Source organism: Schistocerca americana, chromosome 2 (genome assembly GCF_021461395.2).
Source record: "Schistocerca americana isolate TAMUIC-IGC-003095 chromosome 2, iqSchAmer2.1, whole genome shotgun sequence".
Taxonomy (NCBI): domain Eukaryota; kingdom Metazoa; phylum Arthropoda; class Insecta; order Orthoptera; family Acrididae; genus Schistocerca; species Schistocerca americana.
In genome coordinates this window covers 1,076,750,274-1,077,326,989 of record NC_060120.1, presented here as the reverse complement: position 1 = coordinate 1,077,326,989, position 576,716 = coordinate 1,076,750,274, and positions in this window count along the sequence as shown.

Below are 576,716 nucleotides of genomic sequence, written 5' to 3'. Positions count from 1 at the left end.
ATTGCATTGGAATTAAATTCAAAAGGCACAATGCCGACTTAAGTACAAGAGGACTGACACTCTAACTCTCAATGATTTGAACCTCTCCCGTGAGGCTAGTTTTAGATTCCGATGCTTCACTTTAGGTTTACTGAATCCCTTGGACCTTCTTATTGACGATGAAACACAGAAACTGCATCCGAATTAAATGCAAAAGGCACAATGCCGACTTAAGTACAAGTGGACTGACACTCTAACTTTCTATGATTTGAACCTCTCCTGTGAGTCCAGTTTTAGATTCCTATGCTTCACTTCAGGTGTACTGTATCCCTTGGGCCTTCTTATTCACGATGAAACACAGAAATTGTAACGGAATTAAATTCAAGAGGCACAATGCCGACTTAAGTACAAGAGGACTGACACTCTTAATATCTGTGATTTGAACCTCTCCTGTGAGTCCAGTTTTAGATTCCGACGCTTCACTTCTGGTTTACTGTATACGGTGGACCTTCTTATTGGCGATGAATCACAAAAATTGCATTCGAATTTAATACAAAAGGCATAATGCCGACTTAAGTGCAAGAGGACTGACACTCCAACTTTCTATGATTTGAACCTCTCCTGTGAGTCCAGTTTTAGATTCCGATGTTTCACTTTAGGTTTACTGTATCCCTTGGACCTAGTTATAGACGATGAAACACTGAAATTGCATCGGAATGAAATTCAAAAGGCACAATGCCGACTTAAGTACAAGAGGACTTACACTCTAACTTTCTATGATTTGAACCTCTCCTGTGAGTCCAGTTTTAGATTCCGATGCTTCACTTTAGATTTACTGTATCCCTTGGACCTTCTTATTGGCGATGAAACACAGAAACTGCATCGAAATTAAAATCAAAAGGCATAAAGCCGACTTAAATACAAGAGGACTGACACTCTAACTTTCTATGATTTCAACCTCTCCTGTGAGTCCAGTTTTAGATTCCGAGTCTTCACTTCAGGTTTAATGTTTGTCTTATACCTTCTCATTGACGCTGAAACACAGAAATCGCATCGGAATTAAATTCTAAAGGCACAATGCCGACTTAAGTACAAGAGGACTGACATTCCAACTTTCTATGATTTGAACCTCTCCTGTGAGTCCAGCTTTAGATTCCGATGCTTCACTTCAGGTTTACTGTATCCCTGGGACCTTCTTATTGACGATGAAGCACAGAAATTGCATCGGAATTACATTCAAAAGGCACAATGCCGACTTAAGTACAAAACTGACTGACACTCTAACTTTCTATGATTTGAACCTCTCCTGTGAGTCCAGTTTTAGATTCTGATGCTTCACTTGAGGTCTACTGTACCCCTTGGACCTTCTTATTGACGATGAAGCACAGAAATTGCATTGGAATTAAATTCAAAAGGCAAAATGCCGACTTAAGTACCAGGGGACAGACACTCTAACTTTCTACGATTTGAACCTCTCCTGTGAGACCAGTTTTAGATTCCGATGCTTCACTTCAGGTTTATTGTATCCCTTGGACCTTCTTCTTGACGATGAAACATAGAAACTGTATCGGAATTCCATTCAAAAGGCACAATGCCGACTTAAGTACAAAACTGACTGACACTCTAACTTTCTATGATTTGAACCTCTCCTGTGAGGCCAGTTTTAGATTCCGATGCTTCACTTTAGGTTTACTGAATCCCTTGGACCTTCTCATTGACGATGAAACACAGAAATTGCATCGGAATTAAATTCAAAAGGCACAATGCCGACTTAAGTACAAGAGGACTGACACTCTAACTTTCTATGATTTGAACCTCTCCTGTGACTCCAGTTTTAGATTCCGATGCTTCACTTCCGGTTTACTGTATCCGTTGGACCTTCTTATTGATGATGAAACACAGAAATAGCATCTGAATTTAATACAATAGGCACAATACCAGCTTAAGTAAAAGAGGACTGACACTCTAACTTTGTATAATTTGAACCTCTCCTTTGAGTCCAGTTTTAGATTCCGATGCTTCACTTCAGGTTTACTGTATCCCTTGGACCTTCTTATTGACGATGACACACAGAAATTGCATCCGAATTTAATACAAAAGGCATAATACCGACTTAAGTACAAGAGGAACTACACTCTAACTTTCCTTGATTTGAACCTCTCCTCTGGGTACAGATTTAGATTACGATGCTTCACTTCAGGTTTACTGTATCCCTTGAACCTTCTTATTGACGATGAAACACAGAAATTGCATCCGAATTGAATACAAAAGGCACAATGCCGACCTAAGTACAAGAGGACTGATTCTCTAAATTTCTATGATTTGAACCTCTCCCGTGAGTCCAGTTTTAGATTCCGATGCTTCACTTCCGGTTTACTGTATACCTAGGACCTTCTTATTGGCGATGAAGCACAGAAATTGCATTCGAATTTAATACAAAAGGCACAATGCCGATTTAAGTAAAAGAGGATTGACACTCTAACTTTCTATGATGTAAACCGCTCCTGTGAGTCCTGTTTTACGTTCCGAAGCTTCACTTCAGGTTTACAGTATCCCTTGGACCTTCTTATTCACGATGAAACACTGAAATTGCAAAGGAATTAAATTCAAAAGGCACAATGCTGACTTAAGTACAAGAGGACTGACACTCTAACTTTCTATGATTTGAACATCTCCTGTGAGTCCAGTTTTAGATTCCTATGCTTCACTTCACGTTTACTGTATCCCTTGGACTTTCTTATCGACGGTGAAGCACAGATATTGCATTGGAATTAAATTCAAAAGGCACAATGCCGACTTAAGTACAAGAGGACTGACTCTCTAACTTTCTATGATTTGAACCTCTCTTGTGAGTCCAGTTTTAGATTCCGATGCTTCACTTTAGGTTTACTGTATCCCTTGGACCTTCTTATTGACGATGAACCACAGAAACTGCATCGAAATTAAACTCAAAAGGCATAATGCCGACTTAAGTACAAGAGGACTGACACTCTAACTTTCTATGATTGTAACCTCTCCTGTGAGTCCAGTTTTAGATTCCGAGACTGCACTTTAGGTTTAATGTTTCCCTTGGACCTTCTTATTGATGATGAAACACAGAAATTGCATCCGAGTTTAATACAAAAGGCACAACACCAGCTTAAGTACAAGAGGACTGCCACTCTAACTTTCTATGACTTGAACCTCTCTTTTGAGTCCAGTTTTAGATTCCGATGCTTCACTTCAGGTTTACTGTATCCCTTGGACCTTCTTATTGACGATGAAACACAGAAATTGCATCCGAATTTAATACAAAAGGCACAATACCGACTTAAGTACAAGAGGACTGACACTCTAACTTTCCTTGATTTTAACCTCTCCTCTGGGTACAGTTTTAGATTCCGATGCTTCACTTGAGGTTTACTGTATCCCATGAACCTTCTTATTGAAGATGAAACACAGAAATTGCATCCGCATTAAATACAAAAGGCACAATGCCGACTTAAGTACAAGAGGACTGATACTCTAAATTTCTATGATTTGAACCTCTCCCGTGAGTCCAGTTTTAGATTCTGATGCTTCACTTCAGGTTTACTGTATACCTTGGACCCTCTTATTGACGATGAAACACAGAAATTGCATCGGAATTAAATTCTAAAGGCACAATGCCGACTTAAGTACAAGAGGACTGACACTCTAACTTTCTATGATTTGAACCTCTCCTGTGAGTCTAGTTTTAGATTCGGATGCTTCACTTTAGGTTTACTGTACACCTTGGACTGTCGTATTGACGATGAAGCACAGAAATTGCATTGGAATTAAATTCAAAAGGCACAATGCCGACTTAAGTACAAGAGGACTGACACTCTAACTCTCAATGATTTGAACCTCTCCCGTGAGGCTAGTTTTAGATTCCGATGCTTCACTTTAGGTTTACTGAATCCCTTGGACCTTCTTATTGACGATGAAACACAGAAACTGCATCCGAATTAAATGCAAAAGGCACAATGCCGACTTAAGTACAAGTGGACTGACACTCTAACTTTCTATGATTTGAACCTCTCCTGTGAGTCCAGTTTTAGATTCCGATGCTTCACTTCAGGTGTACTGTATCCCTTGGACCTTCTTATTGATGATGAAACACAGAAATTGCATCCGAGTTTAATACAAAAGGCACAATACCAGCTTAAGTACAAGAGGACTGACACTCTAACTCTCAATGATTTGAACCTCTCCCGTGAGGCTAGTTTTAGATTCCGATGCTTCACTTTAGGTTTACTGAATCCCTCGGACCTTCTTATTGACGATCAAACACAGAAACTGCATCCGAATTAAATGCAAAAGGCACAATGCCGACCTAAGTACAAGAGGACTGATACTCTAAATTTCTATGATTTGAACCTCTCCTGTGAGTCCAGTTTTAGATTCCGATGCTTCACTTCAGGTTTACTGTATACCTTGGACCTTCTTATTGGCGATGAAGCACAGAAATTGCATTCGAACTTAATACAAAAGGCACAATGCCGACTTAAGTACAAGAGGACCGACTCTCTAACTTTCTATGATTCGAACCTCTCCTCTGAGTCCAGCTTTAGATTCCGATGCTTCACTTCAGGTTTACTGTATCCCTGGGACTTTCTTATTGACGATGACACACAGAAATTGCATCCGAATTAAATACAAAATGCACAATGCCGACCTAAGTACAAGAGGACTGATACTCTAAATTTCTATGATTTGAACCTCTCCCGTGAGTCCAGTTTTAGATTCCGATGCTTCACTTCAGGTTTACTGTATACCTTGGACCTTCTTATTGACGATGAAACACAGAAATTGCATCGGAATTAAATTCTAAAGGCACAATGCCGACTTAAGTACAAGAGGACTGACACTCTAACTTTCTATGATTTGAACCTCTCCTGTGAGTCTAGTTTTAGATTCGGATGCTTCACTTTAGGTTTACTGTACACCTTGGACCGTCGTATTGACGATGAAGCACAGAAATTGCATTGGAATTAAATTCAAAAGGCACAATGCCGACTTAAGTACAAGAGGACTGACACTCTAACTCTCAATGACTTGAACCTCTCCCGTGAGGCTAGTTTTAGATTCCGATGCTTCACTTTAGGTTTACTGAATCCCTTGGACCTTCTTATTGACGATGAAACACAGAAACTGCATCCGAATTAAATGCAAAAGGCACAATGCCGACTTAAGTACAAGTGGACTGACACTCTAACTTTCTATGATTTGAACCTCTCCTGTGAGTCCAGTTTTAGATTCCGATGCTTCACTTCAGGTGTACTGTATCCCTTGGACCTTCTTATTGATGATGAAACACAGAAATTGCATCCGAGTTTAATACAAAAGGCACAATACCAGCTTAAGTACAAGAGGACTGACACTCTAACTCTCAATGATTTGAACCTCTCCCGTGAGGCTAGTTTTAGATTCCGATGCTTCACTTTAGGTTTACTGAATCCCTTGGACCTTCTTATTGACGATGAAACACAGAAACTGCATCCGAATTAAATGCAAAAGGCACAATGCCGACCTAAGTACAAGAGGACTGATACTCTAAATTTCTATGATTTGAACCTCTCCCGTGAGTCCAGTTTTAGATTCCGATGCTTCACTTCAGGTTTACTGTATACCTTGGACCTTCTTATTGGCGATGAAGCACAGAAATTGCATTCGAACTTAATACAAAAGGCACAATGCCGACTTAAGTACAAGAGGACCGACTCTCTAACTTTCTATGATTCGAACCTCTCCTCTGAGTCCAGCTTTAGATTCCGATGCTTCACTTCAGGTTTACTGTATCCCTGGGACTTTCTTATTGACGATGACACACAGAAATTGCATCCGAATTAAATACAAAATGCACAATGCCGACCTAAGTACAAGAGGACTGATACTCTAAATTTCTATGATTTGAACCTCTCCCGTGAGTCCAGTTTTAGATTCCGATGCTTCACTTCAGGTTTACTGTATACCTTGGACCTTCTTATTGACGATGAAACACAGAAATTGCATCGGAATTAAATTCTAAAGGCACAATGCCGACTTAAGTACAAGAGGACTGACACTCTAACTTTCTATGATTTGAACCTCTCCTGTGAGTCTAGTTTTAGATTCGGATGCTTCACTTTAGGTTTACTGTACACCTTGGACCGTCGTATTGACGATGAAGCACAGAAATTGCATTGGAATTAAATTCAAAAGGCACAATGCCGACTTAAGTACAAGAGGACTGACACTCTAACTCTCAATGACTTGAACCTCTCCCGTGAGGCTAGTTTTAGATTCCGATGCTTCACTTTAGGTTTACTGAATCCCTTGGACCTTCTTATTGACGATGAAACACAGAAACTGCATCCGAATTAAATGCAAAAGGCACAATGCCGACTTAAGTACAAGTGGACTGACACTCTAACTTTCTATGATTTGAACCTCTCCTGTGAGTCCAGTTTTAGATTCCGATGCTTCACTTCAGGTGTACTGTATCCCTTGGGCCTTCTTATTCACGATGAAACACAGAAATTGTAACGGAATTAAATTCAAGAGGCACAATGCCGACTTAAGTACAAGAGGACTGACACTCTTAATATCTATGATTTGAACCTCTCCTGTGAGTCCAGTTTTAGATTCCGACGCTTCACTTCTGGTTTACTGTATACGGTGGACCTTCTTATTGGCGATGAATCACAAAAATTGCATTCGAATTTAATACAAAAGGCATAATGCCGACATAAGTGCAAGAGGACTGACACTCCAACTTTCTATGATTTGAACCTCTCCTGTGAGTCCAGTTTTAGATTCCTGTGCTTCACTTCACGTTTACTGTATCCCTTGGACCTTCTTATTGACGGTGAAGCACAGAAATTGCATTGGAATTAAATTCAAAAGGCACAATGCCGACTTAAGTACAAGAGGACTTACACTCTAACTTTCTATGATTTGAACCTCTCCTGTGAGTCCAGTTTTAGATTCCGATGCTTCACTTTAGATTTACTGTATCCCTTGGACCTTCTTATTGGCGATGAAACACAGAAACTGCATCGAAATTAAAATCAAAAGGCATTAAGCCGACTTAAGTACAAGAGGACTGACACTCTAACTTTCTATGATTTCAACCTCTCCTGTGAGTCCAGTTTTAGATTCCGAGTCTTCACTTCAGGTTTAATGTTTGTCTTGGACCTTCTTATTGACGCTGAAACACAGAAATCGCATCGGAATTAAATTCTAAAGGCACAATGCCGACTTAAGTACAAGAGGACTGACATTCCAACTTTCTATGATTTGAACCTCTCCTGTGAGTCCAGCTTTAGATTCCGATGCTTCACTTCAGGTTTACTGTATCCCTGGGACCTTCTTATTGACGATGAAGCACAGAAATTGCATCGGAATTACATTCAAAAGGCACAATGCCGACTTAAGTACAAAACTGACTGACACTCTGACTTTCTATGATTTGAACCTCTCCTGTGAGTCCAGTTTTAGATTCTGATGCTTCACTTCAGGTCTCCTGTACCCCTTGGACCTTCTTATTGACGATGAAGCACAGAAATTGCATTGGAATTAAATTCAAAAGGCAAAATGCCGACTTAAGTACCAGGGGACAGACACTCTAACTTTCTACGATTTGAACCTCTCCTGTGAGACCAGTTTTAGATTCCGATGCTTCACTTCAGGTTTATTGTATCCCTTGGACCTTCTTCTTGACGATGAAACATAGAAACTGCATCGGAATTCCATTCAAAAGGCACAATGCCGACTTAAGTACAAAACTGACTGACACTCTAACTTTCTATGATTTGAACCTCTCCTGTGAGGCCAGTTTTAGATTCCGATGCTTCACTTTAGGTTTACTGAATCCCTTGGACCTTCTCATTGACGATGAAACACAGAAATTGCATCGGAATTAAATTCAAAAGGCACAATGCCGACTTAAGTACAAGAGGACTGACACTCTAACTTTCTATGATTTGAACCTCTCCTGTGACTCCAGTTTTAGATTCCGATGCTTCACTTCCGGTTTACTGTATCCGTTGGACCTTCTTATTGATGATGAAACACAGAAACAGCATCTGAATTTAATACAATAGGCACAATACCAGCTTAAGTAAAAGAGGACTGACACTCTAACTTTGTATAATTTGAACCTCTCCTTTGAGTCCAGTTTTAGATTCCGATGCTTCACTTCAGGTTTACTGTATCCCTTGGACCTTCTTATTGACGATGACACACAGAAATTGCATCCGAATTTAATACAAAAGACATAATACCGACTTAAGTACAAGAGGAACTACACTCTAACTTTCCTTGATTTGAAACTCTCCTCTGGGTACAGATTTAGATTACGATGCTTCACTTCAGGTTTACTGTATCCCTTGAACCTTCTTATTGACGATGAAACACAGAAATTGCATCCGAATTGAATACAAAAGGCACAATGCCGACCTAAGTACAAGAGGACTGATTCTCTAAATTTCTATGATTTGAACCTCTCCCGTGAGTCCAGTTTTAGATTCCGATGCTTCACTTCCGGTTTACTGTATACCTAGGACCTTCTTATTGGCGATGAAGCACAGAAATTGCATCCGAATTTAATACAAAAGGCACAATGCCGACTTAAGTAAAAGAGGATTGACACTCTAACTTTCTATGATGTAAACCGCTCCTGTGAGTCCTGTTTTACGTTCCGAAGCTTCACTTCAGGTTTACAGTATCCCTTGGACCTTCTTATTCACGATGAAACACTGAAATTGCAAAGGAATTAAATTCAAAAGGCACAATGCTGACTTAAGTACAAGAGGACTGACACTCTAACTTTCTATGATTTGAACATCTCCTGTGAGTCCAGTTTTAGATTCCTATGCTTCACTTCACGTTTACTGTATCCCTTGGACTTTCTTATCGACGGTGAAGCACAGATATTGCATTGGAATTAAATTCAAAAGGCACAATGCCGACTTAAGTACAAGTGGACTGACTCTCTAACTTTCTATGATTTGAACCTCTCTTGTGAGTCCAGTTTTAGATTCCGATGCTTCACTTTAGGTTTACTGTATCCCTTGGACCTTCTTATTGACGATGAACCACAGAAACTGCATCGAAATTAAACTCAAAAGGCATAATGCCGACTTAAGTACAAGAGGACTGACACTCTAACTTTCTATGATTGTAACCTCTCCTGTGAGTCCAGTTTTAGATTCCGAGACTGCACTTTAGGTTTAATGTTTCCCTTGGACCTTCTTATTGATGATGAAAGACAGAAATTGCATCCGAGTTTAATACAAAAGTTACAATACCAGCTTAAGTACAAGAGGTCTGCCACTCTAACTTTCTATGACTTGAACCTCTCTTTTGATTCCAGTTTTAGATTCCGATGCTTCACGTCAGGTTTACTGTATACCTTGGACCCTCTTATTGACGATGAAACACAGAAATTGCATCGGAATAAAATTCTAAAGGCACAATGCCGACTTAAGTACAAGAGGACTGACACTCTAACTTTCTATGATTTGAACCTCTCCTGTGAGTCTAGTTTTAGATTCGGATGCTTCACTTTAGGTTTACTGTACACCTTGGACTGTCGTATTGACGATGAAGCACAGAAATTGCATTGGAATTAAATTCAAAAGGCACAATGCCGACTTAAGTACAAGAGGACTGACACTCTAACTCTCAATGATTTGAACCTCTCCCGTGAGGCTAGTTTTAGATTCCGATGCTTCACTTTAGGTTTACTGAATCCCTTGGACCTTCTTATTGACGATGAAACACAGAAACTGCATCCGAATTAAATGCAAAAGGCACAATGCCGACTTAAGTACAAGTGGACTGACACTCTAACTTTCTATGATTTGAACCTCTCCTGTGAGTCCAGTTTTAGATTCCGATGCTTCACTTCAGGTGTACTGTATCCCTTGGACCTTCTTATTGATGATGAAACACAGAAATTGCATCCGAGTTTAATACAAAAGGCACAATACCAGCTTAAGTACAAGAGGACTGACACTCTAAATTTCTATGATCTGAACCTCTCCTTTGAGTCCAGTTGTAGATTAAGATGCTTCACTTCAGGTTTACTGTATCCCTTGGACCTTCTTATTGACGATGAAACGCAGAAATTGCATCCAAATTCAATACAAAAGGCACAATACCGACTTAAGTACAAGAGGACTGACACTCTAACTTTCCTTGATTTGAACCTCTCCTCTGGGTACAGTTTTAGATTCCGATGCTTCACTTCAGGTTTACTGTATCCCTTGAACCTTCTTATTGACGATGACACACAGAAATTGCATCCGAATTAAATACAAAATGCACAATGCCGACCTAAGTACAAGAGGACTGATACTCTAAATTTCTATGATTTGAACCTCTCCCGTGAGTCCAGTTTTAGATTCCGATGCTTCACTTCAGGTTTACTGTATACCTTGGACCTTCTTATTGGCGATGAAGCACAGATATTGCATTCGAACTTAATACAAAAGGCACAATACCGACTTAAGTACAAGAGGACCGATTCTCTAACTTTCTATGATTCGAACCTCTCCTGTGAGTCCAGCTTTAGATTCCGATGCTTCACTTCAGGTTTACTGTATCCCTGGGACTTTCTTATTGACGATGACACACAGAAATTGCATCCGAATTAAATACAAAATGCACAATGCCGACCTAAGTACAAGAGGACTGATACTCTAAATTTCTATGATTTGAACCTCTCCCGTGAGTCCAGTTTTAGATTCCGATGCTTCACTTCAGGTTTACTGTATACCTTGGACCTTCTTATTGACGATGAAACACAGAAATTGCATCGGAATTAAATTCTAAAGGCACAATGCCGACTTAAGTACAAGAGGACTGACACTCTAACTTTCTATGATTTGAACCTCTCCTGTGAGTCTAGTTTTAGATTCGGATGCTTCACTTTAGGTTTACTGTACACCTTGGACCGTCGTATTGACGATGAAGCACAGAAATTGCATTGGAATTAAATTCAAAAGGCACAATGCCGACTTAAGTACAAGAGGACTGACACTCTAACTCTCAATGATTTGAACCTCTCCCGTGAGGCTAGTTTTAGATTCCGATGCTTCACTTTAGGTTTACTGAATCCCTTGGACCTTCTTATTGACGATGAAACACAGAAACTGCATCCGAATTAAATGCAAAAGGCACAATGCCGACTTAAGTACAAGTGGACTGACACTCTAACTTTCTATGATTTGAACCTCTCCTGTGAGTCCAGTTTTAGATTCCGATGCTTCACTTCAGGTGTACTGTATCCCTTGGGCCTTCTTATTCACGATGAAACACAGAAATTGTAACGGAATTAAATTCAAGAGGCACAATGCCGACTTAAGTACAAGAGGACTGACACTCTTAATATCTATGATTTGAACCTCTCCTGTGAGTCCAGTTTTAGATTCCGACGCTTCACTTCTGGTTTACTGTATACGGTGGACCTTCTTATTGGCGATGAATCACAAAAATTGCATTCGAATTTAATACAAAAGGCATAATGCCGACTTAAGTGCAAGAGGACTGACACTCCAACTTTCTATGATTTGAACCTCTCCTGTGAGTCTAGTTTTAGATTCCGATGTTTCACTTTAGGTTTACTGTATCCCTTGGACCTAGTTATAGACGATGAAACACTGAAATTGCATCGGAATGAAATTCAAAAGGCACAATGCCGACTTAAGTACAAAGCGGACTGACACTCTAACTTTCTATGATTTGAACCTCTCCTGTGAGTCCAGTTTTAGATTCCGAGTCTTCACTTCAGGTTTAATGTTTGTCTTGGACCTTCTTATTGACGCTGAAACACAGAAATCGCATCGGAATTAAATTCTAAAGGCACAATGCCGACTTAAGTACAAGAGGACTGACATTCCAACTTTCTATGATTTGAACCTCTCCTGTGAGTCCAGCTTTAGGTTCCGATGCTTCACTTCAGGTTTACTGTATCCCTGGGACCTTCTTATTGACGATGAAGCACAGAAATTGCATCGGAATTACATTCAAAAGGCACAATGCCGACTTAAGTACAAAACTGACTGACACTCTAACTTTCTATGATTTGAACCTCTCCTGTGAGTCCAGTTTTAGATTCTGATGCTTCACTTCAGGTCTACTGTACCCCTTGGACCTTCTTATTGACGATGAAGCACAGAAATTGCATTGGAATTAAATTCAAAAGGCAAAATGCCGACTTAAGTACCAGGGGACAGACACTCTAACTTTCTACGATTTGAACCTCTCCTGTGAGACCAGCTTTAGATTCCGATGCTTCACTTCAGGTTTATTGTATCCCTTGGACCTTCTTCTTGACGATGAAACATAGAAACTGCATCGGAATTCCATTCAAAAGGCACAATGCCGACTTAAGTACAAAACTGACTGACACTCTAACTTTCTATGATTTGAACCTCTCCTGTGAGGCCAGTTTTAGATTCCGATGCTTCACTTTAGGTTTACTGAATCCCTTGGACTTTCTCATTGACGATGAAACACAGAAATTGCATCGGAATTAAATTCAAAAGGCACAATGCCGACTTAAGTACAAGAGGACTGACACTCTAACTTTCTATGATTTGAACCTCTCCTGTGACTCCAGTTTTAGATTCCGATGCTTCACTTCCGGTTTACTGTATCCGTTGGACCTTCTTATTGATGATGAAACACAGAAATAGCATCTGAATTTAATACAATAGGCACAATACCAGCTTAAGTAAAAGAGGACTGACACTCTAACTTTGTATAATTTGAACCTCTCCTTTGAGTCCAGTTTTAGATTCCGATGCTTCACTTCAGGTTTACTGTATCCCTTGGACCTTCTTATTGACGATGACACACAGAAATTGCATCCGAATTTAATACAAAAGGCATAATACCGACTTAAGTACAAGAGGAACTACACTCTAACTTTCCTTGATTTGAACCTCTCCTCTGGGTACAGTTTTAGATTACGATGCTTCACTTCAGGTTTACTGTATCCCTTGAACCTTCTTATTGACGATGAAACACAGAAATTGCATCCGAATTGAATACAAAAGGCACAATGCCGACCTAAGTACAAGAGGACTGATTCTCTAAATTTCTATGATTTGAACCTCTCCCGTGAGTCCAGTTTTAGATTCCGATGCTTCACTTCCGGTTTACTGTATACCTAGGACCTTCTTATTGGCGATGAAGCACAGAAATTGCATTCGAATTTAATACAAAAGGCACAATGCCGACTTAAGTAAAAGAGGATTGACACTCTAACTTTCTATGATGTAAACCGCTCCTGTGAGTCCTGTTTTACGTTCCGAAGCTTCACTTCAGGTTTACAGTATCCCCTGGACCTTCTTATTCACGATGAAACACTGAAATTGCAAAGGAATTAAATTCAAAAGGCACAATGCCGACTTAAGTACAAGAGGACTGACACTCTAACTTTCTATGATTTGAACATCTCCTGTGAGTCCAGTTTTAGATTCCTATGCTTCACTTCACGTTTACTGTATCCCTTGGACTTTCTTATCGACGGTGAAGCACAGATATTGCATTGGAATTAAATTCAAAAGGCACAATGCCGACTTAAGTACAAGAGGACTGACTCTCTAACTTTCTATGATTTGAACCTCTCTTGTGAGTCCAGTTTTAGATTCCGATGCTTCACTTTAGGTTTACTGTATCCCTTGGACCTTCGTATTGACGATGAACCACAGAAACTGCATCGAAATTAAACTCAAAAGGCATAATGCCGACTTAAGTACAAGAGGACTGACACTCTAACTTTCTATGATTGTAACCTCTCCTGTGAGTCCAGTTTTAGATTCCGAGACTGCACTTTAGGTTTAATGTTTCCCTTGGGCCTTCTTATTGATGATGAAACACAGAAATTGCATCCGAGTTTATTACAAAAGGCACAATACCAGCTTAAGTACAAGAGGACTGCCACTCTAACTTTCTATGACTTGAACCTCTCTTTTGAGTCCAGTTTTAGATTCCGATGCTTCACTTCAGGTTTACTGTATCCCTTGGACCTTCTTATTGACGATGAAACACAGAAATTGCATCCGAATTTAATACAAAAGGCACAATACCGACTTAAGTACAAGAGGACTGACACTCTAACTTTCCTTGATTTTAACCTCTCCTCTGGGTACAGTTTTAGATTCCGATGCTTCACTTGAGGTTTACTGTATCCCATGAACCTTCTTATTGAAGATGTAACACAGAAATTGCATCCGAATTAAATACAAAAGGCACAATGCCGACTTAAGTACAAGAGGACTGATACTCTAAATTTCTATGATTTGAACCTCTCCCGTGAGTCCAGTTTTAGATTCTGATGCTTCACTTCAGGTTTACTGTATACCTTGGACCTTCTTATTGGCGATGAAGCACAGAAATTGCATTCGAATTTAATACAAAAGGCACAACGCCGACTTAAGTACAAGGGGACTGACGTTCTAACTTTCTATGATGTAAACCGCTCCTGTGAGTCCAGTTTTACATTCCGATGCTTCACTTCAGCTTTACTGTATCCCTTGGACCTTCTTATTCACGATGAAACACAGATATTGCAACGGAATTAAATTCAAAAGGCACAATGCGACTTAAGTAGAAGAGGACTGACACTCTTACTTTCTATGATTTGAACCTCTCCTGTGAGTCCAGTTTTAGATTCCGACGCTTCACTTCAGGTTTACTGTATACCGTGGACCTTCTTATTGGCGATGAAGCACAAAAATTGCATTCGAATTTAATACAAAAGGCACAATGCCGACTTAAGTACAAGAGGACTGACACTCTAAATTTCTATGATTTGAACCTCTCCTGTGAGTCCAGTTTTAGATTCCGATGCTTCACTTTAGGTTTACTGCATCCCTTGCACCTTCTTATTGGCGATGAAACACAGAAACTGCATCGAAATTAAACTCAAAAGGCATAATGCCGACTTAAGTACAAGAGGACTGACACTCTAACTTTCTATGATTGCAACCTCTCCTGTGAGACCAGTTTTAGATTCCGAGTCTTCACTTTAGGTTTAATGTTTCCCTTGGACCCTCTTATTGATGATGAAACACAGAAATTGCATCCGAGTTTAATACAAAAGGCACAATACCAGCTTAAGTACAAGAGGACTGCCACTCTAACTTTCTATGATTTGAACCTCTCCTTTGAGTCCAGTTTTAGATTCCGATGCTTCACTTCAGGTTTACTGTATCCCTTGGACCTTCTTATTGTCGATGAAACACAGAAATTGCATCCGAATTTAATACAAAAGGCACAATACCGACTTAAGTACAAGAGGACTGACACTCTAACTTTCCTTGATTTGAACCTCTCCTCTGCGTACAGTTTTAGATTCCGATGCTTCACTTCAGGGTTACTGTATCCCTTGAACCTTCTTATTGACGATGAAACACGGAAATTGCATCCGAATTAAATACAAAATGCACAATGCCGACTTAAGTACAAGAGGACTGATACTCTAAATTTCTATGATTTGAACCTCTCCCGTGAGTCCAGTTTTAGATTCCGATGCTTCACTTCAGGTTTACTGTATACCTTGGACCTTCTTATAGGCGATGAAGCACAGAAATTGCATTCGAATTTAATACAAAAGGAACAATGCCGACTTAAGTACAAGAGGATTGACATTCTAACTTTCTATGATGTAAACCGCTCCTGTGAGTCCAGTTTTACATTCCGATGCTTCACTTCAGCTTTACTGTATCCCTTGGACCTTCTTATTCTCGATAAAACACAGAAATTGCAACGGAATTAAATTCAAAAGGCACAGTGCCGACTTAAGTACAAGAGGACTGACACTCTTACTTTCTATGATTTGAACCACTCCTGTGAGTCCAGTTTTAGATTCCTATGCTTCACTTCACGTTTACTGTATCCATTGGACCTTCTTATCGACGGTGAAGCACAGAAATTGCATTGGAATTAAATTCTTAAGGCACAATGCCGACTTAAGTACAAGAGGACTGACACTCTAACTTTCTATGATTTGAACCACTCCTGTGAGTCCAGTTTTGGATTCCAATGCTTCACTTGAGGTTTACTGTATCCCTTGGACCTTCTTATTGACGATGAAACACAGAAACTGCATCGAAATTAAATTCAAAAGGTATAATGCCGACTTAAGTACAAGAGGACTGACACTCTAACTTTCTATGATTTCAACCTCACCTGTGAGTCCAGTTTTAGATTCCGAGTCTTCACTTCAGGTTTATTGTTTCCCTTGGACCTTCTTATTGACGATGAAACACAGAAATTGCATTGGAATTAAATTCTAAAGGCACAATGCCGACTTAAATACAAGAGGACTGACATTCCAACTTTCTATGATTTGAACCTCTCCTGTGACTCCAGTTTTAGATTCCGATGCTTCACTTCCGGTTTACTGTATCCGTTGGACCTTCTTATTGATGATGAAACACAGAAATAGCATCTGAATTTAATACAATAGGCACAATACCAGCTTAAGTAAAAGAGGACTGACACTCTAACTTTGTATAATTTGAACCTCTCCTTTGAGTCCAGTTTTAGATTCCGATGCTTCACTTCAGGTTTACTGTATCCCTTGGACCTTCTTATTGACGATGACACACAGAAATTGCATCCGAATTTAATACAAAAGGCATAATACCGACTTAAGTACAAGAGGAACTACACTCTAACTTTCCTTGATTTGAACCTCTCCTCTGGGTACAGTTTTAGATTACGATGCTTCACTTCAGGTTTACTGTATCCCTTGAACCTTCTTATTGACGATGAAACACAGAAATTGCATCCGAATTGAATACAAAAGGCACAATGCCGACCTAAGTACAAGAGGACTGATTCTCTAAATTTCTATGATTTGAACCTCTCCCGTGAGTCCAGTTTTAGATTCCGATGCTTCACTTCCGGTTTACTGTATACCTAGGACCTTCTTATTGGCGATGAAGCACAGAAATTGCATTCGAATTTAATACAAAAGGCACAATGCCGACTTAAGTAAAAGAGGATTGACACTCTAACTTTCTATGATGTAAACCGCTCCTGTGAGTCCTGTTTTACGTTCCGAAGCTTCACTTCAGGTTTACAGTATCCCCTGGACCTTCTTATTCACGATGAAACACTGAAATTGCAAAGGAATTAAATTCAAAAGGCACAATGCCGACTTAAGTACAAGAGGACTGACACTCTAACTTTCTATGATTTGAACATCTCCTGTGAGTCCAGTTTTAGATTCCTATGCTTCACTTCACGTTTACTGTATCCCTTGGACTTTCTTATCGACGGTGAAGCACAGATATTGCATTGGAATTAAATTCAAAAGGCACAATGCCGACTTAAGTACAAGAGGACTGACTCTCTAACTTTCTATGATTTGAACCTCTCTTGTGAGTCCAGTTTTAGATTCCGATGCTTCACTTTAGGTTTACTGTATCCCTTGGACCTTCGTATTGACGAAGAACCACAGAAACTGCATCGAAATTAAACTCAAAAGGCATAATGCCGACTTAAGTACAAGAGGACTGACACTCTAACTTTCTATGATTGTAACCTCTCCTGTGAGTCCAGTTTTAGATTCCGAGACTGCACTTTAGGTTTAATGCTTCCCTTGGACCTTCTTATTGATGATGAAACACAGAAATTGCATCCGAGTTTAATACAAAAGGCACAATACCAGCTTAAGTACAAGAGGACTGCCACTCTAACTTCCTATGACTTGAACCTCTCTTTTGAGTCCAGTTTTAGATTCCGATGCTTCACTTCAGGTTTACTGTATCCCTTGGACCTTCTTATTGACGATGAAACACAGAAATTGCATCCGAATGTAATACAAAAGGCACAATACCGACTTAAGTACAAGAGGACTGACTCTCTAACTTTCCTTGATTTTAACCTCTCCTCTGGGTACAGTTTTAGATTCCGATGCTTCACTTGAGGTTTACTGTATCCCATGAACCTTCTTATTGAAGATGTAACACAGAAATTGCATCCGAACTAAATACAAAAGGCACAATGCCGACTTAAGTACGAGAGGACTGATACTCTAAATTTCTATGATTTGAACCTCTCCCGTGAGTCCAGTTTTAGATTCTGATGCTTCACTTCAGGTTTACTGTATACCTTGGACCTTCTTATTGGCGATGAAGCACAGAAATTGCATTCGAATTTAATACAAAAGGCACAACGCCGACTTCAGTACAAGGGGACTGACGTTCTAACTTTCTATGATGTAAACCGCTCCTGTGAGTCCAGTTTTACATTCCGATGCTTCACTTCAGCTTTACTGTATCCCTTGGACCTTCTTATTCACGATGAAACACAGATATTGCAACGGAATTAAATTCAAAAGGCACAATGCGACTTAAGTAGAAGAGGACTGACACTCTTACTTTCTATGATTTGAACCTCTCCTGTGAGTCCAGTTTTAGATTCCGACGCTTCACTTCAGGTTTACTGTATACCGTGGACCTTCTTATTGGCGATGAAGCACAAAAATTGCATTCGAATTTAATACAAAAGGCACAATGCCGACTTAAGTACAAGAGGACTGACACTCTAAATTTCTATGATTTGAACCTCTCCTGTGAGTCCAGTTTTAGATTCCGATGCTTCACTTTAGGTTTACTGCATCCCTTGCACCTTCTTATTGGCGATGAAACACAGAAACTGCATCGAAATTAAACTCAAAAGGCATAATGCCGACTTAAGTACGAGAGGACTGACACTCTAACTTTCTATGATTGCAACCTCTCCTGTGAGACCAGTTTTAGATTCCGAGTCTTCACTTTAGGTTTAATGTTTCCCTTGGACCCTCTTATTGATGATGAAACACAGAAATTGCATCCGAGTTTAATACAAAAGGCACAATACCAGCTTAAGTACAAGAGGACTGCCACTCTAACTTTCTATGATTTGAACCTCTCCTTTGAGTCCAGTTTTAGATTCCGATGCTTCACTTCAGGTTTACTGTATCCCTTGGACCTTCTTATTGTCGATGAAACACAGAAATTGCATCCGAATTTAATACAAAAGCACAATACCGACTTAAGTACAAGAGGACTGACACTCTAACTTTCCTTGATTTGAACCTCTCCTCTGGGTACAGTTTTAGATTCCGATGCTACACTTCAGGGTTACTGTATCCCTTGAACCTTCTTATTGACGATGAAACACGGAAATTGCATACGAATTAAATACAAAATGCACAATGCCGACTTAAGTACAAGAGGACTGATACTCTAAATTTCTATGATTTGAACCTCTCCCGTGAGTCCAGTTTTAGATTCCGATGCTTCACTTCAGGTTTACTGTATACCTTGGACCTTCTTATAGGCGATGAAGCACAGAAATTGCATTCGAATTTAATACAAAAGGAACAATGCCGACTTAAGTACAAGAGGATTGACATTCTAACTTTCTATGATTTGAACCTCTCCTGTGAGTCCAGTTTTAGATTCCGATGCTTCACTTTAGGTTTACTGTATCCCTTGGACCTTCTTATTGACGATGAAACACTGAAATTGCATCGGAATGAAATTCAAAAGGCACAATGCCGACTTAAGTACAAAACTGACTGACACTCTAACTTTCTATGATTTGAACCTCTCCTGTGAGTCCACTTTTAGATTCTGATGCTTCACTTGAGGTCTACTGTACCCCTTGGACCTTCTTATTGACGATGAAGCACAGAAATTGCATTGGAATTAAATTCAAAAGGCAAAATGCCGACTTAAGTACCAGGGGACAGACACTCTAACTTTCTACGATTTGAACCTCTCCTGTGAGACCAGTTTTAGATTCCGATGCTTCACTTCAGGTTTATTGTATCCCTTGGACCTTCTTCTTGACGATGAAACATAGAAACTGTATCGGAATTCCATTCAAAAGGCACAATGCCGACTTAAGTACAAAACTGACTGACACTCTAACTTTCTATGATTTGAACCTCTCCTGTGAGTCCAGCTTTAGATTCCGATGCTTCACTTCAGGTTTACTGTATCCCTGGGACCTTCTTATTGACGATGAAGCACAGAAATTGCATCGGAATTACATTCAAGAGGCACAATGCCGACTTAAGTACAAAACTGACTGACACTCTAACTTTCTATGATTTGAACCTCTCCTGTGAGTCCAGTTATAGATAATGATGCTTCACTTCAGGTTTACTGTACCCCTTGGACCTTCTTACTGACGATGAAGCACAGAAATTGCATTGGAATTAAATTCAAAAGGCAAAATGCCGACTTAAGTACCAGAGGACTGACACTCTAACTTTCTAAGATTTGAACCTTTCCTGTGAGTCCAGTTTTAGATTCCGATGCTTCACTTCAGGTTTACTCTATCCCTTGGACCTTCTTATTGACGATGAAACACAGAAACTGCATCGGAATTCCATTCAAAAGGCACAATGCCGACTTAAGTACAAACCTGACTGACACTCTATCTTTCTATGATTTGAACCTCTCCTTTGAGTCCAGTTTTAGATTCCGATGCTTCACTTCAGGTTTACTGTATCCCTTGGACCTTCTTATCGACGATGAAACACAGAAATTGCATCCGAATTTAATACAAAAGGCACAATACCGACTTAAGTACAAGAGGACTGACACTCTAACTTACCATGATTTGAACCTCTCCTGTGGGTACAGTTTTAGATTCCGATGCTTCACTTCAGGTTTACTGTATCCCTTGAACCTTCTTATTGACGATGAAACACAGAAATTGCTTCCGAAATGAATATAAAAGGCACAATGCCGACCTAAGTACAAGAGGACTGATACTCTAAATTTCTATGAGTTGAACCTCTCCCGTGAGTCCAGTTTTGGATTCCGATGCTTCACTTCAGGTTTACTGTATACCTAGGACCTTCTTATTGGCGATGAAGCACAGAAATTGCATTCGAATTTTATACAAAAGGCACAATGCCGACTTAAGTACAAGAGGATTTACCCTCTAAATTTCTATGATGTAAACCGCTCCTGTGAGTCCAGTTTTACATTCCGATGCTTCACTTCAGGTTTACTGTATCCCTTGGACCTTCTTATTCACGATGAAACACGGAAATTGCAACGGAATTAAATTCAAAAGGCACAATGCCGACTTAAGTAGAAGAGGACTGACACTCTTACTTTCTACGATTTGAACCTCTCCTGTGAGTCCACTTTTAGATTCCTATGCTTCACTTCACGTTTACTGTTTCCCTTGGACCTTCGTATCGACGGTGAAGCACAGAAATTGCATTGGAATTAAATTCAAAAGGCACAATGCCGACACAAGTACAAGAGGACTGATACTCTAAATTTCTATGATTTGAACCTCTCCTGTGAGTCCAGTTTTAGATTCCTATGCATCACTTCACGTTTACTGTATCCCTTGGACCTTCTTATCGACGGTGAAGCACAGAAATTGCATTGGAATTAAATTCAAAAGGCACAATGCCGACTTAAGTACAAGAGGACTGACTCTCTAACTTTCTATGATTTGGACATCTCTTGTGAGTCCCGTTTTAAATTCCGATGCTTCACTTTAGGTTTACTGTATCCCTTGGACCTTCTTATTGACGATGAAACACAGAAACTGCATCGAAATTAATCTCAAAAGGCATAATGCCGACTTAAGTACAAGAGGACTGACACTCTAACTTTCTATGATTGCAACGACTCCTGTGAGTCCAGTTTTAGATTCCGAGTCTTCACTTTAGGTTTAATGTTTCCCTTGGACCTTCTTATTGACGATGAAACACAGAAATTGCATCGGAATTAAATTCTAAAGGCACAATGCCGACTTAAATACAAGAGGACTGACATTCCAACTTTCTATGATTTGAACCTCTCCTGTGAATCCTGCTTTAGATTCCGATGCTTCACATCAGGTTTACTGTATACATTGGACCTTCTCATTGACGATGAAGCCCAGAAATTGCATCCGAATTTAATACACAAGGCACAATGCCGACTTAAGTACAAGAGGACTGACTCTCTAACTTTCTATGATATGAACCTCTCCTGTGAGTCCAGCTTTAGATTCCGATGCTTCACTTCAGGTTTACTGTATCCCTGGGACCTACTTATTGACGATGAAGCACAGAAATTGCATTGGAATTAAATTCAAAAGGCAAAATGCCGACTTAAGTACAGAGGACTGACACACTCACTTTCTACGATTTGAACCTCTCCTTTGAGTCCAGTTTTAGATTCCGATGCTTCACTACACGTTAACTGTATCCCTCGGACCTTCTTATTGACGATGAAACACAGAAACTGCATCGGAATTATATTCAAAAGGCACAAAGCCGACTTAAGTACAAGAGGACTGACACTCTAACTTTCTATGATTTGAACCTCTCCTGTGAGTCCAGTTTTAGATTACAATGCTTCACTTCAGGCTTACTGTATCCCTTGGACCTTCTTATTGACGATGAAACACAGAAATTGCATCCGAATTTAATACTAAATGCACAATGCCGACTTAAGTACAAGAGGAATGACACTCTAACTCTCTATGATTTGAACCTCACCTGTGAGTCCAGCTTTAGATTCCGATGCTTCACTTCGGGTTTACTGTATACCTTGGAACTTCTTATTGACGATGAAACACACAAATTGCATCGGAATTATATTCAAAAGGCACAAAGCCGACTTAAGTACAAGTGGACTGACACTCTAACTTTCTATGGTTTGAACCTCTCCTGTGAGTGCAGTTTTAGATTCCGATGCTTCACTTCAGGTTTACTGTATCCCTTGGACCTTCTTATTCACGATGAAACACAGAAATAGCATCCGAATATAATACAAAACGCACAATGCCAACTTAAGTACAAGAGGACTGACTCTCAAACTTTCTATGATTTCAACCTCTCCTGAGTGTCCACTTTTAGATTCCGATGCTTCACTTCAGGTTTACTGTATCCCTTGGACCTTCTTGTTGACGATGAAACACAGTAATCGCATCCGAAATTAATACAAAAGCACAATGCCGACTTAAGAACAAGAGGACAGACACTCTAACTTTCTATGATTTGAACCTCTCCTGTGAGTCCAGGTTTAGATATCGATGCTTCACTTCAGGTTTCCTGTATACCTTGGAACTTCTTATTGACGATGAAACACAGAAATTGCATCGGAATTAAATTCAAAAGGCACAATGCCGACTTAAGTACAAGAGGACTGACACTCAAACTTTCTATGATTTGAACCTCTCCTGTGAGTCCAGTTTTAGATTCCGATGCTTCACTTCAGGTTTACTGTATCCCTTGGACCTTCTTATTGACGATAAAACACAGAACTTGCATCCGAATTTAATATAAAAGGCACAGTGCCGAGTTAAGTACAAGAGGACTGACACTATAAACTTTCTATGATTTGAACCTCTCCCGTGAGTCCAGTTTTAGAATCCGATGCTTCAATTCAGGTTTCCTGAATCCCTTGGACCTTCTTATTGACGATGAAACACAGAAATTGCATCCGAATTTAATACAAAATGCACAATGCCGACTTAAGTACAAGAGGACTAACACTCTCACTTTCTATGATTTGAACCTCTCCTGTGACTCCAGTTTTAGATTCCGATGCTTCACTAAAGGTTTACTGTATCCCTTGGACCTTCTTATTGACTATGAAACACAGAAATTGCATCCGAATTTAATACAAAATTCACAATGCCGATTTTAGTACAAGAGGAATGACACTCACACATTCTATGATTTGAACCTGTCCTGTGAGTCCAGTTTTAGATTCCGATGCCTCACTTCAGGTTAACTGTATATCGTGGAACTTCTTATTGACGATGAAACACAGAAATTGCATCGGAATTACATTCAAAAGGCACAATGCGGACTTAAGTACAAGAATACTGACACTCTAACTTTCTATGATTTGAAACTCTCCTGTGAGTCCAGTTTTAGATTCCGATGCTTTACTTCAAATTTACTGTATACCTTGGAACTTCTTATTGACGATAAAACACAGAAATTGCATCGGAATTAAATTCAAAAGGCACAATGCCGACTTAAGTACAAGAGGACCGACACTCTAAATTTCTACGATTTGAACCTCTCCTGTGAGTCCAGTTTTAGATTCCGATGCTTCACTTCAGGTTTACTGTATCCCTTGGACCTTCTTATTGACGATGAGACACAGAAATTGCATCCGAATTTAATACAAAAGGCACAATGCCGACTTAAGTACAAGAGGACTGACACTATAAACTTTCTATGATTTGAACCTCTCCTGTGAGTCCAGTTTTAGATTCCGATGCTTCACTTCAGGTTTACTGTATCCCTTGGACTTTCTTATTGACGATGAAACACAGAAATTGCATCCGAATTTAATACAAAATGCACAATGCCGACTTAAGTACAAGAGGACTAACACTCTCACTTTCTATGATTTGAACCTCTCCTGTGACTACAGTTTTAGATTCCGATGCTTCACTACAGGTTTACTGTATCCCTTGGACCTTCTTATTGACGATGAAACACAGAAATTGCATCCGAATTTAATACAAAAGGCACAATGCCGACTTAAGTATAAGAGGAGTGACACTCTAACTTTATATGATTTGGTCCTCTCCTGTGAGTCCAGTTTTAGATTCCGATGCTTCACTTCAGGTTTACTGTATACCTTGGAACTTCTTATTGACGATTAAACACAGAAATTGCATCGAAATTAAATTCAAAAGGCACAATCCCGACTTAAGTACATGAGGACTGACACTCTAACTTTCTATGATTTGAACCTCTCCTGTGAGTCCAGTTTTCGATTCCGATGCTTCACTTCAGGATTACTGTATACCTTGGAACTTCTTATTGACGATGAAACACAGATATTGCATCGGATTTAAATTCAAAAGGCACAATGCCGACTTAAGTACAATAGTACTGACACTCTAAATATCTATGATTTAAACCTCTCCTGTGAGTCTAGTTTTAGATTCCGATGCTTCCCTTCAGGTTACTGTATCCCTTGGAAATTCTTATTGACGATGAAACACAGAAATTGCATCCGAATTTAATACAAAAGGCACAAAGCTAACTTAAGTGCAAGAGGACTGACACTCTAACTTTCTATTATTTGAACCTCTCCTGTGAGTCCAGTTTTAGATTCCGATGCTTCACTTCAGGTTTACTGTATACCTTGGACCTTCTTGTTGTCGATGAAACACAGGAATTGCATCCGAATTTAATGCAAAAGGCACAATGCTGACTTAAGTACAAGAGGACTGACACTCTAACTTTCAATGATTTGAACCTCTCCTGTGAGTCCAGTTTTAGATTCCGATGCTTCACTTCAGGTTTACTGTATCCCTTGTACCTTCTTAGTGACGATGAAACACAGAAATTGCATCGGAATTGAATTCAAAAGGCACAATGCCGACTTAAGTACAAGAGGACTGACACTCTAACCTTCTATGATTTGAACCTCTCCTGTGAGTCTAGTTTTAGATTCCCATGATTCACTTCAGGTTTACTGTATACCTTGGACCCTCTTATTGACGATGAAACACAGAAATTGCATCCGAATTTAACACAAAAGGCACAATGCCGACTTAAGTACAAGAGGACTGGCACTCTAACTTTCTATGATTTGAACCTCTCCTGTGAGTCCAGTTTTAGATTCCGATGCTTCACTTTAGGTTTACTGTATCCCTTAGAATTTCTTATTGACGATGAAACACAGAAATTGCATCCGAATTTAATACAAAAAGCACATTGCCGACTTAAGTACAAGAGGACTGCCACTCTAACTTTCTATGATTTGAACCTCTCCTGTGAGCCCAGTTTTAGATTCCAATGCTTCACTTCAGGTTTGCTGTACACCTTGGACCTTCTTATTGACGATGAATCACAGAAATTGCATCCGAATTTAATACTAAAGCACAATGCCGACTTAAGTACAAGAGCACTGACACTCTCACTTTTTATGATTTGAACCTCTCCTGTGAGTCCAGTTTTAGATTCTGATGCTTCACTTCAGGTTTACTGTATCCCTTGGACCTTTTTATTGACAATGAAACACAGAAATTGCTTCCGAATTTAATACAAAAGTCACAATCCCGACTTAAGTACAACAGGACTGACACTTTCAATTTCTGTGATTTGAACTTCCCCTGCGAGTCCAGTTTTAGACTCCGATGCTTCACTTCAGGTTTACTGTATCCCTTGGACCTTCTTATTGCCGATGAAACACAGAAATTGCATCCGAATTAAATACAAAAGGCACAGTGCCGATTTAATACAAGAGGACTGACACTCAAACTTTTTATGATTTGAACCTCTTCTGTGAGTCCGGTTTTAGATTCCGATGCCTCACTTTAGATTTACTGTATCCCTTGGACATTCTTATTGACGATGAAGCACTGAAATTGCGTCCGAATTTAAAACAAAAGGCACAATGCCGACTTAAGTACAAGAGGACTGACAATCTAACTTTCTATGATTTGAACCTCTCCTGTGAGTTTAGTTTTAGACTCCGATGCTTCACTTCACGTTTACTGTATCCCTTGGACCATCTTGTAGACGATGAAACACAGAAATTGCATCCGAATTTAATACAAAAGGCACAGTGCCGACTTATGTACAAGAGGACTGACAATCTAACTTTCTATGATTTGAACCTCTCCTGTGAGTCCAGTTTTAGATTCCGATGCTTCACCTCAGGTTTACTGTCTCCCTTGGGTTTTCTTATTGACAATGAAACACAGAAATTGCATCCGAATTTATTACAACAGGCACAATGCCGACTTAAGTACAAGAGGACTGACACCCTAACTCTCTATGATTTGAACCTCTCCTGTGATCCCAGTTTTAGATTCCAATGCTTCACTTCAGGTTTACTGTATACCTTGGACATTCTTATTGACGATGAAACACAGAAATTGCATCCGAATTTAATACAAAAGGCACAATGCCGACCTAAGTACAAGGGCACTGAAAGTCTCACTTTCTATGATTTGAACCGCTCCTGTTAGTCCAGGTTTGGATTCCGATGCTTCACTTCAGGTTTACTGTATCCGTTGGACCCTCTCATTGACGATGAAACATATAAATTGCTTCCGAATTCAATACAAAAGTCACAATCCCGACTTCAGTACAAGAGGACTGACACTCTAACTTCCTATGATTTGAACCTCTCCTGTGAGTCCAGTTTTAGATTCCGATGCCTCACTTTAGGTTTACTGTATCCCTTGGACCTTCTTATTGACGATGAGGCACAGAAATTGCATGCGAACTTAAAACAAAAGGCACAATGCCGACTTAAGTACAAGAGGACTGACAATCTAACTTTCTATGATTTGAACCTCTCCTGTGAGTTCAGTTTTAGATTCCGATGCTTCACTTCAGGTTTACTGTATCCCTTGGACCATCTTGTAGACGATGAAACACAGAAATTGCATCGGAATTAAATTTAAAAGGCACAATGCCGACTTAAGTACATGAGGACTGACACTCTAATTTTCTATGATTTGAACCTCTCCTGTGAGTCCAGTTTTAGATTTCGATGCTTCACTTCAGGTTTACTGTATACCTTGGACCTTCGTATTGACGATGAAGTACAGAAATTGCATCCGAATTTGATACAAAAGGCGCAATGCTAACTTAAGTACAAGAGGACTGACACTCTAATATCCTATGATTTGAACCTCACCTGTGAGTCCAGTTTTAGATTCCGATGCCTCACTTTAGGTTTACTATATCCCTTGGACCTTCTTATTGACGATGAAGCACATAAATTGCATCCGAATTTAAAACAAAAGGCACAATGCGATTTAAGTACAAGTGGACTGACAATCTAACTTTCTATGATTTGAACCTTTCCTGTGAGCTCAGTTTTACATTCCGATGCTTCACTTCAGGTTTACTGTATCCCTTGGACCATCTTGTAGGCGATGAAACACAGAAATTGCATCCAAATTTAATGCAAAAGGCACAGTGCCGACTTAAGTACAAGAGGACTGACAATCTAACTTTCTATGATTTGAACCTCTCCTGTGAGTCCAGTTTTAGATTGCGATATTTCACGTCAGGTTTACTGTATCCCTTGGAATTTCTTATTGACGATGAAACACAGAAATTGCATCCGAATCTAATACAACAGGCACAATGCCGACCTAAGTACAGGAGCACTGAAACTCTCACTTTCTATGATTTGAACCTCTGCTGTGAGTCCACTTTTAGATTCCGATGCTTTACTTCAGGTTTACTGTATACCTTGGACCTTCCTGTTGTCGATGAAACACAGGAATTGCATCCGAATTTAATACAAAAGGCACAATGCTGACTTAAGTACAAGAGGACTGACACTCTAACTTTCAATGATTTGAACCTCTCCTGTGAGTCCAGTTTTAGATTCTGATGCTTCACTTCAGGTTTACTGTATCCCTTGCACCTTCTTAGTGACGATGAAACACAGAAATAGCATCGGAATTAAATTCAAAGGGCACAATGCCGACTTAAGTACAAGAGGACTGACACTCTAACTTTCTAAGATTTGAACCTCTCCTGTTAGTCCAGTTTTACATTCCGATGCTTCACTTCAGGTTTACTGTATACCTTGGACCTTCTTATTGCCGATGAAACACAGAAAATGCCTCAGAATTTAATACAAAAGGCACAATGTCGACCTTAGTACAAGAGGACTGACACTCTAACTTTCTATGATTTGAACCTCTCCTGCGAGACCAGTTTTAGATTCTGATGCTTCACTTCAGGTTTACTGTATCCCTTGTACCTTCTTAGTGACGATGAAACACAGAAATAGCATCGGAATTAAATTCAAAATGCACAATGACGACTTAAGTACAAGAGGACTGACACTCTAACTTTCTATGATTTGAACCTCTCCTGTGAGTCCAGTTTTAGATTCCGATGCTTCACTTCAGGTTTACTGTATCCCTTGGAATTTCTTAATGACGATGAAACACTGAAATTGCATCCGAATTTAATACAAAAGGCACAATGCCGACTTAAGTACAAGAGCACTGTCACTCTCACTTTTTATGATTTGAACCTCTCCTGTGAGTCCAGTTTTAGATTCCGATGCTTCACTTCAGGTTTACTGTATCCCCTGGATCTTTTTATTGACGATGAAACACAGAAATTGCTTCCGAATTTTATACAAAAGTCACACTCCCGACTTAAGTACAAGGGGACTGACACTCTCACGGTCTATGATTTGAACCTCTCCTGTGTGTCCGATTTTAGATTCCGATGCTTCACTTCTGGTTTACTGTATACCTTGGAACTTCTAATTGACGATGAAACCAAGGAATTGCATCGGAATTAAATTTAAAAGCCACAATGCCGACTTAAGTAAAAGAGGACAGACACTCTAACTTCTTATGATTTGAACCTCTCCTGTGAGTCCAGTATTAGATTACGATGCTTCACTTCAGGTTTACTGTATCCCTTGGACCTTCTTATTGACGATGAAGCACAGAAATTGCATCCGAATTTAAAACAATAGGCACAATGCCGACTTAAGTACAAGAGGACTGACAATCTAACGTTCTATAATTTGAACCTCTCCTGTGAGTTCAGTTTTAGATTCCGATGCTTCACTTCAGGTTTACTGTATCCCTTGTACCTTCTTAGTGTCGATGAAACACAGAAATAGCATCGGAATTAAATTCAAAATGCACAATGACGACTTAAGTACAAGAGGACTGACACTCTAACTTTCTATGATTTGAATCTCTCCTGTGAGTCCAGTTTTAGATTCCGATGCATCACTTCAGGTTTACTGTATCCCTTGGAATTTCGTATTGACGATGAAACACAGAAATTGCATCCGAATTTACTACAAAAGGCACAATGCCGACTTAAATTCAAGAGGACTGCCACTCTAACTTTCTATGATTTGAACCTCTCCTGTGAGCCCAGTTTTAGATTCCAATGCTTCACTTCAGGTTTGCTGTATACCTTGGACCATCTTATTGACGATGAATCACAGTAATTGCATCCGAATTTAATACAAAAGGCACAATGCCGACTTAAGTACAAGAGCACTGTCACTCTCACTTTTTATGATTTGAACCTCTCCTGTGAGTCCACTTTTAGATTCCGATGCTTCACTTCAGGTTTACTGTATACCTTGGAACTTCTTATTGACGATGAAACACAGGAATTGCATCGGAATTAAATTTAAAAGGCACAATGCCGACCTAAGTAAAAGAGGACTGACACTCTAACTTTCTATGAAATGAACCTCTCCTGTGAGTCCAGTTTTAGATTCCGATGCATCACTTCAGGTTTACTGTATACCTTGGACCTTCTTATTGACGATGAAACACAGAAATTGCATCGGAATTTGATACAAAAGGCACAATTCCGACTTAAGTACAAGAGGACTGACACTCTAACTTTCTATGATTTGAACCACTCCTGTGAGTCCAGTTTTAGATTGCGATGCTTCACTTCAGGTTTATTGTATACCTTGGACACTCTTAATGACGATGAAACACAGAAATTGCATCCGAATTTAATACAAAAGGCACAATGCCGACCTAAGTACAAGAGCACTGAAACTCTCACTTTCAATGATTTGAACCTCTCCTGTGAGTCCTGTTTTGGATTCCGATGCTTCACTTCAGGTTTACTGTATACCTTGGACCTTCTTATTGACGATGAAACATAGTAATTGCTTCCGAATTCAATACAAAAGTCAGACTGCCGTCTTAAGTACAAGAGGACTGACACTCTAAAATTTTTCTATGCTTTGAACCTCTCCTGTGAGTCCAGTATTAGATTCCGATGCTTCACTTCAGGTTTACTGTATCCCTTGGACCTTTTAATTGACGGTGAAACACAGAAATTGCATCCAAATTTAATACAAAAGGCACAAAGCCAACTTAAGTACAAGAGGACTGACACTCTAACTTTCTATTATTTGAACCCCTCCTGTGAGTCCAGTTTTAGATTCCGATGCTTCACTTCAGTTTTACTGTATCCCTTGTACCTTCTTAGTGACGATGAAACACAGAAAATGCATCGGAATTAAATTCAAAAGGCACAATGCCGACTTAAGTATAAGAGTACTGACACTCTAACTTTCTATGATTTGAACCTCTCCTGTTAGTCCAGTTTTTGATTCCGATGCTTCACTTCAGGTTTACTGTATACCTTGGACCATCTTATTGACGATGAAACACAGAAAATGCATCAGAATTTAATACAAAGGGCACAATGTCGACCTTAGTACAATAGGACTGACACTCTAACTTTCTATGATTTGAACCTCTCCTGTGAGTCCAGTTTTAGATTCTGATGCTTCACTTCAGGTTTACTGTATCCCTTGGACCTTCTTAGTGACGATGAAACACAGAAATTGCATCGGAATTAAATTCAAAATGCACAATGACGACTTAAGTACAAGAGGACTGACACTCTAATTTTCTATGATTTGAACCTCTACTGTGAGTCCAGTTTTAGATTCCGATGCTTCACGTCAGGTTTACTGTATCCCTTGGAATTTCTTAATGACGATGAAACACAGAAATTGCATCCGAATTTAATACAAAAGGCACAATGCCGACTTAAGTACAAGAGCACTGTCACTCTCACTTTTTATGATTTGAACCTCTCCTGTGAGTCCAGTTTTAGATTCCGATGCTTCACTTCAGGTTTACTGTATCCCTTGGATCTTTTTATTGACGATAAAACACAGAAATTGCTTCCGAATATTATACAAAAGTCACAATCCCGACTTAAGTACAAGGGGACTGACACTCTCACTGTCTATGATTTGAACCTCTCCTGTGAATCCAGTTTTAGATTCCGATGCTTTACTTCTGGTTTACTGTATACCTTGGAACTTCTTATTGACGATGAAACTCAGGAATTGCATCGGAATTAAATTTAAAAGCCACAATGCCGACTTAAGTAAAAGAGGACAGACACTCTAACTTCTTATGATTTGAACCTCTCCTGTGAGTCCAGTATTAGATTACGATGCTTCACTTCAGGTTTACTGTATCCCTTGGACCTTCTTATTGACGATGAAGCACAGAAATTGCATCCGAATTTAAAACAAAAGGCACAATGCCGACTTAAGTACAAGAGGACTGACAATCTAACTTTCTATGATTTGAACCTCTCCTGTGAGTTCAGTTTTAGATTGCGATGCTTCACTTTAGGTTTTCTGTATCCCTTGGACCATCTTGTAGACGATGAAACACAGAAATTGCATCCGAATTTAATACAAAAGGCACAGTGCCGACTTAAGTACATGAGGACTGACAATCTAACTTTCTATGATTTGAACCTCTCCTTTGAGTCCAGTTTTAGATTCCGATGCTTCACTTCAGGTTTACTGTATCCCTTGGAATTTCTTATTGACGATGAACACAGAAATTGTATCCGAATTTAATACAAAAGGAACAATGCCGTATTAAGTACAAGAGGACTGACACTCTAACTTTCTATGATTTGAACCTCTCCTGTGAGTCCAGTTTTAGATTCCGATGCTTCACTTCAGGTTTACTGTTTCCCTTGGAATTTCTTATTGACGATGAAACACAGAAATTGCATCCGAATTTACTACAAAAGGCACAATGCCGACTTAAATTCAAGAGGACTGCCACTCTAACTTTCTATGATTTGAACCTCTCCTGTGAGCCCAGTTTTAGATTCCAATGCTTCACTTCAGGTTTGCTGTATACCTTGGACCTTCTTATTGACGATGAATCACAGAAATTGCATCCGAATTTAATACAAAAGGCACAATGCCGACTTGAGTACAGGAGCACTGTCACTCTCACTTTTTATGATTTGACCTCTCCTGTGAGTCCAGTATTAGATTCCGATGCTTCACTTCAGGTTTACTGTATCCGTTGGACCTTTTTATTGACGATGAAACACAGAAATTGCTTCAGAATTTGACACAAAAGTCACAATCCCGACTTAAGTACAAGAGGACTGACACTCTCACTTTCTATGATTTGTACCTCTCCTGTGAGTCCAGTTTTAGATTCCAATGCTTTACTTCAGGTTTACTGTATACCTTGGAACTTCTTATTGACGATGAAACACAGGAATTGCATCGGAATTAAATTTAAAAGGCACAATGCCGACTTAAGTAATAGAGGACTGACACTCTAACTTTCTATGAAATGAACCTCTCCTGTGAGTCCAGTTTTAGATTCCGATGCATCACTTCAGGTTTACTGTATCCCTTGGACCTTCTTATTGACGATGAAACACAGAAATTGCATCCAAATTTGATACAAAACGCACAATGCCCACTTAAGTACAAGAGGACTGACACTCTAACTTTCTATGATTTGAACCACTCCTGTGAGTCCAGTTTTAGATTGCGATGCTTCACTTCATTTTTTATTGTATACCTTGGACACTCTTAATGACGATGAAACACAGAAATTGCATCCGAATTTAATACAAAAGGCACAATGCCGACCTAAGTACAAGGGCACTGAAACTCTCACTTTCAATGATTTGAACCTCTCCTGTGAGTCCAGTTTTGGATTCCGATGCTTCACTTCAGGTTTACTGTATCCCTTGGACCTTCTTATTGACGATGAAACACAGTAATTGCTTCCGAATTCAATACAAAAGTCAGAATGCCGTCTTAAGTACAAGAGGACTGACACTCTAACTTTCTATGATTTGATCCTCTCCTGTGAGTCCAGTATTAGATTCCGATGCTTCACTTCAGATTTACTGTATCCCTTGGACCTTTTAATTGTCGATGAAACACAGAAATTGCATCCAAATTTAATACAAAAGGCACAAAGCCAACTTAAGTACAAGAGGACTGACACTCTAACTTTCTATTATTTGAACCTCTCCTGTGAGTCCAGTTTTAGATTCCGATGCTTCACTTCAGTTTAACTGTATCCCTTGTACCTTCTTAGTGACAATGAAACACAGAAAATGCATCGGAATTAAATTCAAAAGGCACAATGCCGACTTAAGTATAAGAGTACTGACACTCTAACTTACTATGATTTGAACCTCTCCTGTTAGTCCAGTTTTAGATTCCGATGCTTCACTTCAGGTTTACTGTATACCTTGGACCATCTTATTGACGATGAAACACAGAAAATGCATCAGAATTTAATACAAAGGGCACAATGTCGACCTTAGTACAAGAGGACTGACACTCTAACTTTCTCTGATTTGAACCTCTCCTGTGAGTCCAGTTTTAGATTCTGATGCTTCACTTCAGGTTTACCGTATCCCATGGACCTTCTTATTGAAGATGAAACACAGAAATTGCATCCGAATTTAATACAAAAGGCACAATGCCGACTTATGTACAAGAGGACTGACACTCTAACTTTCTATGATTTTAACCTCTCCTGTGAGTCCCGTTTTAGATTACGATGCTTCACTTCAGGTTTATTGTATACCTTAGACCTTCTTAATGGCGATGAAACACAGAAATTGGATCCGAATTTAATACAAACGGCACAGTGCCGATTTAAGTACAAGAGGACTGACACTCTAACTTCCTATGATTTGAACCTCTCCTGTGAGTCCAGTTTTAGATTCCGATGCCTCACTTTAGGTCTACTATATCCCTTGGACCTTCTTATTGACGATGAAGCACAGAAATTGCATCCGAATTTAAAACAAAAGGCACAATGCCGACTTAAGTACAAGAAGACTGACAATCTAACTTTCTATGATTTGAACCTCTCCTGTGAGTCCAGTTTTGGATTGCGATGCTTCACTTCAGGTTTACTGTATCCCTTGGACCTACTACTTGACGATAAAACATAGAAATTGCTTCCGAATTCAATACAAAAGTCACAATGCCGACTTAAGTACAAGAGGACTGACACTCTAACTTTCTATGATTTGAAACTCTCCTGTGAGTCCAGTAATAGAATCCGATGCTTCACTTCAGGTTTACTGTATCCCTTGGACATTTTAATTGACGATGAAACACAGAAATTGCATACAAATTTAATACAAAAGGCACAAAGCCAACTTAAGTACAAGAGGACTGATACTCTAATTTTCTATTATTTGAACCTCTCCTGTGAGTCCAATTTTAGATTCCGATGCTTTACTTCAGGTTTACTGTATACCTTGGTCCTTCTTATTGTCGATGAAACACAGGAATTGCATCCGAATTTAATACAAAAGGCACAATGCTGACTTAAGTACAAGAGGACTGACACTCTAACTTTCAATGATTTGAACCTCTCCAGTGTGTCCAGTTTTAGATTCTGATGCTTCACTTCAGGATTACTGTATACCTTGTACCTTCTTAGTGACGATGAAACACAGAAATAGCATCGGAATTAAATTCAAAAGGCACAATGCCGACTTAAGTACAAGAGGACTTACAATCTAACTTTCTAAGATTTGAACCTCTCCTGTTAGTCCAGTTTTAGATTCCGATGCTTCACTTCAGGTTTACTGTATACCTTGGACCTTCGTATTGCCGATGAAACACAGAAAATGCCTCAGAATTTAATACAAAAGTCACAATCCCGACTTAAGTACAAGGGGACTGACACTCTCACTTTCTATGATTTGAACCTCTCCTGTGAGTCCAGTTCTATATTCCGATGCTTCACTCCTGGTTTACTGTATACCTTGGAACTTCTTATTGACGATGAAACACAGGAATTGCATCGGAATTAAATTTAAAAGCCACAATGCCGACTTAAGTAAAAGAGGACAGACACTCTAACTTCTAATGATTTGAACCTCTCCTGTGAGTCCAGTATTAGATTACGATGCTTCACTTCAGGTTTACTGTATCCCTTGGACCTTCTTATTGACGATGAAGCACAGAACTTGCATCCGAATTTAAAACAAAAGGCACAATGCCGACTTAAGTACAAGAGGACTGACAATCTAACTTTCTATGATTTGAACCTCTCCTGTGAGTCCTGTTTTAGATTCCGATGCTTCACTTCAGGTTTACTGTATCCCTTGGAATTTCTTATTGACGATGAACACAGAAATTGTATCCGAATTTAATACAACAGGCACAATGCCGACTTAAGTACAATAGGACTGACACCCTAACTCTCTATGATTTGAACCTCCCCTGTGAGCGCAGTTTTAGATTCCAATGCTTCACTTCAGGTTTACTGTATACCTTGGACATTCTTATTGTCGATGAAACACAGAGATTTGCATCCGAATTTAACACAAAAGGCACAATGCCGACCTAAGTACAAGAGCACGGAAACTCTCACTTTCTATGATTTGAACCTCTCCTGTGAGTCCAGTTTTGGATTCCGATGCGTCACTTCAGGTTTACTGTATCCCTTGGACCTGCTTATTGACGATGAAACCTAGAAATTGCTTCCGAATTCAATACAAAAGACACAATGCCGACTTAAGTACAAGAGGACTGACACTCTAACTTTCTATGATTTGAACCTCTCCTGTGAGTCCAGTTTTAGATTCTGATGCTTCACTTCAGGTTTACTGTATCCCTTGGACCTTCTTAGTGACGATGAAACAAAGAAATTGCATCGGAATTAAATTCAAAATGCACAATGACGACTTAAGTACAAGAGGACTGACACTCTAACTTTCTATGATTTGAACCGCTCCTGTGAGTTCAGTTTTAGATTCCGATGCTTCACTTCATGTTTACTGTATACCTTGGACCTTCTTATTGACGATGAAACACAGAAATTGCATCCGAATTAAATACAAAAGGAACAATGCCGTCTTAAGTACAAGAGGACTGACACTCTAACTTTCTATGATTTGAACCTCTCCTGTGAGTCCAGTTTTAGATTCCGATGCTTCACTTCAGGTTTACTGTATCCCTTGGAATTTCTTATTGACGATGAAACACAGAAATTGCATCCGAATTTACTACAAAAGGCACAATGCCGACTTAAATTCAAGAGGACTGCCACTCTAACTTTCTATGATTTGAACCTCTTCTGTGAGCCCAGTTTTAGATTCCAATGCTTCACTTCAAGTTTGCTGTATACCTTGGACCTTCTTATTGACGATGAATCACAGAATTTGCATCCGAATTTAATACAAAAGGCACAATGCCGACTTAAGTACAAGAGCACTGTCAATCTCACTTTTTATGATTTGAACCTCTCCTGTGAGTCCAGTTTTAGATTCCGATGCTTCACTTCAGGTTTACTGTATCCCTTGGACCTTTTTATTGACGATGAAACACAGAAATTGCTTCCGAATTTAACACAAAAGTCACAATCCCGACTTAAGTACAAGAGGACTGACACTCTCACTTTCTATGATTTGTACCTCACCTGTGAGTCCAGTTTTAGATTCCGATGCTTCACTCCAGGTTTACTGTATCCCTTGGACATTCTTATTGACGATGAGACACAGAAATTGCATCCGAATTTAATACAAAAGGCACAATGCCGACTTAAGTACAAGAGGACTGACACTCTAACTTTCTATGATCTTAACCTCTCATGTGAGTCCAGTTTTAGATTCCGATGCTTCACTTCAGGTTTACTGTATACCTTTGACTTTCTTATTGACGATGAAACATAGAAATTGCATCCGAATTTAGTACAAAAGGCACAATGCCGACTTAAGTACAAGAGCACTGACACTCTCACTTTTTATGATTTGAACCTCTCCTGTGAGTCCAGTTTTAGATTCCGATGCTTCACTTCAGGTTTACTGTATCCCTTGGACCTTCTTATTGACGATGAAGCACAGAAATTGCATCCGAATTTAAAACAAAAGGCACAATGCCGACTTAAGTACAAGAGCACTGACAATCTAACATTCTATGATTTGAACCTCTCCTGTGAGTCCAGTTTTTGATTCCGATGCTTCACTTCAGGTTTACTGTATCCCTTGGACCATCTTGTAGACGATGAAACACAGAATTTGCATCCGAATTTATTACAACAGGCACAATGCCGACTTAAGTAAAAGAGGACTGACACCCTAACTCTCTATGATATAAACCTCTCCTGTGAGCCCAGTTTTAGATTCCAATGCTTCACTTCAGGTTTACCGCATACCTTGGACATTCTTATTGTCGATGAAACACAGAAATTGCATCCGAATCTAATACAACAGGCACAATGCCGACCTAAGTACAGGAGCACTGAAACTCTCACTTTCTATGATTTGAACCTCTCCTCTGAGTCCAGTTTTGGATTCCGATGCTTCACTTCAGGTTTACTGTATCCCTTGGACCTTCTGATTGACGATAAAACATAGAAATTGCTTCCGAATTTAATACAAAAGGCACAATGACGACTTAAGTACAAGAGCACTGTCACTCTCACTTTTTATGATTTGAACCTCTCCTGTGAGTCCAGTTTTTGATTCCGATGCTTCACTTCAGGTTTACTGTATCCCTTGGACCTTTTTATTGACGATGAAACACAGAAATTGCTTCCGAATTTAACACAAAAGTCACAATCCCGACTTAAGTACAAGAGGACTGACACTCTCACTTTCTATGATTTGTACCTCTCCTGTGAGTCCAGTTTTAGATTCCGATGCTTCACTTCAGGTTTACTGTATCCCTTGGACCTTCTTATTGACGATGAAACACAGAATTTGCATCCGAATTTAATACAAAAGGCACAATGCCGACTTAAGTACAAGAGGACTGACACTCTAACTTTCTATGATCTTAACCTCTCCTGTGAGTCCAGTTTTAGATTACGATGCTTCACTTCAGGTTTATTGTATACCTTAGACCTTCTTAATGACGATGAAACACAGAAATTGCATCCGAATTTAATACAAAAGGCACAATGCCGACTTAAGTACAAGAAGACTGACACTCTAATTTTCTATGATTTGAACCTCTCATGTGAGTCCAGTTTTAGATTCCGATGCTTCACTTCAGGTTTACTGTATACCTTGGACTTTCTTATTGACGATGAAACATAGAAATTGCATCCGAATTTAGTACAAAAGGCACAATGCCGACTTAAGTACAAGAGCACTGACACTCTCACTTTTTATGATTTGAACCTCTCCTGTGAGTCCTGTTTTAGATTCCGATGCTTCACTTCAGGTTTACTGTATCCCTTGGACCTTCTTATTGACGATGAAGCACAGAAATTGCATCCGAATTTAAAACAAAAGGCACAATGCCGACTTAAGTACAAGAGGACTGACAATCTAACTTTCTATGATTTGAACCTCTCCTGTGAGTCCAGTTTTAGATCGCGATGCTTCACCTCAGGTTTACTGTATCCCTTGGAATTTCTTATTGACGATGAAACACAGAAATTGCATACAAATTTAATACAAAAGGCACAAAGCCAACTTAAGTACAAGAGGACTGATACTCTAATTTTCTATTATTTGAACCTCTCCTGTGAGTCCAATTTTAGATTCCGATGCTTTACTTCAGGTTTACTGTATACCTTGGACCTTCTTGTTGTCGATGAAACACAGGAATTGCATCCGAATTTAATACAAAAGGCACAATGCTGACTTAAGTACAAGAGGACTGACACTCTAACTCTCAATGATTTGAACCTCTCCTGTGAGTCCAGTTTTAGATTCTGATGCTTCACTTCAGGTTTACTGTATCCCTTGTACCTTCTTAGTGACGATGAAACACAGAAATAGCATCGGAATTAAATTCAAAAGGAACAATGCCGACTTAAGTACAAGTGGACTGACACTCTAACTTTCTAAGATTTGAACCTCTCCTGTTAGTCCAGTTTTAGATTCCGATGCTTCACTTCAGGTTTACTGTATACCTTGGACCTTCTTATTGCCGATGAAACACAGAAAATGCCTCAGAATTTAATACAAAAGGCACAATGTCGACCTTAGTACAAGAGGACTGACACTCTAACTTTCTATGATTTGAGCCTCTCCTGCGAGACCAGTTTTAGATTCTGATGCTTCACTTCAGGTTTACTGTATCCCTTGGACCTTCTTAGTGACGATGACACACAGAAATTGCATCGGAATTAAATTCAAAATGCACAATGACGACTTAAGTACAAGAGGACTGACACTCTAATTTTCTATGATTTGAACCTTTCCTGTGAGTCCAGTTTTAGATTCCGATGCTTCACTTCAGGTTTACTGTATCCCTTGGAATTTCTTAATGACGATGAAACACACAAATTGCATCCGAATTTAATACAAAAAGCACAATGCCGACTTAAGTACAAGAGGACTGCCACTCTAACTTTCTATGATTTGAACCTCTCATGTGAGCCCAGTTTTAGATTCCAATGCTTCACTTCAGGTTTGCTGTATACCTTGGACCTTCTTATTGACGATGAATCACAGAAATTGCATCCGAATTTAATACAAAAGGCACAATGCAGACTTAAGTACAAGAGCACAGTCACTCTCACTTTTTATGATTTGAACCTCTCCTGTGAGTCCAGTTTTAGATTCTGATGCTTCACTTCAGGTTTACTGTATCCCTTGGACCATCTTGTAGACGATGAAACACAGAATTTGCATCCGAATTTATTACAACAGGCACAATGCCGACTTAAGTAAAAGAGGACTGACACCCTAACTCTCTATGATATAAACCTCTCCTGTGAGCCCAGTTTTAGATTCCAATGCTTCACTTCAGGTTTACCGTATACCTTGGACATTCTTATTGACGATGAAACACAGAAATTGCATCCGAATCTAATACAACAGGCACAATGCCGACCTAAGTACAGGAGCACTGAAACTCTCACTTTCTATGATTTGAACCTCTCCTCTGAGTCCAGTTTTGGATTCCGATGCTTCACTTCAGGTTTACTGTATCCCTTGGACCTTCTGATTGACGATAAAACATAGAAATTGCTTCCGAATTTAATACAAAAGGCACAATGACGACTTAAGTACAAGAGCACTGTCACTCTCACTTTTTATGATTTGAACCTCTCCTGTGAGTCCAGTTTTTGATTCCGATGCTTCACTTCAGGTTTACTGTATCCCTTGGACCTTTTTATTGACGATGAAACACAGAAATTGCTTCCGAATTTAACACAAAAGTCACAATCCCGACTTAAGTACAAGAGGACTGACACTCTCACTTTCTATGATTTGTACCTCTCCTGTGAGTCCAGTTTTAGATTCCGATGCTTCACTTCAGGTTTACTGTATCCCTTGGACCTTCTTATTGACGATGAAACACAGAATTTGCATCCGAATTTAATACAAAAGGCACAATGCCGACTTAAGTACAAGAGGACTGACACACTAACTTTCTATGATCTTAACCTCTCCTGTGAGTCCAGTTTTAGATTACGATGCTTCACTTCAGGTTTATTGTATACCTTAGACCTTCTTAATGACGATGAAACACAGAAATTGCATCCGAATTTAATACAAAAGGCACAATGCCGACTTAAGTACAAGAAGACTGACACTCTAATTTTCTATGATTTGAACCTCTCATGTGAGTCCAGTTTTAGATTCCGATGCTTCACTTCAGGTTTACTGTATACCTTGGACTTTCTTATTGACGATGAAACATAGAAATTGCATCCGAATTTAGTACAAAAGGCACAATGCCGACTTAAGTACAAGAGCACTGACACTCTCACTTTTTATGATTTGAACCTCTCCTGTGAGTCCTGTTTTAGATTCCGATGCTTCACCTCAGGTTTACTGTATCCCTTGGACCTTCTTATTGACGATGAAGCACAGAAATTGCATCCGAATTTAAAACAAAAGGCACAATGCCGACTTAAGTACAGGAGGACTGACAATCTAACTTTCTATGATTTGAACCTCTCCTGTGAGTTCAGTTTTAGATTCCGATGCTTCACTTCAGGTTTACTGTATCCCTTGGACCATCTTGTAGACGATGAAACACAGAAACTGCATCCGAATTTAATACAAAAGGCACAGTGCCGACTTAAGTACATGAGGACTGAAAATCTAACTTTCTATGCTTTGAACCTCTCCTGTGAGTCCAGTTTTAGATTCCGATGCTTCACTTCAGGTTTACTGTATCCCTTGGACCATCTTGTAGACGATGAAACACAGAAATTGCATCCGAATTTAATACAAGAGGCACAGTGCCGACTTAAGTACAAGAGGACTGACAATCTAACTTTCTATGATTTGAACCTCTCCTGTGAGTCCAGTTTTAGATCGCGATGCTTCACCTCAGGTTTACTGTATCCCTTGGAATTTCTTATTGACGATGAAACACAGAAATTGCATACAAATTTAATACAAAAGGCACAAAGCCAACTTAAGTACAAGAGGACTGATACTCTAATTTTCTATTATTTGAACCTCTCCTGTGAGTCCAATTTTAGATTCCGATGCTTTACTTCAGGTTTACTGTATACCTTGGACCTTCTTGTTGTCGATGAAACACAGGAATTGCATCCGAATTTAATACAAAAGGCACAATGCTGACTTAAGTACAAGAGGACTGACACTCTAACTCTCAATGATTTGAACCTCTCCTGTGAGTCCAGTTTTAGATTCTGATGCTTCACTTCAGGTTTACTGTATCCCTTGTACCTTCTTAGTGACGATGAAACACAGAAATAGCATCGGAATTAAATTCAAAAGGAACAATGCCGACTTAAGTACAAGTGGACTGACACTCTAACTTTCTAAGATTTGAACCTCTCCTGTTAGTCCAGTTTTAGATTCCGATGCTTCACTTCAGGTTTACTGTATACCTTGGACCTTCTTATTGCCGATGAAACACAGAAAATGCCTCAGAATTTAATACAAAAGGCACAATGTCGACCTTAGTACAAGAGGACTGACACTCTAACTTTCTATGATTTGAGCCTCTCCTGCGAGACCAGTTTTAGATTCTGATGCTTCACTTCAGGTTTACTGTATCCCTTGGACCTTCTTAGTGACGATGACACACAGAAATTGCATCGGAATTAAATTCAAAATGCACAATGACGACTTAAGTACAAGAGGACTGACACTCTAATTTTCTATGATTTGAACCTTTCCTGTGAGTCCAGTTTTAGATTCCGATGCTTCACTTCAGGTTTACTGTATCCCTTGGAATTTCTTAATGACGATGAAACACACAAATTGCATCCGAATTTAATACAAAAAGCACAATGCCGACTTAAGTACAAGAGGACTGCCACTCTAACTTTCTATGATTTGAACCTCTCCTCTGAGTCCAGTTTTAGATTCCGATGCTTTACTTCAGGTTTACTGTATCCCTTGGACCTTCTTATTGACGATGAAGCACAGAAATTGCATCCGAATTTAAAACAAAAGGCACAATGCCGACTTAAGTACAAGAGGACTGACTATCTAACTTTCTATGATTTGAACCTCTCCTGTGAGTCCAGTTTTAGATTGCGATGCTTCACGTCAGGTTTACTGTATCCCTTGGAATTTTATATTGACGATGAAACACAGAAATTGCATTCGAATTTATTACAACAGGCACAATGCCGACTTAAGTACAAGAGGACTGACACATTAACTCTCTATGATTTGAACCTCTCCTGTGAGCCCAGTTTTAGATTCCAATGCTTCACTTCAGGTTCACCGTATACCTTGGACATTCTTACTGACGATGAAACACAGAAATTGCATCCGAATCTAATACAACAGGCACAATGGCGACCTAAGTACAGGAGCACTGAAACTCTCACTTTCTATGATTTGAACCTCTCCTGCGAGTCCAGTTTTGGATTCCGATGCTTCACTTCAGGTTTACTGTATCCCTTGGACCTTCTCAATGACGATAAAACATAGAAATTGCTTCCGAATTTAATACAAAAGGCACAATGCCGACTTAAGTACAAGAGCACTGTCACTCTCACTTTTTATGATTTGAACCTCTCCTGTGAGTCTAGTTTTAGATTCCGATGCTTCACTTCAGGTTTACTGTATCCCTTGGACCTTTTTATTGACGATGAAACACAGAAATTGCTTCCGAATTTAACACAAAAGTCACAATCCCGACTTAAGTACAAGAGGACTGACACTCTCACTTTCTATGATTTGTACCTCTCCTGTGAGTCCAGTTTTAGATTCCGATGCTTCACTTCAGGTTTACTGTATCCCTTGGACCTTCTTATTGACGATGAAACACAGAAATTGCATCCGAATTTAATACAAAAGGCACAATGCCGACTTAAGTACAAGAGGACTGACACTCTAACTTTCTATGATCTTAACCTCTCCTGTGAGTCCAGTTTTAGATTACGATGCTTCACTTCAGGTTTATTGTATACCTTAGACCTTCTTAATGACGATGAAACACAGAAATTGCATCCGAATTTAATACAAAAGGCACAATGCCGACTTAAGTACAAGAAGACTGACACTCTAACTTTCTATGATTTGAACCTCTCCTGTGAGTCCAGTTTTAGATTCCGATGCTTCACTTCAGGTTTACTGTATCCCTTGGACCATCTTGTAGACGATGAAACACAGAAATTGCATCCGAATTTAATACAAAAGGCACAGTGCCGACTTAAGTACATGAGGACTGACAATCTAACTTTCTATGATTTGAACCTCTCCTGTGAGTCCAGTTTTAGTTTCCGATGCTTCAGTTCAGGTTTACTGTATCCCTTGGACCATTTTGTAGACGATGAAACACAGAAATTGCATCCGAATTTAATACAAGAGGCACAGTGCCGACTTAAGTACAAGAGGACTGACAATCTAACTTTCTATGATATGAACCTCTCCTGTGAGTCCAGTTTTAAATTGCGATGCTTCACGTCAGGTTTACTGTATCCCTTGGAATTTCTTATTGACGATGAAACACAGAAATTGCATCCGAATTTATTACAACAGGCACAATGCCGACTTAAGTACAAGAGGACTGACACCCTAACTCTCTATGATTTGAACCTCTCCTGTGAGCCCAGTTTTAGATTCCAATGCTTCACTTCAGGTATACCGTATACCTTGGACATTCTTATTGACGATGAAACACAGAAATTGCATCCGAATCTAATACAACAGGCACAATGCCGACCTAAGTACAGGAGCACTGAATCTCTCACTTTCTATGATTTGAACCTCTCCTGTGAGTCCAGTTTTGGATTCCGACGCTTCACTTCAGGTTTACTGTATCCCTTGGACCTTCTCATTGACGATAAAACATAGAAATTGCTTCCGAAATCAATACAAAAGTCACAATGCCGACTTAAGTACAAGAGGACTGACACTCTAACTTTCTATGATTTGAACCTCTCCTGTGAGTCCAGTAATAGATTCCGATGCTTCACTTCAGGTTTACTGTATCCCTTGGACCTTTTAATTGCCGATGAAACACAGAAATTGCATACAAATTTAATACAAAATGCACAAAGCCAACTTAAGTACAAGAGGACTGATACTCTAATTTTCTAATATTTGAACCTCTCCTGTGAGTCCAATTTTAGATTCCGATGCTTTACTTCAGGTTTACTGTATACCTTGGACCTTCTTGTTGTCGATGAAACACAGGAATTGCATCCGAATTTAATACAAAATGCACAATGCTGACTTAAGTACAAGAGGACTGACACTAACTCTCAATGATTTGAACCTCTCCTGTGAGTCCAGTTTTAGATTCTGATGCTTCACTTCAGGTTTACTGTATCCCTTGTACCTTCTTAGTGACGATGAAACACAGAAATAGCATCGGAATTAAATTCAAAAGGCACAATGCCGACTTAAGTACAAGTGGACTGACACTCTAACTTTCTAAGATTTGAATCTCTCCTGTTAGTCCAGTTTTAGATTCCGATGCTTCACTTCAGGTTTACTGTATACCTTGGACCTTCTTATTGCCGATGAAACACAGAAAATGCCTCAGAATTTAATACAAAAGGCACAATGTCGACCTTAGTACAAGAGGACTGACACTCTAACTTTCTATGATTTGAGCCTCTCCTGCGAGACCAGTTTTAGATTCTGATGCTTCACTTCAGGTTTACTGTATCCCTTGGACCTTCTTAGTGACGATGACACACAGAAATTGCATCGGAATTAAATTCAAAATGCACAATGACGACTTAAGTACAAGAGGACTGACACTCTAATTTTCTATGATTTGACACTTTCCTGTGAGTGCAGTTTTAGATTCCGATGCTTCACTTCAGGTTTACTGTATCCCTTGGAATTTCTTAATGACGATGAAACACACAAATTGCATCCGAATTTAATACAAAAGGCACAATGCCGACTTAAGTACAAGAGCACAGTCACTCTCACTTTTTATGATTTGAACCTCTCCTGTGAGTCCAGTTTTAGATTCCGATGCTTCACTTCAGGTTTACTGTATCCCTTGGACCTTTTTATTGACGATGAAACACAGAAATTGCTTCCGAATTTTATACAAAAGTCACAATCCCGACTTAAGTACAAGGGGACTGACACTCTCACTTTCTATGATTTGAACCTCTCCTGTGAGTCCAGTTTTAGATTCCGATGCTTCACTTCTGGTTTACTGTATACCTTGGAACTTCTTATTGACGATGAAACACAGGAACTGCATCGGAATTAAATTTAAAAGCCACAATGCCGACTTAAGTAAAAGAGGACAGACACTCTAACTTCTTATGATTTGAACCTCTCCTGTGAGTCCAGTATTAGATTACGATGCTTCACTTCAGGTTTACTGTATCCCTTGGACCTTCTTATTGACGATGAAGCACAGAAATTGCATCCGAATTTAATACAAAAGGCACAATGCCGACTTAAGTACAAGAAGACTGACACTCTAACTTTCTATGATTTGAACCTCTCATGTGAGTCCAGTTTTAGATTCCGATGCTTCACTTCAGGTTTACTGTATACCTTGGACTTTCTTATTGACGATGAAACATAGAAATTGCATCCGAATTTAGTACAAAAGGCACAATGCCGACTTAAGTACAAGAGCACTGACACTCTCACTTTTTATGATTTGAACCTCTCCTGTGAGTCCAGTTTTAGATTCCGATGCTTCACTTCAGGTTTACTGTATCCCTTGGACCTTCTTATTGACGATGAAGCACAGAAATTGCATCCGAATTTAAAACAAAAGGCACAATGCCGACTTAAGTACAAGAGGACTGACAATCTAACTTTCTATGATTTGAACCTCTCCTCTGAGTCCAGTTTTAGATTCCGATGCTTCACTTCAGGTTTACTGTATCCCTTGGACCATCTTGTAGACGATGAAACACAGAAATTGCATCCGAATTTAATACAAGAGGCACAGTGCCGACTTAAGTACAAGAGGACTGACTATCTAACTTTCTATGATTTGAACCTCTCCTGTGAGTCCAGTTTTAGATTGCGATGCTTCACGTCAGGTTTACTGTATCCCTTGGAATTTTATATTGACGATGAAACACAGAAATTGCATCCGAAATTATTACAACAGGCACAATGCCGACTTAAGTACAAGAGGACTGACACATTAACTCTCTATGATTTGAACCTCTCCTGTGAGCCCAGTTTTAGATTCCAATGCTTCACTTCAGGTTCACCGTATACCTTGGACATTCTTATTGACGATGAAACACAGAAATTGCATCCGAATCTAATACAACAGGCACAATGGCGACCTAAGTACAGGAGCACTGAAACTCTCACTTTCTATGATTTGAACCTCTCCTGCGAGTCGAGTTTTGGATTCCGATGCTTCACTTCAGGTTTACTGTATCCCTTGGACCTTCTCAATGACGATAAAACATAGAAATTGCTTCCGAATTTAATACAAAAGGCACAATGCCGACTTAAGTACAAGAGCACTGTCACTCTCACTTTTTATGATTTGAACCTCTCCTGTGAGTCCAGTTTTAGATTCCGATGCTTCACTTCAGGTTTACTGTATCCCTTGGACCTTTTTATTGACGATGAAACACAGAAATTGCTTCCGAATTTAACACAAAAGTCACAATCCCGACTTAAGTACAAGAGGACTGACACTCTCACTTTCTATGATTTGTACCTCTCCTGTGAGTCCAGTTTTAGATTCCGATGCTTCACTTCAGGTTTACTGTATCCCTTGGACCTTCTTATTGACGATGAAACACAGAAATTGCATCCGAATTTAATACAAAAGGCACAATGCCGACTTAAGTACAAGAGGACTGACACTCTAACTTTCTATGATCTTAACCTCTCCTGTGAGTCCAGTTTTAGATTACGATGCTTCACTTCAGGTTTATTGTATACCTTAGACCTTCTTAATGACGATGAAACACAGAAATTGCATCCGAATTTAATACAAAAGGCACAATGCCGACTTAAGTACAAGAAGACTGACACTCTAACTTTCTATGATTTGAACCTCTCCTGTGAGTCCAGTTTTAGATTCCGATGCTTCACTTCAGGTTTACTGTATCCCTTGGACCATCTTGTAGACGATGAAACACAGAAATTGCATCCGAATTTAATACAAAAGGCACAGTGCCGACTTAAGTACATGAGGACTGACAATCTAACTTTCTATGATTTGAACCTCTCCTGTGAGTCCAGTCTTAGTTTCCGATGCTTCAGTTCAGGTTTACTGTATCCCTTGGACCATTTGCTAGACGATGAAACACAGAAATTGCATCCGAATTTAATACAAGAGGCACAGTGCCGACTTAAGTACAAGAGGACTGACAATCTAACTTTCTATGATATGAACCTCTCCTGTGAGTCCAGTTTTAAATTGCGATGCTTCACGTCAGGTTTACTGTATCCCTTGGAATTTCTTATTGACGATGAAACACAGAAATTGCATCCGAATTTATTACAACATGCACAATGCCGACTTAAGTACAAGAGGACTGACACCCTAACTCTCTATGATTTGAACCTCTCCTGTGAGCCCAGTTTTAGATTCCAATGCTTCACTTCAGGTATACCGTATACCTTGGACATTCTTATTGACGATGAAACACAGAAATTGCATCCGAATCTAATACAACAGGCACAATGCCGACCTAAGTACAGGAGCACTGAATCTCTCACTTTCTATGATTTGAACCTCTCCTGTGAGTCCAGTTTTGGATTCCGATGCTTCACTTCAGGTTTACTGTATCCCTTGGACCTTCTCATTGACGATAAAACATAGAAATTGCTTCCGAAATCAATACAAAAGTCACAATGCCGACTTAAGTACAAGAGGACTGACACTCTAACTTTCTATGATTTGAACCTCTCCTGTGAGTCCAGTAATAGATTCCGATGCTTCGCTTCAGGTTTACTGTATCCCTTGGACCTTTTAATTGCCGATGAAACACAGAAATTGCATACAAATTTAATACAAAATGCACAAAGCCAACTGAAGTACAAGAGGACTGATACTCTAATTTTCTAATATTTGAACCTCTCCTGTGAGTCCAATTTTAGATTCCGATGCTTTACTTCAGGTTTACTGTATACCTTGGACCTTCTTGTTGTCGATGAAACACAGGAATTGCATCCGAATTTAATACAAAAGGCACAATGCTGACTTAAGTACAAGAGGACTGACACTAACTCTCAATGATTTGAACCTCTCCTGTGAGTCCAGTTTTAGATTCTGATGCTTCACTTCAGGTTTACTGTATCCCTTGTACCTTCTTAGTGACGATGAAACACAGAAATAGCATCGGAATTAAATTCAAAAGGCACAATGCCGACTTAAGTACAAGTGGACTGACACTCTAACTTTCTAAGATTTGAATCTCTCCTGTTAGTCCAGTTTTAGATTCCGATGCTTCACTTCAGGTTTACTGTATACCTTGGACCTTCTTATTGCCGATGAAACACAGAAAATGCCTCAGAATTTAATACAAAAGGCACAATGTCGACCTTAGTACAAGAGGACTGACACTCTAACTTTCTATGATTTGAGCCCCTCCTGCGAGACCAGTTTTAGATTCTGATGCTTCACTTCAGGTTTACTGTATCCCTTGGACCTTCTTAGTGACGATGAAACGCAGAAATTGCATCGGAATTAAATTCAAAATGCACAATGACGACTTAAGTACAAGAGGACTGACACTCTAATTTTCTATGATTTGAACCTCTAATGTGAGTCCAGTTTTAGATTCCGATGCTTCACTTCAGGTTCACTGTATCCCTTGGAATTTCTTAATGACGATGAAACACAGAAATTGCATCCGAATTTAATACAAAAAGCACAATGCCGACTTAAGTACAAGAGGACTGCCACTCTAACTTTCTATGATTTGAACCTCTCATGTGAGCCCAGTTTTAGATTCCAATGCTTCACTTCAGGTTTGCTGTATACCTTGGACCTTCTTATTGACGATGAATCACAGAAATTGCATCCGAATTTAATACAAAAGGCACAATGCCGACTTAAGTACAAGAGCACAGTCACTCTCACTTTTTATGATTTGAACCTCTCCTGTGAGTCCAGTTTTAGATTCCGATGCTTCACTTCAGGTTTACTGTATCCCTTGGACCTTTTTATTGACGATGAAACACAGAAATTGCTTCCGAATTTTATACAAAAGTCACAATCCCGACTTAAGTACAAGGGGACTGACACTCTCACTTTCTATGATTTGAACCTCTCCTGTGAGTCCAGTTTTAGATTCCGATGCTTCACTTCTGGTTTACTGTATACCTTGGAACTTCTTATTGACGATGAAACACAGGAACTGCATCGGAATTAAATTTAAAAGCCACAATGCCGACTTAAGTAAAAGAGGACAGACACTCTAACTTCTTATGATTTGAACCTCTCCTGTGAGTCCAGTATTAGATTACGATGCTTCACTTCAGGTTTACTGTATCCCTTGGACCTTCTTATTGACGATGAAGCACAGAAATTGCATCCGAAATTAATACAAAAGGCACAATGCCGACTTAAGTACAAGAAGACTGACACTCTAACTTTCTATGATTTGAACCTCTCATGTGAGTCCAGTTTTAGATTCCGATGCTTCACTTCAGGTTTACTGTATACCTTGGACTTTCTTATTGACGATGAAACATAGAAATTGCATCCGAATTTAGTACAAAAGGCACAATGCCGACTTAAGTACAAGAGCACTGACACTCTCACTTTTTATGATTTGAACCTCTCCTGTGAGTCCAGTTTTAGATTCCGATGCTTCACTTCAGGTTTACTGTATCCCTTGGACCTTCTTATTGACGATGAAGCACAGAAATTGCATCCGAATTTAAAACAAAAGGCACAATGCCGACTTAAGTACAAGAGGACTGACAATCTAACTTTCTATGATTTGAACCTCTCCTCTGAGTCCAGTTTTAGATTCCGATGCTTCACTTCAGGTTTACTGTATCCCTTGGACCATCTTGTAGACGATGAAACACAGAAATTGCATCCGAATTTAATACAAGAGGCACAGTGCCGACTTAAGTACAAGAGGACTGACTATCTAACTTTCTATGATTTGAACCTCTCCTGTGAGTCCAGTTTTAGATTGCGATGCTTCACGTCAGGTTTACTGTATCCCTTGGAATTTTATATTGACGATGAAACACAGAAATTGCATCCGAAATTATTACAACAGGCACAATGCCGACTTAAGTACAAGAGGACTGACACATTAACTCTCTATGATTTGAACCTCTCCTGTGAGCCCAGTTTTAGATTCCAATGCTTCACTTCAGGTTCACCGTATACCTTGGACATTCTTATTGACGATGAAACACAGAAATTGCATCCGAATCTAATACAACAGGCACAATGGCGACCTAAGTACAGGAGCACTGAAACTCTCACTTTCTATGATTTGAACCTCTCCTGCGAGTCCAGTTTTGGATTCCGATGCTTCACTTCAGGTTTACTGTATCCCTTGGACCTTCTCAATGACGATAAAACATAGAAATTGCTTCCGAATTTAATACAAAAGGCACAATGCCGACTTAAGTACAAGAGCACTGTCACTCTCACTTTTTATGATTTGAACCTCTCCTGTGAGTCCAGTTTTAGATTCCGATGCTTCACTTCAGGTTTACTGTATCCCTTGGACCTTTTTATTGACGATGAAACACAGAAATTGCTTCCGAATTTAACACAAAAGTCACAATCCCGACTTAAGTACAAGAGGACTGACACTCTCACTTTCTATGATTTGTACCTCTCCTGTGAGTCCAGTTTTAGATTCCGATGCTTCACTTCAGGTTTACTGTATCCCTTGGACCTTCTTATTGACGATGAAACACAGAAATTGCATCCGAATTTAATACAAAAGGCACAATGCCGACTTAAGTACAAGAGGACTGACACTCTAACTTTCTATGATCTTAACCTCTCCTGTGAGTCCAGTTTTAGATTACGATGCTTCACTTCAGGTTTATTGTATACCTTAGACCTTCTTAATGACGATGAAACACAGAAATTGCATCCGAATTTAATACAAAAGGCACAATGCCGACTTAAGTACAAGAAGACTGACACTCTAACTTTCTATGATTTGAACCTCTCCTGTGAGTCCAGTTTTAGATTCCGATGCTTCACTTCAGGTTTACTGTATCCCTTGGACCATCTTGTAGACGATGAAACACAGAAATTGCATCCGAATTTAATACAAAAGGCACAGTGCCGACTTAAGTACATGAGGACTGACAATCTAACTTTCTATGATTTGAACCTCTCCTGTGAGTCCAGTTTTAGTTTCCGATGCTTCAGTTCAGGTTTACTGTATCCCTTGGACCATTTTGTAGACGATGAAACACAGAAATTGCATCCGAATTTAATACAAGAGGCACAGTGCCGACTTAAGTACAAGAGGACTGACAATCTAACTTTCTATGATATGAACCTCTCCTGTGAGTCCAGTTTTAAATTGCGATGCTTCACGTCAGGTTTACTGTATCCCTTGGAATTTCTTATTGACGATGAAACACAGAAATTGCATCCGAATTTATTACAACATGCACAATGCCGACTTAAGTACAAGAGGACTGACACCCTAACTCTCTATGATTTGAACCTCTCCTGTGAGCCCAGTTTTAGATTCCAATGCTTCACTTCAGGTATACCGTATACCTTGGACATTCTTATTGACGATGAAACACAGAAATTGCATCCGAATCTAATACAACAGGCACAATGCCGACCTAAGTACAGGAGCACTGAATCTCTCACTTTCTATGATTTGAACCTCTCCTGTGAGTCCAGTTTTGGATTCCGATGCTTCACTTCAGGTTTACTGTATCCCTTGGACCTTCTCATTGACGATAAAACATAGAAATTGCTTCCGAAATCAATACAAAAGTCACAATGCCGACTTAAGTACAAGAGGACTGACACTCTAACATTCTATGATTTGAACCTCTCCTGTGAGTCCAGTAATAGATTCCGATGCTTCACTTCAGGTTTACTGTATCCCTTGGACCTTTTAATTGCCGATGAAACACAGAAATTGCATACAAATTTAATACAAAATGCACAAAGCCAACTGAAGTACAAGAGGACTGATACTCTAATTTTCTAATATTTGAACCTCTCCTGTGAGTCCAATTTTAGATTCCGATGCTTTACTTCAGGTTTACTGTATACCTTGGACCTTCTTGTTGTCGATGAAACACAGGAATTGCATCCGAATTTAATACAAAAGGCACAATGCTGACTTAAGTACAAGAGGACTGACACTAACTCTCAATGATTTGAACCTCTCCTGTGAGTCCAGTTTTAGATTCTGATGCTTCACTTCAGGTTTACTGTATCCCTTGTACCTTCTTAGTGACGATGAAACACAGAAATAGCATCGGAATTAAATTCAAAAGGCACAATGCCGACTTAAGTACAAGTGGACTGACACTCTAACTTTCTAAGATTTGAATCTCTCCTGTTAGTCCAGTTTTAGATTCCGATGCTTCACTTCAGGTTTACTGTATACCTTGGACCTTCTTATTGCCGATGAAACACAGAAAATGCCTCAGAATTTAATACAAAAGGCACAATGTCGACCTTAGTACAAGAGGACTGACACTCTAACTTTCTATGATTTGAGCCCCTCCTGCGAGACCAGTTTTAGATTCTGATGCTTCACTTCAGGTTTACTGTATCCCTTGGACCTTCTTAGTGACGATGAAACACAGAAATTGCATCGGAATTAAATTCAAAATGCACAATGACGACTTAAGTACAAGAGGACTGACACTCTAATTTTCTATGATTTGAACCTCTAATGTGAGTCCAGTTTTAGATTCCGATGCTTCACTTCAGGTTCACTGTATCCCTTGGAATTTCTTAATGACGATGAAACACAGAAATTGCATCCGAATTTAATACAAAAAGCACAATGCCGACTTAAGTACAAGAGGACTGCCACTCTAACTTTCTATGATTTGAACCTCTCATGTGAGCCCAGTTTTAGATTCCAATGCTTCACTTCAGGTTTGCTGTATTCCTTGGACGTTCTTATTGACGATGAATCACAGAAATTGCATCCGAATTTAATACAAAAGGCACAATGCCGACTTAAGTACAAGAGCACAGTCACTCTCACTTTTTATGATTTGAACCTCTCCTGTGAGTCCAGTTTTAGATTCCGATGCTTCACTTCAGGTTTACTGTATCCCTTGGACTTTTTTATTGACGATGAAACACAGATATTGCTTCCGAATTTAACACAAAAGTCACAATCTCGACTTATGTAGAAGAGGACTGACACTCTAACTTTCTATGATTTGTACCTCTCCTGTGAGTCCAGTTTTAGATTCCGATGCTTCACTTCAGGTTTACTGTATCCCTTGGACCTTCTTATTGACGATGAAACACAGAAATTGCATCCGAATTTAATACAAAAGGCACAATGCCGACTTAAGTACAAGAGGACTGACACTCTAACTTTCTATGATCTTAACCTCTCCTGTGAGTCCAGTTTTAGATTACGATGCTTCACTTCTGGTTTATTGTATACCTTAGACCTTCTTAATGACGATGAAACACAGAAATTGCATCCGAATGTAATACAAAAGGCACAATGCCGACTTAAGTACAAGAAGACTGACGCTCTAACTTTCTATGATTTGAACCTCTCATGCGAGTCCAGTTTTAGATTCCGATGCTTCACTTCAGGTTTACTGTATACCTTGGACTTTCTTATTGACGATGAAACGTAGAAATTGCATCCGAATTTAGTACAAAAGGCACAATGCCGACTTAAGTACAAGAGCACTGACACTCTCACTTTTTATGATTTGAACCTCTCCTGTGAGTCCAGTATTAGATTCCGATGCTTCACTTCAGATTTACTGTATCCCTTGGACCTTCTTATTGACGATGAAGCACAGAAATTGCATCCGAATTTAAAACAAAAGGCACAATGCCGACCTAAGTACAAGAGGACTGACAATCTAACTTTCTATGATTTGAACCTCTCCTGTGAGCTCAGTTTTAGATTCCGATGCTTCACTTCAGGTTTACTGTATCCTTTGGACCATCTTGTAGACGATGAAACACAGAAATTGCATCCGAATTTAATACAAAAGGCACAGTGCCGATTTACGTACATGAGGACTGACAAACTAACTTTCTATGATTTGAACCTCTCCTGTGAGTCCAGTTTTAGATTCCGATGCTTCACTTCAGGTTTACTGTATCCCTTGGAATTTCTTATTGACGATGAACACAGAAATTGTATCCGAATTTAATACAACAGGCACAATGCCGACTTAAGTACAAGAGGACTGACACCCTAACTCTCTATGATTTGAACCTCTCCTGTGAGCCCAGTTTTAGATTCCAATGCTTCATTTCAGGTTTACTGTATACCTTGGACATTCTTATTGACGATGAAACACAGAAATTTGCATCCGAATTTAACACAAAAGGCACAATGCCGACCTAAGTACAAGAGCACTGAAACTCTCACTTTCTATGATTTGAACCTCTCCTGTGAGTCCAGTTTTGGATTCCGATGCTTCACTTCAGGTTTACTGTATCCCTTGGACCTTCTTATTGACGATGAAACCTAGAAATTGGTTCCGAATTCAATACAAAAGTCACAATGCCGACTTAAGTACAAGAGGACTGACACTCTAACTTTCTATGATTTGAACCTCTCCTGTGAGTCCAGTTTTAGATTCTGATGCTTCACTTCAGGTTTACTGTATCCCTTGGACCTTCTTAGTGACGATGAAACAAAGAAATTGCATCGGAATTATATTCAAAATGCACAATGATGACTTAAGTACAAGAGGACGGACACTCTAACTTTCTATGATTTGAACCGCTCCTGTGAGTCCAGTTTTAGATTCCGATGCTTCACTTCAGGTTTACTGTATACCTTGGACCTCCTTATTGACGATGAAACACAGAAATTGCATCCGAATTAAATACAAAGGGAACAATGCCGTCTTAAGTACAAGAGGACAGACACTCTAACCTTCTATGATTTGAACCTCTCCTGTGAGTCCAGTTTTAGATTCCGATGTTTCACTTCAGGTTTACTGTATCCCTTGGAATTTCTTATTGACGATGAAACACAAAAATTGCATCCGAATTTACTACAAAAGGCACAATGCCGACTTAAATTCAAGAGGACTGCCACTCTAACTTTCTATGATTTGAACCTCTCCTGTGAGTCCAGTTTTAGATTCCGATGCTTCACTTCAGGTTTACTGTATCCCTTGGACCTTTTTATTGACGATGAAACACAGAAATTGCTTACGAATTTACACAAAAGTCACAATCCCGACTTAAGTACAAGAGGACTGACACTCTCACTTTCTATGATTTGTACCTCTCCTGTGAGTCCAGTTTTAGATTCCGATGCTTCACTTTAGGTTTACTGTATACCTTGGACCTTCTTATTGACGATGAAACACAGGAATTGCATCGGAATTGAATTTAAAAGGCACAATGCCGACTTAAGTAAAAGAGGACTGACACTCTAACTTTCTGTGAAATGAACCTCTCCTGTGAGTCCAGTTTTAGATTCCGATGCATCACTTCAGGTTTACTGTATCCCTTGGACCTTCTTAATGACGATGAAGCACAGAAATTGCATCCGAATTTGATACAAAAGGCACAATGCCGACTTAAGTACAAGAGGACTGACACTCTAACTTTCTATGATTTGAACCTCTCCTGTGAGTCCAGTTTTAGATTCTGACGCTTCACTTCAGGTTTACTGTATCCCTTGGACCTTCTTATTGACGATGAAACACAGAAAGTGCATCCGAATTTAATACAAAAGGCACAATGCCGACTTAAGTACAAGAGGACTGACACACTAACTTTCTATGATCTTAACCTCTCCTGTGAGTCCAGTTTTAGATTACGATGCTTCACTTCAGGTTTACTGTATACCTTGGACCTCCTTATTGACGATGAAACATAGAAATTGAATCCGAATTTAGTACAAAAGGCACAATGCCGACTTAAGTACAAGAGGACTGACACTCTAACTTTCTATGCTTTGAACCTCTCCTGTGAGTCCAGTTTTAGATTGCGATGCTTCACTTCAGGTTTACTGTATACCTTAGACGTTCTTATTGACGATGAAACACAGAAATGGCATCCGAATTTAATAAAAAAGGCACAATGCCGACTTAAGTACAAGAGGACCGACACTCTAACTTTCTATGATTTGACCCTCTCCTGTAAGTCCAGTTTTAGATTCCGATGCTTCACTTCAGGTTTACTGTATACCTTGGACCTTCTTATTGACGATGAAACATAGAAATTGCATCCGAATTTAATTCAAAAGGCTCAATGCCGACTTAAGTACAAGAGGACTGACACTCTAACTTTCAATGGTTTGAACCTCTCCTGCGAGTCCAATATTAGATTCCGATGCTTCACTTCAGGTTTAGTGTATCCCTTGGACCTTCTTGTTGACGATGAAGCACAGACATTGCATCGGAATTAAATGCAAAAGGCACAATGCCGACTTAAGTACAAGTTGTCTGACACTCTAACTTTCTGTGATTTGAACCCCTCCTGTGAGTCCAGTTTAGATTGTGATGCTTCACTTCAGGTGTACTGAATCCCTTTTACCTTCTTATTGACGAAGAAGCACAGAAATTTCATCGGAATTAAATTAAAAAGGCACAATGCCGAATTAAGTACAAGTGCACTGACACACTAACTTTCTATAATTTGAACCGCTCCTGTGAGTCCAGTTTTAGATTCCGATGCTTCACTTCAGGTTTACTGTATCCCTTGTACCTTCTTACTGACGATGAAACACAGAAATTGCATCGGAATTAAATTCAAAAGGCACAATGCCGACTTATGTACAGGAGGTCTGACACTATAACTTTCTATTATTTGAACCTCTCCTGTGAGTCCAGTTTTAGATTGCGATGCTTCACATTCAGGTTTACTGAATCCCTTTTACCTTCTTATTGACGAAGAAGCACAGAAATTGCATCGGAATGTAATTCTAAAGGCACAATGCCGACTTAAGTACAAGAGGACTGACACTTTAACTTTCCATGATTTGAACCTCTCCTGTGAGTCCGGTTTTAGATTCCAATGCTTCACTTCAGGTTTACAGTATCCCTTGGACCTTCTTATTGACGATGAAACACAGAAATAGCATCGGAATTAAATTCAAAAGGCACAATGCCGACTTAAGTACAGGAGGACTGACACTCTAACTTTCTATGATTTGGACCTCTCCTGTGAGTCCAGTTTTAGATTCTGATGCTTCCCTTCAGGTTTACTGTATCCCTATGACCTTCTTATTGACGATGATGCACAGAAATTGCATCGGAATTAAATATAAAAGGCACAATGCCGACTTAAGTACAAGAGGACTGACGCTCTAACTTTCTATGATTTGAACATCTACTGTGAGTCCAGTTTTAGATTCCGATCCTTCACTTCAGGTTTACTGTATCCCTTGGACCTTCTTATTGACGGTGAAAAACAGAAATTGCATCCGAATGTAATACAAAAGGCCCAACGCCAACTTTAGTACAAGAGGACTGAAACCCTGAATTTCTATGATTTCAACCTCTCCTGTGACTCCAGTTTTAGATTCCGATGCTTCACTTCAGGTTTACTGTATCCCTTGGATCTTCTTATTGACGATGAAGCACAGAAATTGCATCGGAATTAAATTCAAAAGGCACATAGCCGACTTAAGTGGAAGAAGACTGACACTATAACTTCCTATGATTTGAACCTCTCCTGTGTGTCCAGTTTTATATTCCCATGCTTTACTTCAGGTTTACTGTATCCCTTGGACCTTCTTATTGACGATGAAAGACAGAAATTGCATCCGAATTTAATACAAAAGGCACAATTCCGACTTAAATTCAAGAGGACTGACACTCTCACTTTCTATGATTTAACCTCTCCTGTGAGTCCAGTTATAGATTCCGATGCTTCACTTCAGGTATACTGTATCCCTGGGACCTTCTTATTGACGATGAAGCACAGAAATTGCATCGGAATGTAATTCTAAAGGCACAATGCCGACTTAAGTACAAGAGGACTGACACTCTAACTTTCTATGATTTGAACCTCTCCTGTGAGTCCAGTTTTAGATTCCGATGCTTCACTTCAGGTTTACAGTATCCCTTGGACCTTCTTATTGACGATGAAACACAGAAATAGCATCGGAATTAAATTCAAAATGCACAATACCGACTTAAGTACAGGTGGACTGACACTCTAACTTTCTATGATTTGAACCTCTCCTGTGAGTCCAGTTTTAGATTCCGATGTTTCACTTCAGGTTTACTGTATCCCTATGACCTTCTTATTGACGATGAAGCACAGAAATTGCATCGGAATTAAATTCAAAAGGCACAATGCCGACTTAAGTACAAGAGGACTGACGCTCTAACTTTCTATGATTTGAACCAATCCTGTGAGTTCAGTTTTAGATTCCGATGTTTCACTTCAGGTTTACTGTATCCCTTGGACCTTCTTATCGACGGTGAAAAACAGAAATTGCATCCGAATTTAATACAAAAGGCCCAACGCCGACTTAAGTACAAGAGGACTGACACTCTAAATTTCTATGATTTCAACCACTCCTGTGCGTCCAGTTTCAGATTCCGATGCTTCACTTCAGGTTTGCTGTATCCCTTGGATCTTCTTATTGACGATGAAGCACAGAAATTGCATCGGAATTAAATTCAAAAGGCACAATGCCGACTTAAGTACAAGAGGACTGACACTCTAACTTTCTATGATTTGAACCTCTCCTGTGAGTCCAGTTTAAATTCCAATGTTTCACTTCAGGTTTACTGTATACCTTGGACCTTCTTTTTGAGGAGGAAGCGCAGAAATTCCATCGGAATTAAATTCAAAAGGCACAATGCCGACTTAAGTGAAAGAGGACTGACACTCTAACTTTCTATGATTTGAACCTCTCCTGTGAGTCCAGTTTTAGATTCCGATGCTTCACTTCGGGTTTACAGTATCCCTTGGACCTTCTTATTGACGATGAAACACAGAAATTGTATCCCAATTTAATACAAAAGGCACAATGCCGACTTAGGTACAAGAGGACTGACACTCTCACTTTCTATGATTTGAACCTCTCCTGTGGGTCCAGTGTTAGATTACGATGCTTCTCTTCAGGTTTACTGTATCCCTTCGACCCTCTTATTGACGATGAAACACAGAAATTGCATCCGAATTTAATACAAAAGGCACAATACCGACTTAAGTACAAGAGGACTGACACTCTAACTTTCTATGATTTGAACCGCTCCTGTGAGTCCACTTTTAGATTCCGATGCTTCACTTCAGGTTTACTGTGTACCTTGGACCTCCTTATTGACGATAAAACACAGAAATTGCATCCGAACTTAATACAAAATGCACAATGCCGACTTAAGTACAAGAGGACTGACACTCTAACTTCCTATGATCTGAACCTCTCCTGTGAGTCCAGTTTTAGATTCCGATGCTTCACTTCGGGTTTACTGCGTACCTTGGTCCTTCTTATCGACGTTGAAGCACAGAAAGTGCTTCGGAATTAAATTCAAAAGGCACAATGCCGACTTAAGTACAAGAGGACTGACACTCTCACTTTCTATGATTTGAACCTCTCCTGTGGGTCCAGTGTTAGATTACGATGCTTCTCTTCAGGTTTACTGTATCCCTTCGACCCTCTTATTGACGATGAAACACAGAAATTGCATCCGAATTTAATACAAAAGGCACAATACCGACTTAAGTACAAGAGGACTGACACTCTAACTTTCTATGATTTGAACCGCTCCTGTGAGTCCACTTATAGATTCCGTTGCTTCACTTCAGGTTTAGTGTATCCCTTGGACCTTCTTATTGACGATGAAGCACAGATATTGTATCGGAAATAAATTCAAAAGGGACAATGCCGATTTAAGTACGAGAGGACTTTCACTCTAACTTTCTATGATTTGAACCTCTCCTGTGAGTCCAGTTTTAGATTCCGATGCTTCACTTCAGGTTTATTGTATCCCTATGACCTTCTTATTGACGATGGAGCACAGAAATTGCATCGGAATTAAATTTAAAAGGCACTATGCCGACTTAAGTACAAGTGGACTGACACTCTAACTTTCTATTATTTGAACCGCTCCTGTGAGTCCAGTTTTAGATTCTGATGCTTCACTTCAGGTTTACTGTATCCCTATGACCTTATTGACGATGAAGCACTGAAATTGCATCGGAATTAAATTCAAAAGGCACAATGCTGACATAAGTACAAGAGGACTGACACTCTAAAATTATATGATTTGAACCTCTCCTGTGAGTCCAGTTTTAGATTCCGATGCTTCACTTCAGGTATACTGTATACCTTAGACCTTCTTATTGACGATAGAACATAGAAATTGCATCCGAATTTAATACAAAAGGCACTATGCCGACTTAAGTACAAGAGGACTGACACTCTAACTTTCTATGGTCTGAACCTCTCCTATAAGTCCAGTTTTAGATTTCGATGCTTCACTTCAGGTTTACTGTGTCCCTTGGACCTTCTTATTGACGATGAAGCACAGAAAGTGCATCGGAATTAAATTCAAAAGGCACAATGCTGACTTAAGTACAAGAGGACTGACACTCTAACTTTCAATGGTTTGAACCTCTCCTGTGAGTCCAGTATTAGATTCCGATGCTTCACTTCAGGTTTAGTGTATCCCTTCGACCTTTTTGGTGACGATGAAGCACAGATATTTCATCGGAATTAAATTCAAAAAGCACAATGCCGACTTAAGTACAAGAGGACTGACACTCTATCTTTCTATGATTTGAACCTCACCTGTGAGTCCAGTTTTAGATTGCGATGTATCACTTCAGGTTTACTGAATCCCTTTTACCTTCTTATTGACGAAGAAGCACAGAAATTGCATCGGAATTAAATTCATAAGGCACAATGCCGACTTAAGTACAAGTGCACTGACACCCCAACTTTCTATTGTTTGAACCGCTCCTGTGAGTCCAGTTTTAGATTCCGATGCTTCACTTCAGGTTTACTGTATCCCTTGGACCTTCTTATTGACGATGAAACACAGAAATTGCATCGGAATTAAATTCTAAAGGCACAATGCCGACTTCAGTACAAGAGGACTGACACTCTAACTTTCAATGGTTTGAATCTCTCCTGTGAGTCCAGTATTAGATTCCGATGCTTCACTTCAGGTTTAGTGTATCCCTTGGACCTTCTTGGTGACGATGAAGCACAGATATTTCATCGAAATTAAATTCAAAAAGCACAATGCCGACTTAAGTACAAGAGGACTGATACTCTAACTTTCTGTGATTTGAACCTCTCCTGTGAGTTTAGTTTTAGATTCCGATGCATCACTTCAGGTTTACTGTATACCTTGGACCTTCTTATTGACGATGAAACATAGAAATTGCATCCGAATTTAATACAAAAAGCACAATGCCGACTTAAGTACAAGAGGACTGACCCTCTAACTTTCTATGATTTGAATCTCTCCTGTGAGTCCAGATTTAGATTCCGATGCTTCACTTCAGGTTTACTGTATCCCTTGGACCTTCTTATTGACGATAAAACACAGAAATTGCATCCGAACTTAATACAAAATGCACAATGCCGACTTAAGTACAAGAGGACTGACACTCTAACTTCCTATGATCTGAACCTCTCCTGTGAGTCCAGTTTTAGATTCCGATGCTTCACTTCAGGTTTACTGCGTACCTTGGTCCTTCTTATCGACGTTGAAGCACAGAAAGTGCTTCGGAATTAAATTCAAAAGGCACAATGCCGACTTAAGTACAAGAGGACTGACACTCTCACTTTCTATGATTTGAACCTCTCCTGTGGGTCCAGTGTTAGATTACGATGCTTCTCTTCAGGTTTACTGTATCCCTTCGACCCTCTTATTGACGATGAAACACAGAAATTGCATCCGAATTTAATACAAAAGGCACAATACCGACTTAAGTACAAGAGGACTGACACTCTAACTTTCTATGATTTGAACCGCTCCTGTGAGTCCACTTATAGATTCCGTTGCTTCACTTCAGGTTTAGTGTATCCCTTGGACCTTCTTATTGACGATGAAGCACAGATATTGTATCGGAAATAAATTCAAAAGGGACAATGCCGATTTAAGTACGAGAGGACTTTCACTCTAACTTTCTATGATTTGAACCTCTCCTGTGAGTCCAGTTTTAGATTCCGATGCTTCACTTCAGGTTTATTGTATCCCTATGACCTTCTTATTGACGATGGAGCACAGAAATTGCATCGGAATTAAATTTAAAAGGCACTATGCCGACTTAAGTACAAGTGGACTGACACTCTAACTTTCTATTATTTGAACCGCTCCTGTGAGTCCAGTTTTAGATTCTGATGCTTCACTTCAGGTTTACTGTATCCCTATGACCTTATTGACGATGAAGCACTGAAATTGCATCGGAATTAAATTCAAAAGGCACAATGCTGACATAAGTACAAGAGGACTGACACTCTAAAATTATATGATTTGAACCTCTCCTGTGAGTCCAGTTTTAGATTCCGATGCTTCACTTCAGGTATACTGTATACCTTAGACCTTCTTATTGACGATAGAACATAGAAATTGCATCCGAATTTAATACAAAAGGCACTATGCCGACTTAAGTACAAGAGGACTGACACTCTAACTTTCTATGGTCTGAACCTCTCCTATAAGTCCAGTTTTAGATTTCGATGCTTCACTTCAGGTTTACTGTGTCCCTTGGACCTTCTTATTGACGATGAAGCACAGAAAGTGCATCGGAATTAAATTCAAAAGGCACAATGCTGACTTAAGTACAAGAGGACTGACACTCTAACTTTCAATGGTTTGAACCTCTCCTGTGAGTCCAGTATTAGATTCCGATGCTTCACTTCAGGTTTAGTGTATCCCTTCGACCTTTTTGGTGACGATGAAGCACAGATATTTCATCGGAATTAAATTCAAAAAGCACAATGCCGACTTAAGTACAAGAGGACTGACACTCTATCTTTCTATGATTTGAACCTCACCTGTGAGTCCAGTTTTAGATTGCGATGTATCACTTCAGGTTTACTGAATCCCTTTTACCTTCTTATTGACGAAGAAGCACAGAAATTGCATCGGAATTAAATTCATAAGGCACAATGCCGACTTAAGTACAAGTGCACTGACACCCCAACTTTCTATTATTTGAACCGCTCCTGTGAGTCCAGTTTTAGATTCCGATGCTTCACTTCAGGTTTACTGTATCCCTTGGACCTTCTTATTGACGATGAAACACAGAAATTGCATCGGAATTAAATTCTAAAGGCACAATGCCGACTTCAGTACAAGAGGACTGACACTCTAACTTTCAATGGTTTGAATCTCTCCTGTGAGTCCAGTATTAGATTCCGATGCTTCACTTCAGGTTTAGTGTATCCCTTGGACCTTCTTGGTGACGATGAAGCACAGATATTTCATCGAAATTAAATTTAAAAGGCACTATGCCGACTTAAGTACAAGTGGACTGACACTCTAACTTTCTATGATTTGAATCTCTCCTGTGAGTCCAGATTTAGATTCCGATGCTTCACTTCAGGTTTACTGTATCCCTTGGACCTTCTTATTGACGATGAAACACAGAAATTGCATCCGAATTTAATACAAAAGGCACAATGCCGACTTAAGTACAAGAGGACCGACACTCTAACATTCTATGATTTGAACCTCTCCTGTGAGTCCAGTTTTAGATTCCGATGCTTCACTTCAGATCTACTGTATCCCTTGGACCTTCTTATTGACGATGAAACACGGAAATAGCAGCCGAATTTAATACAAAAGGCACAATGCCGACTTAAGTACAAGAGGACTGACACTCTAACTTTCTATAATTTGAACCTCTCCTGTGAGTCCAGTGTTAGATTACGATGCTTCTCTTCAGTTTTACTGTATCCCTTCGACCTTCTTATTGACGATGAAACACAGAAATTGCATACGAATTTAATACAAAAGGCACAATACCGACTTAAGTACAAGAGGACTGACACTCTAACTTTCTATGATTTGAACCGCTCCTGTGAGTCCAGTTTTAGATTCCGATGCTTCACTTCAGGTTTACCTTATACCTTGGACCTCCCTATTGACGATAAAACACAGAAATTGCATCCGAACTTTATACAAAATGCACAATGCCGACTTAAGTACAAGAGGACTGACACTCTAATTTCCTATGATCTGAACCTCTCCTGTGAGTCCAGTTTTAGATTCCGATGCTTCACTTCAGGTTTACTGTGTTCCTTGGTCCTTCTTATTGACGATGAAGCACGGAAATTGCATCGGAATTAAATTCAAAAGGCACAATGCTGACTTAAGTACAAGAGGACTGACACTCTAACTTTATATTATTTGTACCTCTCCTGTGAGTCCAGTTTTAGATTCCGATGCTTCACTTCAGGTTTACTGTACACCTTGGACCTTCGTATTGTCGATAGAACACAGAAATTGCATCCGAGTGTAATACAAAAGGCACTATGCCGACTTAAGTACAAGAGGACTGACACTCTAACTTTCTATGGTCTGAACCTCTCCTGTAAGTCCAGTTTTAGATTCCGATGCCTCACTTCAGGTTTACTGTGTCCCTTGGACCTTCTTATTGACGATGAAGCACAGAAATTGCATCGGAATTAGATTCAAAAGGCACAATGCTGACTTAAGTACAAGAGGACTGACACTCTAACTTTATATGATTTGAACCTCTCCCGTGAGTCCAGTATTAGCTTCCGATGCTTTACTTCAGGTTTAGTGTATCCCTTGGACCTTCTTGGTGACGATGAAGCACAGATATTTCATCGGAATTAAATTCAAAAGGCACAATGCCGACTTAAGTACAAGAGGACTGACACTCTATCTTTCTATGATCTGAACCTCTCCTGTGAGTCCTGTTTTAGATTGCGATGTTTCACTTCAGGTTTACTGAATCCCTTTTACCTTCTTATTGACGAAGAAGCACAGAAATTGCATCGGAATTAAATTCAAAAGGCACAATGCCGACTTAAGTACAAGTGCACTGACACTCCAACTATCTATTATCTGAACCGCTCCTGTGAGTCCAGTTTTAGAATCAGAAGCTTCACTTCAGGTTTACTGTATTCCTTGGACCTTCTTATTGACGATGAAACACAGAAATTGCATCGGAATTAAATTCTAAATTCACAATGCCGACTTAAGTACAAGAGGACTGACACTCTAACTTTCTAAGATTTGAACCTCTTCTGTGAGTCCAGTTTTAGATTCCGATGCTTCACTTCAGATTTAAAGTATCCCTTGGACCTTCCTATTGACGATGAAACACAGATATAGCATTGGAATTAAATTCAAAAGGCACAATGCCGACTTAAGTACAGGAGGACTGACACTCTAACTTTCTATGATTAGAAACTCTCCTGTGAGTCCAGTTTTAGATTCCGATAATTCACTTCAGGTACTGTATCCCTATGACCTTCTTATTGACGATGAAACACAGAAATTGCATCGGAATTAAATTCAAAAGGCACAATGCCGACTTAAGTACAAGAGGACTGACGCTCTAACTTTCTATGATTTGAACCTATCCTGTGAGTCCAGTTTTAGATTCCGATGCTCCCCTTCAGGTTTACTGTATCCCTTGGACCTTCTTATTGACGGTGAAAAACAGAAATTGCATCCGAATTTAATAAAAAAGTCCCAATGCCGACTTAAGTACAAGAGGACTGACACTTTAAATTTCTATGATTTCAACCTCTCCTGTGAATCCAGTTTTAGTTTCCGATGCTTCACATCCGGTTTACTGTATCCCTTGGATCTTCTTATTGACGATGACACACTGAAATTGCATCGGAATTAAATTCAAAAGGCACAATGCCGACCTATGAACAAGAGGACTGACACTCTAACTTTATATGATTTGAACCTCTACTGTGAGTCCAGTTTTAGATTCCGATGCTTCACTTCAGGTTTGCTGTATACCTTGGACTTTCTTATTGACGATGAAACACAGAAATTGCATCCGAATTTTAATACAAAAGGCACAATACCGACTTAAGTACAAGAGGACTGACACTCTAACTTTCTATGATTTGAACTTCTCCCAGGAGTCCAGTTTAAGTTCCCATGCTTCACTTCAGGTTTACTGTATACCTTGGACCTTCTTATTGACGATGAAATACAGATATTGCATCCGAAATTAATACAATAGCACAATGCCGACTTAAGTACAAGATGACTGACACTCTAACTTTCTATGATTTGAACCTCTCCTGTGAGTTCAGTTTTAGATTCCGATGCATCACTTCAGGTTTACTGTATACCTTCGACATTCTTATTAACAATGAAACACAGAAATTTCATCCGAATTTAATACAAAAGGCACAATGCCGGCTTAAGTACAAGAGGACTGACTAACTTTCTATGATTTGAACCTCGCCTGTGAGTCCAGTTTTAGATTCCGATGCCTCACTTCAGGTTTACTGTATACCTTGGACCTTCTTTTTGAGGAGGAAGCGCAGAAATTGCATCGGAATTAAATTCAAAAGGCACAATACCGACTTAAGTGAAAGAGGACTGACACTCTAACTTTCTATGATTTGAACCTCTCCTGTGAGTCCAGTTTTAGATTCCCATGCTTTAGTTCAGGTTTACTGTATCCCTTGGACCATCTTATTGACGATGAAACACAGAAATTGCATCCGAATTTAATACAAAAGGCGCAATACTGACTTAAGTACAAGAGGACTGGCACTCTCACTTTCTATGATTTGAACCTGTACTGTGAGTCCAGTTTTAGATTCCGATGCTTCACTTCAGGTTTACTGTATACCTTGGGCCTTCTTATTGACGATGAAACATTGAAATTGTATCCAAATTTATTACAAAAGGCACATTGCCGACTTAATTACAAGAGGACTGACCCTCTAACTTTCTATGATTTGAACCTCTCTTGTGAGTCCAGTTTTAGATTCCGATGCTTCACTTCAGGTTTACTGAATCCCTTTTACCTTCTTATTGACGAAGAAGCACAGAAATTGCATCGGAATTAAATTCAAATGGCACAATGCCGATTTAAGTACAAGAGGACTGACACTCTGACCTTCTATGAATTGAACCTCTCCTGTGAGTCCAGTTTTAGATTCCGATGATTCACGTCAGGTTTACTGTATCCCTGGGATCTTCTTATTGATGATGAAGCACAGAAATTGCATCGGAATGTAATTCAGAGGGCACAATGCTGACTTAAGTACAAGTGGACTGACACTCTAACTTTCTATGATTTGAACCTCTCCTGTGAGTCCAGTTTTAGATTCCGATGCTTCACTTCAGGTTTAGTGTATCCCTTGGACCTTCTTATTGACGATGAAGCACAGATATTGCATCGGAATTAAATTCAAAAGGCACAATGCCGACTTAAGTACGAGAGGACTGACACTCTAACTTTCTATGATTAGAACCTCTCCTGTGAGTCCAGTTTTAAATTCCGATGCTTCAAGTCAGGTTAACTGTATCCCTATGACCTTCTTATTGACGATGAAGCACAGAAATTGCATCGGAATTAAATTCAAAAGGCACTATGCCGACTTAAGTACAAGTGGACTGACACTCTACCTTTCCATTATTTGAACCGCTCCTGTGAGTCCAGTTTTAGATTCCGATGCTTCACTTCAGGTTTACTGTATCCCTATGACCTTATTGACGATGCAGCACAGAAATTGCATCGGAATTAGATTCACAAGGCACAATGCCGTCTTAAGTACAAGAGGACTGACGCTCCAACTGTCAATGATTTGAACCTCTCCTGTGAGTCCAGTTTTAGATTCCGATGCTTCACTTCAGGTTTACTGTATCCCATTGACCTTCTTATTGACGATGAAACACAGAAATTGCATTCGAATTTAATACAAAAGGCCCAATGCCGACTTAAGTACAAGAGGACGGACACTCTAAATTACTATGATTTCAACCTCTAATGTGAGTCCAGTTTTAGATTCCGATGCTTCACTTCAGGTTTACTGTATCCCTTGGACCTTCTTATTGACGATGAAGCACAGAAATTGCATCGGAATTAAATTCAAAAGGCACAATGCCGATTTAAGTACAAGAGGACTGACACTCTAACTTTCTATGATTTGAACCTCGCCTGTGAGTCCAGTTTTAGATTCCGATGCTTCACTTCAGGTTTACTGTATCCCATGGACTTTCTTATTGACGATGAAACGCAGAAATTGCAGCCGAATTTAATACAAAAGGCACAATGTCGACTTAAGTACAAGGGGACTGACACTTTAACTTTCTATGATTTGAACCTCTCCTGTGAGTCCAGTGTTAGATTCCGATGCTTCTCTTCAGGTTTACAGTATCCCTATGACCTTATTGACGATGAAGCACAGAAATTGCATCGGAATTAAATTCAAAAGGCACAATGCTGACTTAAGTACAAGAGGACAGACACTCTAACTTTATATGATTTGAACCTCTCCTGTGAGTCCAGTTTTAGATTCCGATGCTTCACTTCAGGTTTACTTTATAACTTAGACCTTTTTATGGACGATAGAACATAGAAATTGCATCCGAATTTAATACAAAAGGCACTATGCCGACTTAAGTACAAGAGGACTGACACTCTAACTTTCTATGGTCTGAACCTCTCCTGTAAGTCCAGTTTTAGATTCCGATGCTTCACTTCAGGTTTACAGTATCCCTTGGACCTTCTTATTGACGATGAAACACAGAAGTAGCATCGGAATTTAATTCAAAAGGCACAATGCCGACTTAAGTACAGGAGGACTGACACTCTAACTTTCTATGATTTGAACCCCTCCTGTGACTCCAGTTTTAGATTCCGATGCTTCACTTCAGGTTTACTGTATCCCTATTACCTTCTTATTGACGATGAAACACAGAAATTGCATCGGAATTAAATTCGAAAGGCACAATGCCGACTCAAGTACAAGAGGATTGACGCTCTAACTTCCTATGATTTGAACCTATCCTGTGAGTCCAGTTTTAGATTCCGATGCTTCACTTCAGGTTTACTGTATACCTTGGACTTTCTTATTCACGATGAAACACAGAAACTGCATCCGAATTTTGATACAAAAGGCACAATGCCGATTTAAGTACAAGAGGTCTGACACTCTAACTTTCTATGATTTGAACCTCTCCTGTGAGTCCAGTTTTAGATTCCGACGCTTCACTTCTGGTTTACTGTATACCTTGGGCCTTATTATTGACGATGAAACATTGAAATTGCATCCGAATTTATTACAAAAGGCACATTGCCGACTTAAATACAAGAGGACTGACCCTCTAACTTTCTATGATTTGATCCTCTCCTGTGAGTCCATTTTTAGATTCCGACGCTTCACTTCTGGTTTACTGTATCCCTTGGACCTTCTTATTGACGATGAAACACAGAAATTGCATCCGAATTTAATACAAAAGGCACAATGCCGACTTAAGTACAAGAGGACTGACACTCTAACTTTCTGTGATTAGAACCTCTCCTGTGAGTCCAGTTTTAGATTCCGATGCTTCACGTCAGGTTTACTGTATCCCTATGACATTCTTATTGACGATGAAGCACAGAAATTGCATCGGAATTAAATTCAAAAGGCACTATGCCGACTTAAGTACAAGTGGACTGACACTCTACCTTTCCATTATTTGAACCGCTCCTGTGAGTCCAGTTTTAGATTCCGAAGCTTCACTTCAGGTTTACTGTATCCCTTGGACCTTCATATTGACGATGAAACACAGAAATTGCATCGGAATTAAATTGAAAAGGCACAATGCCGACTTATGTACAGGAGGACTGACACTCTAACTTTCTATGATTTGAACCTCTCCTGTGAGTCCAGTATTAGATTCCGATGCTTCTCTTCAGGTTTACTGTATCCCTTGAACTTTCTTATTGACGATGAATTACAGAAATTGCATCCGAATTTAATACAAAAGGCACAATACCGACTTAAGTACAAGAGGACTGACACTCTAACTTTCTATGATTTGAACCGCTTCTGTGAGTCCAGTTTTAGATTCCGATGCTTCACTTCAGGTTTACTGCATATCTTGGACCTTCTTATTGATGATAAAATACAGAAATTGCATCCGAATTTAATACAAAATGCACAAAGCCGACTTAAGTACAAGAGGACTGACACTCCAACTTTCCATGATCTGACCTCTCCTGTGAGTCCAGTTTTAGATTCCGATGCTTCACTTCAGGTTTACTGTGTTCCTTGGTCCTTCTTATCGACGATGAAGCACAGAAAGTGCTTCGGGATTAAATTGAAAAGGCACAATGCTGACTTAAGCACGAGAGGACTGACACTCTGACTTTCTAGGATTTGAGCCTCTTCTGTGAGTCCAGTTTTAGATTCCGTGCTTCACTTCAGGTTTACTGTATCCCTTGGACCATCTAATTGACGATGAAACACAGAAATTGCATCGGAATTAAATTCAAATGGCACAATGCCGATTTCAGTACAAGAGGACTGACACTCTGACCTTCTATGAATTGAACCTCTCCTGTGAATCCAGTTTTAGATTCCGATGATAGACTTCAGGTTTACTGTATCCCTGGGATCTTCTTATTGATGATGAAGCACAGAAATTGCATCGGAATGTAATTCAGAGGGCACAATGCTGACTTAAGTACAAGTGGACTGACACTCTAACATTCTATGATTTGAACCTGTCCTGTGAGTCCAGTTTTAGATTCCGATGCTTCACTTCCGGTTTACTGTATCCCTATGACCTTATTGACGATGAAGCACAGAAATTGCATCGGAATTAGATTTAAAAGGCACAATGCCGTCTTAAGTACAAGAGGACTGACGCTCCAACTTTCAATGATTTGAACTCTCCTGTGAGTCCAGTTTTAGATTCCGATGCTTCACTTCAGGTTTACTGTATCCCATTGACCATCTTATTGACGATGAAACACAGAAATTGCATACGAATTTAATACAAAAGGCCCAATGCCGACTTAAGTACAAGAGGTCGGACACTCTAAATTTCTATGATTTCAACCTCTAATGTGAGTCCAGTTTTAGATTCCGATGCTTCACTTCAGGTTTACTGTATCCCTTGGACCTTCTTATTGACGATGAAGCACAGAAATTGCATCGGAATTAAATTCAAAAGGCACAATGCCGATTTAAGTACAAGAGGACTGACACTCTAACTTTCTATGATTTGAACCTCTCCTGTGAGTCCAGTTTTAGATTCCGATGCTTCTCTTCAGGTTTACAGTATCCCTATGACCTTATTGAAGATGAAGCACAGAAATTGCATCGGAATTAAATTCAAAAGGCACAATGCTGACTTAAGTACAAGAGGACTGACACTCTAACTTTATATGATTTGAACCTCTCCTGTGAGTCCTGTTTTAGATTCCGATGCTTCACTTCAGGTTTACTTTATAACTTAGACCTTCTTATTGACGATAGAACATAGAAATTGCATCCAAATTTAATACCAAAGGCACTATGCCGACTTAAGTACACGAGGACTGACACTCTAACTTTCTATGGTCTGAACCTCTCCTGTAAGTCCAGTTTTAGATTCCGATGCGTCACTTCAGGTTTACAGTATCCCTTGGACCTTCTTATTGACGATGAAACACAGGAATAGCATCGGAATTAAATTCAAAAGGCACAATGCCGACTTAAGTACAGGAGGACTGGCACTCTAACTTTCTATGATTTGAACCCCTCCTGTGAGTCCAGTTTTAGATTCCGATGCTTCACTTCAGGTTTACTGTATCCCTACTACCTTCTTATTGACGATGAAACGCAGAAATTGCATCGGAATTAAATTCGAAAGGCACAATGCCGACTTAAGTACAAGAGGACTGTCGCTCTAACTTACTATGATTTGAACCTATCCTGTGAGTCAGTTTTAGATTCCGATGCTCCACTTCAGGTTTACTGTATACCTTGGACTTTCTTATTGACGATGAAACACAGAAACTGCATCCGAATTTTGATACAAAAGGCACAATAGCGACTTAGGTACAAGAGGACTGACACTCTAACTTTCTATGATTTGAACTTCTCCCGTGAGTCCAGTTTAAATTCCGATGCTTCACTTCAGGTTTACTGTATACCTTGGACCTTCTTATTGACGATGAAATACAGAAATTGCATCCGAATTTAATACAAAAGGCCCAATGCCGACTTAAGTACAAGAGGACGGACACTCTAAATTCCTATGATTTCAACCTCTAATGTGAGTCCAGTTTTAGATTCCGATGCTTCACTTCAGGTTTACAGTATCCCTTGGACCTTCTTATTGACGATGAAACACAGAAATAGCGTCGGAATTAAATTCAAAAGGCACAATGCCGACTTAAGTACAGGAGGACTGACACTCTAACTTTCTATGATTTGAACCCCTCCTGTGAGTCCAATTTTAGATTCCGATGCTTCACTTCAGGATTACTGTATCCCTATTACCTTCTTATTGACGATGAAGCACAGAAATTGCATCGGAATTAAATTCAAAAGGCACAATGCCGACTTAAGTACAAGTGCACTGACACTCCAAATTTCTATTATTTGAACCGCTCCTGTGAGTCCAGTTTTAGATTCCGAAGCTTCACTTCAGGTTTACTGTATCCCTTGGACCTTCTTATTGACGATGAAACACAGAAATTGCATCGGAATTAAATTCTAAAGGCACAATGCCGACTTAAGTACAAGAGGACTGACACTCTAACTTTCTATGATTTGAACCTCTCCTGTGAGTCCAGTTTTAGATTCCGATGATTCACTTCAGGTTTACAATATCCCTTGGACCTTCTTATTGACGATGAAACACAGAAATAGCATCGGAATTAAATTCAAAAGGTACAATGCCGACTTAAGTACAGGAGGACTGACACTCTAACTTTCTATGATTTCAACCTCTCCTGTGAGTCCAGTTTTAGTTTAAGATGCTTCACTTCAGGTTTACAGTATCCCTTGGATCCTCTTATTGACGATGAAGCACAGAAATTGCATGGGAATTAAATTCAAAAGGCACAATGCCGACCTAAGTACAAGACGACTGACAATCTAACTTTATATGATTTGAACCTCTACTGTGAGTCCAGTTTTAGATTCCGATGCTTCCCTTCAGGTTTACTGTATACCTTGGACATCCTTATTGACGATGAAACACAGAAATTGCATCCGAATTTTAATACAAAAGGCACAATAACGACTTAAGTACAAGAGGACTGACACTCTGACTTTCTATGATTTGAACTTCTCCCGTGAGTCCAGTTTAAATTCCGATGCTTCACTTCAGGTTTACTGTATACCTTGGACCTTCTTATTGACGATGAAATACAGAAATTGCATCCGAAATTAATACAAAAGCACAATGCCGACTTAAGTACAAGAGGACTGACACTCTAACTTTCTATGATTTGAACCTCTCCTGTGAGTTCAGTTTTAGATTCCGATGCATCACTTCAGGTTTACTGTATACCTTCGACTTTCTTATTAACAATGAAACACAGAAATTGCATCCGAATTTAATACAAAAGGCACAATGCCGGCTTAAGTACAAGAGGACTGACTATCTAACTTTCTATGATTTGAACCTCGCCTGTGAGTCCAGTTTTAGATTCCGATGCCTCACTTCAGGTTTACTGTATACCTTGGACCTTCTTTTTGAGGAGGAAGCGCAGAAATTGCATCGGAAGTAAATTCAAAAGGCACAATGCCGACTTAAGTGAAAGAGGACTGACACTCTAAGTTTCTATGATTTGAACCTCTCCTGTGAGTCCAGTTTTAGATTCCCATGGTTTAGTTCAGGTTTACTGTATCCCTTGGACCTTCTTATTGACGATGAAACACAGAAATTGCATCCGAATTTAATACAAAAGCGCAATACCGACTTAAGTACAAGAGGACTGGCACTCTCACTTTCTATAATTTGAACCTCTCCTGTGAGTCCTGTTTTAGATTCAGATGCTTCACTTCAGGTTTACTGTATCCCTTGGACCTTCTTATTGACGATGAAACACAGAAATTGCATCCGAATTTAATACAAGAGGCACAATGCCGACTTAAGTACAAGAGGAGTGACACTCTCACTTAATATGATTTGAACCTCTCCTGTGATTCCAGTTTTAGATTCCGATGCTTCACTTCAGGTTTACTGTATCCCTTGGACCTTCTTATTGACGATGAAACACAGAAATTACAGCCGAATTTAATACAAAAGGCACAATGCCGACTTAAGTACAAGAGGACTGACACTCTAACTTTCTATGATGTGAACCTCTCCTGTGTGTCGAGTGTTAGATTCCGATGCATCTCTTCAGGTTTACTGTATCCCTTGAATTTTCTTATTGACGATGAAATACAGAAATTGCATTTGAATTGAATACAAAAGTCACAATACCGACTTAAGTACAAGAGGACTGACACTCTAACTTTCTATGATTTTAACCGCTCCTGTGAGTCCAGTTTTAGATTCCAATGCTTCACTTCAGGTTTACTGCATACCTTGGACCTTCTTATTGACGATAAAACACAGATATTGCATCCGCATTTAATACAAAATGCACAATGCCAACTTAAGTACAAGAGGACTGACACTCCAACTTTCTATGATCTGACCTCTCCTGTGAGTCCAGTTTTAGATTCCGATGCTTCACTTCAGGTTTACTGTGTTCCTTGGTCCTTCTTATCGACGATGAAGCACAGAAAGTGCTTCGGGATTAAATTGAAAAGGCACAATGCTGACTTAAGTACGAGAGGACTGACACTCTGACTTTCTAGGATTTGAGCCCCTTCTGTGAGTCCAGTTTTAGATTCCGATGCTTCACTTCAGGTTTACTGTATCCCTTGGACCATCTTATTGACGATGAAACACAGAAATAGCATCCGAATTTAGTACAAAACTCACAATGACGACTTAAGTACAAAAGGACTGACACTCCAACTTTCTATGATTTGAACCTCTCCTGTGAGTCCAGTTTTAGATTCCGATGCTTCACTTCAGGTTTAGTGTCTCCCTTGGACCTTCTTATTGACGATGAAGCACAGAAATTGCATCGGAATTAAATTCAAAAGGCAGAATGCCGATTTAAGTACGAGAGGACTGACACTAACTTTCTATGATTTGAACCTCTCCTGTGAGTCCACTTTCAGATTCCGATGCTTCACTTCACGTTTAATGTATCCCTATGACCTTCTTATTGACGATGAAGCAAAGAAATAGCATCGGAATTAAATTCAAAAGGCACTATGCCGACTTAAGTAGAAGTGGACTGACACTCTAACTTTCTATGATTACAGCCTCTCCTGTGAGTCAAGTTTTAGATTCCGATGCCTCACTTCAGGGTTTGTGTATCCCTTGGACCTTCTTATTGACGATGAAGCACAGATATTGCATCGGAATTAAATTCAAAAGGCACAATGCCGACTTATGTACAGGAGGACTGACACTCTAACTTTCTATGATTTGAACCTCTCCTGTGAGTCCAGTTTTAGATTCCAATGCTTCACATCAGGTTTACTGGAGCCCTTGGACCTTCTTGTTGACGATGAAACACAGAAATTGCATCGGAATTAAATTCAAATGGCACAATGCCGATCTAAGTACAAGAGGACTGACACTCTAACTTTCTATGATTTGAACCGCTCCTGTGAGTCCAGTTTTAGATTCCGATGCTTCACTTCAGGTTTACTGCATACCTTGGACCTTCTTATTGACGATAAAACACAGATATTGCATCCGCATTTAATACAAAATGCACAATGCCAACTGAAGTACAAGAGGACTGACACTCCAACTTTCTATGATCTGACCTCTCCTGTGAGTCCAGTTTTAGATTCCGATGCCTCACTTCAGGTTTACTGTGTTCCTTGGTCCTTCTTATCGACGATGAAGCACAGAAAGTGCTTCGGGATTAAATTGAAAAGGCACAATGCTGACTTAAGTACGAGAGGACTGACACTCTGACTTTCTAGGATATGAGCCTCTTCTGTGAGTCCAGTTTTAGATTCCGATGCTTCACTTCAGGTTTACTGTATCCCTTGGACCATCTTATTCACGATGAAACACAGAAATTGCATCCGAATTTAATACAAAACTCACAATGACGACTTAAGTACAAAAGGACTGACACTCTAACTTTCTATGATTTGAACCTCTCCTGTGAGTCCAGTTTTAGATTCCGATGCTTCATTTCAGGTTTAGTGTCTCCCTTGGACCATCTTATTGACGATGAAGCACAGAAATTGCATCGGAATTAAATTCAAAAGGCACAATGCCGATTTAAGTACGAGAGGACTGACACTCTAACTTTCTATGATTTGAACCTCTCCTGTGAGTCCAGTTTTAGATTCCGATGCTTCACTTCACGTTTAATGTATCCCTATGACCTTCTTATTGACGATGAAGCAAAGAAATTGCATCGGAATTATATTCAAAAGGCACTATGCCGACTTAAGTACAAGTGGACTGACACTCTAACTTTCTATGATTACAACCTCTCCTGTGAGTCCAGTTTTAGATTCCGATGCTTCACTTCAGGTTTACTGTATCCCTTGGACTTTCTTATTGACGATGAAACACAGAAATTGCAGCCGAATTTAATACAAAAGGCACAATGCCGACTTAAGTACAAGAGGTGTGACACTCTCACTTAATATGATTTGAACCTCTCCTGTGAGTCCAGTTTTAGATTCCGATGCTTCACTTGAGGTTTACTGTATCCCTTGGACCTTCTTATTGACGATGAAACACAGAAATTACAGCCGAATTTAATACAAAAGGCACAATGCCGACTTAAGTACAAGACGACTGACACTCTAACTTTCTATGATTTGAACCTCTCCTGTGTGTCCAGTGTTAGATTCCGATGCTTCTCTTCAGGTTTACTGTATCCCTTGAACTTTCTTATTGACGATGAAATACAGAAATTGCATCCGAATTTAATACAAAAGGCACAATACCGACTTAAGTACAAGAGGACTGACACTCTAACTTTCTATGATTTGAACCGCTCCTGTGAGTCCAGTTTTAGATTCCGATGCTTCACTTCAGGTTTACTGCATACCTTGGACCTTCTTATTGACGATAAAACACAGATATTGCATCCGCATTTAATACAAAATGCATAATGCCTACTTAAGTACAAGAGGACTGACACTCCAACTTTCTATGATCTGACCTCTCCTGTGAGTCCAGTTTTAGATTCCGATGCTTCACTTCAGGTTTACTGTATCCCTTGGACTTTCTTATTGACGATGAAACACAGAAATTGCAGCCGAATTTAATACAAAAGGCACAATGCCACTTAAGTACAAGAGGACTGACACTTTAACTTTCTACGATCTGAACCTCTCCTGTGAGTTCAGTTTTAGATTCCGATGCTTCACTCCAGCTTTACTGTGTTTCTTGGACCTTCTTTTCGACGATGAAGCACAGAAAGTGCTTCGGAATTAAATTCAAAAGGCACAATGCTGACTTAAGTACAAGAGGACTGACACTCTAACTTTCTACGATTTGAACCCCTTCTGTGAGTCCAGTTTTAGATTCCGATGCTATACTTCAGGCTTACTGTATACTTTGGACCATCTTATTGACGATGAAACACAGAAATTGCATCCGAAATTAATACAAAAGGCACAATGACGACTTAAGTACAAAAGGACTGACACTCTAACTTTCTATGATTTGAACCTCTCCTGTGAGTCAAGTTTTAGATTCCGATGCTTCACTTCAGGTTTTGTGTATCCCTTGGACCTTCTTATTGACGATGAAGCACAGGTATTGCATCGGAATTAAATTCAAAAGGCACAATGCCGACTTATGTACAGGAGGACTGACACTCTAACTTTCTATGATTTGAACCTCTCCTGTGAGTCCAGTTGTAGATTCCAATGCTTCACATCAGGTTTACTAGAGCCCTTGGACCTTCTTCTTGACGATGAAACACAGAAATTGCATCGGAATTAAATTCAAATGGCACAATGCCGATCTAAGTACAAGAGGACTGACACTCTAACTTTCTATGATTTGAACCGCTCCTGTGAGACCAGTTTTAGATTCCGATGCTTCACTTCAGGTTAACTGCATACCTTGGACCTTCTTATTGACGATAAAACACAGATATTGCATCCGCATTTAATACAAAATGCACAATGCCAACTTAAGTACAAGAGGACTGACACTCAAACTTTCTATTATCTGACCTCTCCTGTGAGTCCAGTTTTAGATTCCGATGCCTCACTTCAGGTTTACTGTGTTCCTTGGTCCTTCTTATCGACGATGAAGCACAGAAAGTGCTTCGGGATTAAATTGAAAAGGCACAATGCTGACTTAAGTACGAGAGGACTGACACTCTGACTTTCTAGGATTTGAGCCTCTTCTGTGAGTCCAGTTTTAGATTCCGATGCTTCACTTCAGGTTTACTGTATCCCTTGGACCATCTTATTGACGATGAAACACAGAAATTGCATCCGAATTTAATACAAAACTCACAATGACGGCTTAAGTACAAAAGGACTGACTCTCTAACTTTCTATGATTTGAACCTCTCCTGTGAGTCCAGTTTTAGATTCCGATGCTTCACTTCAGGTTTAGTGTCTCCCTTGGACCTTCTTATTGACGATGAAGCACAGAAATTGCATCGAAATTAAATTCAAAAGGCACAATGCCGATTTAAGTACGAGAGGACTGACACTCTAACTTTCTATGATTTGAACCTCTCCTGTGAGTCCAGTTTTAGATTCCGATGCTTCACTTCACGTTTAATGTATCCCTATGACCTTCTTATTAACGATGAAGCAAAGAAATTGCATCGGAATTATATTCAAAAGGCACTATGCCGACTTAAGTACAAGTGGACTGACACTCTAACTTTATATGATTACAACCTCTCCTGTGAGTCCAGTTTTAGATTCCGATGCTTCACTTCAGGTTTACTGTATCCCTTGGACTTTCTTATTGACGATGAAACAGAGAAATTGCAGCCGAATTTAATACAAAAGGCACAATGCCGACTTAAGTACAAGAGGACTGACACTCTAACTTTCTATGATCTGAACCTCTCCTGTGAGTTCAGTTTTAGATTCCGATGCTTCACTTCAGCTTTACTGTGTTTCTTGGACCATCTTTTCGACGATGAAGCACAGAAAGTGCTTCGGAATTAAATTCAAAAGGCACACTGCTGACTTAAGTACAAGAGGACTGACACTCTAACTTTCTACGATTTGAACCTCTTCTGTGAGTCCAGTTTTAAATTCCGATGCTTCACTTCAGGTTTACTGTATTCCTTGGACCTTCTTATTGACGATGAAACACAGAAATTGCATCCGAAATTAATACAAAAGGCACAATGACGACATTAGTACAAAAGGACTGACACTCTAACTTTCTATGATTTGAACCTCTCCTGTGAGTCACGTTTTAGATTCCGATGCTTCACTGCAGGTTTTGTGTATCCCTTGGACCTTCTTATTGACGATGAAGCACAGATATTGCATCGGAATTAAATTCAAAAGGCACAATGCCGACTTATGTACAGGAGGACAGACAGTCTAACTTTCTATGATTTGAACCTCTCCTGTGAGTCCTATTTTAGATTCCAATGCTTCACATCAGGTTTACTGGAGCCCTTGGACCTTCTTATTGACGATGAAACACAGAAATTGCATCGGAATTAAATTCAAATGGCACAATGCCGATCTAAGTGCAAGAGGACTGACACTCTGACCTTCTATGAATTGAACCTCTCCTGTGAGTCCAGTTTTAGATTCCGATGATTCACTTCAGGTTTACTGTATCCCTGGGATCTGCTTATTGATGATAAAGCACAGAAATTGCATCGGAATGTAATTCAGAGGGCCCAATGCTGACTTAAGTACAAGTGGACTGACACTTTAACTTTCTATGATTTGAACCTGTCCTGTGAGTCCAGTTTTAGATTCCGATGCTTCACTTCAGGTTTACTGTATCCCTATGACCTTATTGACGATGAAGCACAGAAATTGCATCGGAATTACATTCAAATGGCACAATGCCGACTTAAGTACAAGAGGACTGACGCTCCAACTTTCTATGATTTGAACCACTCCTGTGGGTCCAGTTTTAGATTCCGATGCTTTACTTCAGGTTTACTGTATCCCATGGACCTTCTTATTGACGATGAAACACAGAAATTGCATCGGAATTAAATTCAAAAGGCACAATGACGACTTAAGTACAAGAGGATTCACACTTTATCTTTCTATGATTTGAACCTCTTTTGTGGGTCCAGTTTTAGATACCGATGCTTCACTTCAGGTTAACTGTACCCCTTGGACCTTCTTATTGACGATGAAACACAGGAATTTCATCCGAATTTAATACAAAAGGCACAATGCCGACTTAAGTACAAGGGGACTGACACTCTAACTTTCTATGATTTGAACCTCTCCTGTGAGTTTAGTGTTAGATTCCGATGCTTCACTTCAGGTTTACTGTATCCCTTGGACCTTCTTATTGACGATGAAACACAGAAATTGCATCCGAATTTAATACAAAAGGCACAATGCCGACTTACGTACGAGAGGACTGACACTCTCACTTTCTATGATTTGAACCGCTCCTGTGAGTCCAGTTTTAGATTCCAAAGCTTCACCTCTGGTTTACTGTATCCCTTGGACCTTCTTTTTGACGATGATGCACAGAAATTGCATCTGAATTAAATTCAAAAGGCACAATGCCGACTTAAGTACAAAAGGACGGACACTTTAACTTTCTATGATTGAAACCTCTCCTGTGAGTCCAGTTTCAGATTCCGATGCTACACTTCAGGTTTACTGTATACCGTGGACGGTCTTATTGACAATGAAGCACAGAAATTGCATCGGAATGAAATTCAAAAGGCACAGTGCCGACTTAAGTACAAGAGGACGGACACTCTAACTTTCTATGATTTGAACCTCTCCTGTAAGTCCAGTTTTAGATTCCAATGCTTCACTCCAGGTTTACTGTATCCCTTGGACCTGCTTTTTGACGATGAAACACAGAAATTGCATCGGAATTAAATTCAAAAGGCACAATGACGACTGAAGTACAAGAGGATTCACACTTTAACTTTCTATGATTTGAACCTCTTTTGTGAGTCCAGTTTTAGATACCGATGCTTCACTTCAGGTTAACTGTATCCCTTGGACCTTCTTATTGACGATGAAACACAGGAATTTCATCCGAATTTAATACAAAAGGCACAATGCCGACTTAAGTACAAGAGGACTGAACCTCTAACTTTCTATGATTTGAACATCTCCTGTGAGTCCAGTTTTAAATTCCGATGCGACACTTTAGGTTTACTGTAGACCTTGGACCTTCTTATCGACGATGAAACGCAGGAATTGCATCCGAATTTAATACAAAATGCAAAATGCCGACTTAAGTACAAGAGGACTGACACTCTAAATTTCTACGATTTGAACCTCTCCTGTGAGTCCAGTGTTAGATTCCGATGATTTACTTCAGGTTTACTGTATCCCTTGGACCTTAGTATTGACGATGAAACACAGAAATTGCATCCCAATTTAATTCAAAAGGCACAATGACGACTTAAGTACAAGAGGATTGAACCTCTAACTTTCTATGATTTGAACCTCTCCTATGAGTCCAGTTTTAGATTACGATGCTTCACTTCAGGTTTACTGCATACCTTGGACCTACTTATCCACGATGAAACACAGAAATTGCATCCGAATTTAATACAAAAGGCACAATGCCGACTTACGTACGAGAGGACTGACATTCTCACTTTCTATGATTTGAACCTCTCCTGTGAGTCCAGTTTTAGATTCCAAAGCGTCACTTCTGGTTTACTGTATCCCTTGGACCTTCTTTTTGACGATGATGCACAGAAATTGCATCGGAATTAAATTAAAAAGGCACAATGCCGACTTAAGTACAAGTTGACAGGCACTTTAACTTTCTATGATTTGAACCTCTCCTGTGGGTCCAGTTTTAGATGCCGATGCTACACGTCAGGTATACTGTATACCATAGACCATCTTATTGACGGTGAAGCACAGAAATTGCATCAGAATTAAATTCAAAAGGCACAATGCCGACTTAAGTACAAGAGGACGGACACTCTAACTTTCTATGATTGAAACCTCTCCTGTGAGTCCAGTTTCAGTTTCCGATGCTACACTTCAGGTTTACTGTATACCATGGACGGTCTTATTGACAATGAAGCACAGAAATTGCATCGGAATGAAATTCAAAAGACACAATGCCGAATAAAGTAAAAGAGGACTGACTCCCTAACTTTCTATAAATGGAACCTCTCCTGTGAGTCCAGTTTTAGATTCCGATGTTTCACTTCAGGTTTACTGTATACCTTAAACTTTCTTATTGACGATGAAATACAGATATTGCATCCGAATTCAATGCAAAACGCACAATGCGGGCTTACGTACAAGAGGTCTGACACTCTAACTTTCAATGATTTGAACCTCTCCTGTGAGTCCAGTGTTAGATTCCGATGCTTCAATTCAGGATTACTGTATCCCTAGGACCTTCTTATTGACGATGAAACACAGAAATTGCATCCGAATTTAATACAAAAGGCACAATGCCGACTTAAGTACAAGAGGACTGACACTCCAACCTTCTATGATTTGAACCTCTCCTGTGAGTCCAGTGTTAAATTCCGATGCTTCACTTCAGGTTTACTGTATCCCTTGGACCTTCATATCGACGATGAAACACAGGAATTGCATCCGAGTTTAATACAAAATGCACAATGCCGACTTAAGTACAAGAGGACTTACACTCTAACTTTCTATGATCTGAACCTCTCCTGTGAGTCCAGTTTTAGATTCCGATGCTACACTTCAGGTTTATTCTATACTATGGACGTTCTTATTGACAATGAAGCACAGAAATTGCATCGGAATGAATTTCAAAAGGCACAATGCCGACCAAAGTACAAGAGGACTGACACTCTAACTTTCTATGATGTGAACCTCTCCTGTGAGTCCAGTTTTAGATTCCGATGCTTCACTTCAGGTTTACTGTACACCTTGGACCTTCTTATTGACGATGAAACACACAAATTGCATCCGAATTTTATACAAAAGGCACAATGCCGACTTAAGTACAAGAGGACTGACACTCTAAATTTCTACGATTTGAACCTCTCCTGTGAATCCAGTTTTAGATTCCGATGCTCCACTTCAGGTTTACTGTATACCTTGGACCTTCTTATTGACCATGAAACATAGAAATTGCATCCGAATTTAATACAAAAGGCACAATGCCGACTTAAGTACGAGAGGACTGACACTCTAACTTTCTATGATTTGAACCCGTCCAGTGAGTCCAGTTTTAGATTCCAAAGCTTCACTTCTGGTATACTGTATTCCTTGGACCTTCTTATTGACGATGAAACACAGAAATTTAATCCGAATTTAATACAAAAAGCACAATGCCGACTTAAGTACAAGAGGACTGACACTCTAACTTTCTATGATTTGAACCTCTCCTGTGAGTCCAGTGTTAGATTCCGATGCTTTACTTCAGGTTTACTGTATCCCTTAGACCTTAGTATTGACGATGAAACACAGAAATTGCATCCGAATTTAATACAAAAGACACAATGACGACTTAAGTAGAAGAGGATTGAACCTCTAACTTTCTATGATTTGAACCTCTCCTATATTAGTCCAGTTTTAGATTACGATGCTTCACTTCAGGTTTACTGTATACCTTGGACTTCTTATCGAGAATGAAACACAGAAATTGCATCCGAATTTAATACAAAAGGCACAATGCCGACTTAAGTACAAGAGGACTGACACTCTAACTTTCTATGATCTGAACCTCTCCTGTGAGTCCAGTTTTAGATTCCGATGCTTCACTTCAGGTTTACTGTGTCCATTGGACCTTCTTATTTAAGATGAAGCACAGAAATTACATCGGAATTAAATTCTAAATGCACAATGCCGACTTAAGTACAAGAGGACGGACACTCTAAATTTCTATGATTTGAACCTCTCCTGTGAGTCCAGTTTTAGATTCCGATGCTTCACTTCAGGTTTACTGAATACCTTGGACCTTCTTATTGACGATGAAACATAGAAATTGCATCGGAATTAAATAGAAAAGGCACAATGCCGACATAAGTGCAAGAGGACTGACACTCTAACTTTCTATGATTTGAACCTCTCCTGTGAGTCCAGATTCAGATTCCGAAGCTTCACTTCTGGTTTACTGTATCCCTTGGACCTTCCTATTGACGATGCAACACAGAAATTTCATCCGAATTTTGTACAAAAGGCACAATGCCGACTTAAGTACATGAGGACTGACACTCTACTTTTCTATGATTTGAAACTCTCCTGTGAGTCCAGTGTTAGATTCCGATGCTACACTTCCGGTTTACTGTATGCCTTGGACCTTCTTATTGACGATGGAACACAGAAATTGCATCCGAATTTAATACAAAAGGCGCAATGCCGACTTAAGTACAATAGGACTTAACGACTAACTTTCTATGAATGGAACCTTTCCTGTGAGTCCAGTCTTAGATTCCGATGCTTCACTTCGCGTTCACTGTATCCCATGGACCTTCTTATTGACGATGAAATAAAGATATTGCATCCGAGATAATGCAAAAGGCACAATGCCAGCTTTGGTACAAGAGGACTGACACTCCAACCTACTATGATTTGAACCTCTCCTATATGTCCAGTTTTAGATTCCAATGCTTCACTTCAGGTTTACTGTATCCCTTGGACCTTCTTTTTGACGATGAAGCACAGAAATTGCATCGGAATTAAATTCAAAAGGCACAATGACGACTTAAGTACAAGAGGATTGACACTTTAACTTTCTATGATTTGAACCTCTTTTGTGAGTCCAGTTTTAGATACCGACGCTTCACTTCAGGTTAACTGTATCCCTTGGGCCTTCTTATTGACGATGAAACACAGGAATATCATCCGAATTTAATACAAAAGGCACAATGCCGACTTAAGTACAAGGGGACTGACACTCTAACTTTCTATGATTTGAACCTCTCCTGTGAGTCCAGTGTTAGATTCCGTTGCTTCACTTCAGGTTTACTGTCTCCCTTGGACCTTCTTATTGACGATGAAACACAGAAATTGCATCGGAATTTAATACAAAAGGCACAATGCCGACTTAAGTACAAGAGGACTGAACCTCTAACTTTCAATGATTTGATTAGGTACAAGAGGACTGACACTCCAACCTTCTATGTTTTGAACCTCTTCTGTAAGTCCAGTTATAGATTCCAATGCTTCACTTCAGGTTTACTGTATCCCTTGGACCTTCTTTTTGACGATGAAGCACAGAAATTGCATCGGAATAAAATTCAAAAAGCACAATGACGACTTAAGTACAAGAGGATTGACACTTTAACTTTCTATGATTTGAACCTCTTTTGTGAGTGCAGTTTTAGATACCGACGCTTCACTTCAGGTTAACTGTATCCCTTGGACCTTCTTATTGACGATGAAACACGGGAATATCATCCGAATTTAATACAAAAGGCACAATGCCGACTTAAGTACAGGGGGACTGACACTCTAACTTTCTATGATTTGAACCTCTCCTGTGAGTCCAGTGTTAGATTCCGATGCTTCACTTCGGGTTTACTGTATCCCTTATACCTTCTTATTGACGATGTAGCACAGAAATTGCATCCGAATTTAATACAAAAGGCGCAATGCAGTCTTAAGTACAAGAGGACTGAACCTCAAACTTTCTATGATTTGAACCTCTCCTGTGAGTCCAGTTTTAGATTCCGATGCTACACTTCAGGTTTACTGTATACCTTGGACCTTCTTATCGACGATGAAACACAGGAATTGCATCCGAATTTAATACAAAATGCACAATGCCGACTTAAGTACAAGAGGACTGACACTCTAACTTTCTATGATCTGAACCTCTCCTGTGAGTCCAGTTTTAGATTCCGATGCTACACTTCAGGTTAACTCTATACCATGGACGTTCTTATTGACAATGAAGCACAGAAATTGCATCGGAATGAAATTCAAAAGGCACAATCCCGAATTAAGTACAACAGGACAGACTACCTAACTTTCTATGAATGGAACCTCTCCTGTGAGTCCAGTTTTAGATTCCGATGCTTCACTTCAGGTTAACTGTATCCCTTGGACCTTGTTATTGACGATGAAACACAGAAATTGCTTCGGAATTAAATGCAAAAGGCACAGTGCCGACTTAAGTACAAGAGGACGGACACTCTAACTTTCTATGATTTGAACCTCTCCTGTGAGTCAAGTTTTAGATCCCGATGCTTCACTTCAGCTTTACTGTATACCTTGGACCTTCTTATTGACGATGAAACACAGAAATTTCACCGGAATTAAATACAAAAGGCACAATGCCGACCAAAGTACAAGAGGACTGACACTCTAACTTTCTATGATGTGAACCTCTCCTGTGAGTCCAGTTTTAGATTCCGATGCTTCACTTCAGATTTACTGTATACCTTGGACCTTCTTATTGACAATGAAACACACAAAATGCATCCGAATTTAATACAAAAGTCACAATGCCGACTTAAGTACAAGAGGACTGACACTCTAAATTTCTACGATTTGAACCTCTCCTGTGAGTCCAGTTTTAGATTCCGATGCTTCACTTCAGGTTTACTGTATACCTTGGACTTTCTTATTGACCATGCAACATAGAAATTGCATCCGAATTTAATACAAAAAGCACAATGCCGACTTAAGTACAAGAGGACTGACATTCTAACTTTCTATGATTTGAGCCCGTCCAGTGAGTCCAGTTTTAGATTCCAAAGCTTCACTTCTGGTATACTGTATTCCTTGGACCTTCTTATTTACGATGAAACACAGAAATTTCATCCGAATTTAATACAAAAAGCACAATGCCGATTAAGTACAAGAGGACTGACACTCTAACTTTCTATGATTTGAACCTCTCCTGTGAGTCCAGTGTTAGATTCCGATGCTTTACTTCTGGTTTACTGTATCCCTTGGACCTTAGTATCGACGATGAAACACAGAAATTGCATCCGAATTTAAAACAAAAGGCACAATGACGACTTATGTACAAGACGATTGAACCTCTAACATTCTATGATTTGAACCTCTCCTATGAGTCCAGTTTTAGATTACGATGCTTCACTTCAGGTTTACTGTATACCTTGGACCTTCTTATCGACGATGAAACACAGAAATTGCATCCGAATTTAATACAAAAGGCACAATGCGGACTTAAGTACAAGAGGACTGACACTCTAACTTTCTATGATCTGAACCTCTCCTGTGAGTCCAGTTTTAGATTCCGATGCTTCACTTCAGGTTTACTGTGTCCCTTGGACCTTCTTATTTAAGATGAAGCACAGAAATTACATCGGAATTAAATTCTAAATGCACAATGCCGACTTAAGTACAAGTGGACTGACACTCTAACTTCCTATGATCTGGACCACTCCTGTGAGTCCAGTATTAGATTCCGATGCTTCACTTCAGGTTTACTGTATACCTGGGACCTTCTTATTGACGATGAAACACACAAAATACATCCGAATTTCATACAAAAGGCACAATGCCGACTTAAGTACAAGAGGACTGACACTCTAAAGTTCTACGATTTGAACCTCTCCTGTGGGTCCAGTTTTAGATTCCGATGCTTCACTTCAGGTTTACAGTATACGTTGGACCTCCTCATTGACAATGAAACATAGAAATTGCATCCGAATGTAATACAAAAGGCACAATGCCGACTTAAGTACAAGAGGACTGACACTCTAACTTTCTATGATTTTAGCCCGTCCACTGAGTCCAGTTTTAGATTCCAAAGCTTCACTTCTGGTGTACTGTATTCCTTGGACCTTCTTATTAACTATGAAACACAGAAATTTCATCCGAATTTAAAACAAAAGGCACAATGCCGACTTAAGTACAAGAGGACTGACACTCTAACTTTCTATGATTTGAACCTCTCCTGTGAGTTCAGTGTAATATTCCGATGCTTTACTTCAGGTTTACTGTATTCCTTGGACCTTCTTATTGACGACGAAACACAGAAATTGCATCCGAATTTAATACAAAAGGCACAATGCCGACTCAAGTACAAGAGGACTGAACCTCTAACTTTCTATGATTTGAACCTCTCCTATGAGTCCAGTTTTAGATTACGATGCTTCACTTCAGGTTTACTGTATATCTTGGACCATCTTATCGACGATGAAACACAGAAATTGCATCCGAAATTAATACAAAAAGCACAATGCCGATTTCAGTACAAGAGGACTGACACACTAACTTTCTATGATCTGAACCTCTCCTGTGAGTCCAGTTTTAGATTCCGATGCTTCACTTCAGGATTACTGTGTCCCTTGGACCTCCTTATTGACGATGAAGCACAGAAATTGCATCGGAATTAAGTTGTAAATGCACAATGCCGACTTAAGTACAAGAAGACGGACACTCTAAATGTCTATGATTTGAACCTCTCCTGTGAGTCCAGTTTTAGATTCCGATGCTTCACTTCAGGTTTACCGTATACCTTGGACTTTCTTATTGTCGATGAAACATAGAAATTGCATCCGAATTAAATAGAAAAGGCACAATGCCGACTTAAGTGCAAGAGGACTGACACTCTAACTTTCAATGATTTGAACCTCTCCTGTGAGTCCAGTTTCAGATTCCGAAGCTTCACTTCTGGTTTACTGTATCCCTTGGACCTGCCTATTGACGATGAAACACAGAAATTTCATCCGAATTTAATACAAAAGGCACAATGCCGTCTTAAGTACATGAGGACTGACACTCTAACTTTCTATGATTTGAAACTCTCCTGTGAGTCCAGTTTTAGATTCCGATGCTTCTCTTCAGGTTAACTGTGTCCCTTGGACCTTCTTATTGACGATGGAGCATAGACATTGCTTCGGAATTAAATTCAAAAGGCACAATGCCGACCTAAGTACAAGAGGACTAACACTCTAACTTCCTATGATCTGGACCTCTCCCGTGAGTCCACTTTTAGATTCCGATGCTTCACTTCAGGTTTACTGTATACCTTGGACCTTCTTTTCGACGATGAAACACAGAAATTGCATCCGAATTTAATGCAAAAGGCACAATGCCGACTTAAGTACAAGAGGACTGACACTCTAACTATCTATGATTTGAACCTCCCTGTGAGTCCAATTTTAGATTCCGATGCTTCACTTCAGGTTTACTTAACACCTTGGACCTTCTTATTGACGATGAAACACGGAAATTGCATCCGAATTTAATACAAAAGGCACAATGCAGACTTAAGTACAAGAGGACTGACACTCTAACTTCCTATGATTTGAGCCCCTCCTGTGAGTCTCGTTTTAGATTCCGATGCATCTCTTCAGGTTTACTGTATCCCTTGGACCTTCTTATTGACGACGAAACACAGAAAATTCATCCGAATTAATTCCAAAAGCACAATGCCGACTTAAGTACAAGAGGACTGATACTCTAACTTGCTATGATTTGAACCTCTCCTGTAAGTCCAGTTTTAGATTCCGATGCTTCACTTTAGCTTAACTGTATCCCTTGGACTTTCTTATTGACGATGAAACACAGAAATTGCATCCGAATTTCATACAAAAGGCACAATTCCGACTTAGGTACAAGAGGACTGACACTCTCACTTTCTATGATTTGAACCTCTCCTGTGAGTCCAGTTTTAGATTCCAATGCTTCACTTCAGGTTTACTGTATCCCTAGGACATTCTTTTTGACGATGAAGCATAGAAATTGCATCGGAATTAAATTTAGAAGGCAAAATGCCGACTTAAGTAAAAGAGGACCGACACTCTAACTTTCTATGAATGGAACCTCTCCTGTGAGTCCGGTTTTAGATTCCGAGGCTTCACTTCAGGTTTACTGTATACCTTGGACCTTCTTATTGACGATTAAATACAGATATTGCATCCGAATTTAATACAAAAGGCTCAATGCCGGCGTAAGTACAAGAGGACTGACACACTAACTTTCTATGAATTGAACCTCTCCTGTAAGTCCAGTTTTAGATTCTGATGCTTCACTTCAGGTTTACTGCATCCCTCGGACCTTCTTTTTGACGATGAAGCACAGAAATTGCATCGGCATTAAATTCAAAATCCACAATGCCGACTTAAGTACAAGAGGACTGACACTCCAACTTTCTATGATTTGAACCTCCCCTGTGAGTCCAGTTTTAGATTCCGATGCTTCACTTCAGGTTTACTGAATCCCTTGGACCTTCTTATTGACGATGAAACACAGAAATTGCATCTTAATTTAATACAAAAGGCACAATGCCGACTTGAGTACAATAGGACTGACACTCTAACTTTCTATGATTTGAACCTCTCCTGTGAGTCCAGTTTTAGATTCCGATGCTTCACTTCAGGTTTACTGTATCCCTTGGACCTTCTTATTGACGATGAAGCACTGAAATTGCATTCGAATTTAATACAAAAGGAAAAATGCTGACTTAAGTACAAGATTTCTGATACTCTAACTTTCTATGATTTGAACCTCTCCTGTGAGTCCAGTTTTAGATTCGGATGCTTCACATCAGGTTTACTGTATACCTTGGACCTTCTTATTGACGATGTAGCACAGAAATTGCTTCGGAATTAAATTCATAAGGCACAATGCCGACATAAGTACAAGAGGACGGACACTCTAACTTTCTATGATTTGAACCTCTCCTGTGAGTCCAGTTTTAGATTCCGATGCTTCACTTTAGGTTTACTGTATCCCTTGGACCTTCTTATTGACGATGAAACACAGAAATTGCATCCGAATTTAATATAAAAGGCACAATGCCGACTTAAGTACAAGAGGACGGACTCTCTAACTTTCAATGATTTGAACCTCTCCTGTGAGTCAAGTTTTAGCTTCCGATGCTTCACTTCAGCTTTACTGTATAGCTGGGACCTTCTTATTGACGATGAAACACAGAAATTGAATCGGAATTAAATTCAAAAGGCACAATGCTGACCAAAGTACAAGAGGACTGACACTCTAACTTTCTATGATTTGAACCTCACCTGTGAGTCCAGTATTAGATTCTGATGCCTCACTTAAGGTTCACTGTATACCTTGGACCTTCTTATTGACGATGAAACACACAAATTGCATCCGAATTTAATACAAAAGTCACAATGCCGACTTAAGTAAAAGAGGACGGACACTGTAACTTTCTATGATTTGAACCTCTCCTGTGAGTCCAGTTTTAGATTCCGATGCTACACTTCAGGTTTACTGTATACCATGAACCATCTTATTGACGGTGAAGCACAGGAATTGCATCGGAATTAAATTCAAAAGGCACAATGCCGACTTAAGTACAAAGGACGGACACTCTAACTTTCGTTGATTTGAACCTCTCCTGTGAGTCCAGTTTTAGTTTCCGATACTATACCTCAGGTCTACTGCATACCATGGACTTTTATATTGACAATGAAGCACAGAAATTGAATCGGAATGAAATTCAAAAGGCACAATGCCGAATTAAGTACAAGAGGACTGACTCTCAAACTTTCTATGAATGGAAGCTGTCCTGTGAGTCCAGTTTTTGATTCCGAGGCTTCACTTCAGGTTACTGTATCCCTTGGACCTTCTTATTGACGATGAAATACAGATATTGCATCCGAATTTAATACAAAATGCACAATGCCGGCGTAAGTACAAGAGGACTGACACTCTAACTTTCTATGAATTGTACCTCTCCTGTAAGTCCAGTTTTAGATTCTGATGCCTCATTTCAGGTTTACTGTATCCCTTGGACCTCCTTTTTGACAATTAATCACAGAAATTGCTCGGCATTAAATGCAAAAGGCACAATGACGACTTAAGTACAAGAGGACTGACACTCTAACTTTCTATGATTTGAACCTCACCTGTGAGTCCAGTATTAGATTTCGATGCTTCACTTCAGGTGTACTGTATCTCTTGGACCTTCTTATCGACGATGAAACACAGGAATTGCATCCGAATTTAATACAAAATGCACAATGCCGACTTAAGTACAAGAAGACTGACACTCTAACTTTCTATGATTTGAACCTCTCCTGTGAGTCCAGTTTTAGATTCCGATGCTACACTTCAGGTTTACTCTATACCATGGACGTTCTTATTGACAATGAAGCACAGAAATTGCATCGGAATGAAATTCAAAAGGCACAATGCCGAATTAAGTGCAGCAGGACAGACTCCCTAACTTTCTATGAATGGAACCTCTCCTGTAAGTCCAGTTTTAGATTCCGATGCTTCACTTCAGGTTAACTGTATCCCTTGGACCTTCTTATTGACGATGAAACACAGAAATTGCATTGGAATTAAATGCAAAAGGCACAGTGCCGACTTAAGTACAAGAGGACGGACACTCTAACTTTCTATGATTTGAATCTCACCTGTGAGTCAAGTTTTAGATTCCGATGCTTCACTTCAGCTTTACTGTATACCTTGGACCTCCTTATTGACGATGAAACACAGAAATTGCACCGGAATTAAATTCAAAAGGCACAATGCTGACCAAAGTACAAGAGGACTGACACTCTAACTTACTATGATGTGAACCTCTCCTGTGAGTCCAGTTTTAGATTCCGATGCTTCACTTCAGGTTTACTGTATACCTTGGACCTTCCTATTGACGATGAAACACACAAATTGCAACAGAATTTAATACAAAAGGCACAATGCCGACTTAAGTACAAGATTACTGAAACTCTAAAATTCTACGATTTGAACCTCTCCTGTGAGTCCAGTTTTAGATTCCGATGCTTCACTTCAGGTTAACTGTGTCCCTTGGACCTTCTTATTGACGATGAAACACAGAAATTGCATTGGAATTAAATGCAAAAGGCACAGTGCCGACTTAAGTACAAGAGGACGGACACTCTAACTTTCTATGATTTGAATCTCACCTGTGAGTCAAGTTTTAGATTCCGATGCTTCACTTCAGCTTTACTGTATACCTTGGACCTCCTTATTGACGATGAAACACAGAAATTGCACCGGAATTAAATTCAAAAGGCACAATGCTGACCAAAGTACAAGAGGACTGACACTCTAACTTACTATGATGTGAACCTCTCCTGTGAGTCCAGTTTTAGATTCCGATGCTTCACTTCAGGTTTACTGTATACCTTGGACCTTCCTATTGACGATGAAACACACAAATTGCAACAGAATTTAATACAAAAGGCACAATGCCGACTTAAGTACAAGATTACTGAAACTCTAAAATTCTACGATTTGAACCTCTCCTGTGAGTCCAGTTTTAGATTCCGATGCTTCACTTCAGGTTTACTGTATACCTTGTATCTTCTTATTGACGATGAAACATAGAAATTGCAGCCGAATTTAATACAAAAAGCACAATGCCGACTTAAGTACAAGAGGACTGACACTCTAACTTTCTATGATTTGAAACTCTCCTGTGAGTCCAGTGTTAGATTCCGATGCTTTACTTCTGGTTTACTGTATCCCTTGGACCTTAGTATTGACGATGAAACACAGAAATTGCATCCGAATTTAATACAAAAGGCACAATGACGACTTAAGTACAAGAGGATTGAAATTCTAACTTTCTATGCTTTGAACCTCTCCTATGAGTCCAGTTTTAGATTACGATGCTTCACTTCAGGTTTACTGTATACCTTGGACCTTCTTATCGACGATGAAACACAGAAATGGCATCCGAATTTAATACAAAAGGCACAATGCCGACTTAAGTACAAGAGGATTGACACTCTAAATTTCTACGATTTGAACCTCTCCTGTGAGTCCAGTTTTAGATTCCGATGCTTCTCTTCAGGTTTACAGTATACGCTGTACCTTCTCATTGACAATGAAACATAGAAAATGCATCCGAATTTAATACAAAAGACACAATGCCGACTTAAGTACAAGAGGACTGAACCTCTAAGTTTCTATGATTTGTACCTCTCCTGTGAGTCCATTTTTAGATTCCGAGGCTTCACTTCAGGTTTACTGTATCCCTTGGACCTTCTTATTGACGATTAAATACAGATATTGCATCCGAATTTAATACAAAAGGCACAATGCCGGCGTAAGTACAAGAGGACTGACATACTAATTTTATATGAATTGAACCTCTCCTGTAAGCCCAGTTTTAGATTCTGATGCTTCACTTCAGGTTTACTGCATCCCTTGGACCTTCTTTGTGACGATGAAGCACAGAAATTGCATCGGCATTAAATTCAAAAGGCACAATGCCGACTTAAGTACAAGAGGACTGACACTCCAACTTTCTATGATTTGAGCCTCCCCTGTGAGTCCAGTTTCAGATTCCGATGCTTCACTTCAGGTTTACTGAATCCCTTGGACCTTCTTATTGACGATAAAACACAGAAATTGCGTCGTAATTTAATACAAAAGGCACAATGCCGACTTGAGTACAAGAGGACTGACACTCTAACTCTCTATGATTTGAACCTCTCCTGTGAGTCCAGTTTTAGATTCCGATGCTTCACTTCAGGTTTTTTGTATCCCTTGGACCTTCTTATTGACGATGAAGCACTGAAATTGCATCCGAATTTAATACAAAAGGAAAATTGCTGACTTAAGTACAAGATGTCTGACACTCTAACTTTCTATGATTTGAACCTCTCCTGTGAGTCCAGTTTTATATTCCGATGCTTCACTTCAGGTACACTGTATACCATGGACCTTCTTATTGACGATGAAACACAGAAATTGCATCGGATTTAAATTCAAAATGCACAATGCTGACTTAAGTACAAGAGGAGTGACACTCTAACTTTCTATGATTTGAACCTCTCCTGTGAGTCCAGTTTTAGATTGGGATGCTTCACATCAGGTGTACTGTATACCTTGGACCTTCTTATTGACGATGAAGCACAGAAATTGATTCGAAATGAAATTCAAAAGGCACAATGCCGACATAAGTACAAGAGGACAGACACTCTAACTTTCTATGATTTGAACCTCTCCTGTAAGTCCAGTTTTAGATTCCGATGCTTCACTTCAGGTTTACAGTATCCCTTGGACCTTCTTATTGACGATGAAACACAGAAATTGCATCGGAATTAAATTCAAAAAGCACAATGCCGACTTAAGTACAAGAGGACTGATACTCTAACTTCCTATGATTTGAACCTCTCCTGTAAGTCCAGTTTTAGATTCCGATGCTTCACTTCAGGTTTACTGTATCCCTTGGACGTTCTTATTGACGATGAAACAAAGAAATTGCATCGGAATTAAATTCAAATGGCACAGTGCCGACTTTAGTACAAGAGGACGGACTCTCTAACTTTCAATGATTTGAACCTCTCCTGTGAGTCAAGTTTTAGATTCCGATGCTTCACTTCAGCTTTACTGTATACCTGGGACCTTCGTATTGACGATGAAACACAGAAATTGCATCGGAATTTAATTCAAAAGGCACAATGCCGACTAAAGCACAGGAATACTGACACTCTGACTTTCTATGATTTGAACCTCTCCTGTGAGTCCAGTTTTAGATTCCAGTGCTTCACTTCTGGTATACTGTATCCCTAGGACCTTCGTTTTGACGATGAAGCATAGAAATTGCATCGGAATTAAATTTCAAAGGCAAAATGCCGACTTAAGTAAAAGAGGACCGACACTCTAACTCTCTATGATTTGAACCTCTCCTGTGAGTCGAGTTTTAGAATCCGATGCTTCACTTCAAGTTTACGGTATCCCTTGGACCTTCTTATTGACGATGAAACACAGAAATTGCATCCGAACTTAATACAAAAGGCACAATGCCGACTTAAGTACAAGAGGACTCACACTCTAACTTTCTAAGATTTGAACCTCTCCTGTGGGTCCAGTTTTAGATTCCGATGCTTCACTTCAGGTTTACTGTATACCTTGGACCTTGTTATTGACGATGAAACACAGAAATTGCATCGGAATTAAATTCAAAAGGCACAATGCCGACTTAAGTACAAGAGGACTGGCACTCTAATTTTCTATGATTTGAACCTCTCCTGTGGGTCCAGTTTTAGATGCCGATGCTACACTTTAGGTCTACTGTATACCATGGACCATCTTATTGACGGTGAAGCACAGGAATTGCATCGGAATTAAATTCAAAAGGCACAATGCCGACTTAAGTACAAGAGGACGGACACTCTAACTTTCGTTGATTTGAACCTCTCCTGTGAGTCCAGTTTTAGTTTCCGATTCTATACTTCAGGTTTACTGCATACCATGGACGTTTATATTGACAATGAAGCACAGAAATTGCATCGGAATGAAATTCAAAAGGCACAATGCCGAATTAAGTACAAGAGGACTGACTCTCAAACTATCTATGAATGGAACCTCTCCTGTGAGTCCAGTTGTAGATTCCGAGGCTTCACTTCAGGTTACTGTATCCCTTGGATCTTCTTATTGACGATGAAATACAGATATTGCATCCGAATTTAATACAAAAGGCACAATGCCGGCGTAAGTACAAGAGGACTGACTCTATAACTTTCTATGAATTGAACCTCTCCTGTAAGTCCAGTTTTAGATTCTGATGCCTCACTTCAGGTTTACTGTATACCTTGGACCTTCTTTTTGACGATTAATCACAGAAATTGCATTGGCATTAAAATCAAAAGGCACAATGACGACTTAAGTACAAGAGGACTGACACTCTAACTTTCTATGATTTGAACCTCTCCTGTGAGTCCAGTATTAGATTCCGATGCTTCACTTCAGGTGTACTGTATCCCTTGGATCTTCTTATTGACGATGAAACAAAGAAATTGCATCCGAATTTAATACAAAAGGCACAATGGCGACTTAAGTACAAGAGGACTGACACTCAAACTCTCTATGATTTGAACCTCTCCTGTGAGTCCAGTCTTAGATTCCGATGCTTCACTTCAGGTTTACTGTATCCCTTGGACCTTCTTATTGACGATGAAGCACTGAAATTGCATCCGAATTTAATACAAAAGGCAAAATGCTGACATAGGTACAAGAGGTCTGACACTGTAACTTTCTATGATTTGAACCTCTCCTGTGAGTCCAGTTTTATATTCCGATGCTTCACATCAGGTTCACTGTGTACCTTGCACCTTCTTATTGAATAAGAAACACAGAAATTGCATCGGAATTAAATTCAAAAGGCACAATGCCGACTTAAGTACAAGAGGAGTGACACTCTAACTTTCTATGATTTGAACCTCTCCTGTGAGTCCAGTTATAGATTAGAATGCTGCACATCAGTTTTACTGCATACCTTGGACCTTCTTATTGACGATGAAGCAGAGAAATTGCTTCGGAATTAAATTCAAAGGGCACAATGCCGTTATAAGGACAAGAGGACTGACACTCTAACTTTCTATGATTTGAACCTCTCCTGTGAGTCCAGTTTTAGATTCCGATGCTTCACTTCAGGTTTACTGTATCCCTTGGACCTTCTTATTGACGATGAAACACAGAAATTGCATCCGAATGTAATACAAAAGGCACAATGCTGACTTAAGTACAAGAGGACTGACACTCTAACTTTTAATGATTTGAACCTCTCCTGTAAGTCCACTTTTAGATTCCGATGCTTCACTTCAGGTTTACTGTATCCCTTGGACCTTCTGATTGACGATGAAACACAGTAATTGCATCCGAATTTAATACAAAAGGCACAATGCCGACATAAGTACAAGAGGACTGACACTCTAAATTTCTATGATTTGAACCTCTCCTGTAAGGCCAGTTTTAGATTCCGATGCTTCACTTCAGGTTTACAGTATCCCTTGGACCTTCTTATTGACGATGAACCACAGAAATTGCATCGGAATTAAATTCAAAAGGCACAATGCCGACTTAAGAACAAGAGGACTGATACTCTAACTTTCTATGATTTGAACCTCTCCTGTAAGTCCAGTTTAAGATTCCGATGCTTCACTTCACTTTTACCGTATCCCTTGGACCTTCTAATTGACGATGAAGCAAAGAAATTGCATCGGAATTGAATTCAAATGGCACAGTGCAGACATTAGTACAAGAGGATGGACTCTCTAACTTTCAATGATTTGAACCTCTCCTGTGAGTCAAGTTTTATATTCCGATGCTTCACTTCAGCTTTACTGTATACCTTGGACCTTCTTATTGACGATGAAACATAGAAATTGCATCGGAATTAAATTCAAAAAGCACAATGCCGACTAAAGTACAAGAGGACTGATACTCTAACTTTCTATGATTTGAACCTCACCTGTGAGTCCAGTTTTAGATTCTCAATTCGTTCGGGCAATCAATCATTCATGATAGGAAATACAGTCATAGCTCAGTCACTCAAAATGATTCTGAAATTTTACTTGTTAGAATGAAATCAGGCGACGATTCTTCTTCTCTGCAGGCTCGTGCTTTGCGGCAGTCTGCTAATCTGCACAAATAAAATGCCTCGTAATTTTGGGAGCGTTGTATAATCAGTCGGGAAACCTCAGATCAAGCGGATATTTGGCTTTGATGAAGTTTAACCTTCCGAAGAAGCAATGGAGCTCTTGGATTATTAAGTGCAGGTTCGTATCCATTCTTTCGGAAGTCCCTTCTGATTAACAACTACGCAATATATCGATAAATATCATTAATTCTCAAATTTAAAATACACACCATTTACTTGAAGGAGCCATCTATATATATTTCCATTTAATCTTACAGTTCATATCGGTTATCTTCTGTAATAAATCTCAATAATCAGATTACAGTTCTTCCAAACCAAGCACAGGCTAATCGGCACGAAGACAATCTCGGAAGCCCCCTTTCTATTTTTTCTAACAACCACCAGAGAGAGTACTACAAAGAATACTTATGCGCTCATGGCATAGCTATTGTATGAACTACTTTTCGCATGGATTCTGCAAGTATGAAGATAGAAAATTAGTAAACGTCATTCAAGGGTAGAATTGTATCTGAATAATTCATCGAATATAAAGAGATATTACAATTGCCCCTCGCAGCGAGCAAAGTTAATGGTAATACACTTTGTGAGCTAACAGAAAAAATTTGTTGGGCTGTTTATTCAAAAGAGGAATATTTTGAATTAGTAGAATTTTACTGTAGAGAGTATGGGTAACATGTTAAGACAATAAGTTACGAGAATACCTAAGCTGTAGCTTTTACATGTACCGGGGTATACCCGCATCCCGAGTACATAACCAGGGAAGATGTAGATTGGTGTAATTACGAAAAAGGTCTACCCATTTGGGAACTGGCCGTCACAGGGAAACCCTGGAAAACCCGGAAGAATAGACCCCAGCTCAGGTATTAAAGAAGATAGGAAAGCCTAAATCCAGTAATTTTGAAATATATAGAAGCTCTATAGATTAGATCGAAGGAAAAGTGCCTCATAGCCAAAAAAAAATTTTACAATATTGCTCAAAAAAATATTTTCAAAATTCTTCTTTCGACGATGTAGCCGGCGATCTCGTTGTGAAGTCGATGGAACAGGAACACTGGGTACGGACACCGGGTAGGCGACGTACAGCGTTTGGTGGACGCGGCACGGAGGACAGGCGATGGCTTATGGTACAGGATAGAAGCTGGTAACGTGCCGTAGAAACAGGAAGATGATCTCAGGAATAGATGGTCAGGGACGTGAACATGAAACAGGTTTAAAGTGGAATAAGAAAAAGTTCTGACTGAATAAATCCCTGGAAGAGAGTGGATTAAGGCAACGAAGTCCCTATTTCATCGTTGAACTCAAAATCGGAGTGGATTCTTATATTCTTCCATCTGTACTAGACTGGAATATCCATCAGTTCTGACAATCACGAATTTTCTTTTTTTTTTTTATTATTTTTTTTTTTTTTTTTTGTAGTCCTCAATACCAAAGTGGTTTTGCCTTACAACTGCTGATTGTCCAAAACATTGCCAAATAGACTGTGGGCATTTAAATTTTGTTGTAGCTCATATCGAATGTATTCCTCTCAAAAAATTTTTTAATCTAATCTTCGTTTTGTTATAGTGCAGGTGGAAGTAGAGCATTGAATCTGTCCGAGGTTTGCTTTCAATTACGAAATTAAGGATAAAATTTAAGTTTACACTTGATGAAAAATTTTAAACATAGGCATATGACACTGACTTCACAAATGGAATAATTTGAAAAAAATCCATTATTCTTATAATTAATTGATTTATAGATCCACTTGCAAATAAATATCACTAATGATGACGTATGTTCATTTAACAAATCATCCACTCGTAGAATCTTCTTCATCCTCTCATGAACGTTTATGGAAATATATTTCAACAATTATGTCCATAATATGAAACACACAAACTGCTATTCTTAAAATGTTAGTTAAAATTCTTAAATTAATTCTCCTGGTCAAGAAGGCATAATGAAAAATCTCAAAATTATAATAATTTTCTCTCGCGCAACGAGAGAGTTTCTTCAATTGTTTGCAACAGTGACATTATCGACTGTTGCTTCATTTCACAGTTCATTTGTTTTCTTGCGCGAACAGCGCACATCATACACACAGCGTATTTACCTACATATCCCACACTGTTCAAGTTTCACACGCAATTCTCACATAAGTGCCGTGTCTTGAGGAAATGTAGATGCACTTTCATTGTATATCACTGTGGCTTCTGCTCATAGTCCACACTTACAAACACTAGTAATTAACAAATTCTTCTACCTATCTTAAAAATTTTGTGCTAAACTATCACAGGAGTAATCTCACTGTCTCTTAACCTATCACAGGAGTAATCTCACTGTCTCTTAACCTATCACAGGAATAATCTCACTGTCTCTAAACCTCTAGACAACATTAACTTCTTGATATTTATATACACATTTGACTCATAGTCAAATTCCACTCTAAATTCTTCTCCATATTTGGTATCACAGATCTACGATCCTTCAAAAAATTTCTTAATATCATTATGCGGGAATAATCCCTTTCTTCTTTTCGATTCGGGATATGCCAACAAGTATGATCCAGGATTGGGTATATTTACAATAACATATGGTCTGGTATAAATAAGATTCCATTTCTTTATGTTCTTCATCAGTTTCGAGGAATGGATGTGTCGCCTCAATAAAACCTTTTCTCCAAGATGAAACGTCTGAATCCGGTGAATCCGGTGAATCCGTTTATCATATGTCAATTTCCGTTGTATTGCCTTTTTAGTTAAATTGACAAGTGCGAGTCGAATCTTTTCCTCCCATTTTAAATTCTGGTCTTCATACTTTACGTCCGTTGCCTCCAGGTTTTTGAACGACTACGAGCGGAGAACAATATGGACTAGTTGATGGCTCAATCAAGTTCCATTCTAACATTCTATTTATCTCCCTTTGAACAGATTGTTTTAAACGCCAGGGGATCGGGTAGTGCGTGTAACAGTAAGTCTGATGTGGCTTCACTTGTAGGTGACAAACATACCCTTTAATAATTCCTGGTTTCTCATCAAAAATCTCTTCATATGCCTCTAACAAATAATGAAGCTGCTGCCTTTGTTCTCCAGTAAGCTGATTTGATTCACTAGCTTTTATCATTGTTGTTTGGTTAAAGTCCTCCCGTTGTATCAAATCCTTTGAAAGCTCCTTCCAACGACCGTTTGTAGTGTCAATTAATTGAATTATGGCACCGCGACAATATTTCTCATGCACCGTTTCCTTTCTATTTAAATCCAGTGCTATCTCTTCTCCATTTAATCCAAATTTAACTATTCCTTCCAAAAAATCTATCTTACAATCGTACTCCTGCATACTCCCAATACCAAGAATACAGTCCACTAATAACTTCTCCACTACAAGGAACGTGCATTTTATTGCTACATTTCCCATTTTCATCTCTAATTGTGTTTGTATTTTGACATTGGGAGAGCGTGCTCCAACAGCTCCGATGATTTTGCAGTTCTGTACTGGCAAAATTGGTACCTTCTTCTTCCTAATAATTCTCCGAAAAAGAGCGCCTGAGATGACATTGGCGGAAGCGGCGGTGTCTAATATCACATTCGTTGGAACTTCCTCTATTTCAACAAATACTTCTGATACCGGAACACTCGATCTGTCATTATGACAAGTTATTAAATCCTTTGTTAACTCTTCAGTCAACAGCTCACCATCATTATATCTTAACAATTGTAATTTTACTGTTTCGCCCCTAACAGATCCCCTGACCGTCCTCTGGGGCACTATGCGGTCATGTTTAGTTTGACTGATTATTGGTCCGATTGGTATTTATCTCTTCAGCTACTTCAGTGATTATCGGTTGTTGTGGTGAATTCGGTCTATATTGTCTTGCTTGATTTGTGTAATTATTGTTGTTGTTCTGCTGGTGTTGGTAGAACTGTCCTGTGTTGCCATACATTGGATCATATCGATTAAAATTCCTACTGTTTCTAAAATAGTCCCTCGCTGCACCATTACCAAAGTTTCCATTATGGTAATAATTATTATTTGCATTTTGTCCATTTGTAAGTCTCCTCGGAGAGTGTAGTTGGTTATGATTATTGTTACTGCTACTATTACTGCCATTCCCATTCGAGTTGCAGCTCGGATTCGCTTCTGTTACTCTTCTTTGATATGACATTTCTCTTGCCCTTTTATTGTCCTCCTCAATTATATCAATATGATCAAGCGTAGTCATAAATGAGTCTATATCCTTATCATTTGTATACAACAGCTGATTCCTTATACTGGTGGGTAGTCTAGACTTGAGTATTCTAAGTATATCCGGCAAAGGAATCGGTACATCCCAATACAAAGATTTATTAATGTATTTCTCAAAATATCTCTTTAGAGATCCTCTAGAAAATGAGAAAGGCTCAGGATATAATACTTCCTGCATAAGTCTTTCTTGTATTCCAGCAGACCAATATTTTGCTAGAAAAGCCTGCTCAAATTCTTTGTAACATTTACAAGAAGATGTTTGTTCGGATGCCCACAATGCTCCTGTTCCTTGTATATATCCAGATACAAAATTAATCTTTTGCCATTCTGTCCAAGATCGTGGAAATAGACCTCTGAAACTTCGAATAAAGACTACAGGATGAACATTCCTTTTGTCAGGGTTAAAGATTTGAAATTGTCTCTCTTTAATCATCTTCTCCTCAACGCTACTACGATTCCAAAAATCATCCTGTTCGTACTTTTCCCTGTGGCTATCCGTTATATCGAACCTTACTTGTGACGTTCCAGTTCTGTCTACATCGGATCTTGACGTGGACGGAATGTCACGCACAGATTGAGAGTATTGTTTCCTACTTATCGGTGTTTCTAAATCCTCCTGCGAGAGATTTAGTGATCTTTCGATATTTTCTTTCCAACGCGAGAAATCTTCGCCAAGTTGTTCTCGAACTTCCTTTAACCCTTTGTTAAAAAAATTATCCTCGGAACTCTCTGAAATGGACTGTAAAGCTACTTTCACAGTATCTTCTATGGTTTCCGAATTTTGCCGCTCTAATGTCATTTCTGAAAACTTTCCTGCAAGTACATCCATTCTGTGTTCCACTGTCTCCTGTTTTTCCTTCACTTCGTCAAATTGCTTCTTTAGATTATCTTGGGATTCTGTTATTTCTGGTATCATAGCTCCGGAACACTGTATGTCCTCTTGAGCTTGTATTACTTGAGGAAACAGTTCTACTTGTTTTTGTATCGTGTCAATTTTGACGGATACATATTCGGTTAGTTCCACTTTTAATTTACTATTGTTTTCTTGGCATTGTTGGCGGGCCTGCTCAATTCGAGCAATAAGATTCTGTTCGGTCCTTTCTGCCTGTTCCTTTCTTTCCTGTGTCTAAGTATTTAATCTCTGATCTAATTCGGTAAAGGTTGCTCTTAACTGATTTTGTAATTCTGTTTTATTTTCGGCTAGTTGATTTTTGAATTCATTTTGTATAACGGATAAGTCTCGTTTCACTTCCGCTTGGCCTTCGGCTAATAGAGACAACTGTTGCATAATAACAACTAATGTGTCAACAACAGTCTGATCAGCTGTTGTATGAATGTTTTCTGAACCAGCGGGATTATTTATATTGCTACCGCTAGCCACAACAGTCTCAGAAGTACCATCCGTGGCCTCTGCTTCTGTGCAAACAGCTGAAGGCTGTTGCACGTCTCGTTGCTGATTCAATGACATTTTAAATGCCGCTCTAGTCAATACCATTAAATAACTGTCAATATCAGGTTCCAGTCACTAAATACAGTTTCAAATTTACTGTCGTAGACACATCTAACTTTCTAATTACTTCACAGATGGTATAAAGTTCACTGCTCAGATAAGAAAATCACACAATATACAGTTCTACAATCTAACTACTATCTGGAAAAAAAGTTCTTTCTAAATTGATTTCAAACTATTTTAACTACAGGATGAAAAAAAAATTAGATTTCTCTGGCCTTGTTCTGTAGTCTCGGTGTTGTCCAATAGTTGAAATCGTTTCTTGGTATCAGCAATCTTTTAGTATGGGCACCGAATCTCTCTTCAGATTAGTTACCTCTCGTTCTTTTATTTGAAGAAGCCATCTATATATATTTCCATTTAATCGTACAGTTCATATCGGTTATCTTCTGTAATAAATCTCAATAATCAGATTACAGTTCTTCCAAACCAAGCACAGGCTAATCGGCACGAAGACAATCTCGGAAGCCCCCTTTCTTTTTTTTCTAACAACCACCAGAGAGAGTACTACAAAGAATACTTATGCGCTCATGGCATAGCTATTGTATGAACTACTTTTCGCATGGATTCTGCGAGTATGAAGATAGAAAATTAGTAAACGTCATTCAACGGTACAATTGTATCTGAATAATTCATCGAATATAAGGAGATATTACAATTCCGAAGCTTCACTTCTGGTTTACTGTATCCCTTGCAGCTTCTTATTGACGATGAAACACAGAATTTTCATCCGAATTTAATACAAAAGGCACAATGCCGACTTAAGTACAAGAGGACTGAAACTCTGTCTTTCTATGATTTAAACCTCTCTGTGATTCCAGTTTTAGATTCCGATGCTTCACTTCAGGTTTACTGTATACCTTGGACTTTCTTATTGACGATGAAACACAGAAATTGCATCCGAATTTAATACAAAAGGCACAATGCCGACTTAAGTACAAGAGGACTGAAACTCTAACTTTCTATGATTTAAACCTCTCCTGTGAGTCCAGTGTTAGATTCCGATGCTTCACTTCAGGTTTACTGTATCCCTTGCACATTCTTATTGACGATGGAACACAGAAATTGCATCCGAATTTAATACAAAAGGCACAATGCCGACTTAAGTACAAGGGGACTGACACTCTAACTTTCTATGATCTGAACCTCTCCTGTGAGTCCAGTTTTAGATTCCGATGCTTCACTTCAGGTTTACTGTGTCCCTTGGACCTTCTTATTGACGATGAAGAACAGAAATTGCAGCGGAATTACATTCAAAAGGCACAATGCCGACCTAAGTACAAGAGGACTGACACTCTAACTTCCTATGATCCGAACCTCTCCTGTGAGTCCAGTTTTAGATTCCGATGCTTCACTTCAGGTTTACTGTATACCTTGGACCTTCTTATTTACGATGAAACACAGAAATTGCATCCGAATTTAATACAAAAGGCACAATGCCGACTTAAGTACAAGAGGACTGATACTCAAACTATCTATGATTTTAACCACTCTGTGAGTCCAGTTTCAGATTCCGATGCTTCACTTCAGGTTTACTGTATACCTTGGACTTTCTTATTGACGATGAAACACAGAAATTGCATCCGAATTTAATACAAAAGGCACAATGCGGACTTAAGTACAAGAGGACTGAAACTCTAACTTTCTACGATTTAAACCTCTCCTGTGAGTCCAGTTTTAGATTCTGATGCATCACTTCAGGTTTACTGTATACCTTGGACCTTCTTATTGACGATGAAACACAGACATTGCATCCGAATTTAATGCAATAGGCACAATGCAGACTTAATTACAAGAGGACTGACACTCTAACTTCCTATGATTTGAACCCCTCCTGTGAGTCCCGTTTTAGATTCCGATGCTTCACTTCAGGTTTACTGTATCCCTTGGACCTTCTTATTGACGATGAAACACAGACAATTCATCCCGATTAAATTCTAAAGGCACAATGCCGACTTAAGTACAAGAGGACTGATCCTCTAACTTTCTATGATTTGAACCTCTCCTGTGAGTCCAGTTTTAGATTCCGATGCTTCACTTCCGGTTTACTGTATCCCTTGGACCTTCTTATTGACGATTAAACACAGAAATTGCATCCGAATTTAATACAAAAGGCACAATTCCGACTTAGGTACATGAGGACTGACACTCTCACTTTCTATGGATTGAACCTCTCCTGTGAGTCCAGTTTTAGATTCCAATGCTTCACTTCAGGTTTACTGTATCCCTAGGACCTTCTTTTTGACGATGAAGCATAGAAATTGCATCGGAATTATATTTAAAAGGCAAAATGCCGACTTAAATAAAAGATTACCGACACTCTAACTTTCTATGATTTGAACCTCTTCTGTGAGTCGAGTTTTAGAATCCGATGTTTCACTTCAGGTTTACTCTATCCCTTGGACCTTCTTATTGACGATGAAATACAGATATTGCATCCGAATTTAATACAAACGGCACAATGCCGGCGTAAGTACAAGAGGACGGACACTGTAACTTTCTATGATTTCAACCACTCCTGTGAGTCCAGTTTTAGATTCCGATGCTTCACTTCAGTTTAACTGTACCCCTTGGACCTTCTTATTGACGAATAAATACAGATATTGCATCCGAATTTATTGCAAAAGGCACAATGCCGGCTTAAGTAAAAGAAGACTGACACTCTTACTTCTATGATTTGAACCTCTCCTGTAAGTCCAGTTTAAGATTCTGATGCTTCACTTAAGGTTTACTGTATCCCTTGGACCATCTTTTTGACGATGGAGCACAGAAATTGCATCGGCATTAAATTCAAAAGGCACAATGACGACTTAAGTACAAGAGGACTGACACTCTAACTTTCTATGATTTGAAACTCTCCTGTGAGTCCAGTTTTAGATTCCGATGCTTCATTTCAGGTTTACTGTATACCTTGGACTTTCTTATTGACGTTGAAACACAGAAATTGCATCCGAATTTAATACAAAAGGCACAATGCCGACTTAAGTACAAGAGGCTGAAACTCTAATTTTATATGATTTGAACCTCACCTGTGAGTCCAGTTTTAGATTCTGATGCTTCACTTCAGGTTTACTGTATACCTTGGACCTTCTTATTGACGATGAAACACAGAAATTGAATCCGAAGTTAATACAAAAGGCACAATGCAGACTTAAGTACAAGAGGACTGACACTCTAACTTCCTATGATTTGAACCCCACCTGTGAGTCCCGTTTTAGATTCCAATGCTTCACTTCAGGTTTACTGTATCTCTTGGACCTTCTTATTGACGATGAAACACAGAAATTGCATCCGAAATTAATACAAGAGGCACAATGCCGACTTAAGTACAAGAGGACGGACATTCTAACTTTCGTTGATTTGAACCTCTCCTGTGAATCCAGTTTCAGTTTCCGATACTATACTTCAGGTTTACTGTATACCATGGACGTTCTTATTGACAATGAAGCAAAGAAATTGCATCGGAATGAAATTCAAAAGGCACAATGGGGAATTAAGTACAAGAGGACTGACTCTCAAACTTTCTATGAATGGAACGTCTCCTGTGAGTCCAGTTTCAGATTCCGAGGCTTCACTTCATTTTTACTGTATCATTTGGACCTTCTTATTGACGATGAAATACAGATATTGCATCCGAATTTAATACAAAAGGCACAATGCCGGCGTAAGTACAAGAGGACTGCCTCTCTAAGTTTCTATGAATTGAACCTCTCCTGTAAGTCCAGTTTTACATTCTGATGCTTCACTTCAGGTTTACTGTATCCCTTGGACCTAATTTTTCACGATGAAGCACAGAAATTGCATCGGCATTAAATTCAAAAGGCACAATGACGACTTAAGTACAAGAGGACTGACACTCTAACTTTCTATGATTTGAACCTCTCCTGTGAGTCCAGTTTCAGATTCCGATGCTTCACTTCAGGTTTACTGTATCCCTTGGACCTTCTTATTGACGATGAAACACATAAATTGCATCCGAATTTAATACAAAAGGCACAATGCCGACTTAAGTACAAGAGGACTGACACTCTAACTTTATATGATATCAACCTCCCCTGTGAGTCCAGTTTTAGATTCCGATGCTTCACTTCAGGTTTACTGTATCCCTTGGACCTTCTTATTGACGATGTAGCACTGAAATTGCATCCGAATTTAATACAAAAGGCAAAATGTTGACTTAAGTACAAGAGGTCTGACACTCTAACTTTCTATGATTTGAACATCTTCTGTGGGTCCAGTTTTAGATGCCGATGCTACACTTCAGGTCTACTGTATACCATGGACCAACTTATTGACGATGAAGCACAGGAATTACATCGGAATTAAATTCTAAAGTCACAATGCCGACTTAAGTACAAGAGGACGGACGCTCTAACTTTCGTTGATTTGAACCTCTCCTGTGAATTCAGTTTCAGTTTCCGATACTATACTTCAGGTTTGCTGTATACCATGGACGTTCTTATTGACAATGAAGCAAAGAAATTGCATCGGAATGAAATTCAAATGGCACAATGCCGAATTAAGTACAAGAGGACTGACTCTCAAACTTTCTATGAATGGAACCTCTGCTGTGAGTCCAGTTTTAGATTCCGAGGCTTCACTTCATTTTTCCTGTATCATTTGGACCTTCTTATTGACGATGAAATACAGATATTGCATCCGAATTTAATACAAAAGGCACAATGCCGGCGTAAGTACAAGAGGACTGACTCTCTAACTTTCTATGAATTGAGCCTCTCCTGTAAGTCCAGTTTTAGATTCTGATGCTTCACTTCAGGTTCACTGTATACCTTGGACCTTCTTATTGACGATAAAACACAGAAATTGCATCGGAATTCAATTCAAAAGGTACAATGCCGACTTAAGTACAAGAGGAGTGACACTCTAACTTTCTATGATTTGAAACTCTCCAGTAAGTCCAGTTTTAGATTCGGATGCTTCACATCAGGTTTGCTGTATACCTTGGACCTTCTAATTGACGATGAAGCACAGAAATTGCTTCGGAATTAAATTCAAATGGCACAATGCCGACATAAGTACAAGAGGATTGACACTCTAACTTTCTATGATTTGAAACTCTTCTGTGAGTCCAGTTTTAGATTCCGATGCCTCACTTCAGGTTTACTGTTTCCCTTGGACCTTCTTATTGACGATGAAACACAAAAATTGCATCCGAATTTAATACAAAAGGCACAATGCCGACTCAAGTACAAGAGGACTGACAGACTAACTTTCTATGATTTGAACCTGTCCTGTAAGTCCTGTTTTAGATTCTGATGCTTCACTTCAGGTTTAATGTATCCCTTGGACCATCTTTTTGTCGATGGAGCACAGAAATTGCATCGGAATTAGATTCAAAAGGCTCAATGACGACTTAAATACAAGAGGACTGACACTCTAACTTTCTATGATATGAAACTCTCCTGTGAGTCCAGTTTTAGATTCCGATGCTGCACTTCAGGTTTACTGTATACCTTGGACATTCTTGTTGACGATGAAACACAGAAATTGCATTAGAATTTAATACAAAAGGCACAGTGCCGACTTAAGTACAAGTGGACTGATACTCTAACTTTCTATGATTTGAACCTCTCCTGTAAGTCCAGTTGTAGATTCCGATGCATCACTTCAGGTTTACTGTATCCCTTTAACCTTCCTATTGACAATGAAACACAGAAATTGCATCGAGAATAAATTCAAATGGCACAGTGCCGACTTAAGTACAAGAGGACGGACACTGTAATTTCTATGATTTGTACCTCTCCTGTGAGTCACGTTTTAGGTTCCGATGCTTCACTTCAGGTTTGCTGTATACCTTGGACTTTCTTATTGACGATGAAACACAGAAATTGCATCGGAATTAAATTAAAAAAAGCACAATGATGACTAAAGTACAAGAGGACTGACACTCTAACTTTCAATGATATAACCCACTCCTGTGAGTCCAGTATTGGATTCCGATGCTTCACTTCAGGTTTACTGTATCCCTTGGACCAACTAATTGACGATGAAGCACTGAAATTGAATCCGAATTTAATACAAAAGGCATCATGCTGACTTAGGTACAAGAGGAAAGACACTCTAACTTTATGTGATTTGAACCTCTCCTGTATGTCCAGTTTTAGATTCCGATGCCTCACTTCAGGTTCACTGTATACCTTGGACCTACTTATTGACGATGAAACACAGAAATTGCATCGGATTTAAATTCAAAAGGCACAATGCCGACTTAAGTACAAGAGGACTGACACTCTAACTTCCTATGATTTGAACCTCACCTGAGAGGCCAGTTTTAGATTCGGATGTTTCGCTCCTGGTTTACTGTATACTTTGGACCGTCTTATTGACGATGATGCACAGAAATGGCTTCGGAATTAAATTCAAAAGGCACAATGCCGGCTTAAGTACAAGAAGACTGACACTCTAACTTTCTATAATTTGAACCTCTCCTGTAAGTCCAGGATAAGATTCTGATGCTTCACTTCAGGTTTACTGTATCCCTTGGACCTTTTTTTTGACGATGGAGCACAGAAATTGCATCGGAATTAAATTCAAAAGGCACAATGACGACTTAAGTACAAGAGGACTGACACTCTAACTTTCTATGATTTGAAACTCTCCTGTGAGTCCAGTTTTAGATTCTGATGCTTCACTTCAGGTGTACTGTATCCCTTGGATCTTCTTATTGACGATGAAACAAAGAAATTGCATCCGAATTTAATACAAAAGGCGCAATGGCGACTTAAGTACAAGAGGACTGACACTCAAACTCTCTCTGATTTGAACCTCTCCTGTGAGTCCAGTCTTAGATTCCGATGCTTCACTTCAGGTTTACTGTATCCCTTGGACCTTCTTATTGACGATGAAGCACTGAAATTGCATCCGAATTTAATACAAAAGGCAAAATGCTGACATAAGTACAAGAGGTCTGACACTCTAACTTTCTATGATTTGAACCTCTCCTGTGAGTCCAGTTTTATATTCCGATGCTTCACATCAGGTTCACTGTGTACCTTGCACCTTCTTATTGACGAAGAAACACAGAAATTGCATCGGAATTAAATTCAAAAGGCACAATGCTGACTTAAGTACAAGAGGAGTGACACTCTAACTTTCTATGATTTGAACCTCTCCTGTGAGTCCAGTTATAGATTCGAATGCTGCACATCAGTTTTACTGCATACCTTGGACCTTCTTGTTGACGATGAAGCAGAGAAATTGCTTCGGAATTAAATTCAAAGGGCACAATGCCGTTATAAGGACAAGAGGACTGACACTCTAACTTTCTATGATTTGAACCTCTCCTGTGAGTCCAGTTTTAGATTCCGATGCTTCACTTCAGGTTTACTGTATCCCTTGGACCTTCTTATTGACGATGAAACACAGAAATTGCATCTGAATGTAATACAAAAGGCACAATGCCGACTTAAGTACAAGAGGACTGACACTCTAACTTTCTATGATTTGAACCTCTCCTGTAAGTCCACTTTTAGATTCCGATGCTTCACTTCAGGTTTACTGTATCCCTTGGACCTTCTGATTGACGATGAAACACAGTAATTGCATCCGAATTTAATACAAAAGTCACAATGCCGACATAAGTACAAGAGGACTGACACTCTAACTTTCTATGATTTGAACCTCACCTGTGAGTCCAGTTTTAGATTCTCAATTCGTTCGAGCAATCAATCATTCATGATAGGAAATACAGTCATAGCTCAGTCACTCAAAATGATTCTGAAATTTTACTTGTTAGAATGAAATCAGGCGACGATTCTTTTTCTCTGCAGGCTCGTGCTTTGCGGCAGTCTGCTAATCTGCACAAATAAAATGCCTCGTAATTTTGGGAGCGTTGTATAATCAGTCGGGAAACCTCAGATCAAGCGGATATTTGGCTTTGATGAAGTTTAACCTTCCGAAGAAGCAATGGAGCTCTTGGATTATTAAGTGCAGGTTCGTATCCATTCTTTCGGAAGTCCCTTCTGATTAACAACTACGCAATATATCGATAAATATCATTAATTCTCAAATTTAAAATACACACCATTTACTTGAAGGAGCCATCTATATATATTTCCATTTAATCTTACAGTTCATATCGGTTATCTTCTGTAATAAATCTCAATAATCAGATTACAGTTCTTCCAAACCAAGCACAGGCTAATCGGCACGAAGACAATCTCGGAAGCCCCCTTTCTATTTTTTCTAACAACCACCAGAGAGAGTACTACAAAGAATACTTATGCGCTCATGGCATAGCTATTGTATGAACTACTTTTCGCATGGATTCTGCGAGTATGAAGATAGAAAATTAGTAAACGTCATTCAAGGGTAGAATTGTATCTGAATAATTCATCGAATATAAAGAGATATTACAATTGCCCCTCGCAGCGAGCAAAGTTAATGGTAATACACTTTGTGAGCTAACAGAAAAAATTTGTTGGGTTGTTTATTCAAAAGAGGAATATTTTGAATTAGTAGAATTTTACTGTAGAGAGTATGGGTAACATGTTAAGACAATAAGTTACGAGAATACCTAAGCTGTAGCTTTTACATGTACCGGGGTATACCCGCATCCCGAGTACATAACCAGGGAAGATGTAGATTGGTGTAATTACGAAAAAGGTCTACCCATTTGGGAACTGGCCTTCACAGGGAAACCCTGGAAAACCCGGAAGAATAGACCCCAGCTCAGGTATTAAAGAAGATAGGAAAGCCTAAATCCAGTAATTTTGAAATATATAGAAGCTCTATAGATTAGATCGAAGGAAAAGAGCCTCATAGCCAAAAACAATTTTACAATATTGCTCAAAAAAATATTTTCAAAATTCTTCTTTCGACGATGTAGCCGGCGATCTCGTTGTGAAGTCGATGGAACAGGAACACTGGGTACGGATACCGGGTAGGCGACGTACAGCGTTTGGTGGACGCGGCACGGAGGACAGGCGATGGCTTATGGTACAGGATAGAAGCTGGTAACGTGCCGTAGAAACAGGAAGATGATCTCAGGAATAGATGGTCAGGGACGTGAACATGAAACAGGTTTAAAGTGGAATAAGAAAAAGTTCTGACTGAATAAGTCCCTGGAAGAGAGTGGATTAAGGCAACGAAGTCCCTATTTCATCGTTGAACTCAAAATCGGTGTGGATTCTTATATTCTTCCATCTGTACTAGACTGGAATATCCATCAGTTCTGACAATCACGAATTTTTTTTTTATTTTATTTTTTTTTTTTTTTTTTTTGTAGTCCTCAATACCAAAGTGGTTTTGCCTTACAACTGCTGATTGTCCAAAACATTGCCAAATAGACTGTGGGCATTTAAATTTTGTTGTAGCTCATATCGAATGTATTCCTCTCAAAAAATTTTTTAATCTAATCTTCGTTTTGTTATAGTGCAGGTGGAAGTAGAGCATTGAATCTGTCCGAGGTTTGCTTTCAATTACGAAATTAAGGATAAAATTTAAGTTTACACTTGATGAAAAATTTTAAACATAGGCATATGACACTGACTTCACAAATGGAATAATTTGAAAAAAATCCATTATTCTCATAATTAATTGATTTATAGATCCACTTGCAAATAAATATCACTAATGATGACGTATGTTCATTTAACAAATCATCCACTCGTAGAATCTTCTTCATCCTCTCATGAACGTTTATGGAAATATATTTCAACAATTATGTCCATAATATGAAACACACAAACTGCTATTCTTAAAATGTTAGTTAAAATTCTTAAATTAATTCTCCTGGTCAAGAAGGCATAATGAAAAATCTCAAAATTATAATAATTTTCTCTCGCGCAACGAGAGAGTTTCTTCAATTGTTTGCAACAGTGACATTATCGACTGTTGCTTCATTTCACAGTTCATTTGTTTTCTTGCGCGAACAGCGCACATCATACACACAGCGTATTTACCTACATATCCCACACTGTTCAAGTTTCACACGCAATTCTCACATAAGTGCCGTGTCTTGAGGAAATGTAGATGCACTTTCATTGTATATCACTGTGGCTTCTGCTCATAGTCCACACTTACAAACACCAGTAATTAACAAATTCTTCTACCTATCTTAAAAATTTTGTGCTAAACTATCACAGGAGTAATCTCACTGTCTCTTAACCTATCACAGGAGTAATCTCACTGTCTCTTAACCTATCACAGGAATAATCTCACTGTCTCTAAACCTCTAGACAACATTAACTTCTTGATATTTATATACACATTTGACTCATAGTCAAATTCCACTCTAAATTCTTCTCCATATTTGGTATCACAGATCTACGATCCTTCAAAAAATTTCTTAATATCATTATGCGGGAATAATCCCTTTCTTCTTTTCGATTCGGGATATGCCAACAAGTATGATCCAGGATTGGGTATATTTACAATAACATATGGTCTGGTATAAATAAGATTCCATTTCTTTATGTTCTTCATCAGTTTCGAGGAATGGATGTGTCGCCTCAATAAAAACTTTTCTCCAAGATGAAACGTCTGAATCCGGTGAATCCGGTGAATCCGTTTATCATATGTCAATTTCCGTTGTATTGCCTTTTTAGTTAAATTGACAAGTGCGAGTCGAATCTTTTCCTCCCATTTTAAATTCTGGTCTTCATACTTTACGTCCGTTGCCTCCAGGTTTTTGAACGACTACGAGCGGAGAACAATATGGACTAGTTGATGGCTCAATCAAGTTCCAGTCTAACATCCTATTTATCTCCCTTTGAACAGATTGTTTTAAACGCCAGGGGATCGGGTAGTGCGTGTAACAGTAAGTCTGATGTGGCTTCACTTGTAGGTGACAAATATACCCTTTAATAATTCCTGGTTTCTCATCAAAAATCTCTTCATATGCCTCTAACAAATAATGAAGCTGCTGCCTTTGTTCTCCGGTAAGCTGATTTGATTCACTAGCTTTTATCATTGTTGTTTGGTTAAAGTCCTCCTGTTGTATCAAATCCTTTGAAAGCTCCTTCCAACGACCGTTTGTAGTGTCAATTAATTGAATTATGGCACCGCGACAATATTTCTCATGCACCGTTTCCTTTCTATTTAAATCCAGTGCTATCTCTTCTCCATTTAATCCAAATTTAACTATTCCTTCCAAAAAATCTATCTTACAGTCGTACTCCTGCATACTCCCAATACCAAGAATACAGTCCACTAATAACTTCTCCACTACAAGGAACGTGCATTTTATTGCTACATTTCCCATTTTCATCTCTAATTGTGTTTGTATTTTGACATTGGGAGAGCGTGCTCCAACAGCTCCGATGATTTTGCAGTTCTGTACTGGCAAAATTGGTACCTTCTTCTTCCTAATAATTCTCCGAAAAAGAGCGCCTGAGATGACATTGGCGGAAGCGGCGGTGTCTAATATCACATTCGTTGGAACTTCCTCTATTTCAACAAATACTTCCGATACCGGAACACTCGATCTGTCATTATGACAAGTTATTAAATCCTTTGTTAACTCTTCAGTCAACAGCTCACCATCATTATATCTTAACAATTGTAATTTTACTGTTTCGCCCCTAACAGATCCCCTGACCGTCCTCTGGGACACGATGCGGTCATGTTTAGTTTGACTGATTATTAGTCCGATTGGTATTTATCTCTTCAGCTACTTCAGTGATTATCGGTTGTTGTGGTGAATTCGGTCTATATTGTCTTGCTTGATTTGTGTAATTATTGTTGTTGTTCTGCTGGTGTTGGTAGAACTGTCCTGTGTTGCCATACATTGGATCATATCGATTAAAATTCCTACTGTTTCTAAAATAGTCCCTCGCTGCACCATTACCAAAGTTTCCATTATGGTAATAATTATTATTTGCATTTTGTCCATTTCTAAGTCTCCTCGGAGAGTGTAGTTGGTTATGATTATTGTTACTGCCACTATTACTGCCATTCCCATTCGAGTTGCAGCTCGGATTCGCTTCTGTTACTCTTCTTTGATATGACATTTCTCTTGCCCTTTTATTGTCCTCCTCAATTATATCAATATGATCAAGCGTAGTCATAAATGAGTCTATATCCTTATCATTTGTATACAACAGCTGATTCCTTATACTGGTGGGTAGTCTAGACTTGAGTATTCTAAGTATATCCGGCAAAGGAATCGGTACATCCCAATACAAAGATTTATTAATGTATTTCTCAAAATATCTCTTTAGAGATCCTCTAGAAAATGAGAAAGGCTCAGGATATAATACTTCCTGCATAAGTCTTTCTTGTATTCCAGCAGACCAATATTTTGCTAGAAAAGCCTGCTCAAATTCTTTGTAACATTTACAAGAAGATGTTTGTTCGGATGCCCACAATGCTCCTGTTCCTTGTATATATCCAGATACAAAATTAATCTTTTGCCATTCTGTCCAAGATCGTGGAAATAGACCTCTGAAACTTCGAATAAAGACTACAGGATGAACATCCTTTTGTCAGGGTTAAAGATTTGAAATTGTCTCTCTTTAATCATCTTCTCCTCAACGCTACTACGATTCCAAAAATCATCCTGTTCGTACTTTTCCCTGTGGCTATCCGTTATATGGAACCTTACTTGTGACGTTCCAGTTCTGTCTACATCGGATCTTGACGTGGACGGAATGTCACGCACAGATTGAGAGTATTGTTTCCTACTTATCGGTGTTTCTAAATCCTCCTGCGAGAGATTTAGTGATCTTTCGATATTTTCTTTCCAACGCGAGAAATCTTCGCCAAGTTGTTCTCGAACTTCCTTTAACCCTTTGTTAAAAAAATTATCCTCGGAACTCTCTGAAATGGACTGTAAAGCTACTTTCACAGTATCTTCTATGGTTTCCGAATTTTGCCGCTCTAATGTCATTTCTGAAAACTTTCCCGCAAGTACATCCATTCTGTGTTCCACTGTCTCCTGTTTTTCCTTCACTTCGTCAAATTGCTTCTTTAGATTATCTTGGGATTCTGTTATTTCTGGTATCATAGCTCCGGAACACTGTATGTCCTCTTGAGCTTGTATTACTTGAGGAAACAGTTCTACTTGTTTTTGTATCGTGTCAATTTTGACGGATACATATTCGGTTAGTTCCACTTTTAATTTACTATTGTTTTCTTGGCATTGTTGGCGGGCCTGCTCAATTCGAGCAATAAGATTCTGTTCGGTCCTTTCTGCCTGTTCCTTTCTTTCCTGTGTCTAAGTATTTAATCTCTGATCTAATTCGGTAAAGGTTGCTCTTAACTGATTTTGTAATTCTGTTTTATTTTCGGCTAGTTGATTTTTGAATTCATTTTGTATAACGGATAAGTCTCGTTTCACTTCCGCTTGGCCTTCGGCTAATAGAGACAACTGTTGCATAATAACAACTAATGTGTCAACAACAGTCTGATCAGCTGTTGTATGAATGTTTTCTGAACCAGCGGGATTATTTATATTGCTACCGCTAGCCACAACAGTCTCAGAAGTACCATCCGTGGCCTCTGCTTCTGTGCAAACAGCTGAAGGCTGTTGCACGTCTCGTTGCTGATTCAATGACATTTTAAATGCCGCTCTAGTCAATACCATTAAATAACTGTCAATATCAGGTTCCAGTCACTAAATACAGTTTCAAATTTACTGTCGTAGACACATCTAACTTTCTAATTACTTCACAGATGGTATAAAGTTCACTGCTCAGATAAGAAAATCACACAATATACAGTTCTACAATCTAACTACTATCTGGAAAAAAAGTTCTTTCTAAATTGATTTCAAACTATTTTAACTACAGGATGAAAAAAAAATTAGATTTCTCTGGCCTTGTTCTGTAGTCTCGGTGTTGTCCAATAGTTGAAATCGTTTCTTGGTATCAGCAATCTTTTAGTATGGGCACCGAATCTCTCTTCAGATTAGTTACCTCTCGTTCTTTTATTTGAAGAAGCCATCTATATATATTTCCATTTAATCGTACAGTTCATATCGGTTATCTTCTGTAATAAATCTCAATAATCAGATTACAGTTCTTCCAAACCAAGCACAGGCTAATCGGCACGAAGACAATCTCGGAAGCCCCCTTTCTTTTTTTTCTAACAACCACCAGAGAGAGTACTACAAAGAATACTTATGCGCTCATGGCATAGCTATTGTATGAACTACTTTTCGCATGGATTCTGCGAGTATGAAGATAGAAAATTAGTAAACGTCATTCAACGGTACAATTGTATCTGAATAATTCATCGAATATAAGGAGATATTACAATTCCGAAGCTTCACTTCTGGTTTACTGTATCCCTTGCAGCTTCTTATTGACGATGAAACACAGAATTTTCATCCGAATTTAATACAAAAGGCACAATGCCGACTTAAGTACAAGAGGACTGAAACTCTGTCTTTCTATGATTTAAACCTCTCTGTGATTCCAGTTTTAGATTCCGATGCTTCACTTCAGGTTTACTGTATACCTTGGACTTTCTTATTGACGATGAAACACAGAAATTGCATCCGAATTTAATACAAAAGGCACAATGCCGACTTAAGTACAAGAGGACTGAAACTCTAACTTTCTATGATTTAAACCTCTCCTGTGAGTCCAGTGTTAGATTCCGATGCTTCACTTCAGGTTTACTGTATCCCTTGCACATTCTTATTGACGATGGAACACAGAAATTGCATCCGAATTTAATACAAAAGGCACAATGCCGACTTAAGTACAAGGGGACTGACACTCTAACTTTCTATGATCTGAACCTCTCCTGTGAGTCCAGTTTTAGATTCCGATGCTTCACTTCAGGTTTACTGTGTCCCTTGGACTTTCTTATTGACGATGAAGCACAGAAATTGCAGCGGAATTACATTCAAAAGGCACAATGCCGACCTAAGTACAAGAGGACTGACACTCTAACTTCCTATGATCCGAACCTCTCCTGTGAGTCCAGTTTTAGATTCCGATGCTTCACTTCAGGTTTACTGTATACCTTGGACCTTCTTATTTACGATGAAACACAGAAATTGCATCCGAATTTAATACAAAAGGCACAATGCCGACTTAAGTACAAGAGGACTGATACTCAAACTATCTATGATTTTAACCTCTCTGTGAGTCCAGTTTCAGATTCCGATGCTTCACTTCAGGTTTACTGTATACCTTGGACTTTCTTATTGACGATGAAACACAGAAATTGCATCCGAATTTAATACAAAAGGCACAATGCGGACTTAAGTACAAGAGGACTGAAACTCTAACTTTCTACGATTTAAACCTCTCCTGTGAGTCCAGTTTTAGATTCTGATGCTTCACTTCAGGTTTACTGTATACCTTGGACTTTCTTATTGACGATGAAACACAGAAATTGCATCCGAATTTAGTACAAAAGGCACAATGCCGACTTAATTACAAGAGGACTGAAACTCTAACTTTCTACGATTTAAACCTCTCCTGTGAGTCCAGTTTTAGATTCTGATGCATCACTTCAGGTTTACTGTATACCTTGGACCTTCTTATTGACGATGAATTACAGACATTGCATCCGAATTTAATACAAAAGGCACAATGCAGACTTAAGTACAAGAGGACTGACACTCTAACTTCCTATGATTTGAACCCCTCATGTGAGTCCCGTTTTAGATTCCGATGCTTCACTTCAGGTTTACTGTATCCCTTGGACCTTCTTATTGACGATGAAACACAGAAATTGCATCCGAATTTAATACAAAAGGCACAATTCCGACTTAGGTACATGAGGACTGACACTCTCACTTTCTATGAATTGAACCTCTCCTGTGAGTCCAGTTTTAGATTCCAATGCTTCACTTCAGGTTTACTGTATCCCTAGGACCTTCTTTTTAACAATGAAGCATAGAAATTGCATCGGAATTAAATTTAAAAGGCAAAATGCCGACTTAAATAAAAGAGGACCGTCACTCTAACTTTCTATGATTTGAACCTCTTCTGTGAGTCTAGTTTTAGAATCCGATGTTTCACTTCAGGTTTACTCTATCCCTTGGACCTTCTTATTGACGATGAAATACAGATATTGCATCCGAATTTAATACAAACGGCACAATGCCGGCGTAAGTACAAGAGGACGGACACTGTAACTTTCTATGATTTGAACCTCTCCTGTGAGTCACGTTTTAGATTCCGATGCTTCACTTCAGGTTTACTGTATACCTTGGACCTTCTTGTTGACGATGAAACACAGAAATTGCATCGGAATTAAATTAAAAAAAGCACAATGAAGATTAAAGTACAAGAGGACTGACACTCTAACTTTCTATGATATGACCCGCTCCTATGAGTCAAGTATTGTATTCCGATGCTTCACTTCAGGTTTACTGTATCCCTTGGACGTACTAATTGACGATGAAGCACTGAAATTGCATCCGAATTTAATACAATAGGCATCATGCTGACTTAGGTACAAGAGGAAAGACACTCTAATTTTATGTGATTTGAACCTCTCCTGTATGTCCAGTTTTAGATTCCGATGCTTCACTTCAGGTTCACTGTATACCTTGGACCTACTTATTGACGCTGAAACACAGAAATTGCATCGGATTTAAATTCAAAAGGCACAATGCCGACTTAAGTACAAGAGGACTGACACTCTAACTTTCTATGATTTGAACCTCTCCTGTGAGGCCAGTATTAGATTTGGATGCTTCGCTCCAGGTTTACTGTATACCTTGGACCGTCTTATTGACGATGATGCACAGAAATGGCTTCGGAATTAAATTCAAAAGGCACAATGCCGACTTAAGTAGGAGTGGACTGACACTCTAACTTTCTATGATTTCAACCACTCCTGTGAGTCCAGTTTTAGATTCCGATGCTTCACTTCAGGTTAACTGTACCCCTTGGACCTTCTTATTGACGAATAAATACAGATATTGCATCCGAATTTATTGCAAAAGGCACAATGCCGGCTTAAGTAAAAGAAGACTGACACTCTTACTTTCTATGATGTGAACCTCTCCTGTAAGTCTAGTTTAAGATTCTGATGCTTCACTTCAGGTTTACTGTATCCCTTGGATCATCTTTTTGACGATGGAGCACAGAAATTGCATCGGCATTAAATTCAAAAGGCACAATGACGACTTAAGTACAAGAGGACTGACACTCTAACTTTCTATGATTTGAACCTCTCCTGTGAGTCCAGTTGCAGATTCCGATGCTTCACTTCCGGTTTACTGTATCCCTTGGACCTTCTTATTGACGATGAAACACATAAATTGCATCCGAATTTAATACAAAAGGCACAATGCCGACTTAAGTACAAGAGGACTGACACTCTAACTTTATATGATTTCAACCTCTCCTGTGAGTCCAGTTTTAGATTCCGATGCTTTACTTCAGGTTTACTGTATCCCTTGGACCTTCATATTGACGATGAAACACATAAATTGCATCCGAATTTAATACAAAAGGCACAATGCCGACTTAAGTACAAGAGGATTGACACTCTAACTTTATATGATTTCAACCTCTCCTGTGAGTCCAGTTTTAGATTCCGATGCTTCACTTCAGGTTTACTGTATCCCTTGGACCTTCTTATTGACGATGAAACACATAAATTGCATCCGAATTTAATACAAAAGGCACAATGCCGAATTAAGTACAAGAGGACTGACTCTCAAACTTTCTATGAATGGAACCTCTGCTGTGAGTCCAGTATTAGATTCCGAGGCTTCACTTCATTTTTCCTGTATCATTTGGACCTTCTTATTGACGATGAAATACAGATATTGCATCCGAATTTAATACAAAAGGCATAATGCCGGCGTAAGTACAAGAGGACTGCCTCTCTAACTTTCTATGAATTGAACCTCTCCTGTAAGTCCAGTTTTAGATTCTGATGCTTTACTTCAGGTTTACTGTATCCCTTGGACCTTATTGTTGACGATGAAGCACAGAAATTGCATCGGCATTAAATTCAAAAGGCACAATGACGACTTAAGTACAAGAGGACCGACACTCTAACTTTCTATGATTTGAACCTCTCCTGTGAGTCCAGTTTTATATTCCGATGCTTCACTTCAGGTTCACTGTATACCTTGGACCTTCTTATTGACGATAAAACACAGAAATTGCATCGGAATTAAATTCAAAAGGCACAATGCCGACTTAAGTACAAGAGGAGTGACACTCTAACTTTCTATGGTTTGAAACTCTCCAGTGAGTCCAGTTTTAGATTCGGATGCTTCACATCAGGTTTGCTGTATACCTTGGACCTTCTAATTGACGATGAAGCACAGAAATTAATTCGGAATTAAATTCAAATGGCACAATGCCGACATAAGTACAAGAGGACCGACACTCTAACTTTCTATGATTTGAACCTCTCCTGTGAGTCCAGTTTTATATTCCGATGCCTCACTTCAGGTTTACTGTTTCCCTTGGACCTTCTTATTGACGATGAAACACAGAAATTGCATCCGAATGTAATACAAAAGGCACAATGCCGACTCAAGTACAAGAGGACTGACACACTAACTTTCTATGATTTGCACCTGTCCTGTAAGTCCTGTTTTAGATTGTGATGCTTCACTTCAGGTTTAATGTATCCCTTGGACCTTCTTTTTGTCGATGGAGCACAGAAATTGCATCGGAATTAAATTCAAAAGGCTCAATGACGACTTAAATACAAGAGGACTGACACTTTAACTTTCTATGATATGAAACTCTCCTGTGAGTCCAGTTTTAGATTTCGATGCTGCACTTCAGGTTTACTGTATCCCTTGGACATTCTTGTTGACGATGAAACACAGAAATTGCATTAGAATTTAATACAAAAGGCACAGTGCCGACTTAAGTACAAGTGGACTGATACTCTAACTTTCTATGATTTGAACCTCTCCTGTAAGTCCAGTTGTAGATTCCGATGCATCACTTCAGGTTTACTGTATCCCTTTAACCTTCTTATTGACAATGAAATACAGAAATTGCATCGGATTTAAATTCAAAAGGCACAATGCCGACTTAAGTACAAGAGGACTGACACTCTAACTTCCTATGATTTGAACCTCACCTGTGAGGCCAGTTTTAGATTCGGATGCTTCGCTCCTGGTTTACTGTATACTTTGGACCGTCTCATTGACGATGATGCACAGAAATGGCTTCGGAATTAAATTCAAAAGGCACAATGCCGGCTTAAGTACAAGAAGACTGACACTCTAACTTTCTATGATTTGAACCTCTCCTGTAAGTCCAGTTTAAGATTCTGATGCTTCACTTCAGGTTTACTGTATCCCTTAGACCTTTTTTTTGACGATGGAGCACAGAAATTGCATCGGAATTAAATTCAAAAGGCACAATGACGACTTAAGTACAAGAGGACTGACACTCTAACTTTCTATGATTTGAAACTCTCCTGTGAGTCCAGTTTTATATTCCGATGCTTCGCTTCATGTTCACTGTATACCTTGGACCTTCTTATTGACGATGAAACACAGAAATTGCATCGGAATTAAATTCAAAAGGCACAATGCCGACTTAAAAACAAGAGGACTGACACTCCAACTTTCTATGATTTGAACCTCCCCTGTGAGTCCAGTTTTATATTCCGATGCTTCACCTCATGTTCACTGTATACCTTGGACCTTCTTATTGACGATGAAACACAGAAATTGCATCGGAATTAAATTCAAAAGGCACAATGCCGACTTAAAAACACGAGGACTGACACTCTAACTTTCTATGATTTGAACCTCCCCTGTGAGTCCATTTTTAGATTCGGATGCTTCACTTCAGGTTTTCTGTATACCTTGTACCTTCTTATTAATGATGAAGCACAGAAATGGCTTCGGAATTAAATTCAAAAGGCACAATGATGACTTAAGTACAAGAGGACTGGCACTCTATCTTTCTATGATCTGAACCTCTCCTGTGGGTCCAGTTTTAGATGCCGATGCTACACTTCAGGTTTACTGTATACCATAGACCTTCTTATTGACGATGAAGCACAGGAATTGCATTCGAATTAAATTCAAAAGGCACAATGCCGACTTAAGTACAAGAGGACTGACACTCTAACTTTCTAAGATTTGAACCTCTCCTGTTAGTGCAGTTTTACATTCCGATGCTTCACTTCAGGTTTACTGTATACCTTGGACCTTCTTATTGCCGATGAAACACAGAAAATGCCTCAGAATTTAATACAAAAGGCACAATGTCGACCTTAGTACAAGAGGACTGACACTCTAACTTTCTATGATTTGAACCTCTCCTGAGAGTCCAGTTATAGAATCCGAAGCTTCACTTCAGGTTTACTGTTTCCCATGGACCTTCGTATTGACGATGGAACACAGAAATTGCATCGGAATTAAATTCAAAAGGCACAGTGACGACCTAAGTACAAGGGGACAGACACTCTAACTTTCTATGATTTGAACCTCTCCTTTGAGTCCCGTTTTAGATTCCGATGCTTCACTTCAGGTTTACTGTATCGCTTGGACCTTGTTATTGACGACGAAACACAGAAATTGCATCCGAATTTAATACAATAGGCACAATAACTACTTAAGTACAAGAGCACAGACACTCTCGCTTTCTGTGATTTGAACCTCTTCTGTGAGTACAGTTTTAGATTCCGATGCTTCACTTCAGGTCTACTGTATCCCTTGGACATTCTTATTAACGATGATGCACAGAAATTGCATCCGAATTTAATACATAAGGCACAATGCTGACTGAAGTACATGCGGACTGACACTTTAACTTTCTATTATTTGAAACTCTCCTGTGAGTCCAATTTTAGATTCCGATGCTTCACTTCAGGTTCACTGTATACCTTGGACCTTCTTATTGACGATGAAACACAGAAATTGCATCGGAATGAAATTAAAAAGGCACAATGCCGACTTAAGTACAAGAGGACTGACACTCTAACTTTAAATGATTTGAACCACTCCTGTGATTTCAGTTTTAGTTTCGGATGATTCACTTCAGGTTTACTGTATACCTTGGACCATCTTATTGACGATGAAACACAGAAATTGCATCCGAATTTAATACAAAAGGCACAATGCCGACTTAGGTACAAGAGGACTGACACCCTCACGTTCTATGAATTGAACCTCTCCTGTGAGTCCAGTTTTAAATTCCAATGCTTCACTTCAGGTTTACTGTATCCCTTGGACCTTCTTATTGACGATGAAGCATAGAAACTGCATCGGACTTAAATTTAAAATTCACAATGCCGACTTAAGTACAAGGGGACTGAAACTCCAACTTTCTATGATTTGAACCTCTCCTGCGAATCCTGTTTTAGATTCCGATGCTTCACTTCAGGTTTACTGTATCCCTATGACCTTCTTATTGACGATGAAACACAGAAATTGCATCCGAATTTAATTCAAAAGGCACAATGCCGACTTAAGTACAAGAGGACTGACCCTCTAACTTTCTATGATTTGAAACTCTCCTGTGAGTCCAGTTTTAGATTCCGATGCTTCACTTCAGCTTTACCGTATCCCTTTGACCTTCTTATTGACGATGAAACACAGCAATTGCATCCGAATTTAATACAAAAGGCACAATTCCGACTTAGGTACAAGAGGACTGACACTCCCACTTTCAATGATTTGAACCTCTCCTGTGGGTCCAGTTTTAGATTCCAATGCTTCACTTCGGGTTTACTGTATCCCTTGGACCTTCTTTTTGACGATGAAGCATAGAAATTGCATCGGAATTAAATTTAAAAGGCACAATGCTGACTTAAGTAAAAGAGGACCGACACTCTAACTTTCTAAGATTTGAACCTCTCCTGTAAGTCGAGTTTTAGATTCCGATGCTTTACTTCAGGTTTACTGTATCCCTTGGACCTTCTTATTGACGATGAAACACAGAAATTGCATCCGAACTCAATACAAATGGCACAACGCCGACTTAAGTACAAGAAGACTCACACTCTAACTTTCTATGATTTGAACCTCTCCTGTGTGTCTAGTTTTAGATTCCGAAGCTTCAATTCAGGTTTACTGTATACCTTGGACATTCTTATTGACGATGAAACACAGAAATTGCATCGGAATTAAATTCAAAAGGCACAATGATGACTTAAGTACAAGAGGACTGGCACTCTATCTTTCTATGATCTGAACCTCTCCTGTGGGTCCAGTTTTAGATGCCGATGCTACACTTCAGGTTTACTGTATACCATAGACCTTCTTATTGACGATGAAGCACAGGAATTGCATTCGAATTAAATTCAAAAGGCACAATGCCGACTTAAGTACAAGAGGACTGACACTCTAACTTTCTAAGATTTGAACCTCTCCTGTTAGTGCAGTTTTACATTCCGATGCTTCACTTCAGGTTTACTGTATACCTTGGACCTTCTTATTGCCGATGAAACACAGAAAATGCCTCAGAATTTAATACAAAGGCACAATGTCGACCTTAGTACAAGAGGACTGACACTCTAACTTTCTATGATTTGAACCTCTCCTGCGAGACCAGTTTTAGATTCTGATGCTTCACTTCAGGTTTACTGTATCCCTTGTACCTTCTTAGTGACGATGAAACACAGAAATAGCATCGGAATTAAATTCAAAATGCACAATGACGACTTAAGTACAAGAGGACTGACACACTAACTTTCTATGATTTGAACTTCTCCTGTGAGTCCAGTTTTAGATTCCGATGCTTCACTTCAGGTTTACTGTATCCCTTGGAATTTCTTAATGACGATGAAACACAGAAATTGCATCCGAATTTAATACAAAAGGCACAATGCCGACTTAAGTATAAGAGCACTGTCACTCTCACTTTTTATGATTTGAACCTCTCCTGTGAGTCCAGGTTTAGATTCCGATGCTTCACTTCAGGTTTACTGTATCCCTTGGATCTTTTTATTGACGATGAAACACAGAAATTGCTTATGAATTTTATACAAAAGTCACAATGCCGACTTAAGTACAAGGGGACTGACACTCTCACGGTCTATGATTTGAACCTCTCCTGTGAGTCCAGTTTTAGATTCCGATGCTTCACTTCTGGTTTACTGTATACCTTGGAACTTCTTATTGACGATGAAACACAGGAATTGCATCGGAATTAAATTTAAAAGCCACAATGCCGACTTAAGTAAAAGAGGACAGACACTCTAACTTCTTATGATTTGAACCTCTCCTGTGAGTCCAGTATTAGATTACGATGCTTCACTTCAGGTTTACTGTATCCCTTGGACCTTCTTATTGACGATGAAGCACAGAAATTGCATCCGAATTTAAAACAAATAGCACAATGCCGACTTAAGGACAAGAGGACTGACAATCTAACGCTCTATGATTTGAACCTCTCCTGTGAGTTGAGTTTTAGATTCCGATGCTTCACTTTAGGTTTACTGTATCCCTTGGACCATCTTGTAGACGATGAAACACAGAAATTGCACCCGAATTTAATACAAAAGGCACAGTGCCGACTTAAGTACATGAGGACTGACAATCTAACTTTCTATGATTTGAACCTCTCCTGTGAGTCCAGTTTTAGATTCCGATGCTTCACTTCAGGTTTACTGTATCCCTTGGAATTTCTATTGACGATGAACACAGAAATTGTATCCGAATTTAATACAGAAGGAACAATGCCGTATTAAGTACAAGAGGACTGACACTCTAACTTTCTATGATTTGAACCTCTCCTGTGAGTCCAGTTTTAGATTCCGATGCATCACTTCAGGTTTACTGTATCCCTTGGAATTTCTTATTGACGATGAAACACAGAAATTGCATCCGAATTTACTACAAAAGGGACAATGCCGACTTAAATTCAAGAGGACTGCCACTCTAACTTTCTATGATTTTAACCTCTCCTGTGAGCCCAGTTTTAGATTACAATGCTTCACTTCAGGTTTGCTGTATACCTTGGACCTTCTTATTGACGATGAATCACAGAAATTGCATCCGAATTTAATACAAAAGGCACAATGCCGACTTAAGTACAAGAGCACTGTCACTCTCACTTTTTATGATTTGAACCTCTCCTGTGAGTCCAGTTTTAGATTCCGATGCTTCACTTCAGGTTTACTGTATCCCTTGGACCTTTTTATTGACGATGAAACACAGAAATTGCTTCCGAATTTAACACAAAACTCACAATCCCGACTTAAGTACAAGAGGACTGACACTCTCACTTTCTATGATTTTACCTCTCCTGTGAGTCCAGTTTTAGATTCCGATGCTTTACTTCAGGTTTACTGTATACCTTGGAACTTCTCATTGACGATGAAACACAGGAATTGCATCGGAATTAAATATAAAAGGCACAATGCCGACTTAAGTAAAAGAGGACTGACACTCTAACTTTCTATGAAATGAACCTCTCCTGTGAGTCCAGTTTTAGATTCCGATGCATCACTTCAGGTTTACTGTATACCTTGCACCTTCTTATTGACGATGAAACACAGAAATTGCATCCGAATTTGATACAAAAGGCACAATGCCGACTTAAGTACAAGAGGACTGACACTCTAACTTTCTATGATTTGAACCACTCCTGTGAGTCCAGTTTTAGATTGCGATGATTCACTTCAGGTTTATTGTATACCTGGGACACTCTTAATGACGATGAAACACAGAAATTGCATCCGAATTTAATACAAAAGGCACAATGCCGACCAAAGTACAAGAGCACTGAAACTCTCACTTTCAATGATTTGAACCTCTCCTGTGAGTCCAGTTTTGGATTCCGATGCTTCACTTCAGGTTTACTGTATCCCTTGGACCTTCTTATTGACGATGAAACATAGTAATTGCTTCCGAATTCAATACAAAAGTCAGAATGCCGTCTTAAGTACAAGATGAGTGACACTCTAACTTTCTATGATTTGAACCTCTCCTGTGAGTCCAGTATTAGATTCCGATGCTTCACTTCAGGTTTACTGTATCCCTTGGACCTTTTAATTGACGATGAAACACAGAAATTGCATCCAAATTTAATACAAAAGGCACAAAGCCAACTTAAGTACAAGAGGACTGACAATCTAACTTTCTATTATTTGAACCCCTCCTGTGAGTCCAGTTTTAGATTCCGATGCTTCACTTCAGTTTTACTGTATCCCTTGTACCTTCTTAGTGACGATGAAACACAGAAAATGCATCGGAATTAAATTCAAAAGGCACAATGCCGACTTAAGTATAAGAGTACTGACACTCTAACTTTCTATGATTTGAACCTCTCCTGTTAGTCCAGTTTTAGATTCCGATGCTTCACTTCAGGTTTACTGTATACCTTGGACCATCTTATTGACGATGAAACACAGAAAATGCATCAGAATTTAATACAAAGGGCACAATGTCGACCTTAGTACAAGAGGACTGACACTCTAACTTTCTATGATTTGAACCTCTCCTGTGAGTCCAGTTTTAGATTCTGATGCTTCACTTCAGGTTTACTGTTTCCCTTGGACCTTCTTAGTGACGATGAAACACAGAAATTGCATCGGAATTAAATTCAAAATGCACAATGACGACTTAAGTACAAGAGGACTGACACTCAAACTTTCTATGATTTGAACCTCTCCTGTGAGTCCAGTTTTAGATTCCGATGCTTCACGTCAGGTTTACTGTATCCCTTGGAATTTCTTAATGACGATGAAACACAGAAATTGCATCCGAATTTAATACAAAAGGCACAATGCCGACTTAAGTACAAGAGCACTGTCACTCTCACTTTTTATGATTTGAACCTCTCCTGTGAGTCCAGTTTTAGATTCCGATGCTTCACTTCAGGTTTACTGTATCCCTTGGAATTTCTTATTGACGATGAAACACAGAAATTGCATCCGAATTTACTACAAAAGGCACAATGCCGACTTAAATTCAAGAGGACTGCCACTCTAACTTTCTATGATTTGAACCTCTCCTGTGAGCTCAGTTTTAGATTCCAATGCTTCACTTCAGGTTTGCTGTATACCTTGGACCTTCTTATTGACGATGAATCACAGAAATTGCTTCCGAATTTAATACAAAAGGCACAATGCCGACTTAAGTACAAGAGCACTGTCACTCTCACTTTTTATGATTTGAACCTCTCCTGTGAGTCCAGTTTTAGATTCCGATGCTTCACTTCAGGTTTACTGTATCCCTTGGACCTTTTTATTGACGATGAAACACAGAAATTGCTTCCGAATTTAACACAAAAGTCACAATCCCGACTTAAGTACAAGAGAACTGACAATCTCACTTTCTATGATTTGTACCTCTCCCGTGAGTCCAGTTTTAGATTCCGATGCTTTACTTCAGGTTTACTGTATACCTTGGAACTTCTTATTGACGATGAAACACAGGAATTGCATCGGAATTAAATTTAAAAGGCACAATGCTGACTTAAGTAGTAGAGGACTGACACTCTAACTTTCAATGATTTGAACCTCTCCTGTGAGTCCAGTTTTAGATTCCGATGCTTCACTTCAGTTTTACTGTATACCTTGGACATTTTAATTGACGATGAAACACAGAAATTGCATACAAATTTAATACAAAAGGCACAAAGCCAACTTAAGTACAAGAGGACTGATACTCTAATTTTCTATTATTTGAACCTCTCCTGTGAGTCCAATTTTAGATTCCGATGCTTTACTTCAGGTTTACTGTATACCTTGTACCTTCTTATGATCGATGAAACACAGGAATTGCATCCGAATTTAATACAAAAGGCACAATGCTGACTTAAGTACAAGAGGACTGACACTCTATCTTTCAATGATTTGAACCTCTCCAGTGAGTCCAGTTTTAGATTCTGATGCTTCACTTCAGGTTTACTGTATACCTTGTACCTTCTTAGTGACGATGAAACACAGAAATAGCATCGGAATAAAATTCAAAAGGCACAATGCCGACTTAAGTACAAGAGGACTGACAATCTAACTTTCTAAGATTTGAACCTCTCCTGTTAGTCCAGTTTTAGATTCCGATGCTTCACTTCAGGTTTACTGTATACCTTGGACCTTCTTATTGCCGATATAACACAGAAAATGCCTCAGAATTTAATACAAAAGGCACAATGTCGACCTTAGTACAAGAGGACTGACACTCTAACTTTCTATGATTTGAAACTCTCCTGCGAGACCAGTTTTAGATTCTGATGCTTCACTTCAGGTTTGCTGTATCCCTTGGACCTTCTTAGTGACGATGACACACAGAAATTGCATCGGAATTAAAGTCAAAATGTACAATGACGACTTAAGTACAAGAGGACTGACACTCTAATGTTCTATGATTTGACCTCTCCTGTGAGTCCAGATTTAGATTCCGATGCTTCACTTCAGGTTTACTGTATCCCTTGGAATTTCTTAATGACGATAAAACACAGAAATTGCATCCGAATTTAAAACAAAAGGCACAATGCCGACTTAAGTACAAGAGGACTGACAATCCAACTTTCTATGATTTCAACCTCTCCTGTGAGTTCAGTTTTAGATTCCGATGCTTCACTTCACGTTTACTGTATCCCTTGGACCATCTTGTAGACGATGAAACACAGAAATTGCATCCGAATTTAATACAAAAGGCACAGTGCCGACTTAATTACATGAGGACTGACAATCTAACTTTCTATGATTTGAACCTCTCCTGTGAGTCCAGTTTTGCATTCCGATGCTTCACTTCAGGTTTACTGTATCCCTTGGAATTTCTTATTGACGATGAACATAGAAATTGTATCCGAATTTAATACAACAGGCACAATGCCGACTTAAGTACAAGAGGACTGACACCCTAACTCTCTATGATTTGAACCTCCCATGTGAGCCCAGTTTTAGATTCGAATGCTTCACTTCAGGTTTACTGTATACCTTGGACATTCTTATTGTCGATGAAACACAGAGATTTGCGTCCGAATTTAACACAAAAGGCACAATGCCGACCTAAGTACAAGAGCACTGAAACTCTCACTTTCTATGATTTGAACCGCTCCTGTGAGTCCAGTTTTGGATTCCGATGCTTCACTTCAGGTTTACTGTATCCCTTGGACCTGCTTATTGACGATGAAACCTAGAAATTGCTTCCGAATTCAATACAAAAGACACAATGACGAATTAAGTACAAGAGGACTGACACTCTAACTTTCTATGATTTGAACCTCTCCTGTGAGTCCAGTTTTAGATTCTGATGCTTCACTTCAGGTTTACTGTATCCCTTGGACCTTCTTAGTGACGATGAAACAAAGAATTTGCATCGGAATTAAATTCAAAATGCACAATGACGACTTAAGTACAAGAGAACTGCCACTCTAACTTTCCATGATTTGAACCGCTCCTGTGAGTCCAGTTTTAGATTCCGATGCTTCACTTCATGTTTACTGTATACCTTGGACCTTCTTATTGACGATGAAACACAGAAATTGCATCCGAATTAAATACAAAAGGAACAATGCCGTCTTAAGTACAAGAGGACTGACACTCTAACTTTCTATGATTTGAACAACTCCTGTGAGTCCAGTTTTAGATTCCGGTGCTTCACTTCAGGTTTAATGTATCCCTTGGAATTTCTTATTGACGATGAAACACAGAAATTGCATCCGAATTTACTACAAAAGGCACAATGCCGACTTAAATTCAAGAGGACTGCCACTCTAACTTTCTATGATTTGAACCTCTCCTGTGAGCCCAGTTTTAGATTCCAATGCTTCACTTCAAGTTTGCTGTATACCTTGGACCTTCTTATTGACGATGAATCACAGAAATTGCATCCCAATTTAATACAAAAGGCACAATGCCGACTTAAGTACAAGAGCACTGTCACTCTCACTTTTTATGATTTGAACCTCTCCTGTGAGTCCAGTTTTAGATTCCGATGCTTTACTTCAGGTTTACTGTATCCCTTGGACCTTTTTATTGACGATGAAACACAGAAATTGCTTCCGAATTTAACACAAAAGTCACAATCCCGACTTAAGTACAAGAGGACTGACACTCTCACTTTCTATGATTTGTACCTCTCCTGTGAGTCCAGTTTTAGATTCCGATGCTTCACTCCAGGTTTACTGTATCCCTTGGACCTTCTTATTGACGATGAAACACAGAAATTGCATCCTAATTTAATACAAAAGGCACAATGCCGACTTAAGTACAAGAGGACTGACACTCTAACTTTCTATGATCTTAACCTCTCCTGTGAGTCTAGTTTTAGATTACGATGCTTCACTTCATGTTTATTGTATACCGTAGACCTTCTTAATGACGATGAAACACAGAAATGGCATCCGAATTTAATACAAAAGGCACAATGCCGACTTAAGTACAAGAAGACTGACACTCTAACTTTCTATGATTTGAACCTCTAATGTGAGTCCAGTTTTAGATTCCGATGCTACACTTCAGGTTTACTGTATACCTTTGACTTTCTTATTGACGATGAAACATAGAAATTGCATCCGAATTTAGTACAAAAGGCACAATGCCGACTTAAGTACAAGAGCACTGACACTCTCACTTTTTATGATTTGAACCTCTCCTGTGAGTCCAGTTTTAGATTCCGATGCTTCACTTCAGGTTTACTGTATCCCTTGGACCTTCTTATTGACGATGAAGCACAGAAATTGCATCCGAATTTAAAACAAAAGGCACAAAGCCGACTTAAGTACAAGAGGACTGACAATCTAACTTTCTATGATTTGAACCTCTCCTGTGAGTCCAGTTTTAGATTCCGATGCTTCACTTCAGGTTTACTGTATCCCTTGGACCATCTTGTAGACGATGAAACACAGAAATTGCATCCGAATTTAATACAAAAGGCACAGTGTCGACTTAAGTACAAGAGGACTGACAATCTAACTTTCTATGATTTGAACCTCTCCTGTGAGTCCAGTTTTAGATTGCGATGCTTCACGTCAGGTTTACTGTATCCCTTGGAATTTCTTATTGACGATGAAACACAGAAATTGCATCCGAATTTATTACAACAGGCACAATGCCGACTTAAGTACAAGAGGACTGACACCCTAACTCTCTATGATATGAACCTCTCCTGTGAGCCCAGTTGTAGATTCCAATGCTTCACTTCAGGTTTACCGTATACCTTGGACATTCTTATTGACGATGAAACACAGAAATTGCATCCGAATCTAATACAACAGGCACAATGCCGACCTAAGTACAGGAGCACTGAAACTCTTACTTTCTATGATTTGAACCTCTCCTGTGAGTCCAATTTTAGATTCAGATGCTTCACTTCAGGTTTACTGTATCCCTTGGACCTTCTTATTGACGATGAAACACAGAATTTGCATCCGAATTTAATACAAAAGGCACAATGCCGACTTAAGTACAAGAGGACTGACACTCTAACTTTCAATGATCTTAACCTCTCCTGTGAGTCCAGTTTTAGATTACGATGCTTCACTTCAGGTTTATTGTATGCCTTAGACCTTCTTAATGACGATGAAACACAGAAATTGCATCCGAATTTAATACAAATGGCACAATGCCGACTTAAGTACAAGAAGACTGACACTCTAATTTTCTATGATTTGAACCTCTCATGTGAGTCCAGTTTTAGATTGCGATGCTTCACGTCAGGTTTACTGTATCCCTTGGAATTTCTTATTGACGATGAAACACAGAAATTGCATCCGAATTTATTACAACAGGCACAATGCCGACTTAAGTACAAGAGGACTGACACCCTAACTCTCTATGATTTGAACCTCTTCTGTGAGCCCAGTTTTAGATTCCAATGCTTCACTTCAGGTATACCGTATACCTTGGACATTCTTATTGACGATGAAACACAGAAATTGCATCCGAATCTAATACAGCAGGCACAATGCCGACCTAAGTACAGGAGCACTGAAACTCTCACTTTCTATGATTTGAACCTTTCCTGTGAGTCCAGTTTTGAATTCCGATGCTTCACTTCAGGTTTACTGTATCCCTTGGACCTTCTCATTGACGATAAAACATGGAAATTGCTTCCGAAATCAATACAAAAGTCACAATGCCGACTTAAGTACAAGAGGACTGCCACTCTAACTTTCTATGATTTGAACCTCTCCTGTGAGTCCAGTAATAGTTTCCGATGCTTCACTTCAGGTTTACTGTATCCCTTGGACCTTTTAATTGCCGATGAAACACAGAAATTGCATACAAATTTAATACAAAAGGCACAAAGCCAACTTAAGTACAAGAGGACTGATACTCTAATTTTCTATTATTTGAACCTCTCCTGTGAGTCCAATTTTAGATTCCGATGCTTTACTTCAGGTTTACTGTATACCTTGGACCTTCTTGTTGTCGATGAAACACAGGATTTGCATCCGAATTTAATACAAAAGGCACAATGCTGACTTAAGTACAAGAGGACTGACACTCTAACTCTCAATGATTTGAACCTCTCCTGTGAGTCCAGTTTTAGATTCTGAATCTTCACTTCAGGTTTACTGTATCCCTTGTACCTTCTTAGTGACGATGAAACACAGAAATAGCATCGGAATTAAATTCAAAAGGCACAATGCCGACTTAAGTACAAGTGGACTGACACTCTAACTTTCTAAGATTTGAACCTCCCTGTTAGTCCAGTTTTAGATTCCGATGCTTCACTTCAGGTTTACTGTATACCTTGGACCTTCTTATTGCCGATGAAACACAGAAAATGCCTCAGAATGTAATACAAAAGGCACAATGTCGACCTTAGTACAAGAGGACTGACACTCTAACTTTCTATGATTTGAGCCTCTCCTGCGAGACCAGTTTTAGATTCTGATGCTTCACTTCAGGTTTACTGTATCCCTTGGACCTTCTTAGTGACGATGACACACAGAAATTGCATCGGAATTAAATTCAAAATGCACAATGACGACTTAAGTACAACAGGACTGACACTCTAATTTTCTATGATTTGAACCTCTCCTGTGAGTCCAGTTTTAGATTCCGATGCTTCACTTCAGGTTTACTGTATCCCTTGGAATTTCTTAATGACGATGAAACACAGAAATTGCATCCGAATGTAATACAAAAAGCACAATGCCGACTTAAGTACAAGAGGACTGCCACTCTAACTTTCTATGATTTGAACCTCACATGTGAGCCCAGTTTTAGATTCCAATGCTTCACTTCAGGTTTGCAGTATACCTTGGACCTTCTTATTGACGATGAATCACAGAAATTGCATCCGAATTTAATACAAAAGGCACAATGCCGACTTAAGTACAAGAGCACAGTCACTCTCACTTTTTATGATTTGAACCTCTCCTGTGAGTCCAGATTTAGATTCCGATGCTTCACTTCAGGTTTACTGTATCCCTGGGACCTTTTTATTGACGATGAAACACAGAAATTGCTTCCGAATTTTATACAAAAGTCACAATCCCGACTTAAGTACAAGGGGACTGACACTCTCACTTTCTATGATTTGAACCTCTCCTCTGAGTCCAGTTTTAGATTCCGATGCTTCACTTCAGGTTTACTGTATCCCTTGGACCATCTTGTAGACGATGAAACACAGAAATTGCATCCGAATTTAATACAAGAGGCACAGTGCCGACTTAAGTACAAGAGGACTGACAATCTAACTTTCTATGATTTGAACCTCTCCTGTGAGTCCAGTTTTAGATTGCGATGCTTCACGTCAGGTTTACTGTATCCCTTGGAATTTCTTATTGACGATGAGACACAGAAATTGCATCCGAATTTATTACAACAGGCACAATGCCGACTTAAGTACAAGAGGACTGACACCCTAACTCTCTATGATTTGAACCTCTCCTGTGAGCCCAGTTTTAGATTCCAATACTTCACTTCAGGTTTACCGTATACCTTGGACATTCTTATTGACGATGAAACACAGAAATTGCATCCGAATCTAATACAACAGGCACAATCCCGACTTAAGTACAAGAGGACTGACACTCTCACTTTCTATGATTTGTACCTCTCCTGTGAGTCCAGTTTTAGATTCCGATGCTTCACTTCAGGTTTACTGTATACCTTGGACCTTCTTATTGCCGATATAACACAGAAAATGCCTCAGAATTTAATACAAAAGGCACAATGTCGACCTTAGTACAAGAGGACTGACACTCTAACTTTCTATGATTTGAACCTCTCCTGCGAGACCAGTTTTAGATTCTGATGCTTCACTTCAGGTTTACTGTATCCCTTGGACCTTCTTAGTGACGATGACACACAGAAATTGCATCGGAATTAAAGTCAAAATGTACAATGACGACTTAAGTACAAGAGGACTGACACTCTAATGTTCTATGATTTGACCTCTCCTGTGAGTCCAGATTTAGATTCCGATGCTTCACTTCAGGTTTACTGTATCCCTTGGAATTTCTTAATGACGATGAAACACAGAAATTGCATCCGAATTTAAAACAAAAGGCACAATGCCGACTTAAGTACAAGAGGACTGACAATCCAACTTTCTATGATTTCAACCTCTCCTGTGAGTTCAGTTTTAGATTCCGATGCTTCACTTCACGTTTACTGTATCCCTTGGACCATCTTGTAGACGATGAAACACAGAAATTGCATCCGAATTTAATACAAAAGGCACAGTGCCGACTTAATTACATGAGGACTGACAATCTAACTTTCTATGATTTGAACCTCTCCTGTGAGTCCAGTTTTGCATTCCGATGCTTCACTTCAGGTTTACTGTATCCCTTGGAATTTCTTATTGACGATGAACATAGAAATTGTATCCGAATTTAATACAACAGGCACAATGCCGACTTAAGTACAAGAGGACTGACACCCTAACTCTCTATGATTTGAACCTCCCCTGTGAGCCCAGTTTTAGATTCCAATGCTTCACTTCAGGTTTACTGTATACCTTGGACATTCTTATTGTCGATGAAACACAGAGATTTGCGTCCGAATTTAACACAAAAGGCACAATGCCGACCTAAGTACAAGAGCACTGAAACTCTCACTTTCTATGATTTGAACCGCTCCTGTGAGTCCAGTTTTGGATTCCGATGCTTCACTTCAGGTTTACTGTATCCCTTGGACCTGCTTATTGACGATGAAACCTAGAAATTGCTTCCGAATTCAATACAAAAGACACAATGACGAATTAAGTACAAGAGGACTGACACTCTAACTTTCTATGATTTGAACCTCTCCTGTGAGTCCAGTTTTAGATTCTGATGCTTCACTTCAGGTTTACTGTATCCCTTGGACCTTCTTAGTGACGATGAAACAAAGAATTTGCATCGGAATTAAATTCAAAATGCACAATGACGACTTAAGTACAAGAGAACTGCCACTCTAACTTTCCATGATTTGAACCGCTCCTGTGAGTCCAGTTTTAGATTCCGATGCTTCACTTCATGTTTACTGTATACCTTGGAATTTCTTATTGACGATGAAACACAGAAATTGCATCCGAATTTACTACAAAAGGCACAATGCCGACTTAAATTCAAGAGGACTGCCACTCTAACTTTCTATGATTTGAACCTCTCCTGTGAGCCCAGTTTTAGATTCCAATGCTTCACTTCAAGTTTGCTGTATACCTTGGACCTTCTTATTGACGATGAATCACAGAAATTGCATCCCAATTTAATACAAAAGGCACAATGCCGACTTAAGTACAAGAGCACTGTCACTCTCACTTTTTATGATTTGAACCTCTCCTGTGAGTCCAGTTTTAGATTCCGATGCTTCACTTCAGGTTTACTGTATCCCTTGGACCTTTTTATTGACGATGAAACACAGAAATTGCTTCCGAATTTAACACAAAAGTCACAATCCCGACTTAAGTACAAGAGGACTGACACTCTCACTTTCTATGATTTGTACCTCTCCTGTGAGTCCAGTTTTAGATTCCGATGCTTCACTCCAGGTTTACTGTATCCCTTGGACCTTCTTATTGACGATGAAACACAGAAATTGCATCCTAATTTAATACAAAAGGCACAATGCCGACTTAAGTACAAGAGGACTGACACTCTAACTTTCTATGATCTTAACCTCTCCTGTGAGTCCAGTTTTAGATTACGATGCTTCACTTCATGTTTATTGTATACCTTAGACCTTCTTAATGACGATGAAACACAGAAATGGCATCCGAATTTAATACAAAAGGCACAATGCCGACTTAAGTACAAGAAGACTGACACTCTAACTTTCTATGATTTGAACCTCTAATGTGAGTCCAGTTTTAGATTCCGATGCTACGCTTCAGGTTTACTGTATACCTTTGACTTTCTTATTGACGATGAAACATAGAAATTGCATCCGAATTTAGTACAAAAGGCACAATGCCGACTTAAGTACAAGAGCACTGACACTCTCACTTTTTATGATTTGAACCTCTCCTGTGAGTCCAGTTTTAGATTCCGATGCTTCACTTCAGGTTTACTGTATCCCTTGGACCTTCTTATTGACGATGAAGCACAGAAATTGCATCCGAATTTAAAACAAAAGGCACAAAGCCGACTTAAGTACAAGAGGACTGACAATATAACTTTCTATGATTTGAACCTCTCCTGTGAGTCCAGTTTTAGATTCCGATGCTTCACTTCAGGTTTACTGTATCCCTTGGACCATCTTGTAGACGATGAAACACAGAAATTGCATCCGAATTTAATACAAAAGGCACAGTGTCGACTTAAGTACAAGAGGACTGACAATCTAACTTTCTATGATTTGAACCTCTCCTGTGAGTCCAGTTTTAGATTGCGATGCTTCACGTCAGGTTTACTGTATCCCTTGGAATTTCTTATTGACGATGAAACACAGAAATTGCATCCGAATTTATTACAACAGGCACAATGCCGACTTAAGTACAAGAGGACTGACACCCTAACTCTCTATGATATGAACCTCTCCTGTGAGCCCAGTTGTAGATTCCAATGCTTCACTTCAGGTTTACCGTATACCTTGGACATTCTTATTGACGATGAAACACAGAAATTGCATCCGAATCTAATACAACAGGCACAATGCCGACCTAAGTACAGGAGCACTGAAACTCTTACTTTCTATGATTTGAACCTCTCCTGTGAGTCCAGTTTTGGATTCCGATGCTTCACTTCAGGTTTACTGTATCCCTTGGACCTTTTTATTGACGATGAAACACAGAAATTGCTTCCGAATTTAACACAAAAGTCACAATCCTGACTTAAGTACAAGAAGACTGACACCCTAACTCTCTATGATTTGAACCTCTTCTGTGAGCCCAGTTTTAGATTCCAATGCTTCACTTCAGGTATACCGTATACCTTGGACATTCTTATTGACGATGAAACACAGAAATTGCATCCGAATCTAATACAGCAGGCACAATGCCGACCTAAGTACAGGAGCACTGAAACTCTCACTTTCTATGATTTGAACCTTTCCTGTGAGTCCAGTTTTGAATTCCGATGCTTCACTTCAGGTTTACTGTATCCCTTGGACCTTCTCATTGACGATAAAACATGGAAATTGCTTCCGAAATCAATACAAAAGTCACAATGCCGACTTAAGTACAAGAGGACTGCCACTCTAACTTTCTATGATTTGAACCTCTCCTGTGAGTCCAGTAATAGTTTCCGATGCTTCACTTCAGGTTTACTGTATCCCTTGGACCTTTTAATTGCCGATGAAACACAGAAATTGCATACAAATTTAATACAAAAGGCACAAAGCCAACTTAAGTACAAGAGGACTGATACTCTAATTTTCTATTATTTGAACCTCTCCTGTGAGTCCAATTTTAGATTCCGATGCTTTACTTCAGGTTTACTGTATACCTTGGACCTTCTTGTTGTCGATGAAACACAGGATTTGCATCCGAATTTAATACAAAAGGCACAATGCTGACTTAAGTACAAGAGGACTGACACTCTAACTCTCAATGATTTGAACCTCTCCTGTGAGTCCAGTTTTAGATTCTGAATCTTCACTTCAGGTTTACTGTATCCCTTGTACCTTCTTAGTGACGATGAAACACAGAAAATGCCTCAGAATGTAATACAAAAGGCACAATGTCGACCTTAGTACAAGAGGACTGACACTCTAACTTTCTATGATTTGAGCCTCTCCTGCGAGACCAGTTTTAGATTCTGATGCTTCACTTCAGGTTTACTGTATCCCTTGGACCTTCTTAGTGACGATGACACACAGAAATTGCATCGGAATTAAATTCAAAATGCACAATGACGACTTAAGTACAACAGGACTGACACTCTAATTTTCTATGATTTGAACCTCTCCTGTGAGTCCAGTTTTAGATTCCGATGCTTCACTTCAGGTTTACTGTATCCCTTGGAATTTCTTAATGACGATGAAACACAGAAATTGCATCCGAATGTAATACAAAAAGCACAATGCCGACTTAAGTACAAGAGGACTGCCACTCTAACTTTCTATGATTTGAACCTCACATGTGAGCCCAGTTTTAGATTCCAATGCTTCACTTCAGGTTTGCAGTATACCTTGGACCTTCTTATTGACGATGAATCACAGAAATTGCATCCGAATTTAATACAAAAGGCACAATGCCGACTTAAGTACAAGAGCACAGTCACTCTCACTTTTTATGATTTGAACCTCTCCTGTGAGTCCAGATTTAGATTCCGATGCTTCACTTCAGGTTTACTGTATCCCTGGGACCTTTTTATTGACGATGAAACACAGAAATTGCTTCCGAATTTTATACAAAAGTCACAATCCCGACTTAAGTACAAGGGGACTGACACTCTCACTTTCTATGATTTGAACCTCTCCTCTGAGTCCAGTTTTAGATTCCGATGCTTCACTTCAGGTTTACTGTATCCCTTGGACCATCTTGTAGACGATGAAACACAGAAATTGCATCCGAATTTAATACAAGAGGAAGAGTGCCGACTTAAGTACAAGAGGACTGACAATCTAACTTTCTATGATTTGAACCTCTCCTGTGAGTCCAGTTTTAGATTGCGATGCTTCACGTCAGGTTTACTGTATCCCTTGGAATTTCTTATTGACGATGAGACACAGAAATTGCATCCGAATTTATTACAACAGGCACAATGATGACTTAAGTACAAGAGGACTGACACCCTAACTCTCTATGATTTGAACCTCTACTGTGAGCCCAGTTTTAGATTCCAATACTTCACTTCAGGTTTACCGTATACCTTGGACATTCTTATTGACGATGAAACACAGAAATTGCATCCGAATCTAATACAACAGGCACAATGCCGACCTAAGTACAGGAGCACTGAAACTCTCACTTTATATGATTTGAACCTCTGCTGTGAGTGCAGTTTTGGATTCCGATGCTTCACTTCAGGTTTACTGTATCCCTTGGACCTTCTCATTGACGATAAAACATAGAAATTGCTTCCGAATTTAATACAAAAGGCACAATGCCGACTTAAGTACAAAAGCACTGTCACTCTCACTTTTTATGATTTGAACCTCTCCTGTGAGTCCAGTTTTAGATTCCGATGCTTCACTTCAGGTTTACTGCATCCCTTGGACCTTTTTATTGACGATGAAACACAGAAATTGCTTCCGAATTTAACACAAAAGTCACAATCCCGATTTAAGTACAAGACTACTGACACTCTCACTTTCTATGATTTGTACCTCTCCTGTGAGTCCAGTTTAAGATTCCGATGCTTCACTTCAGGTTTACTGTATCCCTTGGACCTTCTTATTGACGAAGAAACACAGAAATTGCATCCGAATTTAATACAAAAGGCACAATGCCGACTTAAGTACAAGAGGACTGACACTCTAACTTTCTATGATCATAACCTCTCCTGTGAGTGCAGTTTTAGATTACGATGCTTCACTTCAGGTTTATTGTATACCTTAGACCTTCTTAATGACGATGAAACACAGAAATTGCATCCGAATTTAATACAAAAGGCACAATGCCGACTTAAGTACAAGATGACTGACACTCTAACTTTCTATGATTTGAACCTCTCATGTGAGTCCAGTTTTAGATTCCGATGCTTCACTTCAGGTCAACTGAATCCCTTGGACCTTCCTATTGACGATGAAGCACAGAAATTGCATCCGAATTTAAAACAAAAGGCACAATGCCGACTTAAGTACAAGAGGACTGACACCCTAACTCTCTATGATTGGAACCTCTCCTGTGAGCCCAGTTTTAGATTCCAATGCTTCACTTCAGGTATACCGTATACCTTGGACATTCTTATTGACGATGAAACACAGAAATTGCATCCGAATCTAAAACAACAGGCACAATGCCGACCTAAGTACAGGAGCACTGAAACTCTCACTTTCTATGATTTGAACCTCTCCTGTGAGTCCAGTAATAGATTCCGATGCTTCACTTCAGGTTTACTGTATCCCTTGGACCTTTTAATTGCCGATGAAACACAGAAATTGCATACAAATTTAATACAAAATGCACAAAGCCAACTTAAGTACAAGTGGACTGATACTCTAATTTTCTATTATTTGAACCTCTCCTGTAAGTCCAATTTTGGATTCCGATGCTTTACTTCAGGTTTACTGTATACCTTGGACCTTCTTGTTGTCGATGAAACACAGGAATTGCATCCGAATTTAATACAAAAGGCACAATGCTGACTTAAGTACAAGAGGACTGACACTCTAACTCTCAATGATTTGAACCTCTCGTGTGAGTCCAGTTTTAGAATCTGATGCTTCACTTCAGGTTTGCTGTATCCCTTGTACCTTCTTAGTGACGATGAAACACAGAAATAGCATCGGAATTAAATTCAAAAGGCACAATGCCGACTTAAGTACAAGTGGACTGACACTCTAACTTTCTACGATTTGAACCTCTCCTGTTAGTCCAGTTTTGGATTCCGATGCTTCACTTCAGGTTTACTGTATACCTTGGACCTTCTTATTGCCGATGAAACACAGAAAATGCCTCAGAATTTAATACAAAAGGCACAATGTCGACCTTAGTACAAGAGGACTGACACTCTAACTTTCTATGATTTGAGGCCCTCCTGCGAGACCAGTTTTAGATTCTGATGCTTCACTTCAGGTTTACTGTATCCCTTGGACTTTCTTAGTGACGATGACACACAGAAATTGCATCGGAATTAAATTTAAAAGCCACAATGCCGACTTAAGTAAAAGAGGACAGACACTGTAACTTCTTATGATTTGAACCTCTCCTGTGAGTTCAGTATTAGATTACCATGCTTCACTTCAGGTTTACTGTATCCCTTGGACCTTCTTATTGACGATGAAGCACAGAAATTGCATCCGAATTTAAAACAAAAGGCACAATGCCGACTTAAGTACAAGAGGACTGACAATCTAACTTTCTATGATTTGAACCTCTCCTGTGAGTTCAGTTTTAGATTCCGATGCTTCACTTCAGGTTTACTGTATCCCTTGGACCATCTTGTAGACGATGAAACACAGAAATTGCATCCGAATTTAATACAAAAGGCACAGTGCCGACTTAAGTACATGAGGACTGACAATCGAACTTTCTATGATTTGAACCTCTCCTGTGAGTCCAGTTTTAGATTCCGATGCTTCACTTCAGGTTTACTGTATCCCTTGGACCTTCTTAGTGACGATGAAACAAAGAAATTGCATCGGAATTAAATTCAAAATGCACAATGACGACCTAAGTACAAGAGGACTGACACTCTAACTTTCTATGATTTGAACCGCTCCTGTGAGTCCAGTTTCAGATTCCGATGCTTCACTTCAGGTTTACTGTATACCTTGGACCTTCTTATTGACGATGAAACACAGAAATTGCATCCGAATTAAATACAAAAGGAACAATGCCGTCTTAAGTACAAGAGGACTTACACTCTAACTTTCTATGATTTGAACCTCTCCTGTGAGTCCAGTTTTAGATTCCGATGCTTCACTTCAGGTTGACTGTATCCCTTGGAATTTCGTATTGACGATGAAACACAGAAATTGCATCCGAATTTACTACGAAAGGCACAATACCGACTTAAATTCAAGAGGACTGCCACTCTAACTTTCTATGATTTGAACCTCTCCTGTGAGCCCAGTTTTAGATTCCAATGCTTCACTTCAGGGTTGTTGTATACCATGGACCTTCTTATTGACGATGAATCACAGAAATTGCATCCGAATTTAATACAAAAGGCACAATGCCGACTTAAGTACAAGAGGACTGACACTCTCACTTTCTATGATTTGTACCTCTCCTGTGAGTCCAGTTTTAGATTCCGATGCTGCACTTCAGGTTTACTGTATCCCTTGGACCTTCTTATTCACGATGAAACACAGAAATTGCATCCGAATTTAATACAAAAGGCACAATGCCGACTTAAGTACAAGAGGACTGACACTCTAACTTTCTATGATCTTAACCTCTCCTGTGAGTCCAGTTTTAGATTACGATGCTTCACTTCAGGTTTATTGTATACCTTAACCTTCTTAATGACGATGAAACACAGAAATTGCATCCGAATATAATACAAAAGGCACAATGCCGACTTAAGTACAAGAAGACTGACACTCTAACTTTCTATGATTTGAACCTCTCATGCGAGTCCAGTTTTAGATTCCGATGCTTCACTTCAGGTTTACTGTATACCTTGGACTTTCTTATTGACGATGAAACATAGAAATTGCATCCGAATTTAGTACAAAAGGCACAATGCCGACTTAAGTACAAGAGAACTGACACTCTCACTTTTTATGATTTGAACCTCTCCTGTGAGTCCAGTATTAGATTCCGATGCTTCACTTCAGGTTTACTGTATCCCTTGGACCTTCTTATTGACGATGAAGCACAGAAATTGCATCCGAATTTAAAACAAAAGGCACAATGCCGACTTAAGTACAAGAGGAATGACACCCTAACTCTCTATGATTTGAACCTCTCCTGTGAGCCCAGTTTTAGATTCCAATGCTTAATTTCAGGTTTACTGTATACCTTGGACATTCTTATTGACGATGAAACACAGATATTTGCATCCGAATTTAACACAAAAGGCACAATGCCGTTTTAAGTACAAGAGTACTGAAACTCTCACTTTCTATGATTTGAACCTCTCGTGTGAGTCCAGTTTTGGATTCCGATGCTTCACTTCAGGTTTACTGTATCCCTTGGACCTTCTTATTGACGATGAAACCTAGAAATTGGTTCCGAATTCAATACAAAAGTCACAATGCAGACTTAAGTACAAGAGGACTGACACTCTAACTTTCAATGATTTGAACCTCTCCTGTGAGTCCAGTTTTAGATTCTGATGCTTCACTTCAGGTTTACTGTATCCCTTGGACCTTCTTAGTGACGATGAAACAAAGAAATTGCATCGGAATTAAATTCAAAGTGCACAATGATGACTTAAGTACAAGAGGACTGACACTCTAACTTTCTATGATTTGAACCGTTCCTGTGAGTCCAGTTTTAGATTCCGATGCTTCACTTCAGGTTTACTGTATACCTTGGACCTTCTTATTGACGGTGAAACACAGAAATTGCATCCGAATTAAATACAAAAGGAACAATGCCGTCTTAAGTACAAGAGGACAGACACTCTAACCTTCTATGATTTGAACCTCTCCTGTGAGTCCAGTTTTAGATTCCAATGCTTCACTTCAGGTTTACTGTATCCCTTGGAATTTCTTATTGACGATGAAACACAGAAATTGCATCCGAATTTACTACAAAAGGCACAATGCCGACTTAAATTCAAGAGGACTGCCACTCTAACTTTCTATGATTTGAACCTCTCCTGTGAGCCCAGTTTAGATTCCAATGCTTCACTTCAGGTTTGCTGTATACCTTGGACCTTCTTACTGACGATGAATCACAGAAATTGCATCCGAATTTAATACAAAAGGCACAATGCCGACTTAAGTACAAGAGCACTGTCACTCTCACTTTTTATGATTTGAACCTCTCCTGTGAGTCCAGTTTTAGATTCCGATGCTTCACTTCAAGTTTACTGTATGCCTTGGACCTTTTTATTGACGATGAAACACAGAAATTGCTTCCGAATTTACACAAAAGTCACAATCCCGACTTAAGTACAAGAGGACTGACACTCTCACTTTCTATGATTTGTACCTCTCCTGTGAGTCCAGTTTTAGATTCCGATGCTTCACTTTAGGTTTACTGTATACCTTGGACCTTCTTATTGACGATGAAACACAGGAATTGCATCGGAATTGAATTTAAAAGGCACAATGCCGACTTAAGTAAAAGAGGACTGACACTCTAACTTTCTATGAAATGAACCTCTCCTGTGAGTCCAGTTTTAGATTCCGATGCATCACTTCAGGTTTACTGTATCCCTTGGACCTTCTTAATGACGATGAAGCACAGAAATTGCATCCGAATTTGATACAAAAGGCACAATGCCGACCTGAGTACAAGAGGACTGACACTCTAACTTTCTATGATTTGAACCTCTCCTGTGAGTCCAGTTTTAGATTCTGACGCTTCACTTCAGGTTTACTGTATCCCTTGGACCTTCTTATTGACGATGAAACACAGAAATTGCATCCGAATTTAATACAAAAGGCACAATGCCGACTTAAGTACAAGAGGACTGACACTCTAACTTTCTATGATCTTAACCTCTCCTGTGAGTCCAGTTTTAGATTACGATGCTTCACTTCAGGTTTATTGTATACCTTAGACCTTCTTAATGACGATGAAACACAGAAATTGCATCCGAATTTAATACAAAAGGCACGATGCCGACTTAAGTACAAGAAGACTCACACTCTAACTTTCTATGATTTGAACCTCTCATGTGAGTCCAGTTTTAGATTCCGATGCTTCACTTCAGGTTTACTGTATACCTTGGACCTCCTTATTGACGATGAAACGTAGAAATTGCATCCGAATTTAGTACAAAAGGCACAATGCCGACTTAAGTACAAGAGGACTGACACTCTAACTTTCTATGCTTTGAACCTCTCCTGTGAGTCCAGTTTTAGATTGCGATGCTTCACTTCAGGTTTACTGTATATGTTAGACGTTCTTATTGACGATGAAACACAGAAATGGCATCTGAATTTAATAAAAAAGGCACAATGCCGACTTAAGTACAAGAGGACTGACACTCTAACTTTCTATGAATTGAACCTCTACTGTAAGTCCAGTTTTAGATTCCGATGCTTCACTTCAGGTTTACTGTATACCTTGGACCTTCTTATTGACGATGAAACACAGAAATTGCATCCGAATTTAATACAAAAGGCACAATGCCGACTTAAGTACAAGAGGACTGAAACTCCAACTTTATATGATTTGAACCTCTCCTGTGAGTCCAGTTTTAGATTCCGATGCTTCACTTCAGGTTTACTGTATACCTTGCACCTTCTTATTGACGACAGAACACAGAAATTGCATCGGAATTTAATACAAAAGGCACTATGCCGTTTTAAGTGCAAGAGGACTGACACTCTAACTTTCTGTGATCTGAACCTCTCCTGTTAGTCCGGTTTTAGATTCCGATGCTTCACTTCAGGTTTACTGTGTCTCATGGACCTTCTTATTGACGATGAAGCACAGAAAGTGCTTCGGAATTAAATTCAAATGGCACAATGCCGACTTAAGTACAAGAGGACTGACACTCTAACTTTCAATGGTTTGAACCTCTCCTGCGAGTCCAATATTAGATTCCGATGCTTCACTTCAGGTTTAGAGTATCCCTTGGACCTTCTTGTTGACGATGAAGCACAGAAATTGCATCGGAATTAAATTCAAAAGGCACAATGCCGACTTAAGTACAAGTTGACTGACACTCTAACTTTCTATGATTTGAACCTCTCCTGTGAGTCCAGTTTAGATTGTGATGCTTCACTTCAGGTTTACTGAAACCCTTTTACCTTCTTATTGACGAAGAAGCACAGAAATTTCATCGGAATTAAATTAAAAAGGCACAATGCTGAATTAAGTACAAGTGCAGTGACACTCTAACTTTCTATGATTTGAACCTCTCCTGTGAGCCCAGTTTAGATTCCAATGCTTCACTTCAGGTTTGCTGTATACCTTGGACCTTCTTACTGACGATGAATCACAGAAATTGCATCCGAATTTAATACAAAAGGCACAATGCCGACTTAAGTACAAGAGCACTGTCACTCTCACTTTTTATGATTTGAACCTCTCCTGTGAGTCCAGTTTTAGATTCCGATGCTTCACTTCAAGTTTACTGTATGCCGTGGACCTTTTTATTGACGATGAAACACAGAAATTGCTTCCGAATTTACACAAAAGTCACAATCCCGACTTAAGTACAAGAGGACTGACACTCTCACTTTCTATGATTTGTACCTCTCCTGTGAGTCCAGTTTTAGATTCCGATGCTTCACTTTAGGTTTACTGTATACCTTGGACCTTCTTATTGACGATGAAACACAGGAATTGCATCGGAATTGAATTTAAAAGGCACAATGCCGACTTAAGTAAAAGAGGACTGACACTCTAACTTTCTATGAAATGAACCTCTCCTGTGAGTCCAGTTTTAGATTCCGATGCATCACTTCAGGTTTACTGTATCCCTTGGACCTTCTTAATGACGATGAAGCACAGAAATTGCATCCGAATTTGATACAAAAGGCACAATGCCGACCTAAGTACAAGAGGACTGACACTCTAACTTTCTATGATTTGAACCTCTCCTGTGAGTCCAGTTTTAGATTCTGACGCTTCACTTCAGGTTTACTGTATCCCTTGGACCTTCTTATTGACGATGAAACACAGAAATTGCATCCGAATTTAATACAAAAGGCACAATGCCGACTTAAGTACAAGAGGACTGACACTCTAACTTTCTATGATCTTAACCTCTCCTGTGAGTCCAGTTTTAGATTACGATGCTTCACTTCAGGTTTATTGTATACCTTAGACCTTCTTAATGACGATGAAACACAGAAATTGCATCCGAATTTAATACAAAAGGCACGATGCCGACTTAAGTACAAGAAGACTCACACTCTAACTTTCTATGATTTGAACCTCTCATGTGAGTCCAGTTTTAGATTCCGATGCTTCACTTCAGGTTTACTGTATACCTTGGACCTCCTTATTGACGATGAAACGTAGAAATTGCATCCGAATTTAGTACAAAAGGCACAATGTCGACTTAAGTACAAGAGGACTGACACTCTAACTTTCTATGCTTTGAACCTCTCCTGTGAGTCCAGTTTTAGATTGCGATGCTTCACTTCAGGTTTACTGTATATGTTAGACGTTCTTATTGACGATGAAACACAGAAATGGCATCTGAATTTAATAAAAAAGGCACAATTCCGACTTAAGTACAAGAGGACTGACACTCTAACTTTCTATGATTTGAACCTCTCCTGTAAGTCCAGTTTTAGATTCCGATGCTTCACTTCAGGTTTACTGTATACCTTGGACCTTCTTATTGACGATGAAACATAGAAATTGCATCCGAATTTAATTCAAAAGGCACAATGCCGACTTAAGTACAAGAGGACTGACACTCTAACTTTCTATGATTTGAACCCCTCCTGTGAGTCCAGTTTTAGAATCTGATGCTCCACTTATGGTTTACTGTATCCCTTGGACCTTCTTATTGACGATGAAACACAGAAATGGCATCCGAATTTAAAACAAAAGGCACAATGCCGACTTAAGTACAAGAGGAATGACACCCTAACTCTCTATGATTTGAACCTCTCCTGTGAGCCCAGTTTTAGATTCCAATGCTTAATTTCAGGTTTACTGTATACCTTGGACATTCTTATTGACGATGAAACACAGATATTTGCATCCGAATTTAACACAAAAGGCACAATGCCGACTTAAGTACAAGAGTACTGAAACTCTCACTTTCTATGATTTGAACCTCTCGTGTGAGTCCAGTTTTGGATTCCGATGCTTCACTTCAGGTTTACTGTATCCCTTGGACCTTCTTATTGACGATGAAACCTAGAAATTGGTTCCGAATTCAATACAAAAGTCACAATGCAGACTTAAGTACAAGAGGACTGACACTCTAACTTTCAATGATTTGAACCTCTCCTGTGAGTCCAGTTTTAGATTCTGATGCTTCACTTCAGGTTTACTGTATCCCTTGGACCTTCTTAGTGACGATGAAACAAAGAAATTGCATCGGAATTAAATTCAAAGTGCACAATGATGACTTAAGTACAAGAGGACTGACACTCTAACTTTCTATGATTTGAACCGTTCCTGTGAGTCCAGTTTTAGATTCCGATGCTTCACTTCAGGTTTACTGTATACCTTGGACCTTCCTATTGACGGTGAAACACAGAAATTGCATCCGAATTAAATACAAAAGGAACAATGCCGTCTTAAGTACAAGAGGACAGACACTCTAACCTTCTATGATTTGAACCTCTCCTGTGAGTCCAGTTTTAGATTCCAATGCTTCACTTCAGGTTTACTGTATCCCTTGGAATTTCTTATTGACGATGAAACACAGAAATTGCATCCGAATTTACTACAAAAGGCACAATGCCGACTTAAATTCAAGAGGACTGCCACTCTAACTTTCTATGATTTGAACCTCTCCTGTGAGCCCAGTTTAGATTCCAATGCTTCACTTCAGGTTTGCTGTATACCTTGGACCTTCTTACTGACGATGAATCACAGAAATTGCATCCGAATTTAATACAAAAGGCACAATGCCGACTTAAGTACAAGAGCACTGTCACTCTCACTTTTTATGATTTGAACCTCTCCTGTGAGTCCAGTTTTAGATTCCGATGCTTCACTTCAAGTTTACTGTATGCCTTGGACCTTTTTATTGACGATGAAACACAGAAATTGCTTCCGAATTTACACAAAAGTCACAATCCCGACTTAAGTACAAGAGGACTGACACTCTCACTTTCTATGATTTGTACCTCTCCTGTGAGTCCAGTTTTAGATTCCGATGCTTCACTTTAGGTTTACTGTATACCTTGGACCTTCTTATTGACGATGAAACACAGGAATTGCATCGGAATTGAATTTAAAAGGCACAATGCCGACTTAAGTAAAAGAGGACTGACACTCTAACTTTCTATGAAATGAACCTCTCCTGTGAGTCCAGTTTTAGATTCCGATGCATCACTTCAGGTTTACTGTATCCCTTGGACCTTCTTAATGACGATGAAGCACAGAAATTGCATCCGAATTTGATACAAAAGGCACAATGCCGACCTGAGTACAAGAGGACTGACACTCTAACTTTCTATGATTTGAACCTCTCCTGTGAGTCCAGTTTTAGATTCTGACGCTTCACTTCAGGTTTACTGTATCCCTTGGACCTTCTTATTGACGATGAAACACAGAAATTGCATCCGAATTTAATACAAAAGGCACAATGCCGACTTAAGTACAAGAGGACTGACACTCTAACTTTCTATGATCTTAACCTCTCCTGTGAGTCCAGTTTTAGATTACGATGCTTCACTTCAGGTTTATTGTATACCTTAGACCTTCTTAATGACGATGAAACACAGAAATTGCATCCGAATTTAATACAAAAGGCACGATGCCGACTTAAGTACAAGAAGACTCACACTCTAACTTTCTATGATTTGAACCTCTCATGTGAGTCCAGTTTTAGATTCCGATGCTTCACTTCAGGTTTACTGTATACCTTGGACCTCCTTATTGACGATGAAACGTAGAAATTGCATCCGAATTTAGTACAAAAGGCACAATGCCGACTTAAGTACAAGAGGACTGACACTCTAACTTTCTATGCTTTGAACCTCTCCTGTGAGTCCAGTTTTAGATTGCGATGCTTCACTTCAGGTTTACTGTATATGTTAGACGTTCTTATTGACGATGAAACACAGAAATGGCATCTGAATTTAATAAAAAAGGCACAATGCCGACTTAAGTACAAGAGGACTGACACTCTAACTTTCTATGAATTGAACCTCTACTGTAAGTCCAGTTTTAGATTCCGATGCTTCACTTCAGGTTTACTGTATACCTTGGACCTTCTTATTGACGATGAAACATAGAAATTGCATCCGAATTTAATTCAAAAGGCACAATGCCGACTTAAGTACAAGAGGACTGACACTCTAACTTTCTATGATTTGAACCCCTCCTGTGAGTCCAGTTTTAGAATCTGATGCTCCACTTATGGTTTACTGTATCCCTTGGACCTTCTTATTGACGATGAAACACAGAAATTGCATCCGAATTTAATACAAAAGGCACAATGCCGACTTAATTACAAGAGGACTGACTCTCTCACTTTCTATGATTTGAACCTCTCCTGTGAGTGCAGTTTTAGATTTCGATGCTTCACTTCAGGTTTACTGTATCCCTTGGACCTTCTTATTGACGATGAAACACAGAAATTGCATCCGAATTTAATACAAAAGGCACAATGCCGACTTAAGTACAAGAGGACTGAAACTCCAACTTTATATGATTTGAACCTCTCCTGTGAGTCCAGTTTTAGATTCCGATGCTTCACTTCAGGTTTACTGTATACCTTGCACCTTCTTATTGACGACAGAACACAGAAATTGCATCGGAATTTAATACAAAAGGCACTATGCCGTTTTAAGTGCAAGAGGACTGACACTCTAACTTTCTGTGATCTGAACCTCTCCTGTTAGTCCGGTTTTAGATTCCGATGCTTCACTTCAGGTTTACTGTGTCTCATGGACCTTCTTATTGACGATGAAGCACAGAAAGTGCTTCGGAATTAAATTCAAATGGCACAATGCCGACTTAAGTACAAGAGGACTGACACTCTAACTTTCAATGGTTTGAACCTCTCCTGCGAGTCCAATATTAGATTCCGATGCTTCACTTCAGGTTTAGAGTATCCCTTGGACCTTCTTGTTGACGATGAAGCACAGAAATTGCATCGGAATTAAATTCAAAAGGCACAATGCCGACTTAAGTACAAGTTGACTGACACTCTAACTTTCTATGATTTGAACCTCTCCTGTGAGTCCAGTTTAGATTGTGATGCTTCACTTCAGGTTTACTGAAACCCTTTTACCTTCTTATTGACGAAGAAGCACAGAAATTTCATCGGAATTAAATTAAAAAGGCACAATGCTGAATTAAGTACAAGTGCAGTGACACTCTAACTTTCTATGATTTGAACCTCTCCTGTGAGCCCAGTTTAGATTCCAATGCTTCACTTCAGGTTTGCTGTATACCTTGGACCTTCTTACTGACGATGAATCACAGAAATTGCATCCGAATTTAATACAAAAGGCACAATGCCGACTTAAGTACAAGAGCACTGTCACTCTCACTTTTTATGATTTGAACCTCTCCTGTGAGTCCAGTTTTAGATTCCGATGCTTCACTTCAAGTTTACTGTATGCCGTGGACCTTTTTATTGACGATGAAACACAGAAATTGCTTCCGAATTTACACAAAAGTCACAATCCCGACTTAAGTACAAGAGGACTGACACTCTCACTTTCTATGATTTGTACCTCTCCTGTGAGTCCAGTTTTAGATTCCGATGCTTCACTTTAGGTTTACTGTATACCTTGGACCTTCTTATTGACGATGAAACACAGGAATTGCATCGGAATTGAATTTAAAAGGCACAATGCCGACTTAAGTAAAAGAGGACTGACACTCTAACTTTCTATGAAATGAACCTCTCCTGTGAGTCCAGTTTTAGATTCCGATGCATCACTTCAGGTTTACTGTATCCCTTGGACCTTCTTAATGACGATGAAGCACAGAAATTGCATCCGAATTTGATACAAAAGGCACAATGCCGACCTAAGTACAAGAGGACTGACACTCTAACTTTCTATGATTTGAACCTCTCCTGTGAGTCCAGTTTTAGATTCTGACGCTTCACTTCAGGTTTACTGTATCCCTTGGACCTTCTTATTGACGATGAAACACAGAAATTGCATCCGAATTTAATACAAAAGGCACAATGCCGACTTAAGTACAAGAGGACTGACACTCTAACTTTCTATGATCTTAACCTCTCCTGTGAGTCCAGTTTTAGATTACGATGCTTCACTTCAGGTTTATTGTATACCTTAGACCTTCTTAATGACGATGAAACACAGAAATTGCATCCGAATTTAATACAAAAGGCACGATGCCGACTTAAGTACAAGAAGACTCACACTCTAACTTTCTATGATTTGAACCTCTCATGTGAGTCCAGTTTTAGATTCCGATGCTTCACTTCAGGTTTACTGTATACCTTGGACCTCCTTATTGACGATGAAACGTAGAAATTGCATCCGAATTTAGTACAAAAGGCACAATGTCGACTTAAGTACAAGAGGACTGACACTCTAACTTTCTATGCTTTGAACCTCTCCTGTGAGTCCAGTTTTAGATTGCGATGCTTCACTTCAGGTTTACTGTATATGTTAGACGTTCTTATTGACGATGAAACACAGAAATGGCATCTGAATTTAATAAAAAAGGCACAATGCCGACTTAAGTACAAGAGGACTGACACTCTAACTTTCTATGATTTGAACCTCTCCTGTAAGTCCAGTTTTAGATTCCGATGCTTCACTTCAGGTTTACTGTATACCTTGGACCTTCTTATTGACGATGAAACATAGAAATTGCATCCGAATTTAATTCAAAAGGCACAATGCCGACTTAAGTACAAGAGGACTGACACTCTAACTTTCTATGATTTGAACCCCTCCTGTGAGTCCAGTTTTAGAATCTGATGCTCCACTTATGGTTTACTGTATCCCTTGGACCTTCTTATTGACGATGAAACACAGAAATGGCATCTGAATTTAATAAAAAAGGCACAATGCCGACTTAAGTACAAGAGGTCTGACACTCTAACTTTCTATGATTTGAACCTCTCCTGTGAGTCCAGTTTTAGATTCCGATGCTTCACTTCAGGTTTACTGTATACCTTGAACCTTCTTATTGACGACAGAACACAGAAATTGCATCGGAATTTAATACAAAAGGCACTATGCCGTTTTAAGTGCAAGAGGACTGACACTCTAACTTTCTGTGATCTGAACCTCTCCTGTTAGTCCAGTTTTAGATTCCGATGCTTCACTTCAGGTTTACTGTGTCTCATGGACCTTCTTATTGACGATGAAGCACAGAAAGTGCTTCGGAATTAAATTCAAATGGCACAATGCCGACTTAAGTACAAGAGGACTGACACTCTAACTTTCAATGGTTTGAACCTCTCCTGCGAGTCCAATATTAGATTCCGATGCTTCACTTCAGGTTTAGAGTATCCCTCGGACCTTCTTGTTGACGATGAAGCACAGAAATTGCATCGGAATTAAATTCAAAAGGCACAATGCCGACTTAAGTACAAGTTGACTGACACTCTAACTTTCTATGATTTGAACCTCTCCTGTGAGTCCAGTTTAGATTGTGATGCTTCACTTCAGGTTTACTGAATCCCTTTTACCTTCTTATTGACGAAGAAGCACAGAAATTTCATCGGAATTAAATTAAAAAGGCACAATGCCGAATTAAGTACAAGTGCAGTGACACTCTAACTTTCTATAATTTGAACCGCTCCTGTGAGTCCAGTTTTAGATTCCGATGCTTCACTTCAGGTTTACTGTATCCCTTGGACCTTCTTACTGACGATGAAACACAGAAATTGCATCGGAATTAAATTCAAAAGGCACAATGCCGACTTAAGTACAGGAGGTCTGACACTATAACTTTCTATTATTTGAACCTCTCCTGTGAGTCCAGTTTTAGATTGCGATGCTTCACATTCAGGTTTACTGAATCCCTTTTACCTTCTTATCGACGAAGAAGCACAGAAATTGCTTCGGAAGTAAATTCAAAAGGCACAATGCCGACTTAAGTACAAATGGACTGACACTCTAACTTTCTATCATTTGAACCACTTCTGTGAGTCCAGTTTTAGATTCCGAAGCTTCACTTCAGGTTTACTGTATCCCTTGGACCTTCTTATTGACGATGAAACACAGAAATTGCATCGGAATTAAATTCAAAGGGCACAATGCCGACTTTAGTACAGGAGGACTGACACTCTAACTTTCTATTATTTGAACCTCTCCTGTGAGTCCAGTTTTAGATTCCGATGCTTCACTTCAGGTTTACTGTATCCCTGGGACCTTCTTATTGACGATGAAGCACAGAAATTGCATCGGAATGTAATTCTAAAGGCACAATGCCGACTTAAGTACAAGAGGACTGACACTTTAACTTTCCATGATTTGAACCTCTCCTGTGAGTCCTGTTTTAGATTTCGATGCTTCACTTCAGGTTTACAGTATCCCTTGGACCTTCTTATTGACGATGAAACACAGAAATAGCATCGGAATTAAATTCAAAAGGCACAATGCCGACTTAAGTACAGGAGGACTGACACTCTAACTTTCTATGATTTGGACCTCTCCTGTGAGTCCAGTTTTAGATTCTGATGCTTCCCTTCATTTTTACTGTATCCCTATGACCTTCTTATTGACGATGAAGCACAGAAATTGCATCGGAATGAAATATAAAAGGTACAATGCCGACTTAAGTACAAGAGGACTGACGCTCTAACTTTCTATGATTTGAACCTCTACTGTGAGTCCAGTTTTAGATTCCGATGCTTCACTTCAGGTTTACGGTATCCCTTGGACCTTCTTATTGACGGTGAAAAACAGAAATTGCATCCGAATGTAATACAAAAGGCCCAACGCCAACTTTAGTACAAGAGGACTGAAACCCTGAATTTCTATGATTTCAACCTCTCCTGTGAGTCCAGTTTTAGATTCCGATGCTTCACTTCAGGTTTACTGTATCCCTTGGATCTTCTTATTGACGATGAAGCACAGAAATTGCATCGGAATTAAATTCAAAAGGCACAATGCCGACTTAAGTGGAAGAAGACTGACACTATAACTTCCTATGATTTGAACCTCTCCTGTGAGTCCAGTTTTATATTCCAATGCTTCACTTCAGGTTTACTGTATCCTTTGGACCTTCTTATTGACGATGAAACACAGAAATTGCATCCGAATTTAATACAAAAGGCACAATGCCGACTTAAATACAAGAGGACTGACGCTCTAACTTTCTATGATTTGAACCAATCCTGTGAGTTCAGTTTTAGATTCCGACGCTTCACTTCAGGTTTACTGTATCCCTTGGACCTTCTTATCGACGGTGAAAAACAGAAATTGCATCCGAATTTAATACAAAAGGCCCAACGCCGACTTAAGTACAAGAGGACTGACACTCTAAATTTCTATGATTTCAACCACTCCTGTGAGTCCAGTTAAAATTCCAATGTTTCACTTCAGGTTTACTGTATACCTTGGACCTTCTTTTTGAGGAGGAAGCGCAGAAATTGCATCGGAATTAAATTCAAAAGGCACAATGCCGACTTAAGTGAAAGAGGACAGACACTCTAACTTTCTATGATTTGAACCTCTCCTGTGAGTCCAGTTTTAGATTCCGATGCTTCACTTCGGGTTTACAGTATCCCTTGGACCTTCTTATTGACGATGAAACACAGAAATTGTATCCCAATTTAATACAAAAGGCACAATGCCGACTTAAGTACAAGAGGACTGACACTCTCACTTTCTATGATTTGAACCTCTCCTGTGGGTCCAGTGTTAGATTACGATGCTTCTCTTCAGGTTTACTGTATCCCTTCGACCCTCTTATTGACGATGAAACACAGAAATTGCTTCCGAATTTAATACAAAAGGCACAATACCGACTTAAGTACAAGAGGACTGACACTCTAACTTTCTATGATTTGAACCGCTCCTGTGAGTCCACTTTTAGATTCCGATGCTTCACTTCAGGTTTACTGTGTACCTTGGACCTCCTTATTGACGATAAAACACAGAAATTGCATCCGAACTTAATACAAAATGCACAATGCCGACTTAAGTACAATAGGACTGACACTCTAACTTCCTATGATCTGAACCTCTCCTGTGAGTCCAGTTTTAGATTCCGATGCTTCACTTCAGGTTTACTGTGTTCCTTTGTCCTTCTTATCGACGTTGAAGCACAGAAAGTGCTTCGGAATTAAATTCAAAAGGCACAATGCTGACTTAAGTACGAGAGGACTGACACTCTAACTTTCTAGGATTTGAACCTCATCTGTGAGTCCAGTTTTAGATTCCGTTGCTTCACTTCAGGTTTAGTGTATCCCTTGGACCTTCTTATTGACGATGAAGCACAGATATTGTATCGGAAATAAATTCAAAAGGGACAATGCCGATTTAAGTACGAGAGGACTTTCACTCTAACTTTCTATGATTTGAACCTCTCCTGTGAGTCCAGTTTTAGATTCCGATGCTTCACTTCAGGTTTAATGTATCCCTATGACCTTCTTATTGACGATGAAGCACAGAAATTGCATCGGAATTAAATTTAAAAGGCACTATGCCGACTTAAGTAGAAGTGGACTGACACTCTAACTTTCTATTATTTGAACCGCTCCTGTGAGTCCAGTTTTAGATTCTGATGCTTCACTTCAGGTTTACTGTATCCCTATGACCTTATTGACGATGAAGCACAGAAATTGCATCGGAATTAAATTCAAAAGGCACAATGCTGACATAAGTACAAGAGGACTGACACTCTAACTTTATATGATTTGAACCTCTCCTGTGAGTCCAGTTTTAGATTACGATGCTTCACTTCAGGTTTATTGTATACCTTAGACCTTCTTAATGGGGATGAAACACAGAAATTGCATCCGAATTTAATACAAAAGGCACAATGCCGACTTAAGTACAAGAAGACTGACACTCTAACTTTCTATGATTTGAACCTCTCATGTGAGTCCAATTTTAGATTCCGATGCTTCACTTCAGGTTTACTGTATACCTTGGACCTCCTTATTGACGATGAAACATAGAAATTGCATCCGAATTTAGTACAAAAGGCACAATGCCGACTTAAGTACAAGAGGACTGACCCTCTAACTTTCTATGATTTGAACCTCTCCTGTAAGTCCAGTTTTAGATTCCGATGCTTCACTTCAGGTTTACTGTATACCTTGGACCTTCTTATTGACGATCAAACATAGAAATTACATCCGAATTTAATTCAAAAGGCACAATGCCGACATAAGTACAAGTGGACTGACACTCTAACTTTCTATGATTTGAACCCCTCCTGTGAGTCCAGTTTTAGAATCCGATGCTCCACTTATGGGTAACTGTATCCCTTGGAACATCTTATTGACGATGAAACACAGAAATTGCATCCGAATTTAATACAAAAGGCACAATGCCGACTTAATTACAAGAGGACTGACTCTCTCTCTTTCTATGATTTGAACCTCTCCTGTGAGTGCTGTTTTAGATTTCGATGCTTCACTTCAGGTTTACTGTATCCCTTGGACCTTCTTATTGACGATGAAACACAGAAATTGCATCCGAATTTAATACAAAAGGCACAATGCCGACTTAAGTACAAGAGGACTGACACTCTAACTTTATATGATTTGAACCTCTCCTGTGAGTCCAGTTTTAGATTCCGATGCTTCACTTCAGGTTTACTGTATACCTTGCACCTTCTTATTGACGACAGAACACAGAAATTGCATCGGAATTTAATACAAAAGGCACTATGCCGATTTAAGTGCAAGAGGACTGACACTCTAACTTTCTGTGATCTGAACCTCTCCTGTTAGTCCAGTTTTAGATTCCGATGCTTCACTTCAGGTTTACTGTGTCTCATGGACCTTCTTATTGACGATGAAGCACAGAAAGTGCTTCGGAATTAAATTCAAATGGCACAATGCCGACTTAAGTACAAGAGGACTGACACTCTAACTTTCAATGGTTTGAACCTCTCCTGCGAGTCCAATATTAGATTCCGATGCTTCACTTCAGGTTTAGTGTATCCCTTGGACCTTCTTGTTGACGATGAAGCACAGAAATTGCATCGGAATTAAATTCAAAAGGCACAATGCCTACTTAAGTACAAGTTGACTGACACTCTAACTTTCTATGATTTGAACCTCTCCTGTGAGTCCAGTTTAGATTGTGATGCTTCACTTCAGGTTTACTGAATCCCTTTTACCTTCTTATTGACGAAGAAGCACAGAAATTTCATCGGAATTAAATTAAAAAGGCACAATGCCGAATTAAGTACAAGTGCACTGACACTCTAACTTTCTATAATTTGAACCGCTCCTGTGAGTCCAGTTTTAGATTCCGATGCTTCACTTCAGGTTTACTGTATCCCTTGGACCTTCTTACTGACGATGAAACACAGAAATTGCATCGGAATTAAATTCAAAAGGCACAATGCCGACTTAAGTACAGGAGGTCTGACACTATAACTTTCTATTATTTGAACCTCTCCTGTGAGTCCAGTTTTAGATTCCGATGCTTCACTTCAGGTTTACTGTATCCCTGGGACCTTCTTATTGACGATGAAGCACAGAAATTGCATCGGAATGTAATTCTAAAGGCACAATGCCGACTTAAGTACAAGAGGACTGACACTCTAACTTTCCATGATTTGAACCTCTCCTGTGAGTCCAGTTTTAGATTCCGATGCTTCACATCAGGTTTACAGTATCCCTTGGACCTTCTTATTGACGATGAAACACAGAAATAGCATCGGAATTAAATTCAAAAGGCACAATGCCGACTTAAGTACAGGAGGACTGACACTCTAACTTTCTATGATTTGGACCTCTCCTGTGAGTCCAGTTTTAGATTCTGATGCTTCCCTTCAGGTTTACTGTATCCCTTTGACCTTCTTATTGACGATGAAGAACAGAAATTGCATCGGAATTAAATATAAAAGGCACAATGCCGACTTAAGTACAAGAGGACTGACGCTCTAACTTTCTATGATTTGAACCTCTACTGTGAGTCCAGTTTTAGATTCCGATGCTTCACTTCAGGTTTACTGTATCCCTTGGACCTTCTTATTGACGGTGAAAAACAGAAATTGCATCCGAATGTAATACAAAAGGCCCAACGCCAACTTTAGTACAAGAGGACTGAAACCCTGAATTTCATTGATTTCAACCTCTCCTGTGAGTCCAGTTTTAGATTCCGATGTTTCACTTCAGGTTTACTGTATCCCTTGGATCTTCTTATTGACGATGAAGCACAGAAATTGCATCGGAATTAAATTCAAAAGGCACAATGCCGACTTAAGTGGAATAAGACTGACACTATAACTTCCTATGATTTGAAACTCTCCTGTGAGTCCAGTTTTATATTCCCATGCTTCACTTCAGGTTTACTGTATCCCTTGGACCTTCTTATTGACGATGAAACTCAGAAATTGCATCCGAATTTAATACAAAAGGCACAATGCCGACTTAAATACAAGAGGACTGACACTCTCACTTTCTATGATTTAACCTCTCCTGTGAGACCAGTTATAGATTCCGATGCTTCACTTCAGGTATACTGTATCCCTGGGACCTTCTTATTGACGATGAAGCACAGAAATTGCATCGGAATGTAATTCTAAAGGCACAATGCCGACTTAAGTACAAGAGGACTGACACTCTAACTTTCTATGATTTGAACCTCTCCTGTGAGTCCAGTTTTAGATTCCGATGCTTCACTTCAGGTTTACAGTATCCCTTGGACCTTCTTATTGACGATGAAACACAGAAATAGCATCGGAATTAAATTCAAAATGCACAATACCGACTTAAGTACAGGTGGACAGACACTCTAAGTTTCTATGATTTGAACCTCTCCTGTGAGTCCAGTTTTAGATTCCGATGTTTCACTTCAGGTTTACTGTATCCCTATGACCTTCTTATTGACGATGAAGCACAGAAATTGCATCGGAATTAAATTCAAAAGGCACAATGCCGACTTAAGTACAAGAGGACTGACGCTCTAACTTTCTATGATTTGAACCAATCCTGTGAGTTCAGTTTTAGAGTCCGATGCTTCACTTCAGGTTTACTGTATCCCTTGGACCTTCTTATCGACGGTGAAAAACAGAAATTGCATCCGAATTTAATACAAAAGGCCCAACGCCGACTTAAGTACAAGAGGACTGACACTCTAAATTTCTATGATTTCAACCACTCCTGTGCGTCCAGTTTCAGATTCCGATGCTTCACTTCAGGTTTGCTGTATCCCTTGGATCTTCTTATTGACGATGAAGCACAGAAATTGCATCGGAATTAAATTCAAAAGGCACAATGCCGACTTAAGTACAAGAGGACTGACACTCTAACTTTCTATGATTTGAACCTCTCCTGTGAGTCCAGGTTAAATTCCAATGTTTCACTTCAGGTTCACTGTATACCTTGGACCTTCTTTTTGAGGAGGAAGCGCAGAAATTGCATCGGAATTAAATTCAAAAGGCACAATGCCGACTTAAGTGAAAGAGGACTGACACTCTAACTTTCTATGATTTGAACCTCTCCTGTGAGTCCAGTTTTAGATTCCGATGCTTCACTTCGGGTTTACAGTATCACTTGGACCTTCTTATTGACGATGAAACACAGAAATTGTATCCCAATTTAATACAAAAGGCACAATGCCGACTTAAGTACAAGAGGACTGACACTCTCACTTTCTATGATTTGAACCTCTCCTGTGGGTCCAGTGTTAGATTACGATGCTTCTCTTCAGGTTTACTGTATCCCTTCGACCCTCTTATTGACGATGAAACACAGAAATTGCATCCGAATTTAATACAAAAGGCACAATACCGACTTAAGTACAAGAGGACTGACACACTAACTTTCTATGATTTGAACCGCTCCTGTGAGTCCACTTTTAGATTCCCATGCTTCACTTCAGGTTTACTGTGTACCTTGGACCTCCTTATTGACGATAAAACACAGAAATTGCATCCGAACTTAATACAAAATGCACAATGCCGACTTAAGTACAAGAGGACTGACACTCTAACTTCCTATGAACTGAACCTCTCCTGTGAGTCCAGTTTTAGATTCCGATGCTTCACTTCAGGTTTACTGTGTTCCTTGGTCCTTCTTATCGACGTTGAAGCACAGAAAGTGCTTCATAATTAAATTCAAAAGGCACAATGCTGACTTAAGTACGAGAGGACTGACACTCTAACTTTCTAGGATTTGAACCTCATCTGTGAGTCCAGTTTTAGATTCCGTTGCTTCACTTCAGGTTTAGCGTATCCCTTGGACCTTCTTATTGACGATGAAGCACAGATATTGTATCGGAAATAAATTCAAAAGGGACAATGCCGATTTAAGTACGAGAGGACTTTCACTCTAACTTTCTATGATTTGAAACTCTCCTGTGGGTCCAGTTTTAGATTCCGATGCTTCACTTCAGGTTTAATGTATCCCTATGACCTTCTTATCGACGTTGAAGCACAGAAAGTGCTTCGGAATTAAATTCATAAGGCACAATGCTGACTTAAGTACAAGAGGACTGACACTCTAACTTTCAATGGTTTGAACCTCTCCTGTGAGTCCAGTATTAGATTCCGATGCTTCACTTCAGGTTTAGTGTATCCCTTGGACCTTCTTGGTGACGATGAAGCACAGATATTTCATCGGAATTAAATTCAAAAAGCACAATGCCGACTTAAGTACAAGAGGACTGACACTCTATCTTTCTATGATTTGAACCTCTCCTGTGAGTCACCTTTTATATTGCGATGTATCACTTCAGGTTTACTGAATCCCTTTTACCTTCTTATTGACGAAGACGCACAGAAATTGCATCGGAATTAAATTCATAAGGCACAATGCCGACTTAAGTACATGTGCACTGACACTCCAACTTTCTATTATTTGAACCGGTCCTGTGAGTCCAGTTTTAGATTCCGATGCTTCACTTCAGGTTTACTGTATCCCTTGGACCTTCTTATTGACGATGAAACACAGAAATTGCATCGGAATTAATTCTAAAGTCACAATGCCGACTTCAGTACAAGAGGACTGACACTCTAACTTTCAATGGTTTGAACCTCTCCTGTGAGTCCAGTATTAGATTCCGATGCTTCACTTCAAGTTTAGTGTATCCCTTGGACCTTCTTGGTGACGATGAAGCACAGATATTTCATCGGAATTAAATTCAAAAAGCACAATGCCGACTTAAGTACAAGAGGACTGACACTCTATCTTTCTATGATTTGAACCTCTCCTGTGAGTCCAGTTTTAGATTGCGATGTATCACTTCAGGTTTACTGAATCCCTTTTACCTTCTTATTGACGAAGAAGCACAGAAATTGCATCGGAATTAAATTCATAAGGCACAATGCCGACTTAAGTACAAGTGCACTGACACTCCAGCTTTCTATTATTTGAACCGCTCCTGTGAGTCCAGTTTTAGATTCCGATGCTTCACTTCAGGTTTACTGTATCCCTATTACCTTCTTATTGACGATGAAACACAGAAATTGCATCGGAATTAAATTCGAAATGCACAATGCCGACTTAAGTACAAGAGGACTGATGCTCTAACTTTCTATGATTTGAACCTATCCTGTGAGTCCAGTTTTAGATTCCGATGCTTCACTTCAGGTTTACTGTATACCTTGGACTTTCTTATTGACGATGAAATACAGAAATTACATCCGAATTTTGATACAAAAGCACAATACCGACTTAGGTACAAAAGGACTGACACTCTAACTTTCTATGATTTGACCTTCTCCCGTGAGTTAAGTTTAAATTCCGATGCTTCACTTCAGGCTTACTGTATACCTTGCACCTTCTTATTGACGATGAAATACAGAAATTGCATCCGAAATTAATACAAAAGCACAATGCCGACTTAAGTACAAGAGGACTGACCCTCTAACTTTCTATGATTTGAACCTCTCCTGTGAGTCCAGATTTAGATTCCGATGCTTCACTTCAGGTTTACTGTATCCCTTGGACCTTCTTATTGACGATGAAACACAGAAATTGCATCCGAATTTAATGCAAAAGGCACAATGCCGACTTAAGTACAAGAGGACCGACACTCTAACTTTCTATGATTTGAACCTCTCCTGTGAGTCTAGTTTTAGATTCCGATGCTTCACTTCAGGTTTACTGTATCCCTTGGACCTTCTTATTGACGATGAAACATAGAAATTGCATCCGAATTTAATACAAAAGGCACAATACCGACTTAAGTACAAGAGGACCGACGCTGTAACTTTATATGATTTGAACCGCTCCTGTGAGTCCAGTTTTAGATTCCGATGCTTCACTTCTGGTTTACTGCATACCTTGGACCTTCTTATTGATGATAAAACACAGAAATTGCATCCGAATTTAATACAAAATGCACAATGCCGACTTAAGTACAAGAGGACTGACACTCCAACTTTCTATGACCTGACCTCTCCTGTGAGTCCAGTTTTAGATTCCGATGCTTCACTTCGGGTTTACTGTGTTCCTTGGTCCTTCTTATCGACGATGAAGCACAGAAAGTGCTTCGGGATTAAATTGAAAAGGCACAATGCTGACTTAAGCACGAGTGGACTGACACTCTGACTTTCTAGGATTTGAGCCTCTTCTGTGAGTCTAGTTTTAGATTCCGATGCTTCACTTTATGTTTACTGTATCCCTTGGACCATCTAATTGACGATGAAACACAGAAATTGCATCCGAATTTAATACAAAACTCACAATGACGACTTAAGTACAAAAGGACTGACACTCTAACTTTCTATGATTTGAACCTCTCCTTTGAGTCCAGTTTTAGATTCCGATGCTTCACTTCAGGTTTAGTGTATCCCTTCGACCTTCTTATTGGCGATGAAGCACAGATATTGCATCGGAATTAAATTCAAAAGGCACAATGCCGACTTAAGTACGAGAGGACTGACACTCTGACTTTCTATGATTAGAACCTCTCCTGTGAGTCCAGTTTTAGATTCCGATCCTTCACGTCAGGTTTACTGTATCCCTATGACCTTCTTATTGACGATGAAGCACAGAAATTGCATCGGAATTAAATTCAAAAGGCACTATGCCGACTTAAGTACAAGTTAACTGACACTCTACCTTTCCATTATTTGAACCGCTCCTGTGAGTCCAGTTTTAGATTCCGATGCTTCACTTCAGGTTTACTGTATCCCTTGGACCTTCTTATTGACGATGAAACACAGAAATTGCATCGGAATTAAATTCAAAAGGCACAATGCCGACTTATGTACAGGAGGACTGACACTCTAACTTTCTATGATTTGAACCTCTCCTGTGAGTCCAGTTTTAGATTCCAATGCCTCACATCAATTTTACTGGAGCCCTTGGACCTTCTTATTGACGATGAAACACAGAAATTGCATCGGAATTAAATTCAAATGACACAATGCCGATTTAAGTACAAGAGGACTGACACTCTGACCTTCTATGTATTGAACCTCTACTGTGAGTCCAGTTTTAGATTCCGATGATTCACTTCTGGTTTACTGTATCCCTGGGATCTTCTTATTGATGATGAAGCACAGAAATATCATCGGAATGTAATTCAGAGGGCACAATGCTGACTTAAGTACAAGTGGACTGACACTCTAACTTTCTATGATTTGAACCTCTCCTGTAAGTCCAGTTTAAGATTCCGATGCTTCACTTCAGGTGTAGTGTATCCCTTGGACCTACTTATTGACGATGAAGCTCAGATATTGCATCGGAATTAAATTCAAAAGGCACAATGCCGACTTAAGTACGAGAGGACTGACACTCTAACTTTCTATGATTAGAACCTCTCCTGTGAGTCCAGTTTTAGATTCCGATGCTTCACGTCAGGTTAACTGTATCCCTATGACCTTCTTATTGACGATGAAGCACAGAAATTGCATCGGAATTAAATTTAAAAGGCACTATGCCGACTTAAGTACAAGTGGACTGACACTCTACCTTTCCATTATTTGAACCGCTCCTGTGAGTCCAGTTTTAGATTCCGATGCTTCACTTCAGGTTTACTGTATCCCTATGACCTTATTGACGATGATGCACAGAAATTGCATCGGAATTAGATTCAAAAGGCACAATGCCGTCTTAAGTACAAGAGGACTGACGCTCCAAATTTCAATGATTTGAACCTCTCCTGTGAGTCCAGTTTTAGATTCCGATGCTTCACTTCAGGTTTACTGTATCCCATTGACCTCCTTATTGACGATGAAACACAGAAATTGCATTCGAATTTAATACAAAAGGCCCAATGCCGACTTAAGTACAAGAGGACGGACACTCTAAATTTCTATGATTTCAACCTCTAATGTGAGTCCAGTTTTACATTCCGATGCTTCACTTCAGGTTTACTGTATTCCTTGGACCTTCGTATTGACGATGAAGCTCAGAAATTGCATCGGAATTAAACTCAAAAGGCACAATGCCGATTTAAGTACAAGAGGACTGACACTCTAACTTTCTATGATTTGAACCTCTCCTGTGAGTCCAGTTTTAGATTCCGATGCTTCACTTCAGGTTTACTGTATCCCTTGGACTTTCTTATTGACGATGAAACACAGAAATTGCAGCCGAATTTTATACAAAAGGCACAATGTCGACTTAAGTACAAGGGGACTGACACTTTAACTTTCTATGATTTGAACCTCTCCTGTGAGTCCAGTGTTAGATTCCGATGCTTCTCTTCAGGTTTAAAGTATCCCTATGACCTTATTGACGATGAAGCACAGAAATTGCATCGGAATTAAATTCAAAAGGCACAATGCTGACTTAAGTACAAGAGGACTGACACTCTAACTTTATATGATTTGAACCTCTCCTGTGAGTCCAGTTTTAGATTCCGATGCTTCACTTCAGGTTTACTTTATAACTTAGACCTTCTTATTGACGATAGAACATAGAAATTGCATCCGAATATAATACAAAAGGCACTTTGCCGACTTAAGTACAAGAGGACTGACACTCTAACTTTCTATGGTCTGAACCTCTCCTGTAAGTCCAGTTTTAGATTCCGATGCTTCACTTCATGTTTACTGTATCCCTATTACCTTCTTATTGACGATGAAACACAGAAATTGCATCGGAATTAAATTCGAAAGGCACAATGCCGACTCAAGTACAAGAGGACTGACGCTCTAACTTTCTATGATATGAACCTATCCTGTGAGTCCAGTTTTAGATTCCAATGCTTCACTTCAGGGTTACTGTATACCTTGGACTTTCTTATTCACGATGAAACACAGAAACTGCATCCGAATTTTGATACAAAAGGCACAATGCCGATTTAAGTACAGGAGGTTTGACACTCTAACTTTCTATGATTTGAACCTCTCCTGTGAGTCCAGTTTTAGATTCCGATGCTTCACTTCAGGTTTACTGTATACCTTGGGCCTTCTTATTGACGATGAAACATTGAAATTGCATCCGAATTTATTACAAAAGGCACATTGCCGACTTAAATACAAGAGGACTGACCCTCTAACTTTCTATGATTTGAACCTCTCCTGTGAGTCCATTTTTAGATTCCGACGCTTCACTTCTGGTTTACTAAATCCCTTGGACCTTCTTATTGACGATGAAACACAGAAATTGCATCCGAATTTAATACAAAAGGCACAATGCCGACTTAAGTACAAGAGGACTGACACTCTAACTTTCTATGATTAGAACCTCTACCGTGAGTCCAGTTTTAGATTCCGAAGCTTCACGTCAGGTTTACTGTATCCCTATGACCTTCTTATTGACGATGAAGCACAGAAATTGCATCCGAATTAAATTCAAAAGGCACTATGCCGACTTAAGTACAAGTGGACTGACACTCTACCTTTCCATTATTTGAACCGCTCCTGTGAGTCCAGTTTTAGATTCCGATGCTTCACTTCAGGTTTACTGTATCCCTTGGACCTTCTTATTGACGATGAAACACAGAAATTGCATCGGAATTAAATTGAAAAGGCACAATGCCGACTTATGTACAGGAGGACTGACACTCTAACTTTCTATGATTTAAACCTCTCCTGTGAGTCCAGTTTTAGATTCCGATGCTTCACTTCAGGTTTACTGTATACCTTGGACTTTCTTATTCACGATGAAACACAGAAACTGCATCCGAATTTTGATACAAGAGGAACAATGCCGATTTAAGTACAAGAGGACTGACACTCTAACTTTCTATGATTTGAACCTCTCCTGTGAATCCAGTTTTAGATTCCGATGCTTCACTTCAGGTTTACTGTATACCTTGGGCCTTCTTATTGACGATGAAACGTTGAAATTGCATCCGAATTTATCACAAAAGGCACATTGCCGACTTAAATACAAGAGGACTGACCCTCTAACTTTCTATGATTTGAACCTCTCCTGTGAGTCCAGTTTTAGATTCCGATGCTTAACTTCAGGTTTACTGTATCCCTTGGACCTTCTTATTGACGATGAAACACAGAAATTGCAGCCGAATTTAATACAAAAGGCACAATGCCGACTTAAGTACAAGAGGACTGACACTCTAACTTTCTATGATTTGAACCTCTCCTGTGAGTCCAGTGTTAGATTCCGATGCTTCTCTTCAGGTTTACTGTATCCCTTGAACTTTCTTATTGACGATGAAATACAGAAATTGCATCCGAATTTAATACAAAAGGCACAATACCGACTTAAGTACAAGAGGACTGACACTCTGACTTTCTAGGATTTCAGCCTCTTCTGTGAGTCCAGTTTTAGATTCCGATGCTTCACTTCAGGTTTACTGCATACCTTGGACCATCTAATTGACGATGAAACATAGAAATTGCATCCGAATTTAATACAAAACTCACAATGACGACTTACGTACAAAAGGACTGACACTCTAACTTTCTATGATTTGAACCTCTCCTGTGAGTCCAGTTTTAGATCCGATGCTTCACTTCAGGTTTAGTGTATCCCTTGGACCTTCTTATTGACGATGAAGCACAGATATTGCATCGGAATTAAATTCAAAAGGCACAATGCCGACTTAAGTACGAGAGAACTGACAGTATCCCTTGGACCGTCTTATTGACGATGAAACACTGAAATTGCATCGGAGTTAAATTGAAAAGGCACAATGCCGACTTATGTACAGGAGGACTGACACTCTAACTTTCTATGATTTGAACCTCTCCTGCGAGTCCAGTTTTAGATTCCAATGCTTCACATCAGGTTTACTGGAGCCCTTGGACCTTCTTATTGACGATGAAACACAGAAATTGCATCGGAATTAAATTCAAATGACACAATGCCGATTTAAGTACAAGAGGACTGACACTCTGACCTTCTATGAATTGAACCTCTCCTGTGAGTCCAGTTTTAGATTCCGATGATTCACTTCAGGTTTACTGTATCCCTGGGATCTTCTTATTGATGATGAAGCACAGAAATATCATCGGAATGTAATTCAGAGGGCACAATGCTGACTTAAGTACAAGTGGACTGACACTCTAACTTTCTATGATTTGAACCTCTCCTGTGAGTCCAGTTTTAGATTCCGATGCTTCACTTCAGGTGTAGTGTATCCCTTGGACCTACTTATTGACGATGAAGCACAGATATTGCTTCGGAATTAAATTCAAAAGGCACAATGCCGACTTAAGTACAAGTGGACTGACACTCTACCTTTCCATTATTTGAACCGCTCCTGTGAGTCCAGTTTTAGATTCCGATGCTTCACTTCAGGTTTACTGTATCCCTTGGACCTTCTTATTGACGATGAAACACAGAAATTGCATCGGAATTAAATTGAAAAGGCACAATGCCGACTTATGTACAGGAGGACTGACACTCTAACTTTCTATGATTTAAACCTCTCCTGTGAGTCCAGTTTTAGATTCCGATGCTTCACTTCAGGTTTACTGTATACCTTGGACTTTCTTATTCACGATGAAACACAGAAACTGCATCCGAATTTTGATACAAAATCCACAATGCCGATTTAAGTACAAGAGGACTGACACTCTAACTTTCTATGATTTGAACCTCTCCTGTGAATCCAGTTTTAGATTCCGATGCTTCACTTCAGGTTTACTGTATACCTTGGGCCTTCTTATTGACGATGAAACGTTGAAATTGCATCCGAATTTATTACAAAAGGCACATTGCCGACTTAAATACAAGAGGACTGACCCTCTAACTTTCTATGATTTGAACCTCTCCTGTGAGTCCAGTTTTAGATTCCGATGCTTAACTTCAGGTTTACTGTGTCCCTTGGACCTTCTTATTGACGATGAAACACAGAAATTGCAGCCGAATTTAATACAAAAGGCACAATGCCGACTTAAGTACAAGAGGACTGACACTCTAACTTTCTATGATTTGAACCTCTCCTGTGAGTCCAGTGTTAGATTCCGATGCTTCTCTTCAGGTTTACTGTATCCCTTGAACTTTCTTATTGACGATGAAATACAGAAATTGCATCCGAATTTAATACAAAAGGCACAATACCGACTTAAGTACAAGAGGACTGACACTCTGACTTTCTAGGATTTGAGCCTCTTCTGTGAGTCCAGTTTTAGATTCCGATGCTTCACTTCAGGTTTACTGCATACCTTGGACCATCTAATTGACGATGAAACATAGAAATTGCATCCGAATTTAATACAAAACTCACAATGACGACTTAAGTACAAAAGGACTGACACTCTAACTTTCTATGATTTGACCCTCTCCTGTGAGTCCAGTTTTAGATCCGATGCTTCACTTCAGGTTTAGTGTATCCCTTGGACCTTCTTATTGACGATGAAGCACAGATATTGCATCGGAATTAAATTCAAAAGGCACAATGCCGACTTAAGTACGAGAGAACTGACACTCTAACTTTCTATGATTAGAACCTCTCCTGTGAGTCCAGTTTTAGATTCCGATGCTTCACGTCAGGTTTACTGTATCCCTATCACCTCCTTATTGACGATGAAGCACAGAAATTGCATCCGAATTAAATTCAAAAGGCACTATGCCGACTTAAGTACAAGTGGACTGACACTCTACCTTTCCATTGTTTGAACCGCTCCTGTGAGTCCAGTTTTTGATTCCGATGCTTCACTTCAGGTTTACTGTATCCCTTGGACCTTCTTATTGACGATGAAACACTGAAATTGCATCGGAGTTAAATTGAAAAGGCACAATGCCGACTTATGTACAGGAGGACTGACACTCTAACTTTCTATGATTTGAACCTCTCCTGTGAGTCCAGTTTTAGATTCCAATGCTTCACATCAGGTTTACTGGAGCCCTTGGACCTTCTTATTGACGATGAAACACAGAAATTGCATCGGAATTAAATTCAAATGACACAATGCCGATTTAAGTACAAGAGGACTGACACTCTGACCTTCTATGAATTGAACCTCTCCTATGAGTCCAGTTTTAGATTCCGATGATTCACTTCAGGTTTACTGTATCCCTGGGATCTTCTTATTGATGATGAAGCACAGAAATATCATCGGAATGTAATTCAGAGGGCACAATGCTGACTTAAGTACAAGTGGACTGACACTCTAAATTTCTATGATTTGAACCTCTCCTGTGAGTCCAGTTTTAGATTCCGAACCTTCACTTCAGGTGTAGTGTATCCCTTGGACCTACTTATTGACGATGAAGCACAGATATTGCTTCGGAATTAAATTCAAAAGGCACAATGCCGACTTAAGTACGAGAGGACTGACACTCTAACTTTCTATGATTAGAACCTCTCCTGTGAGTCCAGTTTTAGATTCCGATGCTTCACGTCAGGTTAACTGTATCCCTATGACCTTCTTATTGACGATGAAGCACAGAAATTGCATCGGAATTAAATTCAAAAGGCACTATGCCGACTTAAGTACAAGTGGACTGACACTCTACCTTTCCATTATTTGAACCGCTCCTGTGAGTCCAGTTTTAGATTCCGATGCTTCACTTCAGGTTTACTGTATCCCTATGACCTTATTGACGATGATGCACAGAAACTGCATCGGAATTAGATTCAAAAGGCACAATGCCGTCTTAAGTACAAGAGGACTGACGCTCCAACTTTCAATGATTTGAACCTCTCCTGTGAGTCCAGTTTTAGATTCCGATGCTTCACTTCAGGTTTACTGTATCCCATTAAACCTCCTTATTGACGATGAAACACAGAAAGTGCATTCGAACTTAATACAAAAGGCCCAATGCCGACTTAAGTACAAGAGGACGGACACTCTAAATTTCTATGATTTCAACCTCTAATGTGAGTCCAGTTTTAGATTCCGATGCTTCACTTCAGGTTTACTGTATCCCTTGGACCTTCTTATTGACGATGAAGCACAGAAATTGCATCGGAATTAAATTCAAAAGGCACAATGCCGATAAAAGTACAAGAGGACTGACACTCTAACTTTCTATGATTTGAACCTCTCCTGTGAGTCCAGTTTTAGATTCCGATGCTTCACTTCAGGTTTACTGTATCCCTTGGACTTTCTTATTGACGATGAAACACAGAAATTGCAGCCGAATTTAATACAAAAGGCACAATGTCGACTTAAGTACAAGGGGGCTGACACTTTAACTTTCTATGATTTGAACCTCTCCTGTGAGTCCAGTGTTAGATTCCGATGCTTCTCTTCAGGTTTAAAGTATCCCTATGACCTTATTGACGATGAAGCACAGAAAGTGCATCGGAATTAAATTCAAAAGGCACAATGCTGACTTAAGTACAAGAGGACTGACACTCTAACTTTATATGATTTGAACCTCTCCTGTGAGTCCAGTTTTAGATTCCGATGCTTCACTTCAGGTTTACTTTATAACTTAGACCTTCTTATTGACGATAGAACATAGAAATTGCATCCGAATTTAATACAAAAGGCACTATGCCGACTTAAGTACAAGAGGACTGACACTCTAACTTTCTATGGTCTGAACCTCTCCTGTAAGTCCAGTTTTAGATTCCGATGCTTCACTTCAGGTTTACAGTATCCCTTGGACCTTCTTATTGACGATGAAACACAGAAGTAGCATCGGAATTAAATTCAAAAGGCGCAATGCCGACTTAAGTACAGGAGGACTGACACTCTAACTTTCTATGATTTGAACCCCTCCTGTGAGTCCAGTTTTAGATTCCGATGCTTCACTTCAATTTTACTGTATCCCTATTACCTTCTTATTGACGATGAAACACAGAAATTGCATCGGAATTAAATTCGAAAGGCACAATGCCGACTCAAGTACAAGAGGACTGACGCTCTAACTTTCTATGATATGAACCTATCCTGTGAGTCCAGTTTTAGATTCCGATGCTTCACTTCAGGTTTACTGTATACCTTGGACTTTCTTATTCACGATGAAACACAGAAACTGCATCCGAATTTTGATACAAAAGGCACAATGCCGATTTAAGTACAAGAGGTCTCACACTCTAACTTTCTATGATTTGAACCTCTCCTGTGAGTCCAGTTTTAGATTCCGATGCTTCACTTCAGGTTTACTGTATACCTTGGGCCTTCTTATTGACGATGAAACATTGAAATTGCATCCGAATTTATTACAAAAGGCACATTGCCGACTTAAATACAAGAGGACTGACCCTCTAACTTTCTATGATTTGAACCTCTCCTGTGAGTCCATTTTTAGATTCCGACGCTTCACTTCTGGTTTACTGTATCCCTTGGACCTTCTTATTGACGATGAAACACAGAAATTGCATCCGAATTTAATACAAAAGGCACAATGCCGACTTAAGTACAAGAGGACTGACACTCTAACTTTCTATGATTAGAACCTCTCCTGTGAGTCCAGTTTTAGATTCCGATGCTTCACGTCAGGTTTACTGTATCCCTATGACCTTCTTATTGACGATGAAGCACAGAAATTGCATCGGAATTAAATTCAAAAGGCACTATGCCGACTTAAGTACAAGTGGACTGACACTCTACCTTTCCATTATTTGAACCGCTCCTGTGAGTCCAGTTTTAGATTCCGATGCTTCACTTCAGGTTTACTGTATCCCGTGGACCTTCTTATTGACGATGAAACACAGAAATTGCATCGGAATTAAATTGAAAAGGCACAATGCCGACTTATGTACAGGAGGACTGACACTCTAACTTTCTATGATTTAAACCTCTCCTGTGAGTCCAGTTTTAGATTCCGATGCTTCACTTCAGGTTTACTGTATACCTTGGACTTTCTTATTCACGATGAAACACAGAAACTGCATCCGAATTTTGATACAAAAGGCACAATGCCGATTTAAGTACAAGAGGACTGACACTCTAACTTTCTATGATTTGAACCTCTCCTGTGAATCCAGTTTTAGATTCCGATGCTTCACTTCAGGTTTACTGTATACCTTGGGCCTTCTTATTGACGATGAAACGTTGAAATTGCATCCGAATTTATTACAAAAGGCACATTGCCGACTTAAATACAAGAGGACTGACCCTCTAACTTTCTATGATTTGAACCTCTCCTGTGAGTCCAGTTTTAGATTCCGATGCTTAACTTCAGGTTTACTGTATCCCTTGGACCTTCTTATTGACGATGAAACACAGAAATTGCAGCCCAATTTAATACAAAAGGCACAATGCCGACTTAAGTACAAGAGGACTGACACTCTAACTTTCTATGATTTGAACCTCTCCTGTGAGTCCAGTGTTAGATTCCGATGCTTCTCTTCAGGTTTACTGTATCCCTTGAACTTTCTTATTGACGATGAAATACAGAAATTGCATCCGAATTTAATACAAAAGGCACAATACCGACTTAAGTACAAGAGGACTGACACTCTGACTTTCTAGGATTTGAGCCTCTTCTGTGAGTCCAGTTTTAGATTCCGATGCTGCACTTCAGGTTTACTGCATACCTTGGACCATCTAATTGACGATGAAACATAGAAATTGCATCCGAATTTAATACAAAACTCACAATGACGACTTAAGTACAAAAGGACTGACACTCTAACTTTCTATGATTTGAACCTCTCCTGTGAGTCCAGTTTTAGATCCGATGCTTCACTTCAGGTTTAGTGTATCCCTTGGACCTTCTTATTGACGATGAAGCACAGATATTGCATCGGAATTAAATTCAAAAGGCACAATGCCGACTTAAGTGCGAGAGAACTGACACTCTAACTTTCTATGATTAGAACCTCTCCTGTGAGTCCAGTTTTAGATTCCGATGCTTCACGTCAGGTTTACTGTATCCCTATGACCTCCTTATTGACGATGAAGCACAGAAATTGCATCCGAATTAAATTCAAAAGGCACTATGCCGACTTAAGTACAAGTGGACTGACACTCTACCTTTCCATTGTTTGAACCGCTCCTGTGAGTAGAGTTTTAGATTCCGATGCTTCACTTCAGGTTTACTGTATCCCTTGGACCTTCTTATTGACGATGAAACACAGAAATTGCATCGGAGTTAAATTGAAAAGGCACAATGCCGACTTATGTACAGGAGGACTGACACAATAACTTTCTATGATTTGAACCTCTCCTGTGAGTCCAGTTTTAGATTCCAATGCTTCACATCAGGTTTACTGGAGCCCTTGGACCTTCTTATTGACGCTGAAACACAGAAATTGCATCGGAATTATATTCAAATGGCACAATGACGATTTAAGTACAAGAGGACTGACACTCTGACCTTCTATGAATTGAACCTCTCCTGTGAGTCCAGTTTTAGATTCCGATGATACACTTCAGGTTTACTGTATCCCTGGGATCTTCTTATTGATGATGAAGCACAGAAATTGCATCGGAAAATAATTCAGAGGGCACAATGCTGACTTAAGTACAAGTGGACTGACACTCTAACATTCTATGATTTGAACCTGTCCTGTGAGTCCAGTTTTAGATTCCGATGCTTCACTTCCGGTTTACTGTATCCCTATGACCTTATTGACGATGAAGCACAGAAATTGCATCGGAATTAGATTCAAAAGGCACAATGCCGTCTTAAGTACAAGAGGACTGATGCTCCAACTTTCATTGATTTGAACCTCTCCTGTAAGTCCAGTTTTAGATTCCGATGCTTCACTTCAGGTTTACTGTATCCCATTGACCATCTTATTGACGATGAAACACAGAAATTGCATACGATTTTAATAGAAAAGGCCCAATGCCGACTTAAGTACAAGAGGACGGACACTCTAACTTTCTATGATTTGAACCTCTCCTGTGATTCCAGTTTTAGATTCCGATGCTTCACTTCAGGTTTACTGTATCCCTTGCACTTTCTTATTGACGATGAAACACAGAAATTGCAGCCGAATTTAATACAAAAGGCACAATGTCGACTTAAGTACAAGGGGACTGACACTTTAACTTTCTATGATTTGAACCTCTCCTGTGAGACCAGTGTTAGATTCCGATGCTTCTCTTCAAGCTTACAGTATCCCTATGACCTTATTGACGATGAATCACAGAAATTGCATCGGAATTAAATTCAAAAGGCACAATGCTGACTTAAGTACAAGAGGACTGACACTCTAACTTTATATGATTTGAACCTCTCCTGTGAGTCCAGTTTTAGATTCCGATGCTTCACTTCAGGTTTACTTTATAACTTAGACCTTCTTATTGACGATAGAACATAGAAATTGCATCCGAATTTAATACAAAAGGCACTATGCCGACTTAAGTACAAGAGGACAGACACTCTAACTTTCTATGGTCTGAACCTCTCCTGTAAGTCCAGTTTTAGATTCCGATGCGTCACTTCAGGTTTACAGTATCCCTTGGACCTTCTTATTGACGATGAAACACAGAAATAGCATCGGAATTAAATTCAAAAGGCACAATGCCGACTTAAGTACAGGAGGACTGACACTCTAACTTTCTATGATTTGAACCCCTCCTGTGAGTCCAGTTTTAGATTCCGATGCTTCACTTCAGGTTTACTGTATCCCTATTACCTTCTTATTGACGATGAAACGCATAAATTGCATCGGAATTAAATTCGAAAGGCACAATGCCGACTTAAGTACAAGAGGACTGACGCTCTAACTTTCTATGATTTGAACCTATCCTGTGAGTCCAGTTTTAGATTCCAATGCTTCACTTCAGGTTTACTGTATACCTTGGACCTCCTTATTGACGATGAAACATAGAAATTGCATCCAAATTTAGTACAAAAGGCACAATGCCGACTTAAGTACAAGAGGACTGACACTCTAACTTTCTATGCTTTGAACCTCTCCTGTGAGTCCAGTTATAGATTGCGATGCTTCACTTCAGGTTTACTGTATACCTTAGACGTTCTTATTGACGATGAAACACATAAATGGCATCCGAATTTAATAAAAAAGGCACAATGCCGACTTAAGTACAAGAGGACTGACACTCTAACTTTCTATGATTTGAACCTCTCCTGTAAATCCAGTTTTAGATTCCGATGCTTCACTTCAGGTTTACTGTATACCTTGGACCTTCTTATTGACGATGAAACATAGAAATTGCATCCGAATTTAATTCAAAAGGCACAATGCCGACTTAAGTACAAGAGGACTGACACTCTAACTTTCTATGATTTGAACCCCTCCTGTGAGTCCAGTTTTAGAATCCGATGCTCCACTTATGGTTTACTGTATCCCTTTGACCTTCTTATTGACGATGAAACACAGAAATTGCATCCGAATTTAATACAAAAGGCACAATGCCGAATTAATTACAAGAGGACTGACTCTCTCACTTTCTATGATTTGAACCTCTCCTGTGAGTGCAGTTTTAGATTTCGATGCTTCACTTCAGGTTTACTGTATCCCTTGGACCTTCTTATTGACGATGAAACACAGAAATTGCATCCGAATTTAATACAAAAGGCACAATGCCGACTTAAGTACAAGAGGACTGACACTCTAACTTTATATGATTTGAACCTCTCCTGTGAGTCCAGTTTTAGATTCCGATGCTTCACTTCAGGTTTACTGTATACCTTGCACCTTCTTATTGACGACAGAACACAGAAATTGCATCGGAATTTAATACAAAAGGCACTATGCCGATTTAAGTGCAAGAGGACTGACACTCTAACTTTCTGTGATCTGAACCTCTCCTGTTAGTCCAGTTTTAGATTCCGATGCTTCACTTCAGGTTTACTGTGTCTCATGGACCTTCTTATTGACGATGTAGCACAGAAAGTGCTTCGGAATTAAATTCAAATGGCACAATGCCGACTTAAGTACAAGAGGACTGACACTCTAACTTTCAATGGTTTGAACCTCTCCTGCGAGTCCAATATTAGATTCCGATGCTTCACTTCAGGTTTAATGTATCCCTTGGACCTTCTTGTTGACGATGAAGCACAGAAATTGCATCGGAATTAAATTCAAAAGGCACAATGCCGACTTAAGTACATGTTGACTGACACTCTAACTTTCTATGATTTGAACCTCTCCTGTGAGTCCAGTTTAGATTGTGATGCTTCACTTCAGGTTTACTGAATCCCTTTTACCTTCTTATTGACGAAGAAGCACAGAAATTTCATCGGAATTAAATTAAAAAGGCACAATGCCGAATTAAGTACAAGTGCACTGACACTCTAACTTTCTATAATTTGAACCGCTCCTGTGCGTCCAGTTTTAGATTCCGATGCTTCACTTCAGGTTTACTGTATCCCTTGGACCTTTTTACCGACGATGAAACACAGAAATTGCATCGCAATTAAATTCAAATGGCACAATGACGACTTAAGTACAGGAGGTCTGACACTATAACTTTCTATTATTTGAACCTCTCCTGTGAGTCCAATTTTAGATTGCGATGCTTCACATTCAGGTTTACTGAATCCCTTTTACCTTCTTATTGACGAAGAAGCACAGATATTGCTTCGGAAGTAAATTCAAAAGGCACAATGCCGACTTAAGTACAAATGGAGTGACACTCTAACTTTCTATTATTTGAACCACTTCTGTGAGTCCAGTTTTAGATTCCGATGCTTCACTTCAGGTTTACTGTATCCCTTGGACCTTCTTATTGACGATGAAACACAGAAATTGCATCGGAATTAAATTCAAAAGGCACAATGCCGACTTTAGTACAGGAGGACTGACACTCTAACTTTCTATTATTTGAACCTCTCCTGTGAGTCCAGTTTTAGATTCCGATGCTTCACTTCAGGTTTACTGTATCCCTGGGACCTTCTTATTGACGATGAAGCACAGAAATGGCATCGGAATGTAATTCTAAAGGCACAATGCCGACTTAAGTACAAGAGGACTGACACTCTAACTTTCCATGATTTGAACCTCTCCTGTGAGTCCTGTTTTAGATTCCGATGCTTCACTTCAGGTTTACAGTATCCCTTGGACCTTCTTATTGACGATGAAACACAGAAATAGCATCGGAATTATATTCAAAAGGCACAATGCCGACTTAAGTACAGGAGGACTGACACTCTAACTTTCTATGATTTGGACCTCTCCTGTGAGTCCAGTTTTAGATTCTGATGCTTCCCTTCAGGTTTACTGTATCCCTATGACCTTCTTATTGACGATGAAGCACAGAAATTGCATCGGAATTAAATATAAAAGGCACAATGCCGACTTAAGTACAAGAGGACTGACGCTCTAACTTTCTATGATTTGAACCTCTACTGTGAGTCCAGTTTTAGATTCCGATGCTTCACTTCAGGTTTACTGTATCCCTTGGACCTTCTTATTGACGGTGAAAAACAGAAACTGCATCCGAATGTAATACAAAAGGCCCAACGCCAACTTTAGTACAAGAGGACTGAAACCCTGAATTTCTATGATTTCAACCTCTCCTGTGAGTCCAGTTTTAGATTCCGATGCTTCACTTCAGGTTTACTGTATCCCTTGGATCTTCTTATTGACGATGAAGCACAGAAATTGCATCGGAATTAAATTCAAAAGGCACAATGCCGACTTAAGTGGAAGAAGACTGACACTATAACTTCCTATGATTTGAACCTCTCCTGTGAGTCCAGTTTTATATTCCCATGCTTCACGTCAGGTTTACTGTATCCCTTGGACCTTCTTATTGACGATGAAACACAGAAATTGCATCCGAATTTAATACAAAAGGCACAATGCCGACTTAAATACAAGAGGACTGACACTCTCACTTTCTATGATTGAACCTCTCCTGTGAGTCCAGTTATAGATTCCGATGCTTCACTTCAGGTATACTGAATCCCTGGGACCTTCTTATTGACGATGAAGCACAGAAATTGCATCGGAATGTAATTCTAAAGGCACAATGCGCGACTTAAGTACAAGAGGACTGACACTCTAACTTTCTATGATTTGAACCTCTCCTGTGAGTCCAGTTTTAGATTCCGATGCTTCACTTCAGGTTTACAGTATCCCTTGGACCTTCTTATTGACGATGAAACACAGAAATAGCATCGGAATTAAATTCAAAAGGCACAATGCCGACTTAAGTACAGGAGGACTGACACTCTAACTTTCTATGATTTGGACCTCTCCTGTGAGTCCAGTTTTAGATTCTGATGCTTCCCTTCAGGTTTACTGTATCCCTATGACCTTCTTATTGACGATGAAGCACAGAAATTGCATCGGAATTAAATTCAAAATGCACAATGCCGACTTAGTTACAAGAGGACTGACGCTCTAACTTTCTATGATTTGAACCAATCCTGTGAGTTCAGTTTTAGATTCCGATGCTTCACTTCAGGTTTACTGTATTGCTTGGACCTTCTTATCGACGGTGAAAAACAGAAATTGCATCCGAATTTAATACAAAAGGCCCAACGCCGACTTAAGTACAAGAGGACTGACACTCTAAATTTCTATGATTTCAACCACTCCTGTGCGTCCAGTTTCAGATTCCGATGCTTCACTTCAGGTTTGCTGTATCCCTTGGATCTTCTTATTGACGATGAAGCACAGAAATTGCATCGGAATTAAATTCAAAAGGCACAATGCCGACTTCAGTAGAAGAGGACTGACACTCTAACTTTCTATGATTTGAACCTCTCCTGTGAGTCCAGTTTAAATTACAATGTCTCACTTCGGGTTTACTGTATACCTTGGACCTTCTTTTTGAGGAGGAAGCGCAGAAATTGCATCGGAATTAAATTCAAAAGGCACAATGCCGACTTAAGTGAAAGAGGACTGACACTCTAACTTTCTATGATTTGAACCTCTCCTGTGAGTCCAGTTTTAGATTCCGATGCTTCACTTCGGGTTTACAGTATCCCTTGGACCTTCTTATTGACGATGAAACACAGAAATTGTATCCCAATTTAATACAAAAGGCACAATGCCGACTTAAGTACAAGAGGACTGACACTCTCACTTTCTATGATTTGAACCTCTCCTGTGGGTCCAGTGTTAGATTACGATGCTTCTCTTCAGGTTTACTGTATCCCTTCGACCCTTTTATTGACGATGAAACACAGAAATTGCATCCGAATTTAATACAAAAGGCACAATACCGACTTAAGTACAAGAGGACTGACACTCTAACTTTCTATGAGTTGAACCGCTCCTGTGAGTCCACTTTTAGATTCCGATGCTACACTTCAGGTTTACTGTGTGCCTTGGACCTCCTTATTGACGATAAAACACAGAAATTGCATCCGAACTTAATACAAAATGCACAATGCCGACTTAAGTACAAGAGGACTGACACTCTAACTTCCTATGATCTGAACCTCTCCTGTGAGTCCAGTTTTAGATTCCGATGCTTCACTTCAGGTTTACTGTGTTCCTTGGTCCTTCTTATCGACGTTGAAGCACAGAAAGTGCTTCGGAATTAAATTCGAAAGGCACAATGCTGACTTAAGTACGAGAGGACTGACACTCTAACATTCTAGGATTTGAACCTCATCTGTGAGTCCAGTTTTAGATTCCGTTGCTTCACTTCAGGTTTAGTGTATCCCTTGGACCTTCTTATTGACGATGAAGCACAGATATTGTATCGGAAATAAATTCAAAAGGGACAATGCCGATTTAAGTACGAGAGGACTTTCACTCTAACTTTCTATGACTTGAACCTCTCCTGTGAGTCCAGTTTTAGATTCCGATGCTTCACTTCAGGTTTAATGTATCCCTATGACCTTCTTATTGACGATGAAATACAGAAATTGCATCGGAATTAAATTTAAAAGGCACTATGCCAACTTAAGTACAAGTGGACTGACACTCTAACTTTCTATTATTTGAACCGCTCCTGTGAGTCCAGTTTTAGATTCTGATGCTTCACTTCAGGTTTACTGTATCCCTATGACCTTATTGACGATGAAGCACAGAAATTGCATCGGAATTAAATTCAAAAGGCACAATGCTGACATAAGTACAAGAGGACTGACACTCTAACTTTATATGATTTGAACCTCTCCTGTGAGTCCAGTTTTAGATTCCGATGCTTCACTTCAGGTATACTGTATACCTTAGACCTTCTTATTGACGATAGAACATAGAAATTGCATCCGAATTTAATACAAAAGGCACTATGCCAACTTAAGTACAAGAGGACTGACACTCTAACTTTCTATGGTCTGAACCTCTCCTATAAGTCCAGTTTTAGATTTCGATGCTTCACTTCAGGTTTACTGTGTCCCTTGGACCTTCTTATTGACGATGAAGCACAGAAAGTGCATCGGAATTAAATTCAAAAGGCACAATGCTGACTTAAGTACAAGAGGACTGACACTCTAACTTTCAATGGTTTGAACCTCTCCTGTGAGTCCAGTATTAGATTCCGATGCTTCACTTCAGGTTTAGTGTATCCCTTGGACCTTCTTGGTGACGATGAAGCACAGATATTTCATCGGAATTAAATTCAAAAAGCACAATGCCGACTTAAGTACAAGAGGACTGACACTCTATCTTTCTATGATTTGAACCTCTCCTGTGAGTCCAGTTTTAGATTGCGATGTATCACTTCAGGTTTACTGAATCCCTTTTACCTTCTTATTGACGATGAAGCACAGAAATTGCATCGGAATTAAATTCATAAGGCACAATGCCGACTTAAGTACAAGTGCACTGACACTCCAACTTTCTATTATTTGAACCGCTCCTGTGAGTCCAGATTTAGATTCCGATGCTTCACTTCAGGTTTACTGTATCCCTTGGACCTTCTTATTGACGATGAAACACAGAAATTGCATCGGAATTAAATTCTAAAGGCACAATGCCGACTTCAGTACAAGAGGACTGACACTCTAACTTTCAATGGTTTGAACCTCTCCTGTGAGTCCAGTATTAGATTCCGATGCTTCACTTCAGGTTTACTGTATCCCTATTACCTTCTTATTGACGATGAAACACAGAAATTGCATCGGAATTAAATTCGAAAGGCACAATGCCGACTTAAGTACAAGAGGACTGATGCTCTAACTTCCTATGATTTGAACCTATCCTGTGAGTCTAGTTTTAGATTCCGATGCTTCACTTCAGGTTTACTGTATACCTTGGACTTTCTTATTGACGATGAAATACAGAAATTACATCCGAATTTTGATACAAAAGCACAATACCGACTTATGTACAAGAGGACTGACACTCTAACTTTCTATGATTTGAACTTCTCCCGTGAGTCCAGTTTAAATTCCGATGCTTCACTTCAGGTTTACTGTATACCTTGGACCTTCTTATTGACGATGAAATACAGAAATTGCATCCGAAATTAATACAAAAGCACAATGCCGACTTAAGTACAAGAGGACTGACCCTCTAACTTTCTATGATTTGAACCTCTCCTGTGAGTCCAGATTTAGATTCCGATGCTTCACTTCAGGTTTACTGTATCCCTTGGACCTTCTTATTGACGATGAAACACAGAAATTGCATCCGAATTTAATACAAAAGGCACAATACCGACTTAAGTACAAGAGGACTGACACTCAAACTTTCTATGGTTTGAACCGCTCCTGTGAGTCCAGTTTTAGATTCCGATGCTTCACTTCAGGTTTACCGTATACCTTGGACCTCCTTATTGACGATAAAACACAGAAATTGCATCCGAACTTAATACAAAATGCACAATGCCGACTTAAGTACAAGAGGACAGACACTCTAATTTCCTATGATCTGAACCTCTCCTGTGAGTCCAGTTTTAGATTCCGATGCTTCACTTCAGGTTTACTGTGTTCCTTGGTCCTTCTTATTGACGATGAAGCACGGAAATTGCATCGGAATTAATTTCAAAAGGCACAATGCTGACTTAAGTACAAGAGGACTGACACTTTAACTTCATATTTATTGAACCTCTCCTGTGAGTCCAGTTTTAGATTCCGATGCTTCACATCAGGTTTACTGTACACCTTGGACCTTCTTATTGACGATAGAACACAGAAATTGCATCCGAGTGTAATACAAAAGGCACTATGCCGACTTAAGTACAAGAGGACTGACACTCTAACTTTCTATGGTCTGAACCTTTCCTGTAAGTCCAGTTTAAGATTCCGATGCCTCACTTCAGGTTTACTGTGTCCCTTGGACCTTCCTATTGACGATGAAGCACAGAAATTGCATCGGAATTAGATTCAAAAGGCACAATGCTGACTTAAGTACAAGAGGACTGACACTCTAACTTTATATGATTTGAACCTCTCCCGTGAGTCCAGTATTAGATTCCGATGCTTTACTTCAGGGTTAGTGTATCCCTTGGACCTTCTTGGTGACGATGAAGCACAGATATTTCATCGGAATTAAATTCAAAAGGCACAATGCCGACTTAAGTACAAGAGGACTGACACTCTATCTTTCTATGATCTGAACCTCTCCTGTGAGTCCAGTTTTAGATTGCGATCTTTCACTTCAGGTTTACTGAATACCTTTTACCTTCTTATTGACGAAGAAGCACAGAAATTGCATCGGAATTAAATTCAAAAGGCACAATGCCGGCTTAAGTACAAGTGCACTGACACTCCAACTTTCTATTATCTGAACCGCTCCTGTGAGTCCAGTTTTAGATTCCGAAGCTTCACTTCAGGTTTACTGTATTCCTTGGACCTTCTTATTGACGATGAAACACAGAAATTGCATCGGAATTAAATTCTAAAGGCACAATGCCGACTTAAGTACAAGAGGACTGACACTCTAACTTTCTAAGATTTGAACCTCTCCTGTGAGTCCAGTTTTAGATTCCGATGCTTCACTTCAGGTTTACAGTATCCCTTGGACCTTCTTATTGACGATGAAACACAGAAATAGCATTGGAATTAAATTCAAAAGGCACAATGCCGACGTAAGTACAGGAGGACTGACACTCTAACTTTCTATGATTTGAACCTCTCCTGTGAGTCCAGTTTTAGATTCCGATGTTTCACTGCAGGTTTACTGTATCCCTATGACCTTCTTATTGACGATGAAACACAGAAATTGCATCGGAATTAAATTCAAAAGGCACAATGCCGACTTAAGTACAAGAGGACTGACGATCTAACTTTCTATGATTTGAACCTATCCTGTGAGTCCAGTTTTAGATTCCGATGCTTCCCTTCAGGTTTACTGTATCCCTTGGACCTTCTTATTGACGGTGAAAAACAGAAATTGCATCCGAGTTTAATACAAAAGGCCCAATGCCCACTTAAGTACAAGAGGACTGACATTTTAAATCTCTATGATTTCAACCTCTCCTGTGAATCCAGTTTTAGTTTCCGATGCTTCACTTCAGGTTTACTGTATCCCTTGGATCTTCTTATTGACGATGACACACTGAAATTGCATCGGAATTAAATTCAAAAGGCACAATGCCGACCTAGGAACAAGAGGACTGACACTCTAACTTTATATGATTTGAACCTCTCCTGTGAGTCCAGTTTTAGATTCCCATGCTTTAGTTCAGGTTTACTGTATCCCTTGGACCATCTTATTGACGATGAAGCACAGAAATTGCATCGGAATTTAATACAAAAAGCGCAATACTGACTTAAGTACAAGAGGACTGGCACTCTCACTTGATATGATTTGAACCTCTCCTGTGAGTCCAGTTTTAGATTCCGATGCTTCACTTCAGGTTTACTGTATACCTTGGGCCTTCTTATTGACGATGAAACATTGAAATTGCATCCGAATTTATTACAAAAGGCACATTGCCGACTTAAATACATGAGGACTGACCCTCTAACTTTCTATGATTTGAACCTCTCCTGTGAGTCCAGTTTTAGATTCCGATGCTTCACTTCAGGTTTACTGTATCCCTTGGACCTTCTTATTGACGATGAAACACAGAAATTGCATCCGAATTTAATACAAAAGGCATAATGCCGACTTAAGTACAAGAGGACTGACACTCTCACTTTCTATGATTTGAACCTCTCCTGTGAGTCCATTTTTAGATTCCGACGCTTCACTTCTGGTTTACTGTATCCCATGGACCTTCTTATTGACGATGAAACACAGAAATTGCAGCCGAATTTAATACAAAATGCACAATGCCGACTTAAGTACAAGAGGACTGACACTCCAACTTTCTATGATTTGAACCTCTCCTGTGAGTCCAGTGTTAGATTCCGATGCTTCTCTTCAGGTTTACTGTATCCCTTGAACTTTCGTATTGACGATGAAATACAGAAATTGCATCCGAATTTAATACAAAAGGCACAATACCGACTTAAGTACAAGAGGACTGACGCTCTAACTTTCTATGATTTGAACCTCTCCTGTGAGTCCAGTTTTAGATTCCGATGCTTCACTTCTGGTTTACTGCATACCTTGGACCTTCTTATTGATGATAAAACACAGAAATTGCATCCGAATTTAATACAAAATGCACAATGTAGACTTAAGTACAAGAGGACTGACACTCCAACTTTCTATGATCTGACCTCTCCTGTGAGTCCAGTTTTAGATTCCGATGCTTCACTTCAGGTTTACTGTGTTCGTTGGTCCTTCTTATCGACGATGAAGCACAGAAAGTGCTTCGGGATTAAATTGAAAAGGCACAATGCTGACTTAAGCACGAGAGGACTGACACTCTGACTTTCTAGGATTTGAGCCTCTTCTGTGAGTCCAGTTTTAGATTCCGATGCTTCACTTCATGTTTACTGTATCCCTTGGACCATCTAATTGACGATGAAACACAGAAATTGCATCCGAATTTAATACAAAACTCACAATGACGACTTAAGTACAAAAGGACTGACACTCTAACTTTCTATGATTTGAACCTCTCCTGTGAGTCCAGTTTTAGATTCCGATGCTTCACTTCAGGTTTAGTGTATCCCTTGGACCTTCTTATTGACGATGAAGCACAGATATTGCATCGGAATTAAATTCAAAAGGCACAATGCCGACTTAAGTACGAGAGAACTGACACTCTAACTTTCTATGATTAGAACCTCTCCTGTGAGTCCAGTTTTAGATTCCGATGCTTCACGTCAGGTTTACTGTATCCCTATGACCTTCTTATTGACGATGAAGCACAGAAATTGCATCGGAATTAAATTCAAAAGGCACTATGCCGACTTAAGTACAAGTGGACTGACACTCTACCTTTCCATTATTTGAACCGCTCCTGTGAGTCCAGTTTTAGATTCCGATGCTTCACTTCAGGTTTACTGAATCCCTTGGACCTTCTTATTGACGATGAAACACAGAAATTGCATCGGAATTAAATTCAGAAGGCACAATGCCGACTTATGTACAGGAGGACTGACACTCTAACTTTCTATGATTTGAACCTCTCCTGTGAGTCCAGTTTTAGATTCCGATGATTCACTTCAGGTTTACTGTATCCCTGGGATCTTCTTATTGACGATGAAGCTCAGATATTGCATCGGAATTAAATTCAAAAGGCACAATGCCGACTTAAGTACGAGAGGACTGACACTCTAACTTTCTATGATTTGAACCTCTCCTGTGAGTCCAGTTTTAGATTCCCATGCTTTAGTTCAGGTTTACTGTATACCTTGGGCCTTCTTATTGACGATGAAACATTGAAATTGCATCCGAATTTATTACAAAAGGCACATTGCCGACTTAAATACAAGAGGACTGACCCTCTAACTTTCTATGATTTGAACCTCTCCTGTGAGTCCATTTTTAGATTCCGACGCTTCACTTCTGGTTTACTGTATCCCATGGCCCTTCTTAGTGACGATGAAACACAGAAATTGCAGCCGAATTTAATACAAAAGGCACAATGCCGACTTAAGTACAAGAGGACTGACACTGTAACTTTCTATGATTTGAACCTCTCCTGTGAGTCCAGTGTTAGATTCCGATGCTTCTCTTCAGGTTTACTGTATCCCTTGAACTTTCGTATTGACGATGAAATACAGAAATTGCATCCGAATTTAATACAAAAGGCACAATACCGACTTAAGTACAAGAGGACTGACGCTCTAACTTTCTATGATTTGAACCGCTCCTGTGAGTCCAGTTTTAGATTCCGATGCTTCACTTCTGGTTTACTGCATACCTTGGACCTGCTTATTGATGATAAAACACAGAAATTGCATCCGAATTTAATACAAAATGCACAATGCCGACTTAAGTACAAGAGGACTGACACTCCAACTTTCTATGATCTGACCTCTCCTGTGAGTCCAGTTTTAGATTCCGATGCTTCACTTCAGGTTTACTGTGTTCCTTGGTCCTTCTTATCGACGATGAAGCACAGAAAGTGCTTCGGGATTAAATTGAAAAGGCACAATGCTGACTTAAGCACGAGAGGACTGACACTCTGACTTTCTAGGATTTGAGCCTCTTCTGTGAGTCCAGTTTTAGATTCCGAAGCTTCACTTCATGCTTACTGTATCCCTTGGACCATCTAATTGACGATGAAACACAGAAATTGCATCCGAATTTAATACAAAACTCACAATGACGACTTAAGTACAAAAGGACTGACACTCTAACTTTCTATGATTTGAACCTCTCCTGTGAGTCCAGTTTTAGATTCCGATGCTTCACTTCAGGTTTAGTGTATCCCTTGGACCTTCTTATTGACGATGAAGCACAGATATTGCATCAGAATTAAATTCAAAAGGCACATTGCCGACTTAAATACAAGAGGACTGACCCTCTAACTTTCTATGATTTGAACCTCCCTGTGAGTCCAGTTTTAGATTCCGATGCTTCACTTCAGGTTTACTGTATCCCTTGGACCTTCTTATTGACGATGAAAAACAGAAATTGCATCCGAATTTAATACAAAAGGCACAATGCCGACTTAAGTATAAGAGGACTGACACTCTTACTTTCTATGATTTGAACCTCTCCTGTGAGTCCATTTTTAGATTCCGACGCTTCACTTCTGGTTTACTGTATCCCATGGACCTTCTTATTGACGATGAAACACAGAAATTGCAGCCGATATTTATACAAAAGGTACAATGCCGACTTAAGTACAAGAGGACTGACACTCTAACTTTCTATGATTTAAACCTCTCCAGTGAGTCCAGTGTTAGATTCCGATGCTTCTCTTCAGGTTTACTGTATCCCTTGAACTATCGTATTGACGATGAAATACAGAAATTGCATCCGAATTTAATACAAAAGGCACAATACCGACTTAAGTACAAGAGGACTGACGCTCTAACTTTCTATGATTTGAACCGCTCCTGTGAGTCCAGTTTTAGATTCCGATGCTTCACTTCTGGTTTACTGCATACCTTGGACCTTCTTATTGATGATAAAACACAGAAATTGCATCCGAATTTAATACAAAATGCACAATGCCGACTTAAGTACAAGAGGACTGACACTCCAACTTTCTATGATCTGACCTCCCCTGTGAGTCCAGTTTTAGATTCCGATGCTTCACTTCAGGTTTACTGTGTACCTTGGTCCTTCGTATCGACGATGAAGCACAGAAAGTGCTTCGGGATTAAATTGAAAAGGCACAATGCTGACTTAAGCACGAGAGGACTGACACTCTGACTTTCTAGGATTTGAGCCTCTTCTGTGAGTCCAGTTTTAGATTCCGATGCTTCACTTCATGTTTACTGTATCCCTTGGACCATCTAATTGACGATGAAACACAGAAATTGCATCCGAATTTAATACAAAACTCACAATGACGACTTAAGTACAAAAGGACTGACACTCTAAATTTCTATGATTTGAACCTCTCCTGTGAGTCCAGTTTTAGATTCCGATGCTTCACGTCAGGTTTACTGTATCCCTATGACCTTCTTATTGACGATGAAGCACAGAAATTGCATCGGAATTAAATTCAAAAGGCACTATGCCGACTTAAGTACAAGTGGACTGACACTCTACCTTTCCATTATTTGAACCGCTCCTGTGAGTCCAGTTTTAGATTCCGATGCTTCACTTCAGGTTTACTGTATCCCTTGGACCTTCTTATTGACGATGAAACACAGAAATTGCATCGGAATTAAATTCAAAAGGCACAATGCCGACTTATGTACAGGAGGACTGACACTCTAACTTTCTATGATTTGAACCTCTCCTGTGAGTCCAGTTTTAGATTCCAATGCTTCACATCAGGTTTACTGGAGCCCTTGGACCTTCTTATTGACGATGAAACACAGAAATTGCATCGGAATTAAATTCAAATGGCACAATGCCGATTTAAGTACAAGAGGACTGACACTCTGACTTTCTATGAATTGAACCTCTCCTGTGAGTCCAGTTTTAGATTCCGATGATTCACTTCAGGTTTACTGTATCCCTGGGATCTTCTTATTGATGATGAAGCACAGAAATTGCATCGGAATGTAATTCAGAGGGCACAATGCTGACTTAAGTACAAGTGGACTGACACTCTAACTTTCTATGATTTGAACCTCTCCTGTGAGTCCAGTTTTAGATTCCGATGCTTCACTTCAGGTTTAGTGTATCCCTTGGACCTTCTTATTGACGATGAAGCACAGATATTGCATCGGAATTAAATTCAAAAGGCACAATGCCGACTTAAGTACGAGAGGACTGACACTCTAACTTTCTATGATTAGAACCTCTCCTGTGAGTCCAGTTTTAGATTCCGATGCTTCACGTCAGGTTAACTGTATCCCTATGACCTTCTTATTGACGGTGAAGCACAGAAATTGCATCGGAATTAAATTCAAAAGGCACTATGCCGACTTAAGTACAAGTGGACTGACACTCTACCTTTCCATTATTTGAACCGCTCCTGTGAGTCCAGTTTTAGATTCCGATGCTTCACTTCAGGTTTACTGTATCCCTATGACCTTATTGACGATGAAGCACAGAAATTGCATCGGAATTAGATTCAAAAGGCACAATGCCGTCTTAAGTACAAGAGGACTGACGCTCCAACTTTCAATGTTTTGAACCTCTCCTGTGAGTCCAGTTTTAGATTCCGATGCTTCACTTCAGGTTTACTGTATCCCATTGACCTTCTTATTGACGATGAAACACAGATATTGCATTCGAATTTAATACAAAAGGCCCAATGCCGACTTAAGTACAAGAGGACGGACACTCTAAATTTCTATGATTTCAACCTCTAATGTGAGTCCAGTTTTAGATTCCGATGCTTCACTTCAGGTTTACTGTATCCCTTGGACCTTCTTATTGACGATGAAGCACAGAAATTGCATCGGAATTAAATTCAAAAGGCACAATGCCGATTTAAGTACAAGAGGACTGACACTCTAACTTTCTATGATTTGAACCTCTCCTGTGAGTCCAGTTTTAGATTCCGATGCTTCACTTCAGGTTTACTGTATCCCTTGGACTTTCTTATTGACGATGAAACACAGAAATTGCAGCCGAATTTAATACAAAAGGCACAATGTCGACTTAAGTACAAGGGGACTGACACTTTAACTTTCTATGATCGGAACCTATCCTGTGAGTCCAGTTTTAGATTCCGATGCTTCACTTCAGGTTTACTGTATACCTTGGACTTTCTTATTCACGATGAAACACAGAAACTGCATCCGAATTTTGATACAAATGGCACAATGCCGATTTAAGTACAAGAGGTCTGACACCCTAACTTACTATGATTTGAACCTCTCCTGTGAGTCCAGTTTTAGATTCCGATGCTTCACTTCAGGTTTACTGTATACCTTGGGCCTTCTTATTGACGATGAAACATTGAAATTGCATCCGAATTTATTACAAAAGGCGCATTGCCGACTTAAATACAAGAGGACTGACCCTCTAACTTTCTATGATTTGAACCTCTCCTGTGAGTCCATTTTTAGATTCCGACGCTTCACTTCTGGTTTACTGTATCCCTTGGACCTTCTTATTGACGATGAAACACAGAAATTGCATCCGAATTTAATACAAAAGGCACAATGCCGACTTAAGTACAAGAGGACTGACACTCTAACTTTCTATGATTAGAACCTCTCCTGTGAGTCCAGTTTTAGATTCCGATGCTTCACGTCAGGTTTACTGTATCCCTATGACCTTCTTATTGACGATGAAGCACAGAAATTGCATCGGAATTAAATTCAAAAGGCACTATGCCGACTTAAGTACAAGTGGACTGACACTCTACCTTTCCATTATTTGAACCGCTCCTGTGAGTCCAGTTTTAGATTCCGATGCTTCACTTCAGGTTTACTGTATCCCTTGGACCTTCTTATTGACGATGAAACACAGAAATTGCATCGGAATTAAATTGAAAAGGCACAATGCCGACTTATGTACAGGAGGACTGACACTCTAACTTTCTATGATTTAAACCTCTCCTGTGAGTCCAGTTTTAGATTCCGATGCTTCACTTCAGGTTTACTGTATACCTTGGACTTTCTTATTCATGATGAAACACAGAAACTGCATCCGAATTTTGATACAAAAGGCACAATGCCGATTTAAGTACAAGAGGACTGACACTCTAACTTTCTATGATTTGAACCTCTCCTGTGAGTCCAGTTTTAGATTCCGATGCTTCACTTCAGGTTTACTGTATACCTTGGGCCTTCTTATTGACGATGAAACATTGAAATTGCATCCGAATTTATTACAAAAGGCACATTGCCGACTTAAATACAAGAGGACTGACCCTCTAACTTTCTATGATTTGAACCTCTCCTGTGAGTCCAGTTTTAGATTCCGATGCTTCACTTCAGGTTTACTGTATCCCTTGGACCTTCTTATTGACGATGAAACACAGAAATTGCATCCGAATTTAATACAAAAGGCACAATGCCGACTTAAGTACAAGGGGACTGACACTCTCACTTTCTATGTGTTGTACCTCTCCTGTGAGTCCATTTTTAGATTCCGACGCTTCACTTCTGGTTTACTGTATCCCATGGACCTTCTTATTGACGATGAAACACAGAAATTGCAGCCGAATTTAATACAAAAGGCACAATGCCGACTTAATTACAAGAGGACTGACACTCCAACTTTCTATGATTTGAACCTCTCCTGTGAGTCCAGTGTTAGATTCCGATGCTTCTCTTCAGCTTTACTGTATCCCTTGATCTTTCTTATTGACGATGAAATACAGAAATTGCATCCGAATTTAATACAAAAGGCACAATACCGACTTAAGTACAACAGGACTGACACTCTAACTTTCTATGATTTGAACCGCTCCTGTGAGTCCAGTTTTAGATTCCGATGCTTCACTTCAGGTTTACTGCATACCTTGGACCTTCTTATTGATGATAAAACGCAGAAATTGCATCCGAATTTAATACAAAATGCACAGTGCCGACTTAAATACAAGAGGACTGACACTCCAACTTTCCATGATCTGACCTCTCCTGTGAGTCCAGTTTTAGATTCCGATGCTTCACTTCAGGTTTACTGTGTTCCTTGGTCCTTCTTATCGACGATGAAGCACAGAAAGTGCTTCGGAATTAAATTGAAAAGGCACAATGCTGACTTAAGCACGAGAGGACTGACACTCTGACTTTATAGGATTTGAGCCTCTTCTGTGAGTCCAGTTTTAGATTCCGATGCTTCACTTCAGGTTTAGTGTATCCCTTGGACCTTCTTATTGACGATGAAGCACAGATATTGCATCGGAATTAAATTCAAAAGGCACAATGCCGACTTAAGTACGAGAGAACTGACACTCTAACTTTCTATGATTAGAACCCCTCCTGTGAGTCCAGTTTTAGATTCCGATGCTTCACTTCAGGTTTACTGTATCCCTTGGACCTTCTTATTGACGATGAAGCACAGAAATTGCATCGGAATTAAATTCAAAAGGCACAATGCCGATTTAAGTACAAGAGGACTGACACTCTAACTTTCTATGATTTGAACCTCTCCTGTGAGTCCAGTTTTAGATTCCGATGCTTCACTTCAGGTTTACTGTATCCCTTGGGCTTTCTTATTGACGATGAAACACAGAAATTGCAGCCGAATTTAATACAAAAGGCACAATGTCGACTTAAGTACAAGGGGACTGACACTTTAACTTTCTATGATTTGAACCACTCCTGTGAGTCCAGTGTTAGATTCCGATGCTTCTCTTCAAGTTTACAGTATCCCTATGACCTTATTGACGATGAAGCACAGAAATTGCATCGGAATTAAATTCAAAAGGCACAATGCTGACTTAAGTACAAGAGGACTGACACTCTAACTTTATATGATTTGAACCTCTCTTGTGAGTCCAGTTTTAGATTCCGATGCTTCACTTCAGGTTTACTTTATAACTTAGACCTTCTTATTGACGATAGAACATAGAAATTGCATCCGAATTTAATACAAAAGGCACTATGCCGACTTAAGTACAAGAGGACTGACACTCTAACTTTCTATGGTCTGAACCTCTCCTGTAAGTCCACTTTTAGATTCCGATGCGTCACTTCAGGTTTACAGTATCCCTTGGACCTTCTTATTGACGATGAAACACAGAAATAGCATCGGAATTAAATTCAAAAGGCACAATGCCGACTTAAGTACAGGAGGACTGACACTCTAACTTTCTATGATTTGAACCCCTCCTGTGAGTCCAGTTTTAGATTCCGATGCTTCACTTCAGGTTTACTGTATCCCTATTACCTTCTTATTGACGAAGAAACGCAGAAATTGCATCGGAATTAAATTCGAAAGGCACAATGCCGACTTAAGTACAAGAGGACTGACGCTCTAACTTTCTATGATTTGAACCTATCCTGTGAGTCCAGTTTTAGATTCCGATGCTTCACTTCAGGTTTACTGTATCCCTTGGACCTTCTTATTGACAATGAAGCACAGAAATTGCATCGGAATTAAATTCAAAAGGCACAATGCCGATTTAAGTACAAGAGGACTGACACTCTAAATTTCTATGATTTGAACCTCTCCTGTGAGTCCAGTTTTAGATTCCGATGCTTCACTTCAGGTTTACTGTATCCCTTGGACCTTCTTGGTTGACGATGAAGCACAGATATTGCATCGGAATTAAATTCAAAAGGCACAATGCCTACTTAAGTACAAGTTGACTGACACTCTAACTTTCTATGATTTGAACCTCTCCTGTGAGTCCAGTTTAGATTGTGATGCTTCACTTCAGGTTTACTGAATCCCTTTTACCTTCTTATTGACGAAGAAGCACAGAAATTTCATCGGAATTAAATTAAAAAGGCACAATGCCGAATTAAGTACAAGTGCACTGACACTCTAACTTTCTATAATTTGAACCGCTCCTGTGAGTCCAGTTTTAGATTCCGATGCTTCACTTCAGGTTTACTGTATCCCTTGGACCTTCTTACTGACGATGAAACACAGAAATTGCATCGGAATTAAATTCAAAAGGCACAATGCTGACTTAAGCACGAGTGGACTGACACTCTGACTTTCTAGGATTTGAGCCTCTTCTGTGAGTCTAGTTTTAGATTCCGATGCTTCACTTCATGTTTACTGTATCCCTTGGACCATCTAATTGACGATGAAACACAGAAATTGCATCCGAATTTAATACAAAACTCACAATGACGACTTAAGTACAAAAGGACTGACACTCTAACTTTCTATGATTTGAACCTCTCCTTTGAGTCCAGTTTTAGATTCCGATGCTTCACTTCAGGTTTAGTGTATCCCTTCGACCTTCTTATTGGCGATGAAGCACAGATATTGCATCGGAATTAAATTCAAAAGGCACAATGCCGACTTAAGTACGAGAGGACTGACACTCTGACTTTCTATGATTAGAACCTCTCCTGTGAGTCCAGTTTTAGATTCCGATCCTTCACGTCAGGTTTACTGTATCCCTATGACCTTCTTATTGACGATGAAGCACAGAAATTGCATCGGAATTAAATTCAAAAGGCACTATGCCGACTTAAGTACAAGTTAACTGACACTCTACCTTTCCATTATTTGAACCGCTCCTGTGAGTCCAGTTTTAGATTCCGATGCTTCACTTCAGGTTTACTGTATCCCTTGGACCTTCTTATTGACGATGAAACACAGAAATTGCATCGGAATTAAATTCAAAAGGCACAATGCCGACTTATGTACAGGAGGACTGACACTCTAACTTTCTATGATTTGAACCTCTCCTGTGAGTCCAGTTTTAGATTCCAATGCTTCACATCAGGTTTACTGGAGCCCTTGGACCTTCTTATTGACGATGAAACACAGAAATTGCATCGGAATTAAATTCAAATGACACAATGCCGATTTAAGTACAAGAGGACTGACACTCTGACCTTCTATGTATTGAACCTCTACTGTGAGTCCAGTTTTAGATTCCGATGATTCACTTCTGGTTTACTGTATCCCTGGGATCTTCTTATTGATGATGAAGCACAGAAATATCATCGGAATGTAATTCAGAGGGCACAATGCTGACTTAAGTACAAGTGGACTGACACTCTAACTTTCTATGATTTGAACCTCTCCTGTAAGTCCAGTTTAAGATTCCGATGCTTCACTTCAGGTGTAGTGTATCCCTTGGACCTACTTATTGACGATGAAGCTCAGATATTGCATCGGAATTAAATTCAAAAGGCACAATGCCGACTTAAGTACGAGAGGACTGACACTCTAACTTTCTATGATTAGAACCTCTCCTGTGAGTCCAGTTTTAGATTCCGATGCTTCACGTCAGGTTAACTGTATCCCTATGACCTTCTTATTGACGATGAAGCACAGAAATTGCATCGGAATTAAATTTAAAAGGCACTATGCCGACTTAAGTACAAGTGGACTGACACTCTACCTTTCCATTATTTGAACCGCTCCTGTGAGTCCAGTTTTAGATTCCGATGCTTCACTTCAGGTTTACTGTATCCCTATGACCTTATTGACGATGATGCACAGAAATTGCATCGGAATTAGATTCAAAAGGCACAATGCCGTCTTAAGTACAAGAGGACTGACGCTCCAAATTTCAATGATTTGAACCTCTCCTGTGAGTCCAGTTTTAGATTCCGATGCTTCACTTCAGGTTTACTGTATCCCATTGACCTCCTTATTGACGATGAAACACAGAAATTGCATTCGAATTTAATACAAAAGGCCCAATGCCGACTTAAGTACAAGAGGACGGACACTCTAAATTTCTATGATTTCAACCTCTAATGTGAGTCCAGTTTTACATTCCGATGCTTCACTTCAGGTTTACTGTATTCCTTGGACCTTCGTATTGACGATGAAGCTCAGAAATTGCATCGGAATTAAACTCAAAAGGCACAATGCCGATTTAAGTACAAGAGGACTGACACTCTAACTTTCTATGATTTGAACCTCTCCTGTGAGTCCAGTTTTAGATTCCGATGCTTCACTTCAGGTTTACTGTATCCCTTGGACTTTCTTATTGACGATGAAACACAGAAATTGCAGCCGAATTTTATACAAAAGGCACAATGTCGACTTAAGTACAAGGGGACTGACACTTTAACTTTCTATGATTTGAACCTCTCCTGTGAGTCCAGTGTTAGATTCCGATGCTTCTCTTCAGGTTTAAAGTATCCCTATGACCTTATTGACGATGAAGCACAGAAATTGCATCGGAATTAAATTCAAAAGGCACAATGCTGACTTAAGTACAAGAGGACTGACACTCTAACTTTATATGATTTGAACCTCTCCTGTGAGTCCAGTTTTAGATTCCGATGCTTCACTTCAGGTTTACTTTATAACTTAGACCTTCTTATTGACGATAGAACATAGAAATTGCATCCGAATATAATACAAAAGGCACTTTGCCGACTTAAGTACAAGAGGACTGACACTCTAACTTTCTATGGTCTGAACCTCTCCTGTAAGTCCAGTTTTAGATTCCGATGCTTCACTTCATGTTTACTGTATCCCTATTACCTTCTTATTGACGATGAAACACAGAAATTGCATCGGAATTAAATTCGAAAGGCACAATGCCGACTCAAGTACAAGAGGACTGACGCTCTAACTTTCTATGATATGAACCTATCCTGTGAGTCCAGTTTTAGATTCCAATGCTTCACTTCAGGGTTACTGTATACCTTGGACTTTCTTATTCACGATGAAACACAGAAACTGCATCCGAATTTTGATACAAAAGGCACAATGCCGATTTAAGTACAGGAGGTTTGACACTCTAACTTTCTATGATTTGAACCTCTCCTGTGAGTCCAGTTTTAGATTCCGATGCTTCACTTCAGGTTTACTGTATACCTTGGGCCTTCTTATTGACGATGAAACATTGAAATTGCATCCGAATTTATTACAAAAGGCACATTGCCGACTTAAATACAAGAGGACTGACCCTCTAACTTTCTATGATTTGAACCTCTCCTGTGAGTCCATTTTTAGATTCCGACGCTTCACTTCTGGTTTACTGTATCCCTTGGACCTTCTTATTGACGATGAAACACAGAAATTGCATCCGAATTTAATACAAAAGGCACAATGCCGACTTAAGTACAAGAGGACTGACACTCTAACTTTCTATGATTAGAACCTCTCCCGTGAGTCCAGTTTTAGATTCCGATGCTTCACGTCAGGTTTACTGTATCCCTATGACCTTCTTATTGACGATGAAGCACAGATATTGCATCGGAATTAAATTCAAAAGGCACTATGCCGACTTAAGTACAAGTGGACTGACACTCTACCTTTCCATTATTTGAACCGCTCCTGTGAGTCCAGTTTTAGATTCCGATGCTTCACTTCAGGTTTACTGTATCCCTTGGACCTTCTTATTGACGATGAAACACAGAAATTGCATCGGAATTAAATTGAAAAGGCACAATGCCGACTTATGTACAGGAGGACTGACACTCTAACTTTCTATGATTTAAACCTCTCCTGTGAGTCCAGTTTTAGATTCCGATGCTTCACTTCAGGTTTACTGTATACCTTGGACTTTCTTATTCACGATGAAACACAGAAACTGCATCCGAATTTTGATACAAGAGGAACAATGCCGATTTAAGTACAAGAGGACTGACACTCTAACTTTCTATGATTTGAACCTCTCCTGTGAATCCAGTTTTAGATTCCGATGCTTCACTTCAGGTTTACTGTATACCTTGGGCCTTCTTATTGACGATGAAACGTTGAAATTGCATCCGAATTTATCACAAAATTCACATTGCCGACTTAAATACAAGAGGACTGACCCTCTAACTTTCTATGATTTGAACCTCTCCTGTGAGTCCAGTTTTAGATTCCGATGCTTAACTTCAGGTTTACTGTATCCCTTGGACCTTCTTATTGACGATGAAACACAGAAATTGCAGCCGAATTTAATACAAAAGGCACAATGCCGACTTAAGTACAAGAGGACTGACACTCTAACTTTCTATGATTTGAACCTCTCCTGTGAGTCCAGTGTTAGATTCCGATGCTTCTCTTCAGGTTTACTGTATCCCTTGAACTTTCTTATTGACGATGAAATACAGAAATTGCATCCGAATTTAATACAAAAGGCACAATACCGACTTAAGTACAAGAGGACTGACACTCTGACTTTCTAGGATTTCAGCCTCTTCTGTGAGTCCAGTTTTAGATTCCGATGCTTCACTTCAGGTTTACTGCATACCTTGGACCATCTAATTGACGATGAAACATAGAAATTGCATCCGAATTTAATACAAAACTCACAATGACGACTTACGTACAAAAGGACTGACACTCTAACTTTCTATGATTTGAACCTCTCCTGTGAGTCCAGTTTTAGATCCGATGCTTCACTTCAGGTTTAGTGTATCCCTTGGACCTTCTTATTGACGATGAAGCACAGATATTGCATCGGAATTAAATTCAAAAGGCACAATGCCGACTTAAGTACGAGAGAACTGACAGTATCCCTTGGACCGTCTTATTGACGATGAAACACTGAAATTGCATCGGAGTTAAATTGAAAAGGCACAATGCCGACTTATGTACAGGAGGACTGACACTCTAACTTTCTATGATTTGAACCTCTCCTGCGAGTCCAGTTTTAGATTCCAATGCTTCACATCAGGTTTACTGGAGCCCTTGGACCTTCTTATTGACGATGAAACACAGAAATTGCATCGGAATTAAATTCAAATGACACAATGCCGATTTAAGTACAAGAGGACTGACACTCTGACCTTCTATGAATTGAACCTCTCCTGTGAGTCCAGTTTTAGATTCCGATGATTCACTTCAGGTTTACTGTATCCCTGGGATCTTCTTATTGATGATGAAGCACAGAAATATCATCGGAATGTAATTCAGAGGGCACAATGCTGACTTAAGTACAAGTGGACTGACACTCTAACTTTCTATGATTTGAACCTCTCCTGTGAGTCCAGTTTTAGATTCCGATGCTTCACTTCAGGTGTAGTGTATCCCTTGGACCTACTTATTGACGATGAAGCACAGATATTGCTTCGGAATTAAATTCAAAAGGCACAATGCCGACTTAAGTACAAGTGGACTGACACTCTACCTTTCCATTATTTGAACCGCTCCTGTGAGTCCAGTTTTAGATTCCGATGCTTCACTTCAGGTTTACTGTATCCCTTGGACCTTCTTATTGACGATGAAACACAGAAATTGCATCGGAATTAAATTGAAAAGGCACAATGCCGACTTATGTACAGGAGGACTGACACTCTAACTTTCTATGATTTAAACCTCTCCTGTGAGTCCAGTTTTAGATTCCGATGCTTCACTTCAGGTTTACTGTATACCTTGGACTTTCTTATTCACGATGAAACACAGAAACTGCATCCGAATTTTGATACAAAAGGCACAATGCCGATTTAAGTACAAGAGGACTGACACTCTAACTTTCTATGATTTGAACCTCTCCTGTGAATCCAGTTTTAGATTCCGATGCTTCACTTCAGGTTTACTGTATACCTTGGGCCTTCTTATTGACGATGAAACGTTGAAATTGCATCCGAATTTATTACAAAAGGCACATTGCCGACTTAAATACAAGAGGACTGACCCTCTAACTTTCTATGATTTGAACCTCTCCTGTGAGTCCAGTTTTAGATTCCGATGCTTAACTTCAGGTTTACTGTGTCCCTTGGACCTTCTTATTGACGATGAAACACAGAAATTGCAGCCGAATTTAATACAAAAGGCACAATGCCGACTTAAGTACAAGAGGACTGACACTCTAACTTTCTATGATTTGAACCTCTCCTGTGAGTCCAGTGTTAGATTCCGATGCTTCTCTTCAGGTTTACTGTATCCCTTGAACTTTCTTATTGACGATGAAATACAGAAATTGCATCCGAATTTAATACAAAAGGCACAATACCGACTTAAGTACAAGAGGACTGACACTCTGACTTTCTAGGATTTGAGCCTCTTCTGTGAGTCCAGTTTTAGATTCCGATGCTTCACTTCAGGTTTACTGCATACCTTGGACCATCTAATTGACGATGAAACATAGAAATTGCATCCGAATTTAATACAAAACTCACAATGACGACTTAAGTACAAAAGGACTGACACTCTAACTTTCTATGATTTGACCCTCTCCTGTGAGTCCAGTTTTAGATCCGATGCTTCACTTCAGGTTTAGTGTATCCCTTGGACCTTCTTATTGACGATGAAGCACAGATATTGCATCGGAATTAAATTCAAAAGGCACAATGCCGACTTATGTACAGGAGGACTGACACTCTAACTTTCTATGATTAGAACCTCTCCTGTGAGTCCAGTTTTAGATTCCGATGCTTCACGTCAGGTTTACTGTATCCCTATCACCTCCTTATTGACGATGAAGCACAGAAATTGCATCCGAATTAAATTCAAAAGGCACTATGCCGACTTAAGTACAAGTGGACTGACACTCTACCTTTCCATTGTTTGAACCGCTCCTGTGAATCCAGTTTTTGATTCCGATGCTTCACTTCAGGTTTACTGTATCCCTTGGACCTTCTTATTGACGATGAAACACTGAAATTGCATCGGAGTTAAATTGAAAAGGCACAATGCCGACTTATGTACAGGAGGACTGACACTCTAACTTTCTATGATTTGAACCTCTCCTGTGAGTCCAGTTTTAGATTCCAATGCTTCACATCAGGTTTACTGGAGCCCTTGGACCTTCTTATTGACGATGAAACACAGAAATTGCATCGGAATTAAATTCAAATGACACAATGCCGATTTAAGTACAAGAGGACTGACACTCTGACCTTCTATGAATTGAACCTCTCCTATGAGTCCAGTTTTAGATTCCGATGATTCACTTCAGGTTTACTGTATCCCTGGGATCTTCTTATTGATGATGAAGCACAGAAATATCATCGGAATGTAATTCAGAGGGCACAATGCTGACTTAAGTACAAGTGGACTGACACTCTAAATTTCTATGATTTGAACCTCTCCTGTGAGTCCAGTTTTAGATTCCGAACCTTCACTTCAGGTGTAGTGTATCCCTTGGACCTACTTATTGACGATGAAGCACAGATATTGCTTCGGAATTAAATTCAAAAGGCACAATGCCGACTTAAGTACGAGAGGACTGACACTCTAACTTTCTATGATTAGAACCTCTCCTGTGAGTCCAGTTTTAGATTCCGATGCTTCACGTCAGGTTAACTGTATCCCTATGACCTTCTTATTGACGATGAAGCACAGAAATTGCATCGGAATTAAATTCAAAAGGCACTATGCCGACTTAAGTACAAGTGGACTGACACTCTACCTTTCCATTATTTGAACCGCTCCTGTGAGTCCAGTTTTAGATTCCGATGCTTCACTTCAGGTTTACTGTATCCCTATGACCTTATTGACGATGATGCACAGAAACTGCATCGGAATTAGATTCAAAAGGCACAATGCCGTCTTAAGTACAAGAGGACTGACGCTCCAACTTTCAATGATTTGAACCTCTCCTGTGAGTCCAGTTTTAGATTCCGATGCTTCACTTCAGGTTTACTGTATCCCATTAAACCTCCTTATTGACGATGAAACACAGAAAGTGCATTCGAACTTAATACAAAAGGCCCAATGCCGACTTAAGTACAAGAGGACGGACACTCTAAACTTCTATGATTTCAACCTCTAATGTGAGTCCAGTTTTAGATTCCGATGCTTCACTTCAGGTTTACTGTATCCCTTGGACCTTCTTATTGACGATGAAGCACAGAAATTGCATCGGAATTAAATTCAAAAGGCACAATGCCGATAAAAGTACAAGAGGACTGACACTCTAACTTTCTATGATTTGAACCTCTCCTGTGAGTCCAGTTTTAGATTCCGATGCTTCACTTCAGGTTTACTGTATCCCTTGGACTTTCTTATTGACGATGAAACACAGAAATTGCAGCCGAATTTAATACAAAAGGCACAATGTCGACTTAAGTACAAGGGGGCTGACACTTAAACTTTCTATGATTTGAACCTCTCCTGTGAGTCCAGTGTTAGATTCCGATGCTTCTCTTCAGGTTTAAAGTATCCCTATGACCTTATTGACGATGAAGCACAGAAATTGCATCGGAATTAAATTCAAAAGGCACAATGCTGACTTAAGTACAAGAGGACTGAAACTCTAACTTTATATGATTTGAACCTCTCCTGTGAGTCCAGTTTTAGATTCCGATGCTTCACTTCAGGTTTACTTTATAACTTAGACCTTCTTATTGACGATAGAACATAGAAATTGCATCCGAATTTAATACAAAAGGCACTATGCCGACTTAAGTACAAGAGGACTGACACTCTAACTTTCTATGGTCTGAACCTCTCCTGTAAGTCCAGTTTTAGATTCCGATGCTTCACTTCAGGTTTACAGTATCCCTTGGACCTTCTTATTGACGATGAAACACAGAAGTAGCATCGGAATTAAATTCAAAAGGCGCAATGCCGACTTAAGTACAGGAGGACTGACACTCTAACTTTCTATGATTTGAACCCCTCCTGTGAGTCCAGTTTTAGATTCCGATGCTTCACTTCAATTTTACTGTATCCCTATTACCTTCTTATTGACGATGAAACACAGAAATTGCATCGGAATTAAATTCGAAAGGCACAATGCCGACTCAAGTACAAGAGGACTGACGCTCTAACTTTCTATGATATGAACCTATCCTGTGAGTCCAGTTTTAGATTCCGATGCTTCACTTCAGGTTTACTGTATACCTTGGACTTTCTTATTCACGATGAAACACAGAAACTGCATCCGAATTTTGATACAAAAGGCACAATGCCGATTTAAGTACAAGAGGTCTCACACTCTAACTTTCTATGATTTGAACCTCTCCTGTGAGTCCAGTTTTAGATTCCGATGCTTCACTTCAGGTTTACTGTATACCTTGGGCCTTCTTATTGACGATGAAACATTGAAATTGCATCCGAATTTATTACAAAAGGCACATTGCCGACTTAAATACAAGAGGACTGACCCTCTAACTTTCTATGATTTGAACCTCTCCTGTGAGTCCATTTTTAGATTCCGACGCTTCACTTCTGGTTTACTGTATCCCTTGGACCTTCTTATGGACGATGAAACACAGAAATTGCATCCGAATTTAATACAAAAGGCACAATGCCGACTTAAGTACAAGAGGACTGACACTCTAACTTTCTATGATTAGAACCTCTCCTGTGAGTCCAGTTTTAGATTCCGATGCTTCACGTCAGGTTTACTGTATCCCTATGACCTTCTTATTGACGATGAAGCACAGAAATTGCATCGGAATTAAATTCAAAAGGCACTATGCCGACTTAAGTACAAGTGGACTGACACTCTACCTTTCCATTATTTGAACCGCTCCTGTGAGTCCAGTTTTAGATTCCGATGCTTCACTTCAGGTTTACTGTATCCCGTGGACCTTCTTATTGACGATGAAACACAGAAATTGCATCGGAATTAAATTGAAAAGGCACAATGCCGACTTATGTACAGGAGGACTGACACTCTAACTTTCTATGATTTAAACCTCTCCTGTGAGTCCAGTTTTAGATTCCGATGCTTCACTTCAGGTTTACTGTATACCTTGGACTTTCTTATTCACGATGAAACACAGAAACTGCATCCGAATTTTGATACAAAAGGCACAATGCCGATTGAAGTACAAGAGGACTGACACTCTAACTTTCTATGATTTGAACCTCTCCTGTGAATCCAGTTTTAGATTCCGATGCTTCACTTCAGGTTTACTGTATACCTTGGGCCTTCTTATTGACGATGAAACGTTGAAATTGCATCCGAATTTATTACAAAAGGCACATTGCCGACTTAAATACAAGAGGACTGACCCTCTAACTTTCTATGATTTGAACCTCTCCTGTGAGTCCAGTTTTAGATTCCGATGCTTAACTTCAGGTTTACTGTATCCCTTGGACCTTCTTATTGACGATGAAACACAGAAATTGCAGCCCAATTTAATACAAAAGGCACAATGCCGACTTAAGTACAAGAGGACTGACACTCTAACTTTCTATGATTTGAACCTCTCCTGTGAGTCCAGTGTTAGATTCCGATGCTTCTCTTCAGGTTTACTGTATCCCTTGAACTTTCTTATTGACGATGAAATACAGAAATTGCATCCGAATTTAATACAAAAGGCACAATACCGACTTAAGTACAAGAGGACTGACACTCTGACTTTCTAGGATTTGAGCCTCTTCTGTGAGTCCAGTTTTAGATTCCGATGCTGCACTTCAGGTTTACTGCATACCTTGGACCATCTAATTGACAATGAAACATAGAAATTGCATCCGAATTTAATACAAAACTCACAATGACGACTTAAGTACAAAAGGACTGACACTCTAACTTTCTATGATTTGAACCTCTCCTGTGAGTCCAGTTTTAGATCCGATGCTTCACTTCAGGTTTAGTGTATCCCTTGGACCTTCTTATTGACGATGAAGCACAGATATTGCATCGGAATTAAATTCAAAAGGCACAATGCCGACTTAAGTGCGAGAGAACTGACACTCTAACTTTCTATGATTAGAACCCTCTCCTGTGAGTCCAGTTTTAGATTCCGATGCTTCAAGTCAGGTTTACTGTATCCCTATGACCTCCTTATTGACGATGAAGCACAGAAATTGCATCCGAATTAAATTCAAAAGGCACTATGCCGACTTAAGTACAAGTGGACTGACACTCTACCTTTCCATTGTTTGAACCGCTCCTGTGAGTAGAGTTTTAGATTCCGATGCTTCACTTCAGGTTTACTGTATCCCTTGGACCTTCTTATTGACGATGAAACACAGAAATTGCATCGGAGTTAAATTGAAAAGGCACAATGCCGACTTATGTACAGGAGGACTGACACCCTAACTTTCTATGATTTGAACCTCTCCTGTGAGTCCAGTTTTAGATTCCAATGCTTCACATCAGGTTTACTGGAGCCCTTGGACCTTCTTATTGACGCTGAAACACAGAAATTGCATCGGAATTATATTCAAATGGCACAATGACGATTTAAGTACAAGAGGACTGACACTCTGACCTTCTATGAATTGAACCTCTCCTGTGAGTCCAGTTTTAGATTCCGATGATACACTTCAGGTTTACTGTATCCCTGGGATCTTCTTATTGATGATGAAGCACAGAAATTGCATCGGAAAATAATTCAGAGGGCACAATGCTGACTTAAGTACAAGTGGACTGACACTCTAACATTCTATGATTTGAACCTGTCCTGTGAGTCCAGTTTTAGATTCCGATGCTTCACTTCCGGTTTACTGTATCCCTATGACCTTATTGACGATGAAGCACAGAAATTGCATCGGAATTAGATTCAAAAGGCACAATGCCGTCTTAAGTACAAGAGGACTGATGCTCCAACTTTCATTGATTTGAACCTCTCCTGTACGTCCAGTTTTAGATTCCGATGCTTCACTTCAGGTTTACTGTATCCCATTGACCATCTTATTGACGATGAAACACAGAAATTGCATACGATTTTAATAGAAAAGGCCCAATGCCGACTTAAGTACAAGAGGACGGACACTCTAACTTTCTATGATTTGAACCTCTCCTGTGATTCCAGTTTTAGATTCCGATGCTTCACTTCAGGTTTACTGTATCCCTTGCACTTTCTTATTGACGATGAAACACAGAAATTGCAGCCGAATTTAATACAAAAGGCACAATGTCGACTTAAGTACAAGGGGACTGACACTTTAACTTTCTATGATTTGAACCTCTCCTGTGAGACCAGTGTTAGATTCCGATGCTTCTCTTCAAGCTTACAGTATCCCTATGACCTTATTGACGATGAATCACAGAAATTGCATCGGAATTAAATTCAAAAGGCACAATGCTGACTTAAGTACAAGAGGACTGACACTCTAACTTTATATGATTTGAACCTCTCCTGTGAGTCCAGTTTTAGATTCCGATGCTTCACTTCAGGTTTACTTTATAACTTAGACCTTCTTATTGACGATAGAACATAGAAATTGCATCCGAATTTAATACAAAAGGCACTATGCCGACTTAAGTACAAGAGGACAGACACTCTAACTTTCTATGGTCTGAACCTCTCCTGTAAGTCCAGTTTTAGATTCCGATGCGTCACTTCAGGTTTACAGTATCCCTTGGACCTTCTTATTGACGATGAAACACAGAAATAGCATCGGAATTAAATTCAAAAGGCACAATGCCGACTTAAGTACAGGAGGACTGACACTCTAACTTTCTATGATTTGAACCCCTCCTGTGAGTCCAGTTTTAGATTCCGATGCTTCACTTCAGGTTTACTGTATCCCTATTACCTTCTTATTGACGATGAAACGCATAAATTGCATCGGAATTAAATTCGAAAGGCACAATGCCGACTTAAGTACAAGAGGACTGACGCTCTAACTTTCTATGATTTGAACCTATCCTGTGAGTCCAGTTTTAGATTCCAATGCTTCACTTCAGGTTTACTGTATACCTTGGACCTCCTTATTGACGATGAAACATAGAAATTGCATCCAAATTTAGTACAAAAGGCACAATGCCGATTTAAGTACAAGAGGTCTCACACTCTAACTTTCTATGATTTGAACCTCTCCTGTGAGTCCAGTTTTAGATTCCGATGCTTCACTTCAGGTTTACTGTATACCTTGGGCCTTCTTATTGACGATGAAACATTGAAATTGCATCCGAATTTATTACAAAAGGCACATTGCCGACTTAAATACAAGAGGACTGACCCTCTAACTTTCTATGATTTGAACCTCTCCTGTGAGTCCATTTTTAGATTCCGACGCTTCACTTCTGGTTTACTGTATCCCTTGGACCTTCTTATTGACGATGAAACACAGAAATTGCATCCGAATTTAATACAAAAGGCACAATGCCGACTTAAGTACAAGAGGACTGACACTCTAACTTTCTATGATTAGAACCTCTCCTGTGAGTCCAGTTTTAGATTCCGATGCTTCACGTCAGGTTTACTGTATCCCTATGACCTTCTTATTGACGATGAAGCACAGAAATTGCATCGGAATTAAATTCAAAAGGCACTATGCCGACTTAAGTACAAGTGGACTGACACTCTACCTTTCCATTATTTGAACCGCTCCTGTGAGTCCAGTTTTAGATTCCGATGCTTCACTTCAGGTTTACTGTATCCCGTGGACCTTCTTATTGACGATGAAACACAGAAATTGCATCGGAATTAAATTGAAAAGGCACAATGCCGACTTATGTACAGGAGGACTGACACTCTAACTTTCTATGATTTAAACCTCTCCTGTGAGTCCAGTTTTAGATTCCGATGCTTCACTTCAGGTTTACTGTATACCTTGGACTTTCTTATTCACGATGAAACACAGAAACTGCATCCGAATTTTGATACAAAAGGCACAATGCCGATTTAAGTACAAGAGGACTGACACTCTAACTTTCTATGATTTGAACCTCTCCTGTGAATCCAGTTTTAGATTCCGATGCTTCACTTCAGGTTTACTGTATACCTTGGGCCTTCTTATTGACGATGAAACGTTGAAATTGCATCCGAATTTATTACAAAAGGCACATTGCCGACTTAAATACAAGAGGACTGACCCTCTAACTTTCTATGATTTGAACCTCTCCTGTGAGTCCAGTTTTAGATTCCGATGCTTAACTTCAGGTTTACTGTATCCCTTGGACCTTCTTATTGACGATGAAACACAGAAATTGCAGCCCAATTTAATACAAAAGGCACAATGCCGACTTAAGTACAAGAGGACTGACACTCTAACTTTCTATGATTTGAACCTCTCCTGTGAGTCCAGTGTTAGATTCCGATGCTTCTCTTCAGGTTTACTGTATCCCTTGAACTTTCTTATTGACGATGAAATACAGAAATTGCATCCGAATTTAATACAAAAGGCACAATACCGACTTAAGTACAAGAGGACTGACACTCTGACTTTCTAGGATTTGAGCCTCTTCTGTGAGTCCAGTTTTAGATTCCGATGCTGCACTTCAGGTTTACTGCATACCTTGGACCATCTAATTGACAATGAAACATAGAAATTGCATCCGAATTTAATACAAAACTCACAATGACGACTTAAGTACAAAAGGACTGACACTCTAACTTTCTATGATTTGAACCTCTCCTGTGAGTCCAGTTTTAGATCCGATGCTTCACTTCAGGTTTAGTGTATCCCTTGGACCTTCTTATTGACGATGAAGCACAGATATTGCATCGGAATTAAATTCAAAAGGCACAATGCCGACTTAAGTGCGAGAGAACTGACACTCTAACTTTCTATGATTAGAACCTCTCCTGTGAGTCCAGTTTTAGATTCCGATGCTTCACGTCAGGTTTACTGTATCCCTATGACCTCCTTATTGACGATGAAGCACAGAAATTGCATCCGAATTAAATTCAAAAGGCACTATGCCGACTTAAGTACAAGTGGACTGACACTCTACCTTTCCATTGTTTGAACCGCTCCTGTGAGTAGAGTTTTAGATTCCGATGCTTCACTTCAGGTTTACTGTATCCCTTGGACCTTCTTATTGACGATGAAACACAGAAATTGCATCGGAGTTAAATTGAAAAGGCACAATGCCGACTTATGTACAGGAGGACTGACACCCTAACTTTCTATGATTTGAACCTCTCCTGTGAGTCCAGTTTTAGATTCCAATGCTTCACATCAGGTTTACTGGAGCCCTTGGACCTTCTTATTGACGCTGAAACACAGAAATTGCATCGGAATTATATTCAAATGGCACAATGACGATTTAAGTACAAGAGGACTGACACTCTGACCTTCTATGAATTGAACCTCTCCTGTGAGTCCAGTTTTAGATTCCGATGATACACTTCAGGTTTACTGTATCCCTGGGATCTTCTTATTGATGATGAAGCACAGAAATTGCATCGGAAAATAATTCAGAGGGCACAATGCTGACTTAAGTACAAGTGGACTGACACTCTAACATTCTATGATTTGAACCTGTCCTGTGAGTCCAGTTTTAGATTCCGATGCTTCACTTCCGGTTTACTGTATCCCTATGACCTTATTGACGATGAAGCACAGAAATTGCATCGGAATTAGATTCAAAAGGCACAATGCCGTCTTAAGTACAAGAGGACTGATGCTCCAACTTTCATTGATTTGAACCTCTCCTGTAAGTCCAGTTTTAGATTCCGATGCTTCACTTCAGGTTTACTGTATCCCATTGACCATCTTATTGACGATGAAACACAGAAATTGCATACGATTTTAATAGAAAAGGCCCAATGCCGACTTAAGTACAAGAGGACGGACACTCTAACTTTCTATGATTTGAACCTCTCCTGTGATTCCAGTTTTAGATTCCGATGCTTCACTTCAGGTTTACTGTATCCCTTGCACTTTCTTATTGACGATGAAACACAGAAATTGCAGCCGAATTTAATACAAAAGGCACAATGTCGACTTAAGTACAAGGGGACTGACACTTTAACTTTCTATGATTTGAACCTCTCCTGTGAGACCAGTGTTAGATTCCGATGCTTCTCTTCAAGCTTACAGTATCCCTATGACCTTATTGACGATGAATCACAGAAATTGCATCGGAATTAAATTCAAAAGGCACAATGCTGACTTAAGTACAAGAGGACTGACACTCTAACTTTATATGATTTGAACCTCTCCTGTGAGTCCAGTTTTAGATTCCGATGCTTCACTTCAGGTTTACTTTATAACTTAGACCTTCTTATTGACGATAGAACATAGAAATTGCATCCGAATTTAATACAAAAGGCACTATGCCGACTTAAGTACAAGAGGACAGACACTCTAACTTTCTATGGTCTGAACCTCTCCTGTAAGTCCAGTTTTAGATTCCGATGCGTCACTTCAGGTTTACAGTATCCCTTGGACCTTCTTATTGACGATGAAACACAGAAATAGCATCGGAATTAAATTCAAAAGGCACAATGCCGACTTAAGTACAGGAGGACTGACACTCTAACTTTCTATGATTTGAACCCCTCCTGTGAGTCCAGTTTTAGATTCCGATGCTTCACTTCAGGTTTACTGTATCCCTATTACCTTCTTATTGACGATGAAACGCATAAATTGCATCGGAATTAAATTCGAAAGGCACAATGCCGACTTAAGTACAAGAGGACTGACGCTCTAACTTTCTATGATTTGAACCTATCCTGTGAGTCCAGTTTTAGATTCCAATGCTTCACTTCAGGTTTACTGTATACCTTGGACCTCCTTATTGACGATGAAACATAGAAATTGCATCCAAATTTAGTACAAAAGGCACAATGCCGACTTAAGTACAAGAGGACTGACACTCTAACTTTCTATGCTTTGAACCTCTCCTGTGAGTCCAGTTATAGATTGCGATGCTTCACTTCAGGTTTACTGTATCCCTTAGACGTTCTTATTGACGATGAAACACATAAATGGCATCCGAATTTAATAAAAAAGGCACAATGCCGACTTAAGTACAAGAGGACTGACACTCTAACTTTCTATGATTTGAACCTCTCCTGTAAGTCCAGTTTTAGATTCCGATGCTTCACTTCAGGTTTACTGTATACCTTGGACCTTCTTATTGACGATGAAACATAGAAATTGCATCCGAATTTAATTCAAAAGGCACAATGCCGACTTAAGTACAAGAGGACTGACACTCTAACTTTCTATGATTTGAACCCCTCCTGTGAGTCCAGTTTTAGAATCCGATGCTCCACTTATGGTTTACTGTATCCCTTTGACCTTCTTATTGACGATGAAACACAGAAATTGCATCCGAATTTAATACAAAAGGCACAATGCCGAATTAATTACAAGAGGACTGACTCTCTCACTTTCTATGATTTGAACCTCTCCTGTGAGTGCAGTTTTAGATTTCGATGCTTCACTTCAGGTTTACTGTATCCCTTGGACCTTCTTATTGACGATGAAACACAGAAATTGCATCCGAATTTAATACAAAAGGCACAATGCCGACTTAAGTACAAGAGGACTGACACTCTAACTTTATATGATTTGAACCTCTCCTGTGAGTCCAGTTTTAGATTCCGATGCTTCACTTCAGGTTTACTGTATACCTTGCACCTTCTTATTGACGACAGAACACAGAAATTGCATCGGAATTTAATACAAAAGGCACTATGCCGATTTAAGTGCAAGAGGACTGACACTCTAACTTTCTGTGATCTGAACCTCTCCTGTTAGTCCAGTTTTAGATTCCGATGCTTCTCTTCAGGTTTACTGTGTCTCATGGACCTTCTTATTGACGATGAAGCACAGAAAGTGCTTCGGAATTAAATTCAAATGGCACAATGCCGACTTAAGTACAAGAGGACTGACACTCTAACTTTCAATGGTTTGAACCTCTCCTGCGAGTCCAATATTAGATTCCGATGCTTCACTTCAGGTTTAATGTATCCCTTGGACCTTCTTGTTGACGATGAAGCACAGAAATTGCATCGGAATTAAATTCAAAAGGCACAATGCCGACTTAAGTACATGTTGACTGACACTCTAACTTTCTATGATTTGAACCTCTCCTGTGAGTCCAGTTTAGATTGTGATGCTTCACTTCAGGTTTACTGAATCCCTTTTACCTTCTTATTGACGAAGAAGCACAGAAATTTCATCGGAATTAAATTAAAAAGGCACAATGCCGAATTAAGTACAAGTGCACTGACACTCTAACTTTCTATAATTTGAACCGCTCCTGTGCGTCCAGTTTTAGATTCCGATGCTTCACTTCAGGTTTACTGTATCCCTTGGACCTTTTTACCGACGATGAAACACAGAAATTGCATCGCAATTAAATTCAAATGGCACAATGCCGACTTAAGTACAGGAGGTCTGACACTATAACTTTCTATTATTTGAACCTCTCCTGTGAGTCCAGTTTTAGATTGCGATGCTTCACATTCAGGTTTACTGAATCCCTTTTACCTTCTTATTGACGAAGAAGCACAGATATTGCTTCGGAAGTAAATTCAAAAGGCACAATGCCGACTTAAGTACAAATGGAGTGACACTCTAACTTTCTATTATTTGAACCACTTCTGTGAGTCCAGTTTTAGATTCCGATGCTTCACTTCAGGTTTACTGTATCCCTTGGACCTTCTTATTGACGATGAAACACAGAAATTGCATCGGAATTAAATTCAAAAGGCACAATGCCGACTTTAGTACAGGAGGACTGACACTCTAACTTTCTATTATTTGAACCTCTCCTGTGTGTCCAGTTTTAGATTCCGATGCTTCACTTCAGGTTTACTGTATCCCTGGGACCTTCTTATTGACGATGAAGCACAGAAATGGCATCGGAATGTAATTCTAAAGGCACAATGCCGACTTAAGTACAAGAGGACTGACACTCTAACTTTCCATGATTTGAACCTCTCCTGTGAGTCCTGTTTTAGATTCCGATGCTTCACTTCAGGTTTACAGTATCCCTTGGACCTTCTTATTGACGATGAAACACAGAAATAGCATCGGAATTATATTCAAAAGGCACAATGCCGACTTAAGTACAGGAGGACTGACACTCTAACTTTCTATGATTTGGACCTCTCCTGTGAGTCCAGTTTTAGATTCTGATGCTTCCCTTCAGGTTTACTGTATCCCTATGACCTTCTTATTGACGATGAAGCACAGAAATTGCATCGGAATTAAATATAAAAGGCACAATGCCGACTTAAGTACAAGAGGACTGACGCTCTAACTTTCTATGATTTGAACCTCTACTGTGAGTCCAGTTTTAGATTCCGATGCTTCACTTCAGGTTTACTGTATCCCTTGGACCTTCTTATTGACGGTGAAAAACAGAAACTGCATCCGAATGTAATACAAAAGGCCCAACGCCAACTTTAATACAAGAGGACTGAAACCCTGAATTTCTATGATTTCAACCTCTCCTGTGAGTCCAGTTTTAGATTCCGATGCTTCACTTCAGGTTTACTGTATCCCTTGGATCTTCTTATTGACGATGAAGCACAGAAATTGCATCGGAATTAAATTCAAAAGGCACAATGCCGACTTAAGTGGAAGAAGACTGACACTATAACTTCCTATGATTTGAACCTCTCCTGTGAGTCCAGTTTTATATTCCCATGCTTCACGTCAGGTTTACTGTATCCCTTGGACCTTCTTATTGACGATGAAACACAGAAATTGCATCCGAATTTAATACAAAAGGCACAATGCCGACTTAAATACAAGAGGACTGACACTCTCACTTTCTATGATTGAACCTCTCCTGTGAGTCCAGTTATAGATTCCGATGCTTCACTTCAGGTATACTGAATCCCTGGGACCTTCTTATTGACGATGAAGCACAGAAATTGCATCGGAATGTAATTCTAAAGGCACAATGCGCGACTTAAGTACAAGAGGACTGACACTCTAACTTTCTATGATTTGAACCTCTCCTGTGAGTCCAGTTTTAGATTCCGATGCTTCACTTCAGGTTTACAGTATCCCTTGGACCTTCTTATTGACGATGAAACACAGAAATAGCATCGGAATTAAATTCAAAAGGCACAATGCCGACTTAAGTACAGGAGGACTGACACTCTAACTTTCTATGATTTGGACCTCTCCTGTGAGTCCAGTTTTAGATTCTGATGCTTCCCTTCAGGTTTACTGTATCCCTATGACCTTCTTATTGACGATGAAGCACAGAAATTGCATCGGAATTAAATTCAAAATGCACAATGCCGACTTAGTTACAAGAGGACTGACGCTCTAACTTTCTATGATTTGAACCAATCCTGTGAGTTCAGTTTTAGATTCCGATGCTTCACTTCAGGTTTACTGTATCCCTTGGACCTTCTTATCGACGGTGAAAAACAGAAATTGCATCCGAATTTAATACAAAAGGCCCAACGCCGACTTAAGTACAAGAGGACTGACACTCTAAATTTCTATGATTTCAACCACTCCTGTGCGTCCAGTTTCAGATTCCGATGCTTCACTTCAGGTTTGCTGTATCCCTTGGATCTTCTTATTGACGATGAAGCACAGAAATTGCATCGGAATTAAATTCAAAAGGCACAATGCCGACTTCAGTAGAAGAGGACTGACACTCTAACTTTCTATGATTTGAACCTCTCCTGTGAGTCCAGTTTAAATTACAATGTCTCACTTCAGGTTTACTGTATACCTTGGACCTTCTTTTTGAGGAGGAAGCGCAGAAATTGCATCGGAATTAAATTCAAAAGGCACAATGCCGACTTAAGTGAAAGAGGACTGACACTCTAACTTTCTATGATTTGAACCTCTCCTGTGAGTCCAGTTTTAGATTCCGATGCTTCACTTCGGGTTTACAGTATCCCTTGGACCTTCTTATTGACGATGAAACACAGAAATTGTATCCCAATTTAATACAAAAGGCACAATGCCGACTTAAGTACAAGAGGACTGACACTCTCACTTTCTATGATTTGAACCTCTCCTGTGGGTCCAGTGTTAGATTACGATGCTTCTCTTCAGGTTTACTGTATCCCTTCGACCCTTTTATTGACGATGAAACACAGAAATTGCATCCGAATTTAATACAAAAGGCACAATACCGACTTAAGTACAAGAGGACTGACACTCTAACTTTCTATGAGTTGAACCGCTCCTGTGAGTCCACTTTTAGATTCCGATGCTACACTTCAGGTTTACTGTGTGCCTTGGACCTCCTTATTGACGATAAAACACAGAAATTGCATCCGAACTTAATACAAAATGCACAATGCCGACTTAAGTACAAGAGGACTGACACTCTAACTTCCTATGATCTGAACCTCTCCTGTGAGTCCAGTTTTAGATTCCGATGCTTCACTTCAGGTTTACTGTGTTCCTTGGTCCTTCTTATCGACGTTGAAGCACAGAAAGTGCTTCGGAATTAAATTCGAAAGGCACAATGCTGACTTAAGTACGAGAGGACTGACACTCTAACATTCTAGGATTTGAACCTCATCTGTGAGTCCAGTTTTAGATTCCGTTGCTTCACTTCAGGTTTAGTGTATCCCTTGGACCTTCTTATTGACGATGAAGCACAGATATTGTATCGGAAATAAATTCAAAAGGGACAATGCCGATTTAAGTACGAGAGGACTTTCACTCTAACTTTCTATGACTTGAACCTCTCCTGTGAGTCCAGTTTTAGATTCCGATGCTTCACTTCAGGTTTAATGTATCCCTATGACCTTCTTATTGACGATGAAATACAGAAATTGCATCGGAATTAAATTTAAAAGGCACTATGCCAACTTAAGTACAAGTGGACTGACACTCTAACTTTCTATTATTTGAACCGCTCCTGTGAGTCCAGTTTTAGATTCTGATGCTTCACTTCAGGTTTACTGTATCCCTATGACCTTATTGACGATGAAGCACAGAAATTGCATCGGAATTAAATTCAAAAGGCACAATGCTGACATAAGTACAAGAGGACTGACACTCTAACTTTATATGATTTGAACCTCTCCTGTGAGTCCAGTTTTAGATTCCGATGCTTCACTTCAGGTATACTGTATACCTTAGACCTTCTTATTGACGATAGAACATAGAAATTGCATCCGAATTTAATACAAAAGGCACTATGCCAACTTAAGTACAAGAGGACTGACACTCTAACTTTCTATGGTCTGAACCTCTCCTATAAGTCCAGTTTTAGATTTCGATGCTTCACTTCAGGTTTACTGTGTCCCTTGGACCTTCTTATTGACGATGAAGCACAGAAAGTGCATCGGAATTAAATTCAAAAGGCACAATGCTGACTTAAGTACAAGAGGACTGACACTCTAACTTTCAATGATTTGAACCTCTCCTGTGAGTCCAGTATTAGATTCCGATGCTTCACTTCAGGTTTAGTGTATCCCTTGGACCTTCTTGGTGACGATGAAGCACAGATATTTCATCGGAATTAAATTCAAAAAGCACAATGCCGACTTAAGTACAAGAGGACTGACACTCTATCTTTCTATGATTTGAACCTCTCCTGTGAGTCCAGTTTTAGATTGCGATGTATCACTTCAGGTTTACTGAATCCCTTTTACCTTCTTATTGACGATGAAGCACAGAAATTGCATCGGAATTAAATTCATAAGGCACAATGCCGACTTAAGTACAAGTGCACTGACACTCCAACTTTCTATTATTTGAACCGCTCCTGTGAGTCCAGATTTAGATTCCGATGCTTCACTTCAGGTTTACTGTATCCCTTGGACCTTCTTATTGACGATGAAACACAGAAATTGCATCGGAATTAAATTCTAAAGGCACAATGCCGACTTCAGTACAAGAGGACTGACACTCTAACTTTCAATGGTTTGAACCTCTCCTGTGAGTCCAGTATTAGATTCCGATGCTTCACTTCAGGTTTACTGTATCCCTATTACCTTCTTATTGACGATGAAACACAGAAATTGCATCGGAATTAAATTCGAAAGGCACAATGCCGACTTAAGTACAAGAGGACTGATGCTCTAACTTCCTATGATTTGAACCTATCCTGTGAGTCTAGTTTTAGATTCCGATGCTTCACTTCAGGTTTACTGTATACCTTGGACTTTCTTATTGACGATGAAATACAGAAATTACATCCGAATTTTGATACAAAAGCACAATACCGACTTATGTACAAGAGGACTGACACTCTAACTTTCTATGATTTGAACTTCTCCCGTGAGTCCAGTTTAAATTCCGATGCTTCACTTCAGGTTTACTGTATACCTTGGACCTTCTTATTGACGATGAAATACAGAAATTGCATCCGAAATTAATACAAAAGCACAATGCCGACTTAAGTACAAGAGGACTGACCCTCTAACTTTCTACGATTTGAACCTCTCCTGTGAGTCCAGATTTAGATTCCGATGCTTCACTTCAGGTTTACGGTATCCCTTGGACCTTCTTATTGACGATGAAACACAGAAATTGCATCCGAATTTAATACAAAAGGCACAATACCGACTTAAGTACAAGAGGACTGACACTCAAACTTTCTATGGTTTGAACCGCTCCTGTGAGTCCAGTTTTAGATTCCGATGCTTCACTTCAGGTTTACCGTATACCTTGGACCTCCTTATTGACGATAAAACACAGAAATTGCATCCGAACTTAATACAAAATGCACAATGCCGACTTAAGTACAAGAGGACAGACACTCTAATTTCCTATGATCTGAACCTCTCCTGTGAGTCCAGTTTTAGATTCCGATGCTTCACTTCAGGTTTACTGTGTTCCTTGGTCCTTCTTATTGACGATGAAGCACGGAAATTGCATCGGAATTAATTTCAAAAGGCACAATGCTGACTTAAGTACAAGAGGACTGACACTTTAACTTCATATTTATTGAACCTCTCCTGTGAGTCCAGTTTTAGATTCCGATGCTTCACATCAGGTTTACTGTACACCTTGGACCTTCTTATTGACGATAGAACACAGAAATTGCATCCGAGTGTAATACAAAAGGCACTATGATGACTTAAGTACAAGAGGACTGACACTCTAACTTTCTATGGTCTGAACCTTTCCTGTAAGTCCAGTTTAAGATTCCGATGCCTCACTTCAGGTTTACTGTGTCCCTTGGACCTTCCTATTGACGATGAAGCACAGAAATTGCATCGGAATTAGATTCAAAAGGCACAATGCTGACTTAAGTACAAGAGGACTGACACTCTAACTTTATATGATTTGAACCTCTCCCGTGAGTCCAGTATTAGATTCCGATGCTTTACTTCAGGGTTAGTGTATCCCTTGGACCTTCTTGGTGACGATGAAGCACAGATATTTCATCGGAATTAAATTCAAAAGGCACAATGCCGACTTAAGTACAAGAGGACTGACACTCTATCTTTCTATGATCTGAACCTCTCCTGTGAGTCCAGTTTTAGATTGCGATCTTTCACTTCAGGTTTACTGAATACCTTTTACCTTCTTATTGACGAAGAAGCACAGAAATTGCATCGGAATTAAATTCAAAAGGCACAATGCCGGCTTAAGTACAAGTGCACTGACACTCCAACTTTCTATTATCTGAACCGCTCCTGTGAGTCCAGTTTTAGATTCCGAAGCTTCACTTCAGGTTTACTGTATTCCTTGGACCTTCTTATTGACGATGAAACACAGAAATTGCATCGGAATTAAATTCTAAAGGCACAATGCCGACTTAAGTACAAGAGGACTGACACTCTAACTTTCTAAGATTTGAACCTCTCCTGTGAGTCCAGTTTTAGATTCCGATGCTTCACTTCAGGTTTACAGTATCCCTTGGACCTTCTTATTGACGATGAAACACAGAAATAGCATTGGAATTAAATTCAAAAGGCACAATGCCGACGTAAGTACAGGAGGACTGACACTCTAACTTTCTATGATTTGAACCTCTCCTGTGAGTCCAGTTTTAGATTCCGATGTTTCACTGCAGGTTTACTGTATCCCTATGACCTTCTTATTGACGATGAAACACAGAAATTGCATCGGAATTAAATTCAAAAGGCACAATGCCGACTTAAGTACAAGAGGACTGACGATCTAACTTTCTATGATTTGAACCTATCCTGTGAGTCCAGTTTTAGATTCCGATGCTTCCCTTCAGGTTTACTGTATCCCTTGGACCTTCTTATTGACGGTGAAAAACAGAAATTGCATCCGAGTTTAATACAAAAGGCCCAATGCCCACTTAAGTACAAGAGGACTGACATTTTAAATCTCTATGATTTCAACCTCTCCTGTGAATCCAGTTTTAGTTTCCGATGCTTCACTTCAGGTTTACTGTATCCCTTGGATCTTCTTATTGACGATGACACACTGAAATTGCATCGGAATTAAATTCAAAAGGCACAATGCCGACCTAGGAACAAGAGGACAGACACTCTAACTTTATATGATTTGAACCTCTCCTGTGAGTCCAGTTTTAGATTCCCATGCTTTAGTTCAGGTTTACTGTATCCCTTGGACCATCTTATTGACGATGAAGCACAGAAATTGCATCGGAATTTAATACAAAAAGCGCAATACTGACTTAAGTACAAGAGGACTGGCACTCTCACTTGATATGATTTGAACCTCTCCTGTGAGTCCAGTTTTAGATTCCGATGCTTCACTTCAGGTTTACTGTATACCTTGGGCCTTCTTATTGACGATGAAACATTGAAATTGCATCCGAATTTATTACAAAAGGCACATTGCCGACTTAAATACATGAGGACTGACCCTCTAACTTTCTATGATTTGAACCTCTCCTGTGAGTCCAGTTTTAGATTCCGATGCTTCACTTCAGGTTTACTGTATCCCTTGGACCTTCTTATTGACGATGAAACACAGAAATTGCGTCCGAATTTAATACAAAAGGCACAATGCCGACTTAAGTACAAGAGGACTGACACTCTCACTTTCTATGATTTGAACCTCTCCTGTGAGTCCATTTTTAGATTCCGACGCTTCACTTCTGGTTTACTGTATCCCATGGACCTTCTTATTGACGATGAAACACAGAAATTGCAGCCGAATTTAATACAAAATGCACAATGCCGACTTAAGTACAAGAGGACTGACACTCCAACTTTCTATGATTTGAACCTCTCCTGTGAGTCCAGTGTTAGATTCCGATGCTTCTCTTCAGGTTTACTGTATCCCTTGAACTTTCGTATTGACGATGAAATACAGAAATTGCATCCGAATTTAATACAAAAGGCACAATACCGACTTAAGTACAAGAGGACTGACGCTCTAACTTTCTATGATTTGAACCTCTCCTGTGAGTCCAGTTTTAGATTCCGATGCTTCACTTCTGGTTTACTGCATACCTTGGACCTTCTTATTGATGATAAAACACAGAAATTGCATCCGAATTTAATACAAAATGCACAATGCCGACTTAAGTACAAGAGGACTGACACTCCAACTTTCTATGATCTGACCTCTCCTGTGAGTCCAGTTTTAGATTCCGATGCTTCACTTCAGGTTTACTGTGTTCGTTGGTCCTTCTTATCGACGATGAAGCACAGAAAGTGCTTCGGGATTAAATTGAAAAGGCACAATGCTGACTTAAGCACGAGAGGACTGACACTCTGACTTTCTAGGATTTGAGCCTCTTCTGTGAGTCCAGTTTTAGATTCCGATGCTTCACTTCATGTTTACTGTATCCCTTGGACCATCTAATTGACGATGAAACACAGAAATTGCATCCGAATTTAATACAAAACTCACAATGACGACTTAAGTACAAAAGGACTGACACTCTAACTTTCTATGATTTGAACCTCTCCTGTGAGTCCAGTTTTAGATTCCGATGCTTCACTTCAGGTTTAGTGTATCCCTTGGACCTTCTTATTGACGATGAAGCACAGATATTGCATCAGAATTAAATTCAAAAGGCACATTGCCGACTTAAATACAAGAGGACTGACCCTCTAACTTTCTATGATTTGAACCTCTCCTGTGAGTCCAGTTTTAGATTCCGATGCTTCACTTCAGGTTTACTGTATCCCTTGGACCTTCGTATTGACGATGAAACACAGAAATTGCATCCGAATTTAATACAAAAGGCACAATGCCGACTTAAGTACAAGACGACTGACACTCTCACTTTCTATGATTTGAACCTCTCCTGTGAGTCCATTTTTAGACTCCGACGCTTCACTTCTGGTTTACTGTATCCCATGGACCTACTAATTGACGATGAAACACAGAAATTGCAGCCGAATTTAATACAAAAGGCACAATGCCGACTTAAGTACAAGAGGACTGACACTCTAACTTTCTATGATTTGAACCTCTCCTGTGAGTCCAGTGTTAGATTCCGATGCTTCTCTTCAGGTTTACTGTATCCCTTGAACTTTCGTATTGACGATGAAATACAGAAATTGCATCGGAATTAAATTCTAAAGGCACAATGCCGACTTAAGTACAAGAGGACTGACACTCTAACTTTCTAAGATTTGAACCTCTCCTGTGAGTCCAGTTTTAGATTCCGATGCTTCACTTCAGGTTTACAGTATCCCTTGGACCTTCTTATTGACGATGAAACACAGAAATAGCATTGGAATTAAATTCAAAAGGCACAATGCCGACGTAAGTACAGGAGGACTGACACTCTAACTTTCTATGATTTGAACCTCTCCTGTGAGTCCAGTTTTAGATTCCGATGTTTCACTGCAGGTTTACTGTATCCCTATGACCTTCTTATTGACGATGAAACACAGAAATTGCATCGGAATTAAATTCAAAAGGCACAATGCCGACTTAAGTACAAGAGGACTGACGATCTAACTTTCTATGATTTGAACCTATCCTGTGAGTCCAGTTTTAGATTCCGATGCTTCCCTTCAGGTTTACTGTATCCCTTGGACCTTCTTATTGACGGTGAAAAACAGAAATTGCATCCGAGTTTAATACAAAAGGCCCAATGCCCACTTAAGTACAAGAGGACTGACATTTTAAATCTCTATGATTTCAACCTCTCCTGTGAATCCAGTTTTAGTTTCCGATGCTTCACTTCAGGTTTACTGTATCCCTTGGATCTTCTTATTGACGATGACACACTGAAATTGCATCGGAATTAAATTCAAAAGGCACAATGCCGACCTAGGAACAAGAGGACAGACACTCTAACTTTATATGATTTGAACCTCTCCTGTGAGTCCAGTTTTAGATTCCCATGCTTTAGTTCAGGTTTACTGTATCCCTTGGACCATCTTATTGACGATGAAGCACAGAAATTGCATCGGAATTTAATACAAAAAGCGCAATACTGACTTAAGTACAAGAGGACTGGCACTCTCACTTGATATGATTTGAACCTCTCCTGTGAGTCCAGTTTTAGATTCCGATGCTTCACTTCAGGTTTACTGTATACCTTGGGCCTTCTTATTGACGATGAAACATTGAAATTGCATCCGAATTTATTACAAAAGGCACATTGCCGACTTAAATACATGAGGACTGACCCTCTAACTTTCTATGATTTGAACCTCTCCTGTGAGTCCAGTTTTAGATTCCGATGCTTCACTTCAGGTTTACTGTATCCCTTGGACCTTCTTATTGACGATGAAACACAGAAATTGCGTCCGAATTTAATACAAAAGGCACAATGCCGACTTAAGTACAAGAGGACTGACACTCTCACTTTCTATGATTTGAACCTCTCCTGTGAGTCCATTTTTAGATTCCGACGCTTCACTTCTGGTTTACTGTATCCCATGGACCTTCTTATTGACGATGAAACACAGAAATTGCATCCGAATTTAATACAAAATGCACAATGCCGACTTAAGTACAAGAGGACTGACACTCCAACTTTCTATGATCTGACCTCTCCTGTGAGTCCAGTTTTAGATTCCGATGCTTCACTTCAGGTTTACTGTGTTCGTTGGTCCTTCTTATCGACGATGAAGCACAGAAAGTGCTTCGGGATTAAATTGAAAAGGCACAATGCTGACTTAAGCACGAGAGGACTGACACTCTGACTTTCTAGGATTTGAGCCTCTTCTGTGAGTCCAGTTTTAGATTCCGATGCTTCACTTCATGTTTACTGTATCCCTTGGACCATCTAATTGACGATGAAACACAGAAATTGCATCCGAATTTAATACAAAACTCACAATGACGACTTAAGTACAAAAGGACTGACACTCTAACTTTCTATGATTTGAACCTCTCCTGTGAGTCCAGTTTTAGATTCCGATGCTTCACTTCAGGTTTAGTGTATCCCTTGGACCTTCTTATTGACGATGAAGCACAGATATTGCATCAGAATTAAATTCAAAAGGCACATTGCCGACTTAAATACAAGAGGACTGACCCTCTAACTTTCTATGATTTGAACCTCTCCTGTGAGTCCAGTTTTAGATTCCGATGCTTCACTTCAGGTTTACTGTATCCCTTGGACCTTCGTATTGACGATGAAACACAGAAATTGCATCCGAATTTAATACAAAAGGCACAATGCCGACTTAAGTACAAGACGACTGACACTCTCACTTTCTATGATTTGAACCTCTCCTGTGAGTCCATTTTTAGACTCCGACGCTTCACTTCTGGTTTACTGTATCCCATGGACCTACTAATTGACGATGAAACACAGAAATTGCAGCCGAATTTAATACAAAAGGCACAATGCCGACTTAAGTACAAGAGGACTGACACTCTAACTTTCTATGATTTGAACCTCTCCTGTGAGTCCAGTGTTAGATTCCGATGCTTCTCTTCAGGTTTACTGTATCCCTTGAACTTTCGTATTGACGATGAAATACAGAAATTGCATCCGAATTTAATACAAAAGGCACAATACCGACTTAAGTACAAGAGGACTGACGCTCTAACTTTCTATGATTTGAACCGCTCCTGTGAGTCCAGTTTTAGATTCCGATGCTTCACTTCTGGTTTACTGTGTTCCTTGGTCCTTCTTATCGACGATGAAGCACAGAAAGTGCTTTGGGATTAAATTGAAAAGGCACAATGCTGACTTAAGCACGAGAGGACTGACACTCTGACTTTCTAGGATTTGAGCCTCTTCTGTGAGTCCAGTTTTAGATTCCGATGCTTCACTTCATGTTTACTGTATCCCTTGGACCATCTAATTGACGATGAAACACAGAAATTGCATCCGAATTTAATACAAAACTCACAATGACGACTTAAGTACAAAAGGACTGACACTCTAACTTTCTATGATTTGAACCTCTCCTGTGAGTCCAGTTTTAGATTCCGATGCTTCACTTCAGGTTTAGTGTATCCCTTGGACCTTCTTATTGACGATGAAGCACAGATATTGCATCGGAATTAAATTCAAAAGGCACAATGCCGACTTAAGTACGAGAGAACTGACACTCTAACTTTCTATGATTAGAACCTCTCCTGTGAGTCCAGTTTTAGATTCCGATGCTTCACGTCAGGTTTACTGTATCCCTATGACCTTCTTATTGACGATGAAGCACAGAAATTGCATCGGAATTAAATTCAAAAGGCACTATGCCGACTTAAGTACAAGTGGACTGACACTCTACCTTTCCATTATTTGAACCGCTCCTGTGAGTCCAGTTTTAGATTCCGATGCTTCACTTCAGGTTTACTGAATCCCTTGGACCTTCTTATTGACGATGAAACACAGAAATTGCATCGGAATTAAATTCAGAAGGCACAATGCCGACTTATGTACAGGAGGACTGACACTCTAACTTTCTATGATTTGAACCTCTCCTGTGAGTCCAGTTTTAGATTCCAATGCTTCACATCAGGTTTACTGGAGCCCTTGGACCTTCTTATTGACGATGAAACACAGAAATTGCATCGGAATTAAATTCAAATGGCACAATGCCGATTTAAGTACAAGAGGACTGACACTCTGACCTTCTATGAATTGAACCTCTCCTGTGAGTCCAGTTTTAGATTCCGATGATTCACTTCAGGTTTACTGTATCCCTGGGATCTTCTTATTGACGATGAAGCACAGATATTGCATCGGAATTAAATTCAAAAGGCACAATGCCGACTTAAGTACGAGAGGACTGACACTCTAACTTTCTATGATTTGAACCTCTCCTGTGAGTCCAGTTTTAGATTCCCATGCTTTAGTTCAGGTTTACTGTATACCTTGGGCCTTCTTATTGACGATGAAACATTGAAATTGCATCCGAATTTATTACAAAAGGCACATTGCCGACTTAAATACAAGAGGACTGACCCTCTAACTTTCTATGATTTGAACCTCTCCTGTGAGTCCATTTTTAGATTCCGACGCTTCACTTCTGGTTTACTGTATCCCATGGCCCTTCTTAGTGACGATGAAACACAGAAATTGCAGCCGAATTTAATACAAAAGGCACAATGCCGACTTAAGTACAAGAGGACTGACACTGTAACTTTCTATGATTTGAACCTCTCCTGTGAGTCCAGTGTTAGATTCCGATGCTTCTCTTCAGGTTTACTGTATCCCTTGAACTTTCGTATTGACGATGAAATACAGAAATTGCATCCGAATTTAATACAAAAGGCACAATACCGACTTAAGTACAAGAGGACTGACGCTCTAACTTTCTATGATTTGAACCGCTCCTGTGAGTCCAGTTTTAGATTCCGATGCTTCACTTCTGGTTTACTGCATACCTTGGACCTGCTTATTGATGATAAAACACAGAAATTGCATCCGAATTTAATACAAAATGCACAATGCCGACTTAAGTACAAGAGGACTGACACTCCAACTTTCTATGATCTGACCTCTCCTGTGAGTCCAGTTTTAGATTCCGATGCTTCACTTCAGGTTTACTGTGTTCCTTGGTCCTTCTTATCGACGATGAAGCACAGAAAGTGCTTCGGGATTAAATTGAAAAGGCACAATGCTGACTTAAGCACGAGAGGACTGACACTCTGACTTTCTAGGATTTGAGCCTCTTCTGTGAGTCCAGTTTTAGATTCCGAAGCTTCACTTCATGCTTACTGTATCCCTTGGACCATCTAATTGACGATGAAACACAGAAATTGCATCCGAATTTAATACAAAACTCACAATGACGACTTAAGTACAAAAGGACTGACACTCTAACTTTCTATGATTTGAACCTCTCCTGTGAGTCCAGTTTTAGATTCCGATGCTTCACTTCAGGTTTAGTGTATCCCTTGGACCTTCTTATTGACGATGAAGCACAGATATTGCATCGGAATTAAATTCAAAAGGCACAATGCCGACTTAAGTACGAGAGAACTGACACTCTAACTTTCTATGATTAGAACCTCTCCTGTGAGTCCAGTTTTAGATTCCGATGCTTCACGTCAGGTTTACTGTATCCCTATGACCTTCTTATTGACGATGAAGCACAGAAATTGCATCGGAATTAAATTCAAAAGGCACTATGCCGACTTAAGTACAAGTGGACTGACACTCTACCTTTCCATTATTTGAACCGCTCCTGTGAGTCCAGTTTTAGATTCCGATGCTTCACTTCAGGTTTACTGAATCCCTTGGACCTTCTTATTGACGATGAAACACAGAAATTGCATCGGAATTAAATTCAGAAGGCACAATGCCGACTTATGTACAGGAGGACTGACACTCTAACTTTCTATGATTTGAACCTCTCCTGTGAGTCCAGTTTTAGATTCCAATGCTTCACATCAGGTTTACTGGAGCCCTTGGACCTTCTTATTGACGATGAAACACAGAAATTGCATCGGAATTAAATTCAAATGGCACAATGCCGATTTAAGTACAAGAGGACTGACACTCTGACCTTCTATGAATTGAACCTCTCCTGTGAGTCCAGTTTTAGATTCCGATGATTCACTTCAGGTTTACTGTATCCCTGGGATCTTCTTATTGACGATGAAGCACAGATATTGCATCGGAATTAAATTGAAAAGGCACAATGCCGACTTAAGTACGAGAGGACTGACACTCTAACTTTCTATGATTTGAACCTCTCCTGTGAGTCCAGTTTTAGATTCCCATGCTTTAGTTCAGGTTTACTGTATACCTTGGGCCTTCTTATTGACGATGAAACATTGAAATTGCATCCGAATTTATTACAAAAGGCACATTGCCGACTTAAATACAAGAGGACTGACCCTCTAACTTTCTATGATTTGAACCTCTCCTGTGAGTCCATTTTTAGATTCCGACGCTTCACTTCTGGTTTACTGTATCCCATGGCCCTTCTTAGTGACGATGAAACACAGAAATTGCAGCCGAATTTAATACAAAAGGCACAATGCCGACTTAAGTACAAGAGGACTGACACTGTAACTTTCTATGATTTGAACCTCTCCTGTGAGTCCAGTGTTAGATTCCGATGCTTCTCTTCAGGTTTACTGTATCCCTTGAACTTTCGTATTGACGATGAAATACAGAAATTGCATCCGAATTTAATACAAAAGGCACAATACCGACTTAAGTACAAGAGGACTGACGCTCTAACTTTCTATGATTTGAACCGCTCCTGTGAGTCCAGTTTTAGATTCCGATGCTTCACTTCTGGTTTACTGCATACCTTGGACCTGCTTATTGATGATAAAACACAGAAATTGCATCCGAATTTAATACAAAATGCACAATGCCGACTTAAGTACAAGAGGACTGACACTCCAACTTTCTATGATCTGACCTCTCCTGTGAGTCCAGTTTTAGATTCCGATGCTTCACTTCAGGTTTACTGTGTTCCTTGGTCCTTCTTATCGACGATGAAGCACAGAAAGTGCTTCGGGATTAAATTGAAAAGGCACAATGCTGACTTAAGCACGAGAGGACTGACACTCTGACTTTCTAGGATTTGAGCCTCTTCTGTGAGTCCAGTTTTAGATTCCGAAGCTTCACTTCATGCTTACTGTATCCCTTGGACCATCTAATTGACGATGAAACACAGAAATTGCATCCGAATTTAATACAAAACTCACAATGACGACTTAAGTACAAAAGGACTGACACTCTAACTTTCTATGATTTGAACCTCTCCTGTGAGTCCAGTTTTAGATTCCGATGCTTCACTTCAGGTTTAGTGTATCCCTTGGACCTTCTTATTGACGATGAAGCACAGATATTGCATCAGAATTAAATTCAAAAGGCACATTGCCGCCTTAAATACAAGAGGACTGACCCTCTAACTTTCTATGATTTGAACCTCCCTGTGAGTCCAGTTTTAGATTCCGATGCTTCACTTCAGGTTTACTGTATCCCTTGGACCTTCTTATTGACGATGAAAAACAGAAATTGCATCCGAATTTAATACAAAAGGCACAATGCCGACTTAAGTATAAGAGGACTGACACTCTTACTTTCTATGATTTGAACCTCTCCTGTGAGTCCATTTTTAGATTCCGACGCTTCACTTCTGGTTTACTGTATCCCATGGACCTTCTTATTGACGATGAAACACAGAAATTGCAGCCGATATTTATACAAAAGGTACAATGCCGACTTAAGTACAAGAGGACTGACACTCTAACTTTCTATGATTTAAACCTCTCCAGTGAGTCCAGTGTTAGATTCCGATGCTTCTCTTCAGGTTTACTGTATCCCTTGAACTATCGTATTGACGATGAAATACAGAAATTGCATCCGAATTTAATACAAAAGGCACAATACCGACTTAAGTACAAGAGGACTGACGCTCTAACTTTCTATGATTTGAACCGCTCCTGTGAGTCCAGTTTTAGATTCCGATGCTTCACTTCTGGTTTACTGCATACCTTGGACCTTCTTATTGATGATAAAACACAGAAATTGCATCCGAATTTAATACAAAATGCACAATGCCGACTTAAGTACAAGAGGACTGACACTCCAACTTTCTATGATCTGACCTCCCCTGTGAGTCCAGTTTTAGATTCCGATGCTTCACTTCAGGTTTACTGTGTACCTTGGTCCTTCTTATCGACGATGAAGCACAGAAAGTGCTTCGGGATTAAAATGAAAAGGCACAATGCTGACTTAAGCACGAGAGGACTGACACTCTGACTTTCTAGGATTTGAGCCTCTTCTGTGAGTCCAGTTTTAGATTCCGATGCTTCACTTCATGTTTACTGTATCCCTTGGACCATCTAATTGACGATGAAACACAGAAATTGCATCCGAATTTAATACAAAACTCACAATGACGACTTAAGTACAAAAGGACTGACACTCTAAATTTCTATGATTTGAACCTCTCCTGTGAGTCCAGTTTTAGATTCCGATGCTTCACGTCAGGTTTACTGTATCCCTATGACCTTCTTATTGACGATGAAGCACAGAAATTGCATCGGAATTAAATTCAAAAGGCACTATGCCGACTTAAGTACAAGTGGACTGACACTCTACCTTTCCATTATTTGAACCGCTCCTGTGAGTCCAGTTTTAGATTCCGATGCTTCACTTCAGGTTTACTGTATCCCTTGGACCTTCTTATTGACGATGAAACACAGAAATTGCATCGGAATTAAATTCAAAAGGCACAATGCCGACTTATGTACAGGAGGACTGACACTCTAACTTTCTATGATTTGAACCTCTCCTGTGAGTCCAGTTTTAGATTCCAATGCTTCACATCAGGTTTACTGGAGCCCTTGGACCTTCTTATTGACGATGAAACACAGAAATTGCATCGGAATTAAATTCAAATGGCACAATGCCGATTTAAGTACAAGAGGACTGACACTCTGACTTTCTATGAATTGAACCTCTCCTGTGAGTCCAGTTTTAGATTCCGATGATTCACTTCAGGTTTACTGTATCCCTGGGATCTTCTTATTGATGATGAAGCACAGAAATTGCATCGGAATGTAATTCAGAGGGCACAATGCTGACTTAAGTACAAGTGGACTGACACTCTAACTTTCTATGATTTGAACCTCTCCTGTGAGTCCAGTTTTAGATTCCGATGCTTCACTTCAGGTTTAGTGTATCCCTTGGACCTTCTTATTGACGATGAAGCACAGATATTGCATCGGAATTAAATTCAAAAGGCACAATGCCGACTTAAGTACGAGAGGACTGACACTCTAACTTTCTATGATTAGAACCTCTCCTGTGAGTCCAGTTTTAGATTCCGATGCTTCACGTCAGGTTAACTGTATCCCTATGACCTTCTTATTGACGATGAAGCACAGAAATTGCATCGGAATTAAATTCAAAAGGCACTATGCCGACTTAAGTACAAGTGGACTGACACTCTACCTTTCCATTATTTGAACCGCTCCTGTGAGTCCAGTTTTAGATTCCGATGCTTCACTTCAGGTTTACTGTATCCCTATGACCTTATTGACGATGAAGCACAGAAATTGCATCGGAATTAGATTCAAAAGGCACAATGCCGTCTTAAGTACAAGAGGACTGACGCTCCAACTTTCAATGTTTTGAACCTCTCCTGTGAGTCCAGTTTTAGATTCCGATGCTTCACTTCAGGTTTACTGTATCCCATTGACCTTCTTATTGACGATGAAACACAGATATTGCATTCGAATTTAATACAAAAGGCCCAATGCCGACTTAAGTACAAGAGGACGGACACTCTAAATTTCTATGATTTCAACCTCTAATGTGAGTCCAGTTTTAGATTCCGATGCTTCACTTCAGGTTTACTGTATCCCTTGGACCTTCTTATTGACGATGAAGCACAGAAATTGCATCGGAATTAAATTCAAAAGGCACAATGCCGATTTAAGTACAAGAGGACTGACACTCTAACTTTCTATGATTTGAACCTCTCCTGTGAGTCCAGTTTTAGATTCCGATGCTTCACTTCAGGTTTACTGTATCCCTTGGACTTTCTTATTGACGATGAAACACAGAAATTGCAGCCGAATTTAATACAAAAGGCACAATGTCGACTTAAGTACAAGGGGACTGACACTTTAACTTTCTATGATCGGAACCTATCCTGTGAGTCCAGTTTTAGATTCCGATGCTTCACTTCAGGTTTACTGTATACCTTGGACTTTCTTATTCACGATGAAACACAGAAACTGCATCCGAATTTTGATACAAATGGCACAATGCCGATTTAAGTACAAGAGGTCTGACACCCTAACTTACTATGATTTGAACCTCTCCTGTGAGTCCAGTTTTAGATTCCGATGCTTCACTTCAGGTTTACTGTATACCTTGGGCCTTCTTATTGACGATGAAACATTGAAATTGCATCCGAATTTATTACAAAAGGCGCATTGCCGACTTAAATACAAGAGGACTGACCCTCTAACTTTCTATGATTTGAACCTCTCCTGTGAGTCCATTTTTAGATTCCGACGCTTCACTTCTGGTTTACTGTATCCCTTGGACCTTCTTATTGACGATGAAACACAGAAATTGCATCCGAATTTAATACAAAAGGCACAATGCCGACTTAAGTACAAGAGGACTGACACTCTAACTTTCTATGATTAGAACCTCTCCTGTGAGTCCAGTTTTAGATTCCGATGCTTCACGTCAGGTTTACTGTATCCCTATGACCTTCTTATTGACGATGAAGCACAGAAATTGCATCGGAATTAAATTCAAAAGGCACTATGCCGACTTAAGTACAAGTGGACTGACACTCTACCTTTCCATTATTTGAACCGCTCCTGTGAGTCCAGTTTTAGATTCCGATGCTTCACTTCAGGTTTACTGTATCCCTTGGACCTTCTTATTGACGATGAAACACAGAAATTGCATCGGAATTAAATTGAAAAGGCACAATGCCGACTTATGTACAGGAGGACTGACACTCTAACTTTCTATGATTTAAACCTCTCCTGTGAGTCCAGTTTTAGATTCCGATGCTTCACTTCAGGTTTACTGTATACCTTGGACTTTCTTATTCATGATGAAACACAGAAACTGCATCCGAATTTTGATACAAAAGGCACAATGCCGATTTAAGTACAAGAGGACTGACACTCTAACTTTCTATGATTTGAACCTCTCCTGTGAGTCCAGTTTTAGATTCCGATGCTTCACTTCAGGTTTACTGTATACCTTGGGCCTTCTTATTGACGATGAAACATTGAAATTGCATCCGAATTTATTACAAAAGGCACATTGCCGACTTAAATACAAGAGGACTGACCCTCTAACTTTCTATGATTTGAACCTCTCCTGTGAGTCCAGTTTTAGATTCCGATGCTTCACTTCAGGTTTACTGTATCCCTTGGACCTTCTTATTGACGATGAAACACAGAAATTGCATCCGAATTTAATACAAAAGGCACAATGCCGACTTAAGTACAAGGGGACTGACACTCTCACTTTCTATGTGTTGTACCTCTCCTGTGAGTCCATTTTTAGATTCCGACGCTTCACTTCTGGTTTACTGTATCCCATGGACCTTCTTATTGACGATGAAACACAGAAATTGCAGCCGAATTTAATACAAAAGGCACAATGCCGACTTAATTACAAGAGGACTGACACTCCAACTTTCTATGATTTGAACCTCTCCTGTGAGTCCAGTGTTAGATTCCGATGCTTCTCTTCAGCTTTACTGTATCCCTTGATCTTTCTTATTGACGATGAAATACAGACATTGCATCCGAATTTAATACAAAAGGCACAATACCGACTTAAGTACAACAGGACTGACACTCTAACTTTCTATGATTTGAACCGCTCCTGTGAGTCCAGTTTTAGATTCCGATGCTTCACTTCAGGTTTACTGCATACCTTGGACCTTCTTATTGATGATAAAACGCAGAAATTGCATCCGAATTTAATACAAAATGCACAGTGCCGACTTAAATACAAGAGGACTGACACTCCAACTTTCCATGATCTGACCTCTCCTGTGAGTCCAGTTTTAGATTCCGATGCTTCACTTCAGGTTTACTGTGTTCCTTGGTCCTTCTTATCGACGATGAAGCACAGAAAGTGCTTCGGAATTAAATTGAAAAGGCACAATGCTGACTTAAGCACGAGAGGACTGACACTCTGACTTTATAGGATTTGAGCCTCTTCTGTGAGTCCAGTTTTAGATTCCGATGCTTCACTTCAGGTTTAGTGTATCCCTTGGACCTTCTTATTGACGATGAAGCACAGATATTGCATCGGAATTAAATTCAAAAGGCACAATGCCGACTTAAGTACGAGAGAACTGACACTCTAACTTTCTATGATTAGAACCCCTCCTGTGAGTCCAGTTTTAGATTCCGATGCTTCACTTCAGGTTTACTGTATCCCTTGGACCTTCTTATTGACGATGAAGCACAGAAATTGCATCGGAATTAAATTCAAAAGGCACAATGCCGATTTAAGTACAAGAGGACTGACACTCTAACTTTCTATGATTTGAACCTCTCCTGTGAGTCCAGTTTTAGATTCCGATGCTTCACTTCAGGTTTACTGTATCCCTTGGGCTTTCTTATTGACGATGAAACACAGAAATTGCAGCCGAATTTAATACAAAAGGCACAATGTCGACTTAAGTACAAGGGGACTGACACTTTAACTTTCTATGATTTGAACCACTCCTGTGAGTCCAGTGTTAGATTCCGATGCTTCTCTTCAAGTTTACAGTATCCCTATGACCTTATTGACGATGAAGCACAGAAATTGCATCGGAATTAAATTCAAAAGGCACAATGCTGACTTAAGTACAAGAGGACTGACACTCTAACTTTATATGATTTGAACCTCTCTTGTGAGTCCAGTTTTAGATTCCGATGCTTCACTTCAGGTTTACTTTATAACTTAGACCTTCTTATTGACGATAGAACATAGAAATTGCATCCGAATTTAATACAAAAGGCACTATGCCGACTTAAGTACAAGAGGACTGACACTCTAACTTTCTATGGTCTGAACCTCTCCTGTAAGTCCACTTTTAGATTCCGATGCGTCACTTCAGGTTTACAGTATCCCTTGGACCTTCTTATTGACGATGAAACACAGAAATAGCATCGGAATTAAATTCAAAAGGCACAATGCCGACTTAAGTACAGGAGGACTGACACTCTAACTTTCTATGATTTGAACCCCTCCTGTGAGTCCAGTTTTAGATTCCGATGCTTCACTTCAGGTTTACTGTATCCCTATTACCTTCTTATTGACGAAGAAACGCAGAAATTGCATCGGAATTAAATTCGAAAGGCACAATGCCGACTTAAGTACAAGAGGACTGACGCTCTAACTTTCTATGATTTGAACCTATCCTGTGAGTCCAGTTTTAGATTCCGATGCTTCACTTCAGGTTTACTGTATCCCTTGGACCTTCTTATTGACAATGAAGCACAGAAATTGCATCGGAATTAAATTCAAAAGGCACAATGCCGATTTAAGTACAAGAGGACTGACACTCTAAATTTCTATGATTTGAACCTCTCCTGTGAGTCCAGTTTTAGATTCCGATGCTTCACTTCAGGTTTACTGTATCCCTTGGACCTTCTTGGTTGACGATGAAGCACAGATATTTCATCGGAATTAAATTCAAAATGCACAATGCCGACTTAAGTACAAGAGGACTGACACTCTATCTTTCTATGATTTGAACCACCCTGTGAGTCCAGTTTTAGATTGCGATGTTTCACTTCAGGTTTACTGAATCCCTTTTACCTTCTTATTGACGAAGAAGCAGAGAAATTGCATCGGAATTAAATTCATAAGGCACAATGCCGACTTAAGTACAAGGGCACTGACACTCCAAATTTCTATTATTTGAACCGCTCCTGTGAGTCCAGTTTTTGATTCCGATGCTTCACTTCAGGTTTACTGTATCCCTTGCACCTTCTTATTGACGATGAAACACAGAAATTGCATCGGAATTAAATTCTAAAGGCACAATGCCGACTTAAGTACAAGAGGACTGACACTCTAACTTTCTATGAATTGAACCTCTCCTGTGAGTCCAGTTTTAGATTCCGATGCTTCACTTCAGGTTTACAGTATCCCTTGGACCTTCTTATTGACGATGAAACACAGAAATAGCGTCGGAATTAAATTCAAAAGGCACAATGCCGACTTAAGTACAGGAGGACTGACACTCTAACTTTCTATGATTTGAACCCCTCCTGTGAGTCCAGTTTTAGATTCCGATGCTTTACTTCAGGATTACTGTATCCCTATTACCTTCTTATTGACGATGAAGCACAGAAATTGCATCGGAATTAAATTCAAAAGGCACAATGCCGACTTAAGTACAAGTGCACTGACACTCCAACTTTCTATTATTTGAACCGCTCCTGTGAGTCCAGTTTTAAATTCCGAAGCTTCACTTCAGGTTTTCTGTATCTCTTGGACCTTCTTATTGACGGTGAAAATTAGAAATTGCATCCGAATTTAATACAAAAGGCCCAATGCCGACTTAAGTACAAGAGGACTGACACTCTAAATTTCTATGATTTCAACCTCTCCTGTGAATCCAGTTTTAGTTTCCGATGCTTCACTTCAGGTTTACAGTATCCTTTGGATCCTCTTATTGACGATGAAGCACAGAAATTGCATCGGAATTAAATTCAAAAGGCACAATGCCGACCTAAGTACAAGACGACTGACACTCTAACTTTATTTGATTTGAACCTCTACTGTGAGTCCAGTTTTAGATTCCGATGCTTCACTTCAGGTTTACTGTATACCTTGGACATCCTTATTGACGATGAAACACAGAAATTGCATCCGAATTTTAATACAAAAGGCACAATACCGACTCAAGTACAAGAGGACTGACACTCTCACTTTCTATAATTTGAACCTCTCCTGTGAGTTCAGTTTTGATTCCGATGCATCACTTCAGGTTTACTGTGTACCTTCGACCTTCTTATTAACAATGAAACACAGAAATTGCATCCGAATTTAATACAAAAGGCACAATGCCGGCTTAAGTACAAGAGGACTGACTATCTAACTTTCTATGATTTGAACCTCGCCTGTGAGTCCAGTTTTAGATTCTGATGCCTCACTTCAGGTTTACTGTATACCTTGGACCTTCTTTTTGAGGAGGAAGCGCAGAAATTGCATCGGAAGTAAATTCAAAAGGCACAATGCCGACTTAAGTGAAAGAGGACTGACACTCTAAGTTTCTATGATTTGAACCTCTCCTGTGAGTCCAGTTTTAGATTCCCATGGTTTAGTTCAGGTTTTCTGTATCCCTTGGACCTTCTTATTGACGATGAAACACAGAAATTGCATCCGAAATTAATACAAAAGGCGCAATACCGACTTAAGTACAAGAGGACTGGCACCCTCACTTTCTATAATTTGAACCTCTCCTGTGAGTCCAGTTTTAGAATCAGATGCTTCACTTCAGGTATACTGTATACCTTGGACCTTCTTATTGACAATGAAACATAGAAATTGCATCCGAATTTAATGCAAAAGGCACTTTGCCGACTTAAATACAAGAGGACTGACCCTCTAACTTTCTATGAATTGAACCTCTCCTGTGAGTCCAGTTTTAGATTCCGATGCTTCACTTCAGGTTTACTGTATCCCTTGGACCTTCTTATTGACGATGAAACACAGAAATTGCATCCGAATTTAATACAAAAGGCACAATGCCGACTTAAGTACAAGAGGAGTGACACTCTCACTTAATATGATTTGAACCTCTCCTGTGAGTCCAGTTTTAGATTCCGATGCTTCACTTCAGGTTTACTGTATCCCTTGGACCTTCTTATTGACGATGAAACACAGAAATTACAGCCGAATTTAATACAAAAGGCACAAAGCCGACATAAGTACAAGAGGACTGACACTTGTAATATTAGTAATTTTCGCCTCACAAACATTAATATACGCTCAATAGTAAACGCCTGATGGCCTAAAGTTATCGAAAAATTGTAAAGTAAAAGAAATGAATCATCGCATAGCAGCGACAGAATCTATTATTCTTTATCTTTGCCCTTCTTGCGCGGTGCCAGTAAATCTCTATGTACATGTATCGATTAATGGTATAAAAAAAAGAATTCTGATGTTTCAAGACAAATGAGGCTTTTCGCGCCTCACCTCTTACTGATTGTATTCCATGAGAGGCGGACGCGGACTTGCTGCGTTCCGCAACTGTATTTTATATTTCATGTGAAAATATTTAGTGAATATGCTAATTGTTATTTTTTCCAATCACAAAACATGTAGTTTCTTGTAACTGATATCGAACAGACAGCGTCAAGAGGACATTTTGACTGTTATGTATAAAGTATTTAACCACAATGGTCATCTATTGTAATTTAATATGAAAAGGTACGTAGCATTAAAAAAAACGTGTGTTAAAGATAAGTGTGCTTATTTTCGTAAATTAACCTTGATGAGTCCATCTCCTTATTTAACTGAATGATAATTATTTTTGTGTTACTTCATCAGAAATTACGATCACGCTGATGGGCCGAACGCAGCATGAGGCAGAAGGAACATTATCGTTTTCCTATTATTTCTGAACCAACTCTTTTTTAATTGTGTAGTGTTGCATTTCTTTTAAAGTCTGTAAATCTTCTGGTCCCTTAGTGTTGATCCGGGTATGACTACATCGCGACTATAAAAATGCACAGAAATGATAATGTTTCTTCCGAGCGATCTCAAATATATATATCAATATGCTGCTCTTATTCAGGTATTTAATGGTCAACGTATGTTATTATAATAGCGTAAGAAATCCCTGATTCTGTTGCCAAGTGGCCCACCAAAATATTCATTTTTTCGACATTAAAAAAAAAAAAGTAACAATTCTTTTAATTTTTGTCCCCCAAGAGCAACGCTACACACTCTAACTTTCTATGATGTGAACCTCTCCTGTGTGTCGAGTGTTAGATTCCGATGCTTCTCTTCAGGTTTACTGTATCCCTTGAACTTTCTTATTGACGATGAAATACAGAAATTGCATCCGAATTTAATACAAAAGGCACAATACCGACTTAAGTACAAGAGGACTGACACTCTAACTTTCTATGATTTGAACCGCTGATGTGAGTCCAGTTTTAAATTCCAATGCTTCACTTCAGGTTTACTGCATACCTTGGACCTTCTTATTGACGATAAAACACAGATATTGCATCCGCATTTAATACAAAATGCACAATGCCAACTTAAGTACAAGAGCACTGACACTCCAACTTTGTATGATCTGACCTCTCCTGTGAGTCCAGTTTTAGATTCCGATGCTTCACTTCAGGTTTACTGTGTTCCTTGGTCCTTCTTATCGACGATGAAGCACAGAAAGTGCTTCGGGATTAAATTGAAAAGGCACAATGCTGACTTAAGTACGAGAGGACTGACACTCTGACTTTCTAGGATTTGAGCCTCTTCTGTGAGTCCAGTTTTAGATTCCGATGCTTCACTTCAGGTTTACTGTATCCCTTGGACCATCTTATTGACGATGAAACACAGAAATTGCATCCGAATTTAATACAAAACTCACAATGACGACTTAAGTACAAAAGGACTGACACTCTAACTTTCTATGATTTGAACCTCTGCTGTGAGTCCAGTTTTAGATTCCGATGCTTCACTTCAGGTTTAGTGTCTCCCTTGGACCTTCTTATTGACGATGAAGCACAGAAATTGTATCGGAATTAAATTCAAAAGGCACAATGCCGATTTAAGTACGAGAGGACTGACACTAACTTTCTATGATTTGAACCTCTCCTGTGAGTCCAGTTTTAGATTCCGATGCTTCACTTCACGTTTAATGTATCCCTATGACCTTCTTATTGACAATGAAGCAAAGAAATTGCATTGGAATTAAATTCAAAAGGCACTATGCCGACTTAAGTACAAGTGGACTGACACTCTAACTTTCTATGATTACAACCTCTCCTGTGAGGCCAGTTTTAGATTCCGATGCTTCACTTCAGGTTTACTGTATCCCTTGGACTTTCTTATTGACGATGAAACACAGAAATTGCAGCCGAAGTTAATACAAAAGGCACAATGCCGACTTATGTACAAGAGGACTGACTCTCTAACTTTCTTTGATCTGAACCTCTCCTGTGAGTTCAGTTTTAGATTCCGATATCTTCACTTCAGCTTTACTGTGTTTCTTGGACCTTCTTTTCGACGATGAAGCACTGAAAGTGCTTCGGAATTAAATTCAAAAGGCACAATGCTGACTTAAGTACAAGAGGACTGACACTCTAACTTTCTACGATTTGAACCTCTTCTGTGAGTCCAGTTTTAGATTCCGATGCTTCACTTCAGGTTTACTGTATCCCTTGGACCTTCTTATTGACGATGAAACACAGAAATTGCATCGGAATTAAATTCAAAAGGCACAATGCCGACTTATGTACTGGAGGACTGACACTCTAACTTTCTATGATTTGAACCTCTGCTGTGAGTCCAGTTTTAGATTCCAATGCTTCACATCAGGTTTACTGGAGCCCTTGGACGTTCTTGTTGACGATGAAACACAGAAATTGCATCGGAATTAAATTCAAATGGCACAACGCCGATCTAAGTACAAGAGGACTGACACTCTAACTTTCTATGATTTGAACCGCTCCTGTGAGTGCAGTTTTAGATTCCGATGCTTCACTTCAGGTTTACTGCATACCTTGGACCTTCTTATTGACGATAAAACACAGATATTGCATCCGCATTTAATACAAAATGCACAATGCCAACTTAAGTACAAGAGGACTGACACTCCAACTTTCTATGATCTGACCTCTCCTGTGAGTCCAGTTTTAGATTCCGATGCTTCACTTCAGGTTTACTGGGTTCCTTGGTCCTTCTTATCGACGATGAAGCACAGAAAGTGCTTCGGGATTAAATTGAAAAGGCACAATGCTGACTTAAGTACGAGAGGACTGACACTCTGACTTTCTAGGATTTGAGCCTCTTCTGTGAGTCCAGTTTTAGATTCCGATGCTTCACTTCAGGTTTACTGTATCCCTTGGACCATCTTATTGACGATGAAACACAGAAATTGCATCCGAATTTAATACAAAACTCACAATGACGACTTAAGTACAAAAGGACTGACACTCTAACTTTCTATGATTTGAACCTCGCCTGTGAGTCCAGTTTTAGATTCCGATGCTTCATTTAAGGTTTAGTGTCTCCCTTGGACCTTCTTATTGACGATGAAGCACAGAAATTGCATCGGAATTAAATTCAAAAGGCACAATGCCGATTTAAGTACGAGAGGACTGACACTCTAACTTTCTATGATTTGAACCTCTCCTGTGAGTCCAGTTTTAGATTCCGATGCTTCACTTTACGTTTAATGTATCCCTATGACCTTCTTATTGACGATGAAGCAAAGAAATTGCATCGGAATTAAATTCAAAAGGCACTATGCCGACTTAAGTACAAGTGGACTGACACTCTAACTTTCTATGATTACAACCTCTCCTGTGAGTCCAGTTTTAGATTCCGATGCTTCACTTCAGGTTTACTGTATCCCTTGGACTTTCTTATTGACGATGAAACACAGAAATTGCAGCCGAATTTAATACAAAAGGCACAATGCCGACTTAAGTACAAGAGGACTGACACTCTAACTTTCTACGATCTGAACCTCTCCTGTGAGTTCAGTTTTAGATTCCGATGCTTCACTTCAGCTTTACTGTGTTTCTTGGACCTTCTTTTCGACGCTGAAGCACAGAAAGTGCTTCGGAATTAAATTCAAAAGGCACAATGCTGACTTAAGTACAAGAGGACTGACACTCTAACTTTCTACGATATGAACCCGTTCTGTGAGTCCAGTTTTAGATTCCGATGCTTCACTTCAGGTTTACTGTATCCCTTGGACCTTCTTATTGTCGATGAAACACAGAAATTGCATCCGAAATTAATACAAAAGGCACAATGACGACTTATGTACAAAAGGACTGACACTCTAACTTTCTATGATTTGAACCTCTCCTGTGAGTCAAGTTTTAGATTCCGATGCCTCACTTCAGGTTTTGTGTATCCCTTGGACCTTCTTATTGACGATGAAGCACAGATATTGCATCGTAATTAAATTCAAAAGGCACAATGCCGACTTATGTACAGGAGGACTGACACTCTAACTTTCTATGATTTGAACCTCTCCTGTGAGTCCAGTTTTAGATTCCAATGCTTCACATCAGGTTTACTGGAGCCCTTGGACCTTCTTGTTGACGATGAAACACAGAAATTGCATCGGAATTAAATTCAAATGGCACAATGCCGATCTAAGTACAAGAGGACTGACACTCTAACTTTCTATGATTTGAACCGCTCCTGTGAGTCCAGTTTTAGATTCCGATGCTTCACTTCAGGTTTACTGCATACCTTGGACCTTCTTATTGACGATAAAACACAGATATTGCATTCGCATTTAATACAAAATGCACAATGCCAACTTAAGTACAAGAGGACTGCACTCCAACTTTCTATGATCTGACCTCTCCTGTGAGTCCAGTTTTAGATTCCGATGCTTCACTTCAGGTTTACTGTGTTCCTTGGTCCTTCTTATCGACGATGAAGCACAGAAAGTGCTTCGGGATTAAATTGAAAAGGCACAATGCTGACTTAAGTACGAGAGGACTGACACTCTGACTTTCTAGGATTTGAGCCTCTTCTGTGAGTCCAGTTTTAGATTCCGATGCTTCACTTGAGGTTTACTGTATCCCTTGGACCATCTTATTGACGATGAAACACAGAAATTGCATCCGAATTTAATACAAAACTCACAATGACGACTTAAGTACAAAAGGACTGACACTCTAACTTTCTATGATTTGAACCTCTCCTGTGAGTCCAGTTTTAGATTCCGATGCTTCATTTCAGGTTTAGTGTCTCCCTTGGACCTTCTTATTGACGATGATGCACAGAAATTGCATCGGAATTAAATTCAAAAGGCACAATGCCGATTTAAGTACGAGAGGACTGACACTCTAACTTTCTATGATTAGAACCTCTCCTGTGAGTCCAGTTTTAGATTCCGATGCTTCACTTCACGTTTAATGTATCCCTATGACCATCTTATTGACGATGAAGCAAAGAAATTGCATCGGAATTAAATTCAAAAGGCACTATGCCGACTTAAGTACAAGTGGACTGACACTCTAACTTTCTATGATTACAACCTCTCCTGTGAGTCCAGTTTTAGATACCGATGCTTCACTTCAGGTTTACTGTATCCCTTGGACTTTCTTATTGACGATGAAACACAGAAATTGCAGCCGAATTTAATACAAAAGGCACAATGCCGACTTAAGTACAAGAGGACTGACACTCTAACTTTCTACGATCTGAACCTCTCCTGTGAGTTCAGTTTTAGATTCCGATGCTTCACTTCAGCTTTACTGTGTTTCTTGGACCTTCTTTTCGACGATGAAGCACAGAAAGTGCTTCGGAATTAAATTCAAAAGGCACAATGCTGACTTAAGTACAAGAGGACTGACACTCTAACTTTCTACGATGTGAACCCCTTCTGTGAGTCCAGTTTTAGATTCCGATGCTTCACTTCAGGTTTACTGTATCCCTTGGACCTTCTTATTGACGATGAAACACAGAAATTGCATCCGAAATTAATACAAAAGGCACAATGACGACTTAAGTACAAAAGGACTGACACTCTAACTTTCTATGATTTGAACCTCTCCTGTGAGTCAAGTTTTAAATTCCGATGCCTCACTTCAGGTTTTGTGTATCCCTTGGACTTCTTATTGACGATGAAGCACAGATATTGCATCGGAATTAAATTCAAAAGGCACAATGCCGACTTATGTACTGGAGGACTGAAACTCTAACTTTCTATGATTTGAACCTCTGCTGTGAGTCCAGTTTTAGATTCCAATGCTTCACATCAGGTTTACTGGAGCCCTTGGACCTTCTTGTTGACGATGAAACACAGAAATTGCATCGGAATTAAATTCAAATGGCACAATGCCGATCTAAGTACAAGAGGACTGACACTCTAACTTTCTATGATTTGAACCGCTCCTGTGAGTCCAGTTTTAGATTCCGATGCTTCACTTCAGGTTTACTGCATACCTTGGACCTTCTTATTGACGATAAAACACAGATATTGCATCCGCATTTAATACAAAATGCACAATGCCAACTTAAGTACAAGAGGACTGACACTCCAACTTTCTATGATCTGACCTCTCCTGTGAGTCCAGTTTTAGATTCCGATGCTTCACTTCAGGTTTACTGTGTTCCTTGGTCCTTCTTATCGACGATGAAGCACAGAAAGTGCTTCGGGATTAAATTGAAAAGGCACAATGCTGACTTAAGTACGAGAGGACTGACACTCTGACTTTCTAGGATTTGAGCCTCTTCTGTGAGTCCAGTTTTAGATTCCGATGCTTCACTTCAGGTTTACTGTATCCCTTGGACCATCTTATTGACGATGAAACACAGAAATTGCATCCGAATTTAATACAAAACTCACAATGACGACTTAAGTACAAAAGGACTGACACTCTAACTTTCTATGATTTGAACCTCTCCTGTGAGTCCAGTTTTAGATTCCGATGCTTCATTTAAGGTTTAGTGTCTCCCTTGGACCTTCTTATTGACGATGAAGCACAGAAATTGCATCGGAATTAAATTCAAAAGGCACAATGCCTATTTAAGTACGAGAGGACTGACACTCTAACTTTCTATGATTTGAACCTCTCCTGTGAGTCCAGTTATAGATTCCGATGCTTCACTTTACGTCTAATGTATCCCTATGACCTTCTTATTGACGATGAAGCAAAGAAATTGCATCGGAATTAAATTCAAAAGGCACTATGCCGACTTAAGTACAAGTGGACTGACACTCTAACTTTCTATGATTACAACCTCTCCTGTGAGTCCAGTTTTAGATTCCGATGCTTCACTTCAGGTTTACTGTATCCCTTGGACTTTCTTATTGACGATGAAACACAGAAATTGCAGCCGAATTTAATACAAAAGGCACAATGCCGACTTAAGTACAAGAGGACTGACACTCTAACTTTCTACGATCTGAACCTCTCCTGTGAGTTCAGTTTTAGATTCCGATGCTTCACTTCAGCTTTACTGTGTTTCTTGGACCTTCTTTTCGACGATGAAGCACAGAAAGTGCTTCGGAATTAAATTCAAAAGGCACAATGCTGACTTAAGTACAAGAGGACTGACACTCTAACTTTCTACGATATGAACCCGTTCTGTGAGTCCAGTTTTAGATTCCGATGCTTCACTTCAGGTTTACTGTATCCCTTGGACCTTCTTATTGTCGATGAAACACAGAAATTGCATCCGAAATTAATACAAAAGGCACAATGACGACTTATGTACAAAAGGACTGACACTCTAACTTTCTATGATTTGAACCTCTCCTGTGAGTCAAGTTTTAGATTCCGATGCCTCACTTCAGGTTTTGTGTAACCCTTGGACCTTCTTATTGACGATGAAGCACAGATATTGCATCGTAATTAAATTCAAAAGGCACAATGCCGACTTATGTACAGGAGGACTGACACTCTAACTTTCTATGATTTGAACCTCTCCTGTGAGTCCAGTTTTAGATTCCAATGCTTCACATCAGGTTTACTGGAGCCCTTGGACCTTCTTGTTGACGATGAAACACAGAAATTGCATCGGAATTAAATTCAAATGGCACAATGCCGATCTAAGTACAAGAGGACTGACACTCTAACTTTCTATGATTTGAACCGCTCCTGTGAGTCCAGTTTTAGATTCCGATGCTTCACTTCAGGTTTACTGCATACCTTGGACCTTCTTATTGACGATAAAACACAGATATTGCATTCGCATTTAATACAAAATGCACAATGCCAACTTAAGTACAAGAGGACTGCACTCCACCTTTCTATGATCTGACCTCTCCTGTGAGTCCAGTTTTAGATTCCGATGCTTCACTTCAGGTTTACTGTGTTCCTTGGTCCTTCTTATCGACGATGAAGCACAGAAAGTGCTTCGGGATTAAATTGAAAAGGCACAATGCTGACTTAAGTACGAGAGGACTGACACTCTGACTTTCTAGGATTTGAGCCTCTTCTGTGAGTCCAGTTTTAGATTCCGATGCTTCACTTGAGGTTTACTGTATCTCTTGGACCATCTTATTGACGATGAAACACAGAAATTGCATCCGAATTTAATACAAAACTCACAATGACGACTTAAGTACAAAAGGACTGACACTCTAACTTTCTATGATTTGAACCTCTCCTGTGAGTCCAGTTTTAGATTCCGATGCTTCATTTCAGGTTTAGTGTCTCCCTTGGACCTTCTTATTGACGATGATGCACAGAAATTGCATCGGAATTAAATTCAAAAGGCACAATGCCGATTTAAGTACGAGAGGACTGACACTCTAACTTTCTATGATTAGAACCTCTCCTGTGAGTCCAGTTTTAGATTCCGATGCTTCACTTCACGTTTAATGTATCCCTATGACCATCTTATTGACGATGAAGCAAAGAAATTGCATCGGAATTAAATTCAAAAGGCACTATGCCGACTTAAGTACAAGTGGACTGACACTCCAACTTTCTATGATTACAACCTCTCCTGTGAGTCCAGTTTTAGATACCGATGCTTCACTTCAGGTTTACTGTATCCCTTGGACTTTCTTATTGACGATGAAACACAGAAATTGCAGCCGAATTTAATACAAAAGGCACAATGCCGACTTAAGTACAAGACGACTGACACTCTAACTTTCTACGATCTGAACCTCTCCTGTGAGTTCAGTTTTAGATTCCGATGCTTCACTTCAGCTTTACTGTGTTTCTTGGACCTTCTTTTCGACGATGAAGCACAGAAAGTGCTTCGGAATTAAATTCAAAAGGCACAATGCTGACTTAAGTACAAGAGGACTGACACTCTAACTTTCTACGATGTGAACCCCTTCTGTGAGTCCAGTTTTAGATTCCGATGCTTCACTTCAGGTTTACTGTATCCCTTGGACCTTCTTATTGACGATGAAACACAGAAATTGCATCCGAAATTAATACAAAAGGCACAATGACGACTTAAGTACAAAAGGACTGACACTCTAACTTTCTATGATTTGAACCTCTCCTGTGAGTCAAGTTTTAGATTCCGATGCCTCACTTCAGGTTTTGTGTATCCCTTGGACCTTCATATTGACGATGAAGCACAGATATTGCATCGGAATTAAGTTCAAAAGGCACAATGCCGACTTATGTACAGGAGGACTGACACTCTAACTTTCTATGATTTGAACCTCTCCTGTGAGTCCAGTTTTAGATTCCAATGCTTCACATCAGGTTTACTGGAGCCCTTGGACCTTCTTCGTGACGATGAAACATAGAAATTGCATCAAATTAAATTCAAATGTCACAATGCCGATCTAAGTACAAGAGGACTGACACTCTAACTTTCTATGATTTGAACCGCTCCTGTGAGTCCAGTTTTAGATTCCGATGCTTCATTTCAGGTTTACTGCATACCTTGGACCTTCTTATTGACGATAAAACACAGATATTGCATCCGCATTTAATACAAAATGCACAATGCCAACTTAAGTACAAGAGGACTGACACTCCAACTTTCTATGATCTGACCTCTCCTGTGAGTCCAGTTTTAGATTCCGATGCCTCACTTCAGGTTTACTGTGTTCCTTGGTCCTTCTTATCGACGATGAAGCACAGAAAGTGCTTCGGGATTAAATTGAAAAGGCACAATGCTGACTTAAGTACGAGAGGACTGACACTCTGACTTGCTAGGATTTGAGCCTCTTCTGTGAGTCCAGTTTTAGATTCCGATGCTTCACTTCAGGTTTACTGTATCCCTTGGACCATCTTATTGACGATGAAACACAGAAATTGCATCCGAATTTAATACAAAACTCACAATGACGACTTAAGTACAAAAGGACTGACACTCTAACTTTCTATGATTTGAACCTCTCCTGTGAGTCCAGTTTTAGATTCCGATGCTTCACTTCAGGTTTAGTGTCTCCCTTAGACCTTCTTATTGACGATGAAGCACAGAAATTGCATCGGAATTAAATTCAAAAGGCACAATGCCGATTTAAGTACGAGAGGACTGACACTCTAACTTTCTATGATTTGAACCTCTCCTGTGAGTCCAGTTTTAGATTCCGAAGCTTCACTTCACGTTTAATGTATCCCTATGACCTTCTTATTGACGATGAAGCAAAGAAATTGCATCGGAATTATTTTCAAAAGGCACTATGCCGACTTAAGTACAAGTGGACTGACACTCTAACTTTCTATGATTACAACCTCTCCTGTGAGTCCAGTTTTAGATTCCGATGCTTCACTTCAGGTTTACTGTATCCCTTGGACTTTCTTATTGACGATGAAACACAGAAATTGCAGCTGAATTTAATACAAAAGGCACAATGCCGACTTAAGTACAAGAGGAGTGACACTCTCACTTAATATGATTTGAACCTCTCCTGTGAGTCCAGTTTTAGATTCCGATGCTTCACTTCAGGTTTACTGTATCCCTTGGACCTTCTTATTGACGATGAAACACAGAAATTACAGCCGAATTTAATACAAAAGGCATAATGCCGACTTAAGTACAAGACGACTGACACTCTAACTTTCTATGATTTGAACCTCTCCTGTGTGTCCAGTGTTAGATTCCGATGCTTCTCTTCAGGTTTACTGTATCCCTTGAACTTTCTTATTGACGATGAAATACAGAAATTGCATCCGAATTTAATACAAAAGGCACAATACCGACTTCAGTACAGGAGGACTGACACTCTAACTTACTATGATTTGAAACGCTCCTGTGAGTCCAGTTTTAGATTCCGATGCTTCACTTCAGGTTTACTGCATACCTTGGACCTTCTTATTGACGATAAAACACAGATATTGCATCCGCATTTAATACAAAATGCACAATGCCTACTTAAGTACAAGAGGACTGACACTCCAACTTTCTATGATCTGACCTCTCCTGTGAGTCCAGTTTTAGATTCCGATGCTTCACTTGAGGTTTACTGTGTTCCTTGGTCCTTCTTATCGACGATGAAGCACAGAAAGTGCTTCGGGATTAAATTGAAAAGGCACAATGCTGACTTAAGTACGAGAGGACTGACACTCTGACTTTCTAGGATTTGAGCCTCTTCTGTGAGTCCAGTTTTAGATTCCGATGCTACACTTCAGGTTTACTGTATCCCTTGGACCATCTTATTGACGATGAAACACAGAAATTGCATCCGAATTTAATACAAAACTCACAATGACGACTTAAGTACAAAAGGACTGACACTCTAACTTTCTATGATTTGAACCTCTCCTGTGAGTCCAGTTTTAGATTCCGATGCTTCACTTCAGGTTTAGTGTCTCCCTTGGACCTTCTTATTGAAGATGAAGCACAGAAATTGCATCGGAATTAAATTCAAAAGGCACAATGCCGATTTAAGTACGAGACGACTGACACTCTGACCTTCTATGAATGGAACCTCTCCTGTGAGTCCAGTTTTAGATTCCGATGATTCGCTTCAGGTTTGCTGTATCCCTGTGATCTGCTTATTGATGATAAAGCACAGAAATTGCATCGGAATGTAATTCAGAGGGCCCAATGCTGACTTAAGTACAAGTGGACTGACACTCTAACTTTCTATGATTTGAACCTGTCCTGTGAGTCCAGTTTTAGATTACGATGCTTCACTTCAGGTTTACTGTATCCCTATGACCTTATTGACGATGAAGCACAGAAATTGCATCGGAATTACATTCAAAAGGCACAATGCCGACTTAAGTACAAGAGGACTGACACTCCAACTTTCTATGATTTGAACCACTCCTGTGGGTCCAGTTTTAGATTCCGATGCTTTACTTCAGGTTTACTGTATCCCATGGACCTTCTTATTGACGATGAAACGCAGACATTGCATCCGAATTTAATACAAAAGGCCCAATGCCGCCTTAAGTACAAGAGGACGGACACTCTAAATGTCTATGATTTCAACCTCTAATGTGAGTCCAGTTTTAGATTCCGATGCTTCACTTCAGGTTTACTGTATCCCTTGGACCTTCTTATTGACGATGAAGCACAGAAATTGCATCGAAATTAAATTCAAAAGGCACAATGCCGATTTAAGTACAAGAGGACTGACACTCTTACTTTCTATGATTTGAACCTCTCCTGTGAGTCCAGATTTAGATTCCGATGCTTCACTTCAGGTTTACTGTATCCCTTGGACATTCTTATTGACGATGAAACACAGAAATTGCAGCCGAATTTAATACAAAAGGCACAATGCCGACTTAAGCACAAGAGGACTAACACTATAACTTTCTATGATTTGAACCTCTCCTGTGAGTCCTGTTTTAGATTCCGTTGCTTCACGTCAGGTTTACTGTATGCCTTGGACCTTCTTATCGACGATGATAGAAAGAAATTGCATCCGAATTTGATACAAAAGGCACAATGCCGACTTAAGTACAAGAGGACTGACACTCTAACTTTCTATGATATGAACCTCTCCTGTGAGTCCAGTTTTAGATTCCGATGCTTCACTTCAGGTTTACTGTGTCCCTTGGACCTTCTTATTGACGACGAAGCACAGAAATTGCATCGGAATTAAATTCAAAAGGCACAATGCCGACTTAACTACAAGAGGACTGACACTCTAACTCTCTATGATCTGGACCTCTCCTGTGAGTCCAGTTTTAGATTCCGATGCTTCACTTCAGGTTTACTGTATACGTTGGACCTTCTTATTGACGATGAAACACAGAAATTGCATCCGAATTTAATACAAACGGCACAATGCCGACTTAAGTACAAGAGGACAGACACTATAACTATCTATGATTTGAACCTCTCCTGTGAGTCCAGTTTTATATTCCGATGCTTCACTTCAGGTTTACTGTATACCTTGGCCTTCTTATTAACGATGAAACACAGAAATTGCATCGGAATTAAATTCAAAAGGCACAATGCCGAATTAAGTACACGAGGACTGATACTCTAACTTTCTATGATTTGAACCTATCCTGTGAGTCAAGTTTCAGATTCCTATGCTTCACTTCAGGTTTACTGTATATCTTGGACCTTCTTATCGACGATGAAACACAGAAATTGCATCCGAATTTAATACAAAAGGCACAATGCCGACTTAAGTACAAGAGGACTGACACTCTAACTTTCTATGATTTGAACCTCTCCTGTGAGTCCAGTTTTGGATTCCGATGCTTCACTTCAGCTTTACTGTATCCCTTGGACCTTCTTATTGACGATGAAACACAGAAATTGCATCCGAATTTAATACAAAAAGCACAATGCCGACTTACGTACGAGAGGGCTGACACTCTCACTTTCTATGATTTGAACCACTCATGTGAGTCCAGTTTTAGATTCAAAAGCTTCACCTCTGGTTTACTGTATCCCTTGGACCTCCTTTTTGACGATGATGCACAGAAATTGCATCGGAATTAAATTAAAAAATCACAATGCCGACATAAGTACAAGTGGACAGTCACTTTAACTTTCTATGATTTGAACCTCTCCTGTGGGTCCAGTTTTAGATGCCGATGCTACACTTCAGGTATACTGTATACCATAGGCCATCTTATTGACGGTGAAGCACAGAAATTGCATCGGAATTAAATTCAAAAGGCACAATGCCGACTTAAATACAAAAGGACGGACACTCTAACTTTCTATGATTGAAACCTCTCCTGTGAGTCCAGTTTCAGATTCCGATGCTACACTTCAGGTTTACTGTATACCGTGGACGGTCTTATTGACAATGAAGCACAGAAATTGCATCGGAATGAAATTCAAAAGGCACAATGCCGAATAAAGTACAAGAGGACTGACTCCCTAACTTTCTATGAATGGAACCTCTCCTGTGAGTCCAGTTTTAGATTCCGATGCTTCACTTTGGGTTTACTGTATCCCATGGACCTTCTTATAGACGTTGAAATAAAGATATTGCATAAGAGATAATGCAAAAGGCACACTGCCGGCTTAAGTACAAGAGGACTGACACTCCAACCTTCTATGATTTGAACCTCTCCTGTAAGTCCAGTTTTAGATTCCAATGCTTCACTTCAGGTTTACTGTGTCCCTTGGACCTTCTTTTTGACGATGAAACACAGAAATTGCATCGGAATTAAATTCCAAAGGCACAATGACGACTTAAGTACAAGAGGATTCACACTTTAACTTTCTATGATTTGAACCTCTTTTGTGAGTTTAGTGTTAGATTCCGATGCTTCACTTCAGGTTTACTGTATCCCTTGGACCTTCTTATTGACGATGAAACACAGAAATTGCATCCGAATTTAATACAAAAGGCACAATGCCGACTTAAGTACAAGAGGACTGAACCTCTAACTTTCTATGATTTTAACATCTCCTGTGAGTCCAGTTTTAAATTCCGATGCTACACTTTAGGTTTACTGTAGACCTTGGACCTTCTTATCGACGATGAAACACAGGAATTGCATCCGAATATAATACAAAATGCACAATGCCGACTTAAGTACAAGAGGACTGACTCCCTAACTTTCTATGAATGGAACCTCTCCTGTGAGTCCAGTTTTAGATTCCGATGCTTCACTTCAGGTTAACTGTATCCCTTGGACCTTCTTATTGACGATGAAACACTGAAATTGCATCGGAATTAAATGCAAAAGGCACAGTGCCGACTTAAGTACAAGAGGACGGACACTCTAACATTCTATGATTTGAACCTCTCCTGTGAGTCAAGTTTTAGATTCCGATGCTTCACTTCAACTTTACTGTATACCTTCGACCTTCTTATTGACGATGAAACACAGAAATTGCACCGGAATTAAATTCAAAAGGCACAATGCAGACCAAAGTACAAGAGGACTGACACTCTAACTTTCTATGATGTGAACCTCTCCTGTGAGTCCAGTTTTAGATTCCGATGCTTCACTTCAGGTTTACTGTATACATTGGACCTTCTTATTGACGATGAAACACACAAATTGCATCCGAATTTAATACAAGAGGCACAATGCCGACTTAAGTACAAGAGGACTGACACTCTAAATTTCTACGATTTGAACCTCTCCTGTGAGTCCAGTTTTAGATTCCGATGCTTCACTTCAGGTTTACTGTATACCTTGGACCTTCTTATTGAACATGAAACATAGAAATTGCATCCGAATTTAATACAAAAGGCACAATGCCGACTTAAGTACAAGAGGACTGACACTCTAACTTTCTATGATTTGAACCCGTCCAGTGAGTCCAGTTTTAGATTCCAAAGTTTCACTTCTGGTATACTGTATTCCTTGGACCATCTTATTGACGATGAAACACAGAAATTTCATCCGAATGTAATACAAAAAGCACAATGCCGACTTAAGTACAAGAGGACTGACACTCTAACTTTCAATGATTTGAACCTCTCCTGTGAGTCCAGTGTAAGATTCCGATGATTTACTTCAGGTTTACTGTATCCTTGGACCTTAGTATTGACGATGAAACACAGAAATTGCATCCCAATTTAATTCAAAAGTCACAATGACGACTTAAGTACAAGAGAATTGAACCTCTAACTTTCTATGATTGTAACCTCTCCAATGAGTCCAGTTTTAGATTACGATGCTTCACTTCAGGTTTACTGTATACCTTGGACCTTCTTATCCACGATGAAACACAGAAATTGCATCCGAATTTAATACAAAAGGCACAATGACGACTTACGTACGAGAGGACTGACACTCTCACTTTCTATGATTTGAACCTCTCCTGTGAGTCCAGTTTTAGATTCCAAAGCGTCACTTCTGGTTTACTGTATCCCTTGGACCTTCTTTTTGACGATGATGCACAGAAATTGCATCGGAATTAAATTAAAAAGGCACAATGCCGACTTAAGTACAAGTGGACAGGCACTTTAACTTTCTATGATTTGAACCTCTCCTGTGGGTCCAGTTTTAGATGCCGATGCTACACGTCAGGTATACTGTATACCATAGACCATCTTATTGACGGTGAAGCACAGAAATTGCATCGGAATTAAATTCAAAAGGCACAATGCCGACTTAAGTACAAGAGGACGGACACTCTAACTATCTATGATTGAAACCTCTCCTGTGAGTCCAGTTTCATTTTCCGATGCTACACTTCAGGTTTACTGTATACCATGGACGGTCTTATTGACAATGAAGCACAGAAATTGCATCGGAATGAAATTCAAAAGACACAATGCCGAATAAAGTAAAAGAGGACTGACTCCCTAACTTTCTATAAATGGAACCTCTCCTGTGAGTCCAGTTTTAGATTCCGATATTTCACTTCAGGTTTACTGTGTACCTTAAACTTTCTTATTGACGATGAAATACAGATATTGCATCCGAATTCAATGCAAAACGCACAATGCGGGCTTACGTACAAGAGGTCTGACACTCTAACTTTCAATGATTTGAACCTCTCCTGTGAGTCCAGTGTTAGATTCCGATGCTTCAATTCAGGATTACTGTATCCCTAGGACCTTCTTATTGACGATGAAACACAGAAATTGCATCCGAATATAATACAAAAGGCACAATGCCGACTTAAGTACAAGAGGACTGACACTCTAACTTTCTATGATCTGAACCTCTCCTGTGAGTCCAGTTTTACATTCCGATGCTACACTTCAGGTTTACTGTATACCATGGACGTTCTTATTGACAATGAAGCACAGAAATTGCATCGGAATGAAATTCCAAATGCCCAATGCCGAATTAAGTACAACAGGACAAACTCCCTAACTTTCTATGAATGGAACCTCTCCTGTGAGTCCAGTTGTAGATTCCGATGCTTCACTTCGGGTTCACTGTATCCCATGGACCTTCTTATTGACGATGAAATAAAGATATTGCATCCGAGATAATGCAAAAGGCACAATGCCGGCTTAAGTACAAGAGGACTGACACTCCAAACTTCTATGATTTGAACCTCTCCTGTTAGTCCAGTTTTAGATTCCAATGCTTCACTTCAGGTTTACTGTATCCCTTCGACCTTCTTTTTGACGATGAAGCACAGAAATTGCATCGGAATTAAATTCAAAAGGCACAATGACGACTTAAGTACAAGAGGATTGACACTTTAACTTTCTATGATTTGAACCTCTTTTGTGAGTCCAGTTTTAGATACCGACGCTTCACTTCAGGTTAACTGTATCCCTTGGCCCTTCTTATTGACGATGAAACACAGGAATTTCATCCGAATTTAATACAAAAGGCACAATGCCGACTTAAGTTCAAGGGGACTGACACTCTAACTTTCTATGATTTGAACCTCTCCTGTGAGTCCAGTGTTAAATTCCGATGCTTCACTTCAGGTTTACGGTATCCCTTGGACCTTCTTATTAAAGATGAAACACAGAAATTGCATCCGAATTTAATACAAAAGGCACAATGCCGACTTAAGTACAAGAGGACTGAACCTCTAACTTTCTGTGATTTGAGCCTTTCCTGTGAGTCCAGTTTAGATTCCGATGCTACACTTCAGGTTTACTGTATACCTTGGACCTTCATATCGACGATGAAACACAGGAATTGCATCCGAATTTAATACATAATGCACAATGCCGACTTAAGTACAAGAGGACTGACACTCTAACTTTCTATGATCTGAACCTCTCCTGTGAGTCCAGTTTTAGATTCCGATGCTACACTTCAGGTTTACTCTATACTATGGACGTTCTTATTGACAATGAAGCACAGAAATTGCATCGGAATGAATTTCAAAAGGCACAATGCCGACCAAAGTACAAGACGACTGACACTCTAACTTTCTATGATGTGAACCGCTCCTGTGAGTCCAGTTTTAGATTCCGATGCTTCACTTCAGGTTTACTGTATACCTTGGACCTTCTTATTGACGATGAAACACACAAATTGCATCCGAATTTTATACAAAAGGCACAATGCCGACTTAAGTACAAGAGGACTGACACTCTAAATTTCTACGATTTGAACATCTCCTGTGAATCCAGTTTTAGATTCCGATGCTTCACTTCAGGTTTACTGTATACCTTGGACCTTCTTATTGACCATGAAACATAGAAATTGCATCCGAATTTAATACAAAAGGCACAATGCCGACTTAAGTACAAGAGGACTGACACTCTAACTTTCTATGACTTGAACCCGTCCAGTGAGTCCAGTTTTAGATTCCAAAGCTTCACTTCTGCTATACTGTATTCCTTGGACCTTCTTATTGACGATGAAACACAGAAATTTAATCCGAATTTAATACAAAAAGCACAATGCCGACTTAAGTACAAGAGGACTGACACTCTAACTTTCTATGATTTGAACCTCTCCTGTGAGTCCAGTGTTAGATTCTGATGCTTTACTTCAGGTTTACTGTATCCCTTGGACCTTAGTATTGACGATGAAACACAGAAATTGCATCCGAATTTAATACAAAAGACACAATGACGACTTAAGTACAAGAGGATTGAACCTCTAACTTTCTATGATTTGAACCTCTCCTATATTAGTCCAGTTTTAGATTACGATGCTTCACTTCAGGTTTACTGTATACCTTGGACTTCTTATCTAGAATGAAACACAGAAATTGCATCCGAATTTAATACAAAAGGCACAATGCCGACTTAAGTACAAGAGGACTGACACTCTAACTTTCTATGATCTGAACCTCTCCTGTGAGTCCAGTTTTAGATTCCGATGCTTCACTTGAGGTTTACTGTGTCCATTGGACCTTCTTCTTTAAGATGAAGCACAGAAATTACATCGGAATTAAATTCTAAATGCACAATGCCGACTTAATTACAAGTGGACTGACACTCTAACTTCCTATGATCTGGACCCCTCCTGTGAGTCCAGTTTTACATTCCGATGCTTCACTTCCGGTTTACTGTATACCTGGGACCTTCTTATTGACGATGAAACACACAAAATGCATCCGAATTTTTAAAAAAAAGGCACAATGCCGACTTAAGTACAAGAGGACTGACACTCTAACTTTCTATGATTTGAGCCCGTCCACTGAGTCCAGTTTTAGATTCCAAAGCTTCACTTCTGGTATACTGTATTCCTTGGACCTTCATATCGACGATGAAACACAGGAATTGCATCCGAATTTAATACAAAATGCACAATGCCGACTTAAGTACAAGAGGACTGACACTCTAACTTTCTATGATCTGAACCTCTCCTGTGAGTCCAGTTTTAGATTCCGATGCTACACTTCAGGTTTACTCTATACTATGGACGTTCTTATTGACAATGAAGCACAGAAATTGCATCGGAATGAATTTCAAAAGGCACAATGCCGACCAAAGTACAAGAGGACTGACACTCTAACTTTCTATGATGTGAACCTCTCCTGTGAGTCCAGTTTTAGATTCCGATGCTTCACTTCAGGTTTACTGTATCCCTTGGACCTTCTTTTTGACGATGAAGCACAGAAATGGCATCGGAATTAAATTCAAAAGGCACAATGACGACTTAAGTACAAGAGGATTGACACTTTAACTTTCTATGATTTGAACCTCTTTTGTGAGACCAGTTTTAGATACCGACGCTTCACTTCAGGTTAACTGTATCCCTTGGACCTTCTTATTGACGATGAAACACAGGAATATCATCCGAATTTAATACAAAAGGCACAATGCCGACCTAAGTACAAGGGGACTGACACTCTAACTTTCTATGATTTGAACCTCTCCTGTGAGTCCAGTGTTAGATTCCGATGCTTCACTTCAGGTTTACTGTATCCCTTGGACCTTCTTATTGACGATGAAACACAGAAATTGCATCGAAATTTAATACAAAAGGCACAATGCCGACTTAAGTACAAGAGGACTGAACCTCTAACTTTCAATGATTTGATTAGGTACAAGAGGACTGACACTCCAACCTTCTATGTTTTGAACCTCTTCTGTAAGTCCAGTTTTAGATTCCAATGCTTCACTTCAGGTTTACTGTATCCCTTGGACCTTGCTTTTGACGATGAAGCACAGAAATTGCATCGGAATAAAATTCAAAAGGCACAATGACGACTTAAGTACAAGAGGATTGACACTTTAACTTTCTATGATTTGAACCTCTTTTGTGAGTGCAGTTTTAGATACCGACGCTTCACTTCAGGTTAACTGTATCCCTTGGACCTTCTTATTGACGATGAAACACAGGAATTTCATCCGAATTTAATACAAAAGGCACAATGCCGACTTAAGTACAAAGGGAGTGACACTCTAACTTTCTATGATTTGAACCTCTCCTGTGAGTCCAGTGTTAGATTCCGATGCTTCACTTCAGGTTTACTGTATCCCTTATACCTTCTTATTGACGATGAAGCACAGAAATTCCATCCGAATTTAATACAAAAGGCACAATGCCGACTTAAGTACAAGAGGACTGAACCTCAAACTTTCTATGATTTGAACCTCTCCTGTGATTCCAGTTTTAGATTCCGATGCTACACTTCAGGTTTACTGTATACCTTGGACCTTCTTATCGACGATGAAACACAGGAATTGCATCCGAATTTAATACAAAATGCACAATGCCGACTTAAGTACAAGAGGACTGACACTCTAACTTTCTATGATCTGAACCCCTCCTGTGAGTCCAGTTTTAGATTCCGATGCTACACTTCAGGTTAACTCTATACCATGGACGTTCTTATTGACAATGAAGCATAGAAATTGCATCGGAATGAAATTCAAAAGGCACAATGCCGAATTAAGTACAAGAGGACTGAACCTCAAACTTTCTATGATTTGAACCTCTCCTGTGAGTCCAGTTTTAGATTCCGATGCTACACTTCAGGTTTACTGTATACCTTGGACCTTCTTATCGACGATGAAACACAGGAATTGCATCCGAATTTAATACAAAATGCACAATGCCGACTTAAGTACAAGAGGACTGACACTCTAACTTTCTATGATCTGAACCCCTCCTGTGAGTCCAGTTTTAGATTCCGATGCTACACTTCAGGTTAACTCTATACCTTGGACCTTCTTATTGACGATGAAACACAGAAATTTCACCGGAATTAAATACAAAAGGCACAATGCCGACCAAAGTACAAGAGGACTGACACTCTAACTTTCTATGATGTGAACCTCTCCTGTGAGTCCAGTTTTAGATTCCGATGCTTCACTTCAGGTTTACTGTATACCTTGGACCTTCTTATTGACAATGAAACACACAAAATGCATCCGAATTTAATACAAAAGTCACAATGCCGACTTAAGTACAAGAGGACTGACACTCTAAATTTCTACGATTTGAACCTCTCCTGTGAGTCCAGTTTTAGATTCCGATGCTTCACTTCAGGTTTACTGTATACCTTGGACCTTCTTATTGACCATGCAACATAGAAATTGCATCCGAATTTAATACAAAAGGCACAATGCCGACTTAAGTACAAGAGGACTGACACTCTAACTTTCTATGATTTGAACCACTCCTGTGAGTCCAGTGTTAGATTCCGATGCTTTACTTCTGGTTTACTGTATCCCTTGGACCTTAGTATCGACGATGAAATACAGAAAATGCATCCGAATTTAAAACAAAAGGCACAATGACGACTTATGTACAAGAGGATTGAACCTCTAACATTCTATGATTTGAACCTCTCCTATGAGTCCAGTTTTAGATTACGATGCTTCACTTCAGGTTTACTGTATACCTTGGACCTTCTTATCGACGATGAAACACAGAAATTGCATCCGAATTTAATACAAAAGGCACAATGCCGACTTAAGTACAAGAGGACTGACACTCTAACTTTCTATGATCTGAACCTCTCCTGTGAGTCCAGTTTTAGATTCTGATGCTTCACTTCAGGTTTACTGTGTCCCTTGGACCTTCGTATTTAAGATGAAGCACAGAAATTACATCGGAATTAAATTCTAAATGCACAATGCCGACTTAAGTACAAGTGGACTGACACTCTAACTTCCTATGATCTGGACCACTCCTGTGAGTCCAGTTTTAGATTCCGATGCTTCACTTCAGGTTTACTGTATACCTGGGACCTTCTCATTGACGATGAAACACACAAAATGCATCCGAATTTCATACAAAAGGCACAATGCCGACTTAAGTACAAGAGGACTGACACTCTAAATTTCTACGATTTGAACCTCTCCTGTGAGTCCAGTTTTAGATTCCGATGCTTCACTTCAGGTTTACAGTATACGTTGGACCTTCTCATTGACAATGAAACATAGAAATTGCATCCGAATGTAATACAAAAGGCACAATGCCGACTTAAGTACAAGAGGACTGACACTCTAACTTTCTATGATTTTAGCCCGTCCACTGAGTCCAGTTTTACATTCCAAAGCTTCACTTCTGGTATACTGTATTCCTTGGACCTTCTTATTAACTATGAAACACAGAAATTTCATCCGAATTTAAAACAAAAGGCACAATGATGACTTAAGTACAAGAGGACTGACACTCTAACTTTCTATGATTTGAACCTCTCCTGTGAGTTCAGTGTTATATTCCGATGCTTTACTTCAGGTTTACTGTATTCCTTTGACCTTCTTATTGACGATGAAACACAGAAATTCCATCCGAATTTAATACAAAAGGCACAATGCCGACTTAAGTACAAGAGGACTGAACCTTTAACTTTCTATGATTTGAACCTCTCCTATGAGCCCAGTTTTAGATTACGAGTCATCACTTCGGGTTTACTGTATATCTTGGACCATCTTATCGACGATGAAACACAGAAATTGCATCCGAAATTAATACAAAAAGCACAATGCCGACTTCAGTACAAGAGGACTGACACACTAACTTTCTATGATCTGAACCTCTCCTGTGAGTCCAGTTTTAGATTCCGATGCTTCACTTCAGGATTACTGTGTCCCTTGGACCTTCTTATTGACGATGAAGCACAGAAATTGCATCGGAATTGAATTGTAAATGCACAATGCCGACTTAAGTACAAGAAGACGGACACTCTAAATGTCTATGATTTGAACCTCTCCTGTGAGTCCAGTTTTAGATTCCGATGCTTCACTTCAGGTTTACCGTATACCTTGGACTTTCTTATTGACGATGAAACATAGAAATTGCATCCGAATTAAATAGAAAAGGCACAATGCCGACTTAAGTGCAAGAGGACTGACACTCTAACTTTCTATGATTTGAACCTCTCCTGTGAGTCCACTTTCAGATTCCGAAGCTTCACTTCTGGTTTACTGTATCCCTTGGACCTTCCTATTGACGATGAAACACAGAAATTTCTTCTGAATTTAATACAAAAGGCACAATGCCGACTGAAGTACAAGGGGACTGACACTCTAACTTTCTATGATCTGAACCTCTCCTGTGAGTCCAGTTTTAGATTCCGATGCTTCTCTTCAGGTTTACTGTGTCCCTTGGACCTTCTTATTGACGATGGAGCATAGACATTGCATCGGAATTAAATTCAAAAGGCACAATGCCGACCTAAGTACAAGAGGACTAACACTCTAACTTCCTATGATCTGGACCTCTCCCGTGAGTCCACTTTTGATTCCGATGCTTCACTTCAGGTTTACTGTATACCTTGGACCTTCTTATTGACGATGAAACACAGAAATTGCATCCGAATTTAATACAAAAGGCACAATGCCGACTTAAGTACAAGAGGACTGACACTCTAACTTCCTATGATTTGAGCCCCTCCTGTGAGTCTCGTTTTAGATTCCGATGCATCACTTCAGGATTACTGTATCCGTTGGACCTTCTTATTGACGATGAAACACAGAAAATTCATCCGAATTAATTTCAAAAGGCACAATGCCGACTTAAGTACAAGAGGACTGATACTCTAACTTGCTATGATTTGAACTTCTCCTGTGAGTCCAGTTTTAGATTCCGATGCTTCACTTTAGCTTAACTGTATCCCTTGGACCTTCTTATTGACGATGAAACAAAGAAATTGCATCCGAATTTCATACAAAAGGCACAATTCCGACTTAGGTACAAGAGGACTGACACTCTCACTTTCTATGATTTGAACCTCTCCTGTGAGTCCAGTTTTAGATTCCAATGCTTCACTTCAGGTTTACTGTATACCTAGGACCTTCTTTTTGACGATGAAGCATAGAAATTGCATCGGAATTAAATTTTAAAGGCACAATGCCGACTTAAGTACAAGAGGACTGACACTCTAACTTTCTATGATTTGAGCCCGTCCACTGAGTCCAGTTTTAGATTCCAAAGCTTCACTTCTGGTATACTGTATTCCTTGGACCTTCATATCGACGATGAAACACAGGAATTGCATCCGAATTTAATACAAAATGCACAATGCCGACTTAAGTACAAGAGGACTGACACTCTAACTTTCTATGATCTGAACCTCTCCTGTGAGTCCAGTTTTAGATTCCGATGCTACACTTCAGGTTTACTCTATACTATGGACGTTCTTATTGACAATGAAGCACAGAAATTGCATCGGAATGAATTTCAAAAGGCACAATGCCGACCAAAGTACAAGAGGACTGACACTCTAACTTTCTATGATGTGAACCTCTCCTGTGAGTCCAGTTTTAGATTCCGATGCTTCACTTCAGGTTTACTGTATCCCTTGGACCTTCTTTTTGACGATGAAGCACAGAAATGGCATCGGAATTAAATTCAAAAGGCACAATGACGACTTAAGTACAAGAGGATTGACACTTTAACTTTCTATGATTTGAACCTCTTTTGTGAGACCAGTTTTAGATACCGACGCTTCACTTCAGGTTAACTGTATCCCTTGGACCTTCTTATTGACGATGAAACACAGGAATATCATCCGAATTTAATACAAAAGGCACAATGCCGACCTAAGTACAAGGGGACTGACACTCTAACTTTCTATGATTTGAACCTCTCCTGTGAGTCCAGTGTTAGATTCCGATGCTTCACTTCAGGTTTACTGTATCCCTTGGACCTTCTTATTGACGATGAAACACAGAAATTGCATCGAAATTTAATACAAAAGGCACAATGCCGACTTAAGTACAAGAGGACTGAACCTCTAACTTTCAATGATTTGATTAGGTACAAGAGGACTGACACTCCAACCTTCTATGTTTTGAACCTCTTCTGTAAGTCCAGTTTTAGATTCCAATGCTTCACTTCAGGTTTACTGTATCCCTTGGACCTTGCTTTTGACGATGAAGCACAGAAATTGCATCGGAATAAAATTCAAAAGGCACAATGACGACTTAAGTACAAGAGGATTGACACTTTAACTTTCTATGATTTGAACCTCTTTTGTGAGTGCAGTTTTAGATACCGACGCTTCACTTCAGGTTAACTGTATCCCTTGGACCTTCTTATTGACGATGAAACACAGGAATTTCATCCGAATTTAATACAAAAGGCACAATGCCGACTTAAGTACAAAGGGAGTGACACTCTAACTTTCTATGATTTGAACCTCTCCTGTGAGTCCAGTGTTAGATTCCGATGCTTCACTTCAGGTTTACTGTATCCCTTATACCTTCTTATTGACGATGAAGCACAGAAATTCCATCCGAATTTAATACAAAAGGCACAATGCCGACTTAAGTACAAGAGGACTGAACCTCAAACTTTCTATGATTTGAACCTCTCCTGTGATTCCAGTTTTAGATTCCGATGCTACACTTCAGGTTTACTGTATACCTTGGACCTTCTTATCGACGATGAAACACAGGAATTGCATCCGAATTTAATACAAAATGCACAATGCCGACTTAAGTACAAGAGGACTGACACTCTAACTTTCTATGATCTGAACCCCTCCTGTGAGTCCAGTTTTAGATTCCGATGCTACACTTCAGGTTAACTCTATACCATGGACGTTCTTATTGACAATGAAGCATAGAAATTGCATCGGAATGAAATTCAAAAGGCACAATGCCGAATTAAGTACAAGAGGACTGAACCTCAAACTTTCTATGATTTGAACCTCTCCTGTGAGTCCAGTTTTAGATTCCGATGCTACACTTCAGGTTTACTGTATACCTTGGACCTTCTTATCGACGATGAAACACAGGAATTGCATCCGAATTTAATACAAAATGCACAATGCCGACTTAAGTACAAGAGGACTGACACTCTAACTTTCTATGATCTGAACCCCTCCTGTGAGTCCAGTTTTAGATTCCGATGCTACACTTCAGGTTAACTCTATACCTTGGACCTTCTTATTGACGATGAAACACAGAAATTTCACCGGAATTAAATACAAAAGGCACAATGCCGACCAAAGTACAAGAGGACTGACACTCTAACTTTCTATGATGTGAACCTCTCCTGTGAGTCCAGTTTTAGATTCCGATGCTTCACTTCAGGTTTACTGTATACCTTGGACCTTCTTATTGACAATGAAACACACAAAATGCATCCGAATTTAATACAAAAGTCACAATGCCGACTTAAGTACAAGAGGACTGACACTCTAAATTTCTACGATTTGAACCTCTCCTGTGAGTCCAGTTTTAGATTCCGATGCTTCACTTCAGGTTTACTGTATACCTTGGACCTTCTTATTGACCATGCAACATAGAAATTGCATCCGAATTTAATACAAAAGGCACAATGCCGACTTAAGTACAAGAGGACTGACACTCTAACTTTCTATGATTTGAACCACTCCTGTGAGTCCAGTGTTAGATTCCGATGCTTTACTTCTGGTTTACTGTATCCCTTGGACCTTAGTATCGACGATGAAATACAGAAAATGCATCCGAATTTAAAACAAAAGGCACAATGACGACTTATGTACAAGAGGATTGAACCTCTAACATTCTATGATTTGAACCTCTCCTATGAGTCCAGTTTTAGATTACGATGCTTCACTTCAGGTTTACTGTATACCTTGGACCTTCTTATCGACGATGAAACACAGAAATTGCATCCGAATTTAATACAAAAGGCACAATGCCGACTTAAGTACAAGAGGACTGACACTCTAACTTTCTATGATCTGAACCTCTCCTGTGAGTCCAGTTTTAGATTCTGATGCTTCACTTCAGGTTTACTGTGTCCCTTGGACCTTCGTATTTAAGATGAAGCACAGAAATTACATCGGAATTAAATTCTAAATGCACAATGCCGACTTAAGTACAAGTGGACTGACACTCTAACTTCCTATGATCTGGACCACTCCTGTGAGTCCAGTTTTAGATTCCGATGCTTCACTTCAGGTTTACTGTATACCTGGGACCTTCTCATTGACGATGAAACACACAAAATGCATCCGAATTTCATACAAAAGGCACAATGCCGACTTAAGTACAAGAGGACTGACACTCTAAATTTCTACGATTTGAACCTCTCCTGTGAGTCCAGTTTTAGATTCCGATGCTTCACTTCAGGTTTACAGTATACGTTGGACCTTCTCATTGACAATGAAACATAGAAATTGCATCCGAATGTAATACAAAAGGCACAATGCCGACTTAAGTACAAGAGGACTGACACTCTAACTTTCTATGATTTTAGCCCGTCCACTGAGTCCAGTTTTACATTCCAAAGCTTCACTTCTGGTATACTGTATTCCTTGGACCTTCTTATTAACTATGAAACACAGAAATTTCATCCGAATTTAAAACAAAAGGCACAATGATGACTTAAGTACAAGAGGACTGACACTCTAACTTTCTATGATTTGAACCTCTCCTGTGAGTTCAGTGTTATATTCCGATGCTTTACTTCAGGTTTACTGTATTCCTTTGACCTTCTTATTGACGATGAAACACAGAAATTCCATCCGAATTTAATACAAAAGGCACAATGCCGACTTAAGTACAAGAGGACTGAACCTTTAACTTTCTATGATTTGAACCTCTCCTATGAGCCCAGTTTTAGATTACGAGTCATCACTTCGGGTTTACTGTATATCTTGGACCATCTTATCGACGATGAAACACAGAAATTGCATCCGAAATTAATACAAAAAGCACAATGCCGACTTCAGTACAAGAGGACTGACACACTAACTTTCTATGATCTGAACCTCTCCTGTGAGTCCAGTTTTAGATTCCGATGCTTCACTTCAGGATTACTGTGTCCCTTGGACCTTCTTATTGACGATGAAGCACAGAAATTGCATCGGAATTGAATTGTAAATGCACAATGCCGACTTAAGTACAAGAAGACGGACACTCTAAATGTCTATGATTTGAACCTCTCCTGTGAGTCCAGTTTTAGATTCCGATGCTTCACTTCAGGTTTACCGTATACCTTGGACTTTCTTATTGACGATGAAACATAGAAATTGCATCCGAATTAAATAGAAAAGGCACAATGCCGACTTAAGTGCAAGAGGACTGACACTCTAACTTTCTATGATTTGAACCTCTCCTGTGAGTCCACTTTCAGATTCCGAAGCTTCACTTCTGGTTTACTGTATCCCTTGGACCTTCCTATTGACGATGAAACACAGAAATTTCTTCTGAATTTAATACAAAAGGCACAATGCCGACTGAAGTACAAGGGGACTGACACTCTAACTTTCTATGATCTGAACCTCTCCTGTGAGTCCAGTTTTAGATTCCGATGCTTCTCTTCAGGTTTACTGTGTCCCTTGGACCTTCTTATTGACGATGGAGCATAGACATTGCATCGGAATTAAATTCAAAAGGCACAATGCCGACCTAAGTACAAGAGGACTAACACTCTAACTTCCTATGATCTGGACCTCTCCCGTGAGTCCACTTTTGATTCCGATGCTTCACTTCAGGTTTACTGTATACCTTGGACCTTCTTATTGACGATGAAACACAGAAATTGCATCCGAATTTAATACAAAAGGCACAATGCCGACTTAAGTACAAGAGGACTGACACTCTAACTTCCTATGATTTGAGCCCCTCCTGTGAGTCTCGTTTTAGATTCCGATGCATCACTTCAGGATTACTGTATCCGTTGGACCTTCTTATTGACGATGAAACACAGAAAATTCATCCGAATTAATTTCAAAAGGCACAATGCCGACTTAAGTACAAGAGGACTGATACTCTAACTTGCTATGATTTGAACTTCTCCTGTGAGTCCAGTTTTAGATTCCGATGCTTCACTTTAGCTTAACTGTATCCCTTGGACCTTCTTATTGACGATGAAACAAAGAAATTGCATCCGAATTTCATACAAAAGGCACAATTCCGACTTAGGTACAAGAGGACTGACACTCTCACTTTCTATGATTTGAACCTCTCCTGTGAGTCCAGTTTTAGATTCCAATGCTTCACTTCAGGTTTACTGTATACCTAGGACCTTCTTTTTGACGATGAAGCATAGAAATTGCATCGGAATTAAATTTTAAAGGCAAAATGCCGACTTAAGTAAAAGAGGACCGACACTCTAACTTTCTATGAATGGAACTTCTCCTGTGAGTCCGGTTTTAGATTCCGAGGCTTCACTTCAGGTTTACAGTATCCCTTGGACCTCCTTATTGACGATTAAATACAGATATTGCATCCGAATTTAATACAAAAGGCACAATGCCGGCGTAAGTACAAGGGGACTGACACACTAACTTTCTATGAATTGAACCTCTCCTGTAAGTCCAGTTTTAGATTCTGATGCTTCACTTCAGGTTTACTGCATCCCTCGGACCTTCTTTTTGACGATGAAGCACAGAAATTGCATCGGCATTAAATTCAAAATCCACAATGCCGACTTAAGTACAAGAGGACTGACACTCCAACTTTCTATGATTTGAACCTCCCCTGAGAGTCCAGTTTTAGATTCCGATGCTTCACTTCAGGTTTACTGAATCCCTTGGACCTTCTTATTGACGATGTAACACAGAAATTGCATCTTAATTTAATACAAAAGGCACAATGCCGACTTGAGTACAATAGGACTGACACTCTGATTTTCTATGATTTGAACCTCTCCTGTGAGTCCAGTTTTAGATTCCGATGCTTCACTTCAGGTTTACTGTATCCCTTGGACGTTCTTATTGACGATGAAGCACTGAAATTGCATCCGAATTTAATACAAAATGAAAAATGCTGACTTAAGTACAAGATTTCTGATACTCTAACTTTCTATGATTTGAACCTCTCCTGTGAGTCCAGTTTTAGATTCGGATGCTTCACATCAGGTTTACTGTATACCTTGGACTTTCTTATTGACGATGTAGCACAGAAATTGCTCCGGAATTAAATTCATAAGGCACAATGCCGACATAAGTACAAGAGGACGGACACTCTAACTTTCTATGATTTGAACCTCTCCTGTGAGTCCAGTTTTAGATTCCGATGCTTCACTTTAGGTTTACTGTATCCCTTGGACCTTCTTATTGACGATTAAATACAGATATTGCATCCGAATATAATACAAAAGGCACAATGCCGGCGTAAGTACAAGAGGACTGACACACTAACTTTCTATGAATTGAACCTCTCCTGTAAGTCCAGTTTTAGATTCTGATGCCTCATTTCAGGTTTACTGTATCCCTTGGACCTCCTTTTAGACGATTAATCACAGAAATTGCATCGGCATTAAATGCAAAAGGCACAATGACGACTTAAGTACAAGAGGACTGACACTCTAACTTTCTATGATTTGAACCTCACCTGTGAGTCCAGTATTAGATTTCGATGCTTCACTTCAGGTGTACTGTATCTCTTGGACCTTCCTATCGACGATGAAACACAGGAATTGCATCCGAATTTAATACAAAATGCACAATGCCGACTTAAGTACAGGAAGACTGACACTCTAACTTTCTATGATTTGAACCTCTCCTGTGAGTCCAGTTTTAGATTCCGATGCTACACTTCAGGTTTACTCTATACCATGGACGTTCTTATTGACAATGAAGCACAGAAATTTCATCGGAATGAAATTCAAAAGGCACAATGCCGAATTAAGTACAACAGGACAGACTCCCTAACTTTCTATGAATGGAACCTCTCCTGTGAGTCCAGTTTTAGATTCCGATGCTTCACTTCAGGTTAACTGTATCCCTTGGACCTTCTTATTGACGATGAAACACAGAAATTGCATCGGAATTAAATGCAAAAGGCACAGTGCCGACTTAAGTACAAGAGGACGGACACTCTAACTTTCTATGATTTGAATCTCACCGGTGAGTCAAGTTTTAGATTCCGATGCTTCACTTCAGCTTTACTGTATACCTTGGACCTCCTTATTGACGATGAAACACAGAAATTGCACCGGAATTAAATTCAAAAGGCACAATGCTGACCAAAGTACAAGAGGATTGACACTCTAACTTACTATGATGTGAACCTCTCCTGTGAGTCCAGTTTTAGATTCCGATGCTTCACTTCAGGTTTACTGTATACCTTGGACCTTCCTATTGACGATGAAACACACAAATTGCATCAGAATTTAATACAAAAGGCACAATGCCGACTTAAGTACAAGAGGACTGAAACTCTAAATTTCTACGATTTGAACCTTTCCTGTGAGTCCAGTTTTAGATTCCGATGCTTCACTTCAGGTTTACTGTATACCTTGGTCCTTCTTATTGACGATGAAACATAGAAATTGCAGCCGAATTTAATACAAAAGGCACAATGCCGACTTAAGTACAAGAGGACTGACACTCTAACTTTCTATGATTTGAACCCGTCCAGTGAGTCCAGTTTTAGATTCCAAAGCTTCACTTCTGGTATACTGTATTCCTTGGACCTTCTTATTGACGATGAAACACAGAAATTTCATCCGAATTTAATACAAAAAGCACAATGCCGACTTAAGTACAAGAGGACTGAACGTCTAACTTTCTATGTTTTGAACCTCTCCTGTGAGTCCAGTTTTAGATTCCGATGCTTCACTTCCGGTTTACTGTATACTTTGGACCTTCTTATTGACGATGAAACACAGAAATTGCATCCGAATTTCATACAAAAGGCACTATTCCGACTTAGGTACAAGAGGACTGACACTCTCACTTGCTATGATTTGAACCTCTCTTGTGAGTCAAGTTTTGGATTCCAATGCTTCACTTCAATTTTACTGTATCCCTAGGACCTTCTTTTTGACGATGAGGCATAGAAATTGCATCGGAATTAAATTTAAAAGGCAAAATGCCGACTTAAGTAAAAGAGGACCGACACTCTAACTTTCTGTGAATGGAACCTCTCCTGTGAGTCCAGTTTTAGATTCCGAGGCTTCACTTCAGGTTTACTGTATCCCTTGGACCTTCTTATTGACGATTAAATACAGATATTGCATCCGAATTTAATACAAAAGGCACAATGCCGGCGTAAGTACAAGAGGACTGACACACTAATTTTCTATGAATTGAACCTCTCCTGTAAGCCCAGTTTTAGATTCTGATGCTTCACTTCAGGTTTACTGCATCCCTTGGACCTTCTTTTTGACGATGAAGCACAGAAATTGCATCGGCATTAAATTCAAAAGGCACAATGCCGACTTAAGTACAAGAGGACTGACACTCCAACTTTCTATGATTTGAACCTCCCCTGTGAGTCCAGTTTTAGATTCCGATGCTTCACTTCAGGTTTACTGAATCCCTTGGACCTTCTTATTGACGATAAAACACAGAAATTGCATCTTAATTTAATACAAAAGGCACAATGCCGACTTGAGTACAAGAGGACTGACACTCTAACTCTCTATGATTTGAACCTCTCCTGTGAGTCCAGTTTTAGATTCCGATGCTTCACTTCAGGTTTTTTGTATCCCTTGGACCTTCTTAATGACGATGAAGCACTGAAATTGCATCCGAACTTAATACAAAAGGAAAAATGCTGACTTTAGTACAAGATTTCTGACACTCTAACTTTCTATGATTTGAACCTCTCCTGTGAGTCCAGTTTTATATTCCGATGCTTCACTTCAGGTTCACTGTATACCTTGGACCTTCTTATTGACGATGAAACACAGAAATTGCATCGGAATTAAATTCAAAATGCACAATGCCGACTTAAGTACAAGAGGAGTGACACTCTAACTTTCTATGATTTGAACCTCTCCTGTGAGTCCATTTTTAGATTGGGATGCTTCACATCAGGTTTACTGTATACCTTGGACCTTCTTATTGACGATGAAGCACAGAAATTGATTCGAAATGAAATTCAAAAGGCACAATGCCGACATAAGTACAAGAGGACAGACACTCTAACTTTCTATGATTTGAACCTCTCCTGTAAGTCCAGTTTTAGATTCCGATGCTTCACTTCAGGTTTACTGTATCCCTTGGACCTTCTTATTGACGATGAAACAAAGAAATTGCATCGGAATTAAATTCAACTGGCACAGTGCCGACATTAGTACAAGAGGACGGACTCTCTAACTTTCAATGATTTGAACCTCTCCTGTGAGTCAAGTTTTAGATTCCGATGCTTCACTTCAGCTTTACTGTATACCTGGGACCATCGTATTGACGATGAAACACAGAAATTGCATCGGAATTTAATTCAAAAGGCACAACGCCGACTAAAGTACAGGAATACTGACACTCTGACTTTCTATGATTTGAACCTCTCCTGTGAGTCCAGTTTTAGATTCCAGTGCTTCGCTTCTGGTATACTGTATCCCTAGGACCTTCGTTTTGACGATGAAGCATAGAAATTGCATCGGAATTAAATTTCAAAGGCAAAATGCCGACTTAAGTAAAAGAGGACCGACACTCTAACTCTCTATGATTTGAACATCTCCTGTGAGTCGAGTTTTAGAATCCGATGCTTCACTTCAGGTTTACGGTATCCCTTGGACCTTCATATTGACGATGAAACACAGAAATTGCATCCGAACTTAATACAAAAGGCACAATGCCGACTTAAGTACAAGAGGACTCACACTCTAACTTTCTAAGATTTGAACCTCTCCTGTGGGTCCAGTTTTAGATTCCGATGCTTCACTTCAGGTTTACTGTATACCTTGGACCTTGTTATTGACGATGAAACACAGAAATTGCATCGGAATTAAATTCAAAAGGCACAATGCCGACTTAAGTACAAGAGGACTGGCACTCTAATTTTCTATGATTTGAACCTCTCCTGTGGGTCCAGTTTTAGATGCCGATGCTACACTTCAGGTCTACTGTATACCATGGACCATCTTATTGACGGTGAAGCACAGGAATTGCATCGGAATTAAATTCAAAAGGCACAATGCCGACTTAAGTACAAGAGGACGGACACTCTAACTTTCGTTGATTTGAACCTCTCCTGTGAGTCCAGTTTTAGTTTCCGATTCTATACTTCAGGTTTACTGCATACCATGGACGTTTATATTGACAATGAAGCACAGAAATTGCATCGGAATGTAATTCAAAAGGCACAATGCCGAATTAAGTACAAGAGGACTGACTCTCAAACTATCTATGAATGGAACCTCTCCTGTGAGTCCAGTTGTAGATTCCGAGGCTTCACTTCAGGTTACTGTATCCCTTGGATCTTCTTATTGACGATGAAATACAGATATTGCATCCGAATTTAATACAAAAGGCACAATGCCGGCGTAAGCACAAGAGGACTGACTCTCTAACTTTCTATGAATTGAACCTCTCCTGTAAGTCCAGTATTAGATTCCGATGCTTCACTTCAGGTGTACTGTATCCCTTGGGTCTTCTTATTGACGATGAAACAAAGTAATTGCATCCGAATTTAATACAAAAGGCACAATGGCGACTTAAGTACAAGAGGACTGACACTCAATCTCTCTATGATTTGAACCTCTCCTGTGAGTCCAGTCTTAGATTCCGATGCTTCACTTCAGGTTTACTGTATCCCTTGGACCTTCTTATTGACGATGAAGCACTGAAGTTGCATCCGAATTTAATACAAAAGGCAAAATGCTGACTTAAGTACAAGATTTCTGATACTCTAACTTTCTATGATTTGAACCTCTCCTGTGAGTCCAGTTTTAGATTCGGATGCTTCACATCAGGTTTACTGTATACCTTGGACTTTCTTATTGACGATGTAGCACAGAAATTGCTCCGGAATTAAATTCATAAGGCACAATGCCGACTTAAGTAAAAGAGGACGGACACTGTAACTTTCTATGATTTGAACCTCTCCTGTGAGTCCAGTTTTAGATTCCGATGCTACACTTCAGGTTTACTGTATACCATGAACCATCTTATTGACGGTGAAGCACAGGAATTGCATCGGAATTAAATTCAAAAGGCACAATGCCGACTTAAGTACAAAGGACGGACACTCTAACTTTCGTTGATTTGAACCTCTAATGTGAGTCCAGTTTTAGTTTCCGATACTATACCTCAGGTCTACTGCATACCATGGACTTTTATATTGACAATGAAGCACAGAAATTGAATCGGAATGAAATTCGAAAGGCACAATGCCGACTTAAGTAAAAGAGGACGGACACTGTAACTTTCTATGATTTGAACCTCTCCTGTGAGTCCGGTTTTAGATTCCGAAGCTTCACTTCAGGTTTACTGTATCCCTTGGACCTTCTTATTGACGATTAAATACAGATATTGCATCCGAATTTAATACAAAAGGCACAATGCCGGCGTAAGTACAAGAGGACTGACACACTAACTTTCTATGAATTGAACCCCTCCTGTAAGTCCAGTTTTAGATTCTGATGCCTCATTTCAGGTTTACTGTATCCCTTGGACCTCCTTTTAGACGATTAATCACAGAAATTGCATCGGCATTAAATGCAAAAGGCACAATGACGACTTAAGTACAAGAGGACTGACACTCTAACTTTCTATGATTTGAACCTCACCTGTGAGTCCAGTATTAGATTTCGATGCTTCACTTCAGGTGTACTGTATCTCTTGGACCTTCCTATCGACGATGAAACACAGGAATTGCATCCGAATTTAATACAAAATGCACAATGCCGACTTAAGTACAAGAAGACTGACACTCTAACTTTCTATGATTTGAACCTCTCCTGTGAGTCCAGTTTTAGATCCCGATGCTACACTTCAGGTTTACTCTATACCATGGACGTTCTTGTTGACAATGAAGCACAGAAATTGCATCGGAAGGAAATTCAAAAGGCACAATGCCGAATTAAGTACAACAGGACAGACTCCCTAACTTTCTATGAATGGAACCTCTCCTGTGAGTCCAGTTTTAGATTCCGATGCTTCACTTCAGGTTAACTGTATTCCTTGGACCTTCTTATTGACGACGAAACACAGAAATTGCATCGGAATTAAATGCAAAAGGCACAGTGCCGACTTAAGTACAAGAGGACGGACACTCTAACTTTCTATGATTTGAATCTCACCTGTGAGTCAAGTTTTAGATTCCGATGCTTCACTTCAGCTTTACTGTATACCTTGGACCTCCTTATTGACGATGAAACACAGAAATTGCACCGCAATTAAATTCAAAAGACACAATGCTGACCAAAGTACAAGAGGATTGACACTCTAACTTACTATGATGTGAACCTCTCCTGTGAGTCCAGTTTTAGATTCCGATGCTTCACTTCAGGTTTACTGTATACCTTGGACCTTCCTATTGACGATGAAACACACAAATTGCATCAGAATTTAATACAAAAGGCACAATGCCGACTTAAGTACAAGAGGACTGAAACTCTAAATTTCTACGATTTGAACCTCTCCTGTGAGTCCAGTTTTAGATTCCGATGCTTCACTTCAGGTTTACTGTATACCTTGGACCTTCTTATTGACGATGAAACATAGAAATTGCAGCCGAATTTAATACAAAAGGCACAATGCCGACTTAAGTACAAGAGGACTGACACTCTAACTTTCTATGATTTGAACCCGTCCAGTGAGTCCAGTGTTAGATTCCAAAGCTTCACTTCTGGTATACTGTATTCCTTGGACCTTCTTATTGACGATGAAACACAGAAATTTCATCCGAATTTAATACAAAAAGCACAATGCCGACTTAAGTACAAGAGGACTGAAACTCTAACTTTCTATGATTTGAAACTCTCCTGTGAGTCCAGTGTTAGATTCCGATGCTTTACTTCAGGTTTACTGTATCCCTTGGACCTTAGTATTGACGATGAAACACAGAAATTGCATCCGAATTTAATACAAAAGGCACAATGACGACTTAAGTACAAGAGGATTGAAATTCTAACTTTCTATGCTTTGAACCTCTCCTATGAGTCCAGTTTTAGATTACGATGCTTCACTTCAGGTTTACTGTATACCTTGGACCTTCTTATCGACGATGAAACACAGAAATTGCATCCGAATTTAATACAAAAGGCACAATGCCGACTTAAGTACAAGAGGACTGACACTCTAAATTTCTACGATTTCAACCTCTCCTGTGAGTCCAGTTTTAGATTCCGATGCTTCACTTCAGGTTTACAGTATACGTTGTACCTTCTTATTGACGATAAAACACAGAAATTGCATCTTAATTTAATACAAAAGGCACAATGCCGACTTGAGTACAAGAGGACTGACACTCTAACTCTCTATGATTTGAACCTCTCCTGTAAGTCCAGTTTTAGATTCCGATGCTTCACTTCAGGTTTTTTGTATCCCTTGGACCTTCTTAATGACGATGAAGCACTGAAATTGCATCCGAACTTTATACAAAAGGAAAAATGCTGACTTTAGTACAAGATTTCTGACACTCTAACTTTCTATGATTTGAACCTCTCCTGTGAGTGCAGTTTGATATTCCGATGCTTCACTTCAGGTTCACTGTATACCTTGGACCTTCTTATTGACGATGAAACACAGAAATTACATCGGAATTAAATTCAAAATGCACAATGCCGACTTAAGTACAAGAGGAGTGACACTCTAACTTTCTATGATTTGAACCTCTCCTGTGAGTCCAGTTTTAGATTGGGATGCTTCACATCAGGTTTACTGTATACCTTGGACCTTCTTATTGACGATGAAGCACAGAAATTGATTCGAAATGAAATTCAAAAGGCACAATGCCGACATAAGTACAAGAGGACAGATACTCTAACTTTCTATGATTTGAACCTCTCCTGTAAGTCCAGTTTTAGATTCCGATGCTTCACTTCAGGTTTACTGTATCCCTTGGACCTTTTTATTGACGATGAAACAAAGAAATTGCATCGGAATTAAATTCAAATTGCACAGTGCCGACTTTAGTACAAGAGGACGGACTCTATAACTTTCAATGATTTGAACCTCTCCTGTGAGTCAAGTTTTAGATTCCGATGCTTCACTTCAGCTTTACTGTATACCTGGGACCTTCGTATGGCGATGAAACACAGAAATTGCATAGGAATTTAATTCAAAAGGCACAACGCCGACTAAAGTACAGGAATACTGACACTCTGACTTTCTATGATTTGAACCTCTCCTGTGAGTCCAGTTTTAGATTCCAGTGCTTCACTTCTGGTATACTGTATCCCTAGGACCTACGTTTTGACGATGAAGCATAGAAATTGCATCGGAATTAAATTTCAAAGTCAAAATGCCGACTTAAGTAAAAGAGGACCGACACTCTAACTCTCTATGATTTGAACCTCTCCTGTGAGTCGAGTTTTAGAATCCGATGCTTCACTTCAGGTTTACGGTATCCCTTGGACCTTGTTATTGACGATGAAACACAGAAATTGCATCGGAATTAAATTCAAAAGGCACAATGCCGACTTAAGTACAAGAGGACTGGCACTCTAATTTTCTATGATTTGAACCTCTCCTGTGGGTCCAGTTTTAGATGCCGATGCTACACTTCAGGTCTACTGTATACCATGGACCATCTTATTGACGGTGAAGCACAGGAATTGCATCGGAATTAAATTCAAAAGGCACAATGCCGACTTAAGTACAAGAGGACGGACACTCTAACTTTCGTTGATTTGAACCTCTCCTGTGAGTCCAGTTTTAGTTTCCGATTCTATACTTCAGGTTTACTGCATACCATGGACGTTTATATTGACAATGAAGCACAGAAATTGCATCGGAATGTAATTCAAAAGGCACAATGCCGAATTAAGTACAAGAGGACTGACTCTCAAACTATCTATGAATGGAACCTCTCCTGTGAGTCCAGTTGTAGATTCCGAGGCTTCACTTCAGGTTACTGTATCCCTTGGATCTTCTTATTGACGATGAAATACAGATATTGCATCCGAATTTAATACAAAAGGCACAATGCCGGCGTAAGCACAAGAGGACTGACTCTCTAACTTTCTATGAATTGAACCTCTCCTGTAAGTCCAGTTTTAGATTCTGATGCCTCACTTCAGGTTTACTGTATACCTTGGACCTTCTTTTTGACGATTAATCACAGAAATTGCATCGGCATTAGAATCAAAAGGCACAATGACGACTTAAGTAAAGAGGACTGACACTCCAACTTTCTATGATTTGAACCTCTCCTGTGAGTCCAGTATTAGATTCCGATGCTTCACTTCAGGTGTACTGTATCCCTTGGATCTTCTTATTGACGATGAAACAAAGAAATTGCATCCGAATTTAATACAAAAGGCACAATGGCGACTTAAGTACAAGAGGACTGACACTCAATCTCTCTATGATTTGAACCTCTCCTGTGAGTCCAGTCTTAGATTCCGATGCTTCACTTCAGGTTTACTGTATCCCTTGGACCTTCTTATTGACGATGAAGCACTGAAATTGCATCCGAATTTAATACAAAAGGCAAAATGCTGACATAAGTACAAGAGGTCTGACACTCTAACTTTCTATGATTTGAACCTCTCCTGTGAGTCCAGTTTTATATTCCGATGCTTCACATCAGGTTCACTGTGTACCTTGCACCTTCTTATTGACGAAGAAACACAGAAATTGCATCGGAATTAAATTCAAAAGGCACAATGCCGACTTAAGTACAAGAGGAGTGACACTCTAACTTTCTATGATTTGAACCTCTCCTGTGGGTCCAGTTATAGATTCGAATGCTGCACATCAGTTTTACTGCATACCTTGGACCTTCTTATTGACGATGAAGCAGAGAAATTGCTTCGGAATTAAATTCAAAGGGCACAATGCCGTTATAAGGACAAGAGGACTGACACTCTAACTTTCTATGATTTGAACCTCTCCTGTGAGTCCAGTTTTAGATTCCGATGCTTCACTTCAGGTTTACTGTATCCCTTGGACCTTCTTATTGACGATGAAACACAGAAATGGCATCCGAATGTAATACAAAAGGCACAATGCCGACTAAAGTACAAGAGGACTGACACTCTAACTTTCTATGATTTGAACTTCTCCTGTAAGTCCACTTTTAGATTCCGATGCTTCACTTCAGGTTTACTGTATCCCTTGGACCTTCTGATTGACGATGAAACACAGTAATTGCATCCGAATTTAATACAAAAGGCACAATGCCGACATAAGTACAAGAGGACTGACACTCTAACTTTCTATGATTTGAACCTCTCCTGTAAGGCCAGTTTTAGATTCCGATGCTTCACTTCAGGTTTACAGTATCCCTTGGACCTTCTTATTGACGATGAACCACAGAAATTGCATCGGAATTAAATTCAAAAGGCACAATGCCGACTTAAGAACAAGAGGACTGATACTCTAACTTTCTATGATTTGAACCTCTCCTGTAAGTCCAGTTTAAGATTCCGATGCTTCACTTCAGGTCTACTGTATCCCTTGGACCTTCTAATTGACGATGAAGCAAAGAAATTGCATCGGCATTAAATTCAAATGGCACAGTGCAGACTTTAGTACAAGAGGACGGACTCTCTAACTTTCAATGATTTGAACCTCTCCTGTGAGTCAAGTTTTATATTCCGATGCTTCACTTCAGCTTTACTGTATACCTTGGACCTTCTTATTGACGATGAAACATAGAAATTGCATCGGAATTAAATTCAAAAAGCACAATGCCGACTAAAGTACAAGAGGACTGATACTCTAACTTTCTATGATTTGAACCTCACCTGTGAGTCCAGTTTTAGATTCTCAATTCGTTCGGGCAATCAATCATTCATGATAGGAAATACAGTCATAGCTCAGTCACTCAAAATGATTCTGAAATTTTACTTGTTAGAATGAAATCAGGCGACGATTCTTCTTCTCTGCAGGCTCGTGCTTTGCGGCAATCTGCTAATCTGCACAAATAAAATGCCTCGTAATTTTGGGAGCGTTGTATAATCAGTCGGGAAACCTCAGGTCAAGCGGATATTTGGCTTTGATGAAGTTTAACCTTCCGAAGAAGCAATGGAGCTCTTGGATTATTAAGTGCAGGTTCGTATCCATTCTTTCGGAAGTCCCTTCTGATTAACAACTACGCAATATATCGATAAATATCATTAATTCTCAAATTTAAAATACACACCATTTACTTGAAGGAGCCATCTATATATATTTCCATTTAATCTTACAGTTCATATCGGTTATCTTGTGTAATAAATCTCAATAATCAGATTACAGTTCTTCCAAACCAAGCACAGGCTAATCGGCACGAAGACAATCTCGGAAGCCCCCTTTCTATTTTTTCTAACAACCACCAGAGAGAGTACTACAAAGAATACTTATGCGCTCATGGCATAGCTATTGTATGAACTACTTTTCGCATGGATTCTGCGAGTATGAAGATAGAAAATTAGTAAACGTCATTCAAGGGTAGAATTGTATCTGAATAATTCATCGAATATAAAGAGATATTACAATTGCCCCTCGCAGCGAGCAATGTTAATGGTAATACACTTTGTGAGCTAACAGAAAAAATTTGTTGGGTTGTTTATTCAAAAGAGGAATATTTTGAATTAGTAGAATTTTACTGTAGAGAGTATGGGTAACATGTTAAGACAATAAGTTACGAGAATACCTAAGCTGTAGCTTTTACATGTACCGGGGTATACCCGCATCCCGAGTACATAACCAGGGAAGATGTAGATTGGTGTAATTACGAAAAAGGTCTACCCATTTGGGAACTGGCCTTCACAGGGAAACCCTGGAAAACCCGGAAGAATAGACCCCAGCTCAGGTATTAAAGAAGATAGGAAAGCCTAAATCCAGTAATTTTGAAATATATAGAAGCTCTATAGATTAGATCGAAGGAAAAGAGCCTCATAGCCAAAAAAAATTTTACAATATTGCTCAAAAAAATATTTTCAAAATTCTTCTTTCGACGATGTAGCCAGCGATCTCGTTGTGAAGTCGATGGAACAGGAACACTGGGTACGGACACCGGGTAGGCGACGTACAGCGTTTGGTGGACGCGGCACGGTGGACAGGCGATGGCTTATGGTACAGGATAGAAGCTGGTAACGTGCCGTAGAAACAGGAAGATGATCTCAGGAATAGATGGTCAGGGACGTGAACATGAAACAGGTTTAAAGTGGAATAAGAAAAAGTTCTGACTGAATAAATCCCTGGAAGAGAGTGGATTAAGGCAACGAAGTCCCTATTTCATCGTTGAACTCAAAATCGGAGTGGATTCTTATATTCTTCCATCTGTACTAGACTGGAATATCCATCAGTTCTGACAATCACGAATTTTTTTTTTTTTATTTTTTTTTTTTTTGTAGTCCTCAATACCAAAGTGGTTTTGCCTTACAACTGCTGATTGTCCAAAACATTGCCAAATAGACTGTGGGCATTTAAATTTTGTTGTAGCTCATATCGAATGTATTCCTCTCAAAAAATTTTTTAATCTAATCTTCGTTTTGTTATAGTGCAGGTGGAAGTAGAGCATTGAATCTGTCCGAGGTTTGCTTTCAATTACGAAATTAAGGATAAAATTTAAGTTTACACTTGATGAAAAATTTTAAACATAGGCATATGACACTGACTTCACAAATGGAATAATTTGAAAAAAATCCATTATTCTTATAATTAATTGATTTATAGATCCACTTGCAAATAAATATCACTAATGATGACGTATGTTCATTTAACAAATCATCCACTCGTAGAATCTTCTTCATCCTCTCATGAACGTTTATGGAAATATATTTCAACAATTATGTCCATAATATGAAACACACAAACTGCTATTCTTAAAATGTTAGTTAAAATTCTTAAATTAATTCTCCTGGTCAAGAAGGCATAATGAAAAATCCCAAAATTATAATAATTTTCGCTCGCGCAACGAGAGAGTTTCTTCAATTGTTTGCAACAGTGACATTATCGACTGTTGCTTCATTTCACAGTTCATTTGTTTTCTTGCGCGAACAGCGCACATCATACACACAGCGTATTTACCTACATATCCCACACTGTTCTAGTTTCACACGCAATTCTCACATAAGTGCCGTGTCTTGAGGAAATGTAGATGCACTTTCATTGTATATCACTGTGGCTTCTGCTCATAGTCCACACTTACAAACACTAGTAATTAACAAATTCTTCTACCTATCTGAAAAAATTTGTGCTAAACTATCACAGGAGTAATCTCACTGTCTCTTAACCTATCACAGGAGTAATCTCACTGTCTCTTAACCTATCACAGGAATAATCTCACTGTCTCTAAACCTCTAGACAACATTAACTTCTTGATATTTATATACACATTTGACTCATAGTCAAATTCCACTCTAAATTCTTCTCCATATTTGGTATCACAGATCTACGATCCTTCAAAAAATTTCTTAATATCATTATGCGGGAATAATCCCTTTCTTCTTTTCGATTCGGGATATGCCAACAAGTATGATCCAGGATTGGGTATATTTACAATAACATATGGTCTGGTATAAATAAGATTCCATTTCTTTATGTTCTTCATCAGTTTCGAGGAATGGATGTGTCGCCTCAATAAAACCTTTTCTCCAAGATGAAACGTCTGAATCCGGTGAATCCGGTGAATCCGTTTATCATCTGTCAATTTCCGTTGTATTGCCTTTTTAGTTAAATTGACAAGTGCGAGTCGAATCTTTTCCTCCCATATTAAATTCTGGTCTTCATACTTTACGTCCGTTGCCTCCAGGTTTTTGAACGACTACGAGCGGAGAACAATATGGACTAGTTGATGGCTCAATCAAGTTCCATTCTAACATTCTATTTATCTCCCTTTGAACAGATTGTTTTAAACGCCAGGGGATCGGGTAGTGCGTGTAACAGTAAGTCTGATGTGGCTTCACTTATAGGTGACAAATATACCCTTTAATAATTCCTGGTTTCTCATCAGAAATCTCTTCATATGCCTCTAACAAATAATGAAGCTGCTGCCTTTGTTCTCCAGTAAGCTGATTTGATTCACTAGCTTTTATCATTGTTGTTTGGTCAAAGTCCTCCTGTTGTATCAAATCCTTTGAAAGCTCCTTCCAACGACCGTTTGTAGTGTCAATTAATTGAATTATGGCACCGCGACAATATTTCTCATGCACCGTTTCCTTTCTATTTAAATCCAGTGCTATCTCTTCTCCATTTAATCCAAATTTAACTATTCCTTCCAAAAAATCTATCTGACAATCGTACTCCTGCATACTCCCAATACCAAGAATACAGTCCACTAATAACTTCTCCACTACAAGGAACGTGCATTTTATTGCTACATTTCCCATTTTCATCTCTAATTGTGTTTGTATTTTGACATTGGGAGAGCGTGCTCCAACAGCTCCGATGATTTTGCAGTTCTGTACTGGCAAAATTGGTACCTTCTTCTTCCTAATAATTCTCCGAAAAAGAGCGCCTGAGATGACATTGGCGGAAGCGGCGGTGTCTAATATCACATTCGTTGGAACTTCCTCTATTTCAACAAATACTTCCGATACCGGAACACTCGATCTGTCATTATGACAAGTTATTAAATCCTTTGTTAACTCTTCAGTCAACAGCTCACCATCATTATATCTTAACAATTGTAATTTTACTGTTTCGCCCCTAACAGATCCCCTGACCGTCCTCTGGGGCACGATGCGGTCATGTTTAGTTTGACTGATTATTGGTCCGATTGGTATTTATCTCTTCAGCTACTTCAGTGATTATCGGTTGTTGTGGTGAATTCGGTCTATATTGTCTTGCTTGATTTGTGTAATTATTGTTGTTGTTCTGCTGGTGTTGGTAGAACTGTCCTGTGTTGCCATACATTGGATCATATCGATTAAAATTCCTACTGTTTCTAAAATAGTCCCTCGCTGCACCATTACCAAAGTTTCCATTATGGTAATAATTATTATTTGCATTTTGTCCATTTCTAAGTCTCCTCAGAGAGTGTAGTTGGTTATGATTATTGTTACTGCTACTATTACTGCCATTCCCATTCGAGTTGCAGCTCGGATTCGCTTCTGTTACTCTTCTTTGATATGACATTTCTCTTGCCCTTTTATTGTCCTCCTCAATTATATCAATATGATCAAGCGTAGTCATAAATGAGTCTATATCCTTATCATTTGTATACAACAGCTGATTCCTTATACTGGTGGGTAGTCTAGACTTGAGTATTCTAAGTATATCCGGCAAAGGAATCGGTACATCCCAATACAAAGATTTATTAATGTATTTCTCAAAATATCTCTTTAGAGATCCTCTAGAAAATGAGAAAGGCTCAGGATATAATACTTCCTGCATAAGTCTTTCTTGTATTCCAGCAGACCAATATTTTGCTAGAAAAGCCTGCTCAAATTCTTTGTAACATTTACAAGAAGATGTTTGTTCGGATGCCCACAATGCTCCTGTTCCTTGTATATATCCAGATACAAAATTAATCTTTTGCCATTCTGTCCAAGATCGTGGAAATAGACCTCTGAAACTTCGAATAAAGACTACAGGATGAACATTCCTTTTGTCAGGGTTAAAGATTTGAAATTGTCTCTCTTTAATCATCTTCTCCTCAACGCTACTACGATTCCAAAAATCATCCTGTTCGTACTTTTCCCTGTGGCTATCCGTTATATCGAACCTTACTTGTGACGTTCCAGTTCTGTCTACATCGGATCTTGACGTGGACGGAATGTCACGCACAGATTGAGAGTATTGTTTCCTACTTATCGGTGTTTCTAAATCCTCCTGCGAGAGATTTAGTGATCTTTCGATATTTTCTTTCCAACGCGAGAAATCTTCGCCAAGTTGTTCTCGAACTTCCTTTAACCCTTTGTTAAAAAAATTATCCTCGGAACTCTCTGAAATGGACTGTAAAGCTACTTTCACAGTATCTTCTATGGTTTCCGAATTTTGCCGCTCTAATGTCATTTCTGAAAACTTTCCCGCAAGTACATCCATTCTGTGTTCCACTGTCTCCTGTTTTTCCTTCACTTCGTCAAATTGCTTCTTTAGATTATCTTGGGATTCTGTTATTTCTGGTATCATAGCTCCGGAACACTGTATGTCCTCTTGAGCTTGTATTACTTGAGGAAACAGTTCTACTTGTTTTTGTATCGTGTCAATTTTGACGGATACATATTCGGTTAGTTCCACTTTTAATTTACTATTGTTTTCTTGGCATTGTTGGCGGGCCTGCTCAATTCGAGCAATAAGATTCTGTTCGGTCCTTTCTGCCTGTTCCTTTCTTTCCTGTGTCTAAGTATTTAATCTCTGATCTAATTCGGTAAAGGTTGCTCTTAACTGATTTTGTAATTCTGTTTCATTTTCGGCTAGTTCATTTTTGAATTCATTTTGTATAACGGATAAGTCTCGTTTCACTTCCGCTTGGCCTTCGGCTAATAGAGACAACTGTTGCATAATAACAACTAATGTGTCAACAACAGTCTGATCAGCTGTTGTATGAATGTTTTCTGAACCAGCGGGATTATTTATATTGCTACCGCTAGCCACAACAGTCTCAGAATTACCATCCGTGGCCTCTGCTTCTGTGCAAACAGCTGAAGGCTGTTGCACGTCTCGTTGCTGATTCAATGACATTTTAAATGCCGCTCTAGTCAATACCATTAAATAACTGTCAATATCAGGTTCCAGTCACTAAATACAGTTTCAAATTTACTGTCGTAGACACATTTAACTTTCTAATTACTTCACAGATGGTATAAAGTTCACTGCTCAGATAAGAAAATCACACAATATACAGTTCTACAATCTAACTACTATCTGGAAAAAAAAGTTCTTTCTAAATTGATTTCAAACTATTTTCACTACAGGATGAAAAAAAATTAGATTTCTCTGGCCTTGTTCTGTAGTCTCGGTGTTGTCCAATAGTTGAAATCGTTTCTTGGTATCAGCAATCTTTTAGTATGGGCACCGAATCTCTCTTCAGATTAGTTACCTCTCGTTCTTTTATTTGAAGAAGCCATCTATATATATTTCCATTTAATCGTACAGTTCATATCGGTTATCTTCTGTAATAAATCTCAATAATCAGATTACAGTTCTTCCAAACCAAGCACAGGCTAATCGGCACGAAGACAATCTCGGAAGCCCCCTTTCTTTTTTTTCTAACAACCACCAGAGAGAGTACTACAAAGAATACTTATGCGCTCATGGCATAGCTATTGTATGAACTACTTTTCGCATGGATTCTGCGAGTATGAAGATAGAAAATTAGTAAACGTCATTCAAGGGTACAATTGTATCTGAATAATTCATCGAATATAAGGAGATATTACAATTCCGAAGCTTCACTTCTGGTTTACTGTATCCCTTGCAGCTTCTTATTGACGATGAAACACAGAATTTTCATCCGAATTTAATACAAAAGGCAAAATGCCGACTTAAGTACAAGAGGACTGAAACTCTGTCTTTCAATGATTTAAACGTCTCTGTGATTCCAGTTTTAGATTCCGATGCTTCACTTCAGGTTTACTGTATACCTTGGACATTCTTATTGACGATGAAACACAGAAATTGCATCCGAATTTAATACAAAAGGCACAATGCCGACTTAAGTACAAGAGGACTGAAACTCTAACTTTCTATGATTTAAACCTCTCCTGTGAGTCCAGTGTTAGATTCCGATGCTTCACTTCAGGTTTACTGTATCCCTTGCACATTCTTATTGACGATGGAACACAGAAATTGCATCCGAATTTAATACAAAAGGCACAATGCCGACTTAAGTACAAGAGGACTGATACTCAAACTATCTATGATTTTAACCTCTCTGTGAGTCCAGTTTCAGATTCCGATGCTTCACTTCAGGTTTACTGTATACCTTGGACTTTCTTATTGACGATGAAACACAGAAATTGCATCCGAATTTAATACAAAATTCACAATGCCGACTTAAGTACAAGGGGACTGACACTCTAACTTTCTATGATCTGAACCTCTCCTGTGAGTCCAGTTTTAGATTCCGATGCTTCACTTCAGGTTTACAGAGTCCCTTGGACCTTCTTATTGACGATGAAGCACAGAAATTGCAGCGGAATTACATTCAAAAGGCACAATGCCGACCTAAGTACAAGAGGACTGACACTCTAACTTCCTATGATCCGAACCTCTCCTGTGAGTCCAGTTTTAGATTCCGATGCTTCACTTCAGGTTTACTGTATACCTTGGACCTTCTTATTGACGATGAAACACAGAAATTGCATCCGAATTTAATACAAAAGGCACAATGCCGACTTAAGTACAAGAGGACTGATACTCAAACTATCTATGATTTTAACCTCTCTGTGAGTCCAGTTTCAGATTCCGATGGTTCACTTCAGGTTTACTGTATACCTTGGACTTTCTTATTGACGATGAAACACAGAAATTGCATCCGAATTTAATACAAAAGGCACAATGCCGACTTAAGTACAAGAGGACTGAAACTCTAACTTTCTACGATTCAAACCTCTCCTGTGAGTCCAGTTTTAGTTTCTGATGCATCACTTCAGGTTTACTGTATACCTTGGACCTTCTTATTGACGATGAAACACAGACATTGCATCCGAATTTAATACAAAAGGCACAATGCAGACTTAAGTACAAGAGGTCTGACACTCTAACCTCCTATGATTTGAACCCCTCCTGTGAGTCCCGTTTTAGATTCCGATGCTTCACTTCAGGTTTACTGTATCCCTTCGACCTTCTTATTGACGATGAAACACAGAAAATTCATCCCAATTAAATTCAAAAGGCACAATGCCGACGTAAGTACAAGAGGACTGATCCTCTAAATTTCTATGATTTGAACCTCTCCTGTGAGCCCAGTTTTAGATTCCGATGCTTCACTTCCGGTTTACTGTATCCCTTGGACCTTCTTATTGACGATTAAACACAGAAATTGCATCCGAATTTAATACAAAAGGCACAATTCCGACTTAGGTACATGAGGACTGACACTCTCACTTTCTATGGATTGAACCTCTCCTGTGAGTCCAGTTTTAGATTCCAATGCTTCACTTCAGGTTTACTGTATACCTTGGACCTACTTATTGACGATGAAACACAGAAATTGCATCGGATTTAAATTCAAAAGGCACAATGCCGACTTAAGTACAAGAGGACTGACACTCTAACTTTCTATGATTTGAACCTCTTCTGTGAGTCGAGTTTTAGAATCCGATGTTTCACTTCAGGTTTACTCTATCCCTTGGACCTTCTTATTGACGATGAAATACAGATATTGCATCCGAATTTAATACAAACGGCACAATGCCGGCGTAAGTACAAGAGGACGGACACTGTAACTTTCTATGATTTGAACCTCTCCTGTGAGACACGTTTTAGATTCCGATGCTTCACTACAGGTTTACTGTATACCTTGGACCTTCTTGTTGACGATGAAACACAGAAATTGCATCGGAATTAAATTAAATAAAGCACAATGCCGATTAAAGTACAAGAGGACTGAGACTCTAACTTCCTATGATATGACCCGCTCCTGTGAGTCAAGTATTGTATTCCGATGCTTCACTTCAGGTTTACTGTATCCCTTGGACGTACTAATTGACGATGAAGCACTGAAATTGCATCCGAATTTAATACAAAAGGCATCATGCTGACTTCGGTACATGAGGAAAGACACTCTAATTTTATGTGATTTGAACCTCTCCTGTATGTCCAGTTTTAGATTCCGATGCTTCACTTCAGGTTCACTGTATACCTTGGACCTACTTATTGACGATGAAACACAGAAATTGCATCGGATTTAAATTCAAAAGGCACAATGCCGACTTAAGTACAAGAGGACTGACACTCTAACTTTCTATGATTTGAACCTCTCCTGTGAGGCCAGTTTTAGATTCGGATGCTTCGCTCCAGGTTTACTGTATACCTTGGACCGTCTTATTGACGATGATGCACAGAAATGGCTTCGGAATTAAATTCAAAAGGCACAATGCCGACTTAAGTAGGAGTGGACTGACACTCTAACTTTCTATGATTTCAACCACTCCTGTGAGTCCAGTTTTAGATTCCGATGCTTCACTTCAGGTTATCTGTACCCCTTGGACCTTCTTATTGACGAATAAATACAGATATTGCATCCGAATTTATTGCAAAAGGCACAATGCCGGCTTAAGTAAAAGAAGACTGACACTCTTACTTTCTATGATTTGAAATTCTCCTGTGAGTCCAGTTTTAGATTCCGATGCTTCACTTCAGGTTTACTGTATACCTTGGACTTTCTTATTGACGTTGAAACACAGAAATTGCATCCGAATTTAATACAAAAGGCACAATGCCGACTTAAGTACAAGAGGACTGACACTCTAACTTCCTATGATTTGAACCCCACCTGTGAGTCCCGTTTTAGATTCCAATGCTTCACTTCAGGTTTACTGTATCTCTTGGACCTTCTTATTGACGATGAAACACAGAAATTGCATCCGAAATTAATACAAGAGGCACAATGCCGACTTAAGTACAAGAGGACGGACATTCTAACTTTCGTTGATTTGAACCTCTCCTGTGAATCCAGTTTCAGTTTCCGATACTATACTTCAGGTTTACTGTATACCATGGACGTTCTTATTGACAATGAAGCAAAGAAATTGCATCGGAATGAAATTCAAAAGGCACAATGGCGAATTAAGTACAAGAGGACTGACTCTCAAACTTTCTATGAATGGAACCTCTCCTGTGAGTCCAGTTTTAGATTCCGAGGCTTCACTTCATTTTTACTGTATCATTTGGACCTTCTTATTGACGATGAAATACAGATATTGCATCCGAATTTAATACAAAAGGCACAATGCCGGCGTAAGTACAAGAGGACTGCCTCTCTAACTTTCTATGAATTGAACCCCTCCTGTAAATCCAGTTTTACATTCTGATGCTTCACTTCAGGTTTACTGTATTCCTTGGACCTAATCTTTCACGATGAAGCACAGAAATTGCATCGGCATTAAATTCAAAAGGCACAATGACGACTTAAGTACAAGAGGACTGACACTCTAACTTTCTGTGATTTGAACCTCTCCTGTGAGTCCAGTTTCAGATTCCGATGCTTCACTTCAGGTTTACTGTATCCCTTGGACCTTCTTATTGACGATGAAACACATAAATTGCATCCGAATTTAATACAAAAGGCACAATGCCGACTTAAGTACAAGAGCACTGACACTCTAACTTTATATGATTTCAACCTCTCCTGTGAGTCCAGTTTTAGATTCCGATGCTTCACTTCAGGTTTACTGTATCCCTTGGACCTTCTTATTGACGATGAAGCACTGAAATTGCATCCGAATTTAATACAAAAGGCAAAATGTTGACTTAAGTACAAGAGGTCTGACACTCTAACTTTCTATGATTTAAACCTCTTCTGTGGGTCCAGTTTTAGATGCCGATGCTACACTTCTGGTCTACTGTATACCATGGACCAACTTATTGACGGTGAAGCACAGGAATTGAATCGGAATTAAATTCAAAAGTCACAATGCCGACTTAAGTACAAGAGGACGGACGCTCTAACTTTCGTTGATTTGAACCTCTCCTGTGAATCCAGTTTCAGTTTCCGATACTATACTTCAGGTTTGCTGTATACCATGGACGTTCTTATTGACAATGAAGCAAAGAAATTGCATCGGAATGAAATTCAAAAGGCACAATGCCGAATTAAGTACAAGAGGATTGACTCTCAAACTTTCTATGAATGGAACCTCTGCTGTGAGTCCAGTTTTAGATTCCGAGGCTTCACTTCATTTTTCCTGTATCATTTGGACCTTCTTATTGACGATGAAATACAGATATTGCATCCGAATTTAATACAAAAGGCACAATGCCGGCGTAAGTACAAGAGGACTGCCTCTCTAACTTTCTATGAATTGAACATCTATTGTAAGTCCAGTTATAGATTCTGATGCTTCACTTCAGGTTTACTGTATCCCTTGGACCTTATTTTTGACGATGAAGCACAGATATTGCATCGGCATTAAATTCAAAAGGCACAATGACGACTTAAGTACAAGAGGACCGACACTCTAACTTTCTATGATTTGAACCTCTCCTGTGAGTCCAGTTTTAGATTCCGATGCTTTACTTCAGGTTTACTGTATCCTTTGGACCTTCTTATTGACGATGAAACACATAAATTGCATCCGAATGTAATACAAATGGCACAATGCCGACTTAAGTACAACAGGACTGACACTCTAACTTTATATGATTTCAACCTCTCCTGTGAGTCCAGTTTTAGATTCCGATGCTTCACTTGAGGTTTACTGTATCCCTTGGACCTTCTTATTGACGATGAAGCACTGAAATTGCAACCGAATATAATACAAAAGGCGAAATGTTGACTTAAGTACAAGAGGTCTGACACTCTAACTTTCTATGATTTGAACCTCTCCTGTGAGTCCAGTTTTATATTCCGATGCTTCACTTCAGGTTCACTGTATACCTTGGACCTTCTTATTGACGATAAAACACAGAAATTGCATCGGAATTAAATTCAAAAGGCACAATGCCGACTTAAGTACAAGAGGAGTGACACTCTAACTTTCTATGATTTGAAACTCTCCAGTAAGTCCAGTTTTAGATTCGGATGCTTCACATCAGGTTTGCTGTATACCTTGGACCTTCTAATTGACGATGAAGCACAGAAATTGCTTCGGAATTAAATTCAAATGGCACAATGTCGACATAAGTACAAGAGGACTGACACTCTAACTTTCTATGATTTGAAACTCATCTGTGAGTCCAGTTTTAGATTCCGATGCCTCACTACAGGTTTACTGTTTCCCTTGGACCTTCTTATTGACGATGAAACACAGAAATTGCATCCGAATTTAATACAAAAGGCACAATGCCGACTCAAGTACAAGAGGACTGACACACTAACTTTCTATGATTTGAACCTGTCCTGTAAGTCCTGTTTTAGATTCTGATTCTTCACTTCAGGTTTAATGTATCCCTTGGACCATCTTTTTGTCGATGGAGCACAGAAATTGCATCGGAATTAAATTCAAAAGGCTCAATGACGACTTAAATACAAGAGGACTGACACTCTAACTTTCTATGATATGAAACTCTCCTGTGAGTCCAGTTTTAGATTCCGATGCTGCACTTCAGGTTTACTGTATACCTTGGACATTCTTGTTGACGATGAAACACAGAAATTGCATTAGAATTTAATACAAAAGGCACAGTGCCGACTTAAGTACAAGTGGACTGATACTCCAACTTTCTATGATTTGAACCTCTCCTGTGAGTCCAGTTTTATATTCCGATGCTTCACTTCAGGTTCACTGTATACCTTGGACCTTCTTATTGACGATAAAACACAGAAATTGCATCGGAATTAAATTCAAAAGGCACAATGCCGACTTAAGTACAAGAGGAGTGACACTCTAACTTTCTATGATTTGAACCTCTCCTGTAGGTCCAGTTGTAGATTCCGATGCTTCACTTCAGGTTTACTGTATCCCTTTAACCTTCTTATTGACAATGAAACACAGAAATTGCATCGAGAATAAATTGAAAAGGCACAGTGCCGACTTAAGTACAAGAAGACGGACACTATAATTTCTATGATTTGTACCTCTCCTGTGAGTCAAGTTTTAGGTTCCGATGCTTCACTTCAGGTTTACTGTATACCTTGGACCTTCTTATTGACGATGAAACACAGAAATTGCATCGGAATTAAATTAAAAAAAGCACAATGATGACTAAAGTACAAGAGGACTGACACTCTAACTTTCAATGATATAACCCACTCCTGTGAGTCCAGTATTGGATTCCGATGCTTCACTTCAGGTTTACTGTATCCCTTGGACCAACTAATTGACGATGAAGCGCTGAAATTGCATCCGAATATAATACAAAAGGCATCATGCTGACTTAGGTACAAGAGGAAAGACACTCTAGCTTTATGTGATTTGAACCTCTCCTGTATGTCCAGTTTTAGATTCCGATGCCTCACTTCAGGTTCACTGTATACCTTGGACCTACTTATTGACGATGAAACACAGAAATTGCATCGGATTTAAATTCAAAAGGCACAATGCCGACTTAAGTACAAGAGGACTGACACTCTAACTTCCTATGATTTGAACCTCACCTGTGAGGCCAGTTTTAGATTCGGATGCTTCGCTCCTGGTTTACTGTATACTTTGGACCGTCTTATTGACGATGATGCACAGAAATGGCTTCGGGATTAAATTCAAAAGGCACAATGCCGGCTTAAGTACAAGAAGACTGACACTCTAACTATCTATGATTTGAACCTCTCCTGTAAGTCCGGTTTAAGATTCTGATGCTTCACTTCAGGTTTACTGTATCCCTTGGACCTTTTTTTTGACGATGGAGCACAGAAATTGCATCGGAATTAAATTCAAAAGGCACAATGACGACTTAAGTACAAGAGGACTGACACTCTAACTTTCTATGATTTGAAACTCTCCTGTGAGTCCAGTTTTAGATTCTGATGCTTCACTTCAGGTGTACTGTATCCCTTGGATCTTCTTATTGACTATGAAACAAAGAAATTGCATCCGAATTTAATACAAAAGGCACAATGGCGACTTAAGTACAAGAGGACTGACACTCAAACTCTCTCTGATTTGAACCTCTCCTGTGAGTCCAGTCTTAGATTCCGATGCTTCACTTCAGGTTTACTGTATCCCTTGGACCTTCTTATTGACGATGAAGCACTGAAATTGCATCCGAATTTAATACAAAAGGCAAAATGCTGACATAAGTACAAGAGGTCTGACACTCTAACTTTCTATGATTTGAACCTCTCCTGTGAGTCCAGTTTTATATTCCGATGCTTCACATCAGGTTCACTGTGTACCTTGCACCTTCTTATTGACGAAGAAACACAGAAATTGCATCGGAATTAAATTCTAAAGGCACAATGCCGACTTAAGTACAAGTGGACTGACACTCTACCTTTCCATTATTTGAACCGCTCCTGTGAGTCCAGTTTTAGATTCCGATGCTTCACTTCAGGTTTACTGTATCCCTTGGACCTTCTTATTGACGATGAAGCACTGAAATTGCAACCGAATTTAATACAAAAGGCAAAATGTTGACTTAAGTACAAGAGGTCTGACACTCTAACTTTCTATGATTTGAACCTCTCTGTGAGTCCAGTTTTATATTCCGATGCTTCACTTCAGGTTCACTGTATACCTTGGACCTTCTTATTGACGATAAAACACAGAAATTGCATCGGAATTAGATTCAAAAGGCACAATGCCGACTTAAGTACAAGAGGAGTGACACTCTAACTTTCTATGATTTGAAACTCTCCAGTAAGTCCAGTTTTAGATTCGGATGCTTCACATCAGGTTTGCTGTATACCTTGGACCTTCTAATTGACGATGAAGCACAGAAATTGCTTCGGAATTAAATTCAAATGGCACAATGCCGACATAAGTACAAGAGGACTGACACTCTAACTTTCTATGATTTGAAACTCATCTGTGAGTCCATTTTTAGATTCCGATGCCTCACTACAGGTTTACTGTTTCCCTTGGACCTTCTTATTGACGATGAAACACAGAAATTGCATTCGAATTTAATACAAAAATCACAATGCCGACTCAAGTACAAGAGGACTGACACACTAACTTTCTATGATTTGAACCTGTCCTGTAAGTCCTGTTTTAGATTCTGATGCTTCACTTCAGGTTTAATGTATCCCTTGGACCATCTTTTTGTCAATGGAGCACAGAAATTGCATCGGAATTAAATTCAAAAGGCTCAATGACGACTTAAATACAAGAGGACTGACACTCTAACTTTCTATGATATGAAACTCTCCTGTGAGTCCAGTTTTAGATTCCGATGCTGCACTTCAGGTTTACTGTATACCTTGGACATTCTTGTTGACGATGAAACACAGAAATTGCATTAGAATTTAATACAAAAGGCACAGTGCCGACTTAAGTACAAGTGGACTGATACTCTAACTTTCTATGATTTGAACCTCTCCTGTAAGTCCAGTTGTAGATTCCGATGCATCACTTCAGGTTTACTGTATCCCTTTAACCTTCTTATTGACAATGAAATACAGAAATTGCATCGAGAATAAATTCAAAAGGCACAGTGCCGACTTAAGTACAAGAGGACGGACACTGTAATTTCTATGATTTGTACCTCTCCTGTGAGTCAAGTTTTAGGTTCCGATGCTTCACTTCAGGTTTACTGTATACCTTGGACCTTCTTATTGACGATGAAACACAGAAATTGCATCGGAATTAAATTAAAAAAAGCACAATGATGACTAAAGTACAAGAGGACTGACACTCTAACTTTCAATGATATAACCCACTCCTGTGAGTCCAGTATTGGATTCCGATGCTTCACTTCAGGTTTACTGTATCCCTTGGACCAACTAATTGACGATGAAGCACTGAAATTGCATCCGAATTTAATACAAAAGGCATCATGCTGACTTAGGTACAAGAGGAAAGACACTCTAGCTTTATGTGATTTGAACCTCTCCTGTATGTCCAGTTTTAGATTCCGATGCCTCACTTCAGGTTCACTGTATACCTTGGACCTACTTATTGACGATGAAACACAGAAATTGCATCGGATTTAAATTCAAAAGGCACAATGCCGACTTAAGTACAAGAGGACTGACACTCTAACTTCCTATGATTTGAACCTCACCTGTGAGGCCAGTTTTAGATTCGGATGCTTCGCTCCTGGTTTACTGTATACTTTGGACCGTCTTATTGACGATGATGCACAGAAATGGCTTCGGAATTAAATTCAAAAGGCACAATGCCGGCTTAAGTACAAGAAGACTGACACTCTAACTTTCTATGATTTGAACCTTTCCTGTAAGTCCAGTTTAAGATTCTGATGCTTCACTTCAGGTTTACTGTATCCCTTGGACCTTTTTTTTGACGATGGAGCACAGAAATTGCATCGGAATTAAATTCAAAAGGCACAATGACGACTTAAGTACAAGAGGACTGACACTCTAAATTTCTATGATTTGAAACTCTCCTGTGAGTCCAGTTTTAGATTCTGATGCTCACTTCAGGTGTACTGTATCCCTTGGATCTTCTTATTGACGATGAAACAAAGAAATTGCATCCGAATTTAATACAAAAGGCACAATGGCGACTTAAGTACAAGAGGACTGACACTCAAACTCTCTCTGATTTGAACCTCTCCTGTGAGTCCAGTCTTAGATTCCGATGCTTCACTTCAGGTTTACTGTATCCCTTGGACCTTCTTATTGACGATGAAGCACTGAAATTGCATCCGAATTTAATACAAAAGGCAAAATGCTGACATAAGTACAAGAGGTCTGACACTCTAACTTTCTATGATTTGAACCTCTCCTGTGAGTCCAGTTTTATATTCCGATGCTTCACATCAGGTTCACTGTGTACCTTGCACCTTCTTATTGACGAAGAAACACAGAAATTGCATCGGAATTAAATTCAAAAGGCACAATGCCGACTTAAGTACAAGAGGAGTGACACTCTAACTTTCTATGATTTGAACCTCTCCTGTGGGTCCAGTTATAGATTCGAATGCTGCACATCAGTTTTACTGCATACCTTGGACCTTCTTGTTGACGATGAAGCAGAGAAATTGCTTCGGAATTAAATTCAAAGGGCACAATGCCGTTATAAGGACAAGAGGACTGACACTCTAACTTTCTATGATTTGAACCTCTCCTGTGAGTCCAGTTTTAGATTCCGATGCTTCACTTCAGGTTTACAGTATCCCTTGGACCTTCTTATTGACGATGAACCACAGAAATTGCATCGGAATTAAATTCAAAAGGCACAATGCCGACTTAAGAACAAGAGGACTGATACTCTAACTTTCTATGATTTGAACCTCTCCTGTAAGTCCAGTTTAAGATTCCGATGCTTCACTTCAGGTTTACTGTATCCCTTGGACCTTCTAATTGACGATGAAGCAAAGAAATTGCATCGGAATTAAATTCAAATGGCACAGTGCAGACTTTAGTACAAGAGGACGGACTCTCTAACTTTCAATGATTTGAACCTCTCCTGTGAGTCAAGTTTTATATTCCGATGCTTCACTTCGGCTTTACTGTATACCTTGGACCTTCTTATTGACGATGAAACATAGAAATTGCATCGGAATTAAATTCAAAAAGCACAATGCCGACTAAAGTACAAGAGGACTGATACTCTAACTTTCTGTGATTTGAACCTCACCTGTGAGTCCAGTTTTAGATTCTCAATTCGTTCGAGCAATCAATCATTCATGATAGGAAATACAGTCATAGCTCAGTCACTCTAAATGACTCTGAAATTTTACTTGTTAGAATGAAATCAGGCGACGATTCTTTTTCTCTGCAGGCTCGTGCTTTGCGGCAGTCTGCTAATCTGCACAAATAAAATGCCTCGTAATTTTGGGAGCGTTGTATAATCAGTCGGGAAACCTCAGATCAAGCGGATATTTGGCTTTGATGAAGTTTAACCTTCCGAAGAAGCACTGGAGCTCTTGGATTATTAAGTGCAGGTTCGTATCCATTCTTTCGGAAGTCCCTTCTGATTAACAACTACGCAATATATCGATAAATATCATTAATTCTCAAATTTAAAATACACACCATTTACTTGAAGGAGCCATCTATATATATTTCCATTTAATCTTACAGTTCATATCGGTTATCTTGTGTAATAAATCTCAATAATCAGATTACAGTTCTTCCAAACCAAGCACAGGCTAATCGGCACGAAGACAATCTCGGAAGCCCCCTTTCTATTTTTTCTAACAACCACCAGAGAGAGTACTACAAAGAATACTTATGCGCTCATGGCATAGCTATTGTATGAACTACTTTTCGCATGGATTCTGCGAGTATGAAGATAGAAAATTAGTAAACGTCATTCAAGGGTAGAATTGTATCTGAATAATTCATCGAATATAAAGAGATATTACAATTGCCCCTCGCAGCGAGCAAAGTTAATGGTAATACACTTTGTGAGCTAACAGAAAAAATTTGTTGGGTTGTTTATTCAAAAGAGGAATATTTTGAATTAGTAGAATTTTACTGTAGAGAGTATGGGTAACATGTTAAGACAATAAGTTACGAGAATACCTAAGCTGTAGCTTTTACATGTACCGGGGTATACCCGCATCCCGAGTACATAACCAGGGAAGATGTAGATTGGTGTAATTACGAAAAAGGTCTACCCATTTGGGAACTGGCCTTCACAGGGAAACCCTGGAAAACCCGGAAGAATAGACCCCAGCTCAGGTATTAAAGAAGATAGGAAAGCCTAAATCCAGTAATTTTGAAATATATAGAAGCTCTATAGATTAGATCGAAGGAAAAGAGCCTCATAGCCAAAAAAAATTTTACAATATTGCTCAAAAAAATATTTTCAAAATTCTTCTTTCGACGATGTAGCCAGCGATCTCGTTGTGAAGTCGATGGAACAGGAACACTGGGTACGGACACCGGGTAGGCGACGTACAGCGTTTGGTGGACGCGGCACGGAGGACAGGCGATGGCTTATGGTACAGGATAGAAGCTGGTAACGTGCCGTAGAAACAGGAAGATGATCTCAGGAATAGATGGTCAGGGACGTGAACATGAAACAGGTTTAAAGTGGAATAAGAAAAAGTTCTGACTGAATAAATCCCTGGAAGAGAGTGGATTAAGGCAACGAAGTCCCTATTTCATCGTTGAACTCAAAATCGGAGTGGATTCTTATATTCTTCCATCTGTACTAGACTGGAATATCCATCAGTTCTGACAATCACGAATTTTTTTATTTTTTTTATTTTATTTTTTTTTTTTTTTTTTTGTAGCCCTCAATACCAAAGTGGTTTTGCCTTACAACTGCTGATTGTCCAAAACATTGCCAAATAGACTGTGGGCATTTAAATTTTGTTGTAGCTCATATCGAATGTATTCCTCTCAAAAAATTTTTTAATCTAATCTTCGTTTTGTTATAGTGCAGGTGGAAGTAGAGCATTGAATCTGTCCGAGGTTTGCTTTCAATTACGAAATTAAGGATAAAATTTAAGTTTACACTTGATGAAAAATTTTAAACATAGGCATATGACACTGACTTCACAAACGGAATAATTTGAAAAAAATCCATTATTCTTATAATTAATTGATTTATAGATCCACTTGCAAATAAATATCACTAATGATGACGTATGTTCATTTAACAAATCATCCACTCGTAGAATCTTCTTCATCCTCTCATGAACGTTTATGGAAATATATTTCAACAATTATGTCAATAATATGAAACACACAAACTGCTATTCTTAAAATGTTAGTTAAAATTCTTAAATTAATTCTCCTGGTCTAGAAGGCATAATGAAAAATCTCAAAATTATAATAATTTTCTCTCGCGCAACGAGAGAGTTTCTTCAATTGTTTGCAACAGTGACATTATATACTGTTGCTTCATTTCTTAGTTCTTTTGTTTTCTTGCGCGAACAGCGCACATCATACACACAGCGTATTTACCTACATATCCCACACTGTTCAAGTTTCACACGCAATTCTCACATAAGTGCCGTGTCTTGAGGAAATGTAGATGCACTTTCATTGTATATCACTGTGGCTTCTGCTCATAGTCCACACTTACAAACACTAGTAATTAACAAATTCTTCTACCTATCTTAAAAATTTTGTGCTAAACTATCACAGGAGTAATCTCACTGTCTCTTAACCTATCACAGGAGTAATCTCACTGTCTCTTAACCTATCACAGGAATAATCTCACTGTCTCTAAACCTCTAGACAACATTAACTTCTTGATATTTATATACACATTTGACTCATAGTCAAATTCCACTCTAAATTCTTCTCCATATTTGGTATCACAGATCTATGATCCTTCAAAAAATTTCTTAATATCATTATGCGGGAATAATCCCTTTCTTCTTTTCGATTCGGGATATGCCAACAAGTATGATCCAGGATTGGGTATATTTACAATAACATATGGTCTGGTATAAATAAGATTCCATTTCTTTATGTTCTTCATCAGTTTCGAGGAATGGATGTGTCGCCTCAATAAAACCTTTTCTCCAAGATGAAACGTCTGAATCCGGTGAATCCGGTGAATCCGTTTATCATATGTCAATTTCCGTTGTATTGCCTTTTTAGTTAAATTGACAAGTGCGAGTCGAATCTTTTCCTCCCATTTTAAATTCTGGTCTACATACTTTACGTCCGTTGCCTCCAGGTTTTTGAACGACTACGAGCGGAGAACAATATGGACTAGTTGATGGCTCAATCAAGTTCCATTCTAACATTCTATTTATCTCCCTTTGAACAGATTGTTTTAAACGCCAGGGGATCGGGTAGTGCGTGTAACAGTAAGTCTGATGTGGCTTCACTTATAGGTGACAAATATACCCTTTAATAATTCCTGGTTTCTCATCAGAAATCTCTTCATATGCCTCTAACAAATAATGAAGCTGCTGCCTTTGTTCTCCAGTAAGCTGATTTGATTCACTAGCTTTTATCATTGTTGTTTGGTTAAAGTCCTCCTGTTGTATCAAATCCTTTGAAAGCTCCTTCCAACGACCGTTTGTAGTGTCAATTAATTGAATTATGGCACCGCGACAATATTTCTCATTCACCGTTTCCTTTCTATTTAAATCCAGTGCTATCTCTTCTCCATTTAATCCAAATTTAACTATTCCTTCCAAAAAATCTATCTGACAATCGTACTCCTGCATACTCCCAATACCAAGAATACAGTCCACTAATAACTTCTCCACTACAAGGAACGTGCATTTTATTGCTACATTTCCCATTTTCATCTCTAATTGTGTTTGTATTTTGACATTGGGAGAGCGTGCTCCAACAGCTCCGATGATTTTGCAGTTCTGTACTGGCAAAATTGGTACCTTCTTCTTCCTAATAATTCTCCGAAAAAGAGCGCCTGAGATGACATTGGCGGAAGCGGCGGTGTCTAATATCACATTCGTTGGAACTTCCTCTATTTCATCAAATACTTCCGATTCCGGAACACTCGATCTGTCATTATGACAAGTTATTAAATCCTTTGTTAACTCTTCAGTCAACAGCTCACCATCATTATATCTTAACAATTGTAATTTTACTGTTTCGCCCCTAACAGATCCCCTGACCGTCCTCTGGGGCACGATGCGGTCATGTTTAGTTTGACTGATTATTGGTCCGATTGGTATTTATCTCTTCAGCTACTTCAGTGATTATCGGTTGTTGTGGTGAATTCGGTCTATATTGTCTTGCTTGATTTGTGTAATTATTGTTGTTGTTCTGCTGGTGTTGGTAGAACTGTCCTGTGTTGCCATACATTGGATCATATCGATTAAAATTCCTACTGTTTCTAAAATAGTCCCTCGCTGCACCATTACCAAAGTTTCCATTATGGTAATAATTATTATTTGCATTTTGTCCATTTCTAAGTCTCCTCGGAGAGTGTAGTTGGTTATGATTATTGTTACTGCTACTATTACTGCCATTCCCATTCGAGTTGCAGCTCGGATTCGCTTCTGTTACTCTTCTTTGATATGACATTTCTCTTGCCCTTTTATTGTCCTCCTCAATTATATCAATATGATCAAGCGTAGTCATAAATGAGTCTATATCCTTATCATTTGTATACAACAGCTGATTCCTTATACTGGTGGGTAGTCTAGACTTGAGTATTCTAAGTATATCCGGCAAAGGAATCGGTACATCCCAATACAAAGATTTATTAATGTATTTCTCAAAATATCTCTTTAGAGATCCTCTAGAAAATGAGAAAGGCTCAGGATATAATACTTCCTGCATAAGTCTTTCTTGTATTCCAGCAGACCAATATTTTGCTAGAAAAGCCTGCTCAAATTCTTTGTAACATTTACAAGAAGATGTTTGTTCGGATGCCCACAATGCTCCTGTTCCTTGTATATATCCAGATACAAAATTAATCTTTTGCCATTCTGTCCAAGATCGTGGAAATAGACCTCTGAAACTTCGAATAAAGACTACAGGATGAACATTCCTTTTGTCAGGGTTAAAGATTTGAAATTGTCTCTCTTTAATCATCTTCTCCTCAACGCTACTACGATTCCAAAAATCATCCTGTTCGTACTTTTCCCTGTGGCTATCCGTTATATCGAACCTTACTTGTGACGTTCCAGTTCTGTCTACATCGGATCTTGACGTGGACGGAATGTCACGCACAGATTGAGAGTATTGTTTCCTACTTATCGGTGTTTCTAAATCCTCCTGCGAGAGATTTAGTGATCTTTCGATATTTTCTTTCCAACGCGAGAAATCTTCGCCAAGTTGTTCTCGAACTTCCTTTAACCCTTTGTTAAAAAAATTATCCTCGGAACTCTCTGAAATGGACTGTAAAGCTACTTTCACAGTATCTTCTATGGTTTCCGAATTTTACCGCTCTAATGTCATTTCTGAAAACTTTCCCGCAAGTACATCCATTCTGTGTTCCACTGTCTCCTGTTTTTCCTTCACTTCGTCAAATTGCTTCTTTAGATTATCTTGGGATTCTGTTATTTCTGGTATCATAGCTTCGGAACACTGTATGTCCTCTTGAGCTTGTATTACTTGAGGAAACAGTTCTACTTGTTTTTGTATCGTGTCAATTTTGACGGATACATATTCGGTTAGTTCCACTTTTAATTTACTATTGTTTTCTTGGCATTGTTGGCGGGCCTGCTCAATTCGAGCAATAAGATTCTGTTCGGTCCTTTCTGCCTGTTCCTTTCTTTCCTGTGTCTAAGTATTTAATCTCTGATCTAATTCGGTAAAGGTTGCTCTTAACTGATTTTGTAATTCTGTTTCATTTTCGGCTAGTTGATTTTTGAATTCATTTTGTATAACGGATAAGTCTCGTTTCACTTCCGCTTGGCCTTCGGCTAATAGAGACAACTGTTGCATAATAACAACTAATGTGTCAACAACAGTCTGATCAGCTGTTGTATGAATGTTTTCTGAACCAGCGGGATTATTTATATTGCTACCGCTAGCCACAACAGTCTCAGAATTACCATCCGTGGCCTCTGCTTCTGTGCAAACAGCTGAAGGCTGTTGCACGTCTCGTTGCTGATTCAATGACATTTTAAATGCCGCTCTAGTCAATACCATTAAATAACTGTCAATATCAGGTTCCAGTCACTAAATACAGTTTCAAATTTACTGTCGTAGACACATTTAACTTTCTAATTACTTCACAGATGGTATAAAGTTCACTGCTCAGATAAGAAAATCACACAATATACAGTTCTACAATCTAACTACTATCTGGAAAAAAAAATCTTTCTAAATTGATTTCAAACTATTTTAACTACAGGATGAAAAAAAATTAGATTTCTCTGGCCTTGTTCTGTAGTCTCGGTGTTGTCCAATAGTTGAAATCGTTTCTTGGTATCAGCAATCTTTTAGTATGGGCACCGAATCTCTCTTCAGATTAGTTACCTCTCGTTCTTTTATTTGAAGAAGCCATCTATATATATTTCCATTTAATCGTACAGTTCATATCGGTTATCTTCTGTAATAAATCTCAATAATCAGATTACAGTTCTTCCAAACCAAGCACAGGCTAATCGGCACGAAGACAATCTCGGAAGCCCCCTTTCTTTTTTTTCTAACAACCACCAGAGAGAGTACTACAAAGAATACTTATGCGCTCATGGCATAGCTATTGTATGAACTACTTTTCGCATGCATTCTGCGAGTATGAAGATAGAAAATTAGTAAACGTCATTCAAGGGTACAATTGTATCTGAATAATTCATCGAATATAAGGAGATATTACAATTCCGAAGCTTCACTTCTGGTTTACTGTATCCCTTGCAGCTTCTTATTGACGATGAAACACAGAATTTTCATCCGAATTTAATACAAAAGGCACAATGCCGACTTAAGTACAAGAGGACTGAAACTCTGTCTTTCTATGATTTAAACCTCTCTGTGATTCCAGTTTTAGATTCCGATGCTTCACTTCAGGTTTACTGTATACCTTGGACATTCTTATTGACGATGAAACACAGAAATTGCATCCGAATTTAATACAAAAGGCACAATGCCGACTTAAGTACAAGAGGACTGAAACTCTAACTTTCTATGATTTAAACCTCTCCTGTGAGTCCAGTGTTAGATTCCGATGCTTCACTTCAGGTTTACTGTATCCCTTGCACATTCTTATTGACGATGGAACACAGAAATTGCATCCGTATTTAATACAAAAGGCACAATGCCGACTTAAGTACAAGAGGACTAATACTTAAACTATCTATGATTTTAACCTCTCTGTGAGTCCAGTTTCAGATTCCGATGCTTCACTTCAGGTTTACTGTATACCTTGGACTTTCTTATTGACGATGAAACACAGAAATTGCATCCGAATTTAATACAAAAGGCACAATGCCGACTTAAGTACAAGGGGACTGACACTCTAACTTTCTATGATCTCAACCTCTCCTGTGAGTCCAGTTTTAGATTCCGATGCTTCACTTCAGGTTTACAGAGTCCCTTGGACCTTCTTATTGACGATGAAGCACAGAAATTGCAGCGGAATTACATTCAAAAGGCACAATGCCGACCTAAGTACAAGAGGACTGACACTCTAACTTCCTATGATCCGAACCTCTCCTGTGAGTCCAGTTTTAGATTCCGATGCTTCACTTCAGGTTTACTGTATACCTTGGACCTTCTTATTGACGATGAAACACAGAAATTGCATCCGAATTTAATACAAAAGGCACAATGCCGACTTAAGTACAAGAGGACTGATACTCAAACTATCTATGATTTTAACCTCTCTGTGAGTCCAGTTTCAGATTCCGATGCTTCACTTCAGGTTTACTGTATACCTTGGACTTTCTTATTGACGATGAAACACAGAAATTGCATCCGAATTTAATACAAAAGGCACAATGCCGACTTAAGTACAAGAGGACTGAAACTCTAACTTTCTACGATTTAAACCTCTCCTGTGAGTCCAGTTTTAGATTCTGATGCATCACTTCAGGTTTACTGTATACCTTGGACCTTCTTATTGACGATGAAACACAGACATTGCATCCGAATTTAATTCAAAAGGCACAATGCAGACTTAAGTACAAGAGGACTGACACTCTAACTTCCTATGATTTGAACCCCTCATGTGAGTCCCGTTTTAGATTCCGTTGCTTCACTTCAGGTTTACTGTATCCCTTGGACCTTCTTATTGACGATGAAACACAGAAAATTCATCCCAATTAAATTCAAAAGGCACAATGCCGACTTAAGTACAAGAGGACTGATCCTCTAACTTTCTATGATTTGAACCTCTCCTGTGAGTCCAGTTTTAGATTCCGATGCTTCACTTCCGGTTTACTGTATTCCTTGGACCTTCTTATTGACGATTAAACACAGAAATTGCATCCGATTTTTATACAAAAGGCACAATTCCGACTTAGGTACATGAGGACTGACACTCTCACTTTCTATGGATTAAACCTCTCCTGTGAGTCCAGTTTTAGATTCCAATGCTTCACTTCAGGTTTACTGTATCCCTAGGACGTTCTTTTTGACGATGAAGCATAGAAATTGCATCGGAATTAAATTTAAAAGGCAAAATGCCGACTTAAATAAAAGAGGACCGACACTCTAACTTTCTATGATTTGAACCTCTTCTGTGAGTGGAGTTTTAGAATCCGATGTTTCACTTCAGGTTTACTCTATCCCTTGGACCTTCTTATTGACGATGAAATACAGATATTGCATCCGAATTTAATACAAACGGCACAATGCCGGCGTGAGTACAAGAGGACGGACACTGTAACTTTCTATGATTTGAACCTCTTCTGTGAGTCACGTTTTAGATTCCGATGCTTCACTTCAGGTTTACTGTATACCTTGGACCTTCTTGTTGACGATGAAACACAGAAATTGCATCGGAATTAAATTAAAAAAAGCACAATGCCGATTAAAGTACAAGAGGACCGACACTCTAACTTTCTATGATATGACCCGCTCCTGTGAGTCAAGTATTGTATTCCGATGCTTCACTTCAGGTTTACTGTATCCCTTGGACGTACTAATTGACGAGGAAGCACTGAAATTGCATCCGAATTTAATACAATAGGCATCATGCTGACTTAGGTACAAGAGGAAAGACACTCTAATTTTATGTGATTTGAACCTCTCCTGTATGTCCAGTTTTAGATTCCGATGCTTCACTTCACGTTCACTGTATACCTTAAACCTTTTTATTGACGATGAAACACAGAAATTGCATCGGAATTAAATTCAAAAGTCACAATGCCGACTTAAGTACAAGAGGACGGACACTCTAACTTTCTATGATTTGAAACTCTTCTGTAGGTCCAGTTTTAGATTCCGATGCCTCACTTCAGGTTTACTGTTTCCCTTGGACCTTCTTATTGACGATGAAACACAGAAATTGCATCCGAATTTAATACAAAAGGCACAATGCCGACTCAAGTACAAGAGGACTGACACACTAACTTTCTATGATTTGAACCTGTCCTGTAAGTCCTGTTTTAGATTCTGATGCTTCACTTCAGGTTTAATGTATCCCTTGGACCTTCTTATTGACAATGAAATACAGAAATTGCATCGGATTTAAATTCAAAAGCACAATGCCGACTTAAGTACAAGAGGACTGACACTCTAACTTCCTATGATTTGAACCTTACCTGTGAGGCCAGTTTTAGATTCGGATGCTTCGCTCCTGGTTTACTGTATACTTTGGACCGTCTTACTGACGATGATGCACGGAAATGGCTTCGGAATTAAATTCAAAAGGCACAATGCCGGCTTAAGTACAAGAAGACTGACACTCTAACTTTCTATGATTTGAACCTCTCCTGTATGTCCAGTTTAAGATTCTGATGCTTCACTTCAGGTTTACTGTATCCCTTGGATCTACTAATTGACGATGAAGCACTGAAATTGCATCCGAATTTAATACAAAAGGCACAATGCTGACTTAAGTACAAGAGGTCTGACACTCTAACTTTCTATGATTTGAACCTCTCCTGTGAGTCCAGTTTTATATTCCGATGCTTCACTTCATGTTCACTGTATACCTTGGACCTTCTTATTGACGATGAAACACAGAAATTGCATCGGAATTAAATTCAAAAGGCACAATGCCGACTTATGTACAAGAGGACTGACACTCTAACTTTCTATGATTTGATCCTCCCCTGTGAGTCCATTTTTAGATTCGGATGCTTCACTTCAGGTTTTCTGTATACCTTGTACCTTCTTATTAACGATGAAGCGCAGAAATGGCTTCGGAATTAAATTCAAAAGGCACAATGCCGACTTAAGTACAAGAAGACAGACACTCTAACTTTCTATGATTTGAACCTCTCCTGTGGGTCCAGTTTTAGATGCCGATGCTACACTTCAGGTTTACTGTATCTCAGGGACCGTCTTATTGACGATGACGCACAGAAATTGCATCGGAATTAAATTCAAAAAGCACAATGCCGACTTAACTACAAGGGGACGGAAACTCCAACTTTCTATGATTTGAACTTCTCCTGCGAATCCTGTTTTAGATTCCGATGCTTCACTTCAGGTTTACTGTATCCCTATGACCTTCTTATTGACGATGAAACACAGAAATTGCATCCGAATTTAATTCAAAAGGCACAATGCCGACTTAAGTACAAGAGGACTGACCCTCTAACTTTCTATGATTTGAACCTCTCCTGTGAGTCCAGTTTTAGATTCCGATGCTTCACTTCAGCTTTACTGTATTCCCTTTGACCTACTTATTGACGATGAAACACAGCAATTGCATCCGAATTTAATACAAAAGGCACAATTCCGACTTAGGTACAAGAGGACTGACACTCCCACTTTCAATGATTTGAACCTCTCCTTTGAGTCCAGTTTTAGATTCCAATGCTTCACTTCGGGTTTAGTGTATCCCTTGGACCTTCTTTTTGACGATGAAGCATAGAAATTGCATCGGAATTAAATTTAAAAGGCACAATGCTGACTTAAGTAAAAGAGGACCGACACACTAACTTTCTAAGATTTGAACCTCTCCTGTAAGTCGAGTTTTAGATTCCGATGCTTTACTTCAGGTTTACTGTATCCCTTGGACCTTCCTATTGACGATGAAACACAGAAATTGCATCCGAACTCAATACAAATGGCACAACGCTGACTTAAGTACAAGAAGACTCACACTCTAACTTTCTATGATTTGAACCTCTCCTGTGAGTCCAGTTTTAGATTCCGAAGCTTCAATTCAGGTTTACTGTATACCTTGGACATTCTTATTGACGATGAAACACAGAAATTGCATCGGAATTAAATTCAAAAGGCACAATGATGACTTAAGTACAAGAGGACTGGCACTCTATCTTTCTATGATCTGAACCTCTCCTGTGGGTCCAGTTTTAGATGCCGATGCTACACTTCAGGTTTACTGTATACCATAGACCTTCTTATTGACGGTGAAGCACAGGAATTGCATTCGAATTAAATTCAAAAGGCACAATGCCGACTTAAGTACAAGAGGACGGACACTCTAACTTTCTAAGATTTGAACCTCTCCTGTGAGTCCAGTTTTGGATTCCGATGCTTCACTTCAGGTTTACTGTATACCTATTGCCTTCTTATTGATGATGAAGCACAGAAATTGCATCGGAATTAAATTCAAAAGGCGCAATGCCGACTTAAGTACAAGAAGACTGACACTCTAACTTTCTATGATTAGAACCTCTCCTGTGAGTCCAGTTTTAGATTCCGATGCTTCACTTCTGGTTTACTGTATCCCTTGGACATTCGTATTGACGTTGAAACACAGAAATTGCATGGGAATTAAATTCAAAAGGCACAATGCCGACTTAACTACAAGGGGACTGACACTCTAACTATCTATGATTTGAACCTCTCCTGTTAGTCCAGTTATAGGATCCGAAGATTCACTTCAGGTTTACTGTATCCCTATGACCTTCTTATTGACGATGAAGCACGGAAATTGCATCGGAATTAAATTCAAAATGCACAATGCCGACTTAAGTACAGGAGGACTGACACTCTAACTTTCTGTGATTTGAACGTCTCCTGTGAATCCAGATTTAGATTACGATGATTTACTTCAGGTTTACGGTATCCCTTGGACCTTCTTATTGACGATGAAACACAGAAATTGCATCGGAATTAAATTCAAAAGGCACAGTGGCGACTTAAGTACTAGAGGACTGACACTCTCGCTTTCAATGAATTGAACCTCTCCTGTGAATCCAGATTTAGATTCCGATGATTCACTTCAGGTTTACGGTATCCCTTGGACCTTCTTATTGACGATGAAACACAGAAATTGCATCGGAATGTAATTCAAAAGGCACAATGCCGACTTAAGTACAAGAGGACTGACACTCTAACTTTCTGTAATTTGAACCACTCCTGTGAGTCCAGTTTTAGAATCCGATGCTTCACTTCAGGTTCACTATATACCTTGGACCTTCTTATTAACGATGAAGCACAGAAATTGCATCCGAATTTAATACAAAAGGCACAATGCCGACTTAAGTACAATGGGACTGACACTCTAACTTTCTATAATTTGAACCTCTCCTGTGAGTCCAGTTTTAGTTTCCGATGCTTCACTTCAGCCTTACTGTATCCCTTGGACCTTCTTATTGACGATGAAACACAGAAATTGCATCCGAATTAAATACAAAAGGCACAAAACGACTTAGGTACAAGAAGACTGACACTCTCGCTTTTAATGAATTGAACCTCTCCTGTGAGTCCAGTTTTAGATTCCGATGCTTCACTTCAGGTTTACTGTATACCTTGGACCTTCTTATTGACGATGAAACACAGAAATTGCATCGGATTTAAACTCAAAAGGCACAATGCCGACTTAAGTATCGGAGGACTCGCACTCTAACTTTCTATGAATTGAACCTCCCCTGTGGGTCCAGTTTTAGATGCCGATGCTACACTTTAGGTTTACTGTATACCATGGATCTTCTTATTGACGGTGAAGCTCAGGAATTGCATCGGAATTAAGTTCAAAAGACACAATGCCGACTTAAGTACAAGAGGACTGACACTCTAACTTTCTATGATCTGAACCTCTCCTGTGAGTCCAGTATTAGATTACGATGCTTCACTTCAGCTTTGCTGTATCCCTTGGACCTTCTTATTGACGATGAAACACAGAAATTGCATCCGAATGTAATACAAAAGGCACAATTCCGACTTAGGTACAAGAGGACTATCACTCTCACTTTCTATGATTTGAACCTCTCCTGTGAGTCCAGTTTTAGATTCCAATGCTTCACTTAGGGTTTACTGTATCACTTCGACCTTCTTTTTGACGAAGAAGCATAGAAATTGCATCGGAATTAAATTTAAAAGGCACAATGCCGACTAAAGTAAAAGAGGACCGACACTCTAACTTTCTATGATTTGTACGTCTCCTGTGAGTCGAGTTTTAGATTCCGAAGCTTCAATTCAGGTTTACTGTATACCTTGGACCTTCTTATTGACGATGAAACACAGAAATTGCATCGGAATTAAATTCAAAAGGCACAATGCCGACTTAGGTACAAGAGGACTGGCACTCTATCTTTCTATGATCTGAACCTCTCCTGTGGGTCCACTTTTAGATGCCGATGCTACACTTCAGGTTTACTGTATACCATAGACCTTGTTTTTGACGGTGAAGCACAGGAATTGCATTCGAATGAAATTCAAAAGGCACAATGCCGACTTAAGTACAAGAGGACGGACACTCTAACTTTCTAAGATTTGAACCTCTCCTGTGAGTCCAGTTTTGGATTCCGATGCTTCACTTCAGGTTTACTGTATACCTTTTGCCTTCTTAATGACGATGAAGCACAGAAATTGCATCGGAATTAAATTCAAAAGGCAAAATGCCGACTTAAGTACAAGAGGGCTGACGCTCTAACTTTCTATGAGTAGAACCTCTCCTGTGAGTCCAGTTTTAGATTCCGATGCTTCACTTCAGGTTTACTGTATCCCTTGGACATTCGTATTGACGATGAATCACAGAAATTGCATGGGAATTAAATTCAAAAGGCACAATGCCGACTTAACTACAAGGGGACTGACATTTTAACTTTCTATGATTTGAACCTCTCCTGTGATTCCAGTTATAGAATCCGAAGCTTCACTTCAGTTTTACTGTATCCCTATGACCTTCTTATTGACGATGAAGCACAGAAATTGCATCGGAATAAATTTCAAAAGGCACAATGCCGACTTAAGTACAGGAGGATTGACACTCTAACTTTCTGTGATTTGAACGTCTCCTGTTAATCCAGACTTAGATTCCGATGATTCGCTTCAGGTTTACGGTATCCCTTGGACCTTCTTATTGACGATGAAACACAGAATTTGCATCGGAATTAAATTCAAAAGGCACAATGCCGACTTAACTACAAGGGGACTGACACTCTAACTTTCTATGATTTGAACCTCTCCTGTGGGTCCAGTTATAGAATCCGATGCTTCACTTCAGGTTTACTGAATCCCTATGACCTTCTTATTGACGATGAAGCGCAGAAATTGCAACGGAATTAAATTCAAAAGGCACAATCCCGACTTAAGTACAAGATGACTGACACTCTAACTTTCTATGATTTGAACCTCTCCTGTGAGTCCGGTTTTAGATTCAGATGCATCACTTCAGGTTTACTGTATCCCTTGGACCTTCTTATGGACGATGAAGCACAGAAATTGCATCGGAAATAAATTCAAAAGGCACAATGCCGACTGAAGTACAAGAGGTCTGACACTCCAACTTTCTATGATTTGAACCTCTCCTGTGAGTCCAGTTTTAGATTCCGATGCTTCACTTCAGGTTTACTGTATCCCTTGGACCTTCATATTGACGATGAATCACAGAAATTGCGTCCGAATTTAATACAAAAGGCACAATGACGACTTAAGTACAAGAGGACTGACAGTCTAACTTTCTATGATATGTACCTCTCCTGTGAGTCCAGTTTTTAATTCCGATGCTTCACTTCAGGTTTACTGTATCCCTAGGACCTTCTTATTGACGATGAAACACAGAAATTGAATCCGAATTTAATACAAAAGGCACAATGCTAACTGAAGTACATGCGGACTGACACTCTAACTTTCTGTCATTTGAACCTCTCCAGTGAGTCTAGTTTTAGATTCCGATGCTTTACTTCAGCTTTACTGTATCCCTTGCGCCTTCTTATTGACGATGAGACACAGAAATTGCATCGGAATGAAATTCAAAAGGCACAATGCCGACTTAAGTACAAGAGGACTGACACTCTCACTTTCTATGAATTGAACCTCTCCTGTGAGTCCAGTTTTAGATTCCAATGCTTCACTTCAGGTTTACTGTATCCCTTGGACCCTCTTTTTGACGATGAAGCATAGAAATTGCATCGGAATTAAATTTAAAACCACAATGCCGACTTAAGTAAAAGAGGTCCGACACTCTAACTTTCTATGATTTGAACCTCTCCTGTGAGTCGAGTTTTAGATTCCGATGCTTCACTTCAGGTTTACTGTATCCGTTGGACCTTCTTATTGACGATGAAACACAGAAATTGCATCCGAATTAAATACAAAAGGCACAATGCCGACTTATGTACAAGAGGACTCACACTCTAAATTTCTATGCTTTGAACCTCTCCTGTGAGTCCAGTTGTAGATTCCGATGCTTCACTTAAGGTTTACTGTATCCCTTGGACATTCGTATTGACGATGAATCACAGAAATTGCATGGGAATTAAATTCAAAAGGCAGAATGCCGACTTTACTACAAGGGCACTGACATTTTAACTTTCTATGATTTGAACCTCTCCTGTGATTCCAGTTATAGAATCCGAAGCTTCACTTCAGTTTTACTGTATCCCTATGACCTTCTTATTGACGATGAAGCACAGAAATTGCATCGGAATTAATTTCAAAAGGCTCAATGCCGACTTAAGTACAGGAGGATTGACACTCTAACTTTCTGTGATTTGAACGTCTCCTGTTAATCCAGACTTAGATTCCGATGATTCACTTCAGGTTTACGGTATCCCTTGGACCTTCTTATTGACGATGAAACACAGAATTTGCATCGGAATTAAATTCAAAAGGCACAATGCCGACTTAACTAGAAGGGGACTGACACTCTAACTTTCTATGATTTGAACCTCTCCTGTGGGTCCAGTTATAGAATCCGATGCTTCACTTCAGGTTTACTGAATCCCTATGACCTTCTTATTGACGATGAAGCGCAGAAATTGCAACGGAATTAAATTCAAAAGGCACAATCCCGACTTAAGTACAAGATGACTGACACTCTAACTTTCTATGATTTGAACCTCTCCTGTGAGTCCGGTTTTAGATTCAGATGCATCACTTCAGGTTTACTGTATCCCTTGGACCTTCTTATGGACGATGAAGCACAGAAATTGCATCGGAAATAAATTCAAAAGGCACAATGCCGACTGAAGTACAAGAGGTCTGACACTCCAACTTTCTATGATTTGAACCTCTCCTGTGGGTCCAGTTTTAGATTCCGATGCTTCACTTCAGGTTTACTGTATCCCTTGGACCTTCATATTGACGATGAATCACAGAAATTGCATCCGAATTTAATACAAAAGGCACAATGACGACTTAAGTACAAGAGGACTGACACTCTAACTTTCTATGATATGTACCTCTCCTGTGAGTCCAGTTTTTAATTCCGATGCTTCACTTCAGGTTTACTGTATCCCTAGGACCTTCTTATTGACGATGAAACACAGAAATTGAATCCGAATTTAATACAAAAGGCACAATGCTAACTGAAGTACATGCGGACTGACACTCTAACTTTCTGTCATTTGAACCTCTCCAGTGAGTCTAGTTTTAGATTCCGATGCTTCACTTCAGCTTTACTGTATCCCTTGGGCCTTCTTATTGACGATGAGACACAGAAATTGCATCGGAATGAAATTCAAAAGGCACAATGCCGACTTAAGTACAAGAGGACTGACACTCTCACTTTCTATGAATTGAACCTCTCCTGTGAGTCCAGTTTTAGATTCCAATGCTTCACTTCAGGTTTACTGTATCCCTTGGACCCTCTTTTTGACGATGAAGCATAGAAATTGCATCGGAATTAAATTTAAAACCACAATGCCGACTTAAGTAAAAGAGGTCCGACACTCTAACTTTCTATGATTTGAACCTCTCCTGTGAGTCGAGTTTTAGATTCCGATGCTTCACTTCAGGTTTACTGTATCCCTTGGACCCTCTTTTTGACGATGAAGCATAGAAATTGCATCGGAATTAAATTTAAAACCACAATGCCGACTTAAGTAAAATAGGTCCGACACTCTAACTTTCTATGATTTGAACCTCTCCTGTGAGTCGAGTTTTAGATTCCGATGCTTCACTTCAGGTTTACTGTATCCGTTGGACCTTCTTATTGACGATGAAACACAGAAATTGCATCCGAATTAAATACAAAAGGCACAATGCCGACTTATGTACAAGAGGACTCACACTCTAAATTTCTATGCTTTGAACCTCTCCTGTGAGTCCAGTTTTAGATTCCGATGCTTCACTTCAGGTTTACTGTATACCTTGGACCTTCTTATTGACGATGAAACACAGAAATTGCATCGGAATTAAATTCAAAAGGCACAATGCCGACTTAAGAACAAGAGGACTGGCACTCTAACTTTCTGTGAATTGAACCTCCCCTGTGGGTCCAGTTTTAGATGCCGATGCTACACTTCAGGTTTACTGTATACCATGGACCTTCTTATTGACGGTGAAGCTCAGGAATTGCATCGGAATTAAATTCAAAAGACACAATGCCGACTTAAGTACAAGAGGACGGGCACTTTATCTTTCTATGATCTGAACCTCTCCTGTGGGTCCAGTTTTAGATGCCGATGCTACACTTCAGGTTTACTGTATACCATAGACCTTGTTTTTGACGGTGAAGCACAGGAATTGCATTCGAATGAAATTCAAAAGGCACAATGCCGACTTAAGTACAAGAGGACGGACACTCTAACTTTCTAAGATTTGAACCTCTCCTGTGAGTCCAGTTTTGGATTCCGATGCTTCACTTCAGGTTTACTGTATACCTTTTGCCTTCTTAATGACGATGAAGCACAGAAATTGCATCGGAATTCAATTCAAAAGGCCCAATGCCGACTTAAGTACAAGAGGGCTGACGCTCTAACTTTCTATGATTAGAACCTCTCCTGTGAGTCCAGTTTTAGATTCCGATGCTATACTTCAGGTTTACTGTATACCATGGACGTTCTTTTTGACAATGAAGCACAGAAATTGCATCGGAATGAAATTCAAAAGGCACAATGCCGAATTAAGTACAAGAGGACTGACTCTCTAACTTTCTATGAATGGAACCTCTCCTGTGAGTGCAGTTTTAGATTCCGAGGCTTCACTTCAGGTTTACTGTATCCCTTGGACCTTCTTATTGACGATGAAATATAGATATTGCATCCGAATTTAATACAAAAGGCACAATGCCGGCGTAAGTACAAGAGGACTGACACTCTAACTGTCTATGATTTGAACCTCTCCTGTAAGTCCAGTTTTAGATTCTGATGCTTCACTTCAGGTTTACTGTATCCCTTGGACCTTCTATTTGACGATGAAACACAGAAATTGTATCGGCATTAAATTCAAAAATCACAATGACGACCTAAATACAAGAGGACTGACACTCTAACTTTCTATGATTTGAACCTCTCCTGTGTGTCCAGTTTTAAATTCCGATGCTTCACTTCAGGTTTACTGTATCCCTTGGACCTTCTTATTGACGATGAAACACAGAAATTGCATCCGAATTTAATACAAAAGGCAAAATACGACTTAAGTACAAGAGGACTGACACTCTAAATTCCTATGATTTGAACCTCTCCTATGAGTCCAGTTTAAGATTCCGATGCTTCACTTCAGGTTTACTGTATCCCTTGTACCTTCGTATTGACGATGAAGCACTGAAATTGCATCCGAATTTAATACAGAAGGCACAATGCTGTCTTAAGTGCAAGTGGTCTGACACTCTAACTTTCTATGATGTGAACCTCTTCTGTGAGTCCAGTTTTATATTCCGATGCTTCACTTCAGGTTCACTGTATACCTTGGACCTTCTTATTGACGATGAAACACAGAAATTGCATCGGAATTTAATTCAAAAGACACAATGCCGACTTAAGTACAAGACGAGTGACACTCTAAGTTTCTATGATTTGAACCTCTCCTGTGAGACCAGTTTTAGATTCCAATGCTTCACTTCAGGTTTACTGTATCCCTTGGACCTTCTTTTTGACGATGAAGCATAGAAAATGCATCGGAATTAAATTTAAAATGCACAATGACGACTTAAGTAGAAGAGGACTGGCACTCTAACTTTCTATGACTTGAACCTCTCCTGTGAGTCCAGTTTCAGATTCCGATGCTTCACTTCAGGTTTACTGTATCCCTTGGACCTTCTTATTGACGATGATACACAGAAATTGCATCCGAATTTAATACAAAAGGCACAATGCCGACTTAAGTACAAGAGGACTGACACTCTAACTTTCTATGATTTGAACCTCTCCTGTGAGTCCAGTTTTAGATTCCGATGCTTCACTTCAGGTTTACTGTATCCCTTGGACCTTCTTATTGACGATGAAACACAGAAATTGCATCCGAATTTAATACAAAAGGCACAATGCCGACTTAAGTACAAGAGGACTGACACTCTAACTTTCTATGATTTGAACCTCTCCTGTGTGTCCAGTTTTAGATTCAGATGCTTCACAACAGGTTTACTGTATACCTTGGACCTTCTTATTGACGATGAAGCACAGATATTGCTTCGGAATTAAATTCAAAAGGCATAATGCCGACATAAGTACAAGAGGACTGATAGTCTAACTTTCTATGATTTAAGCCTCTCCTGTGAGTCCAGTTTTAGATTCCGATGCTTCACTTCAGGTTTCTGAATCCCTTGGACCTTCTTATTGACGATGAAGCACAGAAATTGCATCCGAATTCACTACAAAAGGCAACATGCTGACGTAAGTACAAGAGGAAAGACACTCTAACTTTATGTGATTTGAACCTCTCCTGTGAGTCCAGTTTTAGATTCCGATGCTTCACTTCAGGTTCACTGTATACTTTGGACCTTCTTATTGACGATGAAACACAGAAATTGCATCAGAATTAAACTCAAAAGGCACAATGATGACTTAAGTAGAAGAGGACTGACACTCTAACATTCTATGATTTGAACCTCTCCTGTGAGTCCAGTCTTCGATTCCGATGCTTCACTTCAGGTTTACTGTATCCCTTTGGACCATCTTATTGACGATGAAACACAGAAATTGCATCGGAATTAAATTCAAAAGGCACAATGCCAACTTAAGTACAAGAGGACTGACACTCTAACTTTCTATGATTTGAAACTCTCCTGTGAGTCCAGTATTAGATTCCGATGCTTCACTTCAGGTTTACTGTATCCCTTGGACCTTCTTATTGACGATGAAACACAGAAATTGCCTCCGAATTTAATACAAAAGGCACAATAACGACATAAGTACAATAGCACAGACACTCTCACTTTCTATGATTTGAACCTCTTCTGAGAGTACAGTTTTAGATTCAGATGCTTCACTTCAGGTTCACTGTATACCTTGGACCTTCTTATTGACGATGAAACACAGAAATTGCATCGGAATGAAATTCAAAAGGCACAATGCCGACTTAAGTACAAGAGGACTGTTACTCTAACTTTCTATGATTTGAACCACTCCTGTGATTCCAGTTTTAGTTACGGATGATTCACTTCAGGTTTACTGTATACCTTGGACCTTCTTATTGGCGATGAAGCATAGAAATTGCATCGGAGTTAAACTCAAATGGCACAATGCCGACTTAAGTACAGGAGGACTGACACTCTAACTTTCTATGATTTGAAGCTCTTCTGTGAGACCAGTTTTAGATTCCGATGCCTCACTTCAGGATTACTGTATCTCAGGGACCTTCTTATTGACGATGAAGCACAGAAATTGCATGGGAATTAAATTCAAAAGGCACAATGCCGACTTAAGTACAGAAGGACAGACACTCTTACTTTCTGTGATTTGAACCTCTCCTGTGAGTCCAGATTTAGATTCCGATGCTTCACGTCAGGTTTACTGTATCCCTTGGACCTTCTTATTGACGATGAAACACAGAAATTGCATCGGAATTACATTCAAAAGGCACAATGCCGACTTACGTACAAGAGGACTGACACACTAACTTTCTATGATTTGAACCTCTCCTGTGAGACCAGTTTTAGACTCCGTTGCTTCACTTCAGGTTTACTGTATCCCTTGGACCTTCATATTGACGATGAAACACAGAAATTGCATCCGAATTTAATACAAAACCACAATGGCGACTTAAGTGCAAGAGGATGACACTCTAACTTTCTATGATTTGAACCACTCCTGTGAGTCCAGTTTTAGATTCCGATGCTTCACTTCAGGTTTACTTTATCCCTATGACCTTCTTATTGACGATGAAGGACAGAAATTCATCGGAATTAAATTCAAAAGGCACAATGCCGACTTAAGTACAAGAGGACTGACACTCCAAATTTCTATGATTTGAACCTCTCCTTTGAGTCCCGTTTTAGATTCCGATGCTTCACTTCAGGTCTACTGTATCCTACGACCTTCTTATTGACGATGAAGCACAGAAATTTCATCCGAGTTTCATACAAAAGGCACAATGCTGACTTATCTACATGTGGACTGGCACTCTAACTTTCTATCATTTGAACCTCTCCTGTGAGTCCAGTTTTAGAATCCGATGCATCACTTCATGTTCACTGTATACCTTGGACATTCTTATTGACGATGAAACACAGAAATTGCATCGGAATGAAATTCAAAAGGCACAATGCCGACTTAAGTACAAGAGGACTGACACTCTAACTTTCTATGATTTGAACCTCTCCTGTGATTCCAGGTTTAGTTTCGGATGATTCACTTCAGGTTTACTGTATACCTTGGACCTTCTTATTGACGATGAAGCACAGAAATTGCATCGGAATTAAACTCAAAAGGAACAATGCCGACTTAAGTACAAGAGCACAGACACTCTAACATTTTGTGATTTGAACCTCTCCTGTGAGTCCAGTTTTAGATTCCGATGCTTCACTTCAGGTTTACTGTATCCCTATGACCTTCTTATTGACGATGAAACACAGAAATTGCATCGGAATTAAAATCAAAAGGCACAATGCCGACTTAAGTACAAGTGGACTGACACTCTAACTTTCTATGATTTGAACCTCTCCTGTGAGACCAGTTTTAGATTCCGATGCTTCACTTCAGGTTTACTGTATGCCTTTTACCTTCTTATTGACGCTGAAGCACAGAGATTGCATCGGAATTAAATTCAAAAGGCACAATGCCGACTTAAGTACCAGATGACTCACACTCAAACTTTCTATGATTTGAACCTCTCCTGTGAGTCCAGTTTTAGAATTTTGTGTATCACTTCAGGTTTACCGTATCCCTTGGACCTTCTTATTGACGATGAAACACAGAAATTGCATCGGAATTAAATTCAGAAGGCACAATGCCGACTCAAGTACAAGAGGCCTGACACTCTAACTTTCTATGATTTGAACCTCTCCTGTGAGTCCAGTTTTAGATTCCGATGCTTCACTTCTGGTTTACTGTATCCCTATGACCTTCTTATTGACGATGAAGCACGGAAATTGCATCGGAATTAAATTCAAACGGCACAATGCCGACATAAGTACAAGAGGACTGACACTCTAACTATCTAAGATTTGAACCTCTCCTGTGAGTCCAGTTTTAGATTCCGATGCTTCACTTCAGGTTTACTTCATCCCTTGGACCTTCTAATTGACGATGAAACACAGAAATTGCATCCGAATATAATACAAAAGGCACAATGCCGACTTAAGTGCAAGAGGACTGACACTCAAGCTTTCTATGATTTGAACCTCTCCTGTGAGTCCAACCTTAGATTCCGAAGCTTCACCTCAGGTATACTGTATCCCTTGGACCTTCGTATTGACGATGAAACACAGAAGTTGCATCGGAATGAAATTCAAAAGGCACATTGCCGACTTAGGTACAAGAGGACTGACACTCTAACCTTCTATGATTTGAACCTCTCCTGTGAGTCCAGTTTTAGATTCCGATGCTTCACTTCATGTTTACAGTATCCCTTGGACACTTCTTATTGACGATGAAGAACAGAAATTGCATCGGAATTAAATTCAAAAGGCACAAGTCCGACATAAATACAAAAGGAGTGGCACTCTAACTTTCTATGATTTGAACCTCTCCTGTGAGTCCAGTTTAAGATTCCGATGCTTCACTTATGGTTTACTGTATCCCTTGGACCTTCTTATTGACGATGAAACACAGAAATTGCATCAGAATTTAATACAAAAGGCACAATGCCGACTTAAGTATAAGAGAACTGACACTCTCACTTTCTATGATTTGAACCTCTCCTGTCAGTCTAGTTTTAGATTCCGATGCATCACTTCAGGTCTACTATATCCCTTGGACCTTCTTATTGCCGATGAAGCACAGAAAATGCATCCGAATTTAATACAAAATTCACAATGCCGACTTAAGTAGGAGAGGATTGACACTCTAACTTTCTATGATTTGAACCTCACCTGTGAGTCCAGTTATAGAATCCGAAGCTTCACTTCAGGTTTACTGTATCCCTTGGACCTTCGTATTGACGAGGGAACACAGAAATTGCAACTGAATTAAATTCAAAAGGCACAATGACGACTTAAGTACAAAGGGACAGACACTCTAACTTTCTATGATTTGAACCTGTCCTGTGAGTCCAGTTGTAGATTTCGATGCTTCACTTCAGGTTTACTGTATCCCTTGGACTTTCTTATTGACGATGAAGCACAGAAATTGCATCGGAATTAAATTCAAAAGGCACAGTGCCGACTTAAGTACAAGAGGACTGACACTCTCACTTTGTATGATTTGAAACTCCTCTGTGAGTACAGTTTTAGATTCTGATGCTTCACTTCTGGTCTACTGTATACCTTGGACCTTCTTAATGACGATGGCGCACAGAAATTGCATCCGAATTTAATACAAAAGGCACAATGCTGACTTAAGTACAAGCGGACTGCCACTCTAACTTTCTATGCTTTGAACCTCTCCTGTGAGTCCAGTTTTAGATTCCGATTCTTCACTTTAGGTTCACTGTATACCTTCGACCTTCTTATTGACGATGAAACACAGAAAGAGCATCGGAATTAAATTCAAAAGACACAATGGCGACTTAAGTGCAAGAAAACTGACACTGTAACCTTCTATGATTTGAACCTCTCCTGTGAGTCCTGTTTTAGATTCCGATGCTTCACTTCAGGTTTACTGTATCCCTTGGACACTTCTTATTGACGATGAAGCACCGAAATTGCATCGGAATTAAATTCAAAAGTCACAATGCCGACTTAAGTACGGGAGGACTGACACACTAACATTCTATGATTTGAACCTCTCCTGTGAGTCCAGTTTTAGATTCCGATGCTTCACTTCAGGTTTACTGTATCCCTGGGACCTTCTTATTGACGATGAAGCACAGAAATTGCTTCGGAATTAAATTCGAAACGCACAATGCCGACTTAAGTACATGAGGACTGACACTCTAACTTTCTATACTTTGAACCTCTCCTGTGAGACCAGTTTTTGATTCCGGTGCCCCACATCAGGTTTACTGTATCTCAGGGACCTTCTTAATGACGATGAAGCACAGAAATTGCATCGGAATTAAATTGTAAAGGCACAATGCCGACTTAACTACAAGAGGACTGACACTCTAACTTTCTACGATTTGAACCTCTCCTGTGAGTCCAGTTTTAGTTTCCGATGCTTCACTTCAGGTTTACTGTATCCCTATGACCTTCTTATTGACGACGAAGCACGGAAATTGCATCGGAATTAAATTCAAACTGCACAATGCCGACATAAGTACAAGAGGACTGACACTCTAACTATCTAAGATTTGAACCTCTCCTGTGACTCCAGTTTTAGATTCCGATGCTTCACTTCAGGTTTACTTTATCCCTTGGACCTTCTTATTGACGATGAAACACAGAAATTGCATCGGAATATAATACAAAAGGCACAATGCCGACTTAAGTGCAAGAGGACTGACACTCAAGCTTTCTATGATTTGAACCTCTCCTGTGAGTCCAACCTTAGATTCCGAAGCTTCACCTCAGGTATACTGTATCCCTTGGACCTTCGTATTGACGATGAAACACAGAAGTTGCATCGGAATTAAATTCAAAAGGCACATTGCCGACTTAGGTACAAGAGGACTGACACTCTAACCTTCTATGATTTGAACCTCTCCTGTGAGTCCAGTTTTAGATTCCGATGCTTCACTTCATGTTTACAGTATCCCTTGGACACTTCTTATTGACGATGAAGCACAGAAATTGCATCGGAATTAAATTCAAAAGGCACAAGTCCGACTTAAGTACAAGAGGAGTGGCACTCTAACTTTCTATGATTTGAACCTCTCCTGTGAGTCCAGTTTAAGATTCCGATGCTTCACTTCTGGTTTACTGTATCCCTTGGACCTTCTTATTGACGATGAAACACAGAAATTGCATCTGAATTTAATACAAAAGGCACAATGCCGACTTAAGTATAAGAGAACTGACACTCTCACTTTCTATGATTTGAACCTCTCCTGTCAGTCTAGTTTTAGATTCCGATGCATCACTTCAGGTCTACTATATCCCTTGGACCTTCTTATTGCCGATGAAGCACAGAAAATGCATCCGAATTTAATACAAAAGGCACAATGCCGACTTAAGTAGGAGAGGATTGACACTCTAACTTTCTATGATTTGAACCTCACCTGTGAGTCCAGTTATAGAATCCGAAGCTTCACTTCAGGTTTACTGTATCCCTTGGACCTTCGTATTGACGAGGGAACTCAGAAATTGCATCGGAATTAAATTCAAAAGGCACAATGACGACTTAAGTACAAAGGGACAGACACTCTAACTTTCTATGATTTGAACCTGTCCTGTGAGTCCAGTTGTAGATTTCGATGCTTCACTTCAGGTTTACTGTATCCCTTGGACCTTCTTATTGACGATGAAGCACAGAAATTGCATCGGAATTAAATTCAAAAGGCACAGTGCCGACTTAAGTACAAGAGGACTGACACTCTCACTTTGTATGATTTGAAACTCCTCTGTGAGTACAGTTTTAGATTCCGATGCTTCACTTCTGGTCTACTGTATACCTTGGCCTTCTTAATGACGATGGCGCACAGAAATTGCATCCTAATTTAATACAAAAGGCACAATGCTGACTTAAGTACAAGCGGACTGCCACTCTAACTTTCTATGATTTGAACCTCTCCTGTGAGTCCAGTTTTAGATTCCGATTCTTCACTTTAGGTTCACTGTATACCTTCGACCTTCTTATTGACGATGAAACACAGAGAGAGCATCGGAATTAAATTCAAAAGACACAATGCCGACTTAAGTGCAAGAGGACTGACACTCTAACCTTCTATGATTTGAACCTCTCCTGTGAGTCCTGTTTTAGATTCCGATGCTTCACTTCAGGTTTACTGTATCCCTTGGACACTTCTTATTGACGATGAAGCACAGAAATTGCATCGGAATTAAATTCAAAAGTCACAATGCCGACTTAAGTACGGGAGGACTGACACACTAACATTCTATGATTTGAACCTCTCCTGTGAGTCCAGTTTTAGATTCCGATGCTTCACTTCAGGTTTACTGTATCCCTGGGACCTTCGTATTGACGATGAAGCACAGAAATTGCTTCGGAATTAAATTCGAAACGCACAATGCCGACTTAAGTACATGAGGACTGACACTCTAACTTTCTATAATTTGAACCTCTCCTGTGAGACCAGTTTTTGATTCCGATGCCCCACATCAGGTTTACTGTATCTCAGGGACCTTCTTAATGACGATGAAGCACAGAAATTGCATCGGAATTAAATTGTAAAGGCACAATGCCGACTTAACTACAAGAGGACTGACACTCTAACTTTCTACGATTTGAACCTCTCCTGTGAGTCCAGTTTTAGATTCCAAAGCTTCACTTCAGGTTTACTGTACCCCTTGGACCTTCATATTGACGATGAAACACAGAAATTGCATCCGACTTTAATACAAAAGGCACATTGACGACTTAAGTACAAGAGGACTGACAATCTAACTTACTATGATTTCAACCATACCTGTGAGTCCAGTTATAGAATCCGTAGCTTCACTTCAGGTTTAATGTATCCCTTGGACCTTCGTATTGACGAGGGAACACAGAAATTTCATCGGAATTAAATTCAAAAGTCACAATGACGACATAAGTACAAGGGGACAGACCCTCTAACTTTCTATGATTTGAACCTCTCCTGTGAGTCCAGTTTTAGTTTCCGATGCTTCACTTCAGGTTTACTGTATCCCTTGGACCTTCTTATTGACGATGAAGCACAGAAATTGCATCGGAATTAAATACAAAAGGCACAATAACGACTTACGTACAAGAGCACTGACACTCTCACTATCTATGATTTGAACCTCTTCTGTGAGTACAGTTTTAGATTCCGATGCTTCACTTTAGGTCTACTGTATCCCTTGGACCTTCTTATTGACGATGGTGCACAGAAATTGCATCCGAATTTAATACAAAAGGCACAATGCTGACTTAAGTACAAGCGGACTGACACTCTAACTTTCTATGATCTGAACCTCTCCTGTGAGTCCAGTTTTAGATTCCGTTGCTTCACTTCAGGTTCACTGTGTACCTTGGAACCTCTTATTGACGATGAAACACAGAAATTGCATCGGAATAAAAGTCAAAAGGCACAATGCCGACTTAAGTACAAGGGGACTGACACTCTAACTTTCTATGACTTGACCCTCTCCTGTGATTCCAGTTTTAGTTTCGGATGATTCGCTTCAGGTTTACTGTATACCTTGGACCTTCTTATTGTCGATGAAGCACAGAAATTGTATCGGAATTAAACTTAAAAGGCACAATGCCGACTTAAGTACAAGAGGAATGACACTCTAAATTTCTGTGATTTGAACCTCTCCTGTGAGTCCAGTTTTAGATTCCGATGCTTCACTTCAGGTTTAGTGTATCCCTCGGACCTTCTTATTGACGATGAAGCACAGAAATTGCATCGGAATTAAATTCAAAACTGCACAGTGCCGACTCAAGTACAAGAGGACTGACACACTAACTTTCTATGATTTGAACCTCTCCTGTGAGTCCAGTTTTAGATTCCGATGCTTCACTTCAGGTTTACTGTATCCCTTGGACCTTCTTATTGACGATGAAACACAGAAATTGCATCCGAATTTAATACAAAAGGCACAATGCCGACTTAAGTAGGAGAGGATTGACACTCTAACTTTCTATGATTTGAACCTCACCTGTGAGTCCAGTTATAGAATCCGAAGCTTCACTTCAGGTTTACTGTATCCCTTGGACCTTCGTATTGACGAGGGAACACAGAAATTGCATCGGAATTAAATTCAAAAGGCACAATGACGACTTAAGTACGGGAGGACTGACACACTAACATTCTATGATTTGAACCTCTCCTGTGAGTCCAGTTTTAGATTCCGATGCTTCACTTCAGGTTTACTGTATCACTTGGACCTTCTTATTGACGATGAAGCACAGAAATTGCATCGGAATTAAATTCAAAAGGCACTGTGCCGCCCTTTGTACAAGAGGACTGACACTCTCACTTTGTATGATTTGAAACTCCTCTGTGAGTACAGTTTTAGATTCCGATGCTTCACTTCTGGTCTACTGTATACCTTGGACCTTCTTAATGACGATGGCGCAAAGAAATTGCATCCGAATTTAATACAAAAGGCACAATGCTGACTTAAGTACAAGCGGACTGCCACTCTAACTTTCTATGATTTGAACCTCTCCTGTGAGTCCAGTTTTAGATTCCGATTCTTCACTTTAGGTTCACTGTATACCTTCGACCTTCTTATTGACGATGAAGCACAGAGAGAGCATCGGAATTAAATTCAAAAGACACAATGCCGACTTAAGTGCAAGAGGACTGACACTCTAACCTTCTATGATTTGAACCTCTCCTGTGAGTCCTGTTTTAGATTCCGATGCTTCACTTCAGGTTTACTGTATCCCTTGGACTCTTCTTATTGACGATGAAGCACAGAAATTGCATCGGAATTAAAATCAAAAGTCACAATGCCGACTTAAGTACGGGAGGACTGACACACTAACATTCTATGATTTGAACCTCTCCTGTGAGTCCAGTTTTAGATTCCGATGCTTCACTTCAGGTTTACTGTATCCCTGGGACCTTCTTATTGACGATGAAGCACAGAAATTGCTTCGGAATTAAATTCGAAACGCACAATGCCGACTTAAGTACATGAGGACTGACACTCTAACTTTCTATAATTTGAACCTCTCCTGTGAGACCAGTTTTTGATTCCGATGCCCCACATCAGGTTTACTGTATCTCAGGGACCTTCTTAATGACGATGAAGCACAGAAATTGCATCGGAATTAAATTGTAAAGGCACAATGCCGACTTAACTACAAGAGGACTGACACTCTAACTTTCTACGATTTGAACCTCTCCTGTGAGTCCAGTTTTAGATTCCAAAGCTTCACTTCAGGTTTACTGTACCCCTTGGACCTTCATATTGACGATGAAACACAGAAATTGCATCCGACTTTAATACAAAAGGCACATTGACGACTTAAGTACAAGATGACTGACAATCTAACTTACTATGATTTCAACCTCACCTGTGAGTGCAGTTATAGAATCCGTAGCTTCACTTCAGGTTTAATGTATCCCTTGGACCTTCGTATTGACGAGGGAACACAGAAATTTCATCGGAATTAAATTCAAAAGTCACAATGACGACATAAGTACAAGGGGACAGACCCTCTAACTTTCTATGATTTGAACCTCTCCTGTGAGTCCAGTATTAGATTCCGATGCTTCACTTCAGGTTTAATGTTTCCCTTGTACATTCTTATTGACGATGAAACACAGAAATTGCATCGGATTAAATTCAAAAGGCACAATGCCGACATAAGTACAGGAGGACTGACACTCTAACTTTTTTTGATTTGAACCTCTCCTGTGAGTCCAGTTTTAGATTCCGATGCTCCACTTCAGGTTTACTGTATCCCTTGGACCTTCTTATTGACGATGAAACACAGAAATTGCATCCGAATTTAATACAAAACGCACAATAACGACTTACGTACAAGAGCACTGACACTCTCACTATCTATGATTTGAACCTCTTCTGTGAGTACAGTTTTAGATTCCGATGCTTCACTTTAGGTCTACTGTATCCCTTGGACCTTCTTATTGACGATGGTGCACAGAAATTGCATCCGAATTTAATACAAAAGGCACAATGCTGACTTAAGTACAAGCGGACTGACACTCTAACTTTCTATGATCTGAACCTCTCCTGTGAGTCCAGTTTTAGATTCCGATGCTTCACTTCAGGTTCACTGTGTACCTTGGAACCTCTTATTGACGATGAAACACAGAAATTGCATCGGAATTAAATTCAAAAGGCACAATGCCGACTTAAGTACAAGAGGACTGACACTGAAACTTTCTATGATTTGAACCTCTCCTGTGAGTATATTTTTAGATTCCTATGCATCACTTAAGGTTTACTGTATCCCTTGGACCTTCTTATTGACGATGAAGCACAGAAATTGTATCGGAATTAAACTTAAAAGGCACAATGCCGATTTAAGTACAAGAGGAATGACACTCTAAATTTCTGTGATTTGAACCTCTCCTGTGAGTCCAGTTTTAGATTCCGATGCTTCACTTCAGGTTTAGTGTATCCCTTGGACTTTCTTATTGACGATGAAGCACAGAAATTGCATCGGAATTAAATTCAAAACTGCACAATGCCGACTCAAGTACAAGAGGACTGACACACTAACTTTCTATGATTTGAACCTCTCCTGTGAGTCCAGTTTTAGATTCCGATGCTTCACTTCAGGTTTACTGTAACCCTTTTACTTTCTTATTGACGGTGAAACACAGAAATTGCATCGGAATTAAATTCAAAAAGCACAATGCCGACTTAAGTACAAGAGGACCCACACTCTAACTTTCTATGATTTGAACCTCTCCTGTGAGACCAGTTTTAGAATCGGATGCTTCACTTCAGGTTCACCATATACCTTGGACCTTCTTATTGACGATGAAACACAAAATTGCATCCGAATTTAATACAAAAGGCACAATGACGACTTAAGTACAAAAGGACCGACACTCTAATTTTCTATGATTTGAACCTCTCCTGTGAGTCCAGTTTTAGATTCCGATGCTTCACTTCAGGTTTAGTGTATCCCTCGGACCTTCTTATTGACGATGAAGCACAGAAATTGCATCGGAATTAAATTCAAAAGGCACAATGCCGACTTAAGTACAAGAGGACTCACAATCTAACTTTCTATGATTTGAACCTCTCCTGTGAGACCAGTTTTACATTCCGATGCTTCACTTCAGGTTTACTGTATCCTTTATACATTTTTATTGACGATGAAACACAGAAATTGCATCGGAATTAAATTCAAAAGGCACAATGCCGACTTAAGTACAGGAGGACTGACACTGAAACTTTCTATGATTTGAACCTCTCCTGTGAGTATATTTTTAGATTCCTATGCATCACTTAAGGTTTACTGTATCCCTTGGACCTTCTTATTGACGATGAAACACAGATATTGCATCGGAATTAAATTCAAAAAGCACAATGCCGACTTAAGTACAAGAGGACTGACACTCTAACTTTCTATGATTTGAACCCCTCCTGTGAGTCCAGTTTTAGATTCCGATGCTTCACTTCAGGTCTACTGTATCCCTTGGACCTTCTTATTGACGATGGTGCACAGAAATTGCATCCGAATTTAATACAAAAGGCACAATGCTGACTTAAGTACAAGCGGACTGACACTCTAACTTTCTATGATTTTAACCTCTCCTGTGAGTCCAGTTGTAGTTTCCGATGCTTCACTTCAGGTTCACTGTATACCTTGGAACCTCTTATTGACGATGAAGCACAGAAATTGCATCGGAATTAAATTCAAAAGGCACAATGCCGACTTAAGTACAAGAGGACTGACACTCTAACTTTCTATGACTTGAACCTCTCCTGTGATTCCAGTTTTAGTTTCGGATGATTCGCTTCAGGTTTACTGTATACCTTGGACCTTCTTATTGACGATGAAGCACGGAAATTGTATCGGAATTAAACTTAAAAGGCACAATGCCGACTTAAGTACAAGAGGACCCACACTCTAAATTTCTGTGATTTGAACCTCTCCTGTGAGTCCAGTTTTGGAATCCGATGCTTCACTTCAGGTTCACCATATACCTTGGACCTTCTTATTGACGATGAAAGACAGAAATTGCATCTGAATATAATACAAAAGGCACAATAACGACTTAAGTACAAAAGGACCGACACTCTAACTTTCTATGATTTGAACCTCTCATGTGAGTCCAGTTCCAGATTCCGATGCTTCACTTCAGGTTTAGTGTATCCCTTGGACCCTCTTATTGACGATGAAGCACAGAAATTGCATCGGAACTAAATTCAAAACTGCACAATGCCGACTCAAGTACAAGAGGACTGACACACTAACTTTCTATGATTTGAACCTCTCCTGTGAGTCCAGTTTTAGATTCCGATGCTTCACTTCAGGTTTACTGTAACCCTTCTACTTTCTTATTGACGGTGAAGCACAGAAATTGCATCGGAATTAAATTCAAAAAGCACAATGCCGACTTAAGTACAAGAGGACCCACACTCTAAATTTCTATGGTTTGAACCTCTCCTGTGAGTCCAGTTTTAGATTCCGATGCTTCACTTCAGGTTTACTGTATCCCTTTTACCTTCTTATTGACGATGAAGCACAGAAATTGCATCGGAATTAAATTCTAAAGGCACATTGCCGACTTAAGTACAAGAGGACTGACACTCTAACTTTCTATGATTTGAACCTCTCCTGTGAGTACAGTTTTAGATTCCGTTGCATCACTTCAGGTTTACTGTATCCCTTGGACGTTCTTATTGACGATGAAACGCAGAAATTGCATCGGAATTAAATTCAAAAGGCACAATGTCGACTTAAGTACAGGAGGACTGACACTCTAACATTCTATGATTTGAACCTCGGCAGTCAGTCCAGTTTTAGATTCCGATGCTTCACTTCAGGTTCACTGTATACCTTGGGCCTTCTTATTGACGATGAAACACAGAAATTACATCGGAATTAATTTCAAACGGCACAATGCCGACTTAAGTACAAGAGGACTGACACTCTAACTTTCTATGATTTGAACCGCTCCGGTGATTCCAGTTTTAGTTTCGGATGCTTCACTTCAGGTTTACTGTATACTTTGGACCTTCTTATTGACGATGAAGCACAGAAATTGCATCAGAATTAAACCCAAAAATCACAATGCCGACTTAAGTACAAGAGGACTGACACTCTAACTTTCTATGATTTGAACCTCTTCTGTGAGTCCAGTCATAGATTCCGATGCTTCACTTCAGGTTTAATGTTTCCCTTGTACATTCTTATTGACGATGAAACACAAAAATTGCATCGGATTAAATTCAAAAGGCACAATGCCGACTTAAGTACAAGAGGACTGACACTCTAACTTTCTATGACTTGACCCTCTCCTGTGATTCCAGTTTTAGTTTCGGATGATTCGCTTCAGGTTTACTGTATACCTTGGACCCTCTTATTGTCGATGAAGCACAGAAATTGTATCGGAATTAAACTTAAAAGGCACAATGCCGACTTATGTACAAGAGGAATGACACTCTAAATTTCTGTGATTTGAACCTCTCCTGTGAGTCCAGTTATAGATTCCGATGCTTCACTTCAGGTTTAGTGTATCCCTTGGACCTTCTTATTGACGATGAAACACAGATATTGCATCGGAATTAAATTCAAAAAGCACAATGCCGACTTAAGTACAAGAGGACTGACACTCTAACTTTCTATGATTTGAACCCCTCCTGTGAGTCCAGTTTTAGATTCCGATGCTTCACTTCAGGTCTACTGTATCCCTTGGACCTTCTTATTGACGATGGTGCACAGAAATTGCATCCGAATTTAATACAAAAGGCACAATGCTGACTTAAGTACAAGCGGACTGACACTCTAACTTTCTATGATTTTAACCTCTCCTGTGAGTCCAGTTGTAGTTTCAGATGCTTCACTTCAGGTTCACTGTATACCTTGGAACCTCTTATTGACGATGAAGCACAGAAATTGCATCGGAATTAAATTCAAAAGGCACAATGCCGACTTAAGTACAAGAGGACTGACACTCTAACTTTCTATGACTTGAACCTCTCCTGTGATTCCAGTTTTAGTTTCGGATGATTCGCTTCAGGTTTACTGTATACCTTGGACCTTCTTATTGACGATGAAGCACGGAAATTGTATCGGAATTAAACTTAAAAGGCACAATGCCGACTTAAGTACAAGAGGACCCACACTCTAAATTTCTGTGATTTGAACCTCTCCTGTGAGTCCAGTTTTGGAATCCGATGCTTCACTTCAGGTTCACCATATACCTTGGACCTTCTTATTGACGATGAAAGACAGAAATTGCATCTGAATATAATACAAAAGGCACAATAACGACTTAAGTACAAAAGGACCGACACTCTAACTTTCTATGATTTGAACCTCTCATGTGAGTCCAGTTCCAGATTCCGATGCTTCACTTCAGGTTTAGTGTATCCCTTGGACCCTCTTATTGACGATGAAGCACAGAAATTGCATCGGAACTAAATTCAAAACTGCACAATGCCGACTCAAGTACAAGAGGACTGACACACTAACTTTCTATGATTTGAACCTCTCCTGTGAGTCCAGTTTTAGATTCCGATGCTTCACTTCAGGTTTACTGTAACCCTTCTACTTTCTTATTGACGGTGAAGCACAGAAATTGCATCGGAATTAAATTCAAAAAGCACAATGCCGACTTAAGTACAAGAGGACCCACACTCTAAATTTCTATGGTTTGAACCTCTCCTGTGAGTCCAGTTTTAGATTCCGATGCTTCACTTCAGGTTTACTGTATCCCTTTTACCTTCTTATTGACGATGAAGCACAGAAATTGCATCGGAATTAAATTCTAAAGGCACATTGCCGACTTAAGTACAAGAGGACTGACACTCTAACTTTCTATGATTTGAACCTCTCCTGTGAGTACAGTTTTAGATTCCGTTGCATCACTTCAGGTTTACTGTATCCCTTGGACGTTCTTATTGACGATGAAACGCAGAAATTGCATCGGAATTAAATTCAAAAGGCACAATGTCGACTTAAGTACAGGAGGACTGACACTCTAACATTCTATGATTTGAACATCGGCAGTCAGTCCAGTTTTAGATTCCGATGCTTCACTTCAGGTTCACTGTATACCTTGGGCCTTCTTATTGACGATGAAACACAGAAATTACATCGGAATTAATTTCAAACGGCACAATGCCGACTTAAGTACAAGAGGACTGACACTCTAACTTTCTATGATTTGAACCGCTCCGGTGATTCCAGTTTTAGTTTCGGATGCTTCACTTCAGGTTTACTGTATACTTTGGACCTTCTTATTGACGATGAAGCACAGAAATTGCATCAGAATTAAACCCAAAAATCACAATGCCGACTTAAGTACAAGAGGACTGACACTCTAACTTTCTATGATTTGAACCTCTTCTGTGAGTCCAGTCATAGATTCCGATGCTTCACTTCAGGTTTAATGTTTCCCTTGTACATTCTTATTGACGATGAAACACAGAAATTGCATCGGATTAAATTCAAAAGGCACAATGCCGACATAAGTACAGGAGGACTGACACTCTAACTTTTTTTGATTTGAACCTCTCCTGTGAGTCCAGTTTTAGATTCCGATGCTCCACTTCAGGTTTACTGTATCCCTTGGACCTTCTTATTGACGATGAAACACAGAAATTGCATCCGAATTTAATACAAAACGCACAATAACGACTTACGTACAAGAGCACTGACACTCTCACTATCTATGATTTGAACCTCTTCTGTGAGTACAGTTTTAGATTCCGATGCTTCACTTTAGGTCTACTGTATCCCTTGGACCTTCTTATTGACGATGGTGCACAGAAATTGCATCCGAATTTAATACAAAAGGCACAATGCTGACTTAAGTACAAGCGGACTGACACTCTAACTTTCTATGATTTGAACCTCTTCTGTGAGTCCAGTCATAGATTCCGATGCTTCACTTCAGGTTTAATGTTTCCCTTGTACATTCTTATTGACGATGAAACACAAAAATTGCATCGGATTAAATTCAAAAGGCACAATGCCGACTTAAGTACAAGAGGACTGACACTCTAACTTTCTATGACTTGACCCTCTCCTGTGATTCCAGTTTTAGTTTCGGATGATTCGCTTCAGGTTTACTGTATACCTTGGACCCTCTTATTGTCGATGAAGCACAGAAATTGTATCGGAATTAAACTTAAAAGGCACAATGCCGACTTATGTACAAGAGGAATGACACTCTAAATTTCTGTGATTTGAACCTCTCCTGTGAGTCCAGTTATAGATTCCGATGCTTCACTTCAGGTTTAGTGTATCCCTTGGACCTTCTTATTGACGATGAAACACAGATATTGCATCGGAATTAAATTCAAAAAGCACAATGCCGACTTAAGTACAAGAGGACTGACACTCTAACTTTCTATGATTTGAACCCCTCCTGTGAGTCCAGTTTTAGATTCCGATGCTTCACTTCAGGTCTACTGTATCCCTTGGACCTTCTTATTGACGATGGTGCACAGAAATTGCATCCGAATTTAATACAAAAGGCACAATGCTGACTTAAGTACAAGCGGACTGACACTCTAACTTTCTATGATTTTAACCTCTCCTGTGAGTCCAGTTGTAGTTTCAGATGCTTCACTTCAGGTTCACTGTATACCTTGGAACCTCTTATTGACGATGAAGCACAGAAATTGCATCGGAATTAAATTCAAAAGGCACAATGCCGACTTAAGTACAAGAGGACTGACACTCTAACTTTCTATGACTTGAACCTCTCCTGTGATTCCAGTTTTAGTTTCGGATGATTCGCTTCAGGTTTACTGTATACCTTGGACCTTCTTATTGACGATGAAGCACGGAAATTGTATCGGAATTAAACTTAAAAGGCACAATGCCGACTTAAGTACAAGAGGACCCACACTCTAAATTTCTGTGATTTGAACCTCTCCTGTGAGTCCAGTTTTGGAATCCGATGCTTCACTTCAGGTTCACCATATACCTTGGACCTTCTTATTGACGATGAAAGACAGAAATTGCATCTGAATATAATACAAAAGGCACAATAACGACTTAAGTACAAAAGGACCGACACTCTAACTTTCTATGATTTGAACCTCTCATGTGAGTCCAGTTCCAGATTCCGATGCTTCACTTCAGGTTTAGTGTATCCCTTGGACCCTCTTATTGACGATGAAGCACAGAAATTGCATCGGAACTAAATTCAAAACTGCACAATGCCGACTCAAGTACAAGAGGACTGACACACTAACTTTCTATGATTTGAACCTCTCCTGTGAGTCCAGTTTTAGATTCCGATGCTTCACTTCAGGTTTACTGTAACCCTTCTACTTTCTTATTGACGGTGAAGCACAGAAATTGCATCGGAATTAAATTCAAAAAGCACAATGCCGACTTAAGTACAAGAGGACCCACACTCTAAATTTCTATGGTTTGAACCTCTCCTGTGAGTCCAGTTTTAGATTCCGATGCTTCACTTCAGGTTTACTGTATCCCTTTTACCTTCTTATTGACGATGAAGCACAGAAATTGCATCGGAATTAAATTCTAAAGGCACATTGCCGACTTAAGTACAAGAGGACTGACACTCTAACTTTCTATGATTTGAACCTCTCCTGTGAGTACAGTTTTAGATTCCGTTGCATCACTTCAGGTTTACTGTATCCCTTGGACGTTCTTATTGACGATGAAACGCAGAAATTGCATCGGAATTAAATTCAAAAGGCACAATGTCGACTTAAGTACAGGAGGACTGACACTCTAACATTCTATGATTTGAACATCGGCAGTCAGTCCAGTTTTAGATTCCGATGCTTCACTTCAGGTTCACTGTATACCTTGGGCCTTCTTATTGACGATGAAACACAGAAATTACATCGGAATTAATTTCAAACGGCACAATGCCGACTTAAGTACAAGAGGACTGACACTCTAACTTTCTATGATTTGAACCGCTCCGGTGATTCCAGTTTTAGTTTCGGATGCTTCACTTCAGGTTTACTGTATACTTTGGACCTTCTTATTGACGATGAAGCACAGAAATTGCATCAGAATTAAACCCAAAAATCACAATGCCGACTTAAGTACAAGAGGACTGACACTCTAACTTTCTATGATTTGAACCTCTTCTGTGAGTCCAGTCATAGATTCCGATGCTTCACTTCAGGTTTAATGTTTCCCTTGTACATTCTTATTGACGATGAAACACAGAAATTGCATCGGATTAAATTCAAAAGGCACAATGCCGACATAAGTACAGGAGGACTGACACTCTAACTTTTTTTGATTTGAACCTCTCCTGTGAGTCCAGTTTTAGATTCCGATGCTCCACTTCAGGTTTACTGTATCCCTTGGACCTTCTTATTGACGATGAAACACAGAAATTGCATCCGAATTTAATACAAAACGCACAATAACGACTTACGTACAAGAGCACTGACACTCTCACTATCTATGATTTGAACCTCTTCTGTGAGTACAGTTTTAGATTCCGATGCTTCACTTTAGGTCTACTGTATCCCTTGGACCTTCTTATTGACGATGGTGCACAGAAATTGCATCCGAATTTAATACAAAAGGCACAATGCTGACTTAAGTACAAGCGGACTGACACTCTAACTTCCTATGATCTGAACCTCTCCTGTGAGTCCAGTTTTAGATTCCGATGCTTCACTTCAGGTTCACTGTGTACCTTGGAACCTCTTATTGACGATGAAACACAGAAATTGCATCGGAATTAAATTCAAAAGGCACAATGCCGACTTAAGTACAAGAGGACTGACACTCTAACTTTCTATGATTTGAACCTTTCCTGTGAGACCAGTTTTAGAATCGGATGCTTCACTTCAGGTTCACCATATACCTTGGACCTTCTTATTGACGATGAAACACAAAATTGCATCCGAATTTAATACAAAAGGCACAATGACGACTTAAGTACAAAAGGACCGACACTCTAATTTTCTATGATTTGAACCTCTCCTGTGAGTCCAGTTTTAGATTCCGATGCTTCACTTCAGGTTTACTGTAACCCTTCTACTTTCTTATTGACGGTGAAGCACAGAAATTGCATCGGAATTAAATTCAAAAAGCACAATGCCGACTTAAGTACAAGAGGACCCACACTCTAAATTTCTATGGTTTGAACCTCTCCTGTGAGTCCAGTTTTAGATTCCGATGCTTCTCTTCAGGTTTACTGTATCCCTATTACCTTCGTATTGACGATGAAGCACAGAAATTGCATCGGAATTAAATTCTAAAGGCACATTGCCGACTTAAGTACAAGAGGACTGACACTCTAACTTTCTATGATTTGAACCTCTCCTGTGAGTACAGTTTTAGATTCCGTTGCTTCACTTCAGGTTTACTGTATCCCTTGGACGTTCTTATTGACGATGAAACGCAGAAATTGCATCGGAATTAAATTCAAAAGGCACAATGTCGACATAAGTACAGGAGGACTGACACTCTAACATTCTATGATTTGAACCTCGGCAGTCAGTCCAGTTTTAGATTCCGATGCTTCACTTCAGGTTCACTGTATACCTTGGGCCTTCTTATTGACGATGAAACACAGAAATTACATCGGAATTAATTTCAAACGGCACAATGCCGACTTAAGTACAAGAGGACTGACACTCTAACTTTCTATGATTTGAACCGCTCCGGTGATTCCAGTTTTAGTTTCGGATGCTTCACTTCAGGTTTACTGTATACTTTGGACCTTCTTATTGACGATGAAGCACAGAAATTGCATCAGAATTAAACCCAAAAATCACAAAGCCGACTTAAGTACAAGAGGACTAACTCTAACTTTCTATGATTTGAACCTCTTCTGTGAGTCCAGTCATAGATTCCGATGCTTCACTTCAGGTTTAATGTTTCCCTTGTACATTCTTATTGACGATGAAACACAGAAATTGCATCGGATTAAATTCAAAAGGCACAATGCCGACATAAGTACAGGAGGACTGACACTCTAACTTTCTATGACTTGAACCTCTCCTGTGAGTCCAGTTTTAGATTCCGATGCATCACTTCTGGTTTGCTGTATCCCTTCTACGTTCTTATTGACGATGAAACACAGAAATTGCATCGGAATTAAATTCAAAAGGCACAATGCCGACTTAAGTACAGGAGGACTGACACTCTAACATTCTATGATTTGAACCTCTGCTGTCAGTCCAGTTTTAGATTCCGATGCTTCACTTTAGGTTTACTGTATCCCTTGGACCTTCTTATTGACGATGAAACACAGAGATTGCATCGGAATTAATTTCAAAAGACACAATGCCGACTTACGTACAAGAGGATTGACACTCTAACTTTCTATGATTTGAACCTCTCCTGTGAGTTCAGTTTTAGATTCCGATGCTTCACTTCAGGTTCACTGTTTCCCTTAGATCTTCTTATTGACAATGAAACACAGAAATTGCATCGGAATTAAATTCAAAAGGCACATGGCCGACATAAATACAAGAGGACTGACACTCTAACTTTCTATGATTTGAACTTTTCCTGTGAGTCCAGTTTTAGATTCCACTGCTTCACTTCAGGTTTAGTGTATCCCTTGGACCTTCTTATTGCGTATGAAGCACAGAAATTGCATCGGAATTAAATTCAAAAGGCACAATGCCGACTTAAGTACAAGAGGACTGACACTTTAACTTTCTATGATTTGAACCACTCCTGTGAGTCCAGTTTTAGATTCTGACGCCTCACTTCAGGTTTACTGTATCCCAGGGACCTTCTTATTGACGATGAAGCACAGTAATTGCATCGGAATTAATTTCAAAAGGCACTATGCCGACTTAAGTACAAGAGGACTGACACTCAAACTCTCAATGATTTCAGCCTCTCCTGTGAGTCCAGTTTTAGATTCCGATGCTTCACTTCAGGTTTACTGTATACCTTGGACCCTCTTATTGACGATGAAGCACAGAAATTGTTTCGGAATTAAATTCAAAAGGCACAGTGCCGACTTAATTACAAGAGGAGTGACACTCTAAATTTCTATGATTTGAGCCTCTCCTGTGAGTCCAGTTTTAGATTCCGATGCTTCACTTCAGGTTTACTGTATCCCTTGGACCTTCTTATTGACCATGAAACACAGAAATTGGATCCGAATTGAATACAAAAGGCACAAAGCCGACTTAAGTACAAGAGGACTGGCACTCTCACTTTCAATGATTTGAACCTCTCCTGTGAGTCCAGTATTAGATTCCGTTGCTTCACTTCAGGTCTACTGTATCCCGTGGACCTTCTTATTGACGATGAAGCACAGAAATTGTATCCCAATTTGATACAAAATGCACAATGCTGACTTAAGTACATTAGGACTGACACTCTAACTTTCTATGATTTGAACCTCTCCTTTGAGTCCAGTTTTAGATTCCGATGCTACACTTCAGGTTTACTGTATACCATGGACCTTCTTATTGACGATGAAGCACAGAAATTGCATCAGAATGAAATTGAAAAGGCACAATGCCGACTTAAGTACAAGAGGACTGACACTCTCACTTTTTATGATTTGAACCTCTCCTGTGAGTCCAGTTTTAGATTCCGATGCTTCACTTCAGGTTTACTGTATCCCTTGGACCTTCTTATTTACGATGAAACACAGAAATTGCATCCGAATTTAATACAAAAGGCACAATGCCGACTTCAGTACAAGAGGACTGACACTCTCACTTTCTATGATTTGAACCTCTCCTGTGAGTCCAGTTTTAGATTCCGATGCTTCACTTCAGGTTTACTGTATACCTTGGACCTTCTTATTGACGGTGAAACACAGACATTGCATCGGAATGAAATTGAAAAGGCACAATGCCGACTTAAGTACAAGATGACTGACGCTCTAATTTTCTATGATTTGAAATTCTCCTGTGAGTCCAGTTTTAGAATCCGATCACTCACTTCAGGTTTACTGTATATCTTGGACCTTCTTATTGACGATGGAACACAGAAATAGCATCCGAATTTAATACAAGAGGCGCAATGCCGACTTAAGTACAAGAGGACTGACACTCTAATTTTCTATGATTAGAACCTCTACGGTGAGTCCAGTTTTAGATTCCGATGATTCACTTCAGGTTTACTGTATCCCTTGTACCTTCTTCTTGATGATGAAACACAGAAATTGCATCCGAATTTAATACAAACGGAACAATGCCGACTTAAGTACAAGAGGACTGACACTCCCGCTTTATATGATTTGAACCTCTCCTGTGAGTCCAGTTTTAGATTCTGATGCTTCACTTCAGCTTTCCTGTATACCTAGCACCTTCTTATTGACAATGAAACACAGAAATTGCATCCGATTTAAATTCAAAAGGCACAATGCCGACTTAAGTACAAGAGGACTGACACTCTAACTATCTATGATTTGAAACTCTCCTGTGAGTCCAGTTTTAGATTCCGATGCTTCACTACAGATTTACTGTATACCTTGGACCTTCTTAGTGACGATGAAACACAGTAATTGCATCGGAATTCAATTCAAAAGGCACAATGCCGACTTAAGTAGATGAGGACTGACACTCTATCATTCTATGATTTGAACCTCTCCTGTGAGTCCAGTTTTAGATTCGGATGCTTCACATCAGGGTTACTGGATACCTTGGACCTTCTTATTGACGATGAAGGACAGACGTTGCTTCAGAATTAAATTCAAAAGGCACAATGCCGACTTAAGTACAAGAGGACTGACACTCTAACTTTTTATGATTTAAACCTCTCCTGTGAGTCCAGTTTTAGACTCCGATGCTTCACTTCAGGTTTACTGTATACCTTGGACCTTCTTATTGACGATGAAACACAGATATTGCATCCGAATTTAATACAAAAGGCACAATGACGACTTCAGTACAAGAGGACTGACACTCTCACTTTCTATGTTTTGAACCTCTCCTGTGTGTCCAGCTTTAGATTCCGATGCTTCACTTCAGGTTTACTGTATACCTAGGACCTCCTTATTGACGATGAAACACAGAAATTGCATCGAAATTAAATTCAAAAGGCACAATGCCGACATAAGTACAAGAGGACTGACACTAACGTACTATGATTTGAACCTCTCCTGTGAGTCCAGTTTTAGATTCCGATGCTTCACTTCAGGTTTACTGTATACCGTGGACCTTCGTATTGACGATGAAGCACAGAAATTGCATCTAAATTAAATTCAAAAGGCACAATGCCGACATATGTAGCAGAGGACTGACACTCTAACTTTGTATGATTTGAACCTCCATTGTGAGTCCAGTTTTAGATTCCGATGCTTCACTTCAGGTTTACTGCATCCATTGGACCTTCATATTGACGATGAAACACAGAGATTGCATCCGAATTCAATACAATAGGCACAATGACGACTTAAGTACAAAAGGACTGACACTCTAACTTTCTATGATTTGAAACCCTCCAGTGAGTCCAGTTTTGGATTCCGATGCTTCACTTCAAGATTACTGTATACCTTGGACCTTCTTATTGACGATGAAACACAGAAATTGCATCGGAATTAAAATCAAAAGGCACAATGCTGACTTCAGTACAAGAGGACTGACACTCTAACTTTCTATGATTTGAACCTCTCCTTTGAGTCCAGTTTCAGATTCCGATGCTACACCTCTGGTTTACTGTATATCATGGACCTGCCTATTGACGACGAAGCACAGAAATTGCATCAGAATGAAATTGAAAAGGCACAGTGCCGACATAAGTACAAGAAGACTGACACTCTAACTCTCTATGATTTGAAACTCTCCTGTGAGTCCAGTTTTAGATTCCGATGCTTCACTTTAGGTTAGCTGTATCCCTTGGACCTTCATATTGACGATAAAACACAGAAATTGCATCCGAATTTAATACAAAAGGCACAATGCCGACTTAAGTACAAGAGGACTGACACTCTCACTTTCTGTGATTTGAACCTCTCCAGTGAGTCCAGTTTTAGATTCCGATGCTTCACTTCCGGTTTCCTGTATACCTTGGACCTTCTTATTGACGATGAAACACAGAAACTGCATCACAATTTAATACAAAAGGCACAATGCCGACTTAAGTACAAGAGGACTGACACTCCCGCTTTATATGATTTGAACCTCTCCTGTGAGTCCAGTTTTAGATTCTGATGCTTCACTTCAGCTTTCCTGTATACCTAGCACCTTCTTATTGACAATGAAACACAGAAATTGCATCCGATTTAAATTCAAAAGGCACAATGCCGACTTAAGTACAAGAGGACTGACACTCTAACTATCTATGATTTGAAACTCTCCTGTGAGTCCAGTTTTAGATTCCGATGCTTCACTACAGATTTACTGTATACCTTGGACCTTCTTAGTGACGATGAAACACAGTAATTGCATCGGAATTCAATTCAAAAGGCACAATGCCGACTTAAGTAGATGAGGACTGACACTCTATCATTCTATGATTTGAACCTCTCCTGTGAGTCCAGTTTTAGATTCGGATGCTTCACATCAGGGTTACTGGATACCTTGGACCTTCTTATTGACGATGAAGGACAGACGTTGCTTCAGAATTAAATTCAAAAGGCACAATGCCGACTTAAGTACAAGAGGACTGACACTCTAACTTTTTATGATTTAAACCTCTCCTGTGAGTCCAGTTTTAGACTCCGATGCTTCACTTCAGGTTTACTGTATACCTTGGACCTTCTTATTGACGATGAAACACAGATATTGCATCCGAATTTAATACAAAAGGCACAATGACGACTTCAGTACAAGAGGACTGACACTCTCACTTTCTATGTTTTGAACCTCTCCTGTGTGTCCAGCTTTAGATTCCGATGCTTCACTTCAGGTTTACTGTATACCTAGGACCTCCTTATTGACGATGAAACACAGAAATTGCATCGAAATTAAATTCAAAAGGCACAATGCCGACATAAGTACAAGAGGACTGACACTAACGTACTATGATTTGAACCTCTCCTGTGAGTCCAGTTTTAGATTCCGATGCTTCACTTCAGGTTTACTGTATACCGTGGACCTTCGTATTGACGATGAAGCACAGAAATTGCATCTAAATTAAATTCAAAAGGCACAATGCCGACATATGTAGCAGAGGACTGACACTCTAACTTTGTATGATTTGAACCTCCATTGTGAGTCCAGTTTTAGATTCCGATGCTTCACTTCAGGTTTACTGCATCCATTGGACCTTCATATTGACGATGAAACACAGAGATTGCATCCGAATTCAATACAATAGGCACAATGACGACTTAAGTACAAAAGGACTGACACTCTAACTTTCTATGATTTGAAACCCTCCAGTGAGTCCAGTTTTGGATTCCGATGCTTCACTTCAAGATTACTGTATACCTTGGACCTTCTTATTGACGATGAAACACAGAAATTGCATCGGAATTAAAATCAAAAGGCACAATGCTGACTTCAGTACAAGAGGACTGACACTCTAACTTTCTATGATTTGAACCTCTCCTTTGAGTCCAGTTTCAGATTCCGATGCTACACCTCTGGTTTACTGTATATCATGGACCTGCCTATTGACGACGAAGCACAGAAATTGCATCAGAATGAAATTGAAAAGGCACAGTGCCGACATAAGTACAAGAAGACTGACACTCTAACTCTCTATGATTTGAAACTCTCCTGTGAGTCCAGTTTTAGATTCCGATGCTTCACTTTAGGTTAGCTGTATCCCTTGGACCTTCATATTGACGATAAAACACAGAAATTGCATCCGAATTTAATACAAAAGGCACAATGCCGACTTAAGTACAAGAGGACTGACACTCTCACTTTCTGTGATTTGAACCTCTCCAGTGAGTCCAGTTTTAGATTCCGATGCTTCACTTCCGGTTTCCTGTATACCTTGGACCTTCTTATTGACGATGAAACACAGAAACTGCATCACAATTTAATACAAAAGGCACATTGCCGACTTAAGTACAAGAGGACTGACACTCTCTCTTTCTATGATTTGAACCTCTCCTGTGAGTCCAGTTTTAGATTCCGATGTTTCACTTCAGTTTTCCTGTATTCCTTGGACCTTCTTATTGACGATGAAACACAGAAATTGCATCCGAATTAAATTCAAAAGGCACAATACCGACTTAAGTACAAGAGGACTGACACTCTAACTTTCTATGATTTGAATCTCTCCTGTTTGCCCAGTTTTAGATTCCGATGCTTCACTTGAGGTTTACTGTATCCCTTGGACCGTCTTATTGATGATGAAACACAGAAATTGCATCCGAATTTAATACAAAGGGCACAATGCCGACTTAAGTACAAGAGGACTGACACCCTAACTTTCTATGATTTAAATCTGTCCTGTGAGTCCAGTTTTAGATTCCGATGCTTCACTTCAGGTTTACTGTATCCCTTGGACCTTCCTATTGACGATGAAACACAGAAATTGCTTCCGAATTTAATACAAAAGGCACAATGACGACTTAAGTACAAAAGGAGTGACACTCTAACTTTCAATGATTCGAACCTCTCCTGTGAGTCCAGTTTTAGATTCCGATGCTTCACTTCAAGTTTACTGTTTACCTTGGACCTTCTTATTGACGGTGAAACACAGAAATTGCATCGGAATTAAATTCAAAAGGCACAATGCCGACTTTAGTACAAGAGGACTGACACTCTAACTTTCTATGATTTGAACCTCTCCTTTGAGTCCAGTTTTAGATTCCGATGCTACACTTCAGGTTTACTGTATACAATGGACCTTCGTATTGACGATGAAGCACAGAAATTGCATCGGAATGAAATAGAAAAGGCACAATGACGACTTAAGTACAAAAGGACTGACACTCTAACTTTCTATGATTTGAACCTCTCCTGTGAGTCCAGTTTTAGATTCCGATGCTTCACTTCAGGTTTACTATATCCCATGGACCTTCTTATTGACGATGAAACACAGATATTGCATCGGAATTAAATTCAAAAGTCACAATGCCGGCTTAAGTAGAAGAGGACTGAGACTCTAACTTGCTACGATTTGAACCTCTCCTGTGAGTCCAGTTTTAGATTCCGATGCTTCACTTCAGGTTTACTGTATACCTTGGACCTTCGTATTGACGATGAAGCACAGAAATTGCTTCCAAATTAAATTCAAAAGGCACAATGCTGACATATGTAGCAGAGGAGTGACACTCTAAATTTGTATGATTTGAACCTCCACTGTGAGTCCCGTTTTAGATTCAGATGCTTCACTTCAGGTTTACGGTATCCATTGGACCTTCTTATTGACGATGAAACACAGAAATTGCATCCGAATTCAATACAATATGCACAATGACGACTTAAGTACAAAAGGACTGACACTCTAACTTTCTATGATTTGAAACCCTCCAGTGAGTCCAGTTTTGGATTCCGATGCTTCACTTCAAGAATACTGTATACCTTGGACCTTCTTATGACGATGAAACACAGAAATTGCATCGGAATTAAATTCAAAAGGCACAATGCTGACTTCAGTACAAGAGGACTGACACTCTAACTTTCTATGATTTGAACCTCTCCTTTGAGTCCAATTTCAGATTCCGATGCTACACTTCAGGTTTACTGTATATCATGGACCTCCTTATTGACGACGAAGCACAGAAAATGCATCGGAATGAAATTGAAAAGGCACAATGCCGACATAAGTACAAGAAGACTGACACTCTAACCTTCTTTGATTTGAAACTCTCCTGTGAGTCCAGTTTTAGATTCCGATACTTCACTTTAGGTTTACTGTATCCCTTGGACCTTCATATTGACGATGAAACACAGAAATTGCATCCGAATTTAATACAAAAGGCACAATGCCGACTTAAGGACAAGAGGACTGACACTCTCACTTTCTGTGATTTGAACCTCTCCAGTGAGTCCAGTTTTAGATTCCGATGCTTCACTTCCGGTTTCCTGTATACCTTGGACCTTCTTATTGACGATGAAACACAGAAACTACATCCGAATTTAATACAAAAGGCACATTGCCGACTTAAGTACAAGAGGACTGACACTCTCACTTTCTATGATTTGAACCTCTCCTGTGAGTCCAGTTTTAGATTCCGATGTTTCACTTCAGGTTTCCTGTATACCTTGGACCTTCTTATTGACGATGAAACACAGAAATTGCATCGCAATTCAATTCAAAAGGCACAATGCCGACTTAAGTAGAAGAGGACTGACTTTCTAACTTTCTAGGATTTGAACCTCTCCTGTGAGTCCAGTTTTAGATTCCGATGCTTCACTTCAGGTTCACTGTATCCCTTGGACCTGCTTATTGACGAGGAAACACAGAAATTTCATCCGAATTTAATACAAAAGACACAATGACGACTAAAGTACAAATGGACGGACACACTAACTTTCCATGATTTGAATATCTCCTGTGAGTCCAGTTTTAGATACCGATGCTTCACTTAAAGTTTACTGTATACCTTGGACCTTCTTATTGACGATGAAACACAGAAATAGCATCGGCATTAAATTCAAAAGGCACAATTCCGACTTCAGTTCAAGAGGACTGACTTTCTAAATTTCTATGATTTGAACCTCTCCTTTGAGTCCAGTGTTAGATTCCGATGCCACACTTCAGGTTTACTGTATCCCTTGGAGCTTCATATTGACGATGAAACACAGAAATTGCATCCGAATTTAATACAAAAGGCACAATGCTGACATAAGTACAAGAGGACTGACACTCTCACTTTCTGTGATTTGAACCTCTCCAGTGAGTCCAGTTTTAGATTCCGATGCTTCACTTCCGGTTTCCTGTATACCTTGGACCTTCTTATTGACGATGAAACACAGAAACTACATCCGAATTTAATACAAAAGGCACATTGCCGACTTAAGTACAAGAGGACTGACACTCTCACTTTCTATGATTTGAACCTCTCCTGTGAGTCCAGTTTTAGATTCCGATGTTTCACTTCAGGTTTCCTGTATACCTTGGACCTTCTTATTGACGATGAAACACAGAAATTGCATCGGAATTCAATTCAAAAGGCACAATGCCGACTTAAGTAGAAGAGGACTGACTTTCTAACTTTCTAGGATTTGAACCTCTCCTGTGAGTCCAGTTTTAGATTCCGATGCTTCACTTCAGGTTCACTGTATCCCTTGGACCTGCTTATTGACGAGGAAACACAGAAATTTCATCCGAATTTAATACAAAAGACACAATGACGACTAAAGTACAAATGGACGGACACACTAACTTTCCATGATTTGAATATCTCCTGTGAGTCCAGTTTTAGATACCGATGCTTCACTTAAAGTTTACTGTATACCTTGGACCTTCTTATTGACGATGAAACACAGAAATAGCATCGGCATTAAATTCAAAAGGCACAATTCCGACTTCAGTTCAAGAGGACTGACTTTCTAAATTTCTATGATTTGAACCTCTCCTTTGAGTCCAGTGTTAGATTCCGATGCCACACTTCAGGTTTACTGTATCCCTTGGAGCTTCATATTGACGATGAAACACAGAAATTGCATCCGAATTTAATACAAAAGGCACAATGCTGACATAAGTACAAGAGGACTGACACTCTCACTTTCTGTGATTTGAACCTCTCCAGTGAGTCCAGTTTTAGATTCCGATGCTTCACTTCCGGTTTCCTGTATACCTTGGACCTTCTTATTGACGATGAAACACAGAAACTACATCCGAATTTAATACAAAAGGCACATTGCCGACTTAAGTACAAGAGGACTGACACTCTCACTTTCTATGATTTGAACCTCTCCTGTGAGTCCAGTTTTAGATTCCGATGTTTCACTTCAGGTTTCCTGTATACCTTGGACCTTCTTATTGACGATGAAACACAGAAATTGCATCGGAATTCAATTCAAAAGGCACAATGCCGACTTAAGTAGAAGAGGACTGACTTTCTAACTTTCTAGGATTTGAACCTCTCCTGTGAGTCCAGTTTTAGATTCCGATGCTTCACTTCAGGTTCACTGTATCCCTTGGACCTGCTTATTGACGAGAAACACAGAAATTTCATCCGAATTTAATACAAAAGACACAATGACGACTAAAGTACAAATGGACGGACACACTAACTTTCCATGATTTGAATATCTCCTGTGAGTCCAGTTTTAGATACCGATGCTTCACTTAAAGTTTACTGTATACCTTGGACCTTCTTATTGACGATGAAACACAGAAATAGCATCGGCATTAAATTCAAAAGGCACAATTCCGACTTCAGTTCAAGAGGACTGACTTTCTAAATTTCTATGATTTGAACCTCTCCTTTGAGTCCAGTGTTAGATTCCGATGCCACACTTCAGGTTTACTGTATCCCTTGGAGCTTCATATTGACGATGAAACACAGAAATTGCATCCGAATTTAATACAAAAGGCACAATGCTGACATAAGTACAAGAGGACAGACACTCTCACTTTCTATGATTTGAACCTCTCCTGTGAGTCCAGTTTTAGATTCCGATGCTTCACTTCCGGTTTCCTGTATACCTTGGACCTTTTTATTGACAATGAAACAAAGAAACTGCATCCGAATATAATACAAAAGGCACAATGCCGACTTAAGTGCAAGAGGACTGACACTCTCACTTTCTATGATTTGAACCTCTCCTGTGAGACCAGTTTTAGATTCTGATGCTTCACTTCAGGTTTCCTGTATACCTTGGACCTTCCCTTTGACGATGAAACACAGAAATTGCATCCGAATTAATTCAAAAGGCACAATGCCGACATAAGTACAAGAGGTCTGACACTCTAAATTTCTATGATTTGAACCTCTCCTGTTAGCCCAGTTTTAGATTCCGATGCTTCACTTCAGGTTTACTGTATCCCTTGGACATTCTTATTGATGATGAAACACAGAAATTGCATCCGAATTTAATACAAACGGCACAATGCCGACTTAAGTACAAGAGGACTGACACCCTAACTTTCTATGATTTGAACCTCTCCAGTGAGTCCAGTTTTGGATTCCGATGCTTCACTTCAGGTTTACTGTATCCCTTTGACCTTCTTATTGACGATGAATCACAGATATTGCATCCGAAATTAATACAAAGGGCACAATGCCGACTTAAGTACAAGGGGACTGACTCACTCACTTTCTATGATTCGAACTTCTCCTGTGGGTCCAGGTGTAGATTCCGATGCTTCACCTCAGTTTACTGTATCCCTTGAACCTTCCTATTGACGAGGAAACACAGAAATTTTATCCGAATTTAATACAAAAGACACAATGACGACTCAAGTACAAAAGGACTGACACACTAACTTTCCATGATTTGAATATCTCCTGTGAGTCCAGTTTTAGATACCGATGCTTCACTTAAAGTTTACTGTATACCTTGGACCTTCTTATTGACGATGAAACACAGAAATAGCATCGGCATTAAATTCAAAAGGCACAATTCCGACTTCGGTTCAAGAGGACTGACTTTCTAAATTTCTATGATTTGAACCTCTCCTTTGAGTCCAGTTTTAGATTCCGATGCTACACTTCAGGTTTACTGTATGCCATGGACCTTCTTATTGACGATGAAGCACATAAATTGCATCGGAATGAAATTGAATAGTCACAATGCTGACTTAAGTACAAGATGACTGACGCTCTAATTTTCTATGATTTGATCCTGTCCTGTGAGACCAGTTTTAGAATCCGATAATTCACTTCAGGTTTACTGTATCCCTTGGACCTTCTTATTGACGATGAAACACAGAAATTGCATCCGAATTTAATACAAAAGGCACAATGCCGACTTAAGTACAAGAGGACTGACATTCTAATTTTCTATGATTTGAACCTCTCCTGTAAGTCCAGTTTTAGAATCCGATGCTTCACTTCAGGTTTACTGTATAGCTTGGACCATCTTATTGTCGATGAAACACAGAAATTGCATCGCAATTAAATTCAAAAGGCACAAGGCCGAATAAAGTACAAGAGGACTGACTCTCTAACTTTCTATGATTTGAACCTCTTCGGTGAGTCCAGTTTTAGATTCCGATGCTTCACTTCAGGTTTACTGTATCCCTTGTACCTTCTTATTGATGATGAAACACAGAAATTGCATGCGAATTTAATACAAAGGCCACAATGCCAACTTAAGTACAAGAAGACTGACACTCTAACTTCTATGATTTGAACCTCTCCTGTGAGTCCAGTGTTAGATTCCGATGCCACACTTAAGGTTTACTGTATCCCTTGGAGCTTCATATTGACGATGAAACACAGAAATTGCATCCGAATTTAATACAAAAGGCACAATTCCGACATAAGTACAAGAGGACAGACACTCTCACTTTCTATGATTTGAACCTCTCCTGTGAGTCCAGTTTTAGATTCTGATGCTTCACTTCAGGTTTCCTGTATACCTTGGACCTTCTTATTGACGATGAAACACAGAAATTGCATCCGAATTAAATTCAAAAGGCACAATGCCGTCATAAGTACAAGAGGACTGACACTCTAAATTTCTATGATTTGAACCTCTCCTGTTAGCCCAGTTTTAGATTCCGATGCTTCACTTCAGGTTTACTGTATCCCTTGGACATTCTTATTGATGATGAAACACAGAAATTGCATCCGAATTTAATACAAACGGCACAATGCCGACTTAAGTACAAGAGGACTGACACCCTAACTTTCTATGATTTGAACCTCTCCAGTGAGTCCAGTTTTAGATTCCGATGCTTCACTTCAGGTTTACTGTATCCCTTGGACCATCTTACTGACGATGAAACATAGAAATTGCATCCGAATTTAATACAAAAGGCACAATGCGGACTTAAGTACAAGAGGACTGACACACTCACTTTCTATGATTCAAACTTCTCCTGTGGGTCCAGGTGTAGATTCCGATGCTTCACCTCAGTTTACTGTATCCCTTGAACCTTCCTATTGACGAGGAAACACAGAAATTTTATCCGAATTTAATACAAAAGACACAATGACGACTCAAGTACAAAAGGACTGACACACTAACTTTCCATGATTTGAATATCTCCTGTGGGTCCAGTTTTAGATACCGATGCTTCACTTAAAGTTTACTGTATACCTTGGACCTTCTTATTGACGATGAAACACAGAAATAGCATCGGCATTAAATTCAAAAGGCACAATTCCGACTTCGGTTCAAGAGGACTGACTTTCTAAATTTCTATGATTTGAACCTCTCCTTTGAGTCCAGTTTTAGATTCCGATGCTACACTTCAGGTTTACTGTATGCCATGGACCTTCTTATTGACGATGAAGCACATAAATTGCATCGGAATGAAATTGAATAGGCACAATGCTGACTGAAGTACAAGATGACTGACGCTCTAATTTTCTATGATTTGATCCTGTCCTGTGAGACCACTTTTAGAATCCGATAATTCACTTCAGGTTTACTGTATCCCTTGGACCTTCTTATTGACGATGAAACACAGAAATTGCATCCGAATTTAATACAAAAGGCACAATGCCGACTTAAGTACAAGAGGACTGACATTCTAATTTTCTATGATTTGAAACTCTCGTAAGTCCAGTTTTAGAATCCGATGCTTCACTTCAGGTTTACTGTATAGCTTGGACCATCTTATTGTCGATGAAACACAGAAATTGCATCGCAATTAAATTCAAAAGGCACAAGGCCGAATAAAGTACAAGAGGACTGACTCTCTAACTTTCTATGATTTGAACCTCTCCGGTGAGTCCAGTTTTAGATTCCGATGCTTCACTTCAGGTTTACTGTTTCCCTTGTAACTTCTTATTGATGATGAAACACAGAAATTGCATGCGAATTTAATACAAAGGGCACAATGCCAACTTAAGTACAAGAAGACTGACACTCTAACTTCTATGATTTGAACCTCTCCTGTGAGTCCAGTGTTAGATTCCGATGCCACACTTCAGGTTTACTGTATCCCTTGGAGCTTCATATTGACGATGAAACACAGAAATTGCATCCGAATTTAATACAAAAGGCACAATTCCGACATAAGTACAAGAGGACAGACACTCTCACTTTCTATGATTTGAACCTCTCCTGTGAGTCCAGTTTTAGATTCCGATGCTTCACTTCCGGTTTCCTGTATACCTTGGACCTTTTATTGACAATGAAACAAAGAAACTGCATCCGAATATAATACAAAAGGCACAATGCCGACTTAAGTACAAGGGGACTGACACTCTCACTTTCTATGATTTGAACCTCTCCAGTGAGACCAGTTTTAGATTCTGATGCTTCACTTCAGGTTTCCTGTATACCTTGGACCTTCTTATTGACGATGAAACACAGAAATTGCATCCGAATTAAATTCAAAAGGCACAATGCCGACATAAGTACAAGAGGACTGACACTCTAAATTTCTATGATTTGAACCTCTCCTGTTAGCCCAGTTTTAGATTCCGATGCTTCACTTCAGGTTTACTGTATCCCTTGGACATTCTTATTGATGATGAAACACAGAAATTGCATCCGAATTTAATACAAACGGCACAATGCCGACTTAAGTACAAGAGGACTGACACCCTAACTTTCTATGATTTGAACCTCTCCAGTGAGTCCAGTTTTAGATTCCGATGCTTCACTTCAGGTTTACTGTATCCCTTGGACCATCTTACTGACGATGAAACATAGAAATTGCATCCGAATTTAATACAAAAGGCACAATGCGGACTTAAGTACAAGAGGACTGACACACTCACTTTCTATGATTCGAACTTCTCCTGTGGGTCCAGATGTAGATTCCGATGCTTCACCTCAGTTTACTGTATCCCTTGAACCTTCTTATTGATGATGAAACACAGAAATTGCATTGGAATTTAATACAAAAGGCACAATGCCGACTTAAGTACAAGAGGACTAACACTCTGACTTTCTATGATTTGAACCTCTCCTGTTAGCCCAGATTTAGATTCCGATGCTGCACTTCAGGTTTACTGTATCCCTTGGACCTTCTTATTGATGATGAAACTCAGAAATTGCATTCGAATTCGATACAAACGGCACAATGACGACTTAAGTACAAGAGGACTGACACCCTAACTTTCTATGATTTGAACCTCTCCTGTGACTCCAGTTTTAGATTCCGATGCTTCACTTCAGGTTTACTGTATCCCTTGGACATTTTTATTGACGATTAAACAGAGAAATTGCATCGGAAATAAATACAAAAGGCACAATGCCAACTTAATTACAGGAGGACTGACACTCTAACTTTCTATGATTTGAACCTTTCCTGTGAGTCAAGTTTTAGATTCCGATGCATCACTTCAGGTTTACTGTATCCCTTGGACCTTCTTATTGACAATGAAACACAGAAATTGCATCGAAATTAACTTTAAAAGGCACAATGCCGACTTAACTACAGAAGGACTGAAACTCTAACTTTCTATGATTTGAACCTCTCCTGTGAGTCCAGTTTTAGATTCCGATGCTTCACTTCAGGTTTACTGTATCCCATGGACCTTCTTATTGACGATGAAACACAGATATTGCATCGGAATTAAATTCAAAAGTCACAATGCCGACTTAAGTAGAAGAGGACTGAGACTCTAACTAGCTACGATTTGAACCTCTCCTGTGGGCCCACTTTTAGATTCCGATGCTTCACTTCAGGTTTATTGTATCCCTTGGACCCTCTCATTGGCGATGAAACACAGAAATTGCATCCGAATTTAATACAAAAGGCACAATGCCGACTTAAGTACAAGAGGACTGACACTCTCACTATCTATGATTTGAACCTCTCCTGTGAGTCCAGTTTTAGATTCCGATGCTTCACTTCAGGTTTACTGTATACCTTGGACCTTCGTATTGACGATGAAGCACAGAAATTGCTTCCAAATTAAATTCAAAAGGCACAATGCTGACATATGTAGCAGAGGACTGACACTCTAAATTTGTATGATTCGAACCTCCACTGTGAGTCCAGTTTTAGATTCCGATGCTTCACTTCAGGTTTACGGTATCCATTGGACCTTCTTATTGACGATGAAACACAGAAATTGCATCCGAATTCAATACAATATGCACAATGACGACTTAAGTACAAAAGGACTGACACTCTAACTTTCTATGATTTGAAACCCTCCAGTGAGTCCAGTTTTGGATTCCGATGCTTCACTTCAAGATTACTGTATACCTTGGACCTTCTTATTGACGATGAAACACAGAAATTGCATCGGAATTAAATTCAAAAGGCACAATGGTGACTTCAGTACAAGAGGACTGACACTCTAACTTTCTATGATTTGAACCTCTCCTTTGATTCCAATTTCAGATTCCGATGCTACACTTCAGGTTTACTGTATATCATGGACCTCCTTATTGACGACGAAGCACAGAAAATGCATCGGAATGAAATTAAAAAGGCACAGTGCCGACATAAGTACAAGAAGACTGACACTCTAACCTTCTTTGATTTGAAACTCTCCTGTAAGTTCCAGTTTTAGATTCCGATGCTTCACTTTAGGTTTACTGTATCCCTTGGACCTTCATATTGACGATGAAACACAGAAATTGCATCCGAATTTAATACAAAAGGCACAATGCCGACTTAAGTACAAGAGGACTGACACTCTCACTTTCTGTGATTTGAACCTCTCCAGTGAGTCCAGTTTTAGATTCCGATGCTTCACTTCCGGTTTCCTGTATACCTTGGACCTTCTTATTGACGATGAAACACAGAAACTAAATCCGAATTTAATACAAAAGGCACATTGCCGACTTAAGTACAAGAGGACTGACACTCTCACTTTCTATGATTTGAACCTCTCCTGTGAGTCCAGTTGTAGATTCCGATGTTTCACTTCAGGTTTCCTGTATACCTTGGACCTTCTTATTGACGATGAAACACAGAAATTGCATCCGAATTAAATTCAAAAGGCACAATGCCGACATAAGTACAAGAGGACTGACACTCTAACTTTCTATGATTTGAATCTCTCCTGTTTGCCCAGTTTTAGATTCCGATGCTTCACTTCAGGTTTACTGTATCCCTTGGACCTTCTTATTGATGATGAAACACAGAAATTGCATCCGAATTTAATACAAACGGCACAATGCCGACTTAAGTACAAGAGGACTGACACCCTAACTTTCTATGATTTGAACCTCTCCGGTGAGTCCAGTTTTAGATTCCGATGCTTCACTTCAGGTTTACTGTATCCGTTGGACCTTCTTATTGACGAGGAAACACAGAAATTGCATCCGAATCTAATACAAATGTCACAATGACGACTTAAGTACAAGAGGACTGAACCTCTTTCTATGATTTGAACCTCTCCTGTGAGTCTAGTTTTAGATTCCGATGCTTCACTTCAGGTTCACTGTATACCTTGGACCTTCTTATTTGCGACGAAACACAGAAATTGCATCGGAATTCACTTCAAAAGGCACAATGCCGACTTAAGTAGAAGAGGACTGACTTTCTAACTTTCTAGGATTTGAACCTCTCCTGTGAGTCCAGTTTTAGATTCCGATGCTTCACTTCAGGTTTACTGTATCCCTTGTACCTTCTTATTGATGATGAAACACAGAAATTGCATGCGAATTTAATACAAAGGGCACAATGCCAACTTAAGTACAAGAAGACTGACACTCTAACTTTCTATGATTTGAACCTCTCCTGTGAGTCCAGTGTTAGATTCCGATGCCACACTTCAGGTTTACTGTATCCCTTGGAGCTTCATATTGACGATGAAACACAGAAATTGCATCCGAATTTAATACAAAAGGCACAATGCCGACATAAGTACAAGAGGACAGACTCTCTCACTTTCTATGATTTGAACCTCTCCTGTGAGTCCAGTTTTAGATTCCGATGCTTCACTTCCGGTTTACTGTATACCTTGGACCTTTTTATTGACAATGAAACAAAGAAACTGCATCCGAATATAATACAAAAGGCACAATGCCGACTTAAGTACAAGAGGACTGACACTCTCACTTTCTATGATTTGAACCTCTCCTGTGAGACCAGTTTTAGATTCTGATGCTTCACTTCAGGTTTCCTGTATACCTTGGACCTTCTTATTGACGATGAAACACAGAAATTGCATCCGAATTAAATTCAAAAGGCAAAATGGCGACATAAGTACAAGAGGACTGACACTCTAAATTTCTATGATTTGAGCCTCTCCTGTTAGCCCAGTTTTAGATTCCGATGCTTCACTTCAGGTTTACTGTATCCCTTGGACATTCTTATTGATGATGAAACACAGAAATTGCATGCGAATTTAATACAAACGGCACAATGCCGACTTATGTACAAGAGGACTGACACCCTAACTTTCTATGATTTGAACCTCTCCAGTGAGTCCAGTTTTAGATTCCGATGCTTCACTTCAGGTTTACTGTATCCCTTGGACCATCTTATTGACGATGAAACATAGAAATTGCATCCGAATTTAATACAAAAGGCACAATGCGGACTTAAGTACAAGAGGACTGACACACTCACTTTCTATGATTCGAACTTCTCCTGTGGGTCCAGGTGTAGATTCCGATGCTTCACCTCAGTTTACTGTATCCCTTGAACCTTCTTATTGATGATGAAACACAGAAATTGCATTGGAATTTAATACAAAAGGCACAATGCCGACTTAAGTACAAGAGGACTGACACTCTGACTTTCTATGACTTGAACCTCTCCTGTTAGCCCAGTTTTAGATTCCGATGCTTCACTTCAGGTTTACTGTATCCCTTGGACCTTCTTATTGATGATGAAACTCAGAAATTGCATTCGAATTCGATACAAACGGCACAATGACGACTAAAGTACAAGAGGACTGACACCCTAACTTTCTATGATTTGAACCTCTCCTGTGAGTCCAGTTTTGGATTCCGATGCTTCACTTCAGGTTTACTGTATCCCTTTGACCTTCTTATTGACGATGAATCACAGATATTGCATCCGAAATTAATACAAAGGGCACAATGCCGACTTAAGTACAAGAGGACTGACTCACTCACTTTCTATGATTCGAACTTCTCCTGTGGGTCCAGGTGTAGATTCCGATGCTTCACCTCAGTTTACTGTATCCCTTGAACCTTCCTATTGACGAGGAAACACAGAAATTTTATCCGAATTTAATACAAAAGACACAATGACGACTCAAGTACAAAAGGACTGACACACTAACTTTCCATGATTTGAATATCTCCTGCGAGTCCAGTTTTAGATACCGATGCTTCACTTAAAGTTTACTGTATACCTTGGACCTTCTTATTGATGATGAAACACAGAAATAGCATCGGCATTAAATTCAAAAGGCACAATTCCGACTTCGGTTCAAGAGGACTGACTTTCTAAATTTCTATGATTTGAACCTCTCCTTTGAGTCCAGTTTTAGATTCCGATGCTACACTTCAGGTTTACTAGATGCCATGGACCTTCTTATTGACGATGAAGCACATAAATTGCATCGGAATGAAATTGAATAGGCACAATGCCGACTTAAGTACAAGATGACTGACGCTCTAATTTTCTATGATTTGATCCTGTCCTGTGAGTCCAGTTTTAGAATCCGATGATTCACTTCAGGTTTACTGTATCCCTTGGACCTTCTTATTGACGATGAAACACAGAAATTGCATCCGAATTTAATACAAAAGGCACAATGCCGACTTAAGTACAAGAGGACTGACATTCTAATTTTCTATGATTTGAACCTCTCCTGTAAGTCCAGTTTTAGAATCCGATGCTTCACTTCAGGTTTACTGTATACCTTGGACCATCTTATTGTCGATGAAACACAGAAATTGCATCGCAATTAAATTCAAAAGGCACAAGGCCGACTAAAGTACAAGAGGACTGACTCTCTAACTTTCTATGATTTGAACCTCTCCGGTGAGTCCAGTTTTAGATTCCGATGCTTCACTTCAGGTTTACTGTATCCCTTGTACCTTCTTATTGATGATGAAACACAGAAATTGCATGCGAATTTAATACAAAGGGCACAATGCCAACTTAAGTACAAGAAGACTGACACTCTAACTTCTATGATTTGAACCTCTCCTGTGAGTCCAGTGTTAGATTCCGATGCTTCACCTCAGTTTACTGTATCCCTTGAACCTTCTTATTGACGAGGAAACACAGAAATTTCATCCGAATTTAATACAAAAGACACAATGACGACTTAAGTACAAAAGGACTGACACACTAACTTTCCATGATTTGAATATCTCCTGTGAGTCCAGTTTTAGATACCGATGCTTCACTTACAGTTTACTGTATACCTTGGACCTTCTTATTGACGATGAAACACAGAAATAGCATCGGCATTAAATTCAAAAGGCACAATTCCGACTTCGGTTCAAGAGGACTGACTTTCTAAATTTCTATGATTTGAACCTCTCCTTTGAGTCCAGTTTTAGATTCCGATGCTACACTTCAGGTTTACTGTATGCCATGGACCTTCTTATTGACGATGAAGCACATAAATTGCATCGGAATGAAATTGAAAAGGCACAATGCCGACTTAAGTACAAGATGACTGACGCTCTAATTTTCTATGATTTGATCCTGTAATGTGAGTCCAGTTTTAGAATCCGATGATTCACTTCAGGTTTACTGTATCCCTTGGACCTTCTTATTGACGATGAAACACAGAAATTGCATCCGAATTTAATACAAAAGGCACAATGCCGACTTAAGTACAAGAGGACTGACATTCTAATTTTCTATGATTTGAACCTCTCCTGTAAGTCCAGTTTTAGAATCCGATGCTTCACTTCAGGTTTACTGTATACGTTGGACCATCTTATTGACGATGAAACACAGAAATTGCATCGCAATTAAATTCAAAAGGCACACGGCAGACTAAAGTACAGGAGGACTGACTCTCTAACTTTCTATGAATTGAACCTCTCCGGTGAGTCCAGTTTTAGATTCCGATGCTTCACTTCAGTTTTACTGTATCCCTTGTACCTTCTTATTGATGATGAAACACAGAAATTGCATGCGAATTAAATACAAAGGGCACAATGCCAACTTAAGTACAAGAAGACTGACACTCTAACTTTCTATGATTTGAACCTCTCCTGTGAGTCCAGTGTTAGATTCCGATGCCCAATTCAGGTTTACTATATCCCTTGGACCTTCATATTGTCGATGAAACACAGAAATTGCATTCGAATTTAATACAAAAGGCACAATGCCGACTTAAGTACAAGAGGACTGACACTCTCACTTTCTATAATTTGAACCTCTCCTGTGAGGCCAGTTTTAGATTCCGATGCTTCACTTCCGGTTTCCTGTAAACCTTGGACCTTTTTATTGACAATGAAACAAAGAAACTGCATCCGAATATAATACAAAAGGCACAATGCCGACTTAAGTACAAGAGGACTGACACTCTCACTTTCTATGATTTGAACCTCTCCTGTGAGTCCAGTTTTAGATTCCGATGCTTCACTTCAGGTTTCCTGTATACCTTGGACTTTCTTATTGACGATGAAACACAGAAATTGCATCCGAATTAAATTCAAAAGGCACAATGCCGACATATATACAAGAGGACTGACACTCTAAATTTCTGTGATTTGAACCTCTCCTGTTAGCCCAGTTTTAGATTCCGATGCTTCACTTCAGGTTTACTGTATCCCTTGGACATTCTCATTGATGATGAAACACAGAAATTGCATCCGAATTTAATACAAACGGCACAATGCCGACTTAAGTACAAGAGGACTGACACCCTAACATTCTATGATTAGAACCTCTCCTGTGAATCCAGTTTTAGATTCCGATGCTTCACTTCAGGTTTACTGTATCCCTTGGACCTTCTTACTGACGTTAAAACACAGAAATTGCATCCGAATTTAATACAAAAGGCACAATGCGGACTTAAGTACAAGAGGACTGACTCACTCACTTTCTATGATTCGAACTTCTCCTGTGGGTCCAGGTGTAGATTCCGATGCTTCACATCAGTTTACTGTATCCCTTGAACCTTCTTATTGACGATGAAACACAGAAATTGCATTCGAATTTAATACAAAAGGCACAATGCCGACTTAAGTACAAGAGGACTGACACTCTGACTTTCTATGATTTGAACCTCTCCTGTTAGCCCAGTTTTATATTCCGATGGTTCACTTCAGGTTCACTGTATCCCTTGGACCTTCTTATTGATGATGAAACTCAGAAATTGCATCCGAATTTAATACAAACGGCACAATGACGACTTAAGTACAAGAGGACTGACACTCTCACTTACTATGATTTGAACCTCTCCTGTGGGTCTAGTTTTAGATTCCGATGCTTCACTTCAGGTTTACTGTATTCCTTGGACCGTCTTATTGACGAGAAAACACAGAAATTGCATCCGAATTTAATACAAATGTCACAATGCCGACTTAAGTACAAGAGGACTGAACCTCTAACTTTCTATGATTTGAACCTCTCCTGTGAGTCTAGTTTTAGATTCCGATGCTTCACTTCAGGTTCACTGTATTCCTTAGACCTTCTTATTTGCGACGAAACACAGAAATTGCATCGGAATTCAATTCATAAGGCACAATGCCGACTTAAGTAGAAGAGGACTGACACCCTAACATTCTAGGATTTCAACCTCTCCTGTGAGTCCAGTTTTAGATTCCGATGCTTCACTTCAGGTTCACTGTATCCCTTGGACCTTCTTATTGATGATGAAACACAGAAATTTCTTCCGAATTTAATACAAAAGACACAATGACGACTTAAGTACAAAAGGACTGACACTCTAACTTTCTATGATTTGAATATCTCCTGTGAGTCCAGCTTTAGATACCGATGCTTCACTTCAAGTTTACTGTATACCTTGGAAAATCTTATTGACGATGAAACACAGAAATAGCATCGGCATTAAATTCAAAAGGCACAATTCCGACTTCAGTTCAAGAGGACTGACTATCTAAATTTCTATGATTTGAACCTCTCCTTTGAGTCCAGTTTTAGATTCCGATGCTACACTTCAGGTTTACTGTTTGCCATGGACCTTCTTATTGACGTTGAAACATAGAAATTGCATTCGAATTTAATACAAAAGGCACAATGCCGACTTAAGTACAAGAGGACTGACACTCTGACTTTCTATGATTTGAACCTCTCCTGTGAGTCCAGTTTTAGATTTCGATGCTTCACTTCAGGTTTACTGTATCCCTTGTACCTTCTTATTGATGATGAAACACAGAAATTGCATGCGAATTTAATACAAAGGGCACAATGCCAACTTAAGTACAAGAAGACTGACACTCTAACTTTCTATGATTTGAACCTCTCCTGTGAGTCCAGTGTTAGATTCCGATGTCTCACTTCAGGTTTACTGTATCCCTTGGACCTTCATATTGACGATGAAATACAAAATTGCATCCGAATTTAATACAAAAGGCACAATGCCGACTTAAGTACAAGAGGACAGACACTCTCACTTTCTATGATTTGAACCTCTCCTGTGAGTCCAGTTTTAGATTCCGATGCTTACCTTCCGGTTTCCTGTATACCTTGGACCTTTTTATGAACAATGAAACAAATAAACTGCATCCGAATATAATACAAAAGGCACAATGCCGACTTAAGTACAAGAGGACTGACACTCTCACTTTCTATGATTTGAACCTCTCCTGTGAGTCGAGTTTTAGATTCCGATGCTTCACGTCAGGTTTCCTGTATACCTTGGACCTTCTTACTGACGATGAAACACAGAAATCGCATCCGAATTAAATTCAAAAGGCACAATGCGGACTTAAGTACAAGAGGACTGACACTCTCACTTTCTATGATTCGAACTTCTCCTGTGGGTCCAGGTGTAGATTCCGATGCTTCACCTCAGTTTACTGTATTCCTTGAACCTTCTTATTGACGATGAAACACAGAAATTGCGTCCGAATTAAATACAAAAGGCACAATGCCGACATAAGTACAAGTGGACTGACACTCTAACTTCCTATGATTTGAAACTCTCCTGTGAGTCCAGTTTTAGATTCCGATGCTTCACTACAGGTTTACTGTATACCTTGGAACTTCTAATTGACAATGAAACACAGTAATTGCATCGGAATAAAAGTTCAAAATGCACAATGCCGACTTAAGTACATGAGGACTGACACTCTATCTTTCTATGATTTGAACCTCTCCTGTGAGTCCAGTTTTAGATTCCGACGGTTCACTTCCGGTATACTGTATCCCTTGGACCTTCTTATTGACGAGGAAACACAGAAATTGCATCCGAATTTAATACAAAAGTCGCAATGCCGACTTAAGTACAAGAGGACTGTCACTCTAACTTCCTATGATTTGAACCACTCCTGTGAGTCTAGTTTTAGATTCCGATGCTTCACTTCAGGTTCACTGTATACCTTGGACCTTCGTATTGCCGATGAAACATAGAAATTGCATCGGAATTCAATTCAAAAGGCACAATGCCGTCTTAAGTAGAAGATGACTGAGACTCTAACTTTCTATCATTTGCACCTCTCCTGGGAGTCCAGTTTTAGATTCCGATGCTTCACTTCTTGTTCACTATATCCCTTGGTCCTTCTTATTGACGATGAAACACAAAAATTGCATCCGAATTTAATACAAAGGGAACAAGGACGTCTTAAGTACTAAAGGACTGACACTCTAACTTTCTATGATTTGAATCTCTCCTGTGAGTCCAGTTTTAGATTCCGATGCTTCACTTCAAATTTACTGTATACCTTGGACCTTCTTATTGACGATGAAACACAGAAATTGCATCGGAATTAAATTCAAAAGGCGCAATGCCGACTTCAGTACAAGAGGACTGACACTCTAAGTTTCTATGATTTGAACCTCTCCTTTGAGTCCAGTTTTAGATTCCGATTCTACACTTCAGGTTTAATGTATACCATGGACCTTCTTATTGACGATGAAGCACAGAAATTGCATCGGAATGAAATTGAAAAGGCACAATGGCGACTTAAGAACAAAATGAGTGACGCTCTAATGTTTTATGATTTGAACCTGTTATGTGAGTCCAGTTTTAGAATTCGATGATTCACTTCAGGTTTACTGTATCCCTTTTACCTTCTTATTGACGATGAAACACAGAAATTGCATCCGAATTTAATACATAAGGCACAATGCCGAGTTAAGTACAAGAAGACTGACACTCTAACTTTCTACGATTTGAACCTCTCCTGTAAGTCCAGTTTTAGAATCCGATGCTTCACTTCATGTTTACTGTATCCCCTGGACCATCTTATTGACGATGAAACACAGAAATTGCATCGGAATTAACTTCAAAAGGCACAAGGCTGACTAAAGTACAAGAGGATTGACACTCTAACTGTCTATGATTTGAACCTCTTCGGTGAGTCCTGTTTTCGAATCCGATGCTTCAGCTCAGGTTTACTGTATCCCTTCTGAGTTCTTATTGATAATGAAAGACAGAAATTGCATCCGAATTTCATACTAAAGGCACAATGCCGACCTAAGTATAAGAAGACTGACACTCTAACTTTCTATGATTTGAACCTCTCCTGTGAGTCCAGTGTTAGATTCCGATGTCTCACTTCAGGTTTACTGTATCCCTTGGACCTTCATATTGACGATGAAATACAAAATTGCATCCGAATTTAATACAAAAGGCACAATGCCGACTTAAGTACAAGAGGACAGACACTCTCACTTTCTATGATTTGAACCTCTCCTGTGAGTCCAGTTTTAGATTCCGATGCTTACCTTCCGGTTTCCTGTATACCTTGGACCTTTGTATGGACAATGAAACAAGGAAACTGCATCCGAATATAATACAAAAGGCACAATGCCGACTTAAGTACAAGAGGACTGACACTCTCACTTTCTATGATTTGAACCTCTCCTGTGAGTCGAGTTTTAGATTCCGATGCTTCACGTCAGGTTTCCTGTATACCTTGGACCTTCTTACTGACGATGAAACACAGAAATCGCATCCGAATTAAATTCAAAAGGCACAATGCGGACTTAAGTACAAGAGGACTGACACTCTCACTTTCTATGATTCGAACTTCTCCTGTGGGTCCAGGTGTAGATTCCGATGCTTCACCTCAGTTTACTGTATTCCTTGAACCTTCTTATTGACGATGAAACACAGAAATTGCGTCCGAATTAAATACAAAAGGCACAATGCCGGCTTAGGTACAAGAGGACTGACACTCTAACTTCCTATGATTTGAAACTCTCCTGTGAGTCCAGTTTTAGATTCCGATGCTTCACTACAGGTTTACTGTATACCTTGGAACTTCTAATTGACAATGAAACACAGTAATTGCATCGGAATAAAAGTTCAAAATGCACAATGCCGACTTAAGTACATGAGGACTGGCACTCTAACTTTCTATGATTTGAACCTCTCCTGTGAGTCCAGTTTTAGATTCCGACGCTTCACTTCCGGTATACTGTATCCCTTGGACCTTCTTATTGACGAGGAAACACAGAAATTGCATCCGAATTTAGTACAAAAGTCGCAATGCCGACTTAAGTACAAGAGGACTGTCACTCTAACTTCCTATGATTTGAACCACTCCTGTGAGTCTAGTTTTAGATTCCGATGCTTCACTTCAGGTTCACTGTATACCTTGGACCTTCGTATTGCCGATGAATCATAGAAATTGCATAGGAATTCAATTCAAAAGGCACAATGCCGACTTAAGTAGAAGAGGACTGAGACTCTAACTTTCTATCATTTGCACCTCTCCTGGGAGTCCAGTTTTAGATTCCGATGCTTCACTTCTTCTTCACTATACCCCTTGGACCTTCTTATTGACGATGAAACACAAAAATTGCATCCGAATTTAATACAAAAGGAACAAGGACGACTTAAGTACAAAAGGACTGACACTCTAACTTTCTATGATTTGAATCTCTCCTGTGAGTCCAGTTTTAGATTCCGATGCTTCACTTCAAATTTACTGTATACCTTGGACCTTCTTATCGACGATGAAACACAGAAATTGCATCGGAATTAAATTCAAAAGGCACAATGCCGACTTCAGTACAAGGGGACTGACACTCTAAGTTTCTATGATTTGAACCTCTCCTTTGAGTCCAGTTTTAGATTCCGATTCTACACCTCAGGTTTACTGTATACCATGGACCTTCTCATTGACGATGAAGCACAGAAATTGCATCGGAATGAAATTGAAAAGGCACAATGCCGACTTAAGTACAAAATGAGTGACGCTCTAATTTTCTATGATTTGAACCTGTTATGTGAGTCCAGTTTTAGAATTCGATGATTCACTTCTGGTTTACTGTATCCCTTGGACCTTCTTATTGACGATGAAACACAGAAATTGCATCCGAATTTAATACATAAGGCACAATGCCGAGTTAAGTACAAGAAGACTGACACTCTAACTTTCTATGATTTGAACCTCTCCAGTAAGTCCAGTTTTAGAATCCGATGCTTCACTTCATGTTTACTGTATCCCCTGGACCATCTTATTGACGATGAAACACAGAAATTGCATCGGAATTAACTTCAAAAGGCACAAGGCCGACTAAAGTACAAGAGGACTGACACTCTAACTTTCTATGATTTCAACCTCTTCGGTGAGTCCTGTTTTCGAATCCGATGCTTCAGCTCAGGTTTACTGTATCCCTTGTGAGTTCTTATTGATAATGAAACACAGAAATTGCATCCGAATTTCATACTAAAGGCACAATGCCGACCTAAGTATAAGAAGACTGACACTCTAACTTTCTATGATTTGAACCTCTCCTGTGAGTCAAGTTTTAGATTCCGATGCCTCACTTCAGGTTTACTGTATCCCTTCGATCTTCTTATTGACGATGAAACACAGAAATTGCATCGGATCTTAATACAAAAGGCACAATGCCGACTTAAGTACAAGTGGACTGACACTCTCACTTTCTATTATTTGTACCTCGCCTGTGAGTCCAGTTTTAGATTCCGATGCGTCACTTCAGATTTACTGTATACCTAGGACCTTCATATTGACGATGAAACACAGAAATTGCATCCGAATTAAATTCAAAAGGCACAATGCCGACATAAGTACAAGAGGACTGACACTCTAAATTTCTATTATTTGAACCTCTCTTCTGAGCCCAGTTTTAGATTCCGAAGCTTCACTTCAGGTTTACTGTATCCATTGGACCATCTTATTGATGATGAAACAAAGAAAATGCATCCGAATTTAATACAAAAGGCACAATGCCGACTTAAGTACAAGAGGACTGACACTCTAACTTTCTATGATTTGAATCTCTCCTGTGAGTCCAGTTTTAGATTCCGATGCTTCACTTCAAGTTTACTGTATACCTTGGACCTTCTTATTGACGATGAAACACAGAAATTGCATCGGAATTAAATTCAAAAGGCACAATGCCGACTTCAGTACAAGAGGACTGACACTCTCACTTTCTATGATTTGAACCTCTCCTTTGAGTCCAGATTTAGATTCCGATGCTACACTTCAGGTTTACTGTATACCATGAACCTTCTTATTGACGATGAAGCACAGAAATTGCATCGGAATGATATCGAAAAGGCACAAAGCCGACTTCAGTACAAGAGGACTGACACTCTAACTTTCTATGATTAGAACCTCTCCTGAAAGTCCAGTTTTAGAATCCGATGCCTCACTTCAGGATTACTGTATCCCTTGGAACATCTTATTGACGATGAAACACAGAAATTGCATCGGAATTAGATTCAAAAGGCACAAGGCCGACTAAAGTACAAGAGGACTGACACTCTAACTTTCTATGATTTGAACCTCTCCGGTGAGTACAGTTTTAGATTCCGATGCTTCACTTCAGGTTTACTGTATCCCTTGTACCTTCTTATTGATGATGAAACACAGAAATTGCATCCGCATTAAATACAAATGGCACAATGCCGACTTAAGTACAAAAAGACTGACACTCTAACTTTCTATGATTTGAACCTCTTCTGTGAGTCCAGTTTTAGATTGCGATGCCTCACTTCAGGTTTACTGTATCCCTTGGACCTTCTTATTGACGACGAAACACAGAAATTGCATCCGAATTTAATACAAAAGGCACAATGCCGACTTAAGTACAAGAGGACTGACACTCTCACTTTCTATGATTTGAATCTCTCCTGTGAGTCCAGTTTTAGATTTCGATGCTACACTTCAGGTTTACTGTATACCATGAACCTTCTTATTGACGATGAAGCACAGAAATTGCATCGGAATGATATCGAAAAGGCACAAAGCCGACTTCAGTACAAGAGGACTGACACTCTAACTTTCTATGATTTGAACCTCTCCTGTGAGTCCAGTGTTAGATTCCGATGTCTCACTTCAGGTTTACTGTATCCCTTGGACCTTCATATTGACGATGAAATACAAAATTGCATCCGAATTTAAAACAAAAGGCACAATGCCGACTTAAGTACAAGAGGACAGACACTCTCACTTTCTATGATTTGAACCTCTCCTGTGAGTCCAGTTTTAGATTCCGATGCTTACCTTCCGGTTTCCTGTATACCTTGGACCTTTTTATGGACAATGAAACAAAGAAACTGCATCCGAATATAATACAAAAGACACAATGCCGACTTAAGTACAAGAGGACTGACACTCTCACTTTCTATGATTTGAACCTCTCCTGTGAGTCGAGTTTTAGATTCCGATGCTTCACGTCAGGTTTCCTGTATACCTTGGACCTTCTTACTGACGATGAAACACAGAAATCGCAACCGAATTAAATTCAAAAGGCACAATGCGGACTTAAGTACAAGAGGACTGACACTCTCACTTTCTATGATTCGAACTTCTCCTGTGGGTCCAGGTGTAGATTCCGATGCTTCACCTCAGTTTACTGTATTCCTTGAACCTTCTTATTGACGATGAAACACAGAAATTGCGTCCGAATTATATACAAAAGGCACAATGCCGACTTAAGCACAAGAGGACTGACACTCTAACTTCCTATGATTTGAAACTCTCCTGTGAGTCCAGTTTTAGATTCCGATGCTTCACTACAGGTTTACTGTATACCTTGGAACTTCTAATTGACAATGAATCACAGTAATTGCATCGGAATAAAAGTTCAAAATGCACAATGCCGTCTTAAGTACATGAGGACTGACACTCTAACTTTCTATGATTTGAACCTCTCCTGTGAGTCCAGTTTTAGATTCCGACGCTTCACTTCCGGGATACTGTATCCCTTGGACCTTCTTATTGACGAGGAAACACAGAAATTGCATCCGAATTTAATACAAAAGTCGCAATGCCGACTTAAGTACAAGAGGACTGTCACTCTAACTTCCTATGATTTGAACCACTCCTGTGAGTCTAGTTTTAGATTCCGATGCTTCACTTCAGGTTCGCTGTATACCTTGGACCTTCGTATTGCCGATGAAACATAGAAATTGCATCGGAATTCAATTCAAAAGGCACAATGCCGACTTAAGTAGAAGAGGACTAAGACTCTAACTTTCTATCATTTGCACCTCTCCTGGGAGACCAGTTTTAGATTCCGATGCTTCACTTCTTGTTCACTATATCCCTTGGACCTTCTTATTGACGATGAAACACAAAAATTGCATCCGAATTTAATACAAAAGGAACAAGGACGACTTAAGTACAAAAGGACTGACACTCTAACTTTGTATGATTTGAATCTCTCCTGTGAGTCCAGTTTTAGATTCCGATGCTTCACTTCAAATTTACTGTATACCTTGGACCTTCTTATTGACGATGAAACACAGAAATTGCATCGGAATTAAATTCAAAAGGCACAATGCCGACTTCAGTACAAGAGGACTGACACTCTAAGTTTCTATGATTTGAACCTCTCCTTTGAGTCCAGTTTTAGATTCCGATTCTACACTTCAGGTTTACTGTATACCATGGACCTTCTTATTGACGATGAAGCACAGAAATTGCATCGGAATGAAATTGAAAAGGCACAATGCCGACTTAAGTACAAAATGACTGACGCTCTAATTTTCTATGATTTGAACCTGTTATGTGAGTCCAGTTTTAGAATTCGATGATTCACTTCTGGTTTACTGTATCCCTTGGACCTTCTTATTGACGAAGAGACACAGAAATTGCATCCGAATTTAATACATAAGGCACAATGCCGAGTTAAGTACAAGAAGACTGACACTCTAACTTTCTATGATTTGAACTTCTCCTGTATATCCAGTTTTAGAATCCGATGCTTCACTTCATGTTTACTGTATCCCCTGGACCATCTTATTGACGATGAAACACAGAAATTGCATCCGAATTTCATACTAACGGCACAATGCCGACCTAAGTATAAGAAGACTGACACTCTAACTTTCTATGATTTGAACCTCTCCTGTGAGTCAAGTTTTAGATTCCGATGCCTCACTTCAGGTTTACTGTATCCCTTGGATCTTCTTATTGACGATGAAACACAGAAATTGCATCGGATCTTAATACAAAAGGCACAATGCCGACTTAAGTACAAGAGGACTGACAGTCTCACTTTCTATTATTTGTACCTCTCCTGTGAGTCCAGTTTTAGATTCCGATGCGTCACTTCAGATTTACTGTATACCTAGGACCTTCATATTGACGATGAAACACAGAAATTGCATCCGAATTAAATTCAAAAGGCACAATGCCGACATAAGTACAAGAGGACTGACACTCTAACTTTCTATTATTTGAACCTCTCTTGTGAGCCCAGTTTTAGATTCCGAAGCTTCACTTCAGGTTTACTGTATCCCTTGGACCATCTTATTGATGATGAAACACAGAAATTGCATCCGAATTTAATACAAAAGGCACAATGCCGACTTAAGTACAAGAGGACTGACACTCTAACTTTCTATGATTTGAATCTCTCCTGTGAGTCCAGTTTTAGATTCCGATGCTTCACTTCAAGTTTACTGTATACCTTGGACCTTCTTATTGACGATGAAACACAGAAATTGCATCGGAATTAAATTCAAAAGGCACAATGCCGACTTCAGTACAAGAGGACTGACACTCGAACTTTCTATGATTTGAACCTCTCCTTTGAGTCCAGTTTTAGATTCCGATGCTACACTTCAGGTTTACTGTATACCATGAACCTTCTTACTGACGATGAAGCACAGAAATTGCATCGGAATGATATCGAAAAGGCACAATGCCGACTTCAGTACAAGAGGACTGACACTCTAACTTTCTATGATTAGAACCTCTCCTGAAAGTCCAGTTTTAGAATCCGATGCCTCACTTCAGGATTACTGTATCCCTTGGACCATCTTATTGACGATGAAACACAGAAATTGCATCGGAATTAGATTCAAAAGGCACAAGGCCGAGTAAAGTACAAGAGGATTGACACTCTAACTTTCTATGATTTGAACCTCTCCGGTGAGTACATTTTTAGATTCCGATGCTTCACTTCAGGTTTACTGTATCCCTTGTACCTTCTTATTGATGATGAAACACAGAAATTGCATCCGCATTAAATACAAAAGGCACAATGCCGACTTAAGTACAAGAAGACTGACACTCTAACTTTCTATGATTTGAACCTCTCCTGTGAGTCCAGTTTTAGATTCCGATGCCTCACTTCAGGTTTACTGTATCCCTTGGACCTTCTTATTGACGACGAAACACAGAAATTGCATCCGAATTTAATACAAAAGGCACAATGCCGACTTAAGTACAAGAGGACTGACACTCTCACTTTCTATGATTTGAACCTCTCCTGTGAGTCCAGTTTTAGATTCCGATGCTTCACTTCCGGTTTCCTGTATACCTTGGACCTTCTTATTGACGATGAAACACAGAAATTGCATCCGATTTTAATACAAAAGGCACAATGCCGGCTTAAGTACAAGAGGACTGACACTCTCACTTTCTATGATTTGAACCTCTTCTGTGAGTCCAGTTTTAGATTCAAATGCTTCACTTCAGGTTTCCTGTGTACGTTGGACCTTCTTATTGACGATGAAACACAGAAATTGCACGCGAAATAAATTTAAAAGGCACAATGCCGACATAAGTACAAGAGGACTGACACTCTAACTTTCTATGATTTGAACCTCTCATGTGAGACCAGATTTAGATTCTGATGCTTCACTTCAGGTTTACTGTATCCCTTGGACCTTCTTATTGACGATGAAACACAGAAATTGCATCGGAATTTAATTCAAAAGGCACAATGCAGACTTAAGTACAAGAGGACTGACACTCTACCTTTCTATGATTTGAATCTCTCCTGTGTGTCCAGTTTTAGATTCCGATGCTTCACTACAGGTTTGCAGTATACCTTGGAACTTCTTATTGACGATGAAACACAGTAATTGCATCGGAATAAAAATTCAAAAGGCACAATGCTGACTTAAGTACAAGAGGACTGACACTCTAACACTCTATGATCTCAATCTCTCCTGTAAGTCCAGTTTTGGATTCCGATGCTTCACTTTAATTTTACTGTATACCTTGGACCTTCTTATTGACGATGAAACACAGAAATTATATCGGAATTAAATTCAAAAGGCACAATGCCGACTTATGTACAAGAGGACTGACACTCTCACTTTCTATGATTTGAACCTCTCCTGTGAGTCCAGTTTTAGATTCCGATGCTTCACTTCCGGTTTCCTGTATACCTTGGACCTTCTTGTTGACGATGAAAAACAGAAATTGCATCGGAATTAAATTCAAAAGGCACAATGCCGACTTCAGTACAAGAGGACTGACACTCTAACTTTCTATGATTTGAACCTCTCCTTTGAGTCCAGTTTTAGATTCTGATGCTACACTTTTGGTTTACTGTATACCATGAACCTTCTTATTGACGATGAAGCCCAGAAATTGCATCGGAATGATATCGAAAAGGCACAATGCCGACTTCAGTACAAGAGGACTGACACTCTAACTTTCTATGACTTGAACCTCTCCGGTGACTACAGTTTTTGATTCCGATGCTTCACTTCAGGTTTACTGTATCCCTTGTACCTTCTTATTGATGATGAAACACAGAAATTGCATCCGAATTTAATACAAAAGGCACAATGCCGACTTAAGTACAAGAAGACTGACACTCTAACTTTCTATGATTTGAACCTCTCCTGTGAGTCCAGTTTTAGATTCCGATGCCTCACTTCAGGTTTACTGTATCCCTTGGACCTTCTTATTGACGACGAAACACAGAAATTGCATCCGAATTTAATACAAAAGGCACAATGCCGACTTAAGTACAAGAGGACTGACACTCTCACTTTCTATGATTTGAACCTCTCCTGTGAGTCCAGTCTTAGATTCCGATGCTTCACTTCCGGTTTCCTGTATACCTTGGACCTTCTTATTGACGATGAAACACAGAAATTGCATCCGATTTTAATACAAAAGGCACAATGCCGGCTTTAGTACAAGAGGACTGACACTCTCACTTTCTATGATTTGAACCTCTTCTGTGAGTCCAGTTTTAGATTCAAATGCTTCACTTCAGGTTTCCTGTGTACGTTGGACCTTCTTATTGACGATGAAACACAGATATTGCATCCGAAATAAATTCAAAAGGCACAATGCCGACATAAGTACAAGAGGACTGACACTCTAACTTTCTATGAATTGAACCTCTCCTGTGAGCCCAGTTTTAGATTCCGATGCTTCACGTCAGGTTTACTGTATCCCTTGGACCTTCTTATTGAACCTGAAACACAGAAATTGCATCCGAATTTGATACAAGAGGCACAATGCCGACTTAAGCACAAGAGGACTGCCACTCTCACTTTCTATGGTTTGAACCTCTCCTGTGAGTCCAGTTTCAGATTCCGATGCTTCTTTTCAGGTTTCCTGTATACCTTGGACCTTCTTATTGACGATGAAACACAGAAATTGCATCCGAGTTTAGTACAAAAGGAACACTGCCGACTTAAGTACAAGAGGACTGACACTCTAACTTTCTATGATTTGAACCTCTCCTGTGAGACCAGATTTAGATTCCGATGCTTCACTTCAGGTTTACTGTATCCCTTGGACCTTCTTATTGACGATGAAACACAGAAATTGCATTCGAATTTAATACAAAAGGCACAATGCCGACTCAAGTACAAGAGGGCTGACACTTTCACTTTCTATGATTTGAACCTCTCCTGTGGGTCCAGGTTTAGATTCCGATGCTTCACTTCAGGTTTACTGTATCCCTTGAACCTTCTTATTGACGATGAAACACAGAAATTGCATCGGAATTTAATTCAAAAGGCACAATGCCGACTTAAGTACAAGAGGACTGACACTCTACCTTTCTATGATTTGAATCTCTCCTGTGAGTCCAGTTTTAGATTCCGATGCTTCACTACAGGTGTGCAGTATACCTTGGAACTTCTTATTGACGATGAAACACAGTAATTGCATCGGAATAAAAATTCAAAAGGCACAATGCTGACTTAAGTACAAGAGGACTGACACTCTAACACTCTATGATTTCAATCTCTCCTGTAAGTCCAGTTTTGGATTCCGATGCTTCACTTTAAGTTTTGTAACAACTAAAACGGCTTCTGACATCCAATGCAACAGTTGTGTTACTAAATGTGACACTTCTGTCACACAATGTAACTGGGTTTCTCTTTGGATGCTGTCAATTGTCAGGATGAGCATTCTAAAGCATTCTGTCAGGGTGAAAATATTAAATAAATTAACTTTTCTCTCTTACAACATGTGGGCAGGGTGGGTTCTCCCTTGGCTCGGGTATGAGGTCGAATGAAACATCATTTTTACATAAGATAACTTTTATTGAAAGTTTCGTACAACTGTATCTTACTGGGACGTTCTGCTTCGGAGAGCAGCAGCTGTGTCGTTTGTGAAGTGTTCTGCTGCGGCAGCGGCAGTGGCGGCGGCGGCGGCGGCGGCGGCGGCGTCTGATTACGCGTAGCGGTGTGTATCTCGTGTCGCCGTCTCGCCCAGCTGACCGGAGATGCGCAGCGCGAGGTGGCCCGTTTAATTATTGCGAGCGTCGTCGTGCATCGGATGGTGATACCTTGAATGTGGCGTCCCAGTGTTTCTCTTCTCTAAGCGGCCGCGTGTGTTCTGCGTCGGCCAGCGGAGCGGTGCGGCGGGACAAGGCCAGTGTGGCGGACTCGAACCACGGACTCCCGCTTGCCAGTCTTCGGCTGTCAGCTCTTCATCCCAGCTCACAGGTGACTGCTGAGGTGAGGCCGTCTCCTTCCCGTCCTCACGAGTCAGCCGGGTACGTAAAAATCAGACTTCAAATACCTGTCTTCTGGCGCCGCGGCTGCTGCTTGCTATTCCATTACAGCGGCGGACTTGGTGCGTCTGTGCATGATGCAGTCTCTTCTTGCATGACGGTCTTCAGCACCGAAACTGACTGAAAACTACTGCTACTCTTCTTTTCTTCCTTCGTCTCTCGTCTTCGTCTCCGTCTGTCTTCATCTGTCTTCCTCTCGGACCCACTGCGTCTCGCGTATTTATTCACTTCAGTTCACTGGGGGTGAACGACTTCACGGCCATTGCCTCTTCTGTCACGTTGAAAAGCTTCTCGAAGAATCTTCTTGACCTCGGTCATTGGCTCTTGGAATGTAGGCGGGGGCCTCTGATCGCATGTGACGACTGAGAAACACGTGAGCCGGTCATTGCTTCTTCCGTCACGTTGAAAGGCTTCTCGAAGAATCTTCTTAACGTCGGTCATTGGCTCTTGGAATGTAGGCGAGGGCCTTTGCTCATGCGACAACTTAGAAACACGTGAGCCGGTCGGGCGATGCCCTGGCGGCTGAATCGACAGCGCCCGCTTATGTGGAACTCGCTGACTCCACGGTCATTGTTTCTTCTGTTCTGCCCGCTGAATGCCAGTATGTAACTCTCTAAACTAAACCAAGTTTTCCATTTATATTCTAATTTCTTAGTTCACTTTGATTTCACTAATTTATTTACTTAATTAACACTCAACATTCCTCCACCCTTCGGAGAAATTCGCCCTCGAATTTACCACTCAACATTCCTCCACTCTTCACACGGAAAAAGCACAAGCACTGAAAACTCTCGACTTAGAAGATTGCACACGCTTCACATTAAGTACGTGGAAAATACTTTATCACTTTACAAAAGCACTGTACGGTCATGAATCACATAGTTCTTACATAAATGGTTGTAATAAGTGTAACAAATCTTGATGACAATGAATAAACTAAAAACAGATTTTGCACTTAGAAAATTACATAGCAACAGCTGTTTAATCTACCCTATACTAATGTAAGAATATCTATTCTACAGTATTGTTTATTTTAACAAGAGACTGTTTAATAAAGAATGAAGTACAATAAACAAAATTAATACACTAATGCTCAAAAGTAACTGCTGAAGTACACCAGTTAAGAGTGTGGTATCCAGTTAACAGGGATTTGATGAAGTGGTATGTTATTATTTGGCTTATTTTTACGTCTTAAATAAAAGAAAACTGTACAAAGCAGAAACACCAACACAAAGGTTCCAGATATTCCCGTTCCTAGCATTATAATTTTAGTTTTGCATTCACCTTTTAATTTTAAGACATGTTGCATCATAACATTGGCATCAATTTTGCCTTGCTGCGAGTTTATGAACATATCTAATGACTTCAGAAGGGAACTGTCAAGGGAGTCATTGAGGTAGGATAGGTTTTGTGTAGGAAATGCTTGCATGGCGTTTTCTGAAAAAAGCAAACAACATGGTTATGAACCTACCAACCTAGTAAAAACAAAAATAAAGAAAAGAGGAAATACATTGTTAACTACAAGATCTACATGTTTCTACGTTCAACTTTTCTTTCTTAAAAAATAAACCATTATAATTTATTAATTATTTACATTTGTATACTGTCCACAGTCTACTAAGATTCAACTAGGACATTCGCACCCTTGAACGAAGATTGTATGGTGCCATGTCTGTATGTTGTGCTGGCGTGGCCACTCTTTTTCCTTTACGGGAACTTACTCCACCCTTCGGAAAAGCAGACACTATTGTTGAAGGAATTACATCTGGAGCGCCCTTAAAAGGTTTTAAACGACTTGCATGGACAATGGTAGTTCGGGTGGGCAGTTGCAATTTAACGTTGACTGGTGACGTGATCTCAATAATTTGATAAGGACCTCTGTAGTTTGTTACAAATTTCTTCGTTTTTCCTTTCGCTATGTAAGGAGTTGAAAGCATAACCCACTGACCGATTTTGTAATTTGGATATTTAGCTTGGGTATTACCTAATCTTTCCTGTCGTTCCAAAGCCTTTGTATTAGATTTTTGAACCTTTTTCCATACCTCCTTCATCATTCGACTGAAATCTCTTACTGTTTCTCCGACTTTTCCGTTTTTCTGCCTGATTACATCAAAAGGGGACGGCATTTTTTTCCCATAGACCACTTCATAAGGTGACATGCCAGTTGCTTCATGCGTTTTGGCGTTGTATACCGACACGATTATTGGTAAATACGTATCCCAATTAGAATGTTGTTCGTTAATATAATAACTAAGCATCTTGCCAATTGTCCGATGAACTCTTTCTGTGCGCCCGTTGCACTGAGGGTGTAGCGGAGTTGTGCGTAATTTGCGTATTTTTAGTAAGTGGCATAGCTGTTTCATTAATTCAGACATAAAATTAGATCCCTGATATGTGATAATAGCTTCAGGTACGCCAAATTTAAGTATCCAGTTGTTAACTAAAGCTTGGGCAACTGTATTTGCTTGCTGATCTGGGAGACTCACCATAGCTAGATAGCGTGAAAAGTGATCTATAATTGTAAGGACATACTTATTACCAGCAGGTGTTTTATGAAATGGCCCGTAGAGATCGACTCCGCAGATTTGAAATGGACATGAAGCCTCGGGGAGCCTCTGTAAGGGTAATTTTGATCGAGAAAGTTCAGCTCGTTGTGCGCACGCAATGCAATTACGAACGTACTGCGCAACATCCTGCTTTCTGGTTTGCCACCAAAATCGTTCTGCTACTCGTCTTTCGGTTGTCCGCTGTCCACCGTGTCCTGCAAGGATATGATCGTGGGCCTCTGCCATTATTTCTTGTCTAAGGTGTTGGGGAACAACAATTCGCGGTCCAAGTTTTGTTTTACGGCATAATACACCATCTTCAAAGCAAAATTGTTTTTGAGTTGCGTATTTTTTACATTCTGTATCCTCATCTTGTGCCTTTCTCCAGTCCTCAGTATCTCGGCCTGTTGCTTCCAAAAGTGCTATTTTCCGACTTAGGCAATCTGCATTCGTGTGTTTTTTGCCTGGTTTATGGATAACTTCGAAATCCATTTCGGAAAGACATAGGGCCCAACGGGTAAGACGACTAGATGGATCCTTTAATGCAAGCAACCATTTTAAAGCTGCGTGGTCTGTAACAACCTTGAATATTCTACCATACAAGTAGCATTTGAAGTATTTGATACCATAAATAACACTTAACAATTCTTTCTCCGTTGTGGAATAATTTCTTTCTGCCGTTGTTAGTTGTCTCGAAGCATAGGCTATGGGGTGTTCCGTGCCATTAATATTCTGACTCAAAACAACTCCTACTGAATGACCACTTGCGTCACAGGATAAAATAAATTCTTTATTGTAATCTGGGTAGGCTAATACAGGACTGTGTGTTAACTTATCTTTAAGGGTTTGAAATGCAGATTCACAATCTTCAGACCAATGAAATTTTGCACCCTTTTTCAATAATTGGGTTAAGGGTCGGGCAATTTCAGCAAAATTTTGAACATATTTTCGGTAATACGATGCGAGACCAATGAAACTTTGTACTTCCTTAACGCGTTGTGGTGTTGGGAAGTCCTTAACTGCCGAAATTAATCGAGGATCTGTTTTAATTCCTTTTTCACTAATGACATGCCCTAGGTATGTCACCTCTGTCAATGCAAAAGTACATTTTTCCATATTTAATGTTAATTTAGCTTTTCTAAGTCTCTGAAAAACATTACGCAGACGCACAGCATGTTCATTAATGTCTCTGGAGAATACAATAATATCGTCTAGATATACACAACATTGCTGAGTTTTGAGTCCTCGCAATACTCCATCGAGTAGTCTTTGAAAAGTTGCTGGTGCATTTTTCAAACCGAAAGGCATTCTTTTAAATTGCCAGTGGCCTCCAGGGGTAGAAAATGCTGTTTTATGCCTATCTGCAGGTGCGACTTCCAATTGATGATATCCGCTACGTAAATCGCTTGTTGAAAAGTATTTACTGTTACCCAAACTGTCAATGATATCTGTAATGTTTGGAAGAGGATAAACATCTGAGATAGTCTGTTTGTTAAGGTGTCTGTAGTCACAACAAAATCTATATCGTTTCGTACCGTCGGGAGACTTCTTTGGAATAATTACGATATTTGAATTATAAGGCGAATCAGAATATTCTATAATTCCATCTTTTAGATGCTGTTCTATAAATTCATCCAGTACTGGCTGTAAGTGATGCGCAACTCTATAAGGCTTCCTATAAACTGGGGGGCTATTTCCTGTTGGGATCCTATGCTGTGTGATGTCTGTTGCTGGCAATGAACCTTCTACATTAAATAAATCTTGGAACTCAACTAAAACTGCTTCTATCGTGTCTCTATCCTTTCCTTTCAAATGCTCAATCTTCTGGCGCAATGCGGTTTTATAGGCGTCTGGTTTCTGACCATCATTAATATCTGACCAAATGAAATCTTCTTCTTCAAAAGTACTGACTGTAGCTACTAATATTCCCTTGTGCAACTCTTTGTCCTCCACTCCGAAATTGTCAATGTGTACCGGTACTTTTCTTTCTCCCTCAACGTCTTGAACCCGTACAACACTCCTACGTACAAAACAATGTGATACATCTAATTCCTCATTTTCCTCTAAACGCTCTATTAGACACACTGTATCTGTAGGTACTTCGTGGTCAACGGTCATCCAGAGAAGTTTTCCTGAGCCAGATGGTATCTGATCCCGCGAATCAACCTTCAAGGACGTTGCACGCAGTATAGTTGATTTCGCCTTCCGGTTAGGGAAATCTTGCGGCAGAGGGCCCTTTGCAGCGGTGTCACCTAGCTGAAACACTATTCCGCTAAGTTCTACAGTTTGCTGTCTGAGGTCGATTTTAGCGTGATGTTTATTCAGGAAATCCAACCCTAGGATCGCGTCGTACCCGTCAGTTACCTTTGTTACCACTTCTATATCTTCCTGAAATTGTACACCGTGAATATAGAAAATCAATGATGTACATCCTAATGACTTAACTGTACCTCCTCCTACTCCACTCAATCTATACCTTGGAGGGTCATATTTCTTTTCTCCAATACATTCATTACTTACTATTGATACGTTTGCGCCTGTATCCACCAGTATCCTTGCCTCTTTATCCTGTATGGTAGCAGATAACCAGCATTCCGCCTTCACATTCGCCTTAATGGCATGAAATTTTATTGGGAACGCCTGGCGGCGGCTCCGACATTCCCGTTTGAGTTTAACTGATTTCTATTTCCAAAAACTTTCTTATACCTGCATTCCTTGAATGTGTGACCTATTCTTTGACAATTAGTGCATTGAGGTTGTCTGCAGTTTTTTGCTATATGTCCGTGTCGATCGCACCTAAAACATCGTACTCCTGCTGAAAATATATTTCGCTTCTCCTTGTATCTGGTGGCAATGTCAATTTCTTCAAAAGCTGTCGCCACAGATACAGCTTCTGCTAAATTTTTAGGAAACTCTGCCCTGACACGACGGGACGTTTCAGGAGGTAACCCACGTAAAAATGTATCCAGAGCTCTATTTTCTGCCTCTTGTAAAATAAATTTATTTGCTTCATCACTAGTTGTCAATTGATAGGTGTTAATATTAACTTTTCTAATCCTATCTACAAAGCTTTCTAACGACTCGTTTTGCCTCTGAGTGATAGTGTTTAACTGTTCCCTATAAAATCTACAGCTGTTCTGTTTTTGAAAACGTTTAAGTAATCCCTTCTTCAATTCCTCAAATGTTGGAGCATTCCGTAATTCTTCATGGTATAAGACGTGTGCTTTAGCCTCTCCTGTCAATCTTAACTTTGTCATTTGTAAGAGCTGTTCATCTGCCCATGATCCTAACTTTGCAGCTGCTACTAAATCATCAAAAAAGGCTGTTATGTCCTCGCCAGGTTTACCTGAAAAAGGAGTTACTAAGGCTGCTGCTGAGGAATCTAGGGTGGGAGGGATTGAATTGGTTTGCCTAACCTCACTCAACTGTTTAAATAATGTATTATTATCATTTTTAAGCTGTGCTATTTGATTAACTAAGCTCTGAATAGCTTCCTCAGTAGAAACCGCTTGTGGTGCTGACTCTGACTTTGTACGATTTCGTGTCATCATTTTACAAACTGTTAGTTACACTATCTTACTATACTGAATTTAAAAGATGTTTAAATATTTCCGACAAACTCCTAAATAAAGAAAATATTACGACTGCTATGCAAACCTCTATCCCTTCACACATTAAAAAAACTAACTGTGGACCTTTAGTGACTGTCATTCACACCTCATATTGAGCCAAGGGTTTTTTCTCTGACACCAATTGTAACAACTAAAACGGCTTCTGACATCCAATGCAACAGTTGTGTTACTAAATGTGACACTTCTGTCACTCAATGTAACTGGGTTTCTCTTTGGATGCTGTCAATTGTCAGGATGAGCATTCTAAAGCATTCTGTCAGGGTGAAAATATTAAATAAATTAACTTTTCTCTCTTACAACATGTGGGCAGGGTGGGTTCTCCCTTGGCTCGGGTATGAGGTCGAATGAAACATCATTTTTACATAAGATAACTTTTATTGAAAGTTTCGTACAACTGTATCTTACTGGGACGTTCTGGTTCGGAGAGCGGCAGCTGTGTCGTTTGTGAAGTGTTCTGCTGCGGCAGCGGCAGTGGCGGCGGCGGCGGCGGCGGCGGCGTCTGATTACGCGTAGCGGTGTGTATCTCGTGTCGCCGTCTCGCCCAGCTGACCGGAGACGCGCAGCGCGAGGTGGCCCGTTTAATTATTGCGAGCGACGTCGTGCATCGGATGGTGATACCTTGAATGTGGCGTCCCAGTGTTTCTCTTCTCTAAGCGGCCGCGTGTGTTCTGCGTCGGCCAGCGGAGCGGTGCGGCGGGACAAGGCCAGTGTGGCGGACTCGAACCACGGACTCCCGCTTGCCAGTCTTCGGCTGTCAGCTCTTCATCCCAGCTCACAGGTGACTGCTGAGGTGAGGCCGTCTCCTTCCCGTCCTCACGAGTCAGCCGGGTACGTAAAAATCAGACTTCAAATACCTGTCTTCTGGCGCCGCGGCTGCTGCTTGCTATTCCATTACAGCGGCGGACTTGGTGCGTCTGTGCATGATGCAGTCTCTTTTTGCATGACGGTCTTCAGCACCGAAACTGACTGAAAACTACTGCTACTCTTCTTTTCTTCCCTCGTCTCTCGTCTTCGTCTCCGTCTGTCTTCATCTGTCTTCCTCTCGGACCCACTGCGTCTCGCGTATTTTTTCACTTCAGTTCACTGGGGGTGAACGACTTCACGGCCATTGCCTCTTCTGTCACGTTCAAAAGCTTCTCGAAGAATCTTCTTGACCTCGGTCATTGGCTCTTGGAATGTAGGCGGGGGCCTCTGATCGCATGTGACGACTGAGAAACACGTGAGCCGGTCATTGCTTCTTCCGTCACGTTGAAAGGCTTCTCGAAGAATCTTCTTAACGTCGGTCATTGGCTCTTGGAATGTAGGCGAGGGCCTTTGCTCATGCGACAACTTAGAAACACGTGAGCCGGTCGGGCGATGCCCTGACGGCTGAATCGACAGCGCCCGCTTATGTGGAACTCGCTGACTCCACGGTCATTGTTTCTTCTGTTCTGCCCGCTGAATGCCAGTATGTAACTCTCTAAACTAAACCAAGGTTTCCATTTATATTCTACTTTCTTAGTTCACTTTGATTTCACTAATTTATTTACTTAATTAACACTCAACATTTTACTGTATACCTTGGACCTTCTTATTGACGATGAAACACAGAAATTATATCGGAATTAAATTCAAAAGGCACAATGCCGACTTATGTACAAGAGGACTGACACTCTCACTTTCTATGATTTGAACCTCTCCTGTGAGTCCAGTTTTAGATTCCGATGCTTCACTTCCGGTTTCCTGTATACCTTGGACCTTCTTATTGACGGTGAAACACAGAAATTGCATCCGATTTTAATACAAAAGGCACAATGCCGGCTTATGTACAAGAGGACTGACACTCTCACTTTCTATGATTTGATTCTCTTCTGTGAGTCCAGTTTTAGATTCAAATGCTTCACATAAGGTTTCCTGTGTACGTTGGACCTTCTTCTTGACGATGAAACACAGAAATTGCATCCGAAATAAATTCAAAAGGCACAATGCAGACTTAAGTACAAGAGGACTGACACTCTAACTTTCTATGATTTGAACCTCTCCTGTGAGCCCAGTATTAGATTCCGATGCTTCACTTCAGGATTACTGTATCCCTTGGACCGTCTTATTGAACCTGAAACACAGAAATTGAAACCGAATTTGATACAAAAGGCACAATGCCGACTTAAGCACAAGAGGACTGCCACTCACACTTTCTATGATTTGAACCTCTCCTGTGAGTCCAGTTTCAGATTCCCATGCTTTTTTCAGGTTTCCTGTATACCTTGGACCTTCTTATTGACGATGAAACACAGAAATTGCATCGGAATTTAATACAAAAGGCACAATGCCGACTTAAGTACAAGAGGACTGACACTCTACTTTTCTATGATTTGAATCTCTCCTGTGAGTCCAGTTTTAGATTCCGATGCTTCACTACAGGTTTGCAGTATACCTTGGAACTTCTTATTGACGATGAAACACAGTAATTGAATCGGAATAAAAATTCAAAAGGCACAATGCCGACTTAAGTACAAGAGGACTGACACTCTAACACTCTATGATTTCAATCTCTCCTGTAAGTCCAGTTTTGGATTCCGATGCTTCACTTTAAGTTTACTGTATACCTTGGACCTTCTTATTGACGATGAAACACAGAAATTATATCGGAATTAAATTCAAAAGGCACAATGCCGACTTCAGTACAAGAGGACTGACACTCTAACTTTCTATGATTTGAACCTCGCCGGTGAGTCCAGTTTTAGATTCCGATGCTTCACTTCAGGTTTACTGTATCCCTTGTACCTTCTTATTGATGATGAAACACAGAAATTGCATCCGAATTTAATACAAAAGGCACAATGCCGACTTAAGTACGAGAAGACTGACACTCTAACTTTCTATGTTTTGAACCTCTCCTGTGAGTCCAGTTTTAGATTCCGATGCCTCACTTCAGGTTTACTGTATCCCTTGGACCTTCTTATTGACGATGAAACACAGAAATTGCATCCGAATTTAATACAAAAGGCACAATGCTGACTTAAGTACAAGAGGACTGACACTCTCATTTTCTATGATTTGAACCTCTCCTGTGAGTCCAGTTTTAGATTCTGATGCTTCACTTCCGGTTTCCTGTATACCTTGGACCTTCTTAATGACGATGAAACACAGAAATTGCATCCGATTTTAATACAAAAGGCACAATGCCGACTTAAGTACAAGAGGACTGACACTCTAACACTCTATGATTTCAATCTCTCCTGTAAGTCCAGTTTTGGATTCCGATGCTTCACTTTAAGTTTACTGTATACCTTGGACCTTCTTATTGACGATGAAACACAGAAATTATATCGGAATTAAATTCAAAAGGCACAATGCCGACTTCAGTACAAGAGGACTGACACTCTAACTTTCTATGATTTGAACCTCTCCGGTGAGTCCAGTTTTAGATTCCGATGCTTCACTTCAGGTTTCCTGTGTACCTTGGACCTTCTTATTGACGATGAAACAAAGAAATTGCATCCGATATAAATTCAAAAGGCACAATGCCGACTTATGTACAAGAGGACTGACACTCTAACTTTCTATGATTTGATCCTCTCCTGTGAGGCCAGTTTTAGATTCCGATGCTTCACTTCAGGTTTACTGTATCCCTTGGACCTTGTTATTGATCCTGAAACACAGATATTGCATCCGAATTTGATACAAAAGGCACAATGCCGACTTAAGTACAAGAGGACTGACACTCTAACTTTCTATGATTTGAACCTCTCCAGTGAGTCCAGCTTTAGTTTCCGATGCGTCACTTCAGGATTACTGTATCCCTTGGACCTTCTTATTGACAATGAAGCACAGAAATTGCATTCGAATTTAATTCAAAAGGCACAATGCCGACTTAAGTACTAGAGGACTGACACTCTCACTTTCTATGATTTGAACCTCTCCTGTGGGTCCTGGTTTAGATTCCGATGCTTCACTTCAGGTTTACTGTATCCCTTGAACCTTCTAATTGACGATGAAACACAGAGATTGAATCGGAATGTGATACAAAAGGCACAATGCCGACTTAAGTACAAGAGGACTCCCACTCTCACTTTCTATGATTTGAACCTCTCCTGTGGGTCCAGTTTCAGATTCCGATGCTTCACTTCAGGTTTCCTGTATACCTTGGACCTTCTTATTGACGATGAAACACAGAAATTGCATCCGAATTTAATACAAAAGGCACAATGCCGACTTAAATACAAGAGGACTGACACTTTCACTTTCTATGATTTGAACCTCTCCTGTGGGTCCAGGTTTAGATTCCGATGCTTCACTTCAGGTTTACTGTATCCCTTGAACCTTCTTATTGACGATGAAACACAGAAATTGCATCGGAATTTAATACAAAAGGCACAATGCCGACTTAAGTACAAGAGGACTGAAACTCTACCTTTCTATGATTTGAATCTCTCCTGCGAGTCCAGTTTTAGATTCCGATGCTTCACTACAGGTTTGCTGTATACCTTGGAACTTCTCATTGACGATGAAACACAGTAATTGCATCGGAATAAAAATTCAAGAGGCACAATGCCGACTTAAGTACAAGAGGACTGACACTCTTACTTTCTATGATTTGAACCTCTCCTGTGAGTCCAGTTTTAGATTCCGATGCTTCACTTCAGGTTTCCTGTGTACCTTGGACCTTCTTATTGACGATGAAACAAAAAAGAAATTGCATCAGATATAAATTCAAAAGGCACAATGCCGACTTAAGTACAAGAGGACTGACACTCTAACTTTCTATGATTTGAACCTCTCCTGTGAGCCCAGTTTTAGATTCCGATGCTTCACTTCAGGTTTACTGTATACCTTGGACCTTCTTATTGATCCTGAAACACAGAAATTGCATCCGAATTTGATACAAAATGCACAATGCCGACTTAAGTACAAGAATACTGACACTCTCGCTTTCAATGATTTGAAGCACTCCTGTGAGTCTAGTTTCAGATTCCGATGCATCACTTCAGGTTTCCTGTATATCTTGGACCTTCATATTGACGATAAAACACAGAAATTGCATCCGAATTTAATACAAAAGGCACAATGCCGACTAAAGTACAAGAGGACTGACACTCTAACATTCTATGATTTGAACCTCTCCAGTGAGTCCAGTTTTAGATTCCGATGCGTCTTTTCAGGATTACTGTATCCCTTGGAAATTCTTATTGACGATGAAGCACAGAAATTGCATTCGAGTTTAATTCAAAAGGCACAATGCCGACATAAGTACTAGAGGACTGACACTCTCACTTTCTATGATTTGAACCTCTCCTGTGGGTCCAGGTTTAGATTCCGATGCTTCACATCAGGTTTACTGTATCCCTTGAACCTTCTTATTGACGATGAAACGCAGAAATTGCATCGGAATTTAATACAAAAGGCACAATGCCAACTTATGTACAAGAGGACTGACACTCTAACGTTCTATGATTTGAAACTCTCCTGTGGGTCAAGTTTTAGGTTCCGATGCTTCACTACAGGTTTACTGTATACCTTGGAACTTCTTAATGATGATGAAACACAGTAATTGCATCGGAATAAAAATTCAAAAGGCACAATGCCGACTTAAGTACAAGTGGACTAACACTCTAACTTTCTATGATTTGAACCTCACCTGTGAGTCCAGTTTTAGATTCCGATGCTTCACTTCCGGTTTACTGTATCCCTTGGACCTTCATATTGACGAGGAAACACAGAAATTGCATCCGAATAAAATACAAAAGTCACAATGCCGACTTAAGTACAAGAGGACTGAAACTCTACCTTTCTATGATTTGAATCTCTCCTGCGAGTCCAGTTTTAGATTCCGATGCTTCACTACAGGTTTGCTGTATACCTTGGAACTTCTCATTGACGATGAAACACAGTAATTGCATCGGAATAAAAATTCAAGAGGCACAATGCCGACTTAAGTACAAGAGGACTGACACTCTAACTTTCTATGATTTGAACCTCTCCTGTGAGCCCAGTTTTTGATTCCGATGCTTCACGTCAGGTTTACTGTATCCCTTGGACCTTCTTATTGATGATGAAACACAGATATTGCATCTGAATTTAATACAAAAGGCACAATGGCGTCTTAAGTACTAGAGGACCGACACTCTAACTTTCTATGATATGAATCTCTCCTGTGAGTCCAGTTTTAGATTACGATGCTTCACTTCAAGTTTACAGTATACCTTGGACCTTCTTGTTGATGATGAAACACAGATATTGCATCCGAATTTAATACAAAAGGCACAATGCCGACTTAAGTACAAGAGGACTGACACTCTAACTCTCTATGATTTCAATCTCTCCTGTAAGTCCAGTTTTGGATTCCGATGCTTCACTTCAAGTTTACTGTATACCTTGGACCTTCTTATTGACGATGAAACACAGAAATTGCATCGGAATTAAATTCAAAAGGCACAATGCCGACTTAAGTACAAGAGGACTGACACTCTTACTTTCAATGATTTGAACCTCTCCTGTGAGTCCAGTTTTAGATTCCGATGCTTCACTTCAGGTTTCCTGTGTACCTTGGACTTTCTTATTGACGATGAAACTAAAAAGAAATTGCATCCGATATTAATTCAAAAGGCACAATGCCGACTTAAGTACAAGAGGACTGACACTCTCACTTTCTATGGTTTGAAGCTCTCCTGTGAGTCCAGTTTTAGATTCCGATGCTTCTCTTCAGGTTTACTATATCCCTTGGACCCTCTTGTTATCGATGAAACACAGAAATTGCATCCGAATTTAATACAAAAGGCACAATGGAACTTAAGTACAAGAGGACTGACATTCGCACTTTCTATGATTTGAACCTCTCCTGTGAGTCCAGTTTTAGAATCCGATGATTGACTTTAGGTTTCGTGTACACCTTGGACGTTCTTATTGACGATGAAACACAGAAATTGCATCCGAATTTGATACAAAAGGCACAATGCCGACATAAGTACAAGAGGACTGACACTCTATCTTTCTATGATTTGAACCTCCCCTGTGAGTCCAGTTTTAGATTCCGATGCTTCACTTCAGGTTTACTGTATCCCTTGGACCCTCATATTGAAGTTGAAACACAGAAATCGCATCCGAATTTAATACAAAAGGCATAATGCCGACATAAGTACGAGAGGATAGACACTCTCACTTTCTATGATTTGAACCTCTCCTGTGAGCCCAGTTTTAGATTCCTATGCTTCACATCTGGTTTGCTGTATACCTTGGACCTTCTTATTGACGATGAAACACAGCAATTGCATCCGAAATTAATACAAAAGGCACAATGCCGACTTAAGTACAAGAGGACTGGTACTTTCACTTCCTATGAATTGAACCTCCCCTGTGAGTCAAGCTTTAGATTCCGATGCTTCACTTCAGGTTTACTGTATACCTTGGACCTCCTTATTGACGATGAAACACAGAAATTGCATCCGAATTTAATACAAAAGTCACAATGCCGACTTAAGTACAAGAGGACTGACACTTTCGCTTTCTATGAATTGAACCGCCCCTGTGAGTCCAGTTTTAGATTTCGATGCTTCACTTCAGGTTTACTGTATACCTTGGACGTTCTTAATGACGATGAAACACAGAAATTGCATCCGAATTTAATACAAAATGCATAATGCCGACTTAAGTACAAGAGGACTGACACTCTCACTTTCTATGATTTGAACCTCTCCTGTGAGTCCAGTTTTAGATTCCGATTTTTCACTTCAGGTTTACTGTATCCGTTGGACCTTCTTTTTGACGATAAAGGTCAGAAATGGCATCGGGAATAAAATTTAAAAGGCACAATGCCGACTTTAGTACGAGAGGACTGACACTCTACCTTTCTATGATTTGAACCTCTCCTGTGAATCCAGTTTTAGATTCCGATGCTTCACTTCAGGTTTACTGTATCCCTTGGACCCTCATATTGAAGATGAAACACAGAAATCGCATCCGAATATAATACAAATGGCATAATGCCGACATAAGTACGAGAGGATAGACACTCTTACTTTCTATGATTTGAACCTCTCCTGTGAGGACAGTTTTAGATTCCGATTCTTCACTTCTGGTTTCCTGTATACCTTGGACGTTCTTATTGACGATGAAACACGGAAATTGCATCCGAATTAAATTCAAAAGGCACAATGCTGACTTAAGTACAAGAGGACTGACTCTCTAACTTTCTATGATTTGAACCTCTCCTGTGAGTCCAGTTTTAGATTCCGATGCTTCACTTCAGGTTTACTGTATACCTTGGACCTTCTTATTGACGATGAAACACAGAAATTGCATCCGAATTTAATACAATAGGCACAATGCCGACTTAAGTACAGGAGGACTGACACACTCACTTTCTATGATTTGAACCTCTCCTGTGAGTCCAGTTTTAGATTCCGATGCTTCACTTCAGGTTTACTGTATCCCTTGGACCATCTTATTGACGATGAAACACAGAAATTGTATCCGAATTTAATACAATATTCACAATGACGACATAAGTACAAGAGGACTGACTCTCTAAATTTCTATGATTTGAACCTCTTCTGTGAGTCCAGTTTTAGATTCCGATGATTCACTTCAGGTTTACTGTATCCCTTGGACTTTCTTATTGACGGTGAAACACAGAAATTGCATCCGAATTTAATACAAAAGGCACAATGCCGACTTAAGTACAAGAGGACTGACACTCTCACTTTCTATGATTTGAACCTCTCCTGTGAGTCCAGTTTTAGATTCCGATGCTTGACTTCAGGTTTCGTGTACACCTTGGACTTTCTTATTGACGATGAAACACAGAAATTGCATCCGAATTTAATACAAAAGGCACAATGCCGACTTAAGTACAAGAGGACTGACACTCTCACTTTCTATGATTTGAACACCTCCTGTGAGTCCAGTTTCAGATTCCGATGCTTGACTTCAGGTTTCGTCTATACCTTGGACGTTCTTCTTGACGAAGAAACACAGAAATTGCATCGGAATTAAATTCAAAAGGCACAATGCCGACTTAAGTACAAGAGGACTGGCACTCTACCTTTCTATGATTTGAACGTCTAATGTGAGTCCAGTTTTAGATTCCGATGCTTCACTTCAGGTTTACTGTATTCCTTGGACCTTCGTATTGACTATGAAACACAGCAATTGCATCCGAATTTAATACAAAAGGCACAATGCCGACTTAAGTACAAGAGGACTGACACTTTCACTTTCTATGAATTGAACCTCCCCTGTGAGTCCAGTTTTAGATTCCGATGCTTCACTTCAGGTTTACTATATACCTTGGACCTTCTTAATGACGATGAAACACAGAAATTGCATCCGAATTTAATACAAAAGCCTCAATGCCGACTTAAGTACAAGAGGACTGACACTCTCACTTTCTATGATTTGAACCTCTCCTGTGAGTCCAGTTTTAGATTCCGCTTTTTTACTTCAGGTTTACTGTATCCGTTGGACCTTCTTTTTGACGATGAAGCTCAGAAATTGCATCGGAATTAAATTCAAAAGGCACAATGCCGACTTAAGTACAAGAGTACTGACACTTTTACTTCCTATGATTTGAACCTCCCCTGTGAGTTCAGCTTTAGATTCCGATGCTTCACTTCAGGTTTACTGTGTACCTTGGACCTCCTTATTGACGATGAAACACAGAAATTGCAATCGAATTTAATACAAACGGCACAATGCCGACTTAAGTACAAGAGGACTGACACTCTCACTTTCTATGATTTGAACCTCTCCTGTGAGTCCAGTTTTAGATTCCGATGCCTCACTTCAGGTCTACTGTATACCTTGGACCTTCTTATTGACGATGAAACACCGAAATTGCATCCGAATTAAATTCAAAAGGCACAATGCCGACATAAGTACAAGAGGACTGAAACTCTAACTTTCTATGATTTGAACCTATTCTGTGAGTCCAGTTTTAGATTCCGATGATTCACTACAGGTTTACTGTATCCCCTGGACCTTCTTATTGACGATGAAACACAGAAATTGCATCCGAATTTAATACAAAAGGCACAATGCGGACTCAAGTACAAGAGGACTGACACTCTCACTTTCTATGATTTGAACCTCTCCTGTGAGTCCAGTTTTAGATTTGGATGCTTGACTTCAGGTTTCGTGTACACCTTGGACGGTCTTATTGACGATGAAACACAGAAATTGCATCCGAATTTAATACAAAAGGCACAATGCCAACTTAAGTACAACAGGACTGACACTCTCGCTTTCTATGATTTGAACACCTCCTGTGAGACCAGTTTCAGATTCCGATGCTTGACTTCAGGTTTCGTCTATACCTTGGACGTTCTTATTGACGATGAAACACAGAAATTGCATCGGAATTAAATTCAAAAGGCACAATCCCGACTTAAGTACAAGAGGACTGACACTCTACCTTTCTATGATATGAACGTCACCTGTAAGTCCAGTTTTAGATTCCGATGCTTCACTTCAGGTTTACTGTATACCTTGGACCTTCTTACTGACTATGAAACACAGAAATTGCATCCGAATTTAATACAAAAGGCATAATGCCGACTTAAGTACAACAGGACTGACACTCTCCCTTTCTATGATTTGAACCTCTCCTGTGAGTCCAGTTTTAGATTCCGATTTTTTACTTCAGGTTTACTGTATTCAATGGACCTTCTTTTTGACGTTGAAGCTCAGAAATTGCATCGGAATTAAATTCAAAAGGCACAATGCCGACCTAAGTACAAGAGGACTGACACCCTACCTTTCTATGATTTGAACCTCTCCTGTGAGTCCAGTTTTAGATTCCGATGCTTCACTTTAGGTTTACTTTATCCCTTGGACCCTCTTATTGACGATGAAACACAGAAATCGCATCCGAATTTAATACAAAAGGCATAATGCCGACTTAACTACAAGAGGACTGACACTCTATCTTTCCATGATTTGAACCTCTCCTGTGAGTCCAGTTTTAGATTCCTTTGCTTCACCTCAGGTTTCCTGTATCCCTCGGACCTTCTTGTTGACGATGAAACACAGAAATTGCATCCGAATTAAATTCGAAAGGCACAATGCCGACATAAGTACAAGAGGACTGACTCTCTAACTTTCTATGTTTTGAACTTCCTCTGTGAGTCCAGTTTTAGTTTCCGATGATTCATTTCAGGTTTACTGTATCCCTTGGACTTTCTTATTGACGATGAAACACAGCAATTGCATCCGAATTTAATACAAAAGGCACGATGCCGACTTAAGTACAAGAGGACTGACACTTTCACTTTCTATGAATTGAACCTGCCCTTTGAGTCCTGTTTTAGATCCGATGCTTCACTTCAGGTTTACTGTATACCTTGGACCTTCTTATTGACAATGAAACACAGAAATTGCATCCGAATGTAATACAAACGGCACAATGCCGACTTAAGTAAAAGAGGAGTGACACTCTCACTTTCTATGATTTGATCCTCTCCTGTGAGTCCAGTTTTAGATTCCGATGCTTCACTTCAGGTTTACTGTATCCCTTGGCCCTTCTTATTGACGATGAAACACAGAAATCATCCGAATGCATAATGCCGACTTTAATCCGAATTTAATACAATCCGAATTTAAAACAATCCGAATTTAATACAATCATCCGAATTTAATCCGCATCCGAATTTAATACAAAAGGCACGACGCCGAATTAAGTACAAGAGGACTGACACTCTCACATTCTATGATTTGAACCTCTCCTGTGAGTCCAGTTTTAGATTCCGACGCTTCACTTCAGGTTTCCTGTATACCTTGGACCTTGTTATTGACGATGAAACACAGAAATTGCATCCGAATTTAATACAAAAGGCACAACGCCGACTTAAGTACAAGAGGACTGACACTCTCACTTTCTATGATTTGAACCTCTCCTGTGAGTCCAGTTTTAGATTCCGACGCTTCACTTCAGGTTTCCTGTATACCTTGCACCTTCTTATTGACGATGAAACACAGAAATTGTATCCGAATTAAATTCAAAAGGCACAATGCCGACATAAGTACAAGAGGACTGACTCTCTAACTTTCTATGATTTGAACCTCTTCTGTGTGTCCCGTAATAGATTCCGATGATTCACTTCAGGTTTACTGTGTCCGTTGGACTTTCTTATCGTCGATGAAACACAGAAATTGCATCCGAATTTAATACGAAAGGCACAAGGCCGACTTAAGTACAAGAGGACTGACACTCTCACTTTCTATGATTTGAACCTCTCCTGTGAGTGCAGTTTTAGATTCCGATGCTTGACTTCAGGTTTCGTGTATACCTTGGACGTTCTTATTGACGATGAAACACAGAAATTGCATCCGAGCTTAATACAAAAGGCACAATGCTGACTTAAGTACAAGAGGACTGACACTCTCACTTTCTATGATTTGAACCTCTCCTGTGAGTCCAGTTTTAGATTCCGATGATTCACTTCAGGTTTACTGTACCCCTTGGACTTTCTTATTGTCGATGAAACACAGAAATTGCATCCGAATTTAATACAAAAGGCACAAGACCGACTTAAGTACAAGAGGACTGACACTTTCACTATCTACGATTTGAACCTCTCCTGTGAGTCCAGTTTTAGATTCCGATGCTTGACATCAGGTTTCGTGTATACCTTGGACGTTCTTATTGACGATGAGACATAGAAATTGCATCCGAGTTTAATAAAAAGGCACAATGCTGACTTAAGTACAAGAGGACTGACACTCTCAATTTCTATGATTTGAACAACTCCTGTGAGTCAAGTTTTAGATTCCGATGCTTCACTTCAGGTCTACTGTATCACTTGCACCTTCTTATTGACGGTGAACCACAGAAATTGCATCCGAATGTAATACAAAGGGCATAATGCCGACTTAAGTACAAGAGGACTGACAATCTCACTTTCTATGAATTGAACCTCTCCTGTGAGTCCAGTTCTAGTTTCCGATTTTTCACTTCAAGTTTACTGTATCCATTGGACCTTCTTATTGACGATGAAGCTCAGAAATTGCATCGGAATTAAATTCAAAAGGCACAATGCCGACTTAAGTACAAAAGGACTGACACTCTATCTTTCTATGATTTGAACCTCTCCTGTGAGTCCAGTTTTAGTTTCCGATGCTTCACTACAGGTGTACTGTATCCCTTGGACCCTCTTATTGACGATGAAACACAGAAATCGCATCCGAATTTAATAAAAAAGGCATAATGCCGACGTAAGTACGAAAGGATAGACACTCTCACTTTCTATGATTTGAACCTCTCCTGTTAGCCCAGTTTTAGATTCCGATGCTTCACTTCTGGTTTCCTGTATACCTTGGACATTCTTATTGACGATGAAACACAGAAATTGTATCCGAATTAAATTCAAAAGGCACAATGCCGACATAAGTACAAGAGGACTGACTCTCTAACTTTCTAAGATTTGAACCCCTTCTGTGTGTCCAGTTTTAGATTCCGATGATTCACTTCAGGTTTACTGTGTCCGTTGGACTTTCTTATTGTCGATGAAATACAGAAATTGCATCCGAATTTAATACGAAAGGCACAAGGCCGACTTAAGTACAAGAGGACTGACACTCTCACTTTCTATGATTTGAACCTCTCCTGTGAGTCCAGTTTTAGATTACGATGCTTCACTTCAGGTTTATTGTATCCCTTGGACCTTCTTATTGACGATGAAACAGAGAAATTCTATCCGAAATTAATACAAAAGGCACAATGCCGAACTAGTACAAGAGGACTGATACTCTCACTTTCTATGATTTGAACCTCTCCTATGAGTCCAGTTTTAGATTCCGATACTTCACTTCAGGTCTACTGTATTCCTTGGACCTTCTTATTGACGATGAAACACAGATATTGCATCCGAATTTAATACAAAAGGCACAATGCCGACTTATGGAAAAGAGGACTGACACTCTCACTTTATATGATTTGAACCTCTCCTGTGAGTCCAGTTTTAGATTCCGATGCTTCACTTCAGGTTTCCTGTATACGTTGGACCTTCTTATTGACGATGAAACACAGAAATTGCATCCGAATTAAATTCAAAAGGCACAATGCCGACATAAGTACAAGAGGACTGACGCTCTAACTTTCTATGATTTGAACCTCTTCTGTGAGTCCAGTTTTAGATTCCGATGATTCACTTCAGGTTTACTGTACCCCTTGGACTTTCTTATTGACGATGAAACGCAGCAATTGCAACCGAATTTAATACAAAAGGCACAATGCCGTCTTAGGTACAAGAGGACTGACACTCTCACTTTCTATGATTTGAACCTCTCCTTTGAGTCCAGTTCTAGATTCCGATGCTTCACTTCAGGTTTACTGTATCCCTTGGACTTTCTTATTGACGATGAAACTCAGAAATTGCATCCGAATTTAATACTAAAGGCACAATGCCGACTGAAGTTCAAGAGGACTGACACTCTGACTTTCAATGATTTGAACCTCTCCTGTGAGTCCAATTTTAGTTTCCGATGCTTGAATTTAGGTTTCGTGTATACTTTGGACCTTCTTATTGACGATGAAACACAGAAACTGCATCCGAATTTAATACAAAAGGCACAACGCCGACTTATGCACAAGAGGACTGACACTCTCACTTTCTATGATTTGAACCTGTCCTGTGAGTCCAGTTGTAGATTCCGATGCTTCACTGCTGGTTTTCTGTATACCTTGGACCTTCTTATTGACGATGAAACACAGAAATTGCATCCGAATTTAATACAAAAGGCACAATGCCGACTTAAGGAAAAGAGGACCGACACTCTCACTTTCTAAGACTTGAACCTCTCCTGTGAGTCCAGTTTTAGATTCCGATGCTTCACTTCAGGTTTCCTGTATACCTTGCACCTTCTTATTGGCGTTGAAACACAGAAATTGTATCCGAATTAAATTCAAAAGGCACAATGCCGACATAAGTACAAGAGGACTGACTCTCTAACTTTCTATGATTTGAACCTCTTCTTTGAGTCCAGTTTTAGTTTCCGATGTTTCACTTCAGGTTTACTGTATCCCTTGGACTTTCTTGCTGACGATGAAACACAGCAATTGCATCAGAATTTAATACAAAAGGCACAATGCCGACTTAAGTACAAGAGGACTGACACTTTCACTTTCTATGAATTGAACCTCCCCTGTGAGTCCAGCTTTAGATTCCGATGCTTCACTTCAGGTTTACTGTATACCTTGGATCCCCTTATTGACGATGAAACACAGACATTGCATCCGAATGTAATACAAACGGCACTATTCCGACTTAAGTACAAGAGGAATGACACTCTCACTTTCTATGATTCGAACCTCTCCTGTGAGTCCAGTTTTAGATTCCGATGCTTCACTTCAGGTTTACTGTATCCCTTCGACCTTCTTATTGACGATGAAACACAGAAATTGTATCCGAATTTAATACAAAAGGCACAATGCCGACTTAAGTACAAGAGGAGTGACACTCACACTTTCTATGATTTGAACCTCTCCTGTGAGTCCAGTTTTAGATTCCGATGCTTCACTTCAGGTTTACTGTATCCCTTGGACCCTCATATTGATGATGAAACACAGAACTCGCATCCGATTTTAATACAAAAGGCATAATGCCGACATAAGTACGAGAGGATAGACACTCTCAATTTCTATGATTTGAACCTCTCCTGTGAGCCCAGTTTTAGATTCCGATGGTTCACTTCTGGTTTCCTGTATACCTTGGACTTTCTTATTGACGATGAAACACAGCAATTGCATCCGAATTTAATACAAAAGGCACATTGCCGACTTAAGTACAAGAGGACTGACACTTTCACTTTCTATGAATTGAACCTCCCCTGTGAGTCCAGTTATAGATTCCGATGCTTCACTTCAGCTTTACTGTATACCTTGGACCTTCTTATTGACGATGAAACACAGAAATTGCATCCGAATTTAATACAAAAGGCACAATGCCGACTTAAGTACAAGAGCACTGACACTCTCACTTTCTATGATTTGAACCTCTCCTGTGAGTCCAGTTCTAGATTCCGATGCTTCACTTCAGGTTTACTGTATCCCTTGGACCTTCTTATTGACGATGAAACACAGAAATTGTACCCGAATTTAATACAAAATTCACAATGCCGACTTAAGTACAACAGGACTGACACTCGCCCTTTCTATGATTTGAACCTCTCCTGTGGGTCCAGTTTTAGATTCCGATGCCTCACTTCAGGTTAACCGTATACCTTGGACCTTGTTATTGACGATGAAACACAGAAATTGCATCCGAATTAAATTCAAAAGGCACAATGCCGACATAAGTACAAGAGGACTGACTCTCTAACTTTCTATGATTTGAACCTCTTCTGTGAGTCTAGTTTAAGATTCCGAAGATTCACTTCAGGTTTACCTTATTCCTTGGACTTTCGTATTGACGATGAAACACAGAAATTGCATCCGAATTTAATACAAGAGGCACAATGCCGACTTAAGTACAAGAGGACTGACACTCTCACTTCGTATGATTTGAACCTCTCCTGTGAGTCCAGTTTTAGATTCCGATGCTTGACTTCAGGTTGCGTGTACACCATGGACGTTCTTATTGACGATGAAACACAGAAATTGCATCCGAATTTGATACAAAATGCACAATGCCAACTTAAGTACAACAGGACTGACACTCTCACTTTCTATGATTTGAACACCTCCTGTGAGTCCAGTTTCAGATTCCGATGCTTGACTTCAGGTTTCGTGTATACCTTGGACGTTCTTATTGACGATGAAACACAGAAATTGCATCGGAATTAAATTCAAAATGCACAATGCCGACTTAAGTACAAGAGGACTGACACTCTACCTTTCTATGATTTGAACGTCTCCTGTGAGTCCAGTTTTAGATTCCGATGCTTCACTTCAGGTTTACTGTATCCCTTGGACCCTCTTATTGACGATGAAACACAGAATTCGCATCCGAATTTAATACAAAAGGCATAATGCCGACTTAAGTACGAGAGGATAGACACTCTCACTTCCTATGATTTGAACCCCTCCTGTGAGCCCAGTTTTAGATTCCGTTGCTTCACTTCTGGTTTCCTGTATACCATGGACCTTCTTATTGACGATGATACACAGCAATTGTATCCGAATTTAATACAAAAGGCACAATGCCGACTTAAGTACAAGAGGACTGACACTTTCACATTCTATGATTTGAACCTCACCTGTGAGTCCAGTTTTAGATTCCGATGCTTCACTTCAGGTTTACTGTATACCTTGGACCTTCTTAATGACGATGAAACACAGAAATTGCATCCGAATTTAATACAAAAGGCATAATGCCGACTTAAGTACAAGAGGACTGACACTCTCACTTTCTATGATTTGAACCTCTCCTGTGAGTCCAGTTTTAGATTCCGTTTTTATACTTCAGGTTTACTGTATCCGTTGGACCTTCTTTTTGACGATGATGCTCAGAAATTGCATCGGAATTAAATTCAAAACGCACAATGCGGGCATAAGTACAAGAGGACTGACACTCTACCTTTCTATGATTTGAACCTCTCCTGTGAGTCCAGTTTTAGATTCCGATGATTCACTTCAGGTTTACTGTATCTCTTGGACTTTCTTATTGACGATGAAACACAGAAATTGCATCCGAATTCAATACAAAAGGCACAATGCCGACTTAAGTACAAGTAGACTGACACTCTCACTTTCTATGATTTGAACCTCTCCTGTGAGTCCAGTTTTAGTTTCCGATGCTTGACTACAGGTTTCGTGTACACCATGGACGTTCTTATTGACGATGAAACACAGAAATTGATACCGAATTTAATACAAAAGGCACAATGAAAACTTAAGTACAACAGGACTGACACTCTCACTTTCTATGATTACCACCTCCTGTGAGTCCAGTTTCAGATTCCGATGCTTGACTTCAGGTTTCGAGTATACCTTGGACGTTCTTATTGACGATGAAACAAAGAAATTGCATCGGAATAATATTCAAAAGGTACAATCCCGACTTAAGTACAAGAGGACTGACACTCTACCTTGCTATGATTTGAACGTCTCCTGTGAGTCCAGTTTTAGATTCCGATGCTTCACTTCAGGTTTACTGTATACCGTGGACCTCCTTATTGACGATGAAACACAGAAATTGCATCCGAATTTTATACAAACGGCACAATTCCGACTTAAGTACAAGAGGACTGACACTCTCACTTTCTATGATTTGGACCTCTCCTGTGAGTCCAGTTTCAGATTCCGATGCTTCACTTCAGGTTTACTGTATCCCTTGGACCTTCTTATTGACGATGAAACATAGAAATTGTATCCGAATTTAATACAAAAGGCACAATGCCGACTTAAGTACATGAGGAGTGACACTCACACTTTCTATGATTTGAACCTCTCCTGTGAGTCCAGTTTTAGTTTCCGATGCTTGACTACAGGTTTCGTGTACACCATGGACGTTCTTATTGACGATGAAACACAGAAATTGATACCGAATTTAATACAAAAGGCACAATGGAAACTTAAGTACAACAGGACTGACACTCTCACTTTCTATGATTTGAACACCTCCTGTGAGACCAGTTTCAGATTCCGATGCTTGACTTCAGGTTTCGAGTATACCTTGGACGTTCTTATTGACGATGAAACAAAGAAATTGCATCGGAATAATATTCAAAAGGTACAATCCCGACTTAAGTACAAGAGGACTGACACTCTACTTTTCTATGATTTGAACCTCTCCTGTGAGTCCAGTTGTAGATTCCGATGCCTCACTTCAGGTTTACTGTATACCTTTGACCTTCTTATTGACGATGAAACACAGAAATTGTACCCGAATTTAATACAAAATTCACAATGCCGACTTAAGTACAACAGGACTGACACTCGCCCTTTCTATGATTTGAACCTCTCCTGTGGGTCCAGTTTTAGATTCCGATGCCTCACTTCAGGTTAACCGTATACCTTGGACCTTGTTATTGACGATGAAACACAGAAATTGCATCCGAATTAAATTCAAAAGGCACAATGCCGACATAAGTACAAGAGGACTGACTCTCTAACTTTCTATGATTTGAACCTCTTCTGTGAGTCTAGTTTAAGATTCCGAAGATTCACTTCAGGTTTACCTTATTCCTTGGACTTTCGTATTGACGATGAAACACAGAAATTGCATCCGAATTTAATACAAGAGGCACAATGCCGACTTAAGTACAAGAGGACTGACACTCTCACTTCCTATGATTTGAACCTCTCCTGTGAGTCCAGTTTTAGATTCCGATGCTTGACTTCAGGTTGCGTGTACACCATGGACGTTCTTATTGACGATGAAACACAGAAATTGCATCCGAATTTGATACAAAATGCACAATGCCAACTTAAGTACAACAGGACTGACACTCTCACTTTCTATGATTTGAACACCTCCTGTGAGTCCAGTTTCAGATTCCGATGCTTGACTTCAGGTTTCGTGTATACCTTGGACGTTCTTATTGACGATGAAACACAGAAATTGCATCGGAATTAAATTCAAAATGCACAATGCCGACTTAAGTACAAGAGGACTGACACTCTACCTTTCTATGATTTGAACGTCTCCTGTGAGTCCAGTTTTAGATTCCGATGCTTCACTTCAGGTTTACTGTATCCCTTGGACCCTCTTATTGACGATGAAACACAGAATTCGCATCCGAATTTAATACAAAAGGCATAATGCCGACTTAAGTACGAGAGGATAGACACTCTCACTTCCTATGATTTGAACCCCTCCTGTGAGCCCAGTTTTAGATTCCGTTGCTTCACTTCTGGTTTCCTGTATACCATGGACCTTCTTATTGACGATGAAACACAGCAATTGTATCCGAATTTAATACAAAAGGCACAATGCCGACTTAAGTACAAGAGGACTGACACTTTCACATTCTATGATTTGAACCTCACCTGTGAGTCCAGTTTTAGATTCCGATGCTTCACTTCAGGTTTACTGTATACCTTGGACCTTCTTAATGACGATGAAACACAGAAATTGCATCCGAATTTAATACAAAAGGCATAATGCCGACTTAAGTACAAGAGGACTGACACTCTCACTTTCTATGATTTGAACCTCTCCTGTGAGTCCAGTTTTAGATTCCGTTTTTATACTTCAGGTTTACTGTATCCGTTGGACCTTCTTTTTGACGATGAAGCTCAGAAATTGCATCGGAATTAAATTCAAAACGCACAATGCGGGCATAAGTACAAGAGGACTGACACTCTACCTTTCTATGATTTGAACCTCTCCTGTGAGTCCAGTTTTAGATTCCGATGATTCACTTCAGGTTTACTGTATCCCTTGGACTTTCTTATTGACGATGAAACACAGAAATTGCATCCGAATTCAATACAAAAGGCACAATGCCGACTTAAGTACAAGTAGACTGACACTCTCACTTTCTATGATTTGAACCTCTCCTGTGAGTCCAGTTTTAGTTTCCGATGCTTGACTACAGGTTTCGTGTACACCATGGACGTTCTTATTGACGATGAAACACAGAAATTGATACCGAATTTAATACAAAAGGCACAATGAAAACTTAAGTACAACAGGACTGACACTCTCACTTTCTATGATTACCACCTCCTGTGAGTCCAGTTTCAGATTCCGATGCTTGACTTCAGGTTTCGAGTATACCTTGGACGTTCTTATTGACGATGAAACAAAGAAATTGCATCGGAATAATATTCAAAAGGGTACAATCCCGACTTAAGTACAAGAGGACTGACACTCTACCTTGCTATGATTTGAACGTCTCCTGTGAGTCCAGTTTTAGATTCCGATGCTTCACTTCAGGTTTACTGTATACCGTGGACCTCCTTATTGACGATGAAACACAGAAATTGCATCCGAATTTTATACAAACGGCACAATTCCGACTTAAGTACAAGAGGACTGACACTCTCACTTTCTATGATTTGGACCTCTCCTGTGAGTCCAGTTTCAGATTCCGATGCTTCACTTCAGGTTTACTGTATCCCTTGGACCTTCTTATTGACGATGAAACATAGAAATTGTATCCGAATTTAATACAAAAGGCACAATGCCGACTTAAGTACATGAGGAGTGACACTCACACTTTCTATGATTTGAACCTCTCCTGTGAGTCCAGTTTTAGTTTCCGATGCTTGACTACAGGTTTCGTGTACACCATGGACGTTCTTATTGACGATGAAACACAGAAATTGATACCGAATTTAATACAAAAGGCACAATGGAAACTTAAGTACAACAGGACTGACACTCTCACTTTCTATGATTTGAACACCTCCTGTGAGACCAGTTTCAGATTCCGATGCTTGACTTCAGGTTTCGAGTATACCTTGGACGTTCTTATTGACGATGAAACAAAGAAATTGCATCGGAATAATATTCAAAAGGTACAATCCCGACTTAAGTACAAGAGGACTGACACTCTACTTTTCTATGATTTGAACCTCTCCTGTGAGTCCAGTTGTAGATTCCGATGCCTCACTTCAGGTTTACTGTATACCTTTGACCTTCTTATTGACGATGAAACACAGAAATTGCATCCGAATTAAATTCAAAACTCACAATGCCGACATAAGTACAAGAGGACTGACTCTCTAACTTTCTATGATTTGAACCTCTTCTGTGAGACCAGTTTTAGATTCCGATCATTCACTTCAGGTTTACTGTATGCCTTGGACTTTCTTATTGACGATGAAACACAGAAATTGCATCCGAATTCAATACAAAAGGCAAAATGCCGACTTAAGTACAAGAGGACTGACACTCTCACTTTCTATGATTGAACCTCTCCTGTGAGTCCAGTTTTAGTTTCCGATGCTTCACTTCAGGTTTCATGTACACCATGGACGTTCTTATTGACGATGAAACACAGAAAGTGATACCGAATTTAATACAAAAGGCACAATGAAAACTTAAGTACAACCGGACTGACACTCTCACTTTCTATGATTTGAACACCTCCTGTGAGTCCAGTTTCAGATTCCGATGCTTGACTTCAGGTTTCGTGTATACCTTGGACGTTCTTATTGACGATGAAACAAGGAAATTGCATCGGAATAAAATTCAAAAGGCACAATTTCGACTTAAGTACAAGTGGACTGACACTCTACCTTTCTATGATTTGAACGTCTCCTGCGAGTCCAGTTTTAGATTCCGATGCATCACTTCAGGTTTACTGTATCCGTTGGACCTTCTTTTAGACGATGAAGCTCCGAAATTGCATCGGAATTAAATTCAAAAGGCACAATGCCGGCTTAAGTAAAAGAGGACTGACACTCTACCTTTCTATGATTTGAACCTCTCCTGTGAGTCCAGTTTTAGATTCCGATGCTTCACTTCAGGTTTACTGTATCCCTTGGACCCTCTTATTGAAGATGAAACACAGAAATCGCATCCGAATTTAATACAAAAGGCATAATGCCGACTTAAGTACGAGAGGATAGACACTCTCACTTTCTATGATTTGAACCTCTCCTGTGAGCCCAGTTTTAGATTCTGATGCTTCACTTCTGGTTTCCTGTATACCTTGGACCTTCGTATTGACGATGAAACACAGCAATTGCATCCGAATTTAATACAAAATTCACAGTGCCGACTTCAGTACAAGAGGACTGACACTTTCACTTTTATTGAATTGAACCTCTCCTGTGAGTCCAGTTTTAGATTCCGATGATTCACTTCAGGTTTACTGTATCCCTTGGACCTTCTTTTAGACGATGAAGCTCAGAAATTGCATCGGAAATAAATTCAAAAGGCACAATGCCGGCTTAAGTACAATTGGACTGACACTCTACCTTTCTAAGATTTGAACCTCTCCTGTGACTCCAGTTTTAGTTTCCGATGCTTCACTTCAAGTTTACTGTATCCCTTGGACCCTCTTATTGACGATGAAACACAAAAATCGCATCCGAATTTAATACAAAAGGCATAATGCCGACTTAAGTACTGAAGGATAGACACTCACACTTTCTATGATTTGAACATCTTCTGTGAACCCAGTTTTAGATTCCGATGCTTCACTTCTGGATTCCTGTATACCTTGGACATTCTTATTGACGATGAAACACAGTAATTGCATCCGAATTTAATACAAAAGGCACAATGCCGACTTAAGTACAAGAGAACTGACACTTTCACTTTCTATGAATTGAACCTCCCCTGTGAGTCCAGTTTTAGATTCCGATGCTTCACTTCAGATTTACTGTATGCCTTGGACCTTCTTATTGACGATGAAACACAGAAATTGCATCCAAATTTAATACAAAAGGCACAATGCCGACTTAAGTACAAGAGGGCTGACACTCTCACTTTCTCTGATTTGAACCTCTCCTGTGAGTCCAGTTTTAGATTCCGATGCTTCACTTCAGGTTTACTGTATCCCATGGACCTTCTTATTGACGATGAAACACAGAAATTGCATCCGAATTTAATACAAAAGGCACAATGCCGACTTAAGTACAAGAGGACTGACACTCTCACTTTCTATGATTTGAACCTCTCCTATGAGTCCAGTTTTAGATTCCGATGCTTCACTTCAGGTTTACTGTATACCTTGGACCATCTTATTGATGATGAAACACAGAAATTGCATCCGAATTTAATACAAAAGGCACAATGCCGACTTAAGTACAAGAGGACTGACACTTTCACTTTTATTGAATTGAACCTCCCCTGTGAGTCCAGTTTTAGATTCCGATGCTTCACTTCAGGTTTACTGTATTCCTTGGACCTTCTTATTGACGATGAAACACAGAAATTGCATCCGAAATTAATACAAAAGGCACAATACCGACTTATGGAAAAGAGGACTGACGCTTTCACTTTCTATGAATTGAACCTCCCCATTGAGTCTAGTTTTAGATTCCGATGCTTCACTTCAGGTTTACTGTATACCTTGGACCATCTTATTGATGATGAAACACAGAAATTGCATCCGAATTTAATACAAAAGGCACAATGCCGACTTAAGTACAAGAGGACTGACACTCTCACTTTCTACGATTTGAACCTCTCCTGTGAGTCCAGTTTTAGATTCCGATGCTTCACTTCAGGTTTACTGTATCCCTTGGACCTTCTTATTAACAATGAATAACAGAAATTGTATCCAAATTTAATACAAAAGGCACAATGCCGACTTAAGTACAAGAGGACTGACACTCTCACTTTCTATGATTTGAACCTCTCCTGTGAGTCCAGTTTTAGTTTCCGATTTTTCACTTCAGGTTTACTGTATCCGTTGGACCTTCTTTTTGACGATGAAGCTCAGACATTGCATCGGAATTTTCAAAAGGCACAATGCCGACTTAAGTACAATAGGACTGACACTCTACCTTTCTATGATTTGAACCTCTCCTGTGAGTCCAGACTTAGATTCCGATGCTTCACTTCAGGTTTACTGTATAACTTGGACCTTCTTATTGACGATGAACCACAGAAATTGCACCCGAATGTAATACAAAAGGCATAATGCCGACTTAAGTACAACTGGACTGACAATCCCACTTTCTATGATTTCAACCTCTCCTGTGAGTCCAGTTTTAGTATCCGATTTTTCACTTCAGGTTTACTGTATCCGTTGGACCTTCTTTTTGACGATGAAGCTCAGAAATTGCATCGGAATTAAATTCAAAAGGCACAAAGCCGACTTAAGTACAATAGGACTGACACTCTACCTTTCTATGATTTCAACCTCTCCTGTGACTCTAGTTTTAGTTTCCGATGCTTCACTTCAGGTTTACTGTATCCCTTGGACCCTCTTATTGACGATGAAACACAGAAATCGCATCCGAATTTAATACAAAAGGCATAATGCCGACTTAAGTACGAAAGGATAGACACTCTCACTTTCTATGATTTTAACATCTTCTGTGAACCCAGTTTTAGATTCCGATGCTTCACTTCTGGATTCCTGTATACCTTGGACATTCTTATTGACGATGAAACACAGTAATTGCATCCGAATTTAATACAAAAGGCACAATGCCGACTTAAGTACAAGAGGAATGACACTTTCACTTTCTATGTATTGAACCTCCCCTGTGAGTCCAGTTTTAGATTCCGATGCTTCACTTCAGATTTACTGTATGCCTTGGACCTTCTTATTGACGATGAAACACAGAAATTGCATCCAAATTTAATACAAAAGGCACAATGCCGACTTAAGTACAAGAGGGCTGACACTCTCACTTTCTATGATTTGAACCTCTCCTGTGAGTCCAGTTTTAGATTCCGATGCTTCACTTCAGGTTTACTGTATCCCATGGACCTTCTTATTGACGATGAAACACAGAAATTGTATCCGAATTTAATACAAAAGGCACAATGCCGACTTAAGTACAAGAGGACTGACACTCTCACTTTCTATGATTTGAACCTCTCCTGTGAGTCCAGTTTTAGTTTCCGATGCTTGACTTCAGGTTTCGTGTACACCATGGACGTTCTTATTGACGATGAAACACAGAAATTGATACCGAATTTAATACAAAAGGCACAATGAAAACTTAAGTACAACAGGACTGACACTCTCAGTTTCTATGAATTCAACACCTCCTGTGAGTCCAGTTTAAGTTTCCGATGCTTGACTTCAGGTGTCGTGTATACCTTGGACGTTCTTATTGACGATGAAACAAAGAAATTGCATCGGAATAAAATTCAAAAGGCACAATCCCGACTTAAGTACAAGAGGACTGACACTCTACCTTTCTATGATTTGAACGTCTCCTGCGAGTCCAGTTTTAGATTCCGATGCTTCACTTCAGGTTTACTGTATCCGTTGGACCTTCTTTTAGACGATGAAGCTCAAAAATTGCATCGGAAATAAATTCAAAATTCACAATGCCGGCTTAAGTACAAGAGGGCTGACACTCTCACTTTCTCTGATTTGAACCTCTCCTGTGAGTCCAGTTTTAGATTCCGATGCTTCACTTCAGGTTTACTGTATCCCATGGACCTTCTTATTGACGATGAAACACAGAAATTGCATCCGAATTTAATACAAAAGGCACAATGCCGACTTAAGTACAAGAGGACTGACACTCTCACTTTCTATGATTTGAACCTCTCCTATGAGTCCAGTTTTAGATTCCGATGCTTCACTTCAGGTTTACTGTATACCTTGGACCATCTTATTGATGATGAAACACAGAAATTGCATCCGAATTTAATACAAAAGGCACAATGCCGACTTAAGTACAAGAGGACTGACACTTTCACTTTTATTGAATTGAACCTCCCCTGTGAGTCCAGTTTTAGATTCCGATGCTTCACTTCAGGTTTACTGTATACCGTGGACCTCCTTATTGACGATGAAACACAGAAATTGCATCCGAATTTTATACAAACGGCACAATTCCGACTTAAGTACAAGAGGACTGACACTCTCACTTTCTATGATTTGGACCTCTCCTGTGAGTCCAGTTTCAGATTCCGATGCTTCACTTCAGGTTTACTGTATCCCTTGGACCTTCTTATTGACGATGAAACATAGAAATTGTATCCGAATTTAATACAAAAGGCACAATGCCGACTTAAGTACATGAGGAGTGACACTCACACTTTCTATGATTTGAACCTCTCCTGTGAGTCCAGTTTTAGTTTCCGATGCTTGACTACAGGTTTCGTGTACACCATGGACGTTCTTATTGACGATGAAACACAGAAATTGATACCGAATTTAATACAAAAGGCACAATGGAAACTTAAGTACAACAGGACTGACACTCTCACTTTCTATGATTTGAACACCTCCTGTGAGACCAGTTTCAGATTCCGATGCTTGACTTCAGGTTTCGAGTATACCTTGGACGTTCTTATTGACGATGAAACAAAGAAATTGCATCGGAATAATATTCAAAAGGTACAATCCCGACTTAAGTACAAGAGGACTGACACTCTACTTTTCTATGATTTGAACCTCTCCTGTGAGTCCAGTTGTAGATTCCGATGCCTCACTTCAGGTTTACTGTATACCTTTGACCTTCTTATTGACGATGAAACACAGAAATTGTACCCGAATTTAATACAAAATTCACAATGCCGACTTAAGTACAACAGGACTGACACTCGCCCTTTCTATGATTTGAACCTCTCCTGTGGGTCCAGTTTTAGATTCCGATGCCTCACTTCAGGTTAACCGTATACCTTGGACCTTGTTATTGACGATGAAACACAGAAATTGCATCCGAATTAAATTCAAAAGGCACAATGCCGACATAAGTACAAGAGGACTGACTCTCTAACTTTCTATGATTTGAACCTCTTCTGTGAGTCTAGTTTAAGATTCCGAAGATTCACTTCAGGTTTACCTTATTCCTTGGACTTTCGTATTGACGATGAAACACAGAAATTGCATCCGAATTTAATACAAGAGGCACAATGCCGACTTAAGTACAAGAGGACTGACACTCTCACTTCCTATGATTTGAACCTCTCCTGTGAGTCCAGTTTTAGATTCCGATGCTTGACTTCAGGTTGCGTGTACACCATGGACGTTCTTATTGACGATGAAACACAGAAATTGCATCCGAATTTGATACAAAATGCACAATGCCAACTTAAGTACAACAGGACTGACACTCTCACTTTCTATGATTTGAACACCTCCTGTGAGTCCAGTTTCAGATTCCGATGCTTGACTTCAGGTTTCGTGTATACCTTGGACGTTCTTATTGACGATGAAACACAGAAATTGCATCGGAATTAAATTCAAAATGCACAATGCCGACTTAAGTACAAGAGGACTGACACTCTACCTTTCTATGATTTGAACGTCTCCTGTGAGTCCAGTTTTAGATTCCGATGCTTCACTTCAGGTTTACTGTATCCCTTGGACCCTCTTATTGACGATGAAACACAGAATTCGCATCCGAATTTAATACAAAAGGCATAATGCCGACTTAAGTACGAGAGGATAGACACTCTCACTTCCTATGATTTGAACCCCTCCTGTGAGCCCAGTTTTAGATTCCGTTGCTTCACTTCTGGTTTCCTGTATACCATGGACCTTCTTATTGACGATGAAACACAGCAATTGTATCCGAATTTAATACAAAAGGCACAATGCCGACTTAAGTACAAGAGGACTGACACTTTCACATTCTATGATTTGAACCTCACCTGTGAGTCCAGTTTTAGATTCCGATGCTTCACTTCAGGTTTACTGTATACCTTGGACCTTCTTAATGACGATGAAACACAGAAATTGCATCCGAATTTAATACAAAAGGCATAATGCCGACTTAAGTACAAGAGGACTGACACTCTCACTTTCTATGATTTGAACCTCTCCTGTGAGTCCAGTTTTAGATTCCGTTTTTATACTTCAGGTTTACTGTATCCGTTGGACCTTCTTTTTGACGATGAAGCTCAGAAATTGCATCGGAATTAAATTCAAAACGCACAATGCGGGCATAAGTACAAGAGGACTGACACTCTACCTTTCTATGATTTGAACCTCTCCTGTGAGTCCAGTTTTAGATTCCGATGATTCACTTCAGGTTTACTGTATCCCTTGGACTTTCTTATTGACGATGAAACACAGAAATTGCATCCGAATTCAATACAAAAGGCACAATGCCGACTTAAGTACAAGTAGACTGACACTCTCACTTTCTATGATTTGAACCTCTCCTGTGAGTCCAGTTTTAGTTTCCGATGCTTGACTACAGGTTTCGTGTACACCATGGACGTTCTTATTGACGATGAAACACAGAAATTGATACCGAATTTAATACAAAAGGCACAATGAAAACTTAAGTACAACAGGACTGACACTCTCACTTTCTATGATTACCACCTCCTGTGAGTCCAGTTTCAGATTCCGATGCTTGACTTCAGGTTTCGAGTATACCTTGGACGTTCTTATTGACGATGAAACAAAGAAATTGCATCGGAATAATATTCAAAAGGGTACAATCCCGACTTAAGTACAAGAGGACTGACACTCTACCTTGCTATGATTTGAACGTCTCCTGTGAGTCCAGTTTTAGATTCCGATGCTTCACTTCAGGTTTACTGTATACCGTGGACCTCCTTATTGACGATGAAACACAGAAATTGCATCCGAATTTTATACAAACGGCACAATTCCGACTTAAGTACAAGAGGACTGACACTCTCACTTTCTATGATTTGGACCTCTCCTGTGAGTCCAGTTTCAGATTCCGATGCTTCACTTCAGGTTTACTGTATCCCTTGGACCTTCTTATTGACGATGAAACATAGAAATTGTATCCGAATTTAATACAAAAGGCACAATGCCGACTTAAGTACATGAGGAGTGACACTCACACTTTCTATGATTTGAACCTCTCCTGTGAGTCCAGTTTTAGTTTCCGATGCTTGACTACAGGTTTCGTGTACACCATGGACGTTCTTATTGACGATGAAACACAGAAATTGATACCGAATTTAATACAAAAGGCACAATGGAAACTTAAGTACAACAGGACTGACACTCTCACTTTCTATGATTTGAACACCTCCTGTGAGACCAGTTTCAGATTCCGATGCTTGACTTCAGGTTTCGAGTATACCTTGGACGTTCTTATTGACGATGAAACAAAGAAATTGCATCGGAATAATATTCAAAAGGTACAATCCCGACTTAAGTACAAGAGGACTGACACTCTACTTTTCTATGATTTGAACCTCTCCTGTGAGTCCAGTTGTAGATTCCGATGCCTCACTTCAGGTTTACTGTATACCTTTGACCTTCTTATTGACGATGAAACACAGAAATTGCATCCGAATTAAATTCAAAACTCACAATGCCGACATAAGTACAAGAGGACTGACTCTCTAACTTTCTATGATTTGAACCTCTTCTGTGAGACCAGTTTTAGATTCCGATCATTCACTTCAGGTTTACTGTATGCCTTGGACTTTCTTATTGACGATGAAACACAGAAATTGCATCCGAATTCAATACAAAAGGCAAAATGCCGACTTAAGTACAAGAGGACTGACACTCTCACTTTCTATGATTGAACCTCTCCTGTGAGTCCAGTTTTAGTTTCCGATGCTTCACTTCAGGTTTCATGTACACCATGGACGTTCTTATTGACGATGAAACACAGAAATTGATACCGAATTTAATACAAAAGGCACAATGAAAACTTAAGTACAACCGGACTGACACTCTCACTTTCTATGATTTGAACACCTCCTGTGAGTCCAGTTTCAGATTCCGATGCTTGACTTCAGGTTTCGTGTATACCTTGGACGTTCTTATTGACGATGAAACAAGGAAATTGCATCGGAATAAAATTCAAAAGGCACAATCCCGACTTAAGTACAAGTGGACTGACACTCTACCTTTCTATGATTTGAACGTCTCCTGCGAGTCCAGTTTTAGATTCCGATGCATCACTTCAGGTTTACTGTATCCGTTGGACCTTCTTTTAGACGATGAAGCTCAGAAATTGCATCGGAATTAAATTCAAAAGGCACAATGCCGGCTTAAGTAAAAGAGGACTGACACTCTACCTTTCTATGATTTGAACCTCTCCTGTGAGTCCAGTTTTAGATTCCGATGCTTCACTTCAGGTTTACTGTATCCCTTGGACCCTCTTATTGAAGATGAAACACAGAAATCGCATCCGAATTTAATACAAAAGGCATAATGCCGACTTAAGTACGAGAGGATAGACACTCTCACTTTCTATGATTTGAACCTCTCCTGTGAGCCCAGTTTTAGATTCTGATGCTTCACTTCTGGTTTCCTGTATACCTTGGACCTTCGTATTGACGATGAAACACAGCAATTGCATCCGAATTTAATACAAAATTCACAATGCCGACTTCAGTACAAGAGGACTGACACTTTCACTTTTATTGAATTGAACCTCTCCTGTGGGTCCAGTTTTAGATTCCGATGATTCACTTCAGGTTTACTGTATCCCTTGGACCTTCTTTTAGACGATGAAGCTCAGAAATTGCATCGGAAATAAATTCAAAAGGCACAATGCCGGCTTAAGTACAATTGGACTGACACTCTACCTTTCTAAGATTTGAACCTCTCCTGTGACTCCAGTTTTAGTTTCCGATGCTTCACTTCAAGTTTACTGTATCCCTTGGACCCTCTTATTGACGATGAAACACAAAAATCGCATCCGAATTTAATACAAAAGGCATAATGCCGACTTAAGTACTGAAGGATAGACACTCACACTTTCTATGATTTGAACATCTTCTGTGAACCCAGTTTTAGATTCCGATGCTTCACTTCTGGATTCCTGTATACCTTGGACATTCTTATTGACGATGAAACACAGTAATTGCATCCGAATTTAATACAAAAGGCACAATGCCGACTTAAGTACAAGAGAACTGACACTTTCACTTTCTATGAATTGAACCTCCCCTGTGAGTCCAGTTTTAGATTCCGATGCTTCACTTCAGATTTACTGTATGCCTTGGACCTTCTTATTGACGATGAAACACAGAAATTGCATCCAAATTTAATACAAAAGGCACAATGCCGACTTAAGTACAAGAGGGCTGACACTCTCACTTTCTCTGATTTGAACCTCTCCTGTGAGTCCAGTTTTAGATTCCGATGCTTCACTTCAGGTTTACTGTATCCCATGGACCTTCTTATTGACGATGAAACACAGAAATTGCATCCGAATTTAATACAAAAGGCACAATGCCGACTTAAGTACAAGAGGACTGACACTCTCACTTTCTATGATTTGAACCTCTCCTATGAGTCCAGTTTTAGATTCCGATGCTTCACTTCAGGTTTACTGTATACCTTGGACCATCTTATTGATGATGAAACACAGAAATTGCATCCGAATTTAATACAAAAGGCACAATGCCGACTTAAGTACAAGAGGACTGACACTTTCACTTTTATTGAATTGAACCTCCCCTGTGAGTCCAGTTTTAGATTCCGATGCTTCACTTCAGGTTTACTGTATTCCTTGGACCTTCTTATTGACGATGAAACACAGAAATTGCATCCGAAATTAATACAAAAGGCACAATACCGACTTATGGAAAAGAGGACTGACGCTTTCACTTTCTATGAATTGAACCTCCCCATTGAGTCTAGTTTTAGATTCCGATGCTTCACTTCAGGTTTACTGTATACCTTGGACCATCTTATTGATGATGAAACACAGAAATTGCATCCGAATTTAATACAAAAGGCACAATGCCGACTTAAGTACAAGAGGACTGACACTCTCACTTTCTACGATTTGAACCTCTCCTGTGAGTCCAGTTTTAGATTCCGATGCTTCACTTCAGGTTTACTGTATCCCTTGGACCTTCTTATTAACAATGAATAACAGAAATTGTATCCAAATTTAATACAAAAGGCACAATGCCGACTTAAGTACAAGAGGACTGACACTCTCACTTTCTATGATTTGAACCTCTCCTGTGAGTCCAGTTTTAGTTTCCGATTTTTCACTTCAGGTTTACTGTATCCGTTGGACCTTCTTTTTGACGATGAAGCTCAGACATTGCATCGGAATTTTCAAAAGGCACAATGCCGACTTAAGTACAATAGGACTGACACTCTACCTTTCTATGATTTGAACCTCTCCTGTGAGTCCAGATTTAGATTCCGATGCTTCACTTCAGGTTTACTGTATAACTTGGACCTTCTTATTGACGATGAACCACAGAAATTGCACCCGAATGTAATACAAAAGGCATAATGCCGACTTAAGTACAACTGGACTGACAATCCCACTTTCTATGATTTCAACCTCTCCTGTGAGTCCAGTTTTAGTATCCGATTTTTCACTTCAGGTTTACTGTATCCGTTGGACCTTCTTTTTGACGATGAAGCTCAGAAATTGCATCGGAATTAAATTCAAAAGGCACAAAGCCGACTTAAGTACAATAGGACTGACACTCTACCTTTCTATGATTTGAACCTCTCCTGTGACTCTAGTTTTAGTTTCCGATGCTTCACTTCAGGTTTACTGTATCCCTTGGACCCTCTTATTGACGATGAAACACAGAAATCGCATCCGAATTTAATACAAAAGGCATAATGCCGACTTAGGTACGAAAGGATAGACACTCTCACTTTCTATGATTTTAACATCTTCTGTGAACCCAGTTTTAGATTCCGATGCTTCACTTCTGGATTCCTGTATACCTTGGACATTCTTATTGACGATGAAACACAGTAATTGCATCCGAATTTAATACAAAAGGCACAATGCCGACTTAAGTACAAGAGGAATGACACTTTCACTTTCTATGTATTGAACCTCCCCTGTGAGTCCAGTTTTAGATTCCGATGCTTCACTTCAGATTTACTGTATGCCTTGGACCTTCTTATTGACGATGAAACACAGAAATTGCATCCAAATTTAATACAAAAGGCACAATGCCGACTTAAGTACAAGAGGGCTGACACTCTCACTTTCTATGATTTGAACCTCTCCTGTGAGTCCAGTTTTAGATTCCGATGCTTCACTTCAGGTTTACTGTATCCCATGGACCTTCTTATTGACGATGAAACACAGAAATTGTATCCGAATTTAATACAAAAGGCACAATGCCGACTTAAGTACAAGAGGACTGACACTCTCACTTTCTATGATTTGAACCTCTCCTGTGAGTCCAGTTTTAGTTTCCGATGCTTGACTTCAGGTTTCGTGTACACCATGGACGTTCTTATTGACGATGAAACACAGAAATTGATACCGAATTTAATACAAAAGGCACAATGAAAACTTAAGTACAACAGGACTGACACTCTCAGTTTCTATGAATTCAACACCTCCTGTGAGTCCAGTTTAAGTTTCCGATGCTTGACTTCAGGTGTCGTGTATACCTTGGACGTTCTTATTGACGATGAAACAAAGAAATTGCATCGGAATAAAATTCAAAAGGCACAATCCCGACTTAAGTACAAGAGGACTGACACTCTACCTTTCTATGATTTGAACGTCTCCTGCGAGTCCAGTTTTAGATTCCGATGCTTCACTTCAGGTTTACTGTATCCGTTGGACCTTCTTTTAGACGATGAAGCTCAAAAATTGCATCGGAAATAAATTCAAAAGGCACAATGCCGGCTTAAGTACAAGAGGACTGACACTCTACCTTTCTATGATTTGAACCTCTCCTGTGAGTCCAGTTTTAGATTCCGATGCTTCACTTCAGGTTTACTGTATCCCTTGGACCCTCTTATTGACGATGAAACACAGAAATCGCATCCGAATTTAATACAAAAGGCATAATGCCGACTTAAGTACGAGAGGATAGACACTCTCACTTTCTATGATTTGAACCTCTCCTGTGAGCCCAGTTTTAGATTCTGATCCTTCACTTCTGGTTTCCTGTATACCTTGGACCTTCGTATTGACGATGAAACACAGCAATTGCATCCGAATTTAATACAAAAGGCACAATGCCGACTTAAGTACAAGAGGACTGACACTTTCACTTTTATTGAATTGAACCTCCCCTGTGAGTCCAGTTTAAGATTCCGATGCTTCACTTCAGGTTTACTGTATACCTTGGAACTTCTTATTGACGATGAAACACAGAAATTGCATCCGAATTTAATACAAACGGCACAATGCCGACTTAAGTACAAGAGGACTGACACTCTCACATTCTATGATTTGAACCCCTCCTGTGTGTCCAGTTTTAGATTCCGATGCTTCACTTCAGGTTTACTGTATCCCTTGGACCTTCTTATTGACGATGGAACACAGAAATTGTATACGAATTTAATACAAAAGGCACAATGCCGACTTAAGTACAAGAGGACTGACACTCACACTTTCTATGATTTGAACCTCTCCTGTGAGTCCAGTTTTAGATTCCGATGATTCACTTCAGGATTCCTGTATACCTTGGACCTTCTTATTGACGATGAAACACAGAAATTGCATCCGAATTTAATACAAAAGGAACAATGCCGACTTAAGGAAAAGAGGACTGACACTCTCACTTTCTATGATTTGAACCTCTCCTGTGAGTCCAGTTTTAGATTCCGATGATTCACTTCAGGTTTACTGTATCCCTTGGACTTTCTTATTGTCGATGAAACACAGAAATTGCATCCGAATTTAATAGAAAAGGCACAAGGCCGACTTAAGTACAACTGGACTGACACTCTCACTTTTTATGATTTGAACCTCTCCTGTGACTCTAGTTTTAGATTCCGATGCTTGACTTCAGGTTTCGTGTACACCTTGGACGTTCTAATTGACGATGAGACACAGAAATTGCATCCGAGTTTAATAAAAGGGCACAATGCTGACTTAAGTACAAAAGGACTGACACTCTCAATTTCTATGAATTGAACAACTCCTGTGAGACAAGTTTTAGATTCCGATGCTTCACTTCAGGTCCACTGTATCACTTGCACCTTCTTATTGACGATGAACCACAGAAATTGCATCCGGATGTAATACAAAAGGCATAATGCCGACTTAAATACAACGGGACTGACAATCCCACTTTCTATGATTTCAACCTCTCCTGTGAGTCCAGTTTTAGTTTATGATTTTTCACTTCAGGTTTACTGTATCCGTTGGACCTTCTTTTTGACAATGAAGCTCAGAAATTGCATCGGAATTAAATTCAAAAGGCACAATGCCGACTTAAGTACAATAGGACTGACACTCTACCTTTCTATGATTTGAACCTCTCCTGTGACTCCAGTTTTAGTTTCCGATGCTACACTTCAGGTTTACTGTATCCCTTGGACCCTCTTATTGACGATGAAACACAGAAATCGCATCCGAATTTAATACAAAAGGCATAATGCCGACTTAAGTACGAAAGGATAGACACTCTCACTTTCTATGATTTGAACCTCTCCTGTGACTCCAGTTTTAGTTTCCGATGCTACACTTCAGGTTTACTGTATCCCTTGGACCCTCTTATTGACGATGAAACACAGAAATCGCATCCGAATTTAATACAAAAGGCACAATGCCGACTTAAGTACAAGAGGACTGACACTTTCACTTTCTATGAATTGAACCTCCCCTGTGAGTCCAGTTTTAGATTCCGATGCTTCACTTCAAATTTACTGTATGCCTTTGACCTTCTTATTGACGATCAAACACAGAAATTGCATCCAAATTTAATACAAAAGGCACAATGCCGACTTAAGTACAAGAGGGCTGAACCTCTCACTTTCTATGATTCGAACCTCTCCTGTGAGTCCAGTTTTAGATTCCGATGCTTCACTTCAGGTTTACTGTATCCCATGGACCTTCTTATTGACGATGAAACACAGAAATTGTATCCGAATTTAATACAAAAGGCATAATGCCGACTTAAGTACAAGAGGACTGACACTCTCACTTTCTATGATTTGAACCTCTCCTATGAGTCCAGTTTTAGATTCCGATGCTTCACTTTAGGTTTACTGTATCCCTTGGACCTTCTTATTGACGATGAAACACAGAAATTGCATCCGAATTTAATACAAAAGGCACAATGCCGACTTATGGAAAAGAGGACTGACACTTTCACTTTCTATGAATTGAACCTCCCCATTGAGTCCAGTTTTAGATTCCGATGCTTCACTTCAAGTTTACTGTATACCTTGGACCATCTTATTAATGATGAAACACAGAAATTGCATCCGAATTTAATACAAAAGGCACAATGCCGACTTAAGTACAAGAGGACTGACACTCTCACTCTCTACGATTTGAACCTCTCCTGTGAGTCCAGTTTTAGATTCCGATGCTTCACTTCAGGTTTACTGTATCCCTTGGACCTTCATATTAACAATGAATCACAGAAATTGTATCCAAATTTAATACAAAAGGCACAATGCCGACTTAAGTACAAGAGGACTGACACTCTCACTTTCTATGATTTGAACCTCTCCTATGAGTCCAGTTTTAGATTCCGATGCTTCACTTTAGGTTTACTGTATCCCTTGGACCTTCTTATTGACGATGAAACACAGAAATTGCATCCGAATTTAATACAAAAGGCACAATGCCGACTTATGGAAAAGAGGACTGACACTTTCACTTTCTATGAATTGAACCTCCCCATTGAGTCCAGTTTTAGATTCCGATGCTTCACTTCAGGTTTACTGTATACCTTGGACCATCTTATTGATGATGAAACACAGAAATTGCATCCGAATTTAATACAAAAGGCACAATGCCGACGTAAGTACAAGAGGACAGACACTCTCACTTTCTACGATTTGAACCTCTCCTGTGAGTCCAGTTTTAGATTCCGATGCTTCACTTCAGGTTTACTGTATCCCTTGGACCTTCATATCAACAATGAATCACAGAAATTGTATCCAAATTTAATACAAAAGGCACAATGCCGACTTAAGTACAAGAGGACTGACACTCTCACTTTCTATGATTTGAACCTCTCCTGTGAGTCCAGTTTTAGATTCCGATGCTTCACTTCAGGTCTACTGTATCCCTTGGACCTTCCTATTGACGATGAAACACAGAAATTGCATCCGAATTTAATACAAAAGGCACAATGCCGACTTAAGTTCAAGAGGACTGACACTCTCATTTCAATGATTTGATCCTCTCCTGTGAGTCTAGTTTTAGTTTCCGATGCTTGACTTCTGGTTTCGTGTATTCTTTGGACCTTCTTATTGACGATGAAACACAGAAATCGCCTCCGAATTTAATACAAAAGGCACAACGCCGACATAAGTACAAGAGGACTGACACTCTCACATTCTATGATTTGAACCACTCCTGTGAGTCCAGTTTTAGATTCCGATGCTTCACTTCAGATTTCCTGTATACCTTGGACCTTCTTATTGACGATGAAACACAGAAATTGCATCCGAATTTAATACAAAAGGCACAATGCCGACTTAAGGAAAAGAGGACTGACACTCTCACTTTCTATGATTGAACCTCTCCTGTGAGTCCAGTTTTAGATTCCAAAGCTTCACTTCAGGTTTCCTGTATACCTTGCACCTTCTTATTGACGATGAAACACAGAAATTGTATCCGAATTAAATTCAAAAGGCACAATGCCGACATAAGTACAAGAGGACTGACTCTCTCACTTTCTATGATTTGAACCTCTCCTGTGAGTCCAGTTTTAGATTCCGATGATTCACTTCAGGATTACTGTATCAGTTGCACCTTCTTATTGACGATTAACCACAGAAATTGCATCCGAACGTAATACAAAAGGCATAATGCCGACTTAAGTACAAGAGGACTGACAATCTCACTTTCTATGATTTGAACCTCTCCTGTGAGTGCAGCTTTAGTTTCCGATTTTTCACTTCAGGTCTACTGTATCCGTTGGACCTACTTTTTGACGATGAAGCTCAGAAATTGCATCGGAATTAAATTCAAAAGGCACAATGCCGACTTAAGTACAAGAGGACAGCCACTCTATCTTTCTATGATTTGAACCTCTCCTGTGAGTCCAGTTTTAGTTTCCGATGCTTCACTTCAGGTTTACTGTATCCCTTGGACCCTCTTATTGACGATGAAACACAGGAATCGCATCCGAATTTAATGCAAAAGGCATAATGCCGACGTAAGTACGAAAGGATAGACACTCTCACTTTCTATGATTTGAACCTCTCCTGTGAGCCCAGTTTTAGATTCCGATGCTTCACTTCTGGTTTCCTGTATACCTTGGACATTCTTATTGACGATGAAACACAGCAATTGCATCCGAATTTAATACAAAAGGCACAATGCCGACTTAAGTACAAGAGGACTGACACTTTCACTTTCTATGAATTGAACCTCCCCTGTGAGTCCAGTTTTAGATTCCGATGCTTCACTTCAGGTTTACTGTATACCTTGGACCTTCTTATTGACGATGAAACACAGAAATTGCATCCGAATTTAATACAAAAGGCACAATGCCGACTTAAGTACAAGAGGACTGACACTCTCACTTTCTATGATTTGAACCTCTCCTGTGAGTCCAGTTTTAGATTCCGATGCTTCACTTCAGGTTTACTGTATCCCTTGGACCTTCTTATTGACGATGAAACACAGAAATTGCATCCGAATTTAATACAAAAGGCACAATGCCGACTTATGGAAAAGAGGACTGACACTTTCACTTTCTATGAATTGAACCTCCCCATTGAGTCCAGTTTTAGATTCCGATGCTTCACTTCAGGTTTACTGTATACCTTGGACCATCTTATTGATGATGAAACACAGAAATTGCATCCGAATTTAATACAAAAGGCACAATGCCGACTTAAGTACAAGAGGACAGACACTCTCACTTTCTACGATTTGAACCTCTCCTGTGAGTCCAGTTTTAGATTCCGATGCTTCACTTCAGGTTTACTGTATCCCTTGGACCTTCATATCAACAATGAATCACAGAAATTGTATCCAAATTTAATACAAAAGGCACAATGCCGACTTAAGTACAAGAGGACTGACACTCTCACTTTCTATGATTTGAACCTCTCCTGTGAGTCCAGTTTTAGATTCCGATGCTTCACTTCAGGTCTACTGTATCCCTTGGACCTTCCTATTGACGATGAAACACAGAAATTGCATCCGAATTTAATACAAAAGGCACAATGCCGACTTAAGTTCAAGTGGACTGACACTCTCATTTCAATGATTTGAACCTCTCCTGTGAGTCTAGTTTTAGTTTCCGATGCTTGACTTCTGGTTTCGTGTATTCTTTGGACCTTCTTATTGACGATGAAACACAGAAATCGCCTCCGAATTTAATACAAAAGGCACAACGCCGACATAAGTACAAGAGGACTGACACTCTCACATTCTATGATTTGAACCACTCCTGTGAGTCCAGTTTTAGATTCCGATGCTTCACTTCAGATTTCCTGTATACCTTGGACCTTCTTATTGACGATGAAACACAGAAATTGCATCCGAATTTAATACAAAAGGCACAATGCCGACTTAAGGAAAAGAGGACTGACACTCTCACTTTCTATGATTGAACCTCTCCTGTGAGTCCAGTTTTAGATTCCAAAGCTTCACTTCAGGTTTCCTGTATACCTTGCACCTTCTTATTGACGATGAAACACAGAAATTGTATCCGAATTAAATTCAAAAGGCACAATGCCGACATAAGTACAAGAGGACTGACTCTCTAACTTTCTATGATTTGAACCTCTTCTGTGAGTCCAGTTTTAGATTCCGATGATTCACTTCAGGTTTACTGTACCCTTTGGACTTTCTTATTGCCGATGAAACACAGAAATTGCATTCGAATTTAATACAAAAGGCACAAGGCCGACTTAAGTACAAGAGGACTGACACTTTCACTTTCTATGATTTGAACCTCTCCTGTGAGTGCAGTTATAGATTCCGATGCTTGACTTCAGGTTTCGTGTATACCTTGGACGCTCTTATTGACGATGAGACACAGAAATTGCATCTGAGTTTAATAAAAAGGCACAATGCTGACTTAAGTACAAAAGGACTGACACTCTCACTTTCTATGATTTGAACCTCTCCTGTGAGTCCAGTTTTAGATTCCGATGATTCACTTCAGGATTACTGTATCAGTTGCACCTTCTTATTGACGATTAACCACAGAAATTGCATCCGAACGTAATACAAAAGGCATAATGCCGACTTAAGTACAAGAGGACTGACAATCTCACTTTCTATGATTTGAACCTCTCCTGTGAGTGCAGCTTTAGTTTCCGATTTTTCACTTCAGGTCTACTGTATCCGTTGGACCTACTTTTTGACGATGAAGCTCAGAAATTGCATCGGAATTAAATTCAAAAGGCACAATGCCGACTTAAGTACAAGAGGACAGCCACTCTATCTTTCTATGATTTGAACCTCTCCTGTGAGTCCAGTTTTAGTTTCCGATGCTTCACTTCAGGTTTACTGTATCCCTTGGACCCTCTTATTGACGATGAAACACAGGAATCGCATCCGAATTTAATGCAAAAGGCATAATGCCGACGTAAGTACGAAAGGATAGACACTCTCACTTTCTATGATTTGAACCTCTCCTGTGAGCCCAGTTTTAGATTCCGATGCTTCACTTCTGGTTTCCTGTATACCTTGGACATTCTTATTGACGATGAAACACAGCAATTGCATCGGAATTTAATACAAAAGGCACAATGCCGACTTAAGTACAAGAGGACTGACACTTTCACTTTCTATGAATTGAACCTCCCCTGTGAGTCCAGTTTTAGATTCCGATGCTTCACTTCAGGTTTACTGTATACCTTGGACCTTCTTATTGACGATGAAACACAGAAATTGCATCCGAATTTAATACAAAAGGCACAATGCCGACTTAAGTACAAGAGGACTGACACTCTCACTTTCTATGATTTGAACCTCTCCTGTGAGTCCAGTTTTAGATTCCGATGCTTCACTTCAGGTTTACTGTATCCCTTGGACCTTCTTATTGACAATGAAACACAGAAATTGTATCCGAATTTAATACAAAAGGCACAATGACGACTTAAGTACAAGAGGACTGACACTCTCACTTTCTATGATTTTAACCTCTCCTATGAGTCCAGTTTTAGATTCCGATGCTTCACTTCAGGTCTACTGCATCCCTTGGACCTTCTTATTGACGATGAAACACAGAAATTGCATCCGAATTTAATACAAAAGGCACAATGCCGACATAAGTACAAGAAGATTGACTCTCTACCTTTCTATAATTTGAACCTCTTCTGTGAGTCCAGTTTTAGATTCCGATGATTTACTTCAAGTTTACTGTATCCCTTGGACTTTCTTATTGACGATGAAACACAGCAATTGCATCCGAATTTAATACAAAACGCACAATGCCGACTTAAGTACAAGAGGACTGACACTCTCACTTTCTATGATTTGAACCTCTCCTGTGAGTCCAGTTTTAGATTCCGATGCTTCACTTCAGGTTTCCTGTATACCTTGCACCTTCTTATTGACGATGAAACACAGAAATTGTATCCGAATTAAATTCAAAAGGCACAATGCTGACTTAAGTACAAGAGGACTGACACTCTCACTTTCTATGATTTGAACAACTCCTGTGAGTCAAGTTTTAGATTCCGATGCTTCACTTCAGGTCTACTGTATCACTTGCACCTTCTTATTGACGATGAGACACAGAAATTGCATCGGAATTAAATTCAAAAGGCACAATGCCGACTTAAGTACAAGAGGACTCACACTCTAACTTTCTATGATTTGTACCTCTTCTGTGAGCCCAGTTTTAGATTCGAATGCTTCACTTCAGGTTCACTGTATAACTTGGATCTTCTTATTGACGATGAAACACAGAAATTGCATTCGAATTCTATACAAAAGGCACATTGGCGACTTAAGTACAGGAGGATTGACACTCTCACTTTCTATGATTTGATCCTCTCCTGTGAGTCCAGTTTTGGATTCCGATGGTTCACTTCAGGTTTCCTGTATACCCTGGACCTCCTTATTGACGATGAAACTCAGAAATTGCAACCGAATTCAATACAAAAGGCACAATGCCGACTTATGTACAAGAGGACTGACACTCTCACTTTCTATGATTTGATCCTCTCCTGTGCGTCCAGTTTTAGATTCCGATGCTTCACTTCAGGTTTCCTGTATACCTTGGACCTTCTTATTGACGACGAAACACAGAAATTGCATCCGACTTTAATACAAAAGGCATGTGCCGACTTAAGGAAAAGAGGACTGACACTCTCCCTTTCTATGATTTGAACCTCTCCTGTGAGTCCAGTTTTAGATTCCGATGCTTCACTTCAGGTCTACTGTATCACTTGCACCTTCATATTGACGAGGAAGCACAGAAATTGCATCCGAATTTAATACAAAAGGCACAATGCTGACTTAAGTACAAGAGGGCAGACACTCTAACTTTCTATGATTTGAACCTCTCCTGTGAGTCCAGTTTTAGATTCCGATGCTTCACTTCAGGTTCACTGTATACCTTGGACCTTCTTAATGACTATGAAACACAGAAATTGCATCGGAATTAAGTTCAAAAGGCACAATGCCGACTTAAGTACAAGAGGACTGACACTCTAACTTTCTATGATTTGTACCTCTCCTGTGAGCCCAGTTTGAGATTCGAATGCTTCACTTCAGGTTTACTGTTTACCTTGGACCTTCTTATTGACGAAGAAGCACAGATATTGCTTCGGAATTAAATTCAAAAGGCACAATGCCGACATAAGTACAAGGGGACCGACACTCTCACTTTCTATGATTTGAAGCTCTCCTGTGAGCCCAGTTTTAGATTCCGATGCTTGACTTCAGGTTTCGTGTATACCTTTTACGTTCTTATTGACGATGAAACACAGGAATTGCATCCGAGTTTAATACAAAATTCACAATGCTGACTTAAGTACAAGAGGACTGACACTTTCACTTTCTATGATTAGAACAACTCCTGTGAGTCAAGTTTTAGATTCCGATGCTTCACTTCAGGACTACTGTATCACTTGCACCTTCTTATTGACGATGAAGCACAGAAATTGCATCCGAATTTAATACCAAAGGCACAATGTTGACTTAAGTACAAGAGGGCAGACACTCTAACTTTCTATGATTTGAACCTCTCCTGTGAGTCCAGTTTTAGATTCCGATGCTTCACTTCAGGTTCACTGTATACCTTGGACCTTCCTATTGACGATGAAACACAGAAATTGCATCGGAATAAAATTCAAAAGGCACAATGCCGACTTAAGTACAAGAGGACTGACACTCTAACTTTCTATGATTTGTACCTCTCCTGTGAGCCCAGTTTTAGATTCGAATGCTTCGCTTCAGGTTTACTGTATACCTTGGACCTTCTTAATGACGATGAAACACAGAAATTGCATAGGAATTAAATTCAAAGGCACAATGCCGACTTAAGTACAAGAGGACTGACACTCTAACTTTCTGTGACTTGAACCTCTCCAGTGAGTCCAGTTTTAGATTCCGATGCATTACTTCAGGTTCACTGTATACCTTGGATCTTCTTATTGACGATGAAACACAGAAATTGCATTCGAATTTTATACAAAAGGCACAATGGCGACCTAAGTACAAGAGGACTGAGACTCTCACATTCTATGACTTCAACCTCTCCTGTGAGTCCAGTTTTAGATTCCGATGCTTCACTTCAGGTCTACTGTATCCCTTGGACCTTCTTTTGACGATGAAACACAGAATTTACATCCGAATGTAATACAAAAGGAACAATGCCGACTTAAGTACAAGAGGACTGACACTCTAACTTTCTATGATTTGACCCTCTCCTGTGGGTCCAGTTTTAGATTCCGATGCTTGACTTCAGGTTTCGTGTATACTTTTGACATCCTTATTGACGATGAAACTCAGAAATTGCAACCGAATTTAGTACAAAAGGCACAATGCCGACTTAAGTACAAGAGGACTGACACTCTCACTTTCTATGATTTGAACCACTCCTGTGAGTCCAGTTTTAGATTCCGATGATTCACTTCAGGTTTACTGTATCTATTGGACTTTCTTATTGTCGATGAAAGACAGAAATTGCATCCGAAGGGGAGTGACACTCTCACTTTCTATGATTTGAACCTCTCCTGTGAGTCCAGTTTTAGATTAAGATGCTTGACTTCAGGTTTCGTGTATACCTTGGACGTTCTTATTGCCGATGAAACACAGATATTGCATCAGAGTTTAATACAAAAGGCACAATGCTGACTTAAGTACAAGAGGACAGACACTCTAACTTTCTATGATTTGAACCTCTCCTGTCAGTCCAGTTTTAGATTCCGATGCTTCACTTTAGGTTCACTGTATACCTTGAACCTTCTTAATGACGATGAAACACAGAAATAGCATTGGAATTAAATTCAAAAGGCACAATGCTGACTTAAGTACAAGAGGACTGACACTCTAACTTTCTATGATTTGTACCTCTCCTGTGAGCATAGTTTTAGATTCGGATGCTTCACTTCAGGTGTATACCTTGGACCTTCTTATTGACGAAGAAGAACAGATATTGCTTCAGAATTTAATTCAAAAGGCACAATGCCGACTTAAGTACAAGTGGACCGACACTCTAACTATCTATGATTTGAGCCTCTACTGTGAGTGCTGTTTTAGATTCCGATGCTTCACTTTAGGTTTACTGTATCCCTTGGAACTTCTTATTGACGATGGATCACAGAAATTAGATCCGCATTTAATACAAAAGGCACAATGACGACTTAAGTACAAAAGGAATGACACTCTAACTTTCTGTGATTTGAACCTCTGCAGTGAGTCCAGTTTTAGATTCCGATGCTTCACTTCAGGTTCACTGTATACCTTGGAACTTCTTATTGACGATGAAACACAGAAATTGCATTCGAATTTTATACAAAAGGCACAATGGCGCCTTAAGTACAAGAGGACTGACACTCTCACTGTCTATGATTTGAACCTCTCCTGTGAGTCCAGTTTTAGATTCCGATGCTTCACTTCAGGTCAACTGTATCCCTTGGACCTTCTTATTGACGATGAAACACAGAAATTGCATCCGAATTTAATACAAAGGGCACAATGCCGACTTAAGTACAAGAGGACCGACCCTCTCACTTTCTATGATTTAAACCACTCCTGTGAGTCCAGTTTTAGATTCCGATGATTCACTTCAGGTTTACTGTATCTATTGGACTTTCTTATTGTCGATGAAAGACAGAAATTGCATCCGAAGGGGAGTGACACTCTCACTTTCTATGATTTGAACCTCTCCTGTGAGTCCAGTTTTAGATTCAGATGCTTGACTTCAGGTTTCGTGTATACCTTGGACGTTCTTATTGCCGATGAAACACAGATATTGCATCAGAGTTTAATACAAAAGGCACAATGCTGACTTAAGTACAAGAGGACAGACACTCTAACTTTCTATGATTTGAACCTCTCCTGTGAGTCCAGTTTTAGATTCCGATGCTTCACTTTAGGTTCACTGTATACCTTGGACCTTCTTAATGACGATTAAACACAGAAATAGCATTGGAATTAAATTCAAAAGGCACAATGCTGACTTAAGTACAAGAGGACTGACACTCTAACTTTCTATGATTTGTACCTCTCCTGTGAGTCCAGTTTTAGATTCGGATGCTTCACTTCAGGTGTATACCTTGGACCTTCTTATTGACGAAGAAGAACAGATATTGCTTCAGAATTTAATTCAAAAGGCACAATGCCGACTTAAGTACAAGTGGACCGACACTCTAACTATCTATGATTTGAGCCTCTACTGTGAGTGCTGTTTTAGATTCCGATGCTTCACTTTAGGTTTACTGTATCCCTTGGAACTTCTTATTGACGATGAATCACAGAAATTAGATCCGCATTTAATACAAAAGGCACAATGACGACTTAAGTACAAAAGGAATGACACTTTAACTTTCTGTGATTTGAACCTCTGCAGTGAGTCCAGTTTTAGATTCCGATGCTTCACTTCAGGTTCACTGTATACCTTGGAACTTCTTATTGACGATGAAACACAGAAATTGCATTCGAAATTTATACAAAAGGCACAATGGCGCCTTAAGTACAAGAGGACTGACACTCTCACTGTCTATGATTTGAACCTCTCCTGTGAGTCCAGTTTTAGATTCCGATGCTTCACTTCAGGTCAACTGTATCCCTTGGACCTTCTTATTGACGATGAAACACAGAAATTGCATCCGAATTTAATACAAAGGGCACAATGCCGACTTAAGTACAAGAGGACCGACACTTTCACTTTCTATGATTAGAACAACTCCTGTGAGTCAAGTTTTAGATTCCGATGCTTCACTTCAGGACTACTGTATCACTTGCACCTTCTTATTGACGATGAAGCACAGAAATTGCATCCGAATTTAATACAAAATTCACAATGTTGACTTAAGTACAAGAGGGCAGACACTCTAACTTTCTATGATTTGAACCTCTCCTGTGAGTCCAGTTTTAGATTCCGATGCTTCACTTCAGGTTCACTGTATACCTTGGACCTTCCTATTGACGATGAAACACAGAAATTGCATCGGAATAAAATTCAAAAGGCACAATGCCGACTTAAGTACAAGAGGACTGACACTCTAACTTTCTATGATTTGTACCTCTCCTGTGAGCCCAGTTTTAGATTCGAATGCTTCGCTTCAGGTTTACTGTATACCTTGGACCTTCTTAATGACGATGAAACACAGAAATTGCATAGGAATTAAATTCAAAGGCACAATGCCGACTTAAGTACAAGAGGACTGACACTCTAACTTTCTGTGACTTGAACCTCTCCAGTGAGTCCAGTTTTAGATTCCGATGCTTCACTTCAGGTTCACTGTATACCTTGGATCTTCTTATTGACGATGAAACACAGAAATTGCATTCGAATTTTATACAAAAGGCACAATGGCGACCTAAGTACAAGAGGACTGAGACTCTCACATTCTATGATTTGAACCTCTCCTGTGAGTCCAGTTTTAGATTCCGATGCTTCACTTCAGGTCTACTGTATCCCTTGGACCTTCTTTTGACGATGAAACACAGAATTTGCATCCGAATGTAATACAAAAGGAACAATGCCGACTTAAGTACAAGAGGACTGACACTCTAACTTTCTATGATTTGACCCTCTCCTGTGGGTCCAGTTTTAGATTCCGATGCTTGACTTCAGGTTTCGTGTATACTTTTGACATCCTTATTGACGATGAAACTCAGAAATTGCAACCGAATTTAGTACAAAAGGCACAATGCCGACTTAAGTACAAGAGGACTGACACTCTCACTTTCTATGATTTGAACCACTCCTGTGAGTCCAGTTTTAGATTCCGATGATTTACTTCAGGTTTACTGTATCTATTGGACTTTCTTATTGTCGATGAAAGACAGAAATTGCATCCGAAGGGGAGTGACACTCTCACTTTCTATGATTTGAACCTCTCCTGTGAGTCCAGTTTTAGATTCAGATGCTTGACTTCAGGTTTCGTGTACACCTTGGACGTTCTTATTGCCGATGAAACACAGATATTGCATCAGAGTTTAATACAAAAGGCACAATGCTGACTTAAGTACAAGAGGACAGACACTCTAACTTTCTATGATTTGAACCTCTCCTGTGAGTCCAGTTTTAGATTCCGATGCTTCACTTTAGGTTCACTGTATACCTTGGACCTTCTTAATGACGATGAAACACAGAAATAGCATTGGAATTAAATTCAAAAGGCACAATGCTGACTTAAGTACAAGAGGACTGACACTCTAACTTTCTATGATTTGTACCTCTCCTGTGAGCCCAGTTTTAGATTCGGATGCTTCACTTCAGGTGTATACCTTGGACCTTCTTATTGACGAAGAAGAACAGATATTGCTTCAGAATTTAATTCAAAAGGCACAATGCCGACTTAAGTACAAGTGGACCGACACTCTAACTATCTATGATTTGAGCCTCTACTGTGAGTGCTGTTTTAGATTCCGATGCTTCACTTTAGGTTTACTGTATCCCTTGGAACTTCTTATTGACGATGAATCACAGAAATTAGATCCGCATTTAATACAAAAGGCACAATGACGACTTAAGTACAAAAGGAATGACACTCTAACTTTCTGTGATTTGAACCTCTGCAGTGAGTCCAGTTTTAGATTCCGATGCTTCACTTCAGGTTCACTGTATACCTTGGAACTTCTTATTGACGATGAAACACAGAAATTGCATTCGAATTTTATACAAAAGGCACAATGGCGCCTTAAGTACAAGAGGACTGACACTCTCACTGTCTATGATTTGAACCTCTCCTGTGAGTCCAGTTTTAGATTCCGATGCTTCACTTCAGGTCAAATGTATCCCTTGGACCTTCTTATAGACGATGAAACACAGAAATTGCATCCGAATTTAATACAAAGGGCACAATGCCGACTTAAGTACAAGAGGACCTACACTCTCACTTTCTATGATTTAAACCACTCCTGTGAGAACAGTTTTAGATTCCGATGCATGACTTCAGGTTTCGTGTATACTTTGGACCTCCTGATTGACGATGAAACACAGAAATTGCAACCGAATTTAATACAAAAGGCACAATGCCGACTTAAGTAAAAGAGAATGACACTCTCACTTTCTATGATTTGAACCTCTCCTGCGAGTCCAGTTGTAGATTCCGATGCTTCACTTCAGGTTTCCTGTATACCTTGGACCTTCTTATTGACGAGAAAACACAGAAATTGCATCCGAATTTAATACAAAAATCACAATGCCGACTTAAGTAAAAGAGGACTGACACTCTCACTTTCTATGATTTTAACCTCTCCTGTGAGTCCAGTTTTAGATTCCGATGCTTCACTTTAGGTTCACTGTATACCTTGGACCTTCTTATTGACGATGAAACACAGAAATTGCATGGGATTTATATTCAAAAGGCACAATGCCGACTCAAGTACAAGAGGACTAACGCTCTAACTTTCTATAATTTGTACCTCTCCTGTGAGCCCAGTTTTAGTTTCGGATGCTTCACTTCGGGTTTACTGTATACCTTGGCCCTTCTTATTGACGAAGAAGCACAGAAATTGCTTCGGAATTAAATTCAAAAGGCACAATGCCGACTTAAGTACAAGAGGACCGACTCTCTAACATTCTTTGATTTTGACCTCTCCTGTGAGTCCAGTTTTAGATTCCGATGCTTCACTTCAGGTTTACTGTATCCCTTGGAACTTCTTATTGACGATGAAACACAGAAATAGCATCCGAATTTAATACAAAAGGCAAAATGACGACTTAAGTAGAAAGGGACTGACACTCTAACTTACTGTGATTTGAACCTCTCCTGTGAGTCCAGTTTTAGATTCCGATGCTTCACTTCAGGTTCACTGTATACCTTGGACCTTCTTATTGACGATGAAACACAGAAATTGCATCGGATTAAATTCAAAAGGCACAATGCAGACTTAAGTACAAGAGGACTGACCTTCTAACTTTCTAAGATTTCAACCTCCACTGTGAGTCCAGTTTTAGATTCCGATGCTTCACTTCAGGTTTACTGTATCCCTTGGACCTTCGTATTCACGATGAAACACAGAAATTGCAACCGAATTTAATACAAAATGCACAATGCTGACTTAAGTACAAGTCGATTGACACTCTCACTTTCTATGATTTGAACCTCTCCTGTGAGTCTAGTTTTAGATTCCGATGCTTCACTTCAGGTTCACTGTATACACTGGACCTTCTTATTGACGATAAAACACAGAAATTGCATCGGAATTAAATTCAAAAGGCACAATGCCGACATAAGTAAAAGAGGACTGATACTCTAACTTTCTATGATTTGAACCTCTCCTGTGAGTCTAGTTTTAGATTCGGATGCTTTACTTCAGGTTTACTGTACACCTTGGACCTTCTTATTGATGATGAAACACAGAACGTGATCCGAATTTAATACAAAAGGCACAATGCCGACATAAGTACAAGAGGACTGACACTCTAACTTTCTATGAATTCAACCTCTCCTGTGAGTCCAGTTTTAGATTCCGATGCTTCACTTCAGGTTTCCTGTATACCTTGGACCTTCTTATTGACGATGAAACACGGAATTTGCATCCGATTTAAATTCAAAAGGCACAATGCCGACTTAAGTACAAGAGGACTGGCTCTCTAACTTTCTATGATTTGAACCTCCCTGTTAGTCCAGTTTTAGATTCCGATGATTCATATCAGGTTTACAGTATCCCTTGGACATTCTTATTGATGATGAAACACAGAAATTGCATCCGAATTTAATACAAAAGGCACAATGCCGACTTAAGTACAAGAGGACTGACTCTCTAACTATCTATGATTTGAGCCTCTACTGTGAGTGCTGTTTTAGATTCCGATGCTTCACTTTAGGTTTACTGTATCCCTTGGAACTTCTTATTGACGATGAATCACAGAAATTAGATCCGCATTTAATACAAAAGGCACAATGACGACTTAAGTACAAAAGGAATGACACTCTAACTTTCTGTGATTTGAACCTCTGCAGTGAGTCCAGTTTTAGATTCCGATGCTTCACTTCAGGTTCACTGTATACCTTGGAACTTCTTATTGACGATGAAACACAGAAATTGCATTCGAATTTTATACAAAAGGCACAATGGCGCCTTAAGTACAAGAGGACTGACACTCTCACTGTCTATGATTTGAACCTCTCCTGTGAGTCCAGTTTTAGATTCCGATGCTTCACTTCAGGTCAACTGTATCCCTTGGACCTTCTTATAGACGATGAAACACAGAAATTGCATCCGAATTTAATACAAAGGGCACAATGCCGACTTAAGTACAAGAGGACCTACACTCTCACTTTCTATGATTTAAACCACTCCTGTGAGAACAGTTTTAGATTCCGATGCATGACTTCAGGTTTCGTGTATACTTTGGACCTCCTGATTGACGATGAAACACAGAAATTGCAACCGAATTTAATACAAAAGGCACAATGCCGACTTAAGTAAAAGAGAATGACACTCTCACTTTCTATGATTTGAACCTCTCCTGCGAGTCCAGTTGTAGATTCCGATGCTTCACTTCAGGTTTCCTGTATACCTTGGACCTTCTTATTGACGAGAAAACACAGAAATTGCATCCGAATTTAATACAAAAATCACAATGCCGACTTAAGTAAAAGAGGACTGACACTCTCACTTTCTATGATTTTAACCTCTCCTGTGAGTCCAGTTTTAGATTCCGATGCTTCACTTTAGGTTCACTGTATACCTTGGACCTTCTTATTGACGATGAAACACAGAAATTGCATGGGATTTATATTCAAAAGGCACAATGCCGACTCAAGTACAAGAGGACTAACGCTCTAACTTTCTATAATTTGTACCTCTCCTGTGAGCCCAGTTTTAGTTTCGGATGCTTCACTTCGGGTTTACTGTATACCTTGGCCCTTCTTATTGACGAAGAAGCACAGAAATTGCTTCGGAATTAAATTCAAAAGGCACAATGCCGACTTAAGTACAAGAGGACCGACTCTCTAACATTCTTTGATTTTGACCTCTCCTGTGAGTCCAGTTTTAGATTCCGATGCTTCACTTCAGGTTTACTGTATCCCTTGGAACTTCTTATTGACGATGAAACACAGAAATAGCATCCGAATTTAATACAAAAGGCAAAATGACGACTTAAGTAGAAAGGGACTGACACTCTAACTTACTGTGATTTGAACCTCTCCTGTGAGTCCAGTTTTAGATTCCGATGCTTCACTTCAGGTTCACTGTATACCTTGGACCTTCTTATTGACGATGAAACACAGAAATTGCATCGGATTAAATTCAAAAGGCACAATGCAGACTTAAGTACAAGAGGACTGACACTCTAACTTTCTAAGATTTCAACCTCCACTGTGAGTCCAGTTTTAGATTCCGATGCTTCACTTCAGGTTTACTGTATCCCTTGGACCTTCGTATTCACGATGAAACACAGAAATTGCAACCGAATTTAATACAAAATGCACAATGCTGACTTAAGTACAAGTCGATTGACACTCTCACTTTCTATGATTTGAACCTCTCCTGTGAGTCTAGTTTTAGATTCCGATGCTTCACTTCAGGTTCACTGTATACACTGGACCTTCTTATTGACGATAAAACACAGAAATTGCATCGGAATTAAATTCAAAAGGCACAATGCCGACATAAGTAAAAGAGGACTGATACTCTAACTTTCTATGATTTGAACCTCTCCTGTGAGTCTAGTTTTAGATTCGGATGCTTTACTTCAGGTTTACTGTACACCTTGGACCTTCTTATTGATGATGAAACACAGAACGTGATCCGAATTTAATACAAAAGGCACAATGCCGACATAAGTACAAGAGGACTGACACTCTAACTTTCTATGAATTCAACCTCTCCTGTGAGTCCAGTTTTAGATTCCGATGCTTCACTTCAGGTTTCCTGTATACCTTGGACCTTCTTATTGACGATGAAACACGGAATTTGCATCCGATTTAAATTCAAAAGGCACAATGCCGACTTAAGTACAAGAGGACTGGCTCTCTAACTTTCTATGATTTGAACCTCCCTGTTAGTCCAGTTTTAGATTCCGATGATTCATATCAGGTTTACAGTATCCCTTGGACATTCTTATTGATGATGAAACACAGAAATTGCATCCGAATTTAATACAAAAGGCACAATGCCGACTTAAGTACAAGAGGACTGACTCTCTAACTTTCTATGATTTGAACCTCTTCTGTGAGTCCAGTTTTAGATTCCGATGATTCACTTCAGGTTTACTGTATCTCTTGGACTTTCTTATGGACGATGAAACACAGAAATTGCTTCCGAATTTAATACAAAAGCACAATGCCGACTTAAGTACAAGAGGACTGATACTCTCACTTTCTATGATTTGAACCTCTCCTGTGAGTCCAGTTTTAGATTCCGATGCTTGACTTTAGGTTCTGTGTATACCTTGGACGTTCTTATAGACGATGAAACACAGAAATTGCATCCGAATTCAATACAAAAGGCACAATGCCGACTTAAGTACAAGAGGACTGACACTCTCACTTTCTATGATTTGAACATCTCCTGTGAGTCAAGTTTTAGATTCCGATGCTTCACTTCAGGTCTACTATATCACTTGCACCTTCTTATTGACGATGAAGCACAGAAATTGCATCCGAATTTAATACAAAAGGCACAATGCTGACTTAAGTACAAGAGGAGAGACACTCTAAGTTTCAATGATTTGAACCTCTCCTGTGAGTTCAGTTTTAGATTCCGATGCTTCACTTCAGGTTTACTGTCCACCTTGGACCTTCTTATTGACGATGAAACACAGAAATTGCATCGGATTTAAATTCAAAAGGCACAATGCCGACTTAAGTACAAGAGGACTAACACTCTAACTTTCTAAAATTTGTACCTCTCCTGTGAGCCCAGTTTTAGTTTCGGATGCTTCACTTCGGGTTTACTGTATACCGTGGACCTTCTTATTGACGAAGAAGCACAGTAATTGCTTCGGAATTAAATTCAAAAGGCACAATGCCGACTTAAGTACAAGAGGACCGACACTCTAACTTTCATTGATTTTAACCTCTCCTGTGAGTCCAGTTTTAGATTCCGATGCTTCACTTCAGATTTACTGTATCCCTTGGAACTTCTTATTGACGATGAAACACAGAAATTGCATCCGAATTTAATACAAATGCACAATGACAACTTAAGTACAAAGGGACTGTCACTCTAATTTTCTGTGATTTGAACTTCTCCTGTGAGTCCAGTTTTAGATTCCGATGCTTCACTTCAGGTTCACTGTATACCTTGGACCTTCTTATTGACGATAAAACACAGAAATTGCATCGGAATTAAATTCTAAAGGCACAATGCCGACTTAAGTACAAGAGGACTGACACTCTAACTTTCTATGATTTGAACCTCTCCTGTGAGTCTACTTTTAGATTCGCATGCTTCACTTCAGGTTTACTGTACACCTTGGACCGTCGTATTGACGATGAAGCACAGATATTGCATCGGAATTAAATTCAAAAGGCACAATGCTGTTTAAGTAGCAGAGAACTAACACTCTAACTTTCTATGATTTGAACCTCCACTGTGAGTCCAGTTTTAGATTCCGATTCTTCACTTCAGCTCTTCTACATCACTTGCAACTTCTTATTGACGATGAAGCACAGAAATTGCATCCGAATTTATTATACAAGGCACAGTGCTGACATAAGTACAAAAGGACAGACACTCTAACTTTCAATGATTTGTACCTCTCCTGTGAGTTCAGTTTTAGATTCCGATGCTTCACTTCAGGTTCACTGTATACCTTGGACCTTCGTATTGACGATGAAGCACAGAAATTTCTTCGGAATTAAATTCAAAAGGCACAATGCCGACTTAAGTACAAGAGGACTGACACTCCCACTTTCTATGATTTGAACATCTCCTGTGAGTCAGGTGTTCTATATCACTTGCACCTTCTTATTGACGATGAAGCACAGAAATTGCATCCGAATTTAATACAAAAGGCACAGTGCTGACTTAAGTACAAGAGGACAGACACTCTCACTTTCTATGATATGAACCTGTCCTGTGAGTCCAGTTTTAGATTCCGATGCTTGACTTCAGGTTTCGTGTATACCTTGTACGTTCTTATAGACGATGAAAAACAGAAATTGCATCCGAATTTAATACAAAAGGCACAATGCCGACTTAAGTACAAGAGGACTGACACTCTCACTTTCTATGATTTGAACATCTCCTGTGAGTCCAGTTTTAGATTCCAAAGCTTCACTTCTGGTCTACTATATCACTTGCACCTTCTTATTGACGATGAAGCACAGATATAGCATCCGAATTTAATGCAAAAGGCACAATGCTGACTTAAGTACAAGAGGACAGACACTCTAAGTTTCAATGATTTGAACCTCTCCTGTGAGTTCAGTCTTAGATTCCGATGCTTCACTTCAGGTTTACTGTACACCTTGGACCTTCTTATTGATGATGAAACACAGAAATTGCATCGGATTTAAATTCAAAAGGCACAATGCCGACTTAAGTACAAGAGGACTAACACTCTAACTTTCTATAATATGTACCTCTCCTGTGAGCCCAGTTTTAGTTTCGGATGCGTCACTTCGGGTTTACTGTATACCGTGGACCTTCTTATTGACGGAGAAGCACAGTAATTGCTTCGGAATTAAATTCAAAACGCACAATGCCGACTTAAGTAGCAGAGAACTGTCACTCTAACATTCTATGATTTGAACCTCCACTGTGAGTCCAGTTTTAGATTCCGATGCTTTACTTCAGGTTTCCTGTATACCTTGGACCTTCTAATTGACGATGAAACACAGAAATGGCATCGGAATTGAATTCAAAAGGCACAATGCCGACTTAAGTACTAAAGGAATGACTCTCTAACTTTCTATGATTTGTACCTCTCCTGTGTGCCCAGATTTAGATACGGATGCTTCACTTCAGGTTTACTGTATTCCTTGGACTTTCTTATTGACGATGAAACACAGAAATTGCATCCGAATTTAATACAAAAGGCACAATGCCGACATAAGTACAAGAGGACTGACACTCTCACTTTCTATGATTTGAACCTCTCTTATGAGGCCAGTTTTAGATTCCGATGCTTCACTTCAGGTCTACTGTACCCCTTAGACCTGCTTATTAACGATGAAACACAGAAATTGCATCCGAATTTCATACAAAAGGCACAATGCCGACTTAAGTACAAGAGGACTGACACTTTCAATTTCTATGAATTGAACCTAACCCGTGAGCCCAGTTTCAGATTCCGATGCCTCACTTCAGGTTTACTGTATACCTTGGACCATTTTATTGACGATGAAACACAGAAATTGCATCCGAATTTAGTACAAAAGGCACAACGCCGACTTAAGTACAAGGGGACTGACACTCTCACTTTCTATGTTTTGAACAACTCCTGTGAGTCAAGTTTTAGATTCCGATGCTTCACTTCAGGTCTACTGTATCACTTGCACCTTCTTATTGACGATAAAGCACAGAAATTGCATCCGAATTAAATACGAAAGGCACAATGCTGACTTAAGTACAAGACGGCAGACACTCTAACTTTCTATGATTTGAACCTCTCATGTGAGTCCAGTTTTAGATTCCGTTGCTTCACTTCAGGTTCACTGTATACCTTGGACCTTCTTAATGACGATGAAACACAGAAATTGCATCGGAGTTAAATTCAAAAGGCACAATGCCGACTCAAGTACAAGAGGACTGACACTCTAACTTTCTATGATTTGTACCTCTCCTGTTAGCCCAGTTTTAGATTCGAATGCTTCAATTCAGGCTTACTGTATACCTTGGACCTTCTTATTGACGAAGAAGCACAGATATTGCTTCGGAATTAAATTCAAAAGGCACAATGCCGTCTTAAGTACAAGAGGACTGACACTTTCACTTTCTATGAATTGAGTCTCCCCTGTGAGTCCAGTTACAGATTCCGATGCTTCACTTCAGGTTTACTGTATACCTTAGACCATCTATTTGACGATGAAACACAGAAATTGCATCCGAATTTTAATACAAAAAGCACAATGCCGACTTAAGTACAAGAGGACTGACACTCTCACTTTCTATGATTTGAACCTCTCCTGTGCGTCCAGTTTTAGATTCCGATGCTTCACTTCAGGTTTAGTGTACCCCTTAGACCTGCTTATTAACGATGAAACACAGAAATTGCATCCGAATTTCATACAAAAGGCACAATGCCGACTTAAGTACAAGAGGACTGACACTTTCAATTTCTATGAATTGAACCTAACCCGTGAGCCCAGTTTCAGATTCCGATGCCTCACTTCAGGTTTACTGTATACCTTGGACCATTTTATTGACGATGAAACACAGAAATTGCATCCGAATTTAGTACAAAAGGCACAACGCCGACTTAAGTACAAGGGGACTGACACTCTCACTTTCTATGTTTTGAACAACTCCTGTGAGTCAAGTTTTAGATTCCGATGCTTCACTTCAGGTCTACTGTATCACTTGCACCTTCTTATTGACGATAAAGCACAGAAATTGCATCCGAATTAAATACGAAAGGCACAATGCTGACTTAAGTACAAGACGGCAGACACTCTAACTTTCTATGATTTGAACCTCTCATGTGAGTCCAGTTTTAGATTCCGATGCTTCACTTCAGGTTCACTGTATACCTTGGACCTTCTTAATGACGATGAAACACAGAAATTGCATCGGAGTTAAATTCAAAAGGCACAATGCCGACTCAAGTACAAGAGGACTGACACTCTAACTTTCTATGATTTGTACCTCTCCTGTTAGCCCAGTTTTAGATTCGAATGCTTCAATTCAGGCTTACTGTATACCTTGGACCTTCTTATTGACGAAGAAGCACAGATATTGCTTCGGAATTAAATTCAAAAGGCACAATGCCGTCTTAAGTACAAGAGGACTGACACTTTCACTTTCTATGAATTGAGTCTCCCCTGTGAGTCCAGTTACAGATTCCGATGCTTCACTTCAGGTTTACTGTATACCTTAGACCATCTATTTGACGATGAAACACAGAAATTGCATCCGAATTTTAATACAAAAAGCACAATGCCGACTTAAGTACAAGAGGACTGACACTCTCACTTTCTATGATTTGAACCTCTCCTGTGCGTCCAGTTTTAGATTCCGATGCTTCACTTCAGGTTTAGTGTATCCCTTGGACCTTCTTATTGACGATGAAACACGGAAATTGCATCCGAATTTAATACAAAAGACACAATTCCGACTTAAGTTCAAGAGGACTGACACTATCACTTTCAATGATTTGAACCTCTCCTGTGAGTCCAGATTTAGTTTCCGATGCTTGACTTCAGGTTTCGTGTATACTTTATACCTTCTTATTGACGATGAAACACAGAAATTGCATCCGAATTTAGTACAAAAGGCACAATGCCGACTTAAGTACAAGTGGACGGACACTCTCATTTTCTATGATTTCAACCTCTCCTGTGAGTCCAGTTTTAGATTCCGATGCTTGACTTCAGGTTTCGTGTATACTGTTGACCTCCTTATTGACGATGAAACTCAGAAATTGCAACCGAATTTAGTACAAAAGGCACAATGCCGACTTAAGTACAAGAGGACTGACACTCTCACTTTCTATGATTTGAACCACTCCTGTGAGTCGAGTTTTAGATTCCGATGCTTCACTTCAGGTTTCCTGTATACCTTGGACGTTCTTATTGAAGACGAAACACAGAAATTGCATCCGAATTTAATACAAAAGGGACAATGCCGACTTAAGTAAAAGAGGACTGACACTCTCACTTTCTATGATTTTAACCTCTCCTGTGAGTCCAGCTTTCGATTCCGATGCTTCACTTCAGTTTTGCTGTATACCTTGGACCTTCTTATTGACGATGAAACACAGAAATTGCATCCGAAATAAATTCGAAAGGCACAATGCCGACATAAGTACAAGAGGACTGACTCTCTAACTTTCTATGATTTGAACCTCTTCTGTGAGTCCAGTTTTAGAATCCGATGATTCACTTTAGGTTTACTGTATCCCTTGGAACTTCTTATTGACGATGAATCACAGAAATTAAATCCGAATTTAATACAAAAGGCACAATGACGACCTAAGTACAAAAGGACTGACACTCTAACTTTCTGTGATTTGAACCTCTCCAGTGAGTCCAGTTTTAGATTCCGATGCTTCACTTCAGGTTCACTGTATACCTTGGAACTTCTTATTGACGATGAAACACAGAAATTGCATTCGAATTTTATTCAAAAGGCACAATGGCGCCTTAAGTACAAGAGGACTGACACTCTCACTGTCTATGATTTGAACCTCTCCTGTGAGTCCAGTTTTAGATTCCGATGCTTCACTTCAGGTCAACTGTATCCCTTGGACCTTCTTATTGACGATGAAACACAGAAATTGCATCCGAATTTAATACAAAGGGCACAATGCCGACTTAAGTAAAAGAGGACTGACACTCTCACTTTCTATGATTTTAACCTCTCCTGTGAGTCCAGTTTTAGATTCCGATGCTTCACTCCAGGTTTCCTGTATACCTTGGACCTTCTTATTGACGAGGAAACACAGAAATTGCATCCGAATTTGATACAAAAGGCACAATGCCGACTTATGTAAAAGAGGACTGACACTCTCACTTTCTATGATTTTAACCTCTCCTGTGAGTCCAGTTTTAGATTCCGATGCTTCACTTCAGGTTCACTGTATACCTTGGACCTTCTTATTGACGATGAAACACAGAAATTGCATGGGATTTAAATTCAAAAGGCATAATGCCGACTTAAGTACAAGAGTATTAACGCTCTAACTTTCTATAATTTGTACCCCTCCTGTGAGCCCAGTTTTAGTTTCGGATACTTCACTTCGGGTTTACTGTATACCTTGGCCCTTCTTATTGACGAAGAAGCACAGAAATTGCTTCGGAATTAAATTCAAAGGGCACAATGCCGACTTAAGTACAAGAGGACCGACTCTCTAACATTCTTTGATTTTAACCTCTCCTGTGAGTCCAATTTTAGATTCCGATCCTTCACTGCAGGTTTACTGTATCCCTTGGAACTTCTTATTGACGATGAAACACAGAAATTGCATCCGAATTTAATACAGAAGGCAAAATGACGACTTAAGTAGTAAGGGACTGACACTCTAACTTACTGTGATTTGAACCTCTCCTGTGAGTCCAGTTTTAGATTCCGATGCTTCACTTCAGGTTCACTGTATACCTTGGACCTTCTTATTGACGATGAAACACAGAAATTGCATCGGACTTAAATTCAAAGGGCACAATGCAGACTTAAGTACAAGAGGACTGACACTCTAACTTTCTATGATTTGAACCTCTCCTGTGAGTCTAGTTTTAGATTCGGATGCTTCACGTCAGGTTTACTGTACACCTTGGACCTTCTTATTGACGATGAAGCACAGAAATTGCTTCGCTATTAAAATCAAATGGCAAAATGCCGTTTAAGTAGCAGAGAACTAATACTCTAACTTTCTTTGATTTCAACCTCCACTGTGAGTCCAGTTTCAGATTCCGATGCTTCACTTCAGGTTTACTGTATCCCTTGGACCTTCGTATTGACGATGAAACACAGAAATTGCAACCGAATTTAATACAAAATGCCAATGCTGACTTAAGTACAAGTGGATTGACACTCTAACTTTCTATGATTTGAACCTCTCCTGTGAGTCTAGTTTTAGATTCCGATGCTTCACTTCAGGTTCACTGTATACACTGGACCTTCTTATTGACGATGAAACACAGAAATTGCATCGGAATTAAATTCAAAAGGCACAATGCCGACATAAGTAAAAGAGGACTTACACTTTCACTTTCTATGATATTAACCTCTCCTGTGAGTCCAGTTTTAGATTCCGATGATTCACTTCAGGTTTACTGTATTCCTTGGACTTTCATATTGACGATGAAACACAGTAATTGCATCCGAATTTAATACAAAAGCACAATGCCGACTTAAGTACAAGAGGACTGACACTCTCACTTTCTATGATTTGAACCTCTCCTCTGATTCCAGTTTTAGTTTGCGATGCTTGACTTCAGGTTTCGTGTATACCTTGGACGTTCTTATTGACGATGAAACACAGAAATTGCATCCGAATTTAATACAAAAGGCACAAAGCCGACTTAAGTACAAGAGGACTGACACTCTCACTTTCTATGATTTGAACATCTCGTGTGAGTCAAGTTTTAGATTCCGATGCTTCACTTCAGGTTTACTGTATACCTTGGACCTTCTTATTGACGATGAAGCCCAGTAATTGCATCGGAATTAAATTCAAAAGGCACAAAGCCGACTTAAGTACAAGAGGACTAACACTCTAACTTTCTATGATTTGTACCTCTCCTGTGAACCCAGTTTTAGATTCGGATGCTTCACTTCAGGTTTACTGTATACCTTGGACCTTCTTATTGACGAAGAAGCACAGATATTGCTTCGGAATTAATTTCAAAAGCCACAATGCCGACTTAAGTACACGAGGACCAACACTCTAACTCTCTTTGAATTTAACCTCTCTTGTGAGTCCAGTTTTAGATTCCTATGCTTCACTTCAGATTCACTGTATACTTTGGTCCACCTTATTGACGATGAAACACAGAAATTGCAACCGAATTTAATACAAAAGTCACAATGCCGACTGAAGTACAAGAGGACTGACACTCTCACTTTCTATGATTTGAACCTCTCCTGTGAGTCCAGTTTTAGATTCCGATGCTTCACTTCAGGTTTCCCGTATACGTTGGACCTTCTAATTGACGACGAAACACAGAAATTGCATCCGAATTTAATACAAAAGGCACAATGCCGACTTAAGTAAAAGAGGACAGACTCTCTCACTTTCTATGATTTTAACCTCTCCTGTGAGTCCAGTTTCAGATTCCGATGCTTCACTTCAGGTTTCCTGTATACCTTGGACCTTCTTATTGACGATGAAACACAGAAATTGCATCCGAATTTAATACAAAAGGCACAATGACAACTTAAGTACAAAGGGACTGTCACTCTAATTTTCTGTGATTTGAACTTCTCCTGTGAGTCCAGTTTTAGATTCCGATGCTTCACTTCAGGTTCACTGTATACCTTGGACCTTCTTATTGACGATGAAACACAGAAATTGCATCGGAATTAAATTCAAAAGGCACAATGCCGACTTAAGTACAAGAGGACTGACACTCTAACTTTCTATGATTTGAACCTCTCCTGTGAGTCTAGTTTTAGATTCGGAAGCTTCACTTCAGGTTTACTGTACACCTTGGACCGTCGTATTGACGATGAAGCACAGATTTTGCATCGGAAATAAATTCAAAAGGCACAATGCCGTTTAAGTAGCAGAGAACTGACACTCTAACTTTCTATGATTTGAACCTCCACTGTGAGTCCAGTTTTAGATTCTGATTCTTCACTTCAGGTCTTCTACATCACTTGCAACTTCTTATTGACGATGAAGCACAGAAATTGCATCCGAATTTATTACAAAAGGCACAGTGCTGACATACGTACAAAAGGACAGACACTCTAACTTTCAATGATTTGAACCTCTCCTGTGTGTTCAGTTTTAGATTCCGATGCTTCACTTCAGGTTCACTGTATACTTGAACCGTCTTATTGACGATGAAACACAGAAATTGCATCGGAAATAAATTCAAAAGGCACAATGCCGACTTAAGTACTAGAGGACTGACTCTCTAACTTTCTATAATTTGTACCTCTCCTGTGAGCCCAGTTTTAGATTCGGATGCTTCACTTCAGGTTTACTGTATTCCTTGGACTTTCTTATTGACGATGAAACACAGAAATTGCATCCGAATTTAATAGAAAAGGCAGAATGACGACTTAAGTACAAAGGGACTAACACTCTAACTTTCTATGATTTGAACCTCTCCTGTGAGTCTAGTTTTAGATTCGGATGCTTCACTTCAGGTTTACTGCACACCTTGGTCCTACGTATTGACGATGAAGCACAGAAATTTCTTCGGAATTAAATTCAAAAGGCACAATGCCGACTTAAGTACAAGAGGACTGACACTCTCACTTGCTATGATTTGTACATCTCCTGTGAGCCAGGTCTTCTATATCACTTGCACCTTCTTATTAACGATGAAGCACAGAAATTGCATCCGAATTTAATACAAAAGGCACAGTGCTGACTTAAGTACAAGAGGACAGACACTCTCACTTTCTATGATTTGAACCTCTCCTGTGAGTATAGTTTTAGATTCCGATGCTTGACTTCATGTTTCGTGTATACCTTGGACGTTCTTATAGACGATGAAACACAGAAATTGCATCCGAATTTAATACAAAAGGCACAATGCTGACTTAAGTACAAGAGGACAGACACTCTAAGTTTCAATGATTTGAACCTCTCCTGTGAGTTCAGTCTTAGATTCCGATGCCTCACTTCAGGTTTACTGTACACCTTGGACCTTCTTATTGATGATGAAACACAGAAATTGCATCGGATTTAAATTCAAAAGGCACAATGCCGACTTAAGTACAAGAGGACTAACACTCTAACTTTCTATAATTTGTACCTCTCCTGTGAGCCCAGTTTTAGTTACGGATGCTTCACTTCGGATTTACTGTATACCGTGGACCTTCTTATTGACGGAGCAGCACAGTAATTGCCTCGGAATTAAATTCAAAAGGCACAATGCCGACTTAAGTACAAGAGGACCGACACTCTAACTTTCTTTGATTTTAACCTCTCCTGTGAGTCCAGTTTTAGATTCCGATGCTTCACTTCATGTTTACTGTATCCCTTGGAACTTCTTATTGACGATGAAACACAGAAATTGCATCGGAATTAAATTCAAAAGGCACAATGCCGACTTAAGTAAAAGTGGACTGACACTCTCACTTTCTATTATTTTAACTTCTCCTGTGAGTCCAGTTTTAGATTCCGATGCTTCACTTCAGGTTTCCTGTATACCTAGGACCTTCTAATTGACAATGAAACACAGAAATTGCATCGGAATTAAATTCAAAAGGCACAATGCCGACTTAAGTACAAAAGGAATGACTCTCTAACTTTCTATGATTTGAACCTCTCCTGTTAGTCCAGTTTTAGATTCCGATGATTCATATCAGGTTTACTGTATCCCTTGGACTTTCATATTGACGTTGAAACACAGAAATTGCATCCGAATTTAATACAAAAGCACAATGCCGACTTAAGTACAAGAGGACTGAGACTCTCGCTTACTATGATTTGAACCTCCCATGTGAGTCCAGTTTTAGATTCTGATGCTTGACTTCAGGTTTTGTGTATACCTTGGACGTTCTTATTGACGATGAAACACAGAAATTGTATCCGAATTTAATACAAAGGGCACAATGCCGACTTAAGTACAAGAGGACTGACACTCTCACTTTCTATGATTTGAACATCTCCTGTGAGTCAAGTTCTAGATTCCGATGCTCCACTTCAGGTCTACTATATCACTTGCACCTTCTTATTGACGATGAAACACAGAAATTGCATCGGAATTAAATTCAAAAGACACAATGCCGACTTAAGTACTAGAGGACTGACACTCTAACTTTCTATGATTTGTACCTCTCCTGTGAGCCCAGATTTAGATTCGGATGCTTCACTTCAGGTTTACTGTATTCCTTGGATTTTCTTATTGACGATGAAACACAGAAATTGCATCCGAATTTAATACAAAAGGCACAATGCCGACTTAAGTACAAGAGGACTGACACTCTCACTTTCTATGATTTGAACATCTCCTGTGAGTCAAGTTTTAGATTCCGATGCTTCACTTCAGGTCTACTATATCACTTGCATCTTCTTATTGACGATGAAGCACAGAAATTGCATCCGAATTTAATACAAAAGGCACAATGCTGACTTAAGTACAAGTGGACAGACACTCTCAGTTTCAATGATTTGAACCTCTCCTGTGAGTTCAGTTTAAGATTCCGATGCTTCACTTCAGGTTTACTGTACACCTTGGCCCTTCTTATTGACGATGAAACACAGAAATTGCATCGGATTTAAATTCAAAAGGCACAATGCCGACTTAAGTACAAGAGGACTAACACTCCTACTTTCAATAATTGGTACCTCTCCTGTGAGCCCAGTTTTAGTTTCAGATGCTTCACTTCGGGTTTACTGTATTCCGTGGACCTTCTTATTGACGGGGAAGCACAGTAATTGCTTCGGAATTAAATTCAAAAGGCACAATGCCGACTTAAGTACAAGAGGACCGACACTCTAACTTTCTTTGATTTTAACCTCTCCTGTGAGTCCAGTTTTAGATTCCGATGCTTCACTTCAGGTTTACTGTATCCCTTGGAACTTCTTATTAACGATGAAACACAGAAATTGCATCCGAATTTAATACAAAAGGCACAACGACAACTTAAGTACAAAGGGACTGTCACTCTAATTTTCTGTGATTCGAACTTCTCCTGTGAGTCCAGTTTTTGATTCCGATGCTTCACTTCAGGTTCACTGTATACCTTGGACCTTCTTATTGACGATGAAACACAGAAATTGCATCGGAATTAAATTCAAAAGGCACAATGCCGACTTAAATACAGGAGGACTGACACTCTAACTTTCTATGATTTGAACCTCTTTTGTGAGTCTAGTTTTAGATTCGGATGCTTCACTTCAGGTTTACTGTACACCTTGGACCGTCGTATTGACGATGAAGCACAGATTTTGCATCGGAAATAAATTCAAAAGGCACAATGCCGTTTAAGTAGCAGAGAACTGACACTCTAACTTTCTATGATTTGAACCTCCACTGTGAGTCCTGTTTTAGATTCCGATTCTTCACTTCAGGTCTTCTACATCACTTGCAACTTCTTATTGACGATGAAGCACAGAAATTGCATCCGAATTTATTACAAAAGGCACAGTGCTGACATACGTACAAAAGGACAGACACTCTAACTTTCAATGATTTGAACCTCTCCTGTGTGTTCAGTTTTAGATTCCGATGCTTCACTTCAGGTTCACTGTATACCTTGAACCGTCTTATTGACGATGAAACACAGAAATTGCATCGGAAATAAATTAAAAGGCACAATGCCGACTTAAGTACTAGAGGACTGACTCTCTAACTTTCTATAATTTGTACCTCTCCTGTGAGCCCAGTTTTAGATTCGGATGCTTCACTTCAGGTTTACTGTATTCCTTGGACTTTCTTATTCACGATGAAACACAGAAATTGCATCCGAATTTAATACAAAAGGCAGAATGACGACTTAAGTACAAAGGTACTAACACTCTAACTTTCTATAATTTGTACCTCTCCTGTGAGCCCAGTTTTAGTTTCGGATGCTTCACTTCGGGTTTACTGTATACCGTGGACCTTCTTATTGACGGAGAAGCACAGTAATTGCCTCGGAATTAAATTCAAAAGGCACAATGCCGACTTAAGTACAAGAGGACCGACACTCTAACTTTCTTTGATTTTAACCTCTCCTGTGAGTCCAGTTTTAGATTCCGATGCTTCACTTCATGTTTACTGTATCCCTTGGAACTTCTTATTGACGATGAAACACAGAAATTGCATCGGAATTAAATTCAAAAGGCACAATGCCGACTTAAGTAAAAGTGGACTGACACTCTCACTTTCTATTATTTCAACTTCTCCTGTGAGTCCAGTTTTAGATTCCGATGCTTCACTTCAGGTTTCCTGTATACCTAGGACCTTCTAATTGACAATGAAACACAGAAATTGCATCGGAATTAAATTCAAAAGGCACAATGCCGACTTAAGTACTAGAGGACTGACTCTCTAACTTTCTATGATTTGTACCTCTCCTGTGAGCCCAGATTTAGATTCGGATGCTTCACTTCAGGTTTACTGTATTCCTTGGATTTTCTTATTGACGATGAAACACAGAAATTGCATCCGAATTTAATACAAAAGGCACAATGACGACTTAAGTACAAAGGGACTGACACGCTAACTCTCTGTAATTTGAACCTCTCCTGTGAGTCTAGTTTTAGATTCGGATGCTTCACTTCAGGTTTAATGTACGCCTTGGACCTTCTTATTGACGATGAAGCACAGAAATTGCTTCGGAATTAAATTCAAAACGCACAATGCCGACTTAAGTAGCAGAGAACTGACACTCTAACTTTCTATGATATGAACCTCCACTGTGAGTCCAGTTTTAGATTCCGATGCTTCACTTCAGGATTCCTGTATACCTTGGACCTTCTTATTGACGATGAAACACAGAAATGGCATCGGAATTAAATTCAAAAGGCACAATGCCGACTTAAGTACTAGAGGAATGACTCTCTAACTTTCTATGATTTGTACCTCTCCTGTGAGCCCAGATTTAGAATCGGATGCTTCACTTCAGGTTTACTGTATTCCTTGGACTTTCTTATTGACGATGAAACACAGAAATTGCATCCGAATTTAATACAAAAGGCACAATGACGACTTAAGTACAAAGGGACTGACACGCAAACTTTCTGTGATTTGAACCTCTCCTGTGAGTCGAGTTTTAGATTCCGATGCTTCACTTCAGGTTCACTGTATACCTTGGACCTTCTTATTGACGATGAAACACAGAAATTGCTTCGGAATAAAATTCAAAATGCACAATGCCGACTTAAGTGGCAGAGAACTGACACTATAACTTTCTATGATTTGAACCTCTACTGTGAGTGCAGTTTTAGATTCCGATGCATCACTTCAGGTTTACTGTATCCCTTGAACCTTCTTATTGACGATGAAACACGAAAATTGCATCCGAATGTAATACAAAAGGCACAATGCCGACCTAAGTACAAGAGGACTGACACTCTGACTTTCTATGATTTGAACCCCTCCTGTGAGTCAAGTTTTAGATTCCGATGCTTCACTTCTGGTTTACTGTATCACTTGGACATTCTTATTGATGATGAAACACAGAAATTGCGTCCGAATTTAATACAAAAGGCACAATGCCGACTTAAGTGCAAGAGGACTGACACACTCACTTTCTGTGATTTGAACATCTCCTGTGAGTCAAGTTTTAGATTCCGATGCTTCACTTCAAGTCTACTATATCACTTGCACCTTCTTATTGACGATGAAGCACAGAAATTGCATTCGAATTTAATACAAAAGGCACAATGCCGACTTAGGTACAAGAGGACAGACACACTAACTTTCTATGATTTGTACCTCTCCTGTGAACCCAGTTTTAGATTCGGATGCTTCACTTCAGGTTTACTGTATACCTTGGACCTTCTTATTGACGAAGAAGCACAGAAATTGCTTCGGAATTAAATTCATAAGGCACAATGCCGACTTCAGTACAAGAGGACCGACACCCTAAATTTCTTTGATTTTAACCTCACCTGTGAGTCCAGTTTTAGATTCCGATGCTTCACTTCAGGTTTACTGTATCCCTTGGAACTTCTTATTTATGATGAAACACCGAAATTGCATCCGAATTTAATACAAATTGCACAATGACGACTTAAGTACAAGAGGACTGACACTCTCACTTTCTATGATTTGAACCTCTCCTGTGAGTCTTGTTTTTGATTCGGATGCTTCACTTCAGGTTTACTGTACACCTTGGACCTTCTTATTGACGATGAAGCACAGAAATTGCTTCGGAATTGAATTCAAAAGGCACAATGCCGTTTAAGTAGCAGAGAACTGACACTCTAACTTTCTATGATTTCAACCTCCACTGTGAGTCCAGTTTTAGATTCCGATGCTTCACTTCAGGTTTACTGTACCCCTTGGACCTTCTTATTGACGATGAAACACAGAAAATGCATCCGAATTTAATACAAAATGCACAATGCTGACTTAAGTACAAGAGGACTGACACTCTAACTTTCTATGATTTGAACCTCCCCTGTGAGTCTAGTTTTAGAATCCGATGCTTCACCTCAGGTTCACTGTATACCTTGGACCTTCTTATTGACGATGATACACAGAAATTGCATCGGAATTATATTCAAAAGGCACAATGCCGACTTAAGTACAAGAGGACTGACACTCTAACTTTCTATGATTTGAACCTCTTCTGTGAGTCCAGTTTTAGATTCCGATGATTCACTTCAGGTTTACAGTATCCCTTCGACTTTCTTATTGACGATGAAACACAGAAATTGCATCCCAATTTAATACAAAAGCACAATGCCGACTTAAGTACAAGAGGACTGACCCTCTCACTTTCTATGATTTGAACCTCTCCTGTGAGTCCAGTTTTAGATTCCGATGCATCACTTCAGGTTTCCTGTATACATTGTACATTCTTATTGACGATGAAACACGGAAATTGCATCCGAATTTAATACAAAAGGCACAATGATGACTTAAGTACAAGAGGACTGACACTCTGACTTTCTATGATTTGAACCTCTCCTGTGAGTCAAGTTTTAGATTCCGATGCTTCACTTCAAGTCTACTATATCACTTGCACCTTCTTATTGACGATGAAGCACAGAAATTGCATTCGAATTTAATACAAAAGGCACAATGCCGACTTAGGTACAAGAGGACAGACACACTAACTTTCTATGATTTGAACATCTCCTGTGAGTCAAGTTTTAGATTCCGAGGCTTCACTTCAGGTTTACTGTATCACTTGGACATTCTTATTGATGATGAATCACAGAAATTGCGTCCGAATTTAATACAAATGGCACAATGTCGACTTAAGTGCAAGAGGACTGACACACTCACTTTCTATGATTTGAACATCTCCTGTGAGTCAAGTTGTAGATTCCGATGCTTCACTTCAAGTCTACTATATCACTTGCACCCTCTTATAGACGATGAAGCACAGAAATTGCATTCGAATTTAATACAAAAGGCACAATGCCGACTTAGGTACAAGAGGACAGACACACTAACTTTCTATGATTTGTACCTCTCCTGTGAACCCAGTTTTAGATTCGGATGCTTCACTTCAGGTTTACTGTATACCTTGGACCTTCTTATTGACGAAGAAGCACAGAAATTGCTTCGGAATTAAATTCATAAGGCACATTGCCGACTTAAGTACAAGAGGACCGACACCATAAATTTCTTTGATTTTAAACTCACCTGTGAGTCCAGTTTTAGATTCCGATGCTTCACTTCAGGTTTACTGTATCCCTTGGAACTTCTTATTGACGATGAAACACCGAAATTGCATCCGAATTTAATACAAAATGCACAATGCTCACTTAAGTACAAGAGGACTGACACTCTAACTTTCTATGATTTGAACCTCCACTGTGAGTCTAGTTTTAGATTCCGATGCTTCACTTCAGGTTCACTGTATACCTTGGACCTTCTTATTGACGATGAAACACAGAAATATCATCATAATTAAATATAAAAGGCACAATGCCGACTTAAGTACAAGAGGACTGACACTCTAACTTTCTATGATTTCAACCTCCACTGTGAGTCCAGTTTTAGATTCCGATGCTTCACTTCAGGTTTACTGTACCCCTTGGACCTTCTTATTGACGATGAAACACAGAAAATGCATCCGAATTTAATACAAAATGCACAATGCTGACTTAAGTACAAGAGGACTGACACTCTAACTTTCTATGATTTGAACCTCCCCTGTGAGTCTAGTTTTAGATTCCGATGCTTCACTTCAGGTTCACTGTATACCTTGGACCTTCTTATTGACGATGAAACACAGAAATTGCATCGTAATTATATTCAAAAGGCACAATGCCGACTTAAGTACAAGAGGACTGACACTCTAACTTTCTATGATTTGAACCTCTTCTGTGGGTCCAGTTTTAGATTCCGATGATTCACTTCAGGTTTACTGTATCCTTTGGACTTTCTTATTGACGATGAAACACAGAAATTACATCCGAATTTAATACAAAAGCACAATGCCGACTTAAGTACAAGAGGACTGACCCTCTCAATTTCTATGATTTCAACCTCTCCGGTGAGTCCAGTTTTAGATTCCGATGCTTGATTTCAGGTTTCGTGTATTCCTTGGACGTTCATATTGACGATGAAACACAGGAATTGCATCCGAATTTAATACAAAAGGCACAATGCCGAGTTAACTACAAGAGAACGGACACTCTCACTTTCTATGATTTGAACATCTCTTGTGAGTCAAGTTTTAGATTCCGATGCTTCACTTCAGGCCTACTATATCACTTGCACCTTCTTATTGACGATGAAACACAGAAATTGCATCGGAATTACATTCAAAAGGCACAATGCCGACTTAAGTAAAAGAGGACTGACACTCTCACTTTCTATGATTTTAACCTCTGCTGTGAGTCCAGTTTTAGATTCCGATGCTTCACTTCAGGTTTCCTGCATACCTAGGACCTTCTTATTGACAATGAAACACAGAATTTGCTTCGGAATTAAATTCAAAAGGCACAATGCCGACCTAAGTACAAGAGGACTGACTCTCTAACTTTCTATGATTTGAACCTCTTCTGTGAGTCCAGTTTTAGATTCCGATGATTCACTTCAGGTTTACTGTATCCCTTGGACTTTCTTATTCACGATGAAACACAGAAATTGCGTCCGAATTTAATACAAAAGCACAATGCCGACTTAAGTACAAGAGGACTGACCCTCTCACTTTCTATGATTTGAACCTCTCCTGTGAGTCCAGTTTTAGATTCCGATGCTTGACTTCAGGTTTCGTGTATTCCTTGGACGTTCATATTGACGATGAAACACAGGAATTGCATCCGAATTTAATACAAAAGGCACAATGCGGACTTAATTACAAGAGAACGGACACTCTCACTTTCTATGATTTGAACATCTCCTGTGAGTCAAGTTTTAGATTCCGATGCTTCACTTCAGGTCTACTATATCACTTGCACCTTCTTATTGACGATGAAACACAGAAATTGCATCGGAATTACATTCAAAAGGCACATTGCCGACTTAAGTAAAAGAGGACTGACACTCTCACTTTCTATGATTTTAACCTCTCCTGTGAGTCCAGTTTTAGATTCCGATGCTTCACTTCAGGTTATCTGTATACCTTGGACCTTCTTATTGACGATGAAACACAGAAATTGCATCGGAATTAAATTCAAAAGGCACAATGCCGACTTAAGTACTAGAGGACCGACTCTCTAACTTTCTATGATTTGTACCTCTTTTATGAGCCCAGTTTTAGATTCGGATGCTTCACTTCAGGTTTACTGTATACCTTGGACCTTCATATTGACGAAGAAGCACAGAAATGGCTTCGGAATTAAATTCAAAAGACACAATACCGACTTAGGTACAAGAGGACCGACACTCTAAATTTCTTTGATTTTAACCTCTAATGTGAGTCCAGTTTTAGATTCCGATGCTTCACTTCAGGTTTACTGTATCCCTTGGAACCTCTTATTGACGATGAAAAACCGAAATTGCATCCGAATTTAATACAAAAGGCAAAAGGACGACTTAAGTACAAAGGCACTGACACTCTAACTTTCTGTGATTTGATCTTCTCCTGTGAGTCCAGTTTTAGATATCGATGCTTCACCTCAGGTTCACTGTATACCTTGGACCTTCTAATTGACGATGAAACACAGAAATAGCATCATAATTAAATTCAAAAGTCACAATGCCGACAAAAGTAAAAGAGGACTGACACTCTCACTTTCTATGATTTGAACCTCTCCTGTGAGTCCAGTTTTAGAATCCGATGCTTGACTTCAGGTTTCCTGAATACCTTGGACCTTCTTATTGACGATGAAACACAGAAATAGCATCATAATTATATTCAAAAGTCCCAATGCCGACTTAAGTAGAAGAGGACTGACACTCTAACTTTCTATGATTTGAACCTCTCCTGTGAGTCTAGTTTTAGATTCGGATGCTTCACTTCAGGTTTACTGTATCCCTTGGACTTTCTTATTGACGATGAAACACAGAAATTGCTTCGGAATTAAATTCAAAAGGCACAATGCCGTTTAAGTAGCAGAGAACTGACACTCTAACTTTCTATGATTTGAACCTCCACTGTGAGTCCAGTTTTAGATTCCGATGCTTCACTTCAGGTTCACTGTATACCTTGGACCTTCTTATTGACGGTGAAACACAGAAATTGCATCGGAATTAAATTCAAAAGGCAAAATGCCGACAAAAGTAAAAGAGGACTGACACTCTCACTTTCTATGAATTCAACCTCTCCTGTGGGTCCAGTTTTAGAATCCGATAACTCACTTCAGGTTTACTGTATCCCTTGTACCTTCTTATTGATGATGAAACACAGAAATTGCTTCGGAAGTAAATTCAAAAGGCACAATACCGACTTAGGCACAAGAGGACCGACACTCTAACTTTCTATGATTTGAACCTCTACTGTGAGTCCAGTTTTAGATTCCGATGCATCACTTCAGGTTTCCTGTATACCTTGGACATTCTTATTGACGATGAAACACGGAAATTGCATCCGAATTTAATACAAAAGGCACAATGCCGACTTAAGTACAAGAGGACTGACACTCTGACTTTCTATGATTTGAACCTCTCCTGTGAGTCAAGTTTTAGATTCCGATGCTTCACTTCAAGTCTACTATATCACTTGCACCTTCTTATTGATGATGAAGAACAGAAATTGCATTCGAATTTAATACAAAAGGCACAATGCCGACTTAGGTACAAGAGGACAGACACACTAACTTTCTATGATTTGAACATCTCCTGTGAGTCAAGTTTTAGATTCCGATGCTTCACTTCAGGTTAACTGTATCACTTGGACATTCTTATTAATGATGAATCACAGAAATTGCGTCCGAATTTAATACAAAAGGCACAATGCCGACTTAAGTGCAAGAGGACTGACACACTCACTTTCTATGATTTGAACATCTCCTGTGAGTCAAGTTTTAGATTCCGATGCTTCAGTTCAGGTCTACTATATCACTTGCACCTTCTTATTGACGACGAAACACAGAAATTGCATCGGAATTACATTCAAAAGGCACAATGCCGACTTAAGTAAAAGAGGACAGACTCTCTCACTTTCTATGATTTTAACCTCTCCTGTGAGTCCTGTTTTAGATTCCGATGCTTCACTTCAGGTTTACTGTATACTTTGGACCTTCATATTGACGAAGAGGCACAGAAATTGCTTCGGAAATAAATTCAAATGGCACAATACCGACTTATGTACAAGAGGACCTACACTCTAAATTTCTTTGATTTAAACCTCTCCTGTGAGTCCAGTTTTAGATTCCGATGCTTCACTTCAGGTTTACTGTATCCCTTGGAACTTCTTATTGACGATGAAACACCGAAATTGCATCCGAATTTAATACAAAATGTACAATGCTGACTTAAGTACAAGAGGACTGACACTCTAACTTTCTATGATTTGAACCTCCACTGTGAGTCTAGTTTTATATTCCGATGCTTCACTTCAGGTTCACTGTATACCTTGGACCTTGTTATTGACGATGAAACACAGAAATAGCATCATAATTAAATATAAAAGGCACAATGCCGACTTAAGTACAAGAGGACTGACACTCTAACTTTCTATGATTTGAACCTCCCCTGTGAGTCTAGTTTTAGATTCCGATGCTTCACTTCAGGTTCACTGTATACCTTGGACCTTCTTATTGACGATGAAACACAGAGATTGCATCGGAATTATATTCAAAAGCCACAATGCCGACTTAAGTACAAGAGGACTGACACTCTAACTTTCTATGATTTGAACCTCTTCTGTGAGTCCAGTTTTAGATTCCGATGATTCACTTCAGGTTTACTGTATCCCTTGGACTTTCTTATTGACGATGAAACACAGAAATTGCATCCGAATTTAATACAAAAGCACAATGCTGACTTAAGTACAAGAGGACTGACCCTCTCACTTTCTATGATTTGAACCTCACCGGTGAGTCCAGTTTTAGATTCCGATGCTTGACTTCAGGTTTCGTGTATTCCTTGGACGTTCATTTTGACGATGAAACACAGCAATTGCATCCGAATTTAATACAAAAGGCACAATGCCGAGTTAAGTACAAGAGAACGGACACTCTCACTTTCTGTGATTTGAACATCTCCTGTGAGTCAAGTTTTAGATTCCGATGCTTCACTTCAGGCCTACTATATCACTTGCACCTTCTTATTGACGATGAAACACAGAAATTGCATCGGAATTACATTCAAAAGGCACAATGCCGACTTAAGTAAAAGAGGACTGACACTCTCACTTTCTATGATTTTAACCTGTGCTGTGAGTCCAAGTTTAGATTCCGATGCTTCACTTCAGGTTTCCTGCATACCTAGGACCTTCTTATTGACAATGAAACACAGAATTTGCTTCGGAATTAAATTCAAAAGGCACAATGCCGACTTAAGTACAAGAGGACTGACTCTCTAACTTTCTATGATTTGAACCTCTTCTGTCAGTCCAGTTTTAGTTTCCGATGATTCACTTCAGGTTTACTGTATCCCTTGGACTTTCTTATTTACGATGAAACACAGAAATTGCGTCCGAATTTAATACAAAAGCACAATGCCGACTTAAGTACAAGAGGACTGACCCTCTCACTTTCTATGATTTAAACCTCTCCTGTGAGTCCAGTTTTAGATTCCGATGCTTGACTTCAGATTTCGTGTATTCCTTGGACGTTCATATTGACGATGAAACACAGGAATTGCATCCGAATTTAATACAAAAGGCACAATGCCGACTTAAGTACAAGAGAACGGACACTCTCACTTTCTATGATTTGAACATCTCCTGTGAGTCAAGTTTTAGATTCCGATGCTCCACTTCAGGTCTACTATATCACTTGCACCTTCTTATTGACGATGAAACACAGAAATTCCATCGGAATTACATTCAAAAGGCACAATGCCGACTTAAGTCAAAGAGGACTGACACTCTCACTTTCTATGATTTTAACCTCTCCTGTGAGTCCAGTTTTAGATTCCGATGCTTCACTTCAGGTTTCCTGTATACCTTGGACCTTCTTATTGACGATGAAACACAGAAATTGCATCGGAATTAAATTCAAAAGGCACAATGCCGACTTAAGTACTAGAGGACCGACTCTCTAACTTTCTATGATTTGTACCTCTTTTATGAGCCCAGTTTTAGATTCGGATGCTTCACTTCAGGTATACTGTATACCTTGGACCTTCATATTGACGAAGAAGCACAGAAATTGCTTCGGAATTAAATTCAAAAGGCACAATACCGACTTAGGTACAAGAGGACCGACACTCTAAATTTCTTTGATTTTAACCTCTAATGTGAGTCCAGTTTTAGATTCCGATGCTTCACTTCAGGTTTACTGTATCCCTTGGAACCTCTTATTGTCGATGAAACACCGAAATTGCATCCGAATTTAATACAAAAGGCAAAAGGACGACTTAAGTACAAAGGGACTGACACTCTAACTTTCTGTGATTTGAACTTCTCCTGTGAGTCCAGTTTTAGATATCGATGCTTCACCTCAGGTTCACTGTATACCTTGGCCCTTCTTATTGACGATGAAACACAGAAATAGCATCATAATTAAATTCAAAAGTCACAATGCCGACAAAAGTAAAAGAGGACTGACACTCTCACTTTCTATGATTTGAACCTCTCCTGTGAGTCCAGTTTTAGAATCCGATGCTTGACTTCAAGTTTCCTGTGTACCTTGGACCTTCTCATTGACGATGAAACACAGGAATAGCATCATAATTAAATTCAAAAGTCCCAATGCCGACTTAAGTAGAAGAGGACTGACACTCTAACTTTCTATGATGTGAACTTCTCCTGTGAGCCTAATTTTAGATTCGGATGCTTCACTTCAGGTTTACTGTATCCCTTGGACTTTCTTATTGACGATGAAACACAGAAATTGCTTCGGAATTAAATTCAAAAGGCACAATGCCGTTCAAGTAGCAGAGAACTGACACTCTAACTTTCTATGATTTGAACCTCCACTGTGAGTCCAGTTTTAGATTCCGATGCCTCACTTCAGGTTCACTGTATACCTTGGACCTTCTTATTGACGATGAAACACAGAAATTGCATCGGAATTAAATTCAAAAGGCAAAATGCCGACAAAAGTAAAAGAGGACTGACACTCTCACTTTCTATGATTTTAACCTCTCCTGTGAGACCAGTTTTAGATTCCGATGCTTCACTTCAGGTTTCCTGTATACCTAGGACCTTCTAGTGGCGATGAAACACAGAAATTGCAATGGAATTAAATTCAAAAGGCACAATGCCGACTTAAGTAAAGGAGGACTGACACTCTCACTTTCTATGATTTGATCCTCTCCTGTGACTCCAGTTTTAGATTCTGATGCTTGCCTTCAGGTTTCGTGTATACCTTGGACGTTCATGTTGACGATGAAACACAGAACTTGCATCCGAATTTAATACAAAAGGCACAATGCCGACTTACGTACAAGAGGACTGACACTCCCACTTTCTATGATTTGAACATCACCTGTGAGTCTAGTTTTAGATTCCGATGCTTCACTTCAGGTCTACTATATCACTTGCACCTTCTTATTTATGATGAAACACAGAACTTGCATCCGAATTTAATACAAAAGGCACAATGACGACTTAAGTACAAGAGGACTGACACTCTCACTTTCTATGAATTCAACTTCTCCTGTGAGTCCAGTTTTAGATTCCGATGCTTCACTTCTGGTTTAATGTATCCCTTGGACCTTCTTATTGATGATGAAAGACAGAACTTGCATCCGAATGTAATACAAAAGGCACAATGACGACTTAAGTACAAGAGGACTGACACACTCACTTTCTATGAATTCAACCTCTCCTGTGGGTCCAGTTTTAGAATCCGATAACTCACTTCAGGTTTACTGTATATCTTGGACCTTCTTATTGACGATGGAACACAGAAATAGCATCCGAATTTAATAGAAAAGGCACAATGCCGACTTAAATACAAGAGGACTGACACTCTAACTTTCTATGATTTGAACCTCTCCGGTGAGTCCAGTTTTAGATTCCGATGCTTCACTTCAGGTTTACTGTACCCCTTGGACCTTCTTATTGACGATGAAACACAGAAAATGCATCCGAATTTAATACAAAATGCACAATGCTGACTTAAGTACAAGAGGACTGACACTCTAACTTTCTATGATTTGAACCTCCCCTGTGAGTCTAGTTTTAGATTCCGATGCTTCACTTCAGGTTCACTGTATACCTTGGACCTTCTTATTGACGATGAAACACAGAAATTGCATCGGAATTATATTCAAAAGGCACAATGCCGACTTAAGTACAAGAGGACTGACACTCTAACTTTCTATGATTTGAACCTCTTCTGTGGGTCCAGTTTTAGATTCCGATGATTCACTTCAGGTTTACTGTATCCTTTGGACTTTCTTATTGACGATGAAACACAGAAATTGCATCCGAATTTAATACAAAAGCGCAATGCCGACTTAAGTACAAGAGGACTGACCCTCTCAATTTCTGTGATTTCAACCTCTCCGGTGAGTCCAGTTTTAGATTCCGATGCTTGATTTCAGGTTTCGTGTATTCCTTGGACGTTCATATTGACGATGAAACACAGGAATTGCATCCGAATTTAATACAAAAGGCACAATGCCGAGTTAAGTACAAGAGAACGGACACTCTCACTTTCTATGATTTGAACATCTCTTGTGAGTCAAGTTTTAGATTCCGATGCTTCACTTCAGGCCTACTATATCACTTGCACCTTCTTATTGACGATGAAACACAGAAATTGCATCGGAATTACATTCAAAAGGCACAATGCCGACTTAAGTAAAAGAGGACTGACACTCTCACTTTCTATGATTTTAACCTCTGCTGTGAGTCCAGTTTTAGATTCCGATGCTTCACTTCAGGTTTCCTGCATACCTAGGACCTTCTTATTGACAATGAAACACAGAATTTGCTTCGGAATTAAATTCAAAAGGCACAATGCCGACCTAAGTACAAGAGGACTGACTCTCTAACTTTCTATGATTTGAACCTCTTCTGTGAGTCCAGTTTTAGATTCCGATGATTCACTTCAGGTTTACTGTATCCCTTGGACTTTCTTATTCACGATGAAACACAGAAATTGCGTCCGAATGTAATACAAAAGCACAATGCCGACTTAAGTACAAGAGGACTGACCCTCTCACTTTCTATGATTTGAACCTCTCCTGTGAGTCCAGTTTTAGATTCCGATGCTTGACTTCAGGTTTCGTGTATTCCTTGGACGTTCATATTGACGATGAAACACAGGAATTGCATCCGAATTTAATACAAAAGGCACAATGCGGACTTAATTACAAGAGAACGGACACTCTCACTTTCTATGATTTGAACATCTCCTGTGAGTCAAGTTTTAGATTCCGATGCTTCACTTCAGGTCTACTATATCACTTGCACCTTCTTATTGACGATGAAACACAGAAATTGCATCGGAATTACATTCAAAAGGCACAATGCCGACTTAAGTAAAAGAGGACTGACACTCTCACTTTCTATGATTTTAACCTCTCCTGTGAGTCCAGTTTTAGATTCCGATGCTTCACTTCAGGTTATCTGTATACCTTGGACCTTCTTATTGACGATGAAACACAGAAATTGCATCGGAATTAAATTCAAAAGGCACAATGCCGACTTAAGTACTAGAGGACCGACTCTCTAACTTTCTATGATTTGTACCTCTTTTATGAGCCCAGTTTTAGATTCGGATGCTTCACTTCAGGTTTACTGTATACCTTGGACCTTCATATTGACGAAGAAGCACAGAAATGGCTTCGGAATTAAATTCAAAAGACACAATACCGACTTAGGTACAAGAGGACCGACACTCTAAATTTCTTTGATTTTAACCTCTAATGTGAGTCCAGTTTTAGATTCCGATGCTTCACTTCAGGTTTACTGTATCCCTTGGAACCTCTTATTGACGATGAAAAACCGAAATTGCATCCGAATTTAATACAAAAGGCAAAAGGACGACTTAAGTACAAAGGCACTGACACTCTAACTTTCTGTGAATTGATCTTCTCCTGTGAGTCCAGTTTTAGATATCGATGCTTCACCTCAGGTTCACTGTATACCTTGGACCTTCTAATTGACGATGAAACACAGAAATAGCATCATAATTAAATTCAAAAGTCACAATGCCGACAAAAGTAAAAGAGGACTGACACTCTCACTTTCTATGATTTGAACCTCTCCTGTGAGTCCAGTTTTAGAATCCGATGCTTGACTTCAGGTTTCCTGAATACCTTGGACCTTCTTATTGACGATGAAACACAGAAATAGCATCATAATTATATTCAAAAGTCCCAATGCCGACTTAAGTAGAAGAGGACTGACACTCTAACTTTCTATGATTTGAACCTCTCCTGTGAGTCTAGTTTCAGATTCGGATGCTTCACTTCAGGTTTACTGTATCCCTTGGACTTTCTTATTGACGATGAAACACAGAAATTGCTTCGGAATTAAATTCAAAAGGCACAATGCCGTTTAAGTAGCAGAGAACTGACACTCTAACTTTCTATGATTTGAACCTCCACTGTGAGTCCAGTTTTAGATTCCGATGCTTCACTTCAGGTTCACTGTATACCTTGGACCTTCTTATTGACGGTGAAACACAGAAATTGCATCGGAATTAAATTCAAAAGGCAAAATGCCGACAAAAGTAAAAGAGGACTGACACTCTCACTTTCTATGAATTCAACCTCTCCTGTGGGTCCAGTTTTAGAATCCGATAACTCACTTCAGGTTTACTGTATCCCTTGTACCTTCTTATTGATGATGAAACACAGAAATTGCTTCGGAAGTAAATTCAAAAGGCACAATACCGACTTAGGCACAAGAGGACCGACACTCTAACTTTCTATGATTTGAACCTCTACTGTGAGTCCAGTTTTAGATTCCGATGCATCACTTCAGGTTTCCTGTATACCTTGGACATTCTTATTGACGATGAAACACGGAAATTGCATCCGAATTTAATACAAAAGGCACAATGCCGACTTAAGTACAAGAGGACTGACACTCTGACTTTCTATGATTTGAACCTCTCCTGTGAGTCAAGTTTTAGATTCCGATGCTTCACTTCAAGTCTACTATATCACTTGCACCTTCTTATTGATGATGAAGCACAGAAATTGCATTCGAATTTAATACAAAAGGCACAATGCCGACTTAGGTACAAGAGGACAGACACACTAACTTTCTATGATTTGAACATCTCCTGTGAGTCAAGTTTTAGATTCCGATGCTTCACTTCAGGTTAACTGTATAACTTGGACATTCTTATTAATGATGAATCACAGAAATTGCGTCCGAATTTAATACAAAAGGCACAATGCCGACTTAAGTGCAAGAGGACTGACACACTCACTTTCTATGATTTGAACATCTCCTGTGAGTCAAGTTTTAGATTCCGATGCTTCAGTTCAGGTCTACTATATCACTTGCACCTTCTTATTGACGACGAAACACAGAAATTGCATCGGAATTACATTCAAAAGGCACAATGCCGACTTAAGTAAAAGAGGACAGACTCTCTCACTTTCTATGATTTTAACCTCTCCTGTGAGTCCTGTTTTAGATTCCGATGCTTCACTTCAGGTTTACTGTATACCTTGGACCTTCATATTGACGAAGAGGCACAGAAATTGCTTCGGAAATAAATTCAAATGGCACAATACCGACTTATGTACAAGAGGACCTACACTCTAAATTTCTTTGATTTAAACCACTCCTGTGAGTCCAGTTTTAGATTCCGATGCTTCACTTCAGGTTTACTGTATCCCTTGGAACTTCTTATTGACGATGAAACACCGAAATTGCATCCGAATTTAATACAAAATGCACAATGCTGACTTAAGTACAAGAGGACTGACACTCTAACTTTCTATGATTTGAACCTCCACTGTGAGTCTAGTCTTATATTCCGATGCTTCACTTCAGGTTCACTGTATACCTTGGACCTTGTTATTGACGATGAAACACAGAAATAGCATCATAATTAAATATAAAAGGCACAATGCCGACTTAAGTACAAGAGGACTGACACTCTAACTTTCTATGATTTGAACCTCCCCTGTGAGTCTAGTTTTAGATTCCGATGCTTCACTTCAGGTTCACTGTATACCTTGGACCTTCTTATTGACGATGAAACACAGAGATTGCATCGGAATTATATTCAAAAGCCACAATGCCGACTTAAGTACAAGAGGACTGACACTCTAACTTTCTATGATTTGAACCTCTTCTGTGAGTCCAGTTTTAGATTCCGATGATTCACTTCAGGTTTACTGTATCCCTTGGACTTTCTTATTGACGATGAAACACAGAAATTGCATCCGAATTTAATACAAAAGCACAATGCCGACTTAAGTACAAGAGGACTGACCCTCTCACTTTCTATGATTTGAACCTCACCGGTGAGTCCAGTTTTAGATTCCGATGCTTGACTTCAGGTTTCGTGTATTCCTTGGACGTTCATTTTGACGATGAAACACAGGAATTGCATCCGAATTTAATACAAAAGGCACAATGCCGAGTTAAGTACAAGAGAACGGACACTCTCACTTTCTGTGATTTGAACATCTCCTGTGAGTCAAGTTTTAGATTCCGATGCTTCACTTCAGGCCTACTATATCACTTGCACCTTCTTATTGACGATGAAACACAGAAATTGCATCGGAATTACATTCAAAAGGCACAATGCCGACTTAAGTAAAAGAGGACTGACACTCTCACTTTCTATGATTTTAACCTGTGCTGTGAGTCCAAGTTTAGATTCCGATGCTTCACTTCAGGTTTCCTGCATACCTAGGACCTTCTTATTGACAATGAAACAGAGAATTTGCTTCGGAATTAAATTCAAAAGGCACAATGCCGACTTAAGTACAAGAGGACTGACTCTCTAACTTTCTATGATTTGAACCTCTTCTGTGAGTCCAGTTTTAGTTTCCGATGATTCACTTCAGGTTTACTGTATCCCTTGGACTTTCTTATTTACGATGAAACACAGAAATTGCGTCCGAATTTAATACAAAAGCACAATGCCGACTTAAGTACAAGAGGACTGACCCTCTCACTTTCTATGATTTGTACCTCTTTTATGAGCCCAGTTTTAGATTCGGATGCTTCACTTCAGGTTTACTGTATACCTTGGACCTTCATATTGACGAAGAAGCACAGAAATTGCTTCGGAATTAAATTCAAAAGGCACAATACCGACTTAGGTACAAGAGGACCGACACTCTAAATTTCTTTGATTTTAACCTCTAATGTGAGTCCAGTTTTAGATTCCGATGCTTCACTTCAGGTTTACTGTATCCCTTGGAACCTCTTATTGTCGATGAAACACCGAAATTGCATCCGAATTTAATACAAAAGGCAAAAGGACGACTTAAGTACAAAGGGACTGACACTCTAACTTTCTGTGATTTGAACTTCTCCTGTGAGTCCAGTTTTAGATATCGATGCTTCACCTCAGGTTCACTGTATACCTTGGCCCTTCTTATTGACGATGAAACACAGAAATAGCATCATAATTAAATTCAAAAGTCACAATGCCGACAAAAGTAAAAGAGGACTGACACTCTCACTTTCTATGATTTGAACCTCTCCTGTGAGTCCAGTTTTAGAATCCGATGCTTGACTTCAAGTTTCCTGTGTACCTTGGACCTTCTCATTGACGATGAAACACAGAAATAGCATCATAATTAAATTCAAAAGTCCCAATGCCGACTTAAGTAGAAGAGGACTGACACTCTAACTTTCTATGATTTGAACTTCTCCTGTGAGTCTAGTTTTAGATTCGGATGCTTCACTTCAGGTTTACTGTATCCCTTGGACTTTCTTATTGACGATGAAACACAGAAATTGCTTCGGAATTAAATTCAAAAGGCACAATGCCGTTTAAGTAGCAGAGAACTGACACTCTAACTTTCTATGATTTGAACCTCCACTGTGAGTCCAGTTTTAGATTCCGATGCCTCACTTCAGGTTCACTGTATACCTTGGACCTTCTTATTGACGATGAAACACAGAAATTGCATCGGAATTAAATTCAAAAGGCAAAATGCCGACAAAAGTAAAAGAGGACTGACACTCTCACTTTCTATGATTTTAACCTCTCCTGTGAGACCAGTTTTAGATTCCGATGCTTCACTTCAGGTTTCCTGTATACCTAGGACCTTCTAGTGGCGATGAAACACAGAAATTGCAATGGAATTAAATTCAAAAGGCACAATGCCGACTTAAGTAAAGGAGGACTGACACTCTCACTTTCTATGATTTGATCCTCTCCTGTGACTCCAGTTTTAGATTCTGATGCTTGCCTTCAGGTTTCGTGTATACCTTGGACGTTCATGTTGACGATGAAACACAGAACTTGCATCCGAATTTAATACAAAAGGCACAATGCCGACTTACGTACAAGAGGACTGACACTCCCACTTTCTATGATTTGAACATCACCTGTGAGTCAAGTTTTAGATTCCGATGCTTCACTTCAGGTCTACTATATCACTTGCACCTTCTTATTTATGATGAAACACAGAACTTGCATCCGAATTTAATACAAAAGGCACAATGACGACTTAAGTACAAGAGGACTGACACTCTCACTTTCTATGAATTCAACTTCTCCTGTGAGTCCAGTTTTAGATTCCGATGCTTCACTTCAGGTTTAATGTATCCCTTGGACCTTCTTATTGATGATGAAAGACAGAACTTGCATCCGAATGTAATACAAAAGGCACAATGACGACTTAAGTACAAGAGGACTGACACACTCACTTTCTATGAATTCAACCTCTCCTGTGGGTCCAGTTTTAGAATCCGATAACTCACTTCAGGTTTACTGTATATCTTGGACCTTCTTATTGACGATGGAACACAGAAATAGCATCCGAATTTAATAGAAAAGGCACAATGCCGTCTTAAATACAAGAGGACTGACGCTCTAACTTTCTATGATTTGAACCTCTCCGGTGAGTCCAGTTTTAGTTTCCGATGCTTCACTTCAGGTTTACTGTATCCCTTGTACCTTCTTATTGATGATGAAACACAGAAATTGCATTCGAAATTAATACAAAAGGCACAATGCCGACTTAAGTACAAGAGGACTGACACTCTCGGTTTATATGATTCGAACCTCTCCTGTGAGTCCAGTTTTAAATTGCGATGCTTCACATTCAGGTTTACTGAATCCCTTTTACCTTCTTATTGACGAAGAAGCACAGAAATTGCTTCGGAAGTAAATTCGAAAGGCACAATACCGACTTAGGTACAAGAGGACCGACACTCTAACTTTCTATGATTTGAACCTCTACTGTGAGTCCAGTTTTAGATTCCGATGCATCACTTCAGGTTTCCTGTATACCTTGGACATTCTTATTGACGATGAAACACGGAAATTGCATCCGAATTTAATACAAAAGGCACAATGCCGACTTAAGTACAAGAGGACTGACACTCTGACTTTCTATGATTTGAACCTCTCCTGTGGGTCAAGTTTTAGTTTCCGATGCTTCACTTCAAGTCTACTATATCACTTGCACCTTCTTATTGACGATGAAGCACAGAAATTGCATTCGAATTTAATACAAAAGGCACAATGCCGACTTAGGTACAAGAGGACAGACACACTAACTTTCTATGATTTGAACATCTCCTGTGAGTCAAGTTTTAGATTCCGATGCTTCACTTCAGGTTTACTGTATCACTAGGACATTCTTATTGATGATGAATCACAGAAATTGCGTCCGAATTTAATACAAAAGGCACAATGCCGACTTAAGTGCAAGAGGACTGACACACTCACTTTCTATGATTTGAACATCTTCTGTGAGTCAAGTTTTAGATTCCGATGCTTCAGTTCAGGTCTACTATATCACTTGCACCTTCTTATTGACGACGAAACATAGAAATTGCATCGGAATTAAATTCAAAACGCACAATGCCGACTTCAGTAAAAGAGGACAGACACTCTCACTTTCTATGATTTTAACCTCTCCTGTGAGTCCTGTTTTAGATTCCGATGCTTCACTTCAGGTTTACTGTATACCTTGGACCTTCATATTGACGAAGAAGCACAGAAATTGCTTCGGAAATAAATTCAAATGGCACAATACCGACTTATGTACAAGAGGACCTACACTCTAAATTTCTTTGATTTAAACCTCTCCTGTGAGTCCAGTTTTAGATTCCGATGCTTCACTTCAGGTTTACTGCATCCCTTGGAACTTCTTATTGACGATGAAACACCGAAATTGCATCCGAATTTAATACAAAATGCACAATGCTGACTTAAGTACAAGAGGACTGACACTCTAACTTTCTATGATTTGAACCTCCACTGTGAGTCTAGTTTGAGATTCCGATGCTTTACTTCAGGTTCACTGTATACCTTGGACCTTCTTATTGACGATGAAACACAGAAATAGCATCATAATTAAATATAAAAGGCACAATGCCGACTTAAGTACAAGAGGACTGACACTCTAACTTTCTATGATTTCAACCTCCACTGTGAGTCCAGTTTTAGATTCCGATGCTTCACTTCAGGTTTACTGTACCCCTTGGACCTTCTTATTGACGATGAAACACAGGAAATGCATCCGAATTTAATACAAAATGCACAATGCTGACTTAAGTACAAGAGGACTGACACTCTAACTTTCTATGATTTGAACCTCCCCTGTGAGTCTAGTTTTAGATTCCGATGCTTCACTTCAGGTTCATTGTATACCTTGGACCTTCTTATTGACGATGAAACACAGAAATTGCATCGGAATTATATTCAAAAGGCACAATGCCGACTTAAGTACAAGAGGACTGATACTCTAACTTTCTATGATTTGAACCTCGACTGTGAGTCCAGTTTTAGATTCCGATGATTCACTTCAGGTTTACTGTATCCCTTGGACTTTCTTACTGACGATAAAACACAGAAATTGCATCCGAATTTAATACAAAAGCTTAATGCCGACTTAAGTACAAGAGGACTGACCCTGTCACTTTCTATGATTTGAACCTCTCTGGTGAGTCCAGTTTTAGATTCCGATGCTTCACTTCAGGTTTCGTGTATTCCTTGGACGTTCATATTGACGATGAAACACAGGAATTGCATCCGAATTTAATACAAAAGGCACAATGCCGAGTTAAGTACAAGAGAACGGACACTCTCACTTTCTATGATTTGAACCTCTCCTGTGACTCCAGTTTTAGATTCTGATGCTTGCCTTCAGGTTTCGTGTATACCTTGGACGTTCATGTTGACGATGAAACACAGAAATTGCATCCGAATTTAATACAAAAGGCACAATGCCGACTTACGTACAAGTGGACTGACACTCTCACTTTCTATGATTTGAACATCACCTGTGAGTCAAGTTTTAGATTCCGATGCTTCACTTCAATTCTACTATATCACTTGCACCTTCTTATTTATGATGAAACACAGAACTTGCATCCGAATTTAATACAAAAGGCACAATGACGACTTAAGTACAAGAGGACTGACACTCTCACTTTCTATGAACTCAACTTCTCCTGTGAGTCCAGTTTTAGATTCCGATGCTTCACTTCAGGTTTAATGTATCCCTTGGACCTTCTTATTGATGATGAAAGACAGAACTTGCATCCAAATTTAATACAAAAGGCACAATGACGACTTAAGTACAAGAGGACTGACACACTCACTTTCTATGAATTCAACCTCTCCTGTGGGTCCAGTTTTAGAATCCGATAACTCACTTCAGGTTTACTGTATATCTTGGACCTTCTTATTGACGATGGAACACAGAAATAGCATTCGAATTTAATAGAAAAGGCACAATGCCGACTTAAATACAAGAGGACTGACACTCTAACTTTCTATGATTTGAACCTCTCCGGTGAGTCCAGTTTTAGATTCCGATGCTTCACTTCAGGTTTACTGTATCCCTTGTACCTTCTTATTGATGATGAAACACAGAAATTGCATTCGAACTTAATACAAAAGGCACAATGCCGACTTAAGTACAAGAGGACTGACACTCTCGGTTTATATGATTTGAACCTCTCCTGTGAATCCAGTTTTAGATTCTGATGCTTCACTTCAGGTTTCCTGTATACCCAGGACCTTCTTATTGACAATGAAACACAGAAATTGCATCCGAATTAAATTCAAAAGGCACAATGCCGACTTAAGTACTAGAGGACTGACACTCTAACTATCTATGATTTGAAACTCTCCTGTGAGTCCAGTTTTAGATTCCGATGCTTCACTACAGTTTTACTGTATGCCTTGGAACTTCTTATTGCCGATGAAACACAGTAATTGCATCGGAATAAAAATTCAAAAGGCACAATTAAGACTTAAGTACAAGAGGACTGACACTCTAACTTTCTGTGATTTGAACCTCTCCTGTAAGTCCAGTATTAGATTCCGATGCTTCACTTCTGGTTTACTGTAACCCTTGGACCTTCTTATTGACGAGAAAACACAGAAATTGCATCCGAATTTAATACAAAAGTCACAATGCCGACTTAAGTACAAGAGGACTGACACTCTCACTTTCTATGATTTGAACCTCTCTTGTGAGCCCAGTTTTAGATTCCGATGCTTCACGTCAGGTTTCCTGTATATCTAGGACCTTCTTATTGACGATGAAACACAGAAATTGCATCCAAAGTAAATTCAAAAGGCACAATGCCGACTTAAGTGCAAGAGGACTGACACTCCAACTTTCTATGATTTGAACCTCTCCTGTGAGTCCAGTTTTAGATTCCGATGCTTCACTTCAGGTTTGCTGTATCCCTTGGAGCTTCTTATTGATGATGAAACACAGAAATTGCATCAGAATTTAATACAAAAGGCACAATGCCGACTTAAGTACAAGAGGATTGACACTCTAACTATCTATGATTTGAAACTCTCCTGTAAGTCCAGTTTAAGATTCCGATGCTTCACTACAGGTTTACTGTATACCTTGGAACTTCTTATTGACGATGAAACACAGTATTTGCATCGGAACAATAATTCAGAAGGCACAATTCCGACTTAAGTACGAGAGGACTGACACTCTCACTTTCTATGATTTTAACCTCTCCTGTGAGTCCAGTTTTAGATTCCGATGCTTCACTTCAGGTTTACTGTATCCCTTGGACCTTCTTATTGACGATGAAACACAGATATTGCATCCGATTTTAATACAAAAGGCACAATGCCGACTTAAGTACAAGAGGACTGACACTCTCACTTTCTATGATTTTAACCTCTCCTGTGAGTCCAGTTTTAGATTCCGATGCTTTACTTCAGGTTTACTGTATCCCTTGGACCTTCTTATTGACGATGAAACACAGAAATTGCATCGGAATTATATTCAAAAGGCACAATGCCGACTTAAGTACAAGAGGACTGACACTCTAACTTTCTATGATTTGAACCTCTTCTGTGAGTCCAGTTTTAGATTCCGATGATTCACTTCAGGTTTACTGTATCCCTTGGACTTTCTTATTGACGATGAAACACAGAAATTGCATCCGAATTTAATACAGAAGCACAATGCCGACTTAAGTACAAGAGGACTGACCCTCTCACTTTCTATGATTTGAACCTCTCCGGTGAGTCCAGTTTTAGATTCCGATGCTTGACTTCAGGTTTCGTGTATTCCTTGGACGTTCATATTGACGATGAAACACAGGAATTGCATCCGAATTTAATACAAAAGGCACATTGCCGATTTAAGTACAAGAGAACGGACACTCTCACTTTCTATGATTTGAACCTCTCCTGTGACTCCAGTTTTAGATTCTGATGCTTGCCTTCAGGTTTCGTGTATACCTTGGACGTTCATGTTGACGATGAAGCACAGAAATTGCATCATAATTAAATTCAAAAGTCCCAATGCCGACTTAAGTAGAACAGGACTGACACTCTAACTTTCTATGATTTGAACCTCTCCTGCGAGTCTAGTTTTAGATTCGGATGCTTCACTTCAGGTTTACTGTATCCCTTGGACTTTCTTATTGACGATGAAACACAGAAATTGCTTCGGAATTAAATTCAAAAGGCACAATGCCGTTTAAGTAGCAGAGAACTGACACTCTAACTTTCTATGATTTGAACCTCCACTGTGAGTCCAGTTTTAGATTCCGATGCTTCACTTCAGGTTCACTGTATACCTTGGACCTTCTTATTGACGATGAAACACAGAAATTGCATCGGAATTAAATTCAAAAGGCAAAATGCCGACAAAAGTAAAAGAGGACTGACACTCTCAGTTTCTATGATTTTAACCTCTCCTGTGAGACCAGTTTTAGATTCCGATGCTTCACCTCAGGTTTCCTGTATACCTAGGACCTTCTAGTGGCGATGAAACACAGAAATTGCAATGGAATTAAATTCAAAAGGCACAATGCCGACTTAAGTAAAGGAGGACTGACACTCTCTCTTTCTATGATTTGATCCTCTCCTGTGACTCCAGTTTTAGATTCTGATGCTTGCCTTCAGGTTTCGTGTATACCTTGGACGTTCATGTTGACGATGAAACACAGAACTTGCATCCGAATTTAATACAAAAGGCACAATGCCGACTTACGTACAAGAGGACTGACACTCCCACTTTCTATGATTTGAACAACACCTGTGAGTGAAGTTTTAGATTCCGATGCTTCACTTCAGGTCTACTATATCACTTGCACCTTCTTATTTATGATGAAACACAGAACTTGCATCCGAATTTAATACAAAAGGCACAATGACGACTTAAGTACAAGAGGACTGACACTCTCACTTTCTATGAATTCAACTTCTCCTGTGAGTCCAGTTTTAGATTCCGATGCTTCACTTCAGGTTTAATGTATCCCTTGGACCTTCTTATTGATGATGAAAGACAGAACTTGCATCCGAATGTAATACAAAAGGCACAATGACGACTTAAGTACAAGAGGACTGACACACTCACTTTCTATGAATTCAACCTCTCCTGTGGGTCCAGTTTTAGAATCCGATAACTCACTTCAGGTTTACTGTATATCTTGGACCTTCTTATTGACGATGGAACACAGAAATAGCATCCGAATTTAATAGAAAGGGCACAATGCCGACTTAAATACAAGAGGACTGACACTCTAACTTTCTATGATTTGAACCTCTCCGGTGAGTCCAGTTTTAGATTCCGATGCTTCACTTCAGGTTTACTGTATCCCTTGTACCTTCTTATTGATGATGAAACACAGAAATTGCATTCGAAATTAATACAAAAGGCACAATGCTGACTTAAGTACAAGAGGACTGACACTCTCGGTTTATATGATTCGAACCTCTCCTGTGAGTCCAGTTTTAAATTGCGATGCTTCACATTCAGGTTTACTGAATCCCTTTTACCTTCTTATTGACGAAGAAGCACCGAAATTGCTTCGGAAGTAAATTCAAAAGGCACAATACCGACTTAGGTACAAGAGGACCGACACTCTCACTTTCTATGATTTGAACCTCTACTGTGAGTCGAGTTTTAGATTCCGATGCATCACTTCAGGTTTCCTGTATACCTTGGACATTCTTATTGACGATGAAACACGGAAATTGCATCCGAATTTAATACAAAAGGCACAATGCCGACTTAAGTACAAGAGGACTGACACTCTGACTTTCTATGTTTTGAACCTCTCCTGTGAGTCAAGTTTTAGATTCCGATGCATCCCTTCAAGTCTACTATATCACTTGCACCTTCTTATTGACGATGAAGCACAGAAATTGCATTCGAAATTAATACAAAAGGCACAATGCCGACTTAGGTACAAGAGGACAGACACACTAACTTTCTATGATTTGAACATCTCCTGTGAGTCAAGTTTTAGATTCCGATGCTTCACTTCAGGTTTACTGTATCACTTGGACATTCTTATTGATGATGAATCACAGAAATTGCGTCCGAATTTAATACAAAAGGCACAATGCCGACTTAAGTGCAAGAGGACTGACACACTCACTTTCTATGGTTTGAACATCTTCTGTGAGTCAAGTTTTAGATTCCGATGCTTCAGTTCAGGTCTACTATATCACTTGCACCTTCTTATTGACGACGAAACATAGAAATTGCATCGGAATTAAATTCAAAAGGCACAATGCCGACTTCAGTAAAAGAGGACAGACACTCTAACTTTCTATGATTTGAACCTCCCCTGTGAGTCTAGTTTTAGATTCCGATGCTTCACTTCAGGTTCACTGTATACCTTGGACCTTCTTATTGACGATGAAACACAGAAATAGCATCATAATTAAATATAAAAGGCACAATGCCGACTTAAGTACAAGAGGACTGACACTCTAACTTTCTATGATTTCAACCTCCACTGTGAGTCCAGTTTTAGATTCCGATGCTTCACTTCAGGTTTACTGTACCCCTTGGACCTTCTTCTTGACGATGAAACACAGGAAATGCATCCGAATTTAATACAAAATGCACAATGCTGACTTAAGTACAAGAGGACTGACACTCTAACTTTCTATGATTTGAACCTCCCCTGTGAGTCTAGTTTTAGATTCCGATGCTTCACTTCAGGTTCATTGTATACCTTGGACCTTCTTATTGACGATGAAACACAGAAATTGCATCGGAATTATATTCAAAAGGCACAATGCCGACTTAAGTACAAGAGGACTGACACTCTAACTTTCTATGATTTGAACCTCGACTGTGAGTCCAGTTTTAGATTCCGATGATTCACTTCAGGTTTACTGTATCCCTTGGACTTTCTTACTGACGATGAAACACAGAAATTGCATCCGAATTTAATACAAAAGCACAATGCCGACTTAAGTACAAGAGGACTGACCCTCTCACTTACTATGATTTGAACCTCTCCGGTGAGTCCAGTTTTAGATTCCGATGCTTGACTTCAGGTTTCGTGTATTCCTTGGACGTTCATATTGACGATGAAACACAGGAATTGCATCCGAATTTAATACAAAAGGCACAATGCCGAGTTAAGTACAAGAGAACGGACACTCTCACTTTCTATGATTTGAACCTCTCCTGTGACTCCAGTTTCAGATTCTGATGCTTGCCTTCAGGTTTCGTGTATACCTTGGACGTTCATGTTGACGATGAAACACAGAAATTGCATCCGAATTTAATACAAAAGGCACAATGCCGACTTACGTACAAGAGGACTGACACTCTCACTTTCTATGATTTGAACATCACCTGTGAGTCAAGTTTTAGATTCCGATGCTTCACTTCAATTCTACTATATCACTTGCACCTTCTTATTTATGATGAAACACAGAACTTGCATCCGAATTTAATACAAAAGGCACAATGACGACTTAAGTACAAGAGGACTGACACTCTCACTTTCTATGAACTCAACTTCTCCTGTGAGTCCAGTTTTAGATTCCGATGCTTCACGTCAGGTTTCCTGTATATCTAGGACCTTCTTATTGACGATGAAACACAGAAATTGCATCCAAAGTAAATTCAAAAGGCACAATGCCGACTTAAGTGCAAGAGGACTGACACTCCAACTTTCTATGATTTGAACCTCTCCTGTGAGTCCAGTTTTAGATTCCAATGCTTCACTTCAGGTTTGCTGTATCCCTTGGAGCTTCTTATTGATGATGAAAGACAGAAATTGCATCAGGATTTAATACAAAAGGCACAATGCCGACTTAAGTACAAGAGGACTGACACTCTAACTATCTATGATTTGAAACTCTCCTGTGAGTCCAGTTTAAGATTCCGATGCTTCACTACAGGTTTACTGTATACCTTGGAACTTCTTATTGACGATGAAACACAGTATTTGCATCGGAACAATAATTCAGAAGGCACAATTCCGACTTAAGTACGAGAGGACTGACACTCTCACTTTCTATGATTTTAACCTCTCCTGTGAGTCCAGTTTTAGATTCCGATGCTTCACTTCAGGTTTCCTGTATACCTTGTACATTCTTATTGACGATGAAACACGGAAATTGCATCCGAATTTAATACAAAAGGCACAATGCCGACTTAAGTATAAGAGGACTGACACTCTGACTTTCTATGATTTGAACCTCTCCTGTGACTCCAGTTTTAGATTCTGATGCTTGCCTTCAGGTTTCGTGTATACCTTGGACGTTCATGTTGACGATGAAGCACAGAAATTGCATCCGAATTTAATACAAAAGCACAATGCCGACTTAAGTACAAGAGGACTGACCCTCTCACTTTCTATGATTTGAACCTCTCCTGTGAGTCCAGTTTTAGATTCCGATGCATCACTTCAGGTTTCCTGTATACCTTGTACATTCTTATTGACGATGAAACACGGAAATTGCATCCGAATTTAATACAAAAGGCACAATGCCGACTTAAGTACAAGAGGACTGACACTCTGACTTTCTATGATTTGAACCTCTCCTGTGAGTCAAGTTTTAGATTCCGATGCTTCACTTCAAGTCTACTATATCACTTGCACCTTCTTATTGACGATGAAGCACAGAAATTGCATTCGAATTTAATACAAAAGGCACAATGCCGACTTAGGTACAAGAGGACAGACACACTAACTTTCTATGATTTGAACATCTCCTGTGAGTCAAGTTTTAGATTCCGATGCTTCACTTCAGGTTTACTGTATCACTTGGACATTCTTATTGATGATGAATCACAGAAATTGCGTCCGAATTTAATACAAAAGGCACAATGCCGACTTAAGTGCAAGAGGACTGACACACTCACTTTCTATGATTTGAACATCTCCTGTGAGTCAAGTTTTAGATTCCGATGCTTCACTTCAAGTCTACTATATCACTTGCACCCTCTTATAGACGATGAAGCACAGAAATTGCATTCGAATTTGATACAAAAGGCACAATGCCGACTTAGGTACAAGAGGACAGACACACAAACTTTCTATGATTTGTACCTCTCCTGTGAACCCAGTTTTTGGTTCGGATGCTTCACTTCAGGTTTACTGTATACCTTGGACCTTCTTATTGACGAAGAAGCACAGAAATTGCTTCGGAATTAAATTCATAAGGCACATTGCCGACTTAAGTACAAGAGGACCGACACCCTAAATTTCTTTGATTTTAAACTCACCTGTGAGTCCAGTTTTAGATTCCGATGCTTCACTTCAGGTTTACTGTATCCCTTGGAACTTCTTATTGACGATGAAACACCGAAATTGCATCCGAATTTAATACAAAATGCACAATGCTGACTTAAGTACAAGAGGACTGACACTCTAACTTTCTATGATTTGAACCTCCACTATGAGTCTAGTTTTAGATTCCGATGCTTCACTTCAGGTTCACTGTATACCTTGGACCTTTTTATTGACGATGAAACACAGAAATAGCATCATAATTAAATATAAAAGGCACAATGCCGACTTAAGTACAAGAGGTCTGACACTCTAACTTTCTATGATTTCAACCTCCACTGTGAGTCCGGTTTTAGATTCCGATGCTTCACTTCAGGTTTACTGTACCCCTTGGACCTTCTTATTGACGATGAAACACAGAAAATGCATCCGAATTTAATACAAAATGCACAATGCTGACTTAAGTACAAGAGGACTGACACTCTAACTTTCTATGATTTGAACCTCCCCTGTGAGTCTAGTTTTAGATTCCGATGCTTCACTTCAGGTTCACTGTATACCTTGGACTTTCTTATTGACGATGAAACACAGAAATTGCATCGGAATTATATTCAAAAGGCACAATGCCGACTTAAGAACAAGAGGACTGACACTCTAACTTTCTATGATTTGAACCTCTTCTGTGGGTCCAGTTTTAGATTCTGATGATTCACTTCAGGTTTACTGTATTCCTTGGACTTTCTTATTGACGATGAAACACAGAAATTGCATCCGAATTTAATACAAAAGCACAATGCCGACTTAAGTACAAGAGGACTGACCCTCTCACTTTCTATGATTTCAACCTCTCCGGTGAGTCCAGTTTTAGATTCCGATGCTTGATTTCAGGTTTCGTGTATTCCTTGGACGTTCATATTGACGATGAAACACAGGAATTGCATCCGAATTTAATACAAAAGGCACAATGCCGAGTTAAGTACAAGAGAACGGACACTCTCACTTTCTATGATTTGAACATCTCCTGTAAGTCAAGTTTTAGATTCCGATGCTTCACTTCAGGCCTACTATATCACTTGCACCTTCTTATTGACGATGAAACACAGAAATTGCATCGGAATTACATTCAAAAGGCACAATGCCGACTTAAGTAAAAGAGGACTGACACTCTCACTTTCTATGATTTTAACCTCTGCTGTGAGTCCAGTTTTAGATTCCGATGCTTCACTTCAGGTTTCCTGCATACCTAGGACCTTCTTATTGACAATGAAACACAGAATTTGCTTCGGAATTAAATTCAAAAGGCACAATGCCGACTTAAGTACAAGAGGACTGACTCTCTAACTTTCTATGATTTGAACCTCTTCTGTGAGTCCAGTTTTAGATTCCGATGATTCACTTCAGGTTTACTGTATTCCTTGGACTCTCTTATTCACGATGAAACACAGAAATTGCGTCCGAATTTAATACAAAAGCACAATGCCGACTTAAGTACAAGAGGACTGACCCTCTCACTTTCTATGATTTGAACCTCTCCTGTGAGTCCAGTTTTAGATTCCGATGCTTGACTTCAGGTTTCGTGTATTCCTTGGACGTTCATATTGACGATGAAACACAGGAATTGCATCCGAATTTAATACAAAAGGCACAATGCCGACTTAATTACAAGAGAACGGACACTCTCACTTTCTATTATTTGAACATCTCCTGTGAGTCAAGTTTTAGATTCCGATGCTTCACTTCAGGTCTACTATATCACTTGCACCTTCTTATTGACGATGAAGCACAGAAATTGCATTCGAATTTAATACAAAAGGCACAATGCCGACTTAGGTACAAGAGGACAGACACACTAACTTTCTATGATTTGAACATCTCCTGTGAGTCAAGTTTTAGATTCCGATGCTTCACTTCAGGTTTACTGTATCACTTGGACATTCTTATTGATGATGAATCACAGAAATTGCGTCCGAATTTAATACAAAAGGCACAATGCCGACTTAAGTGCAAGAGGACTGACACACTCACTTTCTATGATTTGAACATCTCCTGTGAGTCAAGTTTTAGATTCCGATGCTTCACTTCAAGTCTACTATATCACTTGCACCCTCTTATAGACGATGAAGCACAGAAATTGCATTCGAATTTGATACAAAAGGCACAATGCCGACTTAGGTACAAGAGGACAGACACACAAACTTTCTATGATTTGTACCTCTCCTGTGAACCCAGTTTTTGGTTCGGATGCTTCACTTCAGGTTTACTGTATACCTTGGACCTTCTTATTGACGAAGAAGCACAGAAATTGCTTCGGAATTAAATTCATAAGGCACATTGCCGACTTAAGTACAAGAGGACCGACACCCTAAATTTCTTTGATTTTAAACTCACCTGTGAGTCCAGTTTTAGATTCCGATGCTTCACTTCAGGTTTACTGTATCCCTTGGAACTTCTTATTGACGATGAAACACCGAAATTGCATCCGAATTTAATACAAAATGCACAATGCTGACTTAAGTACAAGAGGACTGACACTCTAACTTTCTATGATTTGAACCTCCACTATGAGTCTAGTTTTAGATTCCGATGCTTCACTTCAGGTTCACTGTATACCTTGGACCTTTTTATTGACGATGAAACACAGAAATAGCATCATAATTAAATATAAAAGGCACAATGCCGACTTAAGTACAAGAGGTCTGACACTCTAACTTTCTATGATTTCAACCTCCACTGTGAGTCCGGTTTTAGATTCCGATGCTTCACTTCAGGTTTACTGTACCCCTTGGACCTTCTTATTGACGATGAAACACAGAAAATGCATCCGAATTTAATACAAAATGCACAATGCTGACTTAAGTACAAGAGGACTGACACTCTAACTTTCTATGATTTGAACCTCTCCTGTGAGTCCAGTTTTAGATTCCGATGCCTCACTTCAAGTCTACTATATTCCTTGGACTTTCTTATTGACGATGAAACACAGAAATTGCATCCGAATTTAATACAAAAGCACAATGCCGACTTAAGTACAAGAGGACTGACCCTCTCACTTTCTATGATTTCAACCTCTCCGGTGAGTCCAGTTTTAGATTCCGATGCTTGATTTCAGGTTTCGTGTATTCCTTGGACGTTCATATTGACGATGAAACACAGGAATTGCATCCGAATTTAATACAAAAGGCACAATGCCGAGTTAAGTACAAGAGAACGGACACTCTCACTTTCTATGATTTGAACATCTCCTGTAAGTCAAGTTTTAGATTCCGATGCTTCACTTCAGGCCTACTATATCACTTGCACCTTCTTATTGACGATGAAACACAGAAATTGCATCGGAATTACATTCAAAAGGCACAATGCCGACTTAAGTAAAAGAGGACTGACACTCTCACTTTCTATGATTTTAACCTCTGCTGTGAGTCCAGTTTTAGATTCCGATGCTTCACTTCAGGTTTCCTGCATACCTAGGACCTTCTTATTGACAATGAAACACAGAATTTGCTTCGGAATTAAATTCAAAAGGCACAATGCCGACTTAAGTACAAGAGGACTGACTCTCTAACTTTCTATGATTTGAACCTCTTCTGTGAGTCCAGTTTTAGATTCCGATGATTCACTTCAGGTTTACTGTATTCCTTGGACTCTCTTATTCACGATGAAACACAGAAATTGCGTCCGAATTTAATACAAAAGCACAATGCCGACTTAAGTACAAGAGGACTGACCCTCTCACTTTCTATGATTTGAACCTCTCCTGTGAGTCCAGTTTTAGATTCCGATGCTTGACTTCAGGTTTCGTGTATTCCTTGGACGTTCATATTGACGATGAAACACAGGAATTGCATCCGAATTTAATACAAAAGGCACAATGCCGACTTAATTACAAGAGAACGGACACTCTCACTTTCTATTATTTGAACATCTCCTGTGAGTCAAGTTTTAGATTCCGATGCTTCACTTCAGGTCTACTATATCACTTGCACCTTCTTATTGACGATGAAACACAGAAATTGCATCGGAATTACATTCAAAAGGCACAATGCCGACTTAAGTAAAAGAGGACTGACACTCTCACTTTCTATGATTTTAACCTCTCCTGTGAGTCCAGTTTTAGATTCCGATGCTTCACTTCAGGTTTCCTGTATACCTTGGACCTTCTTATTGACGATGAAACACAGAAATTGCATCGGAATTAAATTCAAAAGGCACAATGCCGACTTAAGTACTAGAGGACCGACTCTCTAACTTTCTATGATTTGTACCTCTTTTATGAGCCCAGTTTTAGATTCGGATGCTTCATTTCAGGTTTACTGTAAACCTTGGACCTTCATATTGACGAAGAAGCACAGAAATGGCTTCGGAATTAAATTCAAAAGGCACAATACCGACTTAGGTACAAGAGGACCGACACTCTAAATTTCTTTGATTTTAACCTCTAATGTGAGTCCAGTTTTAGATTCCGATGCTTCACTTCAGGTTTACTGTATCCCTTGGAACCTCTTATTGACGATGAAACACCGAAATTGCATCCGAATTTAATACAAAAGGCAAAAGAACGACTTAAGTACAAAGGCACTGACACTCTAACTTTCTGTGATTTGAACTTCTCCTGTGAGTCCAGTTTTAGATATCGATGCTTCACCTCAGGTTCACTGTATACCTTGGACCTTCTTATTGACGATGAAACACAGAAATAGCATCATAATTAAATTCAAAAGTCACAATGCCGTTTAAGTAGCAGAGAACTGACACTCTAACTTTCTATGATTTGAACCTCCACTGTCAGTCCAGTTTTAGATTCCGATGCTTCACTTCAGGTTCACTGTATACCTTGGACCTTCTTATTGACGATGAAACACAGAAATTGCATCGGAATTAAATTCAAAAGGCAAAATGCCGACAAAAGTAAAAGAGGACTGACACTCTCACTTTCTATGAATTCAACCTCTCCTGTGGGTCCAGTTTTAGAATCCGATAACTCACTTCAGGTTTACTGTATCCCTTGTACCTTCTTATTGATGATGAAACACAGAAATTGCATTCGAAATTAATACAAAAGGCACAATGCCGACTTAAGTACAAGAGGACTGACACTCTGACTTTCTATGATTTGAACCTCTCCTGTGAGTCCAGTTTTAAATTGCGATGCTTCGCATTCAGGTTTACTGAATCCCTTTTACCTTCTTATTGACGAAGAAGCACAGAAATTGCTTCGGAAGTAAATTCAAAAGGCACAATACCGACTTAGGTACAAGAGGACCGACACTCTAACTTTCTATGATTTGAACCTCTACTGTGAGTCCAGTTTTAGATTCCGATGCATCACCTCAGGTTTCCTGTATACCTTGGACATTCTTATTGACGATGAAACACGGAAATTGCATCCGAATTTAATACAAAAGGCACAATGCCGACTTAAGTACAAGAGGACTGACACTCTGACTTTCTATGATTTGAACCGCTCCTGTGAGTCAAGTTTTAGATTCCGATGCTTCACTTCAAGTCTACTATATCACTTGCACCTTCTTATTGACGATGAAGCACAGAAATTGCATTCGAATTTAATACAAAAGGCACAATGCCGACTTAGGTACAAGAGGACAGACACACTAACTTTCTATGATTTGAACATCTCCTGTGAGTCAAGTTTTAGATTCCGATGCTTCACTTCAGGTTTACTGTATCACTTGGACATTCTTATTGATGATGAATCACAGAAATTGCGTCCGAATTTAATACAAAAGGCACAATGCCGACTTAAGTGCAAGAGGACTGACACACTCACTTTCTATGATTTGAACATCTCCTGTGAGTCAAGTTTTAGATTCCGATGCTTCAGTTCAGGTCTACTATATCACTTGCACCTTTTATTGACGACGAAACACAGAAATTGCATCGGAATTACATTCAAAAGGCACAATGCCGACTTAAGTAAAAGAGGACAGACTCTCTCACTTTCTATGATTTTAACCTCTCCTGTGAGTCCTGTTTTAGATTCCGATGCTTCACTTCAGGTTTACTGTATACCTTGGACCTTCATGTTGACGAAGAAGCACAGAAATTGCTTCGGAAATAAATTCAAATGGCACAATACCGACTTATGTACAAGAGGACCTACACTCTAAATTTCTTTGATTTAAACCTCTCCTGTGAGTCCAGTTTTAGATTCCGATGCTTCACTTCAGGTTTACTGTCTCCCTTGGAACTTCTTATTGACGATGAAACACCGAAATTGCATCCGAATTTAATACAAAATGCACAATGCTGACTTAAGTACAAGAGGACTGACACTCTAACTTTCTATGATTTGACCCTCCACTGTGAGTCTAGTTTTAGATTCCGATGCTTCACTTCAGGTTCACTGTATACCTTGGACCTTGTTATTGACGATGAAACACAGAAATAGCATCATAATTAAATATAAAAGGCACAATGCCGACTTAAGTACAAGAGGACTGACACTCTAACTTTCTATGATTTGAACCTCCCCTGTGAGTCTAGTTTTAGATTCCGATGCTTCACTTCAGGTTCACTGTATACCTTGGACCTTCTTATTGACGATGAAACATAGAGATTGCATCGGAATTATATTCAAAAGGCACAATGCCGAATTAAGTACAAGAGGACTGACACTCTAACTTTCTATGATTTGAACCTCTTCTGTGAGTCCAGTTTTAGATTCCGATGATTCACTTCAGGTTTACTGTATCCCTTGGACTTTCTTATTGACGATGAAACACAGAAATTGCATCCGAATTTAATACAAAAGCACAATGCCGACTTAAGTACAAGAGGACTGACCCTCTCACTTTCTATGATTTGAACCTCACCGGTGAGTCCAGTTTTAGATTCCGATGCTTGACTTCAGGTTTCGTGTATTCCTTGGACGTTCATATTGACGATGAAACACAGGAATTGCATCCGAATTTAATACAAAAGGCACAATGCCGAGTTAAGTACAAGAGAACGGACACTCTCACTTTCTGTGATTTGAACATCTCCTGTGAGTCAAGTTTTAGATTCCGATGCTTCACTTCAGGCCTACTATATCACTTGCACCTTCTTATTGACGATGAAACACAGAAATTGCATCGGAATTACATTCAAAAGGCACAATGCCGACTTAAGTAAAAGAGAACTGACACTCTCACTCTCTATGATTTTAACCTGTGCTGTGAGTCCAAGTTTAGATTCCGATGCTTCACTTCAGGTTTCCTGCATACCTAGGACCTTCTTACTGACAATGAAACACAGAATTTGCTTCGGAATTAAATTCAAAAGGCACAATGCCGACTTAAGTACAAGAGGACTGACTCTCTAACTTTCTATGATTTGAACCTCTTCTGTGAGTCCAGTTTTAGATTCCGATGATTCACTTCAGGTTTACTGTATCCCTTGGACTTTCTTATTCACGATGAAACACAGAAAATGCGTCCGAATTTAATACAAAAGCACAATGCCGACTTAAGTACAAGAGGACTGCCCCTCTCACTTTCTATGATTTAAACCTCTCCTGTGAGTCCAGTTTTAGATTCCGATGCTTGACTTCAGGTTTCGTGTATTCCTTGGACGTTCATATTGATGATGAAACACAGGAATTGCATCCGAATTTAATACAAAAGGCACAATGCCGACTTAAGTACAAGGGAACGTACACTCTCACTTTCTATGATTTGAACATCTCCTGTGAGTCAAGTTTTAGATTCCGATGCTTCACTTCAGGTCTACTATATCACTTGCACCTTCTTATTGACGATGAAACACCGAAATTGCATCGGAATTACATTCAAAAGGCACAATGCCGACTTAAGTAAAAGAGGACTGACACTCTCACTTTCTATGATTTTAACCTCTCCTGTGAGTCCAGTTTTAGATTCCGATGCTTCACTTCAGGTTTCCTGTATACCTTGGACCTTCGTATTGACGATGAAACACAGAAATCGCATCGGAATTAAATTCAAAAGGCACAATGCCGACTTAAGTACTAGAGGACCGACTCTCTAACTTTCTATGATTTGTACCTCTTTTATGAGCCCAGTTTTAGATTCGGATGCTTCACTTCAGGTTTACTGTATACCTTGGACCTTCATATTGACGAAGAAGCACAGAAATTGCTTCGGAATTAAATTCAAAAGGCACAATACCGACTTAGGTACAAGAGGACCGACACTCTAAATTTCTTTGATTTTAACCTCTAATGTGAGTCCAGTTTTAGATTCCGATGCTTCACTTCAGGTTTACTGTATCCCTTGGAACCTCTTATTGACGATGAAACACCGAAATTGCATCCGAATTTAATACAAAAGGCAAATGGACGACTTAAGTACAAAGGGACTGACACTCTAACTTTCTGTGATTTGAACTTCTCCTGTGAGTCCAGTTTTAGATATCGATGCTTCACCTCAGGTTCACTGTATACCTTGGCCCTTCTTATTGACGATGAAACACAGAAATAGCATCATAATTAAATTCAAAAGGCACAATGCCGACTTAAGTACAGGTGGACTGACACTCTAACTTTCTATGATTTCAACCTCCACTGTGAGTCCAGTTTTAGATTCCGATGCTTCACTTCAGGTTTACTGTACCCCTTGGACCTTCTTATTGACGATGAAACACAGGAAATGCATCCGAATTTAATACAAAATGCACAATGCTGACTTAAGTACAAGAGGACTGACACTCTAACTTTCTATGATTTGAACCTCCCCTGTGAGTCTAGTTTTAGATTCCGATGCTTCACTTCAGGTTCACTGTATACCTTGGACCATCTTATTGACGATGAAACACAGAAATTGCATCGGAATTATATTCAAAAGGCACAATGCCGACTTAAGTACAAGAGGACTGACACTCTAACTTTCTATGATTTGAACCTCTTCAGTGAGTCCAGCTTTAGATTCCGATGATTCACTTCAGGTTTACTGTATCCCTTGGACTTTCTTATTGACGATGAAACACAGGAATTGCATCCGAATTTAATACAAAAGGCACAATGCCGAGTTAAGTACAAGAGAACGGACACTCTCACTTTCTATGATTTGAACCTCTCCTGTGACTCCAGTTTTAGATTCTGATGCTTGCCTTCAGGTTTCGTGTATACCTTGGACGTTCATGTTGACGATGAAACACAGAAATTGCATCCGAATTTAATACAAAAGGCACAATGCCGACTTACGTACCAGAGGACTGACACTCTCACTTTCTATGATTTGAACATCACCTGTGAGTCAAGTTTTAGATTCTGATGCTTCACTTCAATTCTACTATATCACTTGCACCTTCTTATTTATGATGAAACACAGAACTTGCATCCGAATTTAATACAAAAGGCACAATGACGACTTAAGTACAAGAGGACTGACACTCTCACTTTCTATGAACTCAACTTCTCCTGTGAGTCCAGTTTTAGATTCCGATGCTTCACTTCAGGTTTAATGTGTCCCTTGGACCTTCTTATTGATGATGAAAGACAGAACTTGCATCCGAATTTAATACAAAATGCACAATGACGACTTAAGTACAAGAGGACTGACACACTCACTTTCTATGAATTCAACCTCTCCTGTGGGTCCAGTTTTAGAATCCGATAACTCACTTCAGGTTTACTGTATATCTTGGACCTTCTTATTGACGATGGAACACAGAAATAGCATCCGAATTTAATAGAAAAGGCACAATGCCGACTTAAATACAAGAGGACTGACACTCTAACTTTCTATGATTTGAACCTCTCCGGTGAGTCCAGTTTTAGATTCCGATGCTTCACTTCAGGTTGACTGTATCCCTTGTACCTTCTTATTGATGATGAAACACAGAAATTGCATTCGAACTTAATACAAAAGGCACAATGCCGACTTAAGTACAAGAGGACTGACACTCTCGGTTTATATGATTTGAACCTCTCCTGTGAGTCCAGTTTTAGATCCTGATGTTTCACTTCAGGTTTCCTGTATACCTAGGACCTTCTTATTGACAATGAAACACAGAAATTGCACCCGAATTAAATTCAAAAGGCACAATGCCGACTTAAGTACTAGAGGACTGACACTCTAACTATCTATGATTTGAAACTCTCCTGTGAGTCCAGTTTTAGATTCCGATGCTTCACTACAGTTTTACTGTATACCTTGGAACTTCTTATTGACGATGAAACACAGTAATTGCATCGGAATAAAAATTCAAAAGGCACAATTAAGACTTAAGTACAAGAGGACTGACACTCTAACTTTCTGTGATTTGAACCTCTCCTGTAAGTCCAGTTTTAGATTCCGATGCTTCACTTCTGGTTTACTGTAACCCTTGGACTTTCTTATTGACGAGAAAACACAGAAATTGCATCCGAATTTAATACAAAAGTCACAATGCCGACTTAAGTACAAGAGGACTGACACTCTCACTTTCTATGATTTGAACCTCTCTTGTGAGCCCAGTTTTAGATTCCGATGCTTCACGTCAGGTTTCCTGTATATCTAGGACCTTCTTATTGACGATGAAACACAGAAATTGCATCCGAAGTAAATTCAAAAGGCACAATGCCGACTTAAGTGCAAGAGGACTGACACTCCAACTTTCTATGATTTGAACCTCTCCTGTGAGTCCAGTTTTAGATTCCGATGCTTCACTTCAGGTTTGCTGTATCCCTTGGAGCTTCTTATTGATGATGAAACACAGAAATTGCATCAGAATTTAATACAAAAGGCACAATGCCGACTTAAGTACAAGAGGACTGACACTCTAACTATCTATGATTTGAAACTCTCCTGTGAGTCCAGTTTAAGATTCCGATGCTTCACTACAGGTTTACTGTATACCTTGGAACTTCTTATTGACGATGAAACACAGTATTTGCATCGGAACAATAATTCAGAAGGCACAATTCCGACTTAAGTACGAGAGGACTGACACTCTCACTTTCTATGATTTTAACCTCTCCTGTGAGTCCAGTTTTAGATTCCGATGCTTCACTTCAGGTTCACTGTATCCCTTGGACCTTCTTATTGACGATGAAACACAGATATTGCATCCGATTTTAATACAGAAGGCACAATGCCGACTTAAGTACAAGAGGACTGACACTCTCACTTTCTATGATTTTAACCTCTCCTGTGAGTCCAGTTTTAGATTCCGATGCTTTACTTAAGGTTTACTGTATCCCTTGGACCTTCTTATTGACGATGAAACACAGAAATTGCATCGGAATTATATTCAAAAGGCACAATGCCGACTTAAGTACAAGAGGACTGACACTCTAACTTTCTATGATTTGAACCTCTTCTGTGAGTCCAGTTTTAGATTCCGATGATTCACTTCAGGTTTACTGTATCCCTTGGACCTTCTTATTGACGATGAAACACAGATATTGCATCCGATTTTAATACAAAAGGCACAATGCCGACTTAAGTACAAGAGGACTGACACTCTCACTTTCTATGATTTTAACCTCTCCTGTGAGTCCAGTTTTAGATTCCGATGCTTTACTTAAGGTTTACTGTATCCCTTGGACCTTCTTATTGACGATGAAACACAGAAATTGCATCGGAATTATATTCAAAAGGCACAATGCCGACTTAAGTACTAGAGGACTGACCCTCTCACTTTCTATGATTTGAACCTCTCCGGTGAGTCCAGTTTTAGATTCCGATGCTTCACTTCAGGTTTACTGTATCCCTTGGACCTTCTCATTGACGATGAAACACAGAAATTGCATCGGAATTATATTCAAAAGGCACAATGCCGACTTAAGTACAAGAGGACTGACACTCTAACTTTTTATGATTTGAACCTCTTCTGTGAGTCCAGTTTTAGATTCCGATGATTCACTTCAGGTTTACTGTATCCCTTGGACTTTCTTATTGACGATGAAACACAGAAATTGCATCCGAATTTAATACAAAAGCACAATGCCGACTTAAGTACAAGAGGACTGACCCTCTCACTTTCTATGATTTGAACCTCTCCGGTGAGTCCAGTTTTAGATTCCGATGCTTGACTTCAGGTTTCGTGTATTCCTTGGACGTTCATATTGACGATGAAACACAGGAATTGCATCCGAATTTAATACAAAAGGCACAATGCCGAGTTAAGTACAAGAGAACGGACTCTCTCACTTTCTATGATTTGAACCTCTCCTGTGACTCCAGTTTTAGATTCTGATGCTTGCCTTCAGGTTTCGTGTATACCTTGGACGTTCATGTTGACGATGAAGCACAGAAATTGCATCCGAATTTAATACAAAAGGCACAATGCCGACTTACGTACAAGAGGACTGACACTCTCACTTTCTATGATTTGAACATCACCTGTGAGTCAAGTTTTAGATTCCGATGCTTCACTTCAATTCTACTATATCACTTGCACCTTCTTATTTATGATGAAACACAGAACTTGCATCCGAATTTAATACAAAAGGCACAATGACGACTTAAGTACAAGAGGACTGACACACTCACTTTCTATGAATTCAACCTCTCCTGTGGGTCCAGTTTTAGAATCCGATAACTCACTTCAGGTTTACTGTATATCTTGGACCTTCTTATTGACGATGGAACACAGAAATAGCATCCGAGTTTAATAGAAAAGGCACAATGACGACTTAAATACAAGAGGACTGACACTCTAACTTTCTATGATTTGAACCTCTCCGGTGAGTCCAGTTTTAGAATCCGATGCTTCACTTCAGGTTTACTGTATCCCTTGTACCTTCTTATTGATGATGAAACACAGAAATTGCATTCGAAATTAATACAAAAGGCACAATGCCGACTTAAGTACAAGAGGACTGACACTCTCGGTTTATATGATTTGAACCTCTCCTGTGAGTCCAGTTTTAGATTCTGATGCTTCACTTCAGGTTTTCTGTATACCTAGGACCTTCTTATTGACAATGAAACACAGAAATTGCATCCGAATTAAATTCAAAATGCACAATGCCGACTTAAGTACTAGAGGACTGACACTCTAACTATCTATGATTTGAAACTCTCCTGTGAGTCCAGTTTTAGATTCCGATGCTTCACTACAGTTTTACTGTATACCTTGGAACTTCTTATTGACGATGAAACACAGCAATTGCATCGGAATAAAAATTCAAAAGGCACAATTAAGACTTAAGTACAAGAGGACTGACACTCTAACTTTCTGTGATTTGAACCTCTCCTGTAAGTCCAGTTTTAGATTCCGATGCTTCACTTCTGGTTTACTGTAACCCTTGGACCTTCTTATTGACGAGAAAACACAGAAATTGCATCCGAATTTAATACAAAAGTCACAATGCCGACTTAAGTACAAGAGGACTGACACTCTCACTTTCTATGATTTGAACCTCTCTTGTGAGCCCAGTTTTAGATTCCGATGCTTCACGTCAGGTTTCCTGTATATCTAGGACCTTCTTATTGACGATGAAACACAGAAATTGCATCCGAAGTAAATTCAAAAGGCACAATGCCGACTTAAGTGCAAGAGGACTGACACTCCAACTTTCTATGATTTGAACCTCTCCTGTGAGTCCAGTTTTAAATTCCGATGCTTCACTTCAGGTTTGCTGTATCCCTTGGAGCTTCTTATTGATGATGAAACACAGAAATTGCATCAGAATTTAATACAAAAGGCACAATGCCGACTTAAGTACAAGAGGACTGACACTCTAACTATCTATGATTTGAAACTCTCCTGTGAGTCCAGTTTTAGATTTCGATGCTTCACTACAGGTTTACTGTATACCTTGGAACTTCTTATTGACGATGAAACACAGTATTTGCATCGGAACAATAATTCAGAAGGCACAATTCCGACTTAAGTACGAGAGGACTGACACTCTCACTTTCTATGATTTTAACCTCTCCTGTGAGTCCAGTTTTAGATTCCGATGCTTCACTTCAGGTTTACTGTATCCCTTGGACCTTCTTATTGACGATGAAACACAGATATTGCATCCGATTTTAATACAAAAGGCACAATGCCGACTTAAGTACAAGAGAACTGACACTCTCACTTTCTATGATTTTAACCTCTCCTGTGAGTCCAGTTTTAGATTCCGATGCTTCACTTCAGGTTTACTGTATCCCTTGGACCTTCTTATTGACGATGAAACACAGAAATTGCATCGGAATTATATTCAAAAGGCACAATGCCGACTTAAGTACAAGAGGACTGACACTCTAACTTTCTATGATTTGAACCTCTTCTGTGAGTCCAGTTTTAGATTCCGATGATTAACTTCAGGTTTACTGTATCCCTTGGACTTTCTTATTGACGATGAAACACAGAAATTGCATCCGAATTTAATACAAAAGCACAATGCCGACTTAAGTACAAGAGGACTGACCCTCTCACTTTCTATGATTTGAACCTCTCCGGTGAGTCCAGTTTTAGATTCCGATGCTTGACTTCAGGTTTCGTGTATTCCTTGGACGTTCATATTGACGATGAAACACAGGAATTGCATCCGAATTTAATACAAAAGGCACAATGCCGAGTTAAGTACAAGAGAACGGACACTCTCACTTTCTATGATTTGAACCTCTCCTGTGACTCCAGTTTTAGATTCTGATGCTTGCCTTCAGGTTTCGTGTATACCTTGGACGTTCATGTTGACGATGAAGCACAGAAATTGCATCCGAATTTAATACAAAAGGCACAATGCCGACTTACGTACAAGAGGACTGACACTCTCACTTTCTATGATTTGAACATCACCTGTGAGTCAAGTTTTAGATTCCGATGCTTCACTTCAATTCTACTATATCACTTGCACCTTCTTATTTATGATGAAACACAGAACTTGCATCCGAATTTAATACGAAAGGCACAATGACGACTTAAGTACAAGAGGGCTGACACTCTCACTTTCTATGATTTGAACCTCTCTTGTGAGCCCAGTTTTACATTCCGATGCTTCACGTCAGGTTTCCTGTATATCTAGGACCTTCTTTTTGACGATGAAACACAGAAATTGCATCCGAAGTAAATTCAAAAGGCACAATGCCGACTTAAGTGCAAGAGGACTGTCACTCCAACTTTCTATGATTTGAACCTCTCCTGTGAGTCCAGTTTTAGATTCCGATGCTTCACTTCAGGTTTGCTGTATCCCTTGGAGCTTCTTATTGATGATGAAACACAGAAATTGCATCAGAATTTAATACAAAAGGCACAATGCCGACTTAAGTACAAGAGGACTGACACTCTAACTATCTATGATTTGAAACTCTCCTGTGAGTCCAGTTTTAGATTCCGATGCTTCACTACAGGTTTACTGTATACCTTGGAACTTCTTATTGACGATGAAACACAGTATTTGCATCGGAACAATAAATCAGAAGGCACAATTCCGACTTAAGTACGGGAGGACTGACACTCTCACTTTCTATGATTTTAACCTCTCCTGTGAGTCCAGTTTTAGATTGGGATGCTTCACTTCAGGTTCACTGTATACCTTGGACCTTCTCATTGACGATGAAGCACAGAAATTGTTTCGGAATTAAATTCAAAAGGCACAATGCCGATTGAAGTAGCAGAGGACTGACACTCTAACTTTCTATGATTTGAACCTCTCCTGTGAGTCCAGTTTTAGATTGCGATGCTTCAATTCAGGTTTAATGTTTCCCTTGGACCCTCTTATTGACGATGAAACACAGAATTTGCATCCGAATTTATTACAAAAGGCACAATGACGACTTAAGTACAAAAGGACTGACACTCTAACTTTCTATGATTTGAATCTCTCCTTTGAGTCCACTTTTAGATTCCGATGCTTCACTTCTAGTTTACTGTATACCTTGGACCTTCTTATTGACGATGAAACACAGAATTTGCCTCGGAATTAAATTCAAAAGGTACAATGCCGACTTAAGTACAAGTGGAGTGATACTCTGACTTTCTATGATTTGAACCTTTCCTGTGAGTCCAGTTTTAGATTCCGATGCTTCACTTCATGATTACTGTATGCCTTGAACCTTCTTATTGACGATGAAACACAGAAATTGCATCCGAATTCAATACAAAAGGCACAATGCCGACTTAAGTACAAGAGGACTGACACTATTACTTTCTATGGATCGAACCTCTCCTGTGAGTCCAGTTTTAGATTCCGATGCTTCACTTTAGGTCTACTGTATCCCTTGGACTTTCATATTGACGGTGAAACACATAAATTGCATCCGAATTTAATACAAAAGGCACAATGCCGAATTAAGTACAAGAGGACTGACACTCTCACTTTCTATGATTTGAACCTCTCCTGTGAGTCCAGTTTTAGATTCCGATGCTTCACTTCAGGTTTCGAATATACGTCGGACCTTCTTATTGACGATGAAACACAGAAATTGCATCCGAATTTAATACAAAAGGCACAATGCCGACTTAAGTACAAGAGGACTGTCACTCTCACTTTCTATGATTTGAACCCCTCCTGTGAGTCCAGTTTTAGATTCCGATGCCTCACTTCCGGTTTCCTGTATACCTTGGAAATTCTAATTGACGATGAAACACAGAAATTGCATCCGAATTTAATTCAAAAGGCACAATGCCGACATCAGTACAAGAGGACTGACACTCTCACTTTCTATGATTTGAACCTCTCCTGTGAGTCCAGTGTTAGATTCCGATGCCTCACTTCAGGTTTCCTGTATACCTTGGACCTTCTTATTGATGATGAAACACAGAACTTGCATCCGAATTTAGTACGAAAGGCACAATGACGACTTAAGTACAAGAGGACTGACACTCTCACTTTCTATGAATTCAACCTCTCCTGTGAGTCCAGTTTTAGATTCCGATGCTTCACTTCAGGTTTCCTGTATCCCTTGGACCTTCTTATTAATGATGAAACACAGAACTTGCATCCGAATTTAATTCAAAATGCACAATGACGACTTAAGTACACGAGGACTGACACTCTCACTTTCTATGAATTCAACCTGTCTTGTGAGTCCAGTTTTAGATTCCGTTGCTTCACTTCACTTTTAATGTATCCCTTGGACCTTCTTATTGATGATGAAACACAGAACTTGCATCCGAAGTTGATACAAAAGGCACAATGACGACTTAAGTACAAGAGGACTGACACAATCACTTTCTATGAATTCAACCTCTCCTGTGAGTCCAGTTTTAGAATCCGATAACTCACTTCAGGTTTACTGTATATCTTGGACCTTCTTATTGACGATGGAACACAGAAATAGCATCCGAGTTTAATAGAAAAGGCACAATGCCGACTTAAATACAAGAGGACTGACACTCTAACTTTCTATGATTTGAACCTCTCCGGTGAGTCCAGTTTTAGATTCCGATGCTTCACTTCAGGTTTACTGTGTCCCTTGTATCTTCTTATTGATGATGAAACACAGAAATTGCATTCGAAATTAAAACAAAAATCACAATGCTGACTTAAGTACAAGAGGACTGACACTCTCGCTTTATATGATTTGAACCTCTCCTGTGAGTCCAGTTTTAGATTCTGATGCTTCACTTCAGGTTTCCTGTATACCTAGGACCTTCATATTGACAATGAAACACGGAAATTGCATCCGAATTAAATTCAAAAGGCACAATGCCGACTTAAGTACTAGAGGACTGACACTCTAACTATCTATGATTTGAAACTCTCCTGTGAGTCCAGTTTTAGATTCCGATGCTTCACTACAGTTTTACTGTATACCTTGGAACTTCTTATTGACGATGAAACACAGTAATTGCATCGGAATAAAAATTCAAAAGGCACAATTCCGACTTAAGTACAAGAGGACTGACACTCTAACTTTCTATGATTTGAACCTCTCCTGTGAGTCCAGTTTTAGATTCCGATGCTTCACTTCTGGTTTACTGTAACCCTTGGACCTCCTTATTGACGAGAAAACACAGAAATTGCATCCGAATTTAATACAAAAGTCACAATGCCGACTTAAGTACAAGAGGACTGACACTCTCACTTTCTATGATTTGAACCTCTCTTGTGAGCCCAGTTTTCAATTCCGATGCTTCACTTCTGGTTTCCTGTATATCTAGGACTTTCTTATTGACGATAAAACACAGAAATTGCATCCGCAGTAAATTCAAAAGGCACAATGCCGACTTAAGTGCAAGAGGACTGACACTCCAACTTTCTATGATTTGAACCTCTCCTGTGAGTCCAGTTTTAGATTCCGATGCTTCACTTCAGGTTTACTGTATCCCTTGGACCTTCTTATTGATGATGAAACACAGAAATTGCATCCGAATGTAATACAAAAGGCACAATGCCGACTTAAGTACAAGAGGACTGACACTCTAACTATCTATGATTTGAAGCTCTCCTGTGAGTCCAGTTTTAGATTCCGATGCTTAACTACAGGTTTACTGTATACCTTGGAACTTCTTATTGACGATGAAACACAGTAATTGCATCGGAACAATAATTCAAAAGGCACAATTCCGACATAAGTACGAGAGGACTGACACTCTAACTTTCTATGATTTGAACCTTTCCTGTGAGTCCAGTTTTAGATTCCGATGCTTCACTTCTGGTTTACTGTATCCCTTGGACCTTCTTATTGACGATGAAACACCGACATTGCATCCGAATTTAATACAAAAGGCACAATGCCGACTTAAGTACATCAGGACTGACACTCTTACTTTCTATGATATGAACCTCTCCTGTGAGACCTCTTTTAGATTCCGATGCTTCACTTCAGGTTTACTGTATCCCTTGGACCTTCTTATTGACGATGAAACACAGAAATTGCATCCGAATTTAATACAAAAGGCACAATGCCGACTTAAGTACAAGAGGACTGACACTCTAACATTCTATGATTTGAACCTCTCTTGAGAGTCCAGTTTTGGATTCCGATGCCTCCCTTCAGGTTCACTGTATACCTTGGACCTTCTTATTGTCGATGAAACACAGAAATTGCATCGGAATTAAATTCAAAAGGCACAATGCCGACTCAGGTACAAGCGGACTGACACTCTAACATTCTATGATTTGAACCTCTCTTGTGAGTCCAGTTTTAGATTCGGATGCTTCACTTCAGGTTCACTGTATACCTTGGACCTCCTCATTGACGATGAAGCACAGAAATTGCATCGGAATTAAATTCAAAAGGCACAATGCCGACTCAGGTACAAGCGGACTGACACTCTAACATTCTATGATTTGAACCTCTCCTGTGAGTCCAGTTTTAGATTGCGATGCTTCAATTCAGGTTTAATGTTTCCCTTGGACCTTCTTATTGACGATGAAACACAGAAATTGCATCCGAATTTATTACAAAAGGCACAATGACGACTTAAGTACAAAAGGACTGACACTCTAACTTTCTATGATCTGAATCTCTCCTGTGAGTCCACTTTTAGATTCCGATGCTTCACTTCAAGTTTACTGTATACCTTGGACCTTCTTATTGACGATGAAACACAGAATTTGCCTCGGAATTAAATTCAAAAGGCACAATGCCGACTTAAGAACAAGTGGAGTGATACTCTAACTTTCTATGATTTGAACCTCTACTGTGAGTCCAGTTTTAGATTCCGATGCTTCACTTCGGGATTACTATATGCCTTGGACCTTCTTATTGACGATGAAACACAGAAATTGCATCCGAATTCGATACAAAAGGCACAATGCTGACTTAAGTACAAGAGGACTGACACTCTTACTTTCTATGGATCGAACCTCTCCTGTGAGTCCAGTTTTAGATTCCGATGCTTCAGTTTAGGTCTACTGTATCCCTTGGATTTTGTTATTGACGGTGAAACACATAAATTGCATCCGAATTTAATACAAAAGGCACAATGCCGAATTAAGTACAAGAGGACTGACACTCTCACTTGCTATGATTTGAACCTCTCCTGTGAGTCCAGTTTTAGACTCCGATGCTTCACTTCAGGTTTCGAATATACGTCGGACCTTCTTATTGACGATGAAAAACAGGAATTGCATCCGAATTTAATACAAAAGGCACAATGCCGACTTAAGTACAAGAGGATTGTCACTCTCACTTTCTATGATTTGAATCTGTCCTGTGAGTCCAGTTTTAGATTCCGATGCCACACTTCCGGTTTCCTGTATACCTTGGAAATTCTAATTGACGATGAAACACAGAAATTGCATCCGAATTTAATACAAAAGGCACAATGCCGACAACAGTACAAGAGGACTGTCACTCTCACTTTCTATGATTTGAACCTCTCCTGTGAGTCCAGTGTTAGATTCCGATGCTTCACTTCAGGTTTCCTGTATACCTTGGACCTTCTTATTGACGACGAAACACAGAAATTTCATCCGAATCAAATTCAAAAGGCACAATGCCGATTTAAGTACAAGAGGACTGACATTCTAACTTTCTATGATTTGAACCTCTCCTGTGAGCCCAGTTTTAGATTCCGATGCTTCACTTCAGCTTTACTGTATCCCTTGGACCTTCTTATTGATGATGAAACACAGAAATAGCATTCGAGTTTAATACAAAAGGCACAATGCCGACTTAAGTACAAGAGGACTGACACTCTCGCTTTATATGATTTGAACCTCTCCTGTGAGTCCAGTTTTAGATTCTGATGCTTCACTTTAGGTTTCCTGTATACCTAGGACCTTCTTATTGACAATGAAACACAGAAATTGCATCCGAATTAAATTCAAAAGGCACAATGCCGACTTAAGTACTAGAGGACCGACACTCTAACTATCTATGATTTGAAACTCTGCTGTGAGTACAGTTTTAGATTCCAAAGCTTCACTACAGGTTTACTGTATACCTTGGAACTTCTTATTGACGATGAAACACAGTAATTGCATCGGAATACAAATTCAAAAGGCACAATTCCGACTTAAGTACAAGAGGACTGACACTCTAACTTTCTATGATTTGAACCTCTCTTGTGAGTCCAGTTTTAGATTCCAATGCTTCACTTCTGGTTTACTGTAACCCTTGGACCTTCTTATTGACGAGAAAACACAGAAATTGCATCCGAATTTAATACAAAAGTCACAATGCCGACTTAAGTACAAGAGGACTGACACTCTCACTTTATATGATTTGAACCTCTCTTGTGAGCCCAGTTTTGGATACCGATGCTTCACTTCAGGTTTCCTGTATATCTAGGACCTTCTTATTGACGATGAAACACAGAAATGGCATCCGAAGTAAATTCAAAAGGTACAATGAGGACTTAAGTGCAAGAGGACTGACACTCCAACTTTCTGTGATTTGGACCTCTACTGTGAGTCCAGTTTTGGATTCCGATGCTTCACTTCAGGTTTCCTGTATCCCTTGGACCTTCTTATTGATGATGAAACACAGAACTTGCATCCGAATTTAATACAAAAGGCACAATGACGACTTCAGTACACGAGGAGTGACACTCTCACTTTCTATGAATTCAACGTCTCCTGTGAGTCCAGTTTTAGATTCCGTTGCTTCACTTCAGGTTTAATGTATCCCTTGGACCTTCTTATTGATGATGAAACACAGAACTTGCATCCCAATTTAATACAAAAGGCACAATGACGACTTAAGTACAAGAGGACTGACACACTCACTTTCTATGAATTCAACCTCTCCTGTGAGTCCAGTTTTAGAATCCGATAACTCACTTCAGGTTTACTGTATATCTTGGACCTTCTTATTGACGATGGAGCACAGAAATAGCATCCGAATTTAATAGAAAAGGCACAATGCCGACTTAAATACAAGAGGACTGACACTCTAACTTTCTATGATTTGAACCTCTCCGGTGAGTCCAGTTTTAGATTCCGATGCTTCACTTCAGGTTTACTGTATCCCTTGCACCTTCTTATTTATGATGAAACACAGAGATTGCATACGAAATTATTACAAAAGGCACAATGCCGACTTAAGTACAAGAGGACTGACACTCTCGCTTTATATGATTTGAACCTCTCCTGTGAGTCCAGTTTTAGATTCTGATGCTTCACTTCAGGTTTCCTGTATACCTAGGACCTTCTTAATGACAATGAATCACAGAAATTGCATCCGAATCAAATTCAAAAGGCACAATGCCGACTTAAGTACTAGAGGACTGACACTCTAACTATCTATGATTTGAAACTCTCCTGTGAGTCCAGTTTTAGATTCCGACGCTTCACTACAGTTTTACTGTATACCTTGGAAATTCTTATTGACGATGAAACACAGTAATTGCATCGGAATAAAAATTCAAAAGGCACAATTCCGACTTACGTACAAGAGGACTGACACTCTAACTTTCTATGATTTGAACCTCTCCTGTGAGTCCAGTTTTAGATTCCGATGCTTCACTTCTGGTTTACTGTAACCCTTGGACCTTCTTATTGACGAGAAAACACAGAAATCGCATCCGAATTTAATACAAAAGTCACAATGCCGACTTAAGTACAAGAGGACTGACACTCTCACTTTCTATGATTTGAACCTCTCTTGTGAGCCCAGTTTTAGATTCCGATGCTTCACTTCACGTTTCCTGTATATCTAGGACCTTCTTATTGACAATCAATCACAGAAATTGCATCCGAAGTAAATTGAAAAGGCTCAATGCCGACTTAAGTGCAAGAGTACTGACACTCCAACTTTCTATGATTTGGACTTCTCCTGTGAGTCCGGTTTTAGATTCCGATGCTTCACTTCAGGTTTACTGTATCCCTTGGACCTTCTTATTGATAATGAAACACAGAAATTGCATCCGAATTTAATACAAAAGGCACAATGCCGACTTAAGTACAAGAGGACTGACACTCTGACTATCTATGATTTGAAACTCTCCTGTGAGTCCAGTTTTAGATTCCGATGCTTAACTACAGGTTTACTGTATACCTTGGAACTTCTTATTGACGATGAAACACAGTAATTGCATCGGAACAATAATTCAAAAGGCACAATTCCGACTTAAGTACGAGAGGACTGACACTCTAACTTTCTATGATTTGAACCACTCCTGTGAGTCCAGTTTTAGATTCCGATGCTTCACTTCTGGTTTACTGTATTCCTTGGACCTTCTTATTGACGATGAAACACCGACATTGCATCCGAATTTAATACAAAAGGCACAATGCCGACTTAAGTACAAGAGGACTGACAATCTTACTTTCTATGATTTGAACCTCTCCTGTGAGTCCTGTTTTAGATTCCGATGCTTCACTTCAGGTTTACTGTATCCCTTGGACCTTCTTATTGACGATGAAACACAGAAATTGCATCCGAATTTAATACAAAAGGCACAATGCCGACGTAAGTACAAGAGGACTGACACTCTCACTTTCTATGATTTGAACCTCTCCTGTGAGTCCAGTTTTAGACTCCGATGCTTCACTTCAGGTTTGCTGTATCCCTTGGACCTTCTTATTGACGATGAAACACAGAAATAGCATCCGAATTTAATACAAAAGGCACAATGCCGACTTAAGTACAAGAGGACTGACACTCTCACTTTCTATGATTTGAACCTCTCCGGTGAGTCCAGTTTTAGATTCCGATGCTTCACTTCAGGTTTACTGTATCCCTTGGACCTTCTTATTGACGATGAAACACAGATATTGCATCCGAATTTAATGCAAAAGGCACAATGACGACTTAAGTACAAAAGGACTGACACTCTAATTTTCTGTGATTTGAACCTCTCCTATGAGTCCAGTTTTGGATTCCGATGCCCCCCTTCAGGTTCACTGTATACCTTGGACCTTCTTATTGACGATGAAACACAGAAATTGCATCGGAATTAAATTCAAAAGGCACAATGCCGACTCAGGTACAAGCGGACTGACACTCTAACATTCTATGATTTGAACCTCTCTTGTGAGTCCAGTTTTAGATTCGGATGCTTCACTTCAGGTTCACTGTATACCTTGGACCTTCTCATTGACGATGAAGCACAGAAATTGTTTCGGAATTAAATTCAAAAGGCACAATGCCGATTGAAGTAGCAGAGGACTGACACTCTAACTTTCTATGATTTGAACCTCTCCTGTGAGTCCAGTTTTAGATTGCGATGCTTCAATTCAGGTTTAATGTTTCCCTTGGACCTTCTTATTGACGATGAAACACAGAAAATGCATCCGAATTTATTACAAGAGGCACAATGACGACTTAAGTACAAAAGGACTGACACTCTAACTTTCTATGATTTGAATCTCTCCTGTGAGTCCACTTTTAGATTCCGATGCTTCACTTCAAGTTTACTGTATACCTTGGACCTTCTTATTGACGATGAAACACAGAATTTGCCTCGGAATTAAATTCAAAAGGCACAATGCCGACTTACGTACAAGTGGAGTGATACTATAACTTTCTATGATTTGAACCTCACCTCTGAGTCCAGTTTTAGATTCCGATGCTTCACTTCGGGATTACTGTATGCCTTGGACCTTCTTATTGACGATGAAACACAGAAATTGCATCCGAATTCAATACAAAAGGCACAATGCCGACTTAAGTACAAGTGGACTGACACTCTTACTTTCTATGGATCGAACCTCTCCTGTGAGTCCAGTTTTAGATTCCGATGCTTCACTTTAGGTCTACTGTATCCCTTGGACTTTCTTATTGACGGTGCAACACATAAATTGCATCCGAATTTATTACAAAAGGCACAATGCCGAATTAAGTACAAGAGGACTGACACTCTCACTTTCTGTGATTTGAACCTCTCCTGTGAGTCCAGTTTTAGATTCCGATGCTTCACTTCAGGTTTCGAATATACGTCGGACCTTCTTACTGACGATGAAAAACAGAAATTGCATCGGAATTTAATACATAAGGCACAATGCCGACTTAAGTACAAGAGGACTGTCACTCTCACTTTCTATGATTTGAACCTCTCCTGTGAGTCCAGTGTTAGATTCCGATGCTTCACTTCAGGTTTCCTGTATACCTTGGACCTTCTTATTGACGACGAAACACAGAAATTTCATCCGAATCAAATTCAAAAGGCACAATGGCGACATAAGTACAAGAGGACTGACACTCTAACTTTCTATGGTTTGAACCTCTCCTGTGAGCCCAGTTTTAGATTCCGATGCTTCACTTCAGCTTTACTGTATCCCTTGGACCTTCTTATTGATGATGAAACACGGAACTTGCATCCGAATTTAATACAAAACACACAATGACGACTTAAGTACAAGAGGACTGACACTCTCACTTTCTATGAATTCAACCTCTCCTGTGAGTCCAGTTTTAGATTCCGATGCTTCACTTCAGGTTTCCTGTATCCCTTGGACCTTCTTATTTATGATGAAACACAGAACTTGCATCCGAATTTAATACAAAAGGCACAATGACGACTTAAGTACAAGAGGAATGACACACTCATTTTCTATGAATTCAACCTCTCCTGTGAGTCCAGTTTTAGAATCCGATAACTCACTTCAGGTTTACTGTATATCATGGACCTTCTTATTGACGATGGAACACAGAAATAGCATCCGAATTTAGTAGAAAAGGCACAATGCCGACTTAAGTACAAGAGGACTGACACTCTAACTTTCTATGATTTGAACCTCTCCGGTGAGTCCAGTTTTAGATTCTGATGCTTAACTTCAGGTTTCCTGTATACCTAGGACCTTCTTATTGACAATCAAACACAGAAATTGCATCCGGATTAAATTCAAAAGGCACAATGCCAACTTAAGTACTAGAGGACTAACACTCTAACTATCTATGATTTGAAACTCTCCTGTGAATCCAGTTTTAGATTCCGATGCTTCACTACAGGTTTACTGTATACCTTGGAACTTCTTATTGACGATGAAACACAGTAATTGCATCGGAATAAAAATTCAAAAGGCACAATTCCGACTTAAGTACAAGAGGACTGACACTCTAACTTTCTATGATTTGAACCTCTCCTGTGAGTCCAGTTTTAGATTCCGATGCTTCACTTCTGGTTTACTGCAACCCTTGGACCTTCTTATTGACGAGAAAACACAGAAATTGCATCCGAATTTAATACAAAAGTCACAATGCCGACTTAAAAACGAGAGGACTGACACTCTCACTTTATATGATTTGAACCTCTCTTGTGAGCCCAGTTTTGGATTCCGATGCTTCACTTCAGGTTTCCAGTATATCTAAGACCTTCTTATTGACGATGAAACCCAGAAATGGCATCCGAAGTAAATTCAAAAGGCACAATGCCGACATAAGTGCAAGAGGACTGACACTCTAACTTTCTATGATTTAAACCTCTCCTGTGAGTCCAGTTTTGGATTCCGATGCTTCACTTCAGGTTTACTGTATCCCTTGGACCTTCTTATTGATGATGAAACACAGAAATTGCATCCGAGTTTAATACAAAAGGCACAATGCCGACTTAAGTACAAGAGGACTGACACTCTAACTATCTATGATTTGAAACTCTCCTGTGAGTCCAGTTTTAGATTCCGATGCTTCACTACAGGTTTACTGTATACCTTGGAACTTCTTATTGACGATGAAACACAGTAATTGCATCGGAATAATAATTCAAAAGGCACAATTCCGACTTAAGTACGAGAGGACTGACACTCTTACTTTCTATGATTTGAACCTCACCTGTGAGTCCAGTTTTAGATTCCGATGCTTCACTTTTGGTTTACTGTATACCTTGGACCTTCTTATTGACGATGAAACACCGACATTGCATCCGAATTTAATACAAAAGGCACAATGTCGACCGACTTAAGTACAAGAGGACTGACTCTCTTACGTTCTATGATTTGAACCTCTCCTGTGAGTCCTGTTTTAGATTCCGATGCTTCACTTCAGGGCTACTGTATCCCTTGGACCTTCTTATTGGCGATGAAACACAGAAATTGCATCCGAATTTAATACAGAAGGCGCAGTGCCGACTTAAGTACAAGAGGACTGACACTCTCACTTTCTATGATTTGAATCTCTCCTGTGAGTCCAGTTTTAGATTCCGATGCTTCACTTCAGGTTTACTGTATCCCTTGGACCTTCTTATTGACGATGAAACACAGAAATAGCGTCCGAATTTAATACAAAAGGCACAATGCCGACTTAAGTACAAGAGGACAGACACTCTCACATTCTATGATTTGAACCTCTCCTGTGAGTCCAGTTTTAGATTCCGATGCTTCACTTCAGGTTTACTGTATCCCTTGGACATTTTTATTGACGATGAAACACAAAATTGCATCGGAATTAAGTACAAAAGGCACAATGCCAACTTAAGTACAGGAGGACTGACACTCTAACTTTCTATGATTTGAACCTCTCCTGTGAGTCAAGTTTTAGATTCCGATGCATCACTTCAGGTTTACTGTATCCCTTGGACCTTCTTATTGACAATGAAACACAGAAATTGCATCGGAATTAACTTAAAAAGGCACGATGCCGACTTAACTACAAGAGGACTGACACTCTAACTTTCTATGATTTGAACCTCTCCTGTGAGTCCAGTTTTAGATTCCGATTCTTCACTTCAGGTTTACTGTATCCCATGGACCTTCTTATTGACGATGAAACACAGAAATTGCATCGGAATTAAATTCAAAAGTCACAATGCCGATTTAAGTACAAGAGGACTGACACTCTAACTTTCTACGATTTGAACCTCTCCTGTGAGACCAGTTTTAGATTCCGATGCTTCACTTCAGGTTTATTGTATCCCTTGGACCCTCTTATTGTCGATGAAACACAGAAATTGCATCCGAATTTAATACAAAAGGCTCAATGCCGACTTAAGTACAGGACGACTGACACTCTAACTTTCTACGATTTGAACCTCTCCTGTGAGTCCAGTTTTAGATTCCGAAGCTTCACTTCAGGTTGACTGTATCCCTTTTACCTTCGTATTGACGATGAAACACAGAAATTCCATCGGAATTATATTCAAAAGGCAGAACGCTGACTTACGTACATGAGGACTGACACTGTAACTTTCTATGATTTGAACCTCTCCTGTGAGTCCAGTTTTAGATTCCGATGCTTCACTTCAGGTATACTGTATACCTTGGACCTTCGTATTGACGATGAAGCACAGAAATTGCTTCTAAATTAAATTCAAAATGCACAATGCCGACTTATGTAGCAGAGGACTGACACTCTAACTTTCTATGATTTGAATCCCTCCTGTGAGTCCAGTTTTGGATTCCGATGCTTCACTTCAAGATTACTGTATACCTTGGACCTTCTTATTGACGATGAAACACAGAAATTGCATCCGAATTTAATACAAAAGGCACAATGCCGACTTAAGTACAAGAGGACTGACACTCTAACTTTCTATAATTTGAACCTCTCAGGTGAGTCCAGTTTTAGATTCCGATGCTTCACGTCAGGTTTACTGTATCCCGTGTACCTTCTTATTGATGATGAAACACAGAAATTGCATCCGAATTTAATACAAATGGCACAATGCCGACTTAAGTACAAGAGGACTGACACTCTCGATTTATATGATTTGAACCTCTCCTGTGAGTCCAGTTTTAGATTCTGATGCTTCACGTCAGGTTTCCTGTATACCTAGGACCTTCTTATTGACAATGAAACACAGAAATTGCATCCGAATTAAATTCAAAAGGCACAATGGCGACTTAAGTACAAGAGGACTGATCCTCTAACTATCTATTATTTGAAACTCTCCTGTGAGTCCAGTGTTAGATTCCGATGCTTCACTACAGGTTTATTGTATACCTTGGAACTTCTTATTGACTATGAAACACAGTAATTGCATCGGAATAAAAATTCAAAAGGCACAATAACGACTTAAGTACAAGAGGACTGACACTCTAACTTTCTATGATTAGATCCTCTCCTGTGGGTCCAGTTTTAGATTCCGATGCTTGACTTCTGGTTTACTGTATCCCTTGGACCTTCTTATTGACGAGAAAACTCAGAAATTGCATCCGAATTTAATACAAAGGTCACAATGCCGACTTAAGTACAAGAGGACTGACACCCTCACTTTCTATGATTTGAACCTCTCCTGTGAGTCCAGTTTTAGATTCCGATGCTTCACTTCAGGTTTCCTGTATATCTAGGACCTTCTTATTGACGATGAAACACAGAAATTGCATTCGAAGAAAATTCAAAAGGCACAATGCCGACTTCAGTGCAAGCGGACTGACACTCCAACTTTCTATGATTTGAACCTCTCCTGTGAGTCCAGTTTTAGATTCCGATGCTTCAATTCAGGTTTACTGTATCCCTTGGACCTTCTTATTGATAATGAAACACAGAAATTGCATCCGAATTTAATACAAAAGGCACAATGCCGACTTAAGTACAAGAGGACTGACACTCTAACTATCTATGATTTGAAACTCTCCTGTGAGTCCAGTTTTAGAATCCGATGCTTCACTACAGGTATACTGTATACCTTGGAACTTCTTATTGACGATGAAACACAGTAATTGCATCAGAATAATAATTCAAAAGGCACAATTCCGACTTAAGTACAAGAGGACTGACACTCTAACTTTCTATGAATTGAACCTCACCTGTGAGTCCAGTTTTTAACTCCGATGCTTCACTTCTGGTTTACTGTATCCCTTGGACCTTCTTATTGACGATGAAACACCTACATTGCATCCGAATTTAATACAAAAGGCACAATGCCGACTTAAGTACAAGAGGACTGACACTCTTACTTTCTATGATTTGAACCTCTCCAGTGAGTCCTGTTTTAGATTCCGATGCTTCACTTCAGGTTTACTGTATCCCTTGGACCTTCTTATTGACGATGAAACACAGAAATTGCATCCGAATCTAATACAAAAGGCACAATGCCGACTTAAGTACAAGAGGTCTGACACTCTAACTTTCTAGGATTTGAACCTCTATTGTGACTTTAGTTTTAGCTTCCGATGCTTCACTTCAGGTTCGCTGTATCCCTTGGACCTTCTTATTGACGATGAAACACAGAAATTTCATCCGAATTTAATACAAAAGACACAATGACGACTTAAGTACAAAAGGACTGACACTCTAACTTTCTATGCTTTGAATCTCTCCTGTGAGTCAAGTTTTAGATACCGATGCTTCACTTCAAGTTTACTGTATACCTTGGACCTTCTTATTGACGATGAAACTCATAAATAGCATCGGAATTAAATTCAAAGGGCACAATTCCGACTTCAGTTCAAGAGGACTGACTTTCTAAATTTCTATGATCTGAACATCTCCTTTGAGTCCAGTTTTAGATTCCGATGCTACACTTCAGGTTCACTGTATACCATGGACCTTCTTAATGACGAAGAAGCACATAAACTGCATCGGAATGAAATTGAAAAGGCACATTGCCGACTTAAGTACAAGATGACTGACGCTCTAATTTTCTATGATTTGAACCTGTCCTGTGAGTCCAGTTTTAGAATCCGATGATTTACTTCAGGTTTACTGTATCCCTTGGACCTTCTTATTGACGATGAAACACAGAAATTATATCCGAATTTAATACAAAAGGTACAATGCCGACTTAAGTACAAGAGGACTGACACTCTAATTTTCTATGATTTCAACCTCTCCTGTAAGTCCAGTTTTAGAATCCGATGCTTCACTTCAGGTTTACTGTATCCCTTGGACCTTCTTATTGACGATGAAACACAGAAATTATATCCGAATTTAATACAAAAGGTACAATGCCGACTTAAGTACAAGAGGACTGACACTCTAAAGTTTTTATGATTTGCACCTCTCCGGTGAGTCCAGTTTTAGATTCCGATGCTTCAGTTCAGGTTTACTGTATCCCTTGTACCTTCTTATTGATGATGAAACACAGAAATTACATCCGAATTTAATACAAAGGGCACAATGCCGACTTAAGTACAAGAAGACTGACACTCTAACTTTCTATGATTTGAAACTCTCCTGTGAGTCCAGTTTTAGATTCCTATAATTCACTTCAGGTTTACTGTATCCCTTGGACCTTCATACTGACGATGAAACACAGAAATTGCATCCGAATTTAATACAAAAGGCGCAATGCCGACTTAAGTACCAGAGGACTGACACTCTCATTTTCTATGATTTGAACCTCTCCTGTGAGTCCAGTTTTAGATTCAGATGCTTCACTTCCGGTTTCCTGTATACCTTGGACTTTCTTATTGACGATGAAACACAGAAACTGCATCCGAATTTAATACAAAAGGCACAATGCCGACTTAAGTACAAGAGGACTGACACTCTCACTTTCTTTGATTTGAACCTCTCCTGTGAGTCCAGTTTCAGATTCCGATGCTTCACGTCAGGTTTCCTGTATACCTTGGACCTTCTTATTGACGATGAAACACAGAAATTGCATCCGAATTAAATTCAAAAGGCACAATGCCGACTTAAGTACAAGAGGACTGACACTCTAACTTTCTATGATTTGAATCTCTCCTGTTAGCCCAGTTTTAGATTCCGATGCTTCACTTCAGGTTTACTGTATCCCTTGGACCTTCTTATTGACGATGAAACACAGAAATTGCATCCGAATTTAATACAAAAGGCACAATGCCGACTTAAGTACAAGAGGACTGACACTCTAACTTCCTATGATTTGAAACTCTCCTGAGAGTCCAGTTTTAGATTCCGATGATTCACTTCAGGTTTACTGTATCCCTTGGACCTTCATACTGACGATGAAAGACAGAAATTGCATCCGAATTTAATGCAAAAGGCAAAATGCCGACTTAAGTACAAGAGGACTGACACTCTCACTTTCTATGATTTGAACCTCTCCTGTTAGTCCAGTTTTAGATTCAGATGCTTCACTTCCGGTTTCCTGTATACCTTGGACCTTCTTATTGACGATGAAACACAGAAACTGCATCCGAATATAATACAAATGGCACAATGCTGACTTAAGTACAAGAGGACTGACACTCTCACTTTCTATGATTTGAACCTCTCCTGTGAGTCCAGTTTTAGATTCCGATGCTTCACTTCAGGTTTCCTGTATACCTTGGACCTTCTTATTGACGATGACACACAGAAATTGCATCCGAATTAAATTCAAAAGGCACAATGCCGACTTCAGTACAAGAGGACTGACACTCTAACTTTCTATGATTTGAATCTCCTCTGTTAGCCCAGTTTTAGATTCCGATGCTTCACTTCAGGTGTACTGTATCCCTTGGACCTTCTTATTGATGATGAAACAAAGAAATTGCATCCGAATTTAATACAAACGGCACAATGCCGACTTAAGTACTAGAGGACTGACACCCTAACTTTCTATGATTTGAACCTGTCCTGTGAGTCCAGTTTTAGATTGCGATGCTTCAGTTCAGGTTTACTGTATCTCTTGGAGTTTCTTATTGACGATGAAACACAGAAATTGCATCCGAATTTAATACAAAAGGCACAATGCCGACTTAAGTACAAGAGGACTGACGCTCTCACTTTCTATGGTTTGAACCTCTCCTGTGGGTCCAGGTTTACATTCCGATGCTTCACTTCAGGTTTACTGTATTCCTTGAGCCTTCTTATTGACGATGAAATACAGAAATTGCATCCGAATTTAATACAAAAGGCACAATGCCGACTTAACTTCAAGAGGACTGACACTCCAACTTTCTATGATGTGAACCTCACCTGTTAGCCCAGTGTTAGATTCCGATACTTCACTTCAGGTTTACTGTATCCCTTGGAATTTCTTATTGATGATGAAACACAGAAATTGCATCCGAATTAAATACAAACGGCACAATGCCGACTTATGTACAAGAGGACTGACACCCTAACTTTCTATGATTTGAACCTCTCCGGTGAGTCCAGTTTTAGATTCCGATGCTTCACTTCAGGTTTACTATATCCCTTGGACCTTCTTATTGACGAGGAAACACAGAAATTGCATCCGAATTCAGTACAAAAGGTACAATGCCGACTTAAGTACAAGAGGACTGACACTATAATTTTCTATGATTTGAACCTCTCCTCTAAGTCCAGTTTTGGAATCCGATGATTCACTACAGGTTTACTGTATCCCTTGGACCTTCTTATTGATGATGAAACACAGAAATTGCATCCGAATTTAATACAAAGGGCACAATGCCGACTTAAGTACAAGAGGACTGACACCCTAACTTTCTATGATTTGAACCTGTCCTGTGAGTCCAGTTTTAGATTCCGATGCTTCAGTTCAGGTTTACTGTATCTCTTGGAGTTTCTTATTGACGATGAAACACAGAAATTGCATCCGAATTTAATACAAGAGGCACAATGCCGACTTAAGTACAAGAGGACTGACGTTCTCACTTTCTATGGTTTCAACCTCTCCTGTGGGTCCAGGTATAGATTCCGATGCTACACTTCAGGTTTACTGTATCCCTTGGACCTTCTTATTGACGAGGAAACACAGAAATTGCATCCGAATTTAGTACAAAAGGTACAATGCCGACTTAAGTACAAGAGGACTGACACTCTAATTTTCTATGATTTGAACCTCTCCTCTAAGTCCAGTTTTAGAATCCGATGATTCACTTCAGGTTTACTGTATCCCTTGGACCTTCTTATTGACGATGAAACACAGAAATTACATCCGAATTTAATACAAAAGGTACAATGCCAACTTAAGTACAAGAGGACTGACACTCTAAGTTTCTATGATTTGAACCTCTCCTGTAAGTCCAGTTTTAGAATCCGATGCTTCACTTCAGGTTTACTGTATCCCTTGGACCATCTTATTGTCGATGAAACACAGAAATTGCATCGCAATTAAATTCAAAAGGCACAAGGCCGACTAAAGTACAAGAGGACTGATACTCTAACTTTCTATGATTTGAACCTCTCCGGTGAGTTTAGTTTTAGATTCCGATGCTTCACTTCAGGTTTACTGTATCCCTTGTACCTTCTTATTGATGATGAAACACACAAATTGCATGCGAATTTAATACAAAGGGCACAATGCCGACTTAAGTACAAGAAGACTGACACTCTATTTTTCTATGATTTGAACCTCTCCTGTGAGTCCAGTTTTAGATTCCGATGCCTCACTTCAGGTTTACTGTATCCCTTGGACCTTCATATTGATGATGAAACACAGAAATTGCATCCGAATTAAATACAAAAGGCACAATGCCGACTTAAGTACAAGAGGACCGACACTCTCACCTTCTTTGATTTGAACCTCTCCTGTTAGTCCAGTTTTAGATTCCGACGCTTCACTTCAGGTTTCCTTTATACCTTGGACCTTCTTATTGACGATGAGAAACAGAAATTGCATCCGAATTAAATTCAAAAGGCACAATGCCGACTTAAGTACAACTGGACTGACACTCCAAATTTCTATGATTTGAACCTCTCCACTTAGCACAGTTTTAGATTCCGATGCTTCACTTCAGGTTTACTGTATCCCTTGGACCTTCTTATTGACGATGAAACACAGATATTGCATCAGAATTTAATACAAACGGCACTATGCCGACTTAAGTACAAGAGGACTGACACCCTAACTTTCTATGATTTGAACCTTACCTGTGAGTCCAGTTTTAGATTCCGATGCTTCACTCTTAGGTTTACTGTATCCCTTGGACCTTCTGATTGACGATGAATCACAGAAATTGCATTCGAATGTAATACAAAAGGCACAATGCGGACTTAAGTACAAGAGGACTGACACTCTCACTTTCTATGATTAGAACTTCTCCTGTGGGTCCAGGTTTAGATTCCGATGCTTCACCTCAGTTTGCTGTATCCCTTGAACCTTCTTATTGACGATGAAACACAGAAATTGCATTCGAATTTAATACAAAAGGCACAATGCCGACTTAAGTACAAGAGGACTGACACTCGAACTTACTATGATTTGAACCCCTCCTGTTTGCCCAGTTCTAGATTCCGATACTTCACTTCAGGTTTACTGTATCCCTTGGACCTTCTTAATGATGATGAAACACAGAAATTGCATCCGAATTTAATACAAACGGCACAATGCCGACTTAAGTACAAGAGGACTGACACCCTAACTTTCTATGATTTGAACCTCTCCGGTGAGTCCAGTTTTAGATTCCGATGCTTCACTTCAGGTTTACTGTACCCCTTGTACCTTCTTATTGACGAGGAAACACAGAAATTGCATCCGAATTTAATACAAATGTCACAATGCCGACTTCAGTACAAGAGGACTGACACTCTAACTTTCTATGATTTGAACCTCTCCTGTGAGTCTAGTTTTAGATTCCGATGCTTCACTTCAGGTTCACTGTATACCTTGGACCTTCTTATTTGCGACGAAACACAGAAATTGCATCGGAATTCAATTCAAAAGGCACAATGCCGACTTAAGTAGAAGAGGACTGACAATCTAACTTTCTAGGATTTGAACCTCTCCTGTGAGTTTAGTTTTAGATTCCGATGCTTCACTTCAGGTTCGCTGTATCCCTTGGACCTTCTTATTGACGATGAAACACAGAAATTTCATCCGAATTTAATACAAAAGATTCAATGACGACTTAAGTACAAAAGGACTGACACTCTAACTTTCTATGCTTTGAATCTCTCATGTGAGTCCAGTTTTAGATACCGATGCTTCACTTCAAGTTTACTGTATACCTTGGACCTTCTTATTGACGATGAAACACAGAAATAGCATCGGAATTAAATTCAAAAGGCACAATTCCGACTTCAGTTCAAGAGGACTGACTTTCTAAATTTCTATGATCTGAACCTCTCCTTTGAGTCCAGTTTTAGATTCTGATGCTTCACTTCAGGTTTACTGTATCCCTTGGACCATCTTATTGACGATGAAACACAGAAATTGCATCGCAATTAAATTCAAAAGGCACAAGGCCGACTAAAGTACAAGAGGACTGACACTCTAACTTTTTATGATTTGAACCTCTCCGGTGAGTCCAGTTTTAGATTCCGACGCTTCACTTCAGGTTTACTGTATCCCTTGTACCTTCTTATTGATGATGAAACACAGAAATTGCATGCGAATTTAATACAAAGGGCACAATGCCGACTTAAGTACAAGGAGACTGACACTCTATCCTTTTATGATTTGCACCTCTCCTGCGAGTCCAGTTTTAGTTTCCGATGCCTCACTTCAGGTTTACTGTATCCCTTGGACCTTCATATTGACGATGAAACACAGAAATTGCATCCGAATTAAATACAAAAGGCACAATGCCGACTTAAGTACAAGAGGACCGACACTCTCACCTTCTTTGATTTGAACCTCTCTTGTTAGTCCAGTTTTAGATTCCGACGCTTCACTTCAGGTTTCCTTTATACCTTGGACCTTCTTATTGACGATGAGACACAGAAATTGCATCCGAATTAAATTCAAAAGGCACAATGCCGACTTAAGTACAAGAGGACTGACACTCCAAATTTCTATGATTTGAACCTCTCCAGTTAGCCCAGTTTTAGATTCCGATGCTTCACTTCAGGTTTACTGTATCCCTTGGACCTTCTTATTGACGATGAAACACAGATATTGCATCAGAATTTAATACAAACGGCACTATGCCGACTTAAGTACAAGAGGACTGACACCCTAACTTTCTATGATTTGAACCTTACCTGTGAGTCCAGTTTTAGATTCCGATGCTTCACTCTTAGGTTTACTGTATCCCTTGGACCTTCTTATTGACGATGAAACACAGAAATTGCATTCGAATGTAATACAAAAGGCACAATGCGGACTTAAGTACAAGAGGACTGACACTCTCACTTTCTATGATTAGAACTTCTCCTGTGGGTCCAGGTTTAGATTCCGATGCTTCACCTCAGTTTGCTGTATCCCTTGAACCTTCTTATTGACGATGAAACACAGAAATTGCATTCGAATTTAATACAAAAGGCACAATGCCGACTTAAGTACAAGAGGACTGACACTCGAACTTACTATGATTTGAACCCCTCCTGTTTGCCCAGTTCTAGATTCCGATACTTCACTTCAGGTTTACTGTATCCCTTGGACCTTCTTAATGATGATGAAACACAGAAATTGCATCCGAATTTAATACAAACGGCACAATGCCGACTTAAGTACAAGAGGACTGACACCCTAACTTTCTATGATTTGAACCTCTCCGGTGAGTCCAGTTTTAGATTCCGATGCTTCACTTCAGGTTTACTGTACCCCTTGGACCTTCTTATTGACGTGGAAACACAGAAATTGCATCCGAATTTAATACAAATGTCACAATGCCGACTTAAGTACAAGAGGACTGACACTCTAACTTTCTATGATTTGAACCTCTCCTGTGAGTCTAGTTTTAGATTCCGATGCTTCACTTCAGGTTCACTGTATACCTTGGACCTTGTTATTTGCGACGAAACACAGAAATTGCATCGGAATTCAATTCAAAAGGCACAATGCCGACTTAAGTAGAAGAGGACTGACAATCTAACTTTCTAGGATTTGAACCTCTCCTGTGAGTTTAGTTTTAGATTCCGATGCTTCACTTCAGGTTCGCTGTATCCCTTGGACCTTCTTATTGACGATGAAACACAGAAATTTCTTCCGAATTTAATACAAAAGATTCAATGACGACTTAAGTACAAAAGGACTGACACTCTAACTTTCTATGCTTTGAATCTCTCATGTGAGTCCAGTTTTAGATACCGATGCTTCACTTCAAGTTTACTGTATACCTTGGTCCTACTTATTGACGATGAAACACAGAAATAGCATCGGAATTAAATTCAAAAGGCACAATTCCGACTTCAGTTCAAGAGGACTGACTTTCTAAATTTCTATGATCTGAACCTCTCCTTTGAGTCCAGTTTTAGATTCTGATGCTTCACTTCAGGTTTACTGTATCCCTTGGACCATCTTATTGACGATGAAACACAGAAATTGCATCGCAATTAAATTCAAAAGGCACAAGGCCGAATAAAGTACAAGAGGACTGACACTCTAACTTTTTATGATTTGAACCTCTCCGGTGAGTCCAGTTTTAGATTCCGGCGCTTCACTTCAAGTTTACTGTATCCCTTGTACCTTCTTATTGATGATGAAACACAGAAATTGCATGCGAATTTAATACAAAGGGCACAATGCCGACTTAAGTACAAGGAGACTGACACTCTATCCTTCTATGATTTGCACCTCTCCTGCGAGTCCAGTTTTAGTTTCCGATGCCTCACTTCAGGTTTACTGTATCCCTTGGACCTTCATATTGACGATGAAGCACAGAAATTGCATCCGAAATAAATACAAAAGGCACAATGCCGACTTAAGTACAAGAGAACAGACACTCTCACTTTCTATGATTTGAACCACTCCAGTGAGTCCAGTTTTAGATTCCGATGCTTCACTTCCGGTTTCCTGTATACCTTGGACCTTTTTATTGACAATGAAACAAAGAAACTGCATCCGAAAACATTACAAAAGGCACAATGCCGACTTAAGTACAAGAGGACTGACACTCTAACATTCTATGATTTGAACCCCTCCTGTGAGTCTAGTTTTAGATTCCGATGCTTCACTTCAGGTTCACTGTATACCTTGGAAATTCTTGTTTGCGACGAAACACAGAAATTGCATCGGAATTCAATTCAAAAGGCACAATGCCGACTTAAGTAGAAGAGGACTGACACTCTAACTTTCTAGGATTTGAACCTCTCCTGTGAGTTTAGTTTTAGATTCCGATGCTTCACTTCAGGTTCACTGTATCCCTTGGACCTTCTTATTGACGATGAAACACAGAAATTTCATCCGAATTTAATACAAAAGACACAATGACGACTTAAGTACAAAAGGACTGTCACTCTAACCTTCTATGATTTGAATCTCTCCTGTGAGTCCAGATTTAGATACCGATGCTTCACTTCAAGTTTACTGTATACCTTGGACCTTCTTATTGACGATGAAACACAGAAGTAGCATCGGAATTAAATTCAAAAGGCACAATTCCGACTTCAGTTCAAGAGGACTGACTTTCTAAATTTCTATGATTTGAACCTCTCCTTTGAGTCCAGTTTTAGATTCCGATTCTACACTTCAGGTTTACTGTATACCATGGACCTTCTTAATGACGATGAAGCACATAAATTGCGTCGGAATGAAATTGAAAAGGCACAATGCCGTCTTAAGTACAAGATGACTGACGCTCTAATTTTCTATGATTTGAACCGGTCCTGTGAGTCCAGTTTTAGAATCCGATGATTCATTTCAGGTTTACTGTATCCCTTGGACCTTCTTATTGACGATGAAACACAGAAATTACATCCAAATTTAATACAAAAGGTACAATGGCGACTTTAGTACAAGAGGACTGACACTCTAATTTTCTATGATTTGAATCTCTCCTGTAAGTCCAGTTTTAGAATCCGATGCTTCACTTCAGGTTTACTGTATCCCTTGGACCATCTTATTGACGATGAAACACAGAAATTGCATCGCAATTAAATTCAAAAGGCACAAGGCCGACTAAAGTACAAGAGGACTGACACTCTAACTTCCTATGATATGAACCTCTCCGGTGAGTCCAGTTTTAGATTCCGACCCTTCACTTCAGGTTTACTGTATCCCTTGTACCATCTTATTGATGATGAAACACAGAAATTGCATGCGAATTTAATACAAAGGGCTCAATGCCGACTTAAGTACAAGAAGACTGACACTCTATCTTTCTATGATTTGAACCTCTCCTCTGAGTCCAGTTTTAGATTCCGATGCCTCACTTCAGGTTTACTGTATCCCTTGGACCTTCATATTGACCATGAAACACAGAAACTGCATCCGAATATAATACAAAAGGCACAATGCCGACTTAAGTAGAAGAGGACTGACACTCTCACTTTCTTTGATTTGAACCTCTCCTGTGAGTCCAGTTTTAGATTCCGATGCTTCACTTCAGGTTTCCTGTATACCTTGGACCTTCTTATTGACGATGAGACACAGAAATTGCATCCGAATTAAATTCAAAAGGCACAATGCCGACTTAAGTAGAAGAGGACTGACACTCTAAATTTCTATGATTTGAACCTCTCCAGTTAGCCCAGTTTTAGATTCCGATGCTTCACTTCAGGTTTACTGTATCCCTTGGACCTTCTTATTGATGATGAAACACAGATATTGCATCCGAATTTAATACAAACGGCACAATGCCGACTTAAGTACAAGAGGACTGACACCCTAACTTTCTATGATTTGAACCTCTCCTGTGAGTCCAGTTTTAGATTCCGATGCTTCACTTCAGGTTTACTGTATCCCTTGGACCTTCTTAATGACGATGAAACACAGAAATTGCATCCGAAATTAATACAAAAGGCACAATGCAGACTTAAGTACAAGAGGACTGACACTCTCACTTTCTATGATTAGAACTTCTCCTCTGGGTCCAGGTTTAGATTCCCATGCTTCACCTCAGTTTGCTGTATCCCTTGAACCTTCTTATTGACGATGAAACACAGAAATTGCATTCGAAATTAATACAAAAGGCACAATGCCGACTAAAGTACAAGAGGACTGACACTCTAACTTTCTATGATTTGAACCTCTCCTGTTAGCCCAGTTTTAGATTCCGATGCTTCACTTCAGGTTTACTGTATCCCTTGGACCTTCTTATTGATGATGAAACTCAGAAATTGCATCCGAATTTAATACAAACGGCACAATGACGACTTAAGTACAAGAGGACTGACACCCTAACTTTCTATAATTTGAACCTCTCCTGTGAGTCCAGTTTCGGATTCCGATGCTTCACTTCAGGTTTACTGTATCCCTTGGACCTTCTTATTGACGATGAATCACAGATATTGCATCCGAAATTAATACAAAGGGCACAATGCCGACTTACGTACAAGAGGACTGACACTCTAACTTTCTATGATTTAAACCTCTCCTGTTAGCCCAGTTTTAGATTCCGATGCTTCAGTTCAGGTTTACTGTATCCCTTGGACCTTCTTATTGATGATGAAACTCAGAAATTGCATCCGAATTTAATACAAAAGTCACAATGCCGACTTAAGTACAAGAGGACTGTCACTCTAACTTCCTATGATTTGAACCTCTCCTGTGAGTCTAGTTTTAGATTCCGATGCTTCACTTCAGGTTCACTGTATACTTTGGACCTTCTTATTGACGATGAAACACAGAAATTGAATCGGAATTTAATACAAAAGGCACAATGCCGACTTAAGTACAAGAGGACTGACACTCTAACTTTCCATGATTTGAACCTCTCCTGTGAGCCCAGTCTTAGATTCCGATGCTTCACTTCAGGTCTACTGTATCCCTTGGACCATCTTATTGATGATGAAACACAGAAATTGCATCCGAAATTAATACAAAAGGCACAATGCCGACTTAAGTACAAAAGGACTGTTACTCTAACCTTCTATGATTTGAATCTCTCCTGTGAGTCCAGATTTAGATACCGATGCTTCACTTCAAGTTTACTGTATACCTTGGACCTTCTTATTGACGATGAAACACAGAAGTAGCATCGGAATTAAATTCAAAAGGCACAATTCCGACTTCAGTTCAAGAGGACTGACTTTCTAAATTTCTATGATTTGAACCTCTCCTTTGAGTCCAGTTTTAGATTCCGATGCTACACTTCAGGTTTACTGTATACCATGGACCTTCTTAATGACGATGAAGCACATAAATTGCGTCGGAATGAAATTGAAAAGGCACAATGCCGTCTTAAGTACAAGATGACTGACGCTCTAATTTTCTATGATTTGAACCGGTCCTGTGAGTCCAGTTTTAGAATCCGATGATTCATTTCAGGTTTACTGTATCCCTTGGACCTTCTTATTGACGATGAAACACAGAAATTACATCCGAATTTAATACAAAAGGTACAATGGCGACTTTAGTACAAGAGGACTGACACTCTAATTTTCTATGATTTGAATCTCTCCTGTAAGTCCAGTTTTAGAATCCGATGCTTCACTTCAGGTTTACTGTATCCCTTGGACCATCTTATTGACGATGAAACACAGAAATTGCATCGCAATTAAATTCAAAAGGCACAAGGCCGACTAAAGTACAAGAGGACTGACACTCTAACTTCCTATGATTTGAACCTCTCCGGTGAGTCCAGTTTTAGATTCCGACCCTTCACTTCAGGTTTACTGTATCCCTTGTACCATCTTATTGATGATGAAACACAGAAATTGCATGCGAATTTAATACAAAGGGCTCAATGCCGACTTAAGTACAAGAAGACTGACACTCTATCTTTCTATGATTTGAACCTCTCCTCTGAGTCCAGTTTTAGATTCCGATGCCTCACTTCAGGTTTACTGTATCCCTTGGACCTTCATATTGACCATGAAACACAGAAACTGCATCCGAATATAATACAAAAGGCACAATGCCGACTTAAGTAGAAGAGGACTGACACTCTCACTTTCTTTGATTTGAACCTCTCCTGTGAGTCCAGTTTTAGATTCCGATGCTTCACTTCAGGTTTCCTGTATACCTTGGACCTTCTTATTGACGATGAGACACAGAAATTGCATCCGAATTAAATTCAAAAGGCACAATGCCGACTTAAGTATAAGAGGACTGACACTCTAAATTTCTATGATTTGAACCTCTCCAGTTAGCCCAGTTTTAGATTCCGATGCTTCACTTCAGGTTTACTGTATCCCTTGGACCTTCTTATTGATGATGAAACACAGATATTGCATCCGAATTTAATACAAACGGCACAATGCCGACTTAAGTACAAGAGGACTGACACCCTAACTTTCTATGATTTGAACCTCTCCTGTGAGTCCAGTTTTAGATTCCGATGCTTCACTTCAGGTTTACTGTATCCCTTGGACCTTCTTAATGACGATGAAACACAGAAATTGCATCCGAAATTAATACAAAAGGCACAATGCGGACTTAAGTACAAGAGGACTGACACTCTCACTTTCTATGATTAGAACTTCTCCTCTGGGTCCAGGTTTAGATTCCCATGCTTCACCTCAGTTTGCTGTATCCCTTGAACCTTCTTATTGACGTTGAAACACAGAAATTGCATTCGAAATTAATACAAAAGGCACAAAGCCGACTAAAGTACAAGAGGACTGACACTCTAACTTTCTATGATTTGAACCTCTCCTGTTAGCCCAGTTTTAGATTCCGATGCTTCACTTCAGGTTTACTGTATCCCTTGGACCTTCTTATTGATGATGAAACTCAGAAATTGCATCCGAATTTAATACAAACGGCACAATGACGACTTAAGTACAAGAGGACTGACACCCTAACTTTCTATGATTTGAACCTCTCCTGTGAGTCCAGTTTCGGATTCCGATGCTTCACTTCAGGTTTACTGTATCCCTTGGACCTTCTTATTGACGATGAATCACAGATATTGCATCCGAAATTAATACAAAGGGCACAATGCCGACTTACGTACAAGAGGACTGACACTCTAACTTTCTATGATTTAAACCTCTCCTGTTAGCCCAGTTTTAGATTCCGATGCTTCAGTTCAGGTTTACTGTATCCCTTGGACCTTCTTATTGATGATGAAACTCAGAAATTGCATCCGAATTTAATACAAAAGTCACAATGCCGACCTAAGTACAAGAGGACTGTCACTCTAACTTCCTATGATTTGAACCTCTCCTGTGAGTCTAGTTTTAGATTCCGATGCTTCACTTCAGGTTCACTGTATACTTTGGACCTTCTTATTGACGATGAAACACAGAAATTGAATCGGAATTTAATACAAAAGGCACAATGCCGACTTAAGTACAAGAGGACTGACACTCTAACTTTCCATGATTTGAACCTCTCCTGTGAGCCCAGTCTTAGATTCCGATGCTTCACTTCAGGTCTACTGTATCCCTTGGACCATCTTATTGATGATGAAACACAGAAATTGCATCCGAAATTAATACAAAAGGCACAATGCCGACTTAAGTACAAGATGACTGACACTCTAACTCTCTATGATTTGAATCTCTCCTGTGAGACCAGTTTTAGATTCTGATGCATCACTTAAAGTTTACTGTGTACCTTGGACCTTCTTATTGACGATGAAACACAGAAAGTGCATCGGAATTAAATTCAAAAGGCACAATGCCGACTTCAGTACAAGAGGACTGACACTCTAACTTTCTATGATTTGAACCTCTCCTTTGAGTCCAGTTTTAGATTCCTAAGCTACACTTCAGGTTTACTGTATACCACGAACCTTCTTATTGACGATGAAGCACAGAAATTGCATCGGAATGATATCGAAAAGGCACAATGCCGACTTAAGTACAAGATGACTGACGCTCTAATTGTCTATGATTTGAACCTGTCCTGTGAGTCCAGTTTTAGAATCCGATGATGCACTTCAGGTTTATTATATCCCTTGGACCTTCTTATTGACGAGGAAACACAGAAATTGCATCCGAATTCAGTACAAAAGGTACAATGCCGACTTAAGTACAAGAGGACTGACACTATAATTTTCTATGATTTGAACCTCTCCTCTAAGTCCAGTTTTAGAATCCGATGATTCACTTCAGGTTTACTGTATCCCTTGGACCTTCTTATTGATGATGAAACACAGAAATTGCATCCGAATTTAATACAAACGGCACAATGCCGGCTTAAGTACAAGAGGACTGACACCCTAACTTTCTATGATTTGAACCTGTCCTGTGAGTCCAGTTTTAGATTCCGATGCTTCAGTTCAGGTTTACTGTATCTCTTGGAGTTTCTTATTGACGATGAAACACAGAAATTGCATCCGAATTTAATACAAAAGGCACAATGCCGACTTAAGTACAAGATGACTGACGCTCTAATTGTCTATGATTTGAACCTGTCCTGTGAGTCCAGTTTTAGAATCCGATGATGCACTTCAGGTTTATTATATCCCTTGGACCTTCTTATTGACGAGGAAACACAGAAATTGCATCCGAATTTAGTACAAAAGGTACAATGCCGACTTAAGTACAAGAGGACTGACACTCTAATTTTCTATGATTTGAACCTCTCCTCTAAGTCCAGTTTTAGAATCCGATGATTCACTTCAGGTTTACTGTATCCCTTGGACCTTCTTATTGACGATGAAACACAGAAATTACATCCGAATTTAATACAAAAGGTACAATGCCAACTTAAGTACAAGAGGACTGACACTCTAAGTTTCTATGATTTGAACCTCTCCTGTAAGTCCAGTTTTAGAATCCGATGCTTCACTTCAGGTTTACTGTATCCCTTGGACCATCTTATTGCGATGAAGCACAGAAATTGCATCGCAATTAAATTCAAAAGGCACAAGGCCGACTAAAGTACAAGAGGACTGATACTCTAACTTTCTATGATTTGAACCTCTCCGGTGAGTCCAGTTTTAGATTCCGACGCTTCACTTCAGGTTTACTGTATCCCTTGCACCTTCTTATTGATGATGAAACACACAAATTGCATGCGAATTTAATACAAAGGGCACAATGCCGACTTAAGTACAAGAAGACTGACACTCTACTTTTCTATGATTTGAACCTCTCCTGTGAGTCCAGTTTTAGATTCCGATGCCTCACTTCAGGTTTACTGTATCCCTTGGACCTTCATATTGACGATGAAACACAGAAATTGCATCCGAATTAAATACAAAAGGCACAATGCCGACTTAAGTACAAGAGGACCGACACTCTCACCTTCTTTGATTTGAACCTCTCCCGTTAGTCCAGTTTTAGATTCCGACGCTTCACTTCAGGTTTCCTTTATACCTTGGACCTTCTTATTGACGATGAGACACAGAAATTGCATCCGAATTAAATTCAAAAGGCACAATGCCGACTTAAGTACAAGAGGACTGACACTCCAAATTTCTATGATTTGAACCTCTCCAGTTAGCCCAGTTTTAGATTCCGATGCTTCACTTCAGGTTTACTGTATCCCTTGGACCTTCTTATTGACGATGAAACACAGATATTGCATCCGAATTTAATACAAACGGCACTATGCCGACTTAAGTACAAGAGGACTGACACCCTAACTTTCTATGATTTGAACCTTACCTGTGAGTCCAGTTTTAGATTCCGATGCTTCACTCTTAGGTTTACTGTATCCCTTGGACCTTCTTATTGACGATGAAACACAGAAATTGCATTCGAATGTAATACAAAAGGCACAATGCGGACTTAAGTACAAGACGACTGACACTCTCACTTTCTATGATTAGAACTTCTCCTGTGGGTCCAGGTTTAGATTCCGATGCTTCACCTCAGTTTGCTGTATCCCTTGAACCTTCTTATTGACGATGAAACACAGAAATTGCATTCGAATTTAATACAAAAGGCACAATGCCGACTTAAGTACAAGAGGACTGACACTCGAACTTTCTATGATTTGAACCCCTCCTGTTTGCCCAGTTCTAGATTCCGATACTTCACTTCAGGTTTACTGTATCCCTTGGACCTTCTTAATGATGATGAAACACAGAAATTGCATCCGAATTTAATACAAACGGCACAATGCCGACTTAAGTACAAGAGGACTGACACCCTAACTTTCTATGATTTGAACCTCTCCGGTGAGTCCAGTTTTAGATTCCGATGCTTCACTTCAGGTTTACTGTACCCCTTGGACCTTCTTATTGACGAGGAAACACAGAAATTGCATCCGAATTTAATACAAATGTCACAATGCCGACTTAAGTACAAGAGGACTGACACTCTAACTTTCTATGATTTGAACCTCTCCTGTGAGTCTAGTTTTAGATTCCGATGCTTCACTTCAGGTTCACTGTATACCTTGGACCTTCTTATTTGCGACGAAACACAGAAATTGCATCGGAATTCAATTCAAAAGGCACAATGCCGACTTAAGTAGAAGAGGACTGACAATCTAACTTTCTAGGATTTGAACCTCTCCTGTGAGTTTAGTTTTAGATTCCGATGCTTCACTTCAGGTTCGCTGTATCCCTTGGACCTTCTTATTGACGATGAAACACAGAAATTTCATCCGAAATTAATACAAAAGACTCAATGACGACTTAAGTACAAAAGGACTGACACTCTAACTTTCTATGCTTTGAATCTCTCATGTGAGTCCAGTTTTAGATACCGATGCTTCACTTCAAGTTTACTGTATACCTTGGACCTTCTTATTGACGATGAAACACAGAAATAGCATCGGAATTAAATTCAAAAGGCACAATTCCGACTTCAGTTCAAGAGGACTGACTTTCTAAATTTCTATGATCTGAACCTCTCCTTTGAGTCCAGTTTTAGATTCTGATGCTTCACTTCAGGTTTACTGTATCCCTTGGACCATCTTATTGACGATGAAACACAGAAATTGCATCGCAATTAAATTCAAAAGGCTTAAGGCCGACTAAAGTACAAGAGGACTGACACTCTAACTTTTTATGATTTGAACCTCTCTGGTGAGTCCAGTTTTAGATTCCGACGCTTCACTTCAGGTTTACTGTATCCCTTGTACCTTCTTATTGATGATGAAACACAGAAATTGCATGCGAATTTAATACAAAGGGCACAATGCCGACTTAAGTACAAGGAGACTGACACTCTATCCTTCTATGATTTGCACCTCTCCTGCGAGTCCAGTTTTAGTTTCCGATGCCTCACTTCAGGTTTACTGTATCCCTTGGACCTTCATATTGACGATGAAACACAGAAATTGCATCCGAATTAAATACAAAAGGCACAATGCCGACTTAAGTACAAGAGGACAGACACTCTCACTTTCTATGATTTGAACCTCTCCGGTGAGTCCAGTTTTAGATTCCGATGCTTCACTTCAGGTTTACTATATCCCTTGGACCTTCTTATTGACGAGGAAACACAGAAATTGCATCCGAATTTAATACAAAAGGCACAATGCCGACTTAAGTACAAGAGGACTGACGTTCTCACTTTCTATGGTTTCAACCTCTCCTGTGGGTCCAGGTATAGATTCCGATGCTTCACTTCAGGTTTACTATATCCCTTGGACCTTCTTATTGACGAGGAAACACAGAAATTGCATCCGAATTTAGTACAAAAGGTACAATGCCGACTTAAGTACAAGAGGACTGACACTCCAATTTTCTATGATTTGAACCTCTCCTCTAAGTCCAGTTTTAGAATCCGATGATTCACTTCAGGTTTACTGTATCCCTTGGACCTTCTTATTGACGATGAAACACAGAAATTACATCCGAATTTAATACAAAAGGTACAATGCCAACTTAAGTACAAGAGGACTGACACTCTAAGTTTCTATGATTTGAACCTCTCCTGTAAGTCCAGTTTTAGAATCCGATGCTTCACTTCAGGTTTACTGTATCCCTTGGACCATCTTATTGTCGATGAAACACAGAAATTGCATCGCAATTAAATTCAAAAGGCACAAGGCCGACTAAAGTACAAGAGGACTGATACTCTAACTTTCTATGATTTGAACCTCTCCGGTGAGTCCAGTTTTAGATTCCGACGCTTCACTTCAGGTTTACTGTATCCCTTGTACCTTCTTATAGATGATGAAACACACAAATTGCATGCGAATTTAATACAAAGGGCACAATGCCGACTTAAGTACAAGAAGACTGACACTCTACTTTTCTATGATTTGAACCTCTCCTGTGAGTCCAGTTTTAGATTCCGATGCCTCACTTCAGGTTTACTGTATCCCTTGGACCTTCATATTGACGATGAAACACAGAAATTGCATCCGAATTAAATACAAAAGGCACAATGCCGACTTAAGTACAAGAGGACCGACACTCTCACCTTCTTTGATTTGAACCTCTCCTGTTAGTCCAGTTTTAGATTCCGACGCTTCACTTCAGGTTTCCTTTATACCTTGGACCTTCTTATTGACGATGAGACACAGAAATTGCATCCGAATTAAATTCAAAAGGCACAATGCCGACTTAAGTACAAGAGGACTGACACTCCAAATTTCTATGATTTGAACCTCTCCAGTTAGCCCAGTTTTAGATTCCGATGCTTCACTTCAGGTTTACTGTATCCCTTGGACCTTCTTATTGACGATGAAACACAGATATTGCATCCGAATTTAATACAAACGGCACTATGCCGACTTAAGTACAAGAGGACTGACACCCTAACTTTCTATGATTTGAACCTTACCTGTGAGTCCAGTTTTAGATTCCGATGCTTCACTCTTAGGTTTACTGTATCCCTTGGACCTTCTTATTGACGATGAAACACAGAAATTGCATTCGAATGTAATACAAAAGGCACAATGCGGACTTAAGTACAAGAGGACTGACACTCTCACTTTCTATGATTAGAACTTCTCCTGTGGGTCCAGGTTTAGATTCCGATGCTTCACCTCAGTTTGCTGTATCCCTTGAACCTTCTTATTGACGATGAAACACAGAAATTGCATTCGAATTTAATACAAAAGGCACAATGCCGACTTAAGTACAAGAGGACTGACACTCGAACTTTCTATGATTTGAACCCCTCCTGTTTGCCCAGTTCTAGATTCCGATACTTCACTTCAGGTTTACTGTATCCCTTGGACCTTCTTATTGACGATGAATCACAGATATTGCATCCGAAATTAATACAAAGGGCACAATGCCGACTTACGTACAAGAGGACTGACACTCTAACTTTCTATGATTTAAACCTCTCCTGTTAGCCCAGTTTTAGATTCCGATGCTTCAGTTCAGGTTTACTGTATCCCTTGGACCTTCTTATTGATGATGAAACTCAGAAATTGCATCCGAATTTAATACAAAAGTCACAATGCCGACCTAAGTACAAGAGGACTGTCACTCTAACTTCCTATGATTTGAACCTCTCCTGTGAGTCTAGTTTTAGATTCCGATGCTTCACTTCAGGTTCACTGTATACTTTGGACCTTCTTATTGACGATGAAACACAGAAATTGAATCGGAATTTAATACAAAAGGCACAATGCCGACTTAAGTACAAGAGGACTGACACTCTAACTTTCCATGATTTGAACCTCTCCTGTGAGCCCAGTCTTAGATTCCGATGCTTCACTTCAGGTCTACTGTATCCCTTGGACCATCTTATTGATGATGAAACACAGAAATTGCATCCGAAATTAATACAAAAGGCACAATGCCGACTTAAGTACAAGATGACTGACACTCTAACTCTCTATGATTTGAATCTCTCCTGTGAGACCAGTTTTAGATTCTGATGCATCACTTAAAGTTTACTGTGTACCTTGGACCTTCTTATTGACGATGAAACACAGAAAGTGCATCGGAATTAAATTCAAAAGGCACAATGCCGACTTCAGTACAAGAGGACTGACACTCTAACTTTCTATGATTTGAACCTCTCCTTTGAGTCCAGTTTTAGATTCCTAAGCTACACTTCAGGTTTACTGTATACCACGAACCTTCTTATTGACGATGAAGCACAGAAATTGCATCGGAATGATATCGAAAAGGCACAATGCCGACTTAAGTACAAGATGACTGACGCTCTAATTGTCTATGATTTGAACCTGTCCTGTGAGTCCAGTTTTAGAATCCGATGATGCACTTCAGGTTTATTATATCCCTTGGACCTTCTTATTGACGAGGAAACACAGAAATTGCATCCGAATTCAGTACAAAAGGTACAATGCCGACTTAAGTACAAGAGGACTGACACTATAATTTTCTATGATTTGAACCTCTCCTCTAAGTCCAGTTTTAGAATCCGATGATTCACTTCAGGTTTACTGTATCCCTTGGACCTTCTTATTGATGATGAAACACAGAAATTGCATCCGAATTTAATACAAACGGCACAATGCCGGCTTAAGTACAAGAGGACTGACACCCTAACTTTCTATGATTTGAACCTGTCCTGTGAGTCCAGTTTTAGATTCCGATGCTTCAGTTCAGGTTTACTGTATCTCTTGGAGTTTCTTATTGACGATGAAACACAGAAATTGCATCCGAATTTAATACAAAAGGCACAATGCCGACTTAAGTACAAGATGACTGACGCTCTAATTGTCTATGATTTGAACCTGTCCTGTGAGTCCAGTTTTAGAATCCGATGATGCACTTCAGGTTTATTATATCCCTTGGACCTTCTTATTGACGAGGAAACACAGAAATTGCATCCGAATTTAGTACAAAAGGTACAATGCCGACTTAAGTACAAGAGGACTGACACTCTAATTTTCTATGATTTGAACCTCTCCTCTAAGTCCAGTTTTAGAATCCGATGATTCACTTCAGGTTTACTGTATCCCTTGGACCTTCTTATTGACGATGAAACACAGAAATTACATCCGAATTTAATACAAAAGGTACAATGCCAACTTAAGTACAAGAGGACTGACACTCTAAGTTTCTATGATTTGAACCTCTCCTGTAAGTCCAGTTTTAGAATCCGATGCTTCACTTCAGGTTTACTGTATCCCTTGGACCATCTTATTGCGATGAAGCACAGAAATTGCATCGCAATTAAATTCAAAAGGCACAAGGCCGACTAAAGTACAAGAGGACTGATACTCTAACTTTCTATGATTTGAACCTCTCCGGTGAGTCCAGTTTTAGATTCCGACGCTTCACTTCAGGTTTACTGTATCCCTTGCACCTTCTTATTGATGATGAAACACACAAATTGCATGCGAATTTAATACAAAGGGCACAATGCCGACTTAAGTACAAGAAGACTGACACTCTACTTTTCTATGATTTGAACCTCTCCTGTGAGTCCAGTTTTAGATTCCGATGCCTCACTTCAGGTTTACTGTATCCCTTGGACCTTCATATTGACGATGAAACACAGAAATTGCATCCGAATTAAATACAAAAGGCACAATGCCGACTTAAGTACAAGAGGACCGACACTCTCACCTTCTTTGATTTGAACCTCTCCCGTTAGTCCAGTTTTAGATTCCGACGCTTCACTTCAGGTTTCCTTTATACCTTGGACCTTCTTATTGACGATGAGACACAGAAATTGCATCCGAATTAAATTCAAAAGGCACAATGCCGACTTAAGTACAAGAGGACTGACACTCCAAATTTCTATGATTTGAACCTCTCCAGTTAGCCCAGTTTTAGATTCCGATGCTTCACTTCAGGTTTACTGTATCCCTTGGACCTTCTTATTGACGATGAAACACAGATATTGCATCCGAATTTAATACAAACGGCACTATGCCGACTTAAGTACAAGAGGACTGACACCCTAACTTTCTATGATTTGAACCTTACCTGTGAGTCCAGTTTTAGATTCCGATGCTTCACTCTTAGGTTTACTGTATCCCTTGGACCTTCTTATTGACGATGAAACACAGAAATTGCATTCGAATGTAATACAAAAGGCACAATGCGGACTTAAGTACAAGACGACTGACACTCTCACTTTCTATGATTAGAACTTCTCCTGTGGGTCCAGGTTTAGATTCCGATGCTTCACCTCAGTTTGCTGTATCCCTTGAACCTTCTTATTGACGATGAAACACAGAAATTGCATTCGAATTTAATACAAAAGGCACAATGCCGACTTAAGTACAAGAGGACTGACACTCGAACTTTCTATGATTTGAACCCCTCCTGTTTGCCCAGTTCTAGATTCCGATACTTCACTTCAGGTTTACTGTATCCCTTGGACCTTCTTAATGATGATGAAACACAGAAATTGCATCCGAATTTAATACAAACGGCACAATGCCGACTTAAGTACAAGAGGACTGACACCCTAACTTTCTATGATTTGAACCTCTCCGGTGAGTCCAGTTTTAGATTCCGATGCTTCACTTCAGGTTTACTGTACCCCTTGGACCTTCTTATTGACGAGGAAACACAGAAATTGCATCCGAATTTAATACAAATGTCACAATGCCGACTTAAGTACAAGAGGACTGACACTCTAACTTTCTATGATTTGAACCTCTCCTGTGAGTCTAGTTTTAGATTCCGATGCTTCACTTCAGGTTCACTGTATACCTTGGACCTTCTTATTTGCGACGAAACACAGAAATTGCATCGGAATTCAATTCAAAAGGCACAATGCCGACTTAAGTAGAAGAGGACTGACAATCTAACTTTCTAGGATTTGAACCTCTCCTGTGAGTTTAGTTTTAGATTCCGATGCTTCACTTCAGGTTCGCTGTATCCCTTGGACCTTCTTATTGACGATGAAACACAGAAATTTCATCCGAAATTAATACAAAAGACTCAATGACGACTTAAGTACAAAAGGACTGACACTCTAACTTTCTATGCTTTGAATCTCTCATGTGAGTCCAGTTTTAGATACCGATGCTTCACTTCAAGTTTACTGTATACCTTGGACCTTCTTATTGACGATGAAACACAGAAATAGCATCGGAATTAAATTCAAAAGGCACAATTCCGACTTCAGTTCAAGAGGACTGACTTTCTAAATTTCTATGATCTGAACCTCTCCTTTGAGTCCAGTTTTAGATTCTGATGCTTCACTTCAGGTTTACTGTATCCCTTGGACCATCTTATTGACGATGAAACACAGAAATTGCATCGCAATTAAATTCAAAAGGCTTAAGGCCGACTAAAGTACAAGAGGACTGACACTCTAACTTTTTATGATTTGAACCTCTCTGGTGAGTCCAGTTTTAGATTCCGACGCTTCACTTCAGGTTTACTGTATCCCTTGTACCTTCTTATTGATGATGAAACACAGAAATTGCATGCGAATTTAATACAAAGGGCACAATGCCGACTTAAGTACAAGGAGACTGACACTCTATCCTTCTATGATTTGCACCTCTCCTGCGAGTCCAGTTTTAGTTTCCGATGCCTCACTTCAGGTTTACTGTATCCCTTGGACCTTCATATTGACGATGAAACACAGAAATTGCATCCGAATTAAATACAAAAGGCACAATGCCGACTTAAGTACAAGAGGACAGACACTCTCACTTTCTATGATTTGAACCTCTCCGGTGAGTCCAGTTTTAGATTCCGATGCTTCACTTCAGGTTTACTATATCCCTTGGACCTTCTTATTGACGAGGAAACACAGAAATTGCATCCGAATTTAATACAAAAGGCACAATGCCGACTTAAGTACAAGAGGACTGACGTTCTCACTTTCTATGGTTTCAACCTCTCCTGTGGGTCCAGGTATAGATTCCGATGCTTCACTTCAGGTTTACTATATCCCTTGGACCTTCTTATTGACGAGGAAACACAGAAATTGCATCCGAATTTAGTACAAAAGGTACAATGCCGACTTAAGTACAAGAGGACTGACACTCCAATTTTCTATGATTTGAACCTCTCCTCTAAGTCCAGTTTTAGAATCCGATGATTCACTTCAGGTTTACTGTATCCCTTGGACCTTCTTATTGACGATGAAACACAGAAATTACATCCGAATTTAATACAAAAGGTACAATGCCAACTTAAGTACAAGAGGACTGACACTCTAAGTTTCTATGATTTGAACCTCTCCTGTAAGTCCAGTTTTAGAATCCGATGCTTCACTTCAGGTTTACTGTATCCCTTGGACCATCTTATTGTCGATGAAACACAGAAATTGCATCGCAATTAAATTCAAAAGGCACAAGGCCGACTAAAGTACAAGAGGACTGATACTCTAACTTTCTATGATTTGAACCTCTCCGGTGAGTCCAGTTTTAGATTCCGACGCTTCACTTCAGGTTTACTGTATCCCTTGTACCTTCTTATAGATGATGAAACACACAAATTGCATGCGAATTTAATACAAAGGGCACAATGCCGACTTAAGTACAAGAAGACTGACACTCTACTTTTCTATGATTTGAACCTCTCCTGTGAGTCCAGTTTTAGATTCCGATGCCTCACTTCAGGTTTACTGTATCCCTTGGACCTTCATATTGACGATGAAACACAGAAATTGCATCCGAATTAAATACAAAAGGCACAATGCCGACTTAAGTACAAGAGGACCGACACTCTCACCTTCTTTGATTTGAACCTCTCCTGTTAGTCCAGTTTTAGATTCCGACGCTTCACTTCAGGTTTCCTTTATACCTTGGACCTTCTTATTGACGATGAGACACAGAAATTGCATCCGAATTAAATTCAAAAGGCACAATGCCGACTTAAGTACAAGAGGACTGACACTCCAAATTTCTATGATTTGAACCTCTCCAGTTAGCCCAGTTTTAGATTCCGATGCTTCACTTCAGGTTTACTGTATCCCTTGGACCTTCTTATTGACGATGAAACACAGATATTGCATCCGAATTTAATACAAACGGCACTATGCCGACTTAAGTACAAGAGGACTGACACCCTAACTTTCTATGATTTGAACCTTACCTGTGAGTCCAGTTTTAGATTCCGATGCTTCACTCTTAGGTTTACTGTATCCCTTGGACCTTCTTATTGACGATGAAACACAGAAATTGCATTCGAATGTAATACAAAAGGCACAATGCGGACTTAAGTACAAGAGGACTGACACTCTCACTTTCTATGATTAGAACTTCTCCTGTGGGTCCAGGTTTAGATTCCGATGCTTCACCTCAGTTTGCTGTATCCCTTGAACCTTCTTATTGACGATGAAACACAGAAATTGCATTCGAATTTAATACAAAAGGCACAATGCCGACTTAAGTACAAGAGGACTGACACTCGAACTTTCTATGATTTGAACCCCTCCTGTTTGCCCAGTTCTAGATTCCGATACTTCACTTCAGGTTTACTGTATCCCTTGGACCTTCTTAATGATGATGAAACACAGAAATTGCATCCGAATTTAATACAAACGGCACAATGCCGACTTAAGTACAAGAGGACTGACACCCCAACTTTCTATGATTTGAACCTCTCCGGTGAGTCCAGTTTTAGATTCCGATGCTTCACTTCAGGTTTACTGTACCCCTTGGACCTTCTTATTGACGAGGAAACACAGAAATTGCATCCGAATTTAATACAATTGTCACAATGCCGACTTAAGTACAAGAGGACTGACACTCTAACTTTCTATGATTTGAACCTCTCCTGTGAGTCTAGTTTTAGATTCCGATGCTTCACTTCAGGTTCACTGTATACCTTGGACCTTCTTATTTGCGACGAAACACAGAAATTGCATCGGAATTCAATTCAAAAGACACAATGCCGACTCAAGTAGAAGAGGACTGACAATCTAACTTTCCAGGATTTGAACCTCTCCTGTGAGTCCAGTTTTAGATACCGATGCTTCACTTCAAGTTTACTGTATACCTTGGACCTTCTTATTGACGATGAAACACAGAAATAGCATCGGAATTAAATTCAAAAGGCACAATTCCGACTTCAGTTCAAGAGGACTGACTTTCTAAATTTCTATGATCTGAACCTCTCCTTTGAGTCCAGTTTTAGATTCTGATGCTTCACTTCAGGTTTACTGTATCCCTTGGACCATCTTATTGACGATGAAACACAGAAATTGCATCGCAATTAAATTCAAAAGGCACAAGGCCGACTAAAGTACAAGAGGACTGACACTCTAACTTTTTATGATTTGAACCTCTCCGGTGAGTCCAGTTTTAGATTCCGACGCTTCACTTCAGGTTTACTGTATCCCTTGTACCTTCTTATTGATGATGAAACACCGAAATTGCATGCGAATTTAATACAAAGGGCACAATGCCGACTTAAGTACAAGGAGACTGACACTCTATCCTTCTATGATTTGCACCTCTCCTGCGAGTCCAGTTTTAGTTTCCGATGCCTCACTTCAGGTTTACTGTATCCCTTGGACCTTCATATTGTCGATGAAACACAGAAATTGCATCCGAATTAAATACAAAAGGCACAATGCCGACTTAAGTACAAGAGGACAGACACTCTCACTTTCTATGATTTGAACCACTCCAGTGAGTCCAGTTTTAGATTCCGATGCTTCACTTCCCGTTTCCTGAATACCTTGGACCTTTTTATTGACAATGAAACAAAGAAGCTGCATCCCAAAATAATACAAAAGGCACAATGCCGACTTAAGTACAAGAGGACTGACACTCTAACATTCTATGATTTGAACCTCTCCTGTGAGTCTAGTTTTAGATTCCGAAGCTTCACTTCAGGTTCACTGTATACCTTGGAAATTCTTGTTTGCGACGAAACACAGAAATTGCATCGGAATTCAATTCAAAAGGCACAATGCCGACTTAAGTAGAAGAGGACTGACACTCTAACTTTCTAGGATTTGAACCTCTCCTGTGAGTTTAGTTTTAGATTCCGATGCTTCACTTCAGGTTCACTGTATCCCTTGGACCTTCTTATTGACGATGAAACACAGAAATTTCATCCGAATTTAATACAAAAGACACAATGACGACTTAAGTACAAAAGGACTGTCACTCTAACCTTCTATGATTTGAATCTCTCCTGTGAGTCCAGATTTAGATACCGATGCTTCACTTCAAGTTTACTGTATACCTTGGACCTTCTTATTGACGATGAAACACAGAAGTAGCATCGGAATTAAATTCAAAAGGCACAATTCCGACTTCAGTTCAAGAGGACTGACTTTCTAAATTTCTATGATTTGAACCTCTCCTTTGAGTCCAGTTTTAGATTCCGATGCTACACTTCAGGTTTACTGTATACCATGGACCTTCTTAATGACGATGAAGCACATAAATTGCGTCGGAATGAAATTGAAAAGGCACAATGCCGTCTTAAGTACAAGATGACTGACGCTCTAATTTTCTATGATTTGAACCGGTCCTGTGAGTCCAGTTTTAGAATCCGATGATTCATTTCATGTTTACTGTATCCCTTGGACCTTCTTATTGACGATGAAACACAGAAATTACATCCGAATTTAATACAAAAGGTACAATGGCGACTTTAGTACAAGAGGACTGACACTCTAATTTTCTATGATTTGAATCTCTCCTGTAAGTCCAGTTTTAGAATCCGATGCTTCACTTCAGGTTTACTGTATCCCTTGGACCATCTTATTGACGATGAAACACAGAAATTGCATCGCAATTAAATTCAAAAGGCACAAGGCCGACTAAAGTACAAGAGGACTGACACTCTAACTTCCTATGATTTGAACCTCTCCGGTGAGTCCAGTTTTAGATTCCGACCCTTCACTTCAGGTTTACTGTATCCCTTGTACCATCTTATTGATGATGAAACACAGAAATTGCATGCGAATTTAATACAAAGGCTCAATGCCGACTTAAGTACAAGAAGACTGACACTCTATCTTTCTATGATTTGAACCTCTCCTCTGAGTCCAGTTTTAGATTCCGATGCCTCACTTCAGGTTTACTGTATCCCTTGGACCTTCATATTGACCATGAAACACAGAAACTGCATCCGAATATAATACAAATGGCACAATGCCGACTTAAGTAGAAGAGGACTGACACTCTCACTTTCTTTGATTTGAACCTCTCCTGTGAGTCCAGTTTTAGATTCCGATGCTTCACTTCAGGTTTCCTGTATACGTTGGACCTTCTTATTGACGATGAGACACAGAAATTGCATCCGAATTAAATTCAAAAGGCACAATGCCGACTTAAGTAGAAGAGGACTGACACTCTAAATTTCTATGATTTGAACCTCTCCAGTTAGCCCAGTTTTAGATTCCGATGCTACACTTCAGGTTTACTGTATCCCTTGGACCTTCTTATTGATGATGAAACACAGATATTGCATCCGAATTTAATACAAACGGCACAATGCCGACTTAAGTACAAGAGGACTGACACCCTAACTTTCTATGATTTGAACCTCTCCTGTGAGTCCAGTTTTAGATTCCGATGCTTCACTTCAGGTTTACTGTATCCCTTGGACCTTCTTAATGACGATGAAACACAGAAATTGCATCCGAAATTAATACAAAAGGCACAATGCGGACTTAAGTACAAGAGGACTGACACTCTCACTTTCTATGATTAGAACGTCTCCTCTGGGTCCAGGTTTAGATTCCCATGCTTCACCTCAGTTTGCTGTATCCCTTGAACCTTCTTATTGACGATGAAACACAGAAATTGCATTCGAAATTAATACAAAAGGCACAATGCCGACTAAAGTACAAGAGGACTGACACTCTAACTTTCTATGATTTGAACCTCTCCTGTTAGCCCAGTTTTAGATTCCGATACTTCACTTCAGGTTTACTGCATCCCTTGGACCTTCTTATTGATGATGAAACTCAGAAATTGCATCCGAATTTAATACAAACGGCACAATGACGACTTAAGTACAAGAGGACTGACACCCTAACTTTCTATGATTTGAACCTCTCCTGTGAGTCCAGTTTCGGATTCCGATGCTTCACTTCAGGTTTACTGTATCCCTTGGACCTTCCTATTGACGATGAATCACAGATATTGCATCCGAAATTAATACAAAGGGCACAATGCCGACTTACGTACAAGAGGACTGACACTCTAACTTTCTATGATTTAAACCTCTCCTGTTAGCCCAGTTTTAGATTCCGATGCTTCAGTTCAGGTTTACTGTATCCCTTGGACCTTCTTATTGATGATGAAACTCAGAAATTGCATCCGAATTTAATACAAAAGTCACAATGCCGACCTAAGTACAAGAGGACTGTCACTCTAACTTCCTATGATTTGAACCTCTCCTGCGAGTCTAGTTTTAGATTCCGATGCTTCACTTCAGGTTCACTGTATACTTTGGACCTTCGTATTGCCGATGAAACACAGAAATTGCATCGGAATTCAATTCAAAAGGCACAATGCCGACTTAAGTACAAGAGGACTGACACTCTAACTTTCCATGATTTGAACCTCTCCTGTGAGCCCAGTCTTAGATTCCGATGCTTCACTTCAGGTCTACTGTATCCCTTGGACCATCTTATTGATGATGAAACACAGAAATTGCATCCGAAATTAATACAAAAGGCACAATGCCGACTTAAGTACAAGATGACTGACACTCTAGCTCTCTATGATTTGAATCTCTCCTGTGAGACCAGTTTTAGATTCTGATGCATCACTTAAAGTTTACTGTGTACCTTGGACCTTCTTATTGACGATGAAACACAGAAAGTGCATCGGAATTAAATTCAAAAGGCACAATGCCGACTTCAGTACAAGAGGACTGACACTCTAACTTTCTATGATTTGAACCTCTCCTTTGAGTCCAGTTTTAGATTCCTAAGCTACACTTCAGGTTTACTGTATACCATGAACCTTCTTATTGACGATGAAGCACAGAAATTGCATCGGAATGATATCGAAAAGGCACAATGGCGACTTAAGTACAAGATGACTGACGCTCTAATTGTCTATGATTTGAACCTGTCCTGTGAGTCCAGTTTTAGAATCCGATGATTCACTTCAGGTTTACTGTATACCTTGGACCTTCGTATTGCCGATGAAACACAGAAATTGCATCGGAATTCAATTCAAAAATCACAATGCCGACTTAAGTAGAAGAGGACTGAGACTCTAACTTTCTATGATCTGAACCTCTCCTGGGAGTCCAGTTTTAGAATCCAATGATTCACTTCAGGTTTACTGTATCCCTTGGACCTTGTTGTTGACGATGAAACACAGAAATTGCATCCGAATTTAATACAAAAGGCACAATGCCGACTTAAGTACAAGAGGACTGACACTCTAACTTTCTACGATTTGAACCTCTCCTGTGAGTACAGTTTTAGATTCCGATGCCTCACTTCAGGTTTACTGTATCCCTTGGACATTCTTATTGACGATGAAACACAGAAATTGCATACGAATTTAATACAAAAGGCACAATGCCGACTTAAGTACAAGAGGACTGACACTCTCACTTTCTATGATTTGAACCTCTCCTGTGAGTCCAGGTTTAGATTCCGATGCATCACTTCCGGTTTCCTGTATACCTTGGACCTTCTTATTGACGATGAAACACAGAAATTGCATCCGATTTTAATACAAAAGGCACAATGCCGGCTTAAGTACAAGAGGACTGACACTCTCACTTTCCATGATTTGAACCTCTTCTGTGAGTCCAGTTTTAGATTCCAATGCTACACTTCAGGTTTCCTGTGTACCTTGGAATTTCTTATTGACGATGAAACACAGAAATTACATCCGAAATAAAATCAAAACTCACAATGCCGACTTAAGTACAAGAGGACTGACAGTCTAATTCTCTATGATTTGAACCTCTCCTGTGAGCCCAGTTTTAGATTCCGATGCTTCACTTCAGGTTTACTGTATCCCTTGGACCTTCTTATTGAACCTGAAACACAGAAATTGCATCCGAATTTGATACAAAAGGCACAATGCCGACTTAAGTAGAAGAGGACTGACACTCTCACTTTCTATGATTTGAACCTCTCCTGTGAGTCCAGTTTCAGATTCCGATGCTTCACCTCAGGTTTCCTGTATACCTTGGACCTTCTCATTGACGATGAAACACAGAAATTGCATCCGAGTTTAATACAAAATGCACAATGCCGACCTAAGTTCAAGAGGACTGACACTCTAACTTTCTATGATTTGAACCTCTCCTGTGAGTATAGTTTTAGATTCCGATGCTTCACTTCAGATTTACTGTATCCCTTGCACCTTCGTATTGACGATGAAACACAGAAATTGCATCCGAATTTAATCCAAAAGGCACAATGCCGACTTAAGTACAAGAGGACTGACACTCTCACTTTCTAAGATTTGAACCTCTCCTGTGGGTCCAGGTTTAGATTCCGATGCTTCACTTCAGGTTTACTGTATCCCTTGAACCTTCTTATTGACGATGAAACACAGAAATTGCATCGGAATTTAATACAAAAGGCACAATGCCGACTTAAGTACAAGAGGACTGACACTCTACCTTTCTATGATTTGAATCTCTCCTGTGAGTCCAGTTTTAGATTCCGATGCTTCTCTACAGGTTTGCTGTATACCTTGGAACTTCTTATTGACGATGAAACACAGTAATTGCATCGGAATAAAATTTCAAAATGCACAATGCCGACTTAAGTACAAGAGGACTGACACTCTAACTTTCTATGATTTAAATCTCTCCTGTGAGCCAAGTTTTGGATTCCGATGCTTCACGTCAGGTTTACTGTATCCCTTGGACCTTCTTATTGATGATGAAACACAGAAATTGCATCCGAATTTAATACAAAAGGCACAATGGCGACTTAAGTACTAGAGGACTGACACTCTAATTTTCTATGATTTGAATCTCTCCTGTGAGTCCAGTTTTAGATTACGATGCTTCACTTCAAGTTTCCAGTATGCCTTTTACCTTCTTATTGATGATGAAACACAAATATTGCATCCGAATTTAATACAAAAGGCACAATGCCGACTTAAGTACAAAAGGACTGACACTCTAACTTTCTGTGATTTCAATCTCTCCTGTAAGAGGAGTTTTGGATTCCGATGCTTCACTTCAAGTTTACTGTATACCTTGGACCTTCATATTGACGATGAAACACAGAAATTGCATCGGAATTAAATTCAAAAGGCAGAATCCCGACTTCAGTACAAGAGGACTGACACTCTAACTTTCTATGATTTGAACCTCTCCTGTGAGTCCAGTTTTAGATTCCGATGCTTCACTTCACGTGTACTGTATCCCTTGTACCTTCTTATTGATGATGAAACACAGAAATTGCATCCGAATTTAATACAAAAGGCACAATGCCGACTTAAGTACAAGTGGACTGACACTCTAACTTTTTATGATTTGAACCTCTCCTGTGAGTCCAGTTTTAGATTCCGATGCTTCACTTCCGGTTTACTGTATCCCTTGGACCTTCATATTGACGAGGAAACACAGAAATTGCATCCGAATTTAATACAAAAGTCACAATGCCGACTTAAGTACAAGAGGACAGACACTCTCACTTTCTATGGTTTGAACCTCTCCTGTGAGTCCAGTCTTAGATTCAGATTTTTCACATTAGATTTACTGTATCCGTTGGACCTTCTTTTTGACGATGAAGCACAGAAATTGCTTCGGAATTAAATTCAAAAGGCACAGTGCCGACTTAAGTACAAGAGGACTGACACTCTACCTTTCTATGTTTTGAACCTCTCCTGTGAGTCCAGTTTTAGATTCGATGCTTCACTTCAGGTTGACTGTATCCCTTGGACCCTCTTGTTATCGATGAAACACAGAAATTGCATCCGAATTTAATACAAATGGCACAATGCCAACTTAAGTACAAGAGGACTGACACTCCCTCTTTCTATGATTTGAACCTCTCCTGTGAGTCCAGTTTTAGATTCCGTTGCTTCACTTCAGGTTTATTGTATCCCTTGGACTTTCTTATTGATGATGAAACACAGTAATAGCATCCGAAATTAATACAAATGTCACAATGCCGACTTAAGTACAAGAGGACTGACACTCTAACTTTCTATGATTTGAACCTCTCCGGTGAGTCCAGTTTTAGATTCCGATGCTTCACTTCAGGTTTACTGTATCCCTTGGACCTTCTTATTGACGAGGAAACACAGAAATTGCATCCGAATTTAATACAAATGGCACAATGCCAACTTAAGTACAAGAGGACTGACACTCTAACTTTCTATGATTTGAACCTCTCCTGTGAGTCTAGTTTTAGATTCCGATGCTTCACTTCAGGTTCACTGTATACCTTGGACCTTCTTATTTGCGACGAAACACAGAAATTGCATCGGAATTCAATTCAAAAGGCACAATGCCGACTTAAGTAGAAGAGGACTGACAATCTAACTTTCTAGAATTTGAACCTCTCCTGTGAGTTTAGTTTTAGATTCCGATGCTTCACTTCAGGTTCGCTGTATCCCTTGGACCTTCTTATTGACGATGAAACACAGAAATTTCATCCGAATTTAATACAAAAGACTCAATGACGACTTAAGTACAAAAGGACTGACACTCTAACTTTCTATGCTTTGAATCTCTCATGTGAGTCCAGTTTTAGATACCGATGCTTCACTTCAAGTTTACTGTATACCTTGGACCTTCTTATTGACGATGAAACACAGAAATAGCATCGGAATTAAATTCAAAAGGCACAATTCCGACTTCAGTTCAAGAGGACTGACTTTCTAAATTTCTATGATCTGAACCTCTCCTTTGAGTCCAGTTTTAGATTCCGAAGCAGCACTTCAGGTTTACTGTATCCCTTGGACCATTTTATTGACGATGAAACACAGAAATTGCATCGCAATTAAATTCAAAAGGCACAAGGCCGACTAAAGTACAAGAGGACTGACACTCTAACTTTTTATGGTTTGAACCTCTCCGGTGAGTCCAGTTTTAGATTCCGACGCTTCACTTCAGGTTTACTGTATCCCTTGTACCTTCTTATTGATGATGAAACACAGAAATTGTATGCGAATTTAATACAAAGGGCACAATGCCGACTTAAGTACAAGGAGACTGACACTCTATCCTTCTATGATTTGCACCTCTCCTGCGAGTCTAGTTTTAGATTCCGATGCTTCACTTCAGGTTCACTGTATACCTTGGAAATTCTTGTTTGCGACGAAACACAGAAATTGCATCGGAATTCAATTCAAAAGGCACAATGCCGACTTAAGTAGAAGAGGACTGACACTCTAACTTTCTAGGATTTGAACCTATCCTGTGAGTTTAGTTTTAGATTCCGATGCTTCACTTCAGGTTCACTGTATCCCTTGGACCTTCTTATTGACGATGAAACACAGAAATTTCATCCGAATTTAATACAAAAGACACAATGACGACTTAAGTACAAAAGGACTGTAACTCTAACCTTCTATGATTTGAATCTCTCCTGTGAGTCCAGATTTAGATACCGATGCTTCACTTCAAGTTTACTGTATACCTTGGACCTTCTTCTTGACGATGAAACACAGAAGTAGCATCGGAATTAAATTCAAAAGGCACAATTCCGACTTCAGTTCAAGAGGACTGACTTTCTAAATTTCTATGATTTGAACCTCTCCTTTGAGTCCAGTTTTAGATTCCGATGCTACACTTCAGGTTTACTGTATACCATGGACCTTCTTAATGACGATGAAGCACATAAATTGCATCGGAATGAAATTGAAAAGGCACAATGCCGACTTAAGTACAAGATGACTGACGCTCTAATTTTCTATGATTTGAACCGGTCCTGTGAGTACAGTTTTAGAATCCGATGATTCATTTCAGGTTTACTGTATCCCTTGGACCTTCTTATTGACGATGAAACACAGAAATTACATCCGAATTTAATACAAAAGGTACAATGGCGACTTTAGTACAAGAGGACTGACACTCTAATTTTCTATGATATGAATCTCTCCTGTAAGTCCAGTTTTAGAATCCGATGCTTCACTTCAGGTTTACTGTATCCCTTGGACCATCTTATTGACGATGAAACACAGAAATTGCATCGCAATTAAATTCAAAAGGCACAAGGCCGACTAAAGTACAAGAGGACTGACACTCTAACTTCCTATGATTTGAACCTCTCCGGTGAGTCCAGTTTTAGATTCCGACCCTTCACTTCAGGTTTACTGTATCCCTTGTACCATCTTATTGATGATGAAACACAGAAATTGCATGCGAATTTAATACAAAGGGCTCAATGCCGACTTAAGTACAAGAAGACTGACACTCTATCTTTCTATGATTTGAACCTCTCCTCTGAGTCCAGTTTTAGATTCCGATGCCTCACTTCAGGTTTACTGTATCCCTTGGACCTTCATATTGACCATGAAACACAGATATTGCATCCGAATTAAATACAAAAGGCACAATGCCGACTTAAGTACAAGAGGACAGACACTCTCCCTTTCTATGATTTGAACCTCTCCTGTGAGTCTAGTTTTGGATTCCGATGCTTCACTTCCCGTTTCCTGTATACCTTGGACCTTTTTATTGACAATGAAACAAAGCAACTGCATCCGAATATAATACAAAAGGCACAATGCCGACTTAAGTAGAAGAGGACTGACACTCTCACTTTCATTGATTTTTACCTCTCCTGTGAGTCCAGTTTTAGATTCCGATGCTTCACTTCAGGTTTCCTGTATACCTTGGACCTTCTTATTGACGATGAGACACAGAAATTGCATCCGAATTAAATTCAAAAGGCACAATGCCGACTTAAGTAGAAGAGGACTGACACTCTAAATTTCTATGATTTGAACCTCTCCACTTAGCCCAGTTTTAGATTCCGACGCTTCACTTCAGGTTTACTGTATCCCTTGTACCATCTTATTGATGATGAAACACAGAAATTGAATGCGAATTTAATACAAAGGGCTCAATGCCGACTTAAGTACAAGAGGACTGACACTCTATCTTTCTATGATTTGAACCTCTCCTCTGAGTCCAGTTTTAGATTCCGATGCCTCACTTCAGGTTTACTGTATCCCTTGGACCTTCATATTGACCATGAAACACAGAAACTGCATCCGAATATAATACAAAAGGCACAATGCCGACTTAAGTAGAAGAGGACTGACACTCTCACTTTCTTTGATTTGAACCTCTCCTGTGAGTCCAGTTTTAGATTCCGATGCTTCACTTCAGGTTTCCTGTATACCTTGGACCTTCTTATTGACGATGAGACACAGAAATTGCATCCGAATTAAATTCAAAAGGCACAATGCCGACTAAAGTACAAGAGGACTGACACTCAAACTTTCTATGATTTGAACCTCTCCTGTTAGCCCAGTTTTAGATTCCGATGCTTCACTTCAGGTTTACTGTATCCCTTGGACCTTCTTATTGATGATGAAACTCAGAAATTGCATCCGAATTTAATACAAACGGCACAATGACGACTTAAGTACAAGAGGACTGACACCCTAACTTTCTATGATTTAAACCTCTCCTGTGAGTCCAGTTTCGGATTCCGATGCTTCACTTCAGGTTTACTGTATCCCTTGGACCTTCTTATTGACGATGAATCACAGATATTGCATCCGAAATTAATACAAAGGGCACAATGCCGACTTAAGTACAAGAGGACTGACACTCTAACTTTCTATGATTTAAACCTCTCCTGTTAGCCCAGTTTTAGATTCTGATGCTTCAGTTCAGGTTTACTGTATCCCTTGGACCTTCTTATTGATGATGAAACTCAGAAATTGCATCCGAATTTAATACAAAAGTCACAATGCCGACCTAAGTACAAGAGGACTGTCACTCTAACTTCCTATGATTTGAACCTCTCCTGTGAGTCTAGTTTTAGATTCCGATGCTTCACTTCAGGTTCACTGTATACTTTGGACCTTCGTATTGCCGATGAAACACAGAAATTGCATCGGAATTCAATTCAAAAGGCACAATGCCGACTTAAGTAGAAGAGGACTGAGACTCTAACTTTCCATGAATTGAACCTCTCCTGTGAGTCCAGATTTAGATTCCGATGCCTCACTTGAGGTTTACTGTATCCCTTGGACCTTCTTATTGACGATGAAACACAGAAATTGAATCGGAATTTAATACAAAAGGCACAATGCCGACTTAAGTACAAGAGGACTGACACTCTAACTTTCCATGATTTGAACCTCTCCTGTGAGCCCAGTCTTAGATTCCGATGCTTCACTTCCGGTCTACTGTATCCCTTGGACCATCTTATTGATGATGAAACACAGAAATTGCATCCGAATTTAATACAAAAGGCACAATGCCGACTTAAGTACAAGATGACTGACACTCTAACTTTCTATGATTTGAATCTCTCCTGTGAGACCAGTTTTAGATTCCGATGCATCACTTAAAGTTTACTGTGTACCTTGGACCTTCTTATTGACGACGAAACACAGAAAGAGCATCGGAATTAAATTCAAAAGGCACAATGCCGACTTCAGTACAAGAGGACTGACACTCTAATTTTCTATGATTTGAACCTCTCCTTTGAGTCCAGTTTTAGATTCCGTTGCTACACTTCAGGTTTACTGTATACCATGAACCTTCTTATTGACGATGAAGCACAGAAATTGCATCGGAATGATATCGAAAAGGCACAATGCCGACTTAAGTACAAGATGATTGACGCTCTAATTGTCTATGATTTGAACCTGTCCTGTGAGTCCAGTTTTAGAATCCGATGATTCACTTCAGGTTTACTGTATACCTTGGACCTTCGTATTGCCGATGAAACACAGAAATTGCATCGGAATTCAATTCAAAAATCACAATGCCGACTTAAGTAGAAGAGGACTGAGACTCTAACTTTCTTTGATTTGAACCTCTCCTGGGAGTCCAGTTTTAGAATCCAATGATTCACTTCAGGTTTACTGTATCCCTTGGACCTTGTTGTTGACGATGAAACACAGAAATTGCATCCGAATTTAATACAAAAGGCACAATGCCGACTTAAGTACAAGAGGACAGAGACTCTAACTTTCTACGATTTGAACCTCTCCTGTGAGTACAGTTTTAGATTCCGATGTATCACTTCAGGTTTACTGAATCCCTTGGACATTCTTATTGACGATGAAACACAGAAATTGCATACGAATTTAATACAAAAGGCACAATGCCGACTTAAGTACAAGAGGACTGACACTCTCACTTTCTATGATTTGAACCTCTCCTGTGAGTCCAGGTTTAGATTCCGATGCATCACTTCCGGTTTCCTGTATACCTTGGACCTTCTTATTGACGATGAAACACAGAAATTGCATCCGATTTTAATACAAAAGGCACAATGCCGGCTTAAGTACAAGAGGACTGACACTCTCACTTTCCATGATTTGAACCTCTTCTGTGAGTCCAGTTTTAGATTCCAATGCTACACTTCAGGTTTCCTGTGTACCTTGGAACTTCTTATTGACGATGAAACACAGAAATTACATCCGAAATAAAATCAAAAGTCACAATGCCGACTTAAGTACAAGAGGACTGACAGTCTAATTTTCTATGATTTGAACCTCTCCTGTGAGCCCAGTTTTAGATTCCGATGCTTCACTTCAGGTTTACTGTATCCCTTGGACCTTCTTATTGAACCTGAAACACAGAAATTGCATCCGAATTTGATACAAAAGGCACAATGCCGACTTAAGTAGAAGAGGACTGACACTCTCACTTTCTATGATTTGAACCTCTCCTGTGAGTCCAGTTTCAGATTCCGATGCTTCACCTCAGGTTTCCTGTATACCTTGGACCTTCTCATTGACGATGAAACACAGAAATTGCATCCGAGTTTAATACAAAATGCACAATGCCGACCTAAGTTCAAGAGGACTGACACTCTAACTTTCTATGATTTGAACCTGTCCTGTGAGTATAGTTTTAGATTCCGATGCTTCACTTCAGGTTTACTGTATCCCTTGCACCTTCGTATTGACGATGAAACACAGAAATTGCATCCGAATTTAATCCAAAAGGCACAATGCCGACTTAAGTACAAGAGGACTGACACTCTCACTTTCTAAGATTTGAACCTCTCCTGTGGGTCCAGGTTTAGATTCCGATGCTTCACTTCAGGTTTACTGTATCCCTTGAACCTTCTTATTGACGATGAAACACAGAAATTGCATCGGAATTTAATACAAAAGGCACAATGCCGACTTAAGTACAAGAGGACTGACACTCTACCTTTCTATGATTTGAATCTCTCCTGTGAGTCCAGTTTTAGATTCCGATGCTTCTCTACAGGTTTGCTGTATACCTTGGAACTTCTTATTGACGATGAAACACAGTAATTGCATCGGAATAAAATTTCAAAATGCACAATGCCGACTTAAGTACAAGAGGACTGACACTCTAACTTTCTATGATTTGAATCTCTCCTGTGAGCCAAGTTTTGGATTCCGATGCTTCACGTCAGGTTTACTGTATCCCTTGGACCTTCTTATTGATGATGAAACACAGAAATTGCATCCGAATTCAATACAAAAGGCACAATGGCGACTTAAGTACTAGAGGACTGACACTCTAATTTTCTATGATTTGAATCTCTCCTGTGAGTCCAGTTTTAGATTACGATGCTTCACTTCAAGTTTACAGTATGCCTTTTACCTTCTTATTGATGATGAAACACAAATATTGCATCCGAATTTAATACAAAAGGCACAATGCCGACTTAAGTACAAAAGGACTGACACTCTAACTTTCTGTGATTTCAATCTCTCCTGTAAGAGGAGTTTTGGATTCCGATGCTTCACTTCAAGTTTACTGTATACCTTGGACCTTCATATTGACGATGAAACACAGAAATTGCATCGGAATTAAATTCAAAAGGCACAATGCCGACTTCAGTACAAGAGGACTGACACTCTAACTTTCTATGATTTGAACCACTCCTGTGAGTCCAGTTTTAGATTCCGATGCTTCACTTCACGTGTACTGTATCCCTTGTACCTTCTTATTGATGATGAAACACAGAAATTGCATCCGAATTTAATACAAAAGGCACAATGCCGACTTAAGTACAAGTGGACTGACACTCTAACTTTTTATGATTTGAACCTCTCCTGTGAGTCCAGTTTTAGATTCCGATGCTTCACTTCCGGTTTGCTGTATCCCTTGGACCTTCATATTGACGAGGAAACACAGAAATTGCATCCGAATTTAATACAAAAGTCACAATGCCGACTTAAGTACAAGAGGACAGACACTCTCACTTTCTATGGTTTGAACCTCTCCTGTGAGTCCTGTCTTAGATTCAGATTTTTCACATTAGATTTACTGTATCCGTTGGACCTTCTTTTTGACGATGAAGCACAGAAATTGCTTCGGAATTAAATTCAAAAGGCACAGTGCCGACTTAAGTACAAGAGGACTGACACTCTACCTTTCTATGTTTTGAACCTCTCCTGTGAGTCCAGTTTTAGATTCGATGCTTCACTTCAGGTTTACTGTATCCCTTGGACCCTCTTCTTATCGATGAAACACAGAAATTGCATCCGAATTTAATACAAATGGCACAATGCCAACTTAAGTACAAGAGGACTGACACTCCCACTTTCTATGATTTGAACCTCTCCTGTGAGTCCAGTTTTAGATTCCGTTGCTTCACTTCAGGTTTATTGTATCCCTTGGACTTTCTTATTGATGATGAAACACAGTAATTGCATCCGAATTAAATTCAAAGGGCACAATGCCGACATAAGTACAAGAGGACTGACTCTCTAACTTTCTATGATTTGAACCTATTCTGTGAGTCCAGTTTTAGATTCCGATGATTCACTTCAGGTTTATTGTATCCCTTGGTCTTTCTTATTGACGATGAAACACAGAAATAGCATCCGAATTTAATACAAAAGGCACAATGCCGACTTAAGTACAAGAGGACTGACACTCGCACTTTCTATGATTTGAACCACTCCTGTGAGTCCAGTTTTAGATTCCGATGATTGACTTTAAGTTTCGTGTACACCTTGGACGTCCTTATTGACGATGAAACACAGAAATTGCATCCGAATTTAATACAAAAGGCACAATGCCGACTTAAGTACAAGAGGGCTGACACTCTCACTTTCTATGATTTGAACACCCCCTGTGAGTCCAGTTTCAGATTCCGATGCTTGACTTCAGGTTTCGTGTATACCTTGGACGTTGGTATTGACGATGAAACACAGAAATTGCATCGGAATTAAATTTTAAAGGCACAATGCCGACTTAAGTACAAGAGGACTGACACTCTACCTTTCTATGATTTGAACCTCTCCTGTGAGTCCAGTTTTAGATTCCGATGCTTCACTTCAGGTTTAATGTATCCCTTGGACCCTCTTATTGACGATGAAACACAGAAATCGAATCCGAATTAAATACAAAAGGCATAATGCCGACTTAAGTACGAGAGGATAGACACTCTCACTTTCTATGATTTTAACCTCTCCTGTGAGCCCAGTTTTAGATTCCGATGCTTCACATCTGGTTTCCTGTATACCTTGGACCTTCTTATTGACGATGAAACACAGAAATTGCATCCGAATTTAATACAAAAGGCACAATGCCGACTTAAGTACAAGAGGACTGACACTCCCACTTTCTATGATTTGAACCTCTCCTGTGAGTCCAGTTTTAGATTCCGTTGCTTCACTTCAGGTTTATTGTATCCCTTGGACTTTCTTATTGATGATGAAACACAGTAATTGCATCCGAATTAAATTCAAAGGGCACAATGCCGACATAAGTTCAAGAGGACTGACTCTCTAACTTCCTATGATTTGAACCTCTCCTGTGAGTCTAGTTTTAGATTCCGATGCTTCACTTCAGGTTCACTGTATACTTTGGACCTTCGTATTGCCGATGAAACACAGAAATTGCATCGGAATTCAATTCAAAAGGCACAATGCCGACTTAAGTAGAAGAGGACTGAGACTCTAACTTTCCATGAATTGAACCTCTCCTGTGAGTCCAGATTTAGATTCCGATGCCTCACTTGAGGTTTACTGTATCCCTTGGACCTTCTTATTGACGATGAAACACAGAAATTGAATCGGAATTTAATACAAAAGGTACAATGCCGACTTAAGTACAAGAGGACTGACACTCTAACTTTCCATGATTTGAACCTCTCCTGTGAGCCCAGTCTTAGATTCCGATGCTTCACTTCAGGTCTACTGTATCCCTTGGACCATCTTATTGATGATGAAACACAGAAATTGCATCCGAATTTAATACAAAAGGCACAATGCCGACTTAAGTACAAGATGACTGACACTCTAACTTTCTATGATTTGAATCTCTCCTGTGAGACCAGTTTTAGATTCCGATGCATCACTTAAAGTTCACTGTGTACCTAGGACCTTCTTATTGACGATGAAACACAGAAAGTGCATCGGAATTAAATTCAAAAGGCACAATGCCGACTTCAGTACAAGAGGACTGACACTCTAACTTTCTATGATTTGAACCTCTCCTTTGAGTCCAGTTTTAGATTCCGATGCTACACTTCAGGTTTACTGTATACCATGAACCTTCTTGTTGACGATGAAGCACAGAAATTGCATCGGAATGATATCGAAAAGGCACAATGCCGCCTTAAGTACAAGATGACTGACGCTCTAATTGTCTATGATTTGAACCTGTCCTGTGAGTCCAGTTTTAGAATCCGATGATTCACTTCAGGTTTACTGTATACCTTGGACCTTCGTATTGCCGATGAAACACAGAAATTGCATCGGAATTCAATTCAAAAATCACAATGCCGACTTAAGTAGAAGAGGACTGAGGCTCTAACTTTCTATGATCTGAACCTCTCCTGGGAGTCCAGTTTTAGAATCCAATGATTCACTTCAGGTTTACTGTATCCCTTGGACCTTGTTGTTGACGATGAAACACAGAAATTGCATCCGAATTTAATACAAAAGGCACAATGCCGACTTAACTACAAGAGGACTGACACTCTCACTTTCTATGATTTGAACCTCTCCTGTGAGTCCAGGTTTAGATTCCGATGCATCACTTCCGGTTTCCTGTATACCTTGGACCTTCTTATTGACGATGAAACACAGAAATTGCATCCGATTTTAATACAAAAGGCACAATGCCGGCTTAAGTACAAGAGGACTGACACTCTCACTTTCCATGATTTGAACCTCTTCTGTGAGTCCAGTTTTAGATTCCAATGCTACACTTCAGGTTTCCTGTGTACCTTGGAACTTCTTATTGACAATGAAACACAGAAATTACATCCGAAATAAAATCAAAAGTCACAATGCCGACTTAAGTACAAGAGGACTGACAGTCTAATTTTCTATGATTTGAGCCTCTCCTGTGAGCCCAGTTTTAGATTCCGATGCTTCACTTCAGGTTTACTGTATCCCTTGGAACTTCTTATTGACGATGAAACACAGTAATTGCATCGGAATAAAATTTCAAAATGCACAATGCCGACTTAAGTACAAGAGGACTGACACTCTAACTTTCTATGATTTGAATCTCTCCTGTGAGCCAAGTTTTGGATTCCGATGCTTCACGTCAGGTTTACTGTATCCCTTGGACCTTCTTATTGATGATGAAACACAGAAATTGCATCCGAATTTAATACAAAAGGCACAATGGCGACTTAAGTACTAGAGGACTGACACTCTAATTTTCTATGATTTGAATCTCTCCTGTGAGTCCAGTTTTAGATTACGATGCTTCACTTCAAGTTTACAGTATGCCTTTTACCTTCTTATTGATGATGAAACACAAATATTGCATCCGAATTTAATACAAAAGGCACAATGCCGACTTAAGTACAAAAGGACTGACACTCTAACTTTCTGTGATTTCAATCTCTCCTGTTAGAGGAGTTTTGGATTCCGATGCTTCACTTCAAGTTTACTGTATACCTTGGACCTTCATATTGACGATGAAACACAGAAATTGCATCGGAATTAAATTCAAAAGGCACAATGCCGACTTCAGTACAAGAGTACTGACACTCTAACTTTCTATGATTTGAACCTCTCCTGTGAGCCCAGTTTTAGATTCCGATGCTTCACTTCACGTGTACTGTATCCCTTGTACCTTCTTATCGATGATGAAACACAGAAATTGCATCCGAATTTAATACAAAAGGCACAATGCCGACTTAAGTACAAGTGGACTGACACTCTAACTTTTTATGATTTGAACCTCTCCTGTGAGTCCAGTTTTAGATTCCGATGCTTCACTTCCGGTTTACTGTATCCCTTGGACCTTCATATTGACGAGGAAACACAGAAATTGCATCCGAATTTAATACAAAAGTCACAATGCCGACTTAAGTACAAGAGGACAGACACTCTCACTTTCTATGGTTTGAACCTCTCCTGTGAGTCCAGTCTTAGATTCAGATTTTTCACATTAGATTTACTGTATCCGTTGGACCTTCTTTTTGACGATGAAGCACAGAAATTGCTTCGGAATTAAATTCAAAAGGCACAGTGCCGACTTAAGCACAAGAGGACTGACACTCTACCTTTCTATGTTTTGAACCTCTCCTGTGAGTCCAGTTTTAGATTCGATGCTTCACTTCAGGTTTACTGTATCCCTTGGACCCTCTTGTTATCGATGAAACACAGAAATTGCATCCGAATTTAATACAAATGGGACAATGCCAACTTAAGTACAAGAGGACTGACACTCCCACTTTCTATGATTTGAACCTCTCCTGTGAGTCCAGTTTTAGATTCCGTTGCTTCACTTCAGGTTTATTGTATCCCTTGGACTTTCTTATTGATGATGAAACACAGTAATTGCATCCGAATTAAATTCAAAGGGCACAATGCCGACATAAGTACAAGAGGACTGACTCTCTAACTTTCTATGATTTGAACCTATTCTGTGAGTCCAGTTTTAGATTCCGATGATTCACTTCAGGTTTATTGTATCCCTTGGTCTTTCTTATTGACGATGAAACACAGAAATAGCATCCGAATTTAATACAAAAGGCACAATGCCGACTTAAGTACAAGAGGACTGACACTTTCACATTCTATGAATTGAACCGCCCCTGTGAGTCCAGTTTTAGATTCCGATGCTTCACTTCAGGTTTACTGTATACCTTGGACCTTCTTAAAGACGATGAAACACAGAAATTGCATCCGAATTTAATACAAAAAGCACAAGGCCGACTTAAGTACAAGAGGACTAACACTCTCAGTTTCTATGATATGAACCTCTCCTGTGAGTCCAATTTTAGATTCCGATTTTTCACTTCAGGTTTACTGTATCCGTTGGACCTTCTTTTTGACGTTGAAGCTCAGAAATTGCATTGGAATTAAATTCAAAAGGCACAATGCCGACTTAAGTTCAGGAGGACTGACACTCTACCTTTCTATGATTTGAACCTCTCCTGTGAGACCAGTTTTAGATTCCGATGCGTCACTTCAGGTTTACTGTATACCTTGGGTCTTCTTATTGACGATGAAACACAGAAACTGTATCCGAATTTAAAACAAAATTCACAATGCCGACTTAAGTACAAGAGGACTGACAATCTCACTTTCTATGATTTGAACCTCTCCTGTGAGTCCAGTTTTAGATTCCGATGCCTCACTTCAGGTTTACTGTATACCTTGGATCTTCTTATTGACGATGAAACACAGAAATTGCATCCGAATTAAATTCAAAGGGCACAATGCCGACAAAAGTACAAGAGGACTGACTCTCTAACTTTCCATGATTTGAACCTCTTCTGTGAATCCAGTTTTAGATTCCGATGCTTCACTTCCGGTTTACTGTATCCCTTGGACCTTCATATTGACGAGGAAACACAGAAATTGCATCCGAATTTAATACAAAAGTCACAATGCCGACTTAAGTACAAGAGGACAGACACTCTCACTTTCTATGGTTTGAACCTCTCCTGTGAGTCCAGTCTTAGATTCAGATTTTTCACATTAGATTTACTGTATCCGTTGGACCTTCTTTTTGACGATGAAGCACAGAAATTGCTTCGGAATTAAATTCAAAAGGCACAGTGCCAACTTAAGTACAAGAGGACTGACACTCTACCTTTCTATGTTTTGAACCTCTCCTGTGAGGCCAGTTTTAGATTCGATGCTTCAATTCAGGTTTACTGTATCCCTTGGACCCTCTTGTTATCGATGAAACACAGAAATTGCATCCGAATTTAATACAAATGGCACAATGCCAACTTAAGTACAAGAGGACTGACACTCCCACTTTCTATGATTTGAACCTCTCCTGTGAGTCCAGTTTTAGATTCCGTTGCTTCACTTCAGGTTTATTGTATCCCTTGGATTTTTTTATTGATGATGAAACACAGTAATTGCATCCGAATTAAATTCAAAGGGCACAATGCCGACATAAGTACAAGAGGACTGACTCTCTAACTTTCTATGATTTGAACCTATTCTGTGAGTCCAGTTTTAGATTCCGATGATTCACTTCAGGTTTATTGTATCCCTTGGTCTTTCTTATTGACGATGAAACACAGAAATAGCATCCGAATTTAATACAAAAGGCACAATGCCGACTTAAGTACAAGAGGACTGACACTCGCTCTTTCTATGATTTGAACCACTCCTGTGAGTCCAGTTTTAGATTCCGATGATTGACTTTAAGTTTCGTGTACACCTTGGACGTTCTTATTGACGATGAAACACAGATATTGCATCCGAATTTAATACAAAAGGCACAATGCCGACTTAAGTACAAGAGGACTGACACTCTCACTTTCTATGATTTGAACACCCCCTGTGAGTCCAGTTTCAGATTCCGATGCTTGACTTCAGGTTTCGTGTATACCTTGGACGTTGGTATTGACGATGAAACACAGAAATTGCATCGGAATTAAATTTTAAAGGCACAATGCCGACTTAAGTACAAGAGGACTGACACTCTACCTTTCTATGATTTGAACCTCTCCTGTGAGTCCAGTTTTAGATTCCGATGCTTCACTTCAGGTTTAATGTATCCCTTGGACCCTCTTATTGACGATGAAACACAGAGATCGAATCCGAATTTAATACAAAAGGCATAATGCCGACTTAAGTACGAGAGGATAGACACTCTCACTTTCTATGATTTTAACCTCTCCTGTGAGCCCAGTTTTAGATTCCGATGCTTCACATCTGGTTTCCTGTATACCTTGGACCTTCTTATTGACGATGAAACACAGAAATTGCATCCGAATTTAATACAAAAGGCACAATGCCGACTTAAGTACAAGAGGACTGACACTTTCACATTCTATGAATTGAACCGCCCCTGTGAGTCCAGTTTTAGATTCCGATGCTTCACTTCAGGTTTACTGTATACCTTGGACCTTCTTAAAGACGATGAAACACAGAAATTGCATCCGAATTTAATACAAAAAGCACAATGCCGACTTAAGTACAAGAGGACTGACACTCTCAGTTTCTATGATATGAACCTCTCCTGTGAGTCCAATTTTAGATTCCGATTTTTCACTTCAGGTTTACTGTATCCGTTGGACCTTCTTTTTGACGTTGAAGCTCAGAAATTGCATTGGAATTAAATTCAAAAGGCACAATACCGACTTAAGTTCAGGAGGACTGACACTCTACCTTTCTATGATTTGCACCTCTCCTGTGAGACCAGTTTTAGATTCCGATGCGTCACTTCAGGTTTACTGTATACCTTGGACCTTCTTATTGACGATGAAACACAGAAACTGTATCCGAATTTAAAACAAAATTCACAATGCCGACTTAAGTACAAGAGGACTGACAATCTCACTTTCTATGATTTGAACCTCTCCTGTGAGTCCAGTTTTAGATTCCGATGCCTCACTTCAGGTTTACTGTATACCTTGGATCTTCTTATTGACGGTGAAACACAGAAATTGCATCCGAATTAAATTCAAAGGGCACAATGCCGACAAAAGTACAAGAGGACTGACTCTCTAACTTTCCATGATTTGAACCTCTTCTGTGAATCCAGTTTTAGATTCCGATGATTCACTTCAGGTTTACTGTATCCCTTGGACTTTCTTATTGACGGTGAAACACAGAAATTGCATCCGAATTTAATACAAAAAGCACAATGCCGACTTAAGTACAAGAGGACTGACACTCTCACTTTCTATGATTTGAACCTCTCCTGTGAGTCCAGTTTTAGATTCCGATGCTTGACTTCAGGTTTCGTGTACACCTTTTACGTTCTTATTGACGATGAAACACATTAATTGCATCCGAATTTAATACAAAAGGCACAATACCGACTTAAGTACAAGAGGACTGACACTCTCACATTCTATGATTTGAACGTCTCCTGTGAGTCCAGTTTTAGATTCCGATGCTTCACTTCAGGTTTAATGTATCCCTTGGACCCTCTTATTGACGATGAAACACAGAAATCGAATCCGAATTTAATACAAAAAGCATAATGCCGACTTAAGTACGAGAGGATAGACACTCTCACTTGCTATGATTTTAACCTCTCCTGTGAGCCCAGTTTTAGATTCCGATGCTTCACATCTGGTTTCCTGTATACCTTGGACCTTCTTATTGACGATGAAACACAGAAATTGCATCCGAATTTAATACAAAAGGCACAATGCCGACCTAAGTACAAGAGGACTGACACTTTCACTTTCTATGAATTGAACCGCCCCTGTGAGTCCAGTTTTAGATTCCGATGCTTCACTTCAGGTTTACTGTATACCTTGGACCTTCTTAAAGACGATGAAACACAGAAATTGCATCCGAATTTAATACAAAAAGCACAATGCCGACTTAAGTACAAGAGGACTGACACTCTCAGTTTCTATGATATGAACCTCTCCTGTGAGTCCAATTTTAGATTCCGATTTTTCACTTCAGGTTTACTGTATCCGTTGGACCTTCTTTTTGACGTTGAAGCTCAGAAATTGCATTGGAATTAAATTCAAAAGGCACAATGCCGACTTAAGTTCAGGAGGACTGACACTCTACCTTTCTATGATTTGAACCTCTCCTGTGAGACCAGTTTTAGATTCCGATGCGTCACTTCAGGTTTACTGTATACCTTGGACCTTCTTATTGACGATGAAACACAGAAACTGTATCCGAATTTAAAACAAAATTCACAATGCCGACTTAAGTACAAGAGGACTGACAATCTCACTTTCTATGATTTGAACCTCTCCTGTGAGTCCAATTTTAGATTCCGATGCCTCACTTCAGGTTTACTGTATACCTTGGATCTTCTTATTGACGATGAAACACAGAAATTGCATCCGAATTAAATTCAAAGGGCACAATGCCGACAAAAGTACAAGAGGACTGACTCTCTAACTTTCCATGATTTGAACCTCTTCTGTGAATCCAGTTTTAGATTCCGATGATTCACTTCAGGTTTACTGTATCCCTTGGACTTTCTTATTGACGGTGAAACACAGAAATTGCATCCGAATTTAATACAAAAAGCACAATGCCGACTTAAGTACAAGAGGACTGACACTCTCACTTTCTATGATTTGAACCTCTCCTGTGAGTCCAGTTTTAAATTCCGATGCTTGACTTCAGGTTTCGTGTACACCTTTTACGTTCTTATTGACGATGAAACACATTAATTGCATCCGAATTTAATACAAAAGGCACAATGCCGACTTAAGTACAAGAGGACTGACACTCTCACATTCTATGATTTGAACCTGTCCTGTGAGTCCAGTTTCAGATTCCGATGCTTGACTTCAGGTTTCGTGTATACCTTGGACGTTCTTATTAACGATGAAACACAGAAATTGCATCGGAATTAAATTCAAAAGGCACAATGTCGACTTAAGTACAAGAGGACTGACACTCTAGCTTTCTATGATTTGAACGTCTCCTGTGAGTCCAGTTTTAGATTCCGATGCTTCACTTCAGGTTTACTGTATCCCTTGGACCCTGTTATTGACGATGAAACACAGAAATCGCATCCGAATTTAATACAAAAGGCATAATGCCGACTTAAGTTCGAGAGGATAGACACTCTCACTTTCAATGATTTGAACCTCTCCTGTGAGCCCAGATTTAGATTTCGATGCTTCATTTCTGGTTTCCTGTACACCTTGGACCTTCTTATTGACGATGAAACACAGCAATTGCATCCGAATTTAATACGAAAGGCACAATGCCGACTTAAGTACAAGAGGACTGACACTTTCACTTTCTATGAATTGAACCTCCCCTGTGAGTCCAGTTTTAGATTCCGATGCTTCACTTCAGGTTTACTGTATACCTTGGACCTTCTTAATGACGATGAAACACAGAAATTGCATCCGAATTTAATACAAAAGGCATAATTCCGACTTGAGTACAAGAGGACTGACACTCTCACTTTCTATGATTTGAACCTCTCCTGTGAGTCCAGTTTTAGATTCCGATTTTTTAGTTCAGGTTTTTTGTATGCGTTGGACCTTCTTTTTGACGATGAAGCTCAGATATTGCATCGGAATTAAATTCAAAAGGCACAATGCCGACTTATGTACAAGAAGACTGACACTCTCACTTTCTTTGATTTGAACCTCTCCTGTGAGTCCAGTTTTAGATTCCGATGCTTCACTTCAGGTTTACTGTATACCTTGGACCTTCTTATTGACGATGAAATACAGAAATTGTATCTGAATTTAATACAAAATTCACAATGCCGACTTAAGTACAAGAGGACTGACACTCTCACATTCTATGATTTGAACCTCTCCTGTGAGTCCAGTTTTAGATTCTGATGCTTCACTTCAGGTCTACTGTATCCCTTGGACCTTCTTACTGACGATGAAACACAGTAATTGCATCCGAATTTAATACAAAAGGCACAATGCCGACTTAAGTACAAGAGGCCTGACACTTTCACTTTCTATGAATTGAGCCTCCCCTGTGAGTCCAGTTTTAGATTCCGATGCTTCACTTCAGGTTTACTGTATACCTTGGACCTCCTTATTGTTGATGAAACACAGAAATTGCATCCGAATTTAATACAAACGGCACAATGCCAACTTAAGTACAAGAGGACTGTCACTCTCACTTTCAATGATTTGAACCTCTCCTGTGAGTCCAGTTTTAGATTCCGATGCTTCACTTCAGGTTTACTGTATCCCTTGGACCCTCATATTGACGATGAAACACAGAAATCGCACACGAATTTAATACAAAATTCACAATGCCGACTTAAGTACAAGAGGACTGACACTCTCACTTTCTATGATTTGAACCTCGCCTGTGAGTCCAGTTTTAGATTCCGATGCCTCACTTCAGGTTTACTGTATACCTTGGACCTTCTTATTGACGATGAAACACAGAAATTGCATCCGAATTAAATTCAAAGGGCACAATGCCGACAAAAGTACAAGAGGACTGACTCTCTAACTTTCCATGATTTGAACCTCTTCTGTGAATCCAGTTTTAGATTCCGATGATTCACTTCAGGTTTGCTGTATCCCTTGGACTTTCTTATTGACGGTGAAACACAGAAATTGCATCCGAATTTAATACAAAAAGCACAATGCCGACTTAAGTACAAGAGGACTGACACTCTCACTTCCTATGATTTGAACCTCTCCTGTGAGTCCAGTTTTAGATTCCGATGCTTGACTTCAGGTTTCGTGTACACCTTGTACGTTCTTATTGACGATGAAACACATTATTTGCATCCGAATTTAATACAAAAGGCACAGTGCCGACTTAAGTACATGAGGACTGACACTCTCACTTTCTATGATTTGAACCTGTCCTATGAGTCCAGTTTCAGATTCCGATGCTTGACTTCAGGTTTCGTGTATACCTTGGACGTTCTTATTGACGATGAAACACAGAAATTGCATCGGAATTAAATTCAAAAGGCACAATGCCGACTTAAGTACAAGAGGACTGACACACTACATTTCTATGATTTGAACGTCTCCTGTGAGTCCAGTTGTAGATTCCGATGCTTCACTTCAGGTTTACTGTATCCCTTGGACCCTCTTATTGACGATGAAACACAGAAATCGCATCCGAATTTAATACAAAAGGCATAATGCCGACTTAAGTACGAGAGGACAGACACTCTCACATTCTATGACTTGAACCTCTCCTGTGATCCCAGATTTAGATTTCGATGCATCATTTCTGGTTTCCTGTACACCTTGGACCTTCTTATTGACGATGAAACACAGCAATTGCATCCGAATTTAATACAAAATGCACAATGCCGACTTAAGTAGAAGAGGACTGACACTTTCACTTTCTATGAATTGAACCTCCCCTGTGAGTCCAGTTTTAGATTCCGATGCTTCACTTCAGGTTTACTGTATACCTTGGACCTTCTCAATGACGATGAAACACAGAAATTGCATCCGAATGTAATACAAAAGGCATAATTCCGACTTAAGTACAAGAGGACTGACACTCTCACTTTCTATGATTTGAACCTCTCCTGTGAGTCCAGTTTTAGATTCCGATTTTTTACTTCAGGTTTTTTGTATCCGTTGGACCTTCTTTTTGACGATGAAGCTCAGAAATTGCATCGGAATTAAATTCAAAAAGCACAATGCCGACTTAAGTACAAGAGGACTGACACTTTCACTTTCTATGAATTGAACCTCCCCTGTGAGTCCAGTTTGAGATTCCGATGCTTCACTTCAGGTTTACTGTATACCTTGGACCTTCTTACTGACGATGAAACACAGAAATTGTATCCGAATTTAATACAAAATTCACAATCCCGACTTAAGTACAAGAGGACTGACACTCTCACATTCTATGATTTGAACCTCTCCTGTGAGTCCAGTTTTAGATTCTGATGCTTCACGTCAGGTCTACTGTATCCCTTGGACCTTCTTATTGACTATGAAACACAGAAATTGCATCCGAATTTAATACAAAAGGCACAATGCCGACTTAAGAAAAAGAGGACTGACACTCTCACTTTCTATGATGTCAACCTCTCCTGTGAGTTTAGTTTTAGATTCCAATGCTTCACTTCAGGTTTCCTGTATACCTTGGACCTCCTTATTGACGATGAGACACAGAAATTGCATCCGAATTTAATACAAACGGCATAATGCCGACATAAGTACGAGAGGATAGACACTCCCACTTTCTATGATTTGAACCTCTGCTGTGAGCCCAGTTTTAGATTCCGATGCTTCACTTCTGGTTTCCTGTATACCTTGGACCTTCTTATTGACGATGAAACACGGCAATTGCATCCGAATTTAATACAAAAGGCACAATGCCGACTTAAGTACAAGAGGACTGACACGTTCACTTTCTATGAATTGAACTTCCCCTGTAAGTCCAGTTTTAGATTCCGATGCCTCACTTCAGGTTTACTGTATACCTTGGAAATTCTTATTGACGATGAAGTACAGAAATTGCATCCGAATTAAATTCAAAGGGCACAATGCCGACAAAAGTACAAGAGGACTGACTCTCTAACTTTCCATGATTTGAACCTCTTCTGTGAATCAAGTTTTAGATTCCGATGATTCACTTCAGGTTTGCTGTATCCCTTCTACTTTCTTATTGACGGTGAAACACAGAAATTGCATCCGAATTTAATACAAAAAGCACAATGCCGACTTAAGTACAAGAGGACTGACACTCTCACTTCCTATGATTTGAACCTCTCCTGTGAGTCCAGTTTTAGATTCCGATGCTTGACTTCAGGTTTCGTGTACACCTTGTACGTTCTTATTGACGATGAAACACATTAATTGCATCCGAATTTAATACAAAAGGCACAATGCCGACTTAAGTACATGAGGACTGACACTCTCACTTTCACTGATTTGAACCTGTCCTGTGAGTCCAGTTTCAGATTCCGATGCTTGACTTCAGGTTTCGTGTATACCTTGGACGTTCTTATTGACGATGAAACACAGAAATTGAATCGGAATTAAATTCAAAAGGCACATTGCCGACTTAAGTACAAGAGGACTGACACTCTACATTTCTATGATTTGAACGTCTCCTGTGAGTCCAGTTTTAGATTCCGATGCTTCACTTCAGGTTTACTGTATCCCTTGGACCCTCTTATTGACGATGAAACACAGAAATCGCATCCGAATTTAATACAAAAGGCATAATGCCGACTTAAGTACGAGAGGATAGACACTCTCACATCCTATGATTTGAACCTCTCCTGTGAGCCCAGATTTAGATTTCGATGCATCATTTCTGGTTTCCTGTACACATTGGACCTTCTCATTGACGATGAAACACAGCAATTGCATCCGAATTTAATACAAAATGCACAATGCCGACTTAAGTACAAGAGGACTGACAATTTCACTTTCTATGAATTGAACCTCCCCTGTGAGTCCAATTTTAGATTCCGATGCTTCACTTCAGGTTTACTGTATACCTTGGACCTTCTCAATGACGATGAAACACAGAAATTGCATCCGAATGTAATACAAAAGGCATAATTCCGACTTAAGTACAAGAGGACTGACACTCTCACTTTCTATGATTTGAACCTCTCCTGTGAGTCCAGTTTTAGGTTCCGATTTTTTACTTCAGGTTTTTTGTATCCGTTGGACCTTCTTTTTGACGATGAAGCTCAGAAATTGCATCGGAATTAAATTCAAAAGGCACAATGCCGACTTAAGTACAAGAGGACTGACACTCTCACTTTCTATGATTTGAACCACTCCTGTGAGCCCAGTTTTAGATTCTGATGCTTCACTTCTGGTTTCCTGTATACCTTGGACCTTCTTATTGACGATGAAACACAGCAATTGCATCCGAATTTAATACAAAAGGCACAATGCCGACTTAAGTACAAGAGGACTGACACTTTCACTTTCTATGAATTGAACCGCCCCTGTGAGTCCAGTTTGAGATTCCGATGCTTCACTTCAGGTTTACTGTATACCTTGGACCTTCTTACTGACGATGAAACACAGAAATTGTATCCGAATTTAATACAAAATTCACAATCCCGACTTAAGTACAAGAGGACTGACACTCTCACATTCTATGATTTGAACCTCTCCTGTGAGTCCAGTTTTAGATTCTGATGCTTCACGTCAGGTTTACTGTATCCCTTGGACCTTCTTATTGACGATGAAACACAGAAATTGCATCCGAATTTAATACAAAAGGCACACTGCCGACTTAAGAAAAAGGGGACTGACACTCTCACTTTCTATGATGTCAACCTCTCCTGTGAGTCCAGTTTTAGATTCCAATGCTTCACTTCAGGTTTCCTGTATACCTTGGACCTTCTTATTGACGATGAAACACAGAAATTGCATCCGAATTAAATTCGAAAGGCAAAATGCCGACATAAGTACAAGAGGACTGACTCTCTAACTTTCTATGATTTGAACCTCTTCTGTGAGTCCAGTTTTTGTTTCCGATGATTCACTTCAGGTTTGCTGTATCCCTTGGACTTTCTTATTGACGATGAAACACAGCAATTGCATCCGAATTAAATATAAAAGGCACAATGCCGACTTAAGTACAAGAGGCCTGACACTTTCACTTTCTATGAATTGAGCCTCCCCTGTGAGTCCAGTTTTAGATTCCGATGCTTCACTTCAGGTTTACTGTATGCCTTGGACCTCCTTATTGACGATGAAACACAGAAATTGCATCCGAATTTAATACAAACGGCACAATGCCAACTTAAGTACAAGAGGACTGACACTTTCATTTTCTATGATTTCAACCTCTCCTGTGAGTCCAGTTTTAGATTCCGATGCTTCACTACAGGTTTACTGTATCCCTTGGACCTTCTTATTGACGATGAAACACAGAAATTGTATCCGAATTTAATACAAAAGGCACAATGCCGACTTAAGTACAAGAGGAGTGACACACACACTTTCTATGATTTGAAGCTCTCCTGTGAGTCCAATTTTAGATCCTGATGCTTCACTTCAGGTTTACTGTATCCCTTGGACCCTCATATTGACGATGAAACACAGAAATCGCATCCGAATTTAATACAAAAGGCATAATGCCGACATAAGTACGAGAGGATAGACACTCCCACTTTCAATGATGTGAACCTCTGCTGTGAGCCCAGTTTTAGATTCCGGTGCTTCACTTCTGGTTTCCAGTATACCTTGGACCTTCTTATTGACGATGAAACACGGCAATTGCATCCGAATTTAATACAAAAGGCACAATGCCGACTTAAGTACAAGCGGAGTGACACACACACTTTCTATGATTTGAACCTCTCCTGTGAGTCCAGTTTTTGATTCCGATGCCTCAATCCAGGTTTACTGTATACCTTGGACCATCTTATTGACGATGAAACACAAAAATTGCATCCGAATTAAATTCAAAAGGCACAATGCCGACATAAGTACAAGAGGACTGACTCTCTAACTTTCTATGATTTGAACCTCTTCTGTGAGTCCAGTTTTAGATTCCGATGATTCACTTCAGGTTTACTGTGTCCCTTGGACTTTCTTATTGACGATGAAACACAGAAATAGCATCCGAATTTAATACAAAAGGCACAATGCCGACTTAAGTACAAGAGGACTGACACTCTCACTTTCTATGATTTGAACCTCTCCTGTGAGTCCAGTTTTAGATTCCGATGCTTGACTTCAGGTTTCGTGTACACCTTGGACGTTCTTATTGACGATGAAACACAGAAATTGCATCCGAATTTAATACACAAGGCACAATGCAAACTTAAGTACAACAGGACTGACACTCTCACTTTCTTTGATTTGAACACCTCCTGTGAGTCCAGTTTCAGATTCCGATGCTTGACTTCAGGTTTCGTGTATACCTTGGACGTTCTTATTGACGATGAAACACGGAAATTGCATCGGAATTAAATTCAAAAGGCACAATGCCGACTTAAGTACAAGAGGACTGACACTCTACCTTTCTATGATTTGAACGTCTCCTGTGAGTCCAGTTTTAGATTCCGATGCTTCACTTCAGGTTTACTGTATCCCTTGGACCCTCTAATTGACGATGAAACACAGAAATTGCATCCGAATTTAATACAAAAGGCATAATGCCGACTTAAGTACAACAGGACTGACACTCTCACTTTCTATGATTTGAACCTCTCCTGTGAGTCCAGTTTTACATTCCGATGCTTCACTTCAGGTTTACTGTATCCGTTGGACCTTCTTTTTGACGATGAAGCACAGAAATTGCATCGGAATTAAATTCAAAAGGCACAATGCCGACTTAAGTACAAGAGGACTGACACTCTACCTTTCTATGATTTGAACCTCTCCTGTGAGTCCAGTTTTAGATTCCGATGCTTCACTTCAGGTTTACTGTATCCCTTGGACCCTCTTATTGACGATGAAACACAGAAATCGCATCCGAACTTAATACAAAAGGCATAATGCCGACATAAGTACGAGAGGATAGACGCTCTCACTTTCTATGATTTGAACCTCTCCTGTGAGCCCAGTTTTAGATTCTGATGCTTCACTTCTGGTTTCCTGTATACCTTGGACCTTCTTACTGACGATGAAACACAGCAATTGCATCCGAATTTAATACAAATGGCAAAATGCCGACTTAAGTACAAGAGGACTGACACTTTCACTTTCTATGAATTGAACCTCCCCTGTGAGTCCAGTTTTAGATTCCGATGCTTCACTTCTGGTTTACTGTATACCTTGGACCTTCTTATTGACGATGAAACACAGAAATTGCATCCGAATTTAATACAAAAGGCACAATGCCGACTTAAGTACAAGAGGACTGACACTCTCACTTTCTATGATTTGAACCTCTCCTGTGAGACCAGTTTTAGATTCCGATGCTTCACTTCAGGTTTACTGTATCCCTTGGACCTACTTATTGACGATGAAACACGGAAATTGTATCCGAATTTGATACAAAAATCACAATGCCGACTTAAGTACAAGAGGACTGACACTCTCACTTTCTATGATTTGATCCTCTCTTGTGAGTCCAGTTTCTGATTCTGATGCTTCACTTCAGGTCAACTGTATCCCCTGGACCTTCTTATTGACGATGAAACACAGAAATTGTATCCGAATTTAATACAAAAGGCACAATGCCGACTTAAGAACAAGAGGACTGACACTCTACCTTTCTATGATTTGAACCTCTCCTGTGAGTCCAGTTTTAGATTCCGATGCTTCACTTCAGGTTTCCCGTATACCTTGGACCTTCTTGTTGACAGAAATTGCATCCGAATTAAATTCGAAAGGCACAATGCCGACATAAGTACAAGAGGGCTGACTCTCTAACTTTCAATGATTTGAACCTATTCTGTGAGTCCAGTTTTAGTTTCCAATGATTCACTTCAGGTTTACTGTATCCCTTGGACTTTCTTATTGACGATGAAACACAGCAATGGCATCCGAATTTAATACAAAAGGCACAATGCCGACTTAAGAAAAGAGGACAGACACTCTCAGTTTCTTTGATTTGAACCTCACCTGTGAGTCCAGTTTTATATTGCGATGCTTCACTTCAGGTTTACTGTATACCTTGGACCTTCTTATTGACGATGAAACAAAGAAATTGCATTCGAATTTAATACAAGAGGCACAATGCCGACTTAAGTACAAGAGGACTGACACTCTCACTTTCTATGATTTGAACCTCTCCTGTGAGTCCAGTTTTAGATTCCGATGCCCCACACCAGGTTTACTGTATACCTTGGACCTTCTTATTGACGACGAAACACAAAAATTGCATCCGAATTAAATTCAAAAACCACAATGCCGACATAAGTACAAGAGGACTGAATCTCTAACTTTCTATGATTTGAACCTCTTCTGTGTGTCCAGTTTTAGACTCCGATGATTCACTTCAGGTTTACTGTATCCCTTGGACTTTCTTATTGACGATGAAACACAGATATTGCATCCGAATTTAATACAAAAGGCACAATGCCGACTTAAGTACAAGAGGACTGACACTCTCACTTTCTATGATTTGAACCTCTCCTGAGAGTCCAGTTTTAGATTCCGATGCATGACTTCAGGTTTCGTGTACACCTTGGACGCTCTTATTGACGATGAAACACAGAAATTGCACCCGAATTTAATACACATGGCACAATGCCAACTTAAGGACAACAGGACTGACACTCTCACTTTCTATGATTTGAACACCTCCTGTGAGTCCAGTTTCAGATTCCGATGCTTGACTTCAGGTTTCGTGTATACCTTGGACGTTGTTATTGACGATGAAACACAGAAATTGCATCAGAATTAAATTCAAAAGGCACAATGCCGACTTAAGTACAAGAGGACTGACACTCTACCTTTCTATGATTTGAACGTCTCCTGTGAGTCCAGTTTTAGATTCCGATGCTTCACTTCAGGTTTACTGTATCCCTTGGACCCTGTAATTGACGATGAAACACAGAAATCGCATCCGAATTTAATACAAAAGGCACAATGCCGACTTAAGTACGAGAGGATAGACACTCTCACTTTCTATGATTTGAACCTCTCCTGTGAGCCCAGTTTTAGATTCCGATGCTTCACTTCTGGTTTTCTGTATACCATGGACCTTCTTATTGACGATGAAACACAGCAATTGCATCCGAATTTCATACAAAAAGCACAATGCCGACTTAAGTACAAAAGGACTGACACTTTCACTTTCTATGAATTGAAACTCCCCTATGAGTCCAGTTTTAGATTCCGATGCTTCACTTCAGGTTTACTGTATACCTTGGACCTTCTTAATGACGATGAATCAAAGAAATTGCATCCGAATTTAATACAAAAGGCATAATGCCGACTTAAGTACAACAGGACTGACACTCTCACTTTCTATGATTTGAACCTCTCCTGTGAGTCCAGTTTTAGATTCCGATTTTTTACTTCAGGTTTACTGTATCCGTTGGACATTCTTTTTGACGATGAAGCACAGCAATCGCATCCGAATTTAATACAAAAGGCATAATGCCGACTTAAGTACGAGAGGATAGACATTCTCACTTTCTATGATTTGAACCTCTCCTGTGAGCCCAGTTTTAGATTCTGATGCTTCACTTCTGGTTTCCTGTATACCTTGGACCGTCTTATTGACGATGAAACACAGCAATTGCATCCGAATCTAATACAAAGGCACAATGCCGACTTAAGTACAAAAGGACTGACACTTTCACTTTCTATGAATTGAACCTCCCCTGTGAGTCCAGTTTTAGATTCCGATGCTGCACTTCAGGTTTACTGTATACCTTGGACCTTCTTATTGACGATGAAACACAGAAATTGCATCCGAATTTAATACAAACGGCACAATGCCGACTTAAGTACAAGAGGACTGACACTCTCACTTTCTATGATTTGAACCTCTCCTGTGAGTCCAGTTTTAGATTCCGATGCTTCACTTCAGGTTTACTGTATCCCTTGGACCTTCTTATTGACGATGAAACACAGAAATTGTATCCGAATTTAATACAAAATTCACAATGCCGTCTTAAGTACAAGAGGGCTGACACTCTCACTTTCTATGAATAGATCCTCTCCTGTGAGTCCAGTTTTAGATCCTGATGCTTCACTTCAGGTCTACTGTATCCCCTGGACCTTCTTATTGACGATGAAACACAGAAATTGCATCCGAATTTAATACAAAAGGCACAATGCCGACTTAAGAACAAGAGGACTGACACTCTACCTTTCTATGATTTGAACCTCTTCTGTGAGTCAAGTTTTAGATTCCGATGCTTCACTTCAGGTTTCCCGTATACCTTGGACCTTCTTATTGACGATGAAACACAGAAATTGCATCCGAATTAATTTCGAAAGGCACAATGCCGACATAAGTACAAGAGGACTGACGCTCTAACTTTCTATGATTTGAACTTCTTCTGTGAGAGCAGTTTTAGTTTCCGATGATTCACTTCAGGTTTACTGTATCCCTTGGACTTTCTTATTGACGATGAAACACAGCAATTGCATCCGAATTTAATACAAAAGGCACAATGCCGACTTAAGTACAAGAGGACTGACACTTTCACTTTCTATGAATTGAACCTCCCATGTGAGTCCAGTTTTGGATTCCGATGCTTCACTTCAGGTTTACTGTATACCTTGGACCTTCTTATTGACGATGAAACACAGATATTGCATCCGAATTTAATACAAACGGCACAATGCCGACTTAAGTACAAGAGGACTGACACTCTCTCTTTCTATGATTTGAACCTCTCCTGTGAGTCCAGTTTTAGATTCCGATGCTTCATTTCAGGTTTACTGTATACCTTGGACCTTCTTATTGACGAAGAAACACAGAAATTGTATACGAATTTAATACAAAAGGCACAATGCCGACTTAAGTACAAGAGGACTGACACTCACACTTTCTATGATTTGAACCTCTCTTGTGAGTCTAGTTTTAGAGTCCGATGATTCACTTCAGGTTTCCTGTATACCTTGCACCTTCTTATTGACGATGAAACACAGAAATTGTATCCGAATTAAATTCAAAAGGCACAATGCCGACATAAGTACAAGAGGACTGATTCTCTAACTTTCTATGATTTGAACCTCTTCTGTGAGTCCAGTTTTAGATTCCGATGATTCACTTCAGGTTTACTGTATCCGTTGGACTTTGTTATTGTCGAATAAACACAGAAATTGCATCCGAATTTAATACAAAAGGCACAAGGCCGACTTAAGTACAAGAGGACTGACACTCTCACTTTCTATGATTTGAACCTCTCCTGTGAGTGCAGTTTTAGATTCCGTTGCTTGACTTCAGGTTTTGTGTATACCTTGGCCGTTCTTATTGACGATGAAACACAGAAATTGCATCCGAGTTTAATACAAAAGGCACAATGCTGACTTAAGTACAAGAGGACTGACACTCACACTTTCTATGATTTGAACCTCTCCTGTGAGTCCAGTTTTAGATCCCGATGATTCACTTCAGGTTTACTGTATCCCTTGGACTTTCTTATTGTCGATGAAACACAGAAATTGCATCCGAATTTAATACAAAAGGCACAAGGCCGACTTAAGTACAAGAGGACTGACACTCTCACTTTCTATGATATGAACCTCTCCTGTGAGTCCAGTTTCAGTCTCCGATGCTTGACTTCAGGTTTCGTGTATACCTTGGACGTTCTTATTGACGATGAGACACAGAAATTGCATCCGAGTTTAATAAAAAGGCACAATGCTGACTTAAGTACAAGAGGACTGACACTCTATTTTTCTATGATTTGATCCTCTCCTGTGAGTCCAGTTTTAGATTCCGATGCTTCACTTCAGGTTTCCTGTATACCTTGCACCTTCTTATTGACGATGAAACACAGAAATTGTATCCGAATTAAATTCAAAAGGCACAATGCCGACATAAGTACAAGAGGACTGATTCTCTAACTTTCTATGATTTGAACCTCTTCTGTGAGTCCAGTTTTAGATTCCGATGATTCACTTCAGGTTTACTGTATCCGTTGGACTTTGTTATTGTCGAATAAACACAGAAATTGCATCCGAATTTAATACAAAAGGCACAAGGCCAACTTAAGTACAAGAGGACTGACACTCTCACTTTCTATGATTTGAACCTCTCGTGTGAGTGCAGTTTTAGATTCCGTTGCTTGACTTCAGGTTTTGTGTATACCTTGGACGTTCTTATTGACGATGAAACACAGAAATTGCATCCGAATTTAATACAAAAGGCACAAGGCCGACTTAAGTACAAGAGGACTGACACTCTCACTTTCTATGATATGAACCTCTCCTGTGAGACCAGTTTCAGTCTCCGATGCTTGACTTCAGGTTTCGTGTATACCTTGGACGTTCTTATTGACGATGAGACACAGAAATTGCATCCGAGTTTAATAAAAAGGCACAATGCTGACTTAAGTACAAGAGGACTGACACTCTATTTTTCTATGATTTGATCCTCTCCTGTGAGTCCAGTTTTAGATTCCGATGCTTGACTTCCGGTTTCGTGTACACCTTGGACGTTATTATTGACGATGAAACACAGAAATTGCATCCGAATTTAATACACAAGGCACAATGCCAACTTAAGTACAACAGGACTGACACTCTCACTTTCTATGATTTGAACCTCCCCTATGAGTCCAGTTTTAGATTCCGATGCTTCACTTCAGGTTTACTGTATACCTTGGACCTTCTTAATGACGATGAATCACAGAAATTGCATCCGAATTTAATACAAAAGGCATAATGCCGACTTAAGTACAACAGGACTGACACTCTCACTTTCTATGATTTGAACCTCTCCTGTGAGTCCAGTTTTAGATTACGATTTTTTACTTCAGGTTTACTGTATCCGTTGGACATTCTTTTTGACGATGAAGCACAGAAATTGCATCGGAATCAAATTCAAATGGCACAATGCCGACTTAAGTACAAGAGGACTGACACTCTACCTTTCTATGATTTGAACCTCTCCTGTGAGTCCAGTTTTAGATTCCGATGCTTCACTTCTGGTTTACTGTATCCCTTGGACCCTCTTATTGTCGATGAAACACAGAAATCGCATCCGAATTTAATACAAAAGGCATAATGCCGACTTAAGTTCGTGAGGATAGACACTCTCACTTTCTATGATTTGAACCTCTCCTGTGAGCCCAGTTTTAGATTCTGATGCTTCACTTCTGGTTTCCTGTATACCTTGGACCTTCTTATTGACGATGAAACACAGCAATTGCATCCGAATTTAATACAAAAGGCACAATGCCGACTTAAGTACAAAAGGACTGACACTTTCACTTTCTATGAATTGAACCTCCCCTGTGAGTCCAGTATTAGATTCCGATGCTGCACTTCAGGTTTACTGTATACCTTGGACCTTCTTATTGACGATGAAACACAGAAATTGCATCCGAATTTAATACAAACGGCACAATGCCGACTTAAGTACAAGAGGACTGACACTCTCACTTTCTATGATTTGAACCTCTCCTGTGAGTCCAGTTTTAGATTCCGATGCTTCACTTCAGGTTTACTGTATCCCTTGGACCTTCTTATTGACGATGAAACACAGAAATTGTATCCGAATGTAATACAAAATTCACAATGCCGTCTTAAGTACAAGAGGGCTGACACTCTCACTTTCTATGATTTGATCCTCTCCTGTGAGTCCAGTTTTAGATTCTGATGCTTCACTTCAGGTCTACTGTATCCCCTGGACCTTCTTATTGACGATGAAACACAGAAATTGCATCCGAATTTAATACAAAAGGCACAATGACGACTTAAGAACAAGAGGACTGACACTCTACCTTTCTATGATTTGAACCTCTCCTGTGAGTCAAGTTTTAGATTCCGATGCTTCACTTCAGGTTTCCCGTATACCTTGGACCTTCTTATTGACGATGAAACACATAAATTGCATCCGAATTAAATTCGAAAGGCACAATGCCGACATAAGTACAAGAGGACTGACGCTCTAACTTTCTATGATTTGAACTTCTTCTGTGAGAGCATTATAGTTTCCGATGATTCACTTCAGGTTTACTGTATTCCTTGGACTTTCTTATTGACGATGAAACACAGCAATTGCATCCGAATTTATACAAAAGGCACAATGCCGACTTAAGTACGAGAGGATAGACACTCTCACTTTCTATGATTTGAACCTCTCCTGTGAGCCCAGTTTTAGATTCCGATGCTTCACTTCTGGTTTTCTGTATACCATGGACCTTCTTATTGACGATGAAACACAGCAATTGCATCCGAATTTCATACAAAAAGCACAATGCCGACTTAAGTACAAAAGGACTGACACTTTCACTTTCTATGAATTGAAACTCCCCTATGAGTCCAGTTTTAGATTCCGATGCTTCACTTCAGGTTTACTGTATACCTTGGACCTTCTTAATGACGATGAATCAAAGAAATTGCATCCGAATTTAATACAAAAGGCATAATGCCGACTTAAGTACAACAGGACTGACACTCTCACTTTCTATGATTTGAACCTCTCCTGTGAGTCCAGTTTTAGATTCCGATTTTTTACTTCAGGTTTACTGTATCCGTTGGACATTCTTTTTGACGATGAAGCACAGCAATCGCATCCGAATTTAATACAAAAGGCATAATGCCGACTTAAGTACGAGAGGATAGACATTCTCACTTTCTATGATTTGAACCTCTCCTGTGAGCCCAGTTTTAGATTCTGATGCTTCACTTCTGGTTTCCTGTATACCTTGGACCGTCTTATTGACGATGAAACACAGCAATTGCATCCGAATCTAATACAAAGGCACAATGCCGACTTAAGTACAAAAGGACTGACACTTTCACTTTCTATGAATTGAACCTCCCCTGTGAGTCCAGTTTTAGATTCCGATGCTGCACTTCAGGTTTACTGTATACCTTGGACCTTCTTATTGACGATGAAACACAGAAATTGCATCCGAATTTAATACAAACGGCACAATGCCGACTTAAGTACAAGAGGACTGACACTCTCACTTTCTATGATTTGAACCTCTCCTGTGAGTCCAGTTTTAGATTCCGATGCTTCACTTCAGGTTTACTGTATCCCTTGGACCTTCTTATTGACGATGAAACACAGAAATTGTATCCGAATTTAATACAAAATTCACAATGCCGTCTTAAGTACAAGAGGGCTGACACTCTCACTTTCTATGAATAGATCCTCTCCTGTGAGTCCAGTTTTAGATCCTGATGCTTCACTTCAGGTCTACTGTATCCCCTGGACCTTCTTATTGACGATGAAACACAGAAATTGCATCCGAATTTAATACAAAAGGCACAATGCCGACTTAAGAACAAGAGGACTGACACTCTACCTTTCTATGATTTGAACCTCTTCTGTGAGTCAAGTTTTAGATTCCGATGCTTCACTTCAGGTTTCCCGTATACCTTGGACCTTCTTATTGACGATGAAACACAGAAATTGCATCCGAATTAATTTCGAAAGGCACAATGCCGACATAAGTACAAGAGGACTGACGCTCTAACTTTCTATGATTTGAACTTCTTCTGTGAGAGCAGTTTTAGTTTCCGATGATTCACTTCAGGTTTACTGTATCCCTTGGACTTTCTTATTGACGATGAAACACAGCAATTGCATCCGAATTTAATACAAAAGGCACAATGCCGACTTAAGTACAAGAGGACTGACACTTTCACTTTCTATGAATTGAACCTCCCATGTGAGTCCAGTTTTGGATTCCGATGCTTCACTTCAGGTTTACTGTATACCTTGGACCTTCTTATTGACGATGAAACACAGATATTGCATCCGAATTTAATACAAACGGCACAATGCCGACTTAAGTACAAGAGGACTGACACTCTCTCTTTCTATGATTTGAACCTCTCCTGTGAGTCCAGTTTTAGATTCCGATGCTTCATTTCAGGTTTACTGTATACCTTGGACCTTCTTATTGACGAAGAAACACAGAAATTGTATACGAATTTAATACAAAAGGCACAATGCCGACTTAAGTACAAGAGGACTGACACTCACACTTTCTATGATTTGAACCTCTCTTGTGAGTCTAGTTTTAGAGTCCGATGATTCACTTCAGGTTTCCTGTATACCTTGCACCTTCTTATTGACGATGAAACACAGAAATTGTATCCGAATTAAATTCAAAAGGCACAATGCCGACATAAGTACAAGAGGACTGATTCTCTAACTTTCTATGATTTGAACCTCTTCTGTGAGTCCAGTTTTAGATTCCGATGATTCACTTCAGGTTTACTGTATCCGTTGGACTTTGTTATTGTCGAATAAACACAGAAATTGCATCCGAATTTAATACAAAAGGCACAAGGCCGACTTAAGTACAAGAGGACTGACACTCTCACTTTCTATGATTTGAACCTCTCCTGTGAGTGCAGTTTTAGATTCCGTTGCTTGACTTCAGGTTTTGTGTATACCTTGGCCGTTCTTATTGACGATGAAACACAGAAATTGCATCCGAGTTTAATACAAAAGGCACAATGCTGACTTAAGTACAAGAGGACTGACACTCACACTTTCTATGATTTGAACCTCTCCTGTGAGTCCAGTTTTAGATCCCGATGATTCACTTCAGGTTTACTGTATCCCTTGGACTTTCTTATTGTCGATGAAACACAGAAATTGCATCCGAATTTAATACAAAAGGCACAAGGCCGACTTAAGTACAAGAGGACTGACACTCTCACTTTCTATGATATGAACCTCTCCTGTGAGTCCAGTTTCAGTCTCCGATGCTTGACTTCAGGTTTCGTGTATACCTTGGACGTTCTTATTGACGATGAGACACAGAAATTGCATCCGAGTTTAATAAAAAGGCACAATGCTGACTTAAGTACAAGAGGACTGACACTCTATTTTTCTATGATTTGATCCTCTCCTGTGAGTCCAGTTTTAGATTCCGATGCTTCACTTCAGGTTTCCTGTATACCTTGCACCTTCTTATTGACGATGAAACACAGAAATTGTATCCGAATTAAATTCAAAAGGCACAATGCCGACATAAGTACAAGAGGACTGATTCTCTAACTTTCTATGATTTGAACCTCTTCTGTGAGTCCAGTTTTAGATTCCGATGATTCACTTCAGGTTTACTGTATCCGTTGGACTTTGTTATTGTCGAATAAACACAGAAATTGCATCCGAATTTAATACAAAAGGCACAAGGCCAACTTAAGTACAAGAGGACTGACACTCTCACTTTCTATGATTTGAACCTCTCGTGTGAGTGCAGTTTTAGATTCCGTTGCTTGACTTCAGGTTTTGTGTATACCTTGGACGTTCTTATTGACGATGAAACACAGAAATTGCATCCGAATTTAATACAAAAGGCACAAGGCCGACTTAAGTACAAGAGGACTGACACTCTCACTTTCTATGATATGAACCTCTCCTGTGAGACCAGTTTCAGTCTCCGATGCTTGACTTCAGGTTTCGTGTATACCTTGGACGTTCTTATTGACGATGAGACACAGAAATTGCATCCAAGTTTAATAAAAAGGCACAATGCTGACTTAAGTACAAGAGGACTGACACTCTATTTTTCTATGATTTGATCCTCTCCTGTGAGTCCAGTTTTAGATTCCGATGCTTGACTTCCGGTTTCGTGTACACCTTGGACGTTATTATTGACGATGAAACACAGAAATTGCATCCGAATTTAATACACAAGGCACAATGCCAACTTAAGTACAACAGGACTGACACTCTCACTTTCTATGATTTGAACCTCCCCTATGAGTCCAGTTTTAGATTCCGATGCTTCACTTCAGGTTTACTGTATACCTTGGACCTTCTTAATGACGATGAATCACAGAAATTGCATCCGAATTTAATACAAAAGGCATAATGCCGACTTAAGTACAACAGGACTGACACTCTCACTTTCTATGATTTGAACCTCTCCTGTGAGTCCAGTTTTAGATTACGATTTTTTACTTCAGGTTTACTGTATCCGTTGGACATTCTTTTTGACGATGAAGCACAGAAATTGCATCGGAATCAAATTCAAATGGCACAATGCCGACTTAAGTACAAGAGGACTGACACTCTACCTTTCTATGATTTGAACCTCTCCTGTGAGTCCAGTTTTAGATTCCGATGCTTCACTTCTGGTTTACTGTATCCCTTGGACCCTCTTATTGTCGATGAAACACAGAAATCGCATCCGAATTTAATACAAAAGGCATAATGCCGACTTAAGTTCGTGAGGATAGACACTCTCACTTTCTATGATTTGAACCTCTCCTGTGAGCCCAGTTTTAGATTCTGATGCTTCACTTCTGGTTTCCTGTATACCTTGGACCTTCTTATTGACGATGAAACACAGCAATTGCATCCGAATTTAATACAAAAGGCACAATGCCGACTTAAGTACAAAAGGACTGACACTTTCACTTTCTATGAATTGAACCTCCCCTGTGAGTCCAGTATTAGATTCCGATGCTGCACTTCAGGTTTACTGTATACCTTGGACCTTCTTATTGACGATGAAACACAGAAATTGCATCCGAATTTAATACAAACGGCACAATGCCGACTTAAGTACAAGAGGACTGACACTCTCACTTTCTATGATTTGAACCTCTCCTGTGAGTCCAGTTTTAGATTCCGATGCTTCACTTCAGGTTTACTGTATCCCTTGGACCTTCTTATTGACGATGAAACACAGAAATTGTATCCGAATGTAATACAAAATTCACAATGCCGTCTTAAGTACAAGAGGGCTGACACTCTCACTTTCTATGATTTGATCCTCTCCTGTGAGTCCAGTTTTAGATTCTGATGCTTCACTTCAGGTCTACTGTATCCCCTGGACCTTCTTATTGACGATGAAACACAGAAATTGCATCCGAATTTAATACAAAAGGCACAATGACGACTTAAGAACAAGAGGACTGACACTCTACCTTTCTATGATTTGAACCTCTCCTGTGAGTCAAGTTTTAGATTCCGATGCTTCACTTCAGGTTTCCCGTATACCTTGGACCTTCTTATTGACGATGAAACACATAAATTGCATCCGAATTAAATTCGAAAGGCACAATGCCGACATAAGTACAAGAGGACTGACGCTCTAACTTTCTATGATTTGAACTTCTTCTGTGAGAGCATTATAGTTTCCGATGATTCACTTCAGGTTTACTGTATTCCTTGGACTTTCTTATTGACGATGAAACACAGCAATTGCATCCGAATTTATACAAAAGGCACAATGCCGACTTAAGTACAAGAGGACTGACACTTTCACTTTCTATGAATTGAACCTCCCTTGTGAGTCCAGTTTTGGATTCCGATGCTTCACTTCAGGTTTACTGTATACCTTGGACCTTCTTATTGACGATGAAACACAGAAATTGCATCCGAATTTAATACAAACGGCACAATGCCGACTTAAGTACAAGAGGACTGACACTCTCTCTTTCTATGATTTGAACCTCTCCTGTGAGTCCAGTTTTAGATTCCGATGCTTCACTTCAGGTTTACTGTATACCTTGGACCTTCTTGTCGACGATGAAACACAGTAATTGCATCCGAATTTCATATAAAAGGCACAAAGCCGACTTAAGTACAAGGGGATTGACACTCTAACTTTCTGTGATCTGAACCTCTCCTGTGAGTGCAGTTTTAGATTTAGATACTTCACTTCAGGTTTACTGTGACCCTTGGACCTTCTTATTGACGATGAAGCACAGAAATTGCAGCGGAATTAAATTCAAAAGGCACAATGCCGACCTAAGT